Here is a 526017-nt window from a genome sequence, read left to right as displayed (position 1 = left end):
GGATGGAAGGGAGGAATGGTGAGTACAGACAAATCTTGTCGGGAGCTTTGGTGAAAAGGGGAGCAGAGAAGTGGGATGGTGGATGGAAGGTGATGTAGGTTCAAGGTAGGACACTAAATTGCAGTGTGTTTAAATGTTATGGAACTGAATCAGCAAACCAAAAAAAAGATGATGATACAGGAGGGGAGCATTGCTGGCAATGGGATCTCATGCTGAAGTGGAGGAGTTTTCCTTAGTTGGGAGAATGGATTGCTGGTCCATAGTAACAGGAGGGAAGGCAGACTCTGTGGGCACAAATATAAGAGCTGGGTAGAGGGTGGTGCAAGCCTGTGAGAGCTTTTCTATCCATTTCCATATTCTCAAAGAATGAGATGAGCTTGGATTGAATGAATTGGGTGGACTTGATGAAAGTGAGTATGGGTTAGGAGGTGCTGGGGGTTGGAGGAGAGAAGAAATGTAGTGAAATATGTCATGGAAATGAGTGGGAGAATGACGTAGGCAGCATCAGGGCCTGCTTGATACCATGACCTTGAATGTTAACTGAGACCAGTCTTTGCAGTGGTGAGTTTTTCTCTAGCCACACTGAGCTGTGTGCATGTCAGCCTGGAGCAGATGGAGAGTTCAATCTGAAGAGGGCGAGATGTTGCCAGACAACCATGAGTTTGTAATCCCAGAGTAATGAGGTCTATCCCTCACTTCCTTGGGTGCAGACTGGGAAAACTTTAAGTCCTGTGCTGCCAGAGTGATCGGTTGGGAATGGCTGAAGAAGCGTGGAGGTGGTTGGTAGAGAGCAATCTTTGTCTCACAGAATGTTGCATGTGTCTATGGGGCAGCAAATGCCACTAGGAAAATCTGTGCCCTCAAAGGGAACACAGAAATGCTAAGGAAACCAATGGATCAGAAGAGATAAGAGATCATTTGGATTAGAGAGAAGGAAGACTTGCAACCAGGGGATACCTCAAGGATAACAAATGCCAGCTCTGGGTGTTAGCACCGTTTCCAAAAGAATCAGGTGGGATCAGGTTCCCACAATGGTTTCCAGGTTCAGGTGTCCATGGTGGTCAATAGCAAGGACTTGGAGATCGGTACCTGGGCCATCTCCTGTACTCCTGCCATCCTGCCACCACAAGTGCACAGAAGCTTGCCCCAAGACCCAGGAGCCATCTGGGCAAGAAAAACAGAGAAGAAGGATGCATCCTGCAAGCTGGGAATTTTACTCCAAAGATACTGGGGTGAGACAAAATAACAGAATGTTTCACACTGGAGTTAACTGAGCTACCTTTTAATTGGTAAGTTGAAGTTTTCCCCTACCCTTCTCACTTCTACCCAGCTCAAAAGTCAGACATCATTAGTCATGGGAAATAAAGGAAAGTGACATAATTTTTTCTCATTTGATTTGTAATTCATAAACTTCTACCTGGGTACAGATGTTTTGGAATATTCAGAGATTTAAAACAGACATATTACTCCTGTTTCCCTGTGGTAATTAAAAGTTGGCCATGTAACAAAGTATTAAAAGCATGAAGAAGTCTGCAGAAAAAGGGAATAGATCCAGACATTCTAGGGGAATATCAACCTCCCTCTAGGCCAGGCCATGAAGATCTTGTGCATTCACTGATGAGCAAGAAGAAAAGCCACTTGTCATAGCTGGTATTAAATATTGCCTTCTCCCCAATCTTTGTGTCTTGGTTAATACCAATACAAAAATGTCTACTCTTAAGTTCACTCTAGGAAAGTAACTGCCAAAAACATGCTTTCCTTTTCTTTTTCTTTTTGAACAAAAACTGGCATGGTTTTTCAGTATCACATGCATTAGGGAGATTTCCAGTTTTGAACTTTGCCCTTGGGGTGCATTAGTGATCCTGCCACCACCACCCCACCCATTAGCTATTGGGCTGCATCCTAGATGTCACCAGGGCCTGAATGTGCAGTGTCTCATGAGTTGATGGTGCCACAGCTGTCTGAGGATTTTGCCTTTTACTCAATCCAAGCCGAAGACCGCCACAGCTCCGAGGATCACGTATACTCAAGAGTAGAGGGGAAATGAGTGCAAAGTAGTTTTTCCACGGGCTCCGTGCAGCATTCAAAGCTGTGTATTCATCCGGCAACCCAAGGCAAAGGTAAGGACCATGAGGAAGCTTCCCTGTGGATTGCCAGGCAAAAGTACTTGAGAAGATTGGTTGTCCAGAACAATCTTGGGGTTACATCTCCATTTTTACCAGGAGCCCAGTGTGGCAGAATGTTCTACATTATAATTGGAGCTGTCTCATGATAGGTAGCATCTGGATTTGAACAAATCTGCTATTATTCCTGCTGTCCATTAAGGCTGCTGTAACAACACACCAAGACTGAGTAGCTTATAAACAACCGAGATTTATTTCTCACAGTTCTAAAGGCTGAGAAGTCCAAGACCAAGGTGCTGGCAGGTAGGGTGCCTGGTAAGGCCCTGCTTTCTGGTTCATGGATGGCATCTTCTTGCTTTTTCCTCATGTGGTAGAAGGAAGGGATGAAGGGTCTCTCTAGGTCCTCCTTTGAAAGGGCACTGATCCTATTTGTGAGGGCTCTTCCTTTATGACCTAATCACCTCCCCAAAGTCCTACCTCCAAATATTCTCACATTAGGGATTAGGCTTCAATGTATCAATTTTGTGGGGACACAAACACTCAGACTATGGCACCTACTTTCCTCCCCAAATTCAATCCTGCCAGGTTTCTGTAAAGATAAGAAAGAATGTATTTAAATCAGCAGGCAATATTAGGTGCTCAAGAAATGCTTGATATTTTTAACAGAAACCATGAGAATAGCAATGGGATATAGTTTTCAAAGATTTTCTCAGAAGTCCATGGTTAAAAAGAAAAATGCGATTCAGATCAATGGTCTTCAAATCTGGTTATGCATCAGAATATCCTACGAGGCTATACATACACTGGTCTCAGTCCTAGACATTCTGATTCACTAGTGTCGCGGTAGGGAGTGGGCATCTATGTAAGTTAACAGTTCATGGGTGATACTGACATATGAACCACTGGCTCTCAAGTCCAGCTGCATATTGAAATATTAAAATTCAATGGGGAGCTTATAAAAATTGCAGATGCCAAGGCCACACTCTGGATCAACTGAATTAGAATCCCTGGATGGGCAGACACTGGTCTTTAAAGAGCTTCCCATGAGATTTGACATGCCATTAAAGGTTCCATGTTTTGGTTTGTGTCATCATCTGAGGTCCTTGTCAAAAACATCAACCCCCAGGCCCCACTGATGTCATTTTGAATCAGACCTTTTTGGGTAGAAGCCCAGAAATCTGCATTCTAGCAAAGCCCACAGGTTCGTGTGCACAATCAGCTTTGAGAACTACAGTTCTAGACCAACAATTCTCCAACTTGGCTGCATGTTGGAAGCACTGGGATAAAAGTTCTGGTAGCCTGGTCCCACCCGCAGAAACCCTAATTGAATTGGGATGGGGTGGGCCTGCTCATCAAGATTTTTAAAAGCCCTCTAATAGCTTTTACAGCACTCCGGGTGATTCCCATGTGCACTAAGGTTTGCAAACCAAGAGACTAGACCTTGCTGATCAGCAGTAGTCAGTTAGCAAGGGTGAATGGATCGGATTAGCTGGTTGGCACTTTGAGTCAAGGGGCTCAGCCCAGTCAATTTTGGTTGAGACAGTGGGGAAAAGCTGGCAGGAGACAGCCCTGGATGAGGGGTGCCCAGTACAATGCTGCTTGTCCTGAGGTCAGCCTCCGGGTGTGTGTGGCAAACAAAGAGCTCTGATCTCTGCCCTGGAACACACTGGCTCTTCCTCCATTGAACCCTGCGCTCTATCAAAAGAGAGCCAACCCATCCTTCCTTCATGGCAACTCAAGGGCTTTCCACAGCTGTTCCAAGGCTTGGTGGGAACTAAACACTAGCCACAACTTGCAGTGGCCTATTAAAACTCAGCTTCCTGAGCCCCATGCCAGCAGATTCAGGTTCTCTGGGTGTGGAGTGCAAGGTAAACCAAAGGTGTATAAACCAAACTTTGAAAACCACTGGTGTACAGGCTGCTGTCTCAAGGCTTTGTGAGAAAAACTTATGAGCCCTTCAGATTTCAGCCATGGTTCAGCTTTCAGAAGTTCTGGGCTCTTTCCTCAGCGTGTCATGTGTGCAAAGCCACTGGCCAAGCTCTTCAGCCACCACCAGGTTGCAAAGCACAGTTTTGATGCCAGTGAGAAGCTTCTTTTGTCCCAGGCTTTCCCAGTCCCATCATCGCATTGCTGCCTGGCTTTGAAACTTTGCTGTATGAAAAGTCCCATTTGCTTTTCACCTGAGCCTAAATCCAAAACGCTGCCCATCTTTGGCCTCTAGGCGGCGCCAACCCTTTGGAAAACAAGGCTGTTTATGTAACAGATTGGCAGTTTGAATGGCTGTACAAATGTCATTCTTTAAAAATAAAGACGAAACTCTCGGTTAACTCAAACAGGAGCAAATTAAAAAGTAGAGTGAAGCATCTATTTCATGAACACAATTCATCCGCTGTCTGGTACTTCAAAATGATACCTTTTCTCCAAACGATAACTGCCACCCTCCCACTGGCTTTGGCAACGCACTGACAAAACAACAGATCAATTCACTCACTTCAGTGAAGGAGAAAAATCCAGTCAGTGAGGAGGGGCTTCATGTGACTCACACACCCGGAGACAGAATTCTTTCTATGCCACCAATTATATAAGCCAAGCCACTAAACCAGGACTGAGGTGTTGAATTTATCCCCCCAAATGTACTGAGGAAGTTTTGTATTGAGAGTCTCAATTGTTTTAAACGTAATTATTTTTCCTCATGAACTCACCAGAAGGGTCCTTGAAAAACCAATTTTCAACAGAGCTTTAAGGGTATGTCTACAACACACAAAGCTGTCTCATTTTGAGGGTTTTGTGTCCCTGGGTGCTAATGCAGAATCCCAACCTTAGCTTCAAAATGGAATCACTTGGGGAGCTTTAAAAAAATCCAAAGGCTCAGGTGCATACCCCAAACCAATTAAGTAGGGATCTCTGGAGGTGGGACCCAGGCAACAGTATTTTTTTTTAAAGCTCCTCAGGTGATAACATGAGGCCACCCTTTGGGTTCCTTTACTTTCTACTTGCAGCTCTTTGCCCCCTGGGGCTGGGCGCAGGGTCCAATCTTTAAGACTCACTCTGCTTTCCCCCAGTTTCTCTTGCTCCTTAGGGCTGACCCAAACTTTATGTAGACTGTTCTCTGTGAAAAAGTCACATGTTCTCAAGATTCTGCTTGGACCTACCTGAAATGTGGTGGCCACTGGTGGCCACATCTCGACCTCAAGTTTGGGACACGACACAGTTATGGACTGGTGGATATGAACAGTTAAGTACCTCGTAAATTGTGTAGGATGGTGGCTTCCCAAATAACAGTCCTAAGACTAATTCTTATCCTGAATAAAAATATCCCAGGGAGCTCATTTAAGAACAAATTTGGACTCAACTCCAGAAAGTCCCATTCCGTGGGTTTAGAGAAAGTCCTGACAGCTACATTTTAACAAGATAAGCTTGAGGGGAAACTGATCTAGTTCAACACCTCCAACATGTAGCAGTCACAGAATCTCAAGGGGATATGAGTTGTTCAAGGACACTTGGCTAGTCAGGAGAAGAGGTAGGATTAGAATCAGGTGTCCTGATTCCTATGAAAAGAAGTCATGCTGTGGACAAATACAATTTTTGCATTTCAAAATTTTAAAAAAAACCACATAGCCAGTAAATTTTCTGGAAAGTTGATCTGGGTTCTAGCCTCTGTGTGGCCACACATTAGAAGTTTGGGAAAAATATTTGTTTCTCTCTGAGCCCCACTTTCTTCATTTTTCAAATGGGGTAATGCTTGTCTCATAGGGTTTTGTGGGGATTAAATGATACAACATATGTAAAGGATTGGTAGTAGAACCCAGAACTGAGTAAATACAACTGGTTGTTGCCATTCTATTATTAGGATGATAATTTATGTTAATGAGAATTTGTCTAGTTTTGTGATATGGTAGAAAGAAAGTCAGAATGATGGCCCAAAGGGATGCACCATATTCTTTTTTTTTTTTTTTTTTTTTTTTTTGAGACAGAACCTCACTGTGTTGCCTGAGCTAGAGTGCTGTGGTATCAGCCTAGCTCACAGCAACCTCAAACTTCTGGGCTCAAGTGATCCTACTGCCTCAGCCTCCCGAATAGCTGGGACCACAGGCATGTGCCACCATGCCCGGCTAATTTTTTTGTATATATATTTTTAGTTGGCCAATTAAATTCTTTCTATTTTTAGTAGAGACGGAGTCTCCCTCTTGCTCAGGTTGGTTTCAAACTCCTGACCCTGAGCGATCCTCCCACCTTGGCCTCCCAGAGTGCTAGGATTACAGGATTACACCACGCCCGGCCAGCCATATTCTTTTAGCTTAGTGACACTAGACACCCGCATCCAACTCAGCATGCCAGGAACAAAGACCTGCTGAGGTCTTTTTTGCTAGATATATTTTTCTGAGTGCAAAGTAAATACACATTATTGTAGAGAACACTAGAAATGTTCATAGAGTCATTGAAAAATATCACCTTCAGTCTTTTAAGTCAAAAGTATGGTAATACTGTCCAAAGGGTTTTGTGTCTTTATTTTCAAACTAATGTTATGTTATGAGCACTTCACTATGTCATTCGTTTTTTGATTATGTCATTTTAATAGCTGCATAATATCCATTCCTAAGGCTGTATTTAGTTAGCTATTTTCTGACTGTTAGACATTTATATTATTTCCAGTTTTGTTATAATAATTAACACTTTGATAAACGTCTTTGTAGATAAATCGTTTTCTGAGTTTCTGATTATTTCCTTAGGATTGAGTCCTAAGAATTTTTGGGTTAAATAATTTGTACTTTTAAAGATTCTTGCTATGGGTTGCCAAATTAACTTTCTGGAAAAGTTGTACCAATTTGTCCACTAGAAGCCAATGACACTACCATCTTCGAGTATTTTATTTTTCTAATTTCATAGGTTAAAAAGTAGCATCTCATCTTAGTTCATTTAAAAACATTTACTAATAGCATTTGATTTTTATATAGTTATTAGTCATTTATATTTAGTCCCCTGGGAATTGTCCATTCGGTTGGCCTATTTTTCTTTTGGAATTTAGCGAGTTAGTGTTTTCCTTTTCAGATTGAACAGGTCTATCATACATAATTGACAGATAATTTTGTAGACCTCTCTTCATAGATCCTTTTAACCAACCTATGATGCAAGTAGTATGCATGCACATGCCTACTATCAAAAAGGCTTGCTCACTAAAGAAAATAATATACAAACTGTGTAGGACTTGGGACATTAGCTCCTGAGCAGGTAACACCCCATGTGTCCCATAAGTGGCTTGGTGTAATGGCAGGGTTTGGAATTATATGAACCTGGGTCTAAATCCTGGTTTTGTCATTTATGAGTCTTGTGGTCTTGGTTTTGTTATTTAATCTTTCTGAGACTTATTTTCCCTTTCCATAAAATGGAAATTATATATCTAATTTGCAGGGATTGTGTGAGGATTCTAAGAAATGGGGCTTATATAAACATCCTGACACATGTATCAGTGCCCTCAGGGTCAGGCACGAGAAGCTGAGGCAGTGATACCAAGGTATTGAGGGCCCTGGCCCAGAACTGGCACCCAGAGTGTTGGTGGCCTGATTCCGCACTGGGGGTTAGTGGACAGCAGAGGCCTTGGCCACAGAGATCTCTGAAAGGATCCAGAACCAAAGAGGAGCAAAGCTGCCGATCCTACATGATAGTTGAAGGGACTTCTTTGGAACCCACTTGACATACTCTTTGGAGACTCCCCAAATTAGGGCAGAGAAAGGATTCTGCAGTGGACTATAGCAAGAGAAATACTGCTTTCTATTGTGATTGTGACGCCATTTTAACACCCTGCAATGTGGCTTATAGGTAACCGATGGGGAAATGGAGACCCAGAGAGGTGCGGCAACTTACTCAAGATCACACAGCCCATCGTCTCCAGGCTTGGGTCTCCTCACTGTCTGCTCTCTGCTCTTCCTTCCCCATTGCCCATCACCAAGTAAGTTTCTCCAAGTCGGCAAATTTTTACCTTAGGTGGTCACAGATCTGTATTAACTACTTGAATGTCTGGAACTGGATACAAACTCTGAGGCTGGGATGAGGGAAGGATCACCTTGTCCTCTTAAATCTGGTTTCGTTGAGGAGGGGATCCTAGGGCACTTCAGAGAAGGACAAGGGACCCAGGGCAGACCCAGTGGGTTCTGAGACTTCTTGGAGGGGTTGGATCCTTCTAAGACAGGTCTAAATTGCTTTTGATGTTTCGAGTTTAAACTAAACCCTAAGTGATGTTGAAAGTGCCCCTGTGTAACCCGGGGCTATCTAGGGTCCTGCAGGTGAGACGCCAGGCATAAGCTAGGTTAACATCACCCCCGGGGCTGGTGGGGCAGGAATGGACACCAGAGCCAGCGAATTTCCCTCTCTGTTTTCCACACTTGAAGGCTTTGTCTACACAGGAAAGCACATGGAGCAGAGGTGACATTTCAGATTTGAGCAGAAAAGCTTTCTAAGTGGCATTGCTGGATATTTTTATTTGCTGAATCTGGCAACCCCTGAGCCACTGAGGATTTACTTTAACTGAACTGTTTGGTTTAGCTTTCTGCAATTAACTGATCAATTTCACAGGTTAATTGGCTCAGGGCTTCATTTCACTTTGTGGTATAGACTTTGATCATCACCAGCGGTATTTCTTACGCTTCTAATTTGTTTCAATTATGGCACTAAGATGTTCAGTAAAAATGGGTGGAAAAGGTTTCTCTGCAGAGAACTGTTCTCATTTTAGTTGTGGGTTGAATGGGGCGGGCATGGCTGCTCATGGCTGGCCACGCTTTTGTAGGTCAGGAGTAGAAAAGGGCCGTGGGCAACCCCCCTCGTGCAAGGGGCCTTCTGTAGTGTCTTTGTGCGTAAGAATGAGTGCTGCCTCTTGTGCAGGCGGCGGTGTGGATTCAGGGAGTGAGAGAGTAAAAGGAGAGGGCGGGCGAGGCGGTGTGGGACAGCAGCTGCCCAGGCCGGTCGCTCACTGGGCCTGCTTGGGCTGTTTGGTGTTCACCTAGGAAACCTGTTGCCAGGAGGACAACAATAACTTCCCCATGACAACCCCAGAGCAAGGTCCCTGGCATTGCAGACAGGGCCTGAAAAGTCTGCCCTAGAGTGGGCTGGCTACTTCACTGAGCGTGCATTTGCACTGCCATCATTTGAGGAAGGGACAGAGGGCACTCACCAGCTTCCTAGCCTCTCCAGCCACCAGCTCCTTGGCGACCCACCTTTTCTGTCCACCCACATACCCTGGAGCTTCCAGCTTTTACTGTTGCTGGTTTGGAGAGGTGCCGTGCTTTCTTTTTAACTTATAGAAGGACTGAGTGTTAAATGCAGAAAGCTCCTTGAGAAAAAGATTTAGAACCTGCCTGCAACTTACCCCATCAGATGATCTTTCATTTGTCGCCTTGACTCAGTTTCTCCACCTGTAAAAGAATCAATTTCTATTTCCCAAATTTGGGTGAACTTATACGAGATCACCATGCCCAGTCACACTCGCTATAACTGTTTATAGAGACTTAACTGTGTATAGAGATTTAAATATAAACCCCCTGAATTATGAGACTAGTATGTTGTCTGGCTCACGAAGAGGTCCCTTTCGTTTTGAAGGGCTTAACAGGAACCCTCGTCCTTTGTTCTCCCTGCAGAGGCAGTCAGAGCAGACATGGCGGCAGCAATCCAGGTAGGATTTGGGGAATCCAAGAAATTTCCTAAGTAAAATGGTTTTCCCTGGCATTGCCTGAAATTCTACCTTTGTGTAAAGCATTATTTGGAGGTTTCTAATAATACAATTTCTCTTGGAGGGGTATTTCCAATCAGGTGTAACATCTGGACGTGACGGGGAATGAAAACAGATGAAACAGGAAGATTTCCCTTCTCGGTGCTTCACAATTATGTCTGGAGCAGCCCTTCTCTGAGTTCTGTGGGAAGCTAACGTGTTATTTGAAAAAAGAGTCTCATAGGCAGGTATGTTAGGGAAATGTTGAATTAAATCAAGTTGAACAGGTCTGTCTTCTGGACTGTTGTTCAATGGATCCAAATTCGGGAAACATGTTGAAAGGTCATTGAGCAAAATCTTGAGTCGCTCTTAACTGCTCAGAAGATTCTAGAAATTACTCCCTGTCTTTTAAGATATTTGCTAATTCTTAAGCAAATTAAAGTTATTTTTTTTTTAAAAAAAATGCTTAGTTTCTTTTCTTTTCTTTTTTATTTTCAGATATAGGGTCTAGCTATATTGCCCAGGCTGGTCTCAAACTCCTTGGCTCAAGCCATCCTCCCACCCCAGCTTCCCAAGTAGTTGGGACTACAGGTACACACTGAGGCTTAGATTGTTAATTTGTAAAATTGGAATAATAATACCTGTCTCATAAGATTGTTCTGAAGATTGAAGGAGATGGTTTAGATAAAGCAGCTATCACAGAATACACAGTCAATGTTACAAAAATTAAGGAGCTGAAATCATTAACGTTGAACCAAGAGTCTCTTGGCAGTCACAATGATAAAGACTGAAAACCAAAAATAATATACTGCCCATCTCACAAATATTGATACCACCCTGTGTAAGGTTCAGAATACATAGTGTCTAGCACCTACTAGACATTTTGGCACATTTACTGAATGGCTGTATACATAGATGAACCCCCAAGTCTACACTTGTACCGAATTTGCCCATATGGATAGGGAGCACATGAGGCTGAGTCCTGCATTAGCTACAATGGCTCAAATGGCTCTTTCCATCTCATTTAACAGTCCAGAGGTGGGCCAGCAGTCTAGGGTGTGCATACTACTGTCTGCCCCAAGAAGTCCTCCAGAGACCCAGGTGGGCTGGTCTACCCTGCTGTCCTCATCATGGGTTTCTATCTCTGGGTGCCAGGCTGCTACAGATTTCACTGTTTCTAGCCTGCAAGACAAGGGAAGGAGGAAGGCAAGAGTAAATGGCTTTGTTAAAAGGATTCTATGAACCAGAACTTAGTCACATGACTACAGTCAGCTGCAGGGATGTTAGTCTCTAGGTGGGTAGCTGTGTGCTCAGCTAAAACTTGGGGGGCTTATATCACTAAGAGAAGGAAGGTGATAGTGGATAATGAAGGCTAATTAACAGTCTTTACCTTGGAAACCTGGCCCAATTCTACACCCAGATCTGGGAAGGAAAGGTACTGTCAGTGAACATTGACCATTAGGGTCAGGGTGCTGATCCTACAGTGTTGGGTTGAGGTACTGTGTTTTATTTTGGGATTCCTACTTCAAGAGGTTTACATAAGCTGGAGTGGACTTTCAGGGCACTTCAACCAGGATAGTAAGGGAAGGGATGAAAATCCAAAGCATATGGGAAATCCTTGGAGGAATTAAGAATATTTAACCAGGAAAAGAGAAGATTTAGAGATAAGAAGATATCTGTCTTTAAGTACATAAGGATTCTCGAGTTGAAGAAGGACCAAGATTATTCTGTGTGGCTTCAGGAGATAAAGACAGAGGCTTGTGCTTTGGTCTCCCAGGTGCCCTTCCACCTCCACCCCTGTACCACGTGACAGCTCAGCCACTGTGAATTTCTTTTGCTCCTGTAATCGATCACATTTTCCCTCACTTCTGGGCCCTTGTCCATGTGCTCCCTATGTCTGGAGCACTCCCAGGTCCTCTCTTCCCACCCAGGTCTTCATCTGACTATTTCCTGCTCATCCTTCAGGTCTTACCTTAGACATTCTAACCTCTGGGAAACTTTGCCTGACACCCAAGCGTGTGACCAGTGCCTGTTTCCCGCATTTCCAGGGTGCTCCACACCTCCTCATTGTCATGCACCACACTCTATCATAAGGGGGTGGGATTTGCCCCATTTACCACTGACCCCTCTCACCCAAGTACAGGCTTGGAGATTTCCCTGCAACTCCATCATTTCTCTGGTTGTCAAGATCCCCACCCTTTGATTCAGGGACTAATGAATGTCTTGAGCTCCTGAAATGGGACAGGAAGGGAAGTTTGGTGATGGTAGTTTGGATGGAATAGTGGGTTGAATAGTGTCCCCCCAAAATTCATGTGCACCTGGAACCTTAGACTGTGATCTTATTTGCAAAGATGGTCTTTATAGATGTAAGCAGTTAAGATGAGCTCATACTGGATGAAGTGGGCCCTAAAACCAATGATTGATGTCTTTACAAGCAAAGGAAAGGACACAGAGAGACGCATACAGAGAAGAGGGCCTGTGAAGATAGAGACAGAGATTAGCATTATGTTGTCACAAGCCAAGGATGCCTGTGGCTCCCAGAAGCTGGAAGGACAAAGAAGGATTCATCTCTAGAGCTTTTAGAGGGAGCATGGCCCTGGTGACACCTTGACTTCAGACTTACAGCTTCCAAAATTGTAACAGAATGAATTTCTGTTGTTTTGTCTTCCACTTTATGCTAATTTGTTACGGTAGCCTTAGGAAACTAATGCAGATGGCTCAAGGCAAGGTGGTTCTCTTTGCTGCTGGGCAGTCTTCAGGTGACATGCATGTAGCCGCCACTAGAGAGTCCTAACCATACAGCAACGGGAAGAAGAGTTAACGTGGTCCTGCAGCACGGGTGACAAGCAGCACTTGCCCGAATGGCAACAGGTGATCCGCAGGCAGCCCCTCGGCTTCCTCCTGGTCCCCTGGTGCTTGTAGTAGATGATTCTGAAAAGTCTCTCAGCACCGATGCCACGTTTTCCAAGTTATGCCCTGAGTCCAGTCCCTCTTCCCAGCAAGCTCCCGCCTCCTCCCAGTTAGCACCTCCCACTTCATTCTTGCCTCGCCTACTTGCCTAGCTGAAGGTCATTTACTTTCCCTGATCTTTTTCTTTTCCATCCTAAACTCTGAGATGATGGTTTTCAAAGTATGGGCCGTGGACCAACAGTATCAGCGACATCTGGGAAGGTTTTAACAGTGCCACAAACTACTCAGGGCCTGTGCCAGGCACACTGAAGCAGAAACTGCAGGTGGGTACCTGCGACCTGCGTTTTAACTGCCTCCCTCCCTGCGGGGAGAGTCTAATGTGCACCAAAGTTTGAGGACCATTTGTCTACACCTTGCTGTCATGACGGCCCTGCTTCTTGATTTTTCTTCTGTTCTTTTGGCAAAATCCAGACATCACAGATCAAAAAGGATTTGGCTTTCAAAAATTATTATTTCTGATGTAGGTTTCAATTGTGGGTTGGATATCACAAAAGTAAGTTTTAACCATTTCTGTATATTTGCATTTATGCTAGGAAAAAAAATGTTAACTTTTATCAAGGATATGTACAAACCTCCAGCTGACTTGGGGAAGGATCAGGCTCAAGGCCGTATGGAAAAGAAAAGCCCAAAGATTAATTAAAATTAACTGATACTCTAAAATAAATATAGTGTCTCACTGCATTCACTTATTTATCTGTTATCTCCCTCTATACTATAAGCTCTTTGAGGGCAGGGATTGTTTCAGTTAGATTCACCATTGTTTTACTAGCACCAGATGCAGGTCGGGTCACTTATTAAATAAATGAAAGTATTAGTGGGCTATAAAGATTGTGAGTTCCCCCGTCACCAGAGGTGTTCAAGCACAGGCTAGGAGCTACTGGCGGGAATACTGCAGAAGAAGTTCACGTATCAGATGGGTGGTCAGACTCAAATGAATTTCCAAGGTCCCTCCCACCCCAGAATGCTGTCATTCTTTGTGACAGGGCCCTGCAGAGACAGAGGGTGAGGTTGTGCTGTGCTTGGCAGAGCGTCTAGCACATGCGTGTTGATAGATGCTTTCTAGCCCACTGACTTCTTCAGGGAGGGTGAGGTCGGTGGGGTTAGGGTGACTCCCCAGGCATAACGCTTTCCATCCAAGTTCTAGGACGAATGGTGAGAATTGTTTGAAAAACCCATTGGGAAACATCGTAGCGTTCAGAGGTATCTTTTTTCTGTCATCAACATTTGTAAATTTGGAGAATTACCCAGACTTCAAAAATAAACATTGGTTATCAGAAACAAGCTGGAAAAAAAAAAAAACAAAAACAACTGAGAGTCTCAGGGGGAGAAGAATGGCAGTGCACACACACGCTTGCAAAGGCGCCCTGGCTAGCTCCATACAGATCTGGGGTCATGGACTCATAGAAGAGTTATTGCTGGAGGCCTCAGAGAGCTTTTGGTTCAAGGAAACTGAGGCCCACAGAGGTGGAAAACTTCTCGACCCCACACAGCCGCCCAAGTAGGCGATATACTGGTGGAATGAAAAAGGTTCAAGCCATTTCTTTGTGTGAAAACTATAGCCTGGCAAGCAAGCGAGATTCGAGAGAATCTTATTCATCTTCACGAGCCTTTTGTAACAGGTGCCGTTGGTGCCTTGCTCATGTCCCCTGACGGTCACCTCACGAGCTGCGGTCGCTGGAGTTTATGAGCAGCAGGCAGGGAACTGCAACCTGTCAACCTGCTGTCTTCGGCCTGGGAGCTGTGAGTGTCAGACTCTTGTTCCAACAGAGTAACGCCAGCGAACGTGTAGTGGATGCTTACCACGTGCCAGGCACTGATCTAAGTGCCGCATGTGTCTTAACGCTTTCAATCCTTGCAACACCTTGTGTGATAGAGATGGTTATTATTATCCCCATTTTACAGAGGAGAAAACTGAGGCACAGAAAACTTAACAAAGTCATCCAAAATCATAAGCCATAAACAGGCAGAGCAGGGTTCCAACCCATGCTGTCCGGTTTCAGGAAGACTTCCTGTTTGGATTCAGGAGTCAGGAGCATCACCTTTCTTGGGGCCCAGGGCTTGGCTCCTCTAGGTTTCCCCTTCACAGGGGTGGGGGGGCTGGTCTGTCAGTGCACCACAGTTTGGGCAGAGTCATGGTCTGCCTGCTCACACCAGTGAGAAGATGAGAGGCAAAGTGGAGGGTTTAGGCTCCATCTGTTCCTCCCAGTGCTCCCTGTTTTGCTGTGACTCTCTGAGGCATGAGCACCTCTACCTGCTGCTAGTTAGTGTAGAATGGCTTCTGGCTTTATTGAACTGGAACATCAGGTGGACTTGTGGCCAAGGCATTCTGTAGGGGCCACGGCATAACCCAGGCTGCCTTGGAGTCCCTGGGGGGACCCCCGGAGAGGTCTTTGTTCTCTTGCTCCTGCCCTCGTGTGCTGCAAGGGGTGAGTCAGCCTCGGGTCTTGGGGCGGATTCTAATGGGACACGACCTACTGGCACTAAGTCCCTGGAGTAGCAACATCCAAGGCTTTCCTATCAGTGGAGCATGTGACCAGGCAGCCATATGTGCGGGGCTTTGCAAGCACTGATAACGGTGGTGAGTGGGGAGACAGCCAACGTGAGTCACGTGCATACCAAGGCTCCCGCCCTCCTGCTTCCCTTCTGCCCAGGATCGTCTAAAGGCACGGGTTCATGATGCAGCATCAGTGGAATTAGTTTGGACAGCTCAACATGGGACAACTGACCCCACTCGGCTTCAGGCATGCTGGTCACTGGTCACAGCCCTCTGGTACATCTCTAGGAAAGTGACACAGAGGAGGGTGTGAGGCCCAGGGTCAGGGGAGACACTTCTTGCTGCAGGGCTGTTGTTGGTGCCACATGGGCTGTTGCCTGTGCACAACTCCAGGGGTACCATTGCCACTGACTGCAAAGTGGATGGCACCCCTGGAGTTGTGCGGTGTGGTGACAGTGAGCTTGAAGGCCCTCTCCAGGCCAGAGTCACAAAGCAGAAAGCTCGGAGTTGTTTGTGAGCCCTCCTCTCTCGTGCTTCCTACCCAATTCATCTCGCTTAGTCCTTTTTATTCCTAAATCCCCTTGCATCTGCCTGGTCTCTTCCATCCCTGAGCACTCCCCTAGCGCCCCTTCCAGCCTCCCTCTCCTAGACTGCTGCAGCAGCCTCCTGACCCACCACCCCACATCTCTCATGAGCCCTCTTTCCAAAACACAAACCTGACAGCAGCATCCCCCCCTCCTTCTAACCCTGCCCCCCACTCACCCTGTGAACACCGCTCTGATGAGGCCTCTTTACAATGAGGAGAAAGAAAGACCACAGGTTTGAACATGGCTTAGTGCCCTGACGTCTGTCCCCTGTCCACCTCCCCGGAATCCTCTGGCTCTCTTTGCTGTCTCAGTCTCACTGCCCTGGCCTTTTTGCTCAGGTCCCCGGAGGCTGCTTGCCGTTTCCTCTGCAGAGGACACCGGACACTCTCCCTTCTCACCTCCACCCCACCTCATTGCATCATTAACTCTCACTCATTCTTGCTCTCGGCTCGTGTGTCACTTCCTCACGTGACCTCCTTGACTCAAGTCACACTGTAACCTCACTTTGTAAGATTATTTGTTTGTCTGTCTCCCCCCGTGTGACTCTAAGGCATGCATCTTGCTCTATGCTGCACCCCCAGGGTCAGCACGGGGAATTCAATAAATATTTGTTGTTGTTAAAGGGATTGCTCTGTCCTTTGGTGGGGAGAAGAGAACCTTGCTGCCACGAGAGGACAGGCCAGCCCACAGCACATGTGCTCCACGGTAATGCCAGCCCCTGCGAACCTGTCCCTCCAAGCCTTGGTCCTTCCTCCTGGCAGTTACCTCCAGCCTGGGCATATTTACAGATCTCTCTTGTTCTTTGTCCTCACTATTGTTATAGATTCTATTATTTTTTTATTTTGGTCAAAATATATATAACATAAAAATTACCATTTTAACAATTTTTAAGTGTATAGTTCAGTGGCATTGAGCATATTCACATTGTTGTGTAGCCATTACTACCATCCATCTCCAGAATTTTTTATTGTCCCAAACTGAAACTCTGTACCTATTAAACAATTACTCTCTATTCTTCTCTCCTCCACCCGCAGCAGTTACCGCTACTTTCTGTCTCTATGAATTTCACTACTTTAGATACTTCTTGTAAGTAGTATCTTACAGTATCTTTTTGTGACTCTATTAGTTCACTTAATGTAGTATCTTCAGGGTTCGTCCATGCTGAAGCATGTGTCAAAATCTCCTTCCTTTTTAAGGCTCAATAATATTCCATTGTATGAATATACCACATTTTGTTTATCTATTCATCTAGCAATGGGCATTTGGGTTGTTTCCACCTTTTGACTATTGTGAATAGTGCTGCTGTGAATGTTGGTGCACAAATATTTGTTCAACAGACAATGTTTAATGACATGCAATGATGCTGAGATCGAAGACTATCTCCTTCTTCTTCATATAATCAAGTCTTAAAAAATTTTTTTTTGTTTCAGCATATTACGAGGGTACAAATGTTTAGGTTACATATATTGCCTTTGCCCCACCCGAGTCAGAGCTTCAAGTGTGTCCATCCCCCAGACGGTGTGCACTGCACCCATTAGGTGTGTCATATAATCAAGTCTTAAACCAAAGATTTACTTCCTCCCAGCAAGTATCTGCTAACCCTTTCATCTAGCTTGTCCCACGTTAGACATTCTTCCCCCTGAGAAATTAAACAAGTATAGGGAAGTCCATGCACCTCATTCAAGCTTGGATGAGACAGCAGACTCTGTGGAGTTTTGAATGCTATGCTGTATCTTCAGACATAATCAGGATTCAGAGAAGGGGGAGATCAGTGAGGACCTGAGTATCAAAGAAGGTGTATTAGTTTCCTATTGTAACAAATGACCACAAACATAGTGACATGAAACAATATAAATTTATTCTTGTAGTTCCAGAGGCCAGAAGTCTAAATTAGTTTCACAGGGCTAACATCACTGTGTTAGCAGGGCTGGTCTCTTCTGGAGGCTCTTAGGGGAAAATCATTTCCTTGTCTTTTCCAGCTTCTAGTGGCCTCCTCTATTCCTTGGTTGGAGCCCCCTTCCTCTGTCTTTCACATGCATCAGTCTAATTATGACTCCTTCTGCCTCTTAAATATGAAATGTCTGATTTTGAATCAAAAGTGTAGTTTATTAGATCTCAAGCAAGAAGCAGTACAATTAATCAAAGTAGGCACCTAAACTGTCAACACAGTTTTGCCATCTTAATGGTAACTTGTTTATGCCAACAGCAAAGAAGCCTGGAGATAGAGTAGCAATGGAATTGGAAAGCCATTTTCCAAAACTTGTTGAGAATTGAATATTTTTCCTTGCAAGAAGTGGTCCAAAGCATGGAAGAAGTGGTAGGCAGTTGGTGCAAGGTCTGGTGATTAAGGTAGATGACAGGGAGTTTCCAAGTCCAGCCTCTGTGATTTGAGCAGTGTTGTTTGTGTGACATATGGTGGAGTGTTGTCTTGCTAGAGGATTGGCCTGTCTCTGTTGACCAATCTTGCCTGTTGAATCACAAGCATCCTCATTATTTCAAAGACATCCGCTGTAATGGATTGATCAGGTTTCATGAAGCTGTAGTGGATAATACCAGTGCTGGACCACTAAATAGACACCATTAGAATTTTTATGAATATTCGGTTTTCGACTGTGTTTTGACACTTCATCTTTATCCACCCATTGTGCCAAATGCTTGCAATTGTCAAAAATAATCCATTTTCATCACACATAACAATACAGTGTAGAAATAATTGGCCTTTATGTTGTGACAACAAAGAAAGGCAAGCTTCAAGATGATTTCTCCTCTCAACACTCATTTAATTCATGTGGAACCCATCTATCCAGCTTCTTTACCATGCTGATTTGTTCTAAATGGCCCAATATTGTTGGAATAGCAATGTCACACCTTGCTGCTAATTCATGTGTAGGTTGAGATGGATTCGCTTCCACGACAGCTTTCAGCTCATCATTATCCACCTTGGTGTCAGGTCACCCATGTGGCTCATTTTCAAGATTAAAATCACCAGAATGGAAGTTCTTTTTTTTTTTTTTTATTCAGCATTTAATATGCTGAATACACCTTGCCCACCTGAATAATCCAGGGTAGCCTCCCACCTAAAATCCTTAATTTAGTCACATCTGCAAAATCCCTTTTGCCATTTAAGGTAACACAATCCACAGGCTCCGGTGATTAGGATGTGTGTTGTGTATTCTGCCCCCCAACTAGACAGCAGGCTTTGTGGCATCCTCTTTCTCTCACGTATGATTCAACAAACATGTGCACAAGGCCCACTGTGAGCCTGGCCCTGGACTCCCCTCATTGCATCGACTTGATTGTCCTGTATTCCGCACGTGCCCGGTGTTTGTGGCCAGAACCCTGGAAACACAGCAGCAGTGGAGAGTGCTGGCAATGAATGCATGTGGGTCTGTAACAAATTCACTTGTCACCAACATTTGTGGAGCCCCTGCAAGTACCAGGCACCGTGCTAGGCTCTGTGGACACAGATAACTGAGATATAGCCCCTGTGCCCAGGGCGTCTTTTTCTTCTTTGTTTCTCAAGCTTCATAGTACGAACGGGAATTACTTCTATAGTTGAAGAAAAATAAAAACAAAACACGGTATGTATCTTAACAAAAAAGAAAAGGAGTTGATTCTGGTTCAAACTCTAGGTGAGAGTGAATCTCAGGTGTGCACTGTCTGGTTCCAGTGGTGGGGAGGGCTAAGGAAGGTAGGGGAGGCATCCTGGGGGCAGTTGGCAGGAATGTGGATGTTTTTCAGGAAAAGGAAGAATCTCAGGAGCACGGAGAGCAACCAGAAGGTTACGGAGGGATAGGTTTTGAGGGAAGCAGGCTTAGAACAATTTGTAGTAGGTTCTGGAAGTCCATTGTAAATGCTGATTTGAAGAGGAACTGTATAATGGTCCTTAAACCATTAGTTCTTTCTTGTTTCCCCAAATGTTTTGCCCTAGCACATTTCTCAGGGTTCTAGTCACCACATTAGGGGGTGACTCTACCCTTTAAAGTTATTTCAAGGGGAACTCGTCACTCATTAAGAACATACAAACAGCCCCAGAATGGGTCCTGTGCTAGCCTCAAAAGTAAAATATAAAGGAGAAAAAATGTGATTGGGTTTGCAGAATGCCCAGAGGTATACATTTAAAGGTAGAGAGTATGCTGAAGCGATGGGCTTTTTAGATACACCAGTTGGGTTCATGTCCCGGTTCCAGGAATTACCAGCTATGTGGCCCAGGCAAATTATTTAATTTCTCAGTGATTGTGTGATCTCATCAATAAATTGGGGACAAAAATAGTACCTATGCCATCATATTGTTGTTGAGGATTAAAGTATTTGACATAATACCCAGCACATAGTAACTTCTAAATAAATGTTAACTGCCATTCAGTGCATAAAGATGCTATCTAAGGTTGTAGAGGCACATGTTTTAGTCTTTAAAGCAAGGCAAGAGAAAATGATGACTGAAGTTATTCCTTTCTTAGAAACTTGAAACAAATCACTCAAAGCCAAAACAAATCAAATGACTTACAGAAAATGGTTCAAAACAAATCAAATGATTTACAGAAAATGGTGCTTACTGAGTCATTGGCAAACTTCCTGCTTCCTTGCATTTTCTTCAGTGATTTATTTGAATCCTGGATTACGTGTTCAGATTGACCTCAGTCTCTTTATGAGAAGATATTTCAGAATCCAAATCTATTGCCAAACGTATGTGTAAAAGGAGGGAAAAATTTTGAAACCATTAAGGAAGAATATGAATCATAACTACCATAATACAATTAACATTTGTATTGCCCCTTACATTTGACAAAGTGCTTTTTCACCTCTTTTAGCTCATATGATTCTCAAAAAAAATCCTTTGCGGTATCTAGGGCAGGTGTTATTATTACTCCCATTTTACTGATGAAAATACAGGGGTTGAAAGAGGTTAAAATAACTTATCTAAGATGATACAGAAAATAAGTGGCAGGCTTATGACTCCACATCCTCTGCCTTTAGAAAAAGTCAGCATCCTAGGCTATCAGCATCCTTATGAAGTGATTTTAAAAACAAACACACTCAGTTTTATGTAGCCAAGTGACTTCTGTCTTTCAGCAGACGGTAGAGCATAAGCAAAGGTAAGGAGATGGGGAGTCACCAGGCACAGTTTAGGGAAGAAAAAGTAGTGCAGCTTTTCTAAATATGAGTGTCATGTGTGGGGGTCACATAGGGTTGAAATGGCATATTGGGGGTAAGCACCATTTTCAAAGGGAAATAAAGAAAAGTGAGCAAACGATGAGATATAAGGGATCAGGAAAAAACCAGAATCAGACCTAATATCAACAATTTTGATCCTGGGTGACTGAAAGAATGATGATGGCACTGTTGGTGTTGTTAATATTAAGAAGGTCAGGAAGAGAGACTGGTTTTATGGTCATTTATCTCGGAACATGTTCAGTTAGAAGTACTGTTTAGTAGAGAAAAAATGCTTATTTTCGTGATGCATTCATTCATTCAAGCAACAGCTTCTCCTGAGCCCTTATGATATGCTAAAAGCTGAGGATTTAATAGCAATCAAACACAGCCCCGGTGCCTGCCCTTAAGGAGCTTATATTAATAGTTGAGTGGGGGAGACAGATCCCAATCAATCATGCAATCGTGAGATTGCGACTACGGTAATGGCCACTAAGGAGATAAACGTGTGGTTCGAAGGTGGCTGACCTAGTTACGAAGGTCAGGAAACATCTACTGAGGAAATGACACCATGCTGAGATCTGAAAGGTAAGTAGGAGGTCACTAGGCTAAGAGGACGCAGAGCATTGCATTCACATGACAAAATGTTAACACAGCAATAAAAATAAATGTGTCCCTGCCACCCACAAATACCCACAAATGGATGAATATGGGCCACATAATGCTTGGTGAAGAAAAGCAACTTTTAGAGACTATACCCAGCATAATACTCTTTTTATGAAGTTTTAAAAACATGAGGACTGAAACAATATATTATTTAAATATACAAATATATGTGATAAAACCCAACAATAAAGGTGATAAAAATAAACACAAAATGTAGGGATGGTAGTTGCCTTCGGAGGGGGAGTGATGAGGAGGGAATGGGAGGTTCGCAAAGGGACATGCAAATTATGGGTAATGTTCTAGGTGCTGGGGCGGACTGAGAGTTCTCAAAAATTCATTGTATTATTTTAAATATATAAACAAAGGGGGCCATGCATTGGCCGATTTAATGGCGTGACATAAAGCAAGGACTATGATGAATCCAACTCTAGGCACCTGAGATTTAAAAAAATGAAGGGACCATGGTAATTATTAGGGACTTAAAGAATAGCAGGATGGCTGGGGTACAAAGGCAGGCAGGGGGGAAAAGATAAGAAATTAGGCTGCAGAGATGGCTGGGGTCTAGACCATACAGTGCCTTGCAGGCATTTTCAAGCAATTTCCCTTTATCCCAAGGGCTGTGGGAATCATTGAAGAGTTTTTGAACAAGAGACAGACTTCAAAATTTGCAGTTTGAAAAGAAAAATACATTCTGGCTTCAATGTAATGACAGGTTGAAGAGAGGCCAGAGCAAATGCATATGAACCACTTAGGAAGCTTTCTCTAGACATAAGATGATTGGTGCTTACAACAGAGTGGAAGTTGCAGTGGTAGTGGTGATGGTGGTGGTAATAATAGTGGTTATGATGGTGGTGGTAGTGGTTCTGGTGTTGATAGAGACAGTAGTGGTGATGGTGGTGGTGGTGGTGATGGTTCTGGTGTTGATAGAGACAGTGGTGGTGGTGGTAGTGGTGGTGATGGTTCTGGTGTTGATAGAGACAGTAGTGATGGTGGTGGTGATGGTTCTGGTGTTGATAGAGACAGTACTGGTTGTGGTGGTGGTGGTGATGGTTCTGGTGTTGATAGAGACAGTAGTGGTGATGGTGATGGTTCTGGTGCTGATAGAGACAGTAGTGGAGGTGGTGGTGGTGGTGGTGATGGTTCTGGTGTTGATAGAGACAGTAGTGGTGGTGGTGGTGATGGTGGTGGTGGTGGTGGTGATAGTTCTGATGTTGATAGAGACAGTACTGGTGGTGGTGGTGGTGATGGTTCTGGTGTTGATAGAGACAGTAGTGGTGGTGGTGGTGGTGGTGGTAGTGGTGGTGATGGTGATGGTTCTGGTGGTGGTGGTGGTGGTAGTGATGGTTCTGGTGTTGATAGAGACAGTAGTGGTGATGGTGGTGGTGGTGGAGATGGTTCTGGTGTTGATAGAGACAGTGGTGGTGGTGGTAGTGGTGGTGATGGTTCTGGTGTTGATAGAGACAGTAGTGGTGATGGTGGTGGTGGTGGTGGAGATGGTTCTGGTGTTGATAGAGATGGTAGTGGTGGTGGTGGTGGTGGTGGAGATGGTTCTGGTGTTGATAGAGACAGTAGTGATGGTGGTGGTGGTGGTGATGGTTCTGGTGTTGATAGAGATGGTGGTGATGGTGGTGGTGGTGGTAATGATGGTTCTGGTATTGATAGAGACAGTAGTGGTGGTGGTGGTGGTGGTGGTAGTGATGGTTCTGGTGTTGATAGAGACAGTAGTGGTGGTGGTGGAGATGGTTCTGGTGTTGATAGAGACAGTAGTGGTGGTGGTGGAGATGGTTCTGGTGTTGATAGAGACAGTAGTGGTGGTGGTGGAGATGGTTCTGGTGTTGATAGAGACAGAGGTGGTGGTGATGGTGGAGGTAGTAATGATAATGATGGTGCAGGTGATAATGGGAGTATCATTAGTGCTGGTTATGATGGTGGCTTTTGTGTTAGAAATAGAGAGAAATGGACAGATTTGAGAGTATTTAGGAAGTAAAATCTTCTTAGATTTCAGGAATAGATCTGATATATGTGTTGACAGAGAGGATCATGTCAAGGACAAATTCCTTAGTTTCTGGCTTGTCAGTAAAGTGAGGATGGGTCTGGGGGTTGGGGTGGAAATTAAGAGCTCAGTTTGGGACATTTTGAATTTGAGATGCCTTTTCAGATTCCAACTCTTTCTCAACATTTTCCCAGAGATGATAATTTCACTTTCCTCTTTATTCTCTGTTGCCTAAAAGACAGCTCGCAAACTCAGATTCTTTTCAGGGCCAGGCAGGAAAGCAAAGTGAGTAAAGCAGGCTGGGTCACAGAGTCATTCAGAGTGGCAGGGACTTTGGTGACCTCTAGAGAACATGACACATCAAAGGGGGGCGGCTGCGACTCAGATTAGCCCATTGGGAGGTCAAGTGTTGCCAGCTCTTGATTTTTCAAGAGGAGCTAAAAATCATGATTTTTATTTTTCTTAGATAGCAACTTATTCAACTCTCTCTCTCTCTCTCTTTCACACACACACACACACACACACACACACACACACACACACTCCTGTTGATCTAGTGTAAGGGTCAATCCTATGGACCAAACAAAACAAATCTCTGACCCATGGGTAGCTAGATTAGAATTTTGGTTCTAAATCATTCATTAATATTAGTTTATTCATCATATTATTGATCAAGTATATTTCTTTTTTATTTTATTTTTCTTTTCTTTTTTTCTTTTTGAGACAGGGTCTTGCTCTGTTGCCTAGGCTAGATTGCAGTGGTGTGATCATAGCTCACTGCAACCTCAAGCTCCTGGGCTCAAGCGATCCTCCTGCGTCAGCCTCCCAAGTAGCTGGGACTACAGGGGCACACCATCACGCCTGGCTAATTATTTTACTTTTTATAGAGAAGGGGTCTCACTATTGCCTAGGCTTGCTCAAGTACATTTCAATAACATTACTAGGATAGACATTTTCTGATAATACAGCACTATTAAGAGGTACTAGCGGGTGCTTCTGTGAACAGAACTGGGAGGTATGTATTTTTTTTTTTTAAATTGTGGATTCTATCTGGTGCCTCTAATTCCAATCAAACACCAGAGGACTCTTCCTGGCCTCCCCTCATTCCACCACCGTATTCCTCTTCTCCCATAGTGAGTACCCCGGCTCCCGAGAACACAAGTACATTGATTCACAGCATGAATTCAAAGCAGGAGAACTTCCCTCCTTTCCCTGTGGCTGAGATAACTTATTTTGACGTGTCTCATTTCTATAATTTTTTCTAGTTAATTTTCTCATATTATAAGCATGTTCAGGTTTTCCTAAGCATATCTTTGCAGAGATTTTTATCATGCAGAAGTGCTATATTAATATTATTTATCATCAATCATACAGGGAACAATTCCCTGGGCTCGAGTAAGGCTGAAATGGGAGCTATTGATAATAACTTCCATCTGCCTGGCAGCTAACAGTTTACAAAGTACTTCTTTGCATGTTCTGCTTCATTCACTCCTAATGGTTTGAATTCTTTAGGTCCGAGACAAAGCAAACAATAGGTAAGCCCTGAGTTTCATGAATGTTTCACGTAGTAGGGACTCAAATAATACCTGCTGAGTTTTAGAAAGATACATTTAAAGTCTATGACTGATGAAAATAGGTATCATACAAAAGCACGAGTAAGATTTTTTTATACACACTTCAGCATTTCTTTTTTGCCACTGTTATTTCCCAGGAAATTCTGTGTCTTCTTTAGATTGATATTTTAAAAAGACATCTGCTTCCTAAAGACACACCAAATTACACACGTCTTTAAAGCAGTGATTTTCAAATGTGGCTGCACATAGAACCTCTAGGGGCCCTGGGAGTGGGGGCCGCACCCCACAGTGATTAAATCAGAATCTTTAGGGTAAGCATCAGCAATTTTTAGAATTGTCTAGGAAAACTGAGATGGAAAAAAAAAAAAAAAAAACACCTAGGAGATGCCACTCAGCAGCCACTGCGTGGGTGAGAGAAGGCTGTGTTAAGGATTGGCGAGATGGCCTGGGAACTTGATCACATCATTTCTGGTTTAAAGACCGGTGCATAAAGTATGCAAGAATATATTTTGAGCTTAATCTTGCTTGCAGTTGAAAGGCACCGAATATGTTCCTTAGCCGATATGATATTAAAATCCATTTTCTCTTTTTTCTGAGTGCCCTGCTTAGGCATCCTAATCTTTCATCTAGATTAAGCTCCTTGAAAGTACAGTAAGTCCTCACTTAATGTCATCAGCAGGTTCTTGAAAACCGCAACTTTAAACCAAACAGCATATAATGGAACCAATTTTACCATAGGCTAATGGATAAGAGTTAAGCCCCTACGGCATGTTTCTGGTCACAAAAACATCACCAAACTTCCAAGTAAAGACCAAAACACTTGTAATATTAAACATTGAGATAAACATGAGCTATACATACATTTAAGAAATATTAATTTAAAAAAGATAATTATTACATTTACCCACTAATTCAAGTTCAGGGTGGTGGGTTGCCAGAACCTGGCAGTTCACGGCCAAGGTAAAAACCAGATCTTAGCTGGGACGTCATTCCACTGCAGGGCACACTCACACACACACTCACACTCATGCAGACAGGGACCATTTAGACATCCTGACTTGCCAAACGTGCACATCATAGGGATGTAGGAAGAAACGCGGAGAAAACCCACACAGACATGGGGAGAATGTGCACACACCACACAGACCGTGGCTCCAGCTAGGAATCGTTTTTTTTTTTCCTCATCAACGTTATAATGAACAGAAAGATGTTGTTCAAGGCCCTGCTGTACTACTCTGTCCCAGGCAAGTAGTCAGAGCTGCTAAAATATCTGTTGACTGGCAATAAAGTCAATCCAGTTAAAGACCCACAGAAAATGAAAATGGATTTTAAAACTAAAGCAAGTCGTTGGACCTTATAGGAAATCTGTGAAAAGGTTACATGAGCAAGCATTGCATTTGCAAAGGTAGCTAGAGGAATTTAATGATTGTTCTTTAGAATTTAGTTTGTAGGAATCTTAACTTTTCTTCCAAAACCAGTAAAAAGGTGGGGAAATCTTTTTTGGTGGGGATAGAAGGACAGTGGCCTATAGTGTCTCCAAATATATATATATATATATTTATATATATATGTTCTGTCTCCAAATATATATATATGTATATATATATACATATATATATATTTGGAGACAGAATCTCACTTTGTCACCTTGGGTAACATGAAGTGGTGTCATCATAGCTCAATGCAACCTCAGACTCTTGGGCTCAAGCGATCTTCCTGCTTCAGCCTCCTGAGTAGCTGGGACTGCAGATGCACACCACGACATCTGGCTAATTTTTCTATTATTTAGTAGAGACAGGTCTTGCTCTTGCTTAGGCTGGTCTCAAAGTCCTGAGCTCAAGCAATCCTCCTGCCTTGGCCTCCCAGAGTGCTAGGATTAGAGGTGTGAGCCATCACGCTTGGCCAGTATATATACTTTAATCGCCATTGTGATCCTCATGTCCGATGAGAATGTGTTTTCTTTTAAAAATACAAGATAGAATATCTATTCTGGTTCCCTTCCAAACTTTAGGGTAGCAGAGTTTTGTGAATGACTTAGTGTTTCAGGACAACAGCATCCTAAGAGGTAGACAAGAGACGTCTGATCTGAGAGGCCTGCATTCTAGAAGCCTGTACCTGGAAGGGCATGTCCAGGTATCTCTGAACTAGGATCAGGGCCAATGCTGGAGAAAGGGCGCCACCTAGTGACCGGCCAAAGTCACCCTTTTTCCTGCCAGGAACCTCCCATTTGGTTTGACTAGAGCAGGTGTCCCAAAGAGGCTGGCCTGGGAGACCTAGCAAGGTTGTCTGAAGTCTCCACTGTGTTTCATGGGGAAGTTCAAGAGGATGCAGTCATACAAAGTGAGGCGGTGTTTTTTTTTTTTTTTTGAGACAGAGTCTCGCTTTGTTGTCCAGGCTAGAGTGAGTGCCGTGGCGTCAGCCTAGCTCACAGCAACCTCAAACTCCTGGGCTCCAGTGATCCTTCTGCCTCAGCCTCCCGAGTAGCTGGGACTACAGGCATGCGCCACTATGCCCGGCTAATTTTTTATATATATATCAGTTGGCCAATTAATTTATTTCTATTTATAGTAGAGACGGGGTCTTGCTCTTGCTCAGGCTGGTTTCGAACTCCTGACCTTGAGCAATCCGCCCGCCTCGGCCTCCCAAGAGCTAGGATTACAGGTGTGAGCCACAGCGCCCGGCCCGGTGTTTTTTTTTTAGACAGAGTCTCACTATATTGCCTGGGCTAGAGTGCTGTGGCGTCAGCCTAGCTCACAGCAACTTCAAACTCCTGGGCTCAAGAGATCCTCCTGACTCAGCCTCCCAAGTAGCTGGGACTACAGGCATGCGCCACCATGCCCGGCTAATTTTTTCTATATATTTTTAGTTGGCCAATTAATTTCTTTCTATTTTTTTTTAGTAGAGACGGGTTCTCGCTCGTGCTCAGGCTGGTCTCGAACTCCTGAGCTCAAACGATCCACCCACCTTGGCCTCCCAGAGTGCTAGGATTACAGGCATGAGCCACCACACCCAGCCCAAAGTGAGGTGTTTTGAGTATATGTCTTCTATAAGAATCATAGGAAAAGAGTTCTTTTAGGAAAGATATCAACAGCCTTGATACCGAAAGTGATAGAACCAATATTTGTTTGAATGCTGTTATGTAAAGTTATGGGTTCCACAACATGGGATTTAAAGACAGTTGTGTAGTTAAGAGGTGTAAGGATTGGAGTGTGAAGTTAAGGAATTAACTCTGTTTTAGAGGGGCTTAAAGGAGTTTAAAGTTTTTTTAAAAATAGAGGTCTATTTTATTTAAAAATAAAACTTTAACCTCTAACACATTATTAAATGGAGAGTTTATATATAGAAAAGTGCCATTGCATACAGAGTGGAGTTTTAGAATGCTGACTGAAGTGACAAGGCACTGGGATACTAATAGTAAGGGCACCAGAGTCTCCTGGCAAATCATTCAGCCTCCAGTTCTTCGTGTAGGGGATGGTCATAATCATTTGTCATGTCAACACCAGGTCGGGTCAACTTGAACAGTGTATTAGGGGGTTGACAAGATGGATGCATGGGTTTTGCTTCCTCCACCAGAAAATGCATGATTTCAGGTGTGAGAAAGGCCACTTCCTAAATCCACTGCGATCCAAAATTAGACTCTTTCTAGTCTTTGATGGGAGTTGTTATCTTAAAGGAAAGACACTGGTTGAGTCAGGATACAAAAGAATGGAGGACAGTGGAGGGAACACGAGGGAAGGGAAGAAATGTTCCTTCAGCAGCTAGAAAAGGGCTTCACAAGCTGTGGTCTTGGCAAACCGGCTTGTGGGGGCTTCCAATTTTCACCTTCAGCAGCACTTAAGCCCCGGGGAACTCCAGCACTGCTTAGCCCATAGAGATAGGACTAACTGCAGTGCTTATGGGGTGCCCAGCACTGGGTTCAGTACCTTCCACACATCAGTTCATCTACTCTCCCTGCAGCCCTGTGAGGTAGGAACAACACAGGCTCAGGGACAAACTTGCCCAGTGTCTCAGAGCTAAGGAATGAGAAGCTGACATCTAAACCCAGTTCTGCGTGGCTCTGCAATCAGTACTTTTGTCTGTGTGATATTCTGAACCTCTCATGGTGGCTTTCCAGCAATTGCTAGTGGAATTATCTTGGTCTTAGAGAAGTTATGAGAAACCCCACAGCTCCCCTTTCCTTAGATATAAGAGGCTTATCCTGCACTGGGACAGGATAAGTGACAGAGGATCTTCCACTTTCTTTTCTTTTGTTTGATTGAAGACCACATAGCTTCATCAAAATTCTAGACTACCTTAAATGGAAAAGCAATATTTACCTATTGACTTGGACCTGTGTGCGCATGTGTGTGCGTGCGCATATATCATTTGCATGCCTCTCTTTTGCATGGAGTGGGGAGGTTGAAAAAAAGAGTAGGGGCACTAAAGAAGCAGAGAGCAGTGAGTGACATAGTGTCAGAACATGAAGCCTGGTAGAGAAAGCACCAGACCGAAAGTTAAGGGACCTCAATTCTCATTCTGATTCTGCTATTAGTAACAACAACAGTAGCTAACATTTGAGTGCTTATGATGTGAGAAGTACCGTTCCAAACATGTGATATATGTTAAGTCTCTAAATCCTCCTGAACATCCTATGAGATAAGTACTATGATAATTCCCATTTTACTGATGAGAAAACAGAGGCACACAGAGGTTAAGTTACTTGCCCCAGGTCACATCAGCTAAGAAGTGACAGAAAGTGGCCTTAAACTCAGGCAATCTGACTTACTATGTCAACTATTAGGTAATACTCTCCCTTAACTAGCTGATTTGTCAGTTAATCTTTCTGGGCTTTTACTTTTAAAATTCATATTTTTTAAAACAAATATTGAGGCCCAAGCCTGTGTAAGACCTTATAAATCTGATAGAATTAGAGAAGACCATGCACATAGATTCTCTCAACACACACCTGGTGCAAAATGCAAAGGAGAGAAACTCCCCGTGGGGCTGAGACTCCCAGGCAAGCTGCAGGAGGCGCTGGCTTTGGAACTTGACCTTAACGTGGGAGACTGGTCCAGAAAGGGCATCTCAGGCAGAGGTAAAGCTCAAGGTGAGTTTGGAGACTCTAGCAACTAGTCCTTCTTGGCTCAAGGACAGGGTATGGAGCAGGGGACAGTGCCAGAGGGAAAGATCAGGGTCCCCAGCCAAGGAGTCACATCTAAGGTGACTAATCTGACAGTAGAACTTAGCCAACTTTGTGTGTGTGTGAGACTGGAGGCAGAGAGACCCACGAGGAGGCCAGAGAAATGGCTGTCTGGCCGAGAGAATCGAGGACTTCAGATTGGGTGGCAGGGAGGACAGGGGTCTGAACAATGGGGATTGATGCCAGAAACATCAGGGATGAGGGTGTGGGGGTGAGATGGGGCAGAGGAGGAGGCACAGTGAACAGAATGGCTGAGTGAGAGAGCAGCAATGGCTTGCAAAGTAAGACAGTTGCTCAAACTAAGATCCCTGGGGGCTACGTAGGCAGACACACTTGCACAGAGTTACTGGAGCTGTGCGGTGGAAACTTACTTAGAGTAATGCTCATTAGAGGACTATGATAATGACAGCTACCTGCCACGAGCCAGGCATTCTGTTCATCCAACGTCCTCCCCTATCATGTTATCTCCAATCAACAGAAGAGCGCTGCTATGCAGGTATGTGGACTTACTTCATTTTACGGAGTCTTTTCTTCCCCAAAGAGGCAGCATAGCATAGGGCTAACAGGGCCGAGTCTGCAGGCAGGAGACGAGAATTAGCAGAGGAGCTACTGTCATATATTCTGGGCGAGAGAGTTCATCTTTCTGTACCTCCATGTGTGAGTGTGTAAAATGGGCTAATAATGTTACCCAGCTCACGGTGTGATTGCGAGAATTAAATGAGTTCGTACATGTGATGTGCCCGGCCTGAGTGAGCACATGGGAAATGCTGGCTCTTCCTAAGGATGAGTAAACAGAGAAGCAGACAGATGCAGCGACCCAGCCGGGGACACACAGAGGCAGAGCCAGCAAACCCCTGCCCGCCAGCTCCCAGGCCTCCCTCTGGTCCGGGAAGCCACACTGAAGGGGGAGCAGAGCCACAAAGCAGAGCTGAGGGAGAGTCGAAGAGGACTATGGGAATGGTATGTTCAGGTGGAGGCAGGAGGACATTGAGGAGAAATTAGGAGGAAGGACAGGAATAAAGCACTTAAAAAAAAAATCTTTTCTGTTTTCCTGATCCTTTAAGTCACAAACATGCATACCCTAAAAATTAAGACATCGCAGAACTACATTCCTGTTACACAACCACCTCCCCTGATCCCTGATCAGACAACCACCGCTAACAGACTTTAAGAAACCAACCCCCAAACCCCAGGACACTATGGTGTTATGGAAGGTGTGTGTGGTGGGTGGGGGGTTCAGATGGGGAGGGGTGGCGGCTAACAAGGCCAGGCCGATGAGGGAGGGTTGCAGCTGGGAGGGCAGACGGGGGTGTGGGGGAGTGTGTGGGGTGGTGGGATGGGTGGGGAGGGGGTCAGGCCAGGGCTGGAGCAGGGACGATGCAGACCTGGGTGCTGTGTCCGGAGTGAATCCGGCGCGGGAGAGAGGGCCAGTTGCAGGGGTAAGAACATTCTTTGTGGAGTGCACCCCTTTGGGAGGCTGGTGAAGCTTATAGACCGCTCTTGAGAATGAAGTTTTAATGCCTAAAATGAAATACATGGGATTACAAAAGGTAAACACTTCTATAAAGTTCTATAAAGAATTAAGAACTTCTATAAAGTTCTAGCTGTGAGAGCTGGTACTTGTGCGATGGCTCCATCCTTGGAAGTTGCCCACCGCCCTCCGAGTCCTCCACACCCTGTCCGTATTGAAACCCGAAGGTGCTCCCAGAATGCAGAACAGGTCCAGATCTCTAGCTCCGGACTAGGATTTTAGGCAAGGATCTGCCTTCTTGTAATTGGGACACCCTAAAATGTAGAGAATGTGTGTAAAACATCAACATCATAACCCCCATTTTCTTCTTATTTCAGGATGTTGGCAGAGCAGAAAGTGCTTCAGAGACTTTATATGCAGATCAAGTCTTCATAGCATTCCAAAAAAAAAACAAAAAAAGAAAAATCCCACTGAGACCCAAAGGCGGGTAATCTTGGGTGATTGGCTCATTACCGGAGGTTTTTGGTATGTCCCACATGCTTGCAAGATGGCTGTGCGCCTCCTTATGGGGCTGGATCCGTTCCCCACATGTGCGCATCTTCACACACACAGTTTGGCCGAGGAGGCAGGAAGAAGCGGAGCAAATGAGATTCGGCACTGAGACTAATGGGCATATTTGGGGTTTAAGTTTGCAAATGAAATTCAGAAAACCAGCAATGACTCCTTGGACCAGGCAGAGGGTGGGAGGAAGATTGGCAGCAGGCATGGCTTCGATGGGTTTGAGAGGCACATTGGGGTACGTTAGCTAGACAAGTGAGTTTCTGAGATTTTTCTTATTCCTTCTTCAATAGGAAACTGACTGAGCCTGCCTAAGAAGTCTATGAATACAGTATAGAAGGGGGTTTACATCAAATAATCCCATTTACTGTTCAATTATTTTTTTTTTGTATATTTTTTAGGCCACATGAATATGTCGATAAGAAAAGGGTCCATCTACTCCTTGTCCGTAACTGGATGTGAAATTATCATACCAACCACATCCATTGTTGGAAGTACTATTTTGGGTTGGCCCTATGTAATGTGAAATGAAGAGAAAAAGCGTGTAGCAGAATCCCGATATGGAAACCCAGACTTAAAAACATTCTCTGATGGTTTGGCATCCTCAGGATAAATTGGTCATAGTTTTCAGCAACTCAGATCAAAGCCAAATGCTGTTTGCATTCAGACAGTGATTCAGGGACCATGTCTTATTTGGTTTCTTTGAAAATAGAGCACAGACATTTTTTCATACCTTTGAGAGGAATTGCTTGGCCGCCAAATTTGTGCATTGTATATTTTATTGTACTCTAATACAAAGTTCTACATCTTGTCTCAAATGTCTCTTTCCGAGTTATCCCAACATCCCCAAGCTGAGTTGCTTGTTGCAATGATGATCTCCTGATGTCATGTGAAGGAAAAAAAAATAGGCCAACTGGTAAAGATAAAAAATAAATGAGAGTAAATAAAACACATATGGAACTTCTATTTCCAGAGTTTAAATGTATACGAGTGTGTATGCAAATGAGCCATCTAAATAGAAATCTAGACTGGGCCAGACTTAGGCACAATTATGAAGTAGCAAAGTTTGCCTTCTGTGGCCTTGATTCCTCTGATGCGGATATTTTCCCATAACCTCCACCTCCGTTCTTTCCCAGCCTACTTCATGGCCTTCTGTAACCTCAGTCAGAGAATCAGAATTGTCCAGTTTTGGTACCCACTTGGGGACTCTCCCATCTGCCACACATTTCCTTTCACTTCCACGCCTCCCTCCTTAAAACCAATGTGTTCTGGGTCCCTTTTCCATGGGCCTTGCTCATTAAGTGGGAATTGTTTAAATGACCAGTCTTTAAAAAATTATTCACTCATAGCCAATTCTTGATTTTAATTAACAGATCATATATATTTTGGAATGATTTCCTGATTTTGCTCCGTTCACATAACAGACTCATTGAAATGCCTGTTATGCAGCGAGCAATGGCTTTGGTGCGGTGGGAACGACAGGAGGGTGCAGCTGTAAACGGGGGCGGGGGCCTTCATAAAAGGTCAAACAGCATGACAAGGTAGAGGAACAATTCAGAGACGACACAGGCTGATTTCATTTTATCTAACAAATGTTTTCATCGTACATTCTGTGGGGCAGACACTATTCTAAGCCCTTAACAAATAGGAACTCATTTAATCTTCAAAACAACACTCTAAGGCAAGTACCCTTACTATATTCTCCTTTTGCAGATGGACAGATAGGCACAGAGAGGTTTAGGGACCTTCCCAAGGTCGCTCAGTTATTAAATGTGGAGCCAGGACGGAATCCCAGCCGTTTGGCTCCAGAGTCTGGCGTCTGAAATCATCTCTCAATTCAGACTCTCCAGCTGCCAAATGTGGGACACAGAAGGGGCAGGGTACATTCCAGGTGAGCCAAAGAAGTCAAAGCGGGCTTGATGACAGTGGGTCTTCACCCTGCCTGCGCAGTAGAGTCACCTGGGAAGCTTCAAGAAAGGCCTGATGCTCACATCCCATGCAGGTGGACTGAATCAGAATCTCTGGGGAGAGGCCAGGCCAATCACAAGCTTCTCCAGAGATTCCAAAGAGTGGCAGCACTGGGACCCCCCGCCAGGAAGAGGCCCTGGGGCTGGATCCTCAAGGCTGGGAGAGCTCAGGGAGGAAGGACAAGGGGGTGATCATGTGGGAGGTGGGGGCACGGAGCACAAGGTCCCTGCTCCTTATTCTCCCTCTCCTCTGCTCCAAACTTCTCATCTTCCTCCAGCCCTCTTCCTTCGTTCCCTCCACCCTGGTCTTCCCTGTCCTTTCCTCCTTCCCCTTTGTTCTCTCACATCCTCTCCCATCAACCCCTTTGCCCTCCTCCTCCCTTCATCCTCCTGCTGCTTTCCTTCTCCTGCTTCCTCTTTCTCCTGCCCTACCCCTTCCTTCCAGTCCATGGGCTTTGGGTCATTTCACTTAACAGTGCCCGTGCTCCCAGCACAAGGTAGGCAGAGGCAGGCTAAGGCTCTCAGACCGTGAAGGAGGTAAGGGAAGGACTGGATGAACACACCCGGGCCCCAAACAGTATGGTTAGTTTTAAATACTGTAAGGACCATGTTCTGCGGGGACCCAGAGCATGGGGTGTCTGGCCCCGGGGGTGAAGAGAGAGAGGAAAGCTAGGAAGGTGCATTCGTTTTCTATTGCCGCTGTAACAGACTACCCTAAACAGCATCTTAAATAACCCAAATTTATACCTTTCAATTCTGTAGGCTACAAGTCCCACACAGGTCTCACTGGGCTGCAATCACATTGTGGCAGGGCTGCATTCCTTTCTGGAAGCTCTAGGGAAGAATCTGTTTCATTGCCTCTTCCAGTTTCCAGAGGCCGCCCACATTCCTCGGTTAATAGCCCCTTCCTTCATCTTCAAAGCCAGCGGCATAGCATCCCTATGGCCCTACTTCCATCCCTATCACCCTGCTAATCTGGAGCTCGCTCCCATAATCCAGGAGAGTGTCTCTATTGTAAGGTCAACTGATTAGCGACCTTAATTCTATCTACAACCTTAAGTCCCCTTTGCCCTGTAACCTAACATATTCACAGGTTCCGGGGGGTTAGGATGTGGACATTTTGGGGGTGGGGTACAGTAGTCTCCCTGCTAGAGAGAGCGCCACAGAATAGGAGGGAGGTGGACAGTGAAGGTCATTCCATATAGAGGGAACAGCAGGAGCAAAGGCTTGGAGGCTTGGGAGAGGGGTACAAGGCAGGCTTTGAGGAGCTGTGATAGTTCAGTATCACCGATAGTGTCATACAATTTATACCATATGTTTTATTCTTAAATTTTACATATAATTATATTTGACACATATCTCACCAAAATGTCAATGCAGTCCTTTAGGGAGGTGGTATAGTGTTACAGTTACAAGCATGTGCCCTGCAGCCATAGGGGGCTGGGTCTTAGTTTTACCTCTGCCACTCATTAGCCCCATACCTGTGAGAATTAAATGAGATCAAGAATCTCAAGTATTTTGCTCAGCCCTGGCACATAATAAGCCCCTAATAAATGTGAGTTATTATTGCCATAACTAAACTGTGTCTTAACCTGATCGCTTATAACTCGCCACCCATGCTTTCTCTTTAATGTCCACTTCTTGCTGGAAGGAAAAAGAAAGCAGTGACAGGAGCACATTTCTGACCTATGCAACCTGCTGAGATAACATCATTATTATCAAGTTCAAATTGTCTAACTGCTCGGCCCTAAATTCAATCTACAATCTAAGGACTCTCTGCCCCGCTGCTTATGCCAACAGCCCCGAATGGTATCTATAGCTAGAGTTTTAAATGCCATTTACTTATGAAACAGAAAACAGAAATGCCTGGGGGTGGGGAGGATGTTCCAGGATGAATTGAAACCTTCCAAGCTGGGATTAACCCAAAGGCAGCAACAACAAAAATACGAGCGACTCAGAGATGCCCGGGCAGGCACTTCTGTAAGATTCCTTTTCTATTTTTGAATAGCATTCCAGGAAAATCTTGGAGTCTCTATTTTATCTGGGAATAAGAAAAAAAATCTACATTCAATAGGAATTTGGGAATGCATATATTTCTTACTAGGTGCTGAGTTCCAGGGCAACGGTTATTAGCCAGTAGACATGGACTAGCTTTTCAAGGCAGTTGTCTGACAACCAAATGGATAAGCTACTCTAGCTGACCCTCAAAGGTTGGCCAGCTGATCTGAACAGGGCCATTGTGTAATTACTGGGGAGGTGGAATTTCTCTTGCTTAATATTATACACTAAGTGGTAGGAGGATCCTGAAGTGAGCATGAGCCAAAATTTAATTAAAAAAAAAAAGGCCAAAATGATGCCACAAAAACTATTTTAAGTATTTATTAGGTGATGAGCCCCTTGAAGTTTGTCTTGATTATCTTTGTGCCCTGGATGGTGCCTTGATTATCTTAGGTACTTATATAAGTTGCTGTCAGCTATTTGTTTAAAAAATAAGATGGATTTATTGGCTCTCACAAATGAAAAATCAAGAGGTCAGGTGGAGATCAGGTGTGGTTCCATCAGGGCTCTGGCTCTTGTTCTCTGCAACCTTCTCCCACTCTGCCCTCCTCTGAGTATCAGCCTCCTCTGCAAGCTGAGAAAAAGATAGCTCACTTTTGTTCACTTTTGTCTCTTCACAAGAGGGGGTGAAGGCCACCTCTCCAGTGGCTCTCTAGAAACAGGAGAAGCCACCTTCCTCAGAAGCCATGAAAGAACTTTCCTGTTCACATCTCATTAGCCCAAATTAGGTCCCACGTCCATTCTTGAACCAATCCCTGTGGCTGAGGCCCAGATTTCTGAGCCGTTCACTTTGACCAGAGGAATGAGATTCCTCCCAGAACCATCAAAGCCATCCCTGGAGCTGAGGTTGGGGTCACTTTCCCACGAAGCTCCTGGGCTGTGCCCCATCAATAGGGGAAGCCCCTGGCTGCACACGTGTGCTGGCCAGTGTCACGATTTCCGGTCAATCTCTGCAATAACTCAGGTAGTGGAACCGAAGTCCCCAGTGGTTCAGAAGTTCTCTCAGTAAGTGGTGAAGTTGGAATTTACAGGTTTTCTGATTCCAAAGTCCAGTATCCTTCCAACATATCCCCTGCCTGAGTGAATAAATAAATAAATGTCTGGTGGAAGCAGGATTTCCTGCCCTGAAAGAGTAATAGAGCAATGGTTAATATGGGAGGCTGTTTCTGTTCCAAGCCTGGCCATTACCACACGAGCTAGGTGACACTGGGAAGGTATTCCACCTTTCTATGCCTCTGTTTTCTCATCTGTAAAATGGAAGTTGTGCTAGATCCCACCTCATCAGGATGTTGTGAGAATTAAGTGAAGTAATGCAGATAATAGACTTGGAGTAGTGCCCCAGCCTAAAGGAATTCTTACCCAAAGCAAGTCTGTTTTATAGGTCATTTGTCCAAGGCACAATAAAATTCCACTCTTCCTTGCTCTACAGGGTTGAAGAACAGAAGTGTGTGTATATATACGAAAACCTTCTGAGTGTTTTAACGTCACGGGGAGTTAGAGCTTGTAGAAAATTTCCAAGTTTATTTAAACCCCTTTGCAGGTGTATTTAAGATTTGAGGTGAGTTGGGGAGGAGTCTGAAAAGCCACCAAATCACTCCCTGGCCCAAGATCTTAATTCTATTCCAAACTAATTTGTTGCTTTCAATTCTCCTGATGGCGTCCTGATACTGTCCTGCCTTCTTTATTTCCACTTTTTTTTTTTTAAGAATGCACATTCCTCCCTGCACTTTTTTTTTTTTTTTTTTTTTTTGAGACAGGGTCTCACTTCGTTGCCCAGGCTAGAGTGAGTGCCGAGTTGTCAGCCTAGCTCGCAGCAACCTCAAACTCTTGGGCTCAAGCAATCCTACTGCCTCAGCCTCCCAAGTAGCTGGGACTACAGGCATGTGCCACCATGCCTGGATAATTTTTTCTATATATATTAGTTGGCCAATTAATTTTTTTCTAGTTTTAGTAGAGACGGGGTCTCGCTGTTGCTCAGGCTGGTTTTGAACTCCTGACCTCGAGCAATCCACCCGCCTCGGCCTCCCAGAGTGCTAGGATTACAGGCATGAGCCACTGCGCCCGGCCTCCCTGCACTCTTATTCTCTATTTTCCTTCTCTTTTCTTCCTTTTTCTCCCCATAATTTGGCATATGTTTTTCTCTTTTTGTGTAGAATTCATGGCATGCTGCAAATGACCTGGTTTGATGTGATGTGAAGGAGATAGTGAGTGTCAGATTAGGGAAAGGGTATTGTGGCGGGAAAGGAGGGTGGCTCTCCCCTAACTCTAAACATTGCATAGAGACTTTGAATTTTCTTCCTCAGAAACAGGAAGTACTATTTTAATCTTCAGTGTATAATAAAGAGCCTGGGGGCACAGAAAGAAAGTACAGGTGTTCAGACTCTTTTGGAGTGTTGACATGATTTATACATACACATGAAGACGAGCTGTAAGTGCTAGTCACTGTCTCTGACAGTAAGGAAACCATTCTTTCACTCCTTCATTAATTAATCCATTCATTTGATAAGCATTAATTACTTACTAGTGCTCAGTGCTAGTGGTAGGCAGTGAAAGGCTTATGAAGAGAAGTTAAGCTACTAAAAGGCACTTACACAAGGCACTTGTAGATAAGATAGCATCTTGATTAGGTAATTAATTTTACAACACCCTATGTAAGTGTTCAGTATGGATATTAAGTGGTCAAAGAATAACTGCCTGCCTGTGGAATATCGTATATATCTATAGACTCATTTTCATTTTGGTAAGCTCTTTATAGATATACCTTAGTACCATGTCAAGAAATATCCCATCAACATTTGTAGAATTTTAAATGCATTTCAGCTGGGTTTGTATGAAATAGGAAGAAAATTATTACTAATCAGACAAGATTGAGAGACATTGTATGGAGGAAGATATTTCACATGTTGGTCAGTTGCATTTGGTGTGATACCTTTTAGACTATGCTTTATAGTTTTGACCTTAGAAAGGGAAAACGATATGATGCTGTGAATGTAATGGGTGTAAATAAGCATTTTTAAAAATTGCATCACTGGTGCATAAGCCAAAAGGCAGGGGCTGACTATATTTGTGGCCAATCAGTAGAAAGACTAACTTAAGTTTGATTAGTGTATCACATACCGATAGCATAATGTGAAATTTGCTGCATTCCACTGTTTGTACTACTCACTCAGGAAGGTAAAGTGGAAATTTTCCATCTTACACATTTAGTTCCCCTCTTAAAGCTGGCAAACACTGACTTTTTCCACTGCATTTCTACATAACTGGACTCTTTCCAGCTTGTGTGTGTGAGTGTGAGCATGTGTGTGTGTGTTTTAGTAGCTAAGCACACTATCACTGGTGCTGTTAGCTAGACTTATCTGCATTTTGGGGTTCACATTTGTTTCTCTCTAGGGACTCTTTATGAGAGTAGGAATCTGATCATAGTTCTAAGTTTGCAAATGGTTTGCTGTTAGATCACTCAGGCTGACACAAATAACAGTTCTCCCGAAGTTTTGCTATTGGGCTGTTCTTTCTGGAAGTGTTCTATTGCTCTAGCTACAAGACTGTGAATGTCCCTATTTTGTATGCTAGCTTTGAGTTAGCTCCTGCATAGGATCCGTGCCTGCAGCACCCCTTCCGATTCTGGCTCCTCCACTTGGAACAGTCTCCTTGGCTTATCAGTTCTCTACCTATTCTTTGATGTCCAGCTCAAACAGTCAGGCTACTGTATGTCACGTTGTAGGAAATTACTCCTGCCTCCTCCACACCCCTTACACACTTAACTGCACTTATCTGACACTAATCAGGATGCTTTGCACTTTATATGCCTGCAATATGCTTTGTACACATTCAAAGAGCCTGCACAGTTATTTGGCAGGACAGCCATGCTGAAAGAACTTGGAGCTGAGGAGTAGTTGAGATAATATATGTAAAGAATCTCCATTTCTCGAGGGTTTGCTATGATCCACTCACTGGGCAAAAAGCTTTATGCGACATCCTCCCATGCACAATGCCTGCAGGTGTTAGTCCCTTCAGTCCCAATCCTTGGACAGAGGAGGTACTCACTGAATATTTCTCAAATGAATGAGAACTGGACATGAGCTGGCAGCAAAGGCCTGTCTGCTGAGTCAGCTGGCCTGAGTCAGCGGTTGAGGCACATACAACATACGTCTCTAGAGAGTGAAGATACTGACTTGGGCTGCAGTTCCCATCTATCTGGCTGAAAGGCTGCCAGGGTGTGATTCCGATGCATAACGGAGAGCTCACAGAGGGGAAAGTATCATTTCTGAACGACATTATTTCCTTTCCCACTGTCTCTCATTACTCCCCCTCTCCCACCCTTGCTGACCAAGTCAGCCCAGAAAAGGTACAGAGCTCATTCTGAGTCACTCCAGGGTTGTATCGGTACAACAACAAAACTGCATTTTTACTCTAGCCCATGGAATATAAGGACATTGAAGATCTACATTCTTGCACCCGTCCCCAAAAAGAATTCAAACAAAGCCCTGTACCTATTTAGTGGTAAATGTCTTAGGAATATTAGAGGCTCATGAAAATCACACCTAAATAAAATGACATTCCTACCCTTAGGCTCTTATAAATGAAGAGATTTTGGGGATCTTCAGGTTGATGACTCATAACTTTCCCAGTGTTTTATTTCCATGAGCCATTGATTAAAGTAGGGTGTAGCACTATGTTTTTCTTTTTTTTCTTCCAGCTAAGCTGTTCCCACCAAGTGGGAAGTTTTGGAAGCTTCTGCAAGGCTCTAGAATACGATTTCATGCATCATAACCATTGTATTTGAAACAGTGTTTGAGGGACATTGGAAAGGTTTCTTCGCAGCCTCCACCCAGGCTTGTCCACAAGTTCCTGGGGAGCAGTTGTATAGCGCAGAAGTCTGATGAACACAAGTTCCCATGATGTGTGGAAGGGTCAGTATTCCCATCTTGCTCTGCTCCTGATGGCTGGAGTTAATGAGGAGGAGTTTTTATGTGAATGTCAGGCATGTTGCAATAACTAGCCACAATGGAATAGTTATGGCAATTTCCACCACTTGGTTTCTGTTTTTGTGATCTTGCTGTATGCTTCATTTTATGAGTATTTTCTTTTCTTATGTGTGGTTGAACCCATCTATTGCCATCTTGGGTTTGGATACTTGTATTTACAAGGAGATGAAGAACAGAGAGAGAAACTGGAAAATTGACAGAATGACATATCCTAGGCACTTACTAATTTATCTCCCTCCCTCTACTTGTGCTGATAGATATTCTGATGATGGACATTCTGACCAGTTTGTGTCCTAAGGAGAAGGAAAAGAGGATCATAACATGACTACATAAGAAAAAAAAAGCATTGTGAAAACTTGGCTTCTTTGGTGATGTTAATATTAATCCAGTAATATTCCTGCTGAAATAAGATAAATGAAAATTGCCAAAAATATCTTTGGCTTGTCTTACTTGAGGGCTTCTGTCTTAATCATGGCATCTACTACCTGAATGCTGATTTATATTTGAGTGAGAGTAGTAGAACAAAATGTAAGGATTGCTCAAATTCTAAAAGCATCTTGTGACATCCCTATTCGTTTCATTCATGAGGGCGAATTAAATACTCTCACCGAAGAAAGGTCTAACTGGAGGATATTGTGTATGTTACATATACTGATTCCCAAGATGGAAGTCCTTGCGTATGTGGCAGTACATATGGGGCGCCACAAAAGCAGGCTTTTTGGTGACAACCGTTTGAAGGCTCTTATTAAGCCAAACAGAAGGGCTGGAGGTCACGACTTAGGTAGGGAATGAGGCCGAGGATGCTGAATTCTTAAGGAGAAAGCACCATTATATAGCTGCAACATGTGCAGGGAACGCGCCCCTGTTCCTAGCAGCCTGTGTTCAGAATTTTTCACCCTTGCAACACTTCCATCACTTTTCTCTCTTCCCTGCCTATATTTTGAAAAGATGCCAAAAGCATCCTTTGTGCTTCATTTATCCAGTTTTGAAGTTGTCCTGCGCATCCAATCTCTAAAGAAACTCTTGCCATTTTTCACTTTTTAGTTTCTGCTCCCTGTTTTACTTCTGAGTCTTTTTTTTCTCTTGTTCTTTATGATTTGACATCAAATCCTTTCGAAACACTGATACTTTCCTTGTTACAAAAAAAAAAAGTCAGTTGAATAAATAAGGCCAGAAACAAGGCAAAGTGTCTCCCCGCTGTGACCCCTGTTCTGGAGTTCCTCGACTCCCTGGCGCACGGGGAGTGTGCGAGCGGACGCCGGAGACACAAGCTCGGCCTTCGAATTGGCCAGTCTGGTGACCAGCGAGCCCGCCCCCACCCCTCCCCCTCCCCCCTCGGCGCTCACACTCAGGAAGCAGCTGGCTGCAGGCCGGCCCCCGCGGCCGCACACCCATCCACACTCCTCGCCGGGCTGCCTCCCTCCCTCCCTCCCTCTTCCCCCTTCCCCTCTCCCTGCAGCCGCGTCCACACTGCGCCGCCCCGGCAGCCCAGAGCGCGGCGCGCACGGGCACCGGGTGCCGCCGACGCCGCCCCTCTCGGCACCCCCTGCAGGCCGTCCGCGCCGTCCAGGGTCTCACCGGCGCTCCCCCCCCCTCCCCACGACGGAACCCGCCGGCAGCAATTAGCCGGCATCCCGGGGCCGGCCCCCAGACGCATCCCCGGCCCAGGACGAGGATGAGCAGGACAGGCGAGGCGCAAAGTCGCAACTGAACTTTTCGAAAACATTATTTGCGCGAGTACGTGCGTGCGGAGCGGGGGAGAATGAGCTGATGCCTAGGGTCCGGCCACCCGCCTCCCGCCTCCTCCTCCCCCTGCCGCCGCTGCCCTCGCAGACGCGCGCGCACACACGGCACTTGGGCCGGGTTTCCGCGCTCCGTCCCCCGGCTTGGATGGGAGTTCTCATTTCCGAAGGAGGCAGAGCCGGTGGAGCGCGCTGAAGGGCTGGAGCCCCAAGTTACCACTCCTCGCCAGCGCTGGCCGCCCGCTGTCACTCGCGCAGGCCGCCCGGGGGACGGGACCCGCACGCCCGCTTTGTTGTGGAAAGCCCAGTTACCTGGTAAGTGGATGCCATAGGAACTTTGCTCGCAGGCGACAGACCGGGAGAGCCCGAGCGCTCGGGAGTGTGGGGGGAGGTAAGGCTCGGAGACGCAAACTAGGGATTAGAAATAGTTTTCCACGCTGAGCCGGCGGCGTTCGCGCGGGTTTAAGGACATGCGCGCCAGATTCACAGGTCGTTCAGAGACCTGTGCTTAGGGAGGCCGGTCGCAGCGCTCCATTAGGAACCGAGCCGCGCTCTTGTCAGCTGCCTAAGAGCGCCGAGGGTAGAAGAGGGAAAGGAAATCAACGAGGTTTTAAAGTTCGGTTAATTGGGAAGAGTTTTTGTTTTTCCTTTTAAAGCACAGGGCCCCTCCAGGAGGGCTACAAAAATGAGGGCAAGTTACGGTTCTCACGGGCGCGCCACCCCCGTGTCCCCACCGACGGGCAACTTTGGCCAAGTGGGAACCGATGGGGTGACGCGAGGACTGTCGCGCACACACGGGGCTGTGGTTGCCTCTTCCAGTCCCACGTGTGCGTGGAGCTCCACGAAAGCTGTTTTCCACGCCAGTGGCTCACCCAAGCCGGTGTCCCCACAGTTTCGGGAGGTCGTCGGGCTGAGGGTAGCTCCACTCGTCCCGGTTGGGGTCCAGCTGCCCACCCGCAGCTGTCGGGTCTGGAGCTATCACCTCCCACGCCGCGAATGCGCAGACGCATCCAGACACGAGCACTCCCCGCCGGGTTCGTCACCTTGCGTTTACATTTCATGGGGCCGGACAGAATGTCAGCACTGTTTGGAAAATGTCTCGGTCTGAGAGTCTGTCCCGCGCAGGGCTCCAGTCCCTATAAATGACCCTGTGTGTGTTTTGAAGTCGGCCGGGGCCGCTCTCTGGAAAGCGTGAGTGAGCTGCCGGCTCTCCCCGAGACACACACCTTGCCCCGAGCGACAGTTCCAAGTTACTCACTGGAGCTGACAAGTCACCTCGGGGACGAGGAAGTCACCCAAGTGTCTGGAAATCTTGGCCCTGGCTGATTTGTCATCCTAAGGGTGATTCAATTCGGTACCTGGAGGGGGAAACTTTGGGGAAGAGTTCTGGCTCCGCCGGTCGCGCCCTCCGACCTGCTCAGGCTGTTCGAGGCGAGGAGCGAGAGCAGACCCGAGGTCGGGCCCCGCTTGGTGGGGGTCGGGGCCGGGGGGCGGCGGCGCTCTCCCGGGGGCGGCCGTGGCTGCCCGCTGCAGCCGGGCCGGGCCGGGCAGCGCGCGGGTCCCCGCCGCCCGGCTTCCTCGCCGCGGCGCCCTTTCGGCCCTCGACTTACTCGGGACTGGGTTGCACAACAGGAAGCCGGCACTAGTTTGTTTTGTTTTGCTGCGTTTGCTCGCCCGCGGACAGGGCCGAGGGTTAGGGGCGGAGGCGGCGGGGGAGTGACGGGGTCGCAGCCGCGCGCTCCCAGCCGGGCGCTGTCGCCTCCGCCCCCGAACCCGCCCCTAGCTCCGCGCCGGGGAGCCCAGGGGCCCCGGCCTCCAACCCCAGGGGCCAAGCTAGTGGGGCAGGGAACCAGTAAGGGCTGCCCTCCTCCTGGCTGGTCCCTCGAGCCTCTCCCCAGCCTGGCGGGCCGGGTCACCTCTCCCGACCTCTCCAGCCCTTCTCCGAGCTCTCCGCCCCCTGCTCTGCGTGCCTCCCCACCCCCCCAGCCTCCCCATCCCCCAACCCCGCTGGGCTTCCCTGGCATCGGCTTGGCCCTCATCTCTGGAGCATCTGAACCCGGGGCAGGAGGAAGGGGAGTTACTTCCGGAATCTCGGGGAGCAGAGGCCGTAGGGACTGGACTGCTGAGATTGCGGCCCCCTTTTACAGAGAGGAGGGCCCTTGCACCCTCTCCCTGCGCCGGCAGAGCCACCTTCTTCCAGGACGGCAGCATCTCCCGAGTCTCGTTGGGGCCCCTGGGGCCCTGGAGTTTGTGAGGAGAGGGAAGTTCTGCAGCTCCCCCCAGTGGACCAATTCCCTTTAGACTTATGGGACCGGGAGTCTCCAGTGTAGACTGTTACAGCTAGAGGGGACCTTGGCGATCACCTACTGATGAGGAAACCGAGCCTCAGAGACTTCAGGGATTTTGCCCACGGTCTCACAGCCAGTTGTTTCAGGCCCAGGACAAACACTTAAAATTCCCAGTTCAGACAGCATTCTCCAGAACTCAAGAGAAATGCATTCTCATTCCGTCCCTCCTGAAAGCTTTGATGAGTCATGATTTCTGCCTTGGGAGTTAGCCAGATGTTTGTTTCCCCCTCTGTCTTGTTCCTCATCAGACCTTCCTTTTTAGACTAAACTGGGGGAATTTTTTGTTTGTTTGTTTGGTTTTGGTACAAAATTGATTTGTGTTGGTTTAAATCTTCGTATTTCTTCTCTCTCCTCTAAGTTTACTTACAGTGGTGCTGCGTGAAGCAGGTGCAACCTGCAAAAGTTTGCACAAAAAGGATCTGCCACAATGAAAGTTGTTCTGGGAAAGTTTGAAGTGATTTAGAGACAAGAGAGTGTGATGTCATATGCTATTTTGTGCAACCGACAACAAGCTTAAGTTTAAGGACCATCATTAAACTTACTACAGTTTTCATATATTTTCACTAATAGTGCAGCCAGACTAGCTCTCACACTATCTTTGAAAGGAAGATGGAGGGACATTTCTTTCCCAGTTATTTCTAAAAACACCTTTCCTTATTGATAGTTGGTTAACTTCTCTCCTTTCTTGCTCAGAGGAATCAGTAATCCTTGAGTATGAGTAGTTAACTGCTGCTATAACTTCCTCTCTCCTTAGTTCACATTAGGCCAATTTGGGGAGAGCATCTTTTCTCTGATCCCCATATTACACCCAAGTTACTTAATAGTAATCAGGCTATCAGAGACTGAATACCTGTGATCATTATTCCAAATAGGAAAGGCAACTTTTGTGGAGGGGGAGGACTCCAGGATCTCCCAGATGGGTGAAATTCCTACTAGGCCAAAATAGGGTGGGGGAAGTTAAATAATATCTAATAATATCAGCTCTGCCTTGATTTACATAGCAGAGAGTGGTCTCTCCATGGTTTCAGAAGAGAGCTCAGTGTTCTCAGTCTTTTTTTCTTCGAGTGTTCTTTCCAGCTAGTAAATTAAGCCTGAGGATGTTCATTCTTTCCCCTGTTGTTCCTCTTATATTGTAGTTATTGATCTTTGGAACTGGAATGTTAATTTGCATTTCTTCCAGATTATAGGAGTACTTCATGAAGGAGATAATTCAGAAAGTGGCATCCCATGCATATTCTCATCTCTGGAGAAGTAATTTCCTGTGTTTCTGTAATTATTTTCTGTAGAGGCTATTATATTGTACAGAAGGTGGAAATACAGAATTTAACTCTTTAACTTTTCCCTAAGTTGGATGGGTTCTTAGACTCAATCTATGAGACTGGGGGAAAAAGGCACATACAAAATCTGTGCAATAAAAATATGTTACCATTCTCATTAAAGGAAAATGAGATAGAACAAAACTTTTAAAATGACTTTAACACATAGTTTGATCAAAAGATGCCCAAGTTCCAAGTTTTCCTAGTTTCCCACTTACTTTAGTCAGAGTTGACACAAGAACCCAATTTTTTTTTTATTGAGATGAAATAAAATATCTTTACAGAAAACACATCTATCTTAAGCTTGATGAATTTTCACAAACTGAGCACACCTGCGTAACTAGCATCCAGATCAGGAAACAGAACATTACCAACACACCAGAAATATCCTTCATACTCTATTCCAGTTACCACCTTCACCTAAGGTGACCGCTGCCCTGACTTCTAACAGATATATTAGTTTTTCCTGTTTTAAAAATATCTTATGTAAATGGAATAATTCAATACACACTCTTGGGTCTGTCTGGCTTCTTTCGCTCCACACAACAAACTTTTAGTAGGTCAAATAATTTGGACTCCCCTTTAAAGATGATGGAAACAGTTTGGCTTGCAGAAATGACTTGGTGAGGCATTACTTAACATGATAGAATTAAAGAAAAATGCTAACGAAACATAAAGCCACATTTATATTCTAATCGCAGTCTGGTTGGGGAGACCAAACAGACACAAGTGAAATGTCTCGTGTGACACCAGTGGAGGTAGAGTATGCTGAGGAGCTCCTTCCACTGTGACAACCCAGAATGTATTTCCCTTTGGGAGGGCCAACAACCTTCACGATGGGAAGGAAGGTGCCTGGTCTCAGTACTGAAGGAACTCTATTCGTTTGGCAGCTTTTAGCCAGGATTTTCATTGTTTGCCAGTATGCCAAGTTAAAGACAAGAATAAAATGCCTGCCTAGAAGAGTGGAATAGAATTTCTGTGCTCCTTTTTCCTAGTAGAGAAAGGAATAGACTAGGAAACAAGGCAGTTGTCGTGAAGTTGCATAAGCCACAGAACATGGGATTCATGATTAAATGTTTGTACCTCACTTTCGTGTTTATTCAGGCAATAAATGATAAATGTGGGTTATAATGACATATTTCACTTACACCATATTTTTCAGTATAAATGATTAGTATGGTATGAATAATATCAATAGTAACAAATGTATGTGAATATATAAATAGTATAAAAATATGTATGTATGATAAAAATAGTGTGAAAAACATAAATATATAGGTATAGTATAAAATAATCTGTGTACATGTAAGGGCTAGGGAGAGGTCAAAGATAAATTAGATATAACCCCAAAACTCAATGAAATTAGAATTTAGACAGGGAGATGAAACAGGCAAATAACTATGATGCGTTGTAGAAAGTTCTGAATGTTAATGGAGAGGTGTGTAGTGTAAATGTTTAACATTTATTGGGTCCTTTTATGTACTGAGCAGCATGCTAAGCGTACAACACGCATTTTCTCATTTACTATTCTGTTATGTTGTGAACTGCACAATAGCGTAATTATCCCCATTTTATAGATCAGAGATGTGGAGACTAAGAAATGATCAGGGAGGGCCTAATGTGGGTATTTGGGGTGGGCCTGGAGGATAAATCAGATCTGACTTTGGGGAGAAGGAGGACAAAAGAAGGGGGGAGGGAAACAAATGACCATCAAGGTGTTAAAATCCAAGGTAACGTGTAGAATGAATGGAACCAGGATCCAGTCATGTTCCACTTTGGGAACAAAATCAGGGGGTTTATCTGTAAAACTTGAATCGTGAAGGCTGTAAGTAGCTGAGGACAGACTTGAGACAAAGCTAGCCAGTGGGGGCTCCTTGTCTGATGTGATCTCTTCAAGGCCCAGAACGTGAACGACTGCACATTCTTTCAGACGCAGCCAGCCTTGCTGAACCGCAGTTGGGCAGAAAGGGTCACAGTGCAAGGTCAGACCCTGTTCTAGGCTCCTTGATAAAGAGATCAGACTTTGTGAATACCAGATATTTCTGAAGTTGTGAACCGGATCTATGAAGTTTCGTTTCTAGACCTGCTGAATACTTTACACAGAAAATCAACTAGATGCCAGGGCTAGGTATGAATTCTTGTTATTCTTGTGTGTGAAGAAATAGATTAATGTTTTCCCAACCTTTTCAGCATGACCAATAGATTCCACTTCTGTCTGTAACTTGGCTGAGTCATTCACGGGGGTTTAAAAAAATTTCTTTAATAAATATGTTGTCATGTTGGTTAAGGGCCTAGTCATTGTTGTGGACGTTCATACTTCTGTGCTGATGTCAGTGAACATAATTTAACTTGTATAAAACTTCTGTCTACCAACAGCCAAAAATAGTTACATTGGTCACTTTTAAGCAATAACTACACTGAAGGAAAAAAATCATCAGTTACATGTGTGATAGGTACACGTTAATATCCCTGAATATTTGGTTTAAGGAGTGGTAAATTTTATTTCTAGAATCTTGCACAGGTACATGTTTATTACCTTTTTTTAAAGGATTGTGATTTTTAGCCTTGCAAACAGCTGTTCATGTGGACCGAGTTGTTAGTTATACAGACTAAATGACAAAGAATGCTCTTTTCATTGGCTGTATTTTACTACCTATGTACCTCCTTGTGTAAGGATTTCTTTTTTTTTTTTTTTAAGAAAACTCTCCAGCCAGTTATTTTGCTTTTATATTTCTGAAGAAGAAGCCTTTGTGTATCAAACCATAGCCATGTGGTGTTCACTCTTTGCAATTCAGGTAATTAATTCAGCAATGACATCATAGGGAATGTGCTCATTTTTCCATTTCAAATTCCTTTTCTTAGGATCTGATGGTTAACTCATATTAAGAACACATTTTGAAAGACTCGGTTCTCACAGACATTATGTGTTAATTTAAACTTTTCCTTCTTTAGCTGTGCAAGAATAGGGGTTTTATTCCAGGGAAGGTTGTCTACCCCTGCAACAAGAAAAATCTAAAATTATCAGTCATTTTGATCCTGATTCTGTTAGTTGGTTGATCAATTGTTACTTATTGAGCACAATTGATCACTTGATATTTACTGAGAAGAAGGCACAGTGAAAGATAGCAGTGGTAGGAATGTGGCTTTGTATTATTTAATCCTTGTTTTTTTATAAAGCCAAAAATGTTGAACTTTTAGATCCTTTCCATTCCTCATTCCAGCTATATTTTGGTATTCATTTTTACTTTGACTATTTAACTCTATCTTTACCTGCAGCTGTCCTTTTTAAGTACTTGGGTAGGCATGTAGTACAAATGCTTTTATAACAGTGGCTTTTATGCTGTTTTGATTGTGACTCACCCTAAAATATATTTTATACCTTACCCAGAAGACAAAATATGCATATGAATAAGTAGATATATAACCCACAAATAAACTGAAAACAGATACCTAACCATCAATCCATTTGATGCACTGGTAGCTTCTATTTTATTCTAGTGGTTCTATTTCATTAAAAAATGCTCTCTCTATTGAATGATTGAGTTCGTAAAGCATCGGTGAATTGCATACTGCTTTGAGAAACACTGCTTTAGAAAGAGTACGTCGTTAAACATAGATCTAGGAACTTATGGCATATTCATAACCTGGACTGGGCCAATGCATGGATCAAAGCATGGTGCTTTCTGAACTTATTCGTGTTTGTCTTAAAAATCTTTCGGTCCCAAGTTCATTCTCACATTGTGTGATTTCTTATAGCTGACCAAGGAAATCCCTACTTAGCTTCCTTGCCTTTGCTGTTTTCACTAGGACCGCAGTTCTCCAGACCTTTCTGTACTCATTGATGAGTTAATGACTGAGGCAAAGTAAATGAAACACTTCTAAGTAATTACTACTAAAAGTAGTGACATTTAGTAAACTAGGAGGATATGAGAGTTGTATAGATGCACTGAATTGTGGAAAGTGGATTCTAAGAGAGGTTATTGAACATTTAATATTGCCCTCCAGCAGTGTTTCCCTGAAGGTTCTGAATTTCCTCCAGCAATCTGCAGTGACTGTCGCTGTGTGGCCGGTCCTCATTGCTGCTTCTGATTTTTCAGGTAGGATTGACTGACTAGGAATAAATTCCTGAATTGAATCTGGTCATTCCTTTTCCCCTTACTCTCTTCCCATTTCCCTTCCTCTTTCTTTCCTCGGTGTCTTGTCTATATTTACTACCTATATTTTGAATATCATAGTCATTAATTTAAATTTACAATGACACTGCCAGTTGTTTCACTCCATAAACTTAGGAAAGATTATTTTTATTTTTGACAAAAATTTTATAAAATAAAAGCTTAAACATGTATCTAATTAGATAGCTAAATGTTTGAATCCATAGATAAAACAAAGTCAGTGTTGCTATTAGATAGGATCCATAATGTTCATTATATTATCATTATTTTTATTATGATTTTGAGACGGGGTCTCGCTGTGTTACCTGGGCTAGAGTGCAGTGGCATCATCATAGCTCACTGCAGCCTTGAATTTCTGGGCTCAGGTGATCCTCCTGCCTCAGCCTCCTGAGTAGCTGGGACTACAGTGCATGCCACCATGCCCAGCTAATTTTTAAAAAAAGTGTTTTGTAGAAATGGGGTCTTGCTATTGTCCAGGCCAGTCTCTATCTCCTGACCTCAAGCAATCCTCCCTCCTTGATCTCCCGAAGTGCTAGGAATACAGGAGTGAGCCACCATGCCCAGCTATATTATATTATCTTTTCTGACTGGTCTTTGGGAGAATGCTCTTGAATCTCTGGAGGGAACACTAATTTGTCTTTATATTTTTAATTGGTATAACTGAGAATGAAACCTCTTTGATTTCATCTTAATAGTGATTATATCATTTAAGTAACATTTATACATCTCAGTGTTCAGAATAAATATGTTAATATTCTTAGAATTGCCAACAGTAGACCTTGGGAGTACCCAAGTGAATCGGTCTATACACACTAGTTGTTAGGTGTAACCTCCGTAAGTTTCTACTGCACGTCTCATTAATGAGGAATTATCTCAGCTCTGTTTTTGTGTAACTTCTGCTGTAAAATTCTTTGAATTTGTCAGTGTCACCGAATAAAGTTATGGAACCACAGAAATGATGAACTATTCCTTGTTGTGAGTTACTGTAGCATAATATAGTGCCCTCCAGTTTCAGTTTAGAGAAATAATATTGTACACATCCAATACATTTCCTCTATAATATCCTCCAGCCTCACAGGCACATGTTTGCACTTTCCTCTTGTTAAAATTGCAGACAAGAATAATTTTGATTTATTGGTGACATCTAATATAGCTGTGTTTATATTGTTGCCAATAAAATGACTTACATGATTGGTTTTTGTTTATACAATCTTTTCTGAGGAGTCAGTCACCTGTGTTAGGACAAGGTACATTCTGCTTATTAAAATGAACTCCTGGGATCTAAGAACATTCAGCTCTATCTGTCCTTGATTGAATTGCAAAATGTGCTTCACACTGCAGCCGTGCATGAGAATAACTTATATTATCTATCAATAGGCTTTTCATTTCTATATTCTTCTGGCTACAAAAGCTGTAACAAGAGAAGCTCATGGGAATAACACGGGCCTATTAAGGATCAAGGCAGCAGTGTTGAAAAGGCAGTGTTAATGAAATTAAACAATCATGAACCTAAAGGGAAAAAATAAGAAGAATCAATAAAAACTCCATTTTAGATGGCTTAGACATATATATGCACAGCAGACTCAGGAGCAGTTTGTTTGCTCACCAGTATTTTGTGCCTCATTATCAGGTTTTCTATGCAGGGTAAGAAATGCTTGTGGCATAAGAAATGGAAAATGTAACAAAGGCTAAATGTAGCCTAAGGAAATGAAATGATGTATGAAAATTAATAATTAACTGGCTCATCAGATGAATTATGACTCTAGATGAGTCTATTAATGGTATTTACTAAGAAAGGGCCTTTGGCTGTAAATAGGCATTTTGGAAGTCGTGTTTTCGAAATTTTCTTGAATGGATGAGTTAACATTGCTTTTCGTTTGTTTAATCTTTTAATCCATGAGGAACAGTGGCTGGAGCCTCGGGTAAAAGGTGGAGTCATGATTTGATATTTTGATGAAAGTCATGCTTTTCTAGAAAACTAGTGGAATTATTAAATGGTTTTGTGCCTTAGTTTCCTTAGGGGTTAAGTAATTTCCTCTTTGACCTGATTTACAGGAGTGTATTTTAAGAGTTCGAAAGTGGTCAAAAGGAAAGATTTATTAACTCTCATGTTGACTCATATTAGCAGAATGAACATTTCCATTGTGTGAACTAACGGGGCATTAAAAATGTAAATATGTTAATATGTCAGATCCAAAACATCCTAAATTTATTCTTCTAAATTCTCCTTGATTTTTCTTTTTCTTGTTTCTTTTGTTGGTGGTGATGGTGGTACCCTGGGGTGGAGTAGTTGGATAGAGGATAGAGGAGAAAATGCTGGAGAATTTGATCAAGTTTTTGAATAGAAAGATGCCCTTCCAATGGAATCCCACCAGTTAGGTTGCTGATACTGATTCGTCGAGATTTTGCTTTTTTGGCAAAGTGTAATTTCAATCCTAAAATTCGTTCTTCATGGCTAGTGTTGCCTATTAGCATGTTGCTGGTGGGAGAACCTTTCTACCAGCTCTTGTTTTCATGGAGTTGGCAGAGGTTGCTATTATTTTTGCTTCCTCATCCACTCAATCCTCCTAGATTTAAGTGCCATAGGTATAAAATCTACATATTTATTCTTGGTAATAGTGAGTATTTTTGATAATCTTCCTTATCTAAATTGGCATAACAGAATTTCAAGAGACCACAATGAATATATCCAACCTCCTCAACATTTTATGAATGAAAAACAGTGAGGTCCAAAGAAGTTGTAAATGATTTGCCAGAAGCAGAACTCAGGTATCTTGACTTTTTGAGTGCTCTTTTCTCTGACTTTATGAAGATGTGTATTTCTTAAAAGTTAGCAGTTTATCCCTTTTTGTTACCATACAGACTTAGAATTATACCTTAATCATATGGCCTAGCTAAAAAGTATGCAAAAATATTATAATATATAATATTTTGTCCATTTATAATAGACAATATTGATTTTTACATTCTGGTATCTCATTAGATTGAATGAAAAATTGAAAAATCTGTTGGCATAATTAATATGAAAACTAGAATATTAGGCATATTTTCACATAGTTTCTTTTATTTTTGTCTTGAGGCTGGTTTTGCTAAGCTCACATGCCATTGGCCTCTTGTTTTTTTTTTTTTATGGTATTAATCACTTTAATTTCTGGCTGCTACTTTTTTAGCAATAAAATTTAAGTACGTTTTGTTGTTGTTTTTACTTTCAACCTAAAAGTATTTAAAATAGGAGTGCAGTTTATAAAAAATAAAAATAAAATAAATATTCAGGCCAACACAGGCAGGTGTGAGTGCTTGATACTTAATTAAGTTCTCAGTGCTTTAATTATTTTTCCTTCTTAAAGACTCACCTTCTTAATGATTGAGCCTAATGCTAAGTACCTCCTTATATATTTTTATCCAGATTTTTGATGAGAATTCCTGCTTGTATATGATCTTACTGCCAAAAATGACTCCCTTATTTTTAAAAACCTGGAAATGGGCACAGTCTGCAAATCTTCAGACACTTGTCACTTGGACCCTGGTCTTAGTGACTCATATTTCCAGTCATGTTGAACAATTCTTCATTTTCAAAAAATTGCCAATATGACATATTTCTTTTGCCTATTTTTTTTGGTTGCTTCTGAATAAGTGCTTTCTTCTCTACGGTTCAGAGTGCTTAGAAAACACTATTTTATCAATGAGTAGGGGATAGATGGCCAGTTTTTTCTGACAAAGCACAGAGACGTTAAATGACTCTTGCTCACAATCAACCAATGAATGAATCAGCAGACTGGCTGGTAACAGACTTGAGTTCTCCTACATGGACATGACATAAAAGGCATTGGCATTTTCCAGTGGAAAAAAATTTTTACAGCTACTCTTATTTCAGGGACTATTTATTATTGTTCCATAAACAAACTTAAATGATGCAGATTTGGATAATCTGGACTTATTTGTCCATTCATGGCAATTACGGTAGAGGGGAGGGGAGGAGTGAGACCTGAGCTAGAGGAATACGGCTAAGAATTAAGTTTATTTTTTATTTTTTGAAATAAAAAAGAAAAAGAAACTCATCATGAAATGTTTTGCATCCTTGATATGTTTTTTTTTTTGATGCTTTATGGAGTCATTTTTTTGGTAGTTGAGTCGAAATATTCATCCAAGATTTTGAGTGGATCATACAGAAAAAGTAGGAATCATCCAGTTGAAGCTATCTGGTTCCTACTGCTTTGTACCCAGTCTCTATTTTATGTGTTTGTTCAGCTTTGACTTCTTTTTATGACTATTATGTCTATATAAAAGACAGATTGTGACTGTGCCTATCATACATTTGGAGTAGTGGCACCACCATGGCACTGAGCCACCTCATTGCATACATTTTGGGGAGTTACTGGTGAGCAAGGGAAGGGCCTTCCTTAGTGATTTAGAACCATGGACACTGAGCTCATCACGTGTGTGTGTGGGGGGGATGAGGATGTCCTGCAGTTGCATCAGTACTTCTCTTGGTTCTCCCTCTGCTTCCTTAGTGGTAGGAAGCTTTGTGGGACTGTGGCTGATTTACTGTATGTCATGCGAGGGGAACATACTGAACAGCTCGCTTTTGGAAGGGATTTTCTTTTTTTTAATTCTTTCCATAAGCAGTTTTGCAATAGCTTTTCTCTTTTCTAGGGTCTTAATGGAAGGTTACAGTACTGTGATGTTGACTCTATTTCCATCCCTGTAATTCAGGATCAATATACAAGACTCTAATGCTGCTGTGAATATTTGTCTGTATGGTTATGTGAAATCTTTACGATATTCCCAGGCTTAGTTTTTTATCTCTTGTAAATCTAAGGGCTGCGAAAAGGTAGCTCTTAGAGTGACATGGAGGTGGCTCAATGTCCCCATCAGTCTCATTTAGAGGGCACGTCTGCTTTGTGTTTGTTTACTGGAAACTTTGAAGCCTTGGTCTGAGCTCATGAAGGTGGTGCTTTGGGTTTTCCAAGACCCACTGTAGCAAAAGTGAACTAGTATGGACAGATCATTGAGGGAGCAAAATAAGTTTCATTTTGCAAGGTGGCACCAGTAGATTGGTTGTAGTCGCCAAGAGCACTGTATTGAGAAGGGCTCAGTGGCTGACAAAACAATGCAGTGATCCATAATCCAAGTCTCCCATCAGTGCAGAAGGGGAGACTGCTTGCCAAAGAGCCATGTATTTGGTGACCTTGTTCTACATAAAAGACCATTTCGCTAAGTGTGCTTCTTTTCTTCCTGATATGAATGCTACACAGGTTGAAAACTCACCGTCTCTTATTTTCACTTTTACTTTTAAAAATGCCTGCATTTATTTTTTTAAACAGGCTTAAAACCCACACCATGGATAACTTATTGGACTTTGCCTGAAAGGAGTCATTAGTGCCATTGGATATTTGACCATCCTGGCCACAGGTTTTTCAGAATGAATGGAAGGTCATGCAGCATGAGTCTCCACCGGACACTGGGAACCCCACAGGGGCCTGGGATGATCAGTGGCCATCACATTCCTCCCATCCGAGCCCACTCGGGGACTCCTGGCCCCTCGCCCTGTGGCAGCACACCAAGCCCCGCTATTGGAAGCCTTGCTAACAACCTCCATCTCAAGATGCCCTCTGGAGGAGGGCTGGCTGCTCAGAACGCCATGGCTGAGAGCCCCATCCATCTGCCTGCCCTGAGCCCCAGGAGACAAGCGCTCACCAATGGGAAGCCGCGATTCCAGGTTACCCAGGCTGGAGGCATGTCAGGGTCACACACTTTAAAGCCAAAGCAGCAGGAGTTTGGAAGCCCTTTTCTTCCTAATCTCGGGAAAGGTAGGATTGTCTTTCTGGGATCTTTTAAAAATGGAAACTCTTTTTTTCCCTCCCCCTAGTGCCTTCTCTGCCAGCAAACCCTATGAAAAAAAAAAATACATTATTCAACACCAGGGTCAAAGTTGATGGTGTCATAATGACATATAGCTTGCTTGGTAAGGGGGTGGTCGTGTATGCACGTGCGTGCCCAAGGGCACATGTATGTGTGTGTGTGCGTGGGCAAGGGGACCCCCAGTGGTAAATGCTGGGTAGGAGCATGTGACACCGCCTGGGACTGTGAAACGGTGGCAGTAGTAAGACAGAAACATCAGAGATAAGGAGGGAGGACGAGTGGTGGTGGTTTGGGTAAGAGCTAGCTTAGCAAGATCCTGCCCTGTGGGTGGGTACATGGAGCTGTGCCCTGGCCCCCTGGGGGCTGGTTTCTCCAGGCCATGGACAGAGGAGTGACTGGAACTGTCCTATCCTAGTGCTAGAAGAAAGGTGGTGTTTGGAAGGAAAAAGGATAAAAACAGGAGAAATTTTAATAACCAATAAAATGAGGAATCAGTACATATCAATGATAGCAGAAATTATTTTAAGAGCTAAGACTATAATTTTTACAATACAGCTAGTAACAAGAGAAAAGCTAAAAGAGAATAATAAAAAGGTGTGCTTTGTGCATGTGGAGAACTAGAAAATCTAGTTATTCTGAAGTGCAGAGAGAATGCGCTTTTAATTCAATAGTGTTTGAATTACCATATATTTTATGTTAAACAATAATTGTTAGTGAATAGCAAATTATTTGAGTGACACACTCTTTAGAAGTTGATGTTGACTTAATGAGGTTATATCATAGATGATGTGTGTATTTAGGCTAAAAACAGAAAGAGCAGGTATCCCACGTAAAATAGAGCTTTGCTGTATAAAATAGCACAATTATATATTCCTTAAGGTATTAGTCTTAAATGTTTATATTAAAAGTGCTTACACCACCAAATAGAATTACTAACAGCCTTCAGAAGAGCCACTCACCCAGTTAATTAAGGTGAATAATGATTTATATCAGGCAAGGAGCCAAAAACTCATTTGCCTTAGCATCTGCGTATTTCAGGGTATGGAGAAGGTATAAATGGGCAGATCGAAAACAAAAACAAGAACAACAACAAAAAAAACCAACAACCTTAAGCATCTACATAGTTTGTTTATTTATTTTCTTCTTTTCTTTTAAATTTATTTATTTATGGTCCAGATCTGGTTTTGAATCATTTTATTTCTTAGAGGTACTGATACTTAGTATAGGTATAGGAAAAAGTTTCCCTGGCTGCTACGTCCCAAATAGGTTTCTCCTTGTCAGGTTGCTATATCCATAGTGTAGTGAGTTGAGCTCTTTCGTGTCCAGCTCAGGTGTTTGGATTTTCAGGGGCTGAGGCCCAGTAGAATCTTCCAGCTCATGCTTGACTAGTGAACTGTAGCATGCTTGTATATGTACTTATGTTTGCAATCCTGACTGACAGTAATAATGGTGATAATATTAATAACTTGCCTTTATTATGGCATAACTCACCATGTGTCAGGCACCGTATTAAGTGCTTTTCTATACATAGTCTCAGTTATTCCTCACAGCAGCCCTGAGTTATGTGCTGTGGTTGATTTAACTGATAAGGGAACTAAGGTCTAGAAGGAATAAGTAACTTCAAGGTCATTGGCCAATAAGGAGTTTGGGAATATCACTTCAATGGTGACCAGAAGTGGCTATAATAATAAACATATTTTTAAAAAGCTTCAGGTACCTAAGGGATAGTGAATTCTCAGGGACAGTACCTTGAAATGCAGGCACAAAATAGTGCTGCTGCCTGATTTTCCTGTTTGTGGCTCTTTGACTCCTCTCGCAGCTTCTTAACCTATAGTTTCTGTCCGGACATGGTTGGGTCATGCATGGGCATGGGTAAGGGGTTGAGGACAGCTATATTATTATCACTCCTGGCCTTGCATCTCAGATGCCACTGGTAGTCTGGATGGTACCAGAAGTAGCTGAATGTGTCCCTTTCAGGTCTTGGTAGACATTTCCTAAACTAAGCCGATAACTGGTTGAGGATGGTGGTCTGGGACTGTTTGAACTTTGGTCATTTACTCCACAAATAATTATCGAGCATGTATTATGGGTGAGCCACTGTTCTGGAGATACACTAGCCCAAAAAACATAGTCCCTGCCCTCAAGGAGTTGGAGAATTCATACAAATAAGTGGGCAGTTAAAATAAAACGTAGTAAGGGCTCAGATGGGGATACACTTGGAGTAATACGACAACATGTGAGAGGGGTTCCCGGCCCATGCTGGGTGGGTGGATTTGGGAGGAGAGCAGGCTATCTAGGCAGATGCCCGAAGGACGGGAGCTAGCCTTGCAGTCATGCAGTGCCCGTGTCCTGTGTGTGCTTGTGTGTGTGTGTGTGTGTGTGTGTGTGCACGTGCACATGGAGGGGGCTGTCTGGAACTTATTCTGGGTAGGGAGAAAAGCACACTCAAAACATGGAGGGGAGAGACATGGTGCGTTTCAGGGACTTCCACCTGGTTCCACCTGGGTGGGGTATGGAGACTGTACTGAGAGATGAAGCTGGAGAGGAACGAGTCGGGGCCAGGTGAAGGGTCATGAGGGACGTGCCAGGGAGTTTGGATCTATCTGTCTTGAGGACACTGTTGGAACATGTGACTCTGGTGCAGTAGTTGGGGTTCTCCAGAGAAACAGGAGAATATCCTACAGCTAATAGGATGTATATGTATGTGCGTGTGTATATTTATGTATATAAAGAGATTTATTATAAGGAATTGGTCCATGGGGTAATGGAGGCTGGCAAGTACTAAGATCTGCAGGATCCCCAGGAGAGCTGACGGTCTAGTTCCGGTCTGAGTCTGAATGCCTGAGAACCAGGAGAGCCTGTAACACAGTTTCAATCCAAAAGCTCCGTCCAAGCCAGGCTAGACACCCAGGAAGAGCTGATGTTTCAGTTTACGTACAAAGGCAAGAAAAAAGCTGATGTCCCAGTTCGAAGGCCATCAGTCAAGAGAGAATTCTCCCTTACTGGAGGAAGGGTCAACTTTGTTGTTCTATTCAGGCCTTCAACTGATTGGATAAGGACCACCCGCATTAGGGAGGGCAATATGCTTTATTCAGTGTGCTGACTAAATGTTAATCTCATCCCAAAACAACCAGAATAATGTTTGCCCTAATATGCGGGCACCCTGTGGCCCCGTAAAGTTGGCACATAAATTTCAACCATCATGGTGGGTTACTATTGCATTGGGAAAAATACAGTTTATGTGGTGGCTAAAGAAATGCATTTTCTAAGGCTTGAGAGTGATTATATTAATCCTTGGGGATACAGTGGAGCTGTGTACAGAGATGTAAGTACCTAAGGATTGTACACAGATAAGCATCTGACCTGAAGACTGGGGCATCTCTAGTGGAAGCCTCATAAGGAGTATAAATTTGACAGTAATGCGTATTATTACTTAAAGGTTGAGTTCCCCACAACTGGAAACTCAAGTAACAGTGGCTTTAACACCATAGGGTGTGGTTCCCAAACAGTGCACCAAGGTCACTGCGGTGCCACATGGAGGTCACATGATATTTTAAAGTTTGAAGGAAACATAATGTATGTGACATCCTGACCCCAGGAATACTACTAGCTCAAGAAGGTTGACAGTTTTAACAATAAATTGCACTATGTTCCTTTTGGTGATGTCCTATCTTTGTGAAGCTGCATTTCCATAGTTGTGATTTAAAAAAGCAAGTACTTTGTACACCTGTGTTCGTGGCAGCGTTATTCACACTAGCCGAAAAGTGCAAGCAACCCAAGTGTCTATTCAATGGATAAACAAAGTGTGGTATATTCATTCATACAGTGGGATATTATTCAGCCTTAAAAAGAAAGAAAATTCTGACACATGCTGCAACATGAATGAACCTTTAGGAAATTATGCTAAATGAAATGTGCCAGTTAAAAGAGGACAAATATTGTATAATTCCTCTTATATGAAGTTCTTGAAATAGTCAAACTGATAGAGACAGAAAGAATGGTGGTTGCCGGGGGTTGAGGGAAGGGAGAATGGAGAGCTGGTGTTTGAGGGGTGCAGAGGTTCATTTGGTGAAGACGAAAAAGTTCTGGAGATGAGTAATGGTGACAGCTGCACAACAATGAGCATGCCCTACCAATGGCGAGGGCAATCAATTTTATGTTATGTATATTTTACCACAATTTTAAAAAAGTAAGTAGTAAGAGAATATCAATGTGGAACACGTAGTGGTGTCTAATCTTTTTCCAAAGTTTGAGAAGCAGTGAAGTGCAAAATTGCGACACATATCCCATTAGTAGTTGTGATTATTTAGGAATGAAATAAAAATGCTCTTTTTCTTTTAATTTATGTGTATTATTCTTTTTCAGACAGCTACTAAGTTGTTAGTACATAAACGTTATTAAGTTTTTGGACACCTAACTACTTAGTAAATGCAACTGCTAGGTGTTTCTTTTTATCTCTGGGGCACTGTGAAAAAAATTACTGAGACACTAAGCATGCTATGCATTGAGAACATGTGGGCACCTCTGTCATAGAAGTTTATTTTCCTCACACGGAGAAGGCTGGAGTCAGTGATTGCTGCTGCTGACTGGCAGCAGGGCTCTCACAGGTCCAGGATCATGGGTTTTCTAGTAAGTCTTTTCCTCTTGGTTGCACAATGGCTGCCTCACTCCAGCACCTGCTATGGAGTCTGCCTTCTGAGAAGAGTGCAGGGGGAAGGAAGAAGGACAAAAGGCAAAAAGATAAAAAGGTCAGCTCTTACCAGATCTGTCCCTAAGCTTTCCCAGACACCCTCCCTACCCAGCTAGTCCCACTTAAATTAGCCAATTCTTACACAACTTACTTCTTAAATACAATTCATTCTTTGATCCTGAATTTATCTTATTTTTAAAAAGTTTGATCTTGCCTTAAATTATTTCGTATTATGTTCTATTATATTATGTTGTATTTTACTTTTTTAGCATTTTGCCTGTTTTTTATCTCTCAAGTAAGTTGAGCCACTTGAAAGTAAATTGCAGACATTGTGATCTTTTACCCCCAATTCCTAAGCAGGTATCATTCATGCTATCACCAAAATATATTAATCATAACCAAGGAATTTAACCTTGATATAATAGTACTATTTATATATGGTTATATCTTAAAATATAACCATATATAATCATTCTCAAATTAATTTTATATAATCATTTTATATTTTGATCTACTTATATTATCTTTAATATAAATTATTGTCTTTCCCCACTTATAATCAAATGTCCTGTATAGCAGGACCAGGATATAATCAAAGATCATATATTACATTTGGCTGTTACATCTCTTTAGTCTCCTGAGTCTAGGACAGCCCTCCCTCCCTGCCTTTTCTTTGTATTTCATGACAAAATATGTTGATATTCCTAAAGAGTTCAGGCCAGTTGCTTGTTCCCCAGTCTGGGTTGGTCTGATTATTTTTTCATGATTGGGTTCAGGTTAAACTTTTTGGCAAGAATACTGCAGGGGTGACTAGTGTACCACCCATTGCATTATCCTAGGAAGCACTGAATGCTCTTTCACCCTAGTATTTGTGATGCTAATTTGATCACGTGGCTGAGGTGGTGTCGCCAGATCTCTGCATTGTGAAGGACACTTTCTCTTTCAAGATTAATAAGTAATCTTGTGAAAATATCCTGTTGTCTAAGCATCCATTGATTATCTTGTCTGAATCAGTTTTTACGTTGTTGATTGCATGATGGTGATTTTCTGATTCTATTATTCATTCTACATTTATTAGCTGGTATTCTTCCAGAAAGAAGAGCTTCTCTCCCTTCTCTTTTTGAGAATCATTGTAGAATCACTCATGGATTCTTTTTTTTTTTTTTTTTTTTTAATTTGCTGTGCTATAATTCATGATAGTCATTGTTTGTTCTGATGCTCAAATTGTCCCAAATTTGGCCAGTGGGAGCCCCTGGAAGTCAGTTGCTGTGCCTTTATGACACATTCCCCTTCAGTACTTCCTTGCTTTCACGCATGACAAGATGTTCCAGGTTCACTTGTACTTCCTAGACCTAGACCTAGAATCATCCATTTCCCCCAAATGGTCAAGTTCCTTTTAGGGGGAAATGATATTTGGAAAACTAGCTGAAAGGATGTTCTCGTTGACTCTGGGATATCATTGCTTGTGAGCCCTTTCCGTGGACAGAGTTAAGAAATATATTAGAAAAAGTTAGTGGGTTCCAGTTAAAATACAACATAACTGAGTTCTCCCTCACATTTTCTCACTGCACACTTGTCAGTGAGGACACTGATTCTCAGCAACATTGGCGTTTTTTTATTTGCTCTGTCCTACAACAGAGAAGAGTTACTTTTAGCCTTTGTGTTGCTAAGATAGTAGACATTAAGTTTTAAAATCTGTTGCTTACTACATGTAAATTTTTAATGTGGGGAGATAAACATGTCCCTATTTATCTGAGCCACTGAGTGAGCAGGGAGGACATGCCTCAGTTGGCAACTTACTGGCCTTGCTAGGATTTGTGAGCAAAGGATCCCAGTTATAGTGTACCAATAATAGCATTTCCCCTACTTACTGCGCCAACAGTTACTCATTGTAATTAGACTGGTAGAAATGCGTTTTTCAAAGCATCTGGGAAATCAGTTTTATGATCCCACTTTAAGTACATTTGACACAACTATTTAAATATTTAAGACAATTCTACTTTCGAGGTACCCGGAGGACTGTATAATTGGGAAGATTTTCATTAGAAAGGTTTTTATTTTACTTCAGGGCCTCTGACATTTCTTGTTGGGCTCTGCTGTCCTTGGAGACAAAGGGAGTTAGTTATTCATTAGTGTTTGTGGGTTATTCATTATTGTTGGCCAGAAAAAAAAACAAAACAGAATAATATCAACAAAAGGATACCAAACTAATTGGGATTAAAAAAACTCTTTTGTGTCACTTAAGGCTGGTGTCTCCTGTAAAGACCTGGTTTAAGGAAGATAGTATATTGTGTGAACCTGGGAGGTCGAAAAATTAATGTATTTTAAATCACACATCAAGTTTTATGTTTATTTTTTACTATTTGTGTTTGGCTAATTCAATTGGTTTTAATCTGATATAGAACTTAGGTTAGAGCTTGATTTGTCGGTGGGTTAGCTAGCTTCATGCTTTCCTCCCACCACCACCTCATAAATTTTAAAACATTGCCACTGCTTTAAAATATTACTTTCCTGTATCATTCCTTTAGTTATGTTTATTCCTAGAAAAACAACAGACAGTGAAAAAAAGGCTGCTAGTACCATGTTGGATGCAGCCACGTTAGAAACTGGGACAGGAGTGGCAATTGGGGTCCAGCAGTTTTGAAGAGATACAGTTAACATATTAGCTAGAGAAAGTTGGGGCAAAATACTTGGGTTACTTTTTTTCCACTTCTGCTTTTTAATCATTTATATTTCCTTGCACTTCCAATGTGGCTTCTTGCAGAATTAGAGCAAATAAAGTTAATATTCCATAAAAGTTTCCAAAAATAACCAATCCAGCCAGAGACCAAAGGCATTATTCCAGTTGAGGTAGCCAGCGTTGTCATTCTGTCTTGCCATGAAAGCAAGTGACACGCAGTGTTTACTTTTGTTTACTCCCTGGGCTGCACAGGGTCCACTTTGTGTGATTTATTGACGCTGGGTATAAATCAAATTGATGACAGATTTCCAAGTATTACTGAATGGCCAGCATGATTTGTTCCAGTTATAAAAGCAGTTCGTCAGTCTTGTAGCATTCCATCTTTAAAAGAATGTGCTCCATGAACACCCCCACCACGCCTTAAATGCTATAAGACACGAAGCTGAAATGTAACAGTCATTAGTCACCTATAGCATTTTCTAAGGCTGTTAAACAGGAGCAGCCTTGGATTTTAATAGTAGTTTGTAGCTCACAGATTTTCATATTGATTATCCCATGTGTTTTGATCCAAGGCAACATCCTGTGAAGCTGGGCAAGTGGAATTAGCCCCATTTTAGGGATGAAGCAGCTGAGGCTCAGGTTGCTGGTGATCTCATTCTGTATGTGCTGTGTGGTTCTACATTGAAGAGGACTCTACAGTCTGAGAGCTCCTGCTATAGGAGTTCTGAGAAATCCTGCCCCTTCTCTCCATTAGAGTTTAATGTTGCTGCCTTTCCAGAAAGAGTATACTTTTAAGCACTGAAACCATTTAGCTGTCATTTGCATCCATAAGCTGAGGAAATGGGCCCTTGCTCCTGTTTTGGAAAATTTTACTTGATGGTCAACAGTTGTCCCCTCTGAGCACGGAGAGCATTATCTCCCTGGGGAGGAGTTAGGTGACCTTTGTGTTACAGCCACCTGAGTGACATCAGTATGTGCACAAGTCCCTTTCCTTGCCTCTCTATGAAGTCTTTAAATCCAGGTAGGCATATATCATGGATGTGAATAGATTTGTTATTTCCAACTCATCACATTTTAAAGACACAATGGATGGTGACTTGTATTTAATACCTATTTTCATGGCTGCCTTATTTGAATAATGAAAGAAATAGAAGGTCTGTAATTGGCTCTGACATAATAAACAAGTGAAAAAATGAGTGTTGTGTTGTAAGACCTTGCTACTCAAGTATAGTCTGAGGACCGGCACTTTTAGCATCTTCCAGGGGCTGGTTAGAAATGCACAGTCTCAGGGAAACCTCAGACCTCCTAAATCAGAATGTGCATTTTAGCAAGATCCCCAGGTGATTTGTGTGCACAGGGCTGGGTTCATGGCTGTGGGAGCAGCCACAGCTCAGGGTCCCATGCTCAGAAGGGGCACCCTTCCCCTGGGCTTCAGTGTTCAGTGTTTGCTGTCCTGACATCTAAATCATTTTATCTTTGAATCGGTGTTTTGCTGGTGAAGTGGCATGGGACACTGGAGCATGTAGAGGGGCTTGGAGTCCCAATTCATGCATGGTCCCACCTCCTGCCAGGATGGCCGCTGCCCAGTGTCCCCTGCTACCCTCTGCTCCCGATGGGAATGGGGACCTGAGCGTGGGTGCGACAAGGGTGGAGTGGGATGTGTGTGCCTCTTGTGCCCAATTGTAAGCAAGGCTCTGGGCACCTTTGAGGTTCTGCACTTGCCCTGTGAGTATATCCCCTTGCTGAGGGAACCTAACATTAACTAACAAATTAAAAAAACAAGTTGAGAGAGAGAGAGAGACCCAAGAAGAAAGGAGAAAGAATTTTTTCCTGCTTTTCAGACAAGGAGCCCAGCATTTTCATTTTGCACTGGTCCCTGCAAATGGCATAGCTGACCTTGCGAGTGCGTGTTGGAATTTGAGAAGTGCTGCTGTAGGAGACAGTGTGGACACTGGACTCATGGGCCACTCTCCAGTTGAGGCTTTGCTGGTGTGTGACCTTGCCAAGCTACCTGGCCTCCCTGCCTCAGTTTCCTCCTCTACAATACGGGAGGGAATGTCTTATGCCCATACTCAAATGGGCAGAGTCTAGGCAAAGGGTGGTCTTGGCCACTTGTCCTGGAGTAGGAGCTTGTCCAGAGCACCACTCATCACTGGTGCCATGAAGCTGATAAACAAAGCTGCACCTTAGGGCCCAAGGATGGGATGGAGGCTCAAGACAGGGTTTCAAATGGGACAAGAAGGCCCAAACCAGGTCTTCAAGTCCATGGGAGAGGCTGGAAAACCAAAGTGAATAAGCTGGGAAGTCAAGGATGGGGGATTTTGAGTAGGGAGCAGGGAGAGCATCAGAGAACCTCAGAGTTATGTGGATTGACTTCCCTGGGAGTCACCCGCTCATGCGGAACTCTCTGGTGCCTGAAAGATGGCAGGACATGAAATGGCATTTGCTTTTGAGGACAAAATGAGATGATAAATGTGAAAGTGCATTTTAAACAGTAAATTGCCAGAGGCACGTTGTTCCTCGCTCTGCTACCCTCCTCATTTATGTGACTTGTCCTTTGACAGGAAGGCCTGCAGCTTAGTCCTAACTCCCAGGTCTGGGCAGTCAGAAAGGAAAAGCTACTTGACGTGTAGATTTAGAACCCTACAGTTGGCTTCAAAAACTAGAGAGAAAAAAAATCTAAACCACAATAAATAAGCCTTGAGGTGAAATAAAATATTTTAAAAGTTTATCTCCTATCTAAAGATTTTGCTTTATTTAGGTCAGATGAACATACAATTTATGATCCAAACTGAGACACTTTAAAGAGGCCCTATTAATAATTATGATCAGAACTGTCCTACACAAGCTATAATGTCAGGCCATCCTGCATTTAGGGGAAAGTTTGATTGCATTTAGATTCAGATAAAGTTCAACCTACTTGCCAGGATTAGCCTCATACTAAGTTAATAGCAAAATTACTTTTCAGGGCCAGTGAATGATTATTAGTATAATATTATGTAGAGCACACAAGTTTCTGGTTATTCTAGGGTTGAAAACAAACTAGCTAGGAATTGTCTAGCATTTTCTATGTTCTAGAACTGGGCTTAGCTTTGCATATCTTAATTTAATCCTCCATAACCCTATGACGTATCTCCACTGACAACGGGAGAAAAGAGAGGCTTAGAGAAATTAAGCAAAATTTTCCCAAGAACACACAGCAGAAGAGCTGGGTATTTTAACCCATGTCTTGCTGACTCCAAAGCCCTAAATATCTCTATAGGGTTTTGTTTTGTTTTTTGGCACAGTGCTTGCCTCAAAAGGTTAGGTTCTTGGCAATTGAGTATAATTTCCTGAAAGATACATTATGCCTACCAGAATTTCTACTATGTGTGGTGGTGTAGTGTCTGGTGTGTATTTATTTTGAAAAGAACAGCAAGCTGAAGCAGCGACTACTGCCAAGTAAATTGTTGCAGGTGTTTGTGTCGATTTATGTTAAATGTGCCACTCATTACTTGCTTAGAATAGTGGGTTTTTGTGCAGTTAGGTAGGCAGTAAGAAGTGGAAAGGTACGATAAGAGACGTGGCCACCTTCTGAGCCCTCACTCTGGGCCAGCTGATGCCTGGACAGAGCTGCTTGGCCACATAACTAGGGCACAGCTTGCAAGGCCTTCTGTGATGGCCCTGGAGCTCATTTTCTCTTTAGTTCTCATAAAAGGCCCATGTATCATTGGATTAAGAAAACCAGGCCTTGAAGAGATGAAGTAACTCAGCGGCGGTTGCATGGCCAGTACGTGGCAAAGCTGGGAATTGAATCCAGATTCTTTCCCCACAGCTCTGTGTCTTAAAGTACAGTGCCGGGATGAGTCAGGGAGCCTTGTTCCTGGAAGCATTATGGTGAGCAGGGAACAGTACTTTCTACTGCAAGGCACTGGCTCCCCAAGTCCCTTATTGAAGACTTTTGGTTGCACATACTTGAAGGCCACTTTGCTATCTTATGTAAAGGGGATTTATTATAAGGAACCATGGGTGTTTCATGGCATGCAAGAGGAGGATGTACATACAGCCAGGTCTTTTGAGGGATCATAAGAACGCACTACTTCCTCATGCTACTCCTAGGCAACGTGATCGTTTATCTCTTCTCCTTGCACACCACTTCATTCTTCTCCCTGAAGACTACCTTTCTGTTTTTTTAGTATCTGTATTAGAGTTCTCCAGAGAAATAGAACCAGTAGGATACACACACACACACACACACACACACACACACACACACACACACACATGAGCCTTGAACAATGTGGGGTTTTGTCACTGATCCCCACTCCCTTGCAGTTGAAAATCCACATACAACTTTCGACTGCCCCCAAACTTAATCACAAATAGCCCACTGTTGACCAGAAGCCTTACCAATAACATAAATAGTCCATTAACACATATTTTGTATGTTAGGTGTATTATATACAATATTCTTACAATAAAGTAAGCCAGAGAAAAGAAAATGTTATCAAGAAAATCATAAAGAAGAGAAAATATATTTACTATTCATTAAGTAGAAGTGGATCATCATAAAGGTCTTCATTCTTACCATCTTCATGCTCAGTAGGCTGAGGAGGAGGAGGAAGAGGAAGAGTAGGGGTTGGCCTTATTGTCTCAGGGATGGCAGAGGCAGAAGAAAATTTGTGTATAAGTGAACCTGCACAGTTCAAACCTGTGTTGTTCAAGAGCAACTCTATATGTGTGTAGTTTTATATATATATATATATATATATATAGAGAGAGAGAGAGAGAGAGAGAGAGACAGACAGACAGACAGACAGACAGACAGATGCATTTATTATGAAGACTGGCTCACACAATTAAAGAAGCTGAGTCTCACAATCTGAGTTGGCACAGCAAACTGGAGACCCAGGAAAGCCATTGGTGTAGTTCCAGTCTGAGGAATTATAAAAGGAATTATAAAAACACTATAATTCATAATAAAATAATATGTGTTTAAATATGAAAATACTCCAGTGCAGCTACACTAGAAGACATAACAAGGTAGTCAGACAAGCTTGCATCTAAATGTAGAATTAGCTAAAATTCTGATGATTCAGGTGGGTTGTATTGGTGGCTCAGATACATAGTTGCTTTGTTTTCAGTGATATGATTTATGAAATATTGAACAATACTTCATAATATTTCTATCAAAATGATTATCAATATTCCCTTAATTTGCACTATAACTTGTAGCATAAATAAGAATCATGAAATACGATGGACTTAAGTTCTAAACTCAGATCAATATTGGTAGGATAAGTATTGTCGCAAAATATGTGCAGGTGGCATAGAGTATCTCTAGGGAGTGTGGAGGTTGTGTATGGTTTACATTGATAACAGGCTGAGAGGAGAAGATCTCATATCTCAAGTGGAAGAATTGAAAGTAGACATTAAGCAGAGCTTCCTACAGTGGCCTCATCTCTGTCATACCAGCTACTGGGAAGGCTGAAGCAGGAGGATCACTTGAGTCTGGGAATTCAAGACCAGCCTGGGGCAATATAGCAAGACCCTGTCTGAAAAGAAGAGTTCCCTCGGAGTGACACAAAGACATTTAACATGTTTTAGGTGAGGGAATGGAGTTGCCTTCTCTGTCACTTTTAATAATCGGGGTGATTTTGTTCAGTGTGAGAAAGCTTGGGCTGAATGCACATCAGATGGTGTATTATCCAGGGACCACTCAGGAAAAGAGAAACCACTGCAGTTATTTTAACATAGAGAATTTAATATCAGAGATTTGTTAAACAGTTATTGAAGGACTGAAAAGCTGAAAAAAGAGAACTTTAGGTCATGTATAGACAGTAAGTGCAGGAAGCAACTACCACCCTGAGGCTGGAAGATCAAAGTGAAGAGTTTGGGAGTCACCAGGACCTAGAAGCTTGGAGCTGGGACCCACACCCCAGAGGAGGGGTTGCCCAGCTGGTGCTGGTGCCTTGAAGAGCCGGAACAAATTGCCCTTCCAACGATTCTCCAAGAATCAAACCAATAAGCATGGGTCCCTAGTCTCTGTGAAGCATCACCACAGTCACTGGGGTACCCTCTTCAGATGTCAAATCAATAAGGATTCCCAAAACAGAAGTTGGGGATTATATCTATGACTAGAAGGACCTTTCCTGCCTTTTATTCTTGCTCTTAAATTGCCTAGAATAATAGGACTAGGCACAGTACATGAAACCATACTTTTGAGTTCCTTTCAAAATACTCTGTATGAAATAAAGCTTGTATATTTGAAAAGTGTTCAGAATAAGCCCAGAAAAATAAAGAAAAGTGAGACTGTTACCTCCTTCTCAGGATTTCTTTATAGTCTTAATCATATTTGAAAGAATAACGATAGCTACTACTCACATAACACTTATGATATGGTAGATGATACTCTAAGTGCTTGATATCTTAATTTTTTCATGTATTAATGAGACAAATTATGAGACATTGTCCCATTTAAGCTTCCCCTGAACCCAGTGGAGTGGGTACTGTTATGCTACTTATTGGTATTGTTCTTCATAGTATTTTACAGATGAGGAAACTAAGGTGTACTTGAATAATTTACCCAAGGTCCCACAGCTAGTAAGCAGCAGATACTGGGATATGACCCAGCCACTTTGGCTGTAGGTTACATGCTCTTAGTCACTAAGCCAACTGGCTACATTTGTCGTTCAGTGTTTTAAAAATCTCATTTTTGCTTATCCATGGATGGATGAATAGCAAACCCATACATTTCTTCATGACATACCATTATAGAAATAAATGCTGGCTTGGGGATTAGGAGAATGAGGCTCAAAACTACCAGGTCTTGCACTAACTTTGAGATTTTAAGACAGTAACCTTTGCAGTCAGGGCTCATTGTAAAATGAGTAAGTTCAGTGAATGATTTCAGGGATTTATATCTCGCTATCATTGCTTTATGATTTGTGAGATCCTGGTCACCTTCTAGAAACTGGAAGCTAGAGGTGAAGCGTGACTTGCAGGATGGGTTAGCAGTTTCCTAACATGTGCCAGACACAGACTTGTTAGTGCTGTGCTGTAGACAGCTAAGTAGTTAGGGATTGTCAAAGTCAAAGAGATGAAAGACTCGTTTTATTTAGATATTTGGGCACATGGAGCTGGCTGTTATTTTAATTTCCATTTTTGCTTAATCTCCATTTTTTTCTGCATCCAGAAATTAATCTTGTGAGGAACTGGCAAAGCACTATTTAGAAGTCATTTCATCTCTGGGGATTTAGCCAAGAGAGAATGGTCCTTTCTGGTGACTTCACTTGACCCTAAAGAATTATCTAATTTCCTAGTTGTTAGACTGTCTCTAGATTCATCGTTGATCTGAAGGCTGGAGACATGGAGTCCAGAAACCAGAAAATACCCAGGAACTAGAAAAGTCTAGCGAAAAAGGCTCCCACATTAGAAGATGGTAGATGAGTTGTATTGTCTTGAAAAACCTTATTATAACGTTAAGGAGGGGACATGGGTATGGATGGTGGTGTATCTGTGGGTGACAGTTTTTCTCTTATTCCCCAGCAGTGACACTTCCCATTACTCTCAGGTATTATTCCCCCTTTTTTTCTTATTCCTTTTCTCACGCCCACATTTTCCAAACCTTGATTTTTGTGAAAGAATCGAGTCGCCTTTAGTGGGGTCATATCGCAGCGTGTGGCATTTACCAGCAGGTCCATAAAATTTACGGGTTTATTTAGAGTCCAAAGAGATTTCAGATTAGGTTCTGAGAGTTGGTAAGTGTCACAGTTGATGTTGTTTTTGGTAAATTTAGAACAAAAGAATAGTTTTGGCTAATGTTCAGTGGTGAAGTTGAATGCAAATGCATAGTTTGTTTTCCAAGTAATTCTCTCTAATCTTTGAATTGCATCAGGATTTTTTGAATGTTTATCATATCTTGCAGTGAAATAACTATGTATCGTTATCATACTGGATGATATCTATCCCATACACAGTCAGAAACCACGAGGTTGATAAGGAGGATGTGTGTGTGTGTGTGTGTGTGTGTGTGCATGTGGAAACTGTAGGCCTACACTTGTGTATTGCTGGAGCACATGGGCAGCAAGAACCCACGGTACTATTCCCATGTGGCCCCTTAATAGGGTACCAGTGACACTTTAATAAGAAACAGGGATGGTTTGTTCCTCATTACGGTAGAAGAAAGAAACAAAGAAACAAAGTCACTACTGCACCTCTGAACTCATGGTGCTTATTCTTAGGTCTTGAGCTGGTTCAGAATTGAGCTGCAGGGTCCCAGAAAATATTTCTTAGAGCTATGTCATACTGTAAGAGGGGTCCACCTGAGACACCCCATCCTGCGCAATTAGTTACTAGAAGTTTGAGGCAAGGAGTTGGTTTGTTTTTTTCTGTATAATCCGGCCAGCTGCTTTTCTTGGTGACAGATGAAGTTAAGAACCAGGGTGAGTGCATTTTAGTAATGTATTCTGCTTTGGTTGACTGCAGGTTGTGAAGTTATTACCTTTAGTAGTTCTTGTTTAAATTTATAATCTTTAGGGGGGAGAATTCACAATGCGGGTAATATGAGTGATGAAATGGCATGAAAAAATGTCTCGTTTGCTGCCTCACCACCCTGACATGGCACGTGGTCTCCATGCACGTTTCTGCATTAGTCTCTGGCCTGTAGTCACTGCATTTGGATAAAAGAGTTCTTGTGGTTTAATCAGATTTCAAGCAAGCCGAGTGACAATATTTCTTTTTTCTGTGTTAGGAAGTAGAAGTGAAGCAGTAGAGGTCCTTCTAGCTCAGTCACCCTATTTTCTAGAAAAATGACATATGGAGGCAGCACACAGCACAGCATAGCGGTTAAGCGTGTAGGTCAGGAAGTGTGATGGGTTTGAGATTGAATCCCAGGGCTGGCCCTGACCAGCTCTAGGACCTTGAACGAATGATTTACCATCTCTGAGGGGTGCTATCTGTACCTACTCATAGAAACTTAAAAAAAATTAAGGTAATATACATGTCTATAATTTTAGCATAATGCCTGGTGCATAAAAAATGCAAATACGTGAAGTAGCATGTTGCGAGATTAGCACAGTAAACAACAGATGCTAAACCAGATCACCAGGTCTTTTGAGCCCAAGGTCTTTTCCCTGGCATTTTTCACCAGATGTAAACTCTGTGAAGGCAGAAGGTTGCTATTTCACTGAGTACTCGAGAGTCCACAATGTGCCCATAAGAACAAGGCAAAGTTATCAGCACTCACCTTGTGTTCTAATGAGAGAAGCAACCAACAAGTAAATACCCAACATGTAATTTCATGGGGTAATAAGTCCTACAGGGAGAAACAAAGCTGAATGGGGTTCAGAGGGATGCGGAGAATATTTTAGAAAAGGTGTCTGGGGAAGGCTTCTCTGATTCCAGGGCAGAGTGAACCCTCTGAAGACCCAAGAAAGAGTGTTCCTGGAAGAGAAAAGGCAAGTGCATATGTCCTGATTCGTTTCAGGTACAGCCGGATCATCTAGGAGTGAGGTAGGGAGTTTAGAGATTTCAAGTGTGATGGGAGCTCTTGGAAGGGTTTTAAGTCAAAGATTGCTGTGATCTGATTTATATTTTGAAAAAGGACGTCCTGTTGCTGTGTTGAGAATAGACCAGATGGGAGGGTGAGAGTGGAAACAGGAAAACCAGTTGGGTTATTATTATTATTATTTTCTTGAGACAGAGTCTCGCTTTGTTGCCCAGGCTAGAATGAGTGTCATGGAGTCAGCCTAGCTCACAGCAACCTCAAATTCCTGGGCTCAAGCAATCCTCCTGCCTCAGCCTCCCGAGTAGCTGGGACTACAGGCATGCGCCACCATGCTCAGCTAATTTTTTTTCTCTATGTATATTAGTTGGCCAATTAATTTCTTTCTATTTATAGTAGAGATGGGGTCTCGCTGTTGCTCAGGCTGGTTTTGAACTCTTGACCTCGAGCAATCCGCCCGCCTCGGCCTCCCAGAGTGCTAGGATTACAGGCGTGAGCCACCGTGCCCGGCCTCCAGTCAGGTTATTGCAGCAGCCCTGGGGGAGATAGCTGGGAATGAGGTGGTGGTGGTGGGCTTAGATTCAGGGTAGGTTTCCAAAGTTGAGTCAACACGACTTGATGAGGATTGGTGTGGGGCAATAAGAAACAGAAGAATCAAGTCTTCCTTTAGGTATTTGGCCTAAGCATGTAGTGAATGGTGATGGAGAAATCAGGTGCTGGGAGCCAGAGATCAGGTGTCTGTTTTGAGCATGTTATATTTGAGATACCCATTAGTCCTTCAACTGGGGACGTTGAGGACATAGTTGGATATACGAGTCTGGAGCTTTGGAGTGAAATGGGAAGTAGAGATAGGAACGTGGGCATTAACAGCACAGAGGTGATAGTTGATGTCACGAGTATACAAGGGACCACCCAAGGAGAAAGTGAGGATGGAGAAAATGGCCAAGAATGGAGCCACAGGGTAATCAACATTGAAGGCTGGGAGGAGGAAGAAACTAACCAGATGCAACCAATGAGGCAGGGAGAAAACCAGGATAGGGATTGTCCTGGAAGCCAAGTGAACCAAATGCTTCAAGAAGGAAAGAGTGATCAACTGAGTAGATGCTGTTGAGAGGTCAGATAAGATGAAGCCAGAAAATTCTCTCTTGTTTGGGGAAGATCAGGGTTGCTGCTGCCCTTGACAAGAGGACACAGGCCACGTAGTGTCTGGCTTATTCACTACCATGTCCCTTATGACACACTAGTGTTTGGAGTATGACAGAAACTTTAAAACATCTGTAGAATGAATGGATCGTGACTGGACAAGCCTAATGTCCCTCCTTTCCTTTGGTCTCAGTGGGATCTTGCTTGTGTTAGACTTCATTTCTTAATCTTACCAGAGACAAAATTATATGATTATCAATAGAACATACATATGGCACTTTTTTCTCTCAGTTTGCAGTCTTTAATAGATTCAATATTTATCTCCCATGTCAATTTATGACAAATGTATAAGCCGTACTAGTTCTAAACAATTTTCTACATTGTTATATCATCAGGTGAAGCAGTTAAAAAAAACAAAACAAAAAAAACCAAACCTGTGGTCTATTTCATGAACATTGTATTCCCATCTTTCCTGTCCCGGAGTCTGCAAAATCTCTCCCAGCTACTCAGCATTCTACCACTTTCCCAAAGCTGCTGTAAATTGAATGTAGAACACTTTTACTTGGACGGGTCAGAGCTTTCTTCAGGGGTCAAACCCGTGGTCGTTTCAGTCTGGACCACATGGCTCCTTTTTTTCTTATTGTGAGATGTAAACTAGCTGGGATCCTGTGAGTTTGTGTTGGGAAGAGTCTAACCTTGGGGTTTCCCAAACTGTTCTCTGAGGCACCCTGGGTGCCGCAATGAACCCACAGGGAGGTTGTGGGATAATTTTAATTTTTGAGGCAAACACAGAAACAATCGGCATCTGTCAGCTACCATGAGAACTACTGGCTCGAGGTGGTTCATAGTCTCAGTATTAGATCACTACATTCCTTTCAGTGATGTCATAAATTTGCAAAGCTGGGTTTTTGGGATTTGCCGTGATAAAAAGCCAGTACCACGTAAAAATCAATGTGAAGCAGGAAATGGGGTGGCAGAGTCCAATCTAATTCCAAAGTTTGGGAAGCCGGGCAGTGCCTGGCAGCATGCACATCCCATTAAATTTTGTGGTTAAGAGTAGAATAAAAATATCATTTTCCTGTCAAGTTATATCTTATCATTTTTTTCAAGTGCCTACTAAGTGGTTAGGACATAAATATTTATGAAGTTTTTTGGATCTACCTATTTAACTCACGGAACTGTTAGGTATTTTTCTTGGCTTAGAGGTACCATGAAAAAAATGACTGAGACACTAGATTGTCATGAACGGAGAACATTTGAGAACCTCTGATTTAGCCTCTTAGGCATCCAGCAGGAAGGAAAGGATAGGGGAGGACCCATCCTACTGCCATCTACAGCTTGCCTGTTTGCTGCTCTGCATTTCTCCCAAATCCATGTCACTCTGCGAGTGTCAGTGAATTTGCAAAAATAGCAAGTGTCAATGTGCAGCGCAGGTCCTCTCCAATGAGCACCTTTACATCACAGCTTGCTGGTGGCTCCTACTCACAAATGGCTCGTGTCGCTTTTCATGCAGGAGGGTCAGAGAGTTTTCTGCACCTTTTTCTTTTTCTCCCTCCCCCTTGGAGCGCCGCACCGTGGCTACTCTAAGTCACGTGGTTGAGATAGATGGTTAAAGAGACTTTTTGGACTAGACTGGGCCTCTCTCTAGCCATTCATTTCTATTTTAAGTTCCTCTCCGTGAAAATGTGTTCTGAGCACTGGAGAAACTACCTTACTTGGGATCTTTTAGAACATGGCCCTTTGAAGCATGGGGACTACCTGGGTCTGTTGGTGAGCCCTCTTTGGAGACAATATAAGCTACGCTAGTTGTGATGTACTATAATTGGCCCTTTAAAACTCAAAGAAGTTCATATCTGTTCATAGCGGGAGTATCCTTTTTTTTTTTTTTTGAATATCCAGATAAGAGAGTGAAAAGGACCCATTGCCATTGGTACGTGAGGCAGTGCTGCCTGTTTTAAGACACTCTGAAATGAGAATTGCACTCAGTGAAATTGCGGGTTTAGGGCCATTGACAAAGAAGAAAGGTAGAGTAGTGTGTGAGTTACATAATGTGGCTTCATCCATTTGCTCAGGGGTGTTCTAAGGACTCAGAGTGCCCACAGGGTCTCCTTCACCTGCACTTTTGTGCCTTTCTTTGCTGAGTGGAGTGGTCCTCTTGAGTTGTCTCGCTGGGCAGTTGTCACTTTATTCTTGATACTAGCCTTCTCAGTTTTAGCTTTCAGAATTACTCTGAGCAATGAGAAGGATGTTTGGTTTTATTCAACCATAGAGATATTCTTCCCTGCCTTCGTCCATTTCTTCCTAATTTCCATCTTCCTATTCCTACTTTCCCCTCTGTTGTCTTTTCATCTCAGTCTACTCCTCCCCTCTTTCTCTTCCCTCTTCTTCTGTCCCTGTATGCCCATCTCTCCTCACTTCCACCATGGCAGAGTCCTCAAGCCCCACATGTCACTCTCAAGTATCCCCCCCAAAATGAGAGGTGCTCACATTGAATTGGGGGCATTTACCCTAGACCTGAATGGAGCATCAGAGCTTTGCAGTATTTTCTGTGTTGAATTCATGGGTAAGGTTCACATGATCCTTATGAATGAATTTTACCTTGGGATGAGTTAATCAGGACTTAGTTCCCCAATTGGTTAAAATACTATAAAATTTAGAAAGATTAACTTGCACTTGCTGCTTGGGTTTAAACATCTCTAATTCTGGTACCACATTACCTCCATAGCAGTGCTTACCTGCAGAAATATAATTACAGCTGCAGATGTGAGCTGTAGATGTGATTTTAACATTTTTAGCATCCCAATTTGACTAGTTAACATTTCTATTGCTCAATAGCCACATGTGCTAGTGGCTACTGTATTGGACGGTACAACTCCAGGTAGTAAGACATGGAGAGAAAGAGGTTTTAGGCTATTAATGAACCAAAAGTCTTTCTTGAGCTGAGCCTCATGCTTCCAGAATGATGAGTGAATGGAGCAGGTGCTTGACAAGTAAGATGGGCTTTGGAGGCACCTTGAAGTTCAATGTCAGGCCAGGCATGTTGGCTCATGCCTATAATCCCAGTGCTTAGGGAGGCTGAGGTGGGAAGATCTCTTGAGGCCAGGAGTTCAAGAGCAGCCTGGACAATATAGCAAGACCTGGCCTCTATAAAATATATTTTTTAAAAAGTTCAGCATCAGTCTTTTAACTACCTTAATCAGATAGCTATTCAGCTGGAGGGTATGGGGACTTGACCGGAAGCGTGTAGAAGCAATCAGTTATTTCCTCTTAGAAATCAGCAACTGGAGACCCTTGGATCTCATGAAATCTAAGGTCTCTTGGTAGTATTAATTTCTAGGTTTCTGAGTCTTGCAGAGTACACTAAACGTATTGCTCTAGAGCTCACTGCCATTCCTTCCATATAACCACCTAATTCCCTTCCCTGTCTCCTTATTTCCCTGTCCTTTGCTTAACCCCCCCCCCCCCCCCCCCCGTTTCTTGGAAGTATAGGGCTAAAACAAATTAAGACTAGTTCTGCTGGTGAAAATAACTCAGCGGTTAAGAGCTCAAGTAGTTCCTTGAAATCCTGGGAACACATTCTCTTCCCTATTTTACACCTTGGTTCATATGGCAAAAGAGATTTACTTTTTTTTTTTTTTTTGGTAATTACAAATGGCATCTTATTCCAGAAAGATTCGAAAGCCAGCAAATCTGATATATTTTCCTAGTTTGCATGTCACAGTGACAGGAGAATGCTGCCCACCCCACCCCCATCTGTGAAGAGAGCAGGTTTGAACAAGCCCTGCTTCCTTCGCCTTGGTTAAGCATTATCTTGTGTTCTTTGGGTTACTCTTGCATAACACCATCACAGGCACAAACCCAAAGCGCCCCTTTTAACTTTGGTCTGAGTTTGCCCTGAGGACCAAGGGATAGGGCTAGGGGGATGGGGAGTTTGTGAGCTGTCAACAACTGGGTAAACAAATGGGGAGTACTTCAAGTTCATCTCCTCCCAACCTATTCCCCACTTCCATCTGTTTTCTTCCCTGTGATACGAGGAGTCTGAATTAGATGAAGAATCTCCAGTGTTTCATGGGGAAGGTCTGTTTTCCCTTCCCCATATATAAAGGGAAGGTGGAAGGATGCTGATGACACTTGTGGTAGTTTGGGGTCTCTTGGTTCTGCAGTCAGTTAGCTCCTCTTAGCAATGAACAACTGGAGATCCTTGGATTTCATGAAATCTAAAAGCCCCTTGGTTGTATCAATTTCTAGGTTTCTGAGCCTTGCAGAGTACTAGAAGCGTTGCTCCTCATTTGTGTTCTGGCGACAAAGAGCTAGGACCCAAGTGACAGAGGCTCCATTCATGTTAGAGAAGTCCCTAGAATGTTTGGGGAAGGGTTGTGCTGGGAAGCAGGGGAGAGTAGGAGGCAGCAAACACACAAGGTGTTTCTGGAGTAAAATTGTTTGCTAGATGATATTTGGGGCTTTGTGATAGTAGCTCTGAAGATCTGTGTTTAGAAATGGGATTGGAAAAGTACAGAGGTTGAATTATTATGTGTCAGGCATGTGGAAGATTGCTTGGAGAAAAAGGAAAAGAAAGAAAAAAGTGCAAGTAATGTCACACTGGGGTAGCCCAATATTTTGTTTTCTGGTGGCTTCAAAGTATTACATATGTTTACATTTACCAGTGTAGCAACTGGAAAGAGAAGTCAACAAATGAGAACATTAAATGCATCCCTCTCTCCTGCCACTCACAACCAACTGGTCTAGTGTACTGATGTTCCTATTACAAGTAAACATGATTCCTCTTGGTAACAATGTCCTCAGAAGCAAAAGGCCATCTTCTAAATATGCTAATTCTTTGCCCATTATGAATCTTCTTTGTTTTTTAAAGTAACTTTTTATTTTGGGGTGATTTTAGATTTGCAGAAAAGTTGCAAAGATAAAAGACAAAGCCCCACAGACAAACCCTCAACACTTCCCAGCAGGCCTGCTCTGACTAAGGTAACTAAAAGATGTACATTGGACTTTAAGGTGTTTGCCAATCCCATCTTATTCGCCATTATTACCTAAAATGCTTTATATTACATTTGCCAAAACTGAGAGATCAGCACTGGTCTCCAGTCTTTAGATCAACGATGTATCTAGAGACAGTCTAACAATTAGGAAAGTAGATAATTCTTTAGGGTCAAGTGAAATTACCAGAAAGGACCATTGTCTCTTGTCTAAATCCTCAGAGATAAAATGACTTCTAAATAGTGCTTTGCCAGTTCCTCACAAGATTAATTTCTGGATGCAGAAAAAAATGGAAATTGAGCAAAAATGGAAAGTCGTTACTATTAACTGCAACTCCAGACTTCATTCAGACTTCACCATCCATTGTTTATCTTTTATCTATGAATTTATTTAGATTCTTTTTTGAATTTTTTGAATTCTGTAGTATTTCTTTATTTAAATAATGCCTTTCCCACCTCCCAAAACAAAAACAATATATATTTTTATTGTAGAATTAGGAAAGTACTGAAAAATATAAAGAATAAAATAAACTATAACCCTATTCCTGTTCTAATTTTGTGCTGTGTGTATGTAGGTTTGCACTAGCAAATGAATTCATTATGTCTGCAGTACAGTTTTGAATTGTGCTTTTTATATATTATTATCTTGGGAAAGTTTAATTAAAAGAGCTTCAAATATAATGTGTGATTTTTTATTGTATATATTTAAGGTGACAACATGATGCTTTACTGTACATGGTGAAGTGATTACTATAGTCAAGCCAATTAACATATCGATCATCTCATGTAGTTACTTTTCTTTCCTTTTGTTTTTTTGTGGTAAGAGTACCTAAAATCTCCCTTCTTGACAAATTACCAGTATATAATATTATTAATATTAACTGTAGTCCTCAAGCTGTATATTAGACTAGACTTAATTTTTCTATATAACTACAACTTTGTGCCTTTTTTTTCCCCCTTGGGATAGGTTTCCACTCTGTCGCCTGGGCCAGAATGCAGAATGCAGTGGTTATCATAGCTCACTGCAATCTCGGCTCAAATTGAGATCCTCCTGCCTCAGCGTCCCATGTAGCTGTGACTACAGGCATGCCACCATGCCTGGCTAATTTTTCTGTTTTTAGTAGAGATGGGATCTTGCTCTTGCTCAGGCTGGTCTCCAACTCCTGGCCTCAAGTGATCCTCCTGCCTTGGCCTCCCAAAGTGCTAGGATTATAGGCTAGAGCCATCACATCCAGGGCACACTTTGTGCCCGTTGACCTATACATCCCCACTTTGACTTTGTGTTTCTATATATTGTATTCTTTTTTATTTCTTTTTAGATTTTACATGTGAGATCATGCAGGTTTTTGTTTTTTTTTTTTTCTCCTGTGTCTAGCTTATTTCAGATGTCCTCTCAGTTCATCCATATTTTCACAAACGGCAGAATCCCCTTTCTATTTAAGGCTGAATAATATTTGTGTATGTGTGTGTGTATCTGTGTATCTGTCTTACAACTTTGTTATTCACTCGTCTTTCGAGGGATGCTTCAGTTCTTCCCACATCTTGGCTATTGTGAATAATGCTGCAGTGAGCATGGGAGTGCAGGTATCTTTGCAAGGTGGTGACTTCATTTCCTTTGGGTATGCACCCAGATGAGGTATTGCTGGGTCATATTATAGTTCTATCTTTTGATAAACTTCCATACTCTTTTGTGAATGTGTAAATTTTTAAAAAGTCATATTCCACTGTGTAATTACTCATTACCTTCTTGATAAACAGGGACTCTTTCTACTTTTGGCTACAATAAATTGAATTCATTGTGAATTGTGTTATATAGACCTTCTACCACTTCTCTGATGATGTTCTCAGGTAAATTTCTGTGAGTGGAATTGCTGAATCAATAGACTTGATGTTTGATGCTTGATATGTGTTGCCAAGTTACCATTCAGAAAGATTATGCCAATTTATATTTCCAAAATATCCTTTGAGTTACTCACCTAACTTTACCTTTAACAGCATTCAATATCAGCATTCAATAATTTTTAATCTTCCACAATTTGATAGGGCAAAAGTTGAATGTCTTTATTATTTTAAATTGATATTTCTTTGATTATTGCTAAAGTAACTAAAGTTTTCCAGCTATTTACCTATATTTTCTTATAAAATCAACATTTTATACTTAATGTTTTAAAGCATCACTAACTCAATTTGCTGAATGCTATGTTATAAAAATCTAAAAAGACTTTTTTTACGATATAGGCAATGTTCCCCCAAACTATAATTGAATATTGCCTCTCCTGTTCTCATTGAACTGTGATACATTTTAAAAATAGGAGTGTCTGTATTTGAAGTTTCAGTGAATTCTCTGTATCTTCAGCCAGTATCATTATTATTTTACCTTTAGATCCCTTTTTAATAAGGCCTTGGGCAAATTCCTTATCTTTTTTTTTTTTAATTTAAATAGACTTTATATTTTAGAACAGTTTTAAGTTCACAGAAAAATTGAGCTGAAGATACAAGAGATTTCCCATATACTTTCTGCACTCACGCTTGCACAGCCTCCCATATTATCAACACCCTCACCAGAGTGGTGCATTTGTTACAGTGTATGAACCTACATTGACACGTCATGATCACCCAGAGTCCACAGTTTACAATATGGTTCACTCTTATACATTCAATGGCTTGGGGCCAGGTGTGGTGGTTCACACCTGTAATCCCAGTTCTCTGGGAGGCTGAGGTGGGCGGATCACTTGAGCTCAGGGCTTTGACACCAACCTGAGCAACAGTGAGACCTCATCTCTACCAAAGAGAAAAAAGAAAAAGAGACAAAAAAAAAAAAAAAAGTACACATTCTATGGATTTGGACAAATGTATAATGACATGTATAGAATCATACAGAATGGTTGGTTTCATGGCCTTAAAAATCCTCTGTGCTTTGCCTTTTCATCCTTTCTTCTCTTTAGCCCCTGGCAATCACTCATCTTTTTTGCTGTCTCCATAGTTTTGCCTTTTCCAGAACATCATGTAGTTAGAATCATACACTATGTAGCCTTTTCAGACTGGTTTCTTTCACTTTGTAATATGCACTTATGTTTTCTCTATGTCTTTTCATGGCTTGATAGTTCATTTCCTTTTAGCACTGAATAATATCCCATTGTCTGGATGTACTGCTATTTATCCACCCACCTACTGAACGAATCTTGGTTGCTTCCCAGTTTGGGCAGTTACAAAGAAATCTGCTATAAACATCTGTGTGCAGGTTTTTGCATGGACATAAGTTTTCAACTCATTTGGGTAAGTACCAGGGGGCACAATGCTGGATCGTATTTAAGAGTATAAGTAGTTTTATAAGAAACCACCAAACCGTCTTCCAAAGTGGCTGTACCATGTTGCATACCTGCCAACAATGAGTGAGAGAGTTCCTGTTACTCCATATCCTTGTCAGCATTTGGTGCTGTCACTGTTCTGGATTTAGGCCATTCTAACAGGTGTGTTTAATGGCATTTCATTGTTTTAATTTGCATTTATCTGATTATATATGATGTGGAGGATCTTTTCCTATGTTTATTTGCTATACGTGTATCTTATTTGGTGAAGTGTCTATTAAGGTTTTTGGCCCATTTTTTAATCAGATTGTTTGTTTTCTCATTGTTGAGTTTTAAGAGTTCTTTGTATATTTTGGATCCATAAGTACACAGTATATAAACAGTCCTTTATTAGATATATTTTTTGCAAATACTTTCATCCGGCCTGTGGCTTCTATTTTTATTCCCTTGAAGGTGTCTGTCACAAAGCAGTTTTTTATCTTTCTATTCCAAAAGAATTTTGGCTTTTCTAACCATTCCAGATGAACTTTGGTACATTTTGTCAATTTAAAAAAAAAAAAATTTGTCAGGATTTTCATTGGAATTGCTTTATAATGACTATTCTTCTCAATCAATAACATGGTATATTAGACTATAGATTTTTCAATTTAGTCTTTGAAAAATTTCTATATTTCTCAAGGTGATTTATAATTTTCTTCAGATAGATCCAACACCTTTTTTAAAAATTTGCTTTATGTTTTGATGCTCATGTTACTATCGTGAATGGAGTCTATATTCCTATATATCATCTGATTGGTTTTTACTGATAGAAGGTACTACACATAGGGTTTACGCTGTATCTATCTCTGTACCCCTTGTGCCTAGCCTGTTATCTGGCATGCAGTAAATGTTAAAAAATGTTTATTAAAATGAACAATTGATTTTTGGAAATTTACCTTGTTACCCAGCCACTATTGGATTCTCTTAATTAATTTAGTTTTTCAGTTTATACTCTTGGATTTTCTCAGTATACCATATTAATACAAATAATGATAGGTTTATTACCTCTTTTAATATTTAAATCTTCTATTTCTTATCAAGTTGTTTTTATCTCCCCTCAAATGCTAAATTATTAGTATTTATAGTATTAGTGGTAGTAAGCATTCTTATCCATAAAGTAGGGATACTTCCCAGTGCTGAAATTGGGATCTGTGGATGGCCTTTGGAGAGAGTCTGTTAACCCCCAGAACTTATATGCAAATTTGATTTGATGAGACTGTGTGTATGAGAGGGTACTTATATTAATGTATCTATTTTTATACATAATTATATATTTTTACATACATTATATTATGCATCTGTTTATAATTTTAATCAGGTAAATAATATAGCCCTTTATTCTCTATTTCTTTTTACCATGAGATTATTGTCTTTTATTTAAGTTTATCTTTCCTTTTATTTTGTTTTAAAACAACTGTCCTTTCAGCATTTAGGATATACCCCTTAACAAAGCTGGTTTTGACTGATGCTGCTATTAGCATAGGGGAAGCAGCTATTGAGAGAATTCAGGCGGTTTTGAGAGTTACACTTTGTGGAGGCTTGAGATATTTCCAAATAGCAGAGGGAGGCTATTGTCATGGCACTTTGGTGCACACTGAACTCATGAAGACCTCAGCAAAGAGGGCTGACAAAAGATACCTACAGTTTTTAAAACCCAAGGTGGTTTAAAAACTCAGCTGTTTGAGTGACAAAACATATTGAATAGAGAATTCAACCACTTCTCACAAATGTATTGTATGCTTAAACCAAACTAAATGTGAGTTAGCTTATTTAGAGTAAAGCTGGCTTTACCTCCTTTGTTGCCAATCTTTGGGTAAACGATGTGAAAAAAACCTGAAGAAAAGCACAGACACTATCTCATTGCACAATATTCATTAAAACAAATGAGACACAATTTACAGTTTATGTCAGGGCTTAAAAGGAACAGAACTTAAAGAGCCTGTTTAAGAACTCCAGGTAGATTCTCCAACAGGCCACATGCCATTTTATTTAGGAGAATGACAGGAGGAAAAGGATAAGACTACTTTTTACCTTTAACCTTAGTAAATTTCCTATCAGGTAGATGCTTTTAGTAAGCAGCAGTCAATGAGTATCCTAAAATGCAGGCTCAGTTTGGAAAATGTAATAGTACTACATTGGTAGACTATGGCTTCGTCAGCGATCATTCCCAACTTAAGTTTTAGGGGGAGACTAAAAGGACTGAAAATGGCATTAGAGAAAATGCACATGAATGGTGGCCAGACAAGACCCCCCACCTGGAGTTGTGAAAATATTTTACCTTAAATGCGACCTTGAGGAGACTTCCTCTCTACAGTCTTGGGAACATTTGGTGGCCTGTTTCTTCTTCTGGGCAGTGACTAACTTCATACAGTTTGGTTTGTGTATGCAAACATACTTCAAATGCTGCTCAGCAAAAGCATTATTAACTATTTAAACGAAAGAGGTATTTTAAAGTATTTATTTTATTAAAAAAAATTTTTTTTTCAGTATATTAGGCGGGTACAAATGTTTAGGTTAAGTATATTGCCTTTGCTCCACCCAAATCAGAGCTTCAAGCATGTCCATTCCCCAGATAATGAGCACCACACCCATTAGGTGTGTATATATCCATCCGTTCCTTCTCCCTCCCATCTGCCCGACACTCGATGAATGTTATTACTATATGTGCACTTAAGTATTGATCAGTTAATAGCAATTTGATGGTGAGTACATGTGGTGCTTGTTTTTCCATTCTTGTGATGTTTCACTTAATAGAATAGGCCCCAGCTCTAAGTATTTTAAGTATTTATTGCTTCTTAGCCTCATGAATGAAATGGGCCCTAGTCACAATGGTGCGAGCAGATAGGGGAGGTAGAAACATAGCCAAGCATTACTTTTCCCTGATTATCCTTTCCATAGTTTGCTAAGTCAAACTGGAAAAGGAAAAACAAATGCCAGAGCAAGGAATAGAAGATATGAAAGTGAACAAAACTTGTGAACTTTAACTACTTTGATAGTCAGTTGGAATTTTGCATTCAGTCCTACCCTGCCTTAGTACAGGGGCACTTTTTTAAATTATTATTTTTAACTGATGCATAATAATTGTACATATTTATGGGATATGGAGTGATATTTTGATGCTTATATGACGTATAACGATCAAATCAGGGTAATTAGCATGTCTATCATCCCAAACATCATTTAGAGATTACATCAATTTTCAAAACACTTTTCTCCATGTTGTTAGAGTCTTAGAGAGTTGCTTGTTTCCGTCTTTCTTCATTCATTAAGGAAAAAAGTATTTAGCATCCACCATTAATTACATCCTTACATGGATATAGCCCCTTGCTGTTTTCAAAATGCCTTTCTAATATTGTCTGCCTTGTTTCCTGTACATACACGATACAGTTCCTATTTTATACACATAGAACCTGAAAATTGCTCACTGTGGAAGGCTGACAAGTAGTGAGTTAACATCAGAATTTAGGTCTTTGATTCCTTAAGCAAATATGACTTCTGCCTTTTGTACAACACTTGCTTCTGTATGGAATGCTAAGAGCTGTGGGCCACAGTGCCATCTTCTCTGAGAGAGGTAATGATCTTTGCCGGGTCTGAGGCAACATACTTACAAAGCAGTGGAATCCCTCTAAACCAACATGATCTGGACTGGTTGTTTCTCAGATCATTTTTTAAAACACTGGTTCATGAACCTGTGATACATATATATTATACTTTAAACATGTCACAGAAACTTAAAGCATCTAAATGTATATTTATTTACTAATCTATTGATGTAGGACCAAGGTCTTTTCTTTGATTAAGGATCTTCTTGGCATCCACTTCAATCATCTTTCTTGTGTAACTCTTCTATAATTTAAAAGTATTGATTTCTTTACTGTGGAGTAAGAACCTAAAAATATTTGTGAAGCAATCTTGAGTGTGGAATCATTTTAGATTTAAAAATTTTCTCCTAAGATCTTTTACAGTTATCTACCCTGCACCTAATTCAGAAAGTTTTTAAAAGCAGTTCACCTTTAAAAAAAAAAACTCTTTCCAATGTACTTTTCATAGAAAAACAACCTGCTTTCTTTTGCTATTCGTTTTTTTGGTAATATTTAATTAAATTATGTAAATACTAACAGCATACAGCTGTCAGGACCATGTCTGTCATAAACGAGTTTGGGAACAAACACAATGACTCTTGGTAAATATCAGTTGGTGGGAGCCGAAGTCCCCTGGCATATTAGAAAGTAACTTCGGAGCCAAGCTCATGCACTGTGTCATGGGCAACTGTCAGTGTATTTCACACAGGGAATGGAGGACATCCGCCATGATGGTGAGTTAGTTAAGAGAAATTCAGCTGCAATTTAGTCTATAGCAGCAAATAACCACTAAAGAGGTCCAGAGTGTGGGTGGGTCGAGGTGTTCCAGAAGGATTTATGGAAGGCTTGGAATGTTAGTTGGGGTTGGAAATGTGGGTGGGATTCAGGATGGGAAGGTGTGCGTGTGTGTGTATGTGTGTGTATGTATTTGTATGTATGTATTTGTGTGTGAGAGACAGAGACACAGAGAGAAAGAGAGACAGAGAGTAAGGAGTACACAGGGAATGGCCAGATGTTCTCAGCAAGGGAAAGAAGTCCATTTCCTTATAATACAAAAAATGGCTCAGTCAGATAGACCCTCTACTATTTGATATCTTTTTCTAAGTTCCATTAATATCTCATGAAGGAAATCTCAAACCAAGTGGGCTAGGTGAAAATTTTACTTCCTAATGTAAAATCATTGTGTTAGTTAGAAACTCAGACATTTAGTCTCCCACCTTCAAGGTGGACTACACCTGATCCATCCCAGGCAGGTGAGAGGCTACCCTAGTTTAAGAAAACTGCCAGAGAAGCATTTATGATTTTCGTTAGTGACCATTATGTCCTTACCCTCTGTAATAACCCTTCACATATTTGAAAATGATTCTTAAATCTTACATACAATGTCTAGGCTGGGTTATCCCAAAGTAATATAATTTTCACATATTTTTCAAATGTAATTTTCACATATTTTTATTTTAAATCCACTAAGTAGAAAGAAAGAGAAATTAAAAAGCATAGACCTATTTCCCATCCACAGTTTTCAAGTTAACCATAAAGAGTGTGAGTGCTAAATGTGTGTATCTGTGTCAGTACCGTGTGTCTGTGTGTCTGTGTACATATACATGTGTAAACATAAATATGTGTGTGAAGCATAGTGTATAAATACAATATATACACATAAATGTACACACACACACACACACACACTACAGTTTTGGTAGACAAAAAATAGGGACATCTGGTCAGATAAAGGTGCCAAAGCCATCCTCACAGGTGCAACTTGAAAGTTCAGATGTCGAGGTTCTGTCTATAGGGATCACCTGACTGCAGGAAAAGTTGATTTTTTGATACCCTTTCACCTCAATCACTCTGACTGATCCTTTCTGGCCACTTCCTCCTCCCTCTTCCTGTACTCTGTACTCTGTCACAGGTTAAACAAGATCTGACCCTCATATCAGCTTGCTAAACTCCCATAATTATTAAGTAGGTTTGCTACTCAAAATGGATTAAGGTATCAGTCTCCCTAGGATTATTTGTTTTTTAATAGAGGATTCTTGGAGATGAAAGGACTTGAAGAACCAAAGCCTGGAGTCTCTAAGGTGGGACTAGGTGGTGGCAGGGCTAAGCATGGTATACACCAAAATTCCAGAGATGTACATACAAGACTGGGCTTTTCTGTATGTGTGGCTTATTCAGAGTACTGCTGTCCAACAGAAATACAATGTAAGCCACACATAGGAACCACATATGTAATTTAAAATTTTTAGTAGCCACATCAAAAAAGTAAAATGAAACAAGTGGGATTAATTTTAATAATATATTTTATTTAACACATTTATCTAAAATATTTCAGCGTATCATCAGTATAAAAACTTGATAGAGAGATATTTTACATGTTTTTGTGCTGAGTCTTCTGAATCCAGTGTGTATTTTGTACAACACATCTCTATTCAGAGTAGCCATAGTTCCAGTGCCTGGTGGCCACTTACGGCTGGTGGCTACCCTATTGGATAAGTGCGGGTGGAGAGCGCCCCACGTTGAGGACAGGGAGTGTGTCATCTCTAAGTCTTGGAACCCACTCAGAATGGGGAACCTGTTGTTACCCAGCCTCCATCAGCTGGGGTGGTTCCATGGTACACATTGGTCATGTCCCCAAACTGGCTGGCGTCAGAGCATTCTGTGGAGCGTGGGGCTTTGGATGCCACTCTGTTTGATCTCACCTCAGACGGAGCAGCTGGGTTCCTATAGAGCACTGAATAAAGGGAATCATTCCTCAGAATTATTGAGCAACAAGTATAGGATTTCCTGGATAATAGCCAAGCCCGAGCAGGTTCTCTGTAGCTTGGTTGGCACATGTTTTTCACTTCCTGGAGATGCCCTAGAATTGGTTCACAGCCCTGTGTTACCGTGGGCTCCTTAGAAGGCAGCATGTTTCCCAAACTGAGTAGGGTGGGAGCTGTTTCATGGGGTCCAGGATGGATCAGGAAGTGTCCAGTGGCAACCCAGCTTCCCCCACTGCTCAGATTCTTGGGGCACCCCTGTGAGCACCTTTCATTGCTGAGAAATCCAAAGCCACAAGATAAATATGGTATTATTTTACTCCACCATGTAGAAAAACAGCAATATTATTTTTATATGAAAACAAATATGGCTATATTGTGAGTATAATGCAAAATTCTCTTGCATTTAAAACAAATTTTTTAAATTGATACAGAATAGATGTACATATTTTCTGAGAACGTGATAATTTAATACACACATATAATTAGTAAAGATCAAATCAGTGTAATTGAGATAGACATCACCTTAAATATTTGTCTTGCATGTTAGAAACATTCAAACTATTCTCTTCTCGCAATTTTGAAGTATACAACAGATTATTATAAATTATAGTCACCCTACTGATCTATAAATATCAAACACTAGGTCTTATTTCTTCTATCAAACTATATATTTGTATCCATTAATCAACCTCTCTTTCCCTTGCATTTTAAAACAGAAAACACAAGTCTTGGAAAAAAAGGTTTGAGCTGACAGTCAGTTGCTTTGGGACATACCATCTTTTGCCTCAGGCTTGGCGTGCATTTTCCTTTGCTTGTGAGGAACACTTGTATAAGCACCGCCTTTCCTATCCACCCCCCCCCCCACTTCATCCAGTCTGGAGTTTAATGCACCTTCAGGTTCTAGATTCACACAAGCAGGAAAGGAAACGCCGGCAAGGTCATAATTATGAAGGGGGAGACAAGTTTATTTGAAATCAGTATTTTGAAAGAATAGGATAAACACCACCAGTTGAAATTAATTTCAGTGGAAATTCGGTTAAAAATATTTATATACACATATGCATACACACACATATACATTCATACCTATTCTTTTCTTCAGAATAGCAAAGTTCTTTTTTTCCTCCCACGTCACTTATTTTTATTCAAATATGACTTTTATGGAAATTTGATGAACAGGACTATGTGAGAGAGCTGTTTTATTCTTTTTAGGATTCCAACTTGTATTTGAAATTTCTTCTAACTTTTTTTGCTTTCCTCTGATTTTAAGATTCATGCATATTGAGTATATGAAGAAGAGAAAGTTATCTAGTAATATTATGATATTAATACCATCTTATAATCTTTTGTATAATTGCTATATTTTTTTGCTGGGGAGAAAACCTTAGAAATAGAGAGTTATGCTTTAGATGGTGAATTAATTGTAAGAAAGATACAATATGTGTACTGCTTACATATTATAATTTTATCTATCTCACAATTGCAGCTGAAAAAAAGATCAAGTTAAATGGTTGCAGAAATAATTTAGCATGAAAAGAACTGAAGTTAGAAAAAAGTCACTTAATAATGAATAAATAATGCAGATGAGCAAGACAGGGGCTGTTACCGTTTGTTCCTTTAAAGGTCTAATGATTCAGGGTTAGGAAATACACAGCTGCATTTGCTGACACTCCTGAAATCTAGTGGCCATGGCAGACAGTATCAATTGACCACAGTCCTTTTTTCCTACTGTGTTTGGACATGGCCTCAAAATACTTTTTAATCAGCTGTTGGTATATTCAAATGGAAACCTATTTATCCTAGATATACTCTAATGAGGGAAGTAGGTAATGGAAAAAAAAATCATAAAAAAAAATCTTTAGCTTGCTTTTTCAGTAATGTTTCTATGAAAAGGAAAGATTAGGGACTAATGATTATTTAGATCCTGCCCAGCCTCTGAAGTCCAGGCCTTCTGTGACATTGAATTTAAAGAAAGAGAGCATTAGTGGCATAGTGATTCTCAACCTTGATACCAAGATCTCTATGGCTGTGATGTGTCGGGCTGCTTGTCACAAATGTTTCCTCCTTAATGAAGAAGTCGAGTTCACGTCCAGGTCTCTAGGAATGGCGCAGGGCCTGCAGCCCTAGGCGTCCTCGTGGGAGTGCGGAATACTGAAGCCATGGGATCTTGGGTGTCTCCAGTCACGGAGAAAAGCAGCTGTGAACTGCTGTGGCTTGAGACAACCACCAACTAATAGTTTGTTTTGAACTGGCTTCCCCATGGTGAAGAATTCACTGCAGTAGTGAGAGTCCCTCTCTCTGCTGGTCATTTCCAAAGTCTTATTACCCCTAGGGAAAGCCTGACTCACAGAATGCTTTGGGACATCAGTGCTGAAGGGTTTAATTAAAGAAAGCCAGCTCTGGAAGAAAGATGTCAGGCAGGCACTCAATACAGTGGATAGACGGTTGTCTGACTCATGAGGAATGACACACAGGAGAACACTTGTTCAGAAAAGTATTCATTTTCTTATTATTAAGAACTGAGAGAACGTGGCTGGAACTTTGACTCTGCTTCCCAGAAAGGGTTAAGCTTGCTTTGGTTGCTTCACAGGGGCTTTCTGAGTGCAGGTAGCCACAGTGGTTTTAGCACTGCAGGGTGGGGGACTGTTTGGCACATTTTTTTTTTTTCTTTATTGTAAACTGGTAGGTCTAGGTTTATTTCAGGAAGGAAGTTAGAATGTTGGGGGATGATTAACATCTTCTCTCATGTGGGTAGACTCTCTCATTCTCAAACCAAGAGGAGTGTATTCACACTCATATCCCTCTTCGCTACCGAAATAACGATTCCCTTTCCTTCTGTTGTCTATTCTGGGCAGAGGTTAGGGGTGGGGGAGGATTAAACACTGAGTGTCTAGTAGGAGATCACTTCGCTCCTTTTTGGTCCTCGTTTTAGCCACAGTGTTTCAGTCTCTCAGGAAGCTCCTTGGAGGAATAAACTTCATGGGAGGCAGGTGTGAGAAGTCTCAGTTCCTTTCTTGGGAAGTGGTCCTAAAGGCTTACTCCTGACTTTGTGCTCACTGGTATTGAAACAAATCAGGGTGGCAACAGGAACTTCCTGGGGTAAATATTTGTTCTAGAACATTCTTAGGTAGAAATTCTGAGGAAAGAGTTCTGGATAGTTCCTGGTTAAAGGCAGAATAAAGGGAATACACCAGAGACCCAGCCTGTTCAGGTGAACCTACTGGGCTAGTGAATTAACTAGGGAAGGGAAAGGTATTTAAAACCATACCAAACTGGATAAAGCACGGAAGTGGCAGAGAACTGGAAGAGAGAAAATATGCTTTCAGTGTTTCCAAAAACAGGAAGAGAGGAATGAACCTGTCATTAGTTATTCTATCAATTTAAAGTTAATCTCCAGTGAAACAGTGGGAAAAATACTGCAAAACAAAAGGCATGTGTGATTAACGAGAGGGTTAATCAGGTCATGAGAATCAACAATTTTTTTTGATAAACCCTATTTTAAAAATTACATTTATGGCATTGGGGCTAAAAATGGAAATAGAATTTGATAATGAAAGTGCTACACTGCAATGGCTGGATTTGTGGTTTAAAAAGTAATCCTGAATGATCAAGATACCTTTTGTAGATTTTCAGCCATGCATCAGGGCTCACTGGAGAGCCCAAAGTAGAGATTTTTTTCTTTCACTTAAAACTAATATTTTTGATTTTTTGCATATCTGTTTTAAAATATTTGTAGTCATTCTATAGAATTAATTCTATATTCTGATTTTTTTTCCAGTTAATGTAAAGTTGCCGTAAGTGGTTAGTCATTCTTCATGTTGTCATAATTTTTTTTTAAGACATAGAGTCTTGTTCTGTCACCTAGGCCGGAGTGTAGTGGCCCAGTTATAGCTGACTGCAACCTTGAGCTTCTGGGCTCAGGCTATCTTCTTGCCTCAACCTCCTGAGTAGCTAGGACTGCAAGTGTGTACCACCAAGCCCAGTTATTTTTTAAAACGTTTTTATTTTCTTGTGGAGACAGAGTCTTGCTATGTTGTCCAGGCTGGTCTCAAACTCCTGGCCTCAAGAAATCCTCCCACCTCAGCCTTCCAAAGCACTGGAATTATGTCATAATTTTTATGGCTAAGAATATTCTACCTAGAGACTGTAGGTAACTATGCCTCGTGTTAGATACTCGGGTTATTTTAAAGGGTATTTTAGGTTATTTGAAAGGGTATTTTCTTTATTCCAAATAACCTGCTGTGAACATCTTTGCATAGTACACCTTTTCCCTTATTTTGGATTATTTCCTTAGAATTATTTTTGAAATAGGATGAGTGAAGGAAATGAACATCTTGGTGACTCTTTATCTTTAAATCTATTTCTAAAATAGTTCTATCATTTTCACATGGTGCAGTAAGAGTGGCCACTTGTACCTAATGAGGCTACACAGATTGAAGGATTCCCTAGATTTAGTGCAATTGGAAATGCTTCTCACTGGAGGCGATGTTGAGTCATCCTCTAAGGGAATCCTGGTGTTGAAACACATTTTTAATGAATTGTTATGGAAAAAAGTAAAAAAAACACCTGCCAATCAGAAGAGAAGTTTTAGACAGCCTCCCCTGGGTAGATTTGTTTTTTCGGGTTTGCATTGTCTTAGGTAATAGATTTAGGGCCTGAAATCTTAGGAAGTAAATGAAATCTTAATAAATGTAATCTATTTTAAAGAAGACAACACCTAAAAATGCCTTACACAAAGTGGAGGCTCAATAATATTTTTGAGCAAACGAAGGGCGGTGGGAAACTTTGTCATTGACAGTAACCCTAAAGTGAAGTTTTTTTGGTCATGTGGTGGAAATGAGACTGTTCTGCTTGAAGTTTCAGATATTTTTCCATCCAGGTGTTCTTAAAATGAGGTATGCTTCTACAGTTCACTGTGACTGCCAATGTTTGCAAATACTGCAACAAAAAGCTTTTTAGACTTAATAACAAATATTCAGTCCTTCACATCCAAATCCATGTGGAAGAGGGAAATACTTTTAAAAAGAGGGAATTCTTAATATTACAAATGAGAGCAGGAACTATTTTTAAAAACTCACAACTTTAATAAGTGAAGGAGACATATCGATGGAAACCACAAACATGTTTAGTGCATGAGATCATTCAGACGCCTTCTCACCTTCCAAACAAAAGGTTTCCCCTCTTCTCTAATTTTTCTCTTTGCTTTCCTTCTTTCTTTCTTTCTTTTTTTTTTTTTTTTTTGACAACCACGTCAAATTTTCCTGGCTGTGGCCAGGGAGCAGTGCTCCAACTATTAAGCTGTGTGAGAACAGTGAACTTGGTCAGCAAGGATCATTTGTCTCCAGTTGTCAACAAAGGCTTGTTTTACTAGGAACAATGACTACGCAGGTTTGTGCAGGGTGTTGTGTGCAAAAGCGTTAATCAGTAAGCAGCTTGAGCCAAACTCAGAATCTCTTTTACATAGTTATTTTGCTCTTTAGGGGTGATTGTTGTTTCTGTCAATTGGCACCATCTGAAAAAAAAAAGTTCATCAGTATGCTGGGATGCTTTCTGCATAGCAAGATTGACTCGGTCCTCTGTTTCTTTCTTTTGGTTCTCTTTAATCAGTTTTCACCAGCGCACAGCCTCGTTATTATTGATGTTTAAGTACAGCAAAGTGATTAAATGATAATGATTTTGGTTTCTATCCAAGATGACAGATTTTTCTAGCTTGGGGAACACTTCACTGCCCCTGATGGAGTGCATTTTTTACACACTCCCACTTGTATTCACACACTCACATATTCACACTCGCAGAAGACCCCGGTTTCAAGGAGTTACAGAAAGGAGGACTGCGGGCTTTTGGAAAGGGTGCACATCTAGAGCCAGTGGGGAAACCTGGGGGTAAATGAATTCTTCTGCTCTGTTTGGCACTTACCAAAAGTGCTAAATTACTACGAGGAACATTCTGAGCTTAATTCCAGCGTGGCTGAATGACTGAGATCAAGTTGTTAGAAACTTAAGTTGATAAAAGTTTCATTCTGAGTCTTTAGCAGTGGCACACATGGGAGCCTTCTTCCTGTACACACATTTTGGGAGACCCTCCCCAACCTTTCCCATTCACCGAATTCACTGTCACATTTTCATTAAGTCCAGTGCAGCTTTCCATGCCTAACTGAGGCAGGTGGGTCTGACGCCATGGAGTGTGTGCACTTGTGTCTTTTTGAGTCCTTCCAGCTCTAGGGAGTCTTTGTGAGAAAGTGAAGACCCTGGGTTGTGAGGTCTATAGTCAGACAAACCTATCACTCGAATGACTTTAAGCAAGTCACTTACGTTCGTATCTATAATATTAGCAGTAAACATACCAATACCTGCGTTCCTCATTTTATTGTGCTTCACTTTATTGTAACTTTACAGATACAAATTGAAAGTTTAGAGCAGCCCTGTGTAGATCAAGTCCATTGGCACCATTTTTCCAACAGCCTGTGTTCACTTCATGTCTCTGTGTCACATTTTGGTTAATTCTTGTAATATTTCAAACTTTTGCATTATTATTACATCTGTTATGGTGATCTGAGATCAGTGATCTTTGATGTTACTATTGTAATTGTTTTATGGCACCATGACCTGGACCCAGGTAAGTCTAAAATGGCAAACTTCATTGATAAATGTTGGGTGTGTTCTGACTGCACCACTTACCAGCTGTTCCCCTGTCTCTCGTCCTCTCCTTGGGTCTCCCTATTCTCTGAGACACAACAATATTGAAATTAGACAATCAATAACTCTGCAATGGCCTCTAAGTGTTCAAGTGAAAAGAAGAGTTGTACGTCTCTCACTTTAAATCAAAAGCTAGAAATGATTATGCATAGTGAGGAAGGCATGTCAAAAGCCAAGACAGCATAAAAGCTAGGCCTCTTGCACCAGTTAGCCAAGCTGTGAATGCAAAGGAAAAGTTCTTGAAGGAAATTAAAAATGTTACTCCAGTGAACACATCGATGAGGAGACAGTGCAACGGCCTTATTGCTGATATGCAGAAAGTTTTAGTGGTCTGGAGAGAAGATCAAAACGGCCACAACATTCCCTTAAGCCAAAGGCTAATCCAGAGCAAGGCCCTAACTCTGCAATTCTGTGAAGGCTGAGAGAGGTGAGAAAGCTGCAGGAGAAAAGTTTGAAGCTAGCAGAGATGGGTTCACAAGGTTTAAGGAAAGAAGCCACGTCCATTACATAAAAATACAAGGTGAAGCAGCAGATGCTCATGTAAAAGCTGCGGCAGCTTATCCAGAAGATGTAGCTAAGATAATGCACGGAGGTGCCTACACTAAACAACAGATTTTCAATGTAGATGAAACAGGCTTCTATTGGAAGATGATGCATCTAAGATTTTCCTCGCTAGAGAGAGAGAGAAGTCAATGCCCAGATTCAAAGCTTCAAAGGACAGGCAGACCTACTTGTTAGGGGTAATGCAGCTGGTCACTTTAAGTTGAAGTCACTGCTGATTTACCATCCCAAAGATCCTTGGGCTCCTACAAATTATGCTAAATCTACTCTACCTGTGCTCTATAAATGGAACAACAAAGCCTAGGTGACAGCACAACTGTTTACAGCATGGTTTACTGATTATTTTAAGCCCACGGTAGAGGCCTACTATTCAGAAAAAAAGTTTTTTTTTTCAAAAATGTACTGCTTATTGACAATGCCCCTAGTCATCCAAGAACTCCAATGGAGATGTACAAGGAGATGAATGTTGTTTTCATGCCTGCTAACACAATATTCATTCTGCAGCCCATGGATCAGGGAGCAATTTCAACTTTCAAGTCTTATTATTTAAGAAATACATTTTATAAGGCTGTGTAGCTACTATAGGCAGTGGTTCCTCTTGTGGCTCTAGGCAAAGTCAATTGAAAACATTCTAGAAAAGGATTCACCATTCTAGATGCCACTAAGAATATTTGTGATTCATGGAAGGAGATTAAAATATCAATCTTGACAGGAGTTTGGAAGAGATAAAGGAATATTAACCCTCATGGATGACTTTGAGGAGCTCAAGACTTCAGTGGAGGAAGTAACCGGATGCAAAGGAAGTAGCTAGAGAGCTTGAATTAGAAGTGGAGCCTAAAGATGTGACTGAACTGCTTCTGTCTCATGATAAAACTTTAAGGATTGGGGATTTGTTTCTTCTGGATGAGCAAAGAAGGTGGTTTCTTGAGATGGACTCTACTCCTGGTGAAGATGCTGTGAGCATTGTTGAAATGACAACAGAGGACTTAGAATATTATATAAAATGAATTGATAAAGCAGTAGCAGGGCTTGAGAGTATTGACTTCGATTCTGAAAAAAATTTTACTGTGGGTGAAATGCTGTCAAACAGCATTTCATGCTACACAGAAATCGGTCATGAAAGGAAGAGTCCGTCAATGTTTTCATATTTTAAGAAATGGCCACAGCCACCCCACCCTTCTGCAGCCACCACCATGATCAGCGAGCAGCCATTAATATCCAGGCAAGACCTTCCACCATCAAAAAGATTACAATTTGCTAAAACCTCTGATGATCATTAGCCATTTTTTAGCAATCAAGTATTTTTAAATTAAGGTATGTTATATACATTGTCTTTTTAGACATAATGTTCTCGCATGTTTCATGTACTATAGTGTAGTGTAAACACAGCTTTTATATGCCTTGGGGAACCAAACCATTCTTATAATTTGCTTTATTGTGATATTCACTTTACTGCCATACTCACTTTATTTTGGGCACCTGGAACCAAACCCAAAACATCTCTAAGGTATGCCTGTAATGGATTAACATAATAATAGCTTAACACCATTTAACCTTTCACTATATACTGGATACTATGGCGGGCTTATTATATATGCTGTCTCATTTAATCCTCACAACAATGCAGTGAGGTATCCTCTGTTATATGTTGATTTTACAAATGTGAGGAAATTGAGACCCAGAGAGGTTAAAAAGCCTGTTGAAGGTGACATAGCTACTACAAGGCAGTCAAATGACTGAATCTCTTGAACCATAATTATTCCACTGTGCCATCCTACCTCTTCCTGGGGTGACACCTTATGTGCCAGGGTTCCTGCTTCTGAAAGATTGAGTAGATGAGGTAGGGAGACAAGATTGACCAAGGATCTCCTCAGATTCCAAAGGTAACTTGTGTGTGGATTTTAACTTGTAATGGTTGGAGAGCAGGGGTGGGAGTATAAACCAATGAGAACTATCATCCTAACAAATCACTGGTCAAAGTGGTTTATGGTAAGTGGTCTAGGTGTACAGTTGTGAGAAATGGAAAGGCAAAAGAAAGGCTGAGGCATCTCACAGAAGAACTTCCCTCAGGGGGAGACCATGAAGTAATGCTTCCAGTCACAAGGCAGGAAAACCCACGTGAGGTTCCAGCAAATCACTTCAGCCAAAGGTCTTTGACCATGAACATTGATGGTAGGAGGATTTGTACAGCTGGACCACAACAGTTACACCAAGTCTTGGAGTAAGAGTCTTTGGAAATGTCCCTTGGAGTATTCTGTAAGCCCTACAGGCTTCGTTGTCCTTGAACAAACCTTTCCTTAGCCAAAGATGAAGGGGGTTGAAGGAAGTTCTAGACTCCTCAAGATTGGCAAGCCTGGGATACTGCCTGAGGAGGGGTGGGGGTGGGGGGCTCCTGGCATACAGTGAAGAACTTCATGGAGAGAGCCTGGCTAGTGCCTAGTTTGGGGTTTCTGTGGTGACGGTGGCCAGCTGTAGCTTTTGGGTGTTTGAATGGAGACTGTCACAGAGAAGTGGTAGTTAACCAACAGCCTCAGGGAATCATCTCCTCTGTCAAGCTTGAAGATTGAAGACAGTGTGGGAACACTCTTTCTTTGAAAAAGGTGTCACTTGGGTATTTACATCATTGGCACCAAAATTATGCAGTTGGCTATTGGATTTCATCCTCCTTAATATAGGGATTACTGGCACGTGGTGGTAGTAGTGGTCATGGGAGTAAGATAGCTGATGATATTCTAGAAACAGAAATGAAACTGGCCCAAACACAAAAACATTTTGTCCACACATGGATTCCACCACTGGTAGTATAGTAGGATTAATAGTCTACTCTCTGGGATGGCCAAATTTCCCTGGGTAATTTTAATATCACTTATTTACATCTTAGTGTCAAATGTTTACATAAAACTCAGTAAATTGAAATTTTAGGAGAAAGAAAAAGAATAGGAATGACATAGTCTCCTAATTTTAGATGACTTTTCTAGCTCTTTCAACAACTTCTTTTTTATTATTGGGTACCTCCAGAACCTTCTATTGATAATAATAACAACTATTTTTTGTTGTAGTCTTCCTGTTGTTAGTCTTTATATAATGTTTAGAAAATTTCTTGTATTAATAAATTGACTTCAAGACAAACTAATAAGTTAGAGATTATTATCTATATTTTCAGTAGCAAATGGGAATTCAGAGAAGTTACCATATTGCTTAAAGTCACACGGCCAGTAAATGGCAAAGTGAGTGAGGACAGGCATCTGAGGAAGTCTCATATTACAGGTAGGATCTTTTGTTTCATTTTTACAAATAATCTCTCCAGTTGTAAAATAGCAAGTTAAATTCATACAAATCATACTTTTTCTTTTATTAATTGAATTAACTAAATATTTAATTTTTCTTGAGGCAAAATATAATTTACTACCTTTTCCATTTTTAAGTGTACAGTTTGGTGGTAATAAATACATTTGTATTCTTTTTCTCTCCCTTTGTCTTTTAAGAAAGATTTTAGAAAATTTGTTTCTCTTGATTTCTGGTAACTCAGAATACGTATTGTTTGGGCAAATTGCCTATTGTAGAGCAGTGGGAAAGGCTTCAACAGGAACGTGATGACAACAATAGGTCCCTTCTCAGCTTTGATGAAGACCTTCCATTAGGTTCACTGGAAGTACATCCTTTTTAATAGTATTTCACATGGAGGTAGAATCATTTCCTAGTACTTTTTTTTTTTTTTTTTTTTTTTGTGAGACAAGAGTCTTGTTCTGTCACCTGGCTAGAGTGCTGTGGTGTCAGCCTAGCTCATAGTAAGCTCACACTCCTGGGCTCCAGTGATTCTCCTGGCTCAGCCTCCCGAGTAGCTAGGACTACAGGTGCCTGCCACAGTGCCCGGCTAATTTTTCTATTTTTAGTAGAGATAGGGTCTTACTCTTGCTCAGGCTGGTTTCGAACTCCTGATCTCGAGTGAGCCTCCCGCCTCGGCCTCCCAGAGTGCTAGGATTACAGGTGTGAGCCACTACACCCAGCCATTTACTAGTACTTTCTATGAGAGTCTGTGAACGGTAAAAAATCTTGATCTTTGAATATCTGAAATTTTTTTTGCCTTAATGATGGAGTGATACTCTAGTTTGGCATAAAATTTGTGTTGATAGCTATTTTCTTCAGAACTTTGAAGATTTTACCATTTTTGGCCTTAATGTTTGCTTTTAAGATGTCTGTTAATCATCTAACTGTATATTAAACAGTTCCTTTAAGAGTTTTGCTTTACTCTGATGTCTTCTGTTTCATCACAGTGGATCTATATGTGGATTTTTCTTTATTTATCCTGCTCATGCTTTCAATCTAAGGACTTATTTCTTTTTCCAATTCTGGAATATCACTCCAATATTATATCTTTGTATTAATACTTCCCTCCATTCTTTTTTTTTCTGAAATTGTTATTTTATATCTATGTATATCTCAGAGCCTGCCAGTTTGTCTTCCAAGTCTCTTAACTGAACTTTAAATTTAAATCGAACCTTAATCTCCTTTAAATTTGAAGAAGAGTCTTTCCCCTCTGTGCTTCCTTCTAGGTAAAGTAAGATAATGCCTCCTTAGCATTATCCTCTAACTCGCTTTTCTTTTTGAAGGTGTCGCATATAGATTTTAACTCATCTGTTGAATTTTCCTAGTTCAATTTTACTTTGGTTTGTAAAACTGTAGTTTTACAGATATTTTCACCTGCTTTCTCAGGCCCAGTCCATAATTAGGTATTATAATGGTGTTTAATGTTTCCCTGCTCGGTGATGACTTGGGAAATATCACAGATTCATGGAGCAAGCAGGCAGCCTGACTCAATTCTTAAGATTTCTTTCTTCCTTCTCTGGAGTCACAGCTGCTGATAGGCCTGAAGCCCCAGATAGTAGGTCCTCCATTATTTTGGACAGCTTCCTTTTATAAATGTGTGGGTGTTTGGATATTTGCAGGGGAGGGTGGGAATCCTGCCTCAGTGCTTGGCTTCGGGGAGTTAGCTGGACGTCCACCCATCTAGTACTTTGGGTTCTCACACCTCTCAGAAGTCCAGTGCTCTGCTGCCTTGCCAGCTTCTGGCTTATAGTCTTGCATTTCTTTGACTTCAGCCCCATTTTCTTTCTGGCTTTTTTTTTTTTTTTTTTTTTTTTTTCTGGTCAACGGAGATTGCCTTCAAGGCTGATGATACTTACTGATTTTTTCTTGTTAAAATTAAATTTTAAGGTGTAAAATCTGTGTTTGGATCAGAGGGACTGTTTCAGAGCTTGAATTTACGGGACTGGCTTGACCTGACCCTGCTATTTTCACCTTGCCTGTCAAGTTTCTTTAAAGTCCTTTCCCCGGGGACGCCCAGGTACTATTGTACGGCTGTCTCCTGTCCTTTCCTCCTCGTCTTGCAGAATTGCTTCAGAAATTAAGGGATTTACTTTCTTCCTAGTGTTACCTTGATTGGGCAATGCTCAGAATAAATTTCAGAGCTCTACCTTCAGTGTAAATGTCAGTGTTATCTCAAGTTAGGGAGAATAATATTAAGAAATAAGTAAGTTTACAGAAATTATTCTTAAGAACCAATTTTCAGGAGATGTGACATTTGATACGATGTGTACTCAAGTATAAACTTCCACTTAGCTTTTCATGGTGTGTTGTTATAAAATCGCTGAAAGAATTTCACGAGTTGTTAGGGTTCTCCTTCTTTTTCTTTTAAATAAGAAATAATATTGTAATAAAAACTTTCTTTATAGCAAAGCTTTTAAAAAAGCAAATGTTAATGAAACTGGAAATATTTTATTTTTTTCGCCTCTTAATAAATCCACAGCACCAGAAAATATCCATGCTTCAGGGCACTTTAAAAGGTACCCCAAGTCCCTTAGGTTTAAGGGTAACATTGTGCTATAGGCAAATTCTCCAATTCTCCTTTAAAATCTGTTAAAGAGCCACTATAATTCGCCTGTCACTTAAGTTGGTTGTTCTCTAGGACTCAGGTCCTGAACTCTGGTAACTGGTTGTGACAACCAATCAAAGTTAAATAACTTGAAATTCTTTCTTTATGTATAACAGTTTAATACCAACTATTGTTTTCAAAATTATGTTTTATGTTTTAAAAATATGCTTAGAATATTTTTAAAATATGTGTACCCAGTAAAGTTTTTACACAAAGTAAAAACATGTTTAGTGGAAGCAAGTCTCTAAGTCGAGCCATTCCTTCAGCCCTCGTCCCCAGAGGTAGCTAATGTTGTTTTCTTGTGTACTTTTCTTGAGATGGTCTGTGCATTTAGATTCCCCTTTTTTCATAAGTGGTAGCATATCATACACACTGTAATGAATCTTGTATTTCACACCTAATAAATTTGATTCCCTATGGATATACACAAAACTGCCTCATGATTTTTATTTTTCGTACATCAAAACAGTTAACTATCTCTAGAACCTTGTTGTACTCACCAAAGGATTATAAGTAGGAAATGTTGAAGTCCATCACATGTTTGTTTCATTTTAAAGTAGAGTGGAGTCTCTGGAGTCAGCTCTTCTGGTGGGTAGATTTGGAAACTTCATGAGCCAGAAGATAACAGAGCTGAGTTTCGCTGCGTGCAAGTCGGCTCACAAGCTGCCTCTTCAGTTCTGTGTTTTCAACAATAGGTGGCACCAGCAATTTCTGTATTTGGGCTGCATGTGGATGGAAAGCCATCATCATTTTGATCATTTTTTCATTTCATATCGTTGTGTTCACGGATTGTTGAGAGCAAAGATGTGTTTACCTGAAAGCCCGGAGGCTTGCGCATGCATGCATGCATACATAGAGGATTAAGAAGCACTTTGTAGAAAGGCACCTGTAATACGATACTATCTTTCTTCCCTCACTCCGGCCTGTATTTGTAGTACTTGTCTAGTGATCCCAGACATTTAGATAACACATTTGATTCAGCTAATTGTGACTATGATTTTATATACAAAATGGATCTTGGCAGGTGAATCTTTTGGGATTTCTTTTGGTGGAAATATGGTCTTGGCCACACCATGAGAATGTCTCATTGCGCTGGGGAGTTCTGTCCTCTCAGAGCTCAAGCTGTCAGGGTCCCACCGAGAGTTCTCCATCTCTGTTCCACCCCTCCCTCCCCCTGTCAGTTGTGCCTGGAGGTCCCATCAGCATTTAAAACACAGCATTTTAAAACTAAATTCATCATTATTCCCCAGAGAGCAGGATGCCCTTCTTTTCTTTTTATTACCACCTTAGACTACTCTTCACCAATTTCTAATTCACTCTTCTGTCTTTCAAAAGATGCTTTTAATTCTGTTTCCTAACAATACAAGGCTTTGATCCCTTTATAACTGTGTGATTCTCCTGGCCACCCCCTTTTGTTCTTGCAAGTGTGGGGAGAACAGTTCTCCTGCCTTGAGGACAGAAAATTGATATTGGTCCTCAACAAGGTTTCCCAAGTTAAACGTGTACTGATCCTGACAAACTATGTGATCCCAGATGGGTTTGACAGAAGCACAGTCTGCTGTCACCACCCTCTTGCTTGCATCTCTTGGGTCCGTGGACAGACTTTGGAAATGAAGAAGTGAGGGGAGGTTTTCTTCAATCGAATCAGTGGGTTTTCTTTAATTGAATCAGCATGGCTTCTCCCTTGCTTTTTCTTCCTGCAGGGACTTCTGAGCTTCTTGGCTTTACCTGCCTTCACGCTTTGGTTTCACCCCATGATGATACTGTTGAGTTTCTGTCTTCGCAGAACCTTTGATCTTACAGAAGACCCAGATAGGCCTGCTGTGTATCTTTATGCCCAGACCTTATAAATTCCACAGTTCCTCAAATCTTCCTTTGTCCTCCATAAAGTACCACTGGGCTCTTAGAGTTACCGACTTCTTAAGATATTCAAGTCACTCTTTTGGTCAGTAGTAAGATACTCACGCAGAAACACCAGACCATGTATCCAGAATTATGAATATTCTCTGTGCCCAAAGCTCCTAACTGCTATGTTCCACATTTTGCCACTGTGTTAGGACAGGGCTCCACACTAAAGAGGACAGTATAATCCTGGAGTCGCTGCCTTTTCCATAAATCCTGCTTTAAGACCTTTAATAGTTCTTGCTAACTTTTCACTCAAGACCATTATTATGTGGACCTTACTTGTTTTTTCTTTGTAACATAACATGTCCCAGAACCATCTTTGAGAGTCTGGCAGATTCTGCCCTGTTTTTCTAGGACCAGGAAGGAAAGATCACCTGCCTCAGAGAGGAATACCCAGCAGAGGAAGGAAGAGAAAAATAAGGGTGCTTGGTGAGGTTGCCAGCCACTGCAGAGAAAGACCCGAGTGAGACCGCAGTGCCTTCTTTGGCACCTCTCCCCATCGGCAAAGCAAAGGGGCAGAATGGCTGTGTCAGCCTCCACAGACCCCTCCCTATTTCCATGCCAGCACTTTTGTTTTTCTTCCAAGGATTCTCCTACTGCTTATTTTCACCAGATTTCATTTCTCTGTGGCCAAAATCAGCTGTGCACCTTTTAAGAATGAATAATTCTGATTCCCTTTACGACTAGAGGATGGGTTTTGATTCTCTAGGAATTTACTTAAAAATAATTAATAGTAACAGCCACCAGTTATTGAGGACATGGAATAAAAGCAGACGTTTTGCAACCATTGCCTTTTTAGTCCTCATCAACAATTCTGTGTAGTCAATGCTGTTACTCCTCACTCATTTTGCAGTAGAGGAAACCGTGATTCAGAAGAATTGAGTAACTAGCCTAAGGTCACACAGATAAGAAGCAGCCAGACTCAGGAAACTTGGCTCTTCTCTTCGTACCTTGCTATCTCCACACTTTGAAGCAATGCTATAAAGTTCTACTTCAGAAAGAAGCAGGAAGCCATATAATTTCTTATCTTGACTCCTGCTTAACTCTTTCTTACCGTTCACTCCCCCTTAGGCATAGCCAGGTTGTTTCTGCCATGCAGAGTTCCAGCCAAGGCATAGCACGCTTTAATCTTCTCTAGGGAAGAACTGATATTTGAGTTTCATAAGTTGTATGAGTTTGAGTTTCATAAATTGTCTCTATTGGTAAAATTGGTAATTTTCTTCATTTATTCAACATACATTATTATAATGATTACGTGTCAAACACTTGGTATAAGATTGTTAAAAAGATGTATATGGACCTATCTTCATGGAATTTTATAGATTAGTTGGGAATATTGCAGGCTACATGTAAATAAGAAAAATAATTAACTAAGTGAGAGACCATCATACTTATTGTCAAGCCATTCGAAATCAGGATTAACTCGAGTATCCATTACATAATCTGTTGAGAAGAGACACTTGTAATGAATACACTGTCTCATTGGCAGGGATTAGTAATTCAAACCAGTATATGTTTGAAGTTGATTAAAGGAAAATAGTCAGATGCCTGAATAATGATTTAAATGTGCTGGAACATTACCTATTGCCCACACATTTTATAAATATACCTTAAAATCCTGGCTGATGTTAAAGTGATAATTTTTCAGGTAGGTGGCGCTAAGAAGTGTTCTTGTAGTCATAGAGTGTTGAGTTAGAAAATGTGGGTTGCTTTGACCTTCTCCTTCCTCATTTTCCCTGAAGAAATTAAAACTCAGAGAAATTGCATATGCAGTCTTCCCCTTACTTCTCAAATTCATGACTCGTAGGATGAATAGACTCTGGTTTATTCAAGGTCTCAAGAGTTCAAGTTGTCAACATTTCACCCTCTTACACATTAGCAATGTCAATGACTTGGAAATTAATATGATTTGAACTTCGTGATTCTTCTCCTTAGATGTGGTTAAAGTACTGTGAGCTCATCATTAAGATGCAGTTAGTTAGCTCTTCTCTTTAGCCTGTCTTGTCTAAATTTCATCTCCTACTACTAAATGGTTTTACTAGTTCTAGTGACTCAAGAGGCAGTTTTACTCCGTGTGACTACTTTAGCAGACCACATTAAAGCTTTAATGTTCCTTGTTAGGTTGCAGGAATGAGTTTTCTTAATGCCATCACTGAATTCCGATGGAGGAAAGAAATTACTCATGCATTTTCTAATGGTTAAAAAATTTTCCAGAGTCTTGGCTGTCTAGTTCCCATCATGCAAAGGTTCCATTACCAAAGAGTAATTGATATAATTTTTGACTAGCAGGCTGATACTATTTAGAAAATCAACTAAATAAAACATTTGAGTCATAGATCCTAGGCCAAGAAAGTCAATGAGAGACATTTTGTAGTTAGGGGAAAAATGCTAGACTTAGAGGAAAAAAACAACAGATCTTGTCTTATTAACTTATCAACTTTGTGTATGTAGGGAAGCTGCTTAACCTCTCTGAGCTCATTTTCCTCATCTCTAGCAATGAAGACAGTCATAGTAATTCCTGCTGTAACAATCTCTTATGATTGTTGAGGAAATCAAATGAGATCACAAACGTGAAGACTTACTGGAAAAATACTATGAAGATCTATGTAAATATTATAATATTGTAGTTTAAAAATATTGCAGTATTGATAATGCTACTCACTGTGACAGCTGTGATCTAAATCTTGGCATAGAATTATGTACACCAGAATATTAGATGGGTGCTCAGATGCTTTTAGGTGTTGGTATGGTGACAGTGTTTGAAAAATGCAAGTCACTAAAGGAACAATTTTGCTGTTCAACATTGATGTCAGTAAATGAAAATAGCTTGAAGTACTTCTTTTGTTTAAAAAAAAGGTTAAAAGCAGTTTTCAGAGATAGAAACAACAGAAACAGATGAACAAACGGTAAGTGAGGAAATGGAAGAAGGGAAAGTGGGATGAGAAAAAGGGTGAAGTTAAGACCCCAAATGCATCCCATAAGGCCCTGTTCCGTTTGCTAGAGGTGAGTCAGTGATTTGGTTCTGGGTTTTCCTGTTGCCAGTGCAATGAGAAACCAGTCAGCTGTGTGAATCAGGGTGCCCATAAGGTTCAGTAGTGAAGCAGGACCATTCCTAGTAATGAGACACAAGACCATGGCTTTCCAAGAGAGTCTTCATCAAGAGGCCAGTGTGTGACGAACGACATCCTACAAAACATCTCGGTAGTAAACAGCCATACACTTTTTGAAGCTGTTAGTGGTGTGATGGCCAGATGCAAAATTAGTGAAACATTCAGTTAGCACACTTTTATTTAACTGAGCTATAATCACACTGAAGTATATGTTAACAACAGAAATAATCTTTGAGATCACCTTGGTCCAGCCCTTTGTTTTATGGCTTAGAGAACTGAGGCCTGCAGGAGTTGAGTGAAAGCTCAACTTATGTTGTGGGTTCCTATCAGAGCACAAGGGACTCCACGTGAAAGCGCGTAGTTTGCTTTGAGCCCTTTGTGCGTGATCGTGGGAACTTTCCTTGTCTCCATGTAAATACCATTTGGCACTTTCAACATGTTTCTAATTGTGAGTTTAACAGTTTACTGTGGTGGTTTTTCCCCCCCCCCCCCTGGATGTTTGTTGCAGAAGTGTAGAAGCTATTGAATTTGATGGCATTTCCCCATATTGTTGTTTGTTTGTTTGTTTGTTTCGTTTTCACTGTAGAAGCTACCAATAAGCCTGCAAAATTGGATCTGAAATTTGTAGAGAACAGGTCTTCATATGTAAAATTTCCCACATTTGTAATTATACTGCCCGGGATGCTGCTCCTCATAAAGTATCCTTAGTACTCATAACCAGAAAATGCAGAAAAGCATCAATATTTTAGGCAAATAAAAAACCCCAAACCTTAATTTTGAAACACAGATGGAATTTTAAAATATTGGCCAGAAGCCTAAGCGAATTTTGGGTGAACTTCTATAGCCAGCTTGTTTGCTCACATTCATGGGAAGTGACTTCTAATGTGTGTCTTGGTTGTTGAAGAGGTTCCTGCGGTGTTTTAGAGGCTGATTAAAACAAACGTCTTTCATCAGGGAACTTAGATCAACCTTGAGAATAAACAGGGGGCTCAGGTTCTGGGGAAAATTGGGGTGGGTCTCCAAAAGGGATCAGGCCATGGGCTTGTGACATGTCAGAGAAACTTGGCTCTGGATGGGGACTTTTAACCTAGGGGCAGTGAATCGTACAAGGTAAATAGCAGAAGCGATGATAAGCTGTGTGTCCTTCTCACCCACCAGATTAAGTAACTTGTCCAAAGTGACGCAGGAGAGAACTGAACCTCGAGTCTTTGAGCTTTGTGGGAATGTGCTGGAGTGGAGAGGAAGCAGAGGCAGTGCAGATGTGAAATTCCTTTTTCCAGCTGTCTTTTTGTTTCCTAATTTGTAAAATTAAAAATTTGCATGAGATTATCTCACAGCAACTTCATAAATATCAAAAGTTTTCTGCTCGTCAAGGGTACCTTCACAAGCAGACACTTACGTGGGAGATGTTAAGTACTCAGAAAGTGATCTTTCTCTTTCCTGGCAAGATCCCAGCTTACCTAAGAAGGCGTGTTGGCTTTTTCCCTCCTAATGCCCCAAGGAATAGCCGTGGAAGGAGTAAACCTACTGAGATAAACCGAACAGAGGCATGATCCGTTATTCCTCTTCTGCTCAGTATAGCCTTGTGAATGAACATATTGGCCCAAGAAATGGAACGCTGAATCTTTTTAATCTTACTGACAGCAAAATGAATTTGATGTCTTTTATCTCAAACAGATGCACTTGCTAAGCCCATTTGTTAAGATACAAAACATATACCACATTTTAAAACTCAAATTGCTGGCCTCTAGTTAAAGTATGTATAATGCATTCTCCCAGACGTGGTGCTGCCCAGACCTGGTCTGAAGGATGCTTTTATTGTTTCTTTTAAAGTAGCACTGTTCTTTGACCTTCCCATCCAAAAACTTGCCTGCTGAATTAGTGATCTGTGCATGCACTTAACATTGGATAGTGACACTGTGACTTGAAACATTTGGCAAGCTCCAGTGCTATGGGGTTAAGCAAAGCCCTGGCTGGGTCTGTTTATGTTTGTTGTAGGTGGTGCAGTGTTAAGTGATTCACAAAAGAAAGGGGCAGGTAAACACAAGGGGATAGGGTGGGCCCATACTAAGCACCTAATTATTGCATGTCCATTTCCCAGGTCCTAAGATGAGTCATTGTAAGGCTTTCTGGAAGAACCTGAGTCATAAGGAATCTGATGCCGAGAGAAGTTGTCTTTTAAATAAGTGGGAGGATGCTTGAGAGATAGAATAGTGTTTTTTTTGGAGATTGCAACAGGAGAGAAGAGAAAGAGGAAGGTATACTTTGCTGCAGTGTGTGGAGAAGAAGCTGAGGTCCTTAATGGCTTATGTCTGTACGGCACGTAGAGCTTGCAAAGTGATGGCACACAGCATCTCACTGATGCTCGGTGGAGAAAAGGGAGAAAGGGACAGGAGCCTAGAGGTGGCACTGGCTGCATGAATGGGCAAAAACAGAGACATCTGGGGGCTCCTTGGGGACCTGTGGCAAAACTCTAGCTCAAGAGCCAAAGTAGCTTCTTCCTCCATCCCTTTTTGGCCTGTCCGTGAGTGGCTGATTGGATCCCAACACGCTTTGCAGAGCCACGTATAGCATGGAGCCGAGACTCCTGAATAAGTGGCATGAAGTCTTCTTGGGTTTGCCATGCAGATGGTCACCTTTGTCCCAAAAGTATTAATACTGTTTTGCATAGAAGATGGAGCTATGGTGGCCTGAGAGGCAGGAGCTCTGGGTTGTTGTCTAGAACTGGAGACAAGCCATGTCCTGGTTCTGGTTTTCAGTTTCTTTCCCTCCTCTTTATGGTGGGAAATGTGCATAGGTGACCTCTGGGGTCCCTTTCAATAGCTCGTAGAGGTGGTTCCCAGCACTGGGCCTTCCTCTTGTGCAAGGGCAGATGATGCTGCCTTTTCAGATTGTCTGATTCCTCTCATCACATTTGCTTTGGCCTCTTCTTCCTTTTATGGGAGGTACATGGTGCTTCTCTCCATTTGCCCCTGGTATTTTCATATGTTATCTTTGCCTCCTTCTCTTATGGTATAATCACATGGTAACCACAGGCAAGTATTGGATTTCCCGTTCCATGTGCCACTAGTTCCTTATTCAGACATTCTTTGATTTTAAAGGATGGTTGTGAAAAAAAAATCAGGTCAGGTATCTGAATTAAATCTAAAGAAATTTCAAAGCCTCTTGCCCCACTAATTGTTCTTTATATTTCCATTCATCTAAGGAGAATGGGAGAAAAATATTTTCCAGCTAATTCACGAACCCTGCATTATACATATGTTTTGCACATGCTTGAAGTTTCCAAGAAAATGCCAAATAAAAAATAATTTATTTCTTTCCCTTTCATTTGTTACCCATATATTTTTGCTTAACTTTTTTATTTTTAAACAATTTTGGACTTACATAAAAGTTGTAAGAATAATATAAAGAATTCCTGTATACACCCTTCACCCAGATTCTCAGAATTTTAACATTCTACCTCAGTTTTATCTTATCATTTTCTGTCTCTCCTCTTCAAAAATGTCAAAGAGTTTTGACCTACATATGTATTTTTCTCTGAATCATTTGAGAGTAAGTTGTAGACATGTTGTCCTAAAATCTCAAAATACTTCAGTGTATATTTCGTAGAAAAGGAAAAAAGCAAAGAAAAAAAAGAAATCTGTCTCCATTTTCCCCTTTCCTTTTGCTGTAGGATCCAACGTAGAGTCACATGTTGTTGCTGTCCTGTCTCTTTGGTTTCCTTTAATCAGGAATAGTTCCTCAGTCGTCATTTTTTTTTTTTCTTTTTACTTTGATAACTTTGCTTTTTGGTTTGTTTGTTTTTGAGACAGGGGTCTCACTAATTTTGCGCAGGCTGGCCTCAAACTCTTGAGCTCAAGTGATTCTTCCACCTCAGCCTCTCAAGTAGCTGGGGCTACTGGTGTGTGCCACTGTGCCCAGCTTGACTTAGAATTTTTGAAGAGTGCTTTTCACTTCCTTTGCAGAAATTGCTTCACAACGAGGCCCTGGCTCTATACTTTGGGCAGGAATACCGCAGACTGTATGTATTTCCTCAGTGCTTCACATCAAGAGGCATCAGTTTATCCAGTGCTGGTGATGTTAACTTCTGCCCCTTGGTTAAGATAGTGTGTGCCAGGTATCTTCACTGTAACGTTAATTAATAACTATTTTGTACCTGTGAATTTATAAGTGATTACTACATTTCTGATGTGAAGCTATTTTGAGATTCTTTAAATATCCTGTTGCTTATCAAATGTTTACCTTCTGCTTTTACTGATTATTTATCAGATTAATCAGTTATACTGATTCTTTTCTAACACCATCATTTCTTCTAAACTTATTAGTTTTATTATTACAAAGGAAAAAAAAGATTATTTACTTATTTATAGAGTATGTCATGGATTTTTATTTTTACTTCAGTGCATTATAAACCATTACTATCAATATTTATTTTGATGTTCAAAATGTCCCAGATTTAGTCAATGGGAGCCCTTTCAAGCTGTCTTCTGAGTCCGTCAGAAATGTCCCTGTCATTCTTTGAGCAGTTCCTTACTTTCCGCCGGTACAGCAGGATGTTCTACACTCATCTGTTATTTCTCCCCCCAGCCCTGGAATCATCCATTTTTGCAAAGAGTCTTGGTTCCTTTCAGTGGAGAGTGGTATTTAGAAACCAGGATCCGAGTGCTGGCTGTGCTTATTGCTCCTGAGGGATCATTGCTTCTAGGCTCTCTTAGCTGGGAAAACTAGGAAAACATAGCAGCCTGACAAGTCCCCTCTCCTACTTTGCCCAACGTGGGTCTGTGGCACATGGTGACTATATCAACCAAGGTTCCCCACTTCCTCCTAGCTCAGCTGCTCTATTTGTGGGTTTTTAAAAACAGTTATTCGTGTTTTTTTTTTTTTTTCATCGAAAGATGCTTAAAATAGTGATCACTTTAACTAAAGTCAAATTAGTAATTGGTGGCACTTTATGTTTCTCCTGTTCACTACGGGAAAGAGAGATGTGACTGATTTCTAAATATTCGAATGATAGTTTGAGATTTCTGGGTTTGGTCACATTTATTGAGGAGTAGGCTCAGTGGCTCAGTAGTGCTTCTCAGCCCTTTTTGTATCCTATTCTGACGTGCAGAGAAAATGGTGATATTTGTAAGCCACACACAGTTAAATGGATGTGATTTGTAGAGGATGCAGTCAACAGGTCTGGGGCTGCGGGTGTCTAGGTTACCCTTGTCTCGTTACACCTGTCACCAAGTAGGGACACGTTCTTTTGAAAGCTCTAGACTATAACAGGGCACTCCTAAGCTGCTAAGATAGTTTGAAGACCTAAATCTTGAGTCTCTAGCCTATGTGCCTGATGTTGGCTAGGTCTCTGTGTCAGATTTGTGTCACTGGCCACAAGGGAGACCCTGGAAGAGGAAATAGATGCCCCAGGACGACCCACTGGCATGTCAGGTTCAGCAGCTCAAAGCATTTGTCTGTATTAGTGGAGGATTCACTAATCACCTCCATTAGTGGAGGATGGTGGTAAATCAATCCATTGATTTATGTTAAAAATTCATTCATTTATTCATTCAGAAGTTATTTACTGAGCTCTTACTTATATGCTAGGCAGTGTTGGAGATAATGGAGACATAGTGATGTCCCCAATTGTCTCTCATGGGGCTCAATATCTAGAAAAGGAGAAAGATAATAAAGAAACAAGCAAAAAGGACCATTGCAGAGAGTTATGAGTGCTATGCAGAAAATAAAGAAATGAAAATGTTTAGGGTTGGTGGAGGGGGTGGATTGCTATGCTGTAATTTACATTTGTAAAACATCAGTTGGATTTTGGGAGGCAAAGAGTGGCTATGAGAGACTAGGAGAAAGACGATGATGATTGAGACTGGGCTGTCCAGTATGGTAGCCACTTGCCATATGTAGTTGTTTAAATTTAATTCAAAATTAATTAACATGAAAAAAAAATCAATTTTTTCTCAGTTGCACTGGCCGCATCTCAAGTGGTCCATAGAAACGCTGGGTGGTATCTACCACACTGGATGGTCTGTATAGAACATGTCCATCATTGCAGAAAGTTGTATCTGACATCTCTGGGTTAGACCATGGTGGTTGCAATGGAGGTGGGGAGCAGGACATGGATTGGGGATAGATTTGGGAAATAGCGTCAGAGACTTGCTGATTGTTACAATGTGGTCGTGGAAGGGAGGAGACACATTAAGGATGATGTGTGGCTTCTCGGCTAGAGCAACTGACCGGGTGGATGGGTGTGGAGTGACAGGATTGGGCCTGGAAACCAGGAGATCTGCTTTGGGTGTATTATGCCATCTCTGTTAGAGCAGAATCCAAGTAAATCTTAATGGAGGCAGAGGGAGTAGGAAAAGTCCATTTTGATGAGCTTTTCAATCTCATAGCAGATGCTAAATAAGTCCCATATGTTTGTAAGTCCTCATCTTGCTTTCATTTTAAAGAGGCCATTATTGTCTGTTGGTTGTTTTATTAAACACTATTTCATGCTGCTGCAGAATTTAATTCCACAGAAATCCCTTTGTTTATTTTAATTTTGTTTGAATTGTGATTTGGGATACCAGCTGAAAGTGACCGGAAAATGAAGAGTTATCTTTGCTCAACGGTTACTTATTAAGGGACCACGGGGGTGGGACCGTGGCCTGGCCCGTGACAGGTAAATTACACCATACTAGCCTTGCTTTTATGGAGCTTAACACTCTAAAATATATAGATAAGGCATGTCTTCCAGTGGAGAAGCTGTGGGGAGATGAGGGTACTGCAACTGGCCTGCCTGAAAACCAAATGGCATTTCTTGATCTCTTTACAGACAGGTGATACTGGGAGACACATGGGCAGTCCATGCTGTACGCTGTAGATAAATAAGGATATGCACCTAAAGTTTTCCACTCTTAGACATCTCTGTCAGTGTTGCCCTCTGTTTGGAAGGAGTCACTTGTATGCCCATAGTTAGGGTGAGAGGCAATATACTGATAGTAGCCTCAGGAGGAAGGCTGAATGAGTTGTTTTTTGTTTTGTTTCATTTTGTTTTTAAATACCACTCTGCTTTTATGGCAAATGGCTTACAACCAGGCATGGGGTCTGAGCCAAGGGAATGAGTGCACATCCATGCACTGTGTTCTTCCCAACACACAGTCTTCCGGAGCATGGACATCCTCTCTGGCCGCTAGGGTTTCGGGTTTACCGCTGCTGTGGTCATGAACCAGCCATCCTGGTTCTTGTATCCAGACCCCATTGAATTGATCCTTGGGAGTGGGAGAGATCACATAAGAAGGGGCTGACAAAGCAAACTGGAGTTAACTTTGAAAACATGACCCTCTCTTCTGTTCACTTCACTCTTGTGTTTTACAGAACCACAGCTCCTGGTAGCAGCAGCCCTCTTAATGTTGGCCCCATGCCCCTTGGAGTGCTCACTCATCAGTGTGTCAAGGGCCTCCATTCCAGTCTGCTGCTGTGTGAATCAGATCAGTTCCAATTTGCCATTCAAGACAGGAGGGTTCTGGGTCTTCCTATCATGCACGTGGCATTCCTTGACTACCTTGTCCTTTTATCATTGTGACTGTCTCTCTCCCACATCCTACTCCTCGGGTAGAGAAGGAATATTTACAGATCTACAACTTAACCAGGAAAGTGGGGGGAGTTTTGAAACCTGGGTTCTAGGCTACGTTGGACTTTGAGTGCAGTGGAAAGCCTGGGAACGTGGAGATAGAACTTAAAAACAAAAACCAACCAAGTGTGCATCGGGATGAAGTTGTAAGTGGGGGATGGGCATTGGCTTTCTCTGGCCTTCCTCAGAACCCTGGCTAGGGTTCTCTGGGTCCAGCAAATTTGCCAGTTCAACCCACATTTCTTCTTGCATGGAATTAATTTAGAGCTAAGGAAGAAAAACTGCCCTGGCATCTGTCTATTTAAATAGAAAGAAAAGTTAAAGACTTTTCTTCCCCCTAACAATCTTCTCTGACCATATGTAATCAATTTATGGGGACATAATTTTCCCAAGCATTAGGAAGGCCACAATGGGACCATCACCTCAAGCAACATGGAGTCCAGCATCAAAAATGAGAGTTATATTTGAATTAATAATTTCATTAGAACCAGCTTTTTGATTTTTAAATTCTTGTATGTCTGTCCCTATATTGCTTGAACCATTTCTGAAAAGAATTTTGAAAACAGCTAAGTTTGCCTTTCTTTTAAAGGCAGGCAAATACCAACCAAGTATTGTCATACTATTGAAGAAGACAAACACTGAAGCTGGAACATGACTTTGTAGTAACACAATGTTATGAGGAAACTTTGAAGTGGTTAAGTTATGCAGACATGTTTTCAGAGTCTACAGCTTTCAGTAGGTATTGGGAATGGGAGCTGATGACGGGAACATTCATTGCATAGAAATTGAATCATAGAAAGATAATTCCATGGCACATACCCAGGCAGTGGCATTGTAGTGAAGCTCCAGACTTTCTGACAGACACTTGGAAAATGAAAGCAGAGCATTGGGAAATCCAGGGATCTTTTCTTAATAGGGTTGTGATAAGGCCAGATTTTTTTTTTCTTCCCCCTAAATGATAGGCCATGTGTCATCCTCCACAAAAATTGCAATTATAATTAACGGAAGAGGTGAACTTGCTCTCCAGCTGAAAGTGAGTGTATTTATAACATGCATATGCATTTTTGCATGCACGTACACATACTCTCTCTCTCTCTCTCTCTCTCTCTCTCTCTCTCTCTCTCTCTCTCTCTCTCTCTCTCTCTCTCTCTCTCTCTCCTCTTATCGGTCCCCTCACAGGCAAACCTATGGCCAGTGACCGTGGATGTGGAAACCTTGACCAGTTCTCCTTGGAGACAGTCAGAGGGGAGGTTGGAGAGTTTTCACATGGATTTATTTGCTTGCATATTAAATCCTTCCAAGGAGGGAGGCTGGAGATGGTCTCAGAGAAGTTTTATCTTTGTCTTCATGAGACTGCATTTCCAATCTCTTTTCTGCTCTGCTCTCTGTGAACCTGTGCACCATTCAACTCATGCTATGAGGGCAGAGCCATCCTTTTTATTTTAATGACTATAAAGGGCTTTTCAAAGTGCAGAGCTCTGTCCCGGCCAGTCTCACTTAACTCTCACAGGCGGGTGAGGTGGGCAAGTATTTTTGAAGTCCAGGTGAGCCTGTCAGCGAGTCTCCTTTTGGATAAATGATTAGCATAAGTTATATGCCATTGACCAGCCTCACAAAGCTAATTTTCTTCCAGCCTTACAAAATGCACTTTATATTCTAACATGTTTCCCAGCTACACGATTTGTAAAACTCAATGGTGTTAGAACCCAGAGTAGCTAAGGAAAATTTCATTTTATTCAAGGCGGGAAGTTATGAAATTACCTTGGTCTCAGGAATGAATACAACATCCTTGGAGATTTTATGACCAGGGATAAAGAACATTAAAGAAGATAAATGGAAACGGAAAGACGAAAAGTGATACATACACACGGCTGTATACACCACGATGTCCTTGGTGTTTTACGTGTGCTTTCTCTCGTTCTTCCTGGTCTGGAAGCTGTTGGCGGGCAGATGCCAGTGGGTTTCTGTCCCGGGGCTTAGCACAGTCCTGGCAGTTACGCAGATGGTCAGTAAATTTGGGGCGAATTTAATTGCAAAACAGAAGACACATGCTGCAGATGGAGATTTTGATTGGCTGCTGGTTCTGACACATGTTGTGACACTAAGTAATTCAGAAGATGTTTTTTTTTTCCCCCTGAAGTTTGCAGAAATTCTCTGCCTGCTGGGGCTAACCATTTGACACATTAATAGCTTTGAAACAGAATATGGGTCAATTTTGCCACTGCCTCCTTTCCACAAAAATGCATACTTGAAAGCTTTTATGACAAGATGATCAGAGAGCAGAATTTATTTCTGAGCAATTATCCTACTTTCTGTTAAAGTTTGTTCCATTAACTTTCATCATGAGTTTGTTTGATATGTGCTAGAATGCAACCTAGGCTGGGACGGCAGAGGCTCTGGCAGAGGCTATTAGTGAGATGAAATGTCACTAAGACTGCACATACTCTCTCCATCACTATCTCCTTATCTTGCTTTATTATTTTTTTATAGCACCAATCTCTCTCTGAAATTGTTTTTTTTTGTTTAGTTTTTGCATGTTTTTTGCTTCCATGTTTAAAGCATAAACTCCACAAAAGTAGGGCACTCGATCTGTAATCCTAATATCTAGAATAATGCTCAGCACATAGTAGGGGCTTGATAAATGTTTGTTTAATATATGAATGAATAAAAATATTGGCACTTAGAGTGATGTATATTATTCATTCATTCACAAGTATTTATCAAGTTCCTCAATGTGCCTAGTGCTTTTTTACCTCCGAGAATTTCAGTGATGAACAAGACACAGTACATGTGCTTACAGAATATAATGTCTGCTGCTACACTGTTTAGTATGGTAGCCACTAGCAAGACATGTGGTAATTTACATGCAAATTAACTAAACTAAACTAAAATAAACATTCATTTTCTTAGTTACCCTAGGCACATTTTAAGTGCTTACATGTAGCTAATGGCTATAATATTGGACAGTGCAGATATAGAATCTCTCCATTATTGTCAAAAGTTCTATTGGATAGTCTTCTAGTGATAAAGTAGGTCAACATGTGGACACTTTCATTGCAGAGGGATATAATATATGCTCTGTGAAGAATAAGTACATGTTTCAAAGGGAACGTCTAGGAGAGGTTACCAGCTCAGATTAGGGAAGGGATGCTTTTTGGAGGACTTCTAAACTGAGACATAAAGTTACATAGGGACCAGACAGAGGAAAGGAGACACAGGAGGGAGAGTGTCTAAGTCAAAAGAAACAGTGATGGGAGAGAGGGCTAGGAGCAGTGCCTTCATCTGGTCAGCTGCAGGAGGCCTGGTGTTTTATTCTGAGGTCTGGGTGTGGGTGGGTCGACAGCGTGTGGGAATAAGCCACAGGGAGGTAGTTTTTTCCATGGAGCTTCTGCCTCTTCTCCAGCCCAGACCACAATCTCTAATGGCCTCCTAATGGGTCTTCCTGCTCCTGCTTTGGCTCCTGCCATTCATCTCCAGCAAAGCCCACATCTGATCGTGGTGTTCACTTGCTGAGCCACACTTCATTGCCTCCCCATTTAGGATACAGCCCAGACTCCTTCATATGCTTAGGAGGCTCTTTGTGGTCTGTCCTCTGTTTACTTTTCTGTGACTTCTTTTCCGCTTTCTCCCTCTCACACTGTGACCCACCTAGATAGAGCGGTCTCCATTCCTCACAAATCCCATCTCTCTAACCTCTAGGCCTACGCACCTGCCGTTTCCTTGGCATGGAAAACTGTTCTCGTCACCTGCCTCTTCCTTATTTCCATTCTTGCCCTTTAGACCTCAGCTGAGAGTTGGTTTTCTCCGGAGCCCCTGATGTTAAAATCAAAGTGAGGGGCCTCACCTGCGTGCCTGTGCGCCCCTTCTCCCATGGCAGCACACACTGCTCTGCATTATTTTGCCTGTGGGTGTGTCTGTAACCCTCAGCCCTGCGACTGCAAGGGACCACACCTGCCTTGTTTCTTGTTTCATCCCAAGTACCCAGCACAGTGCCTGGCACATGAAAAGAGCTCAGCAAATCTTCTCTTTGAGTGAATGAATGAATTCCATGATCCGTCTCTATTGCCAAGGTGTGACCTATCACAAGTGTGGCTCTGAAATGAAGCAGCAGATATCATTGTGGCACATTAGAGGGAACCCCTAAAACTCAATTACTGGGGGGAAAGAGACATGAAAGTCAATCTTTGAAGAAAGCAGATCAATGACCCATGTTATTTGTTTTTACTCTTAATGTTTAAAAATTGAAATATAATTTACATATACCATTTACCCACTGGATGAGTACAATCTGGTGACTTTAGGTAAGTACCAAATTGTGCAACCGTGAGTGTAATCTGGTTTTAGAACATATCCGTCACCCCAGTAAGATTCCTTTGCACATTTACAGTTAATCCTCTTTCTCACTCCCAGCCCTAGGCAACCATGAATCTGCTCTCTATCTCTATGGATTTGCCTTTTCTGGGCATTTCCTACAAATGCAATCTACAATTTATGGTGTTTGTGTCTGGCTTCTTTCATTTAGGTCTATCCATGTTGTAGCATATATCAGTATTTCATTCCTTTTTATTATCAAATAATATTCCATTGTATGCATATATCACATTTATTCATTCATTAGTTGATAGACATTTAGGGTTATTTCCACTTTTTGGCTATTATGATAATGTTGCTACGAACATCTGTATACAAATCTTTCTTGGATAGATGCTTTCATTCCTTCTTAATAGATATGTAGGAGTGGGAATTCTGGATAAGTAAATATAAATGTTTAACTTTTAAATAAACTACTGGCTGGGCGCAGTGGCTCACCCCTGTAATCCTAGCACTCTGGGAAGCCAAGGCAGGTGGATCGTTTGAGCTCAGGAGTTTGAGACCAGCCTGAGCAATAGCAAGTCCCCGTTGCTACTAGAAATAGAAAGAAATTAGCTGGACAACTAAAAATATATAGAAAAAATTAGCCGGGTATGGTGGCATGTGCCTGTAGTCTCAGCTATTTGGGAGGCTGAGGCAGAAGGATGGCCTGAGCCCAGGAGTTTGAGGTTGCTGTGAGCTAGGCTGATGCCACGGCACTCACTCTAGCCTGGGCAACAGAGCAAGACTCTGTCTCAAAGAAAGGAAAAAAAAAGAAGAAACTACTGAACTGTTTTCTGAAGTTATTGCATCATTTTATGTTTCTACTAGCCATGTATGCGGAGTGACCCTTGTTTTAAGGGCTGTTTTTTAGAGATGAGGTCTCTCTGTATTGCCTAGACTGGTATTGAACTCCTGGGCTCAAGTGATCCTCCTGCCTCAGCCTTCTGAGTAGCTGGAACTACAGGCTCGTGCCACCGTGGCTGGCTGTTAAGGACTAACTTTAACCAAGGTTGTATATCCTTTCATCCCAATGCCTCGCGTTGTGTGCTGGCAGTTAGTAACACAGTGTCTCTTTCCTTACAGAACAAGGTGCGTGCAGGCTGGGTGAGATGGAGGCCAGGCTTGATGGGTCTCCTTCTGCCCTGAGTGTAAATGAATTTAGGATCTCCTCAGAAATACTGTGTCTTAGGAGCCTACTGGAAAACCCATTGTCTATAGCCATTCCAGTGAGAATTCCATTTTGTGGGTTTTGCTAGAATAGAGCCAAATGGACCTTAAATTTGCACAAATCACATGGAATCCACGGAAATATACATAAAGAACAGAGCCCAGGTTCACACATTTAGCACAATCTGGGCTAGCCCAGTGAATAAGTTTTTATTGGGCATTCACCATGTGGCCAGGAGCAAGCTAGATGCTGGCAGGGTGTGGGTGGCACAGATGCTCAGAGAGTTTAGCCTTGTTGGGGAGACAGTTTCATCCGTAGGAAATCACAGCCTAACCCTGCAAGACAGGTTTTACTTAAGTGGAGAGGAGCGTGGTGGTACAGATTCTAAATTTGTAACCATGGTAGAAACTCTGAGCAGAGGATAGCCTCAGGGGGCTGGAGCTGTCAGAGAAGCTTCCTAGATGAGGGAGGGTAAGCGGGTGTGGGGTTTACCTTGGAAGAGGGGGAATGGGGGACATTCCCGGTGGGGGGACAACGCGAGAGAATGCCCAGAGGTGAGCAGGCCCATGGCTTATTGGTGGAACCTTGAGGGGTCTGGCTTGGGGGAGTGAAGCTGCATCGAAGTGTAGAGCTACGGGGGCCTCCAGGTGCCCTGCTTCCTTGGACTAGCAAGAAAAGCATTATATTTTTTTCTATATTTCGTAGTTCTATCATTTCCCAGAGAGCCTTGCTTATTTTTAAACTAAAGACTTAAGTTTTCTGGATTGTAGAATCCCCACCTCAGAAAAGAGTCCCAGGGGCAGCTCACAAAATTTGGCTCTTAAAAACAAAATCCCTGCTTAGCAGTCATAAATAGCTTGCTGGATATGAATTTAAGCAGGCCAAATTTGAAATTCTATTCTATTCTAATTCAAAGCCTGCTGTACGGCCCTGTTTTCAGATTGGCAATTCAAATGCTTTCCCAGATAATGCAGAGGGATGTTGAGATAAACTAAGGCCACCGCAAAATAGGAAAGGCAATTGGATGCTGAACTCCACTGATAAGAAGAGGCACGGTAATCTGATGGTTACTTTCTGGTTGGGCTGTTCAAAGATGGAATGATTAACCACACCACAAATCCTTTACATATTGCAAAGCTATCGTAATAAGTACTTTCTGATGTTTTCTCAAGAAGGTCTTTGGGGCTTCTGTTACTGGAATTAGCCTCATTTATTAAGGCTTGAGTTAACTAAGGTATGTATTGTTCTGAAGAAGGCTTCTTTCATTCAGTAAATACTTATGGGATGCATGCTACGTGCCAGGCATTATACCAGCACTGAGGACACCAAGCTGAACAAACATTATTCCTACTTTCCATGAACTATGCAACCTGACTTGACGTCAAGCCATAGACTAATATTGATAGAAAACATTAAGGATGAAGTGATAGGATGTCTTGTCTCCTTTATGCTTGTACACAGATTTCCTCTTTGCAGGCTTGGCCTGGAGCAGTGCTTCATAGCAGGGCATGATTTTGGCAATGCCTAGGGATATTTGGATTGTCACAGCTCGGGGGATGCTACTGGATTCTGGGGCGTAGTGGGCAGAGATGGTGCTAAACATCCTGAAATGCACAGAACAGCCTCCACAGCAAGGCATTATCTAGCCCCCAATGTCAATGGTACTGAGGTTAAGAAACCCTAGCAGAGAAAAAAATAAAATGATGGGAATTCTACAAAGGCTCTAGCAATGAGCCTCTTTTTGACAAGTATTGTGATTAACGTTGAAGGACAAAAAGCGAAATGGAATTAATGCAGTTTATGAGAATCCAAGAGGATGGTAGGGACAATGAGAATAACACAGACATGTCACAGGAAAAGTTTCTACTGGGAAGAGGAAGCCCAGCTTGAGAGAGTTTCTTTGAACAAGAGCTCTGTGGCTACCTGGAGTAGGAGAGTTCTTTGTCTGGGGGACCGTTCTACGCATTGCAGGACGTTTAGCATTTCTGGTCCACACCCATTAATGCAAGTAACATGTCCCGATGTATGACAAACCCAGATAACCTCAAATGCCCCAGAATAGAGGTAGCACAGCCCCTGTGGAAAACCTTCAGGAACGAGCCCTGATGGGGTAGGATATGTGGGATCTAGATGAATTTGGTGACTCCCATTGGATGTAATTTTACCTCTTTGGCTGAGCATCTTCGTCTATAAAATGAGGGGTTCGGGTTAGATCAGGGGCCTCCAAAGTGGAACATGAGCATCCATTTTAGTGCAGTAGGAATATCTTGGGGCTTCTGTAATTTTATTTATTTTTCATGCCGTCTTTTAAAATGGCACCTTTTGTATATTTTATGCTAACCTCCGGCATGGGCAGTAGCATGGTACGTAATTTATCTAAAGATGAATGTACATTATGAGAAATGTCCTCAGTTATGTTTTATCATCGGAGAAGTTGGGACCCAGACCTCTTCCCCTCCCAGCAGCCTGAGTTATAGGAAGGAATATCCTGGAAGCTGCAGGCTTTCTAGCCGCGCACAGATTCACCTCTACTGACAGGCACGCGAGGTGGTGGACACGCATGTCACCAAGGAGCAGCCCCCCACTAAGTTTCATCTCCAGGCATTTAGAGAGTGGCTTAGGGCTTTGGGCAGAAAGTTGACATGTTCCCTTGTCACAGAGTCAAAATTTAAAAAAACTGGCAAGCCGTCAGGGTTTTTCTAAGTATTCTCTCCCTGAGTGTGGAAAAATACTATTCCCTGACAGACAATTTGATTCACACTTTACAAAGAACATTGGGACGTGGTTAAATTGCATAATCGCCTCTCACAAAAGGGGCCTGAGTGGAAGGGGCCTCTTCCAATCCTGTCCACTCCAGCCTGAGCAGAATAGCACTCTTGTTTCCAAACACTCATGCTACACCATGTTGAGCAACTTAGTATGGCTTTATATTCTTAAGCCCACTCTCTGGAAGCTGTTCAGAGGCATGGCCCTTGCTCAGCACCCTTGCGTTGACGTCAGGCCGAGCTGCAGGGAGACGTGCGTGTTGAAGACCAGAACTCGTCCATGGCCATTGCCTCTCAAGATTTGAAACAGAAGTGCTCTCTGTCCCCTAAGCCCAAGCCCCTTAATGATCACTCCTTTTGTCATTTAAAAGTTGGGACACTGCGTACTTAGAGTCATATAAAGAAGCCACATTCTAGACATCAGCTAGTTTCTCAGATTACTTACGGGTGGCAGGAATCTGCTTTTGACAAAAGTTATTCTCCCAGGGGACTGAACTCAAATGAAAACTGCAGGCCTGGTTAGGCCTGCTCTTGGCAGGCAAGGAGGCTGATGTGACGTTAGGGGCGTAGAAGTAACTTTGCTGTTGGTGTGCAGAATGGTTATTGGGTGGCACGCGCTAACTGTGCTGTTTTAAGCACACTGCCATTGCCCCCCAGCTTTGCTCAAGAGATATACAGTGTTTCTATGGCCGTCAAAGTGGAAATACTTCACATTAACCAGATAAAGCAAAGTTGGAATCATAGAATCAGCGACCAAAACGTGATCTTGAAAGACCATTTCATGTGCTTGCTTGCCTCGTACCCTGCTGGGAGGCAGTGTGGTATAACGGTTAGGGGCATGGACCCTGGGCCAGCCTGCTGTCTCTGAATCCCCCTCTGCTACTCAGGACCTGTGTGACCTTGGGCCCCTGTTTATCCCCTCTGTCCTGCCATTTCCTCATCCGCCATGCAGGGATAGTAAGAAGGGTGATGCTTATGACATAGCACTGATGCGAAGGTTAAATGCAATAATATGTGTTAAGATCTTACTATGTGTAAGTTACGTCGTGGTATGTTAGCTCTCATTAACTTTAAACAGGAATGATCACGAATCCACTCAGATTTGTAGCCTGTCTCTAAATTGCTTCCGAAGCCCCATTTTGAGGTAAAGGCATGATGGAAAAAAAAAAAAAGGCACATTTTAATCCTGCAAATGTTCCTTTTTGTATTCAGGGGAGGAACACCAATTACCGGGGATTATTTAGCTTGGGCAGGATGGAAATTCCTCCGTGGAGAGAGCTCCTCTTCTCCTGCTGGCTGTTGTGCATATTTTGTGTGCACCTTTGCGTTGAGGTAGGGCCAGCAAGGCCATGTCCCCTCCGCAGGGTGAGGGGACGGGGTGGGCAGCTTCAGCATGTGGCTGCTCTGTGTGAGCAGGGGATTTGGGGTTAGATCTATAAAATTGAGCTGGGTTACAAAAGAGGTTATGGATTATTCTCCACATATCCTTACAAATTGGGAAGAGTGACCTGGAGGTAGGAGTGAATGTGGTGACTTTCTAAAGGGCCCTTGGGTCTAGAGATTCTGTAATTTGAAGAGGCCAAGTTGTCTTTGTAGGCTTCCAGCCCCTCCGGCTCCACAAAATATGTATTAGGCTTCAGTGGATGTGAATGTCCAAATAAGGGCGTTAAGCAGTTGTTGTTTGTCAGTGTCATGGATTTAGTCCTCTTCCCCTTCCTCCCAGTGCAATATGCCAAGTATCAACATTAAAATGTGAAAACTATGCTAATCTCTCAATTGTACCCAGATTTGACAGGTTGCATTTCAATAGACAGTTAAACAGTTCAGCCCTGGGTAAATTGACCCAGAGTTCATATCTATCAAAGATCTTCATTCAAGCAGTTACCACAATTCTGCATTTTCCACCAATATATCATTTCATTTATGAATGATTCAGACTCCTCATTAGACCTGAGAATTTAAGGTGTGAGGCCCATGGTTTTTCCAGCCCAGCAACATGCTGTGGGAGAGATTATAAAGTATTCTCTTGTTTCAGTGACCTCAAGGGCCGGGGAATATGATGGTTTCTTTAAACGTCCCCAGCACATATGCTGCCTGGAATTTTCCTAAGCAGTTCATAAAGCTATGGCTACATTTTCTATCCATAGGGCCTTCTGAGTTTTACATTATCATAACTTTCAGCTGGAAATAGTAATTTTATTTGTAGAAAACAGGCCTCTTTCAAGGTTAGGAGATGCCAGCTAGTCTTTGTATACCCAGATTTGGTGAATGGGATCCTGTTTAAGCCAGACTTTCAGCAATTTTTTGGAGCGCACTCATTTCCGGAATGAAACATTTGACCTCTTTTTTTTTATCTTCAGTTAAAATTATAGAAGATAAAACTCATCGTGATACCCCTTGATTGCTTTTAAGACTCCCTTTCCAGACAGTCCTGTTATAGATTTCCTTAGGGCCAGTGACCAGAAAGCATATAGACTTTGCTCCCATAATTCGAAAGTGGAAGGATCTTATACCAGTTATCTACTTTTCCTCCCATACTTTCAACTCTTCTCCCTCCTAGATCCTTTCTGTCAGTTTCCAAATCAGGCTTAAGTACCTTGCATCTTACAACAAACAAGCGAATAAATAAACAATGAACAAAAACCAAACTAAAAGCAATCCTCTTTTGGCCACACCTGATCCTTCTTTGAATTCTGCCTAAACTTTCCCCTTTCCTTCATATTTCTTAAAAGAGAAGTCATCCACATTCAAAGTGTCCACCCATCCCTGCCATCCCTGTGCTTACCCCCTCTGTCAGCCAGGATTCTGTGCCTTGTCTTGTTGAACCAACTCCAACTAGCTTAAACAGTAATGGAGAATTCTTGGCCTAGGTAACTGAAAATCCTGCAGTGGGTGCTGGCCTTTGGTGAGGCTTGATCCAGGGTCTAACATGATTCACTCAGAGCCTGAGTGCTCTCCATAGCCATGTTTTGGCTTCTTGTTTAGGCTCCCCCGTTACTACTCGCTCACCTTTTGACCCCCCAGCTCTAGACTTTCCCTTCTTCTGGCACCATGTCTGGAAGCAGCTCCAGACATCACATCCTCATATCCAGACTTCCAGGGCAGAAAGAAGGCATGTCTCTTTCTCAGAATCTCCAGCAACTATCTCTTTGTAGCCTATTGTTTCTGCTTGGGGTCCTGCCTATTCGTGAACCAATCTGTGTCACTCTGGCCAGGGAGGGGAGTGGGACTGTGGGGATTGACCGAAGCCGGTCGAGGACCATCTTTAGAGCTATAAATCCATGTCACACCACTGAGAGTGGGGAAGGAGGCAAATTGAAATGCTGTTATTAAAAAGACAGAAAGGATCTTGGGCACCGACAGCAGTAGCTGCTGTCTTTGAAATGGTCATAACTTACTCCTTCTTGAAACTTGACTCATTTGGCATCAACTTTCTTCTATCTTGGTGTCTCTAACCTCCCTGGTTTTTTGGATCTTCAGTTTCCTTTGTGGGCTTCTCTTACTCTGCTTGCCAGCAAGCACTGGCTTCTACAGAATGCAACCCTTTCTTCTTCCTCCTTTTGCTTTCACTGGTTACTTTCATCTTCTGTGTCTTCTCAGCTTCTGCTCACAGATGAATGCAAAACGTCTCCCATTCTCAGACCTAATGAGTTCCTGAAAATGTATCAGATGGTTTTATGTACAAAAGCCAAAGCCAAATATATTCTAGACAGCATTGGGATATGTATGCAAAAAAAAAAAAACCCATTGTTTTTCCTTCTTTTATCCATCTTCTTTACCAGAAATCAGCAAACTTTTTCTCGTAAAGGGTCAGATGGTAAATATTATAAGCTTTGCAGACCATCTGGTCTCTGTTGTAACAACTCAACTCTGCCTTTGCGATAGCAGCCATTGATGCTATGCAAATGGACGAGTGTAACTTATGTGTTCCAATAAAACTTTACTTATGGACAAATTTGAATGTGAACAAATTTGGACAAATTGAATTTGGACAAATTTGAATTTCATGTAATTTTTATGTGTCACAAAATACTGATTCTTCTTTTGATTTTTAAAAGCCATTTAGAATGTAAAGATCATTCTTAGCTTGTGGGTCATACAAAAGTCCCACAGGCTATAGTTTGCTGACCCAAATTCTATCTGGTTGCCAGAATGAGCGACCAAAGTATGTCTGAACATTTAATTTGAATGCTTAAACCCATCAAAGGGTCCGTCTTCCTTAAAATGGCCTACTGATTTCCTCATGATCAGAACTCTGGCATCCTTTTTTGACAATTCAAATCTTGTACTACACTCTCCAGGATGCTGTCCTTGCAATTTCCTGCCCACATTGAGATATTTCTATCTGAGACCTTGACTTCTCTTCCTAAAATGCTTTTCTCCTTCCTTCCTTCCTTCCTTCCTTCCTTCCTTCCTTCCTTCCTTCCTTCCTTCCTTCCTTCCTTCCTTCCTCCCTTCCTCCCTTCCTCCCTTCCTCCCTTCCTCCCTTCCTCCCTTCCTTCCCTTCTTTCTTTTTTTCCTGATGTATTAGAATTGTTGGTTTATTTGCTCCACTAAGAGGTTTCCTCCTGGCATGACCATGTCTTCCCTGACCCTGTGTTCCTGTCATCTCACTTCTAGCCCAGTGCCCTGCTGGAGTAGGCACTTCATAAATATTTGCTGAATGCATGTATGCATGCATGCGTGAATGAATGGACAAATGAAGAAGTGGAATGGTACAGTTAAATGAGCCCAGTTTGCTATTTCGTTAACAACCTCGACCAAAATGTTGGTGAATTCACAGGTTGAAACCAGTACAGGCAGTTCTGAACATAGGAATGAGTTGGGTTCTAAAAGTTTGTAAACTAAGGTTGTTCAGAACTTGGAATACATTTACCTATATAAACGATGTTATGAATTAGGCTTAACTATGCAGCTTAGTCCACAAAAAGATTACTTGGTGTATTACTGAAATAAAATTAGAAAATAATAATTTAGGTGTCACCTTTTAAATTTTATTACAATATTATAAGCACACAGTTCATTGCAAGAAACTTTAAAAGACATTTTCTGGCATTGTGTAATATTATAAATTAAACAAAACTGAATTCTAGTAAAGATTTAGTGTGGATAAAGAAGATAGAGAGATTTTGAAAAATTCCATGGGAGATGGTATTTTTTATTTTTATTTTTTGGATACAGAATCTCACTCTGTCGCCCTGGCTAGAGTGCTGTGATATCATGATAGCTCACAGCAACCTCAAACTCCTAGACTCAAGGATCCTCCTACCTCAGCCTCTTGAATAGCTGAGACTATTAATAGCTGAGCATGTGCCACCATACCCAGTTAACTTTTTCTATTTTTAGTAGGGATGGGGTCTCGCTCTTGCTCAGGCTAGTCTTGAACTTCTGACCTCTGGCAATTCTCCTGCCTTAGCCTCCCAGAGTGCTAGGATTATAGGTGTGAGCTATGGTGCCCCACCAGGAAGTAGTGTTTTTAAGATCATCAGTTCTTTATATTTTTTTGTTACACTTTAGAACTTAACGGTTTTGTTTGCCACACTAAATGTTTCCCATAACAACTTCTTTTGAGTTCATCAGAAATATTATGGTCTTTTGTTTGGACTCAGATGTAAAGATGCATAGACACATTTCAGACACCAAAACAAAAAAATCGTAACCATTTCTCCTTTAGTAAAATTCCGTCTTGGTTATTTTTCTCTTGCTTTAGTAATATTATCTTTCCTTTTTAAATTCTTCCTCCTTGTTTTCCTCTCCAATTCATCAGTATTTTTCTTGTGGTCTTTAGTTTCCTTGTACCTGGATAGGGAGAGAAATAGGTAGTAGTGGGGCCAATGATAAGACCACTTGCCTCGATTCACTTTCATTTATTAATTTACTTGTTTGTTAAATCTTTCCTTTATTCAACACATATTTATTAAAATGCTTTCTAAATGTAAGGCAGAAGAAGGCCAGGCTTTGTGTCACTTAGAGAAAAGAGTTTGGAAGGACAAAGAGGAGTTAATAGGAATGAAAGGAAGTTTGAAGAAGAAGAACAAGGCTTGGTATTCAGAAACCGTGAAGATCAGGTCTTTCTTGGTGAAAGGAGACACTCGTAGAAAATCCGAACATCATGGAAAATTTTAATGTAGATAAGTAAATTTCCTGTTAAACTCCCCCCCCCCCTTTGCAGATGAGGTATATAGGTCTAGATTTTATTTCATGCATATATGGACATATTAATAATGATTTTTGCAAAACTGGGCTTGTACCTCATGTCATCAAATCTAAAGTGCTTTATTGAAGATATACCATTGTTTTGTGTATCACTGAAGAAGAAACCTTTACCAGTTTAGCATTGACACACTGTGCCAGATATGTATTCCGATTGTCCTTCCATATCTGTTCACCTTGCTCTGTGCCCTAGACGGATGGATCTGGGTCATGTCAATGGGCTTCCTTGCCCTCTGGCTTCCAGTTGGTTCTGGCCAATAGGGAACCCTTGTAGGAGATCAAACAGAAGAAGAGTGGGAAAGGACAATTTCTCCCTCTAGCTTTGTCCCTGAAGGGTACATTGCAATGAATATGCTTCTAGGTAGAAGGATACTTTCTTCTGAAGGTGTCAGACTCTTATCTACATGACTGACTCCTTCCTTGAATTGACCTTTACCTTTATATTTAGTCCCCTATTAAACCTGTCTTAAAGCATCCTAGTTTGTGCCATCTGTTTCCTTTTGGGACTCTGACTGATACATAAACCATCCATTGTAAAGCACATCCTGATTTCCGGGGCATTAAATGTAAAACTCTTAGAATTGATAGCATTCTGCAGATTTCCCCACATAATAGTATATGTCAGTATGTCGGCACAAAGGCATGCATGTAAATGTCCATAGCAGCATTATTCATAGTAGCCAAAAATAGAGACAACCCAAATGTCCATCAACTAGTGAATGGATAAGCAAAATGTGATATATCCATATAATGGAGTATGATGCAGCAATAAAAAGGAATGAAAACATGCTGCAACAGACACAAATCTCAGAAACATTATGCTAAGTGGAAGAAGTTGCACAAAAGACAGCATGTTTTGATTTGCATTTTCCATTGGTACAAAATGTTCAAAAAGTTAAATCGATAGAGACAGGAAGTTGATTAGTGGTTGCCTAGGGTTAGTTAGGGATAGGAATAAGGATTTTGTTTTTTGAGACAGAGTCTTGCTCTGTTGCCCCAGCTAGAGTGCAGTGGATCATCACAGCTCACAGTAACCTCAAACTCGTGGGATCAAGAGATCCTCCTGCCTCAGCCTCCTGAGTAGCTGGGACTACAGGTGCATGCCACTGTGGCCAGCTAATTTTGCTATTTTTTTTGTAGAGACGGCGTCTCATTCTTGCTCAGGCTGGTCTTGAACTTCTGAGCTCAAGTGATCCTCCCACTTTGGCCTCCCAGAGTGCTAGGATTACAGGCGTGATCCACTGCACCGGGATGAGAATAGGGATTAACTGTATATAGCTATCATGGGTCCTATTAGGATAATGGCAATTATCTAATTGTTCTAATTCTAGATTACAGTGATAGTTGCAACTTGGCAAATTTACTAACAATCATTGCATTGGATGCTTAAAATGGTGAATTATGTGGTATGTAAATTGTACCTCAATAAAGTTGTTTTTGAAAAAGTACACATTGGTTATCTTTTTATGTTAGTGGCTCCAACTGTAACCCATACATTTAATACTTTTGTATATATTAACAATTCTTTGTGTTTCTGCCATTTAATATTGATGGATACACAACCTCAGTCCTTTTCACTGCCTCTCCCCCAGTTATCTACTTGCATAAAAGTGCTAAAAGTACTGCTGACTTTATCAAAGATTTTTCAGGCGATAGTTGGTATCCAAACAGAGAGGTCTGCTGTCCCAAGTCCCTCCAGTCCTCTCCTCCAACCAGGGGTTCCCCCACTCCTGAAACTCTTCCCCTGCATGAATGCCAGCCTGTGTTGGTTGCTCTTCTCTCTCTCAAGAAAACACACTGATCCTGCGTATTCCAGAGCAGTTTTATCTACACCTCTCAGTCATGGATTCTAGTGTCTCCTCCCTCTCAGATGCCCACCCAGGGGGCTTATCCAAGCATTTGCCCAACAAAAACAAGTCTCTTTCTTTGAGGTAAGAATATTCTTTTTTTTTTTTTGCCAGTCAAATTTAGCAGTGGGGGGTTGAATACCAACTTTAGTGACACTAACGTTAATAAGTTCTGATAACTCACTACCATTGGACCAGCCTGGGGCAAGAATATTCTAATACAGCTGCTAAAAATAGGGTTATATTATTATATTCCTTAATTTGGTTTGCTGCATGATATTTCATTTTATGAATGAAATAAACTTTTTTTTGAGACAGAGTCTTACTCTGTTGCCCCGGCTAGAGTGCCGTGGCGTCAGCCTAGCTCACAGCAACCTCAGGGCTCAAGCAATCCTCCTGCCTCAGCCTCCTGAGTAGCTGGGACAACAGGCATGTGCCACCATGCCTGGATAATTATATATATATATATATACATATATATATATATTTTTTTAAGTTGGCCAATTAATTTCTTTCTATTTTTAGTAGAGACGGGGTCTCGCTCTAACTCAGGCTGGTTTCGAACTCCTGACCTTGAGCTATCCACCCGCCTTGGACATCCAGAGTGCTAGGATTACAGGTGTGAGCCACCTCGCCCCGGCAAAATAAACTTTTTATTAAGCTTTTTTCTGAACAACATTTTTGTGCAGTCCCTTATCTTTATGTAAGGATGTAAAGGCTCTCTTTGGTTGAATTTAAATTAGATTTAGTGTTTATCTACAAATTTGCTTAATCCATGCCCTCCAAGTTGCCAAGGATAATCAAGAGTTGACTGTAATAACTTATACCCTTGATTTGGAATGTGTGATTAATTATATGTAAATATTATTTCCTGTTAATTAGTGTTTTTAGTATAAATGGCCTGAGTTAAAAAATTTTTTTTCCCCAGAGTTTCTTTTATTAATCAGAAGGTCATTTTCTCATGTTCCCCATTGATTTCCTATGGAAATAAAAATAAAAGGCATTGAAATTTGTCACATGCATTTAAATTGCAACTGCAGCTAATTTAAGTATTTAATTAAAGTGCCTACTATGGTAGGCAGAAGCTGTTTATTAGAAGAATCATTTCTAGTTCTCTGCCCTGAAGGATCTGAAAGGCTAATTGAAAGTCAGACATGTAAATAACTAACCTATAAAAGATCCAAACAAACCTTCAGGATCCTGACAAGGCAGTAAGAAATAGAAGGAACTCCCCAATCCGTTGGATGTAAAGCTAGTCTAGTTGAAAGTGATTTGGGGAATATTATTATATAATAGTAAAGGGAGTAATTCAACTAAAAGATGTAACAATCCTAAATATTTATGCACCCAAATGGGAGCACCCAGATTCATAAAGCAAACCCTACTAAATCTAAGCAAAGAGATAAAAAGCAGCATTGCCAGGGTCTTCAACACCCCACTGACAGAGCTGGACATACCATTCCAGCAGAAAATAAATAAATAAACACTGGACTTAAGCAGGACTCTAGAACAAATGGGCCTAACTGACATTTACTGAACATTTTATCCCGAAACTACTGAATATACAGTCTTCTCATCGGCACATGTAACATTCTGCAAGATTGATCATATCTTAGGCCACAAAACATGTTTCAACAAATTCAAAAAATAGAAATTATGTCATGTATTTTCTCAGACCACAGTGGAATAAAACTAGAAATAAATTCCAGGAAAAACTCTCAATTCTACACAAAGTCATAGAAATTAAACAGCCTGCTGCTGAACGATTATTGGGTCAATAATGAAATTAAGATGGAAATCAAAAGATTCCTCAAACTGAATGACAAAAGGGGACACAAGCTACCAAAATCTATGGGATTCAGCAAAAACAGTGGTAAGGGAAAAATTCATAGCTTTAAATGCCTACATCAAAAAGATAGAAAGATCACAATTAACAATCTAGACACATCTCAAGGAACTAGAAAAGGAAGAGCAGACCAAACCCAAAGCCAGCAGAAGAAAAGAAATAACTAAGGTAAGAGCAGAACTAAATGAAATGGAAAAGAAAACAACAACAAAAAAATACAAAGGATCAATGAAACAAAAAGTTGGTTTTTTGAAAACATAAACAAAATTGATAGACCTCTTGCTAGATTAACTATGAATAGAAGAGAAAGGACCCAAATACGTTCAATCAGAAATGTGAAAGGAGATATTACAACTGATACCACAGAAATACAAAAATATAACCTATGATACTATGAAAATCTCTATGCAAATAAATTCAAAAACATAGAGGAAATGGACAAATTCCTGGAAACACACAACCTCTCAAGAATCAATCAGGAAGAAATAGAACTCCTGAAGAGACAGATAACAAGCAATGAAATTGAAGCAGTAATAAAAAATCTTCCAACACCAACGGAAAAAAGCTCCGGACCAGATGGATTCACAGCCAAATTTTACCAGACTTGCAAAGAAGAACTGGTACCCATACTGCAGAAATTATTCCATAATATTAAAAAGGAGGGAATCCTCCCCAACTCATTCTATGAGGGCAGTATCACCTTGATACCAAAGCCAAGAAAGGACACTACAAAAAAGAAAACTATAAACCAATATCCCTTATGAATATAGATGCAATATAGACACAAAAGATGCTATAAAATACTAGCAAACCAAATTATGCAGCACATAAAAAAATCTACCATCAACAAATGGGCTTCATCTCAGGGATGAAAGGATGGTTCAACATACGTTAATCAATAAATGTGATTCACAACATAAACAGAAGCAAAAACAAAGACCATATGTTTGTCTCAATAGATGCAGAAAAAACATTTGAAAAAATACCTTTCAAGATAAAAACCTTCAACAAATTAGGTATAGAAGGAACATACCACAAGATTATAAAAGCCATATATGACAAACCCACAGTCAACATCAACTGAATGGGGAAAAGTTGAAAGCATTCCCACTCAGAACTGGAACAAGACAAGGGTGCCTCTGTCACTGCTTCTGTTCAACATAGTGCTAGATGTCCTACTCAGAGCAATCACACAAACAAAAGAAATAAATGGTATCCAAATTGGGAAAGATAAGGCCAAACTATTGTGTTTTGCAGACGATATGATCATATATCTAGAAAACCCCAAATATTCCACCAAGAGACTCCTCAAATTGGTAAATAAATTCAGCAAAGTCTCAAAATCTATGTACAAAAATCAGTACTATTCCTATACATCAATAACAGTCAAACTGAGAGTCAAATTAAAGACTCAATACCATTCACAATAGTTACAAAGAAAATGAAATACTTAGGAATATACTTAACCAAGGAGGTGAAAGATCTCTACAAAGAGAACTACAAAACACTGAGGAAAGAAATCACAGATGACTCAAACAAATGGAAAAACATATCATGCTCCTGGATTGGTAGAATCAATATTATTAAAATGACATACTACCCAAACATTTATAGATTCGATGCAATCCCCATCAAAATAACCCACATTATATTTCACAGACATAGAAAAAAATGATTCTATGCTTCGTTTGGAACCAGAAAAGAGCCCTAATAGCCAAAGCAATCTTAAGCAAAAAGAACAAATCTGGAGGCATCACATTATGACGCTTCAAACTATACTACATGGCTATAGCAACCAAAAGAGCATGGTATTGGCACTAAAATAGAGACATAGACCAATGAAACAGAACAGACAACCAGATATAAAACCATCTGTGGTCAGCCAACTTATTTTTGACAGAGCAGATAACAGTATACACTGGGGAAAAGAATTCCTATTCAATAAATGGTGCTGGGGAAATTGGATAGCTACATGCAGAAGAATGAAACAGGATCCATATCTCTCACTACTCACAAAGATTAATTCAAGATGGATAAAATACTTAAATGTAAGGCATGAAGCCATAAAAACTCTAGAAGAAAATGTTGGAAAAACTCTTTTATATATAGGCCCAGGCAAAGAATTTATGACGAAAACCTCAATGGCAATCAGAGGAATAACAAAAATAAATAAGTGGGACTTGATTCCATTAAAAAGCTTCTGCATAGCCAAGGAAATAATCAACAGAGCAAATAGACACATGGGAGAAAATATTCTCCAACTATACATCTGATAAAGGGCTAATAACCATAATCTACAAAGAATTCAAGCAAATCAAGAAAAATCAAACAATTCCATTAAGAAGTAGGCAAAAGGTATGAACAGAAGTTTTTCAAAAGAAGAGAGATGGCCAGTAAACACATGAAAAAATGCCCAATGTCACTAATCATCAGGAAAATTAAAATTAAAATCACAATGAGATATCACCTTACCTCAATCAGAATGGGTTTTATTAAAACGTCCTTAACTGGCATGGATGAAGAGAGAAAGGAACATTTATACACTGTTTGTGGGACAGCAAATTAGTACAACTTCTATGAAAAACATTATGGAGATTCCTTAAAGAACTAAAAGTAAACCTACCATTTGATTTAGCAATTCCACTACTGTGTATTTACTCAAAGGAAAAGAAGTCATTTTATCAAAAAGACACCTGCACATGAATGTTTATTGCAGCACAATTCACAATTGCAAAGATGTGGAATCAACCCAAGTGCCTGTCAGTTAATGAGTGGATTAACAAAACGTGGTATATCAGTGGTTCCCAACCTTTTTGGCAGCAGGGACTGGCGCATGGAAGAAAATTTTTCCACAGACCTGGGGGTTGGATGGTGTGGAGGAGGAGGTAGAGCTCAGGCAGTCATGTGAGTGATGGGGAGCAGCTGTAAATACAGATGAAGCTTCACTTGCTTGCCTGCCACTCACCCTTGATTGATTCTTTGTTGCTAGTCTCATGTCTATATGTGTACTATGGAACACTATACAGCCATGAAAGAGGATGAATGAAGGCCTTTGCAACAATTTGGATGGAACTGGAGACTATTATCCTAAGTGAACTATCTAAAGAATGGAAAAACAAATACCATATGTACTTGCTATTAAACTGGAACTAACTGGTGAGCACACATGTGCACAGAGGGAAGTAAAATTCAGCAGAAATCAAGCAGGGGGCAAGGGAGAGGAGTGGATGGGCAAGAACCTACCTTATGGGTACAGTGAACGCTATTTGGGTGATGGGTACACTTATAACCCTGACTCAAGCATAACAAAGTTGATACATTTAACCAAAAACATTTGTACTGCTGTAATATTTTGTAATAAATAATTTTTTTTGTAAGAAATAACATAATAAGAAAAGGTTGGGCTGAAATAGATAGATACATAGATACAATCAGTGCCCTAGTTTACAAACAGAGAAACAGAGGTCTAGACTGGTAGAGAGACTTTATAAGGTCACATGGTTAGAGTAAAGGAGCCAGGGCTCAGACAAAAATTCACAGACTTCCAGGATTGCTACTTCTTCCAGGATCGCGTGCTAGATGATGCAAATGCAGCTAGATTAAGTTAATGAAAATGAGGCTAATAAAATTAATGAAAAAGGCAAGGAGTCTTTGCTTAGGAAATCTATCAAACCAGCAATAAATGGCATGGAAACATCTGGGTGCAGAAATGTGGGTTCCTGCAGAACTCCTGAGTTGTAAGGTTAATGTTGCTTTCAGAGAACCACGAACTCTCACGGTTGAAGTGACCCCTGATGGTCACTGAATTTGTCCTTCAAGTTCTATGTTGAACTTAAATGTTTGCTCTTATGACATCTACCACCTGGTCTCAACTTTGTTTTTTAGAAGTAACATGGAAGTCACGTTACAGTATATGGAAGTCATATACTGTTCTTTCATTATGGCGGTGCCTTCACAGCCCAAAGAGAGTTGACTGTCTTTCCAAGCCTCTCCAGGCCAAATAACACCATGGCAAGTGACTTCTAGACAGCAGATGGGCCTTATCACCCAGCATATCAACCACCCAGTTGTGTCAACCACACAACCACCCATACATGTCCTTCTCTGGGATTGAGAAAGGGTAACAGAATGGGAGACACTGGGCGCTGTTTACAAGCTTTTGTGTGGCCTTTGGAAAGTTTCATTTATTTGTGCTCCTCAGTTTCCCTATTTTTAAACGAGTTTTTGGGAGAATCAGATGAAGAGTTCCACACAAAACACTAAGAATGATGCTTTTTCACATGCTAAGTGTTCAATAAACAGTAGCCATTGTTATTGCCCTTGAGTAATCCTGATCATCATTACTTTTGCTTTCTCAAGATGTTAGTGGTAGCTGTTTTCTAAGACAGACCTTAGTGATCCAATATATTATGTTGTTTTGAATTTCTTTATTGGAGGAACCATGACTCATGGAGACCTCTTCCATATAGAAGGGGAAGTAGAAGAATGAGTTCTACTGAATAGACTGAATCTCTTCTCCTATGAACATCCCCCAAGATGTTGGTGGTGGTAATCACAACTTTCTGTCTTCTTACCATCTCTCCTGGGTTTTAATCTGCTTTTCAGTTCTATCTCTGCCCTGTACTATCACTGATGATAAATACCCTCAACAGTGTGGAAGCCCTTCAGGTTTTCTATCCCTGGTAACCCATAATTTATCACCTTAAATGGTCAAGACTTGGGGGAAATCAGATGTCTCTGGAAGCCAGGCAGGAAACCTAAATGTGTTGAAGGAGTGTAGACTAACTATCCCGCTATAGAGCAGTGAGGACTGGGGCAGAACTGAAGAGTATATGCCCAACATGAAAGGATTCACATTTGAAAAAAATTCCAACACACCTCTGCTCAGTTAAACTGTCTACATAATTCAGCCAGATGGCACCAATTTGATAACTCTGATCAAAATGAATAATAACATTAACAAACCCCCCAAACCAAAAAGGGTCTTTGTAGAAACCTTTTTACTCCTTCTTGTCTTTCCACTGGCACATAATAGGTCACCATCTATGTACTTAATGAATGGATGTATTTGCATCTCCAAAAAGCTTTATCAGTTCTCTATTGCTGAGTAACAAACCACTCCAAAACTTAGTGGTATAGAATAATACATGTCTATTGTTTCTCACAATTCCATGGGTTGGCTGAGTGCTTCTTATGGTCTGGGATAACTCAGCTGGGGCTGATGGCCTCACTTACCTGGGCCCTTAGTTTGGGGTAATTGGGAGAGGGTTTCTCCCATGTAGTCTCTCCATCTCAAGGATGCTAGCCCAGACTTCTTCACATGGTGATCACGGCACTTCCAGCTGTGGGAGTAAACTCCAGCAAGCTCCAATGCTCAAGTGCTTTGGAAGTCTCTGCTTGTGTCTCATGGGCCAAAGCAAGACTCATGGCCAAGTACAGCTTCAAAGGGTATACAGCTAGGCTCCACCTCTCGATGGGAGGAATGGCGATGTTACTTGCATGTCTGTAGGAAACTGTACAGCACTTTTAGCTTCTGTAGGGAAGAAAGGGCTCTTCTTGGTTCAAAGTTTTCCAAATATATAGGAAGGAGATTAGGATGATGGTCAAGCAAAAGTGGCTGATGGCCATTGCAGTGCCTTTTGGTGCCACCCCTCTGTGTGAGCCAGCATGGCAGTAGCAGCCTAGAAGCCGTGGAGCACAGCCATGCTGGAATACCTGGCTGTTAGCAGCAGGAAGCAGAGCTCAGAAAGATCTGGAAGAGCAGGCAGAGTAAGTAGCCAAGTGGCTGGAGTGGACCTGAGGATGGTGCCCGTGAACCCTGTTGGAACAGAAGAAAAAAGGGTGTCTTCACAGAGTGAATGCTGTCCATGGTCAGTCCCAATGTTCAGGAGATGAGGGGGGCCTGGCCAGTACTCACAATCCTTAAGGGAGCATCTCTGAATGGTGACTGCAGAGACGTGCCATGCCTGTAGCCCTTCTCATTATCATCAGTCAAAAGCATGCCAAGGATGGTTGACTGCCAGGCATCTGCTCATCTTCCAGTGGGACTGACACACACCTGTGCCTCATCTTACCTCTCTGGGTGGACACCATGCTTCAACCTCCAGGAGCTCTTGTAAGCCTGTTATTCCTTACTTTGAAATGAGAGGGTGGCATTCTGGTTGCCCAGGGAGATGGTGGCTGTCATGGAGTGAATGGGACCTCTACTTGGGACCAGCACCTGTACTTGGATGGATCTGGACAAAACCAGTGTGAGATTTTATTCATGGGCAGTTTGCCCCAACTATTCCTCCACTCCTCAGATTGGGATGGTGATGAACTTACCTCTAGCTTGTGACTGTCCAATTTAGAACTTTTACGTATGTAAAATGAAATCAATGCACTAAAAAAGGGAGGAGGTTGGCTTGCACATAAAACAGGAGGATTTTATGGCTTTTTTTTTGTTTTTTTAAACAATCAACTATACCTGTCTTAAGGAAGGGAGGATAGGAAAGAGTTACATGAGTGGGGTTTTTTCTCTGGTGGGACAGAGCAAGAAGGACAGAATTCTCTGATTAAAATTGGAAAGAGAAGGTTTCCAGAAACTGAAAATGTCTGATGATAGGCCTGACATTTGTTGAGTGCCAGCTATGTGCAATACTGGGCAGTATGTTATAAAGACTGTTTCATTTGATCCCAAAATAACTCTAAAGATTTATGTGGGGGTGTCCTCATTGTTAATGAGGAAACTGAGGCCCAGAGCAGCTAAAACAGCTCGAGCATGCCCACTGAGCTAGGGAGATGCAGAGGGTGTTCCTGCTGTTGTATTACTCTGCTCCCTGTGACTAAATGGGTGGGCAGGAGTGGAGGTATGTGGACTGGGTAGGGTTATTGCTGACCTAGGACTGGGGTAGCTTTGGAGGTCATGCAGTTAGGAAAGACTCGGCCCTGGAACTCTTTCTTCCTACGTCTCCCCAGTCCCTACCCTGTCTTTGTGCATGCCTCCCCCCGCCCCCGCCCCTTGTCTTGTTTCCTGTCCCCAGATCTCTGTGGCTCACTGACTCTGCTAGCTGAGCCTTGACATGGGGAGCCATTGGTAACTTAGAGCTGGAGGAGTCTCTACATGAAGTATCCATCAAATGGCAAAAACAATGTGTTGCAGGTCCAAGAATATGATGTGGGCTTATGGAGAAATGTTGAATTTGAATTTCAAGCCTACTTTTGCATAGAAATGCTATCACACTGGTAATTCATTTCTGTTGCTAGCAATTAATTTTTAAATGATGATTTTTTTAAAAGGCTTATATCTCTTCTCTCTCTCTGGGAGATTGTGTCTTAGGTTAAAACTATAAAGACTTAATAAATAGGGTTTCCAAATAATGTATCATCTAAACTGAACACTTCTGAGGGTAAAAAGGGCACTATTATTAATAATACCTCAGGACTATCCCAAACAAACAGGAATGTATAGCTGCTACGTACATAAGGGAATTTTAGAAGAAAACACCTTTGAAAGCTGGGGATTACTCACACACATTTTGTAATTTCATGACAAGTTGTTTTAGATAGCGTCTCAATGAATTTAAAGAAAATGCACACATATCTGCAGGGCAAACTTTGACACAGGGAAAGAAGAGGAACTTTTTGGCTTGCTGGTTATTAATAGCCTGGGTGCTCTCAAATTGCCAGTAAGTTTCTCTTGTCTGGTTCGCACATTCCGATTCTGTCTTTCATACTGAACATTTGCGAACTATCCAAATATAAACATCTTTAATGAAGCAGAAAGATACTGAGGCGAAACAATGTCCAAGGTGTGAATTATTGCACCATCCATAACTCAGACTGAAGCGTGACTTTTTGTGATTGCAGAATGGCGTTTTGCCAAGTTGTATAACAAAAACCCTGGTAATTACAGCCCTAAATAATTCATATTATCTTTAAACATCTATTTTTAAGTTAGTAGAAACTGTAAAATAAGAATCCAAATAGTAAAACCTCTTCTCCAAATTCTTAAATTTATTTAAATGACTAGCATTTATCTTAGATACCCTCAAAGATGCTTCTTTCTTCCTTCTGTTAGTGATTTTGATGAAATAGTATTAATGAATACTGGGTGGGGAGGGAGATAACTGAAAAAATCTTTCTTGAAAGACTTCTGATCAACCTCTGTACATCAGGGAAAATTCTATGCACCCAAAAATGGTGCAGTCAACATTCTGAATTTCTGTAAAAAAATTTGGGTTTATATTTTCCTGTGCTTATCATAAACTGTGATTTCTTTAACATGGATTATATTTGCACTCACAAGTTTGGGACATCTAAGGTATATCTAAGGTAGATCAAGCCCTACATGAAACCATGAAACAGGCAAAACTCAAAAATACTCAATAGCTATTTATTTGTAGTCAGCAGTCTAGGAACTGGATGCTCCTGGCTCCAGATTTTTCTAGTGTCTTTCCTCCTTTCCCCAGCTGTTCCTTCTGTCTCTCATTGCCTTGAGTCTGATCTCTACTCAGCCTGAAGGCTGTAAATAAGTGATAATGGTTTGCATTATCTCCTGTCCAACCTTCTGTGCCCTCCTTTGCAAAATATCTCAGAAAAGTGACCTAGAAGAGTGAGTGGGCATCTCGGGCACTGTGATAGAGTGAATTATGGGGGCAGAAATTTTGGGGGCAGGGCTGTGTCTTCCTCAGCAACCCTAAGATCTCCTTGTGCAAATGTCTAGTCCACCTACCCGCCTTGCATGGTGCAACGGGCCAGTGTCATTCTAGTTCACTTGAAAATAGGAACGTATCTTTAAGAACAAGAAACAGTCCAACAAAAAGATGTACAGAAATGTGGGGCTTTTGAGAAAGGATGCAATAGTGGCTAGCTTTGCTCCATAAATCACTCTATTTCCCTGAAGGTAGTGATCATCCATGTGCTTTAACTCTCAGCTTCAGCTGGAAGAATCACGGAAGAAATATTTCACATGGATTCATCTTACCGGGGACCCAAGCTGTGATGGGAGTTAGTGAGTTCTGAATAATGGCTGATGCATCTGCTGGAAACATTTGGAATACTTCTGTCTTACTGTCACACAGCTTACTCAGTATTGCTTTCTTTGTTTGCACCAATTGCACTTTCAGAAAGGAAAAAAAAAAATACCTTCATACTCACCAGGAATACTTTCCGTGTGAAGGCTTCTTACTGCGTCTCTTGGATACTAGCTTTCCAAACTCACCCAATCTTCGTGTGGCTTCTAACATTTCCTTTTAGAAGGGAAAGGTTGGTTTTGTAGAAACTAAAAGAGATCTTAGAAATCAACAAGCACAATAGTGTTTTATTTTTTTCCTTCAGAACCTTGGGGTTCGTCCACGATGTCTCAGAGATTATGGGGGAGTTGGGTTTGGTGAGGCTGGGGCCTCTTGCTTAAGCTTCAGCACCTTCACTTTGATCTGTTCGTACACTGGGTTCTGTGTAAAATTTCTTTTGACCATAACAACCAAAGTTTGAAAGCTTCTGCTGTGAAGTGAAGTGGTTAGTTCCGAGTGTTCCAACTAGCTAATGACAAAGTCTAGGCTGAGAATATGTCTCCTGATCTTGTGGACCTCGTGTCTTGTTATATTGCTGCACCTTATGTAAAGACAATCAAAGTCATGTGCTGCCAACCAACAGATAAATGTGCAGAGTCACGAAGAAACCACTCATAAGAAGTAAATAATCGTTGGGAGGAAATGCTAAACCCCATTGAATTCAGGCATATAAATTAAAACAATGGTGATTTTTTTTAATCACATTAAATTGACAAAGATGTTAATACCCAATGGATAAGCAGCATTGCTTGAGCCTGAGGCTCCCACCCACTGGTAATTATGGTGTGAATTTGGGGGGGAATGCTCATACTGCCAAAGGTTAAATGTGCTGACATCACTCCCACATATGACCTAATAACCCTACTTCTAGAAATTGATCCTAAGAAAACTATTTGAAATATGGTAAAAGAAATATCTTCTTTTCACTGTGTATTTTTTTTTTAAATAGTGAGAAAAAATTGTTCCTTACCCTAAATGCACAACAGTAATGGAACAGTTAAGTAAACTTAATGTCTGTATGATAAAATGTTAAAATCAAGTCTAAAATACCCTTATAGGAAGTGTTAAGATAATTTTAATATATGATTAAATGAACATAACCTTATGCAAAATTTCCTATAAAATATAGGCTGAATGGTTTCAAAATATGTTATAGATACAGCGGACAGACTAGAGAGAAATAGCCTCAAATGCTATGCTGACATCTAGGCAGTGGGATTATAAGGCATTATTATTTCATCTTTGACTTTAAAAATATTTTCCCAATTTTTCACATTGTATGGGTGTTGCTAGTTTTATAAGACAGGTAGAAATGAGCTTTTTCTCTTCCTGACAAGTTCAATGAAAGTGCCACCAAAATCTTGGTTCTGGGTTATTTTCTGATATAATCCAGGAATGTGGGAAGGGCCAGAGCCCCAGAAGAGATTCCCTTGTGGCATTCGGCACCCTCAAAGTTCTCAGTGTGCAGTGTCAGGGCTCAATGAAGACTCTACAATGTAAAGACACTTTCTATAGCTCATAAAAAGGAGAAGCCTTGGGTTCCAATCCTGGCTACATCGTCTCCTGTCTACAGAACTTTGACCAAATAAGGAAAACTTTCTGAGCCTCAGTATTTTCATCTGTCAAATGAGGACGATTATACTTCCTTTAATGGTGTTGCTAAAACAAGAAAAGACATAAAATGACTGATACAGAGTGTGAATTGACGTGAAAGAAATATTCAATCCATGTTTGTTGCATTGCTTTACTTCCTCTGGGCCTCCTCCCTGCTTTATGGGAGTTATGCATGGGGGAAATGTCCTTGGGCCTTGAAAATTTACTCCTTATCCAATACACTGGGGACTTAGGAGGATATAATCCTAAGAATCAGGATAGTCCTAGATGGATAGATCATTCTAGCAATGCCAAAAGAGCAACAGATGGCAGTCACTGATTTTCAGGGGCTGTGGGCCTCCATGGTTAAGAACTTCATGTGTTTGTATGTGTGTCTCAGAGGTTATAAAAAAGTTAGTCATTTCTCTTAGGAGGTCCAGCATTTTGTTATGTATTCCTTACTAGGAAAAGGTCTACCATGGGGATAAGTTCCAGAACTGTGGAGAAGGAGACATTTCTTCTCAAACTTCTTATTCTACCTCCATTTACCCAGTTCCTGGTGCCCTAAAGCTTTCAATCTCTCTTCTTTGTGCTTTCAGAATACTGCTCTCAGATCCTTCACTCTGGCAAAAATGACATTATTTACAGATTTTAATGTTACCTTTCTTTGGTGCATTTGCTTTTTTTTATTTTGAGATAGGGTGTCACTTTGTCACCTAGGATGGAGTGCAGTGGTGCTATCATAGCTCACTGCAGCCTCAAACTCCAGGGCTAAACCAATCCTCCTGCCTATGCCTATTACATATATATATATATATATATATATATATATATATATATATAAAAATATATATATTTTTTTTTGTAGATATGGGTCTCTCACTATGTTGCCCAGGCTTGTCTTGAGCTCCTGGCCTCAAGAGATCCTCCTACCTTGGCCTTCCAAAATATTGGGATTATAGGCATGAGCTACTATGCCTGGCCCCACATTTTCTTTTAGTAAGGAGGCTTACAGCTGTAATAGAGGAATTCGCAGGTCCAGTTAGCAAGGGGGCATTTTGGATATAGGGATACTATCCAGAAAAACTTAGAAATAACTTCTGAGGAAACCTTCTGCTTCAACTATAAACACTTTAAAAAAAGGAAGGAGTGACCTCATAAGACCATGTGCTCAGGGAGGGCCTGCTGCTGTCAGTTCCTTGCTCTCTGTTATTTTTCCTTTTCCCCAGACCTATTTCTGAGTCATGTCACTATTGCCAGCGTCATCCGTTGTATTAGCTGTGAAGAAGGTCAGATCTAGATTCTTGCAGGCCCGATGGCTCATGTTGGAAGAACCTAAAATTAAACCAGGTCAGATGCCAATGTATAAATAAAATGCAAATGAATCATTAAATAATTAAAAATGGAATCGATGTTTACTGCCTCCTGGAACATAGCCCGAGAACCTGGATGCGAGATTGGCATACGTCTCTGAGATGAAGCAACTGCAGCATGGGAGTTAAAAGCCAGTATTTCCAAAGGAACAATTAATTAAAAAGGGAGGTTAATTCACAGTTTACAGACTTAGCATCTGCTTGTTTAGCATATGCAATAAAAAGCAAAGTAGTGGTAGATTTGTAAAAATGTCAGTTAGATAATTGATATGTATATATGAGAATCATTTTTGCATAATCCAGTTCTCTTTTCTCTCTCATGATCCTAAGATATTGTTTAGAACAGAATGTGGTATTTGTACCCTCTGTCTATTACAATTTAAATATTCCAAGTTGAAAAAATTTATGTTTTTTATATGCCATATTTGTCATTGGAGTTTTTTCTGGAACTTTTTTTTTAATCAGTGAATTAGAAAATATCTATTTGTGTATCTTCTTTGGCTTGTTCCAGCAATATTTTCAAGCTGAAGTTCACAAGTTATGTTGTTTTTTTAAGTAGGTATAATACACGAGGCCTGTTTAATTTGCTGATAACAAAGACTTAATTGTGGGCTGGGCGCGGCGGCTCACGCCTGTAATCCTAGCACTCTAGGAAGCCGAGGCGGGCGGATTGCTCAAGGTCAGGAGTTCGAAACCACCCTGAGCAAGAGCGAGACCCCGTCTCTACTATAAATAGAAACAAATTAATTGGCCAACTAATATATATATAGAAAAAATTAGCTGGGCATGATGGCGCATGCCTGTAGTCCCAGCTACTCGGGAGGCTGAGGCAGCAGGATTGCTTGAGCCCAGGAGTTTGAGGTTGCTGTGAGCTAGGCTGACGCCATGGCACTCACTCTAGCCTGGGCAACAAAACGAGACTCTGTCTCAAAAAAAAAAAAAAAGACTTAATTGTGGCTTTTTATACTATTCATAAATTCATGTTATTGCTTTATCCTTTGCATAGTTGTAGCTACCTTTGTTCTATGAGGACAAGCTATTAATTTATTTGCTTTTTCTTCTAGAGAGATATCTCTGCTGCAATAGGTTTTCATTGTCTTGGTAGCTTCCCATAGGGATCTAAACATATTGAAACATGAAGGTTAAAACTGAGCTGGAAATGTGGAGATCTGAGGTTCTTTAAAAAAATTTTTTATTTATAGCAGTGTTAGGTTATTTTTCTATATGGAAATGGTTATGTGTGTGTGTGTGTACATGTGTGTTTGTGTGTCTTTTAACTAGGTACTCAGACTAGGATTCATGTCTTCTTTTGCTGAAGGCTCAAGAAACATACATCATTTGGAGAAAGGATCTTCCAGTATTTTCCAATGATAAATTTTGGATATAGAACTTTTCAATAATATTTATTGCTTCAGGATAATCTTATCCTTCAGGGATCACTTCTTGTGTTAAAAAAAAAAATATATATATATATATATATATATATATATATATATATATATATATAGCTCCTAAATATAGTAATACACTTGCCTGTAATTAGAATATCATGAACATCTGAAAGACTTTATTTGTTGAAATTTACTTATGCCCTACCTCTTTTCAAGGAGAATTTGAAGCTATTTACAAAAAGAAAAGAAGACATGTATAGCATGATTAATAAATAGGAAGAGTTAGGGGTAAATTAGGGGGTGAGAATGAGGATGATAAAATAGGAGGAAACATATTGCCAACCAAAGTTTGAGCATAATTACTGAGATTGAGGGCATTAAGAATTTAATATAATATGAGCCCTTGCTGAAATTTAGCCACTTAAAGCTACGCTTGTTTTTCCCATTTGTATTCCTGTTTTGGCTAATTTCTTCATTGATACTGGTATGACATCGCCACCTCCCACCCTTTGCCAGACTTGAAGATGAGGTAAAAATAAGCAATGAGTTCTTGATATGTAGAAAGATTTAGATGCAAGGTTACAAAGGGATAGTCCATGAGTGGAATGTGGTCCACAGCTGTGTTTTGTTAAGTCCACATAGTGTTAAAAAAATAAATACAGAGCCAACATTTAGAAATGAGAGGATTTTACATAAAAATTCAAAATTTGGCTTCTCTTTGAAAATCGAAAGAGCAACCAACCATCTGGCCTGCTTTCCTACATGATAGCTTGATCTTTAGATAGAGCTTGTTCTGTCTCCATTTGTCCAGCTTTGGAGAGTGTGAGTCTGGTTGCTGATTAAGACAGCCCTTGCTTGCAAAGAGCTTGCAATCTTTCTGACAGTGACAGGGGATAAGTATTGCATAGTTTGAGCTTGTTTCCTAGTGATTTTCTCATGCCTTTTGCCTTGTATAGAATTTCCTCAACCTAACTTGTAGAGAATACATATAAAGCATTTTGTAGCATAATTCACTTCAGATAATACCTCTTTGTTTAATATTCATTCACTCATTCATTCATTTATCTTTCATTCCAAAAACATTTATATCATCTTTACTATCAAAACCCAGGTCCAGATAACTGTGTCTATACTTGCTATTTTAGAAAGTGCTAAATACCCTGAATAAAAGGGAACTTTAAAAATACTGTACATCAGGATTCAGAATAATATCAGTTATTGAAAATCAACTCTAGATTCCCACTTCATGTATTGTACGACATGAGGAGAAACTGCTTTCAGTCTGTCATCACTCAGTATGGGGACCTAATGACCTGGGCAGAGTGGACCATCCTACACCTGTGTTAGTGCCCCACTTACCCTTAGGAATGGAATAGAAAAGGGGCTGTACATATTGAGGATTGGAGCTGAGCCACTACCCTGCAAAAGAAAGCTCACTGATAGTAAGAAAAACTGATGCAAATATGAGTCTTTCCAAGCAAATAAGAAAATATAGATTCACATGGATTTATTCCAAGCCTGAATGTGATTCATTTTGGGGGCACATATTTTTTTCTCAGATCTTAGCGTTTGGAGGCAGAACAAAACTTCATTTTTAATTTACCCTTAAATACAAGGTACCTGGTATGAAAGAGACATTTTACAAAAGAGATATGTTCAGCAAATCTGTTAATTGTTGGAATTAAAAGGAGAAAAACACACACTACCAAAAAACCCCTTTTGGTCATTATTACCTCAAACACAAACAAAATACAAAGACATTCTGCCATTTCTCTACCTTTGGTGGTTGTTTCCCAAATGACTTTTAAAATCTATTCCTTAGGAGCCAGCCCTTTTTAGTCATTTAATCGTTCAGCCAGTTGACATTTGAGTATTTGTTCTTCATGTGGTATTATAGTTCCAAATTACACTCATTATAAATCTGCAATGTTGAACCACTGTAGATCAAGTTTTAAGCTTAATCTATATCAAAGGAAAAAAAGTTCAAACCATCTTAGTCAGATTCCTTTCATCTGATTGCTTTTGTCATAAAATTTAATACCATATGATAACTTATCAATCCATTAAAGGTCACACTAAATGATGTAAGCATTTCTCCTCTCAGATAGCTAGAGATAAATTCTTTAAAGAAATCAACCAGCAAGAATCTTTCCTTATTCCAAATTTTGAAGTCTGCATCTGATTTTCAAATTAAGTGAATGAGGTTTATTCCATCTGTGTTCTGTTCTTTCTTTCTTTTTTTTAACACTAAAAATGGAAGCCCAAAGACAGAGTTTAACATTTTTTAAGTTGGAGAACAGAATGTGATAGGTTAAATTTTAATCTAATCTCTCTCTAAGCAGCATGTATGGAATCTTTCTTGTTACTAGGCTTGGGTACAACACATTTCATTTTTGAAGGCTTAAGTTAAGCTATTCTCCAGACTTTGTGTTAGTGAATAGATAGAACCCTTTTATCTTCATATTGTTATGGTGAATAGTGTACTTAGATGTGTGTGTGTGTGTATATATATATATATATATAGCCATGCCCATCCCTGCAAAATTGAATTGTAATAAATAGCCCTTCAATGATGGAAACTGATAGTATTTCAGGAGTGAATGTCTGGTATTCTAAATATGACTTACAGGTGATAATAATAAAAGTGCATTCACCATATATGTGGGTGGTGATAAATCTCGTTCTTAGATAGAAGCTTGATCACTCTCATATGACCCCCTTTGTGTGATCTGTATGTGCTAAGTAAGCATTTGGAGGCAGAACTAAAGTATGCATGAGCTCAGTTCTAAGTATATTATTTCTTAATTCAATAATTGTTAATCAAAATGAAATGAAAGAATTTTCTACTTTATTGTGTTCCTTGCCTGACTCTGGGTGTGATTCCCAGTGATGACGGTTCATGAGAATTTCATGAATGCTTTTTTACTTAGTATTTACAATGGAAGCCTTTTGAATGCTCCTGCTTATGTGGATTGAGATAATTACTAAAAAAAAACACACACCCTGAACATGTAGGAAAAGCCAGATGGAATATGGGTAGCCTTCTGAAGACTGTACAGAGTGGGGAAAGGAGTTCCACTCTATATTGAGTCCCAGTTTAGGCTTACTATTTTGGGGTCAGAGCAGTGCATTGACTGCACACATGCTTGATCTTTGGGATGTTGTATTGGGTGTTTGCTTGGAGAACAATATTGAAATGTGCTCCTGGATGGCTAACTTGAAAACTGCTCTGTACATGGCACGTTGAATTGGAGGTTTCCCATAGGACTGCGAAGGTATTCTAACACTAGCTCCCATGCCTTGGCTGCAAACTCATGTATGGCTTTGGAAAATGAATAGTAAGAGTGAAAATCTGCTGACAAGACCAACTTCACTCATCCTAGCCCTACACACTTGCTTGGTCTTTCTGGCAGGAGACTTCCTCAAGGCCTACTTCCATGCCTCTGTCGAAAAGAGGGGCGCTTCCATAAATTCCCTTCTAACTTTATTGTTCATTCATATCTTCACTGCTTTTAATAGCCCACTTGGAACTCCTCTTTTCTACAGATATGTCCCTCGAATAGCTTTAACTCATCCTGAATACATTTCTCTATTTTATCACTTCAGCCTTTCTTTTGTTAAAAATCGTCCCTTCCCTTCCCCTTCCCCTTCTCCTTCCCCTTCCCTTCCCCTCCCTTTTTCAAGATCTTCCTATGTTCCTCATCACCATCCCCCTTCCCCCAGTCTTCTGAGCAGCTGGGATTCAGTACGTATCACAGATTCAGGCACAGTTTGGTCTAGCTAGGTTTTAAAAAATTCTCTGGTTTAACCCTCCTTCATTTTGCATATGAGGATACTGTGTCCAAGGGAAGTCAGAGTCCCATTCGGTGAATATTTCCCGATTGCCTATGATTTATTGTCTTTTAAGTTTTATTTTGATACATTTTCAGATGTCACAGAAACATTGCAAGAACAGTACACAGAATTCTCTTACACTCTTTACCCAGATTTCCCAAATGTTAACTTTTTACCACATTGGCTTCATCATTCCCTCCCTCTATTTTTTTCTGAACCATTTAGAGTAAGTTGTAGACTCGACGCCCCTTTACCTCTAAATCCTTTAGTGTGCAGTTCCTCAAACCATGAACATCCTTGTATGTAACTTCAGGACAATTATCTAAATATGGAAATTAACATTGATATAGACAATTATCTAATATACAGACCTTAGTGATTTCACCAATTCATAGCAAAAAAAAAAAAAAATACTAGATCATGTGCAGAGGCAACTGTGAGACTAGCACCCAGGTCTTTCAACTCATTCCGTCATGTCCTTTCTGCCTCACTAAGCTAAAATGACATCTTTAGACCTCACCTCTGCGAACACTGTGGAGTTGTGGGGAAGCCTTTGGTAAACTTCTTAGGGCTTTCAAAGCTGTTTAGTAACTTCCACAATCTGGGGCTAGTAATGATGTTATTATTTTTTTTTTTTAAAGGCCAACAAATACCAAGTAGAAATCTTGATGACATTCCTCATGCTTTCTTCATGTCTCCAATGAGTAGAGGTCTCATTTATGGGATTTGAATTCAGAGAACTAACAGGTGACAGTGTTGAAGCAGCAAAATTCTTGGCATACTACTGAAATGAGGATACAGGACAGTTACCTCTCCCCTCTTCCTTAAAGATGGTGGCAATGATCTTCGACCCCATAGGAAAAAAATGTCAAAACACTATGTGAGATTTAGTTTAAATGGCTCACCACTTGTAAATTCAACAACACGTTTTCCTACATAGCTACCAGGATTTGCATAACAAAATTTTCTGGTTATCCGACACTTAGATAATCTAGATCAAACAGATGGATGTTTTAATGATTAGGCCTAAGAAGAGACCAAGGCTTATGTCTATTTTCATGGGGTTCCTTCTTTAATTTACCGTAGGCATCCTGACGTGGCCTCCACCATTAAAGAGAACATAGCACAGCAGAATGTTCAGCTAGGAAAGAATTTGGCATTGTTCAAAGGTTTGGAGGACAATTACAACACTCATAAAACTAGAAAATGATACATAAATCTTTTTTAAAGTAAAAATGTTGGCTTATTTCTCAAAATGTTTTTATTACTTAATAATATGACTATCAGAGCCTTTGTTCAGCACATAATGTTCAGGATAATTTGGTAGACATGAACAAGATCCTTTAAACAACTTGCTTTTATCACAATTCAATTTTATTCCTCTATTCAAGCATAGTGACATTCATTTAGTGACTTTGTTGTGGGAACATTTCTTTGCATGTAATATACAGAGCCATTCAAATGTAGTCTGTTTTGGATCATTATCCATTTCTTTGGGCTTTCTTGGATAGAACAAAATAGAGTCAGGTTAACAGCCTCAAGTCAAAAATATTTGAAAGACACGATTTCTCTTATATATAAAATTAGAAACAAAAACCTTTATTTTTGATATACTTTAGACAGTCATTTACAACAGAGAGCTAGTCTGAAGCTTTGGCAAGTGTGTATGTGTGTGAGAGAGAGAGAGAGAGAGACAGAGAGAGAGAAGAAGGAGGAGATGAGAGGAGGGGAGAGGAGAGCAGAGGGGAAGAGAAAATTTCTCTGATTTACTTGTTGAGTTTTCAGTTGAAAACCTTTGCTGTCAAGGAGACAAGGAAAAATTGCATTAAACCTGGCCAGGTATATAATCTCCACTTGGTAGGAACGGACTTCGAACTAAAGCCCCAGACAGTGTGCTCCTCGTGTGGTTCTGTTCCTCCTCGCTGCCAGCCCTCAGAATGCGTCTTGTCAGTGCCCTTAGAGCTTCTGATAAGGCTTGGCCAGTGGACAGGAGTAAATAGACAAAAACAGCACCTGAAACAAACATCTTGCAAGAGGAAGCACTTAAAGAAACAGGAAAAGAAGAGGATGCAGTAGCCACAGATGTGATATAAATCAGCCAGTCCATATGTTAGAAAATAAGTATTTTTGTTGGATTTGGAGAAAAGGTATGTGAAAGGCAGCCTGTGCAGGGAAAGGCACATGAGTGAGCCGTGGTGTCAGACCATCCCAAATTCAAATCCTGATGCTGCCACTTTTACTAGTGACATGACCGCCTTGAGTAAGTTACTTAATCTCTCTGATCCTCACTTTATGCACAGGGAAAATCTTACATTCATTCAACAAGCATATATTGGGCACCTACTGTGTACCAGCATCCTGCCAGGCACTGAGAACTCATTGATGAGTAAGACACTGCCCCTTGCCCCTCAGTTGGCTCAGGGCCCACTGGACTCACAGAGTGGCAAGGCTCATGTGAAAATGTCTGTGAAAGCACTTAGCAGGGTGCTTGGCACATTGTGGTGGCTTAATATATTCATTTTCCTTTCCTGTTTGTTCTCTCAGCCTTCCATGAACATGGCGAAATCTAAAAGTTTCCTAAGAACCCAGTAATTTTAGTCTATTATTCCCGTTAAACTCCCCCACAAAATTTCTTAGCAAGAAATGTCATAATTTTGAGTATGACCAGTTAGATGCGTGATTCTATAGAACCATCCTGGTCTGAGTCAGCAAACATGAGCTCCTATACCAGCCTTTTGCTCTTGAGCAATTCACTTCCTGTCTCTGGGACGTCTTTCTCTCAGTGGTACAATGAGGGTTTGGGATTATAGTTAGGCATGATCTTTGTCTCTTCCAATCCAACATTAACTGATTTTATTTCTGATTCTCCACTTGAGTCTATGTTATGTGCATGCTTGTCTTTCTTATATAGACCTTCTCCCTGGCCCTCACATGCAAAGCTTTGTTGGAATTGTTGGTGAACATGGCTTTGGTTTTGAACCTTGATCCAGTTGCTTTTTCCCTATACTTTCCTCCCATCTCCAGTTTTGGGGCAAATAGAAGAGGAAAGAAAAGAGGATGGAAGACATAGCTGTCCCTATACCTTATCATCTGTCTCCTTAATTAAGGTGATCTTGGGTTCTCTGTTTCATGCTTAGAGCACATGAGGCTGAAGAGCCCGTTCCCTAATGTCTTCATCAGTGTTACTGCTTTCATTTGTAGCCACTGAATCCTTTATAATCCTAGATTATAAAATACCCAATATCATAAATGGTGAGAAGTGGAGGGGTCTTTAGTGGCTATTGGGGGGATCTATAAAACTGAAGTCCCAGAATGAGAAAGAGCCATTCTAAGGATGGGCAGTTGGTTAGCAGTCAGGCCAGAACTTGAACTGAAATCATTAGTGCAGCTTTCGCTCTGCCAATGCTATAAGAAGGGTTATTTTTATGTTTTATTCTTCACATCACCTCTTAAGTGACCAAATATTCCTGGAGGCCCCCATCTTCCTTGTCCTGTGGTCCCTCCTAGCCTTATGGGGTTCTCCCCGATGTCTCCTAGGCTGAAGCTTTCCTTTCCACCCTTAAGTGTATTAAGTTCTAGGAACATATCTGAGATGCCCCTGGTTATCCTTAACCCCTATATATCTCTTCTATTCCTATTTCCGTCTTAATAAGCATATTAATCATGGCTAACAGCTTTTAAATGCTTTCAGCATGATTGTGACACTGTGTCAAGTACTTTGCATTAGAACAACTATGTGATATACTATTCTTTTCACCATTTTCCAGAGGGCAAATGGAAGTGTACAGGAGTTCCATGCTTTGCTTGAAGTTTCAAGTCCAGGAAGCAAGTGGTCTCACTCTAGAGTCTGTGCCATTAAATGCTGTAGTATATTCCCCTCCCAACACACTCCCTCCTACTTCCTCCAAGTCCCAAAATATTTTCTCTTTCTCTCTTTCAGATTCCTTTCTGCCTATCTCCTTAAACTTTGGAGATTCTTGGAGTTTCATCTTTGTCCCTGTTTTACCATCCCCCATATGTGTGATCCCTGAATAATCTCATCCATATTGAAGACTCTGTACTTACTGATATCCCCAGAACCTGGTTCTAACCTCATTTCCAGGCTCTCCTTTCCAACTGCATATGTCTAGTTCCATCTGTACCTTTGCACAGGCACCTCATACTCAACTTGTTCAAAACCACGTGGTACCTTAGGGTGCTGGAGTGATTGCCCTTCAGACATCATCCTGGAGGAGGAGATATTTTGGAGGCTTTCCTGAGTCTACTGCAATGAAATTCTGGGTGTAGTTACATGTCAAAAGTATGGTCTGGATATTAGAAGCTATTTTTTTTACAAGCATTTACCTGTAAACAAATAAATTACAAAACCTTTTTTCTTCTATGGAAAAGAATGTAGTTTAAAAAAGGATAGGATTCAGTTTTTTTTTTTTTTTTTTTGGGTTTTTTTTTGGCCTTTGCTATTCAAAGAGGTATTTATATCAAAAGGAACTCTGCAGAGATGATGCTGGGAATGGTCTGTTTGCCATGTTTGAGGGCCCCCTAAGCCTCTGTTCTCCTGTATCCATGGACCCTCAGAGGCAGAGATATGTTAGAACCTCTCACAGTGTGGCTAAAACACAGCCCGTGTGGGTTCCCACAAGTTCCAGTAACCCACTGTACCAAACCAGAGCATGATACCTTGAAAAGGAAACCAAGAATGAAATTTGGAATCAATCTCTCTTCACTCCCCTTCGCTTCCCCTCGTCTCCAGCTGCTCTGCTATCTTTGGTTTAAACAGTGCTATTTTTGTTAAGATTAAGCATCTTTTTGTTTCTTTCAAGTCTGGTTTCTGCTTTGCTTGGGAGTGTTCATCTGGGTTTTACTCTCTTCCTCCCTGATCCATAGGTTTTTATTCTTGAATAGGCCCCTCACTTTATACAGTATCTTTTGCTTCCTAATAGTGTTTGTTCAGTGCTTATAAGGATGTTCTTTGCCATCTAATTTTAGATCATACAGAATGCCCTCTAAGCAGCCTCTCCTTTGGCGGGATAAAAGCCATGGTTAAGATGTCACTTCTCATAAATCAGTTTTGGTGAAGATGAAGGCAGCTCTAGGCAGGGGAGAGGGGAGCAGGAACTCACCAAGTCTGACCCTTTCAAAGTCTACTTAATCCTCCCTCTTATCTGGCCGTCTCTGTGCTACCCTTTGGAGGGTGGATGGACCCTCCTTAACATGAAGGAATGAGCTTTCACATTGTTCCCCTTTGTTACAACAACAAAAGCTCTGGAAAATTCCAATTAATTAGCAAGTCTTGGGCTAATGAAAGAATAAAACCGAAAGAGACGTGCTCTAAGCTTTCAGAGAGGCATAAGCATATGAGGACAATGCTGATTTCAAATATTTGGGGCTGTTTGTATAATTTTCCCAGGGTTTGCCTTCCTGAGACTCACAGAGATAAGTCGAGAGAGACAAGAGCAAGGATTTGTCAGAAGTCAGGATGTAATAACATTGTTGGCTTTTAAGGACATTAAATGACCCACTATCATTTGAAGAAGGCAGTTAAACATGGGCTCACCCAATCAGGGAAATTAAAACCAGAATATAGACCTTTGTACATTTTGTGTTTAGAGGAAGACATAGCAATTGGATGGGCATAAAGTAGATTATGAAATAAGGCTAAAGTTAATTATTGTGAAGGACCAGGAAATCACTATGCCCGTTGTGTCCTCGAATGAGGGATTATAAACCCTGTGGCTGCTAGAAATGCACAGTGGTGAAAAACACTGACATCACTCATTTGCAGCCTTTTTATTGTATGTCAATAATAATAATAGTAATGTAATAACCACAACAAAACCAGCACCATCAACTAACATACGGAGCATTTACTGTGTACTAGTCACTGTTCTGAGCACATTTAATTTTCTCAACAATCCTATGAGATACAAGATACTATGTGACTATTGCTTTTATTACCTCCACTAGTTCAGAATATTGAGGCTCAGCTACTAAATGACTGGCTCACACTTGTAAGTGACAGGCCTAGATTTGAATCTAAGCATTATAATTTCATTACCCACACTCCAAACCACCATACCACGCTGCCTGTGAAATATGGTCTTACTACCTCAGTAGAAATACCACTTGAGAGGCTAAATGTTGCCAGGCTGGACTAGGAGTCACACAGTCTGAAGCCTTATTCTCATTTTGGTCACAAATTATTCCTATATGTAGTCTTAGAAAAACTTACTCACTTATCATTTCTGGCCTTCAGCATGTTCATCTGTAAAATGAAATTGTATTAGATGATATCGGAGGCATCGTCCAGCTCCACTATTCCATGGACTGAGAAAATTATGTATTTCAGATACAGTGTAAATGAAATGGTCATTTTGAAGAAGTGGTGTGTGTGTGTGTGTGTGTGCATATGTGTGCATGTGCATGCTCAGACATAAAAAAATGGGGTAGCAGTTTTGGACCCAGGCAGATCTGTGTTCAAACCCTAAGTCTCCTGTATGACTGGTTGCTGATTGCTTTATCTTTTTGAACTTTAGCTTCTTTTTCTGATGGAGGTAATGATAATATATGTAGAGTCCCTAGCATGGTGCCTGGGTATTGTTAATTCCCCTGTCTGTCCTCACGTGGATGGTAAGAATTGGATAGAGGGTACCCTACTTCGGGAGCTGGGTCCAGAAAAGAGACTAGTGCAGCCAAAAGGAACATTTTCTTGAAGAGGTGGCTTGGTAGGTATTTTTGGATGGATGGATCTGTTGGTGATTGATCTCATAGATGAGAATATTCAGTCATGAAACTACCTAGCTTCTGGCACATTTCCTGTTAGACTTCTTCACTGAATTATAACACTTTCCTTTCATTGTTTTTTCTTGGGCAGTTATTTTGTCTGCAAATATTCTTCAGATTCCTTGGAACAAGTAGTAATTGAAAGGATGCTGGATTAGAATCATACTGGGTTGAATAATATCCCTCTAAAATTCATGCCTACATGGCACTTCATCAGAATGTGACCTTTTTGTGGAAATAGGATTTTTATAGAGGTAATCTAGTTAAAAGATAAGGTCATACTGGATTAGGGTGAGAACTACTCTGATGACTGATGTCCTTATAAAAAGAGGGGAATTTGGACATAGAGACAAAAATGCCATGTGGACACATAAGACACACAGGAAGAACACCATGTGATGGCAGAGGAGGAGATTGGAGAGATGTGCCTACAAACCAAGCAGAATCAACATTGTTAAAATGTCTATAGTACCCAAAGTGATTTACACATTTAATGCAATTCCCATTAAAATACCACTGTCATTTTTTGCAGACCTAGAAAAAATAATTCTACACTTTGTATGCAATTAGAGAAGACCCCATATAGCCAAAACAACCTTAAGCAAAAAGAACAAATCAGGAGGCATCACTTTACCAGACTTTGAGCTATGCTACAAGGCTATAGTAACCAAAACAGCATGTTATTGGCACAAGAACAGATACCTAGACCAATGGATCAGAACAGAGAACTCAGATATAAAATTGTCCTCATATTGCCATCTGATCTTTGACAAAGCAGACAAAAATATACATTGAGGGAATAAATTTCTATTGTTTAAAGCTACCCAGTTTGTGGTACTTTTGTGTCAGCAGTGCTGAAGAACTAATACAGCAAATAAGGTTCCTATTTCCAATCATAATAGTCAGGGCTGGATGAGAGGGAGGGAAGCAAATAGACACTGACTAAGGGGGAAAGAAAATGCAATGCATCCACAAAAGTGTGTTTTTGAAGCCCTTTATTGTCATTGTGGTTCCTCTTCCCAGTGTATCTAAAAGGTCTTTTTACTCTCCTTGTCCATGATCATAACAGGTCATTCCTCATAACAAAGAAATTCCAAAACAGAGAACTTGATGAAAATCAGGTTTTTAGTAGGCTAACATTATTTTTAAAAATTTGACTTTCATAAAATCATTATAGCATAAAATGCACCAATCACCAATACATATACTGTATTGTGTTGTCCACACAATGAATATTAAGAGAGGTGCCACTGGTGTTTACCAGTTGATTTAAATATTATTTTGAAGTCGTCTACATACTTCTAGAAGCTAAAGTTTGTCTGAAACACTAACTTGGCTACGGAATAGGTTTGGAAAGTACAGACTTCCTTAGAATTAGATTATTATTTGTATTTTGAGGATGAATCTTGAAATTATAATAAGAAAAGTAAGACTTAGTTACCTAAAAGACAAAGACTTTGAAGAAAATAACATGATAAGACAAAACCGTCAAACAGGCTTGGGCTGTGTGGACTCTGTTCCAGAAACGCTCAGAGCGAAGACAGCTCGTGAATTCTGTCATCAGGCAGAGAGGCCCATATCACATGTCACTTTGCTTTGTTTTTAACATGTGGCTCAAGCTATGCCAGACCTGCCGCTGTGTGGGAGATGTACTTTCTGACAAAATAAGGCATTTTCCTGGCATTAGGCCCCTTCGGAATTTTTACTGGTGTGCATAAACCCTGCGAGTTTGTGTTTCCCACACATATCCAATGCAGTGACTTGGCTTCGCAGATCTGTGGTGGTCTTGAAGGCTGTCAGTGCCAGTGTGGTCAGTTCCTTCTCTCCACTGGAGGTTATTCTGAAGAGATAGAACCAGGCGTTCATTCATCCACTGTTTAAAAATTGTCTCCTATCTACTATGCCTGTGACGAGGAAGAAATAGAGGAGACAAAATAGATAGACCAATTTTGGAAGAACTGAAAATATTTTGTAGAGTGGAAATGAAAGTATTTCTAGCAGACTGTCTCCTTGTTCTCTTTCTCCTCATCCATCATGATAATAAAGTTCACTGGAAAAGTTCATTTGTATAATTTCGTGTTCAAAGAGATGATGATGATGACAATGATGATATTAATATTAATGTTCATTCTTGGTTGTCTGTTATTGGCTGAGTGAAAGTATTGTATAAATAAACAAGTCCCAGCACATGAGTCTGAGATGCTTTCTGAAACCCTATTGGCTTGCCCTCTTAACTCCTGATTCTCCTCTCCTGAATGTATTTCACTGCTGGTCACAAGAGTGATCAGTGGAACCACATGGACCCTCCCACCCCCAGGGGCAAATTCGTTATCTGTTATGGAAAAATAACTTCAAAACTCTTATCCAACTTCAAGAAGCCATGGTGTGTTCTCTTTGTGTAGAAATGATAGAACGCGATTATCCGTGTTGAAAGAGGGGGCAAAGACAAGGCAGAGATTATACAAAATGATAGAAAAATCCCCAATGTCTCATACATGACCCTGGGAGATAGTTCAGACAGTTCGTTTAACTCACATTTGTTGATCATGTGAATCACATAAGGGGTAGGAACTAGAATTGCAGATTCAAGGAAGACACAGGCTCTGTTCTGTAAGAGCTTATAGTCTAATGTCAAGAGACTGGCAGCTCATCTGCAAATTTACATGGTCCCACGCTCTCCCTTGCTGAGTTTATTCCAACTAGCCTGGCTTTCTTTTCCTTCCTCCAACACACCACGCTGGTTCAGGCTTCAGGTCTTTGTGTTTGCCATTTCCTCTGCCTGGCCCTCCACCCTCAGATTTCTGCATAGCTGATTTCTTCTCACTGTTTGTATCCCAGCTCATAAGGCATCTCCTCCATGAGCTTTCCTTGCCACTCAGTCCAGTAACTCCCTGCCTCATGATTCCCCATCCTATCTACCCGCTTTATTTTTCCCATGGCACTTATCTTTGCTTGAAATTGTCTTCTTCACTTTTTCATGCACTCAGTGTATTGTGTATCCCCTCAACACTCACCACTAGAATGCACACTTTATGAAAATGGGGGTGGGGGGATGGCGGGGTGGGAGGCAACTTTATTTGTCATGTTTACCACTGTATCTATAGCAATACATTTTTGCCTAATGAATGAATGACTATAATTCATTGTCATACATTCTGTAATGAAAACGTTAACAAAGTGCTGTAGGAAAATGAGAAAAAGAGTGACAGCTTCTATGTCTGAGCATGCTGAGGATGTCTTTACAAAAAAGACATGTGACCTGGACCTGGAAGGCAGGAGAGAGTGTAGCAGAAGGTGCTGCTTCTGCTTAGGGAGATGAAACTCTTCCTGCTTGATCCTGCCCCTCCATGCTTGACCCATTTGATCCTGGCCTCAGCGGGCAGCCTGGATAATTCACTGATGGGGTTGACAGTAGTAGCTCGGTGACTGTGACCTCTGCCTTCTTTGGACACATGTATCAGGGAAGTGAAGAACACCTGTTTACTGAAAACTTCTTTTTTATGCTACAGAAAGTTGCTAAAAGCTTGTCTTTCCAATAAAGAGAAACTCAGAATTGATGTAATGGAGAAAAGGAGCTTATGAAACATAAGTAGGCATTCTTGACGGAATAAAAATAGAAGCTTAAAAGAGGCATCGTTTTTGGAAAGGAAAAAAAAGATTTTTTTTCCCCTTCTACTGTAAGAAAATATGTGTGGATGAGGCATGTGTGTTAAACTATAGAATAAAATTTGCATGTTACTTCAGGGTACTGCAACCATGGCAATTCAGAGTTTTGTCAGTCCTGATAGACATGATTGCAATATATACATCCATTAACAAGATTATCACTTGAAGAGACAATCATATTTTTACTGAAAAGGTTTTTTGAGGATAAAATTTATTGATATTTAATGAAGCATGAAGTTTCTAAATGAACCATGAAAGCAATAGCTAAACTAATTAACTGCACATAAAGGCTCCCAGAATGCATACGTGATGTGGGCTGTGTGCTTATCAATCATGCCTGGTTACAGTGACATCTTGGATAACATGCTCCTCATATATGCTTTATGGAAGCAATAGTAAATCTTCCTGTAATGCATGCACCAAAGGAGGAAATAACCATTTAGATTTCCTGCAAACGTGGATGGGATATTTAAGTCAAGCACTGCAGGGTTTATAGGTTATAATTTAGCAGAGTTAAGACTAGTAATAACAACATATTATTTCCACACACTTGATTTAAGCCTCTATCTATGCTGCGTCTTTGAATGATGAATCGTTCCCTGGTTCTAAAAATATGCATCTTCCTCCTTCCTCTTTTCCCACAAAGAGAGACCACGGATGCTAAATAACATGAGATGAACATTTCATTGTGCAGCAGGGATTCATGTGGGCCTTTTTCAATTGCATGTAAAAACATGCCCCGCTGAGAGCTCTGAGAATTTTAAAAAGCAGGCAAAACAGTCCTGCTTCGACAGTCATTGTAAGATCTACCAATTTGAGAGGCAGACAGCTTACCCTAACCAAGCTGTTAATGTTGACCTTTGTCAATGGCCATCTTCCTTTCCAGTCACTGCCTGCCTGCTTTTAGCCACAAGAACCTGCTCTTTGCTCTGTTACCCTAGAACCTAGCCCTCAGGTGGCTTATACTTCCCACATGCACCTGTCTGAAAATTCATACACTCATAAAGGAATCTGACAGATGATTAAGACCTGCAGTAATAGTATATACTAATGTAGTGATGCAGGGACTGTGAGAGACATTAGAACAGTGCTTCTCAAACTTGAGTGTTCACCAGCATACCCCACAGGGCCTGTGACAATGCCAGTGGATTGACTCCACCCCCATGGTTTCTGATTCAGTAAGTATGCAGTGGGGACTGAGAATTTGCATTTCTAACAAGTTCCGGAATGATACCGATGCTGTTGATTCAGGCACCCCACTTTGAGAACCACTGGGCAGAGAAGGGCCGTTTTCAGGGACTCCTTATTTTTATACCTTTTTTCTTCCTTTAAGGGGTGTTTCTATTCTTTCTCTAAGATATCCAGGGACTTCTTCACTAGATAAGGGCATGAAGCTTATTCATACTTAAGTATAATGACTCTTCAATGGCTACAAGAGTGAAATTGAAGGAATGAAACTATGAAGATGGTAGTTCAGATATCTGCCAGTGGGTAGGAAGGGTTTTAGAGGACATAAACTTTAGGTCTGAACTCACAATTCGGGCCACACACACTACTTGAGTGAACATCTCTGCACCCCAGTAACCATATGAGCCCACCTTTGCTTGTCAGTTCTCTCTCTAGTACCTGACACAGGGCCTTGTTTATGGTAGAGAGCAGGTAAGTGTGTATACAGTAGATGGAGGGAGGGATGGATGAATAAATGTATAGTAGGGACAAAAATGATTAAATCTTGTGTGATTCAGTGCTTCTCTCTCCTCTTGCTCTTGCCTATTAAGGAAAATGTAGTGTTGTCTGAAAAGAAAGAAGTTTGTTGTTTTCCCAGGACCCCCCACCCCACTCCCACCCCATCTCACCTATTTTGGGGGTTTAATAAGCTAATTAGTTAAGGGTGAAAAACAGAGTAGTGGGAGTAGAGAAATGTTTGTTGGAAAGGGCTGAGACTGGATTAAAGAATGAAGAGACCAGAGGAAGAAGGGAGGGAAGAAGAACCTTATTTCTATAGGAATGTTGGAGAGAGTTTGTTTTGTCATGTGGGAGAACAAAAGAGTGCAGGAAGGCTTCTTCAGAGTTGCTGAAGGATATAAGAGGAATGGTGGACAGTAAAGGAACAACAGGTGACTTTTTTTCATCCATTGCTGGACTGTGCTTTTGCATGTACTGCTCCATCTGAAACTGAAGTGAGGAGTCCCGGGATTTATTTGGGTTATGGATGATTAAATATGTCAACAGATTACAAAATAACATATTCTTAGTGTGAATAATGGGGGGATACATGAAAAGCAGCAGCATGCAGCGGGGAGATGCTTAGTTGTTTATATGAGAATCTTGAGCAGTAGTTCTCACACCTAGACACCTAGGGGGTCTAGGTGTCAGGTTTGTCTGTGTGGATGTTCCGAGGCTCTCAAGTGCCCAGTGTCAAGAATGAGGACTAACAAGAATGAGTACTAGTACCAACTTGAGCTGATGGAGCAATCACAAACCCAGAGCAACTTAATACAAACGGTTTATCATGTAAAAGAAAGAATGAAAATAAAGGAAGCTACACAAAGGGAAAAATGCGTTCCAGAGAGAGTGGAATGGGTCAGCCTCCAAGAGTGGGGAAAGACGCTGGAGGCTGAGTGCATGTTGCCTTTTATGAGCCCACCAGTTTGTCCCGCCTTGCCTCTGGCAGGATTGGTTGCCATTTCCTCCCTTTGGGGATGATTGACAGGTTGGTGGTCTATAATAGATCACGTGACAGGTTTATATATATATATATATATATATATATATATATATATATATATATATAACAAGGTAGATTATATAACAGTTTACCTTTCTGCCGGTGTGTCTTTCCTAGACTTCTCCATGAAGCTCCACCCATGTTATGCTAATTACATGGTAATGAGTTCAAAATCAGTCAAAGGTTAGTGGGAACTTTTTACTGTGTGTGTTCCCACAGGGAACAGTTCGTGGCCGCAGTTTGGTTCCTAGCTACAATTCGGTTCCCGCTGTCCGCCCTTAGCCACCTCCTTGCCACCCGTTTACCCTCCACCAGACCTAACACGGGGACCTGCAACATCAGCGTCACCATCAACCTGGGAACTTGCTAGAAATGCAGATTCTCATGACCCGCTTCAAACCCGCCGACTCAGAAACTGTGAGGTGAGCCCAGCAATCTGTGCTTTTACAAGCCCTCCAGGGGATTCTGCCACATGCTAAGGTTTGAGAATCGGGGTACTGGGGAGTTGCTATACTTAGGGTTCCTCTATTTGAAGGAGCAGCAGAGACTATCCATGACTAGGATCCTCAAAATTCAGGAGGGCTTTTGGTTAAATGTTAACTGGAGGCTAATGTTGCCCTATGTGTGAGTACAAATTTTTCTTAAATATTTCATTTAAAAGGCCTATGAAGGCAGAAACATTTGGAGCTCAGTAAAGAAGACAAATGGGTTAAATACCAAAAGGGGAAAAACAAAAGTTTATAAAGCGGTCACACTGAATAACTGCGTAGGAATCCATGCCATGGCCGGGTCACGAGCCTGGGAAAGTGACTTGGTTGTGGACCAAATGGGCCGTGAATTGGGTCAGTGGTTCCAGGTGTAATCCGCCTCTGATGTCACTGGCTGCACAATCATGCTTATTCTCCTGCTTTTCAACATGCTTTTTTATCTTTTGGCAATAACTTAGTAGCATGTGACCTTTTTAGTTTTTCATCTGTCAGGACTAGTATTTTTTTTTCTTTCAATAGCATTTTTTCTGAATATACAAATTGTTAATATTATACATGTTTACTGTAGAACATTTTTAAATACTGAAAAGAAGAATAAAGTCAAGTCACTACCTGTACTTTACAGATGCAAATATCAATTTTAATAAGTATATGTCTTGTGATTTTGCTCTAAAGTTTTGTGTTCTCTTCCTTCACGTTATGTGATGAACTTTCCTCCATGTAGTTTGGTGTTATTTGAAAATATAATTTTTAGGTATAACAGAAATTGTTTTATGGGTGCAGAATTACTATACTTTGTTTAATCAAGTTTGATTTCCTTTTTATTGAAATTATCATAAATAGCTTTAAAAATGGTGGTCTAAACCTCTGAATATTTCCTTCAGGGTAGCTTATCAGGTCAAATGAACATTTAAAACACCCTTGACAGTGTTACATAGTTGCTTCCCAAAAGGTTTATATCACATATTACACTCTCAGCTCAATCTACTTGCAGAATATTGAGTGTCCTTGTGATGTCTAGTCTACTGGATTCCTTTTTTGTAAACTGTTTATGTCGTTTGCTTTATTCTCCCTATAGAAATGTTTGTGTTTATTTAATTTGTAAGTCCTCTTTATGTATTGTCTTTAGCCCTCTTCTATAGAATGCTAGTATATTTCCTAGTTTTTTTGTTTGTTTTTATTTTGTTTATGGTTCTCTTCGAGCTAAAATGATTTTGTGGTTATATCTATCTTTGCTTTCTGGGTCCTAAAATGAAGTAAAAATTCAAATACATTTTATTTTAGTTGTTTTATATTTTATTTTTTAATATTTAGCTTTTTATTTCCCTGGAATTTATTGTGGCATATTATGGCTGATTGTATTTTCCAGTGATGACTGAAACCATAGCTTCCATTCCATGTGCTTCTCTGTGGTATGACTTTGCCATTCCCTTATCAAGAGGTAGAGTCTGTTTTCCTACCCCCTTGAATTTGGGTGGGTCCCAAGACTGTTTCGGCTGATGATAATTGGCAGAAGTGATGCTGAGCCTGTTTCAGGCATTGTTGTTAACTGGTCTGAAAGTACCTCTTTCTGCTTCTTGGAAGCCAGCTTCCATGCTGTGAGAAGCCCCACTCACGTGCAGAGGCCCTGTGTTAGTGTTCCCATTGATAGCTCTAGCTGAGCTCCAGGCGGACAGCCAACATCAACAGGGTGTGGCCCCCCCTTAGATGTCCATTCAGTCCATCTTTCAGATGACTGCAGCCCTAGGTGACATCTGACTGCAGTGCATAGGGGACTCCAAGTGAGAAGTATCCTGATGAACCCAGTCAACCCCCAGAACCACAAGAGATAATAATCAATTTTTGTAAGGATGCTAAGTTGTGGAATGGTTTGCTATGTAGCAATAATCAGAATAGATGCACAGGTAATGTGAATAAGGATTTAGCTTTGATTATTCCTTCCAAACTATAGTGAACTGTTGCCCCACTACCATTTATTGATCCCCGTTCCCCCGCTCATTTGTAATGCCACTATTTGCTAATTTTTATTGTATATCTGAGGTCATGATCTCATGCTTATGTTCTGTTTATTTAGTTTAATTAGTCTTCCTTCTGTGTTCCACAGTTTTTATTTTCATAGCTTTATAATATATTTACTTAATTTGTTTACCTGGAAGAACTGCAATTTTGACAATTACCATTGTCAAAGCAGCGAATAAGGAAAGGCCCATTAAGACTTCACATGAAGTCAGTGCTTCTCTGTCTCAGTGATGTTGCCCCTTGGGGACAATTGGCAGTGACTGGACAGAGTTAAGTTTTGGTTGTCACAACTGGAGGTGCTACTGATATCTAGTAGGTAGAGGCTAGAGATGGTGCTCAACATGCTACAATGCACAGAGCACCCCTGGCCCTGAAACAAAAAATGATATGACACAAAATGTCAGGAATGCAGAGGATAAGAAACACTGCATTAAACCTATAAAAATTTTGGAAGAATGAACATACTTACTATATTTCATTTTCTCACCAAGGAACATGTATATATCTATATTTATTTATGTCTTCAGAGAAAAAATGGTTTTCTTCACATGTGCTATTTTTAGGAATTTTTAATTTTGCAAAAATTTTCCCATCACATTTGGGAAGTCATAATTGATGGTATATAAGAAACCTATTGCTTTTGTCATATTTATATTGTTACTCTATTGAATTTTCTTTTCATTTATAGTAATTTTTAGTGGATTTTGTTGAATTTTATAGGTAGACAGAATTTATGAAATTTAATGTGTTAAAGAGGGGAGAGAGTAAACTCAGTGTTTACTCAGGAAATGTTTGTCCTGGAAGGATTTGAGAGATCATTTAATCCTTTGCCTTTATTTTAGCGATGATAAATCTGAGGCCTAGAGAAGTTCAATTACCTGCTTCATGCGAGTAAGTAGTTTGTTTAGTACGGTAGAATGGAGAGAAGCACAGAAAATAGCCTTTGAATGAGGGCAGTGAAAATTCTCAGCATTTACATAAAAATGTAAAACTGGACACTGTGTTTAAAGCCTTTGGGATGTCATAGAGTTAGAAATGACTTTAGACATTTTCTCGTCTGTTCCCCTCCCCCTACACTCTCTGCACTATCCTGGCAACGCAACTCCACTTTGTGTTCTTCAAGGAACAAGAACTCTGCCTCACAAAGTGTTCCCAGTCACTTCTGATTTCTAGAAAGTTCTTCCTTTGGTTCCTTTCTAAGGCTCACACATCCCTTATGGTTGAGTGGTGTTGGGGGAAACAGAACTTTCACCAGCTCCTAAAGTGGCAACTAACAGAGAAAAAAATTGTGTTACTTGTTAGTTGACTAGGTGAGATATGGGATTGGGAGGATTTGAGGTTCTGGTTTCTTCATATAAGACCCATGAGAACTGGGCATCCCATAAATACTTTTGAATAGAATTGAATCTTATATGATGTTTTTGTGTTTTCTAGTTCTTTTGTAGAAGGGCCTGTGGGTAAGTTGTTGGATCAGGGAAAACTGAATTGCCCCCTTTCTGTCACCTTCCAAAGGGTCCCCCTGCTGTGGAGGGCATGAGCAGGTTTAACTTGGAACAGATGATTCTAGATGATTCTTACGCTCATTGACATAATGGAAGAGTCTTTGCATTATTTTGGATTCCTGATGGCAGAATTTCTCTTGAGAACAAAGGCAAAGAAAGGCCACAGTGCAGAGGAATTCCCTTAGTGCATAACTGCTAATTGGACAATTGTTCTGCAGTTATAATTGTACCAGGAAATAATAGCCTTATAGCTTCACTCACTGCTTATAAACTTTCTTTAAGATGGGAATCTTTTAAAAAACTGTGCTTTAAAGTTTGATATACTTAAATTAGACTTTTTTTCCTTTTCTTAGCTAGGTGCTTGCTGTTCATGAACAGCCTGAATGTTGGTTCCATGGCAAATTGACATTTGACATTTAAATAAACAGGCACCAGTTCTACTCAAGCTGGTGGTGTAGCTGTGGTTCTACTAAAACCTAAGCTTTAAGGAGATACGAGAACTCAAGGTGAACCTCTTTTTGAAAATGGTGTAATTAATCTCATTTATTTTTTCTCCTGAAAAGTCAGACATTTTGTCTGATCTGGGAGGCTGTTGGCTTTTGTTATCATTTAAGCTCCAAGATAAAAGGAACAGAGGAATCTCTCTGGGGCTGTTTTCTGATTCAATTTGTGAACCAAAAAGGAGTTGCTCTTTAGGTGCAGTTATAAAGTAGGGGGTCTCTTGCCCCTTTTCATCCCTGACCCCCTCCTCTGTGATTACTCCTTTTCTCCTCTAGCTCTTCAATCTCTTCATGGATGCTCCTGTCCCAAACCCAGTGCTCATTGTGTAGAAAGAGCCTGACATCTGCCATCTTCACTCTATTTTGAAGGCGAAAGGTATTTTTAACTGCCTTGGAGGTATTTGCACCATTCATCATTATTTATAGCTGACAGCCCAATAGAATTAGTGGGATACAGTAGAAAGTGAGGTTTAGTGGAACACCCAAGTACTTGGATTTTTGTCCTGACTCTGCCATTAACTAGCTGTGCGAGTGGGGAAAAGTCATGTTGCCTCTCTGTACTTGCATTTTACCATCTGTAAAATAAAGAGGTTGGACACTTGCTTTCTAATATTCCTTCTTGGCATCTAAATCTGTGAAGTCAAAGCATGGTGGGAGCCGGGATACATCTTTTTCTCATGTCGGAAGCCCTTGCAATTGTTTCGTCATCTATTCTGGTTTAAAGGTTAACTTTTAACTTTAATGAGAGATTAAATCTGCAGGTGGGAAGGGGAATTAACATTTATTGTGTATCTGGTTTGTGCTGGGCCGGGTACTAGATAGCATAGGATCTCACCAACCTAGTTGAAGTGATCTGGCCAAATTCACACCACTACAAAGCCACCGACTAAACTTGGCTTTCTGGCCTCGTGACTTGGCCTGGGCATAGACTCCTCTTACTTCCATATGGCTGACCTCCTCTCACCCCTCATCCACATCTCTCTCTTCCTTATGTTAAGATTTTTCTTGGATTGTGAAAGTTGAGCACAGCTTCTTGCCCGGGACACTCAGTGGCTGCTTAGACTCTGCTTTTAGGTCAGTGCAGTTTTGCAAGATCAAAACTTGGGCTATCGAGGCAGAATTTTAAGAAAGACTCCTTTTGGACTTTGTATTATTTTTAAGATAGGCTGATTTCTACTAGAAAGGGCCCTGTAAAAAGCTGAGTTTGTCCTATTCACTTATTGTACTTGATACACTGTGTATTTGTCTTTGTGTTCATCTGTGTGTGTGCCTGCCTGTGTGCTCATGTGCATGTGCAGCATGTTCTTACATCCCTAACACATGTCCTGATGAACTGTGCGCACTCAAGACTACTTTTGAATAAATAGTAAGTTAGTAAATCCCTCTTATAGTTAGATGTCTGCAGAGGGGCATAAAATATTTCATATCTTGTTTCTAAATATCATCATCATTATCATTATCAAGGGGTTTTTTATCATACATTTTACCAGACATCATTTTGTGCTGTGTTTCTCTTGATCTCTGTTTCATCTGCTCTTACCATGCAGTTTAACCACTGAATGAGTGAAGGGACAAATGAATTTCATGTTATGCATCAAACATTCCTGAAAGTAAGAGGGGTTATATAATAGACATTTAACTACTACGGCAAAGGTTAGACTAGTGTCATCTATTTATACTTGCATGCCTGACAATTAATGGTACCTACACAGAATAAATTAAGATGTCATACCTGACTGTTCCTTATATATGGAAACCAAAACGTTGGAGGCTGTGGGTGAGTGTGTATTCTAGCTTTGGGAAAAAAATGGGTTTCCCATTGTCCTGTGTCCTCTCCATTTAGGAGTATTTGCCCAGTTGTGTGGAGGGTGGTGGTTAAGGGTATATGAGCTCATGGACATCTACGTGCATTTTTTGAATTGGACTACCTGGGTTTGAAAACTCACTCTTCGCAAGTTACGATGGTTTTTGAACCCCAGCTTTCCTTCCCTGTGAAGTGGAATGGTAATAATCAGGTTGTTGTGTGAGCTGCATACGTTAATCCAGGTGTAGAACCCAAGCATCCTCCCTAACACCAAGGAAGCCTTCCATTAATGCTAGCTTTCATTTCACTTTAATGTATAGATTAATCACTGTTATTGTTATCACTATAATCAGTACTAGTAGCAGCAGCAGTTGTCATAGTAGACGTTCTTGGTAAGGAAATATGATCACCACATCGATTACTAGGTAACCTCTACACCTCCTTTGTGGTACTTATGAATAGCTAAGAAAGGGGAGAGGAGAGAGAAGTTTGTTATACTCTTGTTTCCATGGAGGGCTTCATAGAAAAGGCGATGAGTCCGTTTGGAAAGGGCTACATGGATAGGAACTGTGTGCGACGAGGTGTAGAGTCCACCTGGTGAGGTGTGAGAGAGAACAGGTTAGCATTGGCCAGGATGACAAAAAAAAAAAAAAAAAGAGGCAGCTCCTGCCACACTGCCCTCACTTTGGGTCTCTCAGCAGTCTCCCTATTTTATTTTAGTTTAGTTTAGTTCATTTATCTAAAATAATAAAAGCCTATTCTCCTGTTAGCCCTCCCCCCACCTACCTGTGGAAAGAGGCTCTGTGTTAAAACATGCTGCAGGTATAGTGTGGGCATTACCTGTCTGTCCGTAGGCATCTAGTGAGTGTCTCCCTCTGCAGGAAGCCGTGCCTGCCACTTGGGGGTGAGGGGCAAGGAGTGAAGGCAGGTAAGACACAGTCCCTGTCCTCATGGGCCTGCCAGTTTAGGGGAAAGACAAGATATAGGCACATAAGCTAGAGATGATCGATAACACAAAAGATGCACAGATGACTCCATGGGAGTTCAGAGGAGGAATAGAGCACTGCAAACTTGGGAGAGGAGGCAGCAATGCAGAGCGCCTGTTTCAAGGAGGAGGTGGCATCTGTGCTGATCTTCGAGGGTGGGAATATGGGTGTGTGGGGGCTTGAGGGTGGGTGGTGGTCTGGGAGTTCAGGCTGCCTGGAGTGTGGAGTGTGTATGAAGGGACTGTGGTGGGGAATTCAGGCTGGAGTCAAACCTCCCGTGAGTGCAGCAAGGAAACTGATGTAGCCAGATCGCATCCAGAATCAGCGATAATTAGTAAGAGTTTTCCTGAAGCTATTTTTGCTATAATAAGAAAAAAGGGGGAGGGATTAAGAGCTCAAGCATTCCCAGTGCTCAAGTTAAATGTTAACTCCTTTGTGTAGTTAACGACTAACTTACTCTTTCCTATGCAAAAGAAAAAATGAGAGGGAGAAAACATAATGCCATGGCGGTAACCACCTCACTTAAAAAGAATCCTGGCTTGCTTATGTGGTTGCTTACTTTCGACATAATATACATATGTAGCTATTACAGAGATGTGTACAAACTTGAACAACAGACAGTTAGATGTACCTTTGTGAATTCCCTGGGTGTCTTCTGCAGGGTTTGCAGAGAGTTAGCTATTTTTGAACACATTCCTAGTTTAGCCATTAGAAAATTACAGGTTTTATTGGTATAAACTCAGCAGCTAAAACTGTGCTTCCAGAAAGGTGGGTGAGCTCACCCACCCACCTGCTCTGACCCAGGTAAGTTAATGACCTACCCAGCATTGTTTGCGCCGGCCAGCTCCGGCTGACTTCACCAGCAGTTCCACTTGAAGGGAGACATTGTTTCTTCTGCTGCATTTTTCCAGTGCTTCCCTCTCTGCACACCAGAGTTTGCAGAATGTCCTAGCAGTCCCTGAATGTTCCTGCTGCCTGTACTTTATGAAACCACAGAGCAAGTAGTCCTAGAAATGTATGCAAAGGGCTCTGCACAGCTGTCTGAGGCCCCCAGCAAAGAGCAAGATGTAAACACCTCTGTACCCACACTGGTCCACAAGCAGACACTGCATATGGAAGCCCCACAGTACGAGGACTTCTTCTAACACTTTGAAATGTCAGTGGCCAAGCAGCCTGGGAACATGAATAATTTAAGCATGGGATACTTTTGCTGATGATTGTGATCATTTTTCAGGAAGGATAATGGTAATGTATGGCATGGAGGTACGTGGAGGAAGGGGATATTAGGACTTGCGGAATTTGTGTTTGCTGTAAGAAATTAAAAGATGGCATGATGTGGAACTTTAAAACCTTATACGGATATTATTTGCATAATGTTCATTTCAGTGAAGGAATGATTGGCCAAAGGAGATTGATTGCAACGGGTTTGGGCTTAACATTTTAAATGTCAGGTGGCAGGGCAGGGTGTTTGGAAAAGAACAGGCAGATGGTGAAATCCCTTTAATTTGGTGTAAGATCTAATGTGTTTGAAGATGCTTTGGGGCAGACAGTTAACATGGAGAAAGAATAGCAAGATAGTTTTAGAAAGTCAAAGGGAATGCTCTTCAGAATGATTGCCAAATAAAATCCTGGTACATTGTCTCTGGCCTGTTTTAAATGAGTATCACTTGCATTCTCCTCCCCTTTGCTGTGTTTATCTAAGAGGACGGTTTAATTTTTATTACTAGGCTAATCCTTGGATTAAAGACATAAGAAATTCCATCTTTAGGTAGGAGAATAGATGTTTTGGGTGAATTGTCTTCAGGGTTCTGTCTTCACTGGAGAAAACACCTAATTCACCATTGAGTGGATTGTAACTGCAGTGGCTACTTCAGAAATCTGTTTGCCAGATTCAGATGACTTCGATAATACTTTTGTTCTTCTCAATCTTGTGTATTTGTGGACGCATTCTTGGGAAGATTGCTGCTGGGTAGTGTTGCATGTCAGAGATGAGGGAAGTTTAGTTATTAACCCTAAATAGAGGGGCAATAGGCAGCCTGTGGAATGAGGAAAGGGCCAGGCTGAAACATTTCCAAAAGTATTTTTGCTGTTTATACTTGTTAATTATTAATATTAATTATTGATGAAAAACAGTTTTGAGTTGCATGCCACACATTGTTTAGGAATAAATTATCACATTTCTTATCTGGAACTATAGTAGATATTAAACTGTTTCAAATAATCAATATTTATTAATTTAGTAACATTTTCCACCTTCCTTCAACATTAAAGACAAGTTCCATGAATATTCTGGTGCATGAGGAGTTTGTTTTATGAAGGTGCACTTGCCCCTCAGCTTTGGAGAGCTTCTAACACTAAATGAATGTGTTAAGAACTGAATTTGACTACATTAAGTCAATAATTAAAAAGTACTTTTAAAACAAAGTACTCATCTCATGTAAGGCATGTAGGTAAGATATAGGTTTTGTAGATTAAAATTGCTAAATTAGTTGTGAATATTGTTCATGCCTTTTCAGATATGCACTCTACGATCATTCTGGTTTCTTGGAAGTGAAGGTTTTTAGGAGTTTATGTATTTTGTAGTTTATCATACATGTGTAACTGAGGTATATTTTGTTTAAATTCCAATGAGCAGGTGTGCACATGATTGAAAATTCTCTGGGAATCAGAACTGGTGGATGCTCAAGGGTAGAGATTGGGGGTGGAAAGCAAAGGAAGGGAGGGAAGGGGAAAAGAGGGGAGGGAGGAGGAAGGGAGAGAGTAAGAGAGGGAGTTTGAGATTGGAGGTCCCTCTGGTAGACTGGAAATTGATGTGAGTTGGAGAATTTGCTCTTATAGTCAGGCTGTAAAAGTCAATGTTTATCTTTCTTAGGAATTATGGGATTTTTGAATGTTATTAGATTCATTTTAGCCTCATTTTTAAGGATCGTGTGTTGGATATCCTATGGGCTTTACTCATTTTTAGTTTTAGATTGTGTTGTTCCAATCGATTGGCTCTACTATATATATTGCAGGAGTTGTGTGCAAAGGTACTAGTCATAGCATTGGCAACACAAAGAGCTTTTTGCTTGTAGACAATAAAACACACAATTGAACCACCTCTGAGCTAAGTTTTTCATTTGTTGGGGTGGCCTTCAGAGGTACTCCATATTGGTGCATTTTCTCAGTAGGGAGAGGTTGTAGTTGTGGCTTGAAAACTTTACCTAAGGAGGAATAAGATCATTCCCTGTGGCATCTGAAAGACTTGCCCACTGACCTTGTCCATAGCTCAGTGTTTGACTTGAGAGCAGTTGATTCCCCACTTTTTAGAGCTCCAATCTAGGATCACAGGTTCTCTGGGGGATCTGGAAAGGTCTGCCTTACCTTTAACAAGGTTATGGTCAGTTGACCCTTGCTTTCAATGGGCTCACTTCACTAATGGGAAGAAAATTCTGCAGTTGTTAAAAACGAAAGGACACTGCCTTTTCCAAGGAAGCTGACAACTATTGGTTTCTCCAGAGAGGAGAAGGCAGTTCTTAGAGGTGAAGGCAGTTATGAAGAACAAGTAACTCTTGTAAATGAACAACTTGTTCTTGCTTAAATATTTCCCAGAACAATACTAAAGAAATATAATACAGGTAAGTTTTGTTATGTTCTCATTGTGAGTTATGTTTACGAGAAGAAAAAAATAGGATTAGAATTAGAGAGGAGGAAAAAAGCTTTTTCATACCAGTGGCTTATGTTTTACATCTTATGAATTCAAACCATTTATAAAATTATCTGGTTTCTTGCCCCTACTCATGGTTGATTTTTCCCCCCTCTCTTTTTCCATCTAGAGACCTTTGAATTATTTTTATTCATAAGTGAAAAATGTATTACAGCTTTATTTCCTTTTATTAATAGTTCCTTCTTGCCCTTAACCACATCTCTGACTTTTTGGCATGTAGAGTCCAATGAACTCATGCTTAATCATGTATAAACAACCATCTAATTATATGGTTTTGAATTTTCATTTGACCGACTAAACAAAAATGACACAGAAACGAGAAACCTGACAACCTCCCTGTCTTTGGATACCTGGCCTTTCTCTCCCTCACTCTCTCTTTATGCATTTAGTGAAATGCATGTTATAACCTATCAAAAAAAAATTAGTTTGCGTTTGCCAAGTTTCTGAGGTAAAATTGTTCTTTTCAAGGCTATGTGTCAAAAAACAAGTATGTTGGGCTGAATTATACATCTTCTCTTCAGATTTCTTTCGGACTCTATTCTTTCCTCCTCTGGACTGAGGTGTTGCTAGCATTCCTCGTGCCACTGGTGTCAGATAACAGAACAACATTCAAGGGGAAAGGTTTCTCAACCTTTGTTCCCCTGAGGTACAATAACAACTATCCCAGTTGCTCTATCGTCCAGCCCTTCCCCAAACCACACTGACACATTTTTGAAAGAAGATAGTGGGAAAATCTTTCTGAACAAAGGTGCTCACTGTGTTTAAACAGGAAGGGAGGAAGTTATCCATTCTCTTTTCTTTCTCACTGGCTTGAGCCTAGAATTCTGAGGATGGAGCAGAATCTCTTATAAAGATTTAGATGGCTTCACCATAGACGGCTCAATGTGTCTGATAGAAGATGAAAGAGGAAAAGATACCACGAAAGACAAAGACTGCATGATCTCACCTATACGTGGAATCTAAAATAGTGGAAAGCATAAAAGCAGAGAGTAGAATGGTGGCTGCCAGGGGTTGGGGAGGTAGGGGAAATGGGGAGAGATTGGTCAAAGAGTACAAGGTTTTAGTTATGCAAGATGAATAAGTTCTGGAAATTTCATGGTGACCATAGTTAACAATACCGTATTGTCTACTTGAAATTTATTAAGATGGTAGGTCTTAACTTCTCACCCACAAGCATGAAAAGGTAACTATGTGAAGTGATGGATATGTTAACCAGCTTGATTGTGGTAAGCATTTCACTATGTATGCATAAATCAAATCATCACATTGTACTCCTTAAATTTACGCAGTTTCTATTTGTCAGTTATGCTCCAGTAAAGCTGAAAAAAGAAGAAAAGATACCTCTCTTTCTTTATTTTTCAGGATATTTTGCAGGTTGATTATTTCATAGAGTAAGTTTGTCTAACTAGTATTTAATAGCTGTAAGAGAGAAGAAAGGGAAGGGGATACGTATCCTGTGAAATTTGGCCAGAGTGATTTCTTTACTAATGTTTCAGCCTTAAAAGATAATTTGATTTCTCAAAACATCTCTGAAACATACATATCCTTAAGTGCTAAAATTTCATACATTTAGATGAGTTAGGTTTGGAAAGAAATTATGTTGATCCACTTGAAGAATTTAGAGTTAAGATTGCTGCCTACCAGTCTTCCTTACTGAAAATATTTTTGAGATCTCTTTGTAATTTTTCTGCCTATTGAATGGAGCTAGTTTTACCCAGTGACTTTTAGGGATTTGTTGTAAGATTTTATTCCAAACTGTGGATTTGTTTCAAGGTTCAAAGTGAGACTTCTGCCTGTAGTTGTTATTTTTGTTGTGTTATGGAATGTTTAGAGGAGAGTACATCCTGGCAGAGTACATCCTGGCAGAGTTCAGAACCTGGTTCACCTTGGAGCAGTCAGTGAGGAAGCACTGTAACCCCCAAGTTAAGGCCTCTACTTCACTGACCCTTTGATAATTGTGGAAAGATTTTATTTCTCTCCTCATTTACATTGAAAGCCACAGGGTCTTATGTTGCTTATGATGAGTTATTTATTCTCTTCTAAGAATTTGTATATTATTCAGGGAATAAGCTTTCAACTCAATTAGTATTCAACTTTTTATTCATATTTATTCTCAGCTGTAGTGTTCAAATTCAGACACTTTACTACTCCTTTCACAAAAGTATTATTTTAGGGAGAACATAAGCCCAACTCTTAATTTAGAATTTTTCATACTGGCATCAATATGTATTATGATTGCTTTTTCATTTTGATGGGAAAGAATTTGGGTTGCAAGTGAGCACCTACTGTGAACTTCCTCATTGTTTGACTTTTCAGATATTGTTATTTGGGAGTTATTGCTGGTACAGGATTGGAATTAGCTCTATTAGGTATAGAGATAAAACAGTCATATTTACTTAATACTAACTCATATTCCAATCGTGTTTACAGAGATGCTTAGATTACTCTAATTCTCTTTTAAGTTTAAAAATAACATTAAATAAGAGAAACAGAAGGGAATTACATTATGTAGGACCCAGATGGATTGCCTGTGTGTTGAGATTTGTGATATTAAGATTTTATTTTTATATTTCAGTATTTTGGTTAAAGCTATGTGATTTTATACAATGACAAGTTGCTCTAGCCAAAAGGTAGATGTTTCAGCCCCTTCATCTCTCCAATTTTAAATGAATCTAGTGAGTATGACTTATTCTACCAATTCATGTACATAAAAAATGGTTCTTTAAATTGTTTCCTTTAAGTCAAAACAAACCAGATGCCAAGACCCCATCTTGTTGATTAGTGAGACATTTAATCTCCACCATTGCTGCTTGGGGCGCCCTGATACCCTGCCAAGGTGAGACAATATGCCAGGGTCTTTGTACAGAGCAAAACTTTCTAAGAGCTTTTGGTTCTTGGCCTATCAGGTTACTGCTGAGATGCCCTTTGACCAAGCCCACGTGGTCTCTAGGAGTCTGCTGCCCTGTGCATTGCCTGGACACAGGAAGCATTGCCGTAGCCAGGAGCCCCAGGCCCCAAGGTCTGGCCTTTGAATGCTCAACCTGCAGCCATCTCTTCCACCTCCACTGCCCTCCTTGGGACCTGCCTCACTGCTTACTCCAGGGACCATCACACTGCTGTTCTTCCCAGACACTGGGCAGTCTTTTCCTGTCTCCTTCCCAGAGACACTCTCCTCTTTCAGAAGGCTCTGCGGCCTTCAGAGCACCTGGAATAAACTCGATGAATTTAGGCTTCTACAAAGGACTAGGAGAGGACGAATTCAAGCAGTGTCTGCTCTCAGCCCTTTTATAATAACCTTTCCTGAGACAAAGGAGCACAAAATACAAATAATAGATCACTGAATTTTCTTGCTGTATACTTGAGCTCCTGAATGGGCTTTGGAGCATAGAGTCAAGAATCTATAGCCTGGAGTAATAAAGGGTATCTGGCTGATGAAACAGTTAAGGAGGACTTCTGGGGAAGAAGATGAGTACTTTTTATGCTTAGAAGGATGGGTGACTTAATTTTTAATGCAAAAGAATGTCATTTGGCCAGGTGTAGTGTCTCATGCCTGTAATCCTAGCACTTTGGAGGCCGAAGTGGGAGGACTGCTTGAGGCCAGGAGGCTCAAAACCAACCTGAGCAAGAGGGAGATCCCATCTCTACAAAAAATAGAAAAAATAGCCTGGTATGGTGGTGAGCACCCGTGCTCCCAGCTACTCAGGAGGCTGAGGCAGGAGGATAGCTTGAATCCAGGAGTTTGAGGTTGCTGTGAGCTATGACAACACCACTGCAATCAAAGAATGTAATCTTCATAACCATTTGCCTTTTCTCCAGGTCTGATGCTTCTGGGCATCCCATCTGGACTTGCAAGCCCATGTAGAATTTGCAACAGAAAAACTTATGATGATAGGAGTGTCTCTTTGGACAGTTCTGAGGAGTAACCGTTTGGGGAAAAACAAAGTCTGGCAGCTAGTAATGATGACTGTATAAGCTGTGCCTTTTAGATACTGAGAAGTTATATTGAATATGAAAGGTCGACTGGGCTCTTGCCTGTGAACCAGCTCTTAGATACTTAAAAAAGTCCCATTCATTTGTATTGAGCGGCTTAGACTACACTCCCTTCACATTGAATGTGTATGTGTGCCTCTGTGTGTAACAGGAAGGAATGTGGAGAGAGGAAGCAAACTAGTAGCATTTCCAGCTGTCCAGTAATTGAGAGACAAGGACATATCAACAATTGTGTCTCTCAAGAACCTCTTTCTTCCACATCGCAACTCACACACATGTCAGAGGAACTTTTCAACTAACTTCATTTGTGGCCTTGAACTACGCTTGCCTTATGAATTTTCCTAAAAGTCATATCCTTTATCCATTCATCCAAGAACATATTTGGTGAGCACCTACTGTCTGGCAGAGGGACCCCAGTCATTGCTTCATACAGTGAGGTGTCTCACCAATAGGCAGCTTTGCCATTTCTCATCCAACCTCTGCTTTTGGTTGGCATGGGTAGGGAGAAGCAGCTTAGATTATATAAAACCTGGATTTATGGAAGAAAGTTTGGAATCTAGTACTTCTTAAAGACATTTCAACAACCCTCTTATTTATTTTCTTTATAAGTTGGGGCTACCCTGTTGGCCTCTGCCTGACCTGGTCTCATCCTGAGATCATGGCGGCTTCTTCCTAGCTTGGTTTCCTGCCTTTAGTCTTTGGTTTGCTTCCATATATGCTGAAAATAGTTAGACTGTTCTCTTTCTAGTCTCTTCTCACATCATACCCATGCTTAAAACCTGCTATAGCTCTTTGGGGTGCCTGACGTTGGAGGTTGTGTGCAGTCTGGTAAAACCTTAGTGAGAATAGGAATGCCTACAGAGTACTTCTGGAATACACGCTATGTGCTGGGCACCATGCCGAGTGCTTTGCATACATTGACTTAACGTAGTACTCCATGCAGCCTTATGAAGGTGGGAACAGTCATTACCCCATTTTTAAGATGAGGAAATAGAGGCACACAGAGAGTTTAAGGAACTTGCCCAAGGTCACACAGCTAGTAGGTGAGGCCATTCCAGCCCTAGTGTGTCATTCTTTGCTGCTTACACCATGCTGGCTTCACCATACTTCCTGAGCACCTGCCCCTCGCTTCACGTCTCCAGCCCACTCTCGCGCTGCCTCCTGCCCTCCTGCCATTAGAAGGCTCAGATCAAGTCTCACCTCTTCCACTAAGCTTCCTCCAGTTTACACAGGGGTTTTTGTTTTGTTTTTTTGTTTGAGCTCTTTTTGTACTTCACAGTGAGGCAACTCAGTTTAAGATTAGGGTTCCAAGTTGTTTCCTGTGTTAGTTCAAACTCCCTCCACCTGGTCGCAGCTCTCTGATGGAGGCTAGCCCAGTGGCCTAAGACTCCATTGGCGTATGACGCAGCACTGAGCCCACACCCGGAAAACGGGACCTGTTTATGGTCCTTGGGAAACCAAGGCAGTTTTCTTCTGTGAAAGAATGCTTTCTCCCTTCTTTCTTCTCATTTTTTCTTTTGTCACCCCCGCCCCTCATTCTTTCTTATGTGCGTGGAAGTCCTCTTTTTCTACAGTAAGTATAATAATTCAGCCATCACATATTTTCACAGATTAATTCACTAGATAAGCCTTGGTTGGCTTAAGCCTATTAAAATAGATTGTAAGCAAGAATTTTCTGACTCATCCATGTATTCATACTCCCTAGAGTATATACCATGTAACACAGAGCTGGGACACAATAAACGAATACCTGATCAGTAAGCAATAAATTACTAAATTGTGCCTGTACTGGTGTTTCTGTTTTTCAGAGTAATTGTTTGCTTATTTAACACATATATCTGCTCTCTTCCCATGGGATTATTAGAAAATTTGTCGAGGGAAAAGCAGTAAAATGTGCTTACATTTCCTCCTTGGTTTTCTAGGCTAATTGTTGGTGAACTTTATTTAACACTCCTGCTATACTAAGAGCCTCTATGGAGCAGAGCAGCTTTCAGTTAACTTGGCAAATCATTACAAGAGAGAACAGAAGGGTCAGCACAAGCACTCTGTACTAATTAGTTGATAATTGATGTACAATAGCTGACTGATGGGACTTTAGAATACAAACTCCGGGAATATTGTTTAATTTATCGTTCCATCTTCATGAGGTGGCTCGGAACTGTGTATTCTGAATACCATCTTATCAGAGGTGCCCAGTGGTGGGTAGCAAGTCTGAGGCTTCACACATAGGAGTCCAGGGCACTGGGTGGTCCAGAAAGGAATATATTTTCTAATCTCTCAGGGTATAAATGTGATTCCACTTAACGCAGGGTTAAGGTGAAATGAGTAATGCTGGTGAGTCCGTACTTAGTGGACAACATTCCTGAGTGCCGGCTAAGGCTGGGAGAATGTTGGTGTGAAAGTTATGTTCTCTGTGGGATGAGCATGGAAGACTCAAGCCGAACTGAGCCAGGGTGGCGGGAGAGTGCGTGATTCATGGGAATCTCCCTGGGCTCAGATTTGACCTATTTATCGGCTCACTTGGGAATGAAATTACAAAGCAGACTTTATATGCCCCCCTCGCTGATGTTTCATTATAAGAATGAATATGCCTATTATGACATTAGGTGTGTTATTTCAGTATGAGTTTGCAGAAAGTATTCTTTGTCAAAACAGCCATATTCCGATGACTTCTCTTAAGAGTATAGGGGCGCAATGTCTGCCTAACCCACTCTTTAAACTTGGTCTCCTAAATCTTTATCAACCAATTACAAAGATCTCAGTCTTACTCTGACTTGCTTTGGGAACCATTGCTTTCTTACGTTGTCATTCACCACCCTGTGGCCTCCTCACTGTTTGTCCAGCTTCTGGTTCACGTCCTCCTCCAGTCCTTCTCCCCATCTCTCCTAGGTCAGACGTGGGTGAACTCCGCTGCCAGCGGCTGCACCACCACCACCAGCACAGGGGCCCAAATGCATATCAGCTGATGGACTATGCCAGCATCCTGTGGTTTAGTGGGTTTGGGGCAGAGCCTGGGAATTTGCATTTCTAAGAAGCTTCCCTGATGTTGTTTATGTGAAGCCAGGTTTGAGCCACTGGTGAATACGTAATGTCCAGGTTGTAAGTTAGGTCCTTTGTGTTGGCTGAACCAGCCCTCTAAGCTCTGTCTCCTCCATTTCTCCTAGTCAGAGTCCCTCTTGCCGGCAGTCCTGGAACCTCACCATTTCTCCAGGTCACTCTGTGCCACCTCCCTTCTGTTTCTATGTCTACACCCTGCTATTTCCTTCTCATTCATGTGTGCATTCTTCCCTTGTGTTGTAGCTTACTTATTGCTTTCTAAAGTGTGTTCCTTAGAATGCCACTCTTGGGTGAGTCCCTAGGGGGAAAAAAACTCCATAAACAAATGTGTTTTGCACATTATTTGTTCATCTAGGAGATTTATTATATTCATTTGCATGTTTAAAAGCTCTAAAAATATGTTTAATGAAGAGATATGATTAACTTTGTTATATTAGGGTTTCCCAAAATTATGTGATCATGGACATGTCCAAGAGCCTGTCTTATTTATCATTTAACAAGCCTTTGAACAATTTGCAGAACTTTGGCAAATGCCTTTGTAGTTAATATTCTTCTTCTTCAATGAATTATCTGATAAAGAGGGATTGCCCTCCCCCTTCTCTAAACTCCTGTCCCTGTGACTTAGCTTCATGCTTAACCCCATATAGCCCATTATCTGCTATTCCCAAATGAGTATGTCATATCCAGCAATTGTAAGCTCTGTGGAGGCAGGACGCATGTCTGGCATTTTTTATGGCCTGTAATTTTGAGCATTTGAAACATTTGCTAAATTGAAACATTTGCCTCTGAGTATAGGAGTAGTTATTTCATTCTTTGGTGTTATTAGCCATTTATCCATGCCGTACTGTATTTCAGAGTAACACTACACACTCACATATAGTCATTAAATGGTTCCCACTCTGTCTCAGCAGTGAAACATTACAAATTTGACAAAACACTATATGACAAGCCTACTATGTTGAATATGCTGAAATTTATTATTTCTAGTTCTAGGGAGGAGTATTTATGAGGGCTAGGAGAATCTGATGATCTGTGCTCATCCTCTGTGATCTGTTTTTACCCTTTTTTGATAGAAAGCGTACATTTTTCTGAAGTTATCTCATGTACTTGATATTTATCCCATTTGAGAGAAGATGAAGGGCTCAGATTGATATGATGCCTTGCCCAAGATTACGTGCCTTATGTTTGATGGTCACCTATGTTTCCTTATGAGAATGAATATGTATATTGTGATATTAGGTGTGTTATTTCAGTATTAGTTTGGATAAATTATTCTTTGTCAAAACAGGCATATCCTGATGACTTAAGAACGTAGGGGGCAGTGTGTACCCAACCCACATTGCTTTTAGAACATGAATATGTATGGACTTAGAGCAAAGGTGTCTTAAGGGTACACATTCAGCTGTTAGAGTTGATTATCTTAGGGAGTGATATTGGAGAGGGGTGGGAATATGAGCTTTTTCTTTACTTCTGCCTTATTTGACTTTTTAACACACACACATATACATAAATACATATTATTTTTGAACTTAAAGTACCAATAAAAGTAATCCCAAATAAAAGATGACTGGTGTATTCTAGACAATGCTAAGCTAATAGCGATAAGGATGAAATTTACATGCCATAATTCCTAACGTCATTTGGGGTCTGCAAGGAGGCCAATGATAAATTTCTTTTCTTTCCCACCAGAATACCCTTTTTTTTTTTTTTTTTTTTTTTTTTACCTAATAAAGGATATGTTGGAAGGCATAACTTTGTGTGAAAGTCCAGTGGACCTGCTGACTGGAGCCTAGAGTTAGGCTGTCTTATCCGCCAGGTCCCGGGCAACTCTGCCAGGACCAGGACAAGCCTCCTATGTAAGGCTTACACCATGTGGAAGAGAACTCTGTCTCTTTGTGAGTAAGCTTACTCCCAAGAGGAAAACAGGGGGGTTTTCTGAGCTACTCATGCCCGTATATTCTTCCACCTTTGGCAGAGAAAAGCCAAGAGACAATTCCTTTCCTTAGAATTGTGGAACTAGAAAGAGGTGTCCTTTCCATTTTGCATAGATAGATAATAATTCCCCCCATCCCCATGGCTCAATTTGCATTACTGAAAATGTCCTTCTATAACATGATGTCAATAACAATAACAAAAACTATGGCTCCTTTTTACTGAGCAGGCACATCATATATGTTAGATCTCACTGGTCTTTGAAGGAACCACATAGGGTATATGTTATAGTGTCTCTCTTGTAAATAGGAAGAAGCTGAGGCTGAGATGTAAAATTAACCTGCTCAATGACCAAAGTTATATCCATAAACTAGCTGTGGAGGCCCAGTCACCTTTTCCCATACAAAATCAAAATATTTTCCAATAGCATTTGGGATTTGTTTCTTTTGAAGGGATTGTAAAACTCATATTTTATATTAGGCATTAATTTGGATTTATTAAAGGAAGCCTTACTGGTTAGGGATATTTAGGTGTTTAGAACTAGAAATAATGGGAACATTTGAGCCTCAAAGTTGTAAAAATCGTTATTTGCAAATGCTCTAAATTGGCTTTCAACTCTACCTCAATAGTATGTTGAATTTGTGCTCATCAGGAACAAAAGACCAGGCTTATAGAAAACAGATTTGCACAATAAAGGGTATGATTGAGAACTTTTAAAAAATATGCTCCTTCTAGTCTTTCTTGCCAAGTTTTGAAATTCTAATTTTTTTGTTATAGTATTGTTTTGTAGTAAAATGCTCTTAAAGTAGTATTGACACCTTAGTCTGAAATAATAAGAATCTTTTCTAAAACAGTCAGCCAAAAGAAAGATAAAATTGAGATGAGGAAGAGATGGGCCTAAATAAAGCCTAGAGCCCATCTTGGGGAGGACAAATCTATTGTGTGTACATGTGTATTTGTGTGTGTGTGTGTGTGTGTGTGTGTGTGTGTGTGTGTGTGAAGGTCTTAGGCAGGGAGGCATCAGCATATAGTCTCTGGTCATTCAGGAGAAAAGAGGCACTAGAAAAAAATATCAGAGAGGTACCATATCAGAAACAAGTTCTTTAATAAAATATAACTAGCACTTACAATGCATTTATTAAGTGTCAGGCCCTAAATATATTACCTATATTAGATCTTTTATGGCTCTAAATGGAGGTAAATTCTAGAATTAACCTCACTTAAGGGATCAGGATAGTGAGGCACAGAGAGCTTAAGTATTAAATAACTTGCCCAAGGTTACAGAGCCAGTCAGTGGTGGAGCTTGAATGCAAACCCTTGTTCTTTTTTTTGTTTTGTTTTGTTTTTTTTTTGTTTTTTTTTTTGAGACAGAGTCTCGCTTTCTTGCCTAGGCTAGAGTGAGTGCCGTGGCGTCAGCCTAGCTCACAGCAACCTCAAACTCCTGGGCTCAAGCAATCCTCCTGCCTCAGCCTCCCGAGTAGCTGGGACTACAGGCACGAGCCACCATGCCCGGCTGATTTTTATATTATATATATTAGTTGGCCAATTAATTTCTTTCTATTTTTATGGTAGAGACGGGGTCTCGCTCAGGCTGGTTTTGAACTCCTGACCTTGAGCAATCCGCCCGCCTCGGCCTCCCAGAGTGCTAGGATTACAGGCGTGAGCCACCGCGCCCGGCCAAACCCTTGTTCTTAACCACTGTGCTATGTGCTGTTAACTTCTCACATCTTTGCTTCCTTTTTCTTTTCCACTTTTCCATCTGCACTCCATGCCCTAGTGCCCTACTAGCCTCTTCTTGAAGATTCAACTGGTTGAGTTTGAGTCTCAAAACCTTTCTTTGCAATGATGAACATGTGTTGGAAAACAGTTGCTCTGAAGGGTATTATTATTGCTAACATTTAAATATAAACAGTATGTTATATACTACATCATTGCTAACAGCCTTGAATTTGATGATTGTATTACGGTTATTTATTTAGGTATGAAGGGCATGACATGAAACTTATTATTTTTTTGTTTGTTTTGTCTTAGAGACAGGGTCTCACTCTATTGCCCAGGCTCGAGGGTAGTGGCATGATGATCATTGCAACCTCGAACTCCTGGGCTTAAACTAAAATCCTCCTGTTTTAGCCTCTTGAGGAGTAGCTGGGACTACAGGTGCACACCACCACACCTGGATCTATTTTTGTAGGGATGGAGTCTTGCTATGCTGCCCAGACTGGTCTCAAACTTTGCTTCAATTCTCCCACCTTGGCCACCCAAAGTACTGGGATTATAGGTGTGAGCCACTGTGCCCAGCCTGCATCTTATTCTTAAGTGGTTCAACAATAATATTAATAACACTAGAGATAGTAAGCTTATATATATAGAGAGATGAATAGATAAACCATTAGATAAAGCTGCAGCTCCTGGTACTATTCTTGCAAAATTTCTGTGGGTTTTAAAATGTTTTAAAGTGAAAAGTTGGGAAGAAAATTCTGATGCTCAGATGTAGTGAGATGTATATTAATATATATTAACCCTTTTAATCCTAAAAACAACCCTATGAGTTAGGTACTATAATTGTCCCCATTCCTGAGGCACAGAGACCTTCAGGACATTCCCAGTATCACACAGCCAGAGAAGGAAAGAGGCAGGACTCAAACCCTGATATGTATATTTTTATTTCCACAACACTGTGCATATGTATTATTAATAGGTTGAACCATGTAGAAATTGCCCTTAGATGATCATTTTTGACCTATTGGGAAAGCCGTTTCATAGGACCCAACCTAGTTTCAGGGATCACCTCTTTAATAACGAACGGTTGGTTTGGTGTACATCTTCATGGCCCGACTGTGGGCTCTGTGGGGCACTGTGTCCGTCCGTCTTGCTCACTGTTGTCTCTGTGGACTGCCTGGCTTGGGACACAGTGTCGGTGGAATGAACAGTAACACCCAGAAAAGCTTTGGTTACTTCCCTCCCCTGCCCCATATATATTTCATTTTTGTTTCCCCCTGCATGCCATTTTTAGCAGAACCTGTGGATAAACATAAATAGTTCTGAAGGATGCAGCCTTAGCAGTGATAGTGGTGACATAATCAACCATTTGACTTCAAGAGAACCGTCTTAACTAATGAAGACCTTAATTAAAAACATGCCCCTGCTAAGATGACCTCTCAGTTCAGAAATCTGAAAATGCGAGACGTTTGCGCTTCCCACCAGTATGCATTGATTTTGGCCGGAATGTATGTGGTACCCAGAATGCCATCCACTCAGATCCTCATTTGAGCAGTAAACACATTTTTAAAACATATCGTGTAGTCTCTAAAAATAAGCGGTATTTCAAAATGGAAACCAGTGCACAAGTAGTTGGCACATCTGGTAGTCAGAAAAGTTGTACGGTTTGTTTTCAGGAACGACAAGCCAAGGAACATTCAAACCTGGCCAATTGAAAACTTTTCTTCTATCTGCGATGACACCTGGTTTTTTAAAAAAATTGGCTGTAGGCTCAAAGCAGAAAGAACATTGGAAAATGGGTAGAGAATTAAACAGCCTCATTTACTATCATGTTTTGTGCGAGGAATTAGAAAGGACCGTTTTCTTTTTGCTTCAAGAAACTTGAGAATGGAGCATAAAAGCAATGACAAGCATGTAACAATCTTAACAACAATAACAACAACAATAGCCGCTAACGTCTGTTGAGCACCTACTATGTGCCAGACAGTGTGCTGAGTCCTCTATGTGTTGTTAATACTAGATGCACAACAACCTTATGAGATGTTGTTAATTTGATTCCTGTTTTGCAGATGAGAAGACACAGACATAGGCACTCAAATGTTAAGTAATTTGCCTGAATCATACAACTAGCAGATCCCAGAGAGACTGTCTCCAGAGCCCACACTCAGAGGCTCTGCACGATTCTGAGTAGTCTGGAGGTCTAGGTGTTCATTATGTCTGACGTTATGGAAAAAATTAGAGTAAGATGGCTGCAGTGAACGCAGTGGTTCTTGGTCAAATTTGTTTGCCTTCACGTGTGAGACAAATGTGAGAACATTTTTGAGAACATTCTCATAGCTGCACCACAAACATTTACATGTTCCCAAGAAACTCACCGTTCCTTCTCATGCTTCAAGAATACCATTTGTAATACTGTCAGAAACTGTCCCTCCCCTGTGGTTAGGTGAGGTTAAAGTTGACCAGTGAATTTGGAAGTAGGAGGTGGTATAGTGAAAATCGATGAAGATGTTGGGAAGAGAAGGATTGATGTTTCTTTATTACAGAGCAAGAAAATAATGTGAATGTACAAATCCAGGGTAGAGGGTTATACAGGCAGCCTTGAAGACCAGTGTAGAATTCTGGCCCAGAAATATGAATTTATAATTACTATTCCCACTGGTTTGGCAGACCTGTGCAGCTTAGCAATACTGTGAGAATACCTGGCTTGGCAATACTGTGGAAAAGCATCAAAGGATTGACTTGAGGTTTTTTTTTTTTTTTTTTTTTTTTCATAGTACTGTTTCAAAAAAGACATCCAGAAGGATTTCAGTGGAAATAATTTGCCAGTCTTTAATATTCACTTACAACTATCTTTTATTTTCATTCATTCATTCCAACTTCCCCAGACAGAGTTTATTATGTACTGTACACCAGGCCCTGGGCTAGGTGCTAAGGAAGCACAGATGCTCGAACAAGGGCTTTGTTTTTAAAAAGCATAAAGTATAAAATTGAAAGAATGGCAGGCATGTAAGCGGTTCAGTTCCCTGAAGCGTTACAGGTGCTTAGGTAGATAATTTGGTAAGAGACACATGGAAGAATGAAAAGAAACACCAGTCGGATCTGCTCAGTGGGCAGTGGGGGAGGTAGGTCACGGAGGAGGTGACCTCAGAGATGCACAAGAGCTCACTTGGTGGAAAGTTAGGGTCTGGGTATTCCAGGCAGAGAAAAGAGCATGAACAAGACAAGGGTTAAACTAAATGTTTCAGCGGTCTTATTGGTCTTATTGATTCTAAGGTGTGCATATTTCCACATCACAACATCTCTGAAATCTGGACACCGAGCACTAGTTTGATTGGCAGTTAATATTCTTACTGGAACCTAGAATAATGGTATGCCTTACAATATATGGCATTTTAGATTTGATGAGATAAGGTATTAATATACTTTGCCATCAGGTAGTATTTCTTGGGTGCTGTTCCAGCTGCTATGTCTGTTTTAGGGGCAGATAGGTATTAATACCTTTTTATTGAAAAGGAAACAGGCATGAAATGGCTGAGTTCCTTAGATAAATATGTGACATTCAATTTGACAGAATACTTTAATCGCTGATAGCAATGGAACCTGGGGAGAGAATTCAGGTGTCTTATATATGGGACAAGGCTATGAACTATCACATTGCCTTTTTCCAAGGTAAAAAGGTAGTTCGAAAATCACATGTGTGAGCTTACTGGGCTTTATAAAGATATTAAATTTATGATGCATCACATAAAAATTACCCACCACTCTTGATGTCAAGATGAAGCCTTGATGGTACAATACTTTTATGAGTTTTGAAAACAGAATATCTGTAACTGACTGATTTTTCAAGGGGCAAGGAAATGGATCAAATATAAACTGCAATGGGAGGGATAAAGTGTAGGTCCTGGTTTGCACATCTAGGAAAGAAAATCAAAGAAATTTCTGTTGGTGCTAATGATCTTACCAAGTATCCAAAGACTAAACCAAGCATACTAGAGCCTAAACTTAGGCACATAGGTGTCAGAAAATATATTCCAGTACAATCAGTTTCTGCTCTGTCATTAAATCCCTTTGTAACCTTGGGCAAGTCAATTACCACTTGGATTTTAGTTTCCCAGAAGGCTGAACCAGACCGGGGTTCCTGCCAGCTAATGATGCTGTGACTCTCAGCATTTTTGAGACGTGGCTGCAGTGATGGGAATGTGGGTCTTGTTTGTCCTTTGGTTTTGGGGGCTCTTGGAAGAGAATATTACAAAAGATGACAAGTAAAGGCTCTTTTTGGCTATTGATTTAATTTTTAGAAAACAGAATAGGAAATCATGCTCCCTGGGGCTAAGGAAAGTTAAAGTGACACTCTTCCTCCTACTTTGATCCCAAATATATCAATGAAAAAGATGGGAAATTTGGCGAGAAAATTTTAAAGCATAACTTATTAAAAACTGAGATCATATTTGTTTTTGTTTGCTAGAAATGGGAACAGAGTGTGTAGTTACTGAGACTTGACCAGGTAGCTGGCAAAAAATGTCTGAAAAAGTGCATCCATGTAAAAAGAATGTCTCGAATGATTCAGCTATTATTATTGTTATTTTTATAAATGAGTCATGGCAGTATTTGCCTTTCTCAAACTCTTTGCTTTTTTCTCTTTTCCATAACAACACAGATTCTTGTGGGTTCCTTTTTTTCCCTTCCCATTTGGGTATGTACCAAATTTTACTACATTGAAAGATTGTTACTAATGAGAATGTAAAATCTATGTCCAATGTGGTTACCATGCTATTTTTCAAATGAGTGTTTTGTTTATGAGTCTATCATCCTGACTTTTAAAAGAATTGGGTATATGTCCAATGATAATGTGTTGGGATGAAGAGGAAAATTCAAGAGTGCACAGAGACAGCCAGACTCTATCCTTTTACAGAGGCTTTTTGGAAGTCCAGATTGAGAATGAAGTAAACCAGTTAAACAGGTTTTTTTCACCTTTCCTTGTTGGATGATTCAAGATATTAGCTATTCTAGAAAAAAAAAAGAAACCTGGTATGATACAGGTAATCCCGTCTACTTACTACCTTAACCTTTTAGATGAAGATATTATAAAGTATGATTTTTAATATAACCGGACACTTCTACTAGAAGAAGTATAATTTAAGCACATTTTGTATGAGTGATGATTATGCAAGGATTTCTATTGTAGCACTATGGCTTTTTCATTGAAATTAGAGAAAGCTTTTTAATATCACCAACATTAAACAAAATAAAGAAATGATCTAAGGACAGTCTCTAAAGATGGGTCCTGATATAATCGTGCACATGTCTGTATTTACTGATTTGTGATATAAGGGACATGAAAGCTAACCTGATTCATTTGTTTTTAGGGGCTCTTGGCTTTGGGCCTCAGTGCAAGTCCATTGGAAAAGGCAGCTGCAACAATCTAGTGGTCACCAGCAGTCCCATGATGGTTCAGCGACTGGGACCCATTTCACCTCCAGCAAGCCAGGTCTCTACAGCATGCAACCAGATCAGTCCTAGCTTACAGAGGGCAATGAATGCAGCCAACCTGAATATACCTCCTTCAGATACCAGGTCTCAAGTTAACTTTTTTTTTCCCCTTCTTTATGGTATAATCACACTCCACAGGTGTTTTCCTTATTCTTCCTGAACACACACACACACACACACACACACACACACACACACACACGAAAACTCACACAACTCTTTCAGTTTTAGCTTTGTAGGGGAATGTGTCTGAAAACTAAGTATGTGCCACAATATCATCTTAATTGGGAAGAATGGTTTAACACCTGCTATCTGTGGTGTGAGTGAAATGAATGTCCAATTTGAGATTTTTGGGCCTCAGTGACTGAAGCCCCATGTGTAAATTTGTCAATTTCTGGTGGAGCAGACCACATTGTGGGCTAGCAAATTCAGATGTTCCATGCACATCTATCTTAACTGCTAGATTTTCCATGTTTATATTGCAGAGTTTCCAGGCTGCTCCACAATCTGTTTGCATGTCTGTCCATCCACCCATCTACCCATTGATGCAAATATTTATTAAATACTTACTGTCTGCATAATATAATAGTCTAAGTTTAGGTAGATAGTAGAGAGAGTAAAGATAGAAATCATGAATTTCAAGACTTTCTGACCTGTCTGAGAAGACATACTTTCATGTGTGTGTTACATAACATTTCAACACGATGTCTGATTAGGTACCAGAATAAGTAAGTACCATAAATGCCATGTTTCCATCTCCATGGGAGAGAATGGAAGAGAAAATGGAAATTGTCCCCTCAGACAAATATTTATCTCTTTCAAGGTTATTGGATTAGAGGGGTCATAAAACCAAAATAATGTGCAATGTTTAATATTTCTACGTTTGAAATAAATTATCTTTTAGAAGTAATCTTCTTGGAAAAACACAATCCAAAGTTTCTGTCTTTTAGTCTGGGTTCTGCTGGGACTGTGATCTTGCAAAGGAATTTTACTCCGAGCCTCTGCTTCCTCTTCTTTGGGGCAGTAACCTGCTATACAGTGCCTTGCAGTTTGAGGATACCGTTTCTTCTTCTTTTCCTTCCTCCTTCTCTTCCTCCTACCTTCTTTTCCCCTCTTGTGTCTCTATGCTGTTGTCCTAGCTGCTATTTGAGACTCTGAAATCATAGTTCCTGAATCATTTATTTATGCCAATTTTTTTCATGAGGTAGAAACTTGTTTTTCACCTGAGACTTTTTGTGACTGGAAGCTGCTGTCATTTTCCCATTGATGATTATGCCTTAAGGGATTCCTCAGACTTGCTGGGTGCTGCATGTAAAATTAACTATGCTCATGGGGTGGGTGTCATTGGCAAGCCTTCAGCTTCCTGTCTGTGGCAAGTCCAGCCCATGCCTTGAAGGCAGAAGTCATAATTAACGGAGAAATTGATGGTAGGCAGGGCACAGACTGCTCAAGCCATGTACCTTATGCAGTCCCTTTCATGGGCTGGCCAGAGAGGAGTCATTATCTCAGTGTTTTTTGGCATATCTGATTCCTTAGCATAATTTTATGTCCTTAAAAGACAACACCTTAGCAATGCACTGACAAGTGTTTTTGACTATGTATTCTGTGAATCCTTCTATAGGAATTTTTTTTTTTTTCTAGGATGAGCAAAGAAATAGGAATAGGGAAAGTGGCTTGGTGAAGCATGAAACCTACTTTTAGCAATTTGGAAAGGTCGCATTTATTTGTGATCCTCAAATTGATTTTTGTGTTTCATCAGAGGAGAGAAAGAATAAGAGGTGAAAGTTTAATGTGAAGATATTTTACTGTCTAGAGGTAAAGGGAAGATGGAGAGAAAATCATCGGCTTAGTGTTTTATATATTGGGGCGTGTTGGGGGTGGGTGGGTGCCGGAGTTATGAACTGTTCAATCTGAGAGATGTTTGCCCGATGTAAAGCTGTAAAATATACTGTTTTTGTCTGATTATGTAATTCTTATTCATTGTAGAAATGTGGAAAATATGAAAAGCACCAGGCAGTAAATAATAGCCATCCTGAATTCTATCACCTAGAGACAACCATGGATGGCGTTTTGATATACATCTTTCCAGTTATATGGCAACACATACATCATAAACATAGGCTTTCCTTTCCACTAAATTGATCTAATAATATGCATAGTTTTATAATCACTTTTTCCCAGTTAATATATTATAAACTTTTGTAATTAAAGTCTTCTTTGGCATCATATAATGACATCTTCCTGCCCAAGATTCCGTTTTACAAAGAAAGAAGATAAATACAACTGTAATTTTTAAATCAGTTTTTTATTACTGGGCACTTAGTTGTTTCCCTTTATTTCAATATTATAAATAATGCTTTTTTGGGTCTTGGAAATTTATTGTTGCACAACTCTGATTATTAGAATAAATTCTTAAAAGTAAAATTTCTTAGGTTAAAAGAAGTGTACAATTTTGAGAGGATTTTTGTACATATTCTCAAAATGCACTACAGAAAAGACCTGCCAATTTATAAAGACCTGCCAACTCACCAACACTCTGAGAGAGTGTCGATTTTCTTAGACCTTATCCATCATTATGTATTATTATTTTTATAACTTTTGCCCATTTGATATGTATAATGTTATTTTATCTTAATTAGTATTATTTAATTATTGATAATACTGAATAGTTTTCATAGCTTTATTGGATGTTTGTAGATTTTTCCTTCGATCTCCTTTGGGAATATTTTTTGGGGTGCTCATCTTGGAAAAAGCACTTTTTTCCTTAGCTTTGTTGGGTTCCGTTTAATCCAATGATGAGAATCATGCCCTAATGCCTTGATTAATTTTCCAACCATTTCTGACTACCTCTCCCAAATGATAAATGCATACTATACCTTACCACCTCGAGGATGCAGGAGCTATTCTCGTTTTAGGCATTGCCAAACCTGTAATACAGAGGCTGTTATATGTATTTCCCCTAAAATGACAAGGCTGAAGTGCTGATATGATTATCTTATATGGTAGTTTCATACACCAAGCTAGCAAAGGTTGAGCAATAGAAGAGATTGAGTGCTACTCACATGAGTTTTATATATATGTTAATATTTAGCTTTCCTAGAGTTTTTACATGCATCGTGATTCTGCATTTTGTGATTGAATATTCATAAACTACCTGTAATTATTATTCCTGTTTAAGACATAATCAACCCCAAGACATAGAAAGTCTAAGTGCTTTGTCCATTGTCACTTAGCTTGTTAGTCACAAACTTCAGCCATCACCTAATAATGTCATTCCAGATCCAAAAAGGCATTACATTTAGCTTTTTATTTTTTTAAAAAAATAAGGAAATCACCTCCAAAAATTCTTGGAGGTGATTTCCTTTTGGTTGGGAATATGTCCACAGATGTTAGAGAAAGCTAAGGACGCTGAGGAGGGACTATGGGCTCTCTGTAAATTCTAACATTTTATTAAACCATTCTGTCTACAGATGCAGTGCTGATTCTTTTGGGGGATTTGCCAGGGCACATAGATAAGAACTTCTAGATAGACTAGGACTGGTCTTCTTTTCCATGATCTATATATATAGGGAAAATATATACATATATATTTTCATATATATTCTCTTGAGCATTAGTTTTAAGAATTCCATGTGATCTGTAAGTTAGAATTTCTTTGGGGCTAGGCATGGAACCAAGCAATCCAAGTTGGTCATCATGATGCCTCTTTATGACCCCATGAAAGTTACTGAGTTCTTGCTTTAACAGCCACTCTAATCTTTTTGCTGCTGGTTTCTGAGTTTTTCATGCTGGTTTTATTTTGTTTGAAATATACCTCCTTTCCTTTTACATTGTATCTCCAAACTAACCAGTCTCCAGAAATAATATCCTCAGGATCAGATGAACATATGCAAATGGAGATTGCTCTCTATGGTGGTACAGCGCTTTGTCACTTTCTTCCCTATGGGACTGATGTGTGTAGCACAAGGGTTACACGCGAGAATCCTCTAGAAGTCTTCACATTTATTCAGCATTTTGTTACAGAAAGAACAGAAAATTTGGGTTCAATCGTAACTTGTGTGACTTTAAGCCTGTTATATCAGGTCTTTCAATCAAGCAGAGGATTGTGTACCACATGTGGGGTGTAATATAAAGAAAACAATAAAGAATGTATGCGATCCAGCTAGGTCACTGCCTAGCAAATGTAACTTTATTCATATTTCTATAAGGACTTTGATCCTTTTGTGTGTTTGTGTGTGTGTGTATGTGTGTCACACAGGAGAAATTTCACATAGAACCTCAGTTTTGAATTCTTTATAAAATAGAAATTTAGAAAAATCCAGTTTACTTACCTGACAGGCTGCATCAAATGAAATAACATATAGGGAAAGTGCTTTGTAAGCTATATATAATGTTTAGTTATCAATACATTATTTATTCACTTTCTTAATCAACAGTTTTTTGAGTACTTGGTATGTATCTAACATTCTGGTAGGTATTGGGGAGATAAAAATGATCCCTTCTGTTTAAAAGGCTTTGCATTTTATTGAAGAATATAACACCCACGGATCTCTGAGGTTAGCTACCTTTAAGACACGATGCAGACAGTATATAACTTCTTTGGAAAGAGAACTCGTACTGACAGCCTAGTGTATTGGGGAGAGATTTCATGGATTAGAACTTTAAAACATTAAAAGATCCAGGTAATTGCACAGGAGGGAGACAGGCTACTAGGCAAAGGTCATTTTGGGGAGTTTTGTTCTTATTAGGTGTTCAAGATAGAAGAGAGAGTTCTCTGTTCATGTTATTGTTTTAATGAAGAGAGTATAGAATTTCTTTTCTGAAAAATATATGATAACTGTCTTAGAAAACTGAGATGTCCAGGGAGTTACGGAATATACCTGAACAGGGTTATGGTCAGATTTAAATTGAGCCGTAGTTAGTTATCATTTGAGAGAAATGAGAATCATCTTTCAACAATGGAACAAATGAACACATCTTACTTATAGACTGCCCCCAAAACAAATAGTGTAATTTTATATGCCAAGTATATACAGGTGGATAAAATACTTTTTCTGTTAGTCACTGCTTTAAAATCTGAAATATTCCAGTATGACTGACAGGCAAATGTACTGCCTGAGAATGTGCATTCACTTGGCCACATAGCTCTGGGTAAAGCTCTGGTTCTTTATGTTCTATGAAGTTTCTCAACCTCAGGGTGTAAAGTCAAGTCAGTTGTCTCTGTCTCAGATATGGCATGACTACTGATTTAGTTTAGGTCTGAAAGCAATTCCTGAATCTTGCTGGGGAAGAGACCAAAGGGCCCTGGACATCCAATCACCAGGAGCCTTCAGCTGAGCTCTGCAGGAAGAGACATACTGCAAGTGTGCTGGGAAATAATTGAAAAGTGTCCCTGGGAAATTAAAAAATCAGATGGTTCTGAAACCACTTTGGGGCTTGCAAAAAGGACTTCAGCCTGAATGTAAGGATGTGGACCAAGAAAAAAAAATCCATGTCAAGGGCAACTGGACATAAATTCCTGCTGTGTTTGTCACTGGTGAATATTAATTCACTCAATGGTAGTATCATGTCCATCATGATGCTATCACCACCTTATACTGTGCATTTCAGAGCTGAAACGTTTTCTTGCTAATATCTTATGCTTGTAGGAAATGGTGTTTGTGGCTTCCATTTTGTGACATGTAGTAAGAGGAACAGGTGGGATGAAAATGCTTCTTTTCCCTCAGTTCCTTTGCAACAGGTTGATGTTTAACAGCCGAAAATAGTCAATGTGTTCATGTTGAGAAGACTCACATTTTATTATAACATTTTGTTGTGATTAATTTTTTTGTCAGAAAAAAGATCGTGATAGAAAGCCAATGCAAGTGCATATAAATAAACCAGGTTTTTCTGATATATACCATGACCGAGTCAGGGAATACTGTGTTATGTCTCGTTGCTTTGTGACGAATTTTCCATCCAAGGGACATAGCTTATCTTCTCAGTCATTTTTAAGACAACAATGTCATAGTAAAGCAAAGTGAATTTTAAAGTGGCCAGAGCTACATTATGAACCATTTTGATATGTAATAATATATCAAGACATAGCACATCTTTTGTAAGGGGTGTAAGAAGAACAGGGGAGGAATTGTTGCAAAAGTGAGCTACTGAAAGTGAACGATCTGCTCTTGGCCCACAGTTGCTCTGATGTAAGGACAAGAGCTCATAAAAATACAGGCTAGCTAGTAAGTGCGATTAAACCCTGCATAGCCCCAATGCATAATTGACTTGATAATACGACTTATTATCAGTTTGTTACTCCCTTACACATTATAGCTGTATTTTATATATTTTTTCATTTCCTGGAATGATTTGATGTGACAACTGAATTCTGAAAGTGTGAATACTATCTTTAAAAAAAATCATAATAATTCCTTAATATCAGTGAAACGAAGTTGTGAAATTATTATTAAGACCCCGGGGCCGGGCGCAGTGGCTAACGCCTGTAATCCTAGCACTCTGGGAGGCCGAGGTGGGCGGATTGCTCGAGGTCAGGAGTTCGAAACTAGTCCGAGCAAGAGTGAGACCCGTCTCTACTATAAATAGAAACAAATTAATTGGCCAACTAATATATATAGAGAGAAAATTAGCTGTGCATGGTGGTGCATGCCTGTAGTCCCAGCTACCTGGGAGGCTGAGGCAGCAGGATTTCTTGAGCCCAGGAGTTAGGAGGTTGCCGTGAGCCAGGCTGACGTTAAGGCACTCACTCTAGCCTGGGCAACAAAGCGAGGCTCTGTCTCAAAGAAAAAAAAACAAAAACAAAAAAGACCCTGGATTACCCTTTGACTTTGAGGATTTACTTTTTTTTCAAATCAAGCATGAGTTTATATATTTATTACCTTCCCAAATTGAAGGCTGGGACTCTGTTTAGACTTGTATTCCCTGCAATTCCTATCAGAGCATGCTGCACACAGTAGGTGCTTAACACTTACTTGGTTTGCCATGACAAGTATCAATAATTTCTCCCAAGGCTCTAATTTCTCCCCTCCATTAACAAAGTTATTTAAAAATAAAGGAAGGACTACTTATTATTAAAGTATTAAGATTATTTATAACAATAGATCTTTTGTTATATTATTTCAGTGAGCATTCGGTTTTATTGTTCTTCTTGGTAAAATGTTATTTACCTGGAACTAAAAGCCTTGGATTTTATCTTAGCCCAAGAATGTGTGTTTAGCAGAGAATGTAATTAGGGGAAATACTTATGGGATTGTCAATGCAATGTTCTTTTAGCTCTTAAGCAATCCATATCCTGCTAAAATGTTTATCTTTTTTTTTTTTTCCTTTTTCTTTTTCTTCCTTTCTGGCTGCTGTTTTAGGTCCCTGATTTCACGTGAGTCTTTGGCGTCCACGACTTTGAGTCTCACGGAAAGCCAGTCGGCCTTGAGTGTGAAGCAGGAGTGGTCTCACGGCTACAGGGCGCTCCCTTCGCTTTCCTCCAGCCACGGCTCTCAGAATGGCATCGATCTAGGCGACCTCCTCAGCCTTCCTCCTGGGACCCCCGCGCCCAGCAACAGTGTCTCTAACTCATTGCCACCCTACCTTTTTGGCATGGAAAATAGCCACTCTCCTTACGCTAGTCCTCGGCACTCCTCCGCCCGGTCCCACTCGGCCCGCTCTAAGAAGAGAGCCCTGTCCCTGTCCCCGCTGTCGGATGGCATCGGCATAGACTTCAACACCATCATCCGCACGTCGCCCACCTCCCTGGTGGCCTACATCAACGGGTCGAGGGCCTCCCCGGCCAACATGTCCCCGCAGCCGGAGGTCTACGGGCACTTCCTGGGGGTGCGCGGCAGCTGCATCCCGCAGCCGTGCCCGGTGCCCGGCGGCCAGAAGGGCGTGCTGGCGGTGGCCGGCGGCGGCGGCCTGGCCTACGGCGAGGCGGGCGCGCTGGAGTACGAGCGCATGCAGCAGCTGGAGCACGGCGGCCTGCAGCCCGGCCTGGTCAACAACATGGTGGTGCAGCACGGCCTGCCGGGCCCCGACGGCCAGCAGCAGCAGCAGCAGCAGCCCGCCGCCGGCCTGCTCAAGACCGAGCGCCTGGAGGACTTCCCGGGCGTTGCCCTGGACCTGGCCCCCGCGCCCGCGCTCCCGCCCCTGCCGCCGCCCCAGGGCCCCCCGCCGCCCTACCACGCGCACCCGCACCTCCACCACCCCGAGCTCGTGCCGCCGCCGCACGCCCAGCCGCTGGCCCTGCCGCAGGCCGCCCTGAACGATGACGGCGACGGGGAAGACGCCGGGGGCAAGCACTGCTGCCGCTGGATAGACTGCAGCGCCCTGTACGACCAGCAGGAGGAACTGGTGCGGCACATCGAGAAGGTCCACATCGACCAGCGCAAAGGGGAAGACTTCACCTGCTTCTGGGCCGGGTGTCCGCGCAGGTACAAGCCCTTCAACGCCCGCTATAAACTGCTCATCCACATGCGAGTCCACTCCGGCGAGAAGCCCAACAAGTGCACGGTGAGTCTCTGAAGCCCAAAGGGTCACCCGCCTTGAAGGCCCGGCCTGCTTTTTTTCATGCGTGTTTGTTTTTTTTTCCCCCAAACTCGGCCAGTGGGTCAGGGGACAGTTTCTTCTTTTGCGCAGTTTGGATGTGTGGTGGTCTAGGTGTCCACGGAGATGGGACTCCTCTTTTGAGGAAGGGGAAGGTTTCTTTAATGATGAGTGGCTTTCTATTTCTAGATTCTCTTCTGCAAAGGGACATGAGCCTTCCCAGGTGGGGAGGTCAATCTGTCACACTAACAATCTTGGAAAAGAGATGCCAGCCACACTTGGAGTTTCCTTAATGTGCATGGATGTTCAAGAGCAGAAGAACACACCCCACCCCACCAGCAAGCTTTAGCTCTTTTCCAAGGCAAATATTCAGTGATTTTTTTTTTCCTTCCTTCCAATAACTGGGCAAGAATTGGGGTGGGGGAGGGGTGGTTTTGAAATTTGGAAAGGAACTCACCACTTAGCAACTTGGGTAGTAAAAGTGTTGCTGCATGCACCCACATGCCTGCACACTGTACCTTCCACGGTTGCGAGACTAGTTAATGATTTATAGCCACCACTAAAATACCCAAGGGATATCACAGAAGCAGAATAGCATAGGATCTCACCTAATTTTAAGAAGAGGGAATTTTGTGCAGAGGTGTAAGGAGCAAGCAAGGGGAAGGGAATATATCTCTGGTGTTGAGGGAAGTGGACCTGATATCTCTTTCTCCCCTGCCTCCCCCTTTCACAACATCCATCCTGGAGCTCTCTCTGTTTCTTGGCAAAATTTACTGTTTTTGAATAATATGATTCTTAAATGATTTCACAACAATTTCACACCTCACAGAAACCCTCAGGGTTTATAAGCAGGGCATCACCCTTGGGATCGCAGGATGGCTTTGCACAATCTCAGCTCACTTAACTCTTGGAAAAAGAAGAGCATATGTTTTATATTAGTTTAGATAGACAGGAATATTTCTTTTGGAGTTCAAATCTGAGATTTCCGTGTGTGCCCTGGATATGGAGTATGGTGCAGGTCACTGAATATGTGAAATATATAAATCAATTTAAGAAGAAACTTATTTGGGCTATTTCCACCCAGCCAGAGTCCCTTCTTTCTACAGTATGTCATGATGATAAAGAATCTGGGCCATGTTTATGTTTGATTGTAGATTGACTAAGTTGTCTGATTCATGTAAAAGCAAATCAAACAGGTGATAGCAGTACTGTAAGTATTAGAAGCACTTTTTCATTGCTCAGTGGGTATTTTTGAAAGCGTTTTAAGAAATTCTGGTGGAATGGAATTGCATTTCTTGTGGTTACATTATGCCCCACATTGTGATTTTTCTTAAGGAAAACCTGAAGCTGATACATTTTGAGAATGAGAATGCCAGGTTATATGAGTGAAAAGAATAATTACATTCCAGGTGGCAAAACCTTACTCTGTCACTAGGGTTCTGCATTAAAAATGCCAGAAAGAGACAAGCAATTGAAGGCAATTCCATTTACTCTGTTTGGAACACACAGGCCTGTTGCAGGCAGGAAAGACATTCAGTCTCTGAAGGAAAACAGTCCAACCTTTTAGTTCTGACTAATCCTGGCTGAAAATAGTTTACTGGATTTGGCTTTACTGAAATAAACATAAAGGCTTGAATTATCCAGAAAAATATTTTTTGCATTGCAAAATTAATTTGTGTGCAAGGATTTCCCCATTTTTCTACTGTTCCCAGACTTTGCAAAGACATATAACTTTATGAAGTAGACTTTTGCTAAAGTGCATGATGAATTTTAAAAATAGAAATAGTTCAGTGAAATAATAAGCTAAAAGGTGAATGTTTGCGGGCCTCTGAATATAGCTTCTCATTGTATTGTTCAGCATGGGTATGGGAGGTGATTTCTCTCTCCTAATCTGTCCATTCCCCACTTCTAGATGGAATCTTTACAAAATTCAGATTTCTAATTTAATAGCATATCAAATCTAGGACCACAAAGCATTTATTTACACATGTTACAATGCAAATATTTATATAAAACAGGGTTTCTTAGCTGACTAATGCTGGAATTCTAGTTCTGAAACTCTATATTTTTAGCTGCAAGACATCCATTTTCTTATGAAACATACATATCATGAGCATTGTGTCTTCTGAAAGCTGTTATGTTTTTGCTACATATCAACTGCTTGGTTTATAGGGCTATAGCCAACTGGCAGCAATTGATTTTGCTGTGAAAATTTAACAGTCCTCTTAAGTTGTAGTCCACTGATAGAAGACAGTGTTCTCAAAGTGAATACATCCTGGAAAAAATGCATTTTCCTGCCTTTTGCAAAACCGATGTTTATAGTCTTGGAATCCAGACATACAGAACTGTACAACTAAAATGTTTCATCTCTCACTGTTTTAAAATCTGATGGTAGTTGATTTGAAGCTCAGGGTGCTTGCCAGGTAACATGGCCACATTCTTCTTTTGGAGATGGGAAGTGATCTTTGGGTTTTTGTGGCTGTGTGTTATGTGCTGCAAAGGCTAGGAGCATTTTGAATGATAAGACCCAGACCATTTTTTGTTTTACGTGTAATTGCTAGTAATTTTCTGTGTATGATAGTTAGAGTTAGTCATCATTTTTACTTGCTTAGCTTATTGACCCAAGAAAGAAATGATGACCCCGTTGTGTTTGGTGACCATAACTACAGACAGCACAAAGCTTCTGGAAGTCATGGTAAAAGGGGTGTGTGAAAGGGCTGGTCAGTGACAGCTTGCTTACAGTAAGAGGCTGCCACTGGTCTCCTTCCTTGTGCCAAATTCCATTTCATGCCTGAGAGACTCCGTTCTCAGAATCTCTGACCATGACCCCTCATCCTTACCCAGAACCCTAGAATTCAGATCACTTGGGATTCTAGGTGGCAGAACTGAGGGAGGGTTGCTAATTTATTCTTTGGTTAACTTACTGGAAGAAGAGAATACGTTCTTTTCCTTTTCCCACCCAAACGACCCCACCCTTCTGTAGATCTCATTCTTTACTGCTTCCGTGGAAAGTCCAACAGCTGTTCTCTTTCCAGGCCTGGCCTCAATTGCACAGACATTTCTAGCCAGTGGCAAAGGCCTTGAGAAGCTAAGCCCTCGGCAGGCAGACAGGCAGACCTCAGCTAAATCAGAAACCAGGATATGGCAATAGTACATTTAAAATATACCAGAGTCCATTACTGCTGTCTGTTAAGGAAAGCAATTTCGAGGTGCCAGATCATTCTCTTTTGACCTTCCTGAGCTTCGACCAACCCCAGCCTTATTAGTAAATCTCTGGAATTATCAAAACATTTGAGCCTTCCCAGGTGTAACTGTGGAATTCTAGAAAGTTTTTCTGAGGTGCTAATAACTTTCCAGATTCTCAAGTTAGAACAAGTCATGGAGTCTCTGAATTTGTCTTTTTCCCAACCGCCTGTTTCATGTTCCTAAAGGGACAACATGAAGTGTAACCCAAAACCATACAAGTACACTAACCATCCCTAACAGTATCCATAGTAATGGTTCCAACAGAGCGCACGCTAAGAATGTTTTTACCATAGGTCTTTCTGCCATTAAGTTGAAGAGTGTGCAACGCCTGGGTAGTGTTCCTAGTAAGGTGTGTTCTGAATGAGCTCAGGCACGCTCGGTCTGTTAGTGCCTCTCATGACAAAGTCTGTCTGCTTGGGGCAGAGTGAACAGGGGACCAGGGTTCTGCTGCCAGAATCAGAAACACTGATAATTTGCTTTCGAGCACAATTGAAAGCAGTTGTGCTGGGAGGTTAGGGAGTGTTAATAAGGGAATTAGGGGGAATGTGGGTTGCCACTTAAAGTTTACTTATTTTTCCTGGATGCATTTTATCCAATAGCAAAAAGGAATTTTGCAAAACTTTTACCCACCCACAGATTTTTATGAAAATGTCCCTGACCAAAGACAGTTTTGAATTTTGTATGAATTGACTCATTTCTCCACAGGCATTTTGCCTGGCAAAATCCAGCGTGTTTGCTTTGGCTTGACAATTGGGCAGTTTGCTTTGCGAGTAACATTGGATTATGAATACAAGAAAATAAATACAGAACTAGGGCCCTGTCCCCATTCCTTTTTTTATGGAGTGATGTATGGGTTCATGGGCCAGCTTTGGCCATGTAGGACATTTCTTGAGGAAAAATAAATTTATTGTAAGCCGTGGAAGAAGGTTTTTTCCCATCTTTTATTTTGTTATTTTGATAACACTTGGCATTCATTGATGGGTGACCACAATTATATGACCAGAAGGAACCTTAGGAAAATATAATCTAAGAATAACTATTAATCCTTACTTAATCCTCATATTGGCAAAAATGAATAAGTTCTCGTAATACTAAGTATGATAAGGGTATAGAGAACTTTAAAATTGCTGGAGAAAGTACATTGGTATCACCACTTTGGAGATCAATTCAGAAATATCTAGTGAGTTACAACAAAACACCTAGACACCGTGTCTAGGTGTCTACCCTAGAGAAAGCCTTGCATATGGTGCCAGAGAGACATTAAGAAAAGGTGTTTATTGCGTTTCTGTTTTTTTTTTTTTTTTTTTTTTTGAGACAGAGTCTCGCTTTGTTGTCCAGGCTAGAGTGAGTGCCGTGGCGTCAGCCTAGCTCACAGCAACCTCAAACTCCTGGCCTCGAGTGATCCTTCTGCCTCAGCCTCCCAAGTAGCTGGGACTACAGGCATGTGCCACCATGCCCGGCTAATTTTTATATATATATATATATAAGTTGGCCAATTGATTTCTTTCTATTTATAGTAGAGACAGGGTCTCGCTCTTGCTCAGGCTGGTTTTGAACTCCTGACCTTGAGCAATCCGCCCGCCTCGGCCTCCCAAGAGCTAGGATTACAGGCGTGAGCCACAGCGCCCGGCCTTGCGTTTCTGTTTTTTAAAAACATGAGTGTAAATAACCTAATTGTTTGTAGATAAGGTAAGTCAATAAACTGATTTATTTCTAATGAAATATTATGAAGGAGTTTAAAATAACTAAATATACACATACCCCACATAGATATCTATCAACATGGATCAATCTCAAAAAATAATTTTGTGTGGAAAAAATATATGCCAGAGCATATATGCATGTAGTACAATTTATATATATTTAAACACACACTGAGCAATATTATGTAGTTGTCGTAGATCCATAATTATGTTATGAAATCATGTGCGTGGGGGTAATAAGTAACCTTAGGATAGTGAATACTTCTAGAGAGGAAAGAAATAGGAAGAGAGGGGATGTGGAGTTTTGTTTTATCTTTTTTTTCAAAGAGAGAGAAAGAGAACTGAAACAAATATAGCAAAATATTAATTTCTTTCTAACTCGATGGTGGTAATTTACATGTCATAGGTGTCTGTTATAATATTTTGTATACTTTACTGCCTGTTTGAAATATTCAATAACTATAAGTACATATTTTTATCTAAAAATAAAAGAAAAGCAATTAGTGTAACGCTTCAACTCCTTTCCACAAGTAACATTTTTCAGATGAGAACAAAGCCCAGAGAAATTGATCTAAGACTATTAAGTTATTTAGCTGTTCCCTACTTAGAGCCTCTGAGGCTGTGGTTCGTAACCTTGGCTGACATTGGAATTACCTGGAGAGCTTCACAAAGTACCACTACCTGGGTCCCACCCCCAGAGTTTTTGATGTAATTGGTCTGGGGTGCAGCTCCCTTGGTGACTCTAATGAGAAGCCAGGGTTGAGAATTAGAACTCTAAACCTTACAAGTTCTGACCTTGAGCTCTAGGTAAGTATTATAGAAGCCTATCTTGTTATTTCACTTAAGGTGTAGGGAGGCAGTGTTTAGTACAGAGTACGTCTTCATTATCATCCATGCCCTGACAATGATTAGGGTAGTTTGGTATTCCCTTTGAATAACATTCAGAGACAAGAGATAAGATACTAGAGGAACTCTGGTAGTGGCAGAAGGCTTTCAACCAAGTGTCCATTTCATATGCAGAATACTCTTTCTTTATGATTAACAGTCAGTTAAAGGTTGGGATGAGACTTCTGCTAAACCGCATGTATATCCTCTCCACCTCCTTGCCTCCCTAAGTTAAAAGCAGAACTGCCAAAACTGTCACATCTTTCCTATTTTAAAAGGTAAAATAGAGTGTTCTTCCTTCCAAATCCAATGCAGCCTTTCTGCTTTTAATATAAAATGATCTTCAAGACATTTTTGCTACTATGGATATTTCTGAAAAGTTGGTAAATTATCAAAATATTGAATTTTCTCTTTTATCAAATCTGCCTGATGTGATTAAATAAATAAAATTAACATTAATATCTTCTTTGTCTCTTGAGGCTGAAACACCACCAGTGAAACATCTGGTAAAGATCAGAGCGAGTGTAGCTTCCAAATCGTATCCCACAAGGCATCAGTCTGTCAGATATTAAATGCAAACCCAATGATTTAAAAAAAAAACAACCAAATCTCAAGACTTTCTTTCCAGCAATTTTACATGAGAAAGAGATACAAACATGTTTATCTGTGTAAATACGTGTTCAACATACTGTAGACATATATATGTCACCATAAATTACAAATCCCTTAGTGTAGGTAAAAGTGAAACCACAGAAATTCTCCTCAGTTGGGGCATTAACCACAGTCTATAAGGCAGCTGTCAAATCGGATTTCACATCCCAAAACACAGTTTAGAAACCTGCCATTTGGTAGTGGTTTAATTTGATTTCCCAGTAGAAGGCATTTAATCCAGTTTACCTGGGGACCCAGCCTTTCTTGAACTTTGTCCTGAAAATAAATTCGGAGCAGATTTGGGCAAATGTTTCAAAGCTAATCGTGGTTTACGTTTCTTTGCCCTATGATTCTAGGATTAATGAAAAACAATAGATAATGAGAGCAACCCTAAGAGGTTAAATATTTGAGGCTTTATCCTCATTAAACAAAATCATTAACTACATGATGGTTAATGTTCCTTTTAGTTCATATTTGTTTTGTGGTTTTTCTCTAATTCAATGCCCTGAAATAATGTTTTTAAAGTTAGAAAGAATCATGGAAATCTTTTCATAAATGATCTGATGAAGGGAATATGTGTCAGACCTTTTGAGGTTCTTATGTAGATTTTAAAATGTATTTTCTTAATTCTTTCAGACTGCACCATTGTGGAAAATTAGTTTGGCAAGGTGTTACATTTGTATTTTGTGACCTTTGGAATATTTCTTGATTACCTTTTCTTTGAGTGGTCGTGTTGACATCTTTCAGTCCAGATAGAATTTGAGTGTGTAATGTGAAAGACCAAACACATTTATTTTTCCAAAAAAAGAGGTAGTCTTACTCTGTTTGATCTTTCAGAAATCTTTTCTTCAAGTTCTGGGTAGAATGGTTTGGAAAAGAGATGTTTATTTTCTTTCCAGGCAGATTTATTAGTTTCTACTGTAATTACTGAGTCAGAGTTTCTAAACTATCAATAAGACAAGGGATGTTGTAACCTTGGGCAGTGGACCTGTGGCTGGCAAACCCAGAAACTGAGCAGGGAAGGCTTGATTTCACTTCTGCTCTCACTCTGGGCAACCACGTGTTTTTCATCCAGAGAGGAGATGGGTCAGTCAATAGGTGTCATCATCACTCTAATGGGAGTTTGGTGTAGACAGGGATCTGGTGAGAAAGTGGAATGAAACCTGTGTGTTCTTATATTGCAGCATAGTATTTACTTGTGTTTTCTTGGGCCAGAGGTACTGGACTTGAGTAGGGAGAATGGGCAGGCAGGGGCAAAATATGTTTCAGTACATTTACCCAATGCTCCAAATTTAGGGTGACCATATAATTTATTATTCAAATTGGGACACTTTTGTGATGAAACGAGTTCTGTTTCATTGGAGTATCTGTCTAAACCTGAATTGTTCTGGGAAAATCAGTGTGTATAGTTAGTTCCCTTACTCATATAGTATATGCACTGATGTGTCCACCCAATGCATATTCATTCATTAATTTGATCACTGAGTATGAACCATGCACCATACCCTGTCCTGGGGGTGCAGAAATAAATGGAACATTCCTTTGAGCAGCTCATAGTCTTCTATGGTGACCATTGTGTAAATAGTAAAACAAGGGCTATTATACAGGTCTAGGCACACTATTTCAGTGGGGAAGCAGGGGAAGAAGCTCCCAACTATGCCTGTAGAGTTTGAGCAGGCTTCATAGAGGAAGTAACTGCAACTTGAAGGAAGAGAGTAATTCTTCCAGAGAAAGGGAAGATGCCCATTTAAGCTAAACCACCATAGTATGCAATAGCACAGGGGTATGAAAAAGCCCAGAGGAAGAAACAATCTCCAAGTAGCTTGATGGTCTAAGACTAGGTAGGAGTGGAAGAAGTGAGGCTGGAAGGAGTCATGAAGGACTTATCCTATCAAATAGGGATAATGTTATTAAAGCTTGAAATAATTACAAACCTAGTAAATGTAAATGCAAATCTAGTCAATACAAAAAACAAATCTTAGGAGGCGGCATCACTGAGGTAGCAGGCAGTGCGTTTTAGTGCATGTGAAATGAAACTTCGACTTCCCCAAACCATCTCCATTATCTCTTAAAGTTTACAGTTTAATTCCTCGTTAAAACGTATGTCTTGGCAGCTGTCCTATGAGACACACATTTTTATTATGCCAAGTGATCAGCCAAGGAAACATATAAATGGGGACAAGCATAAAAGCATTTTCTTTTGTGGACTTTAAAGAGAACAATTAAAAACCTGGGGCAGACTAGAAACCACAGTTATTTGATCAATTATGTAGAATGATTAAGATGTGGACAGAGGCTGCATACATTATCCTGTGTATGAGTAGCTTTCCATTAGTTAAATATTTCCTTTTATAATCTGTAAAGAGAGTGAAGTATTGTACTGTTAAACAAAGGTTTGGACTGCCGCTTATTATGCCGAGTTTGTCAGCCCTTTCAAATTTTTTTCCTTACTGCTGAGATTTACTTTGGAATTTTTTTTTTTTCTGCTTAGACTGAATTAATACGGAACAGAGCTAAATGCTTGAGCTGTTTAGAGGAGAACAAATTAAATCAGTTCCCAGAAAAATGGTGCCCAGAACACCTTAGACAGGGGAAGGCAGTGTGAAGGGAAGACTTGCCTTTTGTTGCTTGAGCTTCCTGCTCTGGCAGCACTACCCTTACCTGTGTTCGAGCTGCCCAAAGTTGGGTCATTTGGCTGCGTGACCAGAGGGTGCAGCCTAGAGCCCGCGTCAGTGGACCCAGGCCTTCGGAGTGTTCCAGAGAGGGCATCCGATTGGTGCCGCATCCTTGCTTTTAAAATGTATGAGGCAGCCTCCCAGGCTTGTCTCCCCAGAACAGTTTCTGTTTTTGTGTTTTAGAATGTTTATTCGAAAGAGCTTTCACTTTTAAGTTGGGACATGGGTATTGGGCTTGTTGAGCATGTCCTTTCGATGAGAAATGTCGTTACTGCTGACTCTCTTTCTTTCGTTGCTCCCTTCCCCCAATGCAGTCACAGTTTCTAGTGTGACAGTTGCCCAGAAAAGACCAAATGATTTCTTAGCCAAGAGAATGGATGTGGGGTTGGGGAACAGTTGTAATGAAGGCAAAAGGAGTGACTCGGCCTTGAACAAAATTTTGAAATAGAGATTTGGCTCCCATTTCATTTGTGGTGACCCCTGTTGTCTCCCTTTGGGGTTTCCATGCTACCTCAAGGGCCCCTGAACTCACGTCTTACTTTTCTTCTCCATCTAATTGAGGCTTGCTTTGGATAAAGAGCTTTGGGAAAGAGAAATTCATGAATATCATGGTAAATGGCTGAGAAAAGAGTCAGTGTGCTGGCCCTCCCAGGGCTAGCTGCATTTTGACTAGGAAGGAAGTGTTAAATCTTTTCCTTTAGTCCAAAGACTTTTCAGGGAAATGGAAGGGAAAGAAAATGACTACATTATAAATTCTGAGCTACTAGATAACTTTAATCCTCACTGTAGCCCTCAGAGCTGAGTAATTTGTGGAATTTAGGATTCAGACTCTTCTTTTTACTACGTACTCAAAGTCATTTATTACTCACCTTTAAGTCCTACCCACAATATCTGCCTCAATGATTAACATACCGTAGACCTCCAATATATGTACATACGCACACATATTCCTGAAGCTGGGTAACTGATATGTGGAGGTTCATTATTCTGTTATTTCTACCAGTGTGAAGATTTGAAGTTTCCCATAATAAAAAGTTCAAAATAAACAAATAAAATGTTTTTGAATGAATTTATAGGAAAGACAAGAACAGTTTGTTCTCTCCAACTCCTCAGAAAATGATGCCAGCCATTTTTTTTTCCCCTTAGGTACCTATGTTCTACTGATCTGAAAACAAATTAATTTTTTCCATTACTCTTGAAGGCCTCTGAAGTCACTCTGCTGAAGAATGAGATGAGAGATACTCTTAGGCAATAACGTGATATCTGAAAAGGCAAATGATAAGAAGGGAGCATTATTGGAATATATTAAGATAATCTAGCCTCTGTAACAGACAACCTCAAGTCTCAGTGGCTTGCTGTGATAGAGGTTTATTTCTTCTTCTTGTTCTAATATAGCTGACTTCTTTCGATCATATAGTGACTCAGAATCCTTCACTCTGATGGCTCTGCAATCTGAGTGTAGGGGCAAAAGAGAGGTTGTTGTGGACAAGGTTTTAGGAGCCAGGCCTGGAAGTGATACCTTGGCTTCTCTCACCCATTGGGTAGAACTCAGTCACATGACCCCAGCTCGCTGCAAGGGCAGCTGGGAAGTGTGGTCTAACTCTGTGTGCAGGAGGAAGCTTAAACACAGAGTACCTACCAGTAAACACGGAGCAGAGTGTCCGCCACAGCGAACTAGAAGTGACCCCTGCTGCACCCCTGACTTAGCCCTGTTTTCTTGAAAAGAAGAAACATTTCAGTCTCGGTCTTTGATCTTTCCATAAATGGTGACCGTGTCTCATCAAAATGGTTTTGTTAAAGATCATTTCTTTTTTTATTTTTTTTGCTTATCAGTGCTGGCTCCTATAACTTGTTTTTCAACGTATTAAATCTTTCCCAGCCCAACCATTTTTTTCTTATTTACTCTCCAAGGATTCCATTGCCATACAGTCACCACTGCTGGGGAAACTCTCCTTATCTCAAGTGGATTACTCAGTTTTTCCCACCTTGTCCAAATTACATGTTCTTGGTGCATAATTCCCCACTGCTCATCATCTTTTTTAAGTAATCAGGATGTGTGATGCCTTCGTGTCCCACAGGCTCTCACCCTTAAGGGAGATCTGCTCATTATCAAGGGCAAGGTCATAAATGATACACCGAGAGAGTTCCACCATTGTGGGCAGAAATTTGGTGCGAAGGGCTATTGTACTAGGACCCTGAAACACAATATTCCCCATATGTTCATCAAGTAGCTTATTTGATACACACAGTGTGGTCATAAATGCTCTTCTATTCTCTGAATGCTTTTGGTCATAAACTGGCACACACTCAAGGAAAAAATGACAGTGTGCCTCTGTGGACACTTTTGGTCTATTTCCATAAATGTATTCAAACAAAATGAAATTGCCTGGCTCTTTATATTGTGTCCTTTAACGTCTTTAGGCTTGCAAAATTACCCCCAAGGATGACAAATTGTAAACACGCAATACCGTAGCCCCGGTTCAAGGCCTGTCTCAGTGTTCTGCCGACATTCACGCTTCCTTGAAACGTTTAAGGTGTTTTAGGAAAATGAAGCTAGGCAAACAAGCTTATCGGGAGCGACAATAAAATAAATCATTGATTCTAATTAGGAGGCGTCACATATACAGAAACAAAGCTGCTTTTGTGTGGTGAAATGTCTACCTGTTCTCTGAAACACATGGAGTGCTTTCCAGGGGCTTTAGATAATCACGCTGACAAAGTTTCAGAGTCTGACCTTTTGGCCCATCTCAGGTGATTCAGCTGCACTTGTCGAAACTTGTCTGAGGTGTTGGTGGGAGGTGTGCTCGCATACAAGTTGTTATAAAGGTGTGACAATGGGACAGGTGCTGTTTGTTTCCCAAAGTCCCAAACTGTGCCACAAATTGAGGGTGGAGAGTATTCAGGTTCTTGAGGCAAGGATTGAATTCATTACCTCTAGTTGACCCTCCCTGGAGCAAGTATTTCACCCCAGCAGCTTGTGCCCTGCTCATAGAATGGGGGCCTTGATGGTGGAACCAGGTAAGGAAGGAGCTGTATATAATCTGAACAAATAATGGAGAAATCACTCTAATTGCTTACTCCATCGAGATAGTAAATCAAAATCAACAACTGTGTCACCGTCACTTTTCTTGAATTCAGAACTTCAGAAAAAATGAATTTTGCTACACCACAGGGTCAGGAAAATAGATCTTGGTAAATCAATGAGCAATTTAGTTTAAAATTAAAAGTACATATTGACCATTTGCAGTGTCAATGATTTATTTTCAAGGAGGCATTTCACAAAAGGCGTTTTTAGTTGCCTGATTGTACATTTCCTCCAAAGACTGGCTTGCTAATTACCATCAGTAATAGGGGTTGCCAAAAAAAAAAAAAAAAAAAGTAAAAAAGAAAAAAAAAGCCCATTGTGTTCCAAAGGAATGATGCTGCCAAGTGTCTTGACAGGCTCCTGCTGCATTTGTCAAACAGCTGTGCCTGGGAGTGAAATCTTGAAGTTGGATTCTCACTTAGCCGAGATTAGAATAGGCTTAATTGAAGGTGTCTGCAATGAGACAATTTCAAATTCTTAAACACAGAATTCATGCATTTCTAAAAAACATTCCACTGACCATCTCTAATTCACTTTGTTTTGTTTCCTCCTTCATTTTCACTCAGATAGGTGTGACACAAAATGCAAAAGAGAAAAAAAGGACATCAAAAAATTGTCTTTATATGGAGAAATTCTAAAGTTATTCAAGTAATTGTTTCACTTGAAGATATTTTAGATAACTTAAATATTTGGTTTCTATTTACATTTTAACTCAGAGTCATTCATCTAATTGTAGGTGTGCGTGTTCTCTGTGGTCTCCGAAAGTGATCCTCAGGTGCCAAACAGAAAGGTCTCTGATTGCTGTCTCTGTTTCACTCATTCAGCTGTTTATTGAGTAATTATTTTGTGCCAGTCTCTCTTCTAGGCACAGGAGATACAGCAGTGAGCAGACCATACCCCAGATTCCTCCCGCAGCTTACACTCAAGAGAGGAACATAGTAAATGATGCAGATATCTGGGGGAAGAAAGTTCCAGGCAGAGAGAACAGCAAGTGCAAAAGCCTTCAGGCAGGAGTGTTGGCCTGGTGTGTTCCAGAAACATCAAGGAGTGCAGGGTGGCTGGGATGGAGCGAACAGGGAGGAGAGAAGAAGGGGTGAGGGGAAAATGCAGGCTAGATTATTTAGGGCCTTATAGGCCACTAAAAGGATGATTTTGAATAGAGAAGTGATAGGGTCTGGCTTATGTTTTAATAGAATCCCTAAGTGTTACGTGGAGAGTAGACCGAAGGAGAACAAGGAGTAGAAGTGGGAAGATCAAACCTCCCAGGACTGAGAGCATTGCAGTAGTCTTCCGTCCAGTCTTCTTGCTCAATGTCCAGGTAGAGGTTGGGATTTTCGCTATGTAAACATATAGCTAGACCCGGCAGGATTTCCCAGTGAATTGGCTCTGGGATGTGGAGACAGAAGTGTCAGGGGTGACTTCGAGGTTTGTGTATCTGGAAGGATGGGAATTACCTTTAGCTAATGTGGGGAAGATTTGAGGAGGAAGCAGATAGTCTGATTTTGGACTTGTTAAATTTGAGGAACCTGCGAGACATTCAAATGGTGATTCTGGAGATCAGAGGAGAATCTAGATTGATACCATTTGGGGGTCACCTGAGTATAGGTAGTATTTAAGGTTATGAGATTGGGTGACCTAATGTAAAGTGAAATGAGAAATGAAAAAATTTGCATCTTTGCTCTGGATTCCACTGGTGGGTGTTGGGTGAAAGTTAAGAGAAGTAGAAGGAGTAAATTCCTCTTTACCAAACACCTTGTATCTCCTTTGCCTTGCTTTCTTGTGTTACCCTGACCCTACCTCTCATGTGTCTAGGAGAATTTCAAGGGGGTATTGGAGGCAAGCAGATAGGATTGAAGAGATGGTAGAAAATTTTCCAAGTTAGCCTGCCATTGAAATACCTGTATTTATGCTTCCAGACCAGAAGATAAGCAAAGAGAAAACAAGGGGGACATATTCTAAGAGAATCAATCCAAGAAATTGATTTCTACCATCATGGTCATATGCTCTTGAAATTAGGGGGCATTAATGAGAGGATCCATATATCTTACACCCTACAGAACTTAACAGTGTGTAAGCAGATAGTCTGAGAAACAGTAGTAAGTCAATTCTCCCATCAGGGTGACAAGGGGGTGGCAAGACTGCAGGAACAGACTGGATGACTTCCTAGTCAGTGTGTGTTGAAGGGATTCAATCAGCAGTATTTTTTCTGTCTTCCCGAGAGTGAGATTCTAAGATTTTGCCGTTTAATAAGTTAATCTCTCAGTGAATTTCGTAGTATCTTGTATTCCAGAATGCATCTTCTCAGTAGCCTAGCTGACTTCTACTTAGAGGGCCTGCTCTGGTGATGTCACCGTAGTGTTGACAAGGAACAATATGAAGTGGCTACTGGCTGGAAGGTCTCATGGCTTGTGCTCAAGTTCACATTCTCCACGTATATGTTGCATGAAAGGCTAAGGTGCTGTTCTTGGCCAGTGAAGCCCGCCCAATGCGTCTGGGGAAATGATTTTAATTTTAAGATCACACAATTATGTTTATTCCTACCATAGGAACAGCTTAATGAAAAACCTTTTGTGTACTGTGTGTTGAATTTGTTTGCTGTGGATTATGATAGCTAGGGAACAAAACCTTAGGTTTTAGCTTTTGGAAAATTTTATGGTGTTCGTGTCTGTGGTAGTAAAACTTCCTAGGCTCCAGCGGGATGCCTCTTTTGTTTAACTGGAGTGTTATAGAGATGGTTTTTCTTTTCCTATGTATTTTTGCCTTCTGTTGCCTCACATATCCTCCCATCGTCCTGGCACCTACTCATTCCTTTGTCTTTTCTTTCTATGCAGAGCTTTTAAGGGTGACAGCAAAGAGAGAAATGGAGGTTGCAACAGTGCTTAAAAGCTGTTCGTGTGTGTGTGTGTGTGTGTGTGTTTCCATCCAGCGACTGTGAAGAAAGCATATTCAGTGCTTAAAAGCAATGACATTTAATATTTGTCTATATCTTAGGGAGCTTAGATCTATTTGGGGACTGTCTTATTTTCTATAGTAAGGATACTGACCTACTAGTTAGAACAGGGCTTTGTAACATCAGTGCTATTGACTTTTTGGACATTTGGACTGGATGATTCTTTGTTGATGAAGGGCTCTCTGGGACCCTGTAGGTTGTTCAGCTGTATCCCTGGCCTCTATCCACTAGATGCTGATAGCGCCCCCTTTATTCCCAGTAGCAACAGATAGGTCTCCAGGCATTGCTTTATGTTTCCAAAGGAGCAAAATCGCCCCTGGTTGGTAACCACTGGGTTAGGGGAACCTGAATTTATAAGCCTCATTCATTGTAGTAGAGAGACAGGGAAGTTATTTTGAGATTTCAGCCAGTTCCTGAAACAGAAATACTTGACTTACAAAAACAACTTCAGTTGGCCACTTCCTGGCCTTACAAGGACCCTGGCCATGACCTCTATAGCTGCTGATGACTTGTTGATGGGGAAGTAATCCTTAATGTTTCCAGGATTGTAGTAGGAAGCGATGTAAACTGTTCCAAGTACCTAGCTGATACTAGGATTTTCTTTTCTTATGTAGAGATACTGGTGTAAATGGAGGGTTGCCCTAGAAGAATGGTTATGTCTAGAATTTATGCTTTTCTGATGCGAAAGCACTAGAGCAGAAATAAGGCAATATTTTAGGCCAGAATTCTAGCCTTAGATAGAGAACAATCCCCCCACCGATGACCAACTTCTCACCAGCTCCAATATTCATAATGAAACCATAATGTACTAAGAATATACAGAAAATTAATGGTCCAAGTTTGCAGTTTTACCATGTCTTTACTTTTGGATACTCGGCTTCGTGGTTCTAGAGGTAAAGCCCAGTTCATTCTTCTGTTTAGAATAAGTCATTTGGTGCCCAAGATGGCACTAGATATAATGACTCGTTAACAGGAAAGACAATTCTCTTTTTATCATGACCCAACTTTGATAGGAAAAGCCAGAAAGAAACTTGAGATCTACAACTATGTCAAGCCAGCCATGCTTATATAATATTAAACTATTTTTTAAAAAATCAGCTAATTGGATGCAGTTCAAAAACAAACAGCTTTCTCAATCTTAATCAGGAAAATAGTAGGTATAATTATCGATAGTTACATGTATTACCCTAAGAAAATGATTTCCAAATTGTAAGATTGTTTAGCTAACCTGTTCTACCCAGGAGACTTGAGTAGAGACTGAGTTTGGGAATATTTTGTACAGAACGACTAGTAGCAATAATCGACTTTGACAAATGAAAGCGGCTTTATGTGGCTTATACAGAACAATAAAAATCCCACTATGCTCATGACAGAAGAAAATTAAGTAGGAACAGCTGCACAGCTGCATTCGGACATGTACTTTTGGACCCCAGAGTGAAAAAGAGTTTTCATGGTTTGAGACAGACTGTAGGGAAGCTGAATTCTACCCAAGATAGTAACATCTTCCATTTATTAAGTCAAGTTTACAAACCACTGTCCCATGCATAATCTCACAGGATTCTCACAATAATCCTTTAAAGTAAAAAAAAAAGGGGGGGGGTGGTGGGTTTGCGGTTTTCCTTTGTATTTTAAAATGAGGAAACAGCTCCAATGATTTTGTCTAAGGTAAATGGCCAGTACGTATTGGGTTGTGAACCAGGACCCAGGGTCGTTGGGTTCCTTGTGCAGTGCTTTTATCCTTTCCATCACAGCCTCCCATAAGTTATTGTGTGTTATGTTTATCTCATTTCGTACCCTACTATTTTCCAGGACCCCCAGTCCTACCTAGTTCCTTCCTCCAGTCCCACCAGGGCTTCTACATTGATTAACTTCAGGAGTACTGTTTATTTTGTGTGTCCCATTGTATTGCACAAGTAGAGGGGCACTGTGCACCTAGACCAGACAGAATTCCATCTGTGGGGTCAGTTTTCACCCCAGTGTTAGCTAAAATTGTAGAGTGAGTCAGCAAATGAATAAACTGGCTCTCTACACCTGGACCCTTAAAAGAATCAGGATTTTTTTTCTTCTTTTGTCCCCCTCCCTTAATATTATACCACTTAAAACACTGTACAACTCTATAATACTACTTGTAAAAATAGCCACTTGAGTCCTGCTAAATTAAAAAGAAAAAGGCATCATTGGTTTTATTCTTTTGGTTAAAGAAAGACCTTGGCATTTGACACAGGATCATTTCATCTTAAGATGATGTGATTTTGTGCTTTTGAATTTGATTATTCTAGAAACAGTGCATTTTTACTTAACACAAGAACTGCACATCTCTGAATTGTATTACCAAGGAATATTGGAAATGAGCTCCCCCCCCCATTTGTTTTCCCTAATTATCCAGGTGTCTTTTATCCTATATTGTTGTACATCCCCTTTTCAAAAAATACATGATAATATATTTTCTCGTGGGATGAAGTTATTTGTCCTCTTTTCATGGGACCAACCAAAATGCATGTGAAAAGATAAGGTCAGTGATTAGGATAGTCATAGTGTGTGGTTTAACAGTTCAGCCCTGCCAGGGAGCAAGGCCAATTTAGAAATGACCTCCCAGTGAAACCTCACACTCTTGTACTACTCCACATGTTCTGGTTTCTGTTGTAGAAACTTTATTACCAATATATAACAAAAAAATTAAGAAAGAGTGACAATACTATGACTTTTCACTTTTATACCTTTTTATACATTTCAAAATATTCTTATATAGTATGCATCATTTTATTGTTGCAGAATCCAATATGGAAGGCAGAATGGTCAGTCTAATTGTTTCCTGCTTACAGGAAAGCTGGAAACATTGAATAACTTCAGGGTACTGTTTATTTTGTGTGTCCACTGAAATTGTAAAAGGACGCACAGAGGCTCAGAGAAGTTATGTAAGAGAATTGCCCAAGTTAAGAAATTATATGACAAAGTCTTTATATCATGGGGTAAATCAAAACAATAGGAATTTGATGGTGAAAACCAACTTTAGGCAATTTAAATTCTTTGTGAGATGAGTTGAGATATAAACAAAATGCAAACAACATTTTAAAACATGATATTTCTGTTCATACTTAATATGTTACTTAGGCTGGACACAGTGGCTCACACCTGTAATCCTAGCACTCTGGGAGGCCAAGGTGGGAGGATCTCTTGAGGGTCAGGATTTTGAGACCAGCCTCAGCAAGAGTGAGACCCTGTCTCTACTAAAAATGGAAAAATTAGCCCAGCGTGGTGGCGCATGCCTGTAGTCTCAGCTCCTCGGGAGGCTGAGGCAGGAGGATCACTTGAGCCCAGGAGATTGAGGTTGCTGTGAGCTAGGCTGATGGCATAGCACTTGCCAGGGCAACAGAGTAAGACTCTGTCTCAAAAAAAAAACTAAAAACCAAAAAGCAAAAACCCAACTTATTGGGTCCTTTAAAACAGTAACCAATAGAAATTAGGTTTGGAAGGGACTTAGAGAGTCAAACCCCATCTTGGAGTAGGAGGTTGTTGTGAGTTATATTGTGTCCCCCAAAAAGGTATGTTGAAATCATAATACCTAGTACCTCAGAATGTGGCATTATTTGGAAATAGGGTCTTACAGAATGATTCAAGTTGAAGGAATTCATTGGGATGGACCCTAATCCAATGTGACTGGTGTCCTTATGAAAAGGGAAAAGTTGGACAGAGACAGACAGACACACACACACACACACACACACACACACACACACACACACACACACGGAGGACGACAATATGAAGAAACAGAGACGCAGGGAGAATGCCAAGCAAAGGGGAAGGCAGAGACTGGAGTGACGCGTCCACAAGCCAGTGACTGCCAACAAACCAGCAGGAGCTAGAAGAGAGGACCAGAACAGACTCAGGATTTCTGGCCTCCAGAACTGTCAGAGGATTCGTCTGTGTTATTTTAAGCTACACAGTTTGTGATACTTTGTCATAGCAGCCCTAGGAAAGGACTCTAGACCTCCCTCTGTGTGAGCCACCTACAAGCTATTGCAGGCCATGCTGCGGGATATTGGACTTTGTCTTGAGGGCAGTGGGGAGCCACTGGAATATTTTAAGAGGAGAAGGAAATGATCGTGTTTTAAATAGTCACTTTGGGTGCAGTATAGAGAATGGATTTGTGAAGCGCAGTGGGAGCAAGATCTGGGACCAGTAAGGAGGGTTTATACAGGTCCAATTGAGAGATGAGGAGGGTGCAACCTCAAGTGGAGGAGGGACTGAATTTGTCATCCCTTCCTTAGTTTCCCAAGATGTCAGTCAGCACTGCCTCATGTAGGCATGTTCTCTGTTAGCCTGTGGGTCATGGGGAGTGAACCAGATGTCTCTTGGGGACGCATTCTGGTCTGCTGAGCATCAGGGCTTCAAATGCACTTGTGGTGTTTATTTTCTGAAGCCAACTCAAGGGAATTTTGGGATTAAGATATTTTGACCTGGACATGGGTGTCTCTTACTTTGAGCTCTGCATGTGGGTTTGTGTCTTTTGATAGTATATGAAAGCTGATTTGAGGATACGAATGAGTAAACTTCTATGGGAAATTAATTCACGGTATATTTTTATTGAAATCATGATCCCTGGAATTTTGTGTCTCAACTCTGATCATAACTCTTTATTGTAAAGAGGAAGTGAAAAGGTAAAGAAGTATGATGTTACAGAAAGGGACGGGACAGAATGTTTCAGTAATTAGACACTGGGTTAAGTTTAGAGCTATGCTGATAATATTAAGGCACAGTTGTATGATACGGAGCTGAAAGAAAGGAATGTTGCCCAGGCCTTAGTTCACATCCAATTAATCTCTCAGAGTAATTTGTTTACTAGATTCCGCTGCCAAACCTATAGGTTGCTTTCTTCAGGGGTGAGGGTTAGTTGATGAAGCGATTTGTTATGTTTCTGTTACACAGTGTATCGATCTTGCTCACAGAAAATGTTAAAGGTGTCTCTTCTATATCATTCATCTTCTACTTCCCCATTTATTATTCCCAGCCCCCTATTAGTAATTCATGTGTCACAGGGGGGCATCTCATTAGGAATATACCAAGGTCAGTGAATGACATGGCTCTGTGTTGCTGCGGGATTTTTTAAAGACAGTCATTACTGAAAATTGCAAAAGAGAATTAGCATTTAAGTGAGAAAATGTTACAAAGTTTTGAAAGCGAATTCTTCCTTAGCTTCAGTGAGATTCAGAGAGACAAACTTGTTTTTATTTTCTTATCTCTTAACTGCACCAGCTCTCTTTTCTTTAATTATCCAGCTTCCTACTGTGTAGAAGAATCTATGGGCCTTTAGTGTGATGCTGAGACCCTGATTTTTAAAAGTTACGAAGTATTTCCCATGTACATAAAGCTGTAAGAATAATATAGCAAACACCTAAATAGACCAATGGAACAGAATAGAGCCCAGAAACGTTGCACAAATAAATGGAACAATATGTCAGAATTCAGATTTTTTTGTTTTGTGGGTTTTTTGTTGTTGTTTGTTTTTGCCTTAATTGGTTAGTGGGTCTTCCCACTGCTTTTGTGGGTTAGGCAAATCAGGCACCACTGGGCTCTTAGAACATGAATCCAGTAAACTGCCCTTGTTGATGAGAGTCGGGATGGAAGAGGAGATATTGTTGACATTGAGCAGTGTGCTTCCCATTCAACAACGGCACAGAACTCACTGATGGTTGTTTCTACTCTAAAATATTTTATCCTGTCAAAATATTTTGGTCAGCGTGTGATGCTGACAGAATCCCTGACACCTTGCGTTGGATTACCCACTGATTCCTGAGGTCTTCAGTCTGCAAAGTTCCAGAGGAGGGAGGAGGCTTGTGGAGGTGGTCATAGGAGAGGCCTCCTCCCTTCCTCTGCCTTCTCACTGAAGGATGCACCGGCAGCCTCCAGGAGGGAGTGACAAGCACATCAGGTGAGCCGACACCTTCTACCCCCAGGTGAGCCCTGAGGATTTCGCTTAGGCTCAGGGTAGAGGGCCTGTCAGCATTATAGATCTTCACTCAAGACCTTTTTACTCACTTATATCTTTTAACTCTTAATTCTGGAAGAACTCTTAATTCTTTTCCTTTTCTCTTAATTTACAGTAGAGGCAACCTTGGTTCCCTGTGGCTTGGGTGGGTGGCTGGAAATTCTAAGAGAGGATGTTCCAACCCCAACAGCCTGGAGATGTGCAACTCTCTAAACCGGTAAGGGCTCTCTTGGGAGAAAGATTCCTGCAAACAGAAGCCTTCCACATGGAGGGAGGAGTGACTTCTTTCTAGCTCTTTCCACCTTTTGTTTCCTTTCCTCCAGTAGTTTCTAAACCATCTTCCCCTCCTCCCATGGCTGCCTCTCCCTGTCCCCTCCTGCCTTGTCCAGAAGACGGTATCACATCACACTCTCCTAAACTCAGGGAGGGAATAGTCCCCACTAGGAATAAACTCAGATTAAAAGTAATTTTAATTTAATCCTTCAACCACTAACTTTAAGTAAGGACTCTTCTCCCCCAGCCCCAACCCCACTTCTAAAAAATTGTAAATGGTCACTGAATTAAAGAGAGAGCCATTGAGAACTTAGAGTTCTAGAGTTATTCATATGATGAGTGTGTTGCTTTTGTTTTTGGTATGAGTTAACAATGTAAGTGACCTTTCAGTTGAAACTATTCCTGGACTAGGTGTAGGAGTGATTCAGTCTATGTTCTTATAACACAACTGGTGGGAGAAAAAAGACCAAACACCCATATTTACCTTAGTCTAAATAGAGTTAATTAACAGTACATCATCTTGTTATTTTAGCAGTATGTAGAAACATAGATTTTAAGTCAGTGATTCAGAAAAGCTTTTTTTTTTAAAATTATGTACTTAATCCTTTGGTTAACAAATTTATCTTTGTTTTTTCCTTTTATTTTTCTCTTAAAAATATATTTGTCTCTTTGCTTTGTATTCAGATGTATTTATGTTATGACAAAATCTGTGATGGAGAAATTTTTTTTTCTTTTAAGTCTGGGTTACTGGGTGTAGAGAAAATACAACAAGGAACAAGGAGCCCAGATTTGTATTAATGGCTACAACCGGCTGGGTTTGATTCCTTGCCCTGTCACTTGCTGGCTTTGAAACCTGGACAGCTGCTTCTCTGAATGTCAGTTTCCTAGCCTGTAAAAAGAAGATAATAATACTTACCTTGTGGACTTGTTGGCAGGGTTAAGAGAAGTAATGGAGAACTACAGTGCCAAGCAATTAGTAGGAACTCACTTCTTATATGTGAGATCCTTTTTCCTTTTGTGTGGGCAGACAGAGGTTCTGCTTAGTTTAGCTGCAGTGTAGATGGATCATTAAACATAAAACAAATTTATAGGTAGTTCACTTTCATCATTCACGGGTGAGGAAAATCAGAGGAGTGAAGTGCCTTATTCAAGGGAACAGAATTGTTGGTAGAGAAAAAGATTAAAACCTGTATGTTCCTGTTTTAGACCCAGATCTTTCCCCTTGTCATATAGCTCTACCCATGATCTAATAATTCTTACTCTTGAATTCTATAATAGCAGCTACCTCTACAAACCTCGCAGTCTGGTCCCACCAAAACATCTAGCTATACGAGCAAATAACATCTCCATCTACTGTTAATTAGGGCAAAGGTATAGTACATGTAATTGGTAGGTCTTGTGGTTATAATGAAACCCTTTCATTAATATCTCTCCTAAAATTTAGGAATACTCAGAATTTGGGCTCCTTTCTGGCATAGCATGAGATGGCACCCAGTTAAAAGGTTTATGTCCAGAAGTAGAATGGCTTGTTCAAAGGATGTGTATATTTAAAATTGAATAGATATTGGCAGACTTCGTATCCACAGGAGATTGTACTGATTCGTACCCTCACTAGCCATATATGAATGTCAGTTTCTCGCATACCTCACCAACACAGTATATTAGCAAATGCTCTGATATTTGCTAACCTGGTAGGTAAACAATGTTTGTCTTTCAAAGAATTTGATGACGCAGCTTGTTTTCCTCTCTTGTTTCTCAGTTCCTTCCTCTTCCCTGCCGTGTTCCTTTCTCATCTTTTTCCATCCATCATCTGGTGTTTTGGGTTAAGATTTTAGATTACTTAGAGTCTTTAATTGGGAACAACCACTGAACAGATGATCTAGAAGAACACAGAATTCAAACATTTGCAGGAAACTGAATTCAAAGAGTCGATGAAAAAAAGCAATGAATCACTCTCAAGAATTAGTCAATAGCAAACTATTGATTCAACACACAGTTGACCCCAAATTCCTCAGTTTCTGGAGTGGGATTTTATAAGGTGAAGCCTCGGGGATGTTGCAGTCTTGATAAGGCCTTCAGGTCAGTTTGCCCCAGTCATGGCCAAACAGTCCATCTTTGACCTTAAATGGCCTAAAATTCAATAGTGTGTAGTAGTCGCAAGTCCAGCACACCCATCTGCAATACAGAAAAGTTGTAGAAATACAACTCAACCTCAGCTGCTGGGTTAGGAGGGAAGCTGAAGATGCCTTGGCCTCCAATAAGCTTCCTCAGGACCAAGATCCAGTCTCCCGAGTATCTGCAGTTCCTCATGGTACCATTGGAAGGCCAAGCCCATATTGCTCTTTGCTAATTTAAAATGTGCTAGAAAACTAGGTGACTTTGGCTTCAGGGCCAACAGCCCGAGTAGTTTTTGAGTCTTGAGGCCACTCCTCTGTTCAGGCTTTGGCCAGAAAGCCCCTGCCAGGCCTGAGAGGAGGGAGCACCCTGTCCGCCCTCCTCGCGCCTTGGTCCTCTGCTCGTGCACACTTTGCAAGAGCTGTCCACACAGTGAAAACGTTGAGGTCAAAATAACTGACTCTTTTCAGTATTTTTCCAGCAGGAACATTCATTCATTATGTTAATATTTTTTTTTTTTTTTCGGGCAACATAGCAGGGTGATTAACAGCACAGACTCTGGAGCCAGACTGCCTGGGTTTAAGTCATGACTCTGTCACTTACAGGCTGGAGGGCCAGCATGTTACTTATCCACTTGGTGCCTCATTTTTCTCATCTGTAAATGAGGATAATTAAATATACGTACGGTCATGCACCACATAACGATGCTTTGGTCAATGAAAAGCCACATATACAATGGTGGTCCCATAAGATTATAATGGAGCTGAAAAATTCCTATCGTCTAGTGACGTTGTAGCCATCAGAGCACAATGAATGCATTACTCACGTTTGTGGTGATGCTGATGTAAACAAACCTACTGTGCTGCCACCTACTGTGTGTTAAAAATGTAACACACAGAACTATGTACGATGCATAATGCTTGATAATGATAATAGACAACCTTGTTACTGGCTTATGTATTAACTATACTGTACTTTTATCATTATTTTAGAGTGCACTCCTTCTACTTATATATAAAAGGCTGTTTTAACTATAAAACAGCCTCAGGCAGGTCCTTCAGGAGATATTCCAGAAGAAGGCATTGTTATCCTAGGAGATAAGAGCTCAGTGCATGTTACTGCCCTTTAAGATCTTCCATTGGGACAAGATGTGGAGGTGGAAGACAGTGATATTGGTGATCCATCCTGACCCTGTGTAGGTGTAGGCTAATGTGTGTGCTTGTGTCTTAGTTTTTAACAAAAAAGTTTAAAAAATAAAAAAATAAAAACTAACAATTAAAAGAAAGCTTATAGAATAAGGATATAAAGAAATATAATTTTTGTATGGCTGTGCAATGTATCTGTGTCTTAATTTAAGTGACTTTACAGGTGATACTTGTCTTGCTGGTACTATCCCTTTTATGTAATGGGGGGTGCATCCCCACAGAACCTGGGCTTAAACTTCCACCCTACAATTGCAATGAACATGGATATTTGAGTTACTAAAAGACATGAAAAACTAGGCCAAATCAAAATATTTGAGACTAGTTTATAAAAAATAAAAGTAAAGCAAACATTTACATTTTGCTTAAAGCAAGTTGTGAAGGACAGCCTTTCTTCTAGCTTTGTTTTAACACAGCACGTGGATATAGACGTTTCTGTCACAGTTAAGTCATTGATAACTCCATCTGAAGAGCTGTCTATTCCATTTTCTTTCTGACGGATGAAGACAGGCCTTTTGGGGTGAGGCCCTTTGGACTGGCAGGCTGCCATGTAGGATTTTGGCTGTGAAGTATTTGGACTTCTAAAAGAAGTATTAGTATATCCATTTTTGTCATTGTTTTAAAATGTAGGACTTCATAAATATGAAACTACAGAAATTATTTTTCATCATACTAAAACCCTCCACAACTTACAAGGAACACTACTGCAAGATTGTAGGATCCTGAGGGAGGGGACAAGGTCTCATTTCTCTCTCCTTCCTGGCATTGGAAGCACACCTGGTATGTAGATGATGCTCAATAAATATTTATTGAAATAAATTCAGTCTAAAATGGTGAGTAGCCACTTTTAAGAAATAAGAAGATAATTGTCCTATGAAGTTTTACTTATAATCTCCTTTCAAATTTGGTTGAAGTGACCGGCACGCTATCAAATCACTTAAGACCAACTTAAGATAGTGAAAATAAGGGAGAATTGTACTGCTTTTCTGTTGACCTTCATTCATCTCTTATTTCAGTGGGCACTAGTCATCTGAGAACATTTATGTTTCTTACCTTCTTCTTCCCTTTAATTACCTGATTCACCAAAAATAATTATTTATTAACTTAGGTGTATGTTTTATGCCAAGGATTGGGCTAGTCTCATAGGACTGCAAAGGTAAATAAAATACAATGCTTGCTCCCCAAAGGAGGTAGGTCAGTAAATTAGGTATTACAGGGGCCCTGATAAGGATTTATGTAAATGGTATTAATCTCTCTTCTTTTCTATTATCTCCTTTCTTTCCCTTCTTTTTTATCTTTTCTCCCTTTGAGAAGTAGACTTGTAGACATGTCAAGGTTGAGGAGATCTCCAGATCTCCTATGGCTGTGATCACACACTGTCTAGCCAGTCAGCTGAGTTCCACTGTGGCAAATGCACAGAGGGTTTATTAGTGAATGAGAAGTGGAATCTGTCTGCAGGCAGCCTAAAGTTCCTTGGGGGCCATTCCATGTCCATAATTAGCCATAATGCAGAGTGGACAACAGTGAGGTAAGCAAGGTATGGATAAATCTCTGAGCGAAAGAGAATAATTGTGTGTGGGTGTGGGTGGGGAAAACCACTGAAGACTTCATGGAGAGAAAGGTCAGCCTTGGACGGTATAACAGGATCGGGTACCTTAGGACTGTTAGCTGTCAGTTCACGTAGGAATATAAATAATGAAAATTTCTGTGTTCAGTGCTCAATGAATATTTATTTTCCTGTATGGATTCTGTGATGTACTTTTCCCGCTTAAGTCTCCTGTTGTTTTCTAACTTTTAATGTGGTTGTTGGTACAACAGTGTTTTAAGATCTATGAGGATAGAGCCCGTGTCCTATACTTTTTGCTCTTCTCCATAGCTGGGGGATTTTCAGACTTATCCCTGCCACTAAAGGATTTAGTTGGGATATTTTCACTGGAGGAGTGACGCCTTAGATCTCTCTAGAAAATGCTGATTGTTTTTGTATTTTGTTTATGAGGATATCATTTCAGAATCCATTTTCCTTTTCTTCTTTCATCTAGACTTTTTTTCATCTTCACTCAGTAGCGGTTCTGTACAGTTTTAGATATGCATATATTCAAGCCATTCACTTAAAAGTATGTTTTGCAACTGTAAGTGGAGAAGGAATAATATATGTTTATTCATGGCCTAAATAAGGGATGAAAAAACAGAAGATACATTTTTACAGCTCTCCTACCTTTGCATAGAAGGTATGTAAACCTGCCCATAGTAAACCTATTAGTAGTTGTTGTTACTACCTATTAGTAATATTTTAGTGTTCCTCTTGTTGCTTCCATTTAACATGCATTATAGGCTGTAAGCAAGTATAATTAATCTTTTATTTTTTTCATTTCAAACTTGGCTGTTTTTTTTAGGGCATGTCCAATTCATTTAAACAATTATAAGTTGACTGCTAGGTGTGCACAGAGCACCGTGGCAGGACGTTGTGGAGGCTGCGAGGTGAGGAGTGGGGAGTCCTTGCCTTGTAGGGGCTCACGATCCAGTGTCTGTATAAATCATTCCATTATCAGTTAGACTGTGAAGAATGCTGTAAGTGAAGAACAACAAGGCTCTGTGGGAGTTTGGGGGGAAAAGATTAATCTACATGGGGTTATCCAAGTTCCTGAATGTCTTTGGTCAATGAGGTTGTTCCATGATGCTGAAAACCCCCACTGTGTGCGATGCCATGCACATACTGTAGAGCCTCGTCAGCACTATGTTGAAAAATATACACATATGTAGTAAAAAAAAAAAAATCTAAATCTAAAACTCTACAAAAGGATTACAGTGGAAAGTAAGTCTCTTAACACATTCCGTCATCCTTCCTCTCTAGAGACTCACATTTTTCACAATTTCCTGTGTCTGATTGATTGTTAAGCATTTGTTTCTGGAAGATCCTTTTAAAATTTTATTGAATTTAACCCAGCATAATAAACATTTTGCATATGTGCCAGGAGCCGTGTTAGGACCGAGGAATACCAAGGGTGGGATCCTGATCTGAGAGCTCAGAGTATGTTACACATAAAGACATAACTTGGAATATTACATATTCGGTGATAGGACAGAGATAGGGGGTAAGTGTTATGATAACCCAGAGGAAAGAATGAATGACTCACTGCGCTAGGGTGGGGTTAGGGAAGTTTCACAGAGTTCATGATCCTACAGCTGGGACTTGAGGGATGAAGATTTCACTAGACTGAGGTAGAGGCAAGTAAGTTCTGGGCCAAAAGAACCATCTGTTCAAAGAAATGGAAGACTGAAAATACACATCTGAGAGTAGGATATGTACAGTAGTAGATGCATCTGGAAGTTGAAGCCAAATGATCAGGTACATTGAACTTCTCATCCCATGAAGGTTAGACATCATCCTGAATGAGGATGAAGGGAAATGGTTGGAGGAGTGTGCACGTAGTAGGGATCTGAGGCATATCTGTCTTTTAAAAGGATAATTTTGACGTCTTCTGAAGGATGCAATGGGCAGGGGAGAAAGTGTCAGTGTGGAGATCAGTTAGGATGGTAACTCTGGCTGTCACCTGGGCAGGATAAAATGAGAAGATGGCAGTGGAAATGAAGAGAAACGAGGTCTGAGAGATGTCCTAGAGGGAGAAATGACAGGCTCTGTTGATGGTACGCTCCATCTCAGGATCTGTGCACCTTCAAAGGGCACATAGATGAGTTTACACATAACCTCTAGGTCTGAAAGAGCCAACAGTCTAGAGAGAAACACAGCAACTTCAGAATGCAAAGGAAGAAATGAGAAGTAAAGAGAACCCTGAGAAAATATCAGTATTTAAATGGAGAGCAGATAAAAAAAGCCATCAGGGATAGAGGCACAGTGATTGATTACATAGGCAGAATGACCATTAACGATAGCATAATGGTGGGAGTTGGAGCAAGCGTTGTTCCCTAGCGTCTGACCATTGCTTTACTTGGCTTGAAGCCAACTCAAGGAAAGCTTGAGAGAGAGAGCTTGGGCAGTTAGAAAGCCAGTGTTGACTTCTGAGGAAGAACATGACTTACACTGGCAAGGTCATAGTGGAAGGCCTGGAAGGGAGAGATGATGTGCTGACCATCACCAGTGGCCATGAAGTGGGGATGGCGAGAAGCAGGCCTGGGCATACCCTTTCTCTTGTGTTATCTGCTCAGTAATTTTGCACAAAGTGGCTGGTAAGGGTGAGGCCACATGTGGGCACTGGGGGAGAGAACGTTGGTTGTCTAGAGTGTGAAAGATGGCGGCCAAGGCAGGGCAAGGGTGAAGGCTTGGCGGCTTGGCGGAGCGACCATGAGGTCTCTTTCCTGGCACTGAGCTCAGGCCCACTCCTTTACTGGAGAGCTGTTCTGTTGTTTCTCTTGAGTATGTGCTTTTATGTATAAACCCAAACAAGATCATTTTCTATGGGCTTCTTTTTTTATTACCCCGAAAAGTTTTGCTTGTAAAACTTGATAGGCACTTTTCATCACAGATGGGATCCACCCCGCCCGCGTCTTTCTGACCTGCATCAACGTGAGGGAATGCAGCAGACTTCTTTGAAGAACACGGTGCCAGACATTTCCGATGGTTCCTGTGTGTAGATTGAGATGTACAGATGAATGGCCACAGTCCTGACGTGGTGTTCTAGAAACAGCGTCACGCCACACGAGGAGGAAGCCAGGGAGTTTGTTAGGTCACCGGAGCCCGGGGCTGGAAGCGCAGCCTTACTGTATGGCATGCTTCTGTTGTTTATAACTCTCTGTAATGTGTGATAACAAAGAGCAGTGTGTGGTAACAAAGAACACTCTGTTACCACGAGTTATTTTAACCACCATCCCTCGGCTGCTCAGCCTTTTTTCCCCTTCTTCCTCACAGCTCTGTTTCTGGCTCCATGTCTCCGTCACCCACTTCCACCTCCTCCCCAGCTGCTCCTCCTCGTCTCCGTGTGTGAAGTCCTCTGCCGTGGCCGCTTCTCCTGCGCCACGCAAACCTGCTGGAAGCTTTTGGCTGGATAGCATTAGCAATTTGCCATTATTTTTTCCTCTTCTTGCACGTGCATTTTTTTTTTTTTTTTTACTAAGGGTTCTTCAAATTTAGAGAACCTCAAGATAAAAGATGTCTCACAGGCTCCTCCAAGTTTAAGGGAAGACTAGGAATAGAGAGAGAGAGAGGGAGAGAAGGAGAGAGAGAGAGAGTGTGTGTGTGTGTGTGTGTGTGTGTGAAAGAGAGAGAGAGAGATTGCACATTTCTGGCATGACATCACTCTGCTGTTGGTTTTGAGGGCTTCATAGCCTTTTTCTCTCTTCCCAAAGGACTTCTTGCTGCCTGTTTAGTGCTACTAAGCCAGAAACACAGAATAAGCTTCATTAAACTGGACTTGGAAAATTAACCGTGTTTTGTTCTTGAAAATCTGACCTCAGTTTCTGAATGGTAACTGCACCCCAAGTGACTCCTCTGTTTGAACCCCTGGAGAGAGATGGGAAGTCACTGCAGTGGTATAAATGGTGAGGGACTCAGAATGGTCAAGCAGGGGCAATTTCTTTCTCTAGAGAGGATTTTTACATGTGTTGCCTTTTATTCTGGCATGAAGTAGCAAGTAAAGTCAGAAATTGTGAATGTAAGCAGATGGTCCATGGGACAAGAGTGTGGTAAGCTGTGCAGGTCATCTTGCACAGATTTCAAGGTAGAGAGTGATTTTATAGCTCCCCCTGCATTTTATGCTGTGGATTTTTGTTTGGCTGGTTTTGGGCGTGGTTTATAGAACACACCTAAGATGGTTTTTCTTGACCCCTTTACTTACTCTTAAATCTTGTTGTGCACATCTTTGGTGGTATAAATACCAAGTGGTATAATACCAAGAAGAAATATAAAAAGTAATCCAAAGAGTTCAATTAAAAATCCCCATAGATTGGCTGTGTGATCTTTGAAAAGTAAATTAACATCTTCATTTTTCAGTTTCTTTACCCAGAGAATGGGGGAATTGAATAACATAAACGCTAACATCTTATCCATTTTAAACATTCATAATAGGACAAATTCAAAACTGGCAACTGGGTGTCACTTGGTATTTCAATTCCATGTGTCTGGTAGCAGCTACTGCTGGGATCAGTGAAGAGTGTAGGGTATTGATTTGTGATGTCTGCTTTGGATGCTACAGTGAGGAGTGGTGGCGAATGTTTTGTGATTTTGCCATTTCTGCTCTAACTCTATTAAGAGGGACTACAAGGCAATTGTGTTTGTATTATACACATACACACACACACACACCTCACTTGTTGGTAAACCCACAGGCATAGCTTCTATTCCTTTTCTAGATGATTCAGCTTTGATTAAATCAAATTTCTGTTCTCTGATTAATATGTCTTAAAACCAAGGGGAACAGAGTAAAGAGTGTGTGGATAACTCAGTTTAACACATGACCACTTCACACCCAGGTCTTCGAAAAATCTTGGCACTTGCAGAGGACAAGTTACTAAATTATAGCCAGTTACCCATCTAATACAGCATTGGACCCTAAAATGTGACTTCTTTTTTTTTTTTTTTTTTTTTTACCACCATGGGCCTAGGAACAAAAAGAAATGTCAAGAAATACGTATGGGAAATGATATAAACTCCATCTTGTCTATTTCAGAAGTGGATACTATTTTTAATAATCGCTTTAGGATGTCTGATAAAATCATGTTTTCATGAAGAGCGCAGAGCTACATACAAAACAGTGTTTTTCGAATGTTTGATGGGGATGGGTGAAGTTAATCAGATTTCAAGGTTCATCTTGACCCACTGCCTCTCGGGACACTGATCAAAGTTTCGTGAATCCTTCTGATGCGGAGTTATTCATTAGAGTTCTCAGCACATAATTACGGACTGTCAGAAGATTTCGGTTTTGTGTAATAAATGAGTAGCATGCCTGCGGCTTGCTGAGGTGCTAGCTTAATAACCTCATAAGGTAGGTTGTTTTTCTTCTCCCTCAAGACCTGAGAAAACTGGCTTATATCTTGCCCATTCCATCTCAAATGAAGATGTAAAGTTTAGGGCTTAGATTTCTTTAAAAGTTTATTTTTAAGAAAAAAAAAACACAGTTTCTCATTTTATTCTCTTTTCCTTTGTTCTGTTTTCTTTTGAACTGGAAGTATAACAGATTTTGTTTTTACGCCTGCATCTTGGTAAGGATGTATAAGTTTTTCTCCTACCACACACGGTTTTATACAGTAAGATGTTAGTAAATTGGTGCTGATAAGCAGTGCCACATTTAAATTGCTGCCTGCATGATACTCTTACTCGGAGATGCAATTATTTCTCTTGGTTTTGACAAGATGTCAACTGTGATATGCACAGAGCACAAACATATCCAAGACACCATTGTGCATTAGAAATCTTTCCAGAGGAACACTCAAGTATGTGTCTAGGGCTCCCATTCTGATTCTGTCCTCTGTCTTAGGCTGTTTGTTTATATTTAGGTTATTATCTGATTATGCATATGAAGTGGCATTGAAGAGGCATGAATCATTATATTTAGTGATCATAATTAACATGGGTTTTGAGGAATATTTTGAAAACTTCGTTTTCAAGTTTGAGAGGATTAAGAGAAAGAGAACAATGTATTATGGGTCATTTTATTGGTATGGTGGTAGAAGAAGCCACATAAGAGCTTCAAGAGAAAAATCGTGGTGGCTAATTTATGATAGAATTGTATTGCACACCTACTGTGTGCAGCCCACTGTTGAGAATACAGAGCTGGCATCAGATATAGGGTCTACCAGTGAGGAGTTTATGGTCTAGTTGGGGAAGAATATTAGTCGCGATAGGCTAGTTGCTATAACAGCCCCCCAAATTGCAGTGACTTGACACAATCGAAGTATATTTCCAGCTAGTTGAGAGGGTTTTGCAAGTGTTTATCCAGGGACCCAGGCTCCATCCGTCTTAGATTCTAACTGTTATGGAGCTCTATGGTGTTCTCCCCATTTAGCCAGAGAAGGAGCAAAGGAAAAGAGGATTGAAGGATGGGAGGATGAAAAATGAGTGTGTCCCTCTGTTCACATCCCATGGGTCAGAATTCAGGCCCATGGTCAAACATAGGTGTGAGAGAGGCTGGGAAACGTATTCTGATTTACTGCATAGCCGGTAGCCTCTGCCATTGCAGTAAATATGAGCGACAGACTAGAAGGAGTTGAATGTGGTGAGGACAGGGTGGACAAAGGACTGGGAGGCCTAGGAGGGGAGGGTATAGATGCTTAAGAATATTTCGAAAATAAGTCAAGTGGGTCATTTTTGTACAGCTCTGTCTGGCAGTCATGTGCCCACATAGCATGGTATTCCTCAGTGATGTACTGGAATTTGAGTTCTTGGCCTGCATTGACTATGAAGTTCATTGTGTAACCCAGGAATAGCTGAGGGATTCCTGATGGCCAGATAGATAGTTCTGGGGCAGCCTCTGTCCTCTACTGTCACAATCAAAGACCGGGCAAATTTTGAAAAATGCCCTCTGGAGTGGAATGAAAATCACTGTGAAAATCACTTGCACGATGGAGCTGCATGTGTACGAGGACTGTGGTGAGCAGAGCCACCTCAAAGGCTGTTTTCTTGAGAAGTGAAAGGGGTATGAAGGTTGTATGACATGTGTGGCAGGGCGTAAAGATGATCCAACATAAGGCCTGGGTTTAGGTATTGCTACGCAAGAGCTTTGAGATGTGTCTTGCCACTTTATCTTTCTCAGCCTTGTTATTTGTGATATATCTTTAATGCCCTTAAATGCCTCTCATTTGGTGACTCTATGGGATTTCAGGTCTCAGCCAACTACAAGATATGTCTGATTTGGGGCCAGGATTAGGGTCAGAAATCTAAGGGAGTGCCAAAAGCACATTCACAAAGAAAAATAACGTTTTAATGTAATATTTAAAGTAATCAGTACTGATTTTTAAAAAATCAGTGATAAACACAGTATCAAAATTTTAAACAGGACAGGATGCTTGTTAGTGATTTGCTTTTTGCCTCTGCTCCTATATTGCTCAGCATAGCACTGTTAAATATCCTTGTCTTTATTTAAAATTTTGCTATTGTGTTCATCATGCATTTTGTTTTGTGTTAATGTTGGTTGTTTTAAATATTGCATCAAAATGTTTTTGATCCTGATTACTGAGTTCTCGGAGCCTCCTTAAATTGTGCACCTAAGGGGAATACCTCACGCCTCACCCTGGTCAGAGCCTTGGTCCTTATTTCTGTGTCCCCAGTGCTCAGCACAATGCCTGAGACAAGGTTGGTGCTCAGAAAATGCTTATGAATGAAAGCTGGAAAAACAAGTGGATGAACAACAAATGAGGTATCTTGGTATTGGAAGAAAGGATGATTTGGGTACCGTAGCGTGTAGTCTCTAACCCAGTCATGAGGCCTGGTTTCAGGGAGGCCAGTATGGTCAGAGTCTTTGAGTTTTACAATTGGGCAGTTTCCTGCTCGAACTGTTTTACAATAGCATTTTCCAAATGGGTCCTTGTATGTAACCTTCTTAAATCATTGTGCATATTTTCCATCTTTAAGGAAGATAGTATTCAGGGTATCCTCTGTCAAATACCTTTTTCTTTTTTCTTCTTTTCTAGTATTTTTTTAAGAGGGTAATGTTTATGTTTGCATATCAGTAGCTATGATTTATTGAAATTTTCTTGTGTGTTGGTTGTTTTAAATGTTCACGGGAATCTTTTGAAGGTAAGTTTCTTTTTTTTTTTTTTCCCTCATATTCATCTTTCAAAGGTAGAAAAGGAACCTCCCCCTGATTTTGAATGGTAAAGCTAGCATTTTAATCCAGGTGTCTCTGACTCCATAGCCCATGCTCTTGCCAGCTCTGAGGACGTGCTTGGGGATAAAGGCATTTCCCTGATTTTGACTTTAACAATGTCCCAGAGGCAGAGAAATAGGATGAGGACTTTGCAACTGCCCTGACCTTTCCTGATTAGAGGAACTTTCCTGGACAGGCTGATGAGAAAAGCCCATCAGTGGAACGAGTTCCTCCAGACTTGCAGAAGTTTCCAGCTGATGTGGCCCCCCTTTTTGCTTTCTTCACTATGGTTTGCAGGAGTTTAGGAAGGCAGCAGACCTCTTAGAGCAAGCACAGGCAGTCTTTTTCCTAGTTTACCTTGGACCAGAATCTTAAGCAAGTCAGACTCTGGGCTTTGGTCTTTTCTTCTGTGGAGAGGGAATAATTCTAATACCTTCTCCTTACCACCTTTGTTGACCATTGTTGGGAAGTTTTTGCAAGTCATAAATGTCATCTGTGCCAAATTTAAATGTTTGGAATTTCCTCCAAGAGCAACAGAACTCAGTTTCCGTGTATCAGAGAAGGTAAAGACATAAGCTGAAACCAAACCACAGTGGAACATGGATGAGTGCAGGACAGCCACCTTTCATATGAATTATCTTGTGTGCATTAAGCTGTTTTACTTTGAAAGAGTTTGAATATCATAAAGGCTTGGTTCTGTTTAGAAATTCCCTTAAGAAGCAAGGCTATATTTTCAGCTAGTGACCTGGGGAAAAAAATTGTTTTTAAGGAAAGGTAAGAAAGAAAAGGTAGTGTGATGTGATAGTTTTTCTGGGGTGGTGGCGGGGGAGGGGAAAGGGGAGGCATTTCAAAGCACAGACTCCTCTTATTCAGAACTTTCAGTGCCCTCTCTGAGTTCTAAAGTAGCTAAACACATTCTTAGTAGCGTCACTGAAAGAAAGTACAGCCTGGAGCCAAGAACTTTCATGCCAAACTTTAAGCTAGAGCAGATTTTTATAGCCATGTTAGAAACCTCTGAAAGAAGGGGGATTATAATGAAAAACGCTGACCTGTCCTTAACCTAACAGCAGGAATGGCAGCGCTACAATAATAATGCTTTCTCCACTGCATTACTCTAGCCTGGCTGAAAAAAAAATCTCTCGGTTTCCTTTTGTGGCCAGATCTGTAGATGGGATAGCTAGGTGTATATCAGGCAACCTGTGGCAGGTGTCTTTTGTTTTGCTTAGGCTGTTATTGGGGCCACATAGATCTCCAGAGAACCCTGAGGGCAAGAAGAATTGTGTAGTTTTAGAATCAGAAGATATGGAAGGGAACCTGAGTTGTCTAGAGCAGTGCTAGGCAGACTGGGCTCTACTGAAGGCAGGAGTTTGACAGAGGGATGGGGCAGGGAGGGTGGGAGCAGGACTATGTAAAGGAGCTGCTGGAGTGAGGCCAAGCAGGTAGGGACGGGTTGCTCCTCTTAGCCTCTTACCTCCATTTTAGCCAAAACACCACTGTTTTTTTTATATATTTTATGCATTGAGTTTGGAATGAGATTATATTTGCAAAAAGGATTGTATTGATAAAAATAATTTTAAGACCACTGATCAGGTACAGCTCTTTTTCAGTCCAGGAATTTCTTCTAGAATATCTTAGGACCGAGGTAATTCATTCTTAATTTACCCAGCTCTGGCAATGGGGGACTGGATCAGTCAGGGTCCAGTGAAGAGACTAGAATCATACCAGTCATTTTAACAGAGAGAATTGACTGTAAAGAATTGTCAGCCTAAGCAAGAGAGAGACTCCATCTCTACTAAAAATAGAAAAATTACCCAGCTTGGTGGTGTTCACTTGTAGTTCCAGCTACTCGGGGGGCCGAGGCAGGAGGATGGCTTGAGTCCAGGAGTTGGAGGTTGCTGTGAGCCATGATGACACCACCGCACTCTAGCCTGGGTGACAGAGCAAGACCTTGTCTCAAAAAAATTTGTTAACTAGGTATTGAAAACTGAAAGAGTAAGAAGGGAAGAAGTATAGTCTCTTGAGATAGGAACAAAGGGAAGAGGTTGGAATTATTAAAATTTAGAAGCTCAGAGGGAGCTATGGTCCTGGGAACCAGATCTCTGAGGAAGAGACTGTGCTGGTGAGGCTGGTTCTGGCAGTGGTGGGAAAACGACAAACTGGAATCCACTGCTGCTGCCAAGATGAAGAACTGTTATTGGGGTGATGCTGACAAGAGCTGGATATGGAAGGAGCCAGCCTTTCTCTTTCCTTCAGCTTCCCTCCAGCGCCCCCTATTGGGAGAGGCTGATAGGGAACGCTGGCAGAGGAGAAATGTGGTTGCAGATTCCCAGCATCAGAACAGCACAGAAAGGTATTTTTGAAGCTGAGATGTAATAATCAACCCAGGAACTAACCCTTTCCCAAGGTTTCTGTTCTGTTGTTGAATAAGCTTTAAGTGAGAAACAAAGAAGCAGACAGGAAACAAAATTCCCTTCCTCTTTTGTGGGAACTTATCTTTAGAAACTTCCTAAGTTTTCTTTTTTTGAGGCCAGCTACACCCAATCCCTTTAGCCTGCCTCCAGGACATGTTTTGTACACATTTCAGTTGTCGTCCTTTGGACACCTGCCAGTTTGTCGGCGTCTCTTTTAAATATGGTCTTCAGTTTGTCCGTACCTATTGAAAGCCGTAAGAATGTGCATACTTTTTGTCTTAGCAGTTACACTTCTAGGAATTTATCTTTATGAATTTTTCTTGTTCTGCCTAGAAATTTAGCTATAGAGTTATTAATTTCAAAGCTGCTGATAATTAAAAAAAAGCATGGAAAACCATAAATATTTAAGAATAGGAGATTAGTGTAGATTGTAGAGTACTGAGCAGGTATTATAAATGATGATGAAGAAGAAAATTTAATAATACAAAAAGAAAGTCACATTATATTTTTGGGTAAAAAAGGCAGGTTGTAAAATGACATGTGCAGCATTATTCAATTTTTGTAGCACATGCATATATCCGCATTTTCTTTTTTCTTTGGAGACAGGGTCTTGCGATCACCCAGGCTGGAGTGCAGTGGTGCAATTGTAGCTCACTTTAACCTTGAACTTCTGGGCTCAAGCAATCTTTGCCACCTAAGCCTCCTAGTAGCTGGGACTATAGGGGTGCACCACCACACTTGCTATTTTTTTTTCATTTTTTGTAGACACTAGGTCTCTCTGTGTTGTCCAGGCTGGTCTTGAACTCCTGACCTCAAGTGATCCTCCCACCAAAGTGCTGGGATTATGGGCGTGAGCTACTGCTCCCAGCCTGCATCCACTGGGAGGATATGTATGACAGGTAAATGTCCAACATATGATTGGTAGCCATTTAGAGGTGGAGATATTAATATATAATGGTCAGTTTTAGGGGTTTTTTCCCATTTATTTATGTTTGAAACATAGTTTACAATTTACAATTAATTAAAATACATCAATTATAATACATTTCCTTTTGTAATGAAGAAAAATTAATTGGGTGCTCAGAACAATATTGTAGGTTTTGGGAGCACAGGCAAAGGCCATAGGAGCATATCATTATAGGTATGTTTTGACTAATGCATAGTATAGTAGAGTTACAATTTCCTTTCATCTGAAAAATAGAGTTCTGGTAAGATGACATAAGATGGCATTCTCTTTCTTTCTTCCTTCACTTCTCTTTTTTTGTTTCTTTTGCCATTATGTTGTTCCATGGTAAGTTTATAGTCATTTAAAATTCAGTATGTTTTTTTTTTTTTTTGCATGGGAATTATGGTTCTCATGGGATAGTAGATGGAATCTGTTAATCAAGTTTTCCCATTCTCTACAGGTTTAAAATGTATTCCTTAGTCAATTTTATTGGGTTATAATTTACATTCAGTAGAATCTACCCATTTTAAGTATAAATTTCCATGAAGTTTGACCAATGTATACACTTGTGAAATGAGCACCACAGTCGGTATATGGAACATTTCCAGTCACCCTGCACAGTCCCCTGTGTGCCTCTGCAGTCAGTCCTCTGTCATCCCTGGGCCTAAGCAACCACGTCTCCACTTTCTGTTACTATAGATTAGATTTTCTGTTCTTAGGATTTTCTAGAAATAGAATCATCCAGTGAATACACTTTTGTTTCTCGCTTGCTTTGCTCAGTATAATGTCATCAAGATTCATCCGTTGCTGCATGTTTAAGTAGTTCATTCCTTTTTATTGCTAAATAGTGTTCCATTGTGTAACTATATCACAGTTTCCCTATCGATGCACTTCTTCTCGGGCACTTGGGTTGTTTCTAGTTTTGAGCTCTTGAATACAGTTTCTACAAACATCCAAAATTCTATTTTTAAGACCTATGCCTAGGGGTATGTATTGATTCTTATTGAATATATTTTACTTTTTAAAAGTTTTATGCCGGTATAATTGATAAAAATTGCACGTTTAATGTATACATTTTGATGAGTTTGGACATATGCATACACTTGTGATACCATCAGCACGGTAAAGGCACTAAAGATATCCATCCTCCTCCTCCTTGTGTTTTTCTGGGCTGTGTGTGTGTGTGTGTGTGTATGATCTCAGTCTTGTCAAAGCTTAATTCTATCATTGAATGTATTTATTATCGTTCTTTTCATGTGCAAACTACTTATTTGATGAGTATGTCTGTTATGCCTTTATCGTGAAAGTGGCACCTGTTGGGCCACCCCGAGTGTCTTTCTGCCAGTTCCGCAAGCCTGGGTGTGGAGATGCAGGCTCCTCTTACAAGCATCCCAATGTGGGGTAGCCCATGGGTACTTTAGAATGACCTAGGTGCTTGTCTGCATTTCTGGGCCCCATCCAAGATCTTATGCATCTTCTGCATGTGAAAGTCGTGCAGTGAGATGTAACAGATTCCTAGGTGATTGGAATGGCTACAGATGAATGTATCTCTGTCTCCACTCTACTATAGAAGTCAGTTGGTGGTTATTTGAGGAACAGGTGTGCAACACAAATGTAGTGGTTTCAAGGTTATAAAGCTGGTTTCCAATTTGAGATTGGCAGCCATTGTTGCCAAAAAGGGAGTATGTATATAATTACTTGAGGGAACAATATTTTAAAAATCAAAGCAATAAACCCAAGTGAGAAAGAATTATAAATACACATATCATGTTCTATGGCTAAAGCATATGCTTTTATTTAAAAGTTATTTTACAATGAATTTGGGCTTTCAGTTCTGTTTGGGGCTGTGCATGAGCTATACGATGATGAGTGTGGCTTTCTTAGGCTGCTCATGTGTATCACAAAGTTCTCTCTTTTTAAAATTCACTCCACTTATATAGAAGAAAGAAACAACCACCACAACAGCACAATGATATGCCAACGAAAAAAAGCACAGTTTTTTTCTAGAAAGCCTGTTCTCCCTCATGTGCAGAAATCGCTGTAATAAGCATGATGTCATAAAAAAAAGTTCATGCTTGGCTAGACTTTTCAGCAAATTGTAAAGAGGGGAAAAAAATGTCATGTTTTATTTACAGGGAATGCATTTCCTATATGGGAACCAAATCCTGATAGCTCAATAATGGCTATTTAAAATGTCTTTGCAAGTTTTATAGAACCCTTCCCCTGAAAAAAAAAAATAACCCATTACTGCCCAAATGTTATAGGTCTGGATTGAAGACACTCTGACTCCACTGTCACGGAAGAGTGGACCTGCCATGAAATTCACCCACCTTGTGGGCACATTGTACGCTAGTCCTTGTACACTTGTCAACTAAGGGTTTTGTAACTTGACCCTTTTCATAACAGTTCAAACCTTGCAACGGTTGTGAATAGCACAGAGAGCCCATCTTTGAGGGATTAGAGTTGTGAGTTCATATGCAGCAAATGGTTAAGCCTAAACATTACTATCAAGATGACCTGTAAGAAAGAAGATGAGTAACTTGAAAGCGGTCCACACCATGGAGGAAAGAACCACCAAGGCAGAGTGCATCATTGGAAATAAAGGATAATGGGATGATTTCCATGACTTGAGAAGGCATTGCTGCTGAAGGCATTGTGGCTGAGACAATAGAAGGACCTAGCAGGTGGCTTAAGTTTCATCCTTTATGTTGTACAGAGCTGTCTGCTTCACTCTCTGGCCCAAATGGGTGTTACCAAGGCAAGTCAGTGTTATCTATTGTGTTTCCCTCTTCCAGTGTGCTTCTTGGTATTGTCTTGTTTTGCTTTGTTATGGACAAGTGCTTAAGGCTTTTGTGGCACTCCCATGGTGGCTTTTAAAAAGATATTTTAAGAAAGTACTCAAAAATTGTAAAACCACTTTAATAATTGTATTAAAAGTGAGCTTTGTCCTTTCACCCTCTGGTTCTAGCAGTTCTGGGAGCAAACAGGTAGTAGTAAGAGTTCCTAAAAGATACCAAAATTGTCATCTGTCACTTTAGCTTTTGCATAGTATTCTTTTTTTTAACATGTAGCAAATATTCATGTACTCCTTTTAAAAGTTAAGATCTGATATCCAGAATAGAAAAGTAAACATTGGTGGAGTTTTCAGGGTCATAGGTAAATAGGAATAGTTTATTTCAAATCCTTTTTCTAATCCAACCCCAGAATACTTCGTTGGCAAAATTAGTATTTAGTTTGGCTTATGGAGAGTTAATTGATAATATTTTCTGTTTCTCTGGGATTGTTTTGGGTTGTTGAATGGGTTCTTCTTTACCTTGGAAAGGTGACCCAGAGAGAGAGAGAAGCTACAAGAGTTTTGATTAAGGACATGTACTAGTGACTTATTTCCTTATTCATATTGACCTAGTGGTTACATAATAGAGATATGCTGTGAATATTTCCCATCACATTGTCCCTTTGAAATGTGTCTATAGGCGTTTTGAAGCTCATGCCTCCCAGTGATGCATCGTCTCCTTATTTAAATTCAAGAAGAACTTTGTAGCAATTGCTAATTCCTGAGTGGGAATTTTTGGTGTATTAGGATGCTTTGAAATTTGAAAGCTCTTACAGATCTGTTTGCATAATATTGGTCAAAGCATCATAAGCGAAGAAAAAGGATTCCAGTGGTGAAAGGAAAAAATAATGACAAAGATAGCTGTTTCCTGTGAGTGCACACGTGCGTATTTCTGAGTGCTAACACGCAGATACGGAAGGCAGGGTGCCTTAACCTTGCCACCACGTTGGGAAGCTCTTCCCTGCCTTAGCCGGCCTCCTGTGGCTGGCTTATACAAAAACCGTAAAAAACTTCCTTGTAAATAATTGGAGACTTGCTGGCAACAGATGACATAATTATTTGATTAGCTGATGACTTAATTAGTTAAATATTTGAGTGCTGATTACTTGCTTTTGGGGTACAATAGTTTGAATATTTAGGGCAGAGTAATAACTCTACCTGTAGTCTTTCACCTGGGTGTGTAAGAGATAATTATGTAGAGCTTATGTACATACGTGTGCACACATACACACACATGCAAACACACGCACTCCTCTGTCTCTTGCTCTTTCTCTCTCTCTCACACACACAAACACACATACACCACACAGAGTAACCACAACCTCCTTTGGGGTCCTGTAGTCACCGAGTATGGAGAGGGTACCATGTCTGGGGACACAGTCTTAGATATCTGAGAGGTCTTATTTAACAAACAGAACTGCACAGTAAATAGTCCTTATTTATCAGTTCACTCATTATTCTTCCCTGGTGCAAACCTGAACTTATCCTAAATCATTGTCCATTAAATCATTATACCCAAGAGAGAGGAATTCGGCACAGAATGGATCTGTATGGAATATTCTTATAAGGGAGAGAGGGCTAGCTAATTGAAGAATCTGAAATACTATTCTACAAAGCTGCCTCAACCATAAATCTCACCTGAAGGAGAGGTAGTTAGAACAGAATTAAGATTCAATATGGAAATCATAGTCTGAATCACTTGAGTATCTTGATTAGAGATAAATGCAAGCTAGGTAGACCCAATGGACTGCGGATGAAATGGCTACCTCTGAGTCTTGGTGGTCCCTGGGTTGCTCCTAGACTCTGACAGTCACGTCAAAGACGGCTGGACAATGTCCAGAGCTTGGCTTCCTGTCACCCACAGGGTTCGCTCCCAGGTGGGACTTCTCAGAGTTACCCCTCAAGCTGGAGAAGGCAGTGTGTCCTTGTGGTTGTTTTTTTCTTTTAAAATTCACCATGGTATTTTATAACAATTCCCAAATCCTTCATAAAAGAGCTTTGGCAAAATAGCAAAACAGCTGTAAAAGGCTCTTGACTAAACGTAATGGCTTAATTTCCCTGTAAGTAAGCACTGTAGACCAGAATAGCACCCTTCCACACACACTTTTATTTCAAGGCACTTTCCCCTCGATCTGAAGGTAGGCATGCAGTTAGGGGGGGGGGGGAAGCTTAGTATTTGACAGACAGTTTATAAAGAAACCTTAGGTTTCGCAGATAGTAAATATCTGTGAAAGTCACTGCAGACTATTCCAAAGTCAGGGACTGGGTCTTTAGCATGCATGTAGGCCCATGTGCTTTAAAATCTTTTAATGACTTTGTGTGTACATATCTTATCTCTAATCTTGCTCTCTCCTGGAGATAGCAACTGGAAGGATTCTGAGCCTGAGGTTTGGATGGCTAAGGAGCTGATCCAAAAGCTTAACTACCAGCTAGGCAGGCTTTCCAGTGATTTCAGGCCCAGAGTCTGAAGGAGACCAAAAGGAGCAACCTGTAAGTCTCAGAATCTGGAAGACAAAGTAGCCAATTAATTCCCCCAACCATAAAGTTTTAGAGCTGGCCCCTATCTTAGAAATCTACTTTGCTCAGCAGGTTCCTACATATTCAACAGGGCATTTTTATTGAGGCTTCAAGGCCCCTTGAGGGCCTCCAAGGCCCTCAAGGCTTCATAAAACTATGAGTTTTATAGTATTCCTGCTAATCCCATACATTTATTGCAACTAACTCTCTTGGCTGGATGTGAACAAGCCACTTGGTTTTCTGGGCCTTCACTCTCTATGGATGAGACAGGAGGTTGCATTATAGGTGATTTTTTTTTTAATCAGTTATTTTTCTGATATTCTTTAATCGATGATCAGATCTGGATTTATTGCTTAAGTCTGCAGCGCAAGAAGTTGAATAGATGTATTAAACACACACATGTCCCCTAAATAACAAAAACCTATAGTCATGTAAGAAAAAAATCCCTTGACAGCTTTCTCTTTCGATGTTTCTGCCTTATAACTAGAATCTGTCTCCTGGCAGGGTCTTTGGAGGGCAGCTGTGGGTGTGTGTAGACTGACTGACTTTGCAATTAATGACAAATGGGGATGTCTTTTCTGAAATGCTTGCTCTTTGAGCCCCAGGATTTTCTCCAATATTTATTTTTTGTTTCTGATTATATAGGTTATAGTTGGTCATTGTAAACAAAATAGTAAGTACAGAAAAATATAAAAGGATATAAATTCATGATACAAACACTTAAATTTTGGGGGATAATATCATGTTAGCCTTCTTTATTTCTACATATTATATAATGTGGGGCTTTTTTCTCCCCTTTTCCTGCTTTGTGACTTGGAAGTTTTAAATGCCATTTTTAGGTTATCTAAGGTTGATTCTACAATTAAATATTTTGTAGCTTATTTTTCTCTAGTTACCAAAATCATGAATGAAATACTCTTTTGATTCTCCACTATGTAAAATAAGAAACATGACATATTTTCTACAACTTCCTCACACTGGAACTTAAGGATTAGATTATTATGATGATTTAAAAATTATTGTTTTATTACATTGTACATTTTAAATTGAAAAACAATTTTTAAAATTTGTCTGAAGTCCTTTCGCTACCAGTTGGAGGTTTTTTGAGGACTCTTTCTCAGGAAGAATATATAACATAATGCTTTCTGACTTCATGCCTTCTGAAGACTTTTTCTATTATCTGTACCCAAGAATGATGACTCTATCGGATATTGGATAATTGCCTCATAATCGTTTTCTTTTACAGCTCAGTGGTTGTTGCTTCATCTTATTTCTAATTATTAATGTTCTGGAGAAGTCTAGGGTCAATCTATTCTTTACTGATAACTATTTTTTTCTTGCTTTGATGTTTATTTTTTTCCCCTTGAAATGAGACATTATTAATTTTTCTCTCCTAGAATCCAATCTGCTATCCCTGTCCTTACTTATTGTGTTTTAAACTTGGCAAATCTGATTTTTCATCTCCATACTGTCTTTAGGAGTGTCCCTTTTATGAGCAAACTAGTGTTTGCTCTAGTTTCACACATAAAGTGCCCACTTGAATCTTGTTGAAGAGACAAATTAGAAGTTCTCAAAAATGTCCTCCTTTTCTCGCACTGAAATTATTTCATAGGAACGTTTTCACTCTGATCTCTTGTGGCTGTTTTCTTCTGTTGACCTATGACATCTTTTCCTGTGTTCTGTGCTCTTTCTCTCCTTGTTCCCTCCTGTGTAGGAGCTCCCTTCTCTGCTTATGCAAAAGTTAAGTGTTGAGTCAGTATATCAGTCAGGTTCCAATCAGGAGACCGACTTTACCAGACAGGGGGATTTTACTATGAAGTATTACTAACCAGTCAAAGGTGTTAAGTACTAAAAAAGATAAAAGAAGAAGCTTCTAAGGATATTTGAATGGCAAATGTAGGGAGCAATTACTTTCTCTAGGGCCGAGGGGGACCACAGAAGGAAAGAACTGAAAATATGGAAGAAGGATGACTTCCTGCCCAACTGAGGTTGAGAACAGTATCTCATTGGAGAGGGTGTGTCTGCATTTCACTGTGTGGTAGATGGGTTCACTGGGGTGCTGGGGGGCCATAGCTATTGAACGGGAAGCTGCCTGCCTAGGTGCCAGGGGGCTGGCGGCTGGTTCACAGGAAGCTGCCCACCAGGGTACTACAGAAACCTGCTGAATAGTAAGGACCACTGGGCTTCTCATGCACTCCTGCAGAGATGCAATAGAAGCAAGAAGGAAAGCACTCCAGGAAGAGAAGCAGCCCCTTCTTCCACTCTGCCTTGCGGTGTCTCTCTAGCTCTCTCTGTTGGAAAACCCTAATATTTCTTCACCTGGCAAAGGAGAAATAAATGTTTACAGGGGCCAGCTGCGGGATCACAGAATAGGACCAAAGAAAGGCAGATTTGGAATTGACAGTCAATAATTTGGTAACTGGCACAGATGGGTTCTCTGAGGCTCAGATGAAAGAAGGAATAGTTTTAGTATGGGTTTATATTACCCAGCCAGAAATCCAGCAGCCTGGAGTAGTAGGGAAAAGAGCTGGAACTGTAGCATCCGCGACAAAGAGCTTCACCTTTGTGCTGATAAGTTTCTTTTTTATTCTTGTTTGACAGCCAGGAGGTGCCTGGGGGAAATGCTTTTGCTCTGCAGAGGGTGCATACATCAGCATGAAGGATAAACTGGGGATATGCATGCCAGGGTTTCCCACCCAGAGGACCTCCCTGCCTCAATGCTTCTAGAAACTCTAGTGGGGTTCAGATAGGCTACAAACAGCCTCACAGTAATGAGTGTTAATGATCTGCTGGGGTCTCTCTTCCATTTAAGTCTGTGCCAGGGAGTTGTAGATAAGGTCAGCCTTACCTACACACAAGTACTGTTTGCTCTTTTATTAAATAGAAATGACTTGAAATTTTTTGGCCTGGCGCGGTGGCTCACACCTGTAATCTCAGCACTCTGAGAGGCCAAGGCAGGAGGATTGCTTGAGCTCAGGAGTTTTTGAGACCAGCCTGAGTAAGAGCAAGACCCAGTCTCTACTAAAAATAGAAAAATTAGCCTGGTGTCATGGTGCCCACCTGTAGTCCCAGCTACTCAAGAAGCTGAGGCAGGAGGATGTCTTGAGCCCAGGAGTTTGAGGTTGCTGTGAGCTAGGCTGACACTACGGCACTCTACTTAGGGCAATGGAGTGAGAGTCTGTCAGAAGAGGAAGGAGGAAGGAAGGAAGGAAGGAAGGAGGATTTCTCGTATGTGAATTTTCCTATTCAAATTCTTAAAGCATTTAAGTTTCCCATTATTTATATTCTTCGGTCATTTAAATGAGATTCTGGAAGGAGGCAGAGTGATATGTGTATAGTTATACCACCTTTTCATCAGGGAAGTATCATAATTTTAAATGTGCCATAAATCTATTTTCTTATACTTTTTAAATCTTATATTAAAAGCCCAGTCTTCTTAGCTTATATTTCTTATGCCCTTTCTAATTGAAGCTAGAACCATCTCAGAGCTAAGATACACTTCCTGTTTTAACTGTATTTTTATGAGTACCATCTATACATCTAGTGTAGCCAAACTTTAGCATCTTAAACAGACCTCTTAACCTGGAATATTCTATGCTTGTCAGTTTAGTTAATTAACATCACACTGATCTGTGGATTTAGAAACATTTGGATTTTGTTACTTCATTATTTTCTGGCCTGAAGGAAACTTACACGGTTAATACAGAGAGTTCTATTTTAGTAAGCCTGTTTACTAATTGGTAGAACATGACATTTGTGTTACTTAGTACATTAAGGCAGAAGAGTTGGGAATTTGCAGGAAACAAATTTGATATTAAATTTTGAAGAACAACAGGAATTTCTCACTTTAGCTGTTTTACAGTGTTAGTCTGAAAAGCTTCAAAACAGGTAAAATAAAAAGTGAAGGGCTTTTATACAGTGTGTGAAAATAAAACAAATACTGTAGTACTTAAAAAATAACCCATTCCACTTGCCCTTGAATCATCCTATTGTTCAGGATCTCAGATGCTCCTTGTGCCATCTGGGCTGTGTTGCTGGCCTAGTGGGGCTATGTGGAGGGGTGGCTGTGAGTTAGGGAAAGCCTGAGAAAGGGACCAGAGGTGGCTTTTCCCCTGGGAAGGGCTGGTTTGTAAACTCCATGGGCTGGGGGAGTTCTGGAACAAAAACAGAAATCCAGGCCTACAGAAGGAAAAACAGCCAGCTCTTGTACTCTTCACTGGGGATGGGATTAAATTCATTGCCCTTTTGTAATTTCCAGAATCAGAATTTTTTTCTTTTTGAGAAAAGCGGTAACAGTGCCAGTCTTAATCTTCTGGCCTCTCTGCCCTGCCCCCGGGTGATGGATGGTGGTTCTGCAGCCACATCTGTAAATACTTTTGTAGCACCCTGGGGTGTGAGGACGCATCTGCGCCAGGACACTGGGACACAGTTGATGGGCTCTCTTGCTATTTTTTTCCCTTCTGAATTAGTCCTCAATTTCACAGTTTGAAGCCCATTTCCCTATATGAGAAAATGGAAATGAAGTAGGATTTAAGTAGTCTCCTCTCCGACATTGGTTAGTTTTATCCATTTTCCCTGAGCAGAAGATCTGGAATTGAGTAGTGGTAAGAAGGGGACCAGTCAAATGGGGGTGTGGGTCTGCATAGCCATTGTTATAAATCCAGTGAATATATTTCCTGAAATAAAAATTAGTAGTGCAGAAAATACGACAGGCAAGGAAAACCTTGAACTAACGCATAAATTGTATGTAAGTACTGTCTCTGTGCTTCGTTGTGTAAAAGCTTTATATTTTTGGTAGTCATATCCATCAATCACTTTGGTTATTTGTGGACTTTAAATCTTATTTAAGAAGACCTTCTTTATCCTCATATTTTAAAAAATTCTCTATTATCTTCTCATACTTTTATACTTTTCCCCTCACCTTTATCTCTTTGTTCCTTGTAGAATTTATTTTTATGTACTGTATAATGCAAAGTGTGAATCTAGTTTTTCTACTCAATAAATATCAGTTTTCTCAGCATAATTAAATAAGATCTGTCCTTTTCCTATTGAGATAATATGTTACCTTTAGTGTAAACTATATTTTAATCTTTGTCTTATTCTATTACTTGGTTCTCTCTTCTGTTTTAATGGTCTGCTTATCCATTATTGACCCTCTACATTTCAGAGTTTACTGAAATGTCTTATATCTTTAAAATGTTTGACATCTGGGCCAGGATATTTTCTGTTTCATAAAACAGGAAGTTTTTTTTTTTTTTTTTTTTGAGACAGAGTCTCACTTTGTTGTCCAGGCTAGAGTGAGTGCCGTGGCGTCAGCCTAGCTCACAGCAACCTCAAACTCCTGGGCTTGAGTGATCCTTCTGCCTCAGCCTCCCGAGTAGCTGGGACTACAGGCATGCGCCACCATGCCCGGCTAATTTTTTATATATATATCAGTTGGCCAATTAATTTCTTTCTATTTATAGTAGAGACGGGGTCTCGCTCTTGCTCAGGCTGGTTTTGAACTCCTGACCTCGAGCAATCCGCCCGCCTCGGCCTCCCAAGAGCTAGGATTACAGGCGTGAGCCAAAGCGCCCGGCCTAAAACAGGAAGTTTTATGATCTTCTTTACCTGTGGATTTCACTTTTATTAATAGGTTTATTATTAAATATTAGATACACATACACATTGCTGAATGAGATGAGATCCTATTATGCCTTCACTTTTTAATTAGTTGGTAATGTGTAGAAAAGTTATTTTTTCTATGATGATCTGGTCAGGTCTGACCAACCTGTTGAGCTCTTATTTGCCTTAATGATTTTTCAATTGATTTTCCTAGATTTCATTTGTAATCCTTTCTAATATTTATACCTCATTTGTTTTCTTGTTTGTCTTATTTGGGATTTTTGATTCATTGTTGAGTTCCAGTGGTGAGGTCATGGCACACATGCTTATATCTTCTGATTTTAGTGACTATGCTTTTTTACTGCATCACCACTTTTAGACATTTTATTTTTTTAAATCATTAATTAGCATTGAATTTTACCAAGAGCTTTTTTAACCTCAATTGATACCATCATCTGGTTGGTTTTCTTATTTTGTTAATGTACTGAATTACATGAATACATTTTCACGTTTAATCATCATCCATTCCTGCATAAACCATTCTTGATGGTAGGATTTGGTTTTCAATAATGTTATGTTTTCCTATACCAACAAGCCAAATATATCACCCTCTTTCCAGTATAAGTGTTACATACCTTTAAAAGTCTATTTCATACTGAGTTATCTATCATATTACATATTTTATAAAAGCTAGAATTTCACTAAGTGGAAAATAAAAAAGAAGTATGAGTAATAAGTAAGAAAAGATATGTCTCATACATTTTGCTCCTGGAATATTGTGAAATGTACAAATTATATCTCTAGACAGACCTAAGGTGGTATTGACTCAAATAAATTTTTCTTCTACACATTGTTTTTCACAGAATTGGAACTCATTTTGCCATTAGTATATTAATCTGGGGACATAAGGATTCAAGAGACATAAATGAGTTTATTCTAAATGCTTAGTCAATACAACAGGAATAAGAATTTGTGTCACTTGTATGCTATATTTACTGTGTGCATCACATTCTTAACAGTTTAGGCAGAAGAGTTATTGCCCCATTTTATAGGTATGAAACTAAGGCTCAGAGAAGATAAGTGGCTTAACCTAGACCACATAACAAGTGATGTAGTTGAGACTAAACCCCTAAGTCTTCTTAATCCCAATCTACTATTCATTCTATGTATGCCTTAGATTTTTTTGTATGCTGAAAACTAGTCCTTACAAGTGGCAGAAACTGGCACAAAAGCAAAAAAAGTTTAGAATAATCTTTCTCTTCCAGCTCTCTCCCAGTCCCACCAGTATTTTCAATACGAGGAAGTTGGCACGGAACCCTCAAGGAACACTTTCTACAACATCATGAAGACTTTCATTTTGAAACGCCTTTTCCTGCTCTTCTAAATTAGTCACTAAGCCACAGGTGCAATGTATCATTTTAATATGACTTTGCATTTGTTGATCTCCTTTGCGTCAAAGAACGCACAGTCCTTTACAGACATTAACTTTCACAACCTGGCCATTTAGAGTGGGTAGGCAAGGAAGTAATTAAATCTCCACATCATGATAATGAAATTGTGTCATGAGAGATGCTGGGACAGCCTGAAACCTTGGGACAACTGAAGTGAGGACAAGGAGGAAAAGGACTCCTGCAGCCTTCTCCATTCTCCACACCCCTTTTTGCCACTTGACTTAAAGAAGCTCAGATCTCCTAGGCAGAGGAACTGTCCCAGGACACCCTGAGCACTGATAAACCAGAAGGAGCAGAGTAACATGTTGCAATGACAATTTTTATTTCTCACTTGTGGTGTTCTAGCATAATTCTTCATGGAGTCTATACAGCACAAGTTTTCAGAAAGAATAGCATATATTGCTTTTTTCTCTAGAAATGTTTCAGGATGTCATTATGTTGGCTGTTTTGTATGGTGTTTGTATGTATGGTGCTTTTGATCATTTAAATATTTTACTAAACTGTCATGTACACCTGAGACTTTAAAAAGAATGAACATCTCATTTTAAAAGTTCTTTAAAATGAATCAACATCTCACTTTTACTCTAAACTGTGCTAATGTATACCCTATGTAGTTGAGTCTTTACAAGACCATTTTATGGCTATTTACATGAGGTTCCAAGTCTAGAATAGAAAGTCTTCTTTTTATTCTCTTTTTATGTTATAATATGAACAATTGATCAATAGGCATTATAAAGCAGGGTGATGTGCAAGTCTAAATGAACCAAAAGAATAGGCTATAAACCCTGTATCTGAAGCATGCAAGAGATGGGCCAGAAAGTAGGAACTAGCAGACAGATTCTGAATCTAGAAAATCCATAGGCAAGGTAGGGATGATAGGGTATTCAAATGGTACTTGTGAGTAGGGTTGAGACTGTGCAGAGACTGGACCACTTATGGAGAAGAAGAGAATGCTATCTAAATACCAACTGTCTTAGTCCATTTTCTGTTGCTTATAAAAGGATACCTGAAACTGGGTAATTTATAAAGAAAAAGAATTTATTTCTTACGTTTATAGAGACTGAGAAGTCCAAAGTTGAGGAGCTGCATTTGGTGAAGACCTTCCTGCTTCAACATGCATTTTGGAGGGGACAAATACTCAAACTATAGCACTATCTATTAATGAGCCAGGAGGGAGCAAGAGTTGAGAGGTACCATCACCCAAGGTTATAAGAAACAAGTTGTCTGGGAGGAGAATCAGGAACTAGATTTGTGGTTCAAAAGACAATGCTCGTTAAATTGGAAAGTTGAAGTGAAGACAAAAATGGAAGACTGAGTATACACAGTTAGTCTTGGAGAACTGAGAACATAATGAAGTAAAGTATGAAAAACCCAGTAAGTTAGAGGTTTGAGGTAGGCTGGAATTTTCAAATTGAGAGCTTGGCTGAGACATCTTTCAGGAATGCTCCTTGTTTGTGGTACAGTGACTGGCAAATGAGCTCAAAGGAGTTCGCCACGTCAACCACAATCCTTGGGTTCCAGGAGGAAGGATGCAATCAGAATTTCATATGCCTTAAAAGTAGGAGTAGGGTTCTGGTTCAAATGTAGAAAATTGTAAGGGACCTTCATACCTACCCTAACAATGAGAGTAAACAACAAAATCATAGATGTTTTTGAACCAGTGAAAGAGTCATTGACACAAAGAAATATAAATAAACTAAATTTCAGAAAATGACAAACACTTCTTAGGAGGGAGGAAACTAAGGACTGCTTTCATCCTTGGCAGAGTAATGGTAGGGGAAGAATCTATCATAGTCAGGGTAAGAAGACACTAGAGTTTGAATGGCTGCATGTTGACTGGCATGACTGTTTAGAATCCTAAGGATCTCCAGCCATAGAGCAAGCCCTGCACCATTCTCCAAATCATTCCCATGGTTCTTCACCAATTGCAGAAGGGTGGTAGGCAGAAGGCCAGGGGTAGGGCAGAAAAGCTGATATTGGGACTGTAAGGTATGTGTGGTCTTTCCCAGAAACAAGGCAATGGCCTGGTGAAGGCTGGGGAGAGGGCGGGAGACCTAAGAGAAATCCTGCTATGGCATACCAGGAGTGTTCTCTAGTCACCACCCAAAGGACAAAGGCGGAACAGCGGGACAGAGATCTCCAGAGGTACAGAAAGCCAGGAGCTGTAACAAAGAATGAAGAAAACATTTTAATGACCCAGAAAAACAGTCTTCCAGGCTTTAAAAGTGAGATATCCCCTAGTTTTGAAAAGCAGTGGTTTAGCTATAAAGCATAGAGAAATCTTTAAAATCTTGCCAGTGCTCAGATCTCAAGCACTGCTAAACGGGGTGGTCCTGATTCACCCTCAAAACATTGAAACCATTGGTAAAGTGAATCTAACTAAAGCTGGAGTAATGTCCAGACCCAGATCAACTATAGATTAAATAAATCAGTGCCCCCCTCCCCAACTACCTCCCCAGCTAGTGGCCTGACAGAAGAGGGGCTGAGGCCTTTTCTATAGATAAATAGTAACTCAGTCTCTTGGTTCTTTTACACAAAATTTTCAGCACAAAATAAGTTATAACATGTAAGAAGAAGCAAGCAAATGTGACTCTTGGCCAAGAGAGGAAATAGTCAATAGAAGAAGACACAGAGATGGCCTGATTTTGGAATTATCAGGCAGGGTTCGAAAAATTATTATGCTAAGTATACTTTAGGATCTAGTGGAAGAAAATGGATAACATGCAGGAACAGATGGGGAATTTCAAGAGAAATGGGAGCTATTTTTTTTTAAGTAGGAAAGAGAAAACATATCTTGGAGTCTAGAAAGTCAAAGAGGCAAAGAAAGGCACTTTTGAATAGGGATGTGATTTCTGAATCCAGAGCAGTGTCTACTTTATGCCATGCTTTTGTGTCTCCTTTTATATATGTGTATTTCACAGTTGTTAATTATAGAAAAATAAAGACAAATGAAAAGCAAAGCCAGAACAAAATCAAGAAAAGTCAAAGGCTTCTGGACAATTTCTGGGCTGGGGCAATCAGTGGTCCAAGAAGCTAGACTTATAGCTAAATTCTAGGCTGGGCACAGTGGCTCATGCCTGTAATCTTAGCGTTCTGGGAGGCTGAGGCGTGAGGATTTCTTGAGCTCAAGAGTTTGAGACCAGCCTGAGCAAGAGCGAGACCCTGTCTCTATTTTTATAAAAAAATAAAAATAAATAAAAAATAAGAAATAAATTCTGGATTTACTTCCTTTTCCTTTTCCCTAGGCATAAGGCTTGTGCTCCAGGTACATTTGTGATTCAGTAGAATCTATGCATCAGGCGATGTATGCTTTATCCTTAGCTTTGTTTGGAGAGATCATTCATTCAAAAGACCAGGTGCACCAGAAGAAAATATCTGAGTTCTAAAGCCCAGAATAAAGATAAACACCTATAGATATTTTTAGAATATTATATTTTCTTTACAGTTAATTTCTTTACATGTAAAGAAGATCAAGGTTCATAGCAAAGGCCACGTACTTTTTGCATAAGCCCACCATCAAGGCCTCTTTTCTGAAGTTTTCTCAGTGAAGACCATTTTTTTCTTATAACATTAAAAGTATTGTCATGTCTTTTCCAAGAAATGTCAAAAGGTCCTTTTGATATCATTGAAAAAGTTGAGTAAACTATTTTTTTTCCAAGGTTCATTCTTCTGTTCCCTAGGAAGTCAGTTTGACCTTTCTTTCTTTTTTCTTTCTTTTTCAATTTTTTTCATTTGAAGAAGAGTGAACTGGTTTACACAAAATGTGACTTCACATTTTGCTTTTTATTCAAGGACAAATAATGATTCTGAAACAGACCCCAAATGCCTGCTGAACTCAAGCTTTTCCAGGAAACAAAAAAAGTGCTACTTTTTATTTTTCTGTGGTTATCTATTTAAAAATTGTTCCTTATCGTGTATTTCTGTGCTTTCCTGTTCAGCTCTTTAAAATAAAAGTGTTGTGGTATCTTCATTAGATTTATTTTTGGGGTATAGACACAACAAGGGAAAATCATTTGAAATTACGCAGGGCCAATTCCATAACATTCAGGACCCAGTGCAAGATGAAAATGTGGGGCCCTCTTGTTAAGAACTGGTTAAGAATTTTAAGGTGGCGACAGCAGAGCCTTAAACTAAATGTAGACCCCTCCTAAAGGTGGGACCCAATGTGACTCCAAAGCCTTGCTTGGATGCCTATGAAGCCATCCCTGGAATGAGGAGTACCTCGGCTTCTGGCTCCTTAGGACATTGCTGACTGTTCATGAGGCTGCCCATCCAGGGGTTCTAGAATCACGGTCTTGAATGAGGTGGAATTTAGGAGCCCATTTGTAGTAGGGGATGCATGGTCAGGATGTAAGGCTGTACAGGTAATGCACTGCATAACTTTAGGGAACACAGTTAACATTCTTATTCACTAAGGAGAGACATCTATGATGATTATTGTGGTGTTTCTTTAAATTTTTCTGGCAAATGGCAAAAAAGTGTCTTGCAGAGGAGCGGCTACTACTCAAAGATGATGCTATTTGGGCAATTAGTCGCCTGCTTTTGCCAACTTTCTTTGCCCTATCCATTAACATTTTCTCTTTCCCTTTCCGATATATTCCCCCTTGTGACTGTAAGTGCCCAGTTGACCTTGCAGTTTGTGTGTGTGTCTCTGTGTGTGTATGCGTGCACACGTGTGTGTGTGTCTGTGTTTGTGTCTCTTTTCTCCTTCATATTCTCTCTTCTCCTCCCTGTTTTCTTCCCTTTGCTTTTTCCCTCTCTTTTCTCTTCAGTCTTTACTTTGCTCTCAAAGTCTGGCTCCATAGAAAGTCTCCTGAGAGACTTTTGAACCTTAGGTTGAGAGGCATTTGAACCTTAGGTTGAATTTCACTCAGTTTATTACCTCTCCGCGGGGTATTCCATTTGAAACCCTCAATTCTCAATGGGAAAACGGGGATTTTAAAAACTTACAGGAAACCCTGTGAGCAGATGGTGCCCATATCAGCCACTCTTAAAACTAGTAGCTTAAAAAGGAGTTTTGTATTGGAAGCCTTATCCACAGAGAGTTTATACTGTGGCAGTGAAACAGGACTAAAATCCCAAGATTAGTCCTCAAATACAGACTCTCTGAGCTGGAGGGCGTACTAGAGATAAATTAGAGAGTCTACTTTATAGGGCCCCCACCTTTAGGATTGCTGTTGTGAACCTGTTGGGTGCCATTCCCATACTCTAGGATGCCCTACTGAGCCATATCCAGGTTCCATAGGATCAGGACCAGACAGGGGGCTGGATGGTGCCTATCACAGGACGGACAGAGCTAATGTATGGGACTAAAATAGGACATAGTGTTAATTGTACACAGTCATCCTATCACCTCTTTACCATTCCCCCCATCACCTTGACAAAGGAGTAAGGGGATTTCATTTGCCTGCTTACCCTTTTCAGAATATGGACTTCTTTCTTTCCTCGGTTCTTGCCCTTAATGCTCACTTAAACCCAATATTACCTGCAAAAGAAATATTATAAGGAAGAAAGTGGAGTCCTTTTCTGAAAGCCAGACATTCTACAGGGCTCCTCTATACCCCCCAACAAATCTGCAAGTTGGCTGTTGTTGAATTAGAACGGGTTTCCTGTTGTTTGACCCATGGAAAACAAAAGCCTCTGTGCATTTTGCCTTGAACCTGATGGCCACATAGCAACACATTTGTCTCAAATTTTAAGTCGAACCCGCTGTAGGAAGGTCCTGCAAGCCTTCTCAGGAGGTTTAACAACACACATTCTCTGTGGTGTGATGATTTGTTTTAAACCTTTGTGTGTCTCAAGACTGTAAGCCCCTGAGAGACAGCTACCCTGTCTGGATCATCTCAGAACCCCAATTGTCTAGCCCTGAACTTGGCCTTTGGTAAGTGCTCAGTTAAGGGGCTTGCTGGTGATGCCAATTGAGATGCAAAGACATGATCAGGAACAGGGATGCACAGAGGCACCCTTGATTTAGCTGCACCTGGAATTGAGAGTAATCTGAGGCCAGATTCTGCTTAGTCAGACTCGACATCTGTAGCTACATTTCTCAGAATAGCCCAGGAAAGAGAAAACAGAGACTCTTGCCAAGTCTATTGATGTCAAGGATGACAATTCCATATGCTAAGAAGCAAGAAGCCCCAGTTGCACTGTTCATTCTTGGTTCAGGATACAGCAGTAATGGAAGGGTGGAGAAAGATGAAGCATGTCTGGCTTTGCCTCCTCTTATTCTCCCCTTATGCCCCAGACCAGGAAAAGAGGAAAGCAGAATTTTAAAAATCAAGCATTATAATAATGATTTTTTATTATAAAAAGCCCTGGGATTCCACGTTAGGCAGATCCTTGTTAAATCCCAGAAAGGCTCATTTGTACCTCCAGTAGGAAAAGTCTGGAGAGACCATTATTTGGATCAATGTTGTCATTTTAAAAAATGGCATCTTCTGAGTACTGAAAGCCCATAGTGATCAAGTATGCCAAGGAAAAAGACATGGAAAACTGCTGGGTTTTCAGATGCTTTGGTCAAGAAAACACACGTACACAGACCATAAGCCAAAATTTAAAAAAAATTCACTCTGGTTTCAAAATGTCCTGATTTGGCTATCTATGATGTGCTATTACTTTTTTTTTTTTTTTTTGAGAAATAGCACAGATCTGTAGAGGAAATGGCTAAAATAAGTCCAGGTCAAGGGAGAATGATTATTAAGTCTTCCAACCTGTGACCTGCCTCCACCCTGAGCAGACCTATGTTTGCCTCCTTCTCTTGTAGCCAGCCATTTCTGTACCTGCAGAATTCATGGGCCCTGCATGATGGATGAATTTATTCCAGAGTACATCCTCATGTGATTCTCCCCAAAGTGTTTATTGTCAACTATCAAATTCAGGTGGTTCCTCGGAGCTTGGGAAAATGTGCGTGTTTGCTCTGTGCCTTTGAGAGCTTGGAACTGTTCGGGTCCTGTGGAGCTGCAGAAACATCTGTTGAGTACACTGTTGGCAGGTCTAGTCTGTACTGAGAACAGAGCAGTGACCAGGAAGGACGAGGTCTGTGCCCTCATGGAGTTGCTGTTCTCTGGGAGAGTGTAGATCGGCTTCCTGCTCTTCTCCCTGGGTGTCCTGTGACTTCGGGCCAGCAGTTTAACCTCTCAGAGCTCTAGTGTCTTCATCTTCCACTCCTCATCTTCAAAAGAGTCACACCTTTTTGAAGGCTTTGTGCACACTCAAGCATTTTCACTTTGTTCTTCTTTCTCTTTCAAATAGCAAGAAGCTATTCAAAGAGTAACTTGACTTTTTGTTTTGACCTTAAAGTAAGTACTTGGAGGCTTTTATTTGATAAACAAAACAGAACAAAACAAAATCAAAGACTGAAGCAGACTATCTTTACCTCAGGAACAAAAACAACTGATTTGATTTTTTTGTGTGTGTTTTAATTTTCTATGCGGTGCAAAGAAAGGCAGAGCTTTAAATGCACAGTCTAACAGTGGGTCAAGGGTGCCATTAATTTTGTCGCCTCTGGGGCCATATCCCCTTCTCTCCTTGGGGTTTTGGAGCCAGTTGCCATCCAGAATTGTTTTTTATTTATGAAGGAAGAAAATGCATAGGTACTGAGTCTAGCTCTTCCTCTGTCTTATAGGAATTCTCTTTTAGCCTTGAGTACCATTCAGACATTTATCCACTAAAGACATACCTGCTGTTTTGGTCACTGGGGATATTGTATTGAACAAGACTGGAAGAGTTCTGTTCCCCTGGGTGTAAGTCTGGGAAGGGAGGGAGGTAGACAATTGACAAGTAAACAAGGAAATAAATAATTTTAGAGCATCTGAAAGTGCTGTGAGGCGAGTGAAACAGGATGACGTCAGAGAAGTTCCCCAGGTAGGAAGGAGGAGCTTTTTCACTGAGGTGACCACAAGGTCCTGCCTGAGGAGGTATGCAGGGAGCTGAGCCTGGATGATTCAGACAAGCCATTGCTTAATCCTGCATTGGCCACTCATGTCATTTAATACCAGTTATAAAATGGAAACATGAATGTAAAATGGGGTAGCTGCTGTGGAACACAGTTTGGTCATTCCTCAATAAGTTAGACATAGAATTATTATACGGCCCTGCACACCTAGGTATGTATATACTCAAGAGAATTGAAAACAGACATTCAGACAAAAACTTGTACATGAATGTTCACAGTAGCACTAGTCACAGTAACCAAAAGATGGACACAACCCAAGTGTCCATGAGTGGACAAATGGATAAACAAATGTGTTGTATCCATACAGTGGAATATTTAGCCTTAAAAGGAATGAAGTTTGATACCTGCTACAACATTGATGAACTTTGAAAACATTGTGGTAAGTGAAAGAAGCCAGACACAAAAGGCCACATGTTGTATCATTTGGTTTCTGTGACACGTGAAGAATAGGAAAATCTATAGGAACAGAAGGCACAGGTTAGTTGTGGATGAAGAGTCGAGCTGGGAGGAGTGGAGAATGGGAGTGACTGCCGATGGCTATGGGCTTTCCTTTCAGGGTAATGGAAATGTTCTGGAACTAGATAGTGGTGACGTTTGTATAGCATTGTGAATGTATTTAATATCAATGAATTGTATACCTTAGAATGGTTAAAATGGTAAGTGGTATGTGTATTTTACCACAGTTAAAAAAAAAAATTAAGCCCAGGTGTGATGTTTCACACAAGTCCTTATTAAGAGACATTTATATATGCTTGGAAAATATCCTGAAAACTAATCGTAGCTGTCTGGCTTAATTCTTTATTTCATGGAGGATAGGGGGAAAGTTTTTTTTTTTTTTTTTTTTTTTTGAGACAGAGTCTCACTTTGTTGTCCAGGCTAGAGTGAGTGCCGTGGCGTCAGCCTAGCTCACAGCAACCTCAAACTCCTGGGCTCAAGCGATCCTCCTGCCTCAGCCTCCCGAGTAGCTGGGACTACAGGCATGCGCCACCATGCCCGGCTAATTTTTTTTTTTTTATATATATATCAGTTGGCCAATTAATTTCTTTCTATTTATAGTAGAGACGGGGTCTCGCTCTTGCTCAGGCTGGTTTTGAACTCCTGACCTTGAGCAATCCGCCCGCCTCGGCCTCCCAAGAGCTAGGATTACAGGCGTGAGCCACAGCGCCCGGCCTAGGGGGAAAGTTTTATTTGGTATTTATTTAGGCCTACACTCTTTGAAAGGGGGCTTTCATGGGCTTGTCAAAATAGAATTGAACATAAACACAGGTGAGCAAATATTCAGATGTGCACATCTCTCCAATGAATCCCTTCTTTAAAGCCCTAAATAATTTAGAATTGAATAGGATGCATTTTATACACGGGCCTCTCCCTCCCCCCCCCCGCCCCCCATAATACACTCTAATCTCCAATTGTTTTCTGCATGTGAGGAACGAGATAGATTCAGCCTCTGTCTTGGGAGATGACTTTAACATTCTGGTAGCAAGGGACAGTCTCACCTGTGATCTTGCTGCCTATTTCTGGGATCTCAGTGAAAAGAGAAGACTCTGGGGGAATGGGTGTGTGTGTGTGTGTGTGTGTGTGTGTGTGTCATATTCTTTATCAAGAGCATCAGCTTTGGAATTAAAACAGGTGGAGAGGGTTGGGACAGGCCTCCCAAGGCTAAGTTGAAGCCATGGCTGAGGAGTGAGGTAGCACAGGGCCGAGGAAGAATACTGGCCTGGCATTCTTGGCCTGGTTTTGGTACAGGCCTTGCCTGCCCTAATCTGCTTTGTGCTCCCAGGACATCATTTCAATCCATATATGTATATATTACCTGTAAAAATTAGCCTAGTCCCTAAAATAAATAGAAATGGGGGGAGGGAACCCCACCTTTGACCAAGCTTTAAAATGTTAGCCACAGTCGTTGTGCGGTATTTCTTAGTTGAGTTGGTGTATCATCCATCTGACAGTTCTTAGAATGGGAGAAATTGGTGAAAATTCTGTAGCCTAGAAAAATTATCGATGGCATCTAACGAGATTTCAAACCTTTGGTAAGAATGATTGCTATGTTCTTTTTTCTTTTAATTCACTTTAAAGTAATATTCATTTAGTATTTCAAGTCTATATCACCCTGTTCTTTCCTCAAGTGACATGGATAAAATGCTAGCCAAGCTTCTTTGTTGTTTCTACCGTTTTTTTTTGGAGACAGACTCTCAGCCTGGAACGCAGTGATGCAGTCAGCTCACTGCAGCCTCCTGGCTACCAAATTTTCTGATCTACGTAGTTATTAGGAGGTGGAGGTACATTTAGGTATATTTTCAGAGGGGTGGATTTTGATATATTTAGGCTTAGTTCCAAAGCATTCCACCAGGCTAGTTTAGCAAATGTTGAGACTAACAATGCAAAATGCTCCCTATAGGTTCTGTCCACCAAAACACTTGTCAGGGGTGACTCCCCACCCCACCCCCATCACATACATCTTCCTTTTTCCTTTTCCTACCACACGCCAGACTAGAAAAAAAGCAATACTATGTCTTGCTTAAGCAATGTTTGGATTTCCTCATAAACAAACACGTGAGAGAAGAGAAGCTCAGTCTGTTCTGTTTGTTTGAGGCCCATTGTCTACTTTCATTTTGACCCAGTTTCTTTCAGGGCCGGGAATAGAAGGGGAATTTTAGGCCTCACAGGAGATTATCAATGGATGCTTTCAGGCAGTTCTCTGAAACATGTGCCTCAGTAGTAATTACTTGCCTAGGATCCTACATTCACCAGAAGGAGTTTATTGTTCTCCAACAGGAGGAAAAATAGATCTTTTGAGTTTATTGTGAAACTTTCAGCTTTGCCCAACTGCAAGGACCCTGACTGCAGGTTTAGGATTTCACCTGCAGGTGTGAAGGCTTACCCTTTCTATCTCCTTTTACAAGGAGGCCCATCTCTGATGGCAAGGGGGGGGCCATTAGAGCCTAAATAACCAGCCTTGTAAAAGTGACGCCAGTGACTTTCAGTGGAATCTAGCGTTTGGAGATTGAAATAAGTTACCCCTAAAAGATTCGAATCCTGCAGGAAAGGTAGGTATTAAAGGCCCCTAACCTGACATGGCTTGCTCTGTATGGAGACCTATTCTCCATGTTTGTTAGACATTGCTCAGAGGGCTCTTATGCAGGGAGTTTATTCCTACATGTGCACAGTGTGTTGGAGATGGATATGTGTATGTAAGAGAAAGAGGGAAAGAGTCAGAGAACGAGTGGCTCAGCACAGTACACTCCTGCCAGCATCCCTGGGCTATGGGCATGGATGATCATCACAGCCTTTAATAGCTGGCCTGGCATGGGCACTGACCGGTGGGAATGGATGCCAGCTAATGGAACAGGGTCCTGGACAGCCCATTTTGTGCTGGGCTTTTATCTTTTACCCATCACGTGGGGGGATGTGGGGGAGGCAGCCTGCAGGAGGAGCCCAGGCGGCCAGGCCAGTTGCAGGGGGCCTTGGGTATTGGGGCAGGGCTTGTTTACCAAGCCGTATGGATCTACTGGAATATTTCAAACACCGGTACATCAGCTGCAGCTCTGGAAATCTCTCTGTGTCCTAGACTTCTGAAGCAATTCCTGTTAAGACGTAGCCTCTTTGGTGTCCAAGGCAGCTGGTGGTGGTGGCGGTGGTTAGGTATGTCTTTATTTCCTGGATGGTATGCTTGTGTGATGATTTCTGCAGACATCATCAGTGTGCATCTGAACTGCTGTCTGGTTAGAACCCAGCCATCTGTGCTCAGCACTCCGTATGCCTGTGGTGTTCCATGGAGATCGAGGCCTACTGACGAAGTTGGAACCCAGAATGATTTTGAGCCCTTTCCTGCCACATGTTTGTGACTGTTTTAAAGTCAAAGAATGCAGTAGAGTCACTGGTGCTTTAGAGAGAGTTTTTAGAAGGTCTGCGTTGCTTATCTCCAGTAAAGTGCTCAAACGTTGGAAGTAACAAAAAAGTTGTTGGTGAGAGGTTTGTGCAGGGATCCTAATGGGTGCACAGGCCAGGCGTGGCCGCCTGATGCGTGGCGAGGTAGACAGCCCTGAGAGGGCTGAAATTACTGAGAAAGTTTGCTTCCTCTTGAGTGCCACAGACAAGACTTCAGTGCTGGAAGAGATACTGCCACCTATCGATCGTGGTCCTAAAAAGACACTTTTGTGCACTCCACGAAGAGATGCTTCTCTTCATTAGGTCATTGCCTTCAGAGCAATTTAATGCAATTTAAAAATAAGCCCACAGTTGAATACCATAATATGGTTAAGCAAGCTGTTTCTGACTGTGTAAGCTAACTTTTTTTTTATATTTATGAGAATGGCTTATATTATATTATGCACATACTGAGCCATGACGTGACTGGATGATAATATAATATAATATTGGCACTTAAGGTGGACTGTTTAAATAGATTCACAGGTTAACACGTTTTCAGCAGGGTCCCTTACAGTGCATGAACCACCTCACAGCTTGATCTGTACTCTTACCTCTCCTGCTAAATATGTTTTCTCCTCTTGATCCTCACGAATATCGTTCTGAATTAAGAAATACTGTTTGCTTTCCATGGTTTGGTTTAAATGCTGCATTATGTTTAACTCTAGCATGCCCTTCGTGATAGAATTTTTTAAAGGTTCAGAGTTGGGTTTGATTCCTGATGTTACCACTTACTCCTCTTTTTCAGGTGTTTGCTGAATTCAGTATGAACACACACGACTGCAATACATGGGCAAAGTCCCAGTTTTATTTAGGGCTCTCTAATCATGGGTTGGGTTGGAGAGCACCGTGAGGCCTCTCTCTCACTGCCGGAATCTGGAGTCTTCCCCACATATCCTGGCCCAGCTTGTTGGAAAAGTTGGAATGAGAGAACAAAGACCTCTTTGGGCCTACCAGGTGGTGAAGTAGAGTTCTCTTTGCAACCTGCCCATCCCGACAGAGTTCATCTGACAAAAGTTTGTTACACTTGTGTGCACTAGTTGGAGTTGTATTTCTGTACAACAGAAAAGAGTATTCAGAGAGATCAGGAATGCTGGCTTTGGAGCCGTAACACCCAGGTTCAAGTCCTTCCTAGCGCCTTCCCGGCTCAACTAGGGCCTCCTCTTCTTTGCCCTCATAGTGTAGCACACTGAGCCAACTCCGTCTCTTTTTGTGCTCATATCATTGTATTAAAATTCTTTCTTTCCCTAGATTGTGAGCTTCTTGAGGTCAGGGACCACATGTAAGTCATTTATATATATTTCTAGCTCCCAGCATAGTAGGTACTCAATAAATATTCATGAAAGTAAAATGAAATGCAGATGAACCAGTTGATAGTAGGGGCTTTTAAATGATAGGTCAAAAGGTATGGATTTTCCTTTTCTAAGGAACACTGTGCAGAAAAGAAAAAGGCGTAGATTGAAGTTTGCTCGTAATCAAGAGCAATAACAGGTTTTCAAGACTAGTGAAATGGTGTAATCAGAAGTAGAATAAAGACTTAAAAAGTAACATAAAAAAATACAAACTGTTAAGATTCAAAAGGACCTTAAAAGATTACCCAATCTAACAACCCAATTTTTATGTTTTTAGAGACAGGATCTTGCTATATGGCCCAGGCTGGTCTCAAACTCGTGGCCTCAAGTGATTTTCCCACTTCAGCCTCCCGAGTCACTAGAAGTACAGATGCACACCGCTGTCCCTGGCTCAACAACGCATTTTAAAGTCTAAATTCTTTAATAACTTTTTAATAACTTTTCCATAAGTAGTTGTTTGGCTTTTGAACACCTGCCAAGGCCTATTCCATTTTCACAATGAACTAAAATATCCTCTGTAGCTTTAATCCCGATTTTTATTCTTTGGAGATGCCTAGATGAAGCATTGCTTCTCTTCACATCATGATCTTTCCTTTATTTCAAAAAGAATTGCTGTGTCCCCCAGCCCACACTTGTCAAGCAAACAAACCCAGTTCATTCAACCATTCCTCATATAACACAACATAGGGTTCCTGCATTACCCTAGTAGCTAAACTCTGACTATATTTCAGTGAATGTATATCACTCAAAAAATGCATCACTAGAAGTGAACATGATATTCCAGGTATAGCCCAGAGTAGAAAAGGGTTATTTCCTCCATAATTCTAGAAACCACATTAAATGCAACTTATATTATTAGCTTTATTGATGGCTTGACTTTTTGATTCATGTTTAGATTTCTGTTAATGAAAACATACATTTTCCTGTGCTGCTGCTTAAGCCATGTATCTCTCAGCCTCTACTTATATAGTTATTTATCTGGACCCAAGAACATTGGTCTACCTATCTCATGCCTGTCAAACCTCTCTTTGGATTCATATTGTGCCATTCAATGTATTTACTGTTTTTCTCAGCAGTTGTGGTTCTGAACATTCGATGAGGTTATTTACCCTTACTGTCTCCATCCAAGTGCATGATGAAAATGTTGAGCTGGACAGGCCAAGAAAAGAGTCCTGTGGTAAGCTACTAGAAACTTCTCTTGAGGTGGATGTCAGCTTTGAAAATGTGTTATAACACATTTTACATCCCCTCTCATAAATTATAAGACTGTCATAAGGGACCTTGTAAAATATATTGTTGAAGTCTATATTTTGGTACAGCAGTATAATTAAAGGGAAAAATTAGTATAGGCTCATGTGGCCAATTCTAAATAAATTTTGCTGCCTCCTGGTGACTGTACTTTTTCTTTTCCTGGCTTCTCGTGAGTTGTCTAATAAACCATTTATGATTTTCTCTAAGATCTCCCAAGGTGACCTCTGTATAAATTTTAGAATCTACCTTCTTCTTCAGTTTGAAAACATGAATGACATTCGTCAGTCTCCCAGCTTTGGGCACATCTTCCATTTTCTATGATTCCTCAAAGATTTCTCACAGGGATGGAGCATTAGTGATCTCTGTTGCAAGGATTCGTAATATCTAGGGCTGTGATTCTGAGGCTATGTTTAATTTCACCTTAAGCCTGCTGTCTGATTTTTTCCAGGCCTCAGATGTTAGGGCCAGAACTTGTTTTGTTTTGTTTTTCTCCCTCTCCAAGTTGTTGCATTGCATGTACAAAAGGAAAAAAAGTCATTTTTATAGTAAAAGTTCCAGAACAGTTCATCTTCTTACAGTTTTTCTAGTTATGTGAAATGCAGACGGCCCAGTGTGTACATTTGTTACCTTTGCAAAGGGAGTTCTTTAAGTAATAGGGCTCATTATAAGGATGTAGGTGGCAATAATGGCAAATATAGTCCCTTGGAAACACAAAATTGAATCAAGAAACGGCCAGGAGATTATTTTATTGTACGTATACAGGGGGTGGGAGATGAGATAGAAAAACGAAATAAAGGAAAAAAATAAAAGAAGACTTACCATCCAGTGAAAGGATTCTTTGTTCAAATCCTGAATATTTATTGACCTCCAAGTTAGGTGATTGAATTTCTTTTTACTCTCACTGGTTGGGTGTAAAATACTCCCCATCTCTTCTGAGTGGCTGGGATGGGGATGGGACAGGTTCCAAATAAAACCACCAACTCCTTTCAACTTGACACCAGGATGTATACTGGGAAAAATTGTGAAAAGATAAGCTTGTCTTTCTTCCTTTTACTTTTTAAAAAATTGTGATAAAATACGTCTAACATGGAATTAAAAAAAGAAGAAGAAGAAGAAGAAGAAATGGCCAGGACTTGGAAGATCTAAGGCAACTCTGCGACAAGAGTTCAGTGACTTCCCGCCCCAGCCCTATGCCAGGAACAGACTCAGCTCCCTTCTCTGCCTTGTCTTTTCTTCCTCTGCTACCGAACAACAGGGATTCTTCTCTCCCCAGAATTTACATTTACCCAAACTTTTGGCATAATCAAAAAGTTTGCCTCACCCATTGCATTTTGTGATCTGTTTCTTCATCATTATCTTATCCTGGGGTACTTTGGAGATGGTGTCTGGAATAATTCAGGAATGGCTCTGCCCAAAGATCAAAGTAAGTGATCTGTATTTGTCTTTAGGTTTTTGCTTTTATTCCCCCCCCCCCAAACAGATAGGAGAACACATGCTAAGGTCTCTAACTCTGCGACAGTACTGTGAGCAGTCACTGCTAGTCACGCCTGTGGCCTCTCTCTGAGGTAAGGGCTAACCTTGTGGCTCACCATGTTTTACTCCACCCAGCCTTTGCCCAAAGACAGCCAGTCACGGGCTGGCCAACAAAAAGCTCTTTCCCACGCAGGATAAGGTGGACCCATCAGATTCCTTCTCTCTGAGTAATATTTACTGAAAAACAGGAGTAGGAACAGGCTTGGGGTAGCAGGAACAGAAGATGAAAGAGCAACAGGAAACCATGAGAGACCATGTGTTATTGTCCGAAGCCATTAAATATGAAATGTCTTATTTCAAATCAAAAGTGTACTTTATTATATATCAAACAAAAAGCAGTACAGTTAATCAAAGTATGCGCCTAAACCATCAACACAGTTTTGCCATCTTAACAGTAGCTCATTTATGCCAGCAGCAAAGAAGCCTGGAGAGCAAGTGGTGATGAAATCACAAAAGGTGTTTTTCCACAGCTTGTTGAGAATTGAATATTTTTCCTTGCAAGAAGTGGTCTAAAGCCTGGAAGAAGTGGTAGTGAGTTGATGCAAGGTCTGGTGAATACAGTGGATGACAGAGAGTTTCCAAGTCCAACCTCTGCGGTTTGAGCAGCGTTGATTTTTGCAACATGTGGTCTTGCAAGAGAATTGGCCTGTCTCTATTGACCAATCTTGGTGGCTTAATCGCAAGCATCCTCATCAGTTCGAACAATTGGTTGCAGTAGACATCCGCTGTAATCAATTGACCAGGTTTCATGAAGCTGTAGTGGATAATACCAGTGCTGGACCACCAAACAGACACCATTAACTTTTTTGAATGAGTATTCAGTTTTAGACTACTATGTTTCAGCACTTCATCTTTATCCAGCCATTGTGCCGAACGTTTGCAATTGTCAAAAAGAATCCATTTTTTCATCACACATAACTGGTTCACCTTTACGTCGTGACAGCAAAGAAAGGCAAGCTTCTAGACGATTTCTCTTCGAATGCTCATTTAATTCATGCAGTACACATCTGTGCAGCTTCTTTATCTTGCCCATTTGTTTCAAATGGTCCAATATTATTGCAATAGTAATGTCACACCTTGCTGCTAATTCACGGGTAGGTAGAGATGGATTTACTTCCACTACAGCTTTCAGCTCACCATTAACCACGTTGGTCTCAGATCACCCACATGGCCCATTTTCAAGATTAAAATCACCAGAATGGAACTTCTCAAACCATCAACATACTGTGATGTTCATTAGCCACATCCTTCTTCAACACTGCATTGGTTCCACAATGGAACTCATATTCAAAAACAAACATGAATTTTTGACTTACCTATGGTTTCACAAAAATTGCTCTAAAAAAAACTTGAAAGATAATCACAAGCCAAAATGTGCATTTGAAAGAAAAAGGATGCACCTTCACAATTAAAAAAAAAAAAAAAGAATAACTAAACCAACCAAACAAACAAAAAACAAACAAGAGGTGTCAAAGTGAAATGTCAGAGATAGCAACTGTCAAACTTGATACTTAAGGAAATTGGACATTCCATAATTAATAACCTAATGTTAATGTTCTAAGGGGTTTAAGGAAATTATTTAGTATCTCCCACAGTCTGTGGATGGATCCATATAATCACATGTATACATATTTTATGCCAATTTTATAGAACTTGGCAGTAGAAGGTGGAGTGTGGGAGGTTTTGCAGGTAGAGTTAAGAGCCATAGGTTGTCCCAAAAACTTTGATCTTTATTCTGTTGTAGAAGTTTTATTCTCCTCTTGTGTAGACTCGCTTCCCCACCTCCTTTCTGATGAACATCTCTCAGCTTCTCTGGGATACTGAAGGGTGTCTGCCAGTTTCCTCTTCTGTGCTGGACCCTGTTGGCAATGTTTGACTGCTCTGCCCTTTTGACAGTACCCCTTGTGCTGCCTTCCATTGCTGGTGACTACAGCCAGCTGCCACCAGCTACTGGTCAACATAGGTGCTGTTATTCTTGCAGCTGCTATACCTGAGAGCCCCCACTTCACCAAACATGCATTGTGCTTTTCAAAATCACAAATGAATGGAAGCTGCATCCTGTTCTTGTCTTCATAGAATATCCTCTTCTCCCTTTTGTGTAAGTCAGCTACATTATCCTAAAGAGGTTACTGTGTTGGTTCCCAGTAGCTCAAAGATGGTGTGAAAACAGACCTTTTAGTTATTTCTTCAGGCTTCATTCACAAGTCCATGGCTGCCAGGACTTGTGGGAGAAGAAGGTTTTCCTGGGAGCAAACCGAGTAATGGACAGAATACTGTACTCAAAAACACAGCTTGCCAGCCCTCCCATAACTGGGGCATTGTTTGGGATCATACTTGTGGGCCTGCCCTTCTCTCTCCTTAGGATATTATGTAAAACCCTGTACCCAGCCCTTCCTGCAGACTGACTGCTGGAGCCTTCAGCCTGTCTGTTCCCCAGGCCAGCCACACCTGAATCCCACCTGGGACTACACCCAAGTCTCCAGCCAGGACTGCTCCCCACCCACCCCTGGCTGCTTTAGTTCTTGGAAAAGAAAATACATCAAAAACTCTAATGTACCTCACCCTGATCTCCCACCTCAAAACTAAGAAAACCAGATTTCATTCTCAACACTCTACAGTTCAAACTTTTTAAAAAATTAAATCTTTCAAAACCACCTCTGGCCCCTTTCCAAACACATGAAGTCTCACTGAAAGTGATTGGGAAGAAAGGAACAAATGGGTGTTTAAAAGGATTAAAATGCGGGAGTTCAATTGGGACCTTGAGTGGGGTTTTGGGAAGGGGAGGGGCAGGGAAACTGTAAGTGCCGAGAGGACTGCAGCTGAGAGCTTTGTGGGTCTGAAAGTCGGGGAGAAAAACCATTTTGGGTTCTCAATAGAAGAAAGGCCATTTCTTTTGATATTTCCCAAATTGCCACTCTCGGGGTTCACACTCTTTTTCACCATACCTTTTTTTCTTTTCAAGCAAGTGCTAATGATTTGGCATCCAAGCACATAACTGCATTTTGCTCATAAATATGTGTACTTTCAAGTCTTCACTCAAACTTAATACAATTTCTTTTAGAAAAACGTTTTGAAGGAATGCAGTATTAATTCAAGAAAGCCCTTGCTGCTTTTATTGTCACTGAAATCATATATTGTTTTCCACAGAATACCGACATTTGTTTATATTTCCCCACAGTTTTTGTGTTTTGGAGTTTTGTTTTGTTCTAGTGGCAGCTGAAGTGATTTTGAGTGTTTGCAGCATGATGTTAATTAACCAAATGTTTCAACCTGGAACTCCGAACACCTGGGCTGACATAAATGGCTCCGAATCAGTGCAGAAATCTTGGGAACAGTGGATGTGGAGGATTTGGGGTAAAGCAGACAGTTGATGGTGGGAAGTTTTATGTTGTACTCATTCTTTAGGCAAAATAAAAACAGATGAGTAATGGCGAGCTCTTTCGTACATTGTATTCTCAGCTTTATCAGGCATGTCTTATGTACTCACAGGTTAACCAGCAGCAACTCCCAGAATATATTTGAGTGAAGATAGTTTAGGTTTACAGTTTAGGTTTGACAGTTGACCTTGTTTGTATTTCACTTCTCTATTCTACCAGCCCTTGGGCTTAATAATTTTTAAAACTTGGAAACTTGCAAATGAAGAGTCAGGGCTGGTCTGGAATTGTTAGGGTGTCAAGTGAGATTCTGGTACCCAAATTCTTCCATTCATCCTTTTCTTTTCTCTGAGGTCCTGACCAACAGAGCATCTGCAGAAAAAACCTTATTGGAATAGGAAACAAAGCACCATTTTGTGAACGACTGAGCAGACACCTGATAACCTCACATAGACACACATAAGAATGGGGGCTCCATACTGGCAAGGCTGAACTGAGACAAAATGGCGGTGCCCATGGAGCAGACCCAGCCTTTCTTCCACCGAGTCTAACATGCAAAAGCTGAGACAGATTGAGATAGTTGATTTGCCTGAAGCAAGGTTTCTCAAAAGCACCATTACTGGCATTAAGGGCCAGGTAGGCTCTTTGTGGTGGGGATTGTCGTTTCCCTGGCCTCAACACACTAGATGCTAGTAGCAAACTGCCCCTGTTCCCACCTCCTTGCTTTAACCACCAAAAATGTCTCCAGACATTGCCAAACATCCCCTTGGTGTTTTAATAGCTTCCCAGGGATTCCAGTGTGAAGCCAAATTTGAGAATTGGTGCGTTAAAGTGAAATCACTACTGTAATAGAAAGGGCCAAAATGCCTGACTTGCGAATGTCCTGTATGATGAATAGCTCTTGCCATTACTTATTCCACGTAACTATCAGTCGTTCCCAAGCTTCAGCACGCATCACAGTCACTTGGAGAAAAGAAAATTATCAGATTCATTAGCTCTGGGGTGGACCCTCATGTTTTGCATTTCAAACAAGTTCCCAAGTGGCTCTGATGCTGCTGGGCGAGGGACCGCCTCTGAGAGCCACTGCTGGTGGCCGCTGTCACCTCTGCTCTGGCCTGAGGGGTGATGTTGCCCCCTGTCAGCAGCACCACCTGAAGACTGCAGCTGAACTATCTACTGAATACCCCACTCCCTCACCTTTTTCCATCTTTTCCTACTATTTTCTCCTTTTCTCCATCTTCCATAACTAGCTGCCCACTCAATTGCATTGAAGGCGCTGTTGTTATCATCCACCTTAATATTTCTCAGACGTGCTCAGAATTTTCATTTGGAATTTTCCCATTTCTTCCATATCTTTATTCATTTAATCTGTTTTTCTTCATTTGCTAGCATTAAATATTTTAGGAAAAGACCTCTTTCTTACTTTTGTTGTTTTCAGATTGCTCTTATTTGGTAATATACCACCAGTGGGGATTTCTTCCATTTTTATTGTAAATATAGCATGTTGTAGCACTTTGTTCTTGAAATAGGCTTTGGGGGCTAAGTTACAAATCTAACAACCATTTTCAAACAATGGATATAATACACCATTAGTGGGGATTTCTTCCATTCTTATTGTAAAGGTAGCGCGTTACAGTACTTTGTTCTTGAAATAGACTTTAGAGGCTAAGTTACAAATCTAACTCTTTTGAAACAATGAATTAATATTTTTTGAGAGAAAAATCTATGGAATTAGGAGACTATCCAATATAGCAGAGGTTTTTCTTTTTTGTTTGTTTTTTACCTTGTAAGATGCAATGTGTCACAATTTAAACATATTACCTAAAATACAATTATAGTGCTTTGGAAGTTTGCAAATTCTTTGAAGACAAAGGCTGTGGCTAATGCCCCCATTTATACCTTTCCTTAAAATCACTGTCCATCCATAATAAAGAAGGTGTTAATGGGTAAATATTTGGCCAGTGCTATGGGTAATGGGTAAATATTTGACCAGGGGGCTTTTCTGCAGGATGACCAGAGGATATAATTTCATTAAACAGGAGGTCTCAGTTATCCTCCACTTGGAATCTGCTGGAGCAGGGCTGCCCTTGGCTCTTCTCTTAAAACCCAGATCCTCTCCAACAGTTTTGGCCTGCACGTTTGAGATGGACTGGCCCTGGGCTTATCCTTTACCCATTGTCTTTGCCAAGCTCCAGTTCCTGAAGCTTGTCTCCCAAGCTCCAGTTCACACAGCTCCTGTGAACCTGGATCCTACAGTGATACATCTGCTCCATCTGTTTCTAACTTGAGTGCCCCAACTCTCGTAATATTCGACCATCTTGGCATAACATTGTAGTAATCATTGAAAAACACCCAGATTCTCCCAGATGTTTTCACGACTTCACAGAGTCTCTTTGGACCAATTCTGGAAGAAAATACATATATCTCAGGAAATGTAGTGGGAAAGAGCATTGGACTGGGAGCCAGCTGGGCTCTGAGCCAAACTCTGGCACTAACTAGTGGTGTGGCCTTGGAGAAGTTGCTTCACCTGCCCTGCCTTCATCCTTCTGGTCTGAAAAATTGAGAGAGTTAGGCCAGATAGTCTGCAAGCTCATTTCCAGGGCTGCTATTCTGTGACTCTGTGAAGTTTCATGTCCTGTGGGCTTGTGACCTGTCGGAGCAGAACTGCTTCTGAGAAGTGTAGACTTCTCTTCACAGTCAGTAACTCTCAAGGGAATAAATTGGAAGAGAGAGAGACAGGTACTTGGATACCAATAGAGAATGTCTGGTGGCATCTCTGTTTTTGCCCTTCAGTGGCTAAATAATACTGCATCGAGCATCTAGGAAAAATAATATTTTCCAATCAAGTCCTCTAATTTTGTTTCTCAGCACCAATTTTAATATATGCAGAATAATTTTATAAGTGAATATGCTGGACCCTCTCCAAAGGATAACAAGGTGTCCTATTAAATTCCATGTTAAACAGGTAGAATGTGGAACTACTCTAAGTACAAAAAGAGTCCTTAGGATGTTCCTTTTTAAAAACTTCCCAAAGGGCAGGATGAGAGCAAGGTCTGATGCCCAATCTTGTAATATTGGTTTTCTTTTTTATCCTTCCCCAACTCCAAGTTTGTAAGAGATTGATGGTTCCGAATTTTCTGGCAGGCTCCGAGGCTTTACCCAGTGGTTCCTGGTGAGACAAGACATTGGGTTATCAGGAAGTTCTTCAACTGGGCAAATGAAGCTGCCTCAGAGACCAGTAGGGGAGAAAAGCAGGTGATCAGAGTCATGAGGGAGCCCAGTCTCTCATCTTCGCTATGTTTCTATAGACAGGGATATTTGTAGGCACAGTGTTTAATGCATTAAAGGCTGGATCCTCACATTTAAGAAATCAGTATTAAAGAAGCTTTACAGATGTAAACTTTGAAGGGAAAAAAATGAACAAAAGAGTACTGGATTATTATACCCTTGTAGTATAGTTTGATGTCTGGTAATGTGATACCTCCCAATTTGTTCCTTTCGCCTAGGATTGCTTTGGCTATTTGGGCTCTTTTCTCGTTCCACACAAACTATAGAATTATTTTTTCTAGATCTGTGAAATACGATGTTGGTATTTTGATGGGGATTGCATTGAATCTATAAATCATTTTGGGTAGTATAGACATTTTAACATGTTTATTCTGTCAGTCCATTAGTACATGTTTTTCCACTTGTTTGTAACATCTGCAGTTTCTTTCATCAGTGTTTGGTAGTTCCTTTTGTAGAGATCTTTTACCTCCTTGGTTAAGTATATTCCTAGGTATTTTCTTTGTAGCAATTGTAAAAAGGTATTGGGTCCCTGATTTGACTCTCAGTTTGACTGTTATTGGTGTATAGGAATGCTATTAATTTGTGTACATTAATTTTGTAACCTGAGACTTTGCTGAATTTATTTACTAATTCCAGGAGTCTTTTGGTGGAATCTTTGGGGTTTTCTAAATATAAAATCATATTGTTGGCAAAAAGCAATATAGTGTGACCTCCTCTTTCCTGATTTGTATACCCTTAATTTCTTTCTCTTGCCTGATTGCTCTGGCTAGGACTTCTGGCACTATGTTGAGTAGAATGGTTGACAATGGGCATCCTTGTCTTGTTCCAGTTCTGAGTGGGAATGCTTTCAACTTTTCCCCATTCAGCATGGTATTGGCACAAAAATAGAGCCATAGACCAATGGAACAGAACAGAAAACCCAGATAGAAAACCATCCACATACAGCCAACTGATCTTTGACAAAGCAGACAACAATATACATTGAGGAAAAGAAGCCCTATTCAATAAATGGTGCTGGGAAAATTGAATACCCACATCGGAAGAATGAAACAGGATCCATATCACTCACCACTTACAAAAACTTATTCAAGATAGATAAAGGACTTAAATGTAAGGCATGAAACCATAAGAATTCTAGAAGGAAACATTGGAAAAACTCTTCCAGATATTGGCCTAGGCAAAGAATTTATGATGAAGACTCCCCAATGGCAATCAGAACAAATCAATGGGACTCGATTAAATGAAAAGCTTCTGCACAGGCAAGGAAATAATTAACAGAGCAAACAGACAACCTACAGAATGGGAGAAAATATTCACAAGCCATACATCTGATAAAGGACTAATAGTGAGAATCTACAAAAACTCAAGTAAATCAGCAAGAAAAAAGTCAACCCCATTAAAAAGTGGGCAAAAGACATGAACAGAAGCTTTTCAAAAGCAGATAGACAAATAGTCAATAGGAAAAAATGCTCAATGTCACTAATCATCAGGGAAATGCACATCATAACTACGATAAAATATCACCTTATTCCAGTCAGAATGACTCTTATTAAAAAGTCCAAAAACAATAGATGGTAGCATGGATGCAGAGAGATATGAACACTTATACACTGTTGATGGGGACTGTAAACTAGTACAACCTCTATGGAAATCAGTATGGATATTTCTCAAAAAACTAAAAGTAAACCTTCCTTTTGATCTAGCAATCCCACTATTGTGTATTTACCCAAAGGAAAAGAGGTCATTTAGTCAAAAAGACACCTGTACTCAAATGTTTATTACAGCTCAATTCACAGTTTCAAAGATATGGAATCAACTCAAATGCCCATCAATTCATGAATGGATTAATAAAATGTAGTATATGTATTCTGTGGAATACTACTCAGCCATGAAGAAGGATGACTTAATGCCTTCTGCACCAATCTAGATGGAACAGGAGACCATTATCCTAAGTGAAGTATCTAAAGAATGGAAAAACAAACACTGCATGTACTCACTATTAAATTGGAACTAATTGATGAACACACATGTGCATAGAGAGAAATAAAACTCAATGGAAATCAAACAGGGGAAAGGGGAGGACAGTAGGGTCAAAAACCTACCTAACAGGTACAATGAACACTATCTGGATGACAGGTATACTTATAATCATGACTCAAGCATTATAAAATTGATCCACATAACCAAAAAGATTTGAACCCTATAACACTTTGAAATTAAAAAAAAAAAAAGTACTGGAGAGTTGCATATATGTGGTCAAACTATGTCACAAGCCCCAGGGCCATTCATCCATTCATCTTTTACAACATGCTAGCATAGTGGTTTACAGAATGGATTCTCAGGCTCACTGTTAGGATAAAAACATTAAAGGGACATGCCCAGGAAATTCCTTTTCCTTTTAATCAGGATAAAGCAACCTATTGAGACCTGAGAAAGCGTATTGGATATCAGCTTTAATCTCCCAGATGTCAATCTCTTGACAAGTGGTCATTTCTCTGAAAGGTACAAGTCAGGACTGCTTTGGCACCGGGTTCCAGAATGGCCTTTATCATCTTAATGACGATTTTTCCAATTTCGTTAACAGTTTATTCAGTTGTAAAACTACAGTGACTCATGTAATTAGAGGTTTCCCTCTGTGTCAACAGAGAGGATTTTTGGAGCTTGGTAACAAGTTGGACAACTTCCCTGCTACACTTCAAAAGAAGTAGTCAATCATGGGATAATATTTTTAGAATGTCAGAACTGGAATATGGCTGGCTGCTAATCATCCTAAAATAAAAGCCTTGATTAATTATAAATAAATTATCCACCAGTGACAAAATTTACTTGGACCTCACTGAGGTTTTACCAGGTTGCTTCCTCCAAGCCAGGTGAACAGGAAGAGGGGAAAGATGTTCTTCTCCCTCGTTAATGTTCCTCTTAAACAAATAAAAACAAAACCACTTCCGGGCTCTCAAAGACAGATGAGCTATCTTGTAAAGGTTTTATCCGCCAAAGTGATTTTTTTTCTCCCTTCCTGGATTTTGTGTCTTCCCTGAACGTGGCCAGCTGAAAGGTGTGTATAAAATATTCCTTCAGGAAAACACCAAAGTGAAATTTCTCCACAGCTGTCATAATAGTAGTGCATTAAATAAATGGCATTTCAAAAAAAAAACACCAAAAAAACACTTGAACATTTTATGAGCATAAGTGAATCACAGCAACTCTTGGAGAGAGATTGCAAATTAATTGTCACTACAAGGGCAGGATGAAAATCTGAAATTCAGGAGAATTCCAGCTGTGAGTCCAGTGGCAAGGTTGTTATCTATTTTTCTGTTCCTGAGTTTATCTCCTAATGCTTAGGTCATAGGTTAAAGTAATGCCTGGTCCTGTGAAAGTTATACCAGAATTCACTATTTGTGTGTGTGTCCCTTAGCACTCAGCACAGTACTTGTTTTGTGGGTTATTCTCAACTGAATACAAATGAAACGTGTATAGCATGATATATGCCAGGTAATTCTTTAGGTTAAAAAAATTAGCTCATTTAATCCTCATGATAATCTTATCAGATTGACACTCCCATTATCCCATTTTACAAATGAGAAAACTCAGGCACAGAGAAGTTAGTAACTTGTCCATGATCAAAAAGCTAGGGAGTGATAGAATCTGAATTTAAATCTCATTTGGTTTTGGAATCTGTGATCTATGCTCCTATGCTATGATGCTTTTTGCAGTAAATCTTTGTTGAAATGGAAGCAACAGTCTCGTCTATGAAGAGTTTATAAAAAAGTTCACGTGTTATTTCATTTGATCCTCTAAGTACCCAGTAAGGAAGGTTTGCCTAGTCCCGTGTTACGATGGAGGAAACTGAGGCTCAGAGAGGTGCGTGATGTTCCCAAGTCATCCTGCTAGTCAGTTATAGGACAAAGGTTATAACTGTGGCACTCCTGTCTTCTGCTCTGGCTTTTTTACTGCCATAGCCGCATGGGATAGTGACTCTGATAAGACAAGAATCCACAGCAGTGCTGGCCCTTGGATTTCCAGCCCCTCCATGGGTTTTCATTTCTCCTGGAGGTTAGTAGTTACACACAAACGTAAGGAGTGGGGAGGGATTTTGGCATCAGGATGGGTCCTCCGAACAGCAGCTTTTCTGAGTTCCTCCTGATATATCACCCACAGTTTTTCTCCCACCCCTGCCCCCTGAACAACCAGCAGTCACTATAGTGGGAATTTACTGGGGAAGTCTGAGTCCAGGTAAAAAATACTCAGGTAATGCTCTGTTGACTGGACACCTATTTAGTATCTGGGCCTCAGTGCTTAAGGCTGTGGGTTTTTACAGCAACTACCCGCAGCCCCCCCATCCCCCCCACCCCCCGTTTTGACTCTAATATCCTTTGGGTCCCAGGGAACAAACTGCTTTCTTATTTGAGTCTTGTATCCTCCCCTTTTGACTACTGATAGAGACCGTAACCAGTTTGGACTTAGTTCTCAACTTCTGTCTCAGTAGGAATCTTGCTTTCAATTCAAGTTGTCAGTCATTTCTCAAAAACCTACTCTGTATTTATGCATCTATTTATTTATATCTCCTCTTGCTCCACAGAAATTAAGGTAAGTTAAGGGAAACATAAAATAGTAAAAATGCAGGTATAGAGTAAAAACTGGAGAAGACAGAAATTAGTGTAGGGCAAGGTCTGAGAGGAAAAAAAGGGGTTTGATTTGTTTTCTTAGCCAGAACAAAACAAAACGAAAAAATAACAAAAACGACATGTGAAATGCAGTCAATCTGAGAATTTTTGTTGATGATGGAGAGGAAAAAAGCCTTCAAACTCTAAAGTAACATTCTCACTTGGGGCTCCTTTCAGATGGTAATTCTCTGCAAAAAGCATATAGGCACTTTCATTCTAAAGATGACCTTGAATTTTTCAGCCTAGCAGGGAGCCAGGCAAATTAAGGCCTACAGAATAAAATAAATGCAGCTCAAGGCCAAGTCATCCGGTATGAGAGTGTGTAAAAGAGAAGGATTCCTTCTGACAAAGGGACCTGGGCAGGCAGCAGGAGGTCCCACCTGACTGAGCCTTGAAGGAAGGGGAAGAAAGAAGAGAAGGCATTCCAGTCCTAGGGAACAGAATGCACAGTAGTCTGAGCTGTGGGCTTGTGTTTGGGTGGGGCAGGGATACAATCATTTGGGTCAAGTACAAGGAGACTGATGTGGTGGAAGGCAAGGCAGGAAGCAGGTCAGTTTGCGACTGTGCGTTTTAGGAAGCCAGGTAGTTTCTGGGAAGGGCTGTCCTTGGCCTGTGCTGGGGGAAGCTCATTCTGGCATCAGGGGAAGGATGTATAACAGAAGCTGGGTGGAGGAGATCAGTTAGGGCAATAGTTGCTCTAACAGTTGCAACAACAGAGAAGAGGTAACCAGAGCCTCAAGTAGACCAGTGGCAGTGGAAATGAAAATTGTAAAATGGAGAATCCACGGGAGCTACAGTTAAAGAATTTGGCCAGATGTGGAGGTTTAATTAGGAGATGAAAGGTGTAACAGGAGATGAATAGGGAGGGGGTAGTTTGGGATGTTACCGTATAAGACACTGGTTAAGAACTTTAACTTTAGTTGACTAGGCCTGGATCTTAATCATGGTTCACCATTTATTGGATCTTCCAATAAGCAATCTGTGCCTTAACATTTTCATCTGTAAAATAGGGATAACATCTACCATAAAGGATTGTGGTGAAGATTCAATGACAACATGCATGTCTGAAAAGTGTTTAGCATGCTGGACAGCTGTAGCAAGCAGTTGTGTTGGGATTATTTCTACTCCTGGTACTTTTAGACTAGTATTGCTGCTTCTTCCTTGTGTTTCTGCTTTATTATTTCATCTGCTATTCTGTCAGGAACAGTTTTCTAAAACATTCAGAACCTCAGAGTCCTGGCTCAGCTCGTGACAGTAGTATACACAACAGCATGGTGAAGGCAGGTGCCGTCTTGGTGCTGTTAGAGTATATGAAGTGATGAAGACCGCCCCACATTCGTGTTTTGGCCCCACTCACTACTAGGGGCATTCTAGGATACCAAGTGACAGTCAGGTTCTGAAGACAAGATTCCACACTCTGGGGTGTGAGGAATTGTGCTGCTTAACTCCTCAACCAGGAAGTGCTCAGGTTGAGGTTAAAGGACACCCAAGGACAAGAAGGCAGACGCTACTGGAAAAGAGAGCACCAGTTGATGCCAGTGTTGCATGGCTCCCCAAACTATCTCTTGAAGACTTGTAAATGTGACAGTCTGCAAAAGCAGCAGCAGAAGTGACAAATGGGAAAAATCGAGGCTTTCTGTGAATACTCGAGGACAACCAGTGCTACAAAATGTTCCCCGGAGGGTCAGTGAATTGTTATAACATTCCTAATTATCGGGTGTTGTGGGCTGAGCTTCTTATTGGGAAATTCTCTTCCTAATTAGCATATTCCTGCTCTGAACATGCTTACAGGTCTCTACTAATTCAAGAAAGTGGAAAAACATATCAAGAACCCTGCTTTAATTGAAAACTTAATAATGAGATTATGGAATCCTGCTCTTAATTATAGAACCAGACTTTTCTCTGTTTCAGGTTTATTTTCTGATGGTTTTATGCCTTGATAGAATTAATAAAGTTTCTGAGGAAATGTTGCAGTTTTGTTTTTTTTTTTTTAAGAGACAGAGTCTTGCTCTGTTGCCCAGGCTGGGGTGCATTGGAATGATGCTAGCTCACTGTTGCCTCAAACACCTGGGCTGAAGCGATTCTCTTGCCTCAGCCTTTTGGCATAGGGTATACGGGCTTCCATCTGGAGTCGTACCCCCGTCCTGCAAATGTTGAAGCAGATCTAGCTGGAAGGTACCTCATAATCCCAACACAGTGAGATTTTTTTATTCCTTCATCATTTGACATTTTGCATGTATTTTCCTTGATACACTTTAGAAACACTCAAATTTAAGCTGCAACATGGTGTACAGTTCTGCACCTTTAGTTTGTTTTATGGGCTATTCTGCCACCTTTAAATATATTTATCAACTGACAAATTCTTTTAAAAATGATATTTTTTTAAATGATAAAAGTTTACATAACATTTTGAAAAGAAATTCTCTGAAGAAGAAAATAAAATGCTGTGCCTTTATATTTTGTAATTTTCATAGACTTACATAAAAGTTGCGTTTTGGTAATTACCCTGGTGAGGACTAAAGTTCCTAGCTGGGAGGCAGATTTTAGAGCTGAGTCCAAGGAACTTGGGAAGGAGTGAAGGATCTTCTGCTGAACCCAGCACCTCTTTCTCTGCCTTAGATGTTCTCTTGCACTTTTGAAACCTCCTTCTGTATGCAGTGAGCATCTGTGGTTTTAGGGTCCCCACACCCTTATGACAGGTAATCTGAACAGGACTGAAGGCAGTTAGTATCTGCCTAACAGTGGGTCTCACTTGGTATTCCTTGCTTGCAGTGCTGCCCGGATGCCTTTGTCTGACCTCGTGAACACTGCATCCTTCTTGCCAAGATCAAGAGGACCTGCTGGGTTCCTTTCATTTTGCTGAATCTAACCACCTATCTGTCTGTCTGGATTCTTGCTATCTGCCAGGCCTTTCCTGGCTACCTAGAGTCTAGGCATCTTGCCACGTATATATTGGTATGAGAAAAAATAAGGGTTTTAAAAGAATGATTTAAAACCTTTATTATATAACCCAAGAGAGAAGGATTAGAACTATCAGAGCAATTTCTAACTGACCTCTCAGTTGAATTGGTTGGTGGTTCTGTCATCACCTTTATACTTCTAGAAGTATTATTTTCTTTGGTACCTAGTAGCAGTGTCTTTTTTTCCCCTCCTTTTCCTCTTTCTTTTTTTTGACATTGTAAAAATGGAAGTGAAATTCACATGAAATAAAATTAATCATTTTTAAGTGTACAGTTTTGTGGCATTCAGTACATTCTCAATGTTGTACAACCATCACTTATATCAAGTTTGAGAACATTTTCATCACCCCAAAAATGACTTTCTACTCATTAAGCAGCAATTACTCTTTCCTGCCTCCCCTCATCTTCTGGCAACCACTAATCTGCTTTTTGTCTCTATGTACTTGCCTATTCTGGGCATTTCATATGAGTGGAATCATATATTATGTGACCTTTTGTGTCTGGCTTCTTTCACTTAGCATGATGTTTTCAATGCTCATCCACATGTATCAGGACTTCATTTCTTTTTGTGGCTGCATAATATTCCGTCATATGTACATATGCCATTTTGTTTACCCATTCATCTGTTGATCGAAATTTGGGTTGTTTCCACTTTTGGACTATTGTAAATTGTACCGCTGTGACTATGCATGTACAAGTATTTGTTTGAGTGCTGTTTGCACTTCTTTGGGATGTATATCTAGGAGTGGAATTGCTGGGTCATGCAGTAATTTATTTTAACATTTTTGAGGATGATTTCCATAGCAGCTGCATCATTTTACATTCCAACCAACAATACCTGAATGTTCCAGTTTCTCCACATGCTGGTCAACACTTTATTTTCCATATTTTTGTAGTCATCCCAGTGGTTGTGTTATCTATTGTGGTTTTTTTTTTTTTTTTTTTTTTTTTGAGACAGAGTCTCACTTTGTTGCCCAGGCTAGAGTGAGTGCCGTGGCATCAGCCTGGCTCACAGCAACCTCAATCTCTGGGGCTCAGCGATCCTACTGCCTCAGCCTCCCGAGTAGCTGGGACTACAGGCATGCGCCACCATGCCCGGCTAATTTTTTGTATATATATTTTTAGTTGGTCAATTAATTTATTTCTATTTTTGGTAGAGACGGGGTCTCGCTCAGGCTGGTTTCGAACTCCTGACCTCGAGCAATCCGCCCGCCTCGGCCTCCCAAAGTGCTAGGATTACAGGCGTGAGCCACCACGCCCGGCCTCTATTGTAGTTTTGATTTGCATTTCTCCAGTGACTAATGATGTTGAGCATCTTTATGAGCAGTTTCTTGATGATGTCAGCACATGATGATAAGATATGTCTATAGTAGAATATTTGAAAACAGACCACTCAGCAATTCTTGCCTCATCCTAGCATCCTATATTCTCTGTTAACCTCTCGGTGAACGTGAGTTCTGTTAACTCTGAATCGTGCCATCAAGAAGGGGGTGGGCACACAATTTGGTCTAATGGGAAGAAAAGATCTTTCGGAATTTCTAATCTTGAGGGGAAAATAGCATTACATATCATTAGATGAGAGCTTCTAAAATTTAAGGATCCCAAGGATTTCAAAGATAGTATTTAAGGTAGTGAGGAAGATATTGGTGAGGTTAAAGACTTAGGTATATTTTGGAGGAAATTACCGATTTGTAATTTGAGTTTGAGTAATGGAAATTACTTTCAGAATTAAATCTTCCTGTCTTCTTTCTGTAAAATACACTTCCTTCTTCTTCATCTTTTATTAATAAGTCTACTTCTCAATCAAGTACCACACCAGAAAGCGGTTACAATGTGCCTTGCCACTGGAATGTGTAAGATTTTAATGCTACTTCTGCAGTGCTTGCGTAAGAAATAAGAAAAGGGAGAGAACTTAACACAGTCCTAGCAACATTTATTACCTTCATTACTGTCACTGTGTTTGTTTATTTTAAAAACTTACTATCCCTTTGACTCAGCTCATTAGCTGCATTTTTATTTGCCATTTGTTTGTGCAGACATTATTAAAATATTACTTGATTCAAAAGCAAGCAAAAGTAATCTCTGGTGTTAGGATTCAGTTAAGAGATTAGAGTTGAGGAAGAATGGCTGGAATGGGGCAGGAGGGGAGTCCTGGAGGGCTGGTTATTTTCTTTCTTGATTTGGGTTACATGCTTGTGTCACTTTGTGAAAATTCAGTGAGCCTTATCTAATGATTTATTCTCTTTTCTGTATGTATGTTATATTTCAGTGACTATTTTACTGAAAAATAAAAGAGATAAAAACTTACTTCTTTCTCAGCGTCCTTATATGTTCTTGATTTTAATGTAAAGATGGTATGATTTGAGAAAATGGGAAACCTTTTGACTTGATAAGAGAAGAAAGCAAGGGAATCGATATTTCGTTGAGTCTCTCTAGCATAAAGTCAAGCATTATGCTAGATGTCTTACAAAATGCATGATCTTCTTGGATCTTCAGAGCAGTTCTTTGAAATGATGTATATTATCCTTTCTTGCCGATGGAGAAATGGAGACCCAGAAAATTTAAGATGCTTAGACTCTTATAACTATGTGTTGGAGAGTCAGAAATTGACCCTAGAAGCTGTCTGGTTGCAAAGGTCTCTTATGGTACATGGTGTCTTTGTGACCTGGTTGATGTTTAATTATTGTTTATTTAATGGATAAATGAGTTAGAGGAAGAAAACTGCTATCCTGCTGCTATAGTGGATCTGGGTTGTGCTGGTTTTGCTGGTTGGGTCTGGCATACAAGTTTGCACATGGCTCTGTTGGAATGGAATTGACAGGACCCTCATCCACTGAGTTCCCCCTTCCTCGAGGCTCTGAGCTGGGCTTCAGATGGACAAGGCTGAGGGATCTTAAGAGCTACTGACAGATTGACGGCCTGTTAGCTGGAGTGTACCTCTCCTGCAAGGGTTCCGCCAGGGCTGTTCTCATTTAGAGACGGGTGTCTGAATGCCTCGTCTGCTTGGAAACTGGCAGGAATAATGGACTGGTTGGGAGGCTGGATTGAACAGGATCCTAGTGAGCTGTCAAATGTGATTGCTGAAACGATTTCAATATGGGCTTATCAGACTGTGTTTAGGAACAGAGAACAAGCACAGTACATGTTATTTATGGCATTCACACTCTTGCAGCTAGAAACAAAATATACCATGTCCCAGGCTCAGAGTTAAATTAGAGTATTCTGGCATGCATGCAGAGATTAACTGAACAATAGCTTTGAGAGACAAGAAGAGCCTCAAACGGAGAGGGGGGGCGGGGGGGTATGTCTAATTTTACAGTGCATTTTGAAAATGTTTCGATCCTCAAAAGAACTAGTTGTCCTTTACCAACTGTGGGAATGCGAAAGGCATTCTAGTGTATCCAATTGTGAACTATTTTAGCAAAACTCCTGCTGTGAACAACTGCTGAATTATACTGTTGCTGAATGACATCCTTTTTTTGTGTGTGTGGCTTAAAGACCTGGTTGGATGGCTCTTTCAGAATCTTCTGGAGTCATTTTAGTGACTCCGAAATGGCTAAGGGTTGCTCAATTAAAGAAATGTGTCCTTTTAGCCAGGTTACTAAAATTGTATCTGATGGACTGTTAACGACTACACGATGGCACTGATTACAGTGCAGCTGATCAAGTAGGAGTTTGTGTCCAAAGGTTTGGCTTACCTTTAATGTTGAGACAAATGAGGCAGGGTTCAGATTTAACCCCAGTGCTGAGTCCCTCCTCCTCTCTCACATGTGGCCTTAAATCCTGAGGACCCATGGAATGCAGAGTCAGACAGACCTGGGTTTGAATCCAGCCCCATCTCTTCTCAGCTGTGTAAGTTTTAATCTTTCTGTTTCTCTCTTCTCATCTATGAGAGAGTGAAAAGACCTACCTTGAAAGGATATTAAATGAGATAATATTTGCAGTGTTTGGTCAATAAAAGTTAATTCTGTCACTCAACTCTTTTTCCCCTGATAATTTGAATGGATACAATGATATTGGTAAAAGCGCTTTAATGCATATTTTAAAAATAGTCTAATAGGCCACTTGCGGTGGCTCACGCCTGTAATCCTAGCACTCTGGGAGGCCGAGGTGGGCGGATCACTCAAGGTCAGGAGTTCGAAACCAGCCTGAGCAAGAGCGAGACCCCGACTTCACTATAAATAGAAAGAAACTAATTGGCCAACTGAAAATATATAGAAAACAAGAATTAGCTGGGCGTGGTGGTGCATGCCTGTAGTTCCAGCTACTCGGGAGGCTGAGGCAGGAGGATCACTTGAGCCCAGTAAATTGAGGTTGCTGTGAGCTAGGCTGATGCCATGGCACTCACTCTAGCCTGGGCAACAAAGTGAGACTCTGTCTCAAAAAAAAAAAAAAAAGAAATAAAATAAAATAAAATGGTCTAATAAGTATACTTAAAGAAAATATACGTTGAAATAGCTACAAGTTGGGGGTTCTTTTGGTTTGAAAGTGCATAAATCATTACAAAATGGTTTATATTTTATTGTATTATTTATTTGAACTATATTAGATATGGAGATGATTCTCTTATTTCTCTCTCATATATATATCTTATATATATATTTCTTTTTTGTTCCTCCTTTTTAGGTCATCTCAAATAGTTTTTAGAAAATGGAGAACAATAAATTTAAAGTACCTAGATTTTTATTCTTTTGTTGAACTTTCATACTTAAATACCTATTAATAAGGCATATAATCCTTGTTGCTTCATGATAACAGAAAAGCATGATTATTCAGATATACAATGATACAAGTAATGTGTATTTACTAGGAAAAAATTAATGGAGCTATGTAAATGTGGCTTGATAACTGAGACTTGTCTACAGTATGTCTAATGACTTTGTGTTTCTCAGTAAATACTAAGTGAGTAAATCTACTCTTTCCAACTGCAATGGAGATTCCCTAGCTCCTGGAGTGTTATAGGGCTATTTGATAAAGAACCTGTGCATTTATAATATTGATGTTGGAAGAAAGCCTTTGTAGACTAATCATGTTCTCAAGTTTTTACTATCTACAATTGTTAATGTTCTTGGAATCATGATTTGACCCAAAACATAGATTGGCTATGTTACAGTATTTGTTCTTTTCTATCTATTGTGACTTTTATTTTTAAACATTACTTGCAACATTTGGTCCTAATTGCAATACAGAATAACTCAGGTCTCTTTCTTTATTGATTATTCCAAAAAAGAGAGTTGTTTCATTTATAAAACTCCCCATGAGCACGAACCATGGTGTATATATTCTCAGTATATTTCTTTTCTTTCTTTTTTTGTTTTTTTTTGTTTTTGAGACACAGTCTTGCTCTGTTGCCCAGGCTATATAGTGCAGTGGCTTCATTATAGCTCACTGAGACCTGGAACTCCTGGGCTCAAATGATCTCCTGCCTCGGCCCTTTAACCTCCTGCATCATTGATCATTGGAACTACGGGCATGCACCACTATATCTAGTTAATTAAAAACATTTTTTTTTTTTTTGTAGAGACAGGGTCTTGCTATTGCCCAGGCTAGTCTTGAATTCCTGGCTTCAGGTGATCCTCTCAAAGTGCTAGGATTATAGGCATGAGCCACCATGCCTGGCCTACTCTCAGTATATTTCTTATCCCTCAATTCTTAGAAGTATTTTCTTTTGAGTTGGTAATAAGATCTCCATGGGCCACCTTCTCTTCTTAAAAATTTTTACTAATTATATGAGACTCAGGATTAATTCTATTGTTTTATCTAAAAACATGGGCCAAAGCATTGTGTCTATGGTCTGATATCTAGACACTTCACATGTCCATCCAGTCATTCATTCACTCATCTCTTCTCTCAAGAAACATTTATTCGAGTATGCCCTGTTGCTCATCACTGTGCTTAGGTGCTTGCTGGGGACCTCGTGATGAACAGGACAGCCCTGTGGAGCTTACTGAACAGTAGGGGAGATGGATACTAATCAAAGACTCACAGAACTAAATTTATCATATCTGTGATAAACAGGAGGAAGCAGTGTAATCAGGGAAGCTGGTGAAGAGTGTGACAATTGAGCTGCCATATGAAAGAATAATAAGAATGAAGTAAATCTTGCCGATAACCTCAGAAGTCCCTGGCTCCATCTTCCCCATTTGACTCTGTACGGTTTCATCTGCCATTAGGAGGAGGAAGCCTCCTCCCATGCAGTCCTTGTGCAGTGCGAGGCAGATTATTCTAGGCTCTGAACTTTCTGCCAGTTAATCTTTGTGAAAAACAAGAGAAATGAAGAGGATAGAGTTTCCTGGGCTTCGTTTAGTTCTACCCTAGTCAGATGTAAGCAGGGGCCACATGGAGCAGCGCCATCTGTGTCTGCTACCTTTGCTACTGCAAAAACTATTGGGCTGATTCAAGAATCAGTGTGTTCCTACAGGGATGAAAAAAAAAAAAAAGAATTAATTAATTCTACCCACACGGTCATTATCATGACCTTCATTTTGATTCTTGATGTGATGACAACTGTATTTGCAGCTTGTACAGCCATGATACTAATTAGAATGGAAACATAGCACTTTGGATAAACTTCCTTTTTACGAAGCTTTATTTAATTCCCTTTACAATCTCCGTCTGAACACCTGCAGACAGGCCGGGGGGGGGGGGGGTTGCAGGATTTGACTGGCTGATAGAGGATGGCCTCTGTCTGGCTCTCACCATCATCACTTTGGGAAAAATTAACTTTCACCGACTAAGCAGCGCTATGTAACTCTGGTTCTCAAACCATCTGTGGAGGAAGACCAGTTTTTGTTTTTTTTTTTAATTGTAATCCACTGTAAATGAAACATGGTCCTTATTCTCCACAACTAGACTCGACACCTGTGTTTGACAACACTGGATCTGTTCAACGAGAATGGAGTCCACCTAGCAGAGTCAAAATGCTGTGCAAGCTTCTAAACACTCTTGATTTCTGTACTCGCCTTACTGAGGGTCATTAACAAAGAGTTTGTGGACCAGCACTGGCAGTCGTACTGATAGCAGCTTCTCTCGCCTTGCAACAAACAGGCAGGAGGTGGGAGCAAACCCAGAGCTGTGCATACTTTCTAGGCTCTAACCTCTTGTGAAATTTTATAACTCTGTGTTGTTACCTTCTTTCTCCTTATCCCTTGCCTGGTAGAAAACTTGAAATGTCAGGCTCAGGATTGCACTTGGCTTTCAGAGGCAACACTGTCTTCATGGCCCACATGATCTAGCCTGTGTCCTAACATAAAGAGAAGTTCTGACACTGTTGCAGGTGGTTCTTCACCCAGAGTCCTGAGTTTTTGGCAATCTCTGTATGTTTGGGAATAATAGCAGACATTTCCTTTGTGATGCTTTTTTAGTGGCTGATGGCCAAGCTATCAGGCTCACTCTGCATCCTACTCCCAGAATGTCTTCAGAAAGCAATGAAAAAGAACAGAATTCAGTTTTGTTTAGATAAAATTTTCTCAATAGTTTGCATTGCCTGATGCTGTGCTGGCTACGGCGCAGGACTTAAGCTTAAAAAGAGAGAGAGAGAGAATTTGTTCTTGACTACCAGGAATTTAGGATCTAAAATAAATAATGTGGATAGCTCAAACCATGTGTGATACCAGATAAAGACTGGGCACTTTCAAAAAATTTTTTGAATATGTTTTTAAAAAGATTTGATAACTGGAGTTCAGTAGTATTCCTTTACAAACTTATATAATTTATTTTCAAATTTGTCGAGGTATTATCTCTATATAATTAAATTCTTTTAAAGAGCGAATTCAATGGGTATTGCAGTGTTTATATACCCATGAAATCATCCCCACAAACAAGATAACAGAGTGCATTTTCATCACCTTCAAAAATTTTCTTATATCCTTTTTTGAGTCATTCTTCTTTTAGTCCCTGACCCCAGGCAACCACTGATCTGGATTTTGTCACTGTAGATTAGTTTGAATTTTCTAGAATTTTGGATAAATGATATCATACAGTGTGTACTAATTTGTGTCTGGTTTCTTTCACTGCTATTAAATATAATCACCTCAAGATTCATCCATATTGCTGTGTGTATCAGTAGTTCATTCCTTTACATTGCATAATCTATTTCATTGTGTGGATATGTACCATATTTTGTTTATTCACTTCCCTGTAGGACTATTTCCAATTTTTGACTGTTGTGAATAAAATGGCCATGAACACTTGTGTAAAAGTCTCAGCATGGACAGATGTTTGCATTTCTCTTGGGCAAATTACTAGGAAAGAGATGGCTGGTTCATATGGTAGGTATATGTGTAACTTTTTTAGGAATCAGGACAGGGCATTTTTGCTAAATCCAGCTACGAAGCAACGCATACACATTTGCATTTTGTAAAGTTTAATTTTTCTACATAAATGTATAGAACCAGGTTGTGGGGCAGGAGAGGGTGGGGAAGAGGGGATAAAGATTTTCCATAAAAATTTATGCTAAAAATGTGCTTATAAAATGCACTCTCAAAACAGGGGAAAACTTGAGATATGAATGCAGTGAATTATAGAGATACCAAGCCAAGCAGAGGGACTTAAGCTCCAGCATTTTTTGGCCATGTGATGTGGACCAGATGCTCAATCTCTCTATGGCCTCCTTTTGCTTATCTACAAAATGGGCATGATAGTAGTGGGGTAATGTTTTAGAAGTTGGCTTTAAGAATTAAATGAGAAATTCTATCTAATGGTCTCAACACAATGCCTAGGCATAGCAAGTCTTCAGACATAGTGTCATCATCTGTGTAGTATTTAGGGAGGTATCTTAAACCATCTGAGAAGTGCCTAAGTGGAGACAAAAAAAAAAAAAAAAAAAAAAACTGACCTCGTATTCAATCTGTTTTGTGATTGTGTGTATCTATCTGATCCCACCTCTTTGGTTAGGAAGTGCGCCAAAATGACTGCTCTGGGAGCTTCAAATTTTAGAGATATGTCGTCCCAGATCAACTGAAAAAACTTAGTTGCTTCATGAATTACCTAGGTGATCACATGCTTAGTTGGTCACATGCTTAGTTCCAGGAAAGCCTAGCTGGTCACATGCTTAGTTCCAGGAAAAAATTCAGAAAGCTTAGCAGATGCTTTTGAAGCTTGTTTCTGAAAGAAACCTGGAGACTTCTTAGAGCTAGGTAGAGGAAAGCCTCTAGGCCGTTAGGTATCTAGTTAGGAACATGGCAATAACCTCATTATGTTAAGTGCAACGTTGTATTAATATATTAATCGAAAATGAGATTCTATGAGTATTCAGTTGTTGAACAGGAAATTTGAGTAGGGTACAATGGATGCTTGCATTTGTAAAGCAAAAATAAAGAATGGGAAGTTACCTAAGGCTTTAGTTAACACGTATCAGCAGTTATAAAGCTACAGATTGCCATATTCTGTGAGGTTTCTGCTGTATATTGGATATAGTCTTTTGTCTACCTGATGGTGACATTAACTCGTTAAATTAAGCATTAGTCAGATAAATTTGGGTAGGATAGATTTTGCAAAGGACATTGAAAAATTTTGTATTCAGTTGCATCAACACCCATGTAAAATGTTATAAATCATTTAAAAATGAATATGAATTAGTGATTGGGGTTTGTTCTTTCATGGCCCACATTATCTAGTTTGAACCATCCTCCAGATTTGGTCTTTATCCCTAACGTAGTATCATATAGTGTGTTTATACACACATACATGCATACACACACACACACCACACACACATATAATAAAGTATGTGATAGTATATACTATAGATAATATAATAAAGTACTTGGGGTGACAGTCTCAGAGATGTGACAAGTCCTTTCAGGGACTTGTTCAAGAATTGCAGATGCCCGGTTCCTGTTACTCTTGAACAAGCCCTGCATCAGAACTGTGTCTTTTTCAATCCCTGAGACCCATTCCTTTCTCTAGCACACAGAAATCTCTGCGCTGCTCTATTTTTGGAACTGTGAGCAGGTGGAAGTTGCTGTGTGCTGAGTGTTACTGTGGCTGTGATCAGGAGATACATGACCGGTATCCTTTGCTTCTATCAGGGTGGCAGCAAGAGAGAGTTGGAAACAGAATCCACCATGTGTGCTGCTGCTAATTATTTGCTTTGTTCTTGCAGCTCGGCACTAATTCTCACAATATCAGACATTTATAATCTGGTGCTACGTAAGTGACTGGGAGAGGTCTGAAAAGCATCTCGTAGCTGGAAGCTCAGGCTTCCTGGAAAGGTTATTAAGTCTCAAGATTAGAACCAAGGTGAAAAGCCCAGTGACAGAATCCACATCACTGCCTAAGTATTTGGTTTGTGACTCTTAGACTACACGCAAAGCCAACCTTTAAATTGGTTTTAAAAATACAATATGTTTCTCTAATATTAAACTAAGGGTTGGTGAAATTCCCTCAAATTGACCAGTGTCTTGGTATGATGGAAATGTAAACAGACAATAGCACGCTTGGTTTAAGAGCGGCCTTGGCACCCCAAATCATCGCCAGGAGGAACTGCAGCATGCTCACGGCACCCGGGCCTCCTTTATGCCTTCAAGAACAAACAGAACTTCCCTTCTGTTATCCTCCTTGCATACCAAACCTGGCCACCAGTCCCCCCTACCTGCCTTCTGCCCTGGCTGGCTATCCCTCCTGCACACCAGGAAGAACCTTCTGGACTTAGCTTCCTTGCACTGGCTGGTCCCTGTACCTGGAACTCTCTTCTATTGTCTGCTGACTCATTTCTGACCTCCTCCAAGGCTTTTCTCAGATATCACAGTTCTGCACAAGGTCTGCTCTTGCTACTGTGTTTCCCTCCCAACTCCCATACTCCTGCACTTTAAAGTTGTGATCGCTTTATAGGAAGAGTTTCATCTCTTTGAATCTAAGCGTTCAAAAATCTATGTGTTTAAGAGGATACCCACAGCACTAAGACATAGCTGTGCTTTAATCCCTCTTACCCTGATCTAATTTTTCTTTTTATTTCCATAGCACTTACCAACTTCCAACATGCTATAGAATTTACTTATTTATTATGTCTCCTACCTCTTGTTGGCTTCCCTTGCCTTTTCTCCCCACCTTTCTCTGAGGGCAGAGGTCTTGGCTGTATTGTTCATTGATGGATCCAAATGGCACATAGTAGGTACTCAGTAAATATTTGCTAAGGGAATACATTTATGATATGAACAGTGGGAAAAAAACAAACATAGTGAGTGGTAAAGTTGCCAGACAGCGAGGCTGTGTGATGTAATCAGAGATCTGCACGAGGGATCTATTCCTACCTCAATATTTCTTGACTACCTGTGTGATGTGAATGAATGAACGTGAATGACTGACCCTTCTGGGCTTCCATTACCTCCTAACAATCCCCCAGAATTGATTGTGCGGGACAAAGAAGTCACAAAAATGAAAGCACCATTTAAACTTTAAAACACCATCCCATATAAACTTTTGTCCTTTGTTACGGAGTTCTGATGTTCCAAAGAGCCAAGATTATCTATGTTTTCACCTAATTCCTCACCTCCATCCTTCATACTGCACCAAATGGATTGAACTAGCGTGTGCCAACTGCCTGGCAAATGACACTGTGCTTGGTGCTTGACTCGCATCCAGACCTCTTTGTCCTTTGCCATGCCTGCGAGAAGTAGCGGCCATTTCCTCATCCCATAATAGGAATCTGAGACCCTGAGGGGGCACACACAGGAAGCGAGACAACTGGAATTTGAACCTCAGCCTGCCTCATCCAAGGATTATTCGTGCTTGCTCCTCAACACAACAGTGCAGGATTTTTCTTTTCTAGCCGTGGAGAACTGGTCTCATTAGCTCGCCCCCACTTATTTTCTATCCCTCTGTCGCAGTGATTCCCCAGGGCCGTGGGCCGGAATCACTGGGGAACTCTCTCTTCCCAGGTGTGCATACCTGCCTCCCAGGGGATCAGGCCTCACTGCCACAGCTGTCACCAAGGGACCGTCGGATCCCAGAGTGTAGGTGGAAGACAGTTTGAGAGCTATGGCACTTTTGATTAGGAAACTATTCTGCGTTGTGCTCCTCAAAGCCCACTAATCCCAGTCAAGATCCCAATTTATAGCGAAGAATCTGAGGAGCCCCTTTTATTTGTGTCTGTTTAACAGGCTTCATTTAATTCAGATATGATAAACCAATACATCCCAAGTGTGTCTTTTGTTCATGAAAAACAACCAGCGAGAGAAGTGATTCATCTTGTCTCCTTCCTCAGTGACTTCTCTGTCAACCGTAGGTTCTGGGGGCAGGTCTGTGCTTTCCCCTGGGCTGCCAGAGCCAGCCCTTGTGTTAAGTGAAGCGAGATAAGGAAGAAGCAGAGCTTAGGAATTAGCCCTAAACCTCGTCCTAACTACACGTTTTATAGTCAGCTCCCTCCTGTCAGAACATCGCAGAGGTCACTAGCAAGCAGCCAAGTTCATTGCAGTTTCCTTCTATCCCTTCCTTTCCTCCTACTTTCCTTTCAGGATGTACTTTAAAACTGTGATTGCTTTATAGGACAGAACTTTGTCTCTCTTTTAATGTGAGCTCCTAAAACTCTGTGTGTTTATGAGGATACCCACAGCACTGAAACGTAGCTGTGTTTTAATATTAGAAGTGAGTTCCCAAGCTGGGGCTGGGCCTGGGGGACAAGGCTCGCCCCTGTGGTTGGTGAGGGAGCAGGCGAGTTAGAAAGATGTACCTTTAATTCAGCATGGTTGATACGTCTGATGGTCTTACTGCCCATGTTACCATTACACACTGAACCTTTGCAATCACACAGCTTCTGCTGAATTCTTCTCATCAGATAGTCTTAGCGCCTATCCTTCAGTATTGCTAAAAAGACACCACTTTGGGAACATGTATTTTTAGGAGGGGTATTCCCCCTGCACATTCTTGGACTTTTCCACTGACTCACTCTGACACGAGGCTATTCATCCGAAGAGTTCTATCTTTGCTTTTTACAGTTCCCCTCCAGGGGAATCCTCACAAACTTCAGATCTGTATATCTGGCCTTTCCCAGCCTCTATGATCATGTCTACTCTGGGATGACTTCCAAGGCCACCTCTGTCCAAAAAGATTTCTCCCTTCTCCAAATGCTTGTCCTCACCTACTTTCTGTCCCTCACATGACATGTATATACTGCCTTGTATTACTAGTTTGTGTGTGTGTGCGTGCATGTGTGTGCTCCCACAAATAGATTGTCAACTTCTTGAAGGTAGGGACAGTGCATCTTCTGTCTCCTTTTTGACATTCAGCCCCTAAATTGCATCATGTGTTGGTGGAAGCAGAGTGTGCTGCCTGCCACCTCCTGCTGCAGAGTGAAGACCGGTCAAGGAATAGTTAACTCCTTGAACTGGTTATAGTTACTTCCCTAGAAGGAAACCAGCATCTCTCTTCATCTGTCCAAGTAAACACCTAGCCACGGTACAGAGACATGCCCAGATCCAGCCCCTAGGAAGAACTGACCTTTGCAAATATCTGGGTGGTGGTGTGGTAGGAAGAAGACTAGAACAACTTAGTGGTTTGTGCAAAAGAAAAGGTTTTCAGAAAAGAATAAAGGCCACGCTGCTTTTTTTCAGAAGCACTCAGGACAAATGACAGGCACATGATAGCCGATTGAATGGTTGTTCCTCGACACTGAAAGCATTTTGCAATGCGATTGTTCGGCTTGTGGATCGGGTGTCAGAAAATCTCTTGGGCTGCGTTGCCCAAAGTGAGACCTCAGCAGTTCCTTGTGCTGTTTAAGTGTTTGTGTTCACTTTAGTTATCATCTGATCATATGCCAGCTGGTAATGGGATTGTAGTGGCTTTGTGCAACAATGGGGTCCTCAAAGGGCTGAGAAAACATGACAGAAATGGTGAGTGGCAGAATCTTTAGATGTCTCATTTAATGCTGGGTGATTGAGTGCATCCATGTGGAGGAGTTTTTTCAAGTCAGCATCAGAGCAGAGCAATTGTGGGGAAACATCAGAGCCTTCCCTGAATGAGATGGGATGGGTGGGCAAAGGCAATTATTGCAAACAAGCCCAGAAATCTCAAGGCAGAGGAGTTGCATTGTTTTTCAGCGTGGGGAACCTCTCTGTCGATACACATGAAATCTTCTAAAATGCCCCCTTGGCATTTCTGGCCTGATGTATTATGCTGAGCTCATCCAGTCCCTTTGTTCTGTTTAGAAATACATAATTATTCTTATTTATTTAATGTGGAGTGGAAATGAGAAAGTAAAGGAATCACAAAACTGAAGGGCCCACCATAGAAAGACTAGCTTGGCCAGAAGCTTGTTTTAAGAAACAATGGAAATTTCAGTTGACTTCATAGTTGCCTCCATATAAACTAGTTTCAGACGTGCAAGGCTTTTTATTAGATGACAGCGCTATGTGACCATTGACTTTCTGGGTGACGGCTGTTTGGGGTTAGCCAGTCATGCGCTCCACTCAATTTACTTTTATTGTAATGAATTTGAAGTGGAAAATATGACCCATCTTAGAATTAGCATTTGGTGCCTTATCCAGAGAAGCAATGCTGTGTGTAGGAAGGTTGTAATTGTACCATACACAGAACAACCGTTGAATTTGACAGGCACGTATAATTGGGACAGAATTTATCAGCTGTAAAGTCTTTACCAAATTCCTATTTATCAGGGCCAGGTTGGTTATGCCAGTCATGGAGAGAAGTCTCTGTTTTTGTTGTTGAACTTCTTTGTCCACAGGAAAGAGGCAACTTCATGTATGGGGTGGGCGAGGTGGGAGAGAGGGTATTCTCAGCTTCACAAAAAGTGAACTATGTCATACAGAATGTCATAATATTTCTCGAGTAGACATGGATAGTTCAGTGCATACAGCAAATGAGAGTTTCCTTTGTGTTTTTCAGGCTGTAAGTATTTTGTAGATGACATCTCATTAGCATAATTTGAAAGGATAGTGACATTGTCTTGCTTTGGTGTGAGTTTCCAGGAAAGATGATTGAGGAGAAGGTCAGAATCTTCATCTGGAATATTCTCTAATTCTCCCTATTTACACCTTCATGAGCCTCTTTAATCATATACCTGAACCCACAGCCTTCCACACATGGTCAGCTAACTCTAATTTGTTCCTTAGATTTCCTCCCACATGTCACTTCCTCAGGGTCACTGTACCTAACCCCCCTCGTATACTGTCATCAGGTACTGTGTTTTCTCTGTAGCTTTTACCCTACTGGTAATTAAATAATTGATTGGTAAATAGTGTGTTATTATCTGTCAACTGTTAGAATGAAAGTTCCATGAAGCAGGCCGGTGTCTGTCTTAGTGTTCTCTAATTATTTCTAGAGTCTAGCACAGGAACTTCCTCTGAGTCAGAAAGAGATCAGCGAATGTTTGTTGAATGAATGAATGAATGGATGAATGAGTGAATGGTTGAATTGTCCCAGCTCTATCAGTATTCAGCCCTGTGACATTGGGTAAATCGTCCTCGTCTCTCTAGGTTTCAGTGTGTGTGTATGCATTTGAAGGTACTGGGTGAGATGATTTCTGTATTAGTTTCCTGTGGCTGCCCTAACAAAGTACCACAAACTAGGTGGATTTAAAAAATTTATTCTTTCACAGTTCTAGAGGCAATCAGTTTGAAATCAAGTTCATTGGCAGGGCCATAATTACATAGATAGCTCTAAGGGAAAATCTTGCTTTGCCTCTGCCTAGCTTCTAGTGGTTGCTGGCAATTCTTGGCATTCCTTACCTTGTAGCTATATCACTCCAAATTATGTTCTTACATGGCCGTCTTTCCTCTCTGTATCTCTGTGTTTTTCCTCTTCTTATGAAAACCCCAGTCATTTTACATTTAGGGCCCACCCATATCCAGTGGGACCTCATCTTACTAATTACATCTGCAAAGACCTTATTTCCAAATAAGGTCACATTCTGATGTTTTAGGTAGACATGAATTTTGAGGGGAACACTGTGCAGACCAGTATAATTTCTAAGGTCCCTTTTCAGTTTTCTGATCCTGTGACTTAGCCCTCTACATCCTTTTTTTCCATATTCCTGGCCCCATTCTCCTAATGCTGGTTTTAGAAACCCTGTAAGTTTCATTGAGGCCAAATCCATTAATTGATGTTGCCAGCAGAAAAGCATGAATGTTCGCTGGCTGGGAGAAAATATTGGATCGGAATGGAGGTCTTTTTGATTCTTGGGACACATGTGACATCTCTCTTCCAGTTTGTCTGCCTTTCATTGCCCATGGTTCTCGCAAAATCATGGTGAGCCCATATGGCACCTTTGCATGAAGAAGTGAAAGGCACCCCTTGTGACAAATGCTACTTGGGCTTCTGTTCATCTGCCTTGCCTTGCCCCTTCCCAGTTGACTCATCCAGGTTCCATCCACCTGCCTGGTGACTACTAATTCTTGGAGTAGTTTTGGCTCTCAGACTCTTTATTCTAACTCAAGACTTCCATTTGGCACCATAAAGATCAAACACTGACTATAAAAGTGAAGAAAACATGGCCTAATACTTCATACCCAGAGAACAACTTAAGCTAGTAATAGATCTTGAGCCTGTCTCTTATTCTACGTTTGATAAGGAAGCCAAATGACATTTATTGAAGTCCTACTGTGTGCTAGGTCCTATATAAAGGTTATAAATGTAAAAATGTGTGCAGAGATTCATCATCTTATTCATATTGACATATTTAAATGCTACAATCATATAGACAGAAATAATCTCCAAGGACAGAAAATTGATTATATCTTGAGAAAGTATACTTTGAATCATAACATAATTATTACTGCTTCCTTGGATATTGGGAATAAAAGTCATAACAACCTTCAAAAGACAGAGTATACAAGGAAGAAATGAAATCTGCAGTGGAAGCAGTTTTTAAACTTGTAAGCTATCTAAAAGTCTGCCACATAAAGTCTGCAACAGCCCTTCCTCTGAGAAGTCCGTGCACTGGCATTTGGGGCGATTGGTGGTGGGTGGACATCATGGGCCACCAGAGGACCTGAATCCATTTATAGGCATCACCACACTATAGTCCAAACTGTCACAGAGAGCCAAAGATTCCCAAAGGACAGACACACGTTTGCTCTGTTCTTACACAAGAAACCAGAGACAGGTGGGGATCCAACACGTGAGCAAGTATTAGAAGAAGACAAAAATCAAGAGGAATGGTGGCTTGGGTCCACCGGATCCCCACATTTCCTGACAGTGCATAAAAGGATGCAGTTATTTTCACAGAAATGTGGGGAAGAATGTTTTTACATACTAAACACGTGAATCTCAGTGTACTCAAGATATTGTATAATATCAAAATAAAAGCATCAGGAAAAATGTATATACTCACTATCCTTTAGAGAATTATCAGAAGCGAGCTAGGAATGACCATCGACTATTTGGGTTTTTTTGTTTTTTTTTTTTTTGCCCTTGACACAGATGAAAGAATAAATACAACCATTAACCAAAAGAATTTAGTTTGCTAGATTTCTAGGCCCTATATTGGGTCTCCAAAATGTGCATTGACTACTTGTATCCACTCTCTTCTTACCATTATTGGTAATCTATTGATTTGTTTATTCATGAGGCATTTATCAATGTTCCTAGTGCCAGGCGTTTTGGTGACTGCTGTAGAGACATCAGAGTTGAGGAAAACACTGCCTCGTCCTTCCTTATAGCATTTACAGCCTAATGAGTAGGTATGACGAGGTAATGGGGCAGTGGTTTAGCCCCTGTATTTATGAAATTGCTTTGAATGACACATAGAAAGGTTAGAAGGGGTTTTGTTGTACGTTTTTACATTTTTTTTCATTCTCTCCATGATGTTTGTTTTACAGGAAGGCTTTCTGCAAATGGAAGAAAAATCTCAGTGCCTTTAATACTTCCCTCTCTCCTGTCACCTTTCTGACTTCTGCTGCCAAAAGTAATCATTTTTAATGAGAATTCTCAACCATAAAAATATGACTTTTGAAAGCAGTGCTGGAAAGAGAGACCAATCTCTTGGCAGGTGTGTCAAAACAATAAAAAAAAATGTTAAGAACAGATATGCCCAGTTTCCCATGAATACCTAGAATTTCAAGAAAGTCATAGCAAAGGAGAATGAAGTGTGAGAACAAGGTGTCTGGCCTACTCAAAGCAACCTGTCCAGAGGAAAGCAATTTTTCAAAAATCGGTTCAGAAGGAAAGATCATAGGGCAACTCCCCACCAATCAGTGAGGTCAGCTGTAGCAGAGATGGCAGATGGGGAACCGTTCAGAGCATTATTATGTTCACTGGGAAGACGGGATGGCAGGTCTTATGCTGCATGGGCAGCTTTATACTCTAGACCCTTGGTGATCAGCAGTTGACCGCTCCCTTTTCTGGGTACACTTTATTTGAACTTCTGTTGTAGCACTTGATGCATAAAACTGGCATGTGTTTTAGGACCCTGCTCTTACTGAAGGGATTTGCAAATAGGGTTTTCCAGGGTCTCAGGATTCTATGCATGTGGGGAAGAAAATGTAACAAGTGGTAAGCCAGCCTGGGCACCACCATACCCCCATGAGTCTTGAATAGATCCCAGGTTTATCTGCTTTGTATTTTGAGATTATCTGTGGAAGGAAGGTTCTAGTGTAAGACCATCTGTACACATAAATATGAACATGCATACATTATTACTCCCGGGAACGTTTTTCTGATGGGGGGATTTTAGTATTTCCATCAAGTTAATGGATGAGTAAGACAGAGTTTGGTCTGGAAAATGGGACCCACTCTAGGTATTCAAAGTATGAAGGGATTTAATAAGAAAAGTATGTCTTATAGAACTAGTAGAAGGGCTGGTGGAGGAAGGGTCAGAGGAAACTGCATCTGGCTTTCTGATGATTAGGAGGCTGCAGAAATCAAAGGAAATAACCACAGATGATCTCAGCCACTTAATGGCACCTAAATAGACGATTTTGCAGGAGAAAGTCTAGAAGGCGAGGCAGCGTTTGTGTCTGTTCTTTTCACATGGCCCTGCCTGCCATTGCTGGAGAGGAACCCTGGCTTCTCCTTCCCTTCTGCTTTCCAAGTTGTGCGCAGATGCCTCGTGGTGGTAGACTCTAACCTGGAGCCCTGCCCATAAGGGATTTGGAGGAATGGAGTATTCCTGGGCTTCTCCAGGGAAGAGGAATGCTTACTGTGGGCCAGGCACAATTCTCAGGGGCTTGCCTAGAGGAAAGAAATTAATATTCGCAAGTAATGTGGGTTATGTTATACTTTTCTCGTTTTACAGCTGAGGACAATGACGCATAAAGACTGAATAACTTGGCAGAGGTCATGTGTCCAGTAAGTGCAAGAGTTGGGATTCAGAGTCCAGGCAGACTGGGAACTTGACCTCTTGACCTTGCACCGGTGGTTCTCGGTTGAGAACTATTCTGTTGGGTCACCCCCCAGCCCATGACCGTGGGGATGCCTGGAGATATTTTTGATTGCCACAAGTTGGGAGAAGGTGTGCGACTGGAATCTAGAGGGGAGAGTCCAGGGATGCTGCCCAAAATCCACAGGACAGCACCCCACTGTGAAGGATTGTCCAATCCAAAGTGTCAGCAGTGCTGAGGTGGAGACCCTCTGTTCCACACTCTGCAGAGCGGGCTGGCAGAGGAAAACCTGGAAGCAGAAGGGGCTCCTCCTGGTCTTCAGTGCCTACTAATTAAGAGCCTTCTCTGTGTCCTATGACCTGGGCCCGGGTAGCCAGACCCCTCCTTGGACCCCTCTGTAGCTGTACAAGGGGCTGCTTCTCCACAGGCAGTGAATCCAGGTGGACCTGGCCAGGTTGGAGGACGGGAGGCTCGTCCTGTGCCTGAGACTGCTCGATCCCTGAATGTTCAGCCAACCCCTCTGATGGTGCCTTGGCATGTATTTCAGATGCAACACTTTGCCTCTTGTTTCTCCTCTTTGCCTGGTCCGGAACTGCCATTCCTCTGCCAAGTGCAACACAGACCTGCGGAGAGCATTAGAATAACCTTTGGCTCCACCTGTGGCCCCAATCCCCTGGCCAGCTTGAGTAGGCTGCCACCCTTTTACCCCCATCCCCAGCATAAAACTGGTCCCATTTCAGCTCTCTGCTGGGAGGGCTGCAGGTCTCTGGGCTCGAGCTACAGGGGCTGCACCTTGCTGGCCAGCAGGATGCTGCCCATCTTCTTGAGTGACAGCTGGCGCCTGTCACACGTGTCCTGGTGGTGTCTCTGTTGGAAGTGAGGAGTGATCTGTGCCAGCTGGCTTGTCAGCTGTCACAGTAAACAATGAGCACGAGCCACCTTGTGTCTACAGCACAGCTGAGGGGCTGTCTTTGCACACGGTCTGTGCGAGGGAGGTGGGCAGCCTTTTCATGCTCCGTGTGAGCAATTTCCATTCTGTTGTTTTCTCTCGCACATGGTGTTCTAGAACAGCTCTGGAGGGAGAGAGAGAGAGAGACTGACTCAATGTTGGAACTTAAATTCTGTAAAATTCATCTATAGATTCATCCATTCTCTTATGAGTAAGAGAGAAGGAATATCAGAGGGTCAGGGAGATGAGTGGCACGTGTGGTCAGGGACAGGAGCACGTCTCATGTGTCACAGAGTGCCCACCCATGGAAGCTCTGATGCTGCAGTGGAAAGAGGCCCGGGCTATGAGTTAGGGGACCTGAATTCTAGCTCTGACTCTGCTGGGTCAAGCACATGACCCTGGTTAAATCACCTCACTTCTCCCCACCTCCGTGTTCTCATCTATAAAAGATAGATATTGGAACGGTATCACTTCTACACTTTCTTCCAACTATGAATGCCACTGGCCTTAGAGATCAATTCATAGCATTTAGACCAGGGTCAGAAGCCTCCAGATTCCCAGCCTGTGGCCCTTCCTATGTCATAGAATTCACGTAAGCAAGCACATGGAGCGTGCACTATGAATTGCTCACGGTCTAGGTGGGAGATGAATATAGAGTCCCCTGAGAGTCACCTGCTGGCCACATAAATCAGCCCTTGCCCCTGTGTTGAAATATGTCAAGCTAAGGATAAGGGAGTGCCTGAAGGTAGTGTAACCTACGCAGAATTTTGCTAGCCCTGCCTCTTTTATCCAAGGTGGATATGTGGGGTGCTGGGTTTTGAATGTCCACTAGGAGCATTTTGAACAGATTCTGTTCCCGTCTTCACTTTGATATAAAATGAGGACAAGGAAAGGCACCAGCCGCTGTGGTCAGGACCAGCGTTCATGTTGGGGGCTGATTGCTACTCTGAGCCTCCCTGAGCTGCTAGACTTGTCATGGCCATGCAGTTTAGGGCTTGCTGTGAGCCAAGCACACAGTACTATTGTCTAGGACCTGTGGAAATGATCCTTGGGGATCTCATAGCATCTCCTCTGAGCCATGTAAAAACTAGGCCAAGCCCCTCTCCTAGCCACTCTCAAGCCTTTTATGGTTAACAAACTTTGTAGGGGCTGGGAGTGTTTGTCAGAGTTAAGTTTAGATAGAGAGAATCTAAGAAACTGTGGGATTAAGGGCTTTCTTTGGGCAAGTGGGAGCTTAGGTGCAAAGGGAGTATGGATATGCAGCCCTGGTGTGCACAGAGAGGCACACTGACACACTGACAGAAGACTGGCCTTTGGTCTCAAGGGCCTAAACTCTCTGGAGTGATACCCTCCCCGCCCCCTGCCAACACGTATTTAGAGATAAGCAGTAGCCTTAAGAATGTCTGTTATTGCTACCCAGGTCCTGACCCCTCCAAAGCAAGAGTACACATGCATATTCTTGATTTATGTGCTCCAGATATACTTTTTTTTATAATTACATATGTATGTTATCTTTCTTTTATGTATTTCTTAATGTGTCTGTGTGTATATACCCATGTGTTCATACAAAGAGTTGTATGGATCATCAGTTCTTTTCATACTGTGTTTTCCCGAAAATAAGACCTACCCATAAAATAAACCCTAGCAGGATTTCTAAGCATTTGCACAATATAAGCCCTACACCGAAAACAAGACCTAGTGATGGGCGTGGCTACGCGGTGTATCTGCACAACCCATGCATTTTATTGTGGAGTGGTATAGAAGACCAGCAGCCTTTCTCATCTGCCCCATGAAAGCTCTATTGCTTGACATAAGAGATTGGAGCCAATGGTTCTAAAGGAAATAGAGTCGCAAGAAATTCAGGATGGAATTTGGGGTTTGGAAGGTTATAATGATGTTCCAGAAGAAGACGACTTAACTATATTTGAATAAAAGTAGATTGTTGTACTGTACTTAAAAAAAATAACACATCCCCTGAAAATAAGCCCTAGGGTGTCTTGAGGAAAAATAAATATAAGACCCTGTTTTATTTTCAGGGAAACATGGTAGTACCTGAAATTCTACCACTAGATATGTATTCCTTTAGTTTCTTTAGGCTTTTTCCCTTAAATTGTTGATAAATCTCCAGTGAAATTCTGACTATCGCTGGGACTGTTAGTAGCATACTTCTTTTTTAACTGACGTCTTAGCAGGGATTGATACATCTCTTACCTGTGATATCCAGGGAGAAAGATGTAGGTGGCACTGGGGTAAGGAAGGGGACCTTGAACCAGGAAGAGGAAGAAGGATACAGAGAGCTTTGGACTTTACTTTTTTTAGTATCCTGGGGTGGGGGTAAGGGAGGGAGATGGAGTCAAAAGCTCTGATCTTGCTGTCCAATCAGAAGGAAGCCTAGTACTTTTTGCTATGGTTCATTCTAATCTTGGATGTCCCTTCTCTTTTAGGGGCCTCTGAGGTAGGGCAGTACCCAGCAGGCTCAAGCAGGGCTGAACCAAGTATTATGATCCTGTTGGATATTTGGATGCACAGTTGGTTTCCAGAGTTTATCTCCTAGTAGTCTTTTCCAGTAGAAAGATGAGTTGGATTTGTAATGTTAAGGCTTATTCCTTGCAAACAAGAACCTCTGAGTCAGTCCCATGAATGCTTAGGTCACCAGTGTGTCATTCATTTTGGCCAATAGCAAAGTATCTTAATGACATTGGGCCTTGGCCATAACCTTTGTTCCTTCCTTGGGCAGCTCGCATCCAGAAGGGACTTTATGAAATGTCTATTACCTCATAGCATTTCTACAAGTAAAGAAGCACCATTAAAAGTTTTTGATAGAACTATATTCCTTCATGCTTACCTTTGGCCTTTACCATTACTGAAATCTATTCATAAACTCTTACCTAGAAATGTTGACCATTTGAAGAAAGAGCATGGTAGTTTTAGAATCAGCCAACCTTGATTTTAAATCTAGTCTACCCCTTTCGTGCTAGATAAACTTGGGCAATCTTTAAGACCTCTAAACCCTAATGTGTTCATCTACAGCACAGAGGAGATAATACTTGGTTCATAAGGTTGGTCTGAGTACTTAATGCATATAAAGGGGCTGGCACTTGCTCATCAAGGAACATACCTACCATCCTCATCCTTTACCCTCACCCATAAGCCATCCTAGGTCCCCAAATGTTTCTCCTCTCAGTGATATGCTCAGGGCATGACTTGAATCAAATAATGATACATTTTTACAATCTGGCCTACATCTAAATTATATTCTCCACTGGTTTACCCCTTTGCTTTATTTTCAAAAATTTCATACACGTGGCCAAGTGTGATTTAGAAATACTCCAGTTTTTTCGAGACGTTTGGCTAACTTTAGTTAAAAGCAGTGCCCAAAATAATCTGCAAAAGGAGCGTTCACTCTGTTTACCTGTCAGGCAAGGAGCGCGAAGAAGAGAATTTACAGCAAAGGACCTAACATTGTAGATCCAGGCAGGAGAACAACGTGCGTTCTCCCAAATTATTTTGGCAGCTTTTGTGGGAAGTCCGTTCAAAGCAGAGAAGAGAGCAAGGTGGCTCACATATTTTCTTTTCATAATAGCTATGAATTAAAGAGTGAGAAGGCAGGTAGGAAGGGCCCATGTGGGTCTGGAAAGATGTAATGTCCGTGTGCACATACATACGACTTTAATCTTCCTGGGTCTCACGTTGCCACTCATCCTGACCCACTTCAAACCGCAGTAGTTTTATACTATTTCAACAAATGGCTAGCAGACAACTGAAGGGAAGAAAAACCCCAGAGAGCCCCAGAATAGAATTCTTTACCTAACACCTGTATATTCTTTCTCTTCTGGACAATCTGCTCATGTATTAATAGATATATTTAAGTATCTTCAATGGTGTTATCATTTTCTTTTATATGGACATGCCATCGTGAATTTAGTCTATTCTTGCAGATGTTTCGATTATTTTCAGGTTTTCTTGCTATTACAGTGTTTGACAATCATCATGACAAAACCTAACATATATACAGTACTTAATGTTTACTGGCCCAAGTCCTTTACATGTACAATTAATTTAATTGTTTCAACAAAGCTATGAAGTAGGACTATTCTTAGACCCACTTTATTAATGAGCAAACTGAGGCACAGAGGTCCAGGAGGCCCAAGGTCCCCATTAGGAAGTGGTAGAAGCAGGATTTGAACTCATGCAGTTTGGCTTCTTGGGTCCTATTCTTAGACCCTATGCCACTCAGCTTCCTATTATCCTTTTGTATGTGTAAGTATGTATGTATGCATGATATATTCATATATGTGTGTGTATGAATGAGTGATTGAATGGTAGAACATATTTTTACTATATAGCAATGGACCGAATTCACAGCAGCAGGCTTGTTAGGTAAAGGGTGTGTGCATTTGAAATTTTGATAAGTATTGCCAAATTGTCTGCCCCCACCTTTACTCACCCAAAATAGAATGCACCAATTTACTATCTTACAACAGTTATTTCAAGACATATTTTGCAACATTAGGTGCCACGGAGAATACTGAATGCAGAAATGGCATAAAAATGTGTGAAGGTAGGAGCTGTAGTTTAAATGTTTCTGATGACAGTTCAGAATCCACTGGAGAATTTTTACCACTAGGGGCATCATGATTTGGGGGCTAGATCACTGCCTGTAAATCGAGGAGCTGTGGATTTTAATCCTACTTTGGCTTTGCTGTTCTTCTTTAGGAAGGTTACTTTACTTCAATCCTTTATTCAATCACATGTTAAGTTTTTTGCCATCATAGAAATAACATATGATAGAGCCAGGACTCAAATATAAGAATATCTAAAAGTTCATATTCTAAGTCTAATAAAATGGGGTTACTAATAGGTACCTCACAGGGTTGTTGCAAGGATTAAATGGGTTAAAATATGTTAGGATCATGCAGTATCTGCTCATTAAATGATAGTCTCCATCTGTCTCAGTGTTCTCTGAAACTATGTGGTTAATAGGCAGTTGTTACCCCTTTCAGGGTGGTCCCTAAACCACAGGGCTGCCTCTGGATATGCCATAGACATGCCCTGTGACATGGGACTCCCCCAACCTGTACTTTTCCTGTACATCAGCAATCCCAGTCTCTTGCCAACTCTTCCAGTTGGAGTCACACAACAGTGTTGGCCAGGTCCTCCTTTCACCCCTTCGTCTTTTGGATGACTTTGTCACTAGCTCTTAACTCATTCCCCAGCCTTGTCATCATGGACTCTTTTGGTATTTGTGGAGGGATAGGTAACTCGTGTGTTAAAGTCCTCCCCTTGCCCCATCACTTCCACCCACTGTTATTTTCTTTACTTGAAACAGTCCTGCTCTGTTAACCTATGAAATATCGAGGAGTCTTTTTCTCTGTTTGCCACCCCCTCCACCTTATTCTGGTCATCGTTCAGTCAATCAGTAAAAAGGAACTGTTTTGCTCATGTTTTTAATCCATTCCCTTGTTCTCCCAAAAGAACTCCTAATTCTCCTTTTATAACCCTTAATATGTCATATTTATTTGTTCATGTCTATTCCTTGGTTAGGCATCTGAGCCTTACTAGGGCGAGAGCCGTGATTTCCCTTTGCCCCAGTTTCTGGCACTGTGCCTGCCGTAGAGTGGGTTGGCACGGGTTGTTTACTTTAGCCTCTGAATGGTTTGGTGCACTGGGACCTCACCGTCATAGTCATAAATGGAATATGCTAAGGTAAAAGCCCATTTTAGATCTCCGCCTTAATCACAAGAGATTTACCAAAGAACTTTAGCAAACCTCAAATCTTATAGGACAATCCACGATATGAACATCATAGAGAGAATTTTAGAAAGTTGCTGGAGTAGTTTCATAGTTAGAATAAGCTTCCATGTTCGCTGACATTAATTTCCTCTAGACAGCTCACCATCATCCATGTTATTGCGCTGGGAATTTTGTGTTACGTGTATTCTCCAGCGCTCTGGAGCAGCTTATTTGGAACCAGCCAACAAAGCCTCTTTTAGTAATTCATTGAGTCCCTTTGGTATTCAGATTTGTAGAATGGTGATGGAGGAACTTAGACATACTCAGTTCATTGAGCAATATGTTAGAAGAAATCCCAAAAAGCTCGGAACTCTCAACTTTATTCTCATTGCAGTTCTTGCATATGTATGTATAGCGTGAAGTCTTCTAAGATTGAGGCAATTAAGGTGGGTGCACTCTATTCTTAAGCATTTCTCTTTTAAATTGTGTTTTGGTAGTAGTGACTCAAGTTTAGCTTTAAACTTCTTCCTTCCTTCCTTCCCTCCCTCTTCCGTCTCCTTCTCTCTCTCTCTTTTCTCCTCTCTCTCTTCTCTTTCTCCTTTTTTTTTTGTTTTTTTTTTTTTTGTGTGTGTGTATGTGTGTTTATTAGGGAGGATTCTGTTATACCTTCCTATACCTCAATGGTCTGGTTTCTTGTGGTATAATGGTGGCTACCAGAGGAAGGTAGTAATTTTAATTAAACTTTAAAAAGTAACATAATAAATCAGAAATGCTTTCAGCTTCAAGTAACACCAAACCCATACTACAGTGTCTTAAACAAATAAGGGCTATTGTTCTCATAAAACTAGAATTTTCCAGAATTAAGCAACAAGTGGCTTTAGCTCAGTGACTCAACAACGTCAGAGCCTGTGTCTTTTGACCTTTTGCTGGTGGTTGCAAGACAGCTATTGCAGTTCTAACCATCACGCTCGTGTTTAAGGGAGGAAGAAAGGGAAATGGTAACACTGGTCACGTCTTCCCTTTTTATCACAAAAGCAAAAGTTTCCCTCAGACATTCTCTTTCTCCGAGCAGACATCAGTGTGTGTTTCGTTTTTCCAGAACTAGGTTGTATTGTCAGGAGAGGCTGGGGAAGAGGGTTTGCCTTCCCAGGCATGTAGTACGAGGCAGCAAGAGAGAATGAGTTGAGAATGGCTTTGGGGTAACCCATCAGCAGTCTGTGCCACAGGTGACAAACAAATGCCAGGTTAATTCTGTTCTTACCAGAGTATAAAGGGATTGCCAGTGAGACATGAAAATAGTTTCAAAGATAAGAGAATTGAGTATTATGTGGGGCCTACCTAGAACTATCCTGCTGGGGCAGGATGATGCAAGAGGGGATGAAGTCTAGTCAGTTTTCTAGATGCTATAACAAATCACCAGAAACTCAGTGGCTTCAAATAATGCCAATTTATTGTCTTAGCATATCTGGAGATCAGAAGTCTGAAATGAATCTTACTGGGCTTATTGGGCTAAAATCAGCAGGGCTGGTTCCTTTTGGAGAATCTGTTTCCTTGCCTTTTTCAGCTTCTAGAAGCCACCTATATACCTTGGCTTGTTGCCCCTTTCTCATTTCACTCCACCCTCTTGTTTCCATTGTCACATCTCCTCCTATTACTAACTAGTCTTCCTCTTACAAAGAAGAACTTCCTCTTACAAAGAAGAACCGCTGTGATTACATTGGGCCCACCCAAATAATCCAGGATAATTGCTTCATCTCAAGATCCTTAATTTAGTCACATCTGCAATGTCCCCCTGACCATGTAATATAAGAGGTTCACAGGTTCTGGGGATAGGACGTGGACATTGTTGGAGGAGCCATTATTGATAGAACTGCAATGGTACTAATGAGAACCACCCAGGAGGGCCAGAATAAGATGACGTATGGGGGAGAATGATCGTACATTTGTCCCACTGAAGAATAGAGGGCAGTTTGGGAAAAACTAAGTTGTATCCAGATGGCATAGCCACATTATATAGATGATCCTTACTTAGTTTTCTCTATTTGGTTTGTTGAAAGCTGGTATCTGCAAAATGCATCATTTTAAGTATTTCTTGGCATGTAATATTCATAAATGGGCAGATAAGAGAACTGACTGCTTTCTTATGCTTGAAGCTATTTAGAACTTTAAAATTTTAAGAGAAGTCTTAATTTTAAATCTTTCTCGGGAACTTTTTTCCTTTTAAAGAAAGAGAACAGCAAGTAAACATGTTTACAAACACATCTTCACATGGGCGAGAGGCCAAAAGGGAATACTTTCATTGGCATTTCCCATTAACACAACTTGTCTCGTGTTACTGCTTGGTATTGTGTTGTATAATGAATCCAAGTTTTAATTGATTGGCTGAATTTATTCTGGAAGTTCCATGAGCATAATTGAAACACCCCCATTAAGATAAACATTTGGTATTTTTTCCTTAGGTAAATTTAGTCTTTGACAGGCATATATAATTTACAACAGCCTTAAAAATCATGGAATAAAAGCAGTCGAAACCATGATTTCATTGCCAGAAGTTGTTTTTTTTTTTAATTAAAAAGGATAATTTATCCTTTATTTTTCCCTCAATTTGTTTATTCATTGATTCATCAGACATAATTTAAGAATCTGCAATGTTCCAGGTACTGTAATTAGCATAAAGAATACAGACATGAATATAACTAGATTGCAAGCTCTTTGAGGGTCAGAAACAGGGCCCACTCCTGATAAATTGAGTTCTAGCGTAGTGCATGACATAAAATTAACCCACAGGAAATGTTGGTGAACTGAATTGAAAGTACAGTCCCTGGCTACAAAGATCTCACAGGCAAGAGAGGGGAGATATATGAAGAGGAAAATTGACATGTAACTTTGAGAGAGCGCAGAGGAGAGAATGATCATCAGAATTGTCTGGGAAGACTCTACTAAGGATCTGACATGTGCTGACTTTGGAAGTGTGGGGACTGGCCAGGTTGAGACAGGAGAATACATAGGTCAGGTATGTGCTTAGGGATCTGATAATACAGGTGTCCTTAGAATACAAGGGAGTGTCAGTGGGGGGAGCTGAGGCTGCAAAAGTAATTGGAAACCTTATGGGGAAGAGCCTAGTTTGCCTTGCGAGGAAGTTGGATTTTATTCTGCGGAGTAGACAACAGGAAGCCACTAGAAGCTTTTAGGTAAAGAAGTAAGAAAATATTATTTTCCTTTCTTTCAGTTAAACTTTTGGAAATTGTGAAATGTATCTTATCTACCAGAGAGTGAGTGTAACATATATGTATATTTTAAATAAAAATAAGTAAAATAACACTTATCAATCCAACATCCAGCTTAAGAGAGAGATGACTCTCAGTCTTTTGAGAGTCATTGACATGCTTACAATAGTGAATCCTCCTATGCATGAATATACTTTGTCTCTCAGTTTATTTATATCTTCATTAAGGTCTTTCAGTAAAGTTTTATGATACTTTTACTTAAAAATCTTATACAAGTTTTGTTAGTTTTTTCCCCCTATTATATACTATATTTTGTTACTGCTTTTATAAATGGTAACTTTAAAAAATTCACATTTTAAACCCTTGGTTGCTGGTGCAACCAGCAACCAAGAAATGTAACCTTGCTAAAAAAAAAGTACTCCTTTGGAGAATCTAGAAAAACACGCATTCTGATTATTACTAGTGAGAATGCAACATCATTTCAAACCTCCATGGAGGGGAATTGCATACAAATCTACATATTTATGTATCCTTCAAACAACAATCTCACTTCTATTAACAAAAATTAACCTTGATGAAAACACCTCTACAAATATGAAACAACATCAATATCAGTTATTTCTTGTAGTATTCTTTATAATAGCAACACATTGAAAACCCAAATGTTCAGTTATAGAGACTGGTTGAATAACCATGGCATATCCATACAGTTGAGTGCTATGAAGCTATGAAATCATGAGGAATATTTCTATAAACTGATATGGTGTGATATACAGGGTAATTGTTAAATAGAAAAAAAGCGAGATATAAAGAGTATGTAGTGTATGCCACCTTTTGTTTAAGAAAGAAAGAAAAGAAAGTCTCTCTGTGTATGTGTGTGTGTTTGTTTATTTGCTTAACTTTACAAGAAGAAATACAGGATGGATAAGCCAAAAAGTAATGAAAATGGTTGACTAGATGGGGTGGGTGGTAATTGAATTGAAAGTAATAGTGATTGCAGTATACCTGTTTATATAGTTTTGATTTTGAACCATATGCATGTTTTACCTAATAAAAATAAAATTAAAATCATAAAGGATGAAAAATAGCAAACCTTAAAATCGAATGGAAACAAATAAAAGAATTCTAACTATGTCAAATAGATAACATACCCATGGAGCAAATAATTAATTCACACTATTTTAAAACATAGTACTCTGAATATATATATATATATATATATATATATATATATATATATATATATTTTATGGTATGTATTTAAGGAAAAAAAGAACTGCAAAGTCTTTTTTTTTTCTCTTTTTTTTCACATTCAAATGCAAAGAACTGCCAAGTCTTAAGCTCTGCTTAGTGGGCCTATTATTAGTGTTAATATTTACATTATAATTTTGAAAAAATAAATACAGTAGGATAAAATAGGTAAGTAAATTACTAATATAATTATTAAATCACAAATTTGCACTGTAATAAAAAAGAGATATAAATATGAAAGTAAGAAAGACTCTTGATATTAAATTTGAATAGACTCTATCAGATGAATTCATAATTTAAAATAATATATTTCCTAGCTCTATACATCGAAAGGGCCTGGAAAATGACAACTCAACAACAATAAGCAAACTGAGCACACACATCTTGTTTCAGAGTACTGTTCCCTACTAAGGAAATGAGACTCCCTGTGGAAATGGCTCATTTCCAGATCTGGAACAGGGAAAGACCAAGGTGAGCCTGGATCATCTTTTTGGGTCAGAAATCAAGGAAATACTCAAAGAGTAATGGTGATCATGTCACAGGGACATAAGAACTGGCCTAAACACATTTCCACAGATGTTTGGGGCAATTTAAGCACTAAAAAGAACAATGACAATAATAAATTGCCACACAGTGAAAAAAAAGGAAACAAATGAAGCTTGTCCAAACTCTTAATTCCAATAATTTGTAGATTCCGTAGGGATTTTTATATATAATATTATATAATCTACCTACAACGATTTTTATGTTATTTTCCTAATTATGACACATTTTATTTCTTTTCCTTGTCTTACTGTGCAGACTATAACCTCCAAGGTGATGCTGAAAAAATTGCTGATAGCACACACACATTCTTTCCTTATTCCTATTTCCTAAGAGCATGTTTTTTTAAAAAATATTTTCTATTGAGTATGATGTTTGTTATATATTTTCAACAGGTTAACAAATTCCTTTGCATGCTTAGTTTGCTTAGAGTTTTTATCCTGAATGTTTGCTGCATTTTATTAAACATTTTTTTTCTGCAGAGATAGTCACATGATTTTCTCTTCAGTGTCTTACTGACATGATCAATGAACCTTACATTCCTAGAAAAAAGTCCAACCTGCTCATGATCTGTTTTTTGACATTTATATTCATGAATGAGAATTACCTAAAATTTTCATTTCTTTTCTCATTTCTATTCTCTGATAGATTTTATATGAGTTTGAACTTTTTTGTTTCTTTAGTGTTAGGACTCAACTGTTAATCCCCCTAGACGACAGTTACTTCTCACAACATTATGAAGATATCATATTCCTTCTGATGTTGCTGTTGAGTCTAATTGTCATTCTTTAGACATGCTACATCAGAAGTAGTTTCTCTGGACATTTCATTTGCCATATTGCTGGAGACAGAAGTAAATAATCAATTTTGGGTTTTAGAAAGATAAAGTCAGTGAGAGGATGAGCATAGGCCGACATCAGGGAGAGGCTTGGAGCCCAGGAAACCACTTTTGGTTCTGACGGTGCATTCATACAATAATGCAGAAATCCTACATAAATACTTAGGTCTCATTATACAGGCAAAGTGCATAAGACAACTCAAAATGAAGATATTTTAATAATCATTAGTTATAAAAACAGTTGTTTATCCCTTGTGGTGTTTTAAACTAAGTTTGTGAGTCAGCATGTATTTTCACTCTGAGCTTAAGGAGACATACACTTGCCAAATTTGAGTGGGAAAAATGAATCCCAAATCAAGGTGTGGGTGTCAAAACTGCTGCATCCCTTGCCAACATTACTTGTTTGCCAAACATGTTCAACATACAGAGCTCACCTGCGCACATGCCAAGGCATGGACTGGACTGTGAAATGGTGATTGAAGAAACTTTTTATTTCTCAGTGGTAAAGTAAAAGGGAATGAGCCCATAATGAGAATCTACTGGTTGCATCAGTTTCATAGCTCCAACAGGTGCTTCTTTAAAAGGTGAAATATTTATGCAATCTGAAGAGAAACTGGAATATCACACAGTGGTTCTCGGTGTGAGGTCCAGATCATGGAACTTGTTAAAAATGCAAATTCTTCCGTCTGACCCAAGAACCTTCTTAATCAAGAAACTCTGGAGATATGGACTAAGAAATCTGTGCTTTAACTAGCTCTCTGAGTGATTCTGATGCATACTAGACTTAGGAAACTTGAGACTTAGCCTTTCTAAGAAGATTGGGTTGAAACAGAAGTGATTCAACCTAGGAAGTGATTGTTCAGAAAAGATCAGCTAGTATTTCAGTAGTCAAACTACTCTTAAATTGTAGCAAATCAAATTATTTATAACTGAGGAAAAAATTGACAATTGTTGTGACGTTAGCAACCTAAATGTCTTAACATTAGGGATAGTAAAATGAATTATGGTATAGCTATTTGATGAAATTATGTAGTCATCAAAATTGTTTAATGATATTTAATAAATGAGGAAAATGCTTGTTTTAGAATGTTTAAATACATGTTTGTATATATACACAAACATACATGCTTATGATGGCATATATAGGCATATATAGATATTCATTAAGATCCCAGGGAAATTCTTACTTGTTGGAAACATATGATAATGATGTTGATTTTCTATGGATAGTAGGATTATTGTTGGTGTTTATGTATACATGCAGTGTACATACACATTTATACTTTCTAACTTGTGATGAGCAAATACTAAATTTCATAAAATACTATCCACAAAAAATTATTTTAAATGGTAGAAGAATTGCATTGAATTACAAGTTTCAGAAGATTAAAGATTACATCTGCCTCACTGACTTTTTCTGGAAACAGTTGGGGGAAGAAGCAGTATAAAAAGATCCTGATCTGACAAATGGTATGAGGCGACGGCCAAGTGAGGTGTATTGTCATTGTCAATAGGTTTTACTCTTGGGATATTTTCAGGCCAGTTCATGACACTGTTGACTGGCCATAAATCTTGAAAGTTTGCAAGCTGGAGTGAGAACACAGGAAATGCAAAACCCTTTTCCCCCATGATCCTGTAGCTCAGAAAATCCCCAACATCTGGCTCACGTGTAAAGCCAGGAAAGATATGATTTACCCTGGCAGCCAGCCTTACCGAGAGCCTTGGCTGGTTGGCTCCATGTCACACAAGGAAAACACTCTGCAAGGATTTGCTGAGGGTTTTATTCCCATGTGGAAAATCTCCATACACATCAAACTAAACTAAAGAAAATTTTGTATGGTACCTCTTAGGGGAGAAAAAGTGTTTGACCTTATCAGAATTGGTCAAGGTGGAGATTATTAGATGTCACGCTCCCTGATTGTTTTCCACCAGCTAAAGTAAAATCGTAATAATATCTAGGGAGGGATACCTTTACAGAGATAGCGAATACACTATTAACTTTTTTCCCCTTTTATTATGGAAGTTCACAAAAATTGTCAAAAGTAGAAAAAATAGTTACAATGAATATGCCCATCATCCAGCTATAACACCATTTACTCTTTAATAATGGAAATAAGTACATCTATTTACATTGAGCTTCTGGGTTAATAACCTTACCAATTCTATCCCATAAGTGAGCATTTCCTCCTTTACTTTGAGAGGGATTTGGTTTAGAACCTCTGTATACTCATTGTTTACCCATAAGGAGAGGCAGCAATGCAGTTTCTTTGAACATTTCTCAGCAGAACCATTAGCAAGGAAAAGCATTTCTTTATTGTCCTCATTCCCAAAAGAAGCAACTATTATTAAAATAAATACACAAGTCATTGTTATTAATTCCTTTTCTTTGGTTTCTTTAGTTTTCTATCACATTTTGAATAGCTTGAAATACTATTCTACCCTCTTCTACCCCAAAATCACTTCTGGAAAACATGTTTTTCTTTACACTCAGCATGAGCCTAGGCACCCTGTAAGCTGAAAGTCAATGCCACTGCTCTTGTTCTCTCAATGTTCACATTCTGACATCATTAGTTGTGGCTGTGACATGAATAGACAGGGCTGCCCTAAGGCAAAGTTTTAAATGGAGAGTCCCATTTTCTCATTGACTTTGCACTATGAAATCTGACTCTAGTTTCTCTAAAAGTAATGGGTTTTAAGATACAATAAGTCTCATTAAAAAAGTCAACCCACTTAACATAGTAATTGTGAACAATATAATAATAAAATGTTAGCAACTCCCAAGGTAAGCAAGTTAAAATATAAAAATATAATTAAAACAAAATGAAAGTATCATTAATTCCATTGATCACTATGTGAAGTATGGCAAATGAAGATATAGGAATTGGAATTAACAGCCTTCAACATATGTATAATTTTCCTAAGTGTTCCCAGCATATTAAAGTTTCAAATGAAATCACAATTGCAGCTGCCCCCAGGTTTTTAAATTACTCGAGTCACTTTATTTCTGTTATCTTTTCCACTTACTAACCTCTCTTTAGACATGGGCCCAAGGACATCTGCTGAAACTCTTTTTTGCATCTCCAGTAAAGAAGCTTTGGGGGAAAGATACAAATCAACGTGGGGCCAGACATGGTGGCTCACGCCTGTAATCCTAGCATTCTGGGAGGCACAGGTAGTAGGATCACTTGAAGTCAGGAGTTCAAGACCAGCCAGCCTGAGCAAGAGTGATACCCTGTCTCTACTAAAAATTTTTTTAAAAATTTGCTGGGCGTAGTGGTGCATGCCTGTAGTCCCAGCTACTCGGGAGGCTGAGGCAGATGGATCGCTTGAACAGAGGAGTTTGAGGTTGCTGTGAGCTATGATGATGCCACAGCACTCTAGTCTGGGTGACAGAGGGAGAGACTATGAAAAGAAAGAAAGAGAGAAAGAGAGAGAGAGAGAGGGAGGAAGAGAGAGAGACAGAGAGAGAGAGAGAGAAGAAAGAAAGAAAAGAAAGGAAAGGAAAGGAAAGGAAAGGAAAGAAAGAAAAGAGAAAAGAAAAGAAAAGAAAAGAAAAGAAAAGAAGAAAAGAAAATCAATGTCAAAATAGACGTTCATCTTACTGAGGGCTGCTGGTGTACCAACTCGCACACTCATCTTCCAAGTGTCTCAATAAAATTCCTTTCAATTTTAAAAGTAAACACAGCTTCCTACTGCAAGATGTCTGGTGGATCTCTCTGCTTTTTTGCCAGACACTCTCTCCATATAAGTAGTTCCAGGAGCTGGGTGTTTCTGCTGATATGCTGAGAGCTACTTTCTGCTGGAGAACTAGTTGGGGTAAAGAGACAGTAAGATGCTTGTCAAGTTCCAAAGCTCTAATTTTCTACATGAGAAACATCAATCTGGTTTCCAGCTAAACAAAATTGTTTCACTTAGACATTCCATACTTCAAAGAACCCCTTGGTTGGTTAGGCATGTTTTTCAAATTTGGGAGCATGCTTGCTGCCAGCGATGAACCTCTCTACATTTTGGAAGAGAAGGAGAAGCTCAGTTCTTGTTATTAAATTTCTATGAATTTTAATTTTTATGAAATTTAACATATTTTTAAATACTAAAATAAACATGGATATGCTCAGCTATTTGAAAACTAATTTTGATGTTACGGCTGGACAGCTTAAGGGCAGTTACATCCTTGAATGTCTGAAAGTCAAGATTCCTTCACTCTTCTGTGTTGAAGAAGGCAAGGGCTACTTTGGAGGGGACCTTTGAGAAGTGGGGGCCTAGATAATCCTCAGGGTGCCAGGACATTTTTATTTGCCCTACAGAGCCAGACTGTTGTAAACTTCTTGTTGGCAGAAACTTTTTTCACACACTGCCTGAGGTGTGAATTTGTTCCTCACTCACAAATCAACTCTACTGGGTTTCTCTCATGAGTCAGAGACTATGCCAGGTGAAGATCACCCTTTGGAGAATAAAACAGACTTATCTTTGCCCTCTAGAACTTAAGACCTGTTGGGATCAGTAATTGAGAATTGCCTGATAGGAATGTTTACTTGCATCTGCCTTCTTCCCGACTGATTCTAATAGTGTGTGACTGTATACTCCCTCCGTCTTTCCCTCATAAAACAGTGGCTTTTCCGTGATGACTAACTGAATGATGAAAAACGACACACACTAAAACCCCAGTTTGCCCACAGTTCTTTCTACACTGTACAACTGGCTTTGGTTGCCACATGCCATGTTTGAAAATGAACTTCATGATAGAAATATTACCCGGTTTCACAGTTCACATTGTGACCCTCTTCAGGTTTTAAAATTCAGCTGTGTAATGAGATAATTGTAGATTCATATGCGGTTGTGAAAAAAATACAGAGAAAGCCCTTGTACACGAGGGCTAAGCCTAGTTTCCCCAATGGTAGCATTTTGCACAACTGTGGTATAATAGCATAACCTGGATATTTGATACAAATCATCAAACTCAGGTTTCCTGAGTTTTGTGCTCGTGTGTGTGTGTGTGTGTGTGTGTGTATAAGTTCTGCATGGTGTATTGCCAGTGTAGTTTCTTGTATTCACCACCACAAGTCAAGATACTGAATATGTCTAACACCACAACTCTGTCTCCTGTTTCCTTTTCATAAGCACACCCACTTGTTCCAATCCCACCTGCCCCATACCTAGCCTCTCTGGCAACCACTAACTTGTCCTATATTGCTAAAATGTTTTCATTTCAAAAATGAAAATCATTATTACATAAATGGACTCATACAATATGTAACCTCTATGGATTGGCTTTTTTCACTGGTGATTTATCCAACTTGTTATATATGTTAGTGTTTTATTCCTTCTTATTGCTGGGTAATATTCCATGATATGTTGTTCATTCCACAGTTTGTTTAAGCACTCACCTGGTGAAGGACATCAGAATGATTCCACTTTGGGCTATTACAAATAAAGCTTCTATGAACATTTGTGAACAGGTTTTTGTGTGAACATAAATTTTCCTTTCTCTGTGTAGTAGCCCAACAATACAATTGCTGAGTCATGTGGTAATTCTATGTTTAGTTTTGTAAGAACATTATTTTCCAAGTGGCTGTACCAATTTACATTCCTACCAGCACTGTATGAGTGATCCAGTTTCTCTACATCTCTGTCAGTATTTGGTATTGTCACTGTTTTTCATTTTTACCATTCTGATAGGCAAGTAGTGATATCTCATTTTGGTTTTAATTTGCTTTCTCCTGATGGCCACTGATGTTGAATATCTTTTCATTTCATTATTTGCCATCTCTATGTTATCTTCAGTAAAATGTCTTTTCTCATTTTCTATTTGGATTGTTTTATTATTGTTGAGTTTTGAGAGTTTTTATAATATACCCTATACACTGGTCCCTAATTGGATATGTGGTTTGCAAATATTTTCTCCCACTCTTTTATCCTCTTCCCATGAGATTTCACCAAACATTGTTTTTAATTTTGATGAGGACAGATTTATCAATTTTATAGATTATGCTTTTAGTATCAAGTCTAAAAACTCTTTGCCCAATTCCAAATCCCAAAGATTGGTTCCTGTGTTTTTTCCTAAAAGCTTTATAGTTTTATTTCTTACACTTAAGTCTATGATCCATTTTGAGTTATAAGGTATGAGGTTTAGGTCAAGGTTCATTTTTTTTGTCTATATATGCTTAATTGCTCCAGCATCATTTGTTCAAAAGACTATTCTTCCTTTATCCAATTACTTTTTCACATTTGTCAAATATCAATTGAGCATTTTTATATGAGTGTATTTCTGGGTTCTCTATAATTCCTTTGACTTATGTGTCTGTCCCTTCATCAATATGTTATCTTGATTACTGTACCCTACAGTAAGCCTTAATAGCAAATAAAGTGACTCTTCTTACTTTATTCTTCTTTGTTGTAGCTATAGGGCCTGTGCCCTTTCATACAAATTTTGAGTGAAATATGAAAACCTCACTCCTGTTTATGCCCTTTTACCTTCCCCACTTTTAATTGTCATTGTCTTGAGTATCAGAAGGTATTATAATTTTTATTTCGATTATCAAATGTAATTTATAAAATTTATTATACAAATGATAATTTATTATATATACCAATATTTGTTGCTTTTTCCACTGTATCTTCTTCTTTCCTGGTAACCGTTCCAGGGTTTCTTCTTTTATCATTTTCCTTCTGTTTGAAGACCTTTCTTTAGCCAGTCTTTAACGTTAGGACTGCTACTTCCAGATACTTTGTTTTTCTTTATCTGAGAATGTTTTTATTTTGCCTTCATTCCTGGGGGATAGCATCTCTGGATATAGAATTTGCAGTTGGCAGATCTTTCATTTTATCACTTGAAACCACTTGATTTTGGACTCCATGGTTATAGATAAAAAGTCCACTGTTAGCTTGATTGTGGTGAATATTTCACAGTATATACGTATATCAAATCATCAAGTTGTACACGATATATATATTTATAATTTTTAAGTACCAACTATACCTCCATAAAACCCAGCGTAGCTGGTGGGGTGGGTGGGGGATGCGGGGTGGGAAGAAAATCTATTGTCATTTGAATTGGTGTTAGTGTATCCTTCTTCTATGGCAGATTTCAAGATTTTTCTTTATCTTTAGTTTTGAAATTTTTAATTATCATGTATCTTAGCATGAATTTTTCTGGGTTTATCCTGTTTGAATTTATTAAGTTTTTTGTATCTGTAGATTTGTGCCTTTTGCCGCATTTGGGATGGTTTCAGCCATTATTTCTTCATACACTCTTTAAGCTACACTCTTTTTTCTCTCCTTCTGGAAGTCTGATGATACAAATGTTGGGTTATTTGTTATTGCACAGGTCCCTGAGGCTCTCTTAATTTTTTTTAATGTTTTCTCTTTTTTATTGAGATTGAGTAAGTTCTGTTTTCTGTCCTCAAGCTCACTGATTCTATCCTCTGTCATCACTGCTGTTGAGCCTATCCAACAAGTTTTAAGATTTCTGTTATTTTATTTTTTAGTTTTATAATTTCCATTTTATCCTTTTATATAGCTCCTAGTTCTTCTCTTAGATTTTCCTTCTTTTTAAAAATTTGTTTCAGAAGAATTTGCAGCTAGCTGTTAAAGCATTTTTACCTGCTTTAAAATCCATTTCAGGCAATTGGAAGATTTAATTCATTGCTCCATTTTAGTATTAGCATCAGACGATTATCTTTTCACATTCAAGTTGGATTGTCTTGGTTCTTGGTGGATGGGTAATTTTAGATTGTACCCAGGACAGTCTGTGTAACCCTGGGTTGCATTTCAATCTTTCGCTTTAGCAGGCAGTCACCTTGTTTAGGTTTAGCATGTGTGTCTTTGTCTACTTCAGTGGTTTCAATGGCAATTTGATTTTCAGAACCTTTGCGGTATTTTTGGTGGCTCAGTGTATCTGGTGCTGCCTGAAGGGACAGAGACGGGTCTCACAGAGTAAGATCCCGAGGTGTCTCTCAGCGGGGGAGAGGCATGGTGCCATTTCCCTACCTGCGCCCCCTGGTAGGGGAAGAGGACATCAGGCTGTGGGGAGAAAGGCTCCCCAGACTGGACCACCTGCTGTATCTGGGCCCCTACTGCTGGTTCCTACCCTGAGTACCCAGTTAAAAGTGTGTAGTCACTTTCTTAAATATTTTTCTTGTTTTGTGTCTTTATTACAAGTACAAGTGGTGTCACAATTCTTTATGCATTTCTGGGTCTCATTCTGTCCTTTCTTACTGAGGCAGAAGTTCCATTGAATTCAGTGGCATTTGGGGTTGAGTAAATGGCATCAGGCCTAGAGGACCATATCCAGGTTGATTTGTAATCATCTGCTAAGGCAGTCCCCCTTGCTTTTGATTATGTGTTTGTTACTGCATCTGGTCCAGTTTGCTTGCCCCTACAACATCCCCTCTCCTCTGTTCTCCCTTTCCCGGGCCACAGTGTAGCTGCTGTGAATGCATGGCCCTTCCACTTGGATGGCCTCATGTGCATAAGGAACCCACCAATGTGAAGCTCCTTCCTGGCCTATGCAAGTGGCATTACCTTGTTGGCCATTTATCACATTTCACTGAACATTCCACCTGATATCAAGATCCTCACTATTTAGTAAGGAGACCAGTGCTGTGCCTCTGAGGAAAAGCTTATGTTAATTGGGAACTTATTGGTACAAATGACACTGGGGAATAAAGATCAGATAGCAAGGCTAATGGTGATATAAAAATATTCCTCATTGTACACTTTTTCCATAATCTGATTGAGAGATCAGAAAGAGGTGGTGAGTGGGAGGTGGAATTCTGTGAATTATTATGGCAAAAGGAAACTTCAAGTCCATATTTAAGATTTTATTCATAGACACCATCAAAGCTCCAGAGCAACATGATCTGCAGCAGTATCTACACCTCCATTTCTACAGCCATGATGGGCTCCTACACTGATGAGCAAGCACATTTAACTCTGTTTTGCTCACAGTGAGGTATTAGCAAAAGGTAGAGGGTATCTTGCCAGAGAAAGTACAAGCCTGCAATGTAGAAATGCAATGTAGAATGCAAAACCCAGTGGCTCCAAGGTATTGAGAATGCATTTTGTAGCTTTAATTTTCTATAAATTATTCTATAATTTAACTAAAGAAGACTTCATTTTCCTTCAGGGAAATCATTCTTGACAGTTTCTCACTTAATTTTTTTAAAATTAGCATGACTGATTTATTTCTCTTCTTTTTCTCCACAAATGAATTTATAATTGATGTGGGTAGAGCAAACTACGTAGTTTATAGTTTAGCAATATTATAAAGTTTGGTTTTGATTGAGAATGGCAGAAACTAGAGGGAAATATTAAGAAATAGTTTTTACAGAACTAGATTGTTGCACCGCTAAAGATTGTTTGGGTTTGTACATAATGTCCCTAACACAAGAGGATCTCTGCTTCCGTTGAATGTTGAATATCAGTAAACCTTTCTTTCCCAGAGTAATCTTAGATTTTTCTCACATGAGCTCAAACCTTGCTCTCTTTGCTAAAATTTTCTAGTATTAAAAAAAAATCTTACTAGTTGACACTGTTTCTTAAAAAATGGTGAATCTAGTAGTAGTTGTTATATAGCCACACAATCTGTGGTAGAAGGTGACATTCCAGAGAGGAACATACATCTGCCTTCTGGCCCCAAATATTCATGTACCAAGAACCAGTGCCATGGAATTAGTGATCCCTCAGATTGTATAATTTCCCTTCTGATGGAACACTTGTATCTAATTCTGACTGAAATGAAGAATGGAATAGAAATAGGTGAAGAAGAATAGAAATGCTTTTGTGACTTAAGCTCCATGTGTAGGGAATACACCAAGTATAAGACAGTGTTGTTTCTTAGCAAGAATAGCCTCAGTAAATGCCCTTCACCTTGACTTTAGTTCATTCTGATTCTGAGAAGTGTGGATTCCACATCATTCTTGCTTATATTTCAGAGCCAGTGACTCTGTAGAGACCTAGGCCTTGATTCTCTTACCTTTTCTCCTGGCTGTCTGCCTGAAGCCTTCCATATAGGATGGAGAAAATAAAAGAAGTTGAGATGCAAACCAATTGCCTTTCTGTTTTGGTGAGAATGGTTTTGGTGAAGAAAAGAGTCTGGAACTATCTATTGGCTAAAAATAAGTCAGTGGATATATATTATCTTTGCTAGGCTTGGCCCTTCTCACTGACCAGAAACAAAAATAATCTTATATTTATTAGTTTGCACTTAGATACTAAATTTATAGAGCATCTTGTCTTGCATTCATAAAGGGCCCCAGAATTCCTCAACAGAAAATAAAGAAACTTCTTTGTTTTTTGTCATGGGCCACTTGTTAAAGAGAAATGTAGTCAGTCACATAAACACTGTAGTATGGGGCAGAACATCTGACTGTTACAAGTCCGAGTGACTAGAGTTGCAACGAGCTGTGCAGAGCAAGGGTAAGCATGACTTTCCTGAGCTAGGGAGACGTGGTGGAGAGATGGTGCCTCCATGCCAAGATTGCCCTGGATAAGAGCTGTATTTAATATAAAGGAGTAAAAAAAAAAGAGACAAAAGAGGCTGTGCATGTAGTCAGATGATCTCTTTTTTAATGTATGCAGTAGTGTAGAAAAAAATCGACACAAAGGTAAAGGTAGCCCGTGCAGGTAGGTGAAGGGCAAGTCATGGGCAAGAGTACATTTTGGAATGTCATGTTCTTTTCTCTGCATTGGCAAGTAAATACAATAGCACTATGCAGAGACAGCAAAAGAATTAAAATGTGCCATTCTGTAAAAGCACATAAAATTAGACAGGCCAATCCAGTATTTTTTAAGTGTAAGCAATTAATTTGCATGTAGAAGAAGATTAAAGGTGTTACCTGACGCCCCTCCCCAACCATGTGGCAGGTATGTTGGAGCTCAGAGCTAGCCAGAGCTCTCCAGAAACTTTTTAGTTATCTCTCAGGGTTTTGAATATCTTTCTGTGAAAGCAATTTGCCAGAAAGCTTGCTGAGCTCCACCTGGGAAGGTTCTAGTCTTCTGGACCTGCCTAGTAAGGTTAAATGTTATAAGAGGTCTCTGAAAAGTATTAGCTGTGATGCCTTCCACAGCCCCAGAAAACCAGACAGCCACCTCACTGCCCCAAACCCGTCAGTGTTCTTGGATTGGGTTTAGGTTTGTCATAAACCATGGATGGCAATATTCTCTTATGGAGTCTCTTGTTAGAAAACCTTCAAGAAGTACGACTGTGTTAGTTGAAAGGGTGAATATGCTAGCTTCCATTCATCCATCCATCCATCCATCCATCCGTATATCTCATGTATTCATGCATCCAACCATTCATCCAGTGGGCTTTGAATTCTTTATTTGTTCAGAGTGTTAAGTAGATGCACCAACCTTGTTGTCATTAAGGGGCCACAGACAACTTTGTATTTTAGTGTGTATTGTCACCTCTGTTGTAGTGCTGTGTTAATCACCCAAGAAAGAGTTAAATCCTTTCCTCTGAAAAATGTGCTTCACTTAGCTATTAACTATTGATAGGATGTTTTCAATAGACCATGTAAAGTTGGCTTATAAGCAGTTGTTGGTTTCCAGAATAACGGATAGCCTGATGAAATGATGATTTATGGCTCCATACCAGCCCTAAAATGAATAAACAACTTCACACGTCTTGGGAAGCAGAGCTGCACCCAGATAAACGGGACAGAAGTCCCATCGGAGCTTCCCTCTGCTTTGTCCCAACCAGTTGAAGGTGAGCCTGGGCAAAATATCAGGTCTTCAGAGTTTGACTTGTTGACTCTTTGCCCCTCCTTTTCACTGTGTTTTACCTATAGGATTGAGTATTGGTGCCTACTGTTTCACCCTCTCTCTTCTTATCCAGTGCCATTGAGTCATGTTTGCCCCTTGCTAGATCCCTGGCAGAAGTGACTGGCACCAGGACTTTACTTGTCTTTACTGAAGAATGTTTAGTATGCACAGGTTTCCTGTCTGTCTCCTACTCCATGCATTTTAATCTTTTTCTTCCAGGTGTGGGTGAATGTCAAGGCTCAGGGGCCTTGGGAAGGGGGCTTCCTTCCAGAAATAATTCCACAGTGGGCCTGCTTTCCCTGTTGAGGATCCCCAAAGTTTCCTGTGTGCTGCGTGCTGGAATTCTTACCCTCGACATCCCACCTGTGCCTCTGGATTCCTCCTGTGCAGCTAGGCCCCTCCCCCCCCACACACAGCTCCAAGTGCCTGACCTCCCCCCACCTTTCCCAGGCTCTCCCTCCCAGTGGAGGTGAGCTTTCTCCTTTATTCCCGGTCCTAAGAGATTGTTCAAGGCCTCCTCAATCCTTCCTCCCCTGTGACCTTTCTCATCTCCTCTCTCTCAACTTCTACTGCCTTAGCCTTAATTCCCCCAAACTCTTAACATTTAATTACATATGCTCATTTTGTCTCCCCGAAAACATTGCAAGCTGTTTGACAATAGGAATGTTGGTTCTTCTTTTTATTAATCATTTTTTAGTTGACAAATAAAAATGGTGCATATTTATTGTGTACAATATGATGTTTTAAAATACATATGCATTGTGGAATGGTTAAGTCAAGCTAATTAACATGAGGCTCGCTCACAGCGGTAGTGCAGTGGTGCCCAGCAGCAGGGACACATTGGGCGCTGACTGAGTGGAGTGCTGACGCCACAGCTGCGAGGAGACCCTGTTCATGCCTTCAGAGAGCCTCTGCATTGATGAGGAAGGGGAACAAACTTTTGGCCCCATTTCCCTAATCTTTCTCAAGACCTGCTTCAGTCGGTTTTGTGCTGCAATAACAGAATACCTGAGACCAGGTGATTTTTAAAGAACAGAAATTTATTCTAATGGTTCATGACTGGAGGCTGGGAAGTCTAAAAATCAAGGCAGCCACAGTTTGGTGTCTGGTGAGGGCCCTGTCTCTGTTTCCAAGATGGCCCTTTGAATGCTGCATCCTCCTGCGGGGATGAATGGTGTGTCCTCACATGGCAGAAGAGTAGGAGAAAGTGAACCAACTCCCATGAGCCCTTGGTGTGGTGTCTTTAATCTAGTCATGGGGGCTCTGCCCACCTCTCATTAGGCCCCACCTCCCAACATTGTTGCATTGGGAATTTAATTTCAACATGAGATTTGGAGGGGACAGAAAACATTCGGACTATATAGCAAGGCCCTGGAGAGAAATAAGGAAAGTTGATTTTAAGTAGTAATAAAGAGAAAATTGTTGGGCACCACTTGAAATTCAAGAGATTAGGATTAGTGATGGAATTGTACCTTACTCATCAGAATCCATTTTGAGCCCTTTAAAGCATGAAATGTAAAATACCCTTAAGCTAGGCAACTTTTAATAAGATACACCTGGACCAATAATTTTCATATCTCTTGCATCGCTTTTTCTTCTTTCTACATCATTTAAATACTTTCTGTGTGGAACCATGTCTACTGATGATAACTTTTCAGATTCATCTTTTCTATTAAATTGTAAATTTTGTGAGAGTCATGACCATGCCGCTAACACTACTCACTGCTCTGTGTGTAAAAACAGAAGTATTTAGGGTCTGGTATCTGTGTGTCCCTAACTCTGCTGATTCTGTATTTTAAAATGCCAGCAAAGTAAATGTTCTAATTGCATTTCTCAACCTTGGGTACAGCAGTAGGTGTCTGGAGCTAATTCTGTTCCATCCATGAGGTGGGCTAGAGAGGAGATGAGGACAGAGACAGACGAAGGAGTTTGGAGTAAGGAAAGCAAGGGTATTTGCAGAATTTGTCATTCCATAGATAGTTCCTGAATGCCTACTATGTGTCAGGAACTCAGCTAGTCACCTGCAAGGCCAGCTATGAACAACGTAAACAAGATTTCTAACCTCGTGGAGTTTGCCGCCCTGTGAGAGAAGCTGAGAGTACAGAATTATTTACTTAAAATGGGTTAAGAGCCACACAAGAAAAATAACAGGGTGCTTTGGAGGCATGTAAGGGGAGACAGGCTGCAGCTTCTGGAGAGTTTCACTGAGAGCTCCATCAAGATTCAGCTGGCCTGAAACTAATCTGAAATGCTTTTTCTCAGCGTCAGGGAAGAACACCATTCTCATGTCAGGAAGAATTTTCCAGCATTGGGAACCAGTGGCATATTTATAGCCTCTTTTACGTCAACTTGTCAGGCAGCATCTTTAACACAGCCCGCTCGCAGAAGCATCTCACGCTTCCTGCAGGCTGTGGTGACACTGAAGCCAGACGGTCTGTGGTCTGCATTTCAGCACAGCAGGGGGTGCTGGGAGTTGGTCTGCCCGTAGCATACTGTTAGTACGGGCATCCCGAGTGAGTCAACAGACAGCAGTGGTTCCGATTCCCTGGAGTCCAGAGGTATCTCTCTGGCCAACTGGTGTCATATGTAAACCTCTAGACCTTGGAACTGGATGTTGGTAACTGATCAAGAGGCTTAACTCTATGGTCTCATTGGCGTTTTTTGAATAGTGATGATGGCATGCAATTTTTTAGGCTCTAACTACATTTCCAAGGGTAGATTGTTGCAATTTTTTTGTTGCATAACAGAGTGTCAGGGTCTAATTTCGAGATGCAGTCATGCTTAATGTCATTGGGGTGCTCCGTGTTACGGAACTGTGCACGTAAAAAAGAGTGGAGAAATACTGTGCTGCAGAAGAGTGACCAAGTATTCACAAATGAAACCTCAAACAGAATATTAAAATGGAGACTATGAAGAAAAGATCAACAGAAAGCCAGTCTTGGTTATGCAGCGACCTGGGCTTAAGAGTCCAACCATTTAAAAGGTTCCACCGTTGACTAGGCTGAATTAGCTCTCATTAGCAATGAAAGTGATTTGACTTTGTGCACAATTGCACGTAGGAAAGCCCAGGGTGAGAAATGATATAATGCTCTCTATGAAAAAATCACAGATAGCCCTTAGCCCATCTATAAACCCAATCTCAGCTTACTCTGTGCAGAGAGGAAACTATATTCATGCAGTTGTGCTTTAATCCATCCCAGATCTTCTATTCAGAAGAATGGAGTTTTCTTAGGGCTTTGACAAGTATCTGAAACCTGGATCCAGCCTAATTGCCTTTAAATGGGCTAGGACTCTAAATCATAACTCATGCAAGAGTTGGAATTGGAGGGTGCAACTGCTCTCGTGAGTCAGGTAAGGCTTCCCTGGAGGTGACATTTGAGCTGCATCTTTTATGCCCAGAGCAGAGGTTGACAGGTGAGTGTTCTTTGCAGAGGGAGCAGTAATAGGTAGGAAACACCTAACAGCCAGGGGTGCCTGCAAGTAAGACCATGGCAGGGAGGTGTGGGAGAGGCTGCTTAACAGTTTCCCACACTGGCCTCAAGACTTTCTTTTGAAAGCAGCGAAGATGCACGCAGGCTCTTTCAGCAGCAAAACTTGTTAGACTCCCATTTGTTTTTTGGAGAACTGCGGTGGCAAGTGAAGAATCCAGAGACAATAAGAGTTATGATGAAGCCCGTGCAGGAGGTACTGAAAACCTAAGGCCTGGGTGGCAGTGGGCAGGGGAGGTGGGAGCAGAGGAAAGAGCTGCCTAGGAGGGGTCTGGGTTGGAACCTTCATTAGCAGAGAAAACAGATACTCTAGAAACATGGCACGTGCACTGCAGGAGGCCAGATACTGAAAACTACCGCAGGGGATGTATTCATCTGTGACCCTCATGCCCTTTTAAACCTTAGTACCTGGGATCTGGAGATTTTTCTCTTGAGCTCCGGGGCTGATGATGGGAGAATTTATTTAAGATTTATTATGCATCTAGCACTGTGCTAAGCATAAGCACCCTACTACTGGTGCCGCCTAATTGAATCCTTACTGCATAATAACCCTACAGTATAAGTATTAACGTGCTTTGCATTTTGCAGGTGAGAAAATTGAGGTCTAAGAGGGCTTCAAGCTTGGGGAGTAGACCTTAGAGCCCAACCTCTTCACCCCTACACCCACTGCCTGACAGAAGCATTTCTTGGTTTCCCCATAGGCATATAAAAAAAGAGAAAGTCCCAAACAGAACCTCTGTCTTCTGGTTGCATCTTTCCCTTCTCCTTGGCTTATTAATGACCAACACCTTTTTCTTAGTTATCAAAACTAGAAAACATGAAAGTCCTGACGACTCTTTCTCTCTCTTCCTCCTTGTGCTTCATCAGTTAGTCACCAAACCTGAACTGTTTCTGCTCCTAAATACACCACTATTGAGGTTTTACTTCACTGTGACCCAGTCCCCCCCCACACACACTACACCTCTGTCCCTTAGGAGTGCTTTGCAGCTTTGCAGAGTATAGAAATTATTTCCTCTCTTACCTTTTCCATTGGAGTATAAACTCCTTAAAGGTAGCGACTGTGTTTTATGTAGGTATTTTGTATGTCTTAAGGCCTCTAACATTCACTATTTCTTAGCAACAGTAGAAGCTTAAAATTACTTACTGATTGATTTAGTCAAGGGAGCTCTTTATAATGCAACTTTTTTTTTTTTTTTGGAGAAGGATCTTGCACTGTCACCCAGGCTGAAGTGCAGAGGCTTGATCAATGCATCCTCAAACTCCTGGGATCAGGCAATCCTCCTGCTTCAGCCTCCAGAGTAGCTGGGACTATAGGTGCCCATCACCATGCCTGGTTAATTTTTTAAATTTTTTGTAGAGATGGGGTCTCACTTTATGTTGCCCAGGCTGCTCTTGAACTCCTGGACTCGAGTGATCTTCCCACCTTGGCTTCCCAAGTTGCTGGGATTACAGGAGTGAGCCACTGCACCTAGCTTATAATGAACCTTTTACTGTGTTTTACTATTTGTTTATTTTTTAGTTAACTCAGATTGCATGTACAGTTGGAGATGTGTATGCTGCAGAATGGCCAGCAGGTTTGTATGAATTTGATAAAATCAACAGGTTAGACATTGAACAAGGATTGGTTTCCAGGCCTTCTCAAAAGGATAGATTTCTACAGGAAAGGCTTGGGGAAAAAACAAAAAACAAAAACATTTGGGCTTCATATGTGACTCGGGTCTTAGGAAGTTTCAAGGCTTACTGTGGGGTATGAAGCACTAGAGACCTCCAAAGTCAACAAACCCCGTAGATAAGAGTGTAGAGAAAATGTCCCAACTTCAGGGGATATAAATTGGATTACTATTAATAGACATTACTCAAAAAGAAGATCTGTTCTTTTTTCTCTCACATTCTCCATCCACTTGGCCTTTTAAAATTACATGTGACATTGTTTTCATTTTTAATTAAGAGGGGAAATAGGTTTCATATTAAATTACTTTAAAATTTGCAAGCATTATTTTCACAATGAAATAGCCCCATCTTATTTACAAGTGAAATTTTAATTGTCTTGGCTTTTCTTGTCTGTATTTAATGATCATTTTAAATGTATCACATGATCTCCGTTTTTGGTTTTTTCTGTCGTTTTGGAAACTTTTACTATAGCATCTGTTGTCGAGAGCTAATGTCCTGCTCAATCATTAGAATTGCGGGCAGAGCACGGGCCTGTGCTGAAGAGTCTTCATGCTGTAAAAACTTACTAATTTGAATTCCATTGCTTTAGATCTGTGATAATTTAGGCCTGGCAAGTGTGACTGACATTGAGAAGAATGTTTGGCCTTTAAGGTATAAAACTGTCATTTTTTCCACTAATTTTCGGAATGGTATAGTTGAAGGAATGTAAGCCTTCTTCATAGATGCCTCACTTGACAGATTAAATGGAAGTACAGAGGGTGAAGGACGCTTGAGAGTGGCAAAGCCCTGGTCCACTAGCCTCAGATTCCTGTCATACCATGTGCAGAAGAGATAACTTTTTCTTAATTCCTAAATCATTCTGACTCTGAACACTGTATTGATGTAAGCAAGGCTTTCTTTCCCACCATTTCCTAACTCCTACCCCATCTCACATCATTCTAACTGCGAAGTTATCCTTATTTGCCATCAGGGCTCTAATAAAGCCAAAATAGTTTTGGAACCCTCATCATACTAGAAATGCATCCTCTCAGGTTATTTTCTTCAAAGACAATCCTGAAGTGGCCACTTCCCAGTAGAATGGAAAGAAGGGAGAAACCGGCATGTCCCTTCTCCTTCCCAGCTGAGGGTACAGCCTGTATTTTACAGATGTAAAATAACAGAACATAATAATGGCAATAATAATGATATAATATTATTTAACTATACAATTATTATTTACCGTTGTTAACATTTATTATTTGCTGTGTGTCGGGTACCGTTCTAAGTATTCTGCATGTATTAACTCCCCTTTGTAATGTCCTTTTGAGGTAGAATTATTATTAACCATAGTTCAGAGGTGAAGCAAGGCAGGCAGGGTAGTGGGGGGCTCACAGAATCCATGCAGGGCTGGGGGACCATGAGTGGAACTCAGACGTCTTTCAGAGTTTGTCAATGAATCTGATTTCTGGTCCACACACTTTCCCTACGATGAACAGTCTCCAACCAGTTTTTTAACAATTGAATTATTTATCCAAAATACAGTGCCCAGAGTAGATTGTCCAATAATGGCCCAACGTTTAATAGATAGCATGCCCAAACCCTGCCTGAACTGGTCTCTGTGGTTCCTGGATTTACCCTTGTACTCTTACTTAATGGAGAAGAGTTAATTCTCCCAGAAGTCGGAGTGAATTAGGAAAGGGAGAAAGAATATTATTCAGCTAAAAATGATAAATCGATGATCTGTTGCTGTCCCTTTCAGCCATGGGATTTTGTGACCCGGTGATTCGGTGCCATCTCTTGGCAGAACAGTTGAATGAATGCAATGGTGACTGAGTCCATGCCCAAAGTCTAGTGCCAGCAACTGGAGCTGTTCTGCATCTACACCCTGGGCCCTAAGAGCCCAACACATGCTCTTGGAAAGGAGATGGGAAGAAAAGCTCGCTTTCCTAAAAAAAGTACTTGAGCTAATTGCCGTATTAATGTAAGCTATTTTCATGGGAAATGAATTTTATGTGTTGGGGTAGTGGGCCATAATAAAAACTTTATTTTATCTTTCATTAGATGTTGGCTTTTCAGATGCTTTGGGCCATACTGATGTGTGAAGAGTAAATCTGGAACGTGTTGGGTTTTTATAAGGATTTATTATGTGAAAGCAGCTCCTTGCTTCACTATAGTTTTTCTTAGTGCTTGATTGCTTTAGCTGACACACATGGGACTGAATTTTGTACTCGGGACACAACCCCACATCTGTTCGTGTGTTTCAGGCTAGATCCAGTGTTTGTGCAGGAAAGGTTGTGAATACAGACTAGCACCCACACATACCCACTCACACATTCCTGCCTTCCCTATTTGGGCTCTGCAGTAAACATCATCTTGAGTAGCCACCTCAGCTATGCAGTCAAACTGGGGCAGTGAGGTTGTCACTGGTCATGTGGAGCTGCAGTCACATGCCAGTGTAGAAGGGACACATGCTTTGAAGCCACATGTATCTGGGTCAGCTCACAGATGCTGTGTTCATTTTTCGAAATTCTCTTTTCTCTGTGTGTTTCATTTTGAGTATTTCCTATTGCTTTGCCTTCAGTTTCACTAATCTTTGCTTCTTCAGTGTCAGCTCTGTTGTTAATCTCTTCTAGGAATTTTCCTATCAGACATTGCCATTTTCATCTCTAGAAGTCTGATTTTTAACAACATATCTTCCAGGTCTCTTCTTAAGTTTTTGAATATAAGGAAGAATACAAGGAATACAGTTATAACAACTACTCACCCCTCCCTCCCACAGCCCCTTTGGCTACTGATCTTTTACTGGCTCCATAGTTCTGCCTTTTCCAGAATGCCAGATAGCTGGAATCATGCAGCCCTTTTCAGATTGGCTTCTTTCACTTAGTAATAAGCATGTAAGGTTCCTCCATGCCTTCTCATGGCTTGATAACTCATTTCTTTTTAGCACTGAATATTTCATTGTCTACATGTACCACAATTTATCCATTTACCTACTGAAGGACATCTTAGTTGCTTCCAAGGTGTATAGTTCTGAATAAGACTGTTAAAAACATACATGTGCAAATTTTTGTGTGGGAATAGATTTTCAACTCCTCTAAACTGGATTGTGTGGTAAGAGTAGGTTTAGTTTTCTAGGAACTGCCAGACTGCCTTCCAAAGTGGCTGTGTGACTTTGCATTCCTGCTGTGTGACTTTGCATTCTCGATTTTGGCCATTCTAACAGATATGTGTAGTGGTATCTCATTGTTGTTTTAATTTGCATTTCCATGATAATGCACGATGCAGAGCATCTTTTCATATGCTTAGTTGCCATCTGTATATCTTCTTTGGTGAGGTCTCTGTTGCTTGGTAGTTTTTTATTGATTTAATTGATTGAATTAAATTTTATTTAATTTTGGATGCTAGACAATGTGAATTTTACCTTGTTGGGTGCTTGCTGTTGTTGGGTGCATTCCTATAAATATTCTTACACTTTGTTCTGGCATGTAGGTAAGTTACTTGAAGACAGTTTGATTCTTTCAAGTCTTGCTTTTATGTTTTGTTTGGCAGTCTGGGGCAGTGGTCACTCTAGGACTAATTATTCTCTCCTACTGAGATGGGACTATCCTAAGAACTCTACTCGATGCCCTGTGAATTGGGTTTTCCCATTGCGGCTGGTTGGAGTAACAGGGACTGTGTCTGAATGTCCATCAGTGTTCCCTCTAATCCCATGGTTCTTTCTTCACACCCAGTTTACTCACATGCATGTACTTCTTAGTTTTCTGCTGAATACTTGAGAGAGGTCTTCTGCAGATCTTCTCTTTCTGGGCTGATCTCAGTATGGTTTGCTATTCTATCCCATGATCTCTAGCTGCCTTGGTATCCCCTTGCTTTATTTCCTTAACTTAAGAGGGTCTGATGCATTCTGCCTTGGTCCTTCTTTTTTGTGTGGTTACCTGGAAATTTTCTTAAAATAGTAAATTAAGGCTCCAGTAGGCCACATCTTATTTTTTTTTCTCTCAGGAATAACTGTCTTTCATTGCCTGATATCTAGTGTCTTGAAAAATATTGTTTTATATATTTTGGGATGTGTGTGTGTATATGTATGTGTTTCGGGTCAGAGATTAAATGCAGTACCATCTTGCCTAGAAGCAGAGTATATTAATGGGAAGTGAGGAATGGGGTAGGTAGGGTATCATTCAATAAATCATAGCCTCCTGACATCTTAGTTATTGATTTCACCCCCAAATAAAGTTCTCATAGTAAATTATTTCTATGTAAGTTAGTGCTTTTTTCTTTCCTTTTTTAAAAAAAAATAGAGTAGTATCTTAGCATATTTAGGGTTTCTTATTTATTCACATTTTCACAAATACTCATTGAGCATCTACTAGATGCCATATACTCTGTGAGCCATTAGTAGTCCAAAGAGTGACATGGTGGTTCCTACCTCAGACTAACTATGATGTGATCACTGATTGACAGTTGCCCCAAAGGCACTCATGACCCAATTTCTTGCATGTAGCCCATGAACTGCCTTCTTGACTGAAGAAAATACTCTTATAGGAGGACAAAAGAGAATATTTGAGTAGTGAGTCCCTCGGGCAATGCCTGGGCAACAGTGAGTGCTCAATAAATATGTGTTGTTTGAACATATGAATGAATGAGTGAATACAAAAATCTGTGAATTTAATAATCATATTGACCATATTTAGCTCACTATGGCTTAAAGGGATTTGAAAATATACTCTACCATCTCACTTGAAAAGCAGTTTAATTGGAACTATGTATTGCACCCCTGATACGCTCCAGGCACTGTGCTTGGCATGGGACAGTGGCAGTGAGTGGGGCAGGTTCCTGTCCACTAAGCTCACAGTCTAGGACTGTGCAAAGTACCAGCTGTGTCAGACCCCCTAGGAGGTCACTTAACCCAGGCTTGTGGGGTCAGTGAAGGCTTCTAGGAGGAGGTGATGGCTAAGCTGCAGCATGAACAGGTGATACATTTAGTGAAGAGACAATTTTCAATTAAGCAGTTCTTCCATGGCCCAAACTACAGCCTTGGAAGCTAGAGTCAGCCTTCTGCATATACTATCTACTTCTGTTCTAACTAATGGCTTTTGTATAAAATCAGGTGAGCTGTAAAGGTGAAGTCACTTTCTAATCATGTATAGTGCAATATCCTGGCAGTACCTGGTTGCAATGAAAAGACCTAAAGTTCTGTTCCTTTTAATACAAAATCCATTTTGAAAGTATCCCAGCAGAGGGCTGGGCGCAGAAGGCCAAGGTCTCTTAACAAATGCTTGTTTAATTGAAATGAGGACATAAACTCCAAGAGGTGGTAGGGAGAGAAGGTGGGGGATCTGCCGACTCCCTCCTCTCAGTCCTGGGCTGCTGCTCGAGTTCATCTTTCTTCAGTTCGTCCAGCTCTGCAACAAAGGAGTGCTTCAGTTCAGCAGAGCAGCATTGAGCTTGCACGCATGCTGAGCAGGAGGGCTGTCGAGAGAGACCATGTAGTAAATACAGAGCACTCATTGAAATGCCAAGTGTCACTACTTTGGCATTTAATTATCTGACTTGCTGGCAGCTAGAAGTAGGGAAGCAAGCAGAAAAAAAAAAAAAAGAAGGAGAAGAAGAAGAAGAAAAGACAGTGAGGGAAGAAGGCAGAACTGGACAGTGATCTGATGCAGACAGTTGGGCCAGGAGCAATACTTTGTAGGCACATTCTTAAAAACCGTTTACTTTGTGTTTACTGGTTAGAACCACCTACCCACCCTTTTTAAAAAGAAATCTCAATTAAAATGCCTTCTGATTTTCTTTAAAAAAAAAAAATAACTCTGAACATACAGAGTCACAATCAACGAACTCATAAAGTGAAGATCATTTTAGGTTATGTTCAGTGCAGGCTGTCAAAGGTATCTAAAACACACAGCAAGGTCATGTGGGAAAGAAACTTGAACAAAGCAATACCAGTGCTGTGCCAGCTCCACCAAATTTGAGTTCAAACGACTTGGCAGCCTGCTGGTGCAGCTTACATCGCAGGGTGGGGTGAGAGATGTGGGCTCTGGAGGTAGCAGACGAGGAGTTTAACCCCAGCTCTGCCACTTGGTTAGGGTGTGAACTTGGGCTTCTCAGTGTCTCAGTTCCTTCAACACTTAAGTACTTCCCACCAGAAGCTTTCATTGTTTGGGGACTTATGCTGGCTTTAAAGTCACTTTATTTAGTGCCTAGCACAAAGCCATTTACACTAGGGGTTGTGTTTGAAAATCCCTCTCCCCCCCTTTTTAAGCAGCAGAGCCCTTTTACTAAATGAAATATTCTACAGGCACTGTGTCTGAGACCAGTAGGAAGGAGCCAGCTGCCCAGAGGAGTGAGATTGGCCTTGCCCACTCTAGACACCAGCATGTCTTTCTTCAAATGGCCCTTTTTCTGGGAGACCTCCTCTGACCCCCACACTCCTAAATAGCAAGTCCTCCCCACCCCATCCTCTCCCTGCCTCTACAGGAGATACCATTACCTGCCGTACCGAATATTGACCTATTTAGCTGTTGGTCTGCCCATCCTGCACTAGGATGTATGTCATATGGCAGTGGGGACTTTATCTGTTGTGTTCTCTGCTGTATCCCTAGTTCCTCCAAAGGTATCATCTGGGATTTCAGTAATTGTCTTTTTAAAGTAGGCATTCAATAATTATCTTCTTCGGTAAATGACACTTAAGTAGTGACCAACATTGGTAGATATGGATCCTACTCTGATAGTCTAGCGTTAGGGAGAACAGGTAAGCAGGCATCCATCAAACCGTGTGATAAGTGTTGTGCCAGGTGAAGTATGGAGCCTTGTGGAGACTTAAAGGAAAGGCCTGAACATAGACGTAAGGGGTCCAGGAAGGCTTCCTGAAGGTGGCATCGGAGCAGTTAGGAAACTGAGGCACATAGAGGATAAGTCACTGTCCCAAAGTCACATAGCCTGAAAAGAAAAGCAGTGGAGCTGGTGCAGAGCAGTGACATGGCATTAGCACATGGGCCTTGGTCTGCATTCTAAGCATGTGACATTTAGATACTGCAGAAGTTGGCCAGTGTTAACAAGAAGGACTTTAGTCATGTCCATAGGGAGTCAATACAACCTCGGCTATATCGTTGAGGATTGACCAGAACAAAGTAACCTGCAGGGATTTGGGTTCAAAGAATGTTCAGATTATTCTGGAGAGTGATGAACAGCATTGCAGGGGAAGTGGAGATGAAATTGTGGGTTTGCATGATGCTGTGAAAGTGATAGTAACAGTGTTAGCATGTTTTGTCAGGATCTGATCCAGAAGATGCTTCTGAAAAACATATTCCATGCCCATTAAAACAGTAATATCATATACAGTTGTCTCTTGGTATATGCCAGAGATTGGTTCCAGGACCCACTTAGGGTACAAAAATCCATAGATACTCAATTCTCTGATAGAAAATGGTGTAGTATTTGCAGAGTACCTACATACATCCTCCTATATACTTTAAATCATCTCTAGATTACTTGTAATACCTAATATGATGTGACTGCTACGTAAATAATTATACGGTATTTTTTTATTGCAGTATTGTTATTTTTTATTTTTGAATATTTTCACTCTAAGGTTGGTTGAATCCATAGATGTGGACCTCATGGATATGGAGGACCAACTTTTATCTTTTATAAAAGATAAAAATCTTTTATAAAAATGCAGACATTTTTTGTTTCATCTAGGAGTTCCCAGCTCCAAGAATTTATCCAAAGATAATTTACTATAATATAATAATCAAATTGTATGCATATGTATGTATAGTACATGTTCATCTATAAAGAGTTCTCAATATTAGTATATATGTACATATATGCATACCATTGCAAAATATTTTGAGGCTATCTAAAGGTCCAACAAAAGGGAATTAATTAAATAATTTACATATTATCCATACAATATATTATATAATTGTTAAAATGGTGGCATTGATATATATTTATTGACATGGAAAAACAATAACCATAGATTATCAAGCAGAAAACCTTACAAGTATGTATAGTAAGATTTTATTTTTAAAGAAAGGTATATATACACACATACTTAACATATTTCCATCAAAGTACAGAATATATATGTCAATATAGTAATAGTGTTTCTGTATACTAACAGTATTTATGTATGCAATCAACAAGTTTTTATTTATAATAAAAATAATTTATAATTTATCAATAAGGTTTATTTATAAATATGTTTATGCAATCAGTAAGTTTATTTATGTAACAAAAATCAATAGAAAGAAATACAATGACAACTCTTTAGATACCCCTACCCCATTGAAAAAAAAAGGCTTGGTCTTTGGCCAGGGTTTTTCACTCTGAGGTTACCATTCACTTTCCCATAGCATGCTGGGCTGAAGAGTGTTCACGTTGGATGTGAACTTCTCTAAGGGGCGTCAGCCTTCCTCCCAGGTTGAGTCCTCCCTCTGCTCTCTGTGAGCTTTTTATGAGAAAGACCCATTTATCAGTCCTTAACCGAGACCTTAACCAAGACCTACCATTTGTCTCTCAGGTTCAGACCAGCGGAAGGTGTACCCAGCAGCATCAACTGTCCTTTCACTGTCATGAAATATTACTGTTTTACACTCACAAATAAAAGTTAGCAGCATTTCATTGCTGCGTGGTGTGAAATTAGACCTTCTCACCAGCTGGATGCAACAGCCTGGTGTAGAAATGGTGATGACTGCTAGTGTTCGTGGTTCAATTCAATTAGGAATATTTTTTTTCTCCTCTTCGGTGAAAGGGGTAGTCAAGATGAATGCCTCAAAAACCTCTGAAATATGTACTTGTATAAAAGAACTATTAAAGTAGAGTAACATCTCTATGATCTTTGAACTAAGCCGTCTTCCTGCCATTATTGATGTGGCTGCTTTAAGCCGTCTAATTAAAATCGGAGTGACAGATTTGTTATTGAAAATCTGAAACCCAGCTCACATCCCGTACAGCACATCTGAGCAGGGTGTATATCTGCTGTTTTGATGGGCTCTCAAAATTGCTAAGCTGTGCCGGGTGCCAAAAGGAATTCAATAAATCTTTTCTTTTCTTACCGAGCAGCTCTCATTAGTCTTTTTAATAATAGCACGAGTGGATATCAACCTCACTTCTCCAAAATAAATTAAGTGTGTCCATTAGGGTTGTAATTATAGCATCAGATATGAGTTTATTCTGCTACAAAGAAATGGCATTGCTTGGTGTATAAAGGTGACAGGTATATTAAAAGCCTAGACGTCTCCACTATGCAATTCAGCCAGGTAACAAAACCCACTCGTACCCCTAAATCTATTTAAATAAAAAAAATGTGGATCTCATATCTGGGTGGGGTAGGGGTGGCCTATCAAGGTCTTTTGTCATCCGAACTGACAATATTTCTCCCTCCCTTGGAGTTCTGAGCATGCGGTATCAAGTGGTGTGAATTCTGCAGATACTAAGTGAAAGCTGGTCACCAACTATCAGTCCGCAGTTCAGAGCCTGCTAAACAAACCACATAAACCTCGGAGGAGGAGAACATGACAGAAGGCTGCGTTATCTGAAAATTTAGCTAATTTTTTTTTTTTAGCTAACAGGAGCCATCTGTCATGATTATTCTGATTCAAGGGCTAAATTGAACGGAAGGCATTGCTGGGCAATTAAACAAGTTCTCTCAAATATTTTCATACCTTTCCATCTTGTCAGTGTGTGTGTGTGTGTGTGTGTGTGTGTGTGTGTGTGTGTGTGTTTAACTAAAGATGTCATCCAATTGTAGAAGTTTTTTTATTTGGAAGATTTCTGTCTTCCCTGTCATAGACAAATCTTGTTTGTCTGTTGGTACTAAAGAATGGGATGAGATGTAAGTCGATGGTTGGTGTAGTATTTGAAGTTTATTCTGGACTTCTGTCTCTTGTATCCTTCTAATGTTATTCTCATTCCTGATTAATCCATTAGAGATTTCTGTAGAGGTTGTCAGAGGGGAACGTTTAAGCAGAGTCCTTTTCTTCCTCATGATTAGAAAAGGGGGAAGAGCTGCAGAGCAGAAAAAAGTAGGCAAGAGGGCAGAAGACTGCATTTTACAGCAAAAATCTGCCATCACTTTCCTGTCATTCCAGTTATTTTTCCACTTCAACCTCTAATTTGGAAGAAAAGTTTCTGTGATTTCCTATGTCATGAGCAGTAACACAGATTTTTTGGAAACTCTCTGCTCTTGGGCAAGTGTGGAACTATAAAGTTTAGAAAGACATTTACATCTTTTAAATATGTATGGAAGATAACCTCTCTCCCTTCCCATCTTCAACTTCATTATTAAAAGAAAAAAAATTCACGTGTTGATGTGAAGGCAACTGGGTGTCATTTCCCTTTAAATAGTACAAAACATATGGGGGCAGGATTGCATTTGTCACAAATTGTCAAAATATTTTTTTTTAGGAAACCAAAATCTTCTAGGGACGGTTCCAAATGTGCCTGATTTCCCTGAGTAGTGAGCAACGCGACCTTTACATTAGCAGATATATTTATAAATACACATATGGCCTGCCAGGACCTGATTGGCTACTGATCTGATGAGACGGCGACAGATTTGTGGTGTTTCACCTACACGGAGTTTAGTTTTTTGTTTTTTTTTTAAATTACTGATTTACCTTAGCAGTTTTCACTTACAGTCACCTAATTTATCTGTGTCTTATTGACAGGTGCAATTTTTTAATGAGGGCTGTGGAAGCGGAGAGATATTTTGAATGTCTTGGTGGTTTTTGTGGAATCTTTATATGATCATAGTTTTTTTTTTCCTGATGCCATCTATGAGACTTGTCTGGATGGACATCTACCAGTGACATAAAGAAGAGCCAAATATGTTGATTTACGAGAGCGAAGGCAAAACCTTAAGAAGTGTTACTGGTTTCTAGGCTATTTTAGGTATTTTAATTAAGGGGTTTAGAAAATAAGCACATAATAAGGTGCTTTGGGCTTCTAAGAGAAGATGCCATGCAAACGCGAAGACAAAATAAGAGTGCCGTACTCAGAGGTGAGCTAGGTTCCAAAAAGTACCTGGAATTGTGTTCCAAAGAAAGTCAAGTGCCCCCAAGGTTACTTTGGCAGATAGTGACAACGGCTTTTGTTGAGTTGGGTGCTGAAGGTGTTAGTAATATTTTCTAGAATAACTTAGGACAGTGTTTTTTAATCTTTTAAAACCTAATGCCCTCCTTTGATAAGCATAAACCAAATCTCAGCCTCTCGCCTATTCGTGTGTCCTCCTGTGCTTGTTCTGTACGTCACTCCACGTGCCCACTCCCTCGCCTGCCCTGAATCTCCTTGGCTGCAGGTTTAGAATGGGCTTATCTCCATCAGCCAAGAAGATTTTGTAGCGCTGGACTCATTAAGGTTTGTGTCACAAAAATGAAAGGTGTTTTCCCATATTCAAAATATATAAGATTATACTATTTAACGTCCTTTTTCAATCTGCACTGCAACCCCAGGAAATTCTAATCCTTCCCCACCCCGGCTGCGGATCCCTGATTTAGTAGGGTTCTCTGCCCTTGTGTGCTTCTTCCTCCAAATCCTACCCATCCTCCCTATGCATCGCCACGTTTCCAACATCACCTTTCTTTCTTTTTTTAAAATCTTTTTCTTTTGGATGTTAACATTTCTGGTGCTTTTCGGTTCCTGAATATTCACCTTTCCCTAAGCTGGTGACGTTAAAAGGACATTTTCCCCCAGACTAAGACAATGAAATTGCCCGAGCCAACTGCGTACTTTTTGCAACTGAGTTCATTTCTCTTTCAGCTTCGCAGGCACAGTGAGATGTGTAAATAGGGACCTTAATTCTCCCTCAGCTGCAATCCATAGTCTTTAACACCTCCTAGGTGGAAAAAAAACATATGAATGCTGTTCTTTTAAACTTGTAATAGTTTCATTGTAAATTCCCCGTGTACTCTCTGACCTCTGCATTAGTGAGCGTTGGGTTCTTCTGAGGGCACAAATGGTGCTGATTGACTTGTAGAAAATAGCAGAGGCCCCATGTGTCTGCCCACAGGATAGTTTTCTACCCCCGCTAGGAAATAAAAATTGCAAATGGAGCAGAGATCCCTTATGCAACTTACTACTTCTTTATCTGTGTGGATGAGGCAATACAGAAGCTTCTGTTGAATAGAAGAAACACAACCCCACCATTGACTGTGCATATTAGGGAGGTTCCCTATCTAGAATTTAATTAGTAAAGAAGGAAAAAGGTGAAATCAAACCATAGGCCCTCTGTATTCATCGAATTTATTGACTGCAGTAGAAATCATTCATCACTTTACTCAAACCCACTTCTTGACCTACCATTGTATATAATTCATAAAATTTCACGTTGGGAGGGGGGAGGTGTAAATCCAGAACTCCTTACTCTGTTTTCATGTATGGTGGGGAAGGTCTTGAAGAGCTTTACACATCTCACTTGCAAAATAAAGTAGAAACGAGTGAGAATTTGTACCATATGTCCACTTATTTTTTGCACTTAATAGGAATTGTAAGTGGTCTGAACTCATGAATTGTTGATTTTTATAAGAATTTCCTTTTCTTTTAAGAAATCCAACATAGGTCTGCGAGACCTGGGACAGGTTACACTCAAAAACTTGAGTAGCTTTCAGCAGAAAAGTTTACATGTAAAAGTTTACAAAAATAAAACATTGAAAACTTTGATATTTCCCCTTCTTAAGTATGTAGTTTGAAATGGTGTATATTTTTCAAACTCTTTCTCTGTGACTCTCATTTTATTTTGTATTGTTTGGAAGTTGCTTTCTTAGAGGTGATAGTCTTAAGTTTATGTGATTAAGGATATTTATTCTTGAATTTAATTTGTTTCTCAGTTAAAAATTTCCCAACAGTTTTGTGTGAAAATTATTAATATTTCCATAGTAAAGTATCATAGTCAGGAATAGGCTAGAATTAGCATGTTCAGTAAAAACAGGTAAATTATTTGTGTCATAAAGAACTTGACTTGCCCAAAGAGAGTTCTTGCCTTCAGCTTCTGGGAGGTAATTTACATTCATATCTGATAGGAGTGCCTTTGTTTAGTGTGGGGGCTAGCCATAGCAGATGTTAGGTTGGGCGGTTCACACCCAACAGTGTTAGGGAGGGACTAGCCATGCCAGGAAGACCAACCATGTGATCTAGAGTGAGGCCTTTGAGTCACATGAATACCAGTCAGCCTGGAGGCTGAGATCAACTACATGAGCAAACAGTGATCCCTGGGTAATGGAGCCCTAATGAAATTCTGGATACCAAAGCTCAGATGACCTGCATAGCCATACCCCATGCATATTCTCACACAATCCCTGGAGGATAACATACTCTAAGGACAATGGAAGCATTTGCATTGGAATGATGCCAGACTTTACCCCATGTGTCTCTCCTCTTGGCTAATTTTAATATGTATCTTTTTTTCTGTGATAAACCATAACTATGAGGACAATAGCTTCAGTGAATTCTTTGGGACCTTCTAGTGAATGATTGCACCTGTGGGCGTTTTGGGGAATTCCCCCACCACCACCACCAAGTTGAAGATAGTGTCAGAAATGTGGTGGACTCTGCCCTCAAACTCTGCAGTTTGGTAAACTCTTGCAGTTAGTGTCAGAAGAGAAATTACTAGAACACCCTGACTCACTGAATTATGTGTTTTGGAAGAATGATTATAATACAGAGATCAAAATCTGCTCTTCTATAAGTGAAGTCTCTCTTCAGTATTTTTGAAACAAGTTAAGGAATACATATATACTTACTAATACCAGGAAAATAAAGATAGAAGCTAAACACATAGCTAAACTGGCTAAACTAGTAGAGATGGGAAATGCTAACACACTTACGGTGTTATGTGAGCAATAAGTGTCCTAGCACACTTTTCTGAACAAAAGCCCTGGTAGCACAGATCATGTCTATTTCTCAGTGGTTTCCTGGTAGCAAACACATGCCACTCAAGACAGCAGCCACTGCTACCCGGAGTGAGAAGGGTAAGATGTGAGTCAGCTCCTTTTCTCCAACTCTGGAAGGGCAGCAAAACAGTCCTGCATTCTGAAGCGTAGTAGGATTTGATTGCTGGAGCAAATGTCATTTAAATATAAGACGATCCTTTTCAAAGAAATACTATTACAGACTTAAGTGTAAGTACACCAAATAGAGCAGTTACTGTGGTGTGCCAACCAGATAACCATATGCCTGTCATGCTACAGTGTTTCGTGTGCCCCGTAGGTTAGTGTATGGTGTTTAGACCGAGTTGTGGCACCAATACAGCCCTCGAATGTCAGTTGTGCGTGTGTCTTGATTGTGTGATAACTCTGCTTTCATTTCCCCTTCTCTGTTCTTCTCGCAGACCTGTTATAACTTTCCCCAAATGGTTTACTTAGAATTTTCTCATTTCTGATGAATTCCATTTTTAGGTGTAAGGGATGACTGCGTGGAAACCAGATAATGCCTTTTTTTTTTTTTTAAGGCTGAATTAGTTTCACCTAGACCCAGTACAGGCTGCTTTTTGTCATGGGCACCATTAAAACACAAAATAGAATTCAGCCTCAAGTTCCTTCTGATGTAAGTGACATTAGGTAGAAAGTGTCTTCATGTGGATGGGAAGGGTCTAAAATGAGCCCCAGAGTTTCTTCAATTTGAGAGAGGTAGCATGGCTACCTTGCCTTGGCTCGCTATCCTTTGGTGGTGATGGATATCATAAGTCTTGCACCTCCCTCTCTCTTTTCTTCCCTCCCATCCTTTTATACTTTCCCCTAGAAGTCCAAAGTCATATTGCAGGGCAAATATAGCTAATTTTTTACCCCTGAACCTACTTGGAACTCATTACTTGACTTTGGGAATACTCACCCTCTCAGCCTTCTCTCTTCCATTGCCAGTTTCTCACCAGAGTGTTTACTTGGTTAAATGTCTCGGAAATTTAGAAGAAATTGAACTGTGTTTAGTGGAGTGAAGGTTTTGTGTGTATGATTGAAATGATCTCAGGTTTTGCTCTCCCAGAAAATCCTGCATCACCTTGCTGGAGGACCGAGCTTCTCAGCCTCAGCATTACTGATATTTTCAGCCAGGGAATTCCTTGTTGTGGGGGGCTGTTCTGTGCATTGCAGGGTGTTTAGCAGCATCCGGGTCTCCCCCCACTAGATGGTAGTAGTGTCCCCCCACACTCAGTTGTGACAACTGTAAATGTCTGCAGACACTGACACATGTTCTCTGGGGACTGAAATCACCCCCGATTGAGAATTACTGCTCAACCTAGGGTGATGTAACACTGGTGGTCTCTTACATCTCCATTGTTGAAGATGGCTCTGGCAAAATTCTGGATTGATACAATAATAATTTCTTCTCCAAATAATGCATTTGTTTGCCCAAAATGGCTAGAAAAGAAAAAAAAATTGCATTTTGGACTTGATGTCCCAGAAATTGCCAGAGTTTTCTGTCAAAGAAGAGTCGAAATGATTCATCTTAGAAGAACTGTAAGATTAAATTGCTTTTGAGTTTTTCCACCATCAAAAAATCTTGTTTATGAGCATTTTAATCCCAAATCTTCACCAGCGTCAGTGAAACAGCAAGGGTTTTGTTTACTCTCCTCTTTAGGAAATCTCTGAGTTTAAGCAGAAGGATCTGTGCCAGATATTTGGTGATTATGTGGTGTACCAGCTCTCAAAACCACCCTTAATAATTGTTTTCAAATTACCTTATGTGCCAGACTTTTGCACTTAGGCAGAGACGAAAGTTAAAACTAAATTACTGACTTCCTGATTGTGTGTGAATGTAGTACATTTTATTCACTTGGAATACAAAACAACTGTACAATTCTAAATAAAAGATTTTATCATAGTTAGCATTTATCCACCAAATTGCAAGACTTGTCCTGAAACAGGAAATAACAGAATCAATTTAAAGCCCCTTATCTAGCTTTCTTCTCTAAAAGTGTACTCTGAAAATGCCTCTTGTTGAATTTTACTTAATTTCTGGACGGAGGTGCTGGACTGCCTAACTTTCCTGTCATCGGAGTGACTCTGAAAGCAACCATTTAGGACTTCTGCTAAGGCAGGCATGGAACCCAAAAACAAGGGGCCCAAGTTATTTTGGTTAATTCATATACAACAAGCTGAGTCCTTCACAGTGGTTCTGTTTGGCTGGCAGGACAAGATCTTTAGAAGAATCAAAGAGCTATCCTGGGCTTTTGGAAGCTTGAGCACAGCTAAAAGTGCCATTTGCTATAAACAACAATCACTTCATGGTCCATAGTCCTGACATCTCTGCTTGCACAGAATTGATCCTGATTACCTGATATCAGTTCTGATCAAGTCAGCAGATAGCTATGTATTTGATGTGTGCAAGACCAAAAGAAGATCTACTTTGGGTGGAAACAGTGGGCATTAATAAATCCTTTCCCCAGACCCATTCTTTGGAGATAATTTCCTGCCAGGTATAGAGAGTATAGCACAAGGTTTGCTCACTTTTGAACTTCTGCATTTCTAACCTAATGTGAATTCTAGCCTAATGTGAATTCCAAGCAACCTTTTATTCAAAGAAAGAATAATAGACTGAAAAAGAGATTGATATTTCAGCCTTCTGAGTCTTCACTTTGTGCTGACAAATTAATCGTCTCTTTTACCTTTTTTGAACAGTGAGGCTCATTGTTCAGTTTGCCAGGTCATATGCATTTCATTACACTACACCTTGGTGACAAAGGAAACAAGGGTAAAAATGAACCTAGAGATGAGTCAAGTGTTTGGCTTTAGTTCGGTGACTCAAACTTGGACACGTCATTGGTACTGACAGTCACTTCAGTAACACAATGGAAAAAAACAGCAAGCTTTGCTGATGGAGCCTGGCACATTTTTCCAAGGGATGTTTTGTCTCTAGATGCTGTGGAGTCATATTTAAATTTGCTCACTCACTCATATTTAAATTTTACCTAGACAGCCCAGTCTAAACCCCAATGGATGCAGTAACTGCCTGGATGTAGCAAATGTATTTGGTAATTCAGACTTTCTTTCCTAGAATTAAAGATTGAATTTCTTTTAGGAATAATAATGGAATGTTTTATTTCTTGATCTATGGTGGTGTAATAATTAACTGAGTTGTACACCATCATTTGAGTGGTTTCCTGGATATAGTACTTAAATTAAAAAATTTATTTTAGAAAGAATAATGATGAAATTGACAAGAATAATGAAACGTTATTAAGGGGGAGAAAGCTTACTTATGGGAAAAAAGTACCTTAGTGAGCTTTCTAATATGATTTGTGTAGTTTAATCAAATATCTTCCAAATATACCTCTATTAAGCATTTTTATAGGAGAAGCATTTTTATCACACAGAAATGTATTTTTCATATATACATATAGTTAGTTTCATTTTGTGATGCTGAAAATGCTATCACCTTAAAAAATCCTTCTTTGTTGCTTAACTGATAAGTTTTCTGTCTTATTTAATTAGACTACAATGGATATGGAGACAAGTGCTATTAGACGACCTATCATCAGCACCAGAAATCTAAGCATTTACCATTATCTCCACTGTCCCAATCAGTTAGAAGAACTTTGAAAGCCAGTAAAGGGGAAGCTCCATCCTGAATATCACAATGCTCCTGCTACATGATAAAATCATATTGTCAAGGTCTTGACCCCCTTATACCACTGATAGTGGATTTGAAATTCCAATCTTGAAACCTCTTAAGTTGTAACCCAGAGATCTCAAGAACCCACATCATATTTTAGCCCACACATTCAGAAAAATCATATAAACTTAGATTTATGGAAAGACAGGGATAAGGAAGTTAATCCAAGTTCATGGAAAATATAATTATAGTTTTTAAAGATAATGGTTTACAGGGTTTTTGTTTTCAAACAGCAAAGCAATATTTGCTTGCAACAATGTGCAAAGTGTTTTCCTCACCTCCTGAACCCCGTTGCGCTACCCCTGAAAATAGTGTTCAGAGTTTGGTGCATGTCCTTCCTCACGCTCTTTATGGTTATAGAAACATACAAACATATACACATATGTGATTTTGTCCTTATGAAAAATGGGATCATACTATGCATATTTCTCATGACACGCTTTTCTCTTTCAGTAGTATAATATGTATAATATGAACATCTCCCCAGGTCAATTCTAGCTCTAACACATTCCTCTTGATAGCTGCATCACAGTCTGTTGATATTAATGTATTATAACTGGGGATTCAAGCATGTGTCCTGCATTTCTGCCCTTACAACAAATGAAGTAGTAAATATGCTGGGATATTTATTCTTTGTACTAATACTGGTATTTCAATAGGATAAAGAATTTTTAAAGAGAAGTGGATTTAAAAAGCTATTTTCAGGTGCACACACTAAGTGAAAATGAGCTAGCCAGGTGCAAGCAGATAGAGCTGTCTACTGGACTTCTCTACTGAATGCCCAAGAAGAATTACACATACTGTATCAATTTTGTGCCTGATTGAGGATTCCCCAAAATGTCATTTTTTTTTTTTTACAGGAAGTAGATTGTACGTTCTCTGGGGTAGGGGTGGGAACAAGGATTACCTGTATATAAACATGGGGATTTTCACTGGGGTGATGAGAATGTTTTAGAACTGGAGAGAGTTGCACACCTCAGTAAATTTACTAAAATCACTAAATTTCTCTTTTAAATTGGTGACTTTTATGGTATATAAATTATACCTCAGTAAAGTTGTTTAAAGAGGTAAATTTTTAAAGCAGTTCCTGTGAAATCTTTTTTATATCAATTAGCATTTTCTGGAAAAAAATAAGCATTGCTTCAATAAAGTTGATTTTAGCCCACCAACACCTGTTTGATTTATTACAGTCTCAGAATTCTTGGAATTTGCTCAATAATTTTGCTCAATAATTTTTTGCATTTAATTGAATGTACTTTTTTGCTCCTGCCAATTGCAGTATCATTTCCCAGAATGGCATCCAAGGATGTATTTCATACTCTTTGTTCTCCCCAGTCCTCTCCATTTCCTGGAGTCCAAATAACCAACCCAGAGTGGGAGAGGGAGTTGGTGGCCAGTAGCTCTAGGTCGTCACCTGGTACGTCTACAGATTATCTTTGCTGGATAAGAAATGTGCTGCCCACTGCAAAGGCTAGAAGCATAGGTGGTCTGGAAGTAGCATCTTCTGGCTACTCCTTCCACAGCAATGGCCTCCTCCATTCACACGTTTGCTCAGTTGCTTAGGGAGCTGAAATTTTTCCACAGACCTTTTACAGCTCTCCTCTAGACTCATGATGATTAAGACATAGGGTTTGAGTCAAAGTTACAAAGCAATGGATTATAGCAATGGAATTAGGAAAGAGGTAGGGTGAAGGATACTGGTGTTTTTTGACTGCCTATTGTGTACATTTAAACATCATAAAAACTTCCTATGATCTTCATTTTTGAACATGAAAACTGTCAAACTGTGGTCTTTAGAGTATTTTGTTTTGCTAATTATTTTTAGCTTGTCCAAGATTATACAATTGGCAGTTAGCAGAAGTAGGATTAGAATAGGATTATTTGTATCTGACTTCAAAGAGGCAACAATACCTTTAGCTCTGTACCCTGCTGGAAGTTCTTAGTTCAGGAAAATTTCTTGTCTTTTTACAGTAACCTTCATTATTCACACCTTTTGAAGTTGAAGCACCATAATTTAAAAAGCATCACCTCACACTCATGTCCTGCTGCCCAGAAACTCTGAAAATACAAGGGCCTTGACATTGTCTATTATAAATTATTTTACCTGATACCTTTTGTGAAGACAAAATATGAAAAGATTCTGTTTCTCTTTCTTGTTCTTTTAAAATATTCCAGCATGTCAGGCAAGGTATGTTCTAGATATAGGCAACTTTAGAAATATGGAAACCTCATCTGTTGGAGAATAATTGATCCCTGTTTTCTGCCTGATGATATTTCTGGCTAGTCATCTTCAGAACATCAGATTTAATTAAATGTAGTAACTAATTAAAGTACAGTGTGTGATTGAATTCCTGGGAAATTAGAAAAAGAAAATTTCAGATAATAAGTAGAATTCTCTTCATATGTTCCTTTTTTTTTTTTTTTTTTTGGTAACTTCTTGACCTTTTGTCAAATGCAGTGCAAAGAAAATGTAATTAATGCAAGTGTGTTTTGTACGCCCCGTAATAGATTTTTCCATTGAAACATAACCTTTATAAGATGCTTCCGTTATTACTGGCTGTCAGGTGAAAATTAAATGAGCTTTCTCTGAGCTTCAGATTTATCTTTCTGTCTACAAAAGGCTATGTGAGAGACAGAGGAGATACATGCATTTACTGATGATTCTGTAAATTAGTGCCATCAATCTGTGGTAAACATAATACATCCTCTCCCTGAAGCTAATAGCTGGGCCCGCAGTGATTCTTTGCAGCCCAGCACTCTCTCTCTGTCTATTTGGAAAGTACCTCCAGCCACCAGGAACTTCTTCCAGTTAGTGGGCTGATGCCCTTGTTTGCTTAAAATGCATATGGCAGCCTGAAGCAGTTCCTGCACCCTCACAGATTGGAAAAAGTGTCGGGTTTACCAGTGGAATAGAGTGCATGGTTCATTGCAGCTTCATGGCAATAAGATTCAGAAAACTGACTTAAGAGTAAGGGAAGGCACTTCTGTGCACTCTCTGAAGAGTTTGTTCTTTATTCTTTCTGTACAAGGAAAGTTGTCTCCAAGAGCCTCGACCCTACCCCAGCCTCACAATAAGATGACTGATCTGGGTTGGCAAAGACACCCAGCCTTTGCTACCTTTGCTTTAACTGCATTTCTTTTTCTTTCCTTTTTTTTTTTTTTTTTTTTTTTTTTTTTTTTTTGGTGAGACAGGGTCTTGCTCTGCGTCTTGGGCTGGAGTACAATGACACAATCATAACTCACTGCGATATCAAACTCGTGGGCTCAAGCAATCCTGCTGCCTCAGCCTCCCGAGTAGCTGGGACTGCAGGCGTGCTCTACCATGTCCAGCTAATTTTTCTATTTATTTAGTAGAGACGGGGTCTCACTCTTGCTCAGGCTGGTCTCAAACTCCTGGCCTTACCTGGCGTATCTAAACCTGAGCAACAAAGCAGAAGTTAACTCTTAAATGACCCCCATGGTTGTCGGTGTTAAACTTAGGGTCAGGGACAAGGCCTCCATTATTCATTGCTCCTCATACTTGCTTCCAGTGTTAGAGGGTGGTCCCAGTGAGCACAGAGCTGACTCTGGCTGAGTCACCAGGATTTGGAGACAGGAACCCACTTGGCTGAGCACGAAGAAGTTTTCATTTTCTTGTGATAGCTCAGCCTTTACAGGGGTGCAAAGTTTGCCCCAACTTATTAGGAGAAGAAAATGGCACATCTCCAGCAGGGCCAGGGACAGCGGGAGGGGAGCAGTCCTCACTTGGGTATTCCAGCACAGTCTCTCTGCCAGCTTTGTTCAGAGCTCCAGAAGTGCAGGGGATGTGTGAACATGTCGAATTAATGAAAAACAAAGTTAAACATTTCGGAACCTGCAAAAGGGTTCAATTCCAGAAATGAGCAAAGGTTTGGGAAGAGCCTTATTTTTTTTTTAGTGAGGTTTATTCATCCTCTGTAGACACAAAAATAAGTCTTTCAAAGAACATGCATATTTGAGGCACTTGGCAACATGCAGTCTCTGGCAACCTCTCCCTTATTTATACCATGTAATTATACTTGCCTTTATATGTGTGTCCTTTTCATTATTGAGCCTAACATGGTCTTTTGTCAAATTCCAGTTATTGATTAGCACTGGCAACTCTGAAATGTGGCTTTTTTATACATCAATAAATCTCTTTCCCCCCTTCTTAAATCACAGCAGATCTTGTTGGACATTTGGGGAGAAAACAACTTAAAATTCACATCCAGATCTTGGCCGCCAATTCAGGACTTTGTTACTAAGCCATTTGCCAAGTTTTTAGCTTACTCCTCCCAGTAAGTGCAGGGTTCGGGGATGGGGGGGATCCCTGTTGCTAGAGTGAAAACCAAGTGACATCATTAGCACTCAACTGAATCTGTGACTCCCATGAAATTCTGGCCTTCATGTGTCCCCCTCTCTTCCTTACTTCTCCCCTCTTCACTGCTCCTCAGCCCATCCTGTAATCTCTTCTCAAATGAAAAGCAAACAAAAAACTGCTCAACGGCATGACATCAGTGACAAACTATGAGCCTACAGATTTGTTTGAATAAATAAAAGTAAACAACCAAAGACTTGGCCCTTTTTCAAGAGATTTAATGTTTTTGTCAGACGTGTACTCACAGTGTTAATTTTCATTAGGAAACTGGCGCTCCCCTTTAAAAGGGGAAAATTAATATTGCTGGGGAAGAAACCAGTGAGGCATAAGCAGCAGGTATTTCTAGCCTCCCTATATCATTAACAAAAAGTATCGTTGTGTTTAAAGTGGCACCAAGAAAATTTTGTTGCAGTCAGCTATTCTAAACTCCGTTCTATTTGGGGTCGAGTCTTTTTAGGAAGAAGAGGACAAAAGTTCTTTTCTTTGGTAATGCCGTTTTCATAGTTCATGTTTATATCAAGATACGCTGAGGTCATATCTAATTTTTTATTGGAGAAATTTCCATCAGTTCATGTATTACATGGTACCCTTCAGCCTGAAAGAGTTAATGCCATTTTTCATGATGCTTGATTGGCAGTCACTAAAAATCCCATTCTTCTGAAATTAATAGATTTGATCTTACCTTTGTCTGACTGTGCACAGATTTGCATGTAGATTCACTAAACCTGCCAAGTCTAGCAAATGGTTAGTAACTATTCTCAATATGGGTGAGCCCACAAAGTACCGTTTCAGAACGGGACACTGTTTTCCTCCCAGGAAGTTTCCTTCTTCCTATTGAATGTTGGCAACCTTGATTTTGGAATATTTTTGCATTTACAATCAAGAAACTTTCAAAGAATGTTATTCTGACTGGCTTACTAAGGACCTGTGATTTATGGCATGTTTAATTCCACCCGACTTCCATTGGGTGGTTGCATGGAGAGAACATGTAATATATTCGGATTTTGTCAAAGCAGGAGAATAGCATATTTTTGTCACATATCAGATTCAAGCCTGTATTCTAAGCATTTATTCATTTTACTTGTTTATTTTTTTTATAACACCAGAATGAATCAGTACATGGGTTTCTGTGACCTGTGTCACTTATGGGATACTGTTTCCACATCTTCTGGGGTCAGAAGGCCATTATAAACCATACAACAAGAGCACAGTGGGTTCTGATGAGCCATTTACTTTCTTGTAATGCAAGAGCCTATTTAGGGTGATCCTTGTGCTGCTGTCAGAGCAATGAGGGTCAGCAGTTGTGGTGACAAATTAGTTTTGACAAGCTTAATGACCCCAAAGAAGAAAAGTCTGTGGCTCTGATAGCAACTGGGGAATAATTGGTGAGCTCAGCCAAATGGGGAATGTGTTAAAATTCCCCAATTCTTTATGGCAGGCCAATTACACCATTCAGCAAAGGGGTGGAAGGTTGCCATCACTTCTTTAGCCTTACAAAAGCATCAGCAGGCTATATTTCAATCAATTGAATTTGGTTTGGCGGGGACATCAGGACATTGAAAGAAACAACTGGATCTTTCAAACTATGTCCGTACGAGAAACTTGGGCAAAGAGCAAAGCAAGAATTTTTGTAAGGCCGCAGTGGCCAGTGCTGACCTCACTATTGGTGGGTTCTCTTGGTGTACCAAGGTTTAGCTTTCCCTCATCTGACCAGGATGGGTAGGCCTTGTGACCAAGTGCAGGTTCATTAGAGTGCATGAAAAATAAATGCTTATCAATTATCAGTCCACCAAAACATAATCTTGGCATTACTTTATTCAACAAACAAATTATTGAACAACTGTGTGCCAGAACCATTCTGGGTTCCAGAGAACAGTGAACAAAGCAAGAGAAGACCCCTGCCTGCATGGAAACTACATTCTAATGGGTGGTACAGTTCACAGACAAAAAAATAAATAAACCCAGGCAATTCCAGATGGTGGCCAGGGCTATAGACAATTAAACAGGGAATGTGGTAGATGTATTACTATGCATCTGCCGTAACAAAGTACCACACAAACTGGGTGGCTTCACTAACAGAAATTGATCATCTCACAGTTCTGAAGGTTAGAAGTCCAAAATCAAGGCATTGGCAGGGTTGGTTCCTTCTGAGGGCTGTGAGAAAAGGATCTGTTCCAGGCTTTTCTCTTTGGCTTGTAGATGGCTGTCTTTATATTCACATGATGTTTTCTCTGTATTTTCACATCATTTCCCCTCTATGTGTGTCTCTGTGTCCAAATTTCCTTTTTCTCTAAGGAGACCAGGCATACTGGATTATAGTCCACCCTGGTGACCTTATTTTAACTTGATTACCTCTGGAAAGACCCTATTTCCAAATATCCCATAGCATGAAGTCCCGGGGGTAGGATTTCAACATATGCATCTGGGGGAACACAGTTCAACTCATAATAGCAGATAGGCCACCTCAAAGTGGTCAGAGACATCTTAGAGGAAGTGATCATGGAGTTGAGACCTAAGGAGAAGAAACCATCTTGAGAAGAGCCAGAGGCAGAGTGTTTGGGTGACGAAGAGACTGTAAGAGACCCTGAGGTGGGAAGGGCATTACATGTCTTAGGAAGAGTAGCCAGAGTGCTTGTCAGGACGAGGGAAGGGATTTTGTCAGAGATGTAGCAGAGACCAGATCACATGGGATTTGTTGGCCAACTGCAAAGAGGTATTTGGGTTTTATTCTGAGTGCTGTAAAGAAGCCAGTGGAGCATTTTAGTCAGAGGAGTTGTACGTTCTGATTTTAAAGCCATCTTAGTCCTTTCAGGCTGCTATAACAAAATATCACAGAATGGATGGTTTCTAAACAACAGAAATGTATTTCCCACAGTTCTGGAGGCTGAGAAGTCCAACATCAAGGTGCTGGCACACTCTGTGTCTGGCAAGTTCCTGCTTCCTTGTTGATAGACAGCATCTTCTCCCTGTGCCTTCATGTGATGGAAAGAGCTAGCCACCACTCTGGAGTTTCCTTACTAAGAGCACCAATCCCACCCATGGGGACTCTGCCCTTATGACCTAATCACCTCCCAAGGGCCCTGCCTCCTAAAACCATCACCTTGGGAGTTAGGATTTCAGCATATAAATTCCGTAGGGACACAAACATTCAGACCACAGCAAAAGCCCAGACTTACAGAGTGCCTACTGAAAACAAAGAAATGTGTCAAGGGCAGAGAAGGGATTAAGGATTTCCTGCAATCTTTACTTTAGCCCAACCCGGACCTCTCGTATCTTACCAACAAGGACTTCTTGTTGCTCTCTTGCACCTTCCTCCCACGGCACGTTGTCTGCCTTTCCACCTCTAGGCTTTGACCAATATTATTTCTTCTAGGTGGGTTTCCCTAAGCACCTCCTCTGCACATTGAACTCCATTTATACTTTGACACCCACCTCAAAAGTTATTTCCTGTATTGTATTGTCCCAGATTCACATCTTTACTTGTGCCTTTTATTATATCACATTGTATTTCATTTTTTTGTTTACATACCCACCTAGCCAAATGCTAAGTGAGCTTTCTGAGGGCAAGGACTCCATTCCATTCATCTTCTACACTGAGGTTCTACGCAGCATCCAGCCCAGAGTAGAAATCCAACACCTGTTTATTCAGTGAATGACTAAATGAAGTATAAGGTTGGGTCCTACACTTAAGAAGAGAATCCGATTAAGAACTCTCAGACTAGCAGGGTAGAGTGGAGAGAATGAGGGGCTTTGCAGGCACACCAGTCTAACTCCAATCCCAACTAGCATTGCTAAACTTCTTTGAGTGTCCATTTCTTCACTAGTAAAATGAGCCTAATTATTCATGACTTTCTCTTTTAGGATAGATTTAGCAAAGTTTTGTGATTTCATCTGGCCCATGGCCTAGCATAGACATACTAGATGCTCAGTAAAATGGTGTATTCTTTCTCTACCCCCCTTCCCCCCAACATCAGAAAGCCTTATTGTTATTACACATGGGGGAAAAGCACATGAAGACTCAGGAAAACTCTGAATTGACTAGTTGTTCACTTAAGGGACTGGGAGTTGTATATGGCAGACATTTGCCTCTGAAACACATTTCCAGGAAACCAAGAGAGTGGAAGGCAATGTTGCAACACTCTGGTGGAAAATCAGTCCAGGGGAGAGTGGGGTGGGATGACTGTGGGAGTCAGTCACCGCTTTCCATTACCAATCAGCTCTTTATAAAGTACTTTAAGAGTGTAACATTTGCCACCATGGAATTCCCATACCGAAGGTATGATTCATTAACTGGGATAATCCCTTTGTTTGGAGCCTTGTTTCCCCTTCCTAAGAGGCTGCCTGATTTGCAACATGGGCACTTCAGGCAAAACATTTTGCTCAATCTGGCAGTATCTACAGTGTGTGTCTTTGTGTGGATCTGAACGGTTGATACAAATGCTTAATTTTTAAGACAAAAAGGAAGACATTAAGAAGCTCTTTCCTTTGTGCATCTGAGCTGGACTGGGAACGAGAGTTAAAGAAACCTCACCAAGAAGTCTGTTGGTGCTAAGATTTCTTTGTCTGTGTTTCAGAGTCGTGGTATACGTATTTGCCTAATAGCAAGGTTTTAAATATGGCTTCTATTTAAAATCACTGTTCTCTAGTGTTGCCTCTGGGATGAGGATCTAATTTTCTATGTCAGTACTGCCCTGGTGGTATATCCTTAGGGCTGCTTGATAAGTCCCCTGGTTGACAAGTTTGCAATATGCAAATGCCATCTCTGCGTTCATCTTGCAACTCCCTGTAGTTTGAGTCTTTGTTCCTTCTGCACGCACAGGCTCAGTCCTTCTCCTCACTGCCACCTCAATAGCAACTTTTAAAATCTTCTTTTAAATGTGCTAATTATAAAGGTGAAAGCAAAGACATTAATTGGCTAGGCAGCCAAACCGGGGAAGTGTTATTCAATCCAAATACATTGATTACTGCATAAACAAGAACAGGTTTAATGTGTAGGCAGTGTAAAACACTCTCAGGAAAGGGCTCCAAACCCACTGCTTGATGATTATTTTATCCTGCTTTTCCATTTGAGACCCCTAGGCCACACCTTCAAAGAAGGAACAGATATATACTGTAGATATGGAGCCACTTTGAGATTTTCCTCCCATTCCGCGGCACTGCGGGAGGCAGGTGGCTTAGAGGCCTAGTAAAGATTTTTCAGGTTTTCGTTCCAACTGCTTATGCCACGCTGGGAGTTCCAGGGCAAGTTCTCCGGGATGGAGCTCGTAGACAAGTTGCCAGGGAAGATGTGGGGGCTTAATCAGTTTGTGACTGCAAGTGTAGATTGTTTCTTGTGATTGATGTGCCTGAGAGCCGAGGCAGACACCTGGCCTTTCTAGGAAGCTCTCCACACGTCGGTGAAGCTGCCGAAGAGAAAAAGCCAGATAAAGACCAAACATCCAACGTTGTTAAAAGCCTGGTCAACTCTCTCATGTATAAGGCTTTTTCTGTAATGGAATTACTGTTTGGGGATTATTCAAAGTTGGCTCAAGGAAGAAGCTACTTTGGTAACGAAAGGAGGGGGAAAAATACAACTGTTCCGTGGGATCAAAAGGGAAAAATCCCTCTCTGTGTAATGTCTTTTGGTGCATCCTAAAGCTAGGGGGTTGGATCCAGTGTGTTTGAGTTACTCAAGAATGGGCTGAGAATCAGAATGTCCCTAAACCCTTTGGCTTTCTGGGAAAGGCCTTTATGTGACAGGCCAAGAATATTCCGCTTGAGGCTTGGGTCTCCGCAGAATTAGACAAAGGGCATCAAAGCCTGTTCCATGGTGATCTGAAGGCGTCTGTCCAGGACGTTTCTGTTGATTTGGACACCATCTAAGTCTCAAACTCATGGCAGTTGGTTGTAACATTTTAATAGCCAGCCTGGGTTTTTGGCAGGCTTTTGTTTAGTTTATTTTTCTCAAAGCTTGAGACTTAAGGAATTGAAATTTGAGAGCATCACTGTGTCTTGGAACTTGAAATGTGAAAAGCTATTGGAAATGATTTTTTTTTCTTTCAGCTGGTGCTGAAGAATGAAATTCAACTTTTATAAAAGACTATTAGGTAATGTAACTAGAACAGTTTTTTTCACAAACAGTGTAAGCAGGTAGTTTGATAGAGTTAAAGAAGGTTTTGTCTTATTTGTTTGTTTTTGTTTTGCAAAATCTGGAGAATGTCAATGTAGTAGGAAATATTCATGAAGACAGCAGACTATGGTGTTGTCCTAGCCAATGGCTTGTGTGCATATAACTACTTCATTTAGGTTCCTTTCTTTCCCATGATTGTCATTAAAGGAAAACTTCTCTTTGTTGGTTATATTCACACCTTTCTCTCCCTAGATTTTGCCTCTTTATGGTCTATCTCTTAGGCAATCAAACTTAACATGAGAATTTCTGAAGAGCTTGATATATTCCATCGCTGAATGAACAGTCTATCCATATCTGTAATTTTTTAATTATTATTCCCCATGGCTTTTGAATCCCTAAATGCTGGGAGAGAAAATTAATCTGACATTTTGGTACTTTTTATGCTTAGCTCTTTACAACCCTATTTGGTAAGAATCTGTTCCAAGATCCTGGAAGCATCTTGGATATTTCCTGTTCTTTAATCCAGTGCCAACCATAACTACTGCTCATGACCCCTCTTTCATTGGTATGATGTTTTTAAGTTTGTAAAATATCGTATATATTATGTCTTTGAGCTTCACAATAGTCTCGTGAAACAGGCCATTCATTCTTAGTGGCAGAAATTCCTTCTCAGGCACCGTGCCGCCTCCATCCTATCTTCCATGGAATTCAAGTTCAGGGATTGTTTTGTTTGTTTTTCTCTCTGTCTTCTCTCTTAATAAATAAATATACAAACAAACAGATAGAAAAGATCTGTAGCTGAGTTAGGAAACCTGGCTTGAATTGTCTTCCTTTATTCTTTAAGTACGAAATGACCTTCCACGTTCCATTTAAAGCCTAAAAGAGGCAGAATGCCACGTGTCCTCATGGGTACAGGGACTCAAGACGGAAAGACCTGACTTTCTCTCGCCGTCTTTCCTCGCTACTACTCTGAGAGGCCATGCTTTCGAGACCTCTCTCTGGTTTATAGCTCCGTTTCCTGAGTCATCTTCATTAGGCACAGCTGCTAACTTCAGCCGTTCATGCTCTGTCTCCCCAGCCTGCCCCTTGTCCCCTCCACATCGCCAATTTCTCTTGCTTTTGCAGAACTTCTGCTCACCAGGTGGGTCTTTTTGAGCTTTCACATCTCTCTTTTATTTATTTATTTTTACCCACAGGCTTATTCCATGTGCACCATTGTCTGAATTGTCATGCATTTTGGATTTAATTCCAGATCGTCAAAGGCATGTTTTCAGCTGAACAAACCAAATGAAGTAAAAAAGCTTCATCCCCCCTTTTACTTTATTCTCATTACCCATCCCAGCGGGGAGGATGAGTAAAGAATGCATCCTCTAGATCCTGAAAGAATTTCTAATATTCGTTCTTTCTCCATAAGATACAGAGCTTAATCCTTTCTTTAGACATTTTCTTTTTTTCTAAATAAACAGGGCCTAATTGGAAAAAGCTGAGAGAGCTAAGCAGAAAAGAATAGAAAACATTTACTGAGCTTGGAAGTGCATATTGAATACTGCAGGAAATTTGCATATGGATTACTTGGTGAAAAAAATAGAAACATTCTCAGCCCATTAGTTACTGTGATGGACTCCCACTGACTAAAATCCAAGTACTTTTGCCTTGTTTTCTCCAACTGTTCTTTTCTGTAATCATTTCTCTTTGACCACAGGGCAGCTATTCTGTTACTGCACTTTGTACTAACGAAAAGACAAAATCAGGAATGTAGCTGTGCCTAGAATGCAAGCAGATGACCTGTGATTTAATCCGCGAACATTGTACCATTATTTCTAAGCGTTGGTGGAAGGGTTGCCTCTTTATCTGAGGAGCTCCAAAGTCACATTTTCAGCTCCACACTTGTGTTAAGTGTGGGGATTTCTCCCTGGTGCCTCAGTTTCTCCAAATTCAAAATGGAGGGTAATGTTTAGCAGCACTAATGAAGCTGGAGGAAAACGAATGAATATTTATGAAAGTAAATTGAGTCCCTGGAATATGAGATCCCACAAAAATTCAAAGCATAATTAAGGTAGAGAGAACAGATTAGTGTTAAATATATGTGTGAAACACATTTTACATTTCCTTCCAACAAAGGCTGAATTTAATTTACTCCAAGTGAGGAGAAGAAAAAAGGGGGGAAAAAAGTGGTATTGTGAATTAGGCTTCTAAATTTAGATTTTGATATGTTGATTGGTATACTACAGACATAAAGCTACATGTTGAATTTTTCAGCAAATGCATGTGTGTGTCATGCATGTGTGTCTGCATGTGTATGAGGTAGAGGAAGGATAATGAGCGAATCTAATTATCATTGGCAGTATTCCTCCAGGAGAGCCAAGAGCAAGTACTAGCAAAAGAATTGTTATCAAAAGATATTTTAAACTACTTACTTTTAATCCATAGAAAAGTCATTAAACATGGATCAGCTCTTTGCATTGTGGTGTGAGGCAAGACCATTCATACAAAGAGATACTCGGATATTGCCTGCAGAAAACATCTATACGTTACTGTGTCATTGTTTGAGGAAACAACTCAAAGCCCCACTGTACAAAGGAATCATTGAATATTAAGAGATATGGCAGTTAGTGTAAAGAACAAAATGTCAATATGCATCGGCCCGTTTTAGGCTATCCACAATGGCTTGGAAACTGTTGGAAAGAAAGATCTGTGCAATATTGATCACGTAAATGGAAAGAAATCCTGATAGAAAGAATACCCTCTGGATGTTATTTAAAAAGACAAATATTCTTGAAAGATTTTATCATAAAAAAGATGCCCTATAGAAAATTTAAGTCCACTTTTTTCTCTGGCCAAATTCCCTTGATGCAATTGAATCTTTCATTGTAGTGTTAAAGACATGGCTAAATTTTCTGGTGAGAGGCAGAATTCACCACAGACTGTAAGCAGTACAGACCCTTGAATGCTAGAGAAACCAAGAAATGGTGACCTTTCCTCAGACCAAGAAGACATCTGTGTGAATATCTGAAGCACCTAGGTAACAATCACAATATAATTTTTTTACATGAAAAATAAACGAGATTCACATAGGGGAAACCTGTGTTAGGGTTGTCCATTATTAGGTCCTCTAGGACTTTAGTGTGGCCTAAGGACCAGCTGTGCCAGCACCACTTAGGGATTTTTTTAGAAATGTAGAATCGAAGCCCTCCCCCAGACCTGCCGAATCAGAGTCTGCTTTATAAGGAGCTCCCAAGGAGTTGAAGTCCAAGGACCACTGCCCTAGCATAGCATCTGGCATATCATTGTTCAGGTCTTATGCACTGTCTCCACGCAATAATTACCTGATAAACTCTCAGTAATTGACTTTTGATCCCTGAAAAAAATGATGATCCAGAAAGTAGCTTTGACATTTGGATAATCTGACCCATTATTATTCATCAATCACAGAATTAGTAATTTTCATGCACTGAATACCTGGCAAGTTCCAGGCACGGTGCTAGGCTCTGGAAATAGAGGATGAACAAGATAGATGTGGAACTCAGGAGAGAGTTCATTAGGCAGATGATTACTGACATCTTTATTTAATGGCAGCTGGGTAAAAAATTAGGAAGGAAAAATACAGTGTACAAAGAAAGTGCAAATTGGATGGGCCTGGTCAGGTCTGGTCCAGAAGATCGGAGAATGCCAGGCGTCCCCTGGGAGGTGCTGCCTTTTGGAGGCTTCTGGTTCAAATAGGCCAAAGTAGGCAGAAGGGCAGTGAGAGTGGATTATGATTTCCCAGTAGTGAGGTGGCGAAGAAGAAAACCAACCTTATTAAACCAACTTTTTCCCCCTAAACAAACATTTTTATTGGCCATATGATTTTATTTTTGAGGTATCAAAAGCTTACATGGTTTGCTCAAATTAGAAAAATAATAAACAGCACAAGTCCAGGGAGAATGCAAGCATAAGCTCTAATATAGGGCATTATTTCCAGACCTGCATTGTTGATTGTCTTTCTCTATATTCCCTTGGTCTGGGTGGACCTGTGGCTAGGCAGCTTCTGGTTTTCCCCCTCTCTGTCTCCATGGTTGTCTTAAGGTTCGGTCATAGTGACAGTGAGCAGCCAGCTGGGTCCCAGATCTGTCTTTACTGTGTCTTTAGCTAACCTCAAATCATCCAGAAAGGCCAGGGTGTTGTTGTTGGTTTTTTGTTTTTGTTTTTTTTTTTTTTGCCCCATGCTTTTCCCTGTGTTTCTCTCCTCTTTTCCCTGTTAAGGTTGCTTTTCCATCTCAGTCATTTCAAGTTTGAATTTGATTTGCATATCTAAACTGCTAATTATACCAATTACTTGCAGTGCTTCTGCATTCTAAAAAGAAGTCTGAAACTGACCCCTTTCATTAAAGTCAGTGTCAGTTCACCCTGAAATTTGGAGCTATGGAGACAGGTCCTTTTTTTTTTTTTCTTATAAATATATTTTTAAAAGGCCAGCTGCCAATGACCGCATTTTTCAGGTCCCAAACGCTCATGTTTCTGGTCATGTTTTTTAGTCCAGCATACATTCTTTAACTAAATACTACTCTTGAAAGATCAAAAGGAGTACTCCCTGCTTTCATTTTGTTCTTGGCTGTAGCTCATGGATTGCTTTCTTTTTCTTTCTTTCTTTTTTTCTTTCTTAATTTACAAAAAGCTTTCTTTCCTTCAGAAGAAAAAGAAGTGGCTTTGTGGATCATAAAGAGATTGTTAGCGTTTACTAATACAGTATGTTCTTAAGTTGCTTTACTACCACGTCTTTTCAGTATTGTTTACTGAGCAGCTGAAATAATTGGGCTTTGAATTTTTAGATTACTATAAAGCAAGACCTATTGTCACTTATTGCTGGGTGTAATTGTACCATATGTATTTAGTGAAGCTATTTATTCATCTCCCTGGTGGATAACTCTGTCAAAGTGAGTTATTTCTGTGTGTGCCGTTGGAATCTAGAAAACATGCATTTCATGTAGCACTTAGAAATTACAGAGGGCTTCACAAACATTATTTGTCTCCAGACCTGAGGGTATCTTCTTTAAGTTCTTCTCATCTTTTATTATTCCCCATTGTTTGTTAGAACAAGTACTGTTCATATGAGTATACAGTTATTCTGAGTGGTTTGTAAGCCCCTAGAAGAATGGTTTTAAAAAGAGAAAGAGAGGGAGGAAAGGAGAGAAAGAAAGTATTTAGAAATGAATAACTTATATTTTAATTTTTAATAACTCATTTGTCCACTGTTTAACAAATCTGCATTGGGTGCTTACTGTACAAACTACTGCATCATGAAAAGGACAAGCCTGTGTCCCTGTCCTAATGGCACTTGCATTCCATGACGACGTTATAAGGGCATATATGGAAGAGACTAAATCTAGCCTTGGACAGCGAATGCTTTTCTGAAAAACAAATGCTTCATAAGTTGTAAATATGCATAGGATTTAACCAGGTGAATGGGAGGAAAACATTTTTCCAGGCAAAGGAAATAGCTTGTGCAAATGTCCTGAGGTGAGAAAGGGCATGGTACCTTTGAGAAACTGAAGTGAGGGAATGAGGGGGAGTAAGGATGACGTTGGAGAAGTAGACAGGAGCCACATCAAGCCAGAGCTTGTGAGCCATGGTGAGGCTTTGACCTTTATCCGAGGACCAATAGGAAAGCTTTGAAGAATTTGACACAGAAGTATGATGTGATGGAATATGTCCTTTTAAGTGCCCATGAGCCCTTGGTATAGAGATATTAAATAGGCCTGGAGCTCAGAGGAGAGGTCTAACCAAGTTCAACAATAGATAGCCATGTGTCTTCTAATATGATGCAGGTTGGATTCTTTCATACAACAATGGGAAATAGTAAAGTGAACTATTTTTCTCTTTCTTGAGGAATTTTGCCTCAAATGCAATTGAAAGTGCTAAAAACAAATATTTAGACAAATAATCAATTAATCATTTATAAAAACATTTATTGACCATCTTATATGTTTTAGGCACCTATTGGATTATGGGAACTTTCCTTTCCTCTATTTAGTAAAGTTACTTTGAAGAAAGGCTTAGCTGTGTATGCACATAAGGAAGGACAAGTTTTGTCACTATTGGTAAGTTGGTAGTAAAGTCCAGGATCTTACATTTGATAAAATGAGAAGGGCTTTTGCTATAAGGTATTTTATCGTTTGGCTGAATATGCAAACAATTGAGGTCTTTCTAGAATTGTCGTGTTGGCTCTTATATTATGCCAGTATCACTTTGCATTTTTTTCTCAACAGCCCATTTCTGAGTGGCTCACAGATGCATACCATATTTTTTTCAAATTTGAGAACTGTATGTTAGTTAAAAGGAAGACTGTGCCAAGAACATAAGGCTCATAGTACTTTCTAGTCATTGCTAATGGCTGATCTCTGTGCTCAGATGTTGACGAGAATGATTGGTATAATTTAGAATAGTTGGCCCTTGTAAATTTAAATTATTAGTGTTTTTTTACTCTGTAAGGGGAATAAAAGAAAGAGTACGGCTAGATTCCTTCCAAGACATGTTTCTTTCCGTATCTCCTTGACCTCTTGAGAATTAACATTCCCTTGGAGTTGCATAGAGGGAATGCTTGGTTAAATACCTGAGCCAGAGGCCATGATTCTAGTTGGGGCTCTGCCACCTACTAGCTGTGTGACTTTGGCCTCTCTAGACCTCAATTCCCTTCACTTGTAAAATGGGAACAATAATAGTAGATATTTTGAATACTTAATGGATAAATGTTAGACATTATCATCATCATCCATTAAGATTTATTGTGTGCTAAATATTTTCCTGCCAGGATTGTTGGCTCTGTAAAATGGCAAGGCAATAAAATAAGGGAAAAAAAACATATCTTGGAAACAACTCATCTTACTCATTCTTTTACTTCTTTGGATTATAAGAAACAGTAGTTGTTTAAATTCAGTGCAAAGGCCAACTACTCTAAATAATTAGACCAATATTCCCATCAAATTAAAAATATTCGAGATGACGAAATGTCCACATCTACCCCAGACTTTACAGTTTTAGGTAGAGTTTTTCATAGACCTATCATTCTTGTTACAAATGGAGTCAAGTTCCAGAGAGAGGGGGTAGGGTGGAGGTTGCATTAAGTAGAATATTCAAGAGGATTGAGGTTATAATTCTTAGCCAAGGTATTTTCATAAGAATTATAGGGGTCAGAGTTTAGCGCATGTGTGACAGTGATTGAATATCCTATGTGTCTCAAAACCTAAAAGGTCGTCGCTGGAAAGAGTTAATGGATTTAATGACAGCCTCTTGCCCGTAAGTGAACATGTAGGAAGTAGGGCATGTGGGAAGGAGCAAGGTGTGAGAGAGATTCCCTCCATAACCGAGAAGGAAGTCATTCAGATATGGGCTAGAGTAGTTTAAAATCAGAGCAAGGAAGGAAAAGAGCAAGTGGAAAGAATGAAGGGTTTTCTGAGCACCTGCTATGTATGTGCTGGTCAGACTTGTGATGAGAGAGCCATGCAGAAACGCTCATTCACTGGAGGTGATGCATTTTGGAAGCAAGTGAGTGAGTGGTTTTGAGGAACCAGTGTGGGCTGTCACAAAAGATTGTCAGTCATAGTACTGTTGAGCTGCATTGAGTAAGCAGCACTCTGAGGTCATCCCTTTGTAATGGCCACCAGGGCTAATGCAAGATTTGGGGTCCCCTTATTTTCATATCTTCCTTTTCTAAGCAACCAATTGCAGATGACTTTTAACAAGAGGTACAGAATTTGAGCAATGCATAATGGAAATCAGTGGTTTTTGGTTGAGAAAAGCAAAGTGTCAGGAAAATATCCCTGCCACTCTCTTTCCCCCCTGTCACAGTGGTGGAAATTTTACATTTGAAAGTGAAAAGGCTTAAGATATAATTTTTTAATCCCATCTTTCCTGCCCACTTGCATTTCTTCCAAAGCTTGTCAGGGCCAGATCTGGAATAGCAAGAGCCATTAAAAATTTGGCATCTTGCACTCCATTTTTTGGAATCAACTCAGTGTGGGCCAATTTATGGTAAATTATTCTCTTAGTGTGTGAATTTCCTTTTCTCTCTTGGCAAATTCACGCTGCTTCTACACCCCTGCACACAGATCTTAAACACACACATTTATTACAAAATCTGTGTGGGATATGTGTGCAAGTGTTAAAGTGTGTGCCCATGGCTGTACCCCCAAATGCATATGCACATATTTGCACCTATGTGCCTATATGATAAGCAAATTGACTTAAACAGTTTGTCTTGGAGGTTTGTGTTGGTGTATGTATGTTAGCATACATTCTGTTGCAACCCACAAACAGTTTCTCAGTCAAGAGATGACAGAATTCAGCAATCATTTTGGGAAACACCATAGTAAATAAATATATTGCTTAGCTCTGTTAAACCAAGCATGCCAATTCTTAATAAAACTGAAGCAAGCAGTGGCAATTCTCATCTTTGTAGTCAAAGACAATTAATTACTGGGCAGCCAAGTTCACTGCCAACAGGGAAGACAGAGCCAAGATCTTTGGACAGCCCCTGTACTTTGAACAGAAACTCTGTAGCTAAGCATACTTGTAACCTGGAACATGGGATTGGAGTCTCTGCCTCCCTTTCAGAGAGATTGGCTATAGGATGGTTGACAGAGGCATGGCATCATGGGAAATTGCTTGACCTGCTCTTTGGGGATACTTTACTCAGGGCAATTCAGGGCAAAGTCACAACGATCTTTTTTCTTTGCATGAGAAACTCAGATGAGAGGCTCTTTCCTGGCATAGATGAGAGCATATTAGCTCAGCTTTTAAAGGGCAATTTAAAAGTTTCTTTTCCTTTATGTACGAAGAAGGCACACATTTATGTGCCTTGAATTATTGCTAATAACATGCTCCCAGTAGATCTGTGTGTTTAGCTCAAATTTGGAAAAGGGTGTGGTAGGAAAACAGCTCATTCACTTCATCAGTATTGCCCTACAAATTTCTCAGAACATCGATAAAGAAGTTAATGTATCACATCCATACACACACAAAAAATACAACCATATGTTGTTATTAGTGTTTTCCCCACATGATTAAATATTTAAAAAATTAAACATACATTTTACAGTAGTTCTATAGGACATTAAAATGCAGCATCTAAAACCCATAAATACATTTTATAGCTTTTGCGATGTTGACCATTTGATGTCATGAGGTGCAGTAACTAGCCCTGCCTAATTAAAAGGCCTTAATGAGCTTACTACACAAGGAAGTCTAGGAAGTCAATATGCTTTCTTACAAAGAGTTCATTCTCTCCATTTCATTTAGCATTTATTTAGCATATAATCTACGATCGCTTGACTATATGCCAAGCACTGTACCTAGTGCTGGCAATAAAAGTATTAATAGGACTCAGTACCTTGTCCTCATAAAGCTCACAGCCCAGTGGAAGAAATAAACAATCCAATTAGTGTATCTCCGTGTGTTCGCAAGGCAGTAGGCAAAGCATGGTGGTCATGTGTGGGTACAGACCCCTTGTGCTTTGGTGACAGCTGAAAGGAGGTTGACTGTCAACCTCTAAAGTACACATGTTCTTGTGGATATATATTCACAGATTGCATGAAATGCATGCTAATAAACAACAGCAACAAAAACTTACTGCTATGTTTATGTAACCCCCAGACAACCAGTTTTCCATTATTTACCCTCTCACAGAAATAATTATTTGCTTGAAATTGTAGTTTTCTGGCATCGTATTGATACAACATGAATAATCTATGATACCTTATATTTGTTGAATAGCTGGAAAGGGCCGTATGATACATCTTAAATATCAGTGTTGCCCTGTGGAATATTATTTTTCTAGTTGTGAATATAATGCCCATGATGAGGTTCCATTTGTCCTCCGATCTTTTCAATTGTTATAAACCAGACACTTAATAATTTCCATAAAAATTTAATATGGTTAAAATGTTGGCACAGAAACAACATATTTCTCTCTACATTGTCATATGGCTTCTTGAAAACAGTTTTTCCATTTTCGTTTTTTAAGGTGAACTCTCATTTATTTTGCTATTTCATTTAAAAGACTCTGTTAAGGATCAACGACTACCCTGGGCCCCAAATGTTAAAAAACAATGAATTCCCTCAAACCATTAAGAAACATGTACTACTGCCTATTCAGATGACCTTTGTTTTATACGGATTTCTTAATCAAAAACAAGAAGCACAACAAGCCAGGAAGTTGTATTTATGAGTTAGTTAATTGATTCATTTTGTACACCAGAACAACAGGGAAAAACACAGTAACTGGAATCTCTTTATTATAGTTTAGGAAAACATTACAGAAAAAAGTTTTATATTAATTCTATAAAATTTTTAATAGTTCCAGAAAATCTAGATAAATGAGTTCTGTAGGCCACTCCAGAACACTAAATTGGTTGACTCATTGAGACCAAAGTGTCATAGTCTCTTACCCCCTCAGTCTGCCCCAGCCAAACACAGGGGCAGGAAAGCTTTGATGGTTATTGTAGGAAATGCAAGTGCAAATCTGTTTAGATACTTGGAACCTTTGGAATCTCAATTTGGGTTGCACTGATTTCCCTGGAGTTAAGAGGACTCTCAGATGAACCAGGTATAACCCTATCATGACTCTAAATAATTTTCCAATAGGGCTACTATTATTCTTGGTGTAGAACCTTTGAAATGTTATAAAATCAGGTCTTACCTTTTAGCAACCAACAGAAGACAACAGAAGCTCCTGGGTCCAATGTTCTGCTATGGAGGAAGAGGGTCATTTGACTGCAAAATGAGTAAAATCACAAAGCAAGAATAAATGGAGACATGTTCTCTGTCCTTGTGGAATTATTAGGTCATTAAATATGAAATGTCCAATTTCGACTCAAAAGTACAGTTTATTACAATCTCAAACAAGAAGTAGTATAATCAATCGAAGTATGTGCCTAAACTAGGCACAACATAGTTTTGCCATCTTAATGGTAGCTTGTTTATGCCAGCAGCGAAGAAGCCTGGAGAGCGAGTGGTGGTGAAATCGAGAAAGGCGTTTTCCACAGCTTCTTGAGAATTGAATATTTTTCCATGCAAGTAGCGGTCCAAAACCTGGAAGAATTGGTAGTCAGTTGGTGCAAGGTCTGATGAATACAGCGGATGACAGAGAGTTTTCAAGTCCAGCTTCTGTAATTTGAGCAGGATTGTTTGTGCAACATGTGGTTGAGCATTGCCTCACAAGAGGATTGGCCTGTCTCTATTCACCAGTCTCGGGGCTGCTTAATCGCAGGCATACTCATCACTTGGTCCAGTTGGTTGTGGCAGACATGGCTGTAATTGACTGACTAGGTTTCATGAAGCTGTAGTGGATGATACCAGCACTGGACCACCAAACAGACACCATTAGCCTTTTTCAATGAATATTCAGTTTTGGACTACTGTGTTTCAGCACTTCATCTTTACCCAAAGATAGATATCCATCTTTACCAATTGTGCCAAATGCTTGTGATTGTCAAAAATAATTCATTTTCCATCACACTTAACAACACATTATAAAAATGGTTTACCTTTATGTTGTGACAGCAAAGAAAGGCAAGCTTTGAGATCACCAGAACAGAACTTCTCAAGCCATCGATGTACTATGTGTTTATTAGCCACATCCTTCCCAAACACTTTGTTGATATTTCAAGCTGTCTGCACTGCATTGTTTCCAGGACAGAACTCATATTCAAAAATAACACGAATTTTTTCCTTACTCGTGGTTTCACAAAAATTGCTCCAAAAAGCTTTGAAAGACAAGCACAAGCCAAAATGTGCATTTGAAAGACTACTGAAGATGTACTTTCACAATAAAAATAAATCAAGAAGTGTCAAATGAAATGTCAGAGATATCAACTGTCAAACTCAGTACTTAAGGATATCGGACATTCCATACTTAATAATGTAAATCTTAGTCTGAATGTCACAAGGAGCAGAAGGAATTCTGTTATTCAGTGTAATGGATTCATGAACTAGTTACTTTCTAAAAGCTTCTAAACGTTTGCATTGTTTTCTTTTTCTCCCTTTATGTAACACTTTCTACAAACTGATGTAGTAAATACTAAGATTAGCTGGAGCAGCCAGCACTAGTAAGAGTGCACTGGAGACAGAAACCAGAGTGGCATGGAGTGAGGAGTGAGTTTTGTGTCTGAGTGCGAAGTTGACAGAAGGAGAAACAAAATTAGATGGCCCCAGTGTGTTTCTGTACTCTTTCCGACTCTGTCCTTTTCCCCCCTCTGACCTTTCTGCTTTTTTTTTCCTGTTATTTTACTATTTACATTTTAAAATTAGATTTTATTGTTTTGTTACGGCAAGTGTATGGCTAGTGCGGGGAAATAACCAAACAGCACACTAAGTTGGAGAACAGCCTTTATTCAGCCAGCAGACCCAGCACAGCAAGGGTTATAGTTCTCTTTTCATCTTCTGATCTTCTGACTTCCCCTTCCTTGTTCGCCTCCTGCTTTTATACCTTTGGTAGGACTCAAAAAGCGTCCAATCAACAACAAGCTTTAACATCCAATCAGCAACAAGCTCTAACGTCCAATCAACAACAAGCTTTAATATCCAATTGGTAACAATGGGATTCAAAAAGTACCCAATCAGGATCACTTGAGCAGCCCGGCTTTAGGAGGAGGAGCATCCAGCCCAGCCCAGCCCAGACAGCAGACTTGGGCATACTGGGCCCCCAGCAGCGTGCTCTCCAACCAGCCCCAAGCAGCGCTGGCCCACGGGGATGCAGAGCGATGGGGAGGCGGCAAGTGGCCGCAACCCAGCACTCAACATTTTCTGTTTGTTTCAGTTTCATACCCTAAGAATGAAGCTGCCACGGTTTGGTTCATCAAAGGCAAATAAAGCCCTTTTTCAATTCTTTTATCCTTTCTCTAATTATTTTGTTTTTTATTCTTTTAAAAATCCCACCAAACTGTACATAAGTATCATTTAATGATCCCCAGAACATTGTTTCTCAAAGTGTAATCTTCAAATGCGCAACATTTACAAGTATCACCTGGGAGATTGTTAGGAATGCAGGCTCTCAGGCCCCACCCAGGCTTACTAAATCAGGGTTTGCATTTCAATAAGACCTCCAGGTGATTGACAGGCATATACAGCTGGGAAGCACTGCTCTAGAAGGAAAATTCCAGAACTAAATCCCAGCTGAATACATGTGTCAGAGTTCTCACCTTCTCAGGTGTGTAAGGTGGCCCTCAGCTGTTCCTGCAGCCATTTCTTTCTGAATCACAGGAGAAGCAGTCTTTCATTTGCACCCTTTGAAGGTATGAGCTTGATAAAAGTGGACTTGAACTCTTGGTCATACTGTGGAAGTCACCTTGATTGTATCTACCATGTTAGAAATGGTCACTGACACTCCCAGCCGTGCCTTTCATCTCTGTTGTCTTTGGGCTGTATGTAGAGATGTGAACTGGTATACAATCTGTCAGTCAATTCTTGCTGCACCAGCCGTCGCTAATGGGATTAATTAGTCCTGACTGATAAAATTATAAAATCGTATACCTCCAAGGGTCGTAAACACTGAGCCTTAATTGAAATCAAATGTATATTTTTAAAAAGCATGTCCAGCATCATAGTCTCCTTTCTGTTTGGGTTTTGTTGACATTAGCAATGGTATGGAAACCTGATCAGGAAAGGTTTGCTGTTATTACTGCTTTGAATGTGAACTTATGCTTCTCAGCTCTCTAAGTAGCTGATTAGGGGAGGGAGGAATATTCTACTTAATTATTGGTTACACATATGGAATAAATCCCATTTTAATGGTGTCTAATGAGCCTTTCATTTTTAGAACCTTACACAAAAGCCTCTAATAGAAAAGGAAAGTAATATTTCAAAGGTCATCTTAATGCCACTTAATGTCAACAATCTGTAATCAAGCCAATATATAGAGATGGTGATTACAGTCCAGTTGTGATTCTTTTAAATATGAAATAATCTTCTAAATTAGCAAAGTGGTGCAAGCTAAGGTTCTTTAGGTTTGAGGCAACTTAAACTTTCTAATTAGAGTTTGTTACTTGAAAACAGTCTCGGAGTTAAAAAGATTTTTCTCAGAGTGAGTCTTCATGCAATGCTGTATTTTTAAAACCCATGAGATTGAAAGTTCGGTCACTTACGGTTTCATGCACTGTGTCATACATGTCTGTAAAACCACTGAAATGTGCAAATGGAAAGCGATGCCTCCCCTTCACCACTGCTCCTCAATGGGAATGCAGTGGGCTTAGAAATGTGGGGTGTTCTGTTGGTCAGGAGGCCACTGAGGGAACTTGAGCGCACACCTCTTTGCAGCCAGGCATGTGCCCGGTAGCAGATTAAAAAGTGGGAATTTAGAGACTGTGGTAAGAGATTGGCATTCTGGGATTTTGTCCTGTTTGTTGAGTGAACAGAGGATAACCCTGCCCTACCCTGGAATGGAGATGTCTCTTTTCAGTTCTAGGATAGCTGCTGCAACGCTAGCCCGTATGACTCTTGTGTGAGTTAGGAATGGGTAAATTCTGCAAAACACTTTACCCTGTCAGAATATTTTTGTCAGAAAGTGGTCAGTGATGATTACAATATGAACGTCATTCGCTAACTCATCCATTCGCACTGCAGTGTGGCCCTGGAGGCCTTGTTAACTAACTCTCAGGTGGCTGTGCCCCACTCCCAGGGTTCTGATTCTGTAGGTCTGGGGTGGAGTCAGAGAATTTCTATTTCTGACACGTTCCTAGGCCATACTGATGCCACTGGTTCAGGAATCATGTCTTTGAGAACCACAGCTTAGGGCTACATCAGTATTTAACCTGCCCAGCCATATACATTGACCCTCACTTAAGTAAAGTTTAAGTTTTATTCATCTTGTTCCTCCCAGTGCCATGCCCATGGGTCTTACTCAGTCTTTGTTGGAGAAAAAGAATGCTATTTAGATAAAATTACTAATATAGGGGGAAATTCCTAGTAAGGAGCTTGGCATAGAATAAATGCTGAATGAACACGGGGTCCCTTTTCTGCCACTGTGCCCCAAATTATCACCCTGCCTTTGTCGCTCTTATATTCTATTCTTCCTCCTTCTGCTGCCCCCTTGGATTTCTGAGAGTTTGTGTGTTGTTGTTTTTCCTGTCTTCCTGTAAATGGTTTGTTTTTGAACCTCAGGCAAATTCTGGCCTGCTCATCCAGTCGTGTGTCACTGGGTCTTAGGTTCATGGTTCCACAGACAGTGTAGGAAGTGTAGGACCTGAGAATAGGATATTGGTCAGTTTCGTGTAGGAGTTGATCAGTGGCAGTGACACAGCAGTCATTTGACAATTTGGACCTTACATCTCAGAATGAACTTGCATTTTAGGAACCATGGTGAGAAAGCATCTGGCCAAACCCAAGGAAATACCGCTTAATGGTCCTGGCTTTCCTAAGCTCAGATGTTCATGTACAAGGTGAGACGTGCTCAGTAAAGATTTGGAAAACATGAAAAAAAAAATAATAAAAAAGAAAGATTAAAGGCGTCCATTTGCCCAGACTGAAAGAATCCAGTTTTGGTATATTTTGTAACAATTTTTTTTTATAAGCCTACCTAAATGTTAGTTTATTTTTAATTCATTTGCATTTAATTGAACTTATAAATCTCAGGGTAAAACTGCCTGAGGGAGAGGAAATTCTTGTGCTGAGTTACAGGGTTATTCCCATAATGAATGATAATGATTCATTATAAAATCGTTTGCTTTCAAGTTTCATCCAGACACCATTAGAGAAACGAACAGCACCTCCTTCCTTGCCTTGCAGAATTGTCAGTCAGTGTGACACATTCATTCAGGTGTCATGCCCTCCACACTCCTGTGATGAGTTGGGTGTTAGGTCCCCCACCAAGTGATTTTTTAATCCTTTAGTGCTTGATTTTATTGGTCTTGTGCTCATGATTTCGTCAGGTGAAATGCAACAAGAGTGAGTGAGTGTTCTGGATACTATGAGCTCCTACCTGCATGAAGTTGCCTTTCTCCTGCCTTAATCCACACAACTCAGTGAGGTCAAACCCTTCGCTTTTAATCTTTTCCCTTTAAAATAAAATAATACTACTCTGTTGTCTTCTGGCCTTTTGGGTTTCAAAGGAAACATCTGGTATCAGCTGGATTTTGCCATTTTATATATAATCTTTTGGTTGTCACTTTTGGTCTGGGCGTTCATATTTTCCTCCATCCTTACTATTTAAAAAAGCTATCTATGTGAAAAAACATTTTTACCCCCTTAGTATTTTCAAATTTTTTTTAAAAACTGAAAAAAAAAAAAAAAAGCTTTGCCTAACCCATAACTGGTATGGGTCTTTTAAAAATGTAGCTCCTGGGCATTCATTCATTTGTCCATTTACTCAGGAATCGTTAATTAAGTACTTACTATATGCTAGCAACATCTGCGCTGGACACTTAAGATCAAATGTCAAGCGAAACATTGGATGCTAACCCTCATGTATTTTATAAGGTAATAAACTTCATTATGTCTCTTTTTATTTAATTCCAAACTCTTATATTTATCCATATCAATTGTTCTCACATATTTTTCCTCTTAACTTCTCTCTACAAAATCTACATTGTGATATGCAGTATTTATTTGCAATTGAATAACTCTTGATTCTAGAGTCAACACTCTAGATTTATAAAAGTATCAGATAAACATGCTGTAAGAATAAATACCTCTGTGAGAAAAGTTTTTTAAATAGGCTGAATGTTCCAAAATGTTCATTTTTCACTGATTTGCTTGGAATGCAGTGAGCCCTTTGGTCTTTGATTATTGCTTCTGCTAACAGTAATAATATCAATCAGTTGTGTTTTAACTGGACATGTAAGTAGATATTTAACTGGAAAGAGTTTGGAAACGCTATTCTACATGTAGCCTATGTCTGACCAAGTGGACAGTTTGAATTAGTCTAGGCTGTGTCTGGGATTCCTCTAATCGCTTTATGGTAGAACTGGAGGTCTTGTTTTAGCTGGTACTCACAGAGACCTTATTAATCTATTCAAAAGTAGTTCTCCACTCCCACGCTGCTTCAGAAACAATGCAGCTTTCTCTCTGACCAAGATCTGAGGCGACTGTGGAAAGGGGTGGATACTGAGGCCTTACCCAGGTCTGGGTCTGCACGCCTGGAGCTGGCCCCAGAACGGAATCCACCCTACAAAAGAGCCTTGCTAGGAACTAGGCTACAGACTTGGCGTGTCCAAAACCACAAGCTCATTTCAGACCTAAGTGTGGTCCACCAGGTGATTCCAAGTAAAATAAACTGAGCTCTAAAAGTTTGCTCTGAGTTCTCATTCAGAGAGAACCTTAAAAACAGAGGTTTGGTCAGCAGAGGCCTCTGAGCCATGAATTGGGGGTAATTTTGAGCCCTTTTATTCTCAAATTTGAGACCCGTCAGAAAACCTGAAGAAACGAGCCCCTCAACTCCTCCCTTCCCTCCCTCTAGCGACATTGCATTACATGCCTTTCATTCTGCTGAAAAAGTAGTTGGCTTCGTCAGCATTCATCTTCTGTTCAGGCTAAATTTATTTTTATGTGAAATAGAAATCAGGAAAACACCAAAATTATTTTAAGCAAAATATCAAAATCGAAATAAACCAACATATGTCTGTGAAACATGTATAACTCTCAATCAAAAATAAGTGCAACTTTCATAAATTTCTTAAAATATTCCAGCATGCAAAATCTGGACAACTTAAATAGATGGAGTTATGACATGTTTAATTATTTCTTTCTACTTAGTTCATCCTTTACTTAAAGATGAAAATTCCAGTAACCAAAATCTGGCCAGCTCTGGACCATTCCTTCATGAACAGTGGCCTCCACCAGCTATTGTAATAAGTAGGTGGGAAACCGGGAGTTTTATAAAATTTCTTGCACCAATGTGGAGTTATACCTGCTAATTTTGAATGGAAATCATCTGGAACTTATATTCTTCACTTACATTCTTATATTCATTTATATTCTTCACTTATATTCCACCCCTACCCTCCACATTCCTCTCTAAGAAATAAGGTTTCTTAACTGCTTTGAACATATTAAGCTATATTCTGTGTAGGTTTTCCAAATTTCTAAGTTTCCCTTCCAGTGGGAAGTCAAATGGGATTAAAACTGTCAAAGTAACATAAATAGTCTGGGGCTTAGCACCAAACAGAGAGTTAAAAGATAAATCCCCATCTCACCTTTATGCTTCATTTATAGGCTTTTTCTAACACATTTTATTTATTAGATTGTTACTTCAAGGATTAGAATCACTTTGACCCTGTAATAGCAACTGATATTTTGCCCACAGAAGACATTTAGTCAATGTTACTATCAATAAAGATTATTGACAAACCGATGACGCGTTTATTGAAATCTTCAGTCTTTCAATTTTTTTCTTCATACATTAGATAGCAAAATTTCTAAAAAATAAAAAAGATTAAATTATTACAGTACTTTATTTGGAAAATGATTTAGCAGTAATGAATTGTCCTCCAGCTTCCTTTTTTAAAAGCATGTTAAAAATTTTATCTCATGAGGTTTAGTTAGCATTACCATATATATTAACATAGTCACTCTTTTGAGAGTTGGAAAAACCCTACAAATATATTAAGGAAGTTTTTGATTATATTGATCCAGTGGACACATGCCTTTTTCATCCTGGACTCTTGAATCTTCAATTCTCCTATTTTCTTATACATCATTCTGATTTATTTTTTTTTTTTTTGTTAGTTTATTAGTTGTCAAAAAGTTTCTTCCTTCCCAGTTCCTTCAATTTAGACCAATTTGGAAATGGAAAAGTGTGTTAATTTTTTAATAACTCTTTAAGACACACATTACTGTATTTTTATTAACTGAGCCAGATGGCTCACAGTGAATTTTCTCTGACATAAGTAATCACAGAAATCAGTTTGGGACCCACTTCTGGTACAGAAAGTGGCATGCATATTCAGTGGAAAAATGCAGCTCACATAAACATATGGATGTTTTTAGAAGTAATATTTGTTACTGTTTGGATTTTATTTTGTTTTAGGCTAAGTACACACTAGGACTTTTTTTTTTTCATGTCCCCCAGACTCAAGCATTCAAGGTCCTTCTCAACAACCAAAAATTGTTTTCTTTCTGCAGTTTGAAGGTTGCAAGAAGGCCTTTTCAAGGCTTGAAAATCTCAAGATCCACCTGCGGAGCCACACTGGCGAGAAGCCGTATTTGTGCCAGCATCCGGGCTGTCAGAAGGCATTCAGCAACTCCAGTGACCGTGCCAAACACCAGCGGACACATCTGGACACTGTAAGAATGGCAGGAGCTTTCCAGTTTGCAGCCCAAAACCTGGTGTGAGGAAGTGCCCGCTTGATAGTGGGATGGCGAAAGTGTTTGCTTTTATGGTCCACAGGTTACAAGGACAATGCCAAGGGCAGCAGCGGAACCTAGTAAAGGGCCAGAAGGGGCCCTCCTTTAGTGTTCCATTTTTCTGTAGTCACAGGTTATCCTAAATATTACAACTTCCTGGGACAAAAGGGTTATTACTCAGTCACCTCTGTGTACAAAGCAAAGACAGTTTAGGGGCTGTCATGTAGTAGATTATAGTACAGAGAATGACTGCTAGAAATTGGGCATTAAAATAAGTATTCCAGCATCAAGTAGATAATGCATGCTATTGTTAGAAATATGAATTGATTTTTTGTTTTTATGATTTATTTATTATTGTCATATATGTTTTACCCTGGCCCTTTTCTTCTTGACATAAGAACTTTACGGCTGGCATGGTTTTTGAGAGTGAATCTGGCCTTTTGCTGTAGAGAACACCTGGTGTTTTCACCTTCAAGCAATCTAAAAAGAAAAAGCAAATCTTTCTCGAGGGTTCAGTTTCATCATGCTTCCTAAGTGTTAGCAGCCCCCATATCCTTTGACATCAACCCTATGAGAACAATTGATTTTCATTATTACACCCTTAACTTCCTTAAAGCTGCAACATTAGCTCATTCCCAAATGCCTTTTCTAAGACTCTTATTTTCTCAATTATGTTGATAGCCCTCCTTTGCATTTCTCAGGATTTGATGCCATTTTCCTTACATGAGGCCAGGTAGACTCTATGCAATTTCACTTCACTTAACAAAGCCATCAGGATAAATGTATCAAACACATCACAGATCTCTTATCCCACGTTCTTGCAAATAATGTATTCATGACAGTACTTTTTCGGTGTTAACATTCTGATATCTATTATTAAACTACACCAGAGTTTGAATTTTGAAAAGATACTGTTATTTCTACACACCTTCTCATACATATTTAAGATTCTTCTGATGTTATAGTTGACATATTTATTAAATTTTATATTAGTCTCTATTAGTCATATTGATAGAAGTCATTTTAGCTATATGTCACATAACCTTTCTAAACAGAATTATCTCCCAATATACATAAATGTGATGGGTTTGCATAGTAAATATCTGAAATATAATTAGAACAACATGGGCATAGGATGGACCCTTTCTGCTCTAGCTGAATTCCATGATTTTAGGACCAGTAGAATAGAATATTAAATGAATAAATTTGGTGAATAATGGGGTTTTTTAAGTTAGAAAAAGGGAAAAAGAATAAATTATGTTAAAATGCCCTATTTTGTTGTGTCTAAAATGGTCTTGGTAGAATCCAATAAATTTTCCAATTTGTCATTAAACTTTATCATGGAAGAATGAACATTTATGAGACAAGATTGTCTTGGGAAATTGCTTCTACTCTAGCTAGTTATCTGTAGTTTGAAAGAACTATTGTGAGGCTAAGTGTTATGGGTCTACAATACCCTTCTTCACTTAGAGCTAATTTTAGCTAATCAAACTAAGCGCATTTTAAAAAATCATTTTGGAATTAAAAAAATATCTTTTTAAAAACTTTTGAGGAAAGCTAAGATAATAATTTCATATTAGTTCAATGCAATAGCTTTTAAGACTCAGCTATTTTTGTTTTCTTGAAAAAATTATTTCTCTATCAGATCTTTTAAAATCATCATTTTTTCTTTTAAGCTCCAAACTAGCTCCTGTTTAAATTTTTACTACATTTAACAAATTGGTGAGCTCTTTTTAAAATCACATAGAAAGTAAACACTTGTTTTAAAAAGCAAACCGTAGTTGCTTGAAGAATTTATGATTTAAATTTAGGTCCCTGTTTCCTTTCATTAAGCACTCCTTATGCTAATGCTGTCAGAATTTTGGATAAAGTATCTTTCTTAAACTGAGTGGATTCTTTACTCCTGTAAAAATGGTTTTCCCATAAAGATTACTGAGTTCATAATTCTACCCCTGAAAAGTTGTATGAATTCATTTTTCTGTTAGCATCCTAATATCTAAACAGGGGACATAATTATACAGTACAAATGGACAGTAATAAAATATATAATTGGATGACATGTAGCATGCCATTTAAAGCTTAGATAATCTGATATAATATGACCAGTACAGCGAACTACTTAGACCAGTCCCTGACATTCTTGCTTTGGCATACTGGTCCCGGGTGGCTTGACAGCAAGGGAACAGAGTGAAGACCAGCTAAGAGGAAGAATGTGGAGTCAAGCTGCTTTCAAGAATATCTCAAATTCAAATACAAAATGGCATGATCAACCCAAATATGGTTACCATTGTAATAATAAGGGCATCAATTTATGTAACATGTTAATAGTCATCATAAAGCCTTTTTTACATGCAGCATCACCTCTGATGCTCAAAACATAAGCTTATGTGGTCACAATGTGACTGCCAGTAAAGATATTGGCCAGTTACTCTCCTGAAGCTGGGGCAGGTAGGGAAGGCTAGTGCAAGAAAGCCAGGCAAACTCAGAATTCCCAATGGCAATTCATTGGCAAGTGACTTTAATCAATAATTGACTCAGGTTCATCCATTGTTCACTGTTAGATCCCTAATAGGGAACACATTGCCCAGCACATCCTGGAAGCATAAGAGCTGCTGAATGATTGAATTAGTCAGTCAGTCAGTGAACACAGCTGATATCAAATATAGAATTCAACCTGGGTGTGTCAGCCAGTTGGGATGGCTCATGCTTTTAATCTCAGCACTTTGGGAGGCTAAGCCAGGAGGATCACTTGAGCCCAGGAGTTTGAGACCAGCCTGGGCGACATGGTAACATGGTGAGACTCCATCTCTACAAAAACTAAAACAATTGGCTGGGCATTTTGGCGCGCCTATACGCCTATACTCCCAGTGGCTGAGGCAGGAGGACTGCTTCACTCCAGGTCTCTAAGGTCACAGTGAGCTATGATGATACCACTGCACTCTAGCCCAGGCAACAGGGTGAGACCTTGTCTCAAAAACACCAAAAAAGCAAAAAAGACCAAATTGAGCGTGTCAAATTATATACTCATGATTTTCCCTGTTTTGGGAATCAAAAATGGCACACACAAAAAAGGAGTATGAATCATAAATGTGACTTCTAGTGAGGAAAATAATGTAATCCACATACCTGTTGGCCCACAAAATGACAAGCATGCACATAAAAACAGAAAAAGGAGCAAAATATAAACAGTAAAAAAAAAGTCACAATTTTTTTCAATAGTGTAGCAGGTTTCTAGAGTAAGAATCCTGTTTTAGAGCCACACTTCACATCATAATACCTTACCTGATGAGATATTTAGTAGATCAGTGACTGTTAATACATCTTATAAACACAGTTAATACTGTGATTTTTTTTTTTAGTTTTTCAATTTTTGAAGTATGCAGATTTTGATTTATTTCACAACTCAAGAGTCAGTCTCAAACTCTTGACATGAATTTTATTATAACAATAGGAGTAGGTATTGAAATTTGAATGGATGTGAGGTGCTGTCATTCATTCATTCATTCCTAACTATTATGTACCAAGCACCAGGGATACAAAAATAAAAAATTATCCTAGGCTGAGCCTTAAGTTCCACACCTCAGAGCGTGAGGGAATTGGAGTAGCCAAAATTTGTGTTCTCTTCGCACTGAGCCAAGACCTTATTCACGTATCTCAGGCTCAGCAGCGGGACTCCTCTGCAGCTAATAATATTAATGCTTCTCTGGCTGTCTGTTGTTTGAAACCTACTGTCTCTTACTCACTTTACACTAATTTTCTCTCCTTAATTCTCTCCTTCTCTCTTTCTGAATCAGGTTTCTTCTGAAACGTACCCAGTCTTTTCTGGACTTTTCTACAGCTTCTTTACCTGAACCCTTAAAGAATATGTGTTTACTAGTTTCTGACAGTACCAAAGATTATTCTCAGGGAAACGTAACTGTAAGTATGACTGGAGATGCTTACTAATAATTTCCTCATCAAAAAGTGCCACAGGAGATTCCGTGGTTACAGTGCAGTCTCAAGCAGTCTCTTCACAATCATCAAGAATAGGCCATCTCTTTGTTTTTTGAAAGTTTACTCTTCTCTTTACCATGGTGCAGTTATTGGACTTTCTAATTAAAATGCATGAGTATTACCCAGCATTGTACACCAGTCATTTGGTACCAGTTCGTGCTCTGAAGCCAGTAGTCTTTGAGTAAAACTTTCCCCAGTTACCTGTATGATTTAACCACAGCTGTTTCTTTCTTTCTTTCTTATTTAGAAACCTTATGCTTGTCAAATTCCAGGATGTACCAAACGCTACACAGACCCAAGTTCCCTAAGAAAGCATGTGAAGGCACATTCTTCCAAAGATCAACAAGCAAGGAAAAAGGTAATTGTAAAAGAGAATTTTTCAGCCAGGAAAAGTACATTTAAGTTACTTTTGCAGCACTTGGAGCTTCTGCAAGGCATTGGAAATTCTCATACTTCTCAAGGTGTAGCATGCTTTAAACTGTTTGAGGCGGGATGTCTCCCCCATGAAGTAATTGCAAGGCTATGGTTTGCATAACTGATATAGCCAGGCAATTTCTGGGGAAGGCTTACATAATAGGAATCAGAGAAAATTAGTGAAAGTCACCTAAACTGGAAACTAACAATGAGACTTTTATGGAAATTGAACCCAAATAGTTACAGAAAATTGAATTGGGAAAAACAACAACTCAAAAAGCCTTTTTGTAGAGAAGTATTTTTTTTTGTAAATATCAATTCACTAAAATCATTTTAGTTCTAATGAAGAAGGTATGTGACTCTCTAGGGTAAGTATAGAGTATGCTTTACTGTGTGTGTGTGTGAGAGAGAGAGAGAGAGAGAGAGAGAGAGAGAGAGAGAGATAGGGTCTTGTTCTTTCACCCAGGCTATAATGGAAAAATGCTCAGTCAGTCAGAGGGATTCGATTGCCATTCTTAATTGCATATAAACCTACTCTTGTAAATCAATTGCTATAATGCAGAGGTGTCTTTATAGCTTACTGAAACCTCAAAGTCCTGGGCTCAAGTGATCCTCCTGCATCAGCCTCCCAAGTAGCTGGAACTACAAATGTGTGCCACCAGTGGCTGGCTAATTTTTCTATTTTTTGTAGAGACAAGGTCTCACTCTTGCTGAGGCTGGTCTCAAACTCCTGGCCTCAAGTGATCCTCCAACCTCAGCCTCCCAAAGTGCCAGGATTACAGGCCTGAGCCACCATCCCTGGGCAGCATTCCTTTCTTTAATCTTAGAGAAAAAGCAGGTTTCTTGATAGGCACTGTATATGAAAATTTGCAAAAGGAATTGAACCTAAAATCCCTTTGACATCAATGAGGGACTATTGCACTTTCAAAGTTCATAAAAATCATAGTATCTTAGATTTAGAAGAAATGTTAAAGATCAACCAGCCAGCCCACCTGACTTGCTGTCCTAACTGTATAAGATCTCTAGCGAGTTGTTGGCCATACTGTGCTTGAAGACTTTTAGAGATGGGGAGCTTACTACCTTTCAAGGCATTTCCTAATAACTGAATTTTTAAATTTTTGGACCAACAAGTATCTTTTGTCTGTGACAGAGAACATGTTGAGCTGACCTTGGCTTTTTGAGTGTTTCATTTGTATTGAGATGGGTACCTGATTCATTTAAGGACCCTTTTATAACAAATTTAAGGGCAGTTTAAGACTCAACTTATTTCAAGTGATTGAACCCCATGGGAAAGGATTTTCAGATCACTGTGGCTTCTAGTTAGAAATCTTGCATTCTTTCATGGTTTATATGAATCTAACACTTTTTTCTTGGGAACTGTTCTATAGTCTTCTTTTGTTACTTAAATTTTCTCTTCTGTAAGAGGTGTTAGCACAATACCAGCCAAGGGCAGATATATGGAAAGAATTTGATCTGTGTGTTGGAAAAATGCTAAGTCAGAGGGATTTGATTGCTATTCTTAATTGCATATAAACCTACTCTTGTAAACCAATTGTTAAAATCATTTATTTTTTGCTGGAAATGTAGTTAAATCTCTTTAATTGGAATCCTAATAAATTGATATCTATGATTATTTAGCATGGATTAGATATGTTCTTATATCAGAAAAGCAAAGGAACTGCCAAAGTAATTAATAATGTAAATAAAATTGAAAGGAGGATGTTTAATCCTCTTAAAATAACACATCATTATTGCTGTTGCATACTCTTAACTACTTTTAGCAGGACCAGTCTCTAATGGTTCTTGTCATTATCTGTGTATATCTTGTAAATTTGATGTAATAAATTGTATTTGTTAAAAAAAAAAAAAAAACCTTTCTAGATGAGAGGTTTTTCTCCCAAGTCAGACCATTCTCTGTCTCCATGTTGTCCCAAATGTGTGAGGGTTTACTGTTATAGCAAATCTGTCAGTAACACTGGACAGTACCTTCGTGGAGAATAACAACTGTCGTGGACATGAAAGAGTATAAGTCCCCTATCAGTATTCTGGACAAATAAGCAACAATGTGATGTTCAAGTTAAGAAGGTAACCTAGATTAACAGGTATGGAAATATAACAGGGGATATTTTCAGGAATTCTTAATGGTTTCTATTGTTCAGACATGGTATGTTTCAACCTTTATAAAAGGAAGAGTAGTTTTGATTGTGTGAAAGATTCTTGAAGTACTAATTGAAAAAAGAAAAACAGACCTTGAGACTACAAAATATAATTTTACTGACAATTTGCAGACAGCCTTCAATAGGCAATCTAGATAACAATGAGTATAGCTTCAAGGACTAGTATTATAATCTCATGTCAAATATTGTAGAGTTCTTTTAATTTTATCTTACTTAAAATGAGATATTGTCTCTCAAATGAGTTAGCTTTTGATGTTCACTCTGTTTTTACAAATGGTCGAATTGGATTTGGTTGACTTTCAGTTCCCAGCCCTTAGTGATAAGTTTATGATGTTTATACTTTCTGAATTTTAACCTTTTTGTCTGAAGATTTAAAAAATCCTTTATGAATCTGTGATGGATTAATTTGTAAAATTTAAATGATGAAAGTTCTTCCTCTATCCAACAAAAAGCGGAAATGTCACTCCCAGGAGAAGCTGTTGCTAATAAACCTGAAATCAGTCAATCCACATTTCCAAATCTTGTGCTGATATATCAGTGTGTAATATTTACATGGTACAATGTTGTTACTAGACCTTGGAGAGATTCTGATTGCTCACTCACATCAAGACTTGGTATTTGAAATATTTCCTGGCTGCACTAGTAAAAAAAGAAAGAAAGAAAGAAAGAAACAATAAACCTTTTAAGGCAGAATTAAGATTATTTACGACTTTAATTAAAAATTGAAAACTGGCACCATTTCAAAAAAGCCCTTACAAAAATGTGAATTCATCAAAAATAACCATAAAAATTCCAAGGTGATAAAGGCACAGTGGAGTAATGGTCCCAGTCCTAGGGAATTGTTTTGTTGAAAAGAATAAAACCCTTTTCTGTCACACCCTGTTAGTCACGGACTCATTTAATATACCCTGCCTGCCTGCTTGCCTCTAATCCTCTTTGTAACCTCCCCCTAGACACTAAATGACATTATTTTGGTCTTAACGTTTCCGGCTTTAAGAGCCCTACTCTGCAATTGAGGCCAGTGACAAGGCACCCATAGCCATAAGATAAGTATATATTAGGAGGGCAGAGATCTCGTAAGTGATGTCCTGGCCACAGGCATGTGGCCCTTTCCCACACCTGTTGCATCCTACCAAAAACCAAGAAAAACCTGAAATCTCAGCTAAACATTATTCAAGCTGTGAAAAGAAAGAAGAGAAAAGGCAAAAAAAAAAAAATTCTTCTGCAAAGGAACGGGGATAATTTGGTTCATTGCATGCAGAAGAGTAACTTTTCTCTTTGCATAATTCGTGCACACCCACACATCCCATCAGCCGATGTACTGGCTTCTTCCATGGAATGTGCTTTGCAGATCTTGAGTCCATTAAACTGAGGGCTACACAGATAAATGAGTAGTGAAATACTCAAGTCACCAGCTATGGTCTCCACTGAGAATAGAATTTTGCCTATGGAGCAAAAGGCAGAATCTGTCCTTCAATTCTGTCTGATAATGAATAAGTGAAATAAGAGAAAACTATGGCAATAAGCCACTTGAAATACTCCTCAAGGCTATGGGCTTTATCAGAATTTTTCATTTTCACCTTGGAAGTGCCATAAGCAGGAAGGTTTCCTTCAACTCTAGCTTGTTATCGAAATGGACTTTTAAAAAAGTGAATGCAAAGAATGCCTGGCCAGAAGTTAGAGGTGACATGAATCTTTCATCCATTTCACACTTCCACAAAGATTCTCAACTTCGGTTGTGATTTGTTAAATGTTTGTGGAACATTGACCTTCGATCCCCGGAGATTGGTGGTTGATGACTTTCACTTTTGCAACCTCAACACAGGCTGTTATAAACCAAACAGAGCGTTTGAAATATGTGTGAATGCAGTACGTATTTATATTTCCTACTTAGAGAACAGCTCTGTATAGCTTTCTGGCTAAATTAGAGCAGTTTATTGGAGGATGCAACTCTCTCCGTGTAGAAATAGCGATTTTTTTGGAATCTGTTCAGGGTCACCACCCCTGCCCCAGATATACTCAAAACTACAAATAATTCCATTAAGTACCACATCGGCTCACCTTGCTTTGTTCAGTTCTTGGAGTCTTGAAAAGCTATGTGAAAATATATTTATTTTCATTTAAATTGAAGCATGTATTAAAAGGACTAATGAGGCTCACTTTTTCTGTGAGTTGCTTTCTGTCATGGTCTAGAGGGCAGATGGCATGCACAAGTGGAGCACACAATCAGGGACCATCCCACATTGCACAATTCCTTTTCGTTTTTTCTTTCTTGTTTCTGCTCAGGAATAAATTAAAAATCATCCCTACTGTTAATGGAATATTAGTAATAGGCACATATCACAGACATACCATCTTAGGAGGAACTCAACTTACTGTCTCACATTTAAGAAACTGTATTAGAATGCAAGCGAGGGAGAGTGATGCCGTTACAGAGATGGCATTCAAACAACACTATTTTTTTTTAAGCGAGTCTTAAAATTCTGTACTTTAATAATTATTGGTGACAGATTATTGACCTCACACCTAAAAATGATGGTGAGACACACCTGAATATCCTGACGCCTCAGTTGAGAGTAACTTATTTCAAGAAAGGCTCTGGGAGATGCTTTTGTAAAAACACAATTTTTTAGTTAACAATAGTGATTGTCAGTTAATAGTTAAATTTAAATTAAAACAAGGCACCTTTTTTAAATTTAACCATATGTTCACAGCACTGATTTGTAGTTGAACCCAGTTGTTTAGAGGCTTCCATTTTAAGTAGGCCCAACGTGATGCCAGTTATGCTTTTGAGAACATTTTGATGCTACATGGTGATAGCAGCTATTTAAAAGGAGGTGAAAAGCCACATTTGTGAGAGTTGGGAGAGGTTGTCAATGAGAGTGAACGGTTAGTGAGGATAAGTTTCTGTTCCTTCCTTGAGTGATCAGAATAGCTGTCTTTGGCCTTATAAATTCAGGAAAATATCTACCAAAATAGCTCAGGGGTCTTATTTAAGCACTTAAAGCTGTTTCCCAAGGTGTGTTCTTTAGAAGGCATTCTACAGGATGTTATTAGATATTTATTTTAAAACACTCCTTTTTCCCTTGGTCATATTAGTTTAGGAAACTCCAATTTAAATAATTATTCAATGGTTTCTTTCTTTCAAGAGCGTTCAGAGCTTTAGATATGCCGGTATTCCATGGGGAAGATAACATTAAGCATTACTCAAAACTATTTGGCCAACAAAACATTCTTCTTTTTCATCCAGAGCACATCATTCCAACTACTCCTCTACTAAATTATTTAAGAAGTACAATCTCAAAGAATTTCATTTATTCCATTCAACTACTATTTATTATGCACCTTCTGTGTGTCAGGCACCTGGTTAGACCCATGGATACAAACGTGTATAAGGCAGGCATGTTTTGTGCCTTCAGAGAGCCACATTCTCTTGATGAAGCCCAATGACCACAAAAGGATAAACAGCAAATAAGCAGCATAAATGCAAGCAGGGAAACAATGAAGAAATTGATAAGGACATTACCAGGGGGTGGGCTATTGAGGTGAGATGGGCAGGAAAGGCTTCTCTAAGGAGATGAGCATTTTTTTTTAAGCAGGAACATACTCAAATAACCGTGTTAGAAATGAGAAAAAAATGCATTAGCTGTGAAAATTTTAAAAGCATTGTTTCAGTCAAAATACTGTACCTTCCTGTTGGAGCATTTTTTTTTTCTATAAAAGAACCCGGTGCTACTAGACCACAGCAATAGATGTCAGGATCATTAGCTTGCTATAATTGCAACTCTCTGCAGCCTGTCCTCCTTAATCAAGATGGCACGAGAGCGACTGGATGCTAGACAGTGAAAAGCATAGCGTGCTTCTCCCACCTGTGAAAAACTGACTCAGATAGTCGGCATCTGTGATTCTCTGATAATCACAGGAAGTGCTCACTTTATGTCCGCAACAGGTTCCTGGAAACTGCAACTTTAAGCAAAATGACATCTAATGAAACCAGTTTTACCATAGGCTAATTGATAAAACAAGAGTTAAACTCCTACAGCATATTTCTGATTGCAAAAACATTACCAAACTTCTAAATAAAGACCAAAACCCTTCTGATATTTAAACATTGAAATAAATGTGAGCCATACATACATTTCAGAAAGATTAATAAAAACAAGTATGGTAATTATTTACCCAGTTACTTCCAGTTGAGGGTTGCGAGTAGCTGGAGCCCATCCTGGCAGCTCAGGGTGCAAAGCGGGAACTGATCTTGGACAGGACACCATCCCTTCACAGGGCACATGCACACACACGCACACACACGCACACACGTGCACACACACTTACACTGGGCCCATGTAACGCACCAATTCACCTAACATGCACATGGTTGGGATGTGGGAGGAAACTCCCACAGACATGGGGAGACTGTGCAGACTCCATCCAGAAGGTGGCCATGACCAGGGATCAGTTTTCTCTTTCTCATCAAGGCTATAATGTATATGACATTATTCGAGGACCTGCTGTGCTCGGTACAGGTGAGGCCCTGTGCCAGCTGGGACGATTTAGAGACAAGTAAAACCTGGCCCTGCTCTCCTGAAGTTTGTATTCTAACTAGAGACACATGGAGACTTTGCTTTTAGTACAGTAGGGGGAATGCTGTGATAAAGTCACACAGAAAGTGCTTCTGGAACACGATACGTGGGAGTTCCTTTGCAAATGATAGAGATCATTAAGGAGTGAAGCCTTAAGTTTTATTGTTTGAAAGCAACAGCAAGATCAATGGGTTTTTATATTAGTCTTGATTACATTACAGTTCTTTGTCATATGTAGCAAAGTAGTTTTATTTCTGTTCTCTTTGAAAATTCTTAATCAGGACGAAAAAAGATACAGGATTTTGGCACATTTGTGGCCAACTATGTAAGGAATGGGGACCCTCTGACAGGTGCTTTAATGAGCAGTTCAGCCTGTACCGTGCCTAGCACAGCTACCTTATGGAAATAGTTCCTAGATAATTGCTTTTCTGATTGATTGACTGACATGCAGAAGCCTTCTAAGCTTCTCATTCCCTATCTTATTAAATTGTGTGCATTCTTGATGAAAATGATCTTGGAATAAAAGCATTTAGCTCAGACTCACTGCTGTGCCGCCTAAATATAGTATCCTGAAATATCATGACGTAGTTCACCATTGTCCTTCTCCAGAGTTCACTCTTCGCTCCACCAAAGTATTCACACCCCTTGTACAATTACCACTCCCTCTAGAATTCTCTCTTGTCTTTCATCATTGATATCCATGGGCAATATTTTCTCATTTGTTTGTATCTTGGCTTTCTGAGCTGTGAAGATTTATTTTCAGGGTGACTTTACACCAGGGCTTGGATAAGCCTAATGCAAAAACTTTTCCTGGTGGATACTGGGCAGGTGGCCGTGTCTTAGAGTAATGTTTGGATTGGACGTCAGAAGGTGTGGGCTTCTTTTAAGCAGTGCCATGAATTGCTTTGTGACTTAGCTCAAGTTACATCCTCCTGGTTTTTCCATTTCCCCATCTTTGCAACTAACTTGAAAGGCAAACATGGGGCCCCAGAGGTGAAAGGGGAGCTATTTCAGTAGAAAGCATTGTTATATCACAGACCTGCGATCCACGGCGGTCTACTGTTACTAACAACAGACCAACAGTATCCTTGGAAATATCTTCTTTTCTGAGAACTGAATATTCTTGTGGGTGGAGTCATCTTTCAGTGATTACCATAGCCAGTCTTTCTGGGTCATATGGACGCTTAGATAATAGTATGAAAAAGATCCAGACAAAGGAAAGGAAACTGGAACACAAACTAGAGGGAATTAAAATAAAACTTTGAGCCTGTGATATTTGATTCTTCATGGGTTATTCGCTTGGGGTCCATAAACCACAGGGGGGTGGTCCATGGATGAATGGGTTTTAGGAAGCTCATGAACTCCTAGAAATTATATGCAAAATGTATTTTTCTGAAGAGAGGCTCCATAGATTTCACTGACCCTCTGAAATTAAGAGTCTCTGGGCTAAAAGAAATGAAGGACTCCTAGTGACTGTTTCATCTGGCTTTAGTTATAATACCCCAGAAGACTGTGCCCAGCTAAGAAGATTCTGTGCCTCTCATGCCCTGGAGGATTGACTCCTGCTGGTACAGATTTCAAATTATTCAGCAAACACGTATCTGATATTTACTGGGTGTCTGATATTTTGCTAAGTGCTCGAGTTACAAAAAATGGTAAGATAGGCTCCCTTTCCTTGAAGCAGTCAGAGATGTTAAAGCTGGATGTGGATAAGGGGCAGGTTAATGGAACGGATGGTGAATTGAAGGAAGGGTGTGAACATAGACTAGAAGCAATTGCACCAGTTAGGACTGTGTGCACTTTGACGAGATTTAACAGCAGCTTGGACAAAGCTAGTGGCAGTTGGGATGAAAATTAGTGGACAGGAAGTGGTGATGGATTGAATGCCAGGAGTGAGGGGGAAGGAAGAGTAAAGATGGCACAGAAGTTACTAGTGTTGGAGATTGACCCAGGTTATGAAAGATAATTTCTTTTACCTAAAAGTAAGCTGATTGCAGATGTTAATCACATCTAAAAAATGCCTCTACAGCAATACCTAGATCAGTGTTTTGTTGAAAACCTAGGGACTATAGGTAGCCAAATTGATGCATAAAACTGACCATCACACCTACACACTAAAATCCTCTATGTTAAATTTTAACTGAGGATATTTTTATTTGAACGTAACCCTAGCTACATGAAAATGGTGAATCTCAAAGTGTCCTTTATATTAGTGAAAGTTGATTATTCACTAGAAAAACAAAAGGAAATTAATTATTGGATATACCTGGTCCCATCCCTTTCATTATGACATTAACTATTCAGAGAAAATATGTTTGTGACAGTTAAGTTAAAGATACCATACTGGGAGAGTGAAAGTGGGTTATTCTTTAAGCAAAAAAGTGGATATTTCTGTGTTTTTTTAAACTAATGTTTTACAGTATATATCAGAGAATTTACACAATCATACAAGTTTATCATAATATGTTAACTTAAAATCATTCATTTTGATCATAACTTTATATATAATGTTTGCTAATACAGTGCATTTGTATCGTGTTAAATGAGAGAATGATAGTAAAACACTCAGCATGATACCTGACATGTTACTCATACTCGACAAAAGTTAGGTATTACTACTAGAATTACACGTTGTCTATTAAGGGTTTTTAAGAGGGAAGACAAGTGGTTGTTGAAATTTTAGTAAGCTGGGTTTTTCTACTCCAGACTCCTCCATTAATTAATTTACCCCCCCAGAGAGATTTTAGCTGTTTAAAAATAATTAATGAAACTGAGATTATGGTATAATTGTGAATTAATTACATATCTACTTTTCCTTTACATAAGAAACACATTTTCTGTGTTCACGTTTTAAAATCTTCACTAGATATCTGATTATCCTAATGCCCGTTTTTATCCAGAAATCTATATGTCTTTAGATCAGAAATTCCTGGCATTTGTCAGTCCTTCTGTAGATATATGAATGAGAGATGTATGGGTCTAGATTTCACGTTCAAGAGTTTTACTTTTACAGCCGTTAGGCCTTGGTTGTTTCCTGAATTTACCTTTTCTAAGTTGACAGAAGACTTACCATTATTTACTTGTTATTATAATTATTTGCTATTTTATTTCCTCTTATGTAAGTGACCTGCTCATTTCTTTGTCATGTGGACTTCTGAGTCATGGACTTCCTTACTCACCAGTTTTAATGATATAACTTTAGATGAGTTATTTAATATCTCTGAACTTCAGGCCCTCATTTGGAACGTCAAGATGGTAACAGCAATCTTGTAGGATTGTTGTGGAGATTAATGAGAAAACACATGTACCGTACTTGGTGCAATCCCACACACAGATGGGACCCAGTCGTTGGAGGAGAGGACAAGTGGCCTTGGATGGTGGTGGTGATGGTGACGGTTATTAGAAGGTGCCACAATATACAGGAAAATGGTTTGTCATCCTTCATTTCTGCTGAGGAAATGGACTTTAATTAGTAGCATAAAAGGTGAAAGCCAGATAACAGCAAGAATTTTCTAAGGGGAAAAGAGTTTTTTTTTTTCTTGCTCCAGCTGGTTTAGTTGGATTCTGGCTTATGAAGTTAGGGAAACTTGACTGATAGATCTTTGAGCCTTCTGCAGGCTCCGTTTGAATTGCTCATCAAGTGGAATCCAATCTCCATGATTCAGATGCTTTAATAGTAATCGTAGTAATAGTGACAAAGAAAGGGCCTTATTTTGCCTATATGTAATGCTTTTGACATTTCAGAGCCATTTTATATATATTATTTTTTTCTTTTGGCCTTTAGATTCAGGGTGAATTTTTATTATTACTTCTGCCCTCTGTAGTTCATTTCTGAGGAATGAGAAAGTTTAGAAGTGGGAAGGGAGCCAAGTATGATGCCAAAAGGTGGTATGCTGCTTTCCTGCCAGCCAAAAGACCTGCAGAATACACGCCAGGGTTAGTTAATACTGCCTAACGCAAAGCCGTCCATTAAGTCTTGACACATTGTTTGCAATTGTGGCATTCCACAAAACATTCTGGCAAAAGATTATTCTCCCACTTGACAATTCAAAGCCCTCTATATAAACTCTAGGGAAGTGTCATGGGACATCTTAAAAACTCACCGTTTCCTCTGTTGAGTATGGACTAACTCAGTTTAACTGTTCAAGGACCACAGATAGTTGCTGCCTCATTAAGGCTAGTCTTTTAACTAGAATAGGAAGATGTTTTTCCCACAGGGATTATTAGGATGGGTGCTTGCCATACCGCCACTACATGGGGCCAGCTGCGGACACAGCTGAGGTCTAAACTGTGTCATCCATCAGCATTTTAAGAATCCTTAAATGTCACCTCATCCATCTGCAGCCTAGTATGGGAATCACATTTAGAAAGTCCCAAAAGATAGTTATAAAGCCTCTTTATATAATCTTAAGCTTCTGACTTTTAAGATGATCTTTTTGAGTAGGGGTTTTTTATTAGCAAGTCTCATATGTCCAGACGTTCTTTATAGGGTCAAAAACCTACCTTTCTGAAACATCCACACATGGGCTCAGGTTCTGTCTTCCAAGGGTGATTTTTCTTTTGCATAGTGACATGATGTATGTAGAAATCCACTCCTAGTTTCTAATTACCCAGATTCCAGATATTTTTTAGCATATGGATCTGATTCCTCTCCATTTCATTCAGGCTGTAGAATACAGTTTCAGCAAGGGTCACGTGAAACTTGCAGTGTCATTTATTGGCTATGGAGGTTGAAAAGGTTGACAAAGAAACTGACGCTAAAGGACATTATATGCCCTGCTGGAAGTGTTAAACATATTTGACTGTGGTCAGATCTGTGATTTATAAAGATAATTATGGTGGCAACATGGGGAATGAATTAGGGTCTTAGGGTGAAAGGAGACAAGGCAATTAGTTAGGTTGGCATATTTCCATTAATCAACATTCTGTAGATTCAGTGGCTCATCCAACTACGACTACACCTAGCTGTGCCATCAGCAGTTCTAGGTTTCTCAGTGTTTTCCAAAACGCTATCATGAGAGACTTTTGCTAAATATCTTGTTGAATTCTAGGCTCAGTATATGTGTGGCTGTCTCCTTTACTCTCCTCCCCTACCTCATCTCCAGCAATTGTTTTTCTAATTGTTTTTCTCCTTCAGCACTCTCTTCTGTGGAAAAGATACAAACCAGGTAGTATATACCAGAGTTGTTATATATGAAGTCTGTCCGGAAAGTATCCAGCCATTGTTAATATAATGAGAATAGTTTGCGTGACAACGTTGTATTCTGGCAGCCAGGGCGAGCAGACTGCAATGCGCATGTGTAAACAGTGACACTTTGCTGTACAAGTCAATGGGGCCCTAGACGCCTTTGAGTGAGCATGGGCACTAAGTGGCCTTTGCATTCATAATGACTGAGCAGCACCCTACCCCACAGAGAAACCGTACTAGTGGACAAGGGCAGAAAGAGCCTGACCCGGAACCTTAGCAATCACATGATTAGGCCCCTCCCTCATGAACGTCCCTCCCAGCTTGCAGAGATGGGCTCCATACCAGTGTCTCCCCATAGCAGATGAAAAATCAACCTCTGAGCCCCGCACAGCCTCTCGGACTCTCACACTCCAGCCACAATCTGTCTTGCATTTCCCCCTCAGAGATACAGAGTCTCTCCTAAAGCTTGGGGTATTTGTGTGTCCCACCTGGGGGACCAGAGCTCACCACAAGCACACACACACAAAAAAAAATACCTTGGCAGCTGGCTGTACCATGTAAACTGCAATCAGTGATGGGAGAATAGCCTCATAGCTAATCACAGCACCTTCCCACTCGAGCAAACAGGAAGTGGCAGATTTATACTCACAAATACCACCCACCATCAAGGAGATTAAGCTGGAGGACATAACTCAGAACACACTGTTGGGAAGGGGTGAAGACAGCAGGTCAGAGGTAACCCAAGAGGTTCATCGCACCTGCTAGAGCACCCCAGAGTTAATTCAGGACCAGCACTTCTCTCCCCGGCACAGTCAGGGATTGATCTTCAGGGACCCAGAGACAAGCCAGTTAGCCAGCACTACCACACCCGGCTCTCAATTGAGAGGCCAGATGAGAAGGAATCTGTGAAAAAGCTCCAGAAAAATGAAAAATCAGAGTGAAAGGGCCCCCTAAAAAGAAGATAATAACTCCTTACCAATGGATACCAACCCAAACGGAAAGATTGAAATGACAGATGATGAATTTCGAATATGGATTGTAAGGAAGTGCAGTGAAATACAAGATAAAATAGAAACTCAACACAAAGAAACCACAAAACCTGTGCAGGAAATGTATGAAAAATTCTCCAAAGAAATTGAATTATTAAAGAAAAAACAAACAGAACTTCTGAAAATGAAAAATTCATTTAAGGAATTATAAGACACGGTGGAAAGCCTTAAGAACAGGATTGATCAGGCAGAAGAAAGACTCTCAGATCTTGAAGACAACACCTTTAAGCTAAACAAGTCAGACGAAGAGAAGGAACAGAGAAATAAGAAAGGAACACTTACAAACTGCTGGTGGAACTGCAAACTAGTACAACCTCTATAGAAAGTAGTATAGAGATACGTCAAAGAACTAAAAGTAGATCTACCATTTGATCCAGCAATCCCACTACTGGGGATTTACCCAAGGGGAAAAAAAAGGCATTTTATAAAAAAAAAAAAAAAAAAAACAGTTGCACTCGAATGTTTATTGCATCACAATTCACAATTAAAAAAGATGTGGAATCAATCCAAGTGCCCATCAATACACGAGTGGATTGATAAAAAGTGGTATATGTATATCATGGAGTACTTACTACTTAGCCATTTAAAAAAATGGTGAACTTATGCCTTTTATAACAACCTGAATGGAACTGGGGACCATTCTTCTAAGTGAAATATTGTAAGAATGGAAAAACAAACACCACATGTAACCACTATTAAATTAGAACTAACTGTTCAACACTCTTGTGCACACATGAAAGTAAAACTCAGTGGAAACCAAGCAGGTTGGAGAGGGCAAGAGGGGACCGGTAAATTCATAGCTATCAACTATAATGCACGCTATCTGGGTGATGGGCACACTTACAACTTTGACTGTAACTGTACAAAAGCAATTCATGTAACCAAAACGTGTGTACCCCTGTAATATTCTGAAATTAAAAAAAAAATTAATAAAAGCCCAAAATTACTGAGCTAGTAGAGCAACACATCTGCATCAAATTTTGAATTGAGCTCGAACATTTCCTCCGCAGAAACGATGTGGATGATTCAGAAGGCTTTTTGGGAGGATGCAATGAGTACAGCACAAGTGAAAGTGTGGCACAAACGCTTCAAAGATGGTTGAGAATCTTTTGAAAGTGATCCACATTCTAGAAGGCCTGAAACAAGCAGAACATCTGAGAATGTTGAATGTGTATGGATTAGGTTAAGAGACTCTGGGAGAACTGTGTCAAGTCCCAAGGTGCCTACTTTGAAAGGGACTGAGGCATCATTGTTCCATGTGCAATGTTTCTTGTATTTTGTATCTTCTTCAGTAAATGTCTGTATTTTTCATATTACATAGCTAGATACTTTCCGGACAGACCTTGTACTTTGTTATGCTCAGAGTCCATCTTTTTAAAATTATAGAAGTGATGAAAAGAAATAAAGACACATGTACACTTCCATTGAAACCAAGACACTATTGATTGTAAGACATGCCCTGATTTCAGAGATGTTAAAATATGTCTTAGACTCAGTGAATCATGATGGCTTAACCTTGGTGACTTGCCATATATTTTTCTATTACATATATAAACATATTATGGAGTCCTTATGTTTTGATTCTTTTTACTAAATAGCATATAATGAATATATTGCCTTATCAGTAACTATACTTTTAATGGCTACATTTTAAAGATATGCTGCATTTCATTTAACCAGTCTTCTATTTTTAGACAATTAGAATGTTTTAAAGATTTTACTATTATGAACAATTCTATAAGTAAATGCTGGTACATAGATCTTAGTGCATGTGCTGAACTACTTAGAATAAATTCTTAATTTATTGTTAAATTGATGTCCTCCAAATTTATAACAGTTTACTTGAATTTCTGTTAAGACTATATAAAACTGAATTTTTCTTACACCGTACCAGTGAGGAGGGAGAGAAGGAGGGAGGGAGGGAGGGAGGGAGGGAGGGAGGGAGGGAGAGAGAGAGAGAGAGAGAGAGAGAGAGAGAGAGAGAGAGAGAGAGAGAGAGAAAGAGAGAAAGAAAGAGAGAGAGAATGAGAATACAGTATGATAACTAATGGAAAGATGAATTATACGTAATAAATGTATGTAAGATTTTCTTAGATTGCTGGTAAATTTGATTATTTCTTCAACGTTTGTTAGCCATTTGTACTTCAATTTTATGAATTATCTATGATCTTTTCTCATTTTTCTATGAAGATTTTTATACTGTTTTGAAGTAACTCTTTCATATAACTGAATTAATGCCTTATTGTCATGCAGATTGCAAATCTTTTAGTAGTTTGCCATTTTTTAAACTTGATTTGCTGTGTAAATTTTTTAATCATACAAATTTACTATATATATATTTATAAACTCTTATTTTTAGATTTTTCTCTTTTTTTAAAGGTTTCTGTTTTGATGTCACTCTTACAAAGGCCAACCCATTGTTCCACCATTTTGATTAGACTCTGATTCTTCATTTAATTAAATTGGTCTTTTGACAGTGGTAGTTCTAACTTGTTTCTTGTGGAAGAACAAGTAAGGCTTTGGACCTGACTGAGTTTGCATCTCAGCTCTGATTCTGGGAAAAATTGCTTATGTTCTCTGAGCTTCCAGTTCACGTTAAAACAGCCCACCTCCATAGGGCTATTGTCAGTTCACGGGAAATCATGCATGTGAATGGACTTAGTGGAAAGCCCAGACTGCAGAATATAGGAAATACTTAGCAAATACTTTCTTCTTTTCTCCTTGACACAGTAACATTTCATGAGAAGGGCACTTTCTTATGGATGATCTGAATAAAATTTTAACTTTTCTCACTTTGAGATACACAGTATCTCAAATACTGTGTGAGGTACACAGTATCTATACACAGGCAGCTTTTTGACTCCACCCCTTACCTTGAAGGAATAATGCATGACACCACTGTGCACAATCAGTACTTTAGCTCTGATTTTCTTTCAGATGGGTGATAATCATACTGCAAAGTCCTGCAGGGTTGTGACCCAAGATCACTAAATTTTGATGGTAAAATTATAAATTACTGCCATGAGAAGTTTTTCTCATTCTGTACCTCAAGGACATCACTGGGCTCTGAAAAATGAGAGTCAAAAGGGAAAATGTAGGTACAGAACTAGCAGGGCACAACAGACAAGCTCTGTTTCACAGTAGTGCTTTGGGCTAGCTTAGCATTCAAGCGCCAGCTATAGGAATTTGGATAATGTTTACCCATTGTGGGCTTTGAATAGAAACTGTGTTTTGAAATGATAGGGCAAAGAACATCCTTGACATTTCCTCATTTGTACATAAGCAAATACAGAAATCAGATTGCATTTCTGTGTACTCAAAATAGCAATCAAGGATGTTCCATTCCCCCTCTCCTTTTTAAAGATAGGAAAAAAACCTTGTTATTTTATATTTAAAAATGTGACAAGAACAAGTTCCCCAACTTTTTTTGCCCAGTGCCATATGCATCCTAGGGATGGCCCTGTAGTGGCAGGAATTGCAAAGAATCTGTCAGATTTTAGCTTCGTTACAAACTAGCAAGTTAGCCTGTCACCATTTCATGGATGCTGGCAGAAGACATGGGCTTCCTGGGTCAGAGACAAAAGGCAGATATTACTTATAGCAATAGTAGTACCGTGTTTCCCCGAAAATAAGACCTACCCATAAAATAAGCCCTAGGAGGATTTCTAAGCATTTGTGCAATATAAGCCCTACCCCCAAAATAAGCCCCAGTGATGTGCGTGGCTACGCAATGTATCCGCACAACCCACTCATTTCATCGCGGAGCGGTAAAGAAGAGGAGCAGCCCTTCTCATCTGCCCCATCGTGACAGCTACTATCCCAGAGGCGACCGGAAAGGTGCGGGCAGCCCCACCAACAAGGTCGGCTCCCCCTGTCAGGTCCCGGCCATCCTGTGCGTGCTGCAAGCTGAGGCTCTGAGGGGAAAATAACACATCCCCTGAAAATAAGCCCTAGTGTGTCTTCTTGAGGAAAAATAAATATAAGACCCTGTCTTATTTTCGGGGAAACACGGTATCTAGAGCATCATCGTTTTCTTATGTCAGCTTCTTAAGTCCCAGCTCCCTCGAGGTAACACGGAGAAGACTAGGCACCCTTAGTGGGTTGTGTTACCGGACGGGAACTCTGAGCTCAGGGAACTTGAATCTTTTATAATGGACATAAGCATGCCTGCCTTTGATCAGGAAGGAGACACTGTCCTGGTTTTTCAAAGCTGTTTGGTACATAAACATCTTTGAAAAGACAGTCCAAAAAGGCAGTCCGAGCCTCTGCTCATAAGACACGTAAAAATGAGAGACTGGTGGAGAATTGCCTCTTAGCAGTAGGGCCCTGTTGGTCCCCTTTGATTGCAGATGTGCAAGGACAGCCAAACCCCAGCTTAAGCTTGCCCTGGACTGACCTGAGTCTTCAGGATAGTCCTGAATTATAAGTAATTTCAAAAAGAAAAGACTGAAACCAGGAAAGAAGGACCATGGATATTTGAAAGACGTGATTCTCTATCTTGCCAGTCTGTATTGTACTCTGACCATTGACATCCACATTTGTTTTAGATTCTACAATCCTGCTCATTGGTAGGTAGCATCAGTTATCTCTTGGTTTGATCTGGGAATTCCTCACCCACCCCCAACTCTTTCGCCATCTAAAATTATCCATACCCGCTATGCTTTCAGAATGCACAGAGTTGCCACCATTGCAGTCATTCTTTCCAGTTGTGAGATTATCTCCAGGAGATCCCTATGCAATTTTTTTGTTATATAGCAAAGGCAATGCAACAGTTCCTTCACTCCCATTAATGTGTATCAACATGGCTCCAATTGCCAGTTTTCACAAAGTAGCTGTGTCTGTCCTCTGTAGATACTATACAGGGAAGGTGGTTTTAATAGGAATATGGGATTGGAAAAAGCAAGAAATAATGAGTATACTTGGTCCTGAGTGGGGCCCCTGAGAGAATAAAAGAATAACTTGAAACTACTGGATGACAAGGCAGAGTAAAACCCAGCAGTAGGGAGCATTGGGGAAAAAAAAATGGATGGAATAGTGCTTTAGCAGTCACTCCACAATTTATACCAGAGCCTATCCTGCTACTGGACTTTAAGAATAGAAGTTAAGGCCGGGCGTGGTGGCTGATGCCTGTAATACTAGCACTCTGGGAGGCTGAGGAGGGAGGATTACTTGAGCTCAGGAGTTCAAGATCAGCCCGAGCAAGAGCGAGACCCTGTCTCTACTATAAATAGAAAGAAAATTAACCAAACAACTAAACATAGAAAAAATTATCTGGGCACGGTGGCACATGCCTGTAGTCCCAGCTACTCAGGAGGCTGAGGCAGGAAGATCGCTTGAGCCCAGGAGTTTGAGGTTGCTGTGAGCTAGGCTGACGCCACAGCACTCTAGCCCAGGCAACAGAATAAGACTCTGTCTCAAAAAAAAAAAAAAAAAAAAAGAATAGAAGTTAAAATGGAGCTTTATTATGTTCCTCTTCTCAGTTTTCCTTGGCTTTTTAAAGGAATATAGGCAGTATATTCTAAAATGAATGTCAGTGGAGGGTTTTTAAAGGAACAACTCAAATGGAGTTGTGTCTGCTCACTTGTCAACCTCACCCTTTCATCTGGATGCCTAACTCAGCGTCACCCATGTGCACTATACATGCAGACATCTTCAGCCCTGACAGCACATGCTGTTCATGGGAGTGGCCCCTTTGGCCACACTCCTAGAGATACTGCCACCATGATCTCAAGCAACTTGAATACAAAGCAATGATACTTACATTGATATGGTTAAGTTAACTCTGGGTAATGAAAACCTCAGTTTTTCATTTCCTGGCTGGTATTTCCAATTTGGAATTGCGACATGCATTTACGTGCATTTTTGTCTTTTAAATGTTCTGTGGTATTGCAACTTTTGAGAAATTCCCAGGGACCTTTAATCTTCACATAAACACTGGTTTGTAATCTCAGGACCAACTCACTATCTCAGAGTTTTCTCCTTGTGCCCCTGCTGAATGATTCTGATTTTGCATTGTACATCTTTAGATTGTCCTTGTACTGTCTTTTAGTTCAAGTTTCCTTCTTGAAGATTCCAATAAAAGGACAAAGAAAAAAGATTTCTAAAAAATTCTAGCTGCTTCTTTTCAAGAGCAATTGAACTTAAAGCTACTTTCCCTATTGTTTTTCATGAAGTCTTATTTAAAATATTTTATTAATGCAAAGAGATGTGTATTCAGGGCTAAGGACCAGTGAACAGTAGCCATGGCAACCAGGAAGCCATTTGGGAGGAGGAAAAAATGCAGTAAAGAGTAAGTGTTTTAATCCTTAACTTTAATCCTTTTACTTCCTGTTCTCAAAATGAAATATAAATCAGGCACCATGCAGCGCTGCAATTTTTCTCTGAAAGGGATGTTGGCAAAAGAGGATTAGTAATGGACAGACGTGTTTAAGGAATTTAATCACACAATTTGTTGTAAAACTTTTGAGACCACGAGTGACCAGTTCCTTTGAGTGGCGTCAATGAGAACCAACAAAACATACTTTGAAACTGATTAGAGAATTGGCGCAGGGGGACACCCCTGTTTGCTGTTATTGCTACATCATTTCAGCCTGTGGTAATGACATGAGAAACCAAGGAATTTGCTTGGTCCCCCAGTGGGGAGAATGAAGACTGGGGGTGTCTCCGTGGTAGAATAGAGATATTCTTTTGATCTTCACTTTCCTAGGGAAAAATTAAGTCGCCTGCCTGTATTTCACATACTACCTTTCCTTGATGTTTGATTACTATGGGAGTTTTACAAAGGCATGTGCTTTCTATTGTCAACAGACTCTTGGGTTTCTGCTAAAAAGCACAGTCTTTAGTTGCTATGGACAGTAAAACAGAATTCTCAGAAGGGCAGCTTATTGTTTCTTGATGTCTCTACTTTTTGGTTCTAAGATTTTCTTCTTCACAAGCTAGGAGACTTATTCTACTTGTGAATTTTGGATTTCTAAAAAAAAAAAAAAGATCTGATTTTCATTCCATTAAGTCAGATAAAAACTATGTCCCCCATACTTGAAATGCTGATTGTTTAACTCTACAATACTTCATTTTTCCTTCGTTCTCCTTTAGACATGGTTGGGGAAGAAAGACATATCTTTCTATGGCATTTTTCCTTTCCTTAGCATATATTTAATATATAAGAGTATTTCTTTGATAAGGGCTATAGGCTGGTCACTTACTCAGTCTGGAGTCAGAAGATAGAGGTTCTTATCTTGGCTTTCTAGGTTGTCAAACAGGGGTCTAGAATGTGTAATTTGGGACCCACTCAGCTTGAAATTTCTGTTTTCTACTTATCAAATATATACTAGACACTGAATTTTAAAAGCAAGGTAGAAAATTGGACTTGTTCCCAGCCCTTCCAGATGAATGAGAGATATGAAATATGAAAGTAATGAATTAGCATTTCCTATTGGAAGAATTGCTCATTTGCACATTCCAAGAGGCAGTATATAAATGTGAATGGTATTATCGAGTGAAATTTGGCATGAATGGGGAATGAGTATTATAAGGAAATAAACTTCACAAGTGTCTTTTTAAAAAAAAAAAACTTCTGTTAAGATTTCACTTGGTGATTTGCTGCTTTATACTTAATTGATAATTTAGGCATGCTTAAACAGCCTTACCCTTATTTTCCCCTCATATTGCATGGAAACATGATTTCATCTGTCTTTGGGGCCTGCCCTAAAGGATAAGCATGGATTAATGAATCCTTAGCAGCTATTGACTCATCTGTTATTCATTCGTTTATTTGTTCATGCATTCCCCAGACATTTATAGAGTACCTTTCATGTGAAAAGAAACACTGTTTTAGGTTGCTGGTCAAACACTCAGGGGTTCTGTTTACAAGACCCTTTTTTGTCTTCTGTGATACTCACGCACATCAATATAATTTATAAATAACTATTACAAAATGTAGAAATCCACAAGTGCCATCAGCAAGATGAAGAGAAGTTGCTCTTTGAATGTAAAAAAGGAAGAAGTGACTTTGGAATGGAAAGACCTGGGAAAGCTTCAAGGGAAAAGTGACATTGAATTAGACCCTGGAGAATATGCAGAATGTGCCATAGATATGTAGAGTCTGGAGAAAAAGGGTCTCCAGGTGAGGGAGGCCAGAAGTAACAGCATGAGACATGAATGAAAATGAGCAAGGATTGAGGGGAAAGCATCTTGGCTCTGTGTGACCCCAGTCGTGGGACATGAAGCTTCCCAGCTGGGGGAGAGCCAGCTTGTTAAAGCCCGTGAGTTTGGGCTGTAGGTAATGTTTGAGGGGAGTCACTAAGGGCGCTGAATGGAGGGTTGACATTGTCAGTGGTGTACTTAAGGACAACTTAAACTGACTGTTGAGTGCAGGGTGGTTGGGAGTGCAGAAAGCAAGTGCTCTCCATTGAAATGACAGCCTTCAGCTTTTAGAAGGAGGTATTTTTAAAATTGTCCAAACACTCATGCACATTAAAATCAGCCTTAAATCTTCGTCAGGCAATCTGTTTTAATTAACTGAAAAGAAGGGGAAAAAAAAAATGAGATCCACTGACTTCTGCAGTAAGTCCCTCTCCACTCTTCCTAAACCATAGCATGGGCAGGGGCGGTAGTCAGAAATCAATTCAAGGGAAGACAATACAGAGCTGGTAAGATGGACAGGGGAAGTAATTACTAGATAGCTGGCTGCTTTAATTAAACCTTGAGAATACTTGAATAGAAAGAAAAATGCTACACTTGAATGCATAGGCTGGAATGTGTGTGGTCACATTAGTGCAATGAGCCGGTGTCGGAGGAATTTATGAAGCGGTGATGAAAAATAATCCCTTCATCTTCACAGCCCCATCACCGGGCCCCAGAGGGTGAAGGAGGATGTTTTTCAAGTGAAATTCTGTATATTTCTTTGTTTGTCTTAAAAAAAAAAAAAAAGAATCCACCCTTCAGTGTAGTGTTCTGCTTTTGAAATGTACTTCCGGGTGTCTCTTGAATCCACCTTTGACTATGTGTCTATTTGTGAATCATTTTCCAGTCAGAAAAAAATGTGAGGTTCTTGGTGTCAGTTCTAGAAAAATATTGACTTAGGAAGAAAATGGTGTTTGTACAAATGTGTCAGTACAAAAAAATACATGTTGCGTGCCTTTCTGATTTCAACATTTTTTTTGAGCCTCAACTCCTAGGCTTTGTCCAGGATAGCTGGATGGTGGTACAGATTTTGGTAAATAGGGCAGCTAGATGAAGTATTCACATCCTCAGAATGTTCTGAAATGTTTTATTGTTGGTTTTGGTTTATAATATATTTTTGTCTCTTCTAAGAGAGCACACACTAGCTATAGTCTCTGGAGATAGAATAATTCCAGGGTAATATTAATTCTAGAAAACTGTGCTCACGTCTTGATTAAGACACCGTTTAGCACCTGGACTCTGATTCTGAGGCTGAGTAATTACTGACATAGGTGTCACTCTTAACAATCATAATAGCTTCTTCTTCTTGAGTAAAACAAATCCTGTATGACACTAGCCATTGTCCTTACAGGTTGCATCATGTAAACCTGTAACAACCCGACAGAGTTAGTGTTACCATCCACATTGTATAGAGGAGGGTTCTGAAGCCTTAAGAGATTAAAGATCTTGCCTAAGGCCACACAGTAGTAGATGGCAGAGCTGAGATTTGAACTTGTATCCATTGACCCCAAAGTCCCCATTCTTTTCCCTGTGTTACATTGCCACACTATGGCATACAAAAAGAGGAAGTTGATATAGAGAGAAAGAAAATATCCCAAAAATGGATGGGAGAAAAAAAGAAAAGAAGAGTACATGTTATGGAGTGTTACAATGTTTCCACACTGCATGTTAATGAAAAAAAATAATAGAAATAGCAGTTAACATGTGTTTAACATTGATAATATACCATGTATTGGTAGAAGACTTTGTTATCTCATGTTATCCTTAACAACAGCCTTATAAATTAAGTGCCATTATTATCTACATCATACAAAGAGAACTAGGCTAATGAGATGTTAAACAACTCTTTAGCAGTTGTCTAACACTTCATAAGTAAGGATACGAAAGTTCAAATCCAGGTAATCTGGATCCCAAGCCCAGATTCTTATGTTTTATGATCCATATCATAGATGAACTATTATTTAAGTGGTTATTAATAGCTTAGTGTTGTTCATAGAGCAGAGGCTATTTTTCACAAAAAACTCACTCTTGAGCCAGAGGATGTTTTCACCAAGTTTGCAGATGGCGCTGAAGGGGGCACGTGGTGGCCAGCTGAGTGGTTGACTTATACTATATGCAACCAAGAAGAGGTTCTGTACCACCAAACAGCAATCGAGCTTTAGGAAGTTAGCTTCCCAATACAAAGAGCCATCAGAAATAAAGAGCATCACACATGAAAAAAAGATCGAGGGATTTTACTTGATGATGAGTTTTATTTGTGCCTCACTACAAACCCTGTGTGGATAGGGAACTTGGTTTTCTTAGGCACTACTTACTCTCCTGGGCTTAGTGTAGTTTTGGGTACTTGGTAAGGACGCAACAAACATGTGCTGAATTTATAAATGAATTAATGAATGAACATGGATTTAAAAAAAGCTATTGACCACTTTGGGCTGTATTAATAGAAGCAGAAAGTCTAGACCAAGAGATGTGTCCGTTCTGTTGTGCTCCGTCCTGATCATACAGCTGATTCATTATGCTATATTAGTATTTGGATATTATTTACGTGTAGGCCATTGGAGATCCAGCATTGGGAGTGACGGAGGTAGTTAATGGAATAGTGTGCTACACAGGAGAGCAGGGACTGACGCTTTAGTAAGTGACTTTTGTGTGCAAAGCATGGTATTAGCTGCTTTCTGTATCTTACCTGATTTATTCCTCAAAGCAGCCAAGATAGCCAAATGATATTACCCTTATTTTACAGAAAGGGACACTATACTCAGGAAAGTGAATATACATGCCCCGTATCACACAGTAGTTGCACTGCAGTTTGTCAAACTAAAAGGCCCAAGCTCTTCCTACTGAAGTATCCTCTTACCTAGAAAAAACTAAAGATGTTCAGCCTGAAAAAAATGTCCTGAAGGAGGGCTGACGAAGCTAAACCATGGCCCATTCCGGGGGTGAAATTCTGCAATACTACCGCACTTTGAAGCTTCTCAAATATTAAAAGAAGCATGAAAGTAACCTGTGTGGTCTAGGGGAGAAGAGGAGGAATAAACCCCAGAGAGTAGATTTATAGTTAGCAGATTACAGTTCAACTTGAGGCAAAACTTTTCTAATGATTAGACCTTTCTAGCAATGGAGAGCACTGGGTGGTAAGGAAATGTGTTCCCTGTCCTAGAAAGGGTTTGGACAACAGCTGAATTGCCACCATGTTGTGCAGTACGGCTGTGAAGTTCAATACTATAAATTTAATTACAATTAAATAAAATTAAAGGTTTGCTTCCTCAGTTGCACTAGCCACATTTTAAATACTGGTTAATCACGTGTGGCTAGTGACTACCAAGCTGTCCAGTGCAGAACCTTCCCAGCATGGCAGAAATTTCAGTTGGATAGCTCCACTGTAGAGTTGGTGGGCAAGATTTTTGGATCTTAGTTCCTTTTAACTCTGAAACTTTATGTTTCTGTGAATAGTTCCCATCTACCATCAGTTTTGACTAAATAGCCATTAGTTTTGTTGTGTCTATCCTGGCATTTTTTAAAATGTACCTTATTGAGTTATACCCCAGCATGTATACCCATTCTAATATCTTAGAATGTTCATTAATTAGCTATGGATAAAAATTTTTGGCCTTTGGCATCACTGTAAACCAAATAGATATCCCCTATACAGAAGTTCAGGGTGCCTCGTTGGACACTCATGTTCCCAAAGAGATTTCTTCCAGTGCTATTTTTCTAAGTCTTCACTCTCCTTTCTTTCCCTCTTTGCATATTGGTCATTCCCAAAGGAAACAAATCAATAGCAGATTGTAGGAGATTAATTATCTATGATATGCCAAAACCACTTCCTAAATGTCAGTGCTAAGGAATCCCCTAGAAATGGAATCCTTAGATTTAACTGAAAATTAATTGTAATTAATATAATAGGTTAATTCATTGTGATTATTTCTAAGCCTTTTGGCAATGAGTTAATTCCCTGAGATCTGCATCATTTGAAGTGTCGTAGAGCACTTGATAACGACATTCTGGTAATAAACCTTAACCTTCTGGGGAAAAGCTCCTCCCTGTCTTGCCTTCTGGCTGAGTTTCTTCAGAAACATATTTTGGTGGCTTTTGATTTCTGGAGAATGAAGGAACCTCTATAAGGTGATGCACAAACATCCAGGGCCCAGGTGGACTCTGCTCACTGGAGAAGGGAAAACAAAAGGCCTTTGTGCCTCGTTTTCTTTGGAAGTAGTAGCTCTGCCTTCAGACTAACAGAATGCCTTTGCTCCTGGAATTAAATGTAATGGAACTGAAAATTGAAGAATCTGGGCCTTTTTCCCTTTTCTGATTATTTCCACTTGACTCACTTAATCTTGGGCAATTATTTAATCATATCTGAAATGAGAAAATGACGGGAGTAGAATTTCCATCACTTGTTTTGAGAGCTTATAAACATTAGCAGAATAGTCTGGAACAAAAAAACAAATATAAATCACAGTGGGTGGTGCCTTACCTTGTTTTTATATATTAGGAACAATCCGTGCATTAATAGGGAAGCAGCTCACTTTTCCGCATGCGGGAAACCTTGTCAAACCTTGATGGGTGTTTTCACTATTAAGGTTGAAAAACTATCATTTGGAACAAATTTTCATAATGGGGGAGTGTAGGGAACCTAAGGAGCCAATTTGTTTTCTTCCACCTGGATAGGCTGAGAAATTAAGCTCGAAAATGGTTCATTGAAGATCAGAATCATTAACACTCAAAGACTCACAGATTGGTTTGTGAGACTCGGAGCTGTCTGTTGTCTGTCCATGAGCCTTACCGCAGGTTTATGGATAGATGGAAGGATGCGGGCAATCCTAACAGTTGCTGACAACTAAGTCAATATACGAAAAACTTTCTGACAATTGGAACTGTCTAAAATTGAAGCTCATGACCACAATGAAGAAGTTGCCCCTTCCTCTAGGGTATCAAGCCACAGAGTCTGAAAGAGCCACATACTGGGGTTGCTGTCAGGGAAGTCAGACACAGAGTTTTGGATGCAGTGACGTCTGAAGCCCCTTTGAATGCTGATTGTTCTTGTCAAGTAGGGTTTTTATTTTTAATTTAGTCTCCACAGTTAGGTTTTTAGTATTATCCATAATGGTCCAGAACACCCCAGTGTCATTAAACATCTGATTACCTTCCCCCTGGTGTAGGTGCAGAAGAGAAATGAACGAATGTGCATCCAAGCATCCTTTTAAGTGCTTCTGATTTCTGATTGGTTCTCAGCTTTCCTGAACCAAATTAAACTAAGTGTGGAGTGTTTACTAAGTCGGGTGCTCCACAAGCCCCCTATGAGCCAAGGATCCAGGTGCATGCGCCTTAGTAAAGAGAAACCCAGGGGTGAGTAGGTGGCATCAGCCTCAACCAGATCTTACAGGGAGCTCTGGAGCAAAACTTACATCTCAGAGTTTGTCCCACTTTGAAGCAAAGGAGCACTGTTTAGTCTCTGACATGTGTGTTTGGGGGTGGGGGGCGGGTGCTAGTTAGCTGTTGGCTCTGAAGTACACAGAAGCTGGGGGATGGGCACACCAAAGCTGAGGTGGGGGGGAGGGGTGGCACATTGCTAATCAGAGGTGTCAGAGAGGAGCTGGACAGGGCATTAACAGTCTGTCCACCACATGTCTCTGAAATTCTCCATGAGGAGGGCAAATTAAGAGATGACCACATAGTATATTGTAGATATATTCACACGCCAGTAGAGATTGTAACTTTCCTCGATAAAAAATTGTGGCTCCATTCTTACAAATTCAGTTGGTGGCTAAATCATATGCCACAATGCTGCTAGGGTACTGAAGGGTTTCTAAAGCTTAAGAGGCAGTCAGCCCAATCCTCGTGGATTGGGTCAAGATCATCTCATCTCAGGATCAAAACATCACCACTATGGTGCTCCCATCCCAAGAACCAGGGCTAATCATTGAGGGAACAGAGATAGTGCCCTGGGACCACTGTGCCTGTGTTTAGGACGCAGGAGATCAGGAATGATGAGTTCTGTGCTTAATTCAGACACTCATGTTACTGGGCCAGGACGAAGCCTGGTGATAAACCTGCAGGGGAAGGAACAGTGAACACCAAGCAGAGTGGTCTGTTCTGTTTTATTGCTTCAATTTCTACTCCAACAAAGACCGCTTTCCCCAAAGGACGTTGTGTCAGAATACACACGGTGGTGACAAGGTATGCTGGGGACCTTTCCAAAGAACCTGGCTGCCCTTTGTTCTTTGCTTCCCAGACCAAGCTCAGAATGATAAGCTCTTGGTGATCAGAGAAAGGGAAAGTGTGTGAGCCTGTCGGTGTGGTGTGGTGGGGAGGCGGAGAGAGTTGGGGGTGAATTATTTCTTGAGCCAGTATAACGTCATAAAGCCTAAGAGCCTGACTCTGGATTCTAACACACCTGAATCTGAGTCTGACATTTACTAGCTGTGTGATTCTATTAATAACGTTCTCATCTCTACCATGGAAATCACAATAGTATGGACCTCAGAGAGTTGTTGTGGGGCACATGGTATGGAGCACATTGTAGGGATTCAGTGTATATTTATTGAGTTGAAATGCAGTCTCTAACAGTATGTCATGTTCATTGTACACATACATCCAGCCCTTTTCTGTGGGATTCATCTGTGGGATGCTCTTTCCTTCTTGAACCAAAACAGATCATCATATGGTAGTGGTTTTAAAGTACGTTGTAGTAGTATCTGTGTCAGTCAGGGTTCTCCAGAAAACAGAACCAGTAGGAGATGTATATATTTGTATTGTGTGTGTGTGTGTGTGTGTGTGTGTGTGTGTGTGTGTGTGTGTGTGTGTGTAGAGAGAGAGAATGATTTCAAGAAATTGGCTTACAAGATTATGGGGCTGGCAAGTCAGAAATGTGTGGGACAGGCTGGCAGGCTAGAAACTCTTGGGCAGGAACTGTTGCTGCAGCCCAGAGGCAGAATTTCTACTTTTTTAGTAAAACCTTAGTTTTTACGCACTTAAGGCCTTTCACTGATTGCATGAGGCCCACCCAGGTTGTAGGGATGATCTCCTATATTTAAAGTCAACTGACTGTGGATGCGAACCCCATCTACGGGATTCCTTCACAGCAACAACTAGTTTGATTGAATAGCTGGGTACTCAAGCCTAGCCAAGCCGACACATGAAACTCACCACCACAGTAGCCATACCTCACTGATCATGATCTCAAAGAAGGGGAGACAACGTGCCTATGAGACTGTGGATGTAAATAGAGGATGAGATGAGTCTCCCGGGAGGCAAATGGTAGAGAGCCCACAAGGGTTTCCTCCTGCACCACAACTAAAATCCAAAGTCCTTATTGAGGGCTGTAAGGTCCTGTGTGACCTGGCCCTGTCCCCACTCTACCCACAGACTTCATTTCCCACCTCTCTCCCTACATTATCCCACTTCAGCCTCCTTCTGGAACTTTCTTCCCCTGGATATTCACTTTGCTCATTTTTCCAGCTCCTTCAAGTCTTTGCTCAAATAGCTCTTCTCCAGGAGGCCACGATTCTCCCCCTCACTCCCAGTCTCATCTACCCACCCTTCTCTTTGTTTTCCTTTTCCCATTGCACTTATCACCTCCTCTAAAATCTATTCATTTTAGTTTGTTTATTGTTGTTTATTGTCTCCCTTCTCTAGGATGTAGAAGAGGCCTCTGAGGGAATCTTTGCTTTGACGGCTATTGTATTTCACGCCCCTAGAACAGCGCCTGGCACGTAGTTGAGGCCCAAGAACTGTTTGTTCAGTGAATGGATGAGGAGAGATCAGGGCGGTGCCACTCTGGAACTGATGGTATGGTGAGGGCAGCTCAGCTGAGTGACTGCAGGGCGCTGCGCCCATAGACTACAGCATGGAGAAAGGTCCCTGTGTCATGCTACTCAGCAGTCCTTTAAAATAGACGAATTAATGATCAGTGGGTCCAAATTCCACTTCTTTCTCCAAAGAGCAGTAAAGGTTTCATAAAGGACAAGTCCTTTGCTGTCCCCTAAGAGCAGATATTAAACTAGATTGACATTTTTTAAACCATTTTTATCCTTCTGAAAGAAAATACATGTCCAAATTGTTTTTGAGAAGTGATTCTCATTTACCATCTATTATTATATGATCTGAAGAAAGACAGTCGGAAGTGCACATAGGGAATTTAAGAATCTTCTCTATCGTAACCCTTAGTATTTAATTAGTGCCACAGGAGGTGACACTAAACTTTTAAGGTCCAGATATCCCAAGGAGGCTTCTTTCAAAATTGCCAAGATATTTTATGATGACAAGATACAAAACATGACACACTCACCCCTACATGGGTTTGAACTTACTTTCCAAGGATCTCCAAGTCTAATGACCTGCGAACATGCCTAGCATTTGTCCTTATCTTCTCCTCCCAGTGGCCTTTCCTAATACCTACTAATTAAAGGCCTAAAATCTCTGTTCCAGAAAGATTGTTTAGCGACAGCTAATCAAAGAAGATAAGATGGTAAGATTTCAGTTCCTGCATTAAAACATACTAGGTTTTCATAATTCCCTGTTTCCACAATTCCTTTCATCTTTCCATAACCAGAAAAATCTTAGTTCTCATCAAAATTCTTAGAGACCAGTGGTTCTGAAAGTGTGAGATCCTCAGACCAGCAGCATCATTACCACCTGGGGACTTAGAAGTGCACCCCAGACCTACTGAACCGGCACCTGTGGGGTGGAGCCCTGCAGGTGCATGCCCAGGTTTGAGAACAGCAGTTAGAGACCCCTCCCACCACTGAAAAATTTCCATCTATCTTCTTCATGTCTCCCTAGCAGCTAAGATGTTAAAATATGCATTATGTAATTGTTTTGTGTCAATAGTTGGGCCTCTTATTGCAAATATAAAACTGTATTCTACTGAAAGACATCCCTCCCAGAAGATTCTTCTTGGGCATCTTGCCTCACCCATTAGATAATTTCTATACTACAAAATGTTTAACAACCTTAAATGATCTGGAAGGCCTTTTTCTGCCCTAATGATTTGGGAGGGATACGGGATACTAAACTTAACATATCATTACTACATTACTATGCATATGGCCCTCCTTTGGAAATTTTGCATAAGGTCAAAATTTAGGCTTGTCCAATTTAAGAAGTACTTTCTAGAACCATGTCTAATCGCAAGGAAAACCAAATTAACTCTCACCACAAAGTCATATGGAATCACACTCTTGGAAACATGAATACTTATTAAAGCCTCAGAAAGAATTGTTTGCCTTTGACGCCAGGAGTAACCATGGCCATGAAATTTCTTGGAAATACCTCATTGGTACCGATAACTATAAAACTCTAGAGTAGGTGGTAATAGAAAGCAGAGAAGCATTCATGTCTGCCCTTAGTAGAACATGTGGACCCCAGATCATATGTTAACGATGGAAGATAAATTAGAAGTGATCACCAGAACTCATTCTAAGCCTTGATTTTTTTCCATTTTTCCCTATACTGCATGTATTAGGTTAGTACCAAAATAACAAACATACCTTCTTAAGCCCCTGAGAGGGTTCGACAGTAACACAGACCGTCTTGGTCAGAGATGCCAGTATACCAAAGCTGAGGAAATTATAATGAAAGTATGTCTCATTCGCTACATGTGTTAAATGCTCCTTCCCTTAGTCTGTATTCTTGGACTAAGACCTGGACGTATATTTGTCTCTTTATGAAGCTTCTGAGGTCCAAGAAAATACTATTATTTAAATAGTAACTTACTGATATAGTGTGTGTGTGTGTGTGTGTGTGTGTGTGTGTTTCTCTCTGATCAGAATGTGGTCACACTCATTGTTAGTAGTGTGCTGAGAATTTTTAACAACCAGCTCTCCAGATGAAAAAGCCCCAGTTTACAGCATTTTCTAATTTCCATGGTGTAAATATTTTCATCATAACCAGTTTCAAGCTATCAGACATCATTGCATAGAAAGTTTGGAGAAGCAGCACATATTTGGCACTCCCAGATCAGTACAAGCCAACTCCGAGTACATCATTAGAAGGTAGAAAATTCAGAAAGCAGAGGAAAGGCTAAAAAGTGAAGGAAATAAATTCATAATATTGCTATTGAGAAACAAAATAAATTTTAATACTGGATTATATTACCTTCTGCTATTTTGTGTGTGTGTTTTTACATAATTATTATCATTTTGTGTATATAATTTTGTGTTGTGCTTTTGTGCTTGTGAATATCATTTTAATGGTTGCGTGATATTCCATCAAATTGATGTGAGGTCAATTGTTAGCTCTAAGTGTGGACATTTAAATAATATTTCCTGATTTGGTATTCCTATAAATAATACCATATATCGTTGGGTGTGTGTGTGTGTGTGTGTGTGTAGGTATAAATCTTCCTTAACGTTTCTGGCTATTTCCATAAGACAGGTCTTAGAATCAAAATATTTCAATGATGGATCTTGAAAAAATATACCCAGATAACATCTAGAACATTTGTACCAAAATATGCTCCTACCAACAGTGTTTAAGATTACCTCCCTCATTATATCTTCACTACTACTGTTTCTTTTTTAAAGTTTTGGATAATTTGATAAGTGTAAAAAATAGTTTTAACATCGCACTTCTTTGCAAGTATGCCGAACATCTTTCAGGTTTATTTCCATGTCTCTTTCTCCTTTTTAACAGTTTCTGTTCACGTCAGGGCTTTATCCAGCTTCTGCTCCCCACTCTCCTTACGTCTCTGGTTTCATCCTTGGTGTCTCTTCCCTAGGCCCCAGGCTCACTGTGCCCAGCCTTGCTGCTTTTCGTGTCATCCAGACACACCGCAGGGCCACGGGTTCTTCCCCCACAGGTCTGCAGGGCTCATTCCTCACTTCTTTCAAGGCTTTTTGCAAATGTCATCTCCAGGACGCTTTCCCTGATCCCCTGTCTTAAGTTGCCACCCCTCAATCCTTACTCGCTGCCTCCCTTCTCTCCATTGCTTTTCTATGTAGCATTTATCTCCATCTGATCTGATGTTGTATATTCTGTTGTTCATCATCTGCTCCCCCACCTAGAGTCTAAGTTCCATAAAGGCAGTAAGTATTTCTAGGGTCTAGAGGAGTGTGTGACACTCAGTGAGTGTTTATTGAATTGGTAAGTATGTTCTGGCCCTGTGTCTAAAGGTTTAGTGTTGTCTTTACAAAAATCATACCCTTTTTAAATAACGAAGATGATAACCATTTGTAATATTTGCGACAAGTGTATCTCTGTATTGTTTTAAAGGTATTATGTTTTTGTACAAGCACAAGGTTTTATGTTACCAAATCTTCTACTGTTATTTTTTTTTTCTGTCGAATTATACTCACAAAATTCTTATTCATAAAGAGAGGAGATAACCTTTCAGGTACACTTTATTCTAACATTTTTATGGCTTGATTTTTTTACATGTAGCTCAATATATAAATAATTTATTTTATTATATGTGATAAGTGAATATCTGAATTGTTTTATTTCCATGTAACTTACTGTTGGGTTTTTGTTGCTGTTAATGATACTGGCTTTTCTTCTAATCATGCTCCATAATATTTTAAAATTTAACTAGAGTATTTTCCTTTCATGTAAAATCTATAGGAGTCAAATCTCAATGGACTTTTCTTAATTATCTCTTAGATATGTTCATGACAGTATATCTATATTTTAAAAGCACTTTCAAACATAGACTAAATCCACTTGAGTTTGTTTTCGTTATCACTACAAGTTCTGATAAGATACAGAGCAAATAAAAGGAAATAAAATAGGAGGTTGAGTTCCCAGAGGTGGAAATATCAAGCACTGGAGTCAAATCCGCCTCTAGCCATATTTTCCTGAAGCACCTGCCAGGTGTTACTAGAATTGAAGAACTGACCCTTTTATTAATGCTCTGTGCCTTGCCTATACTTGCTGCTTGATAAATTTTTGTGGGTTGAATTGTATCAAACCCTAGGGCATGATGTATTTTCAGGAAAGCATGCCAAGGACCAGCTTACCATATCAATCTCTCTTCTGTTCTCTCCTTCTCTTAGTTGCGGTCCAGCACAGAGCTCCATCCAGACCTGCTCACGGATTGCCTCACTGTGCAGCCTCTGCAGCCGGCCACCTCCCCGAGAGACGCTGCTGCAGAGGGGACTGTGGGCTGCTCCCCTGGGCCCGGGCCTGACCTCTATCCAGGTAAACACAGCCAAGGCAGAGCCAGCCACAGCTACCCTTCTTTAAGGCTTTCACCCTGGTTAAAGGGAATGCTCACAAGAACAGAAATTCTCCTAAGATCATCTATATTTTGCTTTATCCATGGGCTGCAAATCGCTCTCCACCCCTTCTGATTCTTTACCTGGGTTTGGCAACAGACTGTTTTTTTCTCATAAAGAAACAAAGTAAAAAAAAAAAAAATGCATTCGCTGTTTAGTTCTGGACTTCTGCCAGAAGGTTCAATGCACCCAACCCTCTCCATTACCTTAAATTTACTAACTTGATTTAGACTCCAAGGAAAGGTTCCCCCCTCCAGCAGATAACACTCTGCATGTGGATTTCTTAATGGAATAGTCATTGTCATCTTTGTCTTGTAAAAAGAAGCCCCAGGTCTCTGAGAAAATTTTCACATAGGTCAACCAACTTGTAAAAATGTTCATTAACGTTTGCCAACCATTGGAGGAGGGGAGATGGGATGGCACTCCCAGACCACCTTCCTTTTGCCTGGGTTTGAGTAATAGATGACTTTGTGTTTGGGAAATTACATGTATGTAGTAAAAAAATAAGAAAACTAAGAAAGGATTATTATGCAGTAAGAAAGTTACTTTTACTTTCTCTTGCCTGGATTCTTATGCACTTTCTATAATGGTGATGTACTTATGCAAATATAATTAACTATCATCCTTACATATGGAAAGCTCTTCCTGTCATCCTGGGAACATGAACACAAAAGTTTCACCAGGTCCACATTTCTGACAATGAAAATTGTCTATTTTCTTTGGGTTGCAAATCCCACTCTCACCCCCATCTGATTCTAGAGCCAGGTTTGGCAGCTATTTTTTCTTTTGAAAAATGCTAATAAACTATTGAGAATTAAGAATTTACAGATGCCTTACAGTGGAATAGGAAAAAGACATGCTTGTGTAACTTTTTAAACTTGATAGTTCTCAGCTGATCCAAATGCAAGGGTGAAAGGCATTAGGCAAGTATTTCAGAAGTGTCAGTCATCAAGATATCCTTAATGGTGGATGGGTGTCAATGGACCTTTATTAGAACTTTGAGGATTTACTGTTAGAGACAACATAGCCTCTGCCTTTTGAGACCCAGAGAGATGAGCTTAAAACTTATTTGAATGGCTGACCAATCTTACAGAGTTTTCAGATGCAGATGTATATACACATATGAGATACCCCATTGTACAGTGTCACCAACACATACAGACGTATTTTGTATCAAATATGTACTTGAAAAAGCATGACTGGCTTTTGTTTGTGTATGTCTATTTGATTTGTCAGATATTTCATGTATGAACTTTTTATTCCAGCACATGAAATTAACAATCAGTTTAAAACAGGCTACAAAGCATTCCCTTATTTCTTCAGTCCATAAATCTATGATTTTACTGAAGACCTGAAATCCAATAGTTAAAGGCAAAAGTAACCAGAAATGATTAAGAAATGGCCCAGCACCCAATATAAATAGTGTCTAGCGAGGGGTTAGTCTTGCCGCATTTAAACCTCTTGGAAATTGGTTTGCGAAGCAAACATACCTGTATCTATGGAAAACATTAGCACCTTTGCATACAGCATGTGACTCATGTTCAAATTGTTACATTCATTTTGGTGTGTGTGTTTGTGCGTCTGGCAGTGTTTTTGAAGTTTTAGAGTTTTAAACTTTGAATGGTTTGGTTTGAAATGGTATTGTCATTCCCAATAGATATCCACTTTTTGTTCATGACACTTTTTCATATTTGTTCCTCGAAAAGATTTTGAGCTCTTGGATTTGATCCTCCAGCTGTGGTGGGTGAACCACCGTAACAGGTGAGGAAGCCTAAGTTTCCACAGCCATCAGTGGGGCATCTTCAGGTTGAACCCCATTTTCTGTGGCTCTGACAACATTTGAAACAGGCTGAAGGCCATCTTGCTCAGCTTTGTTCCTGGAATTTTACTTCTCCAGGTAGCTTATAAGTGTGACAGTTTATCCTCCCTACTTCTTTCCTTATCCCTCCTTCCCTTCCCTTAGGTCCTATGTTACTTTCTGAGTTCCTGCCTTTTTTTTTTTTTTTTTTGAGACAGAGTCTCGCTTTGTTGCCCAGGCTAGAGTGAGTGCCATGGCATCAGCCTAGCTCACAGCAACCTCAAACTCCTGGCTCAAGCAATCCTGCTGCCTCAGCCTCCCAAGTAGCTGGGACTACAGGCATGCGCCACCATGCCTGGCTAATTTTTTCTATATTTATTAGTTGGCCAATTAATTTCTTTCTATTTATAGTAGAGACGGGGTTTCGCTCTTGCTCAGGCTGGTTTCGAACTCCTGACCTCGAGCAATCCGCCCGCCTCAGCCTCCCAGAGTGCTAGGATTACAGGTGTGAGCCACTGCACCCAGCTGAGTTCCTGCCTTTTTAATAAAAATTAATTATGCCTTTTTTTTTTTTTTTTTTTTTTTTTTTTGCTGGATAAGCAACAAACCAGAGTCAGGACCAGACAGGAGGAACAATTACAAAACAAAAATGATAAGCTTTCTGTTAAAAGTTCTGGAAATGCAGTTGTCGAGTGTGCATGTTCACACCGGCTGCAGACCTGCCCTGTAGATCTATGGAAAGATGCCAAACTGTAAAAAATGCCAAAGGTGCAAAAGGAAATTCATCAATTAGGTAAATGTAAAATCTGAAGTGTTAAGGCAATTTGACAAAGATTAAGACTTGGCTAAATGGCAAGAGTACTTGGAGTTATTCCCTTTACCTTCTATTATACAATATCAATAAAATATTTATTTAATGATTGTCAAGCACTTATGCGTTTAAATGCCAGTAAGTTAATTTATCACAAAAAAACGTTTTGATGGAAACCTGTTGAGTATGCAGGGTGTAGGATAGGAAGCAGTTAAAGTTGGCATTAAACACTACTATCTTTCAGAAGCCATGACAATGAAGGACTCATGGTCTGAAGAAGTCATGGTTTTGCAAAGGAAATTTTTAATGGCTAGTAGAAGATGATTTGTAAGATTCCGAGAGACGGATAGTTTGCACAGCATTAAGGTGAAGAGGGAAAATGGCAGTTGTGACATACACAATTTTTACAAGTCTCCGGAAATGCTGGCTTCCTTTATTGAAACAAATTTCTCAGGTTGATAAGACAGAGCTTGATTGGAAAGGATTGCCCACAAAGACTTTTATTTCTGTGGAAGAAAATAGCATCCCAGGTTAAAGCAGCCAGACGTCACTCGAGGTCACACTGAGGATGATTTTAAATTGAGGTGTTTACTTCTCTACTACTCTGAAAATCCCAGGGCTCCCCAGTCCTGCTCCTGAGCTAACCTAAGAGCAGTGTTGTGATCTAATGGGAAGGCCGGGCAGTGACGAGCAAGCCTCAAGGATGGTTCACTTAAATTTTCTGCCCTTTTCTTCAGAGGGTCTATGCCCCAGATAGATAATACTGCAGAGCACCAGCCTGTAAATTTAGGTGATTCATTGGATAATCTGAGAGGGACTGTTTCATAGCCAGTAGTAGATCAAGGGGTGAATGCCACTTTCATGCCTTAGTACTTGTATAGGTCTTCTGGTTTGCTCCTATGATGAACTGGTGGATCGCGTAAGCCTGCAATTTAGTAAGTCAGACTGCAACACCATGGACAGCCTGGACCAGTGTGTGGTCTTGGCAGGGGGTCCATTTACTAATAAAGATCACTCTATGGAAGATGATCTGTCCTGTGGGTGATCACAAAAATTATGGCTCCCTCCAAACCGAAGCTGTGCTATGAAGTCAGTAAAACATGACTTTAGCAAATGACCTAAGCCATGAAGACATCAAGGAGGCCATTGTGGTTGAGAGGTTTGAGTCCCACAGAAACCACCCATCAGGGAAGAGCTAACACAGCTAGAACAAAGGGAATCTGCAAGAATAAGGGAGTTTTATCGGTACCACTCCTATTGGATTACAAAATGGTTGTGTGTTTCGAGCTTACAAGTCCTATTGAATTTTACGAATTTAGAATGTGACCTTAGATTTTTCAGAGAAAAATAGGTGTTTTGTTCAGATATGGAAGTGTAAAAGGAAAATAAAGACTTTTTTCTAGAACAGGAATTTTTGAAGTCATGTTGTCATTTCCTCTGCTCCACCCTCATTACTGAGGGGTGAGGGCTTCTTTCTCACAATATCATTATTTTTTTTTGTAATAAATAGCCCCATATTAAATCTATACAGAATTTAACATACTTTGTGAAATAGTTAATGTTTCATTTCAATGTACTTTTATGGTATATGTTTTCATGCATCTTTCTACATTCTTGAGTATATTTGCTGCCGTGGGACAGCTTGCAGAGTTGTAAGTGTTAGAAATAATTTTCTATAAAAGGGCTTCATATAGTCTGTTCTCAAAAAGTGGTTGTTAATTTAGAGACTTTATTAGAGGGTTCTAAATTGACACACAAATTTCCCAGTAGGTTAAATTTTATAGGGGAGTTGTGAAGATTAAACAACATGATCTATATAAAAGTCTTTAAAAAGACAGAGCATTATAAAACTCGTAGTTTTTACTTGCATTAACTTCAGAAGCACTGCTTTGCTTGGAATTCGTGAAGGTGAAAAAACAACAGAACAACTTGGAAATGGGTGGTGGACAGAAGAAGGTGGAGATTCAGGGTACAAAAGGGATTTAAAGGGAAACACTTGGCAATAACCTCTCTGTGACATCTTTTCTGATGTTGCCTTGAACTGCTGTCAAAATCTTACATTGTTTTTGTAACATCTCTTGCGTCTGTGGTTTATCCACCAAGGTGGATTAGAGGCTCAGTGAGGGTAAAGCAAGCCTCATCCTTCTCTGTTGAAGGCACTGATAGCTTTAACCTGTCAACTGAGCCGCCCTCCTCCTGAGCCAATCCTTCAGCGGGCATCAAATCACTTGGAAGGCTTGTGAAAATACAGTTTCCTGGTCCTTCTGCTCCCCCGTTTCCCCTCCCTGAGTTTCTGATTCAGTAGGTCTGAGTAAGTCCAAAGAATTTGCATTTCTGCCAGGTGTTTCTAACAAGTTCCCAGGTGATACCAGGCGCTGCTGGTCCAGGGACCACATTTTGAAAACCATTGCTCTGGACGATAAATGTGGAAATGTAACTCCCGGCAAAATATGATCTGAATTTTGGCCGGGGCATTGGTAGACTAAGAATTGTACTGTAGTATGTATTTCTGTTTGTCACTACAGAAAGCCTATAAGCAGATATTTTGTTTGTCACCCCACACACCAGTGTTATAGTGGCACTACTTATATTTTGATTAAGAGTGAGATCTTCAACCACTCATCTAAAAAAAATTAAAATTCCGATTCCCAGCCAGCACAAGGCACATTTGCATGTATGCAGCTAATGTTAATGCCTTTATATGTTTGCAAGCTTGCTTAATTTGTTGCTTTAATTTTCCATATCCACTTATTCCCTTGTATTCATGTTAGCTTTTCATGCAAGATTAAGCTGAATTACTCAGTTTTATAATATGCACAAGTTTTTGCTGTAAAAATATTTTTGTGGGTGAGCAAAAACAATTCCATACTTCGCTGGGGAGGTGTGGAAAGTAGTGAGGCTGGGCAATTGTAGCTTTATTCCTATTGGGAAAAGTATTGGTTATCTTTATACTATTATTTCTCCTTTTCCTCATTTAATATTATTTTTCCCAGCACTCAAATGGGATATGAAAATAGAAGGTTGGGTCTACTTTAAGATGTACCCCAAGAAGATCTTAAGAGACAGATGGATGGCAAGACAAGAGAATTCAGGAGAGAATTTCTGGAATGAGAAGCTAATGCTTTTGGTAGTTAGGAAGTTATAGGTCAAACTTCTGAGTCCAGAGTTCTGACTTTCTGCTTTATCTGAATTTACCTTCCAAAGAAAGAAAGAAGTAGTTATGTCTCTTTCATGTGAAGAATAAAGAAAAAAGAAACTGGACATTTTCAAGGTGTTTGTAGTCATAGTGAAAGTTCCCTTTTTTACACTTGTGCGAGTACTAAAAATAAATGTTAAGAATGGCAAAGGACTCTAACTCGAAGGACATTAATGAATTAACTTGGAGATTGCTTGTCATATCTCACAGTAATAAGAGAGTATATTGCAGGCACCAAATAAAGGGAGCATTGTGGAATCTTATTCGTTCCCTGCAACCAACAGCAGTGTCTCAGAAAACAGGCTTTTATAGTGTTTTCCTCGGTATTATCAGAGACTGATCTGCCCCACGCAGGTGCCCCGGCCATGACTGGAAGCATCCATTGTTCTACCTTAACAGCAAGCATGGATTCATCAGAAGTTACAGCTGCCTCTCTGGAGTCTTAGTTTTCCTACCTAAGCTTCAAGGCTGCTTTTGCCTGACTTCCAGGACCCCCTGTTTCTGGTTGTGCCCAGAGCTTGCTCCTGGAACCCCAGCCCCATTCTCTCTTAGAGAATTTAGCTGCTCGAGTCTGCTCCTGCTCTGACTGTCCGTGGGCTCTGGATTTCAAAGTTGAGTTTTACTCTAGAGTTTCTCTTAACACCTAACAGCACCCTAAGATGTCCAGGGTTTATACGCTGCACTGGAACCTTTTTCCTGAGGGTGTAGAGAAAGTTCTTATTTCTACCTTCTGGGAATGAGTGGCTGCAGAAAGTGAATTCTTTAGGGTTCAAAAGAAAAGAGATAAATTCTCATCAATGTGCATAGGAATTTGCTCCCCAAGCTGGTTCACAGGGATGCTTATCAAGCATTTCTGAGAAATGGATGTACTTCATTAAAAATGCAAGGCATCAACTGCCCCAGAAAACTTTGTGATTAGGACCGTAATGATCTAGGATCCATGGTTCTGAAGCACTAAGGAAGTTTGGGGTTATGCCTATACAAAAGGTAAATATGGGCAGTATATTGTATTTTTTTCTTAAATTATATTACTAACCCTATTTTCTACAATTCTTCTGATCATCTGTGTAGCCAATCTACACTCAAATGTAACATTAAAAGTGTAAATGTTATTGATACTTCTTCCTCTAACTCAAGATTTTCTTCTTCCTGAGATCAATTGCTGGATTCAATGACATAAAGAGTTCTTAAAACATAGTAAGTGTTCAGCATCTATTAGTTTTAATTATTGTTGCTTTTATCCAAATACTAGAAAAATACATGTTATAGTTTTATGAAGCAGATAGGGAATAGGTGCCACAAATTCCCACAACCCTCATTTATTTTTTCTTTCGGGAAATGAGAAGAAATGTAAACCTAAACAAATTGGGAATTTAATCAGCGTCATTCAGTAGAAATGAAGAAAACTAAAATATATTTCTTTACATTTTGTATTCCAGTATTTTGGCAGTAGTTCACATGACATTTTTTAATTAAAGAAATCTACTGTAGGTCTCTCAGGAAAAACACCCTGGAATAAGAAACCCATCACTTGGGTGGTAATACTCTCAAACTCACCAAGTCAAAATTGTGTTTTGATGGTTAGTAGGGTTTGGGTTTTCAAACCCACTTGTGTTTTTTATTTTGTATTGTTTTTGTTTCTTAGAAATGTGTGTGCTATGGTAGAAATACAGTGGTTCCCAACCTTTTTGGCACCTGGGACTGGTTTCATGGAAGACAGTTTTTTCCATGGACGGGAGCAGGGTGGAGGGGGCAGGGGTTTGTGGAGCTCGGGCGGTGATGGGAGCGATGGGGAACAGCAGCTGTAAATACAGATGAAGCTTCTCTGGCTTGCTCGCCGCTCACCTCCTGCTGTTGTGGGCACCCCACCTCCCCCGCCGTGTTTCCTAAGTTTCATGGAAGACAGTTTTTCCATGTACGGTGATTTTGGGGGTGGGTGGCAGAGCTCTGCAGCCTGGTTCCTAACAGGCCACGGACTGGGGTTTGGGGGCCTCAGAGAAAGAACATGGAGCTAGATTTAAACTCCAATCCTGGCTCTCCACTTCTTAGGTGTTCAGTTTGGGGAAGTTACTTTTCCTTTTCCATAAAATAATGGTAATAATACTGATACCATAGCACTGGTATGAGAAATAAATGAGATAGCACAGGAGTTCAGTACACTCCCTGGCAACTGGGAGATACTCAATCCATTTGCCTTTCTTTTCTTCCTTCCTCTTTGCTTAAAAGCTTAAAGAATTACTTGTGAACCAAGTTGATGTCTGCAACAGGGAATAGGATCCATTCCTTTTATACTGAGTGCTACCTCTTGGGGTTCAGTAATAGATATCCTGAGATAAACAGTGTCTTCTATGAAGAATTCAAATCAAGGTGAGGACTTGGAACCTCCATATTCTAAGACCCATTTTTCAGGTCTGTAAATTAACTACTCTATGCTTAGACTGGTTATACAGAGCACCACTGTGCCTGCTTGAAAAATGAATGTAATGAATAGTGAATTTGTGAAGGTGAGGCAGGTGGAGGAAAAAAGAAATTGGACTGGTGGCCTCGACCAATGCACTTTTACTCAGTCATTGTTTTGGCTTTGCCTTGGTCCCTCCCGGTGTCATTTTGCAAACAGACTCTCCCAGGCCATGCCGTTTATCTCAAAATATACTCCAAGGTGTCTAGAAAACTGTCCTTGACTATTTCCTTACCTCAAATTTAGTTTCCACATTTCAAAACTGGTTTCTTAGTCTTTTCATGAGGGTTCTTAGTAGTTAACTTGCAACAGACAATGTATTACATCAAGGGTCAGCAAATGATGGCCCAGAGCCCGAATCTGGTGTACCTCTTGCTTTTGTGGGGCCTGAGAACTAAGGTGGCTTTGAGATTTTAAAATGTAAAAATGTAGAAAAGGTTATTTATTAGCCTTTAGGTGAGAACGTTTGTTTCAAGAATGTAGACATCGCCTCTTGCCTGCACAGCCTAAAATCTTTACTATCTGGCCCTTTACAAGAAAGGTTTGCCAACCCCTACTTTATACTTACTTCTGTGACATTTGTCAAAATAACTGAGTGACATCAAGGCAGCTGTAAAGTGGATTAATTAAAATGAATTAAAGAAGAGAATATTTATAAGACAGTTTAGGATCATGCAATACATACAGGTTTTGTCGATCCCCATGATATTTTATATTTGGTAAATACTTTAGTAGTCTTCTAGCCCATGGGTTTTCAGAGATTTTTATAAGGCCCAATATTTAAAACAGATAAAAGCAGAGCTGTTGCCATTGAAAGGATCGGGACCATTTGTACTGCCCAACACTCCTAGTCTTCCTTGCAGCATTCTGTAGAACCCTAAAAGTAGTGGCCCTCAAATGGAAGCATTACTGATTTAATCATCAGATTGCAAGAAGATATCTGCAGAGGCAGCATGGACCACCGTGGGAGGGTAAGTTTTGAGTATTGTGGCTCCTCGTTGGGAAGAGGTTGCCAGAGGACAGGAAGGGCTCGGTTCTAGTTATGGTGAACCAAAGGCTACAGAGAGATCACAGGGAGAGTCCTGGTTTTATTCTGCCTCAAGTTTGTTTTTCCTAAAAACAGAAGTAGCTCAAACACTTGGATATCAAGGATCATGCTTTCTAAAATCTAAGTCTTTCATAGACATATAAATTAATGCCCAGGAGTAAAGCCAAAAATTGAAAAACTCTAGGGACCCATTTGGTTACATTCTAACAGGGATGATGCTTGCTTCTTCACAATACATTTTCTACCAGCAGCAAGGTTGTTTGAAATTAATATAACTGAATACCGATCCCTCCATTCCACAGGTAGAGAAGAGCCTTTAAATAAAAATTGCTTGAAAAAGGCTGTTTTATGGGCACAAATTCATGATAGCATTGATTGATTTATCAGCATCTGTCTTGAGAGTAAACTTAGGGAGTACCACTAAGTGCCTGACGGCAAAATGGAAGAGTGTGGTCAGAGTGTGAAAAAAGGAGGAAAAGGGGTTCCCTGGAGTTACAACAAAGCCAACTTCATCCTAGGCAGTTTTGCCTAGAGGCTGGTGATAATTGAAGACTTTGCTTCCTCACTGTACCATAATTCCCCCGAAAGGGCTGCTGTTACTCCATTTTACGGATCTAGGAAAAGGAGAGATTCCCCTGAGAGAGTTCAAACAGAGTTGATAGTTCAGCCCTTGATTTTGGCTGGAATAATACTGCATCAAAAATTGGATTGGCTGTCTGTGCTAAAAATCTGTTTCCAAGGAGCCTTCACTGTGAAGTGTTTTCTGAAGTCATGTGAAGGTAGAGGGGTGGGACTGTCCCAGCAGGCTCTGTAAGGGAGGACGCATCTTTCGTGGTCTACATGGTACACAGGTAGGAGCTAGTTAGGGGATGAATAATGAGGAATTAGAGAATGCAGTATCTTTTACTAAAACTGTGTTTTGTGGCCATGTCAGACTTTATTTCCAAAGAAAGAGATATGGGGAGCCTTCCTGTAGAAGCTTCCAGAAGTAGTTGGCCATGGCTGCTTCATCTTTCTTCTTTCTGCCTTCTCACTCTGCCCCAAACAGGGCTTGATATAACAGAGACCAGGAGGAAATGATGGATTTCCTGCAGGGTAGTCTGAATCTTTGGCTTGTTCACATTATTTTACTGACTCTCTGTGCAGTGACCTCTTTGAGGGTGAGTGGGTGGGTTGGGAGGGAGGAGAGATAAAGAATGAGGTTTGAGGTTAGATATGCCACGCGTTGTCTGGAAAGATCCAAGAGAGCTACATGAAATGTTGCTCCCAGAGAAGTCGAGAAAGCTGCCAGATGATGCCATTCTACTTGTAACAAAATGTCTTTGTCTGAAATGCAGATATTTCAGGAGCTCTTCCTAACCTGAAGTTAATTACACCTGGTATTTCAGAATGTTTGATGGTAACCATTGGCATTTATGTGGATGACATCAGCCATTATCTCCTAGTCGTATCGCAGTGTATTCCAGAAAGGCGTGTATGCATGTATCCGCTTCCAAACCCTAATAGCTTCTTCCCTGGCTATAAATCCAAGCTGTGTGAAGTGGAAATGTAATTGGGTAGCCTACACAGAAGTTTGGAGCTCATGGGAGAATATTTATTTGTAAGAAAACCTGAATATTCATGTAACTGTCCAGACATCAATAAATTCTCATTTTAGCTTATTTATTTCTGTTCCCCAGTGAACAGCAGCACTCTTAAGCTCAAAGTTAATAGGCATGTTCTTCAGAGTGGTGCCCTCGCTTACCTTAATAGAATGTCTCCCTAACACATTTGTTTATCCGTTGCCAGGTAGCTCTCCCATCAGGTGACATGAGTATGTTTTCTTTGTCTACGTGCACGGGAGACAGTTGCCATTGTTTGCCATCAATTAGCTTGGGGTAGCATGTCAAGGATGTACGGGTGGTGTCATTTTAGTCTGACAGCCACCCGATCCAGTTGAGAAGGGATTGTTTCATTATCCTCTTATCAGGGCTGCTGGATAATGATACTCCACACTGCAACGTGGGGAGAAAAAAAAAAAAGACAAGCAGAAAGAATAGATTTTTAGGGATTGGCAATATTAAAATTATTCATGCCGCAAGGAGCAGGGAAAGATTAGAGAGATGACTGTGCAGACACTTAAGAAGCTACTTTTTCCTAATACAGGTGGAATGTGGAACGATGCCCTTCCCGGTAGGGAGGGAGGGGGAGGGGCAAAATGCCCAAACATTAGGAGGAAAGAAAAGGAAAAACTAACCCTTTCTACTCATAGGCAACAAGACAAAGATTAGCTGAGGCATCTCTTCCATTCTCCAATTAAACTCAATGTCAAATGCAGTCTTCTAAGTGACCCTGATGGGGTGGGAGGGGGGTACCTTGCTAGAAAACTCTTTCTGGTTTGTGAATTTAGGTCGGGAGAGCATCCTCCATTGAAGGACAGCACAATTAAATTGCTCAAAGGTGAAATGCAAAGAACTGCAGGTATTGGGGCCTAAATTTGCACTATTAGGACCCAAAACTCTTGTCACCTTCAATCTCAGTCATTTTCTTCAAAATGCCTGAAAGGAAGTCTTTCTTGAATTCTGAAAATCAACCAAGGCTGGATCTTTATGCTCTTAGAGAAACAAACAAAAAGAAGTGCCGAAAATGTAAAAATACTTCAAGATAAACTAAGCTTCAAGAGGGACAATTGTATTGACATTTTAGTAACAGCCCATTTTCGCTCCTTAACGAAGTGCAGTCATGCATGAAAATGACTTGTTATCGTTTAAACTGAAATGTATTATGGGTTGTAACTCAAAGGTGTGTATAACTTGTGCAAAATAAAGTACATTTTAGCCTGATGAGGATTCTTTCACAGGCCCTGAACACTTTATAGCAGCTCATATAAAAAATTGAACAATAAAAAGCTTATTGAGTATAATGTATAAACTCCTCTGCATTTTAAAATAACTCTAGTTTACAGTTTATATTTATATGCATTCTCCCATCTGTAGTTTAGATCGGAAACCATACTTTTTTGGCAATTTACCATTTTGGAGCAACACATGCCTTTGTCTTTCCCTAATCCTATTAATAATGGTAATAATTACAATAATATAAATAGCCAAATAATAGCAACAGTGGTTTATTGAAGCACTTAACCAGAACCAGGGTTCGTTCAGGCACTATGCTAAGTGTTTTCTACACATTCTATAATCTTCCTCACAATCATGCGAGGTAATACCTTCTTTAAGATGAATAAACTGAAACTGAGGTTAAGTGACTTGCCCAGGACACATTGCTAGTGATTGCCAAGGCTAAAATTCAAATCCAGGTCCACCTGACTCACCTTGTGTGTACTCCTTTCTGTGAATAACCATCCTGACACTGTCTCTACAGAGTGCCAGTTTCTGCTGAGGCCAACCGAGCCAAAATTTCCATCGTAGTTCAACTGTTCCCTGAACCCTTCCCAGGTGCAAATTCTCCTCTGGTGAGAGAGACAGAGACAAGACTGAGCTCACCATTTACATGGGTCTTCTCATTCTTTTTAGTATCTCTGTGCAAGCCCGTTTACCCTGATTTCATTGATTAGTTTACCCCTCTGTGCCTTGACCCTGGAAATACTGCTCAAGAGGTGAACGATGAGCTCATACCTCTTCTCATGTACTAGCCACCACGCAATTAATGTCACTTGTCAGGATCCCACCATTACTCCGGTACCCAAGTGAAATCACAGGCCATGGATAAGATTGGTTCCCCCTTTCCTACAAGAACAAGCCTGACAAGAGGGAGCAACGCCATAGCTGCTCGGCAACCAGAGTGGCTCCAGATGCAGATTTACGAAGCAGCTCAGAGGCTGCAAATCTACACAGTAAACCTCCTCTTGGAGCATTGCTGACAGGTGGTGGCCTTTTGGCCCAGAACAAGGTGATTGCATGTGGTAAAGGGTGTGTATAACTGATTGCTTGTGACTAACCCCTCCCTGCCTGCCTTCTTTTCCCACCAGTGGATCAATATATCTCTGACAAGCATCTGAAATCTTTATTTGGAAAAAAAAAAAAAAAAACACATTTTCTACCAGCTGTTTGTTTTCCAAACCAAATAATTCAGTTAATTTCTTGCCTGAATTAATTTTCAGGGCTGTAAAATTTCTCTCATCAATGCTGAGTTGCTTTTAGGATGGACAGAAACTGAAATGGGAATATCCTTTTTGCATTCTAACCTGCAGTTTGGTGGTTGTAGCCACTCGTGTGCATTGTGCGCGGTGGGGGAGGAGTGCCTGTTGACTCCCAGAGGCCTTTGCAAACAAGAGTGTTCAGGGCTTCCCATACAGTATCAACAGTCTTACGCCTTTACTTGAACTCATTTTGTATTTGAGAGGCAAAACAGGCTGGTGGTCAGGGTCATGTGACCTGAAATCAGGCTTCCTGGTTTGACATTCCAGTTCCACTATTTAACCATCATGTGACCCAGGCCAGGTAACTTAACCAGGAAGCAGATTGGGCCTCAAGTTCCTCATCAGTCAGCTGGGAAAATGTTTATGAAGTATTTAGCACATAAATAAGTACTCAATAAATCTTAGTTATTAATTCCGAGGTGTGGGACAGCAAGAAGATGAAATGCAGCTGAGATAGGGTCCAGCATCTACTACTCAAAGTACAGTTTCCAGACCAGAGGCCTCAGCATCACCAGGGACTTTGGTAGTGTGTTAGAAGTTCAGAATCTCAGCACCCTCTGCTTGCAAGACCTGGAAATTAGAATCTATGTTTTACCTGGTTGATTTGTTTGCACATTAGGGTTTGAGAAGCAGGGTTCTGTCTGTTCTCATAGTTTTGAACAGGGGTGCATATTGGCTGTTTTTAATACCCCTTAGTCTGACAAGGCAGGTCTTCATCCTTGCCTTCTAAAATGATGAAAACACAGCCACCAAGCAATGCCTCTGGTGGCTTTCCCCTGCTCTGGTGATGGGCCTGGGACAAGTAGTCGTTATTTGGGGATGCCACTAACCCTCTTTGTCTCTCTCTGTTCACACTGCGCCTACATCACACTGCGCCTGACATAACCCTAGGGGTGCCCTGTCCTTACCCATTAGAAATATAGATTAATAGTTTTCATCTGGACAGAGTGAAAGCTGCTTGTTAATCTGAATTAATCTGAGCCAGTTAAAGGCACCAGCCTAGAATGTCCTAGTCCAGCAGCCAGTGAGATGGCATCTGAGAAGCACATAGATCAACAGATGCTGCTTTGTTAAAATTATAGAGCCCAACTAAGTCACCTCCACCTCCCTCTACTGGAGACGGGGTGTGGGACTGCAGTAAGCCAGGCCCCAAAGAAAGAGAAAGCCCAAAGCAGCAGGGAGGCAGGTTCCTGGTCCTCTGCTGAATGCAGGGCTCACGTATTCATCTCAAGGCCAGGGCTTTTATTTCCTTGGGGAGTCCACCATCTCTTAATCACAAAAGCAATAAGAATTTCCAATATGTTCCTCTACCGTGCCTAATCAGTTGTTCCAGCTGCCAGTCGTCAGCCAAGTCTGGAAGTTCACTTAAAAGCTCTCTCCCAGCCTTGGAAGCAGTAGTGACCCCTGAGTTGACACAGACAATGAAGCCGCCCCTGTGGGCAGCCTGTGTGTGCTGGTTGATTTGATCACACAGTTTTGTTAATATTGCCGGGTACTCTGGGGGGATCGGTTCTCTTCCTTATGCTTTGATCGATAGGCTACATTGTGTGCCCCATTGGTTGAGTTTGGAAAATCATCTTTGAGTATGTTGGAAGGGAATTCTTCCTTTTGCAAGTGACATTACAATTTTACTTTAACATGGAGGTTTTCTTCCTGAGGTTAAAAATCACTCGGCAGAGCCGGAACGTTTGTCCGGAGGCGTTGTGTTGTGGTGGGCAGGTCTGTGTGAAGTCAGCAGGTATTCAGATTACAGCAGTCAGTAGAGCTCAGCACCTGCCTGATGCGAGGTAGGTGCTAAAAAGTTGTGTTTGGAAGGATGAATGAAGGAAATAATACTCCTAAACTATAGGAATTAAGATTGAATCCTGGATGTATGACTATGGTATGGTCAGAAATATGTGTGAAGTGTACATAAGTGGGCGAGGCATTTCCTGTGCCTTAGTGCCTTTCTAGTGCCTGAGAAATGTGGGTCTTTACTAGAGGCCAAAGATAATCCTATTGAAGCCACAGCTGTGTGACTCCAGAGAGTTGTTCATTCTGTTGGAAGGGTATGGAATGTGAGGATTGGATCAATGTTGGAAAGCCATGCTTGTGTCTGTTGTTACTTCCTCCAAATTTCTGACCATTATCTCGGTCACAGGCAACATCTACAAAGAACAGTCATGGCTCGGACTTTGCATGCAAAGTGCTTTGTGTAGACACTGACTTACAAGCTTCTTCTAAGTTGTAATCTCACCAGAAGAAATATTTGCCTATACTCCTCATCCCATTTGTTAGAAAACAGGGGCAAACCATGGGTCTCATTTGCAGAGATGTGATTTCCCACACCCTGTGTAAGAAACTGTTCCATATACTTTCCAAACCCAGGCTTTAAACTGAATCCTAAAGCCCTTCCTCTCTTACTGTCATGGGGCCCCATCAGGGGACCATGCCTGTTTCTGTGCCCATCACCAGCTGTAGCAGAAGAGGGAAGGGCTGTGGATGTGTTTGACTGTTGGTCAGTCAGCACTTGACTGCGTCCAGCACAGCTGGGGGCACGTTCCTGAGCCTTCAGCCCCATATCAGAAACCATGTGGGACTCACCTCATATCCTCCCCACTACCTGTTTCTGCTGGCCATTGCTATGGCAACCAGCTGCACCAGGCACAGCTTGGCAGCACCTCCCCGCAACTGTACTACGCTCAATGCTCTACTCTAGTAAGTCTAAGTATTTTGGTAAAACTAATGTATGGAGGTTTGTTCTCACTAAATTACAAGGGCAGGGACTCATACAGTAGAGTGACTAGCACATAATAAGCATTCAATAAATTTTGAATTCAAAATATAATGGTTGAAGGATGGATGGATGGATCGATGGATAGATTATTGATGGATGATTGTTCCTGTATGTTAAATGGCATGAAGGAGAGCCCGTAAACCAGGCCTAACTTTGAGTGAGTAACATGTTACAAACAATATAAATTTCCTAGCCTGTTTCATTGCGGCAAATGCCAAATGTAGCAAATGTAGGTAATATACACCTCTGAGAGGCACCACACTTTCTGTTGAACCATCGAGTAGAGCATAGAGTGTACACCCAAGTTTTCCTGTTGCCCATTGGGTCATAAACACCAGGGGCAAGGGTTCCCTTGTGATAAACACACAAAAATATATATAGAAATACCTCCGGGGAAAAATAAGTAATGGGTGCATTCAGCAACTACAACAAAATAAATAGGAGAGCTCACATTTCTACACTAAGGCAGAAAAAAAAAAAAAAGTTAGCTGTGTTTTCACAGTGTCTCTGTGACCTCTTATTATTCCATTAGATTTTGGAATAGTGTATAAAACACCAAGCTCCATGCTGACAAACACCAGTATTGAAAACTACTGCCGCAGTCAATCCAAACAGCCTGCTCCCCTGGGTAAAATTATTATTTGGAATACAAGCAGAATTGTGGTTCCCTGAGCTAGCTGAGCATAAATGAGGGTAGTGATTCATAAGGTGACTCTAGCGAGTTTGCAAATGTGCAACTTTTATGGAGGCTGACGCACAAGACAGAAGCTCAGCATCGCCTTTGTGAGCTGGTAAGCATTTTCCGGCCCCACTACCTTTTTAGGACTTGGAGGGCTGTGGTGGATACAGGCTTCTGAGGACAAGAGTTAACCTGGCAGGATGCTGATTTACCAGAAATAAACCCTTCAAATCAGATCACACCCCTGTCAGTAGCTTTTTGAGCGGGAAGATGGTAATGCTGCCTCTTCACATGTTCCTTTAAATACTTGAACTCTTGTTCCATTGGATTATGCTTTTGGGGGCTGGGTCATCTGGGGTATTAATCCTATCCTGGAGAGGTCGGGAAAATGGTACTGGTCTAAAAATACAACTCCTTGAACTTTTAAACCCTCAAATCTGTTTGATAACGTGGCTTCTCTTTCTTAACCCTGAACCTGATTTCTTTTGGTTGTTTTTTTTTTAATCCCTTTATTCTTTGATATTGGTAGCGTAAGTTCAAAGAGAGCAGAAATGGGTATAAAGCTCAGCATAGCTTTGTACAGGGAAGGAAGTTGAAGAGAGTCGGCATAATGATGCTGGTATGATTGCCGCATAATGAGATGTCCGCTGAGCAGGTCCCAGACCCTGAGAGAGCCTCTCTGATAAGACTCTGGAAGTGACAAGCCCTAGTTTCCTCTGTGACATCGCACCAATTAGCTGATCTGAATGGGCACACGTTCATGTTTGGGGTCGTGTACAATTCTCAAAGGCTAGGCTGCCCCTACGAATGGGGCTCTCACTCACTCCCTGTGTCATAACAAGCAACAGTGGGGGGAGGTCCCAGGGCTGCATTTGAGGCCCCCTTCTCGTGTTTGGAGGGGACCCCTTTTTGATGAAGACCGAGAATATTCATCACACCATCTGGGAGATGCCTGGGGTCAGTTAGACTCTTAAGTTGAAAGGGTGTAGGATCCTACATTTGTGTGGGGGATGGGGAAACCCGGTCCTGATTACTCTGGGTTAGCAGTGACAGAGAGGGACTCCCGGCCTGACCCGCATGGCTCCCTGCCACAGCGAGAGGAGCAAGAAGGCCTGTGTTGTGCTCTCCTTGGTCAGCTGGCCCAATATTCTGTCACCTGATGACTCTCATCCCCCGTGACTGAAAGGCTCTAACAGGGAGACCTCTGCACGGATGCAAACGGTACAAGACAGACTAATTACACAGTGTCCAGACAGGGAACCGGCGAGGCACGGCCGCCTGGAGCGAGCCGCACGTGCGCTCCAAGGAACCTGTTCCACCGTGAAAACAAAAGCTGTGTATATACCCAAGAAGGGGAGAGCCGCTCCCTGCAAACCACCCAGAGAAAAAACAAACAAGCCCCTAAAATATGCTTGCTGTCAGCCTTCGGTATTTAAAAAAAAAAAGAAACGCGGGCTTCTTTGGGGGCGCAGCCTCATGCTTGTTCTCCCTTCGTTTCAGCTCCCCTTTTCTCCAGCAATCATTCAAGCCGAAGCGGAACAGCTGCTGGGGCCGTGCCGCCCCCTCATCCTGTCAGTCACCCTTCTCCGGGACATAATGTACAGGGGAGCCCCCACCACCCCTCCTCCCAGTTACCTCCACTCGCAGCTGTGGACGCCGGAGCTGAGAGGTAAGGCCATCTGTCTCTCTCTCCTAATAGGTGTCGCCGCCAAGCCTCCCTCCGCGGAGAAGCGCTTTGACAGTTGCTGAATTTTATTAATAATCCATTGGTGGGTTGAGTTACCCAAAGGTGACATTTTCAAAGTACATACACACAAAGCACGTGGACCAAATACCTCATTATCTGTCTTATTTTGCCACGGAAAACAAATGAAATGATACTGGCAATCGCCAGCTGAAGTTGCCGGGTGCTGGCAAAAGGCATCAGAATTTCTCTGGTCTTTCCCACCTTTTCTCAGTTTGTTACAGGGACTCAATTTAAAGGTAATGTATGTGCAGGTTGAAACACTTTGCACATGTAAGCCGGTGCCCCTGTCACATAGATCAGAGTATAAAAGGGCACAGGATTTTATAGAGTAGACCAGAAAGGGGCTGTACGCTGAATATATTGACGTCACCCTCATACGATTTTGTATGGGGAAAAATTTTAAACGACTATGAACTTCATGATGTTTTTACTTCTGGCTTCTCTGTTGGCTCCAGAGGCCTTTGAGGGGCCTTTCTCATACTCGGCTTCCTAATATCAGGTGTGCTGTTGTGGACCACAAACCCCTTTCTGGGAGCAGGCTTTAAGTGAACTTCTCCTGCTCCATGGCATCAGTGCAGGTAGCTCCGGAAGGAGGTTGGACACTTCAGTCCCTGTCTCAGAACTGCCCAGGCCTCCTCCAGCCATGTGGAGAGCATGCCCACACCTCTTGTCACCTCCTCTCTCCACTTGTCACCTGGCTTGAATTGGGCTAGCTGGGGGTTACTCCCAATCATCCACAGGGGAAAAAAGTTCTCGTGGAGACCTCTATGCAATTGTGGAGTAGTAAGCATTTGGTGAATAAAATATTGGGTTGAATAATAGGCAGCAGGAATAAAAGTTTTAAATTTGGATTTTACCAGCAATCTGTGGTTCCATCATTTCTGGCCTGGTCTGTGAAGTGGTTAATATGTTAGTATTTTTAAGTCTGATAAGCCAAATATTTTACGGTTTATGCTTCCCTCCCTATTTATTAATATTATTTTGTGTAATGAACATCTCTTGAGTACCTGCTATATGTTGGATGTTGTGTCCCGTGCTGGGGATGGAAAGATGATTGAAACATGTTCCTGCCCTTATAGGTAAAGATAGACAGATAAACAAAGTAAAATGAGGCTATTTGAATAAATGATATAACGGAGATGCCACAGGATCCTAAAGAGGATGTCCCTGTCTCTGCCTCAGGGAGGAAGAGAAAGAAAGACACAGGGATACAGGCATTGAAAAAAGACTAGGGCCTTTCTAGGTGGAGAAGGATGTTGCTGTGAGAAGGGAGAGGTCAGACATCAAGGGAGGCCTCACTGGGTCAGGAAGGCAGCATCCAGGGGCCACGTGGCTGATAAAGTCAGATACTACTAGCAGGCTGGCTTATGTGGAACCATAAGTTTAAGGCATTTGCCCTTATCCTCACTAGAAATGAAGAGCCATTATGGGCTGTTTATTAGGAGAGAGACACAATCAGATTGACATTATAGAGAAAGAATTTAGGTGACGAGATGATAGAGTAATTGAACCTGGAGTAAGAGGAAACCAGGAGGAGGCTGTTGGAGGAGTCCTTGTGAGCAATACGATTACTTGAAGTAGGGCAACCCAGTAAGATGGGGAATTTTTATTCAAGAGCTATTATTTAGGAGGCAGAGTCACCAAATTATTAGTATATATGTGAAGTAAAGAGAAAGGGTTGAAATTCATTCCTGAGTTTCATGCCTACACACCCAGGTGGAAACTTGTGTCATTCACAGAAATTGCAAATGCAGAGTGTGGTCGTGTGCAGGTAAAAAGGTATTGAGTGGCGGGGAAGGGTGGAGGAAGAAGGAATGATAAATTGACCTTAGGAGTTTGAGTTTTAGGTAGTTATAAAAGATCCATGTAGCTATGTCCAGGCAATTAGAAATATGAATCAGAAGATACCAGACTTGTTTTAACAGTTCTATGTACAATAAAGTATAAACAAATCATTAGCCTCCTCCCATAGGATCTGTCAGCAAAGCCGTGCAAATAGTAACCATCCATTAAGTTCACAGACACTGGAGACGGGAAATCTATCCTGCCAGTTACCTGATACATTCCTGAATGTTGAGATGATCAGTTTCTTAGCGTTTTATATAGTTTTCAGCTGAGTTTTAAGTAATATTAGCTGTGGGCTTTTCATCATCTCATTTCACCCTGCCTAGCTGAGACTCATACCGCAAAAGGTGGCCAAGCTCAGAAACGCCCAACGGGAACCTGCCTTCTTCACTGCCTCTCCTTGTCAGTAGTCCCGACAATCCTGAACAGGAATGTAAGAGAAGAGCAATCATTGTGTTTCTTTTTTGTACACAGCCTTTAAAGGAATACATGTATACAAATAACTTAAACATTATTGGAGTTAAAAATAACTGCCACAACTCAGACACCTGATGTTTGCATCCCAGTTCTGACAGTTGCTAACTTTTCGGCTGTCGGCAAGTTCCTTAGCTAATCCTGCTGCTTGAGGTTTGTTTGTTTGTTTTTTAACATGTTATTTCATAATTTTTTAATTCTCTCTTTTGAAAGTTTGTGAACATATAATAAATTTCTAGAATAGTACAGTGAATACCCATACACCCTGCACCTGTATTCACCCATTGTCGGTATTTTGCCTGCATGCTCGCGCGCTCTCTCTCTCTCTCTCTCTCTCTCTCTCTCTCTCTCTCTCTCTCTCTCTCTCTCTTTCTCTTTCTCTTTCTCTCTCTGTCTCTGACTTGGGAGATTCTTTGTTTGCCAGCTTGCTTGCTGCCTTTTGTTTCTGAACCATTTGAGAGATGGCTGCAGACATCATTGAACTTTATCCCTATTTACTTCAGTAGAGATCTAAGAAGGATGGTCTCTTACATAAACCCAATGTCATAATCCCACTCAGGAAATTTAACAGTAAGATAGTACTATTATCTAAGAGTCGATCAACATTCAAATTTCCCCAATTTTCTGAATAATGCCATTTAGCTGGAATTTTTTTCTTTCTTTTGTTTCCTTTTTATGATCCAAGAACCTAATAAGAATCACACAGTGCATTTAATTTTCATTTCTTTTTTGTCTGCTTGAATCTATTGAAGTTTCCCAGCTTTTGATGATGATGATGATGGTGATGATGATGATGATGATGGTGATGATTTTTGTCTTTCAGGATATTAACAGTTTTGGGAGAACTTGGGACATTTATTTTAGACAGTGTTCCATGATTTGGATTTGTCGAATCGTTTTCCCCTAAACAGATTCATTGTAAACGTTTTTGGCAGGAACACCACATAGGTGATATGGTTTTTTTGTTTTTTTTTTTTGAGCCTTAGCGTGTACCTCATGAGGAATTAGGATTCCAAGACCCAAGGCAGGTAAAGTCCCTAGCAAGTTTATGTGGCACGAGGAGTGCTTCCAGCAGCTGTGGATACTAACAGAAAGACAGGCAACCTTGGCCTAGCTGCGTGATTCCATTGAGAAGCCAGAGGATGTTGTTAAATGATCACAGCGGTTGATAGTGTAAGTAATGGTGGAGGGGGAAATGGAGAGGAAGGAGACGGTGCTTTACATGGGCCGGTGGATGAACTGGACATTTGCACCGTTGTGGTTTTGCCTCTGCCCACAGGATGTGTGCTCCGTCCCTCGCCGCCCGCCTGCGGTGGGCGAGTGCGAGTGTGGTAGGTGCTCTCTCCCCAGCGGGTCTGGAGAGGGGGGTGACACGAAACGGCCCCGAGTCATTCACTGGGTTTGCATTAGTGTCCGGCATAAAAACACTCAGAGGAAATGTGCTTACCTTCCGCTTTTGGTTTATATATCTCTGCCTCTGTTTGCCTGGGAAATCCCCCAGTAAAAACTCCAGCAGTTTTCTTAACGGAAATAGGTTTATCACACTTTGCGATTTTTAGTGGGAAACTGGCGTCTTTTCCTGCGTTGTGGGCATTGATTCATCATTTACTTAGCTTTAACTTGTTTAAAAAAAAAAAAAATGGGCTGAGTCACTGTCAGAAGTCAGGAAAAGTCCACCACATCCAGCCAGTTAGCATCAGGTCCTTTGATCCTAACATCATAAAATAAAATACATGCAAGTTCCCTCGGTTTGACAAGGTTCCATTTTTATTTTGAAATATTATCTGAATGACACATCAGTTCAGTGATTTAAGCAGTACCACGCCACATCACCTAATGTTGATTTAAAACTTATTATGGGAAGTGCTGTTATACTATGTCATGTTGAACGAGCCAGTGGCACTTTGTGTTTATGACAGTGGCTTCCCATGAGAGGAACTCCGTGTCTTTGGAAATGTTAGTTCACTGGATTTCATAGTACGCCTGTTAGACCAGAGAAAACAAAAATATTGATGGGAGTTCCTTTTTGAAATGGAGGAATCTTACAGTCCCAAGAGTAGACCTGCTGGATTAGTGTTGCACATCTTGTGCAGAAGAATGTCAGCTGCCTCTCTTCATTCTAAACGTGGTGTGCTCCTGTCATATGAGGGACAGGGCTTAAGGAGACTTGTGGATTGACCACAGTGAAGACACTTATAAAAGGGCTTCCTATAAACCCCACTTCTGAGCCAGAAAAGACTAAAAAGAAAGCATGACTATTCTTTTACCAACAATCAACAGAACACTTCTATGACCAGAGAGCTGGGTTTTTTCCCCCCCACCCATCAAGCAAAAAGTCCATTCTGCAGTGGACACTGGGTGTCCTCTAATTCAAGTCTATTCTGGCATTATCTACTTGAAAATAGTGTCATATCACCCAGGTTTAGGGCTCAGTCTCCAAGACTGTCCCCCACTTCCAATGCTAATTGCAAGCCCAGGTTATTTTGCCTGTACACCTAACCAACTGGCTACAAATTAGGATTCCCACAGCCCCCTTCTTGGGTTTGATTAATTTGCTAGAACAACTCACAGAACTCAGGGAAACACTTACCTCTACTTACTGGTTTATTATAAAGCATATTACAAAGGAGAGAGATGAAGAGATGAACAGGCATGTGGCAAGGCATGTGAGAAGGGGCGTGGAACTTCTATGCCCTCTCTCGACTCACCACCCTCCAGGAACCTCCATGTGTTCTACTATTTGGAATCTCTCTGAACCCAGTCCTTTTGGGTTTCTATGGAGACTTCATTAAATACACATGATTGATCACATCATTGGCCACTGGTGACCAACTTAATCTTCAGCCCCTCTCCTCTAGGAGGTTGGGGGGTAGGACTGAAAGTCCCAATCCTCTTATCCTGCCTGGGTGTTTCCAGGTGACCAGCCTCCATCCTGAAGCTACCTAAAGGCTGCCAGCCATTAACCAGCTCATTAGCATACAAAAGACACATCACTTTGAAGATACCAAGGATTTTAGGAATCGTATGCCAGGAATAAGGAGGAAGACCAAATATATATTTCATAATGTCACAGAAAGAAAGAATGTAGTTTCTTCAGGGAGTATGCAATCTAGTACATGAATCCACAGCAGAAAATGTTAGAAATAATTGTTTTTAGAAAGCAAAGTATCTTTACCAAATAAGGAACCCACTTTCTTGAGTCCCTGTAGAGTATTGAAAAGCCCGTTTTTCACTCATAATGTATTATTTAGATGTGGATTGCTAGAATTCCAGGCATCTTCATATATGTGTGGTCTTTCTATGCCTTTCAGTAAACGGGACTGACTCTCACAGGTATCATTTTCTATTCTGTCATTGGGAATGTAGTGTTGCTTGCCTGGATGCCAAGGGGCCAGCGGCAGCAGCTATTTTCGACTTAATGGCTTTGCAATTCTGTACGGTTCTTGAGTTCTAGTCAAACCTGTCTGTTCGGTCACTTCCGACTTAGTTTGCTTTCTTCTGCATCTTAATTCAGGCTTTATCTCCATCTAAAGACTTCCCTTCATCCTGGATCAAATGCTACCAGCCTTTGGAGCTCAGCTTAGTCTTAACCCAGGAAGCTGCCTCTGCCTCTCACAACTCACAGGATCAAGTCTCCCTGAGGAATCCCTTGGTCCTCACTATCTGTCTCACACATTGACCATTTACCAGATGTCACCGTGCTACCTAGATTATTAGCCTTTGTAGGCCAGGAACCTTAAGTTTCCTGATAGCCTCTAGAGTGCCTTGTACCGAGTAGTACAGCGGTAGGTGCTGAGGAAGATTTGACAAGGGAAGAGGCCCCTGAGGGGAGTGCCTAGGAAACAGGAGGTCATCGTCAACTCCCACTGTCCAGCTGGGAGGGTCCCACAAAGCAGTGGTTCCCTTGATTTATTGATCAGAAAGGCAATGACCCTAATTCTCAAGGTTCCACCATCTTGTGTAGCCTGTATACTTTCATACAATACATGTTAATAGTTCCTCTAACACATACATTCATGCACACACACACACACACACGAACACATGAGGGGTCCCTTGCCATCATCCATTGCTGGTTCCCTGAATTGTTTTCTTGTGGTCTTCAATACTGGAGGCTAGATACTCCCCATTCTCTCTTCTTTGTGTAGGTAGCATCTGAACAGCTCAAAACTAGGCCTGATGCTTAAATCTTCTTTCCTTCCCAGGACTTTCTGAGCAATCAGGGACATTGGTATCTTCACCTGCTCAGCTTTTTCACAGCCTTATACACACACACACACACACACACACAATCTTTCCTCTCTCTTCTTAATCTAGCATATATGCAATAATTATGAACAGCATATCCAGTATTAAAGCTTATCAAAATCTATCCAAGCATTAGGAGTTTATTTGTGCATTAATTCTTTAACTTAGCTGGTATTCGTGTACCAGGCAATATGCTGGACACTGAATAAGACTTAGAAAGAGTCGTGTCCTTTCAAGACAACCGAGTCGATAGGCACCCATAATTCAGAGCATTATGAAGGAGGCATACAGAAAGAGCACATAACCCAAAATTGGGAGGAAGGACTAGAGGAAGAAAAATCTCCCTGAAATCTGAAGGTCTGTAGGCAACAATGGTGTGTGCAACAAGGTGTGTATATTAATACAAAAGCTAAGAGGAAAGAGAGCAAGGATGGAGCTTACTGTGTAAATGAAGGAATAACCTCATTAGCCACGTTAAGGAATTGGGGCTGTCTCTGGAAGACAAGAATTTGTATATTTGGCTAACAAGGGCAGTTTTGCTTGTTCATACAGTTGGTAAGGACACTTTTTTCCCTTGCAATTCCAAGCTTGTGTGTTATAGTTGTGACCTACCAAGGCTTTGAAGAGTCACTGAGTGCCAAAAATAAAAATTACCTCTGTGTTAGATATGGAGTGACAAACATCTAGAAATTAGAGTTCTAATATCAGCAATAACTTGACCTCACTTGTCTCTGTGCTACCAGAAAGGACTTGGATATGACTAAGAGTTACCCACATGGCTGTGTGTCATCCCACAGTTGCATCACCACTCTGAAGGCTCCTTAATGTGTGTCACAGACCCTGTCACATGAGTATAGAAACATACCTAGCTTAGAAGGCAGTAAATAAACTCAGGCAATAAATAAAGTTTTTCAGTCTTGATCATTGGAATGATTGAGAAAAGCCATAGCGGAAACACAAATGTAAGCCTCAAATGGCCGTTTTCATCAGCCTGCATGTTGGTGTCCCCGTCACCCGCTGGTAGAGTCTGTCACTGTGGTGCCCACCAGTGACAGGTGACCATGAGCATCGTTCTTTCTCTCTGGTCTAAAGCACTTTCTATTTTGAAGTCAAGCTGTTGTCCTCACTTACCATCCCATGAGGGGCTCAGTTTCTTTCTAGAAAGGTGACTTCCACAGGCATTTGAAATTAAGAGATGTGGGATCCAAAATCCACTCTCTACCCCAACACACACACACACACAGAGACACACATACACGCACCCTAGTTGAGAATTAGTGAATGTGATAAAAGTTGTTCCTTATGTCAATGCTGTGAAAACTACAGAGGCAGAAAATTCCCACATCCAAGACTTGAAAGTAGAGATTAGAGCTTTGGGTCTTAGATTGGAAAAGGCTGGTGGCCTTTTCCTATTTTGCTTCCTTTAAATGTGTGGAAAGTTCCTGATACTCCTCAATGTTCATTCTAGGGCAGAATGGCCCACCGGGCTTTACACTTCTTAACCGTTGAGGGTCCCTGAATGAGGACAGCCCTGCTCCGTCCTCTGTAGCCCGCATCAGTAGGGTCATTGGCCTTTGGAAGGGACTTTCTTTTCACAGAGATCATCACCTTACTGATATCTCCTTAATACAACCCCTCATGTACTCCAGGAGTCACGAGTACACTTACAAGGAAATCGATGATATTGGTTACTTTCTTCTTATTGGCCTAGTGATTATGAGTGGCTTCATGAGAAAAATAAAATAAAACAACAACAACAACAAAAATATTGCTGAACTGGCTTTTCTAGACTTTTCTGATCTATCTCTGATTTAAATGTCCATATGGCCTGTAAAACTCTTGTGAACATACTATTCAGAGTCTAGTATGTTTCTTAATACTTGAGGAAAATCAATAATTTAATCTACATGACTGTCTTAAACTTACTGTTTTTTTTTTTGTTTTTTTTTTTTTTTTTGAGACAGAGTCTCACTTTGTTGTCCAGGCTAGAATGAGTGCCGTGGCGTCAGCCTAGCTCACAGCAACCTCAAACTCCTGGGCTCGAGTGATCCTTCTGCCTCAGCCTCCCGAGTAGCTGGGACTACAGGCATGCGCCACCATGCCCAGCTAATTTTTTATATATATATCAGTTGGCCAATTAATTTCTTTCTATTTATAGTAGAGACGGGGTCTCGCTCTTGCTCAGGCTGGTTTTGAACTCCTGACCTTGAGCAATCCGCCCGCCTCGGCCTCCCAAGAGCTAGGATTATAGGCGTGAGCCACAGCGCCCGGCCTAACTTGCTGTTAAAAACCTAAAAAGTCCGGGAGTTACCCTTGATTCCTCTCTTTGCTCAAACACTCTCACATTTAATTAATCTGTGTGTTAGTGCTACCTTCAAAATTCATTTCAAGCCTAATGGACTCCATCCCAGTTCTAGCCACCATCCCCTCCCGTCTCAAGCCTAACAGCCTCCTCACTGGTCTCTCCACACCCAGTCTTTCCTACCCACAATCTTCCACCCTCCCCCAGCAGCACACACCTGGCCTTCACTCCCCACCACACAAGCTACGCTTTGCAGTGTAAGTGCAGCATCTCTTTCCTGCTCACACCTCCCCTCCCATCAAACTTGGAATCCAAACTCCATTTTGTAGGGGACTTGACCTTCTGATGATCTGGCCTCAGCCAAATTGCCCTACCATTGTTCCCTTGTTTAATCTGCTCCAGGCATACCGGCCTTCTTACTGTTTCTAGAAAATGCCAACTAATCTTACCTAAGGGCCTTTGCGCTTACTGTTCCAGAAATCTGAAAGGTACTTTCCCCAGAACTTCACATGACTTGTGCCTTCATTTCTGGTGTCTGCTGAAATAATACCCCTTTGGAAAGAGGCCTTTCTTGACTACGCTTATCTAAAACTTTCCTTCTTCAGCTTCATTTTACTCCCTAACTCTGCTTTATTTTTCTCCATCAGCATATGACTCTCTGAAATTATGCTTTCTTTACTGATCTGCTCATATTCCACTACAATGGGAACTCCCTGAGCAGAGACTATGTCAAGTTCATGGCTACCTTGTTCACAGCCCTTACTTACTCCTCAGTGCTGATAAGGGACTCTCAGGAATTTTGTGGAATGAATGAATGTGGATGGAAGGGAGGAACACCGCTACAATTCCTTTATTATTTCTGGGGAAAGTGACCCTGAGTATGTGATCGTTGTTCTTCCACCTCCACTCTCCTCTGGGGCAGTTCATGGGAAGGCAGGAGGTGTTGTATGAGTGGGCACTCTCCTAAGAAAACAGCTCCACTCCTGATTCCTGTATTTGTTCTTATCAGATTGTTTGACACATTTTTTTTTATTTTGAAATGCACAGGTTCTTCGTTTTAGATTAATTACAAGCACACACAAAAAAGCAACTATTAGGATGTCTGTAAAAAGGAACTGTTTTTTCAATTGCCAGGGAAGTCATTTGGCCTCTGAATGCCAAATCAACCATCTTTATTTTGTTCCACATTCTAAACAAATCCACCTCATGTTAAGCCCAAGATGATGTTTTCTTAGTCCCCTTGGATTTGCAGTCAGGAAAGTGAGTCATGACAATAACAAGGAAGGCTTGGGTGAAATAGAGGTGGATTTTCTTCTTCTTCTTCTTCTTCTTCTTCTTGCAACCTCTACTTCAGTGCATTAGCATGAAGCAACAGTGGAGGTCACACTGTATGCCATGGTAGTACTCAGATGTGTCAGTGTGTTCTTGAAATGTGCTATCTCTGAAACAGCAAGTCACATGGAGCCAGAATTCCCATAGCAAAAGCCCACAAGTCTTTCTAACCCGAGTCAAGACATCCACCTATTCCAAAGTTTCTCCTCTCTGCCATAGAACAGGCTGTTCAAAGGGAAGCCTTTACCTACTGTTTTAACTACGCGATCTAGAAATCACCATCATCTTTTCCCCTTCGAAGTAGGGGCAGTTGGGAGACTTAGCTGCCAAGAGACTATCATTTTGCAGGTGAAGGACTATTTATCTATAATCAGGAGATTATTGGGGTGAGCCAAAACCAACAGGCATAGTTCTTGGGATGAGTCTTTTTGTGTCCTTTTCTGAGAAATAGTCTGTGGTAGCTTTTCTGTTTAGTTCCAAGGAGAAAAGATTTTCTGTTTTAATTATCCTGTAACCGAGCTTAAGCTCTCACCACTCACCGCAAGACAAGTCAATAAGTTGAGAGACAAGCTGTTGGGACAAGGAAAGTGACTTTTTTATTCTGAGAGCCAGCAAAGCAAGAAGATGGCGGACTAATGTCCTAAAGAACCATCTAAGTTAGTACGAACTTTAGGCTCTTTTTATCTTAAGGGGAGTAGGTAGGTTGCAAGAGGTACCCAATGACTGCAGACATGTGGGTGTCATCGAAGACCCAAGGAGTTTGTAAACTTCTCTGTTCTTGGTCAGTTAACTTTGGAGGACGAATTTCAGGATGTTCCTAAAAATCCTTTAATATAGCATTGTTACTTCTTTGTATTCCTTCCTTACCTCCTTGGGAGTTAATTTTGGAAAAGGAACAGACGATTGTAACCCTTTTTCTAGCCTATGTGCGGAGCTAAGCAGAAGCTTTTAGCCTGAAGGATATTACTGCAGGGGGACAGCAGAAAGGTGGAGCTATAATAGTTATGCTAAGCCTCCCTTGCACTGTTACAGTCCTTCTTCAAAGACTAACTGACTGGGCTCATACTCTGGAATAGAAATTCTCCCTTGAGAACTAGAAACTGTGCAAATATAACACCCACCTTGACATTTGTCCTAACTGGGCAAATGTAACATCTACCTGGGCACAAGAATTGGCACCAAGTTGGGATCCAAGCTTACAGAACCGGTGTGCAGAACCTTGGTATGTTCAACAGACTAGTTCTTCAACAGCAACGACCAACATTTGTTAAATAGTCATTTTTGCATAGTGCTGGATAAGGTGCTAGAGATACAAAATAGTAGCAAACATTTGAGGATTTATGCTCGTTCTGTCTATAAGAGCCAAGAGCCCTTCTCCAACTGTGCGTTTTAAAATATATGCTATTTCCTTCAGTTCATTTCTGTAGTCAAGTGTTCAGTCTTACCTTCCAGAGAAGGTGCAGAAAATTCTTTTGTGGTTACTACAATAGTAACCTGACATCCTGCAGATGAAAAAAAAAATGCACATATAAACAGCACATGTTATCACTGACGGAACCACAGCCGAGCTAGTTTCTTTTCAAATGTATGGATTATATTGCCTTTTGAAGTCTTGTTTGGCAGTGGCTTCCAGAGCCACCTGGCCATACTTGGCAGGAGCACTGCATTTGAACTTGGTTCTCAGAGTTCTTCTGGTGTCTTCAAGAGACTCATATTTACATTTTGAAACCATGATAAAAGGTATGGGACAATCCATTTTTTGATGTGCCTATGCCTCCCTTACTCTTGTTTAGACAAAGAAAATACTTTTTTTTTCCCTCATTTCTCATCTGGCATTCTCATTACATTCACTTCTGAATGTTTTTCTTTCATCTAATGCATTCTATTATTGCAAAGCAGATTGAACACTATGTCTGACACCATGCTGAATAAGAGAAAGATCGTTCCCTTTGCTGCAGGACCATGAGTTAATCCCCTCGCTCTGACCTACTGTGAGCAGCCCAAGGGGTGATATCATTGCAGATTTTTTTTTCATAGCAGATTTTTTTTTTTTTTTTTTACATCAAATGTCCGAGACCACTCTGGATATGTTTTCTTCTGGTTGGTGCTTTTTTAAAAAGAGGATTTGGCAGAATCAGACTTTTCTTCTCTCTCTCTCCCCATCATGTCAGATTCTGAAATAGACAAACAACTGAGTCACAGCCAATTCTGCAGGCAAGTTATTCCAGAAAACTCCTGTTCTTGGTCCTGCATAATTCATTTCTCTGACATACCCTGGATGTTCCCCCCTCCTCCTGTTTCATTTCCACAGGGGAGAAATATTGCAATGTCCTGGGCCCTATTTCAGCATTTACCAGGAAAAAAAAGTACACTTCTCTGTCTTGGGCATTGATTACTTTGTTTTCTTGACTTACAACTTGCTCCCTATACCCAAGTGGAGAAACTTTCCTCTAGAACACTCTGTGCTTCCTATTTCCCACAAACGCTTACTCATTCTGATATATATACATGAGAGTCTCCATTAAAAAGCCTTGGTGATCATTTCTCCTACAGCCAACTTCCCAGCCCTCATTTGGTCGTGCTCAGTGGAGGCTCAGGCAGTCATTTTTGAGTCTTGGTCTTGTCCAACGTGATGAATTATTTGCAGTTAATATGGACCCAACCTTTTGCAAGGAGACAGAAACACTAAGCCCTTCTAAGGCACAGATTCCACTCTTTGACTCTTTCGGGACAGAGTTCTCAGACGGACATACAGCTCTGGGCCTGCTTTGGTCCTGCCCAGATGGACAGCATTGCAATTACCCACACTGCCCAGCGGCCGTTTCTTCATTACTGAAAGCTGGTCTTGATTGTCTCGGAAGCCGAATTCAATTTGCAGTTCCCCCAGTAACGTGCTGTGATTCATTTGGGGACAAATCTGGATTGAACTGAGTCCAAGTGTCTCTTTTGTGAGACAGAAGGGAAGTATAAGTAGATACTATAGTCACCCAGATGAGTCAGCCAGGAATTCATGAAGTGATTCATAAATCGTTATAAAGACTGCTAAAGTCTGCTAAAATGGAGCGCTGGCTGGCTATACAAAGTGGGGTATTATCATTGGGGGGTTTTTTTCGATGTTAAATCAGATGTGAAATCCTTAAAACTGTGCTTTTCTTTTCAGGTTTTGAAAAGGATTCCTTTTTTCCCCCTCTGCAGTGGGCCAACTGCTAAAGCCATTTTTCATTGATTAGTTTTCACAGATGAATTTTAAAACCACCGCAGATGATACCCCGCAATTCTTTGGGGAAATAAAAAAATACCTCCCCAAATCCATCGCAGACTAGTTTGTATCCATTATTTCTACTCCCTGGCAGCAAATCAATAATATTTTTTTGTGTGAATACAATGAAACAAGCTGTTCTAATGCATCCTTCCTTCTTCAGGAGGTCTATGGCGCTGTGGAAGAGAGAAGGGGGGGGGACTATCCAAAACACATACCAACATTTAATCTAGTTGATCATGTAAACACATAAATTCCTTCTTTGCAAAGTGTTAACCCCCAAAAGCAGTGCTAAAACACACAATCCCGCATTGTTGGCTAGAACTGCTTGCAAATATCGCATACATGAAGAAAAGTAGGAAATATTTATGACACATGCTTGACTTGCAATACATTCTTATTAGCAAATTTTGTTAAAGAAATAAATTTATAGGTTGATACAGAAATACTCCGGACGTATAGACAAGCGACGGAAAGAGTAATGGTATGCACCAGCTTGCACGTGAGGAACTCCGGTTCAGGATTGAGCAAGTTCACCAAAGCAAATTGAACAGCACTTGCGTTGCCAGATTTTTTAAAGGTAGCAAGTTGCTGATAGCCCTTCCAGCAGCCCTGATAAAGATGAAAATCTCAGATGTCCTAGGGAGTCCTCTTTCACGCCTCCTTCACCTTACCCCTCTAGCTTGCCCTGCATCTGAATTTCCACTAGAGAGGGCTTTCTTCACTTCCTGGATACAGTGGTACCTGGAGAACTAGCTTTCTGACTCTGGGAAAATCATCTCAGCTCTCTGGACCTTTTTTATCGTCATCCAAATAGGTGGTACTCCAGTGCCCCTTCCAGGTAGAACATTGTACGATTGTATGAAATGGTGAACTTGAAATATTCCACTGGGAAACCCCATACCAAGAAATGAGACCCTTAGAGAAGACCAAGACTAACTGCTCCTAGAATTCGAAAATTAGCCAGATGAGTAAATGCTTCACTTTCTTTGAGCCTTATTGCCGTATCTGAATATAGGGGAAAGAGCCCTGAGAATTTTTTAAGAATTCTACCAGTGCTGTAATACAGTGCTGGAACCACAGTCTTATAGAGCTCTCAACCCCTGGGGTCCATGTTAATGTCAGGGATGCCTTAAATGTACATTCTGTTTAGGCCAGTCATTGCATAAACGTGTATTGATCACACAGGAGCCATCAGACACTTATTATCTTAAGTACTTTGATATCCCTGACTTCCCAATTTAAAATTGTTTGTATTGCACCCCACCCTTTACCTCTTATGCTTTATATTTCTGCATAGCACTCATTTCTTCTAGCCCAATACATAGTTTGCTTACTTAAATTTTTTCACTCCTGCCTCTCCTCACTAATAAGTCCACAAAGACAGAGGTATGTCCTTTGTGGCCCTATCCCTAGTGCTTAGAACAGTGCCCCCCATACTTAGTTAGTGCTCAATAAATATCTCTTGAATGAATAAATAAATGTTATCTCAGACTTCACAATCCTCAGTAAGAGTTGGGATTTTATTTATTTGTTTGTTTAGTTAGCTAGTTGAGACAAGATCTCACTCTGTCACCCAGGCTGGAGTGCAGTGGCAAGATCATAGCGCACTACATCCTTGAACTCTTGGGCTCTAGCGATCTACCTGCCTCAGCCTCCCAAGTAGCTGGGACTATAGTAGGTGCCACTGCACATGGCTAAGTTTTGTATTTTTTTGTAGAGACTGGGTCTCGCTATATTGCCCAGGCCAATCTCAAACTCCTGGGCTCAAGCAATCCTCTCTCAGGCCTCCCAAAGTGCTGGGATTACAGGTGTGAACTACTGCACCTGGTTGAGGTTATCTTTACACTTGAAATTGATGCTGGGAAAAATTACAGAATCTGCTCAAGATTACCCAGCCAGCAAGGGTTGTAGTCAGGATCCGAGCCCAGGGGGGTGTGACTTCTGGCCTGTCTTCTACCTTACCCATCTACTTTCTGCCATTCCCACTTTTCTGCATGTGAACCTTAACAGTCGTGTCTACATTGGGACCTACTGCTCTGCAAAACTGTGTGTGCTGCTGGCCTGCCTCACTGCAAAAGGGGGGAGCTCAATAGTAACAGAGGGTGGGGGCCAGGAAGGCAGAGAAAGAGGGTGTAGAAGGGAAGGAGTGTCGCCAAGTAAGTACCCCCAAATAACCAGACATCCTCTAAGGCGGATTTGCAGAAACCTTTTGTACGTTCCTCCTCCCCCAGAGAATTTTTTTATGGGATTTTCAAACCTGTTCCTCACCCTTCTTTTTTTCTTGGCAAACCATTGCTTATGCTAAGGTTATACAAACTCCTCCACCAAATGAGTGGAAATGGTTGACTCAGTTCTCTGGTTTGCTTTTGTGCTATCTGTTTCTGGTAAGCAGTGATTTTTTTCCCCCAGTCTGTTACTACCTATTTACAGAGCAATCCTCTATTGTTTCAAAAAAGTATAAAAGCCTGAAGAAGAGACTAAGTAAACTGTGTCCAATGAAATCTCTGAAATGTCCATTGCAGTTCAGCAGCTAGGGGACAGGATTAGACCTAAAAAGATTTCAGAAGGTCTCTCTTCTTGCTCTTGGACACGCTGTCACTCAGCAGGAATGAGAGTGATGTCATCTTTTCCTGACATAATTAGGGAATGAGATATTCCATAGGGTACAAATGGTAAATAACTACAATTTATCCTCAGTGTCGAAATTTTTTAGTTTAGTGTCAAAAAAACCACACAAAGTAATTCACCTTCTTTTGATTTAAAAATATTTTAAATTTCACCTAACTTTTTTTGAGCAGAATATTCAGAGCATATTCATTTTGATTTGTGTGTGTGTTGAAGAAACAAGGTTGGAGAGTAAGTGTGACACATAGAAATGAGATTCTGAGTACCTTCAACAGCAGTAAGAACAGTTTATGTTTTGCTTGGTGAACTTCTGTTTAAGTATGCATGTTTTCTGTTTGTTTATTGTTTGCTTTTGCATGAAAGGGCCTCAAACTACTCCATTTCTTGAGTTCTTTTGGCTTTTTAAATCCCTTTTCTGGCATCTCTCTTGCTATGAGTTGTCAGTAATTGTTTTTGAACACCCCCAGGGGCTTTGCCTCTGACAGGGGGACTCTTTTTCACCTTCATGCCTCTCCTTTCTCCTTGTCCCTGATTTTAATTTACTATTTCTACTCTACTATGAGATGGTTAACAAGTAACCAACTTCATACAAATTAAATTTAAATTAATAGAGACATTGTGAGAGATTTTTCCATAAAATACTATATAGTGTTTTTGGGGCAGTAACAAAATTGATTTTTATCTGCTGTGTTTGCAAATCGATCTTATTTATACACTCAGTTCTTATGCTGGGCTTTTGAGCGATGGATTCTTGTTTACTTTTTTGTCCCTAGTCTAAATAATCATGGTCACATCTTGTCACATTTCATTCTGTACATGTAAAAGTTAAAATTTTTGTACTAATTCTTTCTTTTCCAAATCAAATCCTACTTTAGGTATATATTTATTTCACTTAGAATAGTTTAAAATTTTTATTAATGCTTTAAGTGACATTATTTTTTGAAATTGTATTAACTTTATACCATATAACCTCATTTATTTGAATAACATAGAGGAAAATCCGGTCTGAATTAGCAAAATGCTAAATGTAAGTTCAGTTGAAGGCATGATATTTCATTTCTCCAGGCCTCTGAGAGAGCAGCACTAAAACTTTGGTATGTGCCCAGCATATATTTTTTTTTACTCAATATTGTTATTTTTCCTGAGTAATATATGGTAGCCAACAGAGTATGGCCAGTGTTTGGAACTTCATGAATGAATGATGAAACAGAATTAGGGAGCCAATTAAAGGATCTTGCTCCTTTGCCCAAGATATAAAATGGAGATACCAGCAGTGGTTCTTTAATGGTGACATAGGTTGCCTTGCAATACACATCCTCCCTCTTTCTGTCCCTGGGGATCTTTAGGGACCAGGGGATTCTGGGACTAGGTGGTAATGGACCCCTTCTACCCCTGAAATCTGTGATCCCACAATTCCTCATGTCTCCCACGACTTCAGAGTGACTTGTGAGACATGTTAAGGACATGGCCTTCCAGCAAATGGCCTCCATATGATGAACCTTGGCATGTGAATTTTACTAGATGTCCTCAGGGCAGTGTAGGATGCATTTGCTGTGTTTTTTCTCAAGGCCTTTCAGCACATCTTTTCAGGATAATTCCAATTAAGATGATAACTTGGAAAACATATATTTGCCCGGCCCAGGACACTGAGTTCCTATTCTCTTTCAGCAAAATGAAAATGTAAATGATCTATTAAGCAGGCATCCTAACCCAGCTGGTTTGCTTAAGCTCCCCTGACTTCTTTGAGGCTAACAAGTTTAAATTCTCCCTTCTGGGTTCTTACGTCACCTTCTTATGTAGCCTCACCACACCTCACAAGCAAAAAGCCAAAGACGTGAGATTTTTGTCCCATGCTTTCTTACTGCTGCAATGCAAATGTATCAATAGAAGCTCTGCCTTATTAAATATTCTAGTTCAGAACATTTCCAATTACTTTATAGTTCAGCTCCCCTTTTTATCATCTATGGCCCTACACCAAAGCCCAGCAAAGTGAAGTTATTTATTCCTGTGAAATACACAATGTAAGCAGATTGTAGAATGACCTATACATGTTAGTGCAAAACAAAGCCTTTCTTCACAGAATAAGAAACAGCCGATTAAAACCGCAGTATAAGAAACAGCCGATTAAAACTTTTCAGCTTGGCCGGGTGTGGTGGCTCACACCTGTAATCCTACCAGTCTGGGAGGTCAAGGTGGGTGGATCGATATAGGTCAGGAGTTTGAAACCAGCCTGAGCAAGAGTGAGACTCTGTCTCTACTAAAAATAGAAAGAAATTAATTGGCCAACTAAAAATACATAGATAAAATTAGCTGGGCATGGTAGCACATGCCTGTAGTCCCAGCTACTCAGAAGGCTGAGGCAGAAGGATCGCTTGAACCCAGGAGTTTGAGGTTGCTGTGAGCTAGGCTGATGCCACGGCACTCTAGCCAGGGCAACAGAGTGAGACTCTGTCTCAAAAAAAGAAAAGAAAAAAAAAAAAACAATTAAAAAACAAACAAAAAAACTTTTCAGCTTAATGGGTCTTTTGGGGAAACTAAACAATTCATTGCTACTGTAATTTTCCCCAAAGTTATTTTGCTGCTTCATTTCACTGTGTTGACAGACTCCCTGCCCCTTTCCCTGCTATATTTGTTCCTATCCTCTACTAAAGTGGCAAATCGAGGATCCTTTTGATCATCTACGGACATTGCCAAACTTTTAACATTGTTCTCACAAGTACACCTTCCCTTCAATGATAGCATAAATTGTCCTTTTAAGCCTACTAAGTCAGATCCTGCCAATTTTAAGTCAGATCCTATCCTTTTAAGCCTACCAAGTCAGATCCCTTACAATTGGAAGATCAGTGTACAATCATCTATTTTATATAACAGGTTACTTGACAGTGTCCTGTTATTTAAACACCACTATGTCCACCCTCAGAAACTACCAATGGTCTTATTGTGATTGGCACATGTGACTACAAAAGACGTCCTACATGGTACTCCTGTTACACCCTCAGGAATGTTCTTTGCCAAGCACAGAACCCACACAGATCTCTTGGGTTCTGGGCTTCAAACCACACTTGACCTTTGAGGTTTAAGTTAATTTATTCTTGGCAAAAGAAAATGTGTTGCTTAAAGAGAATAGGATTCGAGAGGCTCATAATAAAGACTTATAACAACACTTCTTGGACCTCAGATATGTCTTACAAAACAAAATGTTTATGAGCTAAGTGTAAATGATTCAGAGACATACGGATCAAATTTCCCCTAAAATGCAAATAGATTTTAAAAATTAGCAGAAAAAGGGCTTGGCAGAAGATGTGCTTTGAATTTCACCAAGCCCTGTGTATTGGTAATGCAGTTTAAGAATTCTTGACAAATCCAAACTATGACTAGGTTTTCCCTTTGTTGGCCTCTTTTATTCCCTCGGATTCTTATTTGAGAATTCAGTGGTTCATAAGGAGGGAGAAAAGTCCTGGATGTTTTTTGTTTTTTTTTTTTTAAAGGGGCTGGTTGTCACACTCTTGGACAGCCAGAATGGGTAAGTTAGAATTTGGCTTTGGAGAGTTTGTCTTGGTTCCTGCTGTTTTACGACGTTTCCTTATGTTTCCTTTCGTGATTATTTTCTCAGGTTTGCACCTCCTGCTCCATCTCCTCACCACATCAGCCCCCGCAGAGTGCCAGCTCCTTCTTCCATACTGCAGAGGACACAGCCTCCCCACACGCAGCAGCCTCACCTGAAGTCCTACCACCCGGAAACAAACTCTTCTTTTCAACCAAACGGCATCCACGTCCACGGTAAGCGCGGAGCTGGCAGCCCTTTGAGTTTTGAGAACCGACGTTGTGCTGTTGCTTTTAATCAAGTCTCTTAGTTACCAGTTGTCAATGTTCTGTTGTGCACCAGACTTAGGCTTTTATTACTTTCCTCTAAAATTTCACACTTAATAAGCATGAAGTCGTATAGTATTTCCCTGGCGTTGGCCCTAAGATGGTGGTATGACTTATGACACCCCGGACTGGTCTGCTCCAGGCAATGATCCATTCATTGACTGGTGCTCTAGCAACAGCGTTTTGTTCCTAAACAATAAATGGCCCATGTAAAAAGAAACAACGGGAGTCCTGCGCCCATAGTTCTTTGCCCTCATTCCCATACGCCCATATCGTCTCCATCCTTCAAGGCCCAGAAGGAATGACACCACCTCCCTGAAGCCTTTCCTGACCCCCCCCCCCAGGTGACATAATTGCTCCTAGCTCTAAGCTTAGATTACATATCACCTGTGTCTCTCTGATAGTACCTGCGCTCACTCTACCTTGTGATTTACTTATGCATGAGGAAAAAGTACCTTGGCTATTAATGCATAAGCTTCTTTCTGAGGTTAGAATTTTCTGACCCATCGTCATGTTTCATGGGGAACTTCACAGAGTCCTTCACATGTAAAGACACACAGACTCTCTTTGGGTCAATGGAGGAAGAAAAGAGGAGGGAGAAAGCAAGAGAAGTCACAATGGTTTTCAAAATGTGCAGATCTTGTGTTAAACGGGGAACATGCATGGAGAACTAAGTCTGGCTTAATATATTTTCTTGATTTAAATCCATTTTTCCAACTCAGGCATATAATATCTTAGTGAACATCCACAGAAAGTTGAATTGCCAAATCAGATAGACTCAACTGTCATAGCCTTTTACTTCCTGGGGACAGTCAGACCTTCTGTATACACCGAAGAGATGCTGTCTATTTAGGCTTAGTGTTTAAGCTTGTGAAAAATATCCCCCTCCTCCATCTGCCTCTTACTAGTTCCTGAATTTTCTCCATATGAGTTAGTACTTGAAATCAATAGGTGATGTCCCGCCAAAGAACCTAAATCAATATTCAACTGGAGTGGGAGTAAGTGTTAATAATTTCCTAAGATGGCAGAACCAGGCCGTGCTGCGGAGCTGGGCTTGGATAAGAACATGAGAGCAAAGGCCTGAGCAGCAAAGCGGAGGCAATATAAAAACAGTGGTTGGCTGTAAGAAAGAAAAGACGTTAAAAAGCCAGGGCCTACTTTCTCTGGCTCAGTGTTCCACACAGATCCCCCGTTTCCCAGCAAAACTTGGACTTGTACCTTTTCTTTAGGCCTGTGATAATTTTTACCTTCTTCTGTCTGTAAATTTCTTCTCAAGCTTTGGTTACGTATTTATTCAACCAAGAAATGTTTCTTGAGTGCTTAGGATGCACACGGCAAGGCATGCATAAGAAAGACAAAAAAAGGGAGCCCTCTCCCTTCTGAGCGAGCGCGGCCTGCCAGCCCCGACAAGGAGCTTGTCTGCTAGAGGAGACTCGGCCCTCTGAGCTGTGAACCATCCTTTCCCCGCCAGGAGGGAGCCGCACAGCACGGCAGTGGGCTGCGTGTAATGCCGAGGAGGCCATTGATTCTTAGAAACACGTTTTTTACCTTCACATTTTAACATCGCTGAAATCTGGACATATCTCACAGTCAGTGGCATTATATAATTGGCAGTGATTTTTTTCTTTCTGGTACTATATAAAATAGTGGAGCATTTCACAGTCGATGGTGTCATCGTCCCAGTGAAATGCAGTCTAACACACTTCGATTACAACTGCGAAACACATTCTTAAAAATTTTTAAATTAACCTATGCGTAGGAAAAAAAAATTGGAAGGAAACTCTCTAAAATATTGATGGTTTTGTATCAGGGTGGTAGGAAAACAGGTGATTTCTTCTCTTTTTGTGCCTTCTAAAGACATTTTTAAAAGGGTTTTTGGAATGAGACCAATTTGAATGCAAATACTAGTCTACTCTGAACTGGGTGACTGTGGGCGAATTATTGAGCCTCAATTCACATTTGTTAAATGGGGAGAGTTTTATCGATCCTCTTGCGTCAATGGTAGTGAGGATTTGACAAGAAAAGCACCTGGCACAGAGTAGGAACTTAATTAATTTAATACTCTTCCTTCTACTCCCTTCTTTTCTTTGTTGTTATTAGACTCTTTGAGAATAGGGATGGTGTCTGTAGTTCTGGGCAAGCATAGTACTAGGTGCAAGGTAGACATTTAGTAAGTATTTACTGAATAAGTGATTGATACTCTCTCATTCAGCAAATGAATAATGAAATAAGAGGATACAGAAAATGGGATCTACCCTATCATTTTGTCCTACCACTTGGCAAAATACTCTTCTCCTGCATTTCCCTTTTTTTTAGTTAAATAATGAACATGTTGTCAACTTGAAGTTGTTGGGGTTCTTTCAACTTTCATATTTTAATTGTTAAAAATTCCCATAGCCAGTGAGAAATTGCTATCAGCCCTAAAAATAAATTCAAGGTACAGTTTGGCAAATTGGGGGATCATGGGACTTTCGTGAAATGGTGGGCAAGGGGTGGGGGGAATGTGATGAGGGCACAAAGGAAATGCCCGTGTGTCAGCCACTGGGCCACTGCTGGGAATTAGAGGACAGGAATCCAGATGCAACCTTACTCCCTCCTTCAAGCATTTTTCTGAACATGTTTTTCGGCAACTTCCTAGGCACATGCACTTCTCATCAACTCCTCTTTAGAATTGGGGCAAAATTCATCCACTGTTTTTCAAGTGGGTGATACAGAGCTGGGAGTGAGAGAAGACCTTAATGAGTTGCATTTCTTGGTCGTGCCTTTCAGCTTTCGTTGGATGGAGTTATACAGCATTCTGGTAACAGGGAACTTCATCTCCTAATAAAATTCGATTTTTAAAGCCCCAAGCAGTGCCAGGGCTGCTAACGCTATAGCTACAGCAGTGTTTGTTCTCTCTTTCAAGAAGTTCATGACTTTAATGAGCGTTGTCACCCCCATCTCCTCTGTACTCCCTGCAGCAGGTAGAGGTCAGGGATAAATGTCATCACTGTATTTTTAGAGATGGGAGCTGAGATATATAAGAATATAAAATGTCTAGGCATCGCTACCTTGGCAAACTACACAGGCACCTTTAACAAGAGGTCTACATTTCCAAGCCACATCTTTAATCAACAACATGTTTCTAAGTTAAAGGCACACCAAAGTAAATATGTATTTGTATTTTTCCATGGGGAAATTTAGATGCCTGCATGTAGATGCTGTTGCATTACTTAAAGACCCTAAAAGTTAGAACTCAGGGAGGCTTTAGTCTTACAGATGAAGATGATGAGGTTCATTCAGTTTTGTTAATTGTGCCACAATAGGTGATACTGAGCCTAGACACTGTGTGTACTCTATGCACATTTTTATTAAGAGACATTTTGTAAAAGGCATACTTTGAAAAGATTAATAGCGCCGCTTTTTCAAGTTTGCTCGTCTAGTGAATGACCCAGGACCAGAGCTCAGTTTTGTTGATTCTGCATCTACCTCATTCTTTCATATCGCCTTCATTAGTAAGGGGGATAAAGTATTGTTTCTTTTAATGTTTGAATGTTGACAGCATTTACGGGTCTCTGTTTGGGTAACATCTCCAAGGCAACTTCTGAGTATATTTTAGTCCTTTATTTTAGATGTAAACATAAAGGCCCTCTTTCCAATCACGTGAGCTTGTTCTTTGGTCTTTTCTTTCTCATTAGAGCAATTCTCTTGCCCACGCAAGCTTCAGAATTTTGCCTGGATTAGTTGCCCAAGAGTTGATATTTGTATATTTTGTTATGGTACCAAGGGATAATTTCTTTTTAAATGCCCTATTCACTCTGGGGTATTAGCATGCCATGGGAATTCCTAGAACAGTATTTTCACAACCTTCCCACTGCTGGGCCTGTCAGGGAGAGGCCAAGTTTAGTTTAGCAAGTGTTTCTTGGTCACCCACTATGTGCCAGGCAAACACGAATGCCATTTAATCAATGCAGTGTGATCCATGCAGTAGCAGGTGTAAAAGGCACCTGATTTATTCACTGAAAGGTGTCAGAAAAGACTTCTTAGAGGTGATGCTTGAATTGGGCTTCCAACACTCATTGGACAGGCCAAGTGGGGAAGGGCATTCCAGGGAGAGGGGAAGCAGAGTGCACAGATGACAGCATGGTGTGTGCATAGGGGGAAGAGCCAAAGGGACTCTGCGTGTGGCAGAGTGCTTAGGTCAAACCAAGGAATAGAGGAGGCGATGACTAGAGAACTAGCAAGGCCAGTCCATAAAGGATTTTGTGTGATGCTACAGAATACAGAAGTCAGTCTTGTATTTTAGGAGAATCAAGTAGAACGCGGTATAGAGAATGGGATGAGAGAGGTAGGGACATTGATCTGTAACTGTTGGGATTATACCGGGTGGCATGTATAGAACAACCAGCCAAACAGCGGTGACTTAAATAAAGAGTTCATTTCACTCAGATATAGCTGGTAAACAGGGGAACGATGTCAGGGTAACGTGGAATTGTATTTTTTCCTAGACAAAGAGAGCTAGAATAGCAAGAGAAGAATTGAAAAAGCCTTCCATCTACCTGCTTCACAGGCAGGAGCCCTTTCGGCTCTATCTTAATAAAATTTGAAATAAGCGCAAGCTCAGGGGCTCCCTCCCCAGAGAGGTGCACAGCCAGCCTCCTCGACAGCCAGCCTCCTCACATGGCCCCCGGCTAATGTCAGATAAACCTCCTTCCTATGTGCTGGACTCTACTGTCACCTGTTGTCTCAGCATCTGAGAGCCAACATTTCCAGTTGATTTTTTTTGGTGCATTTTTAATGACCACACAACAGCCTACAGCCACACTGAACTAGCCTCCCTGGCTGCCCAAATTCCCCCTCGAATATTTTTGTTACTGCCGTAATTAGAAGGTTTCATACATTCTGAGTGGCCTCTCCCAATCATAGTTTCCCCAAAGATCCTGTTGTTGGTGATACACATTTGTGCAGAGGACAAGACCTTTTAGGATTTATTTATCATGTCAGAGCAGCAACACCAGAGTATGGGTTTACTCTTCTGGAATGACAGGACGGCTAACAGGAACCAGTGGGGGAGGGGGGGAGGAGGAACAGCTCCGCAGTCTATGGTGTCTAATCCTCCTCTCATCTTCCTGCTTTGTCCTCTTTAACAGGTAGTTTCCACCCTCCCGGTCCCAGTGTGAAGGCTGACTGACATTCTACACACCTTGCCCCAGTTTCAGGCGGAGAGGAAGGGTGGAGAAGCTTAGTCACGTGGCAAGGGAGGGGGAAGACGGACATTTTAGTGCATGGCCATGCTTAACAAAACTGAGGTTCTGTTAACTGTGTTTACTGGGTAGGCACAGCGTAGGGTCTGCCAGACGCTCTCTGGGCTGGTTTTCTGATTGGTAAAATGGGACTAGCACTGCGTACCTCACAGACTCATGTATACCGCCTCTCAGAAAGCAGGGGTAGAGTTCAGAGGCCTCCTTCTGAGGGTTCTGCTGCATTTTCTGCCCTTCTCATCCATTCTCTGAGGTTTCTGTACTTTCCTCTGCTAGCTCTTGTTTTTCACCCCTCTGGAGTCCCCAGTGGCCTGCACAAAGATTTCTGTCATCCATGGTCCAGTTATTAGATTTCATTAAGAAAACACCATGAAGCTGCCTCCTCAGCCTGGGCCGTTTGATATCAGCACAGCAGCAGCAGGAAGCGGGAGCCTTCCCCGTTGGTCACGGCTCCCGTGGTTCCTAAGCTGTCTTTCTCATGATTTAAAGCGTGCCCCGTCTGTAGGCCCCGAAAAAGCAGGCCAGTCAGCTCCCAGACAATGGTGGCATTTTCCTACCTCAGTATGGAGCTGTAAGCCTGTCAGCCCAGTTCAAATTGACTGCACCAGGAAACAAAGGGTTTCCAGCCACCAACAGGCCTCCAAGAACAAAACACATTGTACATGGCTTGTCCTACCAAAGAGCCAAAGCATCTTTCAAACTATAGACGTCTCAGAGCATTGATATTTAAATGGCAGTGAGGTGGCAGGTACAAGTGTAACTAACTGCTTCCTCTGTTGGCTGTTTACTCGCAGTGCTTGTGCAATGGTACCTTCTGGTACCTTCCGGGAAGAGGCTTATGGGTTGTAGCCACAACTGATCTCATTGCTGGGGATTTATAGTGTTAAATCTTTAAAGGTTATGTTTGTATAGGGAGATTTTTAAAGACAATAAACATACTCCCCTCCACAGGAAGTTTAGTCACAACTGCATATGTGAGGTTGTGAAATAATAAAGTAGCAAGTCTAGAAATTGTATTGCTTAGAACTTAAGCGTGTGTCGCAACTTCTCAAACTCTGAGGAAGATAAATATAATTGATTGTGAATCAACAGTGTACTAGACTTCACTGAGAAAGTTGTGACATAGTCACAAAAGAAATGAGCCAGTGACGGCACTTCATGTCATCCCGATGTTGTCATCAGTAGTCATAATCAGGAATCATTTTCAGTCGCAGCTATGATGCTATTAATGTTTACATAGTACTAGGGATTGATGATTAGATTCAGAGAAATCCTTAATTACTCTCATATACTTAATTACTACAAGATTACCCCAAGAACAGTTTTATATAAGTAGTACTTGATAAATTCTGACAGTGTGCTAATTCTAAAAAAACAAAATTTAAATTTAGGTGTGTGTGGGGGGAGGGGGAGGGGTGCAGTCAGCATTTCAACATGCTGGGTTTTGTGGGAAGGGTGTGAGATGGTCATCTTACCCAGAAAAGCTGTTTGAATGATTGATCGCGGAAATGACTGAACTGTGAATAATCTACATACATAATTAAGCATTCGCACACACCAGTGTACAAGCACACACACACGCACACACGCGCAGATTAAACCCACCAGATTCATGTGCCATTTGATCAATAAGGATAGTAAGACATCAGTCTTAATTGTCAGTTGCCTCAAGACTGGGACGGTATCCTCCCACAATGTTTTGCACACAGTAAGTGCTTAATAATTGTCCATTGAATAAATATGAATGAAAAGAAGAGAGACAGATAGGGCACAGTGGCTCACGCCTTTAATCCTAACATTCTGGGAGGCCGAGGCAGGAGGATCGCTAGAGCTCAGGAGTTGGAGACCATCCTGAGCAAGAGTGAGATCCCATCTCTACTAAAAATAGAAAAAACTGGCCAAGCGTGGTGGTGCACAGCTGTAGTCCCAGCTACTTGGGAGGCTGAGTCAGGAGGATTTCTTGAGCCCAGGAGTTCGAGGTTGCTGTGAGGTAGGCTGACACCAGGGCACTCTAGCCTGGGCAACAGAGTGAGACTGTCTCAACAACAACAACAAAAAGAATAGAAAGAGGAAGAAAGGGATTTTTGCTCATGGCTTCTTAGACTGATTGGTACAATCAGATTTTGGCAAAATTGTGACTTCCAGTCCAGTTCCCAGGGTCCCTCTTGTCTCTGGGCACCTTGCTGTCCCCTTGCTTACTTACCCAATGCTGACCAACTACCTGAGCCCTCTCCCTACAGGAAATGGTATAATGTACTGATTTACTTACACATTAAGATAAATGTAATACGGTACTCCTTCTCCTGAGTATCTGCATTTTAAAAGGGGATAATACCTGAGACACAGCTGGTGAAATTCCTTTAGTTAGTAATGTGATTGAACATCTTTTCATCTTTTCATTGAACACTAAAGGCAGTTTTAATAATAAGAGGGATTAAATACCAGGAACTATGACTTCGGTTTTTATATTATTAAATTTATAAATAATTATAAATTATTTTATTTTATATTAAGCAGTTTACCAGTCAAGTTGCATCATTTGCAGCATGATTTTTTTTTAATCGGAACTCAAAAACTTACTGATGAGAAGAAAATACCCAGGAAATCTCCATTTCTTTGACTATTGTGACTTCTCTGTCATTTACCTTAAAGGCACCTATAGAAAAGTGTTTCACGAACATTCTTATAGGTTTAGTGCTTTTTCACTCTTTTGGGGAAGTAATGACATCTTTTCAGAAGCAAATGTTTTGTCTTACATCTGAAAACACATGAAATTTAGCCTTTAAGGAATGGAGTTCTTAAAATCAAGTAAATATTTTTCTTATGACTCCATTTTAGGGCCTGATTTCTGTTGGACTCTTCAGAGCTAAACATGTTAATGGCAATCTGTGTCTTGTAATTCTAGTATTTTTAATTGGAACTTCCCTTGTAAATGTGATAAACAATTGCTGGTTTAGAAGGAAAAAAAAACATGAATAGCTGTGGGTGGAGCTTCCTTAAAGGAAACGGGGAAAAATAAGCCACACATCAGGAACATTTGGGTTACTGGTTAGTGAGGCCACTGTGTTAATAAAACAGAACAACAAACACAATAAAACACCAGAACTGGCTTGATCTGTTCCCATTCAGATCATCTGAGCTCAGCAACATGTTGCAAAACAATGCCTGTTTCCTTTTCATTTCTCGTTGGTTTACTTAAAATTCTGAATGCTTCTTCTGATTATAGGATTTTCGTTCTCTAACCAGATTGTTCAGACTAAATCCTCCGTTTCATTTTTTTGTACAAGGTCTTTGAGAACGAGACCTTGCAAAATGGCAAGTCCGTTGAAATACAAACATTCAGGCATTTTTCTAAATCATTTAATGTGACTATTATAATACCAAATTCTCCCTTCCTACATTTCTTCACCAAGCCCAACCTCATATCACATATCCCAAAGAAAGTTCTTAAATTTTCTTGGTCATTATAGCAAAATGATTCAGGGACTCTGTAATTACCCAGGGTTCTTTGCCTCTGTGAGTCTGGACTGATGCCACATTTTTATCAATATTAATAAGGTCAGTGGCAGTGCCTATGTTTATATTTTAATACATGTTTTATAAATTACTCTTGCAGATATAATTTTTATGAATGCCTGCTAACTTTGGGTATGTAGAAACTGCTCAATAAAATATTTGGCGGATGAATACCTGAATCCTCATTATAATCTTGTGAAGAGAGTAGGAAATACATTTTTACCCCAGTTTAGAGATAAAGCTCAGAGTAGCTGAGTAAGCTCTTTGATGTTGGCATGGATGGCCCCTTTCCAACATCAAAGAGCTTACTGAACTACTGAAATAGCGTAAGGTGTTCTGTGGGTGAGTTCAGTTGTTCAGTTTTCCCGCCCACTCTGTTTTCTCTCTTCAGGCTCAGTGGCCTCTCTGTCACCCTCAGAGTAGCAAAACCCTCCAGGTCACTTGGATAAGGCCCATCATATTTCCATCACCTCTGTTTCTTCCTTCATTTAAAAAAATCAGTAAGAGAAAGGGAAGTCAACATTATTTTCTGTAACTCGATAGACCGTTGTGTAATAAGGTTCGTAGAACAGAATCTGTGAGCTACGTTGTGATTTTTTTTTCTCACCATCACACTTTCACCAAAGGCTCTAGCAGTGGGTGCCATTCACTCACTCATTTATTCATTCTCAAATATTCAGTTCCTACTTTGTTGCCAGGTCCTGTTCTGGATGTGAGAGCTACATTAATGGAGAAAATAAATAAGAATTCCTGCCCATCCTAAATGTATATATCTAAGGGGTCTCTGGAGTCCGTGATATCAGTTAGTAGGGTGTATTTCTTGATAAGCAAAGCCTTTGAACACAATCATCAAAGGATATTCCTCATGGACCATACGTAAGCATGGAATCGCGTCATCTATTTGTTCCTTACAGCATGTGGCATATTTTGATATGCCTAATGCATACTTAAAATTAAAAGGTGGGTGTGCAGTGGAATGAGATGAAGCAGGAAAGGAAGGACCATGTAGACTAGACACACTCATCAGAGTGGGCCTCCCAAGTAGCAGTGGGTAGAAGTCTATCTAGCAGGAAAAGTGGAGCAGAGATGATAGATCATAAATTAGGTTGTCCATATTAATAGTTAATGTCCACAAGGTCTGATAAGATGAAAAGGCAAGTTTCCTGGCGGCCAGATGGGAGAAGGCGATGGACATGCTGAGATCTAGTGACATTTGCCAGGTTTCACAAATACAACATCCACTCACCTATCTCAAAGCCACAAACATAGATTTCTGTACTCTTTTACTTCATACCTAGATTTAATCTCAACATAATAGTCTAAATGTTAGCTTTTGGGGAGGAACAGTGTCTAACAGAGCATTAGCTATGAGGCAGAGGTTCAGGGGAAGAAATAATCAAGTCACTGGATCACTGGCAAGGGTGAGATGGGGCCTACTCCTCCTAGATTAGAGTGCCGGAAAATTGTATAATCACAGACTTGGATTCGGAGAAGCAAGGAGTTACCTAGTTGGTAGAGTGCATATGATGTGGGAGTTTGCTTACAGCTAGACAACAGAAGTCTAGGCCACAAGATCAGTATGGGGCCAACAGTGAGACCAAGCCTTCTGAGTCATTCAGATGAGGTCCCATGATTTCACCTTGACCGAGAACTGACATGTGAGAGACAGGCGCTGGGGGAAGGAGCCAGGCAAGTCATCTGGATCCGAATCTGCTGAGAGTGTAATTCAAGGCCACTTTGGAACAATCATCACTTTATCCCCAAGGGCCCCAGGTCTAGCCAAAAGGGCTGGGAGCCAGCGCAAGGGGAAAAGATGCCCATGGGAAGAGTTCTTCCCCATTTCAGGTGAAATCAGAGTTTGGTCTGTTTTTGTTTTGTTTTAATTGGTATTTCATTTGGAAAGCTTTCAGGTGTTTGTAAGTCATCTAAAGATATTCTCAGAAGCTCTCAAACGTTATATCTTGTTAAACACACAGAATTCTGGGCCCTTCCTCCCGAGCTCCTGATTCACTAAGTCTGCCGCAGAACCCAGGAACATGCTTGTTTAACAAACCTGCCCAGGTGGAGCTGATGCTGGGGGCGCCTCCTTTTAGAATCACTGGCCTAAGTGTAGGGCTCGGTGCCCTCTCCCCATGGCTTTCCAATCAGAGATAATCCAAAGGAAGCAATTTGCCTGAGGCTGGGGAGGTGAATGTTTTCTACCTTCCTTCTTTTATCTCCTGGGAAGTGCTTGAAAAAGCTGGAGAGAACCAGGGTGGCTCTCGTGGAGCTCGGGGCAGGCTAAAGGGAATTGGGATGCAGCAACATTTCTTTTTTCTTTTTTCTTTTCTTTTTTTTTTAATTTCAGCATATTATGGGGGTACAAATGTTAAGGTTATGTATATTGCCCATGCCCCCCCCACCCCCCTCAAGTCAGAGCTTCAAGCGTGACCATCCCCTAAACGTTGCGCATCTCTCTCATTATGTTTGTATATCATTCTACTAAGTGAAGTATCTCAAGAATGGAAAAACAAGCGCCACGTGTACTCACCAGTAAATTGGTATTAACTGATCAACACCTAAGTGGACATATAGGAATAACATTTATCGGTGTCGGGCAGGTGGGAGGGGGGAGGAGGGGGTGGGTATATGCAACATTTTCTTTTAACATCCCTTTAAATATCTGTCTGGAATCTTCTTCTCTGCTAGACCTTTCTTACAGCAAAGCCTGCTTGGAAAGAGAAGGGCAGATGGAATTAAATCTTCATTTTTCGCCATGATTCCCTTATACTGGTTTAGGTCCAAGTACCCGCAGTCAAAAGGTTGCTTTATGGGGAAGAGCCTGGCATAACCATGGGCAGATTTACCTCCATATGCAAAGAAAGTAGGATGAGGAGTAACATCAGGCTTATGACAAGACAGTAGGAGCTAGGCTTTTCAGTGGGTTTTACTGTTCGCAAAATATTTTCACGCTTATTATTTCATTTGGTCCTTGCAGCCACCCAGTAGCAGTGTACATACCAGCAAAGAGTGGTCTCTGCTCATAGAAAAATTCCTAATTCATTCTTACCCACCTTAAGCAGTGGGCAGTGATGGCTTCACAACACTGTCAGATACGTAATGTCTGAATCCTCCATCCCTCATTCCAAGTCTTACTTACATCCAGAATTTTTGAGTTATAGAGAGTGGTTGGCAGGTGATAGAGTGTGGGTGGCTACTCATGGGCAACTGGGCACCGAATCATTTGTTCGGTGCTGCTTCTCCTTCCTACTTTGAGGATTGTGCTGCCACATGAGTATTATTGTCTCCTTTTCTTTTTATTTCTTTTTATTTTTTTTTTATTTCAGCATATTATGGGGGTACAAATGTTAAGATTATAAATAGGGAATTTTATAAATAGGGAATCTTAGGCTCAGAGAGGCTATGGTTTGCTCCAGGCCACACAGCCAGTAAATGGCAAAGCTGGCTTCCAAACCTGTCTCAGACTCCTCAGGTCTTCTGGGTTTTGAGAGTCTCTATTTTATGTGCTTTCTAAATGTGCATGGTCACTGTCAGAATTCACTGAACCAGTGCACTATAACTGCATATATCCACACATGGCAATTTCTGAGACACATTGCAGTTAGTTTACTTTGGCAGCTTATCATTTTGAGAATTTGGAAACCATAGGCCACTATGTGCCAGGGTTTGGGGTGGTTTGGGGGGTATTCAAATGAAAATGGATGGCATCTTTTAGCCAAGAGTGTTTCACGCATGCCTTCTTTCTCAGTCTGCCCTGTCTCCTTTCCTTATTGTCCCTTGCAACAAATGCTCTGCCCACTCCTGTCTTCTTATTTGAGCCCTTTGCAGTTACCAGCGGCAGACCCTCCCCCTCCTCCCTTGCCTCATCCCTGGAAATGAGAATGCAAGCCCGAGGGCCAGCGTGTGGCCCACACTGATAAATGCTCTTACCCGTGCCCTGCAGACTAGGTGAAGTGCTGTGAGGGGCACAAGTGGAAAGAACACCCAGAGTGTTCAGAATGCACCTCACCGCGGCCTGTGAGCTGGCAGCAGGAGCCGTGGATGGCAATGGCCCCGCTTCTTGGAACCAGGTGGACTTTTCTAACTAGAAGCCCTCGTGCTACAACCCATTCGTCCAAGGGCAAAGGGACCAGGCGGTTGCTCTGGTTGTCAGCGGGCTTCCATCAGTGGGAATGTGCCAAAATGGAATTTTAAGGGTTATTATTTCCATTATTTTCCTCTTTCTTGGTAGAGTAGTTGCTTAAATGTCAGTCATAAATAGCTCGAGTGCTTTGCAAGCTGGTTCAGTTCTCAGCCCGAAGAAAAATCTGTCTTCCTCACACAGTCTGCGGGCTGTTCCCGCAGCTTCCCCATTTATAGACTCTGTATTAAAATGAAGAGTCAGTTTCTCTGCCTCTTCCAGAAAGGAAGCTTAGCAGAGTCCTAGCTCAGGTGAAAATCTGGATGGTGTTGGTAGCCAAGACCAAGAGTCTAGGCAAAAATGACAACCAGATTGTGGAGATTGCACTTTTAAGAGCAGCATCTTTTTTTTTTTTTTTTTTTTTTTTTTTTTTATTAAGAGAGAGGATCTTGCTCTGTCACCCAGGCTGGAGTGCAGTGGCAAGATCATAGCTTACTGCAGCCTCAACCTCCTGTGCTCAAGCAATCCTCCTACTAAGTAGCTGGTACTATAGGTGTGCACCACCACACCTGGCTAATTTTTTAAATTTTTTTGTAGAGATGGGATTCTCACTATGTTGCCAGGCTGGTCTCACACTCCTGGCCTCAAGCAGAAAGTGCTGGGATTACAGGCATAGGCCACCATGCCCAGCTTAAGAGCAGCATCATTTTATACTTAAGGGAGGTAGGTTATGTGAGAAAAATTGCTTAAGGACTGCATGTGGGTTACATAGAACCTCTAAGTATTTCTAAGCTTATATCATGGTCATGTAATTGCTACTGTGTCCACTGACACCCTACTATGTGCCAGGGAATACACTAAATGCTTTTATAAATGCTGTCATACATAATGTTTTCCACAACCCTATAAAATAGGTATTATTTTCAAAGAAAATGAGGCTCAAGAAGGAAAATCATTTATCTAAGGCACACAGTTGATTAATGGGTCATCTGGGATTTAAACCCAAATCTAAGCTGTTCAGACAATGGATAGAAATAAAATAGTGGCTAAAACAGAAAATTGGCCATAAGAAATTTCTAAAATGTGTCTTTTTCTATTCTTGAGGGTTTTTAGAATTCTTTTAGTGATTAGGTGATTTGATCAATTAATTCATTACTTTTTCTCCTAATCAGAATGTTTGTATTCTCTAAAATGTTAGCAACTTTGCCTGTAGCCCGGCAGTGAGAGACCCCAACAAAAATGGCAAGATTTTGTCAAAGTCGATTTGGTCATGAGCTTAGTAAACCCCAGCAGTCTGACAAGAACTGTGTCCCCAAAGAGACCATGGCTTAAGTCCTGGTTCTGAAACTTGGTAGCTATGAGGATTGGGGTAAGTTATTTTTAACTTTACTTTTTTGTCTATAAACTACTTAACTAAAAAGTTGTTTTAAGGATGAAGATTTTGTATGTAAAACACCTTTCACAATGCTTGTCTTCAAGAAATTAAATATTAGTTCCTTTCCTTCCTTATGACAGAATTCTGAGTCATTGGTATAACACTAACCAAATATCTTATGAAACTGTCAAAGCAAGAGGACTGCCAATGAGCAAACTCTGAATAGTAGAAGATCATGTGATCACTATTTTAGTTCTACTGCCCATTTGTTTTTAGATGAAGCCAAAATCCATGAATATCTAGATATTTAGAAATATTAAAGTGGCTGGATGAATTTTCCACTTTTATTGGCATGGTATCATATAAACAAAAAGTATTGGTTATAAAGGCAAGGTATTCAACAGTTCCTCTGCTTCCATCTCTTTGTCTGTAAAATGGGAACATTTGTTTGAATTACCTTTTTACCAGACAGAAATGTCAGTTGGATACCTAAGACGGAAGCTTTAAGGTGCCCCAATACTAAGGTACTGTGTAAGTAGTGCGTGTAAGATTCCCTGGGCTTTTCTCTGAGTAAAAAGTTTGATTACATAGAGTCAGGCTGAGAAGATGTAGCCCGAAAGACTATATTCTGATGGTCCTTAGGAGCTTTACCAGGGACTTACCACTCTTTTCCCCTGTTTTCCTCATTGGCTTCTGTCATGGATTACAGAACATATTTAAACCATGCACATCATGGTGAATTCCCTAGAGAATAAAGGAATCCACAGATAGCCAGAGAGTTGGAGAAGAAGAAATTAGGGGAGCCAAGGGAAGTGAGGACTTTTTTGTCTTTTTTCTCCTTCTCTGTATTTGTATTTTCAGAGACTGCTTCAGTGTGGTTGCATGGGGTATTTCACAATCTATTGTTAGAGATTGCAAGCTTTAACCTTGGCAGGGAGCATTTGAATCACTGGGAAAGAACTAGTTGACCCAAGTAAATCTCCCACTCCCAGAGTGTGGTAAGGGATATTTTTAGCAGGGATTCTTCTTAGACTTGCTGTTGTCTTTGTCATCTTCTTTCCCATGTTCATTTAATTCACCAGGAAGCAGAATCCCTGGATTCAGCAAACTTTCCACCATTCCACCCTCCGACGCTGCAACCCAAGGCTGAGTGAAACCAGAGCACCTTCACAGCAGGGAAAAAGTGTGGGTTGGCCAGTGGTGGTCTGCAACCCCGCACAGAGTGCTGACGGCTGCAGTCCTGTTTTAAGTTTATGGGGTTCATGGGAGGGGGGGAAGGCATCACATCAGTAATGGCCTATAGCTCAATTATGATTAAAGTAAGCAAGATTTGCTGTCCTTCATGCACTCAACAAATATTTATTGGATGCCTAGTATATGCCAGGCACTATTCTTGGTGCTGTAGATGCAGTAGTAAACAAACTGGACAAGGTCTCCGCCTTTATGGAACATGTATTTCAGTGGGGAAGGCATATAATAGAGAGATTCACAACACAAAATCATACATGCCCACCTATTTTTAAATAGACTGGTTTTTTAGAGTAGTTTTAGGCTTACAGCAAAATTTAGTGGAAAATACAAAGAGTTTTCATATGTCCCCTGCCCCTCCATACCCCACCATACACAGGTATAACCTCCCCACTATCAACATCTCACACAAGTGTGGTGCACTTGTTGCAATCAATGAACCTACACTGACACATGATTATCATCTAGAGTCCACAGTTTATGTTAGGGGTCACTCTTACTGTTGTACATTCTCTAGGTTTTGACACATGTATCTACTGTTATAGTTTCATACAGAGTATTTAACTGCCCTAAAAATTCTCTGTACTCTGTCTGTTCATCCCTACCCCGGAAACCACTGATCTTTTTATTGTCTCCATATTCTGACTTTTCCAGAATGTCATGTAGCTGGAAGCATACAGCCTTCTCAAACTGGTGTTTTCACTTAGTAATATACATTTAAGTTTCCTCCTTGTCTTTTCATGACTTGATAGCTCATTTCTTTTGAGCGCTGAATAATATTCCATTGTCTGGATGTGCCACGGTTTGTCCATTCACCCACTGAAGGAAATCTTAGCTGCTTCCGAGTTTTGGCATTTGTGAATAATACTGCTATGAATATCCATGTGCAGGTTTTTGTGTGGACATAACTCCATTTTGACTCCATTCAGTAAATAACAACGGAGAACAATTGCTAAATGCTATAGTAAGAGTATGTTTAGTTTTGTAAGAGACTGTTAACCTGTCTTCCAAAGTGGCTGTACCATTTTGCACTCCCACCAGCAATGAGTGAGGATTGCTGTTGCTCTACATCCTCACCGTCATTTGGTGTTATCTGTGGTCCAGACTTTCACCATTCTAATAGATGTGTAGTGTGCCCATCCATATTCGAAAGAGAATATTATCTTTGGGAACCAAGAATCCTTCAGCTTTCCTTAGTTAGCTGTTTGAGAGATCTTGTGTAGTGCTAGTCAACGCTGATTGAAAATAGCCACCTTTTTCAGACCTGTCATAAGTCAGTGCCTTTGGTTAAAGTGGTTGTGACATATGGGTCTTGGTTGACCCTGAAGTGGACTGAAGGGATATTCCAACTTGTAAGGCAGTTCAGAGACATAGAGTGAGTTCTTCTCCAGGTTGCCAGAAACTTCTAAACTCGGAAAGTAGGCTGGGGTCCTCCAGTTCCAGGTTTGCTTAATTAAAGGAGAATGGTGTGGTTTGCTCCATAAAATCGGGGGCACAGAGAGGAGGAAGAAGCAGAGGAGGGGCCACTATAGAGAAGGGGATAGTGATAAGATGATTCAAGTCATGGCGGAAGTGTGATCTCCCAGTGTTTGGGGGCAGTGGCTGTCAGCACATGCCCAGAGGACACCATCACTCTCCCTGAACCAAGCAGTAAGGGACACCAAGAACTTGACTGGTGATTTATTGTCTCTTTCTCTTTCCTTTCCCATGACTTGGTTTACCAGAGGTATTCAAAGGTGGTGGGCCAAGGGTCCCCAGAAAGTAGAGGAATCCACAAAGAGCCACAAGAATATTAGAGGAAAAGAAATCCAAAGAGCCCAGGAGAGTAAGGTTATGCATCTTCTTTATATATCCCCGTCTCTTGGCTTCTGATCTGAGCCCACCTGCTCATCACTTAGGCTTGCCCATGCCCCTGCCTGTGCAGCAATCAGATGACTGAGGCCAAAAATGCTACGCTTCCTAAAGTAACCCACAAAATTATAGAATCTGTGGGAAAATAATTAGGGTCATAAAACTCATAAACATACATCCTTCCTTCCACTTGGCCAGCAAACAGCCATGCCACCAAGAAAGTGAGGGGCTGCCAACTCCGCCCCTGCCACTAATACCTGCTTATTCTCCTGCCCAGGCAGGAACTGCCTAGCGCCACTGGCAGAAAAACTGCCCTGCTGGGGCTAGTCCTCTGCAGAACTGTGGGGTGGCCCCCTGCCTGTACCTGCCCTCACTGGACAGGGTCAAACAAAGGGAACCAAAGTCAAAACATCATTAGTTACTTTTCATTCTTCCTATCTTGAATGCATTTTGGAGAAGAGAATTGCACCTCTATACATCCTTTAAAGAAAATTCCCTTTTCATTGTCATATATACTATATGAGATTACATTACTTGATTTCTCATTTATATATTTATCATCTTTCTCACTAACATTTAAGCTCCGAGAAGGCATGGTGCACATTTAGTCACCACTGTAGCCTCAGCACTTAAGTGTTTAGTAAACAGTAAACAGTTGTCATGTGAATGAAAGCATAGAAATTGAAATACTTGTGTTCTTAGAAGAATAGGAAAGGGAAGGGGAAAGTAACATTTATAGAGTGTGAGCTCTGGGTTAGGCATGTGCTCAGCACTTTACATTGGATAGTCTCTATTAATCTTCTTTAATCTCTGTGGTTACTGCACACGTAGATACTATCACATCCTCATTTTACAAAAATACAACAAAAGCAGTAAAGGCAAGCATACACATTAGTCACTGTTTCTTCTGAAAAGTCAACAGAAACAGATGACTCCTGAGATTTGGGTAGTAGCTGAAAAACTACAGTGCTTGGCCTGGATCCCCGAACTGGTACAATCTGGACCACATGGGAGTTGAAGCATTTTCCCATCTGAAGCTACCAAGGGGTCTTGGGCCCCCAATGCTGTTTTGGAGGATCCTCCCAGAGCGTCCTACCATGCATGATTAGACCACATCCTGGTGGGAGAAGTGGTTCTTGGGGACCCTCCTGATATTTGTGGGGGAGCCTGCTGCTATTGTGTGGGCCCTGGTCCTGTCAGTTGTCATGATGGTGCGGGCTGAGCCTAGTGCAGGGAAAGGTCAGTCCCGGTTGTGAGCGTTGTCCATCCAGCATTTTTCCCGGTACCCAGAGTTTGGTAGTGGTTCTCCAGCCTCACCTTAAAGAAAAACAAGGATCTTGTTTTGCAAAGCCATCTGCTGCATAAACAAGCCTGCTCAGTACACAGATCGTGACTTAACACCTTTACGGTGCAGGCTGGTGGTATTCATTACCGCGCGTGTGTATCCACAGTTGGCTGGGACCTTCTGTGTTGACACACCACCATCATATGGGGTGGAAGATGGAGCCCTGCCATGGCACGTGGCCACTCCCAGTGTGCACAGTGAGCTAGGCCCACGGTCTGAAGTCAAGAGAGTAGGGAGCGTGTTTCCTTCTGCTTCTGCTGCCTCCAGAAAGGAAAGTGGTTCCTCTAGGAGAGTTGAAGCACCCTGACACTTTAGCCTAAAACACTGCTCAGTCTCTTTAGGGTTGGGAATTATTTACTTATTGATGTATTTCTATTCTGGTTTCCTCCAAAGAGATTGAAGTGGCAAATGCATAAGGAAAAGACAGATATACTGTAATGGAAAGTCTAATATACTTCCTATCTTGAAGACCAGGAGTCTAATCATTTATCTGGCTTTTATTTAAAATCTTGGTGGGTCATGTGTTTTTCTTTCAGTAAATGAATCAGAAACATTCCTGATTAACAAAGTCTGCTACACCTGGGAATGCAGATTGCGCTAGAGCTGTGCTGTCTGATACAGTAGCCACAAACCAAGTGTGGCTATTTCAATTCGAATTAATTAAAATCAAATAAAATTTAAAAGTCAGCTCCTCACTCGCACTGGCCACATTTCATGGGCTCAGTAACCACATATAGCTACTGTAGTGGACAGTGCAGATAAAGCACATTTCCATCATCACAGTAAGTTTTATTGGCTAGTGCTGCCCTAGAGAATACCCTTCTATTATCATATTTAGTCATGCAGTTCCTTTCTCCTCTAACCTCCCCCACTTCCCTTCCACTTTGGGAAGGAAATCTACACCCAGCTTCATGGGGCTGCTTTATCATCGTTAGCAGCAAGAGTGACCCCGAGCTCGTGGTCTAACCTGTCATCCCAGAGACACCAGTGACCCCATATGACAAAGTAAAGAGAAAGACTTTTCAGGAATGAATTTTAGTGATATGTGATGAAACCCAGAATGAATATTAGAAGAGAAAACAGGATACAAGACAATGTGTGTACACATGTATACATAAAAAACATTCCAGTTTTGTGTGTAGCCGGCCATTTCCGAATCGTGAAAATAAAGACAATTTTTCCTCTCTTTGTTTATACTCATCTACATTTTCTAGTTGGTATAATTAGCTTCAAACATTTTTATAATTAGAAAAACAAGTTTGTTTTTAGAAGGAAAAAAAAAAAACTTCCCAAAACTGAAAGGAGGAGGAGTGATTCTCCTTGACATTCAGGAGCTGTAATTGAGGTAGAATGAGTTTATCTGCAAATACCTCCCCTCCTCCACTCTTGGAGATAAAATAATTTTTAAAGTGGAGGGGTGATTTTGCAATCAATGTAACAACGAACATTTATTGCCAACGTATATTTATATGTATGTTCCTATGCTCTCATGAATGTATGTGTCCTCACTCCAACTAGATTATCAATGCTCAAAGGCAAGGACATATCTTCTACTACTTTGGTCTCCCCAACAGCACCCTAACCCACACTTGATAGCCATTATTGACTGACTGACTGACTGACTGACAGATTGGCTGACCTTGCCATCGCTCTTAGGTTTTATGCCCACAAAATGTGTTAACATCTTGCCTCATTTTGCTTTGGGTCCTAGAAGTAGTGCTCTTTCCAAATTTGCCACATGAAATCCAACTGCTGGAATACAGGAGCCATTCATCACAAAGTGAGTTAGGCTTTCTCTGAGTCCATGTGTGTGGTAAGACCCTAATGGAATTTTTTTTTTTTTAATTTTGTTAGTTTTATGGAACTAGCGCTGGGAAGAGAATATGTTAAAACTCTTTGATTTGAGTGACCACAACCATCCACACCAGTGTATTTGGCACGTCTAGTAACCAGCTACTTGGAAGGAGAGATTTAATAAGGAGGATTTTCTTTTCTTGAGTTGGCTGTTAGAGTGATAAAACATGCTTGCAGGGCCATTCTGGTTTTGACAGTTTCTTGTGTCAGCCAAGACACCCACAGGCAGGAATTATAGTCTACTCTGCCCTCCTCGCTCAGATCCAGACTAGGAGATGGAGCCCAGAATGTTGGGTTTAATATTTAACTTCACTGGGTCTATTTTACCACATCACAAACCTTGTATACTCATACATATCACAACACTCGAATATACATTAAAGCCATGTAGTATTTCTGCTCTCCCTCAGAAACAGGAGAGAAGATAGGAAAGGGAGAATGAATTGCTTTTCACCAAAGGCCAGTGAAAGTCTCTATCATTGTCCCTGAATGATTAATGTCCCTATTTGTGGAGGTGTGGGAGTTTAGTGGAAAATGTCTTCTCTTCTTGGAAGGGTAATATTATACTGAGGAGTGAGTGCTACCATGGAATTTATGGGTGGCAAATATGAGCAGAGCTGGCATGTAGGTGTAGATAGCAAATATCATCTGTTTTGCTCAGTGAGGCGACATTACATTCGAATAGACCAGCCGTGATAGTTCATGGTACTGTTTTCCTCCTGATGGGCATGCCATGTTTCCATGTGCCTGGCTACCAGATACCCAAAGTTGAGATCAATCCAAGAAACTGTCCATACCACACAGCTCCACATTCCAAGTTCCTTCAGACCACTCAAACACGTTGCTGTTTAGAGCCTCCACTGGGGTGAACAAAGAAAACAGAACATGTGTCAGTTAGTGCAGAATCTAGGAGCAAGAGGTATACAACTCAGGTCTCTAATGGGCCAAGAATACTCCAGAGATTTCCACCTGGGAACTTGAGGTGTGCCACATGCCTGCTGCTGTGTTCTCTCTTACATTTGGTTACCTTTGAAGGACTTAGTGCCTTTTCAAAAATTTTATTTCTCTCAATAAACTTTATTTTTAAGAACTACATTGTCATTATAAAATAATTACTCTTATTTTCCTTTATTGAGCAAATACATATGTAGTATATAAATTATGTTATTAAAATATATAATATATAAATTTTAATTATATAACTAAGTGATTATAAAAATTATATTATATAATATGTAAATATTAACTCTTTATAACTCAGAGATATAGTTACTACTATTAAGCCCATTTTACAAGTTGGAAAACTGAGACACCAAGAAGCTAAGTAATGTACAAAGACTAGACAGTTGTTAAGTAGTTAAGCTAGGATTTGAACCCAGGAAGTCTTGCTCCAGAGTGCTTGCTCTTCACCACTATTAGAATTCAAAAAAATATAAAGGCAAAAAATAAACACCCAAAGACAACTATGACATGGGACCTTGCCGTCGTCATCCTGTACATAGACATCCATATCGTCGAGCCAGTCTTTATGTTCAATTTGGTGTCTTCCTTTTTTTTTAAACTAAACTTGATAATGGTCTTTCCATGTTGTTAAAAACTCTTTATAAATGTTGGTTTAATGGCCATTTAATACTCCCAATCATGTAAATGTACCACTGTTTGCTTAACCATCCTGTTATGGGTGGCCATCTCAGCTCTCCAGTTTCCTGTTGTGATCACTAGCTCTGTGATGACAGTCTCGGAGCAGAACTTCTCATATTCTGCATGAGAACGTGAGATCTCCATTTAGTGTTTGTGGAAGGAATTCCGGGGCACTTAATTTCTTGTTTTTTTCCCATCAAAAACTGAATAGTGATATCAATAACTGACATTTATAAAGCACTCTAAAACATTTTAGATGTACTTCTTATCCAGTGACTCATTTAATCTTCACAATAGCCCTGCGAAGTAGACAATGATACTCACATTTTACAGTTGAGGGAACAGACACAATGCAATACAGAGTTAGAAAGCAGCAGAGCTGCAACCCTCCCTTCAATAAAGTATGGAATTAAGGTTTCATTATTGTATTTTTGAAAGCACATCATAGCCTAAGAAAATAATCCATTGACTTAAATTTATCATGAGGCAAAGAGAAAGAAGGAGAAGGTAAGGTATCTTCAAAGGTTTGAAGGATCATAGAAAAGAACCATATAGGACCCCAAGGAAAACTCCACTGAATGGAAAAAGATTGAAAGGGATAGATGAAGTAAGATTATCAAAAGATCAATCATTATTTTCAAATATTTGAAAATCTTCCTTCATATTTCTTCATTATATTATTCACTTCCAGTTTTATCATTTACTACAAACAACAGTTACAATTGTTAAGTAAATTGTAGTACATCCAACTGTGGAATACTATGTACCTATTTAAAATAATAAGGACCATATAAATGTATATGAATTTATGTGTTAGAAAGACAGATGGATGCATTTATTTTTACATGGGCCTTATTCAAGGTTAAACATTCTGCATTCTGCAGTTTTTTTTACCAAATGTGAAAACAAAATATAGGATAAAGGAAGTTTAGGAAGATGCATTTCAAAACCCGGTGGGAGGGTCTGGGGTAGGAACATCCCCTGAAGGTCAGGCCTTCCCTGTTTGGGAATCTTCAGAGAGTTTAAGGAAGATAAGAAACTCTCCCATTTCAGATGCTAAAGCACAAGATAAAAATGTTAGGAGCCAACAAGCCTTGAAATCCCTCTAAGGTAGGAGAGCTTCAGCCCAAATAGTGCATTCCAAATGCTTGCTTGGAGGATTTTCAGGTGGCCTGAAGAGTTAATGGCATCTTATTCCGAGAGGCCAGGCTGGGTTCTATCTGGGTTGGAGTGGCCTGTGGAACTTGCGCCCTGAAGGAGCTCAATGCTGTGCTTGCATTTCAGGATTTTATGGGCAGCTGCAGACGTTCTGTCCCCCACATTACCCCGACTCCCAGAGAACCGTACCGCCTGGCAGCTCCTGCAGTGTGGTGCCTTCCTTCGAGGACTGCCTGGTCCCCACATCCATGGGCCAGGCTGGCTTTGATGTTTTCCACAGAGCCTTCTCGACTCACTCCGGCATTACAGGTGTGTTGGGTGTCTGTGACTTAGGCACTCGGGCCAGTGGGCAGGAGAGACCAGGTGGGTTTCCTGTGGCTGGCCTGGACGAAACCCAGCACGTGACCACATCAAATCCTGTTGAACTATCCCTGACCTGTCTTCACCTTCCTCTTCAGCCCGCGCTAGCCTCACTTCCACCACCCTAGTGCAAGAGCCGTCGTACCTCCCCACCCCGTGGCCATAACCTTCCAACAAGTCTCCCTGGTCTACTCCTCATCTCTGTCATTCCTCCCTCCAAAACCAAGGGATAAAATATGCCACTTTCCTGCTCACATGCCTTAAATAATTTCCAGTTGCCTAGAAAATAAATTCTCCCCACAAGTTAGGCCTGCTCAGGCTCTCCAGACCTGCCCACAAAATTTTTCCCTGACATGCCTTTCACCTGAGCTATGCCAGCACCTTTGACCCCACATGCCCCTCCCTTTCTGTCTTTGCTCTCTGTTTCCTCTTTCTGGAATGTTCTTTCCCTACATCTCCGTCTGTGAAAATCCCATTCTCTTTTATGACTCCATTTTGATATCATCTCCTCCTCGAGACCACCCTCACCCTGTCTTTGAACACTTTAATTTTATCTCTGTTCCTTTTGTATTTTGTGCCAAGTCATGTTTTAGCCAGCTGCCTGCGAGCCAGCCTCCTCCCACGCTAAGGCCCCTTGAGGACAGAGACCCGCTGGAAGGCCGAGGTCCCTTGTGGCTGCCTCCTTACTTAGGTCCCTGTGGGTGCCTCGTTAGCCCCCGGTTGGCATTTGGGGAACTGCACGGGGGTGGTGGGGTGTGGATTAGGAGTTACTGACTTCCTGTGTCCTTTTCTCTTCCAGTGTATGACTTGCCTTCCGGTTCCTCAAGCCTCTTCGGGGAGTCTCTCCGCAGCGGTCCCGAAGACGCGGCATTCTTGCAGCTCAGCGCTGTGGACCGCTGTCCCAGCCAGCTCTCCTCTGTCCACACAGAGGGCTAAAAGCTCCCCCAGCCCTTCTGCACATCTAGAACCGTCTTGTTGCTTGCCGCCTTTTGTTCTCGTACCCTCACAGACTGCGCGAGGAAGGATGTGAACCAGTCAGCAGAACCTGCGGGCTCACTGACGTGCCTTTGCAAGGCAGGCAGGACTGGACGGTCAGAGCTAGCTTTGCAGGAAGGTGTGCAGTTGCTCCCTTTTCTCTCCGGGCCTGCTGGACCCAGTGACCAGCAGGACTGTCTCCTCAAAGGGAATTTCGAGTCTCTGTCTACTGGATAGCTGTTACTTCCTGGCTGTCAACCCTCAGAGGACACCAGTGAAATGATGTGCGTGTGCAAATGCAGTTTGGGGATGGCCCTGGCCGAATACTCCAAATAGGGAAGGACAACCCAATCGCCAGAGGCGCAGTGGGCTGCCCCACCCAACACCCGCCCTCACTGCCGGCCGGGGCAGGGCCGGACGCGCGAGGGAAATCCGCGTCCAAAGCATAGTGTGGTCTCAACTCCTGGAAACTCCCAGGATTTCACTTTCCCCTTAGATAGTCCCATGCTAACCCATCACTTCTCTGTTTCTCCAACAGCAAAATAAGGTCTTATATTTTAGCAGCCTATCTCTGTTTTTAAAGACTTGTTACGCATCTACTTTAAAAGGAAAACAAATATTTAGGGGTCTGTTCTTTGGATGGAAATTAATATTATTTTAATCACCTCGGTTCCATACGTTCTGCACAGCTGTAGCTCTGCCTGGCCCCACCCTGGAATGTTGGTTTTGCAGTTAGCACAGGCTGCCTGAGGGAGACAGGGTGGGAACAGCCCTCGCGGCCAGTGCTGTAGCAGGAACCCTCCCGGGTGGACTGTTCAGCAACTCCACCACGAAGACCTTGCTTGAAGAAAAAGATTGCTTGCCTGGTTTGCCCATTGCCTCCACTCTGATGCTCCGCCCAGAGAAATGCCGGAAGAGGTGAGAACAGGGACAGGCTGAGCTGTGTGCCTGGGTTCTCTCGGAAAACCAAACAAAGGATGCCTGATGTCCAGTTACTTTGCATGGTCTCTACTCCTTCAGGATATGCACTCATCTGTCTATCTGTCCCTTACACTTCTCCCCACCCTCCCTTTGTATCTTTCTGACCCGATCCTTGGCTGTGGGTCAGACGTGCCCGCCACCGCCGCCGTCTCACCGTCCACTCTTGGGAAGGTGGGCAGGAGAAGGCACCCCTTTTTCTAAATCTCTAGTTTGAATCTCTGGAATTTTCACAGAGCACCTGGCCATTCTGTATCAACCCTAAATAGAAAGTTATTTTCCGCGACACCTTTACAAAGCTATTGAAAAGATCCCAAATGCTATGGCACAGGCTAGAAAAAAATTGGCCAAACCCAAAGACCTGGTACATTCTGGCATTCTGCTAGTGTGACATTTCAGAGTTTCTTTTATCTCTTTCTAAAAATGTTTTCGGGATAAAAGTGAAAGATGCTGTTTGTCAAACTGAGATCATTACAGTCTTTGACAAGACAGTGAAACAGCGTGGTGTTGGACTTGGGGTCCAGTGACAGTTTGTATCCTGACATACAGGTCTTTCCGGTCTGGCTCCACAATCAGGAGAGTTCTACCTGGCTCAGGAGTCCATTCCAACATGCGGTAGAATGAGGTGAATAAAGAACCAAGTGTGGGTTTCACTCTTACAGTGCACTTGGTCAGTCCAGATTCTCTGACTAGTGGCCTCTGTGCTAAGTTACCGTGCAGACATTGAAGTCTGCAAGAGATGAGTTGTGTGCTTTACAACAGGGCACGCACCAGGCTTCCCTTATAAGTGAGCTCTCAGGCTGCATGTAAAATACCATCCTTCTTGCAGACTTTGTGCCCCTTGGCCTAAGCCAGGACACATGCATACGTACACTGGCTTCGTCGGTAATATCCCTCATACATCCTCTGTCACACTCTAGAAAGAAAGGAAAACTCTGGCATCTTTAGAGAGACCATTTATCCCTTCTTAAATATGGAAGCCTTTGTGAGGAACTCAAATACCCTTTGTTTGTGCAATGAGAAAAAAGATGAAAAGGCTAAGGTGTTATTGCAGTTGATGCTGTCAGCCCTGCCTGTGGCTGTATATAATTTAAAGTAGAAAGGGGGAAGGAGGATAAGACAAGAAGCTGAACCTCAGAAATCGTGGACCATTACCTCCCCCTTTTGGACTTAACAAGGCCTCTCCCAGTCACCCTGCCCCTTTCTTGCCTCACCTGGCCCAGAGGGATTCAGGGAGGGGCCAGGCAGCAGACCTGCAGCGCCTCCCTCCTCAGCAGGAACTCAGAGGCCCAGCCCCTGAGGGACACTCATGTTGTCCCAGGGAGCCTGCAGGAAGCAGTGCAGCCCCTCAAGTGCTTCTCCGTGTTCACTGATGGCTGCAGGTTTGAGGTTAGGGCCTCAGGACGTGACACATTGAGGTTCCTTTTAAACTACACAGACTGTCCTTAGTTTCCAGAATCTCTCCTGATCTTAAAATGTGTCCCTTGCTTACTTTTGAAGCATTGCAAAAGATTCGTATATGCTTTCCTCTTTTTTGTAGCAGTGTATAAGTGGAAACTTCAAAAAACAATTCCCTTCCATTTCCTGGCCTTTTCAGTCTTGATATGTAACCATTTTCATAAACATCCGAACAGAGATTGTCATTCCCCTTTTTATAAAAAAAAAACAAAAAAAAAAAAACTAGTGCTTGTGAAAACACACACAGCCCAAAGCCAATTATCCTATTACGTTAGAAAAAAAAAAAAAAATCAGTATGCCTAGAGACATTTAATTTGCTACATGGTCTTAATTCCCTAAAGGGACTGCATCAAAATGTCAGTTGTAATTTAGCCTCTGATCAGCTGTTAAATATTATTTAAATGTTGGCTGGTCCTGTGGGGTATCTCCTTTTACCCATGTCTCCCCCAAATTACATAAGTGATTCTAAAATGGAAAAAAAAAGTCTTTAGTAGATCACAGCATAGTTTCCACTGATAACAGAGTGTTGGTTTTGTTCAGTTGCTTTTAAATTACCAGCTGTCAAGCACACGAGGACACTAATACCAGTTCTGAACAAGGATAAATTCAGCTCCCCAATCTGAGAACCTTGACTTTCTAGTTGCCTTGAAGTATTGGGAATAGTGACTGTAAATGTTCAGTTTAATTATTTGCTATTTTATTTGACTGTGTTGACCATGGCATTTTATAGCAGCATTTTTTAATGGCACTTTTTGTTGGTGGTGTGGAATTTTTGCGGTTACTTTTTTTTTTTTTTTTTTTTTGCAATGGATAAAGCAAAAAAAAAAAAAAAAAAAGCACTCATCGGAGAAATGGTGAGTGTAAAACAGAAGAGATTTATTTTGTACAGACAGCAAAGCATCCTGTGTAATGTTGCTGACATAAAGCACTTTGGGGGGGAAAAGTGGAAATCTGTTTTCCATAAATCACACAGACTCTTGTACATAGTTATATACACTCACGTAGAGAAATGAACTGCATATATCATACTGGATATGGGGCCAATTTTACTCTAGAGGCACATCTGGTGCTTATTGTCATAAATCTTTTAAAGAATTAGGTATACTTTTTTTCTATTAATATGTATAGTTTTGTGATTTGTCACAGTTATGTTTCATATAATCATAAGTTATTTTGTCTTGTTTCATGAAGTCCTTTTTTTATGTCAAAAGTAAAATGAAGGGATTGTGCACTTGGTACAGAATAAAACTGGAAATAGAGGCTACGCCCTCCTGCCTGGAATCCTCCTTCAGCATGTCGCTTTAAAATGCAACGGCCACAACCGTTATTTGTTTGTTTCATTATTTTGTTTTGTTTTGCCATCAGCTTGCTACGTATTGGGGATGGTAATTATAATTAAAAGCAGACTGGGGTGGGGGGGTGGGGGGAGGGAATGTCCAAGGCCAGCTTTAAAATGCCGCATTGCTTTGGGCCAGAGCTGCAGCCTGGATTTAATTATAGATATGAGGACGAAATGGCAGTAAAATGAATGTCTCCCTGAATCCTTTACATGTTGGGAGTGTCCATAAATAAAACATGAAGTTTTATTTCATCAGATTTAATTAAAGCTTTTATACATGTTTTATTGGTTATTCTATTAATCCGCCTCACAAACTGGATAAATGTGTGCTAGGGTTTGGGGTTTATTTGTGCCTTTTCAACGTAGCGCTACATCATGCTTCAGAAATGCCTCTAGCGCTTGGTACTCCAGGTGCTGGGGTTTCGACAAGCTGGGGGCTGGAGGAGTGGGTTTTTTCGGCCCTGTTTTCCTAAAACCCTGCAGAAAAAGACACAAGCATCAGCTTCCCGTGAGCTTGTTCCCCGAACTTTGTAGTAGTCTGATTCCCCAGAGAAAGGGGCTGCTACCATGTCCCTGGTTTCCCCATCCTGTCCACTCTCCAGGCTCTCAAAGCCACCTGACCCCACTGGCTGCAATGAGCATTTGTCCTCCGCTCCCATCAGCAGCTGGGGTGGGTGGTCAGGATATTCTTACACCTTGCTGACCTGCTAGCAAAACGTGAATCGCAGAGAGATCGCATCGCAACAATCATCGTTAAAAGTTGACTATTTTCTTGCTACGTTTTTAAGACTGGAGACTTATTTTAAGGGAAGGCACAAAGCAGAAGGGACCATGGTCCCATGTACCTTGTCTGGTTCCTCAGGGTCAGAGAGCAGGCACTGATGGTTCAGAGTTGTGGAGGTGGAAATAGTGCTGACTGATTAGACACAAAGAGCTTCTCGGCTTCCTAAGAGGAGGACGCTGGTGGGAATGTGATTTGTTCCAACCTCTTTGGAGAACAGTTCGGCATTAAGTGGCAGAGGTGCAGGTCCACATACCCTACAACCCAACAATTCCACTCCTTTCCAGAGACTCTTAAGTCAGTGACACTTCAGATATAAGATGTTCATAGCAATGTTACTTACAATACCCCAAACTGGAAATGACCCAACTGCCCATCAGCAGTACAATGAATAAATGAATCTCGCCCAAGTAACCTAGTGAAATGCCATGGAAGTGACAGCAAAGGAAATGGCAGCACTATAGCCACACACAATAACTCAGAATTGAGTCTCACAAACCACGTGAGAGAAACAAACAGACACAGAGGCAAATACACAGTGTTAGTCTATGTATACACAGTTCAAAAACAAGCAAATTCAATAATAGAGTTTAGATGGGAGAAGTAGAAAGAGCAGCGAGGAAAATATCACAAAGGCAGACATCCTGATCAACTCTGGGGAGAAAGGTCACATGGGGTCTTCTGGGGTGCTGATGGACAATGCTTTATTTCTTGACCCAAGTGTTAGGTTATACAGGTGTTTGATTTATAATTATTGCACTGTGCTTATGTGTTTTATAGTTTTTATTTCAAATACCAGTGAGAGCCAAGTCTTACATTCCCTGCTCCAGGGGTCTACAAACTTTTTCTACAAAGGGCCAGATAGGATATATTTAGGCTTTGAAGGCTCTATGGTCTCTGTCTTGTACTCTGGCACCAGAGCTGAAAAACAGCCATCGACAATATACAAACAAATGGATGTGGCTGCGTTCCAATAAAACTTTATTTATGGACACAAATTTGAATTTCACCTAATTTTCAGATGTCATGAAATAGCGTTTTGATTTTTTTTTTCAACTCTATAAAAAGGTTTACAAAAATTCTTAATTCACAGGCTGCACAAAAGCAAAAACAAAAAGTCAGCGGGCAGGATTTGGCCCGTGGGCCATAGCTTGCTGACCCTAGTCAATTAAATACCCTTCCCCAAGCCCTTCCCATAAATATCCACTCAGAGAAAACCACAGATAGGAGCCCCTCTGCTTATTCTTCTGCTAGGTTGGGTCCTGTTCCTAGAGGAAATTCATGAGTTCTATTGATTAAGCTCTTCTTTGTTTAGATCCTGGGTTCTGCTCCCCAGGATACAGATGAATGCGTAGAGCCCGGAGTGCCATTCGACTTTATCTCTGGATTTAAAGTTTTTAATAAAAGGAACTGGGCACAGAGAAATCTGTGAGAATTGGAAAATGAGCACCCATTCTTTCCAAGCAAACCAAATATTTGCTGGGTCTTGGCAGCCACAGCCAACCTTTTTCCTCTGAAATGCTGAGAGGTTATAAGTAATGGGAGACTTCATTTTTCTCGGGCCACAGCTCTTGTGAGAAGCTGGAGCTGCCTCTCAAAACCCGCAGGGTTCTCAGGGAAAGGAAAATCAGGGTTTTAGGCTCCAAGACGCCACTGAAAAGTGGTTGTAGCAGAGTCAGGGGGCCCTGACGGTGCTAACGGTTTGCCCCCCTCCACACCGTAGGAAGGCGGCTGAACACCCCAGCCCCCCCCCCCCCCCGCCCATGGTTTCCCACAATGCCTTGCTCCCTAATTCCCAAACGTAGGGGCTTGTCCGTCCTGACAATGCTGCCTGTTGAACTCACATTTACGCGAGAGAATGAGACTGAATTCACATGGTTCAAGTGTATGCCTCTCTTTGTGTCTCTAGCTTGTGATAGAAGTGGTAGTTTCAAAAATATTGTTATTCATGAGTCCCGGGTCATTGGCTAAATATTAGCCTGGTCTAATCCTCTTCAGCAGGTCTCCTTGGTGGTCTCATGTACTTGAACTTGTGTATTTTGTATAAGTCTGATATTAAAGCTACTAAGAGCATAGTATTTGGGGTGAAATAACCCAAATTACATAAAGAAAAGTTTAACCAGAAGAAAGCTTAAAGAACATCCAGTATAAGCATCATTTTACACAGGAAGACACTAAGGTTATTTCATTCATTCACTCACCCATTCATTCATTTGCTCATTTTTTTTTTTACTCATTCAACATTTACTGCATGCCTGCTGTGTGTTAAATAAACAAAGGTAGAAGTGGCTCTGATCCTCACAGAGCTGAAGAGGACTACAGGAATCATCTGCTTGTGAAGACTCGCTGGGGCTTGTTAAAAATGTACATTCTAAAGCTACTGAATGCACAGAGCTACTGAGTTGGAATTTTTAGTGAGATGGAGGCATCTGCATTTTTAATAAGCTCTCCGGATGGGTGGTTGCTTGTGCAAACTAAAAGTTGACCACCTTTGGTATAGTGGAGGAGCAGACCATTTAACAGGGCAACATTGCATAATAGAAGCTCTCAAATCCTACCTGGGGAGATGGGATGGCTGGGTCAGAGTTTCCATAGGAAAGGGGAGGAGAATGTCTGAGCTAGTTCCAAAGGCTAAGTAGAACCTCAAGAAGCAAAGAAAGGATATATCAGGCAGGGAACAGAGCATGTGCAGAGACACCAAGAGGAAAGGCACTCAACAGGACAGTTTGAGGATGGGAGGTGGTCCCATCTCTGTGCTCTAATTCTTCCCTGAACCCTGAGCCCTGAGCCACAGCCCTTCCTATGTCAGCCTGCTGAGCTCAGAGCATTATTTCCTCAACCACAGGGGATGGTATGCTACCAATTACTCTGCAAAAAGGGTTCCACCATCAAATTAGTTTGGGAAAGAGTGGTCAAAATTGCACAAGTGTCTTCACTCAACCACTTGGGTACGAGCGTTGACTATAGTCAACAGCCACAGATGAAGGCGCACAGCCGAGCATCGACTTTAGCCGACAGCCATGATATGACTTTTCTAATTTTTCATTTATCAGAATAAAATTGTGAACATTTAAAAATAACGTAATGAAAACATATATGTACATGTTACCTATTCTGACTTACATTACAAGTAAAGCTGCCTATAAAGTAAAACAAGCTTTCAGTGCTTTCAAGCTTTCCTCATCACACAAGAGCAAAACAGATTCGTCGTCAATGCACAGCACAGACTGTTGTGCGGACTGTGAGTGCCGGCTGTGGGCAAGGTTTCACGGCCAGTGAGTGCCGTACCGAAGTGGTTAAGGACCTCTCAGAGCCATTTCTGTGCCAAAGTGCAGCCTGACCCTCCAGGAGAGAGTCTGGGGGTGCAATCTGTCAACCAGAGAACACAATTTCCAAAAAAGCAAAAGCACCCTGTTAGTACTGTGGAAACAGTTTAGGGTGTCCTCAAAAAGTTAAACATTTAATTTCCATATGACCCGACAGCTCCACTCTTAATTCAAAAGAATTGAAAGCAGGGACTCAGATACTTGTATACCAATGTTCATAGCAACATTATTTGCAATGTCCAAAAGGTGGAAACAACCCAGATGCCCAACATGAGATGGATGGATAAACAAAATGTTATCTATGCATACAATGGAATATTATTCGGCCTTTAAAAAAAGAGAAATTCCAATACATGCTACAACATGGATGAACCTCAAACACATTATGCTAACTGAAATAAGTGAAATACAAAAGGACAAATACCGTATGATTCTTCTTACATGAGGTATCTAGAATAGTGAAATGCATAGCGGTAGAAAGTAGAACAGGGGTTACCAGAGCCTGGGGGAAGAGGAGAATGGGAAGTTACCATTTAACATGCACAGAGTTTCTGTTTGAGAAGACGAAATGGTTCTAGAGGTGGATAGTGGTGATGTTTGCACAAAATTGTGAATGTACTTAAAACTGCTAAATTGTACACTTAAAAATGGTTAATAAAATGGTAAATTCTGTTATGTATATTTTGCCACAATTTTAAATAAAACAGAGAATGCAGGCAGAGCAACTAATTTGATGCCTGACACCTAGTAGATGATTGAAAAAAATTTAGAAGCACCTTGTCAGGCCAGTGTTCCTTAGGGTGCTCTTTGGGAACCTCTCCCACCCCCTGAGGTGGCATGGGAGTAGAGCCCAGCCTGGACCAGCATTTGCTCCTGCCAGGTAGAAATGGTGGCTTCCTGAGAAAGAGGAAGAGGAAGAGAAGCTGAAGGGGAGAGGGGAAGGTGGCTGGAGGAACTACAGAATGTGTTCTGAGCACGGAGCACTGTGCCTCATATGCATTCCCAGGAACTAAGGAAGGGAGAGAGAAGGAGGATGGAAGGGGTACGCATGTGTAGCAGGAGGAGGAGGGAGTGAACTACGGGGAAATACAAGAAGATCTAGTTTAGACCTGGCTGATCCCAAAGTGAACAAATGCAGAGATTTGTCTGGATTTCATTGATTCCTTGAACAATTATTTACTGAGCTCCGTACCCAATAATCTGTGCCAGTTACTACTGTAGGTGATAGGGATAGTGCAGAAAAGAAGACATCCCTGTCCTCGTGCTGTTATATTCTAGCAGAATGACGTTTCAAATGGTTTATTTTTGTTGTCCGTGAAGTATGAGATTCTGCGGAAGTTAGGTTCTCCAGGAAGCGGCTGCTGAGTCAGTTGGGTGCACAAACGGTTTATTGGAGAGTTACACCTGAGAAAAGAACAGGGCGGAAGCTGGATTAGGCAGAGGGCATCGTCATGCTGTGATGCCACCAAACAGAGGCTCTGCCAGCCCCTCCGGATGCTCCGGAGCAAAGACTGCAAGAGTCCAATGTCGGGTGGAAATAGCGAGGCTGTGGTACCACGCCCTTGGGGAAGACTATCCCTCCCCCCACCCCCGCCACACACACACATACGCAGAATAGTGCGCCTTGGCTATTACTTTCTTGATCATTCATTGGCTGGGGCCCTCCGGAGAGCTGAACAGCTGAGGCAGACCTTGAAAGAATTAATGCTGCCAACTAACCACAATCTGTGTAGCTGGGGATCTGAGCTGCATAGCCCATGAGGCATTGGGGGAAGACATAGGCGCCCCATTACTGTTTCCCAGTTGGTAATAAACAACGCCCTGGGTGCACGCACTCACACACACACACACACACACACACACACACACACACACACACACAGTCACTGGGATTTCAAAATCTCAAGACTATTTTCTTTCAAGGCTGGCATATTCTTCCCTAGGGAACAGTGGTGAGATTTTTTTTTTTTCTTTTTTTTGGAGAGAGGTGGATGACCTATTGCTTTTTCTTTTCTCCCAGGAGGCATCAAAAAAGGTCATAGGCTTTGGTATCAAGCAGACCTTGTCCTATGCCATTTATATGCTTTGCAGTGCGAGAAGCAAGTTCCTAAACTACCCTGCTCTGAGCCCACGTCTTCATCTTTCAGCAGGAATCATAATGCCTTTCTCAGAGGCAATGGGATAAATACATAGATTATCTGACACAGTTCCAGGCGCATGCTAAGAACTCTCTGAAGGGTCACTGCCATGTTTTCAAAATCATTGCTCCTGCGCCCTGTGTGGAATAGTCATTTGTGAAGAGACCACAGCAAGGACCATCGTTCTGAGATTAGTGCACAGAAGCAGGAAGGAAATGAGCTAACCCAGAGTGCATCCACATCATAAAACCCTCTGATGATACTACCTCCAAGGGTCTGTCTTTATCTTAAACCCAGTGCAACCTGTGGTACACAGAGACACCTCTTGGCACCTTCCTCGGGCCATCAGAAAAGGTAGTACCACTTTTTTAGAAGCAAACAAGAAGACCTCCTGCACTGGGCCCCATGCTTCAAAGGGCTCCACTCTGACCATCCTCCAGCTACTTCCTGCCCCAAGCAATGGGGAATTTGTGTGGCCAAAGGGACATCTCCACCCCAAATCCACTCTCCTTCCCCTTCTGGGCTCACTGTAAGTATCTGGAACCCCAGAATGCCCTGTCAGAATGTCCCCATGCTGCTTCCAGGGCCAACACATACATCTTTCCTACATCCACCTCCCCCGAGAGTGGATCAGGTCTCCAGTATGTAAATCCTGAGGCTTGAGGGATAACCAGGGAGTGGCTATTTGTGGGATTGTGGATGGATCTAGACATGGAGACTGGTGTGTCTGTATGTGAACATGAAGCCTCTCATGGTTGAAGATGAAACCAGGGCCTTGAAGAGAAGGGAGATGGGTCACAGGCAGGAGGCCAGGGACTAGCCTTCTCTTTAATCATAATGTATTTTTATTTAACAGGTTTTGTTAGCTTGCTTTGGAACTTTTAAATATTTAGATCTATGCATTTGTAGGCCTCCATCTGCAATCTTGCCGCAGGCCCTGTAAATGTTAGAGGCAAGCGTGGAGAATTCTTAGAGCCTTAGAGTCAATAGACCCCAACTACCAGGAGAGAAGATGTGCAGTGCAGATTCTCAAGTCCATGAAAAATCATTAGGCAGTGTCAGAGTATCAGGACTCAATAAATACCTTGACAGTTGCCAGACAGCAAATGATGCGCAATGCAAACATTTGTTGTAGTCTAATACTTTTGAAAACAAAATAATGCATTGTTATTTCGAATCCAAGTGCTTCCTGACTTGGCTGTGCTCTATAATCAACAATGAACATCTGTATACTATGTCCCCAAATACCGTATGTGGAACATCTGTACAGTGCAGTCCTTTGTAAAAGTTGCCCATGTATATAGCGTGACCCATTGTACAGTTGCTTTATGGAATGCCCTCTTCCCCCCTACTGCAAATCCGCATGGCCCATTAGGCTGAAAGTCTCCATGGGATCCTGTGGGGCATATCCATGTTACCTAACCTCACAGCTGGGTCTTCCATCATCAACTCCAAATCATCTCTGTTCTTGCTGCATGTATCCGGTGATCACTGCTGCTTAGACTTTCAAAACACCAAATTCTCATCTCCAGAAAGGGTTCTTGTCTGAGGGCCCATGGTGGAAGAGGCCCATTCATGGTTCAGGCTCCCATGGCTGCCTGAGAAATTCAGAGCTCAGTCACTGAACACTATCCAGTCCCAGTGCCTCCCTTGATACCTCAGAGCAACTGAGATGCTGAGGCAGTGGTTTTCCACGGTAACAGCTAGCAAATGAGGCAACCATGACAAGAAGCCTGGACTCTTCATTTTTCCTCTGTGATCACTTCCTCCACCCCTGCCCATTCTAGGAGACTAGCTCTTATTAAAACTTGACTTGGCTGTGCTGAGCTATTATTGGCAACACTTACTCATAGCCCACAGTGGAGGCAAAGCTGCTGTGGGAAATCCTGGGCTCTGGATCCATTCTATTCTTTGCAGTAGATCTCAGGCTGCCTGGATGGGCTCTGGCCAACTGGCCTATGATCGATGTTGTTCCAGCCATACAAACTGTGCCATGACAAGGGCAGTATGGTGAGAGATAAGGAGCTCTGATCTGGGTGTTTGGAGACCTGATTTTAGTTGAGTGACATAATTATAATACTTGACTACTCTGAACCTCAGTTTCTTCATCTGTTCAGTGAGGATCATACCTGAGTGACAGAGTTCTTGGGGGATTCGTGTGCCTGTCACATGGCTGGCAATTAGTGAATATTGGTTTCCCCTTCCCACCTATAAAGCTCAAGGAATTGAAGCAGGTGATCTGTACAGCTCTGACATGCATTTGTGCTGTCACTTGGCTTCCTATCCCAGCATTTTCTCCAGAATCCATGGTTGATTCTCCTCTTGGGTCATTTATCTCTTCTTCCCAAGCTATGAAGGACTTTGCATCCAGAGCCATTCCAGCAGGCAGTTGGTACTATTAATGATTCACCAAGATGAAAATGGATCTAGGAGTTGACCTGTCACAAGATTGCCCTCTGTGTGGCAGGACAGAGGTTCCAGGAGAGCTCTGAAGTCGATGGGCATGCCGTCCTGAAGCACGGGAACCACAGCAATCATGCAGGTGGGGGAGCCTCCACTCAAAGAGGCTACAGCTGCACAGAGCAGTGCCAAGGAGTCCCATCCCCTTTTGCCATCACTTCCCTTCAGTCTCAGGATTGGTGCAGAGAGCAGAGTACTGGGGGGTAAAGCCAAGCTATTAGGGAGGAAAGAGAAATTCTGCACAGCCAGACAAAAGGAAACTACTGGTTTTACTTATAAGTAACAAAAATCAACCTACATTTGCTTAAGTTGAGAAGGAAAAGTTGTTGGCAAGACACAGGGTGCAAATGCAACCAGATATCAGGAATGGAACTGAAAAGTTGACCCAGCTCACTCTCTCTCCATCTTTCACCTCTACTCTCTTTGGCCTTGTTGCTCTATCTTTCTAATTCTGCAGACCTGCCCCCTCTGCTATTCTGATTCACAGAACTGGCAAATGATGCCCATCTCATATTCTCAGGGTCATAGTCTACCAATCTAAAGAGAGAAAATAGAGCAAATCAGCCAGTTTATCTATAAACATCTATCTATCTATCTGTCTAGATAAATAGATATCGATGAAGACATAGACATAGATATAGATTATAGCCTATCAATCTGCATTTCAAATCCAAGAGAAGGGGTTCTAGAGCACCCATCTAGGTTCAGGCATCCACCCCTCTTCTGATCAATAACCCCCAGCACTGGGTAGGTACACTAGTTAACAGAGACCCCAACCATGATTAAGGGGGCAAGAGGTGGGGGCCCCAGTGAACCTGGCATAAAATTTAAAAAGTCTCCACAGCAGCCTAATGAGTTGGGCCACTTTGAGAGCCAGAATTGTGACTCTAACAGTGTAAGAAAGCCAAGAGGTCCAGGATTGCCACACACCAACAGTAAATAGATAGGGAACCTTAGCCAACAGGTCCCTTGTCGCAACCTGACTTGACTGAGCTATCATCAGGCAGATGCTTCTAGGCACTCATTATCACGCGTTTTTGCTGCAGCATTTACTCTGAGATCAGTCAGTGATTCAGACTCAGGTCTTTATCTTTTGTGAATTTCCACAAAAGGCTGCCTGTGCAGTGCCACAGCTTCTCTCTCCCCCTAAGCTGAGCACTGTCTATGACTTATATCCTCTCTAGAAGCTGCATTCTGTCTGAAGAATCATCATTTGGACAAGGATTGAGATAAGGAGCTTAAACTACTTTGGGTGTCAAGAGTAGAAACAACAGGTGACCATTTGTGTGTACTTTCCTCCATCCCAAACTTCCAATAAAAATTCCTGTTACTAAACATTTCTGACCATATAACTACCCCAACAGCACAGTATTTTTAAAAAAGAACTCCTTATTAACATCTCAGGAATTTCACACACCCCCTTCCAGTGACCTTTTAACTCTCACCCATCATGCCTACCTCCAGCCCATTCCATTGAACTTGATTTCAGAAAAGATAAGGTGTTTGTCTGAATGTTACTCCTGTGACCCCCACAAGTTCTTGGATTCAATCAGAGATAAAATTCTTCCTCTGATCATTAGTAGTCCTTTCTGGGAATCCAAAATAGCTTTATAAAATGTTTCCCAAATAAATTAGAGCAATGTCTTAACATCTCCTAAAACACTGGAAACAGAAAGAGCCCCCACTGTTAGCATTTCCACCCGATATGGGACTGGAGACCCTGTCCAGCACAGCAAGGTCAGGCAAAAGAAGTAAGGCCGCTCTTCCTGGGATGATGGTGAACCACTGCAGGCTGCTGTTTCCCTCTTCAAAATCAAATCCGTATGAACTATAAAAGTGAGAGGCAAATGTGGGTTACAGAAACAGCCACAAAATCTGAAACTTTGAGAAACTGCTGAGGATGTTACAGTCAGTGTTGAACAAGAGTGAGAGGTAGAGTGTGAGACAGTGTCTGAGGAAGGTAACTAAAGCCCTGAGAAAGGATGACCAGAGAGGATAAGAAGACAAGGTTTCAAGTTTGGCTCTTGTCTCTCCCTAGAATTGCTTTAGGACCAACACCTGCCTTTTCACTTAGAAATCCACTGCCATAACCCCATCCATTAATGCTAGGCAGTATGAGAGTAATTGAAAAGTCCTGCTAGGATGAGGAATTGATGGAAAACACTAGGGAGTGACCAGCTGCCCTAAGACCTTCATTTCTCTACCCTCAACACTGCCAGGGCTTTTGAGTACAGCCCAGGGAGGTTACCTATTCCCAATGCAGTTTTGGCCTAAGGGCTTAGCGTTCAAAGCCTATGGAGAGTCACCTGGTAGAGTGGGAAAGAAGCAGTAATATTCAGCAGTGGCGCTGTGATTCTTCTGATAGCACTGCACCTTGAGCCTAAGCCCACTCTTTTCCTTAAACCTTCCAGCACTGATAGATACTAAGGCTGGCCACTGACATTTTTAAACACACACTGCCAGAGTCGATGACGCCTGCATGGGACATGAGTTTACAAGCTATTAATAAAATAACCAGAACCCTGCAACACATATCATTTGAAGCAGAAATATTGGAACACATAAAAGAAAATTTTAAGTAAACTCTATTAAGATACTTAATGAAATGAGAGAAACATTACCAATATGGAACAAGAAAAAGAAAAGTAAAAATAATCAAGTAGAAATATAGCAATAAAAATAGAATGGTTGGAAAAATAGAATGGATGCAGCTGAAGAAAATGAATTAATAAAGTAGATCATATTAAGTTCTCATAAAAGATTAAAAAAAAGAAAATATGAAATAAAATCTAAAAGAAATGGATCATATAAGTAGAAGCTAGAAATTCTAGAAACAGGGAAATAAAATGAAGAAAACATTTTTAAAATGGATATATGTGTTTTAGAATTGAATACAAATGAAACACCTTATATTAAAAGAGCCCATATATACCAAATACAAGAGATGAGGAAAAATTGACACCTAAATATGGTAAAATTTAAAGATATTGAAGGCAAAGAAAAATTACCAACACTTCCAAAGAGAAAGAGCAGCTCAATCACAAAGGAATGAACATCAGAATAACATAAGACTTCTTAACAGCAACACTGAATGTAAGAGGACAATGGCATAATACCACACCATTTTAAAGGTAATAAAGGGAAGGAGGACTAATGAGAGAAAAAGCCTAAAGGAAGTATAAGGGCTAGAAAATATGAAGATGAAAAAAATATATTCTAATATAACAATCGTTATAATAGATATAAATGCGTGAGATTAACCATTTAAAAGACACAGATTCTCAGATTGGATTAATAAAAGAGGCTTCAACTATGTGTTACTAGAAGAACTTACTAAAAAAATAAAAAGACACAAAAAGACTTAAATAGATGAAAATACATACCAAGGAAATAGTAACCAAGGGAAGTCTGGGGTAGCAATCCTAATATTTGATAGGAATTATTTTTAAAAAGATAATATCTTAAGGAACAAAGAAGATTTTATATAGAAATAAAAGAAACAAATAAATAAGAAGATATATTGATCATAAACATATACACAGCTAACAATACAGACTCAAAATACACCAAATAATAATTGACAAAACTAAAGAGAGATGAAGTCAAGTATTATAAGTTGCCAATTTGAACACACAACTTTCAGAAATGGAAATTGATAGATCAGAAGAAAAAAATATGCAAATTTATCAAAGGTGTGGCACAATAGATAAGCTTGTGTTAATAGATATGTACAGAATTTTATACCACACAAACAGAATTCATATTCTTTTTGAGTTTATACAGAAGAATTTCACAAAAATAAACCTTTGTGAGGCCAAATTGGCTTGGCATTTCAGGGCTGCTTTAATCTTATAAAACCTTTGCATCAACACATATTTTCACAACTGCCATGACTGAGAAAAGAGAGTGTGGAAAGCGTATTCAGGCTTCTACACGCTTTCATCAGGAAGTGACACACACACTTTCATCCATGTATTATTGACGACAAAATTAACAAGGTTCTGCCTAATTTCAAGAGGCAGGGAAGTAGAATTCTATATCCTGAGAGAAAGGGAAAACTGAATGTCCATGACAGCAGTAATGTCTACCAGAGGCAATTTAACAAAGAAGAAAATCGACAAGGTTTAAATATGTACACAGCAATAGAGAGAGATCTTTTAAAAAGCAGTTCCAAATAAAAAAATGTGAAAACAAAGTAAAAATATGCCATGACATACAATATCATTCAGATAAATGAAAATTCAAGCATATATAAAAATGTGTGTATATAAAGAAATACCTTAAAATAAGTGTCTATAGGGGCAAAGAAAATAGCAGTAGAGCATGGGGTAAGGAGAATGAATAAATCAATAAATAAGAAAAGGGCCTTAGGTGGCCAAGGATAGTAACATGCTACAAGCAGACGAGTATGATTAGTTCTACCCTCTGATGCTGAGTTTTGTTATGTTTAAGTTTTAACTTAGAAAAGAATAATTTAATTTCATTATTTCCAAATGACATTATTATCTTCCTAGAAAACCTAAAAGAATATACATAGAAATTATTGGAATTAGTAAGTTTATCAGTGTTCCTGAATTCAAAAGCAATTTAAATGAATTTGTTCCATCTCCATTAACAAGCACAAATAGATAATATAATTTTATTAAAAATTGCTTACAATGGCATTTTTTAAAAAACCTAAGAGATAGAAATAAATCTAACTAAATATGGAAAATATTTTAATGGAGAAAATAATATAATTTTATTAAAATTTATTTTAAATGATCTAAATAAATGGAAATAAATGCCACATTTATGGATTGGAAGACTCAGAATCATAAAATTGTTATTCATAATTGATCTATTGATTCAATACAATCTGAATTTTAAAATCCCAATGTCTTTCTATATGTTTGTAGGGGAAGAGAATTTAACACAGCAAAAAAAAAAAAAAAGGGGGGGGGCTTTGGAAAAGAAGAAGGAAAAGAAAAAGGAGAAGGAGCAGAAAGATGAGGAGGAGAAAGGGGAGGAGAGAAAGAAGAGAAAAAGGAAGACTTCTTTGGGGTAGTGCCTTCACATTGCCTTCACAAATATCAAGAATTGTTATTAATACAACATAATGTGATATTAGCACCAGGAGAGTAATCGGTGGAGCTGGACAGGAAGCCAAGAAACAGACCCACATATATACGGAAACAATTTATAAATGATAAGATCAGTGGAGGAAAAAACAGAATTCAATAAATGATGCTTGAAGCTCTGACTCCTGGTGGGGGGAGGGAAGTGAGGGAAAAGGCAACACATATAACCTAAACATCTGTAACCCCATAATATGCTGAAATAAATAAATAAATGATGCTGAGACAATTGGTTATCCACATGGGAGAAATGAAAACTGAATCCCTGTCTCACACCATATATTAAAAATAAATAATTCCAGGATTTAAATGAGAAAGCCAAATCCTTGTTACAGAAAAATGTCTTTGTGACATTGGAATACTTAAGAATTTCTTAAGCAAAATCAAAGAGCACAAACAATAAAGAAGACCTGACTTCACTGAATTTAAGAATACATGTTCTTCCAGGCACATGAAGAAAGTGAAAAGATGAGCCACAAATGGGAAGAAATTATCTGCAGCATACAAGACCAGCAAAATGATAGCATTCAGAATAAATAAAGAACCATAAATTAATAAGGAAACAAGTCTATAGGGGGAAATGGACAAAAGTGTTGAACAGGCACTTAGCAGAAGAAGAAACTCAAATGGGCAATAAATTTATGAAAAAATGTTCAGCCTCATTATTCATCAAATAAATGCAAATTTAAATCCAATCAAAATGAGATCATATTTCATATACATTGGATTGACAAAATTATAAAAGTCTAATACATTTGTCCCTCAGTATCTGCAGGGGACTGGTTTCAGGACACCCTGAAGATACCAAAGTCCATGGATGCCTCAGTCTCTCATATAAATGGCACGGTATTTGCATGTAACCAACACACATCCTCCTGTATTTTAAAATCATCTCTAGATTACTTATAATATCTAATACAATGTAAATGCTATGTAAAGTAGCCGATAAACTACATTGTTTTGTTATTTTGTATTTTTTGTATTGTTATTTTTTAATCATTTTTTAAAATATTTCCAATCTTTGGTTGGTTGAATCCACAGATGCTGAACCCCTGGACACAAAGGACAGACTGTGATATCATGTTGGTAAGGATATGAAGCAACCAGAACATTTATGCCTTGCTGGTGGGAGTCCAATTGGCAATACCTAGTAAAATTAAATATGCCCCCCACCATACACAAAAAGACCCAACAATGCTATTCCTTATTTTATATCATAGATAAACTCTTTTACACGTGACCTAGAGACAAAGAATATTCAGAGCAACATTGTTTGTCATAATAAAACACTATAAACAAGCCATATGATCATCGCCACCAAAACTGATACAGGTTGATTAACCCTAGTCTGAAATAATTGGGGCCAGAAGTGTTTTGGATTTCAGATTTTTTTTTTTTTTAGATTTTGAAATATTTGTATATATGTAATGAGATATTGTGGAAATGAGACCCAAATCTAAACACAAAATTCATTTGTGTTTCATATACACCTTCTACACAAAACCCAAAGGTAATTTTATATAATATTTTAAATAATTTGGGGGCATAAAACAAAGCGTGTGTGCATTGAATCATCAGAAAGCAAAGGTGTCGCTATCTCAGCCACCCATGTGGATAATCTGTTGTTTGACATCACCATTGTTCTTGATTCTGAATTTATATGCTACCCATAGGCAATCACACTTATCCACACATAGGTACTTAACAGTAAAAAAAAAAAAAATATGACAAGCCATTAATACAGTGAAAAAATAATGTGTTCCAGGTGACAAAGCAGCCCAGGGGCATCACCAGAATACCTGCATCAGCAGTTCAGCAAGTCACAACAAACAATGCCAGGCTTTCAGTCTTCTCTTAGGACGCTCTGTTTTGATTAAAAGGTTACTATACACCGTATTTTATTTTTTTAGGTGAGAAAAAACATCAGAAGCAGTTGAGAGACCAGGAAGTGCGTCCTCTAGGGATGAAAAGGCATCCTGATGAATGGCTTTTTAAAATGTTTTCTCCAGAGTCATCTTCCTCATTATAATAGTTTTTGTCTTAGAAGTCTCTCTTTGAGTTTATAAACTAATATGATTTCTTGCTCTGTTATGAATGCACACTGTTCTAGTCCTTCAATAAGCTCAAGAAACATTTCAACGTGTCATCCGTAGGCACTTTTTCTGTTACCATTGTCATCTTCATCATCGTTATCATCAATAATCACCTTGATTCAGGACAATTTTGGCTATTTCACCATTGGTCAACAAATGAATAACTGAAGGTTTAGTATCAATGCTAAAAACCTCTTTGATATCCACTTCTTCCAACTTCCTGATGGACTCTGAAGATACTTTATGCATATGTAAGGAGGCCAGACGTCAGTTTTTTTTCTCACGTGACATATGGAATCCTTCGAAGTCACCATCTTGTTCATTGTCATTGCGGAACACAGTCACAGGCCAGAGGTTGTGCCAGGCACAGTGGTCTTCCACCACTGTGTTCCAGGTGTTGGCAACAGCATACATGGCATCTGTCATGTTAAACTCCCTTTAAAGACCCTCCTCACCTCTGTTCACTGCTGCTAGCAAGCTCTTCAAAAAAGTCCTTTTATATTTACTCTTCATTGGTCTAAGGATACCCTGGACACACGGCTGAATTAATGAAGTCACATTTGGGAGAAAGTACATGGCATAAACATAATTTTTGATAAGAATTTCACCTGGAGGATGAGCAGAGTGGTTGTCAAGGAATAGCAAAATCTTGCAGTTGTTATCCAGTCCAGCTTCCTACCACAAGCTGGTACAAAATGTTTGTGACACCCATCAGAAAAGATGTCCCTGGAGACCTATGCTTTTTGTTAGCAGAATACAGTAATGGACTGGTAAGAAATTCACTCCTTAAAAACAGTGACGATGGAAACTTTTGCCTAGCACAGCAAGCTTACACTCATGTGTGCCTGTTGCATTAGCACGTCCCAGCACAGTTATTCTGTCCTTGGCATCCCTAATTCCTGTAGAAGCTGTCTCACCAGCTGTAGACAGCCTCTGTCACCAGCTGCTTTCCTGGGGCAATAATGCCAAAACAGTGATGTTTCATCAGCATTATAGACTCGTTCTGGCATTAGATCCTCATCAGCGATGACCTTGGCACACTCGCCAATAAATTTTTCTGCTGCTTTATGTTCAGCAGATGCTTTATCGCCACAAATATTTAAAAATTTCATTCTGTGTCTTTTCTTAAATCTCTGCAATCAGCCCGTTGAATACTCACAGTTCCCTTCATTTTTCGGTTTATTGTGATAGATCTTTGCTTGTTTCATGATCAGCGTACCGTTAAGTGGCATGTGTTCACTGTGTTGTCGACTGATCCGCTCTTTTAATACATGGCTGACATTGTCATTTTTAGCTTTGTGCAGTGTTTTCCTATTTTTCCTTGACTTCTGCTCATCAATTCAGCATAGAACATCAACAGTTTTTTGTTCTGTTACTTCGGGTCATCTATGGTGGTCATTCCAAGACCATACTCTTCTATAAGATGTTTTGCACTTACACTGCTGTTCGGTTTCTCCAACAGCTCAACTTTTTGTGCTGTAGATAAATGTAAATGCTTCTCTTTTTTTTTCTTACCTGTTACCTGTAGGGGTATCTGCAGGCCTTTTTGACATTTTCAACAATGTCTTTACACCACAGAGCATAGAATAAGCAAATAAAACCCCACAGTGTGTAAGGCATGTAGGTCTTGGCCACATGTAGGGCATCGTGGGGAGCCTGCCATTGGCACGTCCAGCCTGCACATGTGCCATTGTATTACCCTTTGTGTGCATGCTCACGTGGAGGAATCTGAGTGGGTTTGGAAAGGATATATCCCAACCAAAGTGAGCTGGGAGGACGCTGACTAAACGGTGTGTTGTGTGCCTGCGTTTTGACTGTGACCCATCACACGAGGTCAGGTTTGGGGTTTTCCACTTGTAGCATCATGGCAGCGTTCCAAAAGTTTTGGAATTTGGTGGATTTCATATTTTGAATTTTCAGATTAGGGATGGCCAATCTGCATTTTAGTTGTAAAACAGTCATATAAAGGAATACTATACAGTAGTGGGGGGGGGTGAGTTATGACTACAGAAATGAGTCTCAGGAACATACTTTATTGAAAATCAAGTTAAAAAATATGCGGAAGCGCCTCAACTTACAATGGAGTCATGGTCCGGTAAATCCATCATAAGCTGAATATATCGTAAGTCACAAATGCATGTAGCACACCTCATCTACAGAACAACATAGCTCAGCCTCGCCTACCTTAAATGTGCTCAGAACACTTATGTTAGCCTACAATTAGGCAAAATCACCTAACACACAGCCTATTTTGTAGTAAACTATTAAATATCTCATATAATTTGTTATTAATAAATACTGTACAGAAAATGAAAAACAGACTGGGTAATTACCACTAATGAACATCATAAAATTAAAAAATCGTCAGTTAAGCTATTGTAAATTGGGGATAGTCTGTACACCACAATGTCATTTAAGGATATAAATAAATTAAAACCATAGAGGAAACAAAGGGATAGTAATACAAAATTCAGGTTAGCGGATACCTTGGAGTAACCCACAGAGACAAACACCAGCACCTCAATCAAGAAATGGACGTCACAGTATAAACCAGCCTCCTGAGCTGCAAAGATACTGACCACACTCAGAGAAGCCGTTCCCTTGGATACCCTGGTTAAGGTCATCACTTGCTTCTGAGTAGGAAGAAAGTGGAGACTTCAATGCACCCCCTTTAGATTTGCCCCCACCTGCCTATTCTGTTATTCACACACTACTTAGAAGTCCAAAATTTTCTGAAATCTTGGTTAAAACTCTATCAGCAGTAGGTTGCAAACCTCTACATTTTGCTTGCACGCACAACGGGCTACGTTTAACCATTGACTACAGATAGTGGTGTACATATGTATAAAAAATAAATAAACATTTCTCCCTCAGAAAGGAAGACAAGTGCTATTTAAAGAGAAGTTGGCCAATTTATGATATGTTATAATTATGGAGATTATTTCTTCACATCTTTCAATATCCGTGATACTTAATATCATCAGCATTCTGGGCCCATCCCATGTGATTTGGTTTATTCATCTCTGTGTTGTTTTCTTCCTGTTTCAGGCAGAGAACTACCCACCAGACACCAGGAAGCATGAAACCAAAGCAAAGACATACAACAGACCCATTCCAATGATCATCTTCCCTCTGAAATCATCCCCCAACACACTTGCCTTCCCAAATTCCAGCCACTGTTCCTGAAGAATAAATTATTCTGTGCGGCCATGGGCCTTCGGGCGTGCTCTCTAGAAGAAGCCATTGACCTTGATTACAAGTATTCACTGATATCTCCCCTACTTCACTATCTTGTGCACTCCTCAGAGAAAGACTTTATGACTCATTTTGATTGTATGTCCCGAGCATAGCACAGTGTTCGACACAGAGAAAGTACTCAGTAGTCTTTATTGAATTGAATCGAATTTTTCATTGAATCGAATTCCAGGTCAATTAAAAAAATTATTTCCAAGCTCTTTGGAGAAAGTAGTAATTACAGCTTCCAGGGCAAGAATGGGACAGGGTCAGATCTGGAATGTAGAGATGTGAAGGAAGATCATCTGTACAGGGAACTACAGATCGTTCAGTCTGGGTGGTGTGTGCTATGTGAGTGGGTAACAGGAGAGAAAAGTAAGTAGGAGACAGATCCTCAGGGGCTAAGGCCCACCCACAAATGGTTTAGAACATATCCTATGAGACCTGGAGAAGCATAAAACAATTTTAAGCCTGTTAGTTACATGGTCTTACTTGGTTTATAGACAGAGCACTGGCAGCAAAATAAACAATAGATTGGAGCAGATTGAGACTAGAGGCAGGGATTCAGTGACCAAGATCCTGGTCCTTGGGAGGACTGCAAGGATAATGTTGAGTGGACCCAAGATAGGCATGCAAATGTGCCTGCATCTCTAGCACCATCCTAGTGCTACCCAATGATGTTCAGTCATTTTTTCGGACTTTTTAGAAGCCATTGGGTTATGTTTGAAAAAGCAACAAAATGGACCTCGCCTCCAAAAACATGAGAAATTTATTTTGTGTTAAAAGACCATAAATTTATTTAAGAATCTGGAGGAGTCCATTTTGGCCAAATGCATTTCCCATCAGCCTACTTGATTTCACTTCCTGCCTTTCATGAAATATATGTATATACAAAGCATGAGACTCCCCACTGGGCTCTGCATTTATGCGCATCTGCCGTCCAATTTACAGCTTGCAAAGGAGGTGTTAATTAGTTGGCAGAAGCACCTGAACAGGGAGTACTGGGTTGGCTGAGGGGGTGGGAAGGTCTCTGGCATTTCCTTATTCACATGGGCAGGAAAAAAGAAGAAAGGAAACTCACATTGCTGTCCAAAATGGCAACCTCCAAGCCAAGGCAAGTGGTGCAATTACAGCAGGTACTTCTTTTCTCTAAAAAGAGAGTCTATTTTTGGATTCTTGTGATTCATATCAAGCTAATATCAAATGCTCATAATAATTTAGTTTAAGTTTTATCTTTCTATACAACTCTTTGAATTGTAAAGATCTTTCCAGGAAACATAGGTGAGTTTGTTTTTTTTTTTTTTTTTACTGTTGAATAGGGTAAAATTAACACTGAAGAATGAGTAAGATTAATTTCCGCAGGAGAAAAAGCAGAGAATACGTCTTACAAGAGAAAGGGCAGTGATCCAGAGCCAGGAGAGTCTAGAAGGTGGTGGATGGAGAGGGGAAGTCAAAAACCCAGGTGCAGCTCAAGGGACTTTTTATTCCTGGTCAATAAAAAAAAGTTGGCTGAGTTGAAGTAGGTGGTCCCAGGCACTATTTGTTGGGGGTGGGGGAGAGCAAGGCTAAATAAACACCAAATCTAGCTTTCTTCAATTTGTATGTCAACAAAATTCATCCAAGCTCTATAACTGAAAACCAGCAAATACTTGAGGAGACAAATGAAGACAGAATCACAGATGTCATCTAGTAAAACATTTTCATTTTAGAGATGGTACAACTGAGGTGCAGAGAAGGAAAATAACTTCCCTAAGGATATTGATGGTGGAATCATAGCTTGTACCTTGCGTTCCTGATTTTCTGCCCATTAATCTTTCCAGCACACCATACTGCTTTTCTAAAGGTCTTCAGAACACTCTTGGGCATCGTACCTCCCTCAAATCTGACCTAGCACAACTTTTAACAGCACTGAGATGTATAGTATTGTTGTAGAAAGAGCAGCAGGACCAAAGAAAAAAGACATGACCAGAAAAGAAAGACACAGACACACAAAGTGTGAATCACCTAGTTATTTATACCTCTGGTGACAATCAAGAGGAAATCAGTCAAAATGTTGGTGAAATATAAGCTTGCAGTTGGTTAATAAATATTGCATGTACCAATGGGGCAGAAGACATTGCATTAAACATTCGGAGTTGCTCAGACTACATATGTAAAGAATACATGGAGACCACTTACTTTCTACTTTGGAAAAATGCCACTGAAGCTTCATAAAATACAGTTTGCATTGAAGCAATGCAAAAAAAAAAAAAAAAAAAACAGAGAGAGAGAAAGCGACATAACTTGAGCTTTTAACACACTCAGCAAGCGCTCTTTTTAGGCTGCCAAGGTACAGGGTACCTGAACAAAGAGAGAAGAGAGTCTTTTCATCCAACCCCAGGGTGGCTGTACCTGGCTCCTGATGAAGCTCAGGTGTCTAAACAGAGAAATACAAACAGAGTAGAGGAAATTCTGTGAGGAGGACAAATGAGGGCACAGCCTCACTGGAAGATCATAGGGCTCCAAGCTCTGCTGCTTCCTTCAGCAAATGCTAATGAGCCCAAGAGAAGACAAAACACAATATATTTTCTGGACACACACCCAGAGAACAAAGAATTCTTCAGATATGTAATTAGGAGCAATTAGCAAGGGCTAGAGGGGAGCATAATAGGATGTAGAATGGGCTTGATTGGGTAATAACCTCCCCTGAGAATTGTGGGAGGTGACTTGCGTAGGGCTTTTCCTAAGTGAGCTTGTCTTGGGCTGTGTGCTCAGGAGCTTAAGGATAGAGATTAGAAAATCAAAGGGGGTTTTCTTATTTAAGTTTACCAAATATTTTCTCTGTGAATTGCTCTACCCTCCCCAGATCCCAGACCAGTCTGACACATGGTAGATTTTCAATGATGTTTACTAATGAGGAAATAAAGTGAAATGAAATGGTGAAGGGAATTCACACAATTCATGTCCATCCCCATCCCCTAGATAAGCTATGAGGGTTTTGGCAGAAGTAGGGCAGGGGACCTTTAGTTAAAAATAAGGCCTTTCTGGTTATTTTGTACTAGTCCCAGATAGTCTGTAAGATCCAGAAAAGGGAAACCAGGATGACATTTTCATTGCTTGAGGATTCAGTAGGTGTGATAGAAGATAAGGGAGTCCTATAGCCTAGGCAGACAGCATGTGTATTGGAGAGGGTTGGTTCAAATCCAAGATTCACTATTTACTACCTATGTGACCTTAAAAATGCTATTTGACCTCTCATGACTCATGCTATATGAGTCTTGACTTGCTCATCTGCTAAATGGACCAAACTCATCCTGGGTTATTGCAGAGATTAATAAGATAATGTCCCCAACTGACTATCATAAACAACCTGAAGCAGCAGTCCAGTAAATTCACTTACCCAAATGTGTGTTTTAAAGTCAGTTTATCTTGGAGCTCACCAGAAAATTTCATTGCTCAAAAGTAGACATTTTAGACCTACAAGATTTATTGGTGCTTTTTTGTTTGTTTGTTTGTTTGTTTTTTATGGTGAAGGTGGATGTTTGTCCATGCCTACTTTTAAAGGTTTTCAAATTAAAATTATTGTGAGTAGGCATTATGGTGACAAACTTTGGAGCCATTCATACATTTTGGGGAGAGTTACTAATTTATTTTTTTTCTTTTCTCAATTGTAAGAAAATAAAATTTACCAATTTAACCATTTTTAAGTGTATAGTTCAGTGGCATTAAGTATACTCACATTGCACTACCAGCACCACCACCCATCTCCAAAAGCTTCTCATCTTCCCCAACTGAAACTTTGTGCCCATTAAACTTTAATTCCACACTACCCTTCTCCCTCCAACTCATGGCAACTGCCATTCTACTTTTCTATCTTTATGAATATGACTATTCTAGGAACCACGTATAAGAGGAATCGTACAATATTTGTCCTTTTGTGACTGGCTTATTTCACTTAACATAATGTTCTCAAATTTTATCCATGGTGTAGAACGTGTCAACATTTCCTTCTTTTTGTAAGGCTGAATGATATTTTATTGTATGTACACACACATTTTGTTTATTCATTCATCTGTTGATGGATGCTTGGATTACATCCATCTTTCAGCTACTGTGAATAATGCTGCTATGAACATGGTTGTCCACCTAATTTACCTTTTAAGAAAAAGATTTGTCCCAGTTGGTAGGTGCTCCCTTCATCCACCTCTGATAATATTAATAGCGAGGTTGGTCTTCCTTTCCAGCACATCACCTCCTCAAGTGCTTAATATCGCACAAAAAATGTCAGCCCTTCCCTAGCTCCCTAAGCTGTTATAGTATATGAATTTCCAATGAACTAAAAAAACACGAAATAGCTGCATGTCAGGTACTTGTCAGAGTATAATCTGAAATGTAATGCACCTCAGTACCCTTAAAAAGATTAGTTGGGAAACATTCATTATTAAATGAGAGCTGCTTAAGGGCTTACTGTTTCCAATCTAGCCCTAAATTAAGCTAGACCACCATGGAGCTGCTCGGTAACTGGAAGATACTGCTTTAGCCTCCATAGAAGTGATCTTGCTGAATGATGCTTCGGTACAAGGGCTACCCTTAGCTTTAGTTTTACAGATCTTTGGTTTTATGAAACTGTTATATTATATTTACTGTGTAGACAGTGTTCAGGATGTTGTTCACTTTTTCATATGATGCCCTCTCTAGGAGGACTCACAGAAGAAATTGTTCTCTGGTATCAGCATCAGCTTTGCTATTCTGGAGCTACTGGTTTATTTTTCTTCTTATTAATACAGAACTGTGTGAACAACTGTGTTCTGATCATTGCTTTGGCTACTAGATAGCTTAGATTCAGATCTGTTACCTGCCTGTAACAAAAGAGATGAAAATATATTTTACATATTAAATACATATGAATTGTACACATTAAACTTACCTGTGGTTTCGTCGAATATCTGTTACCATAGTTTTACCCTTTATGATGATTTTTCTTTCACTTATTCTTTGTTGCAGTTGTGGGTTTGTGTGAATCACCTTGAGAAAGAGAGAGGAGGGAGAGGCATATTTTTTTAAACAGGAGAGAGAGTGAGAATGTATCATTCAAAGTTCTTGGCTGCAAACAACAGAAACCAATTCTAATTAACTTCACCACAAATTAATTAATTAATTTAAAAAGGAATTTATGGGAAAGCTATTAGCTTAGCTTACAAAAATTATTGGGAAGGGTGGAGAATGGGGCTCAAAAAATAGGCAGTGTTCCAGAGAAGCCGGGCAATTGGCACTGCGGGCACAGTCACACCCATGCACAGGAAGAGTCAGGAAAGGCACTGTTGTTGGCTCTGCAGCTTGTTCCTGCCCTGCCTGCCCCTCTGAGTAATTCTCTTCCTGCTCAGGGACTAGTGAGAGCTCCACTTGCTTGAGTGTTTCCATTGAGGGAGGTGTGGCTTTGCAGGGATTCATCTGAAATAGGATGGGTGTTTAGATTATATGAGAGAGAGAGAGAGAGATATTGACTCTAGAAAACCAGAAATATTTGAAGTAACATGGTGGCCTTATTCCTGTTGAAGAAGAATGGGTAGCAGAGAAATAATCTAGAAGTCAAAGTCATGTATAGCTATCATATGTAACTTCCCACCGAAAAGTACCATTTTTGGAGAAATTGTAGCTCTAGAGGTGTTTGTGCTCAAACTAGAGCTTGGATAGAGGGGGGGAAAGTGCTAAGATCTAAACCACTGAATCACCAGCCAATTTTCATTCCCTTACCACTCTCTCCCAGCTCCCAGAGGAAGTGCATAACATCAAAAAGCCTGATGGGTAACTGAATCATTATATAGTTTTCTCCTTTAGAAAATAAAACACACGGGAGTCTCAAGGACTCTTGCTGCCTCTCTAGTAACGATTTTAGACCAGAACCAGGCATAGGCAGTATGCTCCATGGTTTTCCTCTTAGAGTCCACTTTAGTTTCTTCTTCCTCCAAGAGAGGGATGAGAGACTTCTACCCCAATTGAAGGAGACATTGAGTCCACCTGTTGTATCCACCAAATGAGAAGTAAGAGAGGAAAAGGAAAGGGAAGGGAAGGAAAATGGAAGGAAAGGAAGGACAGAGGATAGAGAAAAGGGAAAGATAGGAGGTGCTATAGTTTGAATGTCTTCTCCGAAACTCTTGCTGAAATTTAATTGCCATTGTGATGGTAATAAGAGGTGAGACTTTTAAGAGGTGATTAGGCCATGAAGGCTCTGCCTTCATGAATAGATTAATGCTGTTATTTGGAGAGTGGGTTAGTTGTCTCAGAAGTTTGGCCCCCCTTTTCCTCTCTGTTGCACATGTTCTCGCCTGCTCTTGCCCTTCTTGTCATGTGATGCCCTCTACCCTGTCATGATGCAGCAAGAAGTTTCTCACCAGACACATCCCCCCGGTCTTGGACTTCCCAACCTCCAGAACTATGAGCCAAATAAATCTCTTTTCTTTATAAATTACCCAGTCCATGGTATTCCATAATGGCAGCAGAAAACAATCTCAGACAGGAGGGAGGGAAAAGCAAAACAAAAGAATAAATCCAAAAGAGAGAAGGACTTCTAAGGACCCTTCAAGGATGAGAGCACTTTTAACCCCATTGCTCCTTCTGTGTGAAGCCCAGATTCATGGCAGTCCTCTAATCTGTGTGGGTTTAGGCACATCACTGCAGTCCTTTGTCCCTTGCCAGGGTTACAGTGCACGTTGTATGATTTAGAGGTCAGGCTTCACTGACGATCGCACATGGGAAATGGATGAGAATGTTTTCACTCCATATCCCCACCCCTCACTGTAGCAAACCGTCTCACACATCTGCATCCAACAAGTCCGTTTTCCCTGGTTACCTCTCCAAGTAACCAGGTCATCCTTCTCTTCCTGTCCTTAGCATCATGCTCATTTGTCTGAACTCTGCTTCCACCTTTGTAAAATGAAAGCCCTGTAATTAACAGAACTGTAGTCCTTAGAATGTGGCTTACTGACCATCTATTGTTGCCTGAACTCTGTTGCCACAACTCTGTTGTGTCCTTTGGTGGGGAATCTCCCCCTGCCACCTCCCACACTGACATCAAGTGGCTTATAAAGTATTTTTCAACTAGATAAAGGGCTGTTGCTTAGAAGAGTTCAAGTAAACAAAGATCTCTTCATTTTACTATATATCAAAAGCTTAACCTCCTCATTCAGTGGGCTGAAAATTTCGCTCTGCCTTAGGTCAGTTTGAAAGAAACTTATCTGAAGCCCAAATGTCTAAAAAGTTTTAGATACACCCAGGGTCTGACTCAAATATAGTTCCAGAAGTAAAGCTTGTCTAAAGCTTTTGATACTTCCCTTCTTTATATTCTCACAATAAGAAAGTATAGTATTGCAATGGGACATTCTGCATAAAGCCAGAGAAAAAGAAAATAAACAAGTCAGAATTTTTCAGCCCTGTTCACAAGAGAGGGTTTCCTGACTAGAGGACTGGAACTTTCTTTCCCTTTTGTCACATAGGTAATACCTGATATTTGCATAGTGAAGATAAACACATTAAATCTGCACAGCATAAGGTTACCAGCTCTACTTCCATGCTCTCCAAGTAACCTTCAAATGACAACTTGACTTCCCTTGTAGATTTTCATACTAGTGAAAGATACACTGACATGCTGACATGAAGATTTTATGGCCTCCTTGCCTGTTGTAAACCTTACAAGAAATAAACACATTGGTACAGGGGCAATAAACTCTTTTGTCAATTTGTGGTTTGGTTCATATGGGATGATCCCTTGGGCTCATTTAACTGTGTTTGCACTAAGGAGATCACATTCCTCAATCTACAAAGCTGAGCATCTTACCATAATCTTCCATAATGAGCATTCTACAATAATGCTCAAGGGTCAAGATGACTTCATCCATTTCCACCCTATGAGGCCCTACAAGTGGCTGACAGGATTCTTGAATAATAGCAATGCTTGCCATTCATCAAGCACTTACTATATACCAGGCATTATTTTATATACCCTTTTATGAAAAAAGAAAACTAACTAATTTAGTCCTCACAACATCCCTACGAGATAGGTACTTTAACTGCGACCAAATTTAAAGATGAAAATGCTGAGGCACAAAGAAGTTAAATAGCTTGCCTCAGTGGTAGAATCAAGATCCAATCCTAGGCAGTCTGGCTCCTGAACTTGTACTCTAGAGTGCTGTGCTACAAGGCCTCCAGGGATTGATGACATTTATATCTTTGCTTTGCAACTGTAATATTTTGGACAGACTACTGATAACACATCTAAAAATTGTTCATCTGAAGTCTTTGGAGGAGCTATGTCTAGTGGTTTAGAGTTGATACTGGAAAGTTATATGCTAGAATGTTCTATATTCTGTGCACCAAAGTCATGTCTTCGGCATGGGAAATGACCAAGGAGACTTAGCCAAAAATCCATATGGATGTTGAAGGATCATTTCACAGGTAACACTTCTCCTTAATTGGCTCAAATGATCTTTCTAGATCTGCCTCTGCAATCCCAGCTTCTCACTGGTTATTTGTGATACCTGCATTGATAGACATCACACATGTGGCAGGGAGGGTGGAGAGCGAGCTGCCAACATCAAGCCTCATCATGTCAAGTGGAAATACGACAATGTAGAGAACCCTTCGTCCATAGGTCTTCTTCCTCAATTGTCCTCCCATGTTCAGTATGAGTCAGGCATTCTGACTTACCAAGAAGACTCTTGCTGAAGAGTCTCCCGGGTTGTCATCAACAGGACTTATAGCACAGACTGGAATCTGGTTCACTGTACCCATCTTTTCTTTGTTATTTTATAGCAAGTGCCTGAGAATTTCAAAGTTAGAGCATGGTGTATTCCTACGACCCCACAATTCCCACAACTGAAATCCAGGCCACCACAAAGCAGAGTGAAGCCCGGGTTGGGATGTCTCCATCACAACTGAAGTCATTTCTCCCAAGGGAATTTGCTAAAAGCCAAACTATTTGATTAGAGACTCCTCTGGAGACATCCAGGATCAACTCTTTATCTGTACCACCCGAATCACCAAGTCCACCTTCTTTACACTAAGCTATACCACCTCTCTTCTAGTGTCTGTGTGTTTAATTGTACCCTTAGTGGTACTGGAATGGGATGTCTGTAGCTATAAACAGTTTTCATCAATAACAAGTTGTGTCAGAAAAACTATTTAAAAAAAAAATTCTACAATGTAATTTGCTGCTTCCTGTTCAAGTTGTGGCTGAGAACAGAGCCGGGTGCTACCTGGGCCTGGCCCCAGTTTCAGCCTCCCAGCCTTCTCTTACCCAGTCTCTGGCCAGTGTTTAGCCTCTTTGCCCCACTGCACTGGTCTTACTCCCTCTGCCTGACTATATCTCTGCCTAGTGGATCCTCTCCTAATCTGTGACCAAGCATTTTTTCTTGATTATCCTGCCGCCTGGAACTTTCTTATTATTCCAAGTCCTCCCTCAACTTCAGTAGAAGGCAACCCCTCTGGCCCAGCTGCTGCTAGCACAGCCTCTCAAGGAGAGCTGAGCTCCCTGCCTTTTTCTTCTCCCACTCACTTTTTGAGTGACTCATCAATTTTTTTATCAACATCTCAGTCTTATAGGCAAAAGTGCCTTTAAGTGTGGTGGACAAGGCCCCCTCTCCCATTTTCATCCTCTAAACAACTGGGACCCTTGCCTTTATGGATGAATTATAGATGATTTACCTTATGCATGATCAGTTTGACTCAATTAAAATTGCATGTACTGAATGTTTTGCTGTGCAAAATAATACATATTTATTGTGGAAAATTTTTTTAAATGAAAATATATATAAGAGAAAAAAGTGAGAATTCTTTTTTTTTCTTATTTTGGCATATTATGGGGGTACAAGTGTTAAGGTTATGTATATTGCCCATGCCCCCCCTCAAAAAAAGTGAGAATTCTTATTCTTATCCCCATGAGACAACCACTATTAACAGTTTGGTATATATGGCTGTGTATATATGTATAAAATATACAGATGCTCCTGAATTTACAATGGGGTTATATCCTGATAAATACATCATAAGATGGAAAATATTAAAAGTTTAAAATGCATTTAATACACCTAAACTACCAAACATCACAGGTTAGCCTAGCATACTTTAAACATGCCCCAAATACTTACATTAGTCTATAGTTGGACAAAATCATCTAACACATTTTAAAATAAACTATTGGATAATTCATATAATTTATTAAATACTATACTGAAGGTGAAAAACAGAAAGATTGTGTGGACACCATAATAAATCTGGAAATTTTAACTTAAACCATTGTTAAGTCTGGTACCATCTATACATGTAATATACATAATACATCCAAATCTACATAAAATTGGGGTTTCTTAAGACTGTTGTGGAATTATGCTATCTATGTTGTTTGTATTTTTTTCATTTAACAATACACCTTAAATGTCTTTTCCTATGAACACATGTAAATCTAGTTCATTTTGTAAAAAGTTATACAGTGTTCCAGTGTATAAAGATATCACAATTTATTTAGCAAATACCTAATGTTAAGCATCTGGTTTGTTTTCAATGAATTTGCTGTAATAATGCACAATGAACATCACTGGACATCTGTAGTTGCTTACATGTGTGGTTATTTCTGTAGAGTTTATATTATTGCACATGGTAAAGATCTCTGAGCCTCAGTTTCCTTTTCCATGGAGTGAGGATAACTTGCAGAAGGTTTGAGAATCAGTTGAGATAATTAACATTGTAGTGGCCATGTGTCCTTCACTATAGCTCCCTAGTCTCTAAGCCTCTATCTAAGGTGGGAGTCCTTCACTTTATGGGTCTTGAGAAGCACCAAAACTGCCAGCTAGTCACCCTCCCGGACTCCCTTGTAGCCAGGCAAAATCCTATGACCCAGGCTCCACTCATCAGATACTCTCATGGTACACTTAGACTTGGGAGCTAGTGACACAACAGGCAAGGGTCAGGGAACACACGCACTCTCGCTCTTTGATAGCCTTGGCAGGAATGGTGAAGCAAGATCAAGTTCTCATTAGAGAAACAGCAACGGTGCCAAGTGTATATCAAGTGTGCGGTGACTGACAGACGCAGGGCCTTCTTCATTAGAATAGCTCTCAGGCATGGGTTTGGACATTGTTTCTGGCAGCTCAACCCCAAGCTTCATTCTTCAGACATCGTGACAACTCTGAATGACTCAAAATCCTGTGAATAAAGTCATTTTCTGGTTAAATTAGCCGGGGACGTTTTCTGTTGCTTGTAATTAAGAACACTGTCTGCTACATATGCATGGCTGTAAAACACCATATGAAGAGAAGTAACATGGCAGATGCTTTTGGATGCCTCCCCAGTGACCATTCTTCCTTCTTCCTTCCTAACAGGGTAGGCACTCGACCCAATTTCAGCTAAGGTGATAAAAAGTAAAGTCTTCTCAAAATTAAAAAAAAAAAAAAAGTCTTCTCGTGACTTCTGGGAAAGGGTTTTCATTCCTTCCTAATAAAAGACAAGCATGCGAAGAGAAAATCTTTTTTTTTCTAGCAGCCCCCTAGATGTCTGCTTGGGGTGCTGTGATGTGAGAGTGAGTTGCTTGAAGATCTGCCCGCCGTTTTCTTACCATGATGAGAAATGTTGCCCACAGACTGAGGATAAATGATAAAGTTCACGAATGTAAACAGCTTGGGTTTTTGATAACACCACTTGAATTTCCAAAATAACCTTGGAATGCCTGCTTCCAGATTACCTGTTAAAATAAAAAATAATCACAACTTGAGACAATAAAAATCAAGTATTACTTGCAGCTGAATACACCCTGATGGGTACAAGAAATTTTGTGTATCTTTACAGCAGCTGAGAGAGTTTGAGCTGAGGGTTTTGAGGTTTTAGAACCTCAACTATCTGACCCTATTTCCAATTGCAAAACAACTGCAAATTACTGATGATATCAATATTTTTTCATCAAAAGAGAACTTTTGAATAGTTCAGGCTGTTAGTGTTGGAAACCTGATTCTGTTGACATGCTCTTCGGGTGACTATTAAATTGTCCCAAACTGACATAGGTCAAAGTAATCTTACATACCCTAGAACTTAGCCTCAGAGGGTTCTCTACTATAAGAATGTCCAGTGCTCAGAGTCTCTTGACAAGCCTATGGCTGACTTCCACATCTTGGGCTCACATCATGTGACTGTCATCCCTATTCTAGATTCTAGACAATTGTTCAGCTTAATGCTATTCAGCATTCTTCTACATTCATCAGCTCATTTTAGCCTCAAAACAATTAATGAGGTAAGTATTATTAATCAATTTAATAAACAAAGAAAATAATGTTCAGAGAGATTACATAACATGCTCCAAGTTACACAGCTGGTGAGTTGTGCAGATATGATTCAAATCCATGCTTTTCTTTTTTTTTCTGGATGACACCTTTTTATTTGGTCTCAATGGGATCACATTTTCTGAAACTTCATCCAAATTTTGTAGATGTTTCTATCTGTCACCTATGAATGCCCAACGTTCTCTATAGGATGCTTTAACATAAGATTTTCCCAGAGCTAGAATCTTGGCATTATTCTCCCTCAAAAATCTCTGCCATTTCCATGGCTGTAGTCACAATCCCTACGTCCACAATTCTCCATCTATCTGTCTAACCAGAACCTCAGTGAGTCTCATTGGCTTACCATTGGAATAACTGGAGGAGGGTTAAAAATGCTGACGTCTGGGTCACAGCCCAATGTTGTGGATCTGGAGGGAAGCCTGGACAGTAGGATTTTTAAAAACAGCTATATTGAGGTCTTCTTTATGTAGCATAAAATTCACCCATTATAATTATAAATTCAATTATTTTAAAAATATATATTTAAAGAATTAGGCAGCTATCACCACAATCTAGTTTTATTTTATTATTGATACCTAACAGTTATATATATTTGGGGGGTACATGCAAATGATGTACCCCCAAATTATCAATTCAGGATAATTGGGATGTCCATCACCTCAAACATTTATCTTTTCTTTATGCTGGGAACATTCCAATTCGTCTCTTATAGGCATTTTGAACTATACATTATTGTTGACTATAGTCACCCTACTGTACAGTACTGTACTATACTGTAGATTTTATTCCTTCTATCTACCTATATTTTTGCACCCATTAACAACCTCTTTTCATCTTTCCTCCTTCCTACCCTTCCCAGTCACTGGAAACCACCAATCAACTCTGTACCTCCATGAGACCCACTTTTTTGGCTCCCACATATGAATGAGAACATGTGGTATTTGTTTTTCTGTGCTTGGCTTATTTCACTTAACATAATGTTCTCCAGTTCCATCCGTGTCGCTGCAAATAACAGGATTTCATTCTCTTTTGTGGCTGAATAGTATTCTATTGTGTATATACATATTTTCTTTATCCATTCATCTGTTGATAAACACTTAGATTGATTCCATATCTTGGCTATTGTGCATAGCGCTGCAATAAATATGAGAGTGCAGATATCTGCACAACCTAGTTTTAGCACACTTCTATCATCACAAAAGGTTTCCTCTTGCCAGTTTGCAGTCAATCCTTTCTCCTACGTGTGGCCCCAGAGAGCCACTGATCTTCTTCCTATCTCTATCAATTTATCTTTTGTAGACATTCATATAAATAGAATGATAACATATGTAGTCTTTTGCATTTGCTTCTTTCACATCTCATAATATTGTTGGGGTGTACCCATGTTATAGTATGTTCCTTTTTATTGTTGGAACAGTATTTCACTGTATAGATATGCTACATATTGTTTATCTATTCAGCAGTTGGGCATTTGGTTTTTTTCCAATTTGGTGTTATTGTGAATAACGCTGCTATGAACATTAAGGTAACATGCTTTTGTGTGGAAATGTGTTTATATTTCTCTTGGGTATATTTCTAGGAGCAAAATTGTTGAGTCATATGGTAAGCTTATGTTTAACATTTTAAGAAATAGCCAAACTTGTTTTCCAACTTGTACCATTTTACATTCCCACCAGCCATGACTGAGGGTTCTATTTTCTCCATATCCTTGCCATAGTTGGTGTTGTCAGGGTTTCTAATTTTAGCCATCCTAGTGAATATGTAGTTCTGTGTTATGTTTTTGTGGTGTTAATTTGTATTTCCCTAACAACTAATGATATCAAATATCTTTTGAAGTGCAAATTAGCCATTTGTTTATTGTGTTTGGTGAAATATCTATTCAAATCTTTTGCCCCTTTTAAAATTGGATTGTTTGTCTTCTTATTACTGAGTTGTAAGAGTTCTTTATACATTCCAGCAACAAGTCTTTTATCAGAGATATGATTTGCAAATGCTTTCTCCAGTCTGTGCTGACCTTTTTGTTTTTTCATTGGTGTTTTTGTGAAATATGAACATTTTAAATTTTCATAAAATACAAAATGTGTATGTTGTATTTTGTGCTTTTGTGTCATATTTAAGAACTTTTTGGCTAACTAAAGTCATGAAGGCCTTCTCCTATGTTTTCTTTCAGAAGTACTATGGTTTTAGCTCTTATATGTAGGTCTATGATCCATTTTGAGTTCATTGTTGTTGTGTGTTATGAAGTTTTTTTATATGGATATTCAATTGTTTTAGATCCATGTGTTGAAAAGATTGTCTTTTCTCCATTAAATTATCTTGGCATCTTTGTCGAATGGCCACTGGAATTGCAAAAGTTCCCATAGCGCAGCCAACATCGAAATTCAAGTTGCCTGAAAGTGCTAGCATCTCTAGGTATTTTGTGCCTTTTCTTATCACACAAAGATCTTGATATGTTTTAAAATCCAGAACACTTTTCTAGCTTGATGAAACTCTTTGTAAGTTTTCCCTGGAATTTTTGCAAATGCTGTCAGTATCTGGACAAAAACCTTCAGAGGTAACTGACTATACAAAAGCAATCTTAAACCTGAAAACAACTACAACATATACTTACAGAACTGTTCTATTATATCTGAGTGAGTCACACACGCCTGCTTTTCCCATTAGACTGTGAGCTGTTCAAAGGTAGGGAATGTAATTTAATAATAAAACAAAACCCAAATGGTAGCTATGACTCGCTACCATTTTCAGCACCTGCTAAGTTCCAGTGCTGTCCATAGCACTTTATATTGTCTCATATAATCGTCATTTTCCAGGACTCCTGAGTATGTTTTACAGAGGTTAAGTAACTTGCTCAATGTCACAGCCAGTCAATGGCAGAGCCAGGATTCATCCCAGGGTAAGTCTGTCTATAAAACCACAAAAATAACCAAGCAAGTGTTACCAGATAGCCCAGTCCCTTACAGGACTCTGAGTACTGGCTCTGAGCTCTCCAACCTGTTGCACAGAATAACATAACTGTAGCAAGAAAATATGTATATGTAGTCAAAACAGGTAAGTAGGAGAAGCAGGCAGAAACCTTACACTGAGGTGAGTTAGGTCTCTCCATGACATTCTCACTCTGTGACATTCATAGGCTTTATTTTTATTTTCTATTGTGATGACAATTTAGAAATTTTCCCCCCTGCAGAGGGTGGCCATTCATTTCACGTTTTACATGACTGGCTTACTCTACCTTTGACAGTTTTCCCCCCATCCTTGACAATTGTTGATATTGATCTTTTCTCTAGAATGACAGGATATTATACTGAGACTTTGGGGAGGATGTGTCCTCTCCCACCAGCCACTCGCAAATGAGCGATGCTTTGTCTGTATTTGAATGTCTACCACATTCCTTTGCACAAGGCTAAACCTTTGCTCCACTCAAAAATAGGGCCCTCTGTCAGTTTCTGGTTAAGCATTTTATCTGTGGAGCCAAGGCTGCTTGTACCTTGCAGGCAATGAACAAAGGGACTGTGACTTCCACACCGGTTCTATGTGGAGCCACTTGTGCTCCTGCTGTTCTGGCCCTTTCCAGCTCCCACTGTTTTCCAGATCCTGCCTCTTGCCCATCTAGCCCACCAGAAAAACCCAGCCTAGCCCTTCCTGTGCTGGCTGTGCACAGGCCTCCGTGCCTATGCTCAGGGAAGTGGAAACGTTTCCAGTTCATCCTTCCATAGGAAAAAGTCGCAGTAGCTCATTCAGCCCAGTGACTTCCACATGGTTATCTTTCCAGATCTCGGCCGGCTTCTGTCAGCTCTGCAGGTCTGCCCTACCAGTCTGTGTAAGTAAAACAGAGTGCTTCTCCCCTCAGCTGTTTGTTTGTTTGTTTGTTTGTTTGTTTTCTGATGGAAGCCATGCGACCCTGACCTCACCATGAGTCACAGCTCTAATAAGAGAATAGCCTGTCTTGAAACTCAGTCCTCATCAATTTATTAAAATGTAATTCAAGGTCCATGAGTTATTGCACTCATGGGTCTATGGTGGCCAGTTGTGCTTTTCTAAAACAGATCTGTCCCAACAACTTGTCCATTTTTAACTAGATAAAACTATCTTTACATAGAGCCACAAATTTATGGGAAGTTGTCCAAACTAACGTACCCACCAACAGCATTCGGGCACTAATATTCAAGAAAAACCCTGTGATATATGCTTATTTATATATCCACATACAACGTCCTTAGATAAACATGACATTAATTTTTTTCTGTGTATGCCATGAACTTCGTCAGGAATGCTCCCATCACATTCTGCTCAATCACTCTGTGGTGTCTGATGTTTTTGACCATTGCCTCCTCTTTCAAACTCCATCCTGCTCTGATTTCTGTGGCCATAGCTGTCTGTTGGGTCCTCTCCTACTCTTAGGTCACCCTGCTCCCATCTCCTTTGTGGACTCCTTTTTCTCTGGGGTTTGTCCCCAACTGGAGAAGGATAGAGTGTCTTGCCTTTTGGGTCATAGAAATTGGAGGATGTGAATCAGGAATGGTTGGGAACCATCTTCCACCATATGTGAAAATCTGTTTCCAGCGAAAGAGAATGAAGCCAAGCAGAACCAAGCATAGTAGAGACATGGAGAGACAGAGGGGGAGAGAGAGAGAGAGAGAGAGAGAGAGAGAGCGAGCAAGTGAGTGAGCCTTGGCAGTAGCAAATTTCTAAGGTCCAGCAATTTCTCTCCCTTTGAGTCTGTTAATCTCCAACATACCCTCTTAATGCTTAAGTGAGTCCCTGTTAATTATATCCTTACTCAACTAAAATGCAACCCCCAAACATCTTTTAGCTTACGTCCTTCTAGGAACACATTATTGTAATGGTTAGCCCAGTAAAATAAAGATGCAGTCCAGGGTCTCAAAGAGGAAGGCAAATGTCAGGACCCAGAAATGATTTTTTCCAGACCACAGCTCAGAAAGTAACATTTTGAAATAATTCTTTGTTCCTGGATGGACTTTAAAAAATCAATCTACTCCTTGCCTCTAGCATAGCCCTCTGAGAAACTTGCAGTCCTTCAGAAAGATTCCTATATTTGGATGCTGACTCAGCCAAAAAAAAAAAAAAATAAATTCTCCCAAGGAGTTTAATTCTGCAAGTCCCACTGGTGACTGACAGTGTTCTGGATTGGGAACGCTGTAACTGAAGGCAGCAAGTTGCCTGCTGTTATTTTCTGCTTTGTTCTAGTTTAATTGCTTTTGTACATGTGCCTATTACATGAAGAACTAAATGAAAACTCTACAGGACTAAAAATGGCACTTAAAATAGCATTACGTCTCTTCAGAGTCTCCTATTCAACTCCGTAGCTAGGCAGGTGTTTTACCGCAGAAGGAAAAGATTCTTTGAAAAAGTTACTGTGGATCTGGGGAAATGATAGCTACAATTTCCCCCTCTCTTAGCAAATTCTCCCACTAACATGACAGGTTCTGCCATGAAGCCCCACCAGCAAAAACTTCACATGCAATGATGGCAAAAAAGATAAAGGTTATGTGAAAACCCCCAAGGGAAATTGTCTTAGTGGCATTTTCTTAGTTGAGTGGAGTTGGGTTTGGAGAATGAAAAGCTTTGATAATAAAAATAGTTCTGTGCCATTTTTATATTGTCACAAACTCTCCTCTTTCTCCTATGGTGAAATAGTAAGAGCTGTTATGGTTAATAGACTGTGGGCTGGTCCACCCCTTGTCCTTCCTCTCTATTCTGGATCACAGCTGATGACCCACCCAGCCTGCGTTTCTCGGAGCAGTCATAGCCCTAGGCTTCCTGAAAAGGCTTTGGCCATTGGGAGGAACTGGCTCCTGTTCATCTTGCCACCAGGATCTCAAAATCAGTTTGAGGATGGAGCAAACAGAGAGGAAGCAGAGGCCAGAGTTATACAGAGAAACTCTTGAGCTTATGGATCATTCCCTGCCTGAAGTCAGACCATCTTTTAGGCTTTTCACTGATCTGAGCCAATAAATACTCTCTTTGCTTCAGCCTGTATGCGTTCAGTTCTAAATCAACTGGTTTTTGTTTTCTTCAAGAAGCAATCAAAATAGAAAGCACAGAACAGAGGTTCTCAAAGTGAGATCCTAGAGCCAGCACTATCAGCTTTACTGGGGAATTGTCAGGAATGCAAATTTGCAAGCCCCACCCCAGACTTCTTGAAATCACAAGCCCTGGGGGTGGACCCAGTGATCTGTGTTTTAACCAGCCCTCAGAGGACTCATACTAACTGAAGCTCAAAAACCATTGGCTTAGAGGATGTCCAAAATCATTGTGGACTATAAAGCAGCCATGATTAGCATTTGTAAGGAAGAAATGTGAAAAAGCAATAGTAAGACCACGATAGTATCTTATAGAAATGTTTTATGACCCAGAAGATGCAAATTTCAAGTGGTGAAGAAAGTCAAATATCGGGCAAGTGTGGAGACCCTTAATAGACCCCTGTGCTATGCTGCACATCATTGAAAGTGACCTGGAGAGTGGGGGGATATTTGTATGTTTCTTCTCTGGAAGAAACCATGGTAAAGCAGCTACTTAATAAGAAAATAAATTTCACAGTTGATCACATTTTGATATCATCTTTGGTGGTTGTCAGTCTAGTAATTTTGAAAGTTTTAGGGAATAATCATTTGATTTCTGTGCAAAATAAATTTAGTTTCTTCTGTAGCAGGAGCTTATCCAGGCTGAGAGTGGTGGCCCACATCTGTAATCCTAGCACTGTGGGAGGCAGAGGCAAAGGATCACTTGAGCTTAGGAGTTCAAGACCAGCCTGAGCAAGAGCGAGACCCTGTCTCTACTAAAAATAGAAAGAAATTAGCTGGGCATGGTGGTGCATGCGTGTAGTCCCAGCTACTTTGGGAGGCTGAGGCAGGAGGATTGCTTGAGTCCAGGAGTTTGAGGTTGCTGTGAGCTAGACTGATACCACGGCACTCTAGCCCGGGCAACAGAATGAAACTCTGTCGCAAAAAAATTTTTAAAAAAGGAGCTTATCCAACAGCTTCCTACCTTATAACGATGCCTGTGATTTGGAAGAAACTAGGAGTAAACTCCTTATCTCTTTTGGTCGCTGAGAGTGCTTGGTGGCCTTACTCCTTACTCGTTTAACACATCACTGCAACTAAAAGGTGTGGTTCATTTCTAAATAAAGCACTGATGGAACCTGTGCATTTAGCAAAGCATTCCTTACCCAGCTTTTATCAGAACCCTAACAATTAGAGTAAGCATAAAGTTAGTAAAGAATCTAACTACCTTGGCCAGGGTGAGGACTGGTCTTGACTTTTCTGTGTTTGTCCCCTGCCTTCTCCCAAACCAGCCTTCTTTCTACACAGTGTTGCTGTGACAGTGGCTTTCTCTCAATGCTTGGGGTCAGTCTTTGGTATTGACCAGTGGAAGTCTGGAGTATGAGAAGCAGCTAACTTGGTCCCAGCTCCAAACCCCAGTGGCAGGTGGTGGTGGCAGGACCCGGTTCTGGGCGGCAGTTCCAGGGGAGTCCAGGCAGAACTGCCCGGCTCTCAGGCTCTCTCCTACAGAGTCAGCCTCGCCTTGCAAGGTCAGAAACCTTTTAGGAAATAAAGCGTTCCTACAAAGTGTTCCTAAAGCAGCACTCCTTGGCTGCTCCTCCTGAAAAACATCTGTGGATGACTAACATTTCATCCTGTCAGGTGTGTGCTGTACCCATCCATCTCTTGGTCTCTCCCTCTGCTGCCAGATAATTAGTTGGTATTCAATAATGCTGCCTTTGTTAAATGCCTGCCAAATGAGGTAAGGCTCTAGGATGAAGGCCAATGGCACACACACACACACATGCACACGCACACGCACACAGCGTGTCTTTTCAGCCATGAGTTTTATTATTTAAAAGGAAAAAAGAGCCTAGAGCCACAGAACTGAGCAAGGAGAGCTGGCTTTCTCCTTTGCTGCAGCATCTGCCATGTTGTCCCCGTATAGTGTGACTCGTGTGACATCCCACTGTCAGCACTGTTGTCCAGCAACACTTCTGCTGGTTTTTCTTGCCCACTCAAGAGTGGTGGCAAGAGCCTAGATCTTGCCATGGGCAAACCTGAGCCCCAAACCTGGCTCTACCACTTATTTGGATAATCTACTAAACCCCCACTCTCTAGCATTCAATAAGCATTTATCGAGCACCTACTATATGCCCAGCACTGATCTGATGACTTGGAATTTGTCAATGAAACAGACTAGGATATCTGCCCTCATGGAAGTTACAGCCTAGCAAAAAAAAAAAATACAACCAATAAACATAATGAGTAACAAAATACATACTATATTAGAAAGTGGAAATTGTTATGAGAAAAAAAAAACAGATCAGATTGCAAAATGAAATAGAGTGATCAGCACGACCTCCAAGAGCAAAGATTTGAAGATGAGAGACCTAGATGAGGGGATGCCTGGAGGAATAGTGGAAGCTCCAGGCGCAGGGAACAGCGAGAGCATAGGTCTGGAGCCAGGGGTATGCCTGGTGGGTTTGAGGAAGAGGTGGGAGGTGAGTGTGGCCAGAGTGGAGTGAGCAGGGTCGAGAGGGGTAAGAGAGGAGGTGAGGTCACAGAGAGGCAGAATTAGCTTGGTCACTGGAGACAGATGTAAACACATTGACTTCAGTGATGTGGGGAGTCACTGCAGAATTTGAGGCATTAGGAGATCTGACCTGGTTTCTATATGAATCATCCAGGCTGCCATACAGAGAACAGTCTGTAGGGGGCAGGAGAGAGGCAGGATGCTCTTGCAAGGCTACGGCTGGAATTCAAGGGAGAGAGGAGAATGGGCTGGGCCAGGCTGGCAACACTGAAGGGTAAGAAGTGATTGGATTCGGGATATCTTTTGAAGATAGTGAGCTGACATAATTTCCTGATGGACTGGATGTAGGGTGTGAGAGAAAGAGGGTGACTCTGAAGTTTTTGGCCTGAACAACTGGAAGAATGCAACTGCTATGAACCGCGGTGCAGACTGTTTTGTGAGAATTAACTGTAAAGCACGTCCCATGGACACCAGCATGTGATCACCACTCACTGGATGTCCCTTTCCTCCATACCAGCCTCCGAGTCACTCCTTCCTCTTCACACTGCCTCCCAGTGGAACAAGACTTGGTTTCTTCTTTAAGCCTCAGTCTCTTCATCTTTAACTTGGGGTCAAAGGAGATCCAGGAATGTGCCAACGACTATGCAAGAGGAAGCATTTTGCAAAGGTTTGGCACAGATTAAACCTCAACAAATCTCAGCTACAATTAAACAGAAAGAAGACTGAGCAAATTGTTGGGTACTAGGGCATGAGTGATTTTAGCTGGTCTTTCTACTGCCTGCCCTTACAGCTTCATGGGAGACCTAAGGAAACTTCCTGAACACTGGCCTCATCATGTCACTCAGTTGCTCACATCCAGTGGCTCCCAAATGCTCACATGGTCAAGGCCAGACTTATAAGCAGTTTACAGGCCTGTCACAGTCCACTCCAGCTGGAGCAGTAGTCTGTCCCTAACAATGGATGCTCAGTTCACACCAAACCTCATGTTTGTCTTCACAACCTCTGCATGCATATTCAGGCCACAGAGCATGGTCTTGCTTCCTCTGTCCTCTAGAATGCCCCTTCCCTCTCCTCTCCCCTCTTGGTGTTATCCTACTCTTCCATTAGAACACACACCAAATGCCACCACCTCTGTAAATCCTCTTCAGCTCCCCTAAAGTTATTTTTCCTTCTCTCTACTACTGCTGTGGAGTGTACACATATATCTGGTTGTACCTCTTGCACATCACAGAGCAGGGATGATATTAAAATATTTACCAGTGGGCATAGCCTGGACTGACCAGCCAAAACAGACACTAGCCGTAACCAGCGCGTGTGCACCAGCCGAATAGCAGCCTTCCAACACAGTATTATGCATCGATTGCCTGCCTCCCCTATTTGATAGTAAAGTCCCACAGGCTAGAGATCATCACTTACTTATCTCCAGACCCCCAAAGAATGTCTGACAACTCCCTTTGGATATTTTCTGAATAGACAATTACATGAAAAAGAGAAGCAAATGTCCTGGCCTCCTTTGGAATCACCCCAACACTCATTTCTCACTCAGGGTGCTGCCTGAATCAAAGAACTCCTCCTTTTACCTTGCCTTCTGTAGGCTATAGGGAGGCCAAGTGCTCAACTCCTCCCCCTCCTCCTCCCCAATGCTATATTTCAATCAAACACACTCATATTGGAGCTGAAGGTGTCTCCCCAAGAGCAAGTTTTCACAAGTGGCAAAGCCAAAACCCACAACATCCTCCTCTGCCATCCGTTCCAGAGAGTACACTTGGCCGCAGATGCCAAGGTCGGGGGACATGAGTGGGGGAGACAGAGGTTGTTTGAATTCACAGCTTCCAGCTCAGCTCAGCTTTGGCAACTTCCGTTGCCTACTTTTCCTCACTTGTACATTCACCTTTTCTAGCCCCAACTTGAAAGTGTGTTTCAGAAATTTATTCCCTCTCCGTCAGGAAAAACAAGCTCCAAATTGGCCAAAGTAAATTGGCTGGGCATTTGAATAAATGATTATTTTTCCTAAGTGGCCTCTCACACATAGCCAAAGTTCATAATTTTAGCCAAAAAATAAATAGAGGGAAAGTGAGAAAAATTAGATTAAAGAGGGTTGGACAATCTACATAGAATTCCCTAAAGTTCAAGCTGGAAGAGGCCCCGGAGATCAGCTACTTCAGGGTTTCTCAAACTGTGTTGTGAGGAGCCATAGGAATTTCAAATAGCCCCATCAGGGGATAGAAGTTTCAAGTAGTTCCAGACCCCTCATTATCTCTTCAACTAGTTTTGGTAAGGTTTTGTTTCTTTTGCATAAGACTTTACTTGAATAGAGAATTTTGTGATTTAAAATGCTTACAAATTACTGTTCCAAGCCCAATCCACACATTTTACAAATGAAGAAACCAAGACTTAGAGAAATACTTTTTCTGGACTTTCACAGCGAATTGATGATAGAATTAGAATTCAATTTCAAGTCTTCTAATTCAAAGCCAATATTTTCCCTTGGTGCCTGGCTGCTTCATGGTATTCGCATCTCTTGTTGTCACTTGCCAAGCATTCCTTTTTTCTTCAGCCAAGGGACTCTGGTTCCCCTGATACAGATGGCTATGAAGTCAGGTACCTCACTCAGACTGACCTCCCACAGCCTCTGATCCTAATCACCATGGACACAGAGACTGTTCTAGGGAGAGAGAAAATGCCCTTTTTTCTGAGACTGAGAGGGACTTGAAGATGTTGGAGATCCTGTTGCAATTATTGGTGCTTGAGAATGAAACCAACACAAGACAAAGCAAATCAGAAATATGGGGAGAGATATAGTAGATTCCTGAAGGCATTGTTTGAATCCTTGGACCCAGCCATAGCTAAAGCTTGTCCTACTTTTGGACTTTTCAATAATGTGAACCAATACATTTTTTTGTGCTTTAATTTGATTGAGCTTCTGTCACATGTTACAACAGTGTCCTGATGAACACATGTCCTAAAGTAACTTTATTTATAGAATATTCTATAGTATACCAAGATCTTCTATTACCCCAGGTCACAGAGGTGAGTGAAGTCACCCTCCCTCATCCCTGAATGATATCACCTTCCTCCTGGCTGAAAGCTGACCGCAAGGACACATAGCACCCAGGATGTCACAACATGCCAGAAAGACCCATTTGTCCAACAGATATTCTCTGAGAGCCCTCTAAGTGCCATTGCCATTTCTCACACACTTGATGTGAACTCAATCTGGCTTGTAGCCAGGAAGAATGAAAGAAATATTGGCTTTGGAGATGGAGGATTTACAATTATGTTTGATGCCTTACATTTTTGGGTAGTACCATCACAATAAAGGGAAGAATACATATGTAGCAGTCAAGGTCTAATCAGGAAAATAGGAACCACCTTAAGGGTTGACAACAGAGTGGACTGATTCAGGAAGTTGGTCACACAGGTGATGGAGCAGCTGAGAAGCCCAATGAGATGGTGAGGCAACCCAGAGATTAGCAACAAGAGGAATCACTGCCACCCCTAGGGCTGCAAGGACAAATAGAGGAGGTGGTGATACTGGAACCTGGCAGTCAGCATTACTGTATAGAATCTGGAAACATAGTGGGCCTGTCTAATGGTAATTAGAGACAAAAAGAGCACTTAGCCACTGCTGGGGACTATGAGGTGCAGACAGAAGGCAGCGGAGGGAAGTGGCTTGAGTGAGTAACACCCTGGTTTCTTTTCTTCCCCTAACTTTAGTCAAGAAAGATCCAAAATATGTTCACCATGATGCGGTAGGTGGGGATATTGTGATAGCCCTTGACCTATTTGCTGCTTTTCAAAGTTAAGGTAGAAATGGTGTTTCAGCCAGGCCAGAGAAGTATGATGTCCTTCTCCATGATTTGGAGGCTTCATTAGGCTTTGCTAGTTTTTGTCTGGGAAACTATGTTCTCTTTCTTTCTACCACTTTCACACTGAGTGGGCACTTGCTCCTGAATTACATCAGCCATGTCCTGGAAACAAGCAGGGGTTTGGGAGCAATGTCCAGAAGCAGCAGCTGACCTAGGCCTTTTGTTCCTCGCCTGTTGTGATCTGGGTGGGCACAGTCCTGGTAATTTTCATTAAGCCAGCTAAAGGGATCAACATTTGGCTGTAAGCCCATCTGCCCCATGGAACTTTATAGTTCAGAGCCTGCCAAAGGATAATTAAGGGAAAGGCTATCCCTGGGAACTAACCCCATTGAAAAATTCCAAGAAAGGGGACATAACTTCCTGAAACTTTTTGGTCATCTTCATTGCCTTGTTTTGTTTCCCCATGGAATGTGCCAAGCTAAGAAAGCTAGAAGATCATTGAGCAAACTTACTCATTTATGGGTTCTTTGGTCCAGCCCCAATTTGTTATAGTTTGCTTCTTCACAGCAAGCAAGGAAAAGCCTCCGCCTGGCAAGGAAACACGGCCTAATCTTTGTTGATATTGGGAGGGTCTGCAGTTCATCAAGTGGAAAATTAGGATTTAATGGGAAATGACTCTTACGGAGGAATTGAGACATCTTCTCGTGTTTTACATGTTGTAAAGTGTTGCGTGACTTCTAACTGCTTAATTATAGAGCGATTCATTCACCAAACATTTGTTGAGTAATCTGTTAGTGTGTCTTCTTAGTTTTTCTTCAGAAAACAAAACTGATGAAGGCAAAACTATGATAAACCTTGTGTAAAGATGAGAGATACCCTTCAGTGTTTTCTCTTTTTAA

General features: G+C 40.6%; 1 protein-coding gene and 1 long non-coding RNA gene across 2 annotated transcripts; both read left to right on the top strand.

Moving 5' to 3' along the window:
• The first annotated feature begins 9218 nt into the window (after positions 1 to 9218).
• LOC105856175 (uncharacterized) lies at positions 9219 to 10129 on the top strand. The gene is made up of 3 exons (XR_001146992.3): positions 9219 to 9391; positions 9752 to 9786; positions 9908 to 10129. It is a non-coding gene; the product is annotated as an uncharacterized LOC105856175 (long non-coding RNA).
• Positions 10130 to 42943: 32814 nt separating this feature from the next.
• On the top strand, positions 42944 to 481245 carry GLIS3 (GLIS family zinc finger 3). The gene is made up of 11 exons (XM_012737636.3): positions 42944 to 43532; positions 56378 to 56863; positions 191089 to 191296; positions 198571 to 199711; positions 376235 to 376396; positions 380697 to 380807; positions 414032 to 414176; positions 432658 to 432826; positions 452606 to 452772; positions 476337 to 476519; positions 477370 to 481245. Exons 2-11 carry the CDS (start codon positions 56476 to 56478, stop codon positions 477504 to 477506), a joined length of 2811 nt encoding a protein of 936 aa, XP_012593090.1. The 5' UTR covers positions 42944 to 43532; positions 56378 to 56475; the 3' UTR covers positions 477507 to 481245.
• Positions 481246 to 526017: the final 44772 nt, after the last annotated feature.

The sequence above is a fragment of the Microcebus murinus genome, chromosome 12, assembly GCF_040939455.1.
Source record: "Microcebus murinus isolate Inina chromosome 12, M.murinus_Inina_mat1.0, whole genome shotgun sequence".
Classification (NCBI taxonomy): Eukaryota; Metazoa; Chordata; class Mammalia; order Primates; family Cheirogaleidae; genus Microcebus; species Microcebus murinus.
Note: the sequence above shows the minus strand (reverse complement) of the source record. Positions and strands in the feature narration are given on the sequence as shown.

Coding starts and splice junctions, on each gene's coding strand:
- GLIS3 (XM_012737636.3), top strand. CDS start 56,476: ATGAATGGAAGGTCATGCAGCATGAGTCTCCACCGGACACTGGGAACC. Junction 191,297..198,570: donor ATACCTCCTTCAGATACCAG/GTCTCAAGTTAA, acceptor CTGCTGTTTTAG/GTCCCTGATTTCACGTGAGT. Junction 452,773..476,336: donor AAACGGCATCCACGTCCACG/GTAAGCGCGGAG, acceptor CTTGCATTTCAG/GATTTTATGGGCAGCTGCAG.